Consider the following 576,716-nt stretch of genomic DNA (forward strand, 5'->3'; position numbering starts at 1 on the left):
ACCTGCTTTTTGTAACATAACAATGAGTAAGGTATTTTTACCTGCTCTTTTGTAATGTTAACAGACAAAGAGTAAGGTATTTTACCTGCTTCTTGTAAAGTGTCTCAAGATAACACTTGTTATGAGTTGACGCTATACAAAAAAAATTGATTGATTGAATTGATTGATAGTTTTGGTTAATAAAGTAATGGTGTAGGAAATAAATATTAATACCTAGTAAGTACCTGGATTTGGTTGCCTATAAAATAACACTTGCGGACTCATGGAACGGAGCCAAAAAGGGACATTTTGTTTTATTTTGTGCGCACACGAGACAATTAGGCTATGTTTATTATCTTGTTATTAACAAGTTTTTTTGTTTAATCAACTGTTTGATAATTATGTTGTACACACAAGCTATTAACTTACAGAAGACAATTTTATTGTGCATAGATGGGCTATATTTACTTTTTGGGACTTTAGGGGGGGCTAAAACAGGTAAATAAATAATAGGGCTTATCTTTTCACCCTATTTCAGGTCATTGTGCTATGCAAAGCTATATCTGTTAGCTGGAGCTTAAGTAGCCTATCAGCAGAAAGGCAATATTTGTTTTTTTTTATTTGTAAAACTTTAGGATCAAAATTTGACACATACTTCAAGACAGTCTGATAGTCTGTAGAAACACATTGTTTTTCATTGTATTTGTTTTTCCTAAGTAGACTAAATGTCGTGGTTCGTGGAACAATAAACAGAGTGAGACCTCTTCACTTTGTTCTCCCCTCTCTGGATTCAGCTACAGGTTGCTCACCTGTATGCTGTAGTAGCGCTCAGTCGCAGAGGGCGCGAGCTCCGTGCAGCAGGCAGCAGCAGCAAGTGGCGGCGGGCGCGCGCTGCCATTCCAGCACTCATTCCCACGGTGCAACGGAACGGAGCGCACTCAGCGACTACCTTAACCCTTCAAACTCCGCCCACCCCTCAACCAAAAACTAACATCCCTCACTCAAACACAGCTCAACGACAGCAGCGGCAGGGAAACACTGTGACGTTTGTGAAGTGCAGCTGTTGACGCCACGTCGACTTAAATAAACAGAAAACACTGTAACAGGTGTTTCGTTCTTTCTTTCTTTCTTTCTTGTTCCGCCGTGCACCATGCTGGATCCTTCCTCCAGCGAAGACACCGGCGGGGAGTCCGACCCAGAAGTTGTGCAGGAGCCTCCAAGGAAAGCGGCTGGCTCCTCGGCGGGGAAACGGGGCAACAACAACAACAGCAGCAGCAGCGGCGGCGGCAGCAGCAACCGGGCGGGGGGCCAGAAGCGGCAGCCGGCCGCACCTGGAGCTGCCCCCGGCAAAGGTGCCAAAGACAACAACGCTACTACAGGTGAAGAGGAGGAGAGGAAAGAGCGCGAGCGGATCCAAAAGGAGGAAGAAGAGAGGAAAATTAAACTGCAGATCTATGTGTTCGTCCTGCGGTGTATAGCCTACCCCTTCAACGCCAAGCAGCCCACAGACATGGCCCGACGGCAGCAGAAGGTGAGTCCGTGCCGCACACTAACCTCACACAGCATGCACCTGTTGTCGCGTATGGAAGAACCGCTTCGGCTTACTTCCATTGAAAATATTCCAATTTAAGGCAAGCTGTCATGTGTTGGAAAAATGTCCAAATAATCAACAAAACATATACAGTTTTTAGACAAATAAGGAGGTATTGTATAGTTCGGCGTACATTTGAAAAATTACTCACCGCTTTAATTTGATGAAACAGTAGATTTAATCTTCCATTCTCCTGTTGCTTCAACGTTGCGGTCGTACCTAAACACCCGCTGGCAGACAGCGACCACCATTGTAGCCAGACTGTAAATGTGAAATATTTCTTATCCAAGCTGCACACAGTGATCAAGATGACAGCCGAACTCAACAAACACTTCACTTCTATGATGCCGGGTTGTTTTGTTGCTTCTGCTTTTGCCTACTATTTAGTGAGCGAGAGTTGAACTTAAATTGCATGTAATCTGAAGGGATTTTTTTTGCCATTTTCTTGGCACTTTCGAAACTGCCTTTAAACAAACCACCCTCGAACACTAACAATGCAAACATAAGCTCAGGTAAAATGCAGCTATCCTCTCATTTAGAGAAAGTTGCTCCACTGAGGTTGACATAACTGTTGACGGAGATTCAGCTCTTACAGAAAATACAAGCTTTCATGTGGTGCTGAAGAAGAGGCTTGCATTTCTGTACACTCAGTTCGAAGCTGTTCGTTCCTCTTTTTTTTCAAATATTTCTTTTAGTCTTTGTTTTGGGCTGTGTTGGATTACAAGGGTGTTGTTAAAGCTTCGTCCTTGGCTGTGCAACATTCAAGGGCCATTCAGCTGATCTGGTGAATAGTTCTGCCCGAGTTTGTTAGATACAGATGAATGCATTTCTGCTAGCTCCTTGTAATAAAAAGAGCAGGGAAGCCAGCTCTGACTGAAGAACCCCCTGTGTTCTCTGTGCCGCTGCATGGGAGGCTTGTTAATAAGCGTCTCATGGTGCTTAATTTCAGACGAGGCACTTCCATTCAGCTCACGTGTGTATTAGCGATGCATTTCCTCTGACAGAAGGAAGACGTGGGAGTTTATTTGTGCACAAGTATAAGTTCAGAATTCATGTCGCTTTCATTAGACAGAAATTTGAGATCCAGCAGGATACATCAGCCCACCTCCCTGAATTTAGATTTTCTCTCCATCTGATGCTAGAAGTCCCGCTTCGTCTCCCTGCGCTGATTCATAAATAAGCCTGCCTGTGCATGCATTGAGACCACGGAGGAGAATGTGGCATTGATTTTTGTGTCACTAGTGTGTCACTAGGGAAGTGGAGTTCCCTGGCGGGCGTTGGCAGTAGGCTGCGCGTCTACGTGTGGTGGGTTGCCAGTTTGAATCCCCTGACTCTCTCCCCGCAGACTGCGCCGACTCACTGCAGGATGGAGAAATCAATAATTCAGAATAACGCTTCATTGGCAGGAGTGGATGTGTCTGCAGAGATATAGGTCATCAAGCTGATGACAAGGAGCAGACATCAGAACAGCCAGTACTTTAATGAAATGTCCTCACAGACTTCATTAAAGCCCGTTGGATTGGTAAAGGTGTTCATATTAACCTTATTAAGTGACTCACATTAGCTACGATAGAAACTACACCATAGCCTTCTGCACATGCTCTAAAAAGTTACATGGAAATAACAAACTTGTAAAGGGCAGCACGCTGGAAAAAGTCGATAATATCGGCCGATATTAGCATATCAAGTGACTATCTGTACCGGCTAATTTTTATCACAGATATGCTCCAATTTTCTGAGATTTATGCACCAGTCAAATAGCATTTCTTGTAAGTTTCACTGGAGTACACCAGCAGTTGTCTGTCACCAGCAGAGGGCGCTATATGGATTGCAACAAGCATTACCACCATCCAGAGTGTTTCCGCACATAAATGCTCAGTTACTTTTCAGTCGAGTGGCCATCTTGTCGTCCTGTCTATCTCTAAAGATCGAACATGGATCTTAGAAAGATATCGGCCTATATCAGATTTTTTTTCTCCCCAATATCGTTACAGATATCGGCCCCAAAAATCACATATCTGTAGGGCTGTAGAAAAAATAGAAACATGTAAACGATGGATAATAATGGAAGAGCCGTTCAGCCTTAGCTTCTGGTCGCTCCGGTTTTAGAAGAAGGTCCATTATATCCTGCCACAACACAATGTCAATGGTCCCAACGCTTACTCTTCTTCCTCCTTTTTCCTGTTTCTGTTTTCTCTCCTTGAGAAGGATATTTCCTCTTCATTTTTCTTTGTTGACTTTTATTCACAAACTTTGGTTTTCACTGCAGCAGTGCATGCAACTCCTAGCAGAGTGAGTGCTGTCAGATGGGGCCCCCTGAGGGAGGTTTCCTGCTGCCCTTTGCAGTTTCCTGCCCCTGCTATTGACAAGCAGCGCCTCTAAATAGTGGTGCCAACTTCTGTGTATTTCACTGACTTCGAACAAACTAACATCTAGCTTGATTTGTGTTGCAGTTGTGATTAAGTATCTCTCCAATAAAAACCAGTAGTTGCTCTGATGCCAAACTTTTTTATGAGGATAAAAATTGAAAATTTAAGCGAGAATTGAATGTTCTTTCTTCACATTAGGTAATAGTTTGTTAGCTAGAAATCAAATTTATGAACCTGAAACAAACAACACGAGGACTTCAGTTTCAAGGGGTGCTAGAAATGATTACCCCCATCTGTCAAACCCACACTCTCACTAAATTTAATATACCGGAGGGGGGAAGTGATAATTATAATACTGCACTGAAACTTTGCCGTTTGTTGGTTTCCTGCCGGTTGCCATGGCTCTGGAGGCGGAGTTAATGAGGCAAGCAGGTGCTTAGCGTTAGCCCACGCTCACACTCAGCCGTCAGCGGGCCCGCTGTGGTCCTCCATGATGCTCGCACACCTCAGGGCTTCACCTCCCGAAAAAACACAGAGTCATTTTCTGTTTTTCCTTTACATGTACATGAGAAAAAAAACATGTCTGCTCCCACACAAGTCACATGAACAGTCGTATACATTATTGTAATCCTTCTTTAATTAGAGAAGTTGAGAATCAGGCGCCCCTTTGTCTGATCTGCTGCTGAAGAACAAACCTCCAGGTCCCTATGGTTGCAACCCTGTAAGGTTATTCAAGCCGTTTTCACATCTACACTCCTGCAAACATCTAGATCATTTCAGATCTTGTCAGGAGGGCTGCTCTGGAGATTCTCCTGACCTGGCTGTTCACATGCTCCTCACAGAGGGAGACTATACCTGTCAGACAGGAGGGGGGGCGGGTGGTCTCCTGAGGTAAGAAGTGATGTAACTTGATTTGGCACACACACACACACACACACTGTCCCAATACCCATGCTCAGACTGTATCCATCTTGTACAAACAACAAGTTCTAGGAAACACACAATGCCAGATTGCCTCGACCTGGTCGATGGCCAAGAACATCTTGTGAAACAATACGTGTCTGTTATGTAAGTGTTCAATGATCGAAGGTAGTAAGAACTGCTCTAACAGAAAAAAAAAACAGATCCTCGATTCAAAAGCCACGCGTCTCTTCTTGATTGTTTAGGAGTTTTTGCTCTACAACATGTGTAGTCCAAAGGAATCACAATCTGAAATAAATAGCGGAGAAGAACCTGAGTGTCTACCGACCCACTAAATGTGAAATAAACCCATCCAGTCCTTTGTTTCCCCTGATATCTCCACCCATGGACTCCACCCCCAGCCTAGAACAAAACTTTTGCGCAGGTCGGCCATTTTTATTCTCGCTAGCGAAGGAGATATGTCTACTGGGAAAACTCAGGGGGGGGTCATTGCATTTAAAGAGACACACACACCAAAACGGAGCGTTCTGAGAGAGCTGGTTTATACAGGGTCACAAACCTCCTCTGGTGCTTGATTCATGTTATATTTTGACCAAAGCACAGAACAGATGTTTCATTTAGACCACAGAGGAATGTTTGAAAAGGTGGAAAAGGGGGAGAATGTGTCCTCTTTAAGACAAGACCGAATTTTGCCGACACTCTGCGTTGATGTGTTACTTTACCCTTCAGCTGGACCTTCATGTTATATTGTGTTTGCTGTTAAAATAATTAGCATGTTTATTTTTAGGTTTGACATCAGTCGTCTCAGGTGTGTTGGTTTAGACTGACCGTACACCTGAAGGCTGAGGGGGAAGTTTAGTTGAGTAACTGAAGCAGAGAAACCAGCCGTGCAACAGTGACTCTTTTCCTTGTTTACATAGTTTGTATGTTGGACCGAGCGAGCTCTGCAGTTTCCTGTTAGCTTGTTTGTCTGAAGACTCTCGTTCAGGGCTGCAGTAATCAACTATTTTAGTAGACATCCTACACCTGCTCCTCCTACTCACTGCCATTAAATTAAAACAGCACCTCAGGGAACACATTACACTTAACTCCCATCCACTCTCATCAACAACGATGCAGTTGAAACAGTTGACAGCTTCAAATACCTCGGACTCACACAATAAACTCACTTTCAACCAGCACACAACGGACATTCAAAAAAGGAGCCATCAAAGACTGTATGCCATCTGTAAACTCAAAGGACTCTATGTTGCCCCCCCCCCCCCCATCTCCTCCTGCTGTTGTATGAAAGTATTGTCCAAGCCATCCTGCTCTACTGTTCCACTCGCTTCTTTAACATGCTCACTGTCCGGGTCAAACTCACACGTGTCACAAACATAGCTGCCAAATGAATTGGTCTCCCCACACCCACACTGTCAGAGCTCAATCTCAAGGCCATCTCACGCATCGCGCTCACAATAGCACTGGACAACACACACCCACTCAACTGCCACTTCACCATTATGCCCTCGGGACGCAGGTACAGGTCCCTGTTGTGCAGGAGGGCTCGTTATGGCAAAAGCCTGGTGCCTGCAGCCATAGCAGCCCTCAACAAAAGGCCAAAATAAAAACACCCCAGTACCACTCTGTCTCTATATCTGTCTGCATGTTATCTTGTTGTGTCTGTCCATCTGTCATTACCTGTCGGTGTGCTGTCCATAACTGTACTGTGAAGTGGAAAATAATTTCTACACTTTTTAATGGCTTTGTTTTAAACTGTTTGTTTATTTTATAAAGTTAAACTCTATACCAGAACATATTTTAGATATTTGGGAATGCTGATCCTTTTTTTAAATGCTGAAAATGCCCCCCCCCCCCCCCCCCCCCCCTGCATTAGTTAGGGGCGTCCCCTGTCTCAAAAGTCTGGATTTGCCCCTGCTTGCTCCAGTAAATGGTGTTATAAAATATGACTCTTTTATTTGATGAATATTTAATCAAACAAGCGTTGGCTTTTGATGAAATCTTTCAGGATCAGATTGAACATGTTGTGAACGAGACGAGAGGAAGGAAGCAGCCCAGGATTCACCCGGGGCGGTCGAGATAAAATAAAAGATGTTTATCTCCCAAAGAGCAGAAAAAAACAAACTCAGGTTCTCTCTCAATACTGATCAATTATTTACATTTGATATGGAAGAAGCGGTTTCTCAGGCTCTCCCTCCGGAGTAACATATCCGACCCGGTCTGTGCAGGACTTAGACTAAGCCATGATTTGAACACAGAAGTCGATAGTAATCTTGTATTTTTTAAAAGATTTATTTTCCTTTAAAGTGAGTAAATCTGAATGAAGATCAAAGTTTTGTATTGATTCACAAAAGACAGAGGTGTTTCAAAGGAGCGATCAGTAAGATATGTACTGAATGAAATCATAAAATGACCTCCCTATATGTCACCAGACATTAAAGAAACATGCTGTCTTATTGTCTTTCTGTGATTTACAGCGACAAACTTTGGTTTTCACAGCAATAATGCATGCAACGCTTCGCAGCACTAGAGTGAGTGTTGTCAGATGGGACCAGTTAGGGAGGTTTCTTGTCGTTGCAAACTACTGGCCTGGGGCACCAAGCGGTTTCCGGCCTTGCCTGTTGACCTACAGCGCCTCTCTGTATCACGCTAGCTTCTGTTGGTCTAATGTTAAAGGTCCCATATTATGCTTTTTCTGGTTTTATATGCTCTTTAGTGTGTTTTCCATGTATCCTGTGCATGTTTAGGCACATCTATGTGCAAAAATTCAAAGTCCGCGGAAACATGGCTTCTCCTACGTCCTCCTGTTAGCTGTAGCATTAGCTGCATGTAACGCTCGGTTCTAGTCCCCCTCGGAAAAAATGTGCCTGTGTGACGTCATTGTCAGTGTGAGATCACTGATCTAAGCTCATTGGCTCGCTCATTGGCTCGCAAGCCCAGCAGCTCATGTTGCACGCCCGTTAACTTCTGTAGCACGCCCACGATATGCCGTAGCCTGCGGTAGCACAGTAGTGCTAAGGTGCTAATGTTTATGCTCCCCTCAGACGGAGCCAGTGGCTGCATTCCCAATATGGTAAAAGGGGCGGGACATTTCCGAGAACCGTGCTGAGCGACTGACCAATTATGGCAGAGCCGACAGGCCGACCAATCAGATCAGACTTGGCACACGTGGGGACTCTGAACGTGGGCACTTCAGAGCCTTAGAGAGAGAGTCAGAAGTGTGTTGGGTCTGAAAACAGACACTTTTTTTCGAACTAGCTATTGTGAACATACTTAAGTAGGTACAGAGATTAAATATACGAACCCCAAAAAGAGCATAATATGGGCTCTTTAAATGTTTAACTCATAAGAGCAAAGTTAACCAGAGTAAACGTTCTCTGTTTACACATCAGGTCTGTGGAAATGTACGATACTTCAATAACAGTCTTGGTTATTTTAATAATAAATAAAAATATCGGAAAAGTGACATTATTTAAAAACACTCACAAGAAGTTGACCAGTCTTAGGTGCCTTGGACTTCTTTTTCTGTTGCTGTGGTATTGAAAGCGGATTGACCACATTTTGAACAAAGGTCACACCTACACATTCAAACACTGATGGTAGAGGCTGCTGTGTAAAGTGACCATCGGCATTAACTATTCTTTTCACAACGACGAAGCAGCGGGAGCAACTTGGGGTTAAGTGTCTTGCCCAAGGACACATCATGCATGTTACTGCAGGAGCTGGGGATCAAACCCTCGACCTTCCAGTTGAGAGACGACCGACTCTACCAACTGAGCCACAGCCTCTGTCTTCAGATTCAGATTAAGATTCTTTATTGTCCCACAAGGGGAAATTTGTGTTGCAACACAAGCCGCTTCTTATGGAGTATCAGTCTCAATATTCACAATGCACACAGAAGGATTCACAAATGTATTTCAATGCACACACAAATATATTTCATTCTATATAAATGTAAAACAAATCCACAAATACAAAAATAAGATTCACAAATGTATTTCTGATTCACACACAAATATTTATAGTTTTGTATATGTAATAGAAATCCACAAATATATAAACTGTTCAGTCTGCATTTACAAACTGTTTGTCATTTGTGAACCTCACTGCATTTGTGTGTGGGATTTTTGAGACTCCTCTGCCGTGGTTAGATTCACAAATGCAGAGAGAGAGGGACCTGCCCAGAAAAGTCCGAAGTCAACTAAGCAGACTACTTTATGTTCTGATGCTTCTTACGGACTTTTTATTATTGCGTGTGCGTCCGTCAGACACAACCACACACACAGCCAGGCCTCCGCTGGTGAGAGTGTGCTCGCCTGTGTACGCGCAAGTGTCTGTGTGTGTGTGTGTGTGTGTATGTGTGTGCATCGGGGCGAAACTCCGCCGTGCACGACACAGAGAGCAGAGGAGAATTGTAAACGTGCGACCATGTAGAGACCGAAATGACATGCCGTGTGTAAAGAAGATAAATAACAGAAGGATATTAAGTTTAATAAAAGGACGAGGTACAGACCTGTTCTATAGGAAAGGTATCCTTATGACTTCTGTTGTGATCTGGCGCTATATAGAAAATAAAATGAACTTGACCATCAAAGGGGGCGGGGGTGCCGTTGGGGGTGGGGGGGAGCGGGCCGCCCCCCCCCCCCCTAATATAATGGTAGGGGAAACACTGGTCTCTGTGATTGTCGTACTATTCTCTGCTGCAGCCTCCAGGCTTTTCTGATTTAAAATGTAAAGAACAACCTGCGGCTCAAGTGGTCAGAGGTCAAAAGGCGGTGATAGAAGAAGTGTGTCCATATGTATTAATTTCTGTGTGTGTATAGATTAAATTATATTTGAGATCTCTTACACAAGCCGCTAAGGAAACTCCCACTTGTTGTATTCCTGTGTCTCAAACACTGGAAGCCTCCTGTCTGCCCACAGGGTTTCTGTTTTTGTCTTGTTTCCAAGAGCGTCTGACAAACCGAGCAGGGAAACCATAACTGCAGAAACCCCTCATGATGGAGACCCACGCATCATCCTTTGCTGCACACGTCTAATCCCCTGGCAGCTGTTTATTACACCAACACGATAAACAGCGTCTCCTCGAGACGAAGAAGAAGTCGCTCCGCTGATGTGGGGGCTTGTTTTTTTATCTTTTTTTCTTTTTTGTGTGTGATGGGCACAATTTTTGTCCGCATATTTGCTGGAGGCAACTTCCGCCCTCCTTTGTCATCTCTCCATCCCCCTCTGTCAGAATCCTTGAGACGGAGCTCCTCTCAGTTATGTAACCTCTCCTCCTCCTCCTCCTCATCTTCCTCTCAGAAAAGTGCTGGGCTGTCTCTGCAGGGAGCCCCCGTGAAGAGCATCAGACAGCGAGTGAGCCTGGCCTCAGGGCCAGAGACGGCCCTCAGTCAGCTCCGAGTCTCTGCAGTCAGCAGCGGATTACAGAACAGTGATTTCAACCCTCTGTCTGGTTGTAGCTTTTACCCAACTAGTGATGCTACAGGGATATGTGGAAAGCATGCAACAAGTTTGCTGGAGGTTTCATCACGAAGGAGCAAAGATAAACACAAGTCGTTTTCACACATGCACTCCTGACAATTTCTCGAAAATGTCAAGACATCTCGCCCTCTGACTTTTTTCAGACTTCCCCTTTCACCCATGCCACTCACAGCGGGAAGTTATTTCCTGTCAGACTGTAGTGGTGGTCCTTAGGATGCAGCTTAAGACTCAAAAGGTGCAGCAGAGTCTACAACATATCGGAGATGTCAGGTGAAGCAACAGAGTCTGATGCTATGATGAAAGGTCAGCCTTACTTTATATCAGTGTGGAAAAGAACATACAGTCAACCAGAAAAGAGTAAGACGCACCTTCACTGGCTGCACAAAGATCGAACCTGCTGTGCAGTGACTGTGTTGAAAACAGGCGTCACCCCCTCCTGCTAGCTTTGCCGAGCATATTACCTGCTCCATTAACACATCAGCTCACCTATCTCTAGGTGGGAATTTTACTCGGTGGGGGGTCTGGATTACGTCAGGGTAAAACTTTGGTTGTAGAGCAACTGTGCAGCTCAGCTTGTCAATATCGTAAACTTTAGGGGGGAAGACGATTTTCCCCAAATCGGGATGAGCTTCCTGCACAAGGGAAGGAGGTACGAGGTGAGGGTTGCGTATCTTCTCCCTCAGACTACATATAAACATTGTTGATTCCTTTTTTCCTCATCTTAACCCATTTCATAAAATTAACAAAAAACGATGAAATTCTGTTCCATATTTTCTGCAGATTTGTAGCAGAAAATTCACCCTCAAACTCATCCGTGCTGCTGCTTGTCTCCAGGCTTGTGTGTGGTTCTTATGAATAAAATGACACGAAGATCCGTCCATTAATTGTCTTCTGCTTATCTGGGCCCACCATGGCAGCAGGCACCCCTCTCTGCTGCCATGTTTTCCAGCTCCTCCTGGGGGATTCTGCGGCATTCCGAGGCCTGATAGGATATATAATCCCTACAGTGAGCTCTGGGTCTACCCCCGGGGTCTCCTCACGGTTGGACATGCCAAAAACCTCCAAAGGGAGGCGCCCAGGAGGCATCCTAATCAGATGCCCCAACATCCTCAGCTTGATATGCGGATACTGTGTCCGGATACTTTCCTCGATAAAACTATTTCCTTTTTCTTTTTTTTTTTAAATAACAAATACACCAATCTCTCACTGTAATCTTTGTGTGCCTTGTTTCTGTCTTGAGGATTTTCTCCGTCCGTTCTAATCGTGTTTTTAGCCTTTTTAACACACACACTGCTCTCTTTAAAAATGTACCCACTCTGTCCGCAAACAGCCAATTCTGTTCACCCAAACTTTAAACGGTGGCCTGACCGATATAGGATTTTTGGGGCCAATATCGATATTGATATTGGGGAGGCTGATACCTTTTTTATGTTGATATCTCTTCGATCTGTAGAGATAGATAGATTGATCCCTCAAAGTTATCAAACACTTGTGGAAAAGATTTATAACGAAGACAAGATGGTCACTCAACTGGAAAGTAACTGCTCATGTACGTGCCTCACCGCGCCACACTGTGGAGAGTGCTTGTTCATCCATATAGCGCCCTCTGCTGGTGACAGAGAGCTGCTAGTCGGTCAACACCACGGTTTTGCTCCGTCGGACCACGGATCCGATTTCAAACATGAGCACAGCGGAGCGCAGCCATGAGCAGCTGTACGCACATCTCAGGAGAACCAAGTTTCTTTGTCTCTCTGAGGATGATTTGTTGTTCGTTCGGTGTCTGTTTTAACGTAATGTTGGTAAAGTGATGAAAAATACGATCCCTAGTCCGTATGTTGTATTTTATTTTGAAAATGACCAGACACTCTGTGCGTTTCCTTGTCTGACTTCCTGTCCGAGTCGTCATATTCTGTCCAGCTTGAGGCGTGCCTGCAGCGTACTCCGTCGAAAATAGACTCGTAAACGTATTTGAAACGGAGCAGAGCGTTCTGGCACGATCCGGAGACGGACCGCGGTGCTCGCTGTGGAAACACAATCATTGGCGCGATGTGAGAGTATGTGGAAATTGGGGCTAATATATTGAAAGTCAAGTGAAGTGCTATTTTACTGGTGAATACATTTTGTAATAGCAGCACATATCTTATTAAAATTAGCCGATACCGATAGTCACTTGACGTGCTAATATCTGGTTAATCAGCCGGGCTCGACTTTGAACAGACTTTTTTCCCATCCAGCTGTGAGGTGCACGTGTAAAAGTAAAGTTCCTGAATGTCCTCAAATCTATCCAGAAAATGTCAGGAGCTCGTGTGAAACGAGCTGTTCTGTGTTGTGTTTCCAGCTCTTACACCTGTTTTGTTGAGTGAACATCTTTTGGTCGGATTACCTTTGGCCTCGTGAAATAGGCTTTTTGCTCGTGCGTCTCTCGTTGGACTTACCAATAGCTTTATTTTCCATGACCGGGAACACTTTCTCCAATTTGTACACCCACAGAGAAGATCCAGCACACTCTGCAGAAACGTGTGTTTCTGAATGAGCACACACAGTCAAAATGATCGTGACTGGAAAACCTCTCACACTCTGGCTCTTGGCGTTCGTCTCTCTATCTTCACCTACACAACCTCTGAGCTGAATAAAATGAATTAGAGCAGAACAGAGGGAGCATACAGAGCAGCAGACTGATGACACACAGCACTGTTTGTGGAGATGAGGGGGAGTTCAAGCAAAAAGAGCTCAATGTTTGGACTGTGACTCCAATTCAGAGCATATGTTCTCATGCTAGTTATTTACTGATCTCTGTGGATTCTGTGTGTCGAGGACGTTTCTCTGTGGTTGCTTTTAATTAGACAATGTCGGACATTCGGCCGTTTGTGGTCTTATAAAGAAAAGAAGCGTTTCAGATTTTGTGGCGCTCATTTGTGTTTCAGCTTTGACCTCTTAATCTTATTGTGTGCACATGATTGAACGATGATTTCACCTCTGTTGTCAGCTGTGGAAAGAAATCAGATTATAAGGATGATGAAAAGTCAAAAGTTAATCGAATGTTTACATTTCGGGCAACCCAACGTGAGTTTTAACCACATATAATGCTGCTCTCTCGATTCGATTCTATTTTGATTCTTGGGGTCACAACACGATTGAGAATCTATTTCTGATTCAAAACGATTCTGGATTCATGATTCAAAATCTATTTTTGAATGAGTACATACTTCAGGATCTACTCCAGTCATCTCTGAGACTGGCTGAATTTCTTGCTACTCCGTTTAGCATTCTGCTGAGTTAAAGAGCTAGCTTTAGCACTTAGCAGGGAGGGACTGATTAGCCAGTCGATTTTTTGGAAGTTATGAATCTATTACAAAACTCTGAAGATAAGAATCTTAAGGATTTTTTGACCCACCACTAGGCGCCAGGCGGTCCTTGTTACTCTGTAATTCATGAACACCAGCAGGTGTAAAGTATAGCGTTGATTACTTGTTTGTAGAGCTTGTAAGTGTTGGCAGTGTCTCTTTGCTTTCAGCCTCGTGGTAAATGTTTAGGTTATGTTGTTTACTCTGCTCTTAGAACATTTGGTAAATATTTACTTCACACAGCCTTTGTTTAAAGACTACACACGGGTCAGAGTGAAACTGAAGGAAACCTTGCCAGTTAGGATTCAGGAGCTGTTTACTGTGGAGTTAGATCAGTCTCACAATGCACACAGAAGGATTGACAAATGTATTTCAATGCACACACAAATATATTTCATTCTACATAAATGTAAAACAAATCCACAAATACAAAAATAAGATTCACAGATGTATTTCTGATTCACACACAAATATTTATAGTTTTGTATATGTAATAGAAAACCACAAATATATAAACTGTTCAGTCTGCATTTACAAACTGTTTGTCATTTGTGAACCTCACTGCATTTGTGTGTGGGATTTCTGAGACTCCCCTGCCGTGGTTAGATTCACAAATGCATTTTTTTCAGCAGGGAAATGTCTGTAGCCAATCAGATGTCTCCTTCCTATTCGGCCAATCACAGTAGCATAGATTCAAGGGTATGTTTTAATGTGATCACTTCAGCGTTGCATCTGCGCATACAGCGATTAGCCTAGCTATCAGACATTCTGATTAAGTCATCTTTAATCTGACCAGCACAAATAGTCTCTGTGATTGTTGTACTATTCATGGAAAGTTGTTTAGAATAAGGAGCTCTGGTGACTGGAGCGAAACTGTTGGACTCACAAAGTGGACTTTGACAATAAACCAAATGTTCAAGTCAACAAAGGTGATTCAAAAAAAAGTCGGCGACAGTGACAAACTGCATTGTTCTGTTTTAAAAACCACTCAGCTTTGTGAATCGGAGGAGAAGTGTGTGTGTGGGTGTTCATCTACAGAGTTCAATAATTCATCTCTCTGTACTGTTGTTCATGTTTTATATAACAGCAGGATGAATTCTGTTTGTTAGAGGCAGCTGTGAATAAGAAAGAAGTTCACTTGAACATATTGAACATAGAATCTAATTTATTTATAAATGTAATGCAGCCTAACAGACGTGCATAATGTACTACATTTTTGCATTATGACAAGTAATAGCCATTTTTTATCGATAATAAAGGAGCCATCAGTAAGATGTGTAGTGAGTGAAATGATAAAGTGATCTTACTATATGATCAGACATTAAGGAAACATGCTATGTTGAAGTGCTGTCTTCTCTAACAACAATGCAGCAGTCAGTATGTCCTCCTTCTAACTTTAGATTCTGGTCCTGAATGCTCTGGATTTGTTTGGACCAGAGGTAAAGGTAGGCGGTTTTAAGCCCGCCACCCCCCCTCCCCCCGGTTGTTTGCCAGATATGAGAGCAGTTATCAGGTCAAACCAACAGGTGTTGCAGTGATGGAAGCGGTCAAGAGAACTGGTTCAGATAGAAGTGATTGTACCCGACCTAAAAAGCCTCTGCATGTTTCTAATAAGCTCCACGAGCAGAAATGTGCTCAAACTAGGATCAATATGGAGATGCTTTTGAAAAATGGAGAGAGGTTAGAACGCAGAAAGGTTTACAGACCGATGCAGAGCTGGATAAACACTGAAGCTTCAGTGTCCACCACATGGTGACCTGTGTGAGCATCGACTCTAGAGAGGAGGGGGCGGGGGGAGACAGCTCTCTGTAATGTTTTGAATTTGGACTGCAGTACTCATTTGGACCACTAGGTTGTACATATTGCTCCTTTAACTTGTTTTTTGTGTGATCTCAGGACAACATTTTGGCTAAATTCTAAGTCATCTACAAAACGAAGCAGTTTTCTTTCTATAAAAGGATAAAAAAAAAAATTGTCAGGTCACTGTGATAGGCCACAATGCTGCCATTGACCACACTCATGAGGTAAATTAAGCCTAATTTTATGTTTGTTTTGTCTCGAGGAAAAAAACAGAAACGACTCGTTATCGCAGGAAAGTGGAGTTAATGAACTGTATTACAACACCAATAAATATGACCTCAAGGTTGAGCCCTCAGTGCAATGTCAGTTCCCTTCAGTTGTACAGGTGTAACCAATAAAAAGGCTGCTGAGTGCATTTCAGAACAGGTCAGAGGGGTTTAACTCCCCGCTGCCTCCAACACTCAGACAGCCGCCGTCATCCTCAGTCCTCCAGAGGCAGGTGATATTTCCGAGTCGTCTTAGATAAATAGGTATCGACAGGTTGAGCGACTTGCATCATGTCCCCGTGTGGCAGCCGGATCAGCCCGTGGTTTCGCTCGCTGCTTCTGGTGACTAATGAAGTCCCTGGAGGAGTCTCCAACACCGCTCAAGACGTCGCTCGTTTGTTGAGACGACGACCCCCTCTGTCCTCCTCCTTCAGACGCTCCTGAGACTTTTTTTTTTTTTGTCTCTCGCTGCCTCATCGTCTTGTGCAAATTTCAGTCTTCGAGAGAGAACGTGTTGGAATAACTCACAGTTTATTGTCATTTGCCAACATGTGTCAAGGTTGTCTTGATGCTTACCTGTTTTGTGTCCTTTTGTTAACGCTTCTTCTGAGACACATTTTTGTCTTCTGAAGCCGAGTAATTAGATGATGGAGGGTCACCTTATTGAACGCTCCTTCCTCGTGAGCTGCACTAAGCACACATAGCCTCAGACCCATCTCATGTCCTACATGGAGAGTATCAGCTCCTGCCCTCTGGGAGTCGTTTTAGGGCGCCAAACTGGAAGAGGAACAAGTACAAACACTCCATATCACTGCTGAACAAACAGTAGAGAGGAGGCAGGCCAAACTCTGCCCCACACATTTCCAATCATTACTGTACCTGACCTCGGCTGCACATGGACTGTCAGCACTTTAACTCGTTCATGGACAATCTCCTAACAGTATTTGTATATTTATGTCACGATTGAACTGTGATTTTAAATGTAACTTACGCTGTTTTAACGTTCTGTATTTTGAGTGTGATGTGATTTGATTGTGATGCGAGGATTTCTGAGCTTGTAATGCAAGGCACATTTCTTTGCAAACGGACAATAAAGTGTTATCTTATCTTAATCTTAATTAAGTTTAAAAATAGAAAAACAATCCCACGCTGCATCTCATGTCTGGGTTTTTAACGTTACACCTTAACTCTGTGTTTTGGCAGCAGGTTTTTAGATATCCAAAAGCTGCATCCCTCTGGAACAACCTTAAATAAACCCTCGCTCTTAACTTAACTTAGTGAAGGAGTTTGGTGGGTGTAATCCTTGAAATAAAAAAAAAACAGGTGCCAGGAGTTCGTCCTTCCTCTCTGGCAGCTGAACACAGTTTGGCAGCAGATTTCAGTCTGCTGTAGAGGCATGACGCTCTCAGTTTTTCATCAGAGGGAGGTTTCAAGGAGGAAATGTGTCATTCAGTCCATAACCAGCTCCAAGGTCTGATGTCTCTCTCCACCCATGACTGATACAGTTACTGATGCACTGTCAGTAATATCATTTATATCACAGACAAGAGAGAGTTACAGGCAAAAACAAAAACAGAGTCCTAGGCTTCAATCAAACTTTTATTCCACACAGAAAAAACACATTAAGTAGCTTGAAGGAGCCTTGGATTGATGACAAATAGACACCCGGTTCTTTGCTAATACAGCTCGATGTAACTTTGGCCGCGGTCATTATGTGAGGAGTGATACGGCTTTACAGCACTCGTTCACACAGCAGCTTTCAGGGAGTCTCTGTCACCATTGCATGTGAATCCATGGTTGGAAAATATAGCCATCAGGATGTGATCGAACTGGGAAATTTTACCATTTTTATAACTGGGGGGGATCAGGGCATTCTGCAAAACTGGTGTTAACAGTCAGAACTGGTCAAAATCAAAACATGATATCCAGTTGAATCCAGCGTGACAAACATGTGGGACCAAAAGCTTGAATATTTATTATTTTTGGTTAAATACATTTTTCCCTGGGGCGCTGGTTTATTCTAGTGATTAAGTCGCTCCCCATGTACAGAGGCTATAGTCCTCAATGCAGGGGCCGTGGGTTCAAATCAGGGATGCATGTCACCCCCCTCTAACTCTCTGCTCCCAACATTTCCTGTCTCTCTTCAGCTGTCCTATCCAAAAAAGGCAAAAATGGCCCAAAAAAAAAAGTGTCCCTTAACTTTGGAAAATGGAAGTATGCAGATATAAACTGACCGACTGACTCATTCTGTGTACTTCTTCTCTGTTAATACCATGATATACACCGGAGCAGCGGAGCGTGAGAGCCTGTCACATGTTTGATTCCTTTATTCATCTTTCTTTCTGTCTTTGCAGAAACCTTTCAATAATGTCGACTCAAGTGTGAAACGGCATCTCCAGCAGGGCTGCAGCTCTTCTTTTAATCGATTCATCACTTTAATGTTCAGTGTCAACAGTTCATTTCTCTGCGCCCCCGAATGAGCAGAATTTAACTCCAAAACAAAACAATCCCTTTTTCTTTCTTTCTTGAGTACTTTCTATTGTAGGTGTAATAATCATCGGAAATAAATTAGCATCGTAATCAGTCGTTTCAATGTGATCTGTGGCATAATGTCAGCGCCTTAGTTCTCCGTTTCTATTGTTCTTTTGTATTCCGGTGAACTATTAATTGAGTGCAGTCCTGTCAGGCTCAAAGAGTCTGCAGATCGCTGTCTGTGAAATTGAGAATGACGTCTTTTGTATAAGCAATCAGTTTGCCTTTCATAGCTGAACCCTTCAGACCACAGTCACCTCTGATTGAATTCCCCCCTCTGAGATATGCAATCAGCCATTTTTTTTTTTTTTTAAACCTTCTAATCTTCTCTCCACATGTCAATCATCACACTATCTCACATTTAGCCTCCATACTCACCCTGAGTTATACTCAACAACTTAAAGAAAACAGAAAATTAGTTTCACATCATGAAGAATTTTAGTAGCCGGGATCGCACTCTGACATGTTGGATTACAGAAAACGTTGGGAATATGAGTGGATTCGGTCCTAAACCATCTGTGTTAGCTTAATTTAAAGGAGCAGTGTGTAACTCTGACACCTAGTGTTTAAAATGGGTACTGCAGTCTAACTTCTAAACATTGAGCTGTCTCCCCCGCCCCCTCCTCTCTAAAGTCGATGCTCACACAGGTTGCCATGTGGTGGACACTGAAGCTTCAGTGTTTATCCAGCTCTGAGTCAGTCTGTAAACCTTTCTGTGTTCTAACCTCTCTCCATTTTTCAAAAACATCGCCAATACTGATCCTAGTTTGAGCACGTTTCTGCTCGTGGAGCTTATTAGAAACATGCAGAGGCTTTTTAGGTCGGGTACAATCACTTCTATCTGAACCAGTTCTCTCGCCTGCTTCCATCGCTGCAACACCTGTTGGTCTCATATTTGACTAACCTGTCTCAGTAAATGAAGCGGGTAATGCTGTGGAAAAATAAAACAGGAGTGTGATTCAGAAGATGCAAACTCCTCTCTCTCTGCAGACAGCAGGACACAGGGTGCGCGAGAGACCCACAACTCTCCATGCTGGCTCGCAAATATTTGTGTATATACTTGACGTCTGTGCGCTCTGTTCTCGTCAACAGGTAATAATGTGAATAAAAAGAGAGCTGCACTCGATCCTGATCAAGTTGTAGACTTGTGTTTCTGGCAAAAAAAGAATTAAACAAACAATTTGGTCCTGTCAGATTGTCAACAGGCCGTCAGTTTTAGGCTCATTATTGCAATGTTTTGTGTCTGGTTGGCGCTGGCATCGGGCATCACCGTCTTGTTGTTATAGAAACAATTAGTTTGAAGCTGTTTTTTTTTTGTTTTGTTTTTAAGATTTATTTTTGGGCTTTTTGGGCCTTTATTGGAGAGATAGGACAGTGGAGAGAGAGAGAGTGGGGATTGACATGCGGGAAAGGAGCCACAGGTCAGATTTGAACCTGGGCCGCCCGCGTTGAGTACTATAGCCTCCATACATGGGACGCGCGCACTAACCATTGCGCCACCAGTGCCCCAGTTTATAGCTGTTTTATTGGAAAATTGACAGCCCTAATGTCTAACCAGTCAGCTGCTTCCTTTTTGCTTTTGTTGACAATGTTGAAGTCATTTATCTTCACTTTATTTGTCAAACTCATCATCCAGACTGAAACTTGTTGCAGAGGGATAATGCTTGTGGTCGATGTTTTCTCTTCCACTGTTCATACTAATGTCTGTGGGTGCAGTAGAGATCTGAGAGCTGTTTTGTTGGTGTGTTCAAGGACGCCTTGACATTAGGCGTGTGAGAGTTATCTCCTGAGCACAAACCTTTCAAAGCAGAAACAAAACAGTCAAACACCTTTCATGTTTTCCTGCCACTGAGCGTTGTTACGAGGACAAACGTCAAACGCTCACTTTTAGAATCTTTTGTCAATATAGCTGATTGTTAGACACCAGCAAATTCTTCACTCACACTTTAAATAGAATAAAAAGTAATTGCAAACTCTGACAAATTAAAACAAATTTGAAAGACGAGAAGCTATGTCGACCCTTTAAATTAAAATATATCTATCAGGCATTCTTGACTTTTTATTTCAGGAGAGACTGAATAACATGCAGCAAAGGTCCAGGCTCTCAGTGGTGAAGACTCAGCCTTTACGGTTTATACTCTGACATACTCAGCTTCAGGTATTTCCCCTTATTGCTGCATTTCCCTCCCTCATTTATTTCTCTGAAGCTTTTGAAGACACATTCCTGATCTAAACATGTCAGTCTCCGGTCCGGGTCTCTGCAGAAAATAAGCCCGTGTTTTAACTGTCTTTGATCCTTCCATCCAGCAAATCTTAACGATCACCCGCGGAAACAGGGATGGTTTTATATGCTGTCCATGCAGACCCTTCCATTTAACTGAGTCCATACTAATGAGGGAACAGGAGCACTGTCCCTGAATGTGATGAGCATCAGAGAGGCATCTAACGCCATCTTCTTAGAGGAAAATGTTTGTATGTTGTGTGTTTATTTACCTCACTGCTCACTTAATCTTTCTAATGTCCACATTCTTACAAGTCCTTGGTCTTTTAGCGGAAAAAGAAAAGACGAGGCGGAGGTGACAAATAAGGAGAAACCGCACTAATGGGTGAAAGCATGGATACTACAGCGGCATGCTCAAGGGGCTTTCCTGAACCTGTGTCGAGAGCTGGAGATAAATGACACCTCCCAGCAGCCAATCAGAGAGATTCCTCTCACCAGCCACCGATGCCGATTCAACATGTCGAATCGGCCAAAAAAGGCAGACGGGGGCCGACAGGTAGCGATGGAGCCGGACACACTGCAAAAACTAGGGCGACGACCGCTCACCAACGGTCCAACTAGGACTAACATGTGTCAGGGCCAGTTTAGACGTTGCTAGCTATTACAACGATTGGCTGACACTGGCCACATCTGCTCAATGTGTGTGTCAAAAATGTTCATCTTTAGAAAACGTAATTAGAACCTAAAAAAGGTTAAGTTTACAACATGATGCACCTTGAAAGTGCTGCAGCTGTGCGACATGTTGTTTTTGATGTAGAACAAACCGTTGTGGGTAAGTGGGTGTTTTTTATTCGCGAAGTTTTGCCATATTTTCAAGGTCTTTGATCAGTTTGGTCCAGCTAGGAAATATTTAAACATATAAATTGGGCTGTGCATTGTTTAGTTTGGTGAGAGTTGGTATGTAGAGCATACAGATGAAGAGGACTGAGCTCCTCTCTGGTATGTTGAAGAAAAATGTCTCCAAGGTTTGTCATGGCTGATTTTCCCTCACAGCGCCTCTGCTCTCAGCTGATAAAGATTCACACAAACACACAAACAGTCGCACACATGACATTTCTTTACATGGAAAATAAAACTCCATGAAGCAGCTGCCCACATTGACCTCGTTTACTTCAAACGCTCACAAACTTCAGATATTTGCACTCTCTTTGTTGTCCTGGTAGTGTTTGTTGTTTGTGGAGCAGAGCAGCAGTCAACATTTCTTCTCTGGGAATAATTGACTTCCTCGTTAGGATTCAGAGCACCTGTCTGGTCAGGATTCTTCAGAGGTTCAGGAGTGAGAGGATTTGTAGGAACAGCAGGGGAGGTAGAGCTCACCTCAAACCAGGCTATTTTATGAACCCTCACTTTTTCTTCTTACAGCCGATTGGGAGCTTTAAAAGAGCGTAGGTACACGGACTCAGGTTCAAAAAACATTTATAAAAATGTCATGAATGCCTGCCTCGAATACTTTGAGACGGCTCCACTCTCCGCGCTCCTCAAACGACACACCTCCAACCTCCCTCCAGTAGGGGGTTTAGCACAGGCCGTGGACAAAATTGTCAAAATTGTCCTGTGCTCAAGCTGTTGGCTGTGGCCTGCATTGTTTTGTTAGCGGGCTAATGTTAGCACTCTTTAGTTAGCTCATAGCGTCACACGAGATGACCACCTCTACCCACTGAGCTACAGCAGCCTAGTATCTGTATTTTCCTCCAATACAGTCTAAAATACATGATTGGTATTGATGAGTAAGGAACGCATGGACTATGTGGAAATTGGCAGATTCTATGCGTGTTGTCGCGCATGCTTCCGAGTGTGTCTGCCCACCATCTGGCTTTCAGACCCTCTGCCTGGTTTCGACTTGTCTTCTGCCTTTCCATTTCGGATACTTTGCTAATACGGACTGCTTCACTTCCTCTCTCAGCCGCTACCCGGGCTCTGTATAGAATCTAACCTCTAGTACGGTCTCTCTTGATACTGGCACTGAGGAACTCAACGTTTCTTGAGACTCAAAATAAACGTGTATGTCATCCTGGTTTCTTTTCTGAAGTAAGCCACAGTAAGGCCTCTGTGTAACTTGCGTTTTACAGTTAAACTGATACTCACCAGAAACTGATGAACAGGCGCTCCTATGTGGAGTTAAAGAGCCATTAAATGGCAGCGTTTCCTTTGCAGACGTATCTGGAGGAGTGAATTTCACTTAAATGAAGATATACTTTATTAATCCTGCAATCCTCGATTTGACACTCTGATATTGAGACATGCTTCACACACACAGGCTGACATACACACACACATGCACAAACAGGATCTTATGGACATGTACTGAGGCTGCACACAGCGAGCGCTCCTCTTGATCTGAACACACAGATGCTTCTGAAGTTCCTGCTTGGATTGTTATCAATGCAGAACACGAAAAGTAAAGTCTTTGCTTGGCAATGTTTAATGCTAACTTCTAGCTACATTGGAAATACCAAGAAATTAGCATCTTTTCCCAGAGGCATTACAAGCGACAACATCGGCAGACAATATCCAACGACTGCCATTTGTTTCCGAGATTAGGGTTCAGGGAATGGCTGTAAAGAAGTAAGGAACATGTTTAACTAAGCTTTAAAAGTGAACTGACACAAGAACAGTTTTCTTTAAATCATGAAACCTGTTGTTGATGGTGTGTGTGTGTGTGTGTGTGTGTGTGTGTGTGTGTGTGTGTGTGTGTGTGTGTGTGTGTGTGTGTGTGTGTGTGTGTGTGTGTGTGTGTGTGTGTGTGTGTGTGTGTGTGTGTGTGTGTGTGTGTGTGTGTGTGTGTGTGTGTGTGTGTGTGTGTGTGTGTGTGTGTGTGTGTGTGTGTGTGTGTGTGTGTGTGTGTGTGTGTGTGTACATTCAGGGTGGTCTGATTCTCTAAAAGTCTTCTTACGTCCCAGACATGTTGTGATCCGATGACACTCTAACACTTCTTTTACGCTGTAGTGTCGACTGAACAGCCGCTCCTTGGGGAAATCTTTCCTTATCGTTCGTCTTAATGAATCCCTCTCTGATCACCTCTTCTCTTTCTCTTTTCTGCATTGAGATATCTAAACCGCTTTTTATTTCCTTTAGTATTTTCTATTTTTTTCAATCAATGTCAGAGAGCTTTTGCGTCTGACTTAAAAAAGAAGCCACATACTTTGAACTGTCATTTCCAGACTGCAGTAAAAGAACATTTTGTGGTTCTCTTTAAGTCGAAATGATGCGGAGATAAAAAATCACAAGATGACACTCAAACTGTCCAGCAGAAACCTCTGTGATTGTGATGACTCTCCTCATATGAGCTCACCTCAGTCCAGGTGTAGTTAGAGCTGGAGGTGGAGACCAACCTCAGAATCATCAACTAAAAAAACCAAAAATGAACTTTTGTCTGGCTCTGAACGAGACAAAGAGCATTTTTTTAATGGTTGATACATTAACTTCATAAAATAGAACATTACTTGATTATTATAATATGCAACATTAGACGGGGAAAGCTGAGTTTTTCGTCATAGTGCGACGTTGTCACTTTTGTTGACATGTGATTAGTGCGATGGAAGACATAACCAAACTAGCGCTGGTGCTAACGTTGCTAACTGGATTTTTTACACGCTCACACATACATACACAGTTACTCTTCCACTATGTTGACGAGCAGAGACGACTGATTGGACAACTTAAGGTTTCCAAATCGCATTGGGAATAAGGAAAAAAAAAGGATCAGACAATGAACAAATGCACCAAAATGTTCCCTCAATAAACCTTTTTTGAGTCCAGATTGTTGCACCTTCTCCTTAACTTTGTTCGTTCAAGTATTTTATTGTTTTATTTTATTATCCACAATCAACCTCATCATTGATCTCATATCAGCTACATTTGATCTAAGTACTTTTTTTTTTTTGACCTTTCAGTTGGATAATAAAACTTTCCTTTCAGATTCTAACAGAGTTTTTATACTTGGAGCCTTTTTCTTTTCTATAAGTGGAAAATGAAATGCTTCCATTAATGCAGAACATAAAGCGCACATTTGTGCAGCTTGTCTATCACTCTCACTCTCGTCTGTCAGACTCCTGAAGTGTTCACATTGATTTTCTACGGCTATGAACATTTTTTATAACTCGATTCTCTTTGAGCTCCTCAACCTGACCTTCTGTGACAGCTGTAATTTTTGACTGTTTGACATCAACTCACTTTCACTTTTTCAAGGAGTTCATAATACAGTTTAGAAGAGAGGCACCTTCAACACACCGCCAGACACTCATGAAGGTTAGACTGGACCAGATAATCAGGCTGTTAACTGAATACAAAGCCAGAGTCTTTGGACGTCATTGATAAACATTGTGTACACACAAAACAGGGCATGATACTGGCAATAACGATCGCTGCGTCCACTAGCGTTTGTAAATCTGCACAATCTCTCAACCGTGTGGCAGTCATCTTTGGATTTGATTTGATTTCACACAACTTTATTGACAGACATGGTAGGAAATTTGTCTCGCATCACAGCGGCTCCATTTGAAACATAAAAAATAAAGACAAGATGCAAACTTGACACGACATTCAAACACCAAACAAACAGTCAGAGGCCTTAAACGGGCTTTGATCTGTCATTCAGCTCCACATTCAAATTGAGTATTGACTGGTGAACAAAGGAGTGTTTCAGTCTGACCTTGTTAAAACGTGGGACCTTGTATCTCCGGTTGGATGGTCATAGTTCATATTCTGTGTTTAGAGCGTGGTCGGGATCAGAGGCGAAGCTGTTAGCCAGCCTTATGTTTTGATCGTAGGCTGATTCATAAGCCGTTTTCACATATGCACTCCGGATAATATCTAGATATTTACAGGAGGACTTCTCCGGAGATTCTCCCGGACTAGCCGTTCACATATGCTCCTCACAGCGGGGGACTTTCCCTGTCAGAGGGGAGGGGGGTGCGGGGGGATTTCCCGACGTAAGATGTTACGTAAATAAACAACGCGGAAGTAGCGGCCGAAGCAACAGAGTCCGCTACACGACGTTATAATGAGAATATTTGCCTTTATATCAATGCTATGTGTAATCCAATGGAATGACAACATCCACAAAAGAGCGGAGAACAACATACTGATGAACAGAAAACATAATGCAGCCGTTTAATTATGTGCACGGAGATCGTAGTGGTCGCGTGCAGACACTTTAGCCGGTCACTATATAAACGTCACTGGGATCTCATTGGCTCGAATTGAAAATCTCAGGCGTATATGCGGCCGCGTTCAGACATCAGCTCACTTGGATATTCTGCCGATAAAATACTAGGGGTCTGGCTGGTCTTGGTGACATTCAAATAATCAGTGAGCATGTTCTTCTTCTTCTCTCTAGTCCTTCACTAAAACATCTTTTATACACAAGGGGAGGAGCCGGCCGTCCCGTCCATGTAAACACGGCTCTGACAACAACACTGACTCGAGCTTCTCACTCATTGTAGACAGTCATGACTCAGAGAGACATTTATACAGGATAGACTTGAATTCTGCCCCTCCGCCACTGTATACAGATCAACATTTCCCCGACTTCTTTCTGCATGAAAACCGATCAAATCAAAGTAGCAACAAATGTCTGAAGCTGCAGAGTGACTCTATGAAACCCTCTCCGCTGAGTGTTGTAGTGTGTTTCTGTAGGATGGTTCTAAATGTCACAACGTCTCGTGAGGCTCTGAGAGGTGTCACTGGGACATTTTCGCTGCTGATGAAGTGCTTTGAATGGGATTGTGATACCAGTGCTGTGGCTCTCTGGATGCTCTAATCTAATAAAAGACTCCAACTTCCCCTTTTGCAGTGATGATCAATTGATTCAAATGGCCTCGGTGGACAAGCCGAGGCAGCGCTCCGCTTCTATTTTTATCTTTCCACTGGTGAAGTCACAGCCGTCATCTCCCCTCTCCCCGGTCCAGTCTTTTCAATCTCATCCTCCCCTCTCTGCGGTTCACATTCCTCCTCATCACCTCCTCTAATATCTCACTCGTATTCTCCTCCTCTGTCGTCCCTGCTCTCCGCCTCCTGCTCCTCCTCACCTCCCTCTCCCCTCTCTCTGCCCAGGTCGCCTGCTGAGACCCAGTGGAGAGATTTTTCTGCCTCATTGACCCGATCCTCCAGCAGTCATTAGAAAGGAGAGGCTTCAGTCAGATTTCAACACTCGCTCTGTAGCTGCTGCTTTCTTCTTTTTCCTCAAACTTGTCCATTTCCATGTCAAACAGCTTGTTGGCACTCTCATGGCTGGCAGTGAGCTGGCAGCTGTTGACTCTGAACCGCCAGACCTTCATTACCAAAATGAAACAACCAGTGTAGTCTGGGTAACGGCATGATCCCCTGATCTCACCTGTGGCTTGATGAAACTCTAAATCTGCAGCTCCATTCACTGCAGTTCAATGTCGGGTGGAAACAAATGACACCCAGATAAAATCGATATTTCTATAAAATGGCATTGCAGTAATCCAGGGGTGGGTGGCAAACCGGTGAGGCATGAGGCATCACAGATTGCGACAGTGGCAGATAAGTAAAAGTAGCGTTAAACAGTTATTTGTGACGGACAACGGCTCAGATTGATTCCTCCAGTCTTCTCTGTGTTTTACTCTGAGCAGAGTCAGCGGTCTCACACGCTCACTGACCACACAGCCCCGCCTCCTCCTCGTGTCAGAGTGAGTGTCAGTGATAATATTTAAAGTGAGTTGTGGCTCAGCAATCAGGTAAACTTGTATTCTCCCCTCTCCAGGTTTCAAATAACAGCCACATAGATTGGGTGTGCTTGCTTGCAGTGCGTCTCGTTTACACAGACGATGTGCGACCCAACAGAAGTAAAACGAAAACCAAACTGCAAATCCCACAAAATCACTCACAAGTTACAATGCCATTAAAGACACAGTGACTTTAAAAAAACATATTTCTCTGATCTCGAGCACAGACACAAGTTGACTAATATATCTCAGGCTTGTTTGAGGAGAAGGGGTTCAAAACTGGAGTTATCTGCTTTTTGCTAAATAAACTCCTCAGACTGAAAATATGAACTGACACTAAACTGCAGTGAATATAAACATTGATCCTGCACTTTAACCTTTTTAGAGGCACTTTATAAGCTTCAGTTAATCACATATCCTGATACATTCTCATGAAACCGCTGTATCGTGATTACATTATAAGTATCGTTATCGGGGGCCATGTATAACATTGAATCTTATCATATCGCCATCCTCAGTGCGATTCCCACCCTCATATAAACTTTATTTTTTGTACAGTAGTTTCTGGTTAACGTCTAGACCTTATAGTTTTACTGAGGTTGTGATTGACTGAATATCCATCAGTCCTGATTTGTGACATTCGCTGTTGTTTACTCTGCTGTCATGCTTCCTCGATTCCCTCGTTTGAAGACAAACACTGACGTTTGGTGACTCAACTGAACCGTTAGTCCATCCTCTCTCACCGCCTGATATTCTTCAAGAGAAAGGACAGGGGATCCTGAGTGCTGAAACGCAGCGCTCATCATTAAACTGTCGTTCCATGAGGTGCCGGGATTCGACTTGAGCGAGCAACAATGTGAGGAAACAGCTGAAAGGGCAGCGATCGCAGCAGTGTTTCCTCCTTCCCCCTGATACTGAAGGACATATTCTTGGATCTGGACCAGAAAACACAAACCGTAAATCTGTGGAGGCTTTGTTTATTATGACACTGTAGATGTAATAACCGCGGACACTCCCGTCTGGTTGGCAAACATGCAACACTTACCAGAAGACATTGTTCATTCTGGTGGAGAAACGAAGAACGATCCAGACACATTTATCAGCTGCTTCTCAGGTAGTGGTCCAGGACATTCAGAGGATTTGGACACTGAACTTGAGCTCTGGACTAAGGATATTACATACCTGAATTTGAACTTACAGTCCCTCACTCGTCACTGTTTGTTGGATGGACTTAAGACTTAAACTTAAGACTTAAACTTAAGACTGAAACGCTGGCGTATCCATATCTACAAGTTTAGCTTCCTTCAGACCTTCTGACCTCCATCAGTCAGAAGAGTACAGGGACTCACAATCGACGATCCCATGACCTTTTCTTACACTCTGTTCCAAAAGTCAGAACTGAAGTGGGGAAAAAGGCACTGAAGGCCTCGTGTCCACTTAGCGTTTTTTCCAGGCAGAGAAGCGCTGGCTGTGCGCTCCTGAGCTCTAGCATGAAGTGTTTGTGCGCTGAGAAGAAAAGCGCTGCATGTCCGTCCTGTCACTATGACAACAGTCTTTGACAACGGCCGCTGTATGACCGAAACGGCTTTGTTACTTTTTACTGCATGTTTGATATTTCATATTGTTTATTTCCCAGTCAGACACGGAGCGAGGAGGATGTGGGTACAAGACACGATCCGTAGGCGGCAAAACTACGGGGTATATCAAACATTTGGAAAAGAGCGCCGGTGATCTTTCTGAAAAGATAAAAAGATTTCAACTTAAGCACTCGTAGCGGCTGCACCAAAAGGTTGGAGCACTCAGAAAAAAGACGCTGGGTGCTGCTCTTTTCTCCATGCTGCTGCAAAAGCTCTCTACTGATTGAAACAATTGAAAAAGAGACACCTTCTTGGTTTGCTGCTCCCTTCACTTGGAACGAATTACAAAAATAGCTGAGACTTAACGAGCTGCTCTCATTGGACGACTTTAAGATGTTCAAAATGACTTAGAGGCGGACACATCTGTCTGCAGATGTTTTCCCTGATGTGTTTGTGGGTGAGCTTGACAAACATTTTCTGTTTTTAAATGAGTTTTTTTGTGTGTTTTTGAATGCCTAATGTTGTATTGTTTTGTGTTTGTTTGTGTGTGAGCTCGTTGTGTGTTTGTAAATTGTGCTGATCCTGAGCAGGTGTCGCGTGTCAAGTTGTTACCTGTTGCGTAACGACACTTGACAGTCTGTCTGACTTCCTTTGGAGGTTGAGGACAGACGTTAGATCGCTGCTGACAGTTTGAAAGAAGAGCAGCAGCTGAAGATTGATTTCTTCTGCCCTCCTTTTGGTGAAATCTAATTCTGAGCCCTGGTGGTGATATGTGTCTGCAGAAAATGAGCCATTGGGCCATAAATCTTCAGAACAAAAGCAGAAATGATAAAAAGAAAGAAGGAAACTTTACCAGAAGGGGAAATCAGATGATGCCTCAGAGGAAGCAGCAGGGGGAATGGAGGGCCTAATTTTGCCATATTAGTATCGTTAAGAGACTGTGACACTATCGTCTTTTAAAAATGATTTCTGTGAGAGGAAGTTCTTCCATTTTTCTGCTAATTCCCCCAAAAAGGACTCCGATCTGTTACCTTTGAGATGCTTTTTCGGGGTGTTTTCACGTTTCAACTCGTTTGTTTTGTTCTCATTCAGATGTTGCATCTTCCTGTTGGGTCATTTTGTGTTCACACTGCGTTACTGTAGAGCGGGCCAAAGCACAAATCAGCACAGGGCTTTGTGTACGCAAATCACGTCACAGCCTCCTTTTCCCACCGCCATGCGTTGCTAGTCGCACTCTGCAGTTTTTTAAGGCAGTGTTTTAACTGGTCTGAGCAGGCCAGTATGCAATCATCTGGCCCCGAGTCTTCCAATCATTCATCTTCATGGGCCAGTTAAACCATCAAGCCCCCCTGTAACCTATGAACATGTATGGATATGGAGGTATCACCCCTGACTGGAAATCATTATAAAAAGTTATTTTCTCCTCCCCAGGAGGCTGGACTCCGACCGTCCTGGAGACGCTCTGACCCCTCTGACCTTTAACACCACAGTGATTGTTTGACAGGTTGTCAGGAAACATGCTGATCACATTTCTGATCCCCAGACGATGAACCCTGTACGCAGGGTATCCCATAATCAATCTTAATCTGCACATATTTTCTTCATTCCTCTTCTGTTCTTTTAAACCACATGCGCTCACAAACTCGCGCTCACACGCACACCACGCATACCTTTCCTCTCTCCTTCATCCTTCCTTACAGCGGCTTGGCTCACCTTGCCTCAATCTGTAGCTTTCCTTATTGTGTGTTTTTGACAATATTCAAACATTCGGCTGTGGCTCAGTCAGAAGAGTCGGTCGTCATCAGAAAGTCGGAAGTTTGATCCCCAGCTCCTGCAGCAACATGTCCTTTGTGTCCTTGGGCAAGACACTTAACCCCAAGTTTCTCCCGCTGCTTCGCTGGCTGAATGGATGAATGAATGAATGTGCATCGATGAGATTAGTTACTTCTGATGGTCACTTTACCCAGCAGCCTCTACCATCAGTGTGTGAATGTGTAGGTGTGGCCTGCGGTGTCAAGATTAAAAAGTCACATGCAAGCTCAAGTCCATTTACCTTTCACCAGCAGTACGATGGAGACACTCAAGTGCTTTCATCGCACATTTTGAAATGCTTCACACGCTATTCCGATCAGGGGATCTGAGCCTAGCCTGTTGATGATGATGATGCATATGACATCACAACGATCACTACAGCTGCAAAAAAACACACGCACAAGAAGTGTCAGTTTTAAAATGAGACGTACCAGCATCACAATCACTGAATAATGGGAGGGATGTAGGAGGTCTAAGATCAGCGACCTTCTCATTCTCTCGTTTTCTTTTTCTTTCTTCTCTTGCATGCCTCTCTCTCTTGCTCTCTCTCTCTCTCTCTCTGACATAGAGAGATTTTATGAATAAACCTTAAAAGAGGTCGGAAATTATATTTAGGCGGCCATAATTAGTCTATGTGTGGTAAACATGATCTTATCTCTAAACCTTTTACAGTCATTAAAGGTGTGGAGAAGTACTGATGTGAATTAGCTTCACATTGTTGTATTGTTCAGATTTTTTGTGTTTGCCTGTTGGTTTGTGCTCTGCTGATTGGTGTGCAGCAGGGACGCTGGCACGCCGCATGTGCTGGAAGGATCGTTGCCATAACGATTAAGGAAGTTGTCAAAGTGCTACAATTCTGCCAATTCGTCAGCTAACTGTGTGTGTGCATTTTGACAGATAATTACACAGATAGAGGCTGTAAATGTGCACATGACTTTCTCCTCCTCTTGTAGGGTCTCTTCTTGGTTTTGCGACAAAAATTGTGACGTTTTTTTCTGCCTTTATTCATCGGACAGTTGATAGAGTCAGAAATCAGGGAGAGAGGGAGAGCGAGTGGGGAATGACAGCCACGGGTCAGACTCAAACCTGGGCCGCCCCCTTGGAGGTCTGTAGCCTCTTTACATGGGGTGCTCGCACTAACCACTAGGCCAGTGGTTCTCAACTGGTGGGTCGTGACCTAAAAGTGGGTCGCAGAACCGTTTTCAGAGGGTCGTGAATGTGTGCCTGGAAAAGAAAACCGGTATCAAAGATTTCAAGCGTGTATTTTTTTGGTTTCGTTTCATTGCTCAGTCTCACGTGTTCAAATCTGATTGGTTGAGTAACATCATACATTTGGGTCGTGATTTGTCATGAAGCAGTTGGTGGTCGGTCCTGAGGCTACACCTGTCGAGATCCGCTGCAGTCGGCTACCGGCGCCCCCTTGAACATAGTTTTATCACTTTAAAACACAAAAGTGAAGAGATGCGACTGACACGCTCAGGTGACTCAGAGTCGTGTGTGACCACAATAACCACGAGAGACAAAGCAGGACAGTAATGAGTGGCGACCAGCGGCGGACTTTTGCGAACTTGAAGTGCCAAACGTTGTGCTGAAAAAAAGTGCTGAAATTTCCTGTTTCTGTTCTGGGAGATACAATGTATAAATGTGGTAGGTCCTGTGTGTATCAGCAGGACGAGTGATAGTGGAGCTTTTGTGTGTGTGTGTGTGTGTGTGTGTGTGTGTGTGTGTGTGTGTGTGTGTGTGTGTGTGTGTGTGTGTGTGTGTGTGTGTGTGTGTGTGTGTGTGTGTGTGTGTGTGTGTGTGTGTGTGTGTGTGTGTGTGTGTGTGTGTGTGTGTGTGTGTGTGTGTGTGTGTGTGTGTGTGTGTGTGTGTGTCTACAGTTGGTTAACACACGCACCGTCGGAGTGACTGTGAGGGACATAAATTTCTCCTCCTGTCACTTCTGCTGTGCACAAACTATTTCAGTGTGAAGCAAACGTCTCAGAGAGAAAGAAAACAATCAGTCAATTTGTGGAAACGCTCTGACTGCTCACTGCACTGTGTTTGTGTGTGTGTGTGTGTGTGTGTGTGTGTGTGTCTGTGTGTGTGTGTGTGTTGCCTGGAGGATGGAGAGCTGCTGGAGTGGAACCAGTACCTTGGTGACCAGTGTAAAAAAAAAAAAAAAAGTAGAAATAATAATGTGATTATTGAAGGGCTCTGTCTGAAACGTCTGTGATCAGGAATGTTTTTAAGAGAGCGCGGTCACACCTGTACAAACACCTGCTGGAGCTGCAGACAGTGATTAAGGTACTAGAGCTGAGGGATTTTTTTCTGACACTTCAGTTGGGTTTTATTCCTAGAATCGGACAGGAATGTTTCGCTCAATTTGAATTCTTCATTTCCTGATTTATTTGAGGATGTTTAAAATCTGGATCAATAGATAAAGATTCTGTCTCTTATTTCAGCACATTGCAAACCCGGAACCTCTATTTTTTGGCTGAAGAGAGATATAAGAAAGATATCGCCCGATATATTGGTATTTGATTTTTTTTTACTCCCAAATATGGACATCAGTATTGGCCCCACAAATCCTGTATCGGTCGGGGCCTAGACTTTAACTATCCGAATGATTCTAGTGTGTGTGTGCATTTTTGTTTGCTCGACATGGTGAGGCCTTATAACTCCATACCAAACTTCAAAAATCTTTTTTTGTATTCTTTTTAATGATGCTACCGTGTTCTTTTGGTTTCTGAGGTAATGAGAACAACATTAAAACAGGAAGTCAAAAAGGACAAAACCCATAAACATATTTTGGGCGGCTGTGGCTCAGTTGGTAGAGTCGGTCGTCTCTCAACAGGAAGGTCGAGGGTTTGATCCCCAGCTCCTGCAGCCACAAGTCACTACACAGCAGCCTCTACCATCAGTGTGTGAATGTGTGCTCATTGGATTTAAGAGTGTCTCAGCTGGTAAGCGATTAGTGATCAGAATTCAAATGATAAAGCTAATTTGAAAATTAAAATGCATTAACAGAAATTATTTTCTTTTCAGAATATGAGTGTATTATTTGACTCAAAAATAAAATGATGATTCATTTACCTAATTTGAATTTTAGTTTTCAACTTTAAAAATGCACATTCTTTGACTAAATTAAAATGAGGAAGAAAATGACATTTGCTTTATCATTTTCAAAAAATGCCCCGCTAAATCTGTATCATAATTCAAATGAAAAAGCTCATTTTAAAATGAAAATACAGTAACAGAACATGTTTTAATTTTCAGATTATAGGTGCATTATTTGACCTATATTTAAAATGAATATTCAGTCATCCAGTTTGCATTATACTTTTACTCTCTATGTATGCATATTATATGACATCATTCAAATGAAAACTAAAAGGTCTTTGGCTTTTCGTTTTCAAACTTGCCGTGCTAAAAAGTGATCATAATTCAAACCAACTCGAAAACAAATTGGCAAAGTGGATGACGCAGGAAAGTGACGTCGGACTCCAGCTCCCAGGCAGGCGAACGTAATATTTACAGTCTATGAGGCGAGCGGACAGAACGCGCAGTACGATGGGTGGCGGGCTAATTTTCAAATTAGCTTTATCATTTGAATTCTGATCACTAATCGCTTCCATAGTAACAAACTGTTTGTTAGAGAGCATCCAGGCAGAAGTGTCCAACCATGAAAATACAAGGTGATATAATTACCTCCATGTACCCAGGCGCAGAGAGGATAATGTGTCCTGCCTGGACCCTGTGTGTGTGTGTGTGTGTGTGTGTGTGTGTGTGTGTGTGTGTGTGTGTGTGTGTGTGTGTGTGTGTGTGTGTGTGTGTGTGTGTGTGTGTGTGTGTGTGTGTGTGTGTGTGTGTGTGTGTGTGTGTGTGTGTGTGTGTGTGTGTGTGTGTGTGTGTGTGTGTGTGTGTGTGTGTGTGTGTGTGTGTGTGTGTGTGTGTGTGTGTGTGTGTGTGTGTGTGTGTGTGTGTGTGTGTGTGTGTGTGTGTGTGTGTGTGTGTGTGTGTGTGTGTGTGTGTGTGTGTGTGTGTGTGTGTGTGTGTGTGTGTGTGTGTGTGTGTGTGTGTGTGTGTGTGTGTGTGTGTGTGTGTGTGTGTGTGTGTGTGTGTGTGTGTTCATGGTCACAGGGTGTGTTTACAAACCCATTTACCCTCCGACCAATAATCTCAGACGTGTGACAGATTCTTCTCGCTCTCGCCTGGTTTGTGTTTCCTCTCCAGAGCTTCTTCCTGACAGCTTAAAGTGCTGCTGGGAATGAAGAGAAATGTTGCTTTTTCTGTAGAGGCATGATACACACACACACACACACACACACACACACACACACACACACTCCCTTGGAGCATGCTCTGCGTTTATTGATCTGCCATCAGGAGGTTCCTGCAGTTCCCCAAATAAGCCGTTAAGTGTCCTCAATAACCACCAATCATGTCCTCTGTGAGGAGGCAGGGGCACAAATTAAAGCCTTCAAGCATAAACCAAAGCTAATGTGCGCCACATAAGATCGCACACACACATATGAACACACACAAAATGCTGATGAAACTACATCACCTCCCAGTTGATCTCTCCCAGGAAGAGTCTCTGAGTGACCTGGAAGCACCTTCTCCTCACTGAGACTTAATGTTCAGAGCAGGTTTATGTTACATCCACTCGCTGGTAGTTTAACTTTTCACTGTTGTTGTGAAATGTTTAATAACCTGCACCTGAGCTGCTTCTGCAAATACATGAATGCTACTGGACCAGAGGGCATACAAGTTTTTACAAATTGGATGAGCCGCACATTTACTGGTTGTTTGAAATGCAGTAAAAAATTTGAATTCAAATCATGTATCTTAGTCTGGACAATCTGGATGGTCTGATCAGAGGTTAATGCAGCTCTGCATCACAATGCAACAACAAACAACAGTGACATCTGTTACCTGTGACCTGCTCTCTCTCTCTCTCTCTCTCTCTCTCTATCTCTATCTCTCTCTCTCTATCTCTCTCTCTCTCTCTCTCTATCTCTCTCTCTCTCTCTGTCTCGCTCTCTCTGTCTCTCTCTCTATCTCTCTCTCTCTGTCTCTCTATATCTCTCTCTCTCTGTCTCGCTCTCTCTCTGTCTCTCTCTCTCTCTGTCTCGCTCTCTCTGTCTCGCTCTCTCTCTCTCTCTCTCTCTCTCTGTCTCTCTCTCTCGCTCTCTCTCTCTCTGTCTCGCTCTCTCTGTCTCTCTCTCTCTCTCTCTCTGTCTCGCTCTCTCGCTCTCTCTCTCTGTCTCGCGCTCTCTCTCTCTGTCTCGCTCTCTCTCTGTCGCTCTCTCTCTCTGTCTCTCTCTCTCTCTGTCTCGCTCTCTCTTTCTCTCTCTGTCTCGCTCTCTCTCTCTCTCTGTCTTTCTCTTTCAATCTCTCTCTCTCTGTCTCTCTCTCTCTCTGGTCTCCCTCTTTCTCTGCTGCACACCTGAGGAGGTTAATGAGAGTGGCAGAGTGTGCAGAGGCGCTTCCTGGCGCACACACACACACACACACACACACACACACACACACACACACACACACACACACACACACAATCGGCAGCAGACGGAGAGGAGCTTTCTGCTCTCCTTTACTTAGGAATCTTTTTGCTTTTCACCCCAGGCATGTCCAGATTGCTGGGTGTCTGCCGTTGATTGCGGCTGTGTTTTTGGTCTATTTGTTTTCTTTAGATTAGTTCTGTTTTCATTAGGAAGTTTTAGAGGCAGGTACCGAGAGCAACAACCCATTTCGAGGTTGGCTCAGTACCTTCTATCTTTTGTTTTTCTCAGTCGGGGTCTCCAGCCCCTTTGGTTTCATTTGTTTTATTATTTACCTCACCTGCATATGATGGAAGAGGGGAGCGTGCATTTAGCGTGCGCTGTATCTGCAGCGTTTGGCTTGAACACAGTGCTGTCAACAGAGTCTGTATGGAGAAGTTCACAGACTACAGTAGGCTGTGGGATGACGTTATAATCGTTAAGTAACCCATTGTTGATGCAACAAATAGCAGACGAGGTGAAAGTGATTGAAGAGAAGTCTCTAGATCACGTAAGCTCCCGATCATAAAGAGTCCGTTTGGCATCATCCTTACCGCAGCTCTGAACCTTGACATGTGATCAAGAGTAGTGTGCTGTGCAGGATTTTTTCTTCTCATTGTGATGTTAGGTTTTCAAAATGTTCGATGCGTTACACATCACATGTTTTAAAACGATGCAGTCTCTGTTATTTTAACAACCGATCAGAAAGTACTAACATCTGTTATAAGGTCAGATGGAGAGGAATGAAAAAACATGCGGTCAAACTCCTGCACACGGTCAGAAATACACATATATGTCGGCAAAGTTTTGGTTCAGAAAAGTTTCCAAATTTAGACAATATTGGACAACAAAGTGATCCGATATTGGATGCCTATAAAATTCTCTTATTTGATGAGATAAAAATCCAAACGCTGCTGCAATCAGCCGAGGAAGAGAATAAAAATGGTAAGTAGTCTCCTGCAGATGTGAGGCTCTCAGTGCTGCAGAGGAGTGAAAATCTCCCAGCAGCTAATCCTCTCCTCTCGCTGAGAGCAGCGCCGCCTGAACGTTTGGAGACGTTGACCCGCTGACCTCCGAGCGGCTCCATTCGGCCGGTTTGAGTCCAGCGTGCAGAGTGTTGTCCCCCAGTGGAAAGTGACTACTCCACCCTGGATGTTTCCCATCACTGACAAAGCTCTAGTGTGGACCCCCCCCCCACCCCCACCACCGCCCCTCCAGGTTGAAACAATTTCCTGAACAAAGCCGTGGCGATGGGGAGGCACAGGAAGAAATTCAACCGGAACCTGACAGGCGGCTTTTCACAGTCAGATCTCTTCTGCTTGTCGCCCCTCATTTCACAGGCAGGATGCATTTGTAGGAGGAAAGCCATTACTGCTGCATCACCTGGAACAAGATGGTGAGGGAAAAAAAAGAAACAGGCTTCAGAACAAGAAATGATTTAGGTACTTTTCTTTTCAGGGGAATAAAGCACATCATGTCCCCGCGTGTCTGCTCCTAAAAAGATGGATGAGACTGAATCAAAACTACAAATCCAGTTTAGAATTCAAAGATAACCACCTGAGATTCACTCTCTGACAAGTCTGACAACATGTTAGCAAGAACATCAAGTCCCTCGAAGAACGTCTCTCCTTTGTGTTTTAAACAAAGTTGCAGATTGTTATCAGGATGTTTGCTCCTTTTGATTTCTTGTTTACTTAACTTTTGACATTGTTGTGTAGTGAAACCTCCAATAAAATATTCCTTTTTATTTGAGGTAGGGCTGCAGCGTGGTGCATTGGTTAGCGCTGTTGCCTTAATGGTTTGAATCCCCGTCTGACAGGAGCCTCTCTGTGTGGAGTCTGCATGTTCTCCCGGTGAATGTGTGGGTTCTCTCCGTGTACTCCGGCTTCCTCCCACAGTCCAAAGACATGCTCGTTAGCTTAACTGCTGACTCTAGATTGCCCGTAGGAGTGAATGTGAGTGTGGCTGGTTGTCTGTCTCTATATGTCAGCCCTCATGGTGACCAGTCCAGGGTGTAACAGCTGGAATCGGATCTAGCCCCCTTTGACCCTGAATGGGAAAAGCGTTATAGATAATGGATGGATTGTTTTGATGTCATTTTGGAATTGTAGCATGTCTCAGTTTACGACTGCTACAGTAACAAACGTCCCACCAGTATAATGAAATATAAAGGTTTGTCATTCTGGATGTCTTCAGGGTTAAGTTAACATCCAAACTTGGTGCACATTTAGACTGGATAATGTCATGAACTGGCTCAGAGTAAGTGACAAAGAAGGGCTATATTACACATAAAACAAGGCGTAAAGGAAGTTAATTTATTACATAACAAAGGTCAAAAAAATCATAAATATGTAAGTCTGATGAATCAGTCCTGAATGCAGTGTATAGAGGAGTGGAGTGTTGTGAAGTGACAACAAAAGCAAACCAGCTGGTGGAGGCCTGAGAGGAAGGGAAGAGAGAGAGGTCAGATAGAGCGTTCACACTGACAGAAAGCTCCTGAAAAACTCCTGATATTTCCAGGAGGACGCTGTATGTGTGAACGCAAACAGCCATTTTTCACTCTGACTTCACCCAGAGTGTCTCCTGCCAGACTGGTAGTATTGTTTCTGCAGCAAGTCTGAGTGAGCTGATGTGAGAACGCAGCAGGATATCCTCTGGAGAATTCACATCGATCAACTCAGGTGTGAACACTATCCTGATGTCCTTCCCGACTCTTCCTATTGGCTGCTGAGCCGGGAAGTGAAACCAAAACAACCAAACACGGGCAGAGAAGGCAGGACATCACATTAACAAAAACTTTAAAAAGAAGATAACAAGTCTTCTTACAATATCATCTGCTGCTTGATATTTGGTATTGTAAAAGAAGATTGAACAACATACAGTAATGTAGTTAAAGAGAACATTGCTTTGCAGATTTTCAACTTTATCTCCATCTGTGTGTTGATATAATTGGTATAATGTAATAAAATGCCTGAAGGTTTCTGCTGAAGTCCTCTGTGGGGTGCAGCTCCGAGTGTTTCTCTTCCAGCAGCAACGCCGTCTTTTGAAGTTGTTGGTGGCCAGGAAGTTCTGCGGGCTGTTTCAGAGTCTCTTCCCCGGTTACTTATTGAAAACTGGTGAAGAAAAAAATGCATGCTGTGTGTTTTGTGGACTAGGATGCTTTGTGGAGGAGGATAGTTTTTGCTGTTTTTCATATTCTGCCATATTTCTCTAAGCCAGTAGCATCCAGCCAAAGAACGGTTCAGTCCGCTCATACACAATATATATAACAACATGTTCACCTCTGTGCACACACTGATAGATGAAATGCTTCAACTCAATAAATTTGCCATCCGCATTGACTTTACATCGCAACAAAAAGATGCAAACCTATGAAGGCTGTAAAATAGAGAACGTGATTAAAAAATAGAATTCCAGCTTCTTATTTAATGTCTTCTTCACTCTGATGTCCAGGCTTTTTTTGGTTTGATAGTCGTTCCTGAGTTTTGGAGCAATAGCTGAAAAAGCTCGCTCTCCTCTGGTCCTTGTAGTTTTTGGAGTTGTTAAAAGCAACTGTCTCCTCGGTCTCCTCTGGTCCTTGTAGTTTTTGGAGTTGTTAAAAGCAACTGGTCGGCAGATTTGAGACATCCTGTAGGGCTGCAAAAGTCTTGAGATATAGTCAGGTGCTGAGCCATATAGCAAGATCTATTTCCTTCATTGGATAGGACAGCTGAAGAGACACAGAAACTGTTTTTTGAGGAGAGAGTGGGGGGAGATGACATGCAGCAAACTGAATACTGAATCCAAATTTAGACAATATTGGACAACTGAATCTCATTTCATCTAGTTTTATTACATTTTGAACCTCCTGTGTTTCCTCATTTAGAATAAATGATAGCGTCTCCTCAGTACCTGTTCTTATCTAGTTATTTTTACCTTAGTTTTGGGATTGTGGGATAGGGGTGGGGGAGAGAGTCATGTTGTTGCTGTTTGATTTATGTTGATGTAAAGCACTTTGGGATACATTTGTTGTATGCAAAGTGCTATACAAATAAAGTTTGATTGATTGATTGATTGATTGATTGAAAGGGCCGAGGTGGGATTCAAACTCACTATTGAGGACTATTGCCTCTGTTTGAGGGCGTGCAACAAAACCATTCAGCTATCGGCACCCTAACTAAAGAGTAACATTGTAAAATAGATCCTGAAACGACCAGGGAAGCAGTGGAGAGGGGGCAGGGTGGGGAAGCTTTCATGTACCTGTTAAAAGACGAGCAGCAGCATTTTGGAGAGATGAATATAAAAATCTAAAAGTTGGGGTTTGCAGTGTTCCTGTTGTTGTACTTGTTCCAGATTTCCCTCCATCCGTTGCATTCAGCTGGATTTAGTTAGTCGTAATGAACTGTGATTCACATATTCACCCTCTTATGTGGTGGGTGAGTCATTGTGAACGGTTACAACCTGCTGCTTTTCATACATTTCCCCCTCTCCCACTCCTCCTCCTCCCTGTGGTTGAAGGCTGCTTTTAGACCCAGAAAAGGCGAGAGGAGCCCACACAAAAAGCTGCCAGCAGGAGATAAGTCCCAGCTCTGGAAATTGGCACTTTGACTCTCCTTTATTTTTTTCGCTGGCTGTGTTGCAACAAGCGGAAGAATAATGGTTTAATTTCCCCCCCTGACGCCGCCGTCCTTTTGACGCCTCATACATATGCAGCTTCTGGCGACTTACGAAAACTTAAAATTATAATACAATACAATATGTCCGCTGTGGTTCACTGGGCAGAAATCACCAGGACCGCTGACATTTATGGGAATGATTTCTCTTTTTCTCGTCTGAATGCTCGGCTCAGCTGAGAAAGTGTTGGTATTGTTCGAAAATATGCATTTCAAACTGGGTACTTGAACATACTGACTGATAGATGGACAAAAGTGCTTCTAAAATAAATGTCTGATCATTTCATTTTCATATGATTGATTTCAGATGACGTAAAATAATAAAAAAAAAAAACACAAGAAATTTCTAAATATGGAGGCGTATCGAAGGTCTTGTTTCAGCAAACAGTCCAAAAATAAGGTAATCTTCACATCGGAAAAGTACCGTAAAATCCAGAATATAAATCGCACCGGTATATAAGACGCACCCTGTTTTGAAGGTCTCTTAGAGAGAAAAAACGTTTAAACTGTTTTCCTGCGTGACGATTTATATTTATATTGTGTTCTGCGATGTCTACAACGTGCAGTTTCTGTGCAGCTGTGTCGCTCTTTTAGTTCCGTCTGTTTTCACTTTCAGGAGTTTGCGCTCCTACTAGCTACAGTACGGTAGTTGAGCTCTCAGCCTGCAAGGAAAGTTGTGAGGCACAGACTCCTCGCGCTGCCCGACTCCGCTCGTCACTCTTTAACTTTAATATAGGACTCTTTCAATCAAAAGAGCACTCCACAATATTTATTTACGGAACAATATACCACTGTTTCTGTAAATGCATGATTATGACCTCGTGAGAAAGAAAAGATGTGGAAAAAGTTGCGCAGCCAGCCTGGTCTGTGTCGCCATCTTTCCCAGCACAGCGTGCGCTCGGCTTTCAATACACAATGAATGGGGATGTGTTTTTAACATAGACTGTAAGGTTTTTAATCGCATCAGGTTGCAGTGATAGTGGCTGCTGCCCCGCTGTAATGAAGGCGCTTGTTTCAGTATTTTGTACTGGTATATTGGTCACACCGGTGTATAAGACGCAGCCAACTTTTAAGACGAAAAAATAGGTATTAAAAGTGCGTCTTATACACCGGATTTTACGGTAGTTAAAAAAATGGTTTAAAGGCATTAGTAATTTATAGAGTGCATTCCAGTGCAGGTAAGCTCAGTGTGCTTTACAGTAGGGGTAAAACACAACAACAGGGGCGTCTGTAGGCTAGTGGTTAGTGTGCATGCCCCATGTACTGAGACTGTAGGCCTCCAAGCAGGCGGCCCAGGTTTGAATACGACCATTATGATGTGTCCCCAGTCTGTCTACAAGCCCCCCAATGATGAGAAAAGTCCATCCTCTCCGTCTTTTACCTGCTCCACTTTTCAAAAAATTGTGTGCTCAAACAGGCCGTTTGGAGATTTTCCCTTCATGACATCACAAAGGGTAGTAACCCCTCCCCCAGGTGGGTGACACTCCCACAGCTAGGTGTTTGTTCTGCCCTCTGAGTCTGCCTTCTCACCGTAAACAATAGGACATGGAGCGAGAAAGCCAGAGTACACCCAAGCACATTCCAGAGAGGGGGCGTGGTCAGACACAGCTCATTTACATTTAAAGGTACAGACACAGAAACAGCCTGTTCTGAGCAGGGCTGAAATAGAGAGGTTTATAGACATAATCAAATACAGGATCAGAGTGGATTTAGAACAAGAAACTCAACAGACATGTTTTGAGGAGCTCTTAACGTGTTGAAAATGCGTAAAATATGTGACCTTTAAGAGGAGGTGACTGTCTGACATATCAGGGGTCACTCATAGGGGCTGCGCGATTCTATTTGGCTAGAAATAATTGAATAGAAAAGAACACATAGATTTCAACATGCAGTGATTCATACAATCATACCATAGTAGAGTTGTATTTTTGTTTTCCCCTTTTCCTTCCAAGTCTCTACAATCCCATGTGTTCAGGACCCCCACTTTGAAGAACACTGATCTGACCGACTTGAAATATTGAAATTCTATCACTTTTATAAAACATACTCAAATTGCAGCGAATGTCAGCTGCATACACGGCACATTAAACTAAATACGGCATGTTTTATGAGCAGGTCTATGAACACAAACATTTCCAGTTTAGAAGTGTCCCTCCTACCTTCTCAGCATGACTCTATAATCGTCTCTCTTTGTTTTCGCCTTGAAATAGTGAAGTCAGACTCATTGGAGCCGTTTCTTTTTGAGCTCTTGTGTTCATGGATGTCACTGATTTTGTTCATCCCAGGCGTCGAGCTGCTCCCATCCACCCACATGTAAGGAACATTCTTGAATACCATGTTTAGATTCTGCTGAACATTTTGTTATTTCTGTAAATCTTTTTCTGTCTGTTTGTAGTTTATTTGTTGTGCTGTCATGTTGATGATAAACACATTGACTGTTGTAACTCCTCACTGGAGCACTATCAAACCCCTGCAGATGATCCAAAACGCAACAGCGTGACTGGTCTTCATCCTCCCTAAAACAGCGCCTGTCACTCAGCTGTTCATCTGCCTCCACTGGCTCCCAGTTACTGCTCGCATCAAATTTAAGACTCTGCTGCTCGCTTACAAAACAGCCACAGAAACGGCTCCTCCTTACCTAAACTCTCTCATCCAGGTCTACTCTCCCTCCTGCCCACTACGCTCTGCCAATGAAAGGCGTCTGATCCAACCTTCACAACAGGGTCCTAAGAGGCTAACTAGACTCTTCTCCTCTGTCGCCCCCTGGTGGTAGAACGAACTACCAAACTCTATTCGATCTGCAGTCCCTTTGCACCTTTAAGAAAAAGCTAAAGACCCAGCTCTTTATGAACACCTACGACCTTAATGATGATGTTGATATTAAAGATGGTTTTGATGCTGATTAGAACTCTCATGGATGACCCTGATGAAGCCCATGAGCCGAAACGTGTCGGTCTAAATTCTTAATAAAGTTGATCTTCTTACTACAAGTGTTGCTGGAGCATTTTGACCTCTTCTGATTAGAACTCTCAAGAACAGCTGTTGATGTTGTGCACTGCCTCTGATCACTTCCTGTCAGCACCTCCGGTCACTTCCTGTCAGCACCTGTGTGTCCCATCAGACTTAAAGCTGTTAGTTTGCTCTTCCTGACATTGTCTCCTCCTCTCCAGATCCTTGCTTGTGTTGTACACTTACTCTCTGATGTTTGTCGGCTTTGGATAAAAGTATTTGACAAATGAATTGTAGAATCGTAAACAAAGTCAGAAGTATCTTTTTGTACTTCCCAGCGATGGGTCGTCTCTCAACCAAACGGCTCCGACAGTCTACAAGCCAAAGTGTCCTTTGGCCAGACACCCAAGAACATCATGTTGCTCTCGAAGGCAGAGCCGCAGTGTGTGAATGTGAGATTATTACCGTTGAACAGTTGTGCCGCCTCTGCTCTCCGAGTATGAAAGTGTGTTTGAAAGTGACATGTCTCATGACTTTGCAAAGGTTTAGTATGAAATAAAAAAAGGTGATTCGTAAAGTTTTCTTAAGCATCACCGTCAGTCTCCAAACATGTCTGATCTTCTTTACACTCGCACAGATTATCTTCTTCTTCTGTTGTTTTTGGGGACTTCCTCATGAAAGATATTTGTTGGCTAATGTGGCTCCTCTCGTCTCTGTATTGATGACGGTGTCACACTTTAACAATGAGTCTAATCTTGTGCTTTTGTTCTGTTTTTCATCCATCTCGCCCTCCTATCATCTTCTGCTCTTCCTCCCCTTCTGTCTCTAATTTATTACCCCCTCCTCTGCCTTCATCCTCATTTCTCTCACTCCCTCTACTTCGCTTCATTGTCCTCCTCCATCATCTCTCTCTCTCTCTCTCTCTCTCTCTCTCTCTCTCTCTCTCTCTCTCTCTCTCTCTCTCTCGCTCTCTCTCTCGCTCTCAGGTGAACAAGCAGCAGCTTCAGGCGGTGAAAGATCGTTTTCTGGCCTTCCTCAGCGGGGAAACTCAGATTGTGGCGGATGAAGCTTTCTGCAACGCTGTGAGGAGCTACTATGAGGCAAGACAGTTTAATGTCTTCTTTATTCCTTTCTCAGAAAGCAGAAACATCTTTTCTTTCAACCTGTCTGACTTTACCAGTCTAAGAAACAACAAACGACCTGCAGAGTCCCTTTGCACCTTTAAGAAAAAGCTAAAGACCCAGCTCTTTATGAACACCTACCACCTCAATGATGGTGATGATGATGATTGATATCGGCTGCGCTGAGTATTGATATGAGAGTGCAGATTATGTTGTTGTTGGGGAAGGGGGCTGGAGTTCATGTTGGATTGAACTTGTCTTTATAGTGTACCTTTTTAACGACACGGGGAATGGAATGAGAATCACCTTCATTTAATGTAATTTCAAGGGAGTTGGAAACATTTGGTTTCAATGGAAGCCAGTCTGCCACATTTTGTTCAAAGGGGACTCAACTGTGTATTTTTATCACAGTGTAGAAAGGTGTAAATACAATACATAATACATAATAATTCATTAGAAATCCACACTACCCATCTAGTAGGGCTGCTCACAATTATTTGGATAGATATTGAGCACCAATTCATTACAAGTGTTCTCATCTTGAGATGCTTTACAAAGGAGCAGGTAAAACACCTTTCCCTTTGTGAAGAAAGATGGGAGAGGGGAAGATGGGATGTTCCTGTTGTCAGCACTTCCTTGCCGCTGAGGTGGAGGTCGGAGCCGGACGTGCATGAATGATGACGGTGGTGGTTGTGGGGACGACACAGTCCGATGGTGGTGGCTGGGCTTCAGGGACGTCAGGTGGTAGTAGTGCCAGATCACCTCGCTGAAGGATGGGGGATCTCCGTCTACTTGAGAGCCCGGCCTCTGCTGCCCGGACAAGACCTCCTGGGCTTTTAACACACTGACGCCAGCGACAAACAGAAGGGGGACAAGAAAATAATAATTTCTTGCAGCCCTTCGTAAAAGACAGATCTCTGAAAAGGCACAATCCATCCATCCATTTTCTTCCACTTATCCGAGGTCACCCTTATTCTCTCGGTCACTACCCATAGCTCATGACCAAAGGTGAGGGTATGCACCAAGAAAAGCCAAACATTTCACAACTGTGCACTGAGCTCTGGGATCAAGATACCTGAATAGTCTTTTTGGCTCATCTGTGATAAACTCCAACAAGACGTTAAAGACAATTGGATCCGTTGAGGGTTCAACTGGAAGTGACCTCTCCAGTTATCATAAACCATGCTTCATAGTTCAGGCCTCTCTTTCCTCCAGAAACCCCTCTCAACAGATGCACCGAGACAACACAAGAGCTCTTACTATGACACCCTTTGTCCCCTCCAGTGATTTGAAACCAACCTGAGATCACTTCTGGTGTTTCCTGCCTCCGACCTCTTCCGCACCTCTTAAGACAGAGTGGTTTTTGAGCTCTTATGGCACAAAGTAATTAAGTTTAGCGCCAGTGTCAGACTGAAAAAGATTGAAAAATCGATCCACCAATTGTTTTGTTTTTTTCTCTTCTCTGAGGCGTTTTCTTTCCTTTTGGAGCACAGTGCTGCCAATGCGTCGTTCTGTAAGTCCCAATCTGGACTAAAATGTTCTCTTTGATATTTTCTCGAAATACTTTCCCTCCTTTTCCTCGCCGTGTTTCCTAAAATAAGCTCTGTATTTGGATGGAAACCTGTCCTCTGACTCCTCCAGAAACACTGTGACGAACCCTCCCACGTCCACTCAAGCTTCCCTCTCTCCCGTGTTAGAGGAGGACAGCTGCGAGCAGAGATTGCAGTAAATTTCCTCACTCTCTTTATTCCATTTTTACACTCCCAACCCTCTTTTATGTGTTGCTCCTTTTGCCTTCGCCTTTCTCGCTATCTGCCCCTCATCGTTCCCCCTCTCTACGGGAGCTCCCATCATCCGGGGCGAGATGGAGATCTTATCAGCCGCTCGCAGCTTCGTCTCCTTAATCGCCGGCAATTGTGAGACGAGAGGGTGTCACTGAAACTGGCAGCGTTTTTGTCACTGCTGAGGAGCTGACGGGTTGAATGATCAAAGTGAGATGATTGGTCCATCCTCATGAGAGCTGACATTAACACTTCATGTTTCAAATGACTTCTTCAGATGGTGTCAGAGCATAACTACACACACACACACACACACACACACACACACACACACACACACACACACACACACACACACACACACAGGGTAATAACAACGACTGGGATTTGTGCTTTTCTTTTCATTCATGGGTGAAAATGGCAGATGTTCCACATGAGGAAAGCGGTTGTCAGAGCAGAAACACAAGCTGATCTATTTTCTGCATCTCATCGTGCTGCAACCCTGAATCATTCCTGGGAGACGACGTGTTGACTGGCGAGGAGAATACTGAGTGTGAGTGCGCTTAAAACAAATACTGCGGGAAAAATAACAAGTACCCCGGTGTAAATAATCATGGTGTTCTTACGAGGAAGCTGGGAGAATATTCTGGGATTCATTCATTCATACAAAGAGTATGTTCAGTAGTGTTTCCGAGGGCATAATTACCCCCATACAGAATAAAGTGTGCATGTGCAGATCAAAAATGGTGACATGCATCATCCCTAATAGAATCTGAGATCCAACCAGCTGCCGTTGAACGACAGTGTACAGTGTTTCCCCTACCATTATATTATATTTTCAAGTGTTTGTGTCGGCTTGTCCCCCCCCCCCCCCCCCCCCCAACGCTGTAAACCTAGGGGAAACTATTAATTGATGCATATAAACAGAGATCTGCATGCTAACAATCCATACTTGGGGTATCGTCTCTCAATGGCAACTCCTCTCTTGGTTTTTTGAGGAAGTCCTTTAATGTTAACCGCTGGCTGAAGAGGAAGACCCTGAACATTTTGACATTGCACCCAGAAGAGAATATCACTGTAGAGGATAGCCGACTGGTTCTGAGATTTGGGCTTGATCAGAAAGACCTCATTTTTTTAAAGCTTTTTTAAGGCTTATTTTATAGGACAGTGGATAGAGTAAGGAATCAGGAGAGAGAGTGGGGAATGACATGCCGGAAAGGAGCCACAGGTCGGACTTGAAACCAGGCCTACTTGGAGGACTGTAGTCTCCATACATGAGCGTGACCATAGATTGTAAATATTAATGAATGAAGTCTGAGTGACGACACCCATCTGTTCCTGCAGGGGGCTCTGGAGCCTCATCTGCAGCAGCCACCATGTTGGAAATCCTGTCTCAGTCTAACTTTCAGTCAACCTAATGACAGGCTGAAAGCTGGAGCTGAGGCGGGTTTTAAGCCTCTTGACGAACTGTTAAACAGCGTCCACCTGTCAATCATGTCAACTACACGCCTAACTATGGATAACACTTATCATTCATAAACTCAAAACAGATATGTCACCCCCCCCTCCCCCGGACAGTGTGTGCCCTTGAGTATAAAAACTAATCAGACCTGTTTTTTTTTTTTTTCCAGGCTGTAAACATGTTAATTTCTGCTGTATACAACGACTTCTTTGAATGTGACTTCTGGGGATCTTTGAGCCAGCCTCAAGCGGACCCTCAAACAAATGGAGGATTTTTCACTTCCACTTTGGCTTCATTTTTTAACACTGGAGGTTGTCGCTTGGGCGTGATCCACCCGCTAGGCCATCAGCGCTCCCTCCAGACTAACTTTCTCATTTAGGTGCAGGGAGTTAATAGAGTTTACATTTGGCATTTTATTGAGGTTAAAACACTCTGAGCAGAGGTCTTCTTCCGGTGATAATTTTAATTATCTCAGACTCGGACAACTTTGTTTATCCCAAAGGGCAATTCTGTTTTTACCCAGACCTACATTCATTCACAAACAAACAGACAGGGAGGCAAACAGAGATGCTCACTAGAATAAAACCTCTGGTCAAAACATTGTGATGAAATACAAACTTTCTGATGCTGAAGTATGCAGACAAATCTTCTTCTCTGCTGTTTTTATATTGCTCTGCTCCTCTGTGATGTGCGTATAACTATCCCTTTCTCTATTTTCAACATTGACATTTATTGAGGACATATATATATATATATATAACATTTGATTCTGTTACAACATAACACACAGTTCATGAGATTAAACTCCTCTCTCCTCCCCTCCTAAACCTGTCCCTTTAAAACAACATGGCACAAACTCACCACAGCCTCACACAGCTGGAGGAGGTGTGTCAGCGTTCCTCATGATATGATAGACGATGTACGGCCCACAATAATGATAGATCATGATACAGCTATTCAGCGATAATGATACACCATGATAACTGACTAATGGAAGAACAACAGACAAAATGCCTATAAAAATGTTTTTTTTCATACTGTACAAAGTACCCTGTTAAAGATACAATATGTAGATTCCGCCACCAGGGGGCTTTCAATCAATACTACAAAAACAAAAGATGATGTCAAGGCTAGTGGGGAATCATGGGAGTTCTCTCTGCTACTCCGCCTTCTGCTTCATTTTTTAACACCAGATGTTGCTGCTTGGGCGTGACCCACAATTACGTTTTAGACAATTTAGTTTTACATTTTTGGTGCAATATTTAGTTTAGGAAGCTTGTTTTGGCTCTGTACATTCTCTTTGTTTTATCCCATCTTCCAATCTATCGTTTGCGATTGTTGTGGTTATGCTTTTGGGATAACTTTAAGAAACCCCTGCGTCCCACTCCCCCAACACTCCTGACAGATATATCGACCGATATCTTTCTTAGATCTATGTTCAATCTGTAGCAATAGATACACATTTATTACGTTTATCCCTCAAAGTTATCAAACACTTGTGGAAAAGATTTCTAATGAAGACAAGATGGTCGCCCAACTGGAAAGTAAGTGAGCATGCGTAATTGCTCAACACTCTGGAGAGTGATGATGCTTGTTGTAATCCATATAGGGCCCTCTGCTGGTGACAGCCAGTGACAGAACTGCTATTGCAACACAATGAAGCTCTGCTGATCGACTGGTGGATAAGTTGGTATATATAAAAAGCAATAATTGTCTCTATTTTTGTACCAACGAACGTCACACGGTTTCATAAAGGGAAGGAGAGGGATTCACCATCAGTGTCAGACTCGGGAGAGGAGAGGGGGAGAGAGTGGAGTAGATGATGGAGGTGAATCATCAGCAGAGGAGGAATCTCTGAAGTGGAAACCCGATAGGAAGTGGGACATCTGGGGAGTTAAAGGGATTTCACAGCTTTCACACTGATTTTCCTCGTCACGTGAAAACGTCATTGTTGTGAAATGTTCTTTGTTTCTTTTTTCAGAGATACAGCTAAGCTTCTCTGCTGCATCAGCAGCTCATCACAAAGCTGGATGTGCTTCTTATTCTGGGAGAGGAAACACAAGAGTTTGAGTGTTTACACATTTTTTAACACGCTGCCACAGCTGAGGCCTTGTGACTAACACACTGCAAACAAACTGTAAGTGTTGACAGGATAACCATCCAAACACAGAAAGATATGTAGAATCATTCTTTATCATGAAGACTGGAGGGGTTTAGGTCATTAGAAGGCTTACTTGTTAGATGTCATTGATTGTATGACCTGCAGCCCTCTTTCCAGGTATGTACAAGCTCTCTGCAGAATAATGCTGGTTGCTGATTGATCATTAGGACTTCCTGTATGCTCGGCCATGTCTTTGTCACGCTGCTGTACGATCCAGTGAACCCACTGCTGCTCTCTCTCCACCTCATTGAACAGTTAGTCTGCAGAGCCACTGTCACAATGGAAAGGGTTGACTGCATGGTATTCAAACAGACCTCAACACTCAGTTCAAAGGAGAATAGAAGAAAGCTGCTGATCGAGAAGTAAAGGACCAGTTTGCCAGATTCTAGGTGCAAAAATACAATTTAATATAAGTATTTCTTAAAGCTTTAAACATTTTAAAATGTTTTGAAGCCACCTTAGGTTCTCCCAAGATAAGTACCCTATAACCCTTGGCTGTTCTTAAAGGTCCAATCAGTAAATAATAAAGTATATCAAAAAACAAATCTGTAGTGAGTGAAATGATAAAGTGACCTTCCTATATGATCAGACATTAAGGAAACATGCTATGTTGAAGTGCTGGCTTCTCTGACAACAATGCAGCAGCCAGTATGTCCTCCTTCTAACTTTAGATTCTGGTCCTGAATGCTCTGGATTTGTTTGAACCAGAGAAGGTAGGCGGTTTTAAAACACCCCCACAAGGCCGTTTTGGACACCCCTCGGTTTGCCAGATATGAGAGCAGTTATCAGGTCAAACCAACAGGTGTTGCAGTGATGGAAGCGGGCAAGAGAACTGGTTCAGATAGAAGTGATTGTACCCGACCTAAAAAGCCTCTGCATGTTTCTAATAAGCTCCACGAGCAGAAACGTGCTCAAACTAGGATCAATATTGGAGATGCTTTTGAAAAATGGAGAGAGGTTAGAACACAGAAAGGTTTACAGACCGATGCAGAGCTGGATAAACACTGAAGCTTCAGTGTCCACCACATGGCAACCTGTGTGAGCATCGACTCTAGAGAGGAGGGGGCGGGGGGAGCTCTCTCCGATGTCATGAATTTGGACTGCAGTACCCATTTTAAACACTAGGTGTCAGAGTTACATATTTCTCCTTTAAAATAGTTGTCTTCTCTAATTGGACTTGACTAATAAGACTAAACTTTCTTAGTAGCAATGTAGTGTCGATGAGCTCGTCAAATTGTATTTATTCAGCACCAAATCATTCAGGTGGAGGGTCAGGACCCAAAAGTGGGTTGGGAAGCCGTTTTCAGTTGGTCATAAATGCGTACCCGTTACATCCCCGTTGCTTATGTTAACTACGTTAGGAATGCTGAAGGATGACAGTATCGTAGTCCATCTGTCCAGCACTTGAGTCCACAGAGTTGACTTCTTGACACCAACAGACCAGACTGACGGCGGCTGCTGTGGCTGCTAAAGCTCACCAGGGGGCTATGAACTCATACGATGTTATTACTGGCCGTTCTGCAGTCCTTTTGGCTGATCCTGTCAACTCTGTCTCATCCTGAAGCACATGTCCCCCCTCTCTGTCATTCAGACTCGTTAATTAATGCCCAGGAGCTGTTGTGTTGGATACAATCGCTGCTCTACTGCTATTTGACTCATTAGCATCTTGTCCATAATTCAGCTCTTTGGCATCACAGCATGAGGAGGCACAAGAAGAGTGTGTTGAAGTTTGACTTCTGAACATCTTTCATTTGGCGTCAGCTGAGTACGATCAGCGTGTTTCACACAGAGCTCGTAACTTTCTTTCCAGTGGGAGGGAGATTGTTTCATGAGGAGCCCAATTCTCCAATATAACAATGTGCAATAGGGCTGTCATTGTTTATCCAAGTTCGAACATTCATTCTAACCTGGGGGAGAAAGTTCACTGTTATTTGAACTGTAATGAGCCGTTCAAATACAAAATATTCAGTCTATCTGCGCATCATGGCGCGTGAAGTAGTTTACAGTTTGATCCAGCAGAGGGCGCTCTCAGCGTAACTTGACCATTTCATGCACTCTTGACCTCAGTAAATGAAGACAGTAATGTTGGGGCAAAAACAACGGGGGTGAGATTCAGGAGAGGCAAACGTAAATGAGGAATACTCGTCTCTCTGCAGACAGCAGCACACCGCTTTGATGGTAGCTACAAACCTGCAAATATTTGTGAACCCCGAGCGTCTAAAACAGTTGTGCTCAAAAAAGTGACAGCACTAATGTGCAAAGGATAGCGATCACACGATTACGATGACAGAAAATTACATCTTTTTCAAATACTGAAAGGATTCACTGACGCGTATGTAACGATACTTTGAGTAAGTGAGTTTGCCCTTGTTCAAAACTGGTTTACAACCAACAAACAAATAACAACAAATAAATCATGTTGTATGTTGCTTGGTACTAGACAAGGCCTTGGAGAAACTCCAGATCTGAGTCTGTAAAGTCAGTAAAGTAGCTGTCATGTTCTCTGTGTTGTTCTCCGATGTGCGTCTGCGGACTCGCCTGTGGACTCGGCCGCGCGTCTATTTTATTTTTGAATTTATTTATTGCTGTGTCTGATTAAAATGGCTTAAAATAAGTTGTAAAGTCAGTAAAGTAGCTGTCATGTTCTGTGTTTTTCTCTGATGTGCAGACGCGGATTCGACTGCGCGTCTCTTCTCTCTCTCTCTCTCTCTCTCTCTCTCTCTCTCTCTCTCTCTCTCTCTCTCTCTCTCTCTCTCTCTTTCTCGTCCGCCTGTTTGTAAACTGAGCACGCTTCATAATAACATAAAGCGTACATGTGTTGTATTAAGACGTTATGTACAAGAGGTAATCGTGCTTAGGCACGGATAGTCCTGTGTAGTGTGACCGCGGGCCGCGCCGGCCAGCGGGGGAATGGCGCTGCGGGGGGGAAATCGTGCTTGTGTACAGCACGGTACGGGTGGCCAGTGGCCCCTGCGCCCTTATTCGTCGTCAGTAGGTAAAGAAGAGGAGGGTACAGACGGATGTCATCTTTTGTTATTATTTTGATTTAGAGCCCCCTGGTGGTGGAATTGTACATTAACCTACTGCTCCTTTAAAGGACTATCTGAAGGTAGCTAGGAGCTGATTCATGTTCTTCCAGACGTCAGCTCCTGAAGGCTGCTCTGTTAGAAATGAACTCTTGTTCCACAGCAACAGTCTTATGATGAAATGAGGATTTTTTTCCCCGCTGTTCTCTGCAGACGGTTTTGTTATCGACCTGCTTTGACCACTTCAGGATGTTTTTAGGAGTTCATCTCTTTACAACAGACAGGTGTGTGTGTGTGTGTGTGTGTGTGTGTGTGTGTGTGTGTGTGTGTGTGTGTGTGTGTGTGGCTTAGGGGAGAAACGGAAAAGTAAATCCTCATCCATCAGTCGTCCCTCTGAGAGGTGAAGTGGTTTTAATTGTCTCCGTCTTGCACTTTGCCGTGTGGAGTAATGTGACAGATCATAGATACAGAGCAGGTGATTTAAAGTAATAGTGCTCACTGGGAGAAAAGTTTCACAGTCGTTGTTGTAAATGACAATTTATCATTGCCATGGTGACAGAATCAAGCTTCAATCAACATCAACAACAGGGGTTTCTTGCTGCTCTCTTTTTCTGTTCTTTATGAATTGACGAGGGGATTTTTAAACCTGGTCGACCTTTGTTCCCTTTTTAAGCAACTTGATTGTGACGATCACATTTGGATGAAATGTAAATGCTATCTTTCCTTTTGTGTGTAGACAAATTTCTCATCATGTCCACCCCTCCTCCTCCAGATTGGGATATGGGTTTAGATATTTATTTGGTCTAAGTGAAACAATCGTCCTTAATGTGAAGTGCCGGAGATGTCTGTTGCACATGTTGCCCTGGAGCCTGTTACTTTAAAGTGCTGGTGTGATTGCATGTAGCCTTATTGCATTGAGTTTGCGTCTTTAAAGGTCCCATATTATGCTTTTTCTGGTTTTATGTCAGTGTGAGATCACTGATCTCAGCTCATTGGCTCGTTGTGGCAAGCCCTGCAGCTCATGTTGCACGCCTGTTAACTTCTGTAGCACGCCCACGATATGCCGTAGCCTGCGGTAGCACAGTAGTGCTAAGGTGCTAATGTTTATGCTCCCCTCGGACGGAGCCAGTGGCTGCATTCCCAATATGGTAAAAGAGGCGGGACATTTCCGAGAACCGTGCTGAGCGACTGACCAATAACGACAGAGCGGATCGGCAGACCAATCAGAGCAGACTTGGCCCACGTGGGGTCTAACAGTGGGGGCTCAGCAGAGCGTAGCTGACAGACTCAGAGCGGAGAGGGAGCAAGGAGGAGCAGTACATGAAAACAGACACTTTTTTCAGACTTTAGCTATTGTGAACGTACAAAAGTAGGTACATAGATTAAATATACGAACCCCAAAAAGGGCATAATATGGGCTCTTTAAAGTGTTTATTCTTGTGGTTAACACCTGAGAAAAAGAATCACACGTGTTGTGGGTCCCACCTTCAGTGATACAGAAATTCACTAACAGTTTATATTCATGAAGGACGTATTTTGGTGCTGGAGCTGCAGGTGTGCGGCCTGTAATTGAGCGCTTTAAAGCAGCTGGAGTCCGGAGCTGCAGTTGTGTGACATTTCTGGAGCTCAGCAGGAAGCTGCTGCTCAGACTGTAAGTGCCCTCAGCTCAGAGATCTGACTTTATTTAACCGAGGATTTCACAGATTCTCTCAGCCCCTTCTCACGTCTCATCTGTTGCTGAGTTTGAGTATTAAACTTCTCTCAGTTCAGACCTACATCGACTCCTCGCGCTTACATTTATCAGTCGTTTAATCTGTGTGGAAAATGAGATGTTGGAGGGCAGCAGGGGAAATCAAGATCATTGGCTTAAAACATCATCAAGTCTGATGGGTATTATCTGGGTTTCATATTTTCTAACTCGTAAATGTTGGACTCAGCCTGAGACTTGAACCTCTTAAGAGTTCAAATGATTAAATATAACATCGTTGCGGTTATCCTTTCAGTTTAAAGAACTGTTGATTGGTGCTATTGAAACACTTTCTTCTATCATCTGGTCATTGATAAATACTATCCTACAAACTAGAGCAAGACCGATTAATCGGCCAGCTGAAGATATCTGCCGATATTAGCATATCCACTGATAAATATTGGTATCTGCTAATTCTGTCAGAAATATGTGCCCATATTACTCGATTTATCCACATGTCAAATAGAATTTAATTTGAGTTTCATTGTATTGCACTAGCAGTTCTCTTTCACCAGCAGAGGGCGTTATATGGATTACAACAAGCGTCATCACTCTCCAGTTCGTCAAGTGGTGACGCACGTACGTGCTCAGTTACTTTCCAGTTGAGTGACCATCTTTGTCTTCATTATGTAACTTTTACACAAGTGTTTGATGACTTCATTTGAGGGATCAACACAATGTGTATATCTATATCTATCTCTACTGGTCAAAGATAGATCTAAGAAAGATATCAGGCGATATATCGGTATTGTATCAGTCGGCCCTTCTATAAAGGTACTACAGTACAGACAGAAGAGACAAACACAACAACAACAATAGTCAATGTGCCACCTTAAGAAAAGAAGCAGAAGGAGTCATGTCTACTGGGAAAACTGAGGGGGGACTCATTGCATTTAAAGAGACACACACACCAAAACAGAGCGTTCTGAGAGAGCTGGTTTATACAGGGTCACAAACCTCCTCTGGTGCTTGATTCATGTTATATTTTGACCAAAGCACAGCACAGATGTTTCATTTCGACCACAGGGGACTCTTTGAAAAGGTGGAGAAGGGGGATATTATGTCCTCTTTAAGTGATGACAAACAAGACGATATTTTTATCGGTGAACTCTGGGAACTCTGTGAACTGTAAAGCTTCTTTTTGGAGTCAGCAGGATTTCTAGTTATGATCCCGTTTGCCTGTGCTCAGACTAAACAGTGTATTTAATCATCATGTGAACACCACACAAGCACAGCTCAGTGTTTGTTTGTTTGTTGTATGTTTGAAATCAGCTTCCACACTATCCCACCTGTCATGTACAGAGAGGCAGCAAACACACCAGGAGCTCCGTCACTCTGTTTGTGACATGTTTGAAGCATGTATTCCTCAGTTTTCCTCAGCGTGCGAGTGGGAGGCCTGATCCGTCTGCCTCTGTTTGCTTTGATACAAGTTTCACATGGAAGCTCGCTAATGCAGCATGAAAGTAGATTTACACTCAGCTGAGGAGGAGTGTGCAAATGTTTGAAGTGAACATGCAGGCTTTTTTTCTCTATACATGTTCATCTGAGCTTTATTTCTTTATTTTATGGCTTTGGTGTTGTCCCATCAAAGCGTTTTACTGAAGGACGTCCCTGATGCAGCGGTGATGCATCAAATCTGCCATCAATTTATGAATCACATTTCCTCTGATAGTCTGAACCCTAATGTTTTGATTGTTGTTTAGATGTTAGGAAGTTAAAGGAGCAATATGTAACTCTGACACCTAGTGTTTAAAATGGGTACTGCAGTCTAAATTCAAAACATTGCAGAGAGCTGTCTCCCCCCGCCCCCTCTTCTCCAGAGTTGATGCTCACACAGGTTGCCATGTGGTGGACACTGAAGCTTCAGTGTTTAGCCAGCTCTGCATCGGTCTGTAAACCTTTCTGTGTTCTAACCTCTCTCCATTTTTCAAAAGCATCTCCAATATTGATCCTAGTTTGAGCACGTTTCTGCTCATGGAGCTTATTAGAAACTGGCAGAGGCTTTTTTGGTCGGGTATATAGGTCTTTATATTAGGCCTGGGCAATATGACTAAAAATGTTATCACAATAGAAATATATATATATACTGGCCGGCGGCTTGCTGAGCGTCCACTTACACTCGTTTGGGATGTTTGGTCATTTCTTTCCTTCATTGCGTTTTAACGGGTGATATTGTTTCAAAGGTTTGTGGTGTTGAGCGTGTTAGCCTCACATGTCTTTGGCACAGTTTACAGAGCACGTTATTATAATTTTTTTGGACTTTTTTAAATATCCAAAATATCTCCAAACTCCAAAGTTGAGCGGCCTTTCATGTTGATTTTTTCTCCTGGTAGGCTCACCGTTTTCCTAGGTGTCGCTATCACTCAGCTCCTCATTCAGCTGAGTTTCCATTCCACTCCAAACGTCTGTAAGCCCGCCCACCCATATCCCTGCGATATGATTGGCTGTTCGTCGTCTTTTTCTTCTTTTCTTTAATGTCGGGTGGCAACTAGCGTTGAAGGTGCATTAGCACCCTCCCTTTCCCCAGTTCTTGGGCAGTGTAATTACAGGTTTGATTTATTGAACTTTTATTGAACATTTGTCATATCTATATTGAGAAAAATGATATCACGTAAATTATTGTTATCGTTTTATCGCCCAGACCTACGTTACATCAATCTTTTGGATTGTCTTTGCAGATTGTAATTTAATCTTGCGTGTTGTTGCGTTGAATGTGTTGTTTAGTTTTAAGGTCTCCAATGCGCACAGCGACCTCTAAGGTGCTGCTGTTAGGTCAGAAAGAGTTAAATATCTTCTCATCTCTTTCTAAAGTAGACTTGAAACACTCTGTGCTCAGATTGCGTTGCAACAGAAATGGAGACAGTTTGAATGTGTCAAACAGAACTTCTATGATTCACACATGTCAAACATCAAATCTGACATATAGCACATGTCAACGGTTCTATTGTCAAACGAAAAGAACACATGGAGCTGACGACAGCTCTGACACATGACCATGAAAAGGTTTGAACCCGTTTGTCACAGTAGAAACACAAACATGTTGAACCTACATCTCCTGGTTCCCTTCTAAATGATCTCCAGCTGCTGTTCCTTCCTCAGCCTCCTCCCTGTTTTTATGATGATCCCTGATCAGCGGGAGGGGATGATGACTCAGCAGCGTCTCTAAACAGCCCGTTAGTCCGTCGCATGAAAGACCGCTGACATTTCCTGCTGTCCTCTAACCACAGATCCTCATTATATCCCAGAAAACACATGACTGGAACATCCCCAGGTGTCAAACCAAACCATCCTCATTAAAGGAACGTGCCAAAGTTCAGTCAGGTTCAACATATAAAAAAGACATGTGACAGGTTTAACTTTTGATGGAGGCTAGGCTGGCTACCTTTCTTTTCAGCTGCTTTAATAAAAACTCATAAACTTTACATTATTGAAGGATTTGTTTTTCTTCTCCATAGAAACACATGAAAAACAGTGTTTCTTTGGCTCTCTTCTCTTTCATGCTGCCGTCTTTTTATCCTCAGTGTGATTTTCACCACAGGTAAACAATCACAGCTGCTGAGACTCTTAGTATTATTCTATTACTACTTTCAGTCCCCATGGAGAATAATCAATACCTTTTCTTTCTTTATTATTATTTAAATGCATAAAGAGACGGATACTTTTTAATGTATTTTCTATTTCTTCATCTTTTCAGGCTTTTTTCTCCTTTGTATGAGGGTTTCTGAGTCATAACTAAAAGTTAAAGTGGAGGTTTGATGGAGAAAGTGCTCTCAATATCTTGATTCAGACAAACTTAAGTTTTATAGTCATTTTTTTTAAATTGAAAAACACTTTAAGCGTGCAAAGTCTGTTTTCCCTGTCCCTGCGATAGAGAAAGCAGTCTTAAAGGTCACATATTCTCCTCCTCTTCAACCAGTTTAAATAAGTTTCAGAGTTCCCCAAAACATGTGTGTGAAGTTTCTTGTTCTAAATCCTCTCTGATCCTGTATTTGATCATGCCTATAAACCCCTCTATTTCAGCCCTGCTCAGAACAGGCTGCTTCTGTGTCTGTACCTTTAAATGTAAATGAGCTGTGTCTGACCACACCCCCTCTCTGGAAGGACTTGGGTGTCTCTCTCTTTCTCGCTCCATATCCTATTGTTTATGGTGAGAAGGCAGACTCAGAGGGCAGAACAAACACCTAGCTGTGGGAGTGTCACCCACCTGGGGGAGGGGTTACTGCCCTTTGTGTTGTCATGAAGGGAAAATCTCCAAACAGCCTGTTTGAGCACACATTTTCTGAAAAGTGGAGCAGGCAAAAGACAGAGAGGATGGACTTTTCTCATCATTGGGGGGTTTGTAGAGAGACTAGAGACACATATTAGAGTTAGAAAAACATGGTGAAGTGGATTTTGCACAACATGTGACCTTTAAAGTATTGCAACTTTCGTATTATAGAAAAACTTTGGTATTAACTACATATTTTTTGTTAAATAATCCATGAAAAAAACAAAAAATAAATATACATTTTTAAACAAATAAGCCTGAAGGATATGAGAAACATGTGACGTGCCATAATATTGTTAAAATGGGATTTTTAGGACTATGTTTTAGAGACAGGACAGTGGATAGTGGCAGAAATCGGGGAGAAAGAGAGAGAATGGGAAATGACATTGGAAAGGAGCCACAGGTCGGATTCAAACCAGGGCCACCCACCTGGAGGATCACAGCCTCCGTACATGGGGCGCATGCACTAACCACTACGCTGTTGGGTAGGGGAACACTGACTACCCAACAATTTATACACATCCAATCATATAGCTCATCTGAAAAACAGACACAAAAAATCAAGAAAAAAAGAAAACACCAGTATTGTGCATCTCGAGCTGTAATATATGAACACACAGACGGGAAATGGCAACTTGAGGTAAAGCAGACCTAAAGGTGTAGTAATTGTAGATGAGACAATAGGGGTTGACGTTAGGTCACATTAGTTTCTGCTGGATAAAAATATTGATGCCGTATCAGAAGAATCACAGAGTTTGGTGTGTGTGTGTTGGTGTGTGCAGGTAAGCCTTGAAACTTTGTGCTATCACTCCAACTTTGGGTCACGGTCGACTGCTTATCGGTTTTGACCTTTTCTGGCAGATTTGGTACTTGCATCTTCATATTTTTTGCCAGTTTGAAAATATAAATATAAATTTATTTTTTAGCTCGAGGGGTGTTTGCGGTGTGATCCAAACACCATCTAAGACAGAGTTCAGAAGTTCAAGAAGGAGCTTTTAGATATATTTGCATTAAAACCAGCCGATTGATAAACACTTGTAGTATATGTAGAATATTTTGTTGTCTATTGTGTTTTTTTCTGTTTAGTTAGATGGTACCAGCTTCTATACCAAACACACTGAATCACTGTTTTCATGCCTAAAATCACAACCAACACTTGTCTTAAACAGCCGGTCAGTCATGGTGTCTCCACAACAAGATTGAGGTCCCTCTGTTGTCTCATCGTTTCTGGAGATTTCTGTGAAAGCTTTCTGTCAGACAAACATATGTTCCTCCTTCTGCAGATGAAGACGCACATCTAAAAACCCTGGTGTCACTTTGTCCCCAGAGTCTTTCTTCAGCTTTGTGTTTGTTTTTTCATCCAGCAGAAACTCCAATGGTTTAAAAAAACAAAAAACACAATTGGAATCTGGATCAGACTGAAGCTGCAAATCATTCTTGGCATTTCATTTACCTCTGCTCACAGTTTTTTATTGCCTCTTCTGTTGACTCATTTGTTGCTTTCATGTTTAATAGAAGAGGGAGAGCGTGTGTGTGCGTGTGCGCTGAAGCCTGAAATATTTCACTCTGGTTCTTTATTGTTCCTCTGAAATGTCTGTGAATACGTTACATAGACTTTCAGCCACTGCATACTTTTCTCTTGACTTATTGTGGATCTGCAGGAAGTTTTCCTGCCAACATTGGTCTGGGAAATATGGCAGAAAATATTCATCCCGGTTTCATTTTACTGTATTGATGGACAGATTGGAGGTAAGACCAACGTAAAGTGTCTTCTTCATGGCGTCCTCACACTGCAGAAACAGCTTTGATGCTCCTTGGCGTTGATTCTACTTCTCTCTGAACTCCTCTAGAGCGACGTCACTCTCATAGGGGTTTCAGTTGGCCTCCACATGATGACTGTTGAGGCCACCGTGTCTGAAACAGCACATCATTTTCATCCAGACTATCAGTGACTCATCCTTTCTTCTTCCACTACTACGATGAAATATTTCATGAAACAAATTGATTTGCAGGAACATTGCCAAACTACACCATCCAGAAATGTCCTACATAACAAAAGAAGACAATCAAACACATTTTGTAGATGTTTGACCATTTGTTTCCAGCTGGTGTTTAAACCGTGTTTGGTATTCTAAGTTCATGCCAACCCCAAGAACACAACAACCAGCCATTTTAACAGACCGATATCAGAGGTACACACACATGCACAAGCAGGACCTGTGGACAAGCATTAGTGGAAAGATGTCAAAGTGGTGCTGCTACACACTGTTCAGGGAGCGCACCACAGCGGTTGGGGGTTTGGTGCCTTGGCAGCTCGGCAGTATTCGGGAAGGACCCTGGCACCTCTCCAGCTACCATACCAACATCCATATTTTGTCTGCGCCTGCACTTGAACCGGGGACCCTTCGGTTCCAAACACAAGTCCCTACAGACTGAGCTACTGCCGCCCCGACACACCTTGTTAATTAATTGAATTAACAAGCATAAGGAGGAACACCAAGCCATCACAATTTAGCAAAAGGAATGTAGTCCTATAACCACAGCTATTTCCCAGCAAAATCAAAAGCCAACATAAAGTGTCCAGCTTGTAGAAAGTTCCCAGTCCCTAAAGCAAACAGAATGCATGAAGGGTTAACAAGCAACACATCCAACAACTTTTTGTTTTCCCATGAGGTAATTTCAGTCAGTCAAACAAAGAGTTAGCCCTCTCCACGACCAAAAATTGTTTAGCAAAGATGATGAAACATTGACCTCTGGAACCTTGGTCAGCTGACATCCTTTGTGCAGCACGCCAAAGATATCTTTGTGGTGTTGATCCAGAGATTTGTGATGTCAATGGTGGATCAGGGACTGCCTGATCAGGGACTTTGTTCATAAGGTGGGGACAATCTCCCAAGACTCTACACACCCTGATGGACAGCCTTCTCCCGTCATCTTGCTTCCTCATAGCTGTACCTCAATTCAGTGACTGCATCCTTCTTAGGGCGCATTTGAAGGTTTTCTGCAACACTGAAGACTGTCTTATTTCTCAGGATTGGGCCAACAAATGCATTCTTCCTGTCCTTGGCCACAGAATCCATCCGGTACGTCCTTTGTGGCCCAAAATATACCAAGATTCACTGCAGATTGGTAGTCCAATTTTGAATGGAAGTGATTAGTTTGAACTCAGTTGAAAAGCTAGAAAAATTAATGTTAAAATACAAAAAGAGCCTTAAACCTTTCATTATCTTTGGTGAAGTTTTGTGACGCTGAAGCTGTCAAGGTTGCTAGGTGATAGAAGCAGCGCTTACTAATAAAAAGGGAAGGGCAGGGACAAGTCCTTGAAGGTTTTAATTTTGGACTGTGGTGCTTTATGGCTAATATGGTCGAACAAACATCAGCCATCCAAAGGTTGATGAGAAATTTCTCAAAACTACAAACTTGAACGCCATAGTGATGCTACATCTGTTGGTGCTCTGTCTCCTCGAGTTGTTTCCCTTCATCTCCATGCTCCCTGATCTTCCTGCCTATTTAATTTTTCTCATTTTGTACCTTTGTTGATTCCTTTTGCACATTTTTTTCCTGCTTCACTGAATTGGAATGGGTTTGAAGTTGGGCTTGAAGGTTGTCTCCTCCAGAGCATCGGGTCAAAGCAGTATCTCTCCTCAGTGCTCTGATTTCTTCACCTGTCCAATCAGGCGTAAAGAAAAACAATCCTTCAGACCTGATCTGAGTCTCCCAGGTTCTCCTGACGAGTCTGAGCTGTCAACTGGATACGAGGAGAACAGCTGTTTGTTACGACTCCGACGCTCCTCCTCTGTGATCTTTGTCGTTCCTCTCACTGACTGATGACTTTCATAACTCCATTTCTTCTTCACGGTTCATCTGTGACATTTGCAATTTGAGAGGAGAAATGCTACTATGCTATTCTTCAGCTTCGCCCGAGGCAGCCGAGAAGCCCACGCTTGTTCCTTTAATCTGCACATCATCAGGTTTTTATTGTACAGGAAGTAATTGGATTTCAGAATAAACTCTGTCAGATCAGCTGGTAGATGATCTCTTACAGGCTGTACAAAGCGACACATGGCCTCAGTAAAAGCACCCCTGTGGGAGGTTGGAGCCGAGGTTACTCGCTGGTCAATCAGACCAAATTGAGCCTCCACACTTGAACAAACATGACTCCTACAAATAGCATAAAAAAAGACACTACTTGCCTCCTTTGACCACAAATTTGCTGCCTGGTGCAAAAACGAAGTTGATGCAAAGACTAAACCTGAATTTCCCATCGTTTGGTATTTGTGCCACCGAATTTCTTTTCAACAGGGGTCACACATTATTCTTCCTTTGTGTTCTGGTATGCCTTTAGATTCTCCTTAAGACTCACACAGCGCTCACCACAGCCCAGGACCCCTTTCACCCACTCGATCCACTCTTTTCTGCCTTTTTCTGGTAGCAGAAAGAACTCCCATGATTCCCCGCTAGCCTTGTCGTCATCTTTTGTTATTGTAGTATTGATTGAGAGCCACCTGGCGGCGGAATCTACATATTGTATCTTTAAGGGCTCAGACAGCCTAGCGGTTATGACACATGCCTCATGTATGGAGGCTGTAGTCCACATCGCAGCGACCGTAGGTTTGAATCCCACCTTTGCTGCATGTCATCCCTGACTCTCCTCCTCCAAACACTTCCTGTCTCTTCAGCTGTCCAATCTAAACAAACCAGAAACGGCAAAAGAATATTTAAAGAAAGGAAAAACAATCTCTACGCTCGTTGCAGATGTGTCCTCTCGACTGCTGACATTTTCTTTTCTTTTTCTAACTGAACAATAAAAATAATCTTATTATCCCACCGTCTAATTTAAACTTTTATGCTGATACATGAAATGTTCGGGCTGTGAGTTGAAGCCGGTGATGAAGGCGTTTTAATATCGAGCTGAAGCATGTTTTATGCATAAAGCAAAGAGCATATAAGAGCAGTGATGATCCACAGCTGATAGTGCTGGAGCACTTAAAGGGAAGTGTGAGTAAAGCTGTGACAGAACAGCTTACTGAAAATGACCCGGGAGATTAAATGCGTACATCAACTCAGCAATCTGACGCTTCAAATACACCTGTGAGCGAGCATGTGATGATCGGAAACAGAAGAATGTGCTGATCTGTTGAAATGGGAGGAAGCGTGTGTGTTAAGTCTCGACACAACTGCAGAGATGTGTTTCTGTTTTAGAAACGTCATGATTTGCAAATATCTTTATTTAAAAATTCAGCTTTTTCATCTATTTATTACGATAACCTTCTCCTCATAACTGTTAAAGTATTGACCGCACGAATCAGCTAAATAATACAGAAAGACCTCGACCTCCTGGTTATTATTAAAAAAAAATGAGTCGCTCTTCTTCTTTTTCTCCAGGCAGCTGTAGCGACACTCTTGAGGGCTGCAAACACTCGTACTCTGTGTCTTTAATCTCCTGACTCCCAGCCCGGCGCTCTGCTGGTGTGTAAATAATTTAGTGAAATTTTAAAGCCCCAATTAATTCCAGCAGCAGGGAGGGAGGAAGTCTCCCGCTGATCGATTCATTAGTAATAATGGCTGACATTTGTGTCGCCTGGTGAAATGGAGGAGAGCCTATAGAATCCAGAGAGCAGCGGAGGGAGGGCTGCTGAGCGACAGACGAACAGATTCAGACCTCAAGTCATCCAGTGAAGACAGAGTTCAGTACAACCTGGTGGTTCAGTGAGAGACATCAGAGGGCTATCTTCATGATTATATCGTTTTAGCTATAGCTTGTGGGAGGCTTCACAATTGGTCATACGACTAGAATAGAGCTCAACAGTGTCTGACCACTTTCTCAGCAGCTCTGGTTCTGATTGTAAATTTCCCCGTTCAGATCCTCAATTGACATTTCACAAAATCTTAACATCAAGAGATTGAAGCCTTGAACCAAGACAACCAGCAACCCAAACTCTAATATTTGATTGTGTGTGCTTTTAAAAACTGGAAAATAAAGTCCCGGCGCCAGGGAGTTGACTCGTGGCTCTGCTCTCACTGTGTGGGCGTGTGCAGTCGCACGACCAAAATATCCAGCATGCCAGAAATGAATTGGACTGGTCGGGAGGGAGGGGCTGATCAGGATGTGAGTGGCTGTTGTGCCCCTAACGACGGCCTGATTTCAAATGAGTCGTATGATTAAAAAGATTGTGTATAAATCGTCCTGAAATCACTCAGTGTACGCTTGGCTTTAGGGTTAAAATGAAAAGAATCTAAAAATATGCAATTTACTCATGTTAGTCACTTTAAATAAAGTCAAACATGTCCAGCAGTTTTTTAAATGTATTTATAACCTTTAATTAAAACTGAAAGTGTTAATTTTATGTGTTATGGGTTTTGTTAGCTGTGCAGAGCTTCAGTTTGTGTTTAGCAGCTCAGATCTCTTGTCTTTGAGACACAAAGTGTGAGGATAAACTCAGACCACACTGGTGCAGAATGTGATGCTTCCAACCTAACACATTCACAACCAATGGGATCATTTGTCTTTATATCGAAACATCAGAGCATCTTTCATGTGTGGCCCATTTCAGCCCAGATAGAAACAAAAGTGAAGCCGACAAAGTGAAAGCAGCAATCAGACTGGCATGGAAAAATAATCGGTGCTGGTTAATGAGGCTCTGGCTCGTCCATTAGTCTGTCTGCATGCCAGTCACTGACATTAAATCATCATCATTGAACCGTCTGCTGATGGAGGAGACGGTCTGATGTGTCAAAAGAAGAAACAATCACATCATGACGGGCTCAAAAGGAAGCGGGTAATTTTCAGTTTGGTCGCTCGGTGTTGTAGTTTCTCTCTTTAAAACACAATATAGATAATTGCTGTTTTTGTGTGATCTGACCCTCAGCTGCATTCAGCTCTCTCAGTTGGTAGAAAACAGAGTCTGATTAAATAAGTGGATGAAATGCAGAAGGGAGAAAATCAGAGGAGTTGAATACATTGCTGTAGGAAAACAACATTAAGTTTATTGTGAATATTGAATAGATCTCAACGAGGCACTCTTCAGTTCTTTCAACGCATAACATCCGGACATTTTCTAGATCTTGTCACCAGATTCTAGGCTTAATATATTCAGTGATTAGCTTTGTGCACATACACCTCATAGCATGAGATTGTCCATGACGGAAGCACTCTAACACCTCCACATGTTGTGTTTAGTCGAGGCGAGGGGGCTGGGTTTGCAGGGTGGGGTCTTTGTAAGCATGCAGGTGTGTGTGTGTAAATATCGCGTATAAGGACCTTTTCACTTTGAAAAAGTCATTATCAGGTGTGAAGTGCAGGTGTGAAAGGAGCTTCTGATTCAACAGATTCCACCTATTTACTCTGGGAGATAATGTTGGGTGAAGTTTTCATCTTTGTACATGTAGGAACACTAATATGCTGTTACCAATATATCGGTTAAAGACCCACATTGACCTTTCACATTGGCCCTAAGATTTGTAAGGGCTAGCCTCTAAAAAAGAAACCCAAATTTGCATCTTTTGTTTGATTTAAAGGTGACATATTCTCCTCCTCTTCAACTAGTTTAAATAAGTCTCAGAGCCCCTCAAAACATGTGTGTGAAGTTTCTTGTTCTAAATCCACTCTGATCCTGTATTTGATCATGTCTATAAACCCCTCTATTTCAGCCCTGCTCAGAACAGGCTGTTTCTGTGTCTGTACCTTTAAATTTAAATGAGCTGTGTCTGACCACGCCCCCTCTCTGGAAGGGCTTGGGTGGCTCTGGCTTTCTCGCTCCATGTCCTATTGTTTTCAGTGAGAAGGCAGACTCAGAGGGCAGAACAAACACCTAGCTGTGGGAGTGTCACCCACCTGGGGGAGGGGTTACTGCCCTTTGTGATGTCATGAAGGGAAAATCTCCAAACGGCCTGTTTGAGCACACATTTTCTGAAAAGTGGAGCAGGTAAAAGACGGAGAGGATGGACTATTCTCATCATTGGGAGGTTTGTAGACAGACTAGGGACACATATTAGTGTTAGAGGAACATGGTGAAGTGGATTTTGCAGAATATGTGACCTTTAAAGTATTGCAACTTTCGTATTATAGAAAAACTTTGGTATTAACTACATATTTTTTGTTAAATAATCCATGAAAAAAACAAAAAATAAATATACAGAAAAACATGGTGAAGTGGATTTTGCAGAATATGTGACCTTTTAGGATAACACAAAGACTCAATTTGCCCTCTCCAGTCGTACAAGAAATCCTCCAGAACAAAGAAAGTCTGATCTGCTTGTGTTTAAGACATTTATGTGATCTGTTCGATCCTTTTAGTGTCTCTCAGTAGAAGACCTAAGAGCAGAAAATAGAGTACCACTTTGAGCTCACAGATCTTCTCATCCCACCTAAATAAACCTGAAACCAGCCTCATTGCGGCTTTAATCCCTCTAGAAACTGCTACCTCTTCATTGCAAGCGTAGTATTTTTAAACAGCCTGCTTTATAGTTTTTGGCCTTCCCGCTCGCACTCCTTCAGCAGGAGCTTTTTTAATGTCTTTTGATTCTTTACAGTTGTGCACAGTTTGTGTTGAGTGATGCAGAGAGGCAGATTAGCTGCTGTTAGCGGGCTCCTCTGGTGGCAGCTGCATCTGTCACCTCCCTCTTCATCCACTTAACGTTTGCCCGTTTCCATTTATCAAAGTAAAGACGACTCTCTCTGCAGCGTCTCTCAGCACTTCCCCCCCGCTGATTTCAAATGTCTCTGCTGATTTCTTTATTACCAAAACAACCGTTTTCTCTGGCGTTTCTCCTCATTGAGGCTCTAAAGCCTTCACTTATTTCTTTCCATGTCGTTAGTCTTGCAGCTCTGCAGTAGTTTCTCTCCATCTGCTGTTGGTTCACGCTCTGCAGGTCTATCGCTCTCAGGAGGCGGCGTTACAAACCCTCATAGCAGACTGATGCTGGTCACGTGTTAGAGTACAGTCAGAACATGTGTTGTATTACGTCTGTCTCAAACCTGCAGCTTACTAAAAAACCAATCACTTTCACAGGTATCTTTATGTTATTTCAATTAAATCACGAAATTATAACTCTAAATCCCTCAAAGGTGTGCACGAGTGAGTGTCAGGTTGTCTGTCTCTATATGTCAGTGTTCAAGGTGCACCCTGCCTTTCACCCAATGACAGCTGGGCTCAGCTCCAGCCCTCTTTCAACCCTTTAGAAACTAAATGTAAAAGCTAATGCATGGATTGAATGATTAAAACATAATTGCATTTATTTTAATTTGAACATTTGGGGTTGCTCATTGGTGTTACACAATAATTATTAAGTTCTTTAAGAGCTTTTACTGGTGCTCCACACGGTCCCACTTTCAAACACCAATCACCAACAATTTCTCCTGTTTGCTCACCAGCTTTGACGAGGTATTGCTGGAATACATTAGAGCATGACCGATTAATCGTTCAGCTGATAATATCGGCCGATATTAGCACATGCAGTGACTATCGGTATAAGCTAATTTCATTGCAGATATTGGCCGATATTTCTAGATTTATTCACCAGTCAAATACAATGTAATTTGAGTTTCATTGTATTACACAGTAGAGCTGGGTGTTGTCCACAACAATTCAATTCTGCTTCAATTCTTTGGGTCACGATTCGATTCGATCTTGATCAATATGCTTCTATATCGATTTAATAATACATACAGATGGCAGGAATACCCAGAAAACTCATCAACGTACCTTCTGATATTTGTCAAATAATTATGTTTTTGTATTGATTTAGAACAAACTGACTCAAAAAAGTATTTTATTGTTGCATTAAATTAAACATTAAATTACAGTATGATCTAAAGTGCACATTTGTGCCTGAGCTGAATTCACAGAACCCGCAGTGCCCCCTAGTGGAGAGGGGTTTCATTACAACTAAAACAAAGAGGGTATATGGATTACAGCAAGCATCATCACACTTCAGAGTGTCGAGGTGAGGCACGTACATGCTCAGTTTCTTTCCAGTTGAGTGACCATCTTGTCCTCACTATAAATATTTTCCACAAGTGTTTGATAACTGCATTTGAGGGATCAACACAATTATGTTTTTTAAATCGGGCAATATATTGATATCAGATTTGTTCTCTCCCAGTTGATATCGGTATCGCCCCAAATATCTCACATCAGTCGGGCCCGAGCATTCATTCATGCAGTTGGCATATATGAACATCTACATTAGGGCGGCTGTGGCTCAGTTGGAAGAGTCGGTTGCTCTCAACCGGGAGGTTGGGCTTCGATCCCCAGCTCCTGCAGCTACATGCAACATGATGTATCCTTGGGAAAGACACTTAACCCCTTCATAGACGGCGTATGAATAGGTGGATTATTTACTTCTGATGGTCACTTTACCCAGCAGCCTCTACCATCAGTGTGTGAATGTGTAGGTGTGACCTGCGGTGTAAAAGCTCTTAGAGTAGTCAGAAGACTAGAAAAGATCAAGTCCATTTATCTTCCACATTACCTGAAGAGAATATGACTTGTGGACTTCCCTAATTGGCTCTGAAAATAGGTTAGATATTTTCAACACTCTCATCTTATGAGATCGACCTCGACACATTCAAATTGCATCTTTCATATCATGTCCTACATTATTGAAGAGAATCTGTGTATATGAAAAAATGTATGAAACCGATGGACTTATTACAGCGGCCTTAGAGGTCAATGCCAGATGATAATTTCCTCCGTCTCTCTCTGCATGTTCGTCCTTGAGCTGCTGCTAATTTCATCTCTCTGTTAAACTCAGACGTGTTCTGTTAAAGTGATGCACAAATAGTTTGACCTGTTGCATTGCAATCCTGTAAGAATTGCCAGGATCGTGATGCTTTTTCAAACATGAGAGATATTCGTCAATATTTCAGGTGTGAGATGGAAAAGGAGCTCAAGAGAATCTGTGCATGTGTCATCCAGTTCACAACAAGACATGTCAAAGATTTGTTTTTAGGTTATTTAGAAAAGATGTGTACTGAAATACTGCAGAAATCCTGCATCAGTTGAGATTAAATTCAAAGTGTTTTTCCACCTGAAGAAGTAAAACATGCTCTTTCACTATCACCAATGCACATTTTTAAAGGTTACCTGAGTCTGTTTTAGTGTCTTTCACTTCTGATGTAAATAAACTTTAAATCTTGGAGTCACAAATATTTTCTGCCAAATACAGAAGAATTCTGAGTGATGAATAAATGAAATAAAGATGTGAATTTGTGCACATCATCAGAGGAAAATGAGCTGAATATGTCAAATGTTTCCCAGACTTAAAATGTTTGAGTCCAGTTTGATGTTTGTGCCTGTTTGTGTCTCCACACTGTCCTCAGTGGCCGCTCTCCGCATACTCTGCCTCCATTAGATGAATCATTTGCTCGCCCATGTTCTGCCGTTCACCGTCTCAGAGCGACTTGCAGGAAGAGGTGAAGCAGCAGCCGGCTGAAAGAATGTTTAATGTCACGCTGAGACGCCGCTGCTTCCCTCTGAGCCACTTACTCCTCTTTCAGACCGGGAGCGCATCGCTTTGGAGGAAGAACTGCTGCTAAAGAGCCACAAATGTGAATGAGAGTTTGGCATCAGAGCGGCTGAGTGACTGTGTGGGAGGTCAGCGCGGCCCTCTGTGCACTCTGGATGTTTTGGAGATTTCAAATGCCTGAAAAATGGCTTTTAGTCATTCAGCAGCTTCTGCAGAATTTAAAAAGTTCAAGTCATTTTCTAAAGTGCTTAAGGCCTCAAATTAAAGTAACATGAAGCATTTTTTAATAATGTCATTGTGTCTTATTCCGCTGTGATCCAGACGGGAGGTGGAACTTGACAACCCGTCTGATCTTGACATTCTTCTCTTTGTTTGTCTCTTTTTGTTTTGGAGCTCTGCGTCATCCAGTCCCTGTTTAGGAACATATTCTTCAAACATATGAAGGGGAGGGTCTCACTGTCTGGTTTCTATTTGCACATTCTAAAAATAACTTTCAGCGTGTGAATAATTCAAAAGGGAATTGTGAGCACATTATGTCTGTGAGCGATCGTTTGGTTCCAAAAACATCTCCTGAAGATACTTTTTCAAGCCGAACATGACGGCTCTGAATCAGAAACCAGAGGGAGATTTAAAGAATGTGCATAGAAGAAAAGCATCTGACTCTAAAATATGTGGGGCTTTGTGACCATAGGCTGTAAATATTAATGGATGAAGCCTGAGTGACGTCAGCCATCTGTTCCTGCAGGGGGCTCTGGAGGCTCATCAGCAGCAGCCGCCATGTTGGAAATCCTGTCTGAGTCTAACTTTCAGTCAATCTAACGACAGACTGAGGACATAAATAGCTTCATGCATGATAAATCTAATATATAAACTAAAACCGTGTTGTTGGGCTGTTGTTTTTTCCTCTGCAGGGCTTCCTGAAGAGCGAGCGAGTTTCCCGGATGGTTCAGAGTGGCGGCTGCTCGGCCAACGACTTTCGCGAGGTCTTCAAGAAGAACATCGAGCGACGCGTCCGCAGCCTCCCGGAGATCGACGGCCTGAGCAAAGAGACAGTTCTCAGCTCCTGGATCGCCAAGTACGACTCCATCTACAGGGGGGATGAGGATATGAGGAGGCAGCCTCACCGGGCTCACCTGAGCGCCGTGTCGGAGCTCATCCTCAGCAAGGAGCAGCTGTACGAGATGTTCCAGCAGATCCTCGGCATCCGGAAGTTTGAGCACCAGCTACTGTACAACGCCTGCCAGGTGAGACTCACACAGACACACGTCTTTATCCATTACTGAACACACACTTCAAATACTTTCGCTACTCTGAAATAGAGCTCCGGACACAAGGAAGTAAACAACAAAGACATATCTCTACATTTATGGTAGATCAGGAGACAGGAGTCCAGCTGATGGAGACAGAGCTTCTCTCCACACACATACTGTTTGTATTAAAACCATAAAGTCAGAACTACAGCCCCTCTGCTGCCTGTTTCCTCTGCAGAGTGGAAGACATACATCAAGTTGAAACCACACACACACACACACACACACACACACACACACACACACACAGTGCTGCTTTATTTATCACCGTGGATGCTTTGTCTGGGCTCTGCTGTTTCATCACTTGGTTTAAATAAAATAAACTGTGTGCAGCAGCAGCCAAGTCGTACCAGAGAACCAAGAATTGAATCCAGAATTGATTTAAGATTCCTCCTGCAAAAATTCAGAAAACAAAATTTTTGCCCAAATGAAAATGAAGCCATTGTGGAAGTGCAAAATCCTGTAGTTCATCAAGTGTCCATTAGAGGCTGGCTCCAGGAACACAGGAAGTCACATACACACCCATTCAAAAAATAAATTTTTACAGCATAAATAAACATGTTTACAGCCTGGTTAAAAAAAAACTAAATAGGTCTGAATAATTATTGTCCTCATGGTCACACAAATGGCTCCGTTTTGATTTTATGAATGATACCTGTTATCCATAGTTAGGTGTGTAGCTGACATGATTGACAGGTGGGCGTGATGTAACGGTTCATCAAGAGGCTTAAAACCCGCCTCAGCCTCCAGCTCTCAGCCTGTCGTTAGGTTGACTTAAAGTTAGGTTGAGACAGGCTGCTGCTGATGGTGACTCTGGAGCCCCCTGCAGGAACAGACAGGTGAAGTCACTCAGACTTCATCCATTAATATTAGCCGTCTGTGTTTTACGCACACAATAAACTTGACTCCACGTTTAAGTTTGTGTCAGTGCTACAAAAAGGTCCAAAATAATAATCCGTCTGTAAACGTCCATTATTTTCACCATTTACTCAAAAAAGTCAGAAAACATATTTAAATCTGTAGGAGCGGTAATGTTATGAGTGTATGGATGAGTGTGACAGTGTGTGTGTCAAAATGAGTTCAAAACAAAAGAAGCTTCAGGTAAAGGGGGGTTGGTGTTTTCGCAGACAGAGACTTAGCTCTGAGTCTGAAGCTTCCTTAGCTGCATGGGATCCCATGAGCCAGACGACCCCTTTCTCCACTCTGAGTCTGCAGGTCACACAGAAACACAGGATCAGTAACAACTAGACTACACCAATCAGGACAACCTCAGGGCTGCCACAAATGCATCGACTGAAGAGGAGCTGTACCTCTGGGAATTTTTGTGATTAATCAGATTCTCTAAAAACAATGGACTCAGATTCATAGATGGTAATGTTTATATAGAAACAGGTTGTTTAAATGTGTCTTTATAAACTTGCAGCCTCTTAGCTTGAGGACTGCTGTTGACCTTTGACCCCTCCCTGCAGTCTTAAAGGTTAGTCATCCCACTCAGTTCATGTGTCGATCTGGTCTTCAGGCCTGACGGGTTCAGGTCGTGTTTTTTTCCCCTTCAGAGTCGATCTCCTCACCTGCAGGGAACCTGAGACATCTCCAGTCTGCACAAACGCAAAGGTCACATTTAAAGTTCACAGAATTATCAACAGTCATCCATTAGAGACGAGCCTGCAGGATAAAAAGACAGATTCTGAACAAGGTTTTTCTAAAGCCTGTTGTCTCTGCCTTTAAATATTCTGTCTTTCTCGTCTTTGTTTGTATTAGTGTGTTGATTCTACATGTCATTCTTAAGACCGTTATTGTCTGGACTGAGGTATCAGTAGTTGATGAGTACCCCTCTAATATAGAAAAAGTACAGAGTCCGCACACCAGAAGCTGCTCCAATTGAATCAAATTTTTTTAATGGTATATCACATGTAACGTTTCGGCAGCAGTCACAGGATATAACTGTCGCTCCCCCTCCTATTGGCTCGAGGTGAATTCTCCGGAGAATATTCTGCTGCATTCTCACATCAGCTCACTCAGACTTATTGTGGGAAGATTACTAGGGGTCTGTCAGGAGAATCTCCGGGTGGAGTCTGTGGGAAATATCCGTTATTCAGGAGTTTTCTGCAAGTGTGAAAGACCTATAGGAGTTTTTTTTCTCTTCAGAACAAAACAAATGAAAGCCCTGTTCAATGTTTGTTAGATACTTTTATCTGTTTATTTGCATGAACAGATTTTAAAGACCTTTTCCAGAAGTCTTAACAGTTTTTGAATAAAACTCTACAGAGGGAAACAGCACGTCAGTAATCCTCAGTGATGATGATGTCTCTGCTGTAACGAGCTCTGAACATAAATAGCTCCAGTTATAGATTACTTCACAGCCCATTGAGACATCATCCTCGCCTGGGTAACAACCAGAGTGTGTCTGTTGCCAGGACAGATTCTATTATTGTCCTGCTTCATTAGAGGCCTGAGGATGAGGAGAAGAAGAAGAAAGGCAGGAGGGGTAGAGGAAAAGAAAAGAAAAGAGGACTTACTCCATTTTTGAACAGCCACCTGTGATTCCAGGGTTTCATTTATCTCTGACATGATTCACTGTCTGCAAAGACTGGTTCACCGCGGAGTGGATTTTGTCATATCGCTCAGTTTCTAATCCTATTTTGATGTTTTGGCACTTTCCGGGCCGGACCAGGTCTTATAGAACGTGCACAGGTTGGTCCAGGTCTTAGAGAACGTGCACAGGTTGGTCCAGGTCTTAGAGAACGTGCACGGGGGGTTGGTCCAGGTCTTAGAGAACGTGCACAGGGGGTTGGTCCAGGTCTTAGAGAACGTGCACAGGGTTGGTCCAGGTCTTAGAGAACGTGCACGGGGGGTTGGTCCAGGTCTTAGAGAACGTGCACAGGGGGTTGGTCCAGGTCTGAGAGAACGTGCACGGGTTAGTCCAGGTCTGAGAGAATGTGCACGGGTTGGTCCAGGTCTGAGAGAACGTTCATGGGGTTGGTCCAGGTCGGAGAGAACGTGCACGGGTTGGTCCAGGTCTGAGAGAACGTGCACGGGTTGGTCCAGGTCTGAGAGAATGTGCACGGGTTGGTCCAGGTCTGAGAGAACGTTCACGGGGTTGGTCCAGGTCTGAGAGAACGTGCACAGTCTCGGGTCGGGTCAGGATGGATTTTTTGGACCAGAGCCATGCTATATTCCCGACAGACATTCACCTGCTGGTCTCGCCTAATTGAGATTGATTTAGGCTCACAGTTGACCCAGTCTGTGTTCGGTCACCGCTCTGAGGGGCTCTTGAAACCCCACCCAGGGGTGCTGAGGTAGTAAAATCCACCCACAGTCATTACAGTTCAACACTAAACCAATTTGTTTTTTAAATTTGTGTTAGGTCAGTCGATAAAAGTGAACGATTGTTGGAGGTAATCAGCTGGTGCTCTGAAGTCGCTGACCACAGAGTCTTACAGACGCAGAGTCACCTGCTGGTCTCGCCTGATCCAAGTGGATTCTGTTTAACCAGACCTCATACAACCCCTCTTCAACAATACAGAGCTAGCCCTTTAAATGAGAGGATTTGTAATCAGCTGTGCAAAAAGAAATCATGACTGACGTCTGATGTTTTTCACATTCATGGATGTGTGAGTCCTACTGGAGGTAGAAATGTTTGCATCGTGTCTTGAATAAGTTATGACTCACGTATGGATGCTGGTGCAGCAAATGGACCTTCAGGGTTTAATGTGAACTCTCCTCCTCTAGCTGTTTGTCTGTTAATGTGTTTTCTAAGGAGCTCTAGCAGCACTTTAAATAATGTATCACATTTTTCTTTCCATGCATATTAGTGTCTTTATTTCTCCGAGAGTCCGGTGATCTTAATCTGCACGTTGCCCCCCCCCCCCCCCTTTAAACACCCTCTCTTTAAAGCTGAGTGTGAATGCACAACATCATTTAAACGCAGTGTGACATGGACCACAGGGCACATGTTTAATTAAAGAACCAAAACTCTGCAGAGGCGTGATGTTGGTATGAATGCAGTTTTTCTTTTTTAAGTTTGCACAATTTCACATGAATCTGCTCAGGAATAAACTTTAAGAAACATCTTGATAAGTTGTTTTAGGTTTTAGTAATCGCCCGCTGGACTTGCAAACACTCAAGGGTGCACCAATATTCATCCAATCAAATCTTTTCAGGTGTACGTTCTGGCTTGTTTGGATCTTTTATTCATGGATGTTATCACCAGAAGCAGCGATGTACAGCGGGCTGTGGAGCGGGTCTATTGACTCCTGCTGTGTTTTCTGTCTGTGTGTCGTCTCTCAGTAGCTTTAAGAGGCCGGCAGATGAAGCTTTAATAAATTACCAGCAGCTCTCTGCCCACAGCCGCGACACAAACGTCTGTCTAAAAATCTGCCTGGAACTCCTCCTGTGGTGTTTGGTTTCTCTCGGTCTCTCTGCTCTTTAATTTAAATCTCCATATCTCTTGATGGCTGTAATGGTGTCTTTATTCTGTCTCTCTGGTCGGATATAAAGTCTGAGATCGACTGTATAGCAGGGCGCTCAGTGTTGGTGTCAGACAGCAGTTTTACATGACAGGTTTTTCACTTTTTCAAACCAAACCAAATGTTGTTCAGCATTTTCAGCGCTCAGCGTCCAGAGCACTCGTCGTCAGCTGTTTTGTGTTGCTGCGCTCTCAGTTGAAAACACTTCAACTTTTGGAACTCTGCCGCGCTCATCAATGTCACATGTCTCTCACCACCAATCACAATCAAGATGGGGCGTGACTTACAGCATCAGCTTAGTCAACAACAATGGTGGAGGAGATGCTAGTCTGATTTGTCTTTTCATGTTTTCTCGCTGATCTTTCCTTGAATTAAATGGTAAATGGACTTGAGCTTGTATATTTCTTTTCTAGTCTTCTGACTACTCAAACTGCAGGTCACACCTACACATCAACACACTGATGGTACATTACAGAGGGAAGAATAACTTTTGCAACCTATAGCAACAATGAGTGCTGGTGAGGGGCGGGGGGGTCTGGAAAGTATAAGAGGCTGAAAACAATGGCTGAAGTGAAATCTAGGACGTTTAGCTTTTTGTGTGATGACAGTCTAGCTTTTTAGTCATCCCCATGAACACATTTTTTCTCATGAATGCAGACAAATATTGAGATATCTACACCGTGTCTAAGCTCCAGTCTTGTGTCACAAGACGGGTATTTTTTTGTCATTAGTTGATTTTGGTACCAAACAGTTCTGGGACTTTTTAAAGAGGAACTATCCACTCGGGAGTTCCCTGATAACTACACACCATGATACCTACTCTGAAGCAGGAGCTAAAAAGGTTCCTCTTAAGGGGTTCATAGTTCCTGCTGTGCAGGATCATTAAAAAGGGGGAGGGTTCAAACAGTTCCTAGAACTATGAAAAAGTTCCTGCGGTTCTGAAAACACATATTGAAGCCGAATTTGCAAATGGTTCCTGTATTTTGTGGAGTCCCCTGAGGTGCGCCATTAAGCGTTGATCGATTCCAACCCATTCAAACCAAAAACAAACCCAGCTGTTACAAAGCCTTATGATTGATATTTGGCTCAAATCGAAAAAAAATTCTGACTCTGATGTTGCAGATTGGTCGCCCCAGGAATCCCTTCATATTAAGTCTCTTCAGCCGAGCACACTGCCGCAGTCTACCCCCCCCCCCCCCCCCCCCCCCCGTGACGATCAGTCAGAAACACAACTATCTTTAACATGACACTCTGTCCTCCACGTCTTTTTAAGTCATTGTCTAACACTTCTCCTGTGTGCACATCTTTTTACTCTGACAAGTCAACGCTTTGTCGCAGAGACTGTAACAGCGTCCTGTGGAGAATGGTTGTCATAGAAATGCTCAGAGACAGAATTAGAAAGGCTGCCAACAAAGATCACATCACAGCAGTCATGGTAACAAAGCCTGTGTGTGTGTGTGTGTGTGTGTGTGTTACGTCTGTGTGTGTGTGTGTGTGTGTGTGTGGTGTGTGGTGTGTGTGTGTGTGTGTGTGTGTGTGTGTGAAACGTCTGTGTGTGTGTGTGGAACGTGTGTGTGTGTGTGTGTGTGTGTGTGTGTGTGTTACGTCTCTGTGTGTGTGTGATTTGCATTTCTGTGTGTGTGATACTTCTCGTGTGTGTGTGTGTGTTTGATACATCTGTGTGTGTGTGTGTGTGCGTGATACGCGTTTCTGTGTGTGTGTGTGTGTGTGTGTGTGTGTGTGTGATACGCGTCTGTGTGTGTGTGTGTGTGTGATACGTCTGTGTGTGTGTGATACGTTTGTGTGTGTGTGTTTGTGAGAGTGATACGCGTCTGTGTGTGTGTGTGTGTGTGTGTGTGTGTGTGATACGCGTCTCTCTGTGTGTGTGTTTTAGCTCGTTAATTTTAGCACATGCAGCCAAAGAGGGTGTGTCTGTATTGTTTTTAATACTCACATTAATTTCTGATTATTTAACAGCTGGATCTGTTTACATACTTTTTCTCCAATCTTGTTTCCTTTTTTTTCACTGAACTTGTTGATGCACTGATTGACTTCCACTGACAATGCAAACATTACATGTAGTGTATATTTTCAGCAATGCTATAATGGTCCTTCACCTCCCTGCCCTCACGTCCTGGTTCACAGTCAGGTTTCTGTGAGGTAATAAAACCAGCAGACGAGGGGTCGATAATTCTGATCAAGTTCAAGTAACTATAAGCATCTCAAAGTCTGGGACAGTGCCTGTGGAGTGGCAGACCGGTGTGGTGGTTCCCATTTTCAAATTATCGGGGTATCACACTTCTCAGCCTTCCGGGGGAAAGCTTACTCTAGGGTGCTGGAAAGGAGGCTCCGGCCGATTGTCGAACCTCGGATACAGGAGGAACAATGTGGATTCCGTCCCGGCCGTGGGACAGTGGACCAGCTCTTTACCCTCGCAGGGCTTCTTGGGGAAGCATGGGAATTTGCTCATCCAGTCTACATGTGTTTTGTGGATTTGGAGAAGGCTTTTGACCGTGGGAGTGAGTCCTTGCCCCAAGTGGAGGAGTTCAAGTATCTCGGGGTCTTGTTCACGAGTGAGGGTAGGATGGAGCGTGAGATTGACAGACGGATTGGCTCGGCGTCAGCAGTAATGCAGGCGTTGTGCCGGACCGTTGTGGCGAAGAGGGAGCTGATCCTGAAGGCAAAGCTCCCGATTTACCGGTCGATCTACGTTCCAACCCTCACCTATGGTCATGAGCTGTGGGTAGTGACCGAAAGAATGAGATCGCGGATACAAGCGGCCGAAATTAGCGACCTCCGGAGGGTGGCTGGGCTCAGCCTTAGAGATAGGGTGAGGAGCTCGGACATTCGGGGGGAGCTCCGAGTAGAGCCGCTGCTCCTCCGCATCGAAAGGAGCCAGTTGAGGTGGTTTGGGCATCTGTTAAGGATGCCTGGAATGCGCTGGAAGAATTATATATCCCGTCTAGCCTGGGACTGCCTCGGAATCCCCCAGGAGGAGCTGGAAAACGTTGCTGGGGAGAGGGAAGTCTGGGTTGACTTACTGCGCCTGCTACCACCACGACCCGACCTCGGATAAGTGGAAGAAAATGGATGGATTGATGGATCTCAAAGTCGATTTTTTTGGTTGCTGTCTGTTTTAGATCAAGGTTTGGGAAGTCTTTTGGTCGTGCACACAGCGTCCCTGAGTGGGCAGGGCCGTCTCCTCCCCCCAAAGTGTTGGCAGGGCTCACAGTTGGACAGGTAGGGGTTCACTGGAACAAAAACCAAAAAGATTGAAACATGATCGAGCCTATGAGCAAAACGTCAACAAGCTGAAGGAAGCGTCATCCAATCAGTGTGAACACAGAGCTCAGAACAACAGACCCAGAGGGAGTCTGACTTCACTCTCTGTACTCCACATTATATTTACATGTGGTGTATTATATTAAGAGTCAGAATGTTGTATGTTATACCTTTAAACTTACTGGAACATGTCAACATTATACGCTGTACAGCTCTTTCAGTCTTTCTGTTATTAGCATGCATGACATTTCCCTTTTGAACTGGCTCTTGCTTCTCCTACTTAGTCATCTAGTTTGTAAACCTCTTTGTGCAACAATTAACTGACTGTGAGCTCCGTTATCTCAGAACACTTAATTAGATTTGAATCTAATTAACAGGAGACGCAACCAGGAATGCAAAGTACCAGCGTCCAGCATTACACCAACTGATTGATGCCCGACGCACACATGAGCACAGACAAACTGTTGCTGATGAATAACACATTCATCATCATCAGTATGAAGAAGAAGCAAGGTGCATTCATTCAGAGAGAACGATTCAGGAGAGGTTCTATCGACCCGTTTGTAGACTTTATGTACCTAAAAGTAAAATACAGAAAAAATGTGTGAGGCTGAGGAGAAGAGAATTTGCATATGACTGACTTAAGACCCGTGGTTCTCACCTTGTCTTGCCTCAGGACCCACCACCAAATTGGACCCAAATTTCTGATATTTTTAGACCAATCAGATTTATTTACAGTCGGCACAAAACATGTGACAGAAGCAGGAAACTGAATAAAACTAACATTTTTAAAAAGTGCTTCACAGACTTTTTTTACACAGGTTTTTTTCCAGGCACACATTAGCGACCCTCTGAATATGGCTCCGCGACCCACCTCTGGGTCCTGACCCACCAGTTGAGAACCACCACTTGAGACCATAAAACCCTTAGAAAACTGTTGACTTAGGTAATAAATAAAGTGAGAAGTAGCTTGTTTTCTCATCTTGTTTCAGTCAAACTTCAATAACAAGCGGGGAAGTCGCCCCCTGCTGGAAAGATTTCAGAATTACAGCATTACTCCATCCGCTTTTCTCAGAGGCTCCGCCCACTTCTTATACACTTTATGGTATGAGTCAGTTGAAGAACAGGACGAGGAGAGTTCTCCAGCTGAGGGCGTGGATGTAGTAGTCAGCCTTCAACAGAAGGTCAAAATGTGCGAGTCAGAGATTAAATCGGTCCAGGACAGGAACTCTCAAGGGTCTCAAGCTGACTTGTGTTCAGCTGTAGTTTTCATCTCCTGCTCTGCGTTTCTCTCCTCAGCCTGCAGCTCTGATAACTCCTGAGCGTGACTAAAGCAAGTTTGTACTCTGTAAAAGAGACACTGACTGCAGGTTGTTAACTGATTCTCTGGGACTCATTTTGGAACAGAGTCAAATTAAACAGCTTATCTCTCCTCTCTCTCTTATCGCCTCTGAAGGTTTTAGCTCGTCTCGTTGGCTCCAGGCTGAGTTTCCATCACAGCCGTTTTATCTCTGATTGTAATGTAGACGCCTCTGCTCATCACAGAGTGGGGAAACGAGACGAGGCTTTTCTGCAAACTAAGCAAACCCGATCACTTTTTTACCCTGCTTTCATCTCCTCTTTGAGACTCGCTGACATCAAGTTTAACAGACGGCTTGTCGGCTGATCTCTGCTCAGTGTGAAGCCGGTGAACAGGAGTTTCATATAAAGAATCTTACATGTAATACATATTTCCCTCCACCTGTCAAGTTAGGAGTCAATGCAAAGCTCAGAAAATCAAAAGACTAGGACACATCGGCAGTCTTTGTTTTGAAAGGGCTTTTACTTTTCTTTAAAGTAGAGTAAATTTTATAAAAAATCCACTTCTACAGTGTTTTTGAACATATATTTGGGTAACCTGAGTGTCTACTGACCCACAAAATACAATAAACACATCCAGTCCTTTGTTTGTGGTCTGCATAAGTCTTCCAACACAGAGAAAAATGCTCTGTTTCAAATGTGCTCTCCTTGTGATGTCACAGTGGGATTCTGGTTAAAAAAAAATCCCCTCCCCTCCCCTGGTATCTCCACCCATGGACTCCACCCCCAGACTAGAGCTAAACTTTTGCACATGTCTGCCATTTTTATTCTCACTAGTGATGGAGAGATGTCTACCAGGAAAACTCAGGGGGGGGGGCTCATTGCATTTAAAGAGACACACACACCAAAATGGAGCGTTCTGAGAGAGCTGGTTTATACAGGGTCACAAACCCACAAATCCTCTATAAGATGACATCAAATCGAGCCTGCAGAGTTACATCCTTGTTACCTTTGTCCCTTTAAAGATAGGGAGTTGAATCATGTCAGCCTCTAGATATTGATTGTTTGATTTTATTTACAGATTATTGGACATAATTGGACACAAAAACCTAAAGGTCAAATATTATCCTGCTTTTTCCAATAAGTCTCAGAGCTCCCCAAACATGTGTGTGAAGTTTCTTGTTCTAAATCCACTCTGATCCTGTATTTGATCATGCCTATAAAGCCCTTTATTTCAGCCCTGCTCAGAACAGGCTGTTTCTGTGTCTGTAGCTTTAAATGTAAATGAAATTCTATAGAGTGAGAGTTTTTTGGAGCAACATAGTGGACATCAGAGGAACTGCAGCTTTCACTTGGATCATTTCTGTTCTGTAAATTGATGGAGAGGATTTCCTGAGGTCGTCTTAGACACACGTCTGAACTTTCTTCTTAAACCCCCTCGGGGTAAAAGCTCTCTGATTGGCTGACTGATGATACTCTTCCTCTTTATCTCTTCACAGCTGGATAACGTGGACGAGCAGGCGGCTCAGATCAGGAGAGAGCTGGACGGAAGGTTACAGCTGGCTGAGAAGATTTCCAGAGTGAGAAACACATTTTTCTATCAATAATGCAAACAGAACTTTTTAGAAAATCAGATATTGTTCTTCCTTCTGGTGGAATGACAGCATCACTGAGGCCTTAGTATTGGCTTGTAATATGTTTATACAAATGTTTATCTGGACTCGTCGGGTGAATGTGACTTAAGAGGTATAGTAAGAGATTTTTGACTAGAAACGAGACAAAAAGAGTTGGTGAAACATGACTTTTTGCAGTGTAAAAACGGCTGTTTTTTCTAACAAACACGAGTGCATGAATGTGTTAAAGTTGCTCACCTAAATGTGATGTTGACCTCTGTGTCGATGGCTGCTCGTCCTTCCTGCAGGAGAGGAGATACCCAAAGTTCGTCTCTGCAGACATGGAGCCTCTCTACGTGGAGGAGCTGCGGTCGTCCGTCAACCTACTCATGGCCAACCTGGAGAGTCTGCCCGTGTCTAAAGGAGGTCCGGACTTCAAACAGAAACTCAAACGCTCCTCGCTGAACAACTCCTTCTTAGACATGGGAGACGAGGGAGACATCCTGTCCAAGTCTGACGTCGTGCTGTCCTTCACACTCGAGGTTTGTTGTCAAATAGTTTGAAGTCAGGATCATTTTCTTAAACTGTTGAATGTTTAATTTGATTTTAACAAACCTTCTTTTAGCTAATAAGCACTCTTTAATATTCTGAATTCGACACATTTAATCATTAAGGTCCTCTGAAGACACCTCTGTGTTTTTTTTTATTTTAGATTGTGATCGTGGAGGTCCAGGGTCTGAAGTCTGTGGCTCCCAACAGGATCGTTTACTGCACCATGGAGGTGGAGGGAGGAGAGAAGCTGCAGACGGACCAGGCCGAAGCCTCCAGACCACAGTGAGTTCTGCGTCTGAGAAAAACTGATTTTTCTCTTTAAAGATTTTTTATTTTTGGGCTTTTTGTGCCTTTAATGAATAGATAGGACAGTGGATAGAGTCAGAAATCAGGGAGAGAGAGTGGGGAATGACATGCGGGAAAGAAGCCACAGGTGGGAGGCGAACCCGGATTTTTCTCTTTAAATACACACAGAGAAACTTTATCTCTGCAGCAGCTGAAAGAAAAAGTATACCTGTCGAGTCAGACTGCACAGAGTGAAGGTCAACCATCCAAACACATTTATAAGTGTCAGGGGAAATGTATAGAAAGAGGCAGCTTTGTCGAGCCTTTAAACATCTCATAGAGTGGTCTAACGTTGATGTAAAAAGTCGCAAAGACTACAGTCGACGGCTAACCACCACGTACGTTCTGCACATGTGTTAGAGGAAATAACTCCCCATACCAGCAGGGGGCAGTAGTCTGTTGTTATGATAAGAGAAGACCATTTTCACACCGCTGTCGCTCACCACTCGTATTATCGGTAGCCTGCTAATGGAGAATAATGTCTGATGAAAAGTTGAAAATGGTGCTGGCGTTGTCAGCCCTTGGTCTTTTAGTGGAAAAAGAAAAGAAGAGGCAAGGGGGACAAATAAGGAGAAACCACACTAATGGGGAAAGCATGGATACTACAGCGGCATGCTCAAGGGGCTTTCCTGAACCTGAGAGCTGGAGAGAAATGACCTCCCAACAGCCAATCAGAGAGATTCATCTCACCGACGCCGATTCAACATGTCGAATCTGCGGGGCGCTGGTGGTGCAGTGGTTAGTGCGTGTGTCCCATGTATGGAGGCTGTAGTCCTCCAAGCGGGCGGCCCAGGTTTAAATCCAACCTGTGGCTCCATTCCCGCATGTTATTCCCTACTCTCTCTGTCTCCCTGATTTCCAACTCTATCCACTATCCTATCTCTCCATTAAAGGCACAAAATCCCCCCCCCCCCCAAAAAAAAAAAAAAACTAACAAAAAACATGTCGAATCTGCCAAAGAAAGGCCAACGGGTTGCGACACACCTCATAAACTAGGGGGCGACGACTGCAGTTGGACCGTCGACCGACGATCTCCTTGGTGTGTCAGGGCTTTAACAACCGCCTGACTCCCAGCCAATACCATCACACTGTGTCGTCCCCACAATCACCGACATCCTCATTCATGCACGTCCTGCTCCGACCTCCACCTCAGCAGCAAAGAAGTGTGGACAACAGGAACGCCAGGAATACAAAGAAGCATATTATCCCATATGCTCTTTTGTAAAGCATCTCCAGATAACACTTGATTAGAACACACTTATTGTTGTTATTTTGATGTTGTTGGTTGCTATTTAAGTTTCTGTTGAGACAAATCCAACACAGCATTTAGAACATGTTGCCAGTCTGCTCAGCCTCCTCTCCTGACTCCTCATTGGATTATCGTCTGAGTTTTCGGAGGTGAAATGGTCCTTAACACACTTACCTGAAGCTGAATTACCGCAGACTCACAGCTTTGAAATTCAAACGGCTCTCCGTGGATCGAAGGCAGAAAACTCCACTTTTATACATAACTGGAGAAGTGACCCTCAGCTTCCTCAAACAGCGATACGACCTGCCTGGAGCCATGCTGCTTATTCTTCAGCCAAGGCTGATGCAGAGAGAAGATGAGGGTGTTATGTAACGAGCGATGGGAGTCAATCTGCCTTCAGCGCGCACACACACACACACACACACACACACACACACTGAGTTTAGAGAATCTTTATATTACCTTACCTCAAACTCTACAGGGAGGAGATTTATGAGCGGGTACAGAGACCGAAATTCAACATTATCAGAGGAGAAACGATGAGTCGCTCCACGACCAACAGGACAAAGGAACTTTTACTATAGATCTCAACATGTTTTAAAGAAGATAAAAGTGGATCCAGGCTAAAAGACTGGAGGAATGTGAAAACTGTGGGATCCAGACACGTCATCATTTGTCCAGGAAACAAAAAACAGGACAAAAAATGTTTGTCAACAAACATCTCTCCAGGATAAAGACGAGACAATAAAGTCTTCGGTATTTCAATGAGACTGGACTTAAACGTTAGCGGTGGGACGTTTGGACATTGAAACTATTTTCCTCCACAGTTCGTTTAATGCGTCAGTCCATTTACCTCAGAAGTCCAATACCACAGCTGGGAATGACGTCTCACCCGAGTTGACCAAGTTCCAGTTACGAGTATGTAAGAAGTCAGAAAAGCAACATGGAAGCCTCCAGGAGTACCCTTGTTGTGTTAGCTAATACGATGTGAAAACAGCACAGAATGTGAGAGTTTGCGAACAACATGTCCACAGATAGAACTTACATGATACTGTCGGTTTGATTGATTTAATTACCCGCAAGAACAAGACATAGCTGCCCACTTTTGGGTCCCGACCCACCAGTTGCTGCTCTAGGCTATTTGCCGCCCCAGTAATAGCTCTCTTAACACAGTATGAAAGTTCTCTGCTATAAGGAAATATCCTGCATTCCTAGATTTTTTGCAAGTGTGAAAAAAAATCTGAGGCCATAATAGTTGGTTTGTAACAGTCATTAAATGAGATTTAATGTATTGAAGCCTTTGAGGGACTTGTTACTTTCTGCTGCAGCAACATAGACGACGTGCATTAGATGTTTGATGTACTTATAATTTAGAGTTTTGCACCATGCCGGCTACTCTCAGGAACTCATTGCTGTACATTCTGTAGCAGTTTTTTGGTCGTTGGATGCCCGTTGAACAGAGGGGGTCGGTACAGTAACGAGGCTGCCCTTTCACATGATCCGGCTGCTTGGGCAGGTCTTTTTTCTTTTCTTTTCTTTCTGTCAGCCGTGAACTCCACCAAACAGCCAATTAGACGAGCTCGGCGTCACCTGAACCCCTCTGTGGTCACGACGGATCCTCTGCTGTGAGCCGACTTCACTGCAGCTCGTGTAACCTTCATCATGATTACCCCGCACCCTTCATCTCTAATAACGATGGCGCACACTTAATGACATTGTAGTTAACTTTAATTACACAGACAACATGATTAGCTGTGATTACACCGTCGACCAATCGCTCCGATGAGACCTGCACTCGTAGTGTAACAGCTTTTTGATCCCTGAGGACCTTTGTATTAAGAACATATTTATTTATTTGAGGATGTCGAGCACTGTTTCTTCATGTTTATTACAAATCTAGTACTCTCCTTTTAATCATGTTCCAATCAGCTCAGCGTGTTGTACATGTAGGTACATGCAGAGGAGGAAAATAACTTCCGTCTTCCATTTACGTCAGCTTTAAAGTCTCCTGCTGCAGGGCTCCTCCATACTGACTGTAAATATTAAAGTATGAAGCCTGAGTGTCGTCACCCGTCTGTTGCTGCAGGGGGCGCTGGAGTCCCATCCATGGTGGTCTCCATGCTGGAAATGCTGTCTGAGTCTAACTTTCAGTCAACCTAACGACAGACTGAGAGCTGGAGCTGAGGCGGGTTTTAAGCCTTTTGACAAACCGTTACACCGCGGTTTGATTCTTCAATGAATCAATCAATCGATTTATAGTAACAAATTACAAAATGACACAAAACCAGCAGGCCTGATTCTCAATCCAAGCTCTAGAAACAAAATTAGCCAACAGATTAATCCATGCTCTCAAACATTTCAGGATTGTCTTAGAAGTGGGTGTAGTCACCATGACATCACTCTTTAGTTTGTCAGCTTCAAAGTTTGCACTTTAGCAGTCACCATTTTGGTTTTCAGTAGACAGAAGTGACCATATATGGATAAATGGGTTGTAGCTGTAGAGGAGCGAAGAGTTAGCAAAAACTTAGCAACAGGCTAACACAGGGGAGCTGGGGTTCCTAAACTTTGCCACTCCAAGAACCCTCCCTAAAACCATAGCCTCAGACAAGGACCCCCACCTTACAAAATGACTTAAATTCATTTCCTGGTTGTCTTTTTTCTATTTAGAACAATTTCAGTTTTAAGAGCGGCAGGCAGTGTTTCTGATTGGCTACAGTCGTGTGTGTTAATTTGCATTGGAAAAAAATGAACACACAGATTTCGATATGCTGTCATGAATAACATCTGAAAATACATTTTAAAATAATGTCACAAATAATGTTGATTTTTAATTTTGTTCCATTTTACCCTTTCTTCCAATTGTCCACAACCTCAAAAAAAGTGTTTCTGTACTTCCTTGCATGAACAGAAAACTCATCAGATTGTCTTGTATGTGTCTGTGCAGCTCTAAAGAGGATCTTTGTGTCTTCAGGTGGGGGACTCAGGGGGACTTCACCACGACTCACCCTCTGCCCTCGGTCAAAGTGAAGCTGTTCACAGAAAGTACGGGAGTCCTGGCTCTGGAGGACAAGGAGCTCGGCCGGGTGAGTCTTAAACTGCACTTTATCTCCCAACAAAGAAGAAACACAATGGAAAAAAACAGCAACTCAGAACATGTTCTTTTATGTAAGACCTCAGTCAGGTCGCTGCCTGTATTATAAGATAAGATGTACTTTAATTGTCCACAGAGGGACAAATGCATTTAACTAAAGTGAAAGCACACAGCTCTGTGCAACAAAACAAGGACAACACAAGACAGGACAACCATAAAAACACATTAAGTGACGCTTTAAAACATAATAAATATGAATAAGAAGACCAAAGGCTGAATCTAAAAACTTAAAGGTCACATATTATGCAAAATACTCTTCACCATGTTTTTCTAACACTAACATGTGTCTCTATTCTGTCTACAAACCCCCCAATGATGAGAAAAGTCCATCCTCTCCGTCTTTTACCTGCTCCACTTTTCAGAAAATATGTGCTCAAACAGGCCGTTTGGAGATTTTCCCTTCATGACATCACAAAGGGCAGTAACCCCTCCCCCAGGTGGGTGACACTCCCACAGCTAGGTGTTTGTTCTGCCCTCTGAGTCTGCCTTCTCACTGTAAACAATAGGGCATGGAGCGAGAAAGACAGAGACACCCAAGCCTAAGGAAGAAGGACTAATTACTGAAAATACGTCTGATTTTAAGCTGCTACCTGTTTACTTCTTATTGATTCCTGACACCACTCAAGCTTTCTGCAGTGACTCAACCCTCCTACTGTCACCTCAGGTACCTACAGACTCTGTGAGTTTGTGTTGGATTTGAAGGGAGATGATACATTTCTTGGGATTATTTTTTAGCTCTGACTAAATCCAACGTTCTGACATCATTTTCCAGATCCTTTTACACCCTGACTTTTTACTAGTCCAATAAAAAAAGCCGGGTGAACTCACTGAAGTGACCTGAAGGAGTAAAGGAGCAAAACATCTTCAAAGCGATCAAAGCGAGTCCTGTTGCCTTTGACGTAACAGATGTGTTTATGAATCCATGAGCTGGATCACTGAGAGTCTTTAAAGACTAATTACAGGAGGAGCAAAACAATCTTCAAAGAGGATCAGAACTGCTGAGGAGGGGCTCATCATGACATCAAAAATCATCTGTAACTTCCCCTGGAGAAAAGAAACCAGCACTGAAGGGGTTATCTCTTAATTATTGACTGATTCTGATTGGACAGTGCAGGACAGAGAGCTGCAGGATCAGCTTGAGATGTAAGCATGAGTCCTGGGTGTCATGATTGATGACCAGCTAACTTTTAAGGTTCAAGTAGCCTCGATTGCCCGGTCATGTCGATTTGCCCTGTACAACATCAGGAAGATCGGACCTTACCTGTCAGAACATGCTACACAGCTCCTGGTACAGGCTCTTGTGATATCACGCATCAACTATTGCAACTCTCTACTGGCAGGTCTTCCTATATGCACTATCAAACCCCTGCAGATGATACAAAATGCAGCAGCACGACTGGTCTTCAACCTTCCTAAAAGAGCACATGTCACTCCGCTGTTCATCTCCTTACACTGGCTCCCAGTTACTGCTCGCATCAGATTTAAAACTCTGCTGCTCGCTTACAAAACAGCGACAAAAACGGCTCCTCCTTACGCTAATGTGCCTTTTATCGCTAGATGCCACCCGATACTAAAGAGAAGAAGAAAATGACAACGAACAGCCAATCATGTCGCAGGGATATGGGTAAGCGTGCTTACAGACGCTCAGAGCGGAATGAAAATACAGCCGAAATTAGCGATCGCGGCACTGAAGGAAACGCTGATCCTTCCGACTCAAAGCAGGAGAAAACACCGCCAACAAGACGACAAGAAAGGTCGCTCAACTTCCGGAGTTTAGAGACATTTTGGCTATTTACAGTCTGACAAAAACGGAGTAAAGGGATCTGTAAGCTGTGCCGAAGGGAATTGAAGCTAAAACAGCTAATACTCACTTTTCCCCCATTTGAAACGATATGACCCATTAAAAACCACCGAAGGAAATAAATATCCAAACGTCCAAAACAAATGTTAGTGTGGACCGTATTGTAAATAATATAAACAGTCTATGGTGTGGACCCCAGCGGGCCAGTGAGTGTGACTCCCCAGCAGCAAACTGTCATATCAGCGTTTTCCAGCTCCGTTCACTGAGCTTATGATGCTGAAATGTTTCTGTTTATTTATAGTTGGTCATGTTCTTACAGTAAAGAATAATTAAACCATAATTAACCATCTGGTTTCTTCAACTTTCACTCAGGAACAAAAATCAGCTTTTAAATTTGAAAGAAATAATTATTGACAATTATCGTGATAATTATCGATATCGACTGATGTGAATTTTTTTATCGTGATAACATTTTTTTGTCATATCGCCCAGGCCTACTGCTAAGTGAATTGTAGAGTCACTTAAGACACAAACAGAATCCTGACTGAGTGAGAGACGGACGCTTCAGACGGTCTGTGTTGTGTTTAGGAAGCAGACTGATGAAGGACACTGATTCTCGCAGAGCTCGGAGTGTTTCAATAACTGTTATCAGGAGGAAATATCTCAGTTTGGTGGAATAAAAAGGTGTCTGATATCCACTTTTCCATCTTTAATAACCCTCATAAGAGCGTCTGGAGAGAGAGACTGAGCAGAGAGACATCCTAGGCAAGTCAAGACCACACTAACCGAGACCAAGACATACCCAAGACCATAGAGCTCTGACACCAAGTCAAGACCAAGACAGAGCGAGACAGAACCAAGACCAAGACAGGGCGAGACCGAGACAAGACCAAGACACTTAGGGATCGAGTTTGAGTCAAGACCAAGACATTTAGGGATCGAGTTTGAGTCAAGACCAAGACATTTAGGGATCCAGACTGAGACAAGACCAAGACATACCTGAGACAAGAGTGCTCCAAGACTGAGACAAGACAAAACATTTTAGAGATCGAGATCGAGACCGAGTCAAGACCAAGACATTTAGGGATGCAGGCCGAGTCAAGAGCAAAACCATAAACATCACTGAAGAATCATCATCTTGGGTTTAGGGGGCTTGTCACTCACTTGGACTGTAACAACCTTGACCTTTTAGGCCGTAACCGGGGTTAGAACGTGCCGTAACGGGTTAGAACGACACGTTCTAACCCGTCCCTGCCTCCATCTGTTTTTCCCCTCCTCAGGTGATCCTGAACCCGACCACCAACAGTCCGAAGCAGACCGAGTTTCACCGCATGGTCGTCCCAAAGAACAGCCAGGACTCTGAGCTGAAGATCAAACTGGCCGTCCGCATGGACAAACCGCCCAACATGAAGCACAGCGGGTGAGTCACAGACTCTCATCCCCCCACCCCCACCCCCCCCCCCCCCTCCAGCTCCTTTTTCCCACCCCTCTGCTTGTCTTCTCATTGTAACTACCTTTATACCTTTATTACTTCCATTACATGAAAAACCAAAGAACTGACACATGGCGGTGTCTGAGTGGTGGAGTCGGTCATCTCTCAGTTTGAAGGATTTCCATCAACCTGTACAAGAGCTCACTTTAAAAATAATAAAACAAACTAAAAGAAGAACACTTTGAAAAAAAAGGAAACACAGTTTAATATGTTGTTTCTGTTTTTTTTAATGAAGAGATTGTCTGGCTTATTTTCAGGCTGACAGCGTCCCCTGCTGGTGAAAAGTGGAAACAGAAAGAGTGTGAGCTCAATCTGAGGAGCACAGCTTGTTAGTTTAAGTCCTGTCCTGAACATAAATACTTCATCAGTAACTGTGTCACAGTTCAGATATGTTTAATATGCTTGATCAAAATCTTTTTGCTCTTTTATAAACTGATGTTTGATTCTGGAGCATCTGCACAGATTCTCCTTTAGCTCCTGGTTCTGTCATGTGACTCTTTTCTGTGCATTGTTCTGATTTCCCTTCATCTCTTCTCTCTTATCAGACGTACATAAAGTCACAGTTTGTGTTCTTCTGTCTCACCCTTCTTTGGGCTCGCTGCCTGTTTCTGCTCGTCAGTCGTGATGCTAACATTTGCTAGCTCTAACATACTTCCTGTTCTGTCTGTGGACCAGCAAGACATTCAGCTCGTCCTGTTTTATTTAAAGGGCGAGAGTTTGAAAGCAATGTGGGTTCTACAAGAGGAAGCTTGGCCCAACGTTTTCAATATGCAGCGTCTGCTAAATCAAAGTGAAGAACTTCAGGAACAATACAAACCGCCTGAGCTTACACCACATTTTAAATAAGATGAACAACGGCCAACAACTGCTGACTAACTCACAGAGCATCACTTTACAGACCTGCAGCCCGTACTATATAGTTTAAACGATGCACACTGTTTTAAGCTCTAATTTCTGATTTGAAAACTCTTCCTGTGCTGTTCTGCAGTTTGAAATAACAATAACTAAAGTTTATTTGTGTAGAAATGATTAAAGCAAAGATCAGCAGAGTGGAGATGATCTTTGTTTTTAAAGCAGCGGTGGCACTTTCTGATTTGTCTTTTATTCGTTACTCCTCCCCTTTTGGAGGTTTTGGGGCAAGCCCAACTGGGAGGAGACCCCGGGGTATATAGACCCAGAGTTCACTTGAGGTATTATTTATCCCGTCTGGCATGGGGACCCCTCAGAATCCCCCCAGAAGGAGCCCCAAAGAGGGAAATCTGGGTTGAATTACTTCACCTGATGCCACCCTGACTCAACCTTGGATAAGTGGAATGAAATGGATGGATGGATTGTAGTGACTTTTGTTTCCTCCAATTTATTTTTTTGTAATTCTTTAAAAAAACAACAGTAGATATCTTATGTGTTGCTCCTTTAAGGCATAAAGGTTAAGGCAGCATTTTTGTTGTGCAGTTCTCAAATTCTGCCAACAGATGGCAGCAAAACATAATTTACAAACCCACGACCTGTGATGATGAAAAGTGTGTTGTGTGTGAACCAGCCTTTATGTCAATTACTGAATGGGAACATTCACATTTAAATATCCTGTTTACTGTTTCTCAGATTGTAGCACAAACTCCAGATAAACTGTTAATAACGAATAACAAAATGAAGTACATGACCATAATGTGCTTAAAATCATTTCTACTTCATCTTTTTATAATCCCCTAAATCATATTTTTGTTATATGTTATATATATATGTTATATATTTTTGTGTCTGAGGTCACTAACTTGACTATTCTTGATGTCTGTACTCTGAAGAATTCAACATTAGGTTCCCTGTTGGATCTAATGCAGCTTTTCGTTCTCTTTTGTTGAAGTAAAACTTCCTCACGTCCTTTAAACCAAAACTTAACAGTCTGCGTCAGTCCAAATACTTCACTAAAACTTCTACATTGTACTTTCTTAATAATACTTTTTAAGTTATTCAAATGCACATGTAGGCTTGTAGCACCATGAGAAAGACTAGTAACGGGTCTCCTCCCTCGCTTTTAGTCCGTTAAAAGAAAGAACGTCTCCCAAACTCCTTTACATCATCTAAATAGACGGACTATAGGAAGGCTAAATTTTGGGTGCAGTTTCCAAAAGAAACCACAAGGGGTCAGTGTTTGCTTCTTAGTGAGTCGAGCAGGTCTCCTGGCTCTTCTTCATGTGTTTAAACTTGCCCTCTGTCATTTCTGATTTATTAAAGACACAATCTGTGACAGACCTGCTGATGGTTGGCATCTTATGTTTTTATTTAGGTAGTTTGATTTAGTTTTTTTACTGGGAAGCTTTAATCTAAAAAACTGACATCTCTTGGATCAGAAGAGACCATTATGTGAGACTCTGTTTGGACCAGAAGAGACCGTTATGTGAGACTCTGTTTGGACCAGAGGTGACCATGATGTGAGACTCTGTTTGGACCAGAGGAGACCATTATGTGAGACTCTGTTTGGACCAGAAGAGACCATGATGTGAGACTCTGTTTGGACCAGAGGAGACCATTATGTGAGACTCTGTTTGGACCAGAAGAGACCATAATGTGAGACTCTGTTTAGACCAGAAGAGACCATGATGTGAGACTCTGTTTGGACCAGAAGAGACCATGATGTGAGACTCTGTTTGGACCAGAGGGGACCATGATGTGAGACTCTGTTTGGACCAGAAGAGACCATGATGTGAGACTCTGTTTGGACCAGAGGACACTGAGTGTCTCCTGTTCAGATGCTCGCAGTGTGATGCGCAGTGTGAGAAGCAGCGGTTGTGAGATTCAAATGCTCGCTTTCTGTCTGGCTCGTCTCGAAGGTTGAACACCCAATCAGAACTGTGATGGCAGTGGAATAAAACACCCTGCAGTCGACCATTTTCATGATTATACTTCCGACTTCCAAATTTACATTTTGAAAAACATTTCTACATTTCATAAAACAAATTTACAAAACCAAAACCATTTTACCAAGGACAGTACACATTGCCATTTTATTAAACACATTTACAAGATGTGAAACACTTTCGAGCGCTGAGACAAATTTACAAACGGCAGAATCTTGACAGAAAGGGAAAGTACCAAAAGCAGGAATTGACCCAGACGTGATTGAGTGAGGGGTCATTTTGTCTGTTTAGGTGAAAGGCGTTCACACATGCTGCTCCTCGAGGGAATATCAGGAGTGTTTCAGGAGATTTCTGCAAGAATTTGTGAAAGCAATATAAGTAACTTTTAATTAAAATAGATTTTAAACAAGCTGCATTTTAGGAGAATATTTTAGAACTCTTCTTCTTATTTTTGTCTTGTTACTGCTGCTTAACTTGGATTTCCCCTTCTGTGGAGATCTTATCCCATTATTATTCAAATCATCCTGTTTTTTATTGGAGTCGATCTACAAAGACTGAAGATTAAAAACAAAAGTATATTTATTTTATTTTCTGCAGATTAGATTCTTTCCTTTACGGGTATGTTCAACGTTAATACTTTTATTTTCAGCAGAGACTGAACTGCCTGAATTAAATATTGTGTCACTCAATTTAATGCAACAAAAACTCTTCATCTGGAATATTTTAATAATGCAGGATTATTTCTTATAAAACATTTTATCTTATCATAACTGTGCTCTATTCAGTCACTGACATCTATGGATGTAATGAAACTCTACTTCCTCCTGCATTTGTTACCAAAAGTAAAAAACATGACCTCCCTCTCTCCCTCAAAGAGTGAAAATCCATCTAAATGACCAGTTAAAGATGTTTTGTTTTTTTGCAGCGAGGACTGTTAAATGCCTGCAGTGAACTCTTTGGCGTCTTCAGTCCATCAGCGCGGCGTCGTGCGGCTGAATGAAACTCTTAAAACCCTGCAGGAAGGACGCTCCACGACCAAATAATTTTTCACAAGTGGCCGGCGAGCGGTGCCACATATTAACCCTGCCGTGGCCCAGATTCTCCAGTCCTAGACGCGCCACAGCCTTGACTGGAGGCCTTTTCTTTGAGGGCGGGCAGCAGGGCTGAAGAAAGAGGTCTCGCCATCGATTGATTTTCCTCACTTGCACTTGCCTGTGTCCCACGCCTTCAGGAGGCCCGGGAGCAGCCATCGATCGAGAGGCCGCGCCGGTCATTCTTCCATTTTTCCTCCAGTCGTCCTCAATGAGCTGCTGTCTGTGTCACGGGCTCTCTGAGTGCAGGACTCATTACTTTCTCCTTTTAGCTTCTTCTTTAGAGGAGGGGGAGGGGGTTAATGTGGTAATAGAGTTCACAGCTGGGGGAGTAATAATGCTGTAATGTGGTATTGTGATAGAAAATCAGATGAATTGAGGAGCTTTTAAAGACTCTCGTATGTGGCAGACGACTCAACTGCTACATGAACACGTCCAGTGAGACAGAAAATAAAACATTTAGCATCTCTATCCAAACATATCCTGCTGTAACATTAAAAATCTACAATGTCTGGAAAGTGTCAGGTGATTTAAAAACCATAAATCATTCCCTCAAATTATTCTAATCATACATTTATTTCTAAAGCACCTTAAAGAAGACATATTCTCCCCCTTCTCCACCTTTTCAAACAGTCCGCTGTGGTCTAAATGAAACATCTGTGCTGTGCTTTGGTCAAAATATAACATGAATCAAGCACCAGAGGAGGTTTGTGACCCTGTATAAACCAGCTCTCTCAGAACGCTCCGTTTTGGTGTGTGTGTCTCTTTAAATGCAATGAGCCCCCCCTGAGTTTTCCCGGTAAACAACAATCCTTCGCTAGCGAGAATAAAAGTGGTGGACATGCAAAGTTTTGCTCTTGGGTGGAGTCCATGAGTGGAGATATAAGGGGAGGGGAGGGTTGTTTTTTTTATCAGAATCCCACTGTGACATCACAAGGCGACCAAATACGAAACGGAGCATTTCTCTCTGTGTTGTAAGACTTATGCAGACCACAAACAAAGGACTGGATGGGTTTATTTCACATTTTGTGGGTCAGTAGACACTCAGGTTACCCAAATATATGTTCAAAAACACTGCTAGACAGTGCAAGTTCCCCTTTAAAGGAAGAATGTGCGACATGTTCCACATAAATATATCAGAGATCAAGTCTATCCTGTGTAAATGTGTCTCTGAGTCATGACTGTCTACCATGAGGGAGAAGCTCGAGTCCCGCTGGCTGTGTTGTTGTCAGAGTCGTGTTTACATGGACGGGACGGCCGGCTCCTCCCCTTGTGTGTAAAAGCTGTTTTAGTCAAGGACTAGAGAGAAGAAGAAGAACATACTTGTTTAGGTGTCAGCGCTGAGCACATCATTCGTGACTAAAACGTTACTTATAATTCATTGATGTTATATCTAAAGGTCACATATTCTCTTCAACCAGTTTAAATAAGTTTTAGAGCTCCCCAAAACATGTGTGTGAAGTTTCTTGTTCTAAATCCTGATCCTGTATTTGATCATGTCTATAAACCCCTCTATTTCAGCCGTGCTCAGAACAGGCTGTTTCTGTGTCTGTACCTTTAAATGTAAATTAGCTGTGTCTGACCACGCCCCCTCTCTGGAAGGGCTTGGGTGTCTCGGGCTTTCTTGCTCCATGTCCTATTGTTTACAGTGAGAAGGCAGACTCAGAGGGCAGAACAAACACCTAGCTGTGGGAGTGTCACCCACCTGGGGGAGGGGTTACTGCCCTTTGTGATGTCATGAAGGGTAAATCTCCAAACGGCCTGTTTGAGCACACATTTTCTGAAAAGTGGAGCAGGCTAAAGACGGAGAGGATGGACTTTTCTCATCATTGGGGGGTTTTTAGACAGACTAGGGACACATATTAGTGTTAGAAAAACATGGTTAAGGGTATAACACTTCACCTTTAAAACATACAACTCATAAATTAAAAATAGAACAATCTCTGGATTTTTTCCTTTAAGTTAACATCTTGATGATCTCTGTCTTTCAGGCACCTGTACGCTCTGGGACAGAGAGTCTGGAAACGCTGGAAAAGACGATATTTTGTTCTTGTTCAGGTAAGTGATCAATTAGAAATGTGTCTTCAGATCAGCTCAGGGGGGAAACTGCAGGAGGATCTGACTGGAGCGTGATCGTCAGTGAAAATTATGAAATGGCACATTAAACACAAGATGTTTTATATAAACTGTACCTTTATAGAAATGCATTAGATCGTGAACATGTCCTCACATTGAGCGTTTCCTTGTTTTTTTTAGCATTTTCTAGAAAAACCTTTCAAAATCCATCAAAATCAAAATGTTTTAGTTTGTTTCCTAAGAACACAGTGTGTGTGTGTGTGTGTGTGTGTGTGTGTGTGTGTGTGTGTGTGTGTGTGTGTGTGTGTGTGTGTGTGTGTGTGTGTGTGTGTGTGTGTGTGTGTGTGTGTGTGTGTGTGTGTCTGTGTGTCTGTGTGTCTGTGTCTCCTGCAGGTGAGTCAGTACACATTTGCCATGTGCAGCTACAGAGAGAAGAAGGCCGAGCCGGTGGAGCTGATGCAGCTGGAGGGCTACACAGTGGACTACTGCGACCCTCAGCCAGGTAACACACACACACACACACACACACACACACACACACACACACACACACACACACACACACACACACACACACACACACACACACACACACACCTGTTTGACACGCTGTAACAACATGCAGAGAAGACATATATTTTAGAGGCAGTGATTAGAAAAACTCAAACTAATATTCTGTGATTATTTTAGCAGTTTTTTTTAAATATGCAAAGAGCATCAAGTGGATTTCTGCACCTTATCCTAAAGTCTTGGTGATATTTTTGAAGTTGAGAGATGATACAATGATACCATGTTGGGGCAGTCCTCTGTTCCACCCTTTTCTGTATCTCTCCATTGAGAACAATTTAAACTCTGTATTTATCGGAGAGTTTTTCACTTGACTGTCTGCGTGACTGCTGTTGGCTCAAACAGTTCAGAAAAAAACCTCTGAGATGAATTTCAGGGTCAAGATGTCGACTGTAATGTTATCTATCACAACAAATACGGTCACAGCTGCTTCATCCCTTTTCAGACCAGAGTCCTCTGCAGACTAGACACCTAGACACTTGAAGTCTGCGAGGCTCAAGTCACCACAGACGGAAAAAAAAAAAAAAAAAACGTACAAATGGTTTGGACACAAAAAACAAACTATGGCACTTCATCTGTAAGTCAGAATCAACAAGTACATCATCTTTATCAGTCAAACTTTTTGCAAAACACAATTTTTGTGTTGGGGAATACAAAAACAGAAATGAACAAAGGCTCAAAAAAATTAAAATGGACAGAAAAAGATATATTTAACAGCCCTAAAATAATGAAAATGCTCAGCCATAGTAATGAGTGTGTTGCCCAGGTTAAGAACATAATTCAGCCAGGTAATATCACTCCACAACATGGATCTAAAATTTGGAGGAAGTTTGTGTGAACTTTGACTCTATTTATCTAAAATAAAGAGGCAGTAGTATTAGTCTCCAGGAACTTTGTAACCGGAGGGTCGCTGGTTCAAGTCCTGATGCAGACCAAAATATTGGATACTTCCTGAGTACTGCAGAGGTGGCATTGAGCAAGGCACCGAACCCCTACAGCTCTGGTGCACTCCCTGTGTAGCAGCCCCCCCTCCACTCTGACATCTCTATCTATGTGCACGGGTGTATTTCAGGTTTCTCTCATCTAACACATCATCTGCTCACAGCAACAAAAGAGGAGAAGTTGGGGCGCTGGTGGCGCAGTGGTTGGTGCGCGCGCCCCATGTGTGGATGCTGTCGTCCCAAGCGGGCGGCCCAGGTCCGCCTCCCGCCTGTGGCCCCCTTCCCGCATGTCATTCCCCACTCTCTCTCTCCCTTATTTCCGACTCTATCCACTGTCCTCTCTATCCATTAAAGGCACAAAAAGCCCAAAAATAAATCTTTAAATAAAAAAGAGGAGAAGTTGTTACACCTTCATGAAAGTCTGTCCTGGAGTTGTGTTAGTGCTGTTCTCTTTATTAAATAAAATATGAATCTCTCATTTTCCTCTGCCCCCCCCCCCCTCCTCCTCAGGTCTGCAGGGTGGTCGGGTGTTTTTCAACGCGGTGAAGGAAGGCGACCTGGTGATGCTTGCCTGTGACGACGAGCAGGACCGGATGCTGTGGGTCCAGGCCATGTACCGAGCCACGGGACAGTCCTACAAACCGGTCCCACCGCTGCAGAACAAAACTACAAACTGTAGAGGAGGACTACAGAAACCAGCATCCCCCATCAGTACGTTCTGATTCTCACACACTTTTTATTTTGTTATTGAAACGGCATTAAAAACATCACATTAGACAGTTAGACAGCGTCCACAGCCTCAGGGGAGCGAGGTGAAGCGGTTGTTGTCGGTAGTTTTGGGATTGCCCCAAAGTGTGTGACAACATTACAGAAGGATCTGCACAGAGACTCCTGAAGAGTAAGATGCTTTTTAAAGTCGGTAACAGCTGTTTTATGGATCTCTTTAAATCCACTGGAATCTTTTCATCAAAACAGTCATGTTACCCTGCAGACTGCAGGAATCACAAGTTTGCAGTCTGCCTCAATCTGTACGTTTGTTTGTGTTTTTCTGTTTCACACAGGATAGTTTGTTTTTTTTTGTAACCAAACTATCCCTACAAATCCACAAAATCAGTAAAAACCACAACCGAGTGTAATGCCTCCCTGTCTCTATGATAAAGGCACAAATAGCCCCAAAATACTTCTTTAACCTTTTTGCAATGATGTCAGACACTTCAGCCACTTTTACACCAAAGTGATCGTCTGAATAACTGTTTTCCGTTTTAAGATAACTTCTGCGTTCAGACGGCATCAACTGTGTAACAAGAGCACTTCAAATGACTCACTCTATACTCCGACTCTACCGTGTAGACATTGATTAACATCCGGCCTGAGTTTGATCCTGGTTCACACTTAGGTCCAAGAAGTCAATTTGTTGTTTGTCATTTCAAAAACAGACCTCTTAGATTCATCTGTGACATCCATTAAACCTTTTATTTTTCCACTCCTCTCGTTCTCCATTTTCAAAACGTTCTTGTTTCATTGACCTTTTTCCCGCCTTCTTTCCAACCGTATTAATGACTGAACTGTCCTTTTACATTGTAGATTACAAAGTGAATAAAATACCACCAACAGTGTGAGTTCATTTATTAACGTGACACTTTTCCAAGCACGCTTTTGGATAAGAACCCTCATTGCGTCATGACCCCGATCGTAGTTGCCTGCGCCGTTAGCCGGACAAAATAAGTTTGACAAAGTTATGGATTAACAGAAAATGTACAAAAAGTATGAGTGAGGAAGAAGATCGGCCTGCACACTCGCTCAAATGCCACAAAAGATTTAATTGATCACAACGTTTTTGACCACAGGTCTTCTTCAGGTGATCATTTTTGAACGTCTGGTCGAAACATTGTGTGCGTATAACTACCTTTTTCTTCTGAGAAGGACGAGCGGAAACAATTGAATTTTTAGAAAAACTTAGATTCTGCGATCAAAACATCGGCTCCTCCCTCGCCACAGAGCGTCTCCCATTAAGCCCAGCGTCTGTTTGAAACACACAAACACAGACAGATCTCATGCTGCATGGAGGAGTTTTCATTATTTGTTAGCAGAGTGCTGATTGGTTGCAGGTCCACACACACACACTCACACACACACACACACACACACACACACACACACACACACACACACACACACACACACACACACTCTGGGTTTGGACAGATAGAGCAGGTGAACAGGGTGCAGCTTTCTCTGCTGTGAGAGACAAAAATCCCGCTGGGAAGAAATGAAGGAAGGAGATGAAGGGACAAAGACTCAGAGAGAGTCTCTCTTCTTTAACACATTCAGACTTCTTCTTACACAGTTTGTTGTTTAGAGAATATGACTGCTGCTTTCAAATCTTTAATCACAGTGTCATATAATGAGCAAACGTACAGATATCTAACTCCAGGCATGCAGTAAAAGATGCTTCCTTCCTTCCTTCCTTCCTTCCCTGCATCTCGGTCCTCTCCTCCCTCCTCCCATATGTCTCCGTCTTTAGAGCTTCCCTTTTCTCCACAGCTGATCTTTTTCATCCCTTTCCCTCATCTCTGTCTTTATGCATTTCTTCTTCTTCTTCTTCTTCTCTCATCTATTCTTTGGTCATTTCCTTTATCATCCCTTCATCCCCTCTTTCTTTACTTCTCCTTCTCACTCTTTTCATCCATCAGTCTTTCCTCTCTTTTCTCTGTTTCGTCTTCCGTTCATGTTTGTGTATTTCCTGTTTCTCCATTCTGTCCTTTTTTTTTCTTCTGCTCTCTTTTTGCCTGACATTTTCTCTGTTTTTAAATTGTATTATCACCTCCCCCCTTTCTTTCTCTCCCTTCCTTTTTTGTATCAACCTGTCCTACTTCAACACTTCCACCTGAGCATACATTTATGTTTCTCTTTTACCTCTTTTACAATTGTATTTAAACTACTGCAGAAAACACAATTCTTACCTTGCATTAGTGATGTAGTCAAGACAACATCAACCGAAACCAGAATGCTCTGAGACCGAGACAAGACCAAGACTGAATTACTACTACTGAGTACTACAACACTACCTTCCAATATTTACCTTTCAGACTCTGCATTAAACATATACTTAATTTTTTTCTCTATTATTTCTGTATTATAAATGATCTGCTGCACATGTTTCCTACATCCACATCGCCCCTCTTACTTGGATGTGAGTTGTTTGTAGCTTTTCTAATGTCATACTTTTGTGTATAATGACAATGAAAGCTTTCTCTTCTTTTGTGAATATTTATTCTTTTACATATTTCTATAATCAGATAATTCTATTAATATAAAATTAACATGATGTCTCATTTTCTCATCCTCCATCGTTCTCTCCTCCTCTTCTTCTTCTCCTCTTTCCTTTGCTCTGCTGATCCGTCATTATTCTTCTCTTTCATTCTACACTCTGCTTCTCTTTAGTTTCTTGTCCTTTCATGTTTCCTCTCCCTGTCACTCATTCACTTTTTACACTCCTCCTCTTTTCTCAATTGATTTGTCCCTCTCTCCTTTCTGTCTTTCTTGCCCTCTTTTTTATTCATCTTTTTTCAAAACGTTTTATTTTTCCATTTTGACTTTGACATATGAATCCTCTTCATCACGTCCTTCCTCCTCTCTTCTCCCCTGTGCATGTATCCATCTTTACTCTTGTCTTTCCCCTCACCTCTCCTGCAGCTCTTCTTCTTTTCTTTGCTCGCTTTCTCATCCTTCTCCTTTCCCTGCATTTTTTCTCTAAATGTTATCGTACTTCCTTTATTTTTTTAATTCTTTCCTTCTCTCTCCTCCTGCCTTCCTTTCATTCTTTCCTCTTTATTTGCATGCTGCTTCTGCTCGGCGTCACCAATTTATTAGAAAGAAAATCCCAACGTGATTCCTCTGAACCTTCGTCGAGTGTGTGCGGGATTTTTGTTCTTTTCAGTGTGACGGTTTGACGTCCTGCGCAGCTTCTTCATGAGACAGCTGGATGTGTGAACTCCTCCTTTAAAACATATGTCTTCGTTTGAAAGATGCTTTCTTTAAAATCTGGATGTCCTTAATTTTTTCCTTACATCTCTATTTTTCGTTCCTCCCTCACTTGTTCAATACTTTCTTACATTATTCTGAATTTTCGGTCTTTGAGATCTTTATTTCCCCCGGTCTTCATCTCTTTCTTCGTCCTTTGTTTCAGTCGTCTTTTCTTTATTCCCAAAGCGTTAGTATTTCCTGATGTTTCCCCTCCAAATGTTTTTTATTGTGTTTTGGAAACATGCACGTCCTGGTCTTTCTTTTCCTCCTCTTCCTCTCGTTCCCCGACAAATCATTCTGTTCATTATCTGTGCGCGCGTTGAGGACGGGCCTCCTCCTGGCCCGAGCTTTGTGACATGAAGAGCGTCACACTGAGAGCTGATTACGGCTGTATTTGTGTAATTTGGAGCGGCGGCAGCCCAGCTCTCGCTGCCGCTCGTTAGCGTTTAATGGAACAGAGTGATCGTTAATGGCGAGAGGTGCTGACACGCTGTTTGCAGGAGGAAATAGAAGGTGTCCCTGAAATAGCTCTTAACTGGGCGCTAAGTGCTACTCCGTGTGTGTGTGTGTGTGTGTGCGTGTGTGTGTGTGCGTGTGTGTGTGTCTGTGTCTGTGTTTGTGTGTTTTTATTTCTGCAGAGGTTAAATAACGCTGGTGACTGCGTTTGTACTAACTGACGACCACTCGCATTCAAAGACGTGTTATGTAGCATCAATCAAACCATTTTCTTGACGCGGTGTCCAGCACAAACAAGCCTTTCTTCTTATCTGCTCGGAGGTTAATAACGTGCAGTGAACAGGTGAGACAATGAGAGCCGAGACGCCGCGTCCCTCCTCTGAGCAACTCCAGGTTCACAACTGTTTTCAACTGCGTGTCTTTGGAGGCATCAACAGAACACAAAGAACGAGCACGCGGCCCAATCAGATGTTATCGACCGGTGTGCGAGGAGCAAATAATGAAGCTGAGCACAAGTGAAAGTCATGTTCTGGCCTCACACACACACACACACACACACACACAGAAAAAAACAAAAAACCCTGAACTCTTCTGAACCTGGAGGCACAACAGCTGATCTGAGCCTGCTTCAATCGACTCTGAGGACGGCGCGCGCGTGACGACTATAAAAAGCCATCATCAATGGAGCTCTGATACTACAAATCACCATGGCAACGTGCGCTGGAAGAAGAAAAAGAGGTCGTCCTACTTCACCCCGTTGGAGTTAGAAGTTGGAAAACGTGCTCGCGGCGACTACGAGCACATTTTCAGAATAAAGAAGCTGCAGCGGGAGGAATGAGTGTTTCTGCGGGAGACAACGGGGTAATGAGGTGACGTGTGTCGGTATGAAGGCAGCAGTTTTTTTTAATGAAACATTCAAATACGGTTTAATATTACAGGTGAAAACACGGTGACATGTCTTTGAATATAGCTCTAACCTCTGAAGCAGTTGGAAATGAAAGGTTAAAGTACACTTCACACAGGTGAAGCTAATTTGACCTCTGACCCCTCTCGATTGTTTTTATTCTATCTCACACTTTAAACAAAGTCTTTCAGTAGATATTCATATGTGTGGTAGCTTTAAGCCTGATCACAAACTGTTCTTAAATCACACTCACGTCTTCTTGCCTTGACGCTTGCAAAATAGTGACCAGAGGTGCTGACAGGAAGTGACCAGAGGCAGAGCACAACATCGTCAGCTGTTCTTGAGTGTCGTCATTTTCCAACAAAACCATCGTCATTGTCATGCTTTTTATGAGAGCTGGGTCTTTAGCTTTTTCTTAAAGGTGCAAAGGGACTCTGCAGATCAAATGGAGTTTGGTAGTTTGTTCCACCACCAGGGGGCGACAGAGGAGAAGAGTCTAGTTAGAGACTTAGGACCCTGTTGTGAAGGTAGGATCAGACGCCTTTCATTGGCAAAGCGGGTCAGGAGGAGGACAGGAGGGAGTGTAGACCTGGATGATAGAGTTTAGGTAAGTCTTTTTTAGAGATTTATTTTTGGGCTTTTTGTGCCTTTAATGGAGAGATAGGACAGTGGATAGAGTTGGAAATCAGGGAGAGAGAGAGAGAGGGGTGTGCTGCCTTTATTTTGAAGTCAGTAATTTAAATTAAGTTAAAAATGTTAAAATAAGTGGTCATAATAAATTAGATTTAAAAGATTAAAAACATTTCATTTTTACGTTAGTTCATGGTTTATACTGCCATTCATTGGTTAGTTCATTAAGTCACATGCTGCAGTCAGAAGGACAGAGAGAGACAGAGGATGCATGTTGCTGCTGAATGGTTTTCTGCTACGCTTCTGCCTTGGAGACCATTTGTCTGTAAGTTTTATTTTCAGTTCATTATAAAACTGTCGAGAAATTAACACAAATTCAAGTCAGAAACTTTTAGTTGTTTTTGTCTTTCATGTGCTCTTAGCTAATGCTAAATGTAGTAGCTAACTGTTTTCCTCATGGTTACGATAGCATGTAGCTTTGTGTTGACTTAGCAGTGTTTTTATGCGTTTCTGTGCTTGCTTGAATTTACATAGCAATGCTTTGACTTTGTATATGCATACTTGTTATCTGTACTGAAATATTGTTATTCTCTGTGTAATATTGCAGTTTTACAAAAACAAAACGAAAGGAACTCAAGTCAAATCAAGAAAAGACAAAAATGTGTTTTTATTGGAGGACTTTTGTTTGAGTGTGGCTGTCAAATCCTGTACATTGGAACGTGCAGAAAGGGCAGTACATGGGGTATGAAATGCAGGAAAGAAGCCACAGGCTGGATTTGAACCTGGTCTGCCCGCTTGGAAGGCTATAGCCTCCATACATGGGGCGCGCACCAACCACTGCGCCACCATTGCCCCAGGAGGAGCCTTTTTTTTGACGAGCAGTAACTGCTCCTTAAGACATTCACATTGGTGATTCCACATCAGCGTAATATTGGTGTCCATGTCTGTGAATTCACATAAACTTACGGCGTTGCGGAAGCAAGAGAGAGCACAGCACAGTGTGAGCTCCACATACACACACAATCGGCCATGTACACGCACAGCGCTGCGCCACCGCGCTGGCTCCGGCAATCCTGCCTCGCCCCTGTAACACCTATGTTACTACATAACGTAGGGCAAAACGTCACAGGGGTGTAAATATCGCAGTTTGAAACGTCATTCTGAATATGGCTGGAAAAACCCGGCCTTCTTCCTGACGTAGTTTCTGAAGTAATTTGACTTCCTTGAGAGCGGTGTTCAGCCACTGGACTCGCTTAACATTCTCAGCTCTGAGGAGAAGAACCGACAGAAAAGGAAATGTTTGTTTTTTGCTGAAGAAACTCCACAGACATCACTTCCTATCACCTTCAGTTTACATAAACAAAAGTCAAATGGACCAGCGTTGAAAAGAAAAGTCCAAACAAGTGGAATTAAATCAGAGTTAGACGAGAGGATTGTCTCTGAACTTTGACCTGAGATCTACTTTTTATCACACTGACTGAGGCGTCTATCCTCAGTCTGAGTAGACGTACGTGTCCGGGGTCGAGACTCGCCCCTGAAGTTGTTGTTTTTTCGGGATGTTTACACCTGTCAGTTGTGTTTTTTGAGGAAGCAGGTGGTCAGTTTGACAACGAGGACGATCCTAAGGAGAGATGTCCAAACTGTCCATTTGTCTTAACCTCACTTTGTGTCTCCAGCGTCCTCAAACGCAGCTCAACAGCTGGGGATGCATCCGTGTGCCTCATCAAACTTTTCTCTGAACTACGAATCCTCGCTCAGCCACACGGACACTCATGAGCTTGTCCGTCTTTATTTTCATCTCTGCTCGCCCCTGACATCATCTTTGTCGCCGCCGCCGCCACGCTCCGACAGGCAGATCAAGTCACATCTCTCAGTCCGGTGCACCTGAAACTGAAACGCTCTCCTTCCTCCACCTCTTCGTCTGCATCAATAACCTGCCATCAGCAGCCGCCGCCACCTCTCAGAGCAGCATGTCACATGGATGTGACTGATGCCGTGATGATACCGATGGAGCTCAGACAAGATGGATATGGAGAGATTGAGCGCAGAACGCTACCCCCACCTGCCCCACCTTGTCACACAAACCCCTCAACGCTCGCTCCAACATCCTCAACCATCAAAAAATATGATCCAAAGATCAAGAAAAGATACAAAATGATGAAGCAAAACAACCGATAACGTCTTTCTACTCTCCATCTTCCATGGCAAAACCTGCTGCCTACATTACCCAGAATGCACTTGGACAGTCAAATTTGTTTTTGCTATGCTAACACAGCCTGGAAAAGCATGCTTATGTATAATATCAAATATAAAACATGCAGTAAAAAGTAACGGAGCAGAGTCGGTCAAACAGTGGATGTTATCAACAGACCGTTGTCATAGAAACAGGAAGGACGTGCAGCGCTTCATGAAAACACTCCTACGTGCAAAGCCAGCGCTTTTCTGCCTGGAAAAGAACGCTAGGTGGACTTATTTAGGATATGGCTGTGTGCATCTTTGCAGATATGAAACTCAAGGTCATATTACTTAAAATGTAATGAAATCAAACCAGAAGTCATTTTTTTCTTTTTCCTATTTAGTACATTTCCATTTGATAATGTTCTTCGCCTGTGATGTTTTAAATTTGTTGGGGGGGGGGGGGTTCATGGTTCCCAGACCTGATTCAAGTGACTGATGAGAAACGGTTCGAAAAAACACAAAGTGCAGAAACCTGCAGACAGTGTGCACCATCTGTGCCAGGAGCAGCGACATCCGTCCATATTTTCTGTCACGCAGACTCATTCACACACAGCCCCCCTTTCACACCCCACCCCCCCCCCCCCGCAGATAATAGCTGAAAGTTGGACTCGACACGGATCAACATCACTCCTCTGCTGTCCCCCAATCAATACTGCCCCCCCCCCCACCCCCCCCTCTTATTATCAGCACTAATCTATATCTCTTTGTCTCGTTTTCTTAAGAGTCGCTTCCTTCAATCCCTCTCTTTTCTCCAAATTACATTAAGGACAATCCCGTGTTTGGAAGGTAACGAATGTAAAATGACCTACATCGGAATTAGACGCTGAGAAAGCAGGCCAGGACCGGAGCCAAAGGGCAGCAAGCGTCAGAAGAAAAGGAGTCAGGAAGAAAAGGAGAGGAGCGTCGATTGGAAGTTGATTGTGGAGATTTCACTTTTGCTGTCTTTTTTTTTTTCTTTTGCACAAAAGCGTCAAAGAAAGAAGAAAGGAGGAGGGAGAGGGAGGGGGGGAGGGGGGGGGGCGAAACACAAATATCAGAGAGTCCTTGCGGGCTTCTCTGCATCCAAACAAAAACAAAAATGGCAGCGTTAATAAAAAAGCGATCACTAATGCTCGTCTCTGACACGATGCCGCAGGCGTCGAAGGCGTAGAAACTGCGCCGGCATTCTTCAGCGAGCCTTGGTCTTTTGTGGGGCCATGTGTCACACTCAGAAACTTCCCATCCCGAAATGTACTCCCCTGATAAAGGCAGAATAGAGAGTGTTAGGCTTTTCATTTGGCGGGGCCATTAACAGGAAGCGCCTGAAAGGACTGGAAATGAACCCAGGTTTGCTCAGGCAGGGACGCCCTGCGCCTCTTCTGCTTCTTTTATTTTTTCCTTTCTTTATGTCGATTCTTCCGCCGCTGACCCGAAATCATCGGCCGCTTCAGGCGCTGCACGGCCAGGCTGCAAGAAGAGCGCCGTTATTGTTTAAAACGACTAAAAACACACAGACGAGCCGCACTGTTGCACCAAGGGTCACACTTCATCGTCACCAGAGTCCATGTGGTTTACACTTTTGTACAGGAACCTTTTACACACGTTGTTTACCAACTACTTCCTCCTTTTCTGATGTTTCTCTGCTTTCATTTAGTCCCTCTTAACATCCCAAACCATTCAAGTGAGATCCTTTTTGTTTTTTGTTTTTTACCAGAAATCACTCTTATGATACGATGCGATACACTTTATTGTCTCCTTCGGATAAATAATTCTCTTCTCTCTCTAATTAGGAAAAACAAACAAGAATCCCTGTGTCAACATAGAAGCACGTACTGATGAAAACCACAAATAATGCACATTGCACATTTATCCATATTGCACAAATTCTGCTTAAAACAACACAATAGGAGAAGAAGAAAAGAACAGCCATGACGCTTTTGCACACCCCAGACAGCCTCAAGAAACATTCTTCAAAATGTCCACCAAACATGACTTAAAAAGAACCCACTGCTGCCTCTAGCTGCTGGTGTGATTTATTGAGCTTCTTTAGTGTTTAATAAAAAATTCACTTTGATTCAGTGCGACACAGAAACAATATAAAGAACAAATAGATGAAGTCACCTGCAAGGTAAAGTCACCTTTTTTTGTTTCAAGGGCCTGGTGGTTTTGAAGAAAGAAATTGATCAACTTTTTCTTGATTTGTACCCATGATTAAGACCTCAATATATGCAGAAAATGCAGGCGCTGATGGCCTAGCTGTGAGTCTGTGCCCCGTGTACAGAGGCTAAAGACCTCCAAGGGGGGCAACACGGGTTCAGTTCCGACATTTGGTTCCTCTCCCCCGTGTCCTAACATATCCACCATCCTATCCAAACAAAGGCAAAAGACCAAAAATGTGTCTAAAACAGTTTAAATGTGATATGCAAAAATGGAAACCACTTTTAGAAAATTTTGGAAGTTTCACTTTAGGGAGTTTGTTCACAGGTTGAAAAAAAAAACTCACTTCAAATGCTTTTGTTTGTACTGATTTTTAACGATAAAGTTTAAATTGCTTGAAGAATATAGATGATGCAATCGGTGTAAAACAGTAGCAGCAGTCTGCGACACATGTCAGGACATCCGGTTAAAAGTTTTAAAAGGCATTTTGACGGATTACAGAACGGATTAAATCTGTCGTCTGTCATGATGCACACAGCTTTGTAGATCGGGGGTTAACATCATGAAAGAACAAAACTTTACTCTGGATGCAGTTTAACAGAGTAAGAACGTCTCTTTCTCTCTTCAAACTTGAATCCTAATCTCCTGCTTCAGTTCTTCGATGTCGTGTCGTCCCTTCTTTCTTTCCCTGGCTGCTTTTCTTGTTGCTGTGAGTCACTTCTGTGAGTGTTTTCCTCACATGTCGTCCATGTTGGCGAGTGTTGTGTGTCAGCTGAGTGTTCTGACAGCTTCACAGAGGAGCCGTAGCCAACCGAGGTGGGAACTATTAACCACAGCGCTGAGAACTGACACTGCCAATGTCGTCTTTTCTGAGTGTGTGTGTGTGTCTGTGTGTGTGTGCGTGTGTTTACACTTCAGTTCACTGCCGAGCTCAAACAGAGGCGTGATGATTGTGAATCATTTATGTGTCGCCTCTTTAGCTGATGGGATCATGAACAGAAATCTGTGAAGTCATTCAGCGAACAAACTCTCTTTTACATTGCGGCACTTTTAAAAAAAACTTTTTCTTCTTCTTTCTTTTGTGCGTCCTTTCATTCTGCCAACACTGACGGAAAAATCACTGCCAAACACCTAAAATGCCTCTAAAGGAACCGTCTTCTGTCCTGTCGAGAGTCTGTCCTCTTGCTTACTGCTTTATGTGCTTGTTGATGCAATTTTAAGAGCTTCTTCAGGATGAAGCTGCCAGCTTTAGAGGGTCAAATATGTTAGCAATGTCATGTGACGAATTTGTGCAAATTAGACCGAGTGCATGAGTTTTCCTGCAAATGTAGGTATTTAAAGTCAAGAAATGACTGACTATTTGGGTGCTGAGGATTTTTTTTTAATGCCTGGGTATCGAAACAGGAATGGATATTGTTAGATTTTTACTAGACTCATATCGGCTTTTACAATTTGGTTATTGTGACAACTCTATTTTTTAAAGGCAGAGTTTGTAAATTCCACCACCAGGGGGCTCTTAAACAAAACATTAACAAAAAGATGACGTCGAGACTGGCGGGGAATCATGGGAGTGATTCTCTCTGCTGCTATCCCCCCCCATTTAAAAAGTTGCTAACACTTTAAATTAAGGTCACAATATTCACCATAACCTAGCTGCTTATTATCATGCTAATCAGTAGCATACTGGCTGCTTATTAATGTTTTTCTTGTGTATGTTGCAGGTAAAGTATTTTCATATCACACAGTCAGCCTCTCTCTAAACTTTAACATGATGTAATAAATTCAAACTGTCACTGAATCGTTCCTCCTGAACCTGAAGGTATCGTGTGTTTCTGTGTCTCGTGTCCAGGTCTGGACCCGTCTCAGCGTCAGGGCGTGGAGGAGCTAATCTCTGCGGGTCCATCTCGCTTCGACCACGCCGCTCTATTCACCATTTTACAGAAAAGCACCCTGCAGCACCGCATGAACGACTCCTTTTCCTGCCTGGTACGTTCACAACCACACACCATTTCCCCCTCTCTCTTATTTAGGGACTTCATGTGCAACAACTGCAGCTCTGTGACTGCTCTTCAACTTTGTCATGGTGCAGTGTGTGCTCTCCTTTCTGTCTCTCTTTGCTCTTTGCTGCTGTTACTCTGTAAAGTTCTCCGTCATGGGGTTTAAATAAAGTTTTATCTTATCTTATGTTATCGTAGAACAAAATATCTGAGAACAGCAACAGTTCAGTGGTGAAGCATTTTTTTATTGTTTGTTAAACATTAAGTCAAATAGAGTGTGGATCTTTGTGTGTTGAGTTTTAAACACAGACACAAATAAAAGAGGTTCACGATAATATATATTAAAAAGCATGTTCAAGTGTGATTTGAATTCAATTTTTAAATTTTGCATACTTTTTTAATCCCTAAGTGGAAATTCTGGTTCACTCTCTGTTATTGAGAAACATGCTTCTTACACACATAGACCTGAAATACACACACAAACAGGATCTGTGGACATGCATGAAGAGAGCGATGTCAGAGTGAGGGGCCGCTATACAGAGAGCGCGACAGAGCTGACCTCGGCAGAGCTCGGCATCTCTCCAGCCAACAGAGCAACTTCCATACTTTGGTCCACACCGGGACTTTAACTCTGGTTCCCAACTCTAGTCCCTACAGACTGAGCTACTGCCGCCCAAACAATGTTATCAAGCCTGAGTGCAACAATCAAAAAACTAGAATTCAGAGAGAGGGAAAAAAGGATGTAAGGAAGGTAAAATAATAATTAGGTACGTCCTCAGACAGCCAGAGAAGGTCAGTGTTTATCTCTACATGCTGAAACATTTTGCTCTTGACTTTACATTGTCATTTCTGGTTGGAGACATCATTGCTTTTTGGATTTTGGACTCTCAGATGGAAAAAAAGAAGACATATCAGTTTGTTCTATTTAAACTATTTTTGTAAAAGTGGTCAAGCTACAACACAATTTGTACGAATGATTCAGTGCAGGAAGCTAAATACTTTAAAAACTCATCTTACAGTTTAAATACTCCAGGGGAGAGGACTTAATTCTCTCTCTCTGTCTCTCTCTCTCTCTCTCTCCCTCTCTCGCTCTTTCTGTCTCAGTGTGAAGCCCGAGGGCTCTCTCACACTGATTGAGGGGATAAACGCTCTAATCAATACTTTCCAAATAGGAACATGACCCTTATAGAAAACTGCTGGGCTGACTCAATGGACGGGGGGGGGGGGGGGGGGGGGAGGGTGAGGCCTGAATAAGTGTGTGTAATGGGGGGGGGGGGGGGGGGGGGGGTGTGTTGTGTACGACTGAGCGAGGACCATGAACCCCACATGGAGTAGATATTATTCACATAGACTGTCGTGTTTTTGTGTTACTATCTGAAGCTCTCTTAGCTGCTTTTGTTAATTATTTTCATATTAAAGCTTTGTTATTTCTAGATCTCTCTGGAGTGGTTAAGGCTAAATTATCAGCCTTGATTTTGGCGCTCGAGGAGAATGAAGAGAGTAAAAGAGGAAAACAGATGAAACAACAGCAGCATATGTCTACCAGTGTCATACACCGTTATTGATATTTAATTCTGTCAGCTAACTTTTTGATTTCTTGTCAAACAGTTCACTACAACAGTGGTTCTCAACTCGTCTAGCGTCAGGACCGACCACCGACTCCTCCATGAGAGAAAGCGAGCCAAATTTTGGATATTTTTCAACCAGATTTGAACCAGTTGAGAACCACTGCACTAGAATACTTTGAAATAACTTAAATAACACAATTCGAAAGTCAAAGTTATACTTATCTTATTAAAGAGACCTACAGTGACAGAGATAGAAGGTTTTTTTTTTTTTAAATATTGGTCTAATTCCATGACTTCCATTCTACTGAGTTAAAGAGCTAGCCTTAGCACTTAGCAGTGAGTGACTGATTAGCCAAAAAATAATAACTGAGTTTTGGAAGTTATGAATCTATTTAAAATCTCAGAAGATAATAATCTCGATTTTTCCATAAATAGATTTTTCCCCAACCTCTATCAGCTTGTTATATCGTTAGAGAAGTATGTTTGTCGTCTGAATAATAGTAAAGAAATGGTGGTCCTGTACTCTGAGCTGGAGATAGCATGTTGGGGTAAAAAAAAAAAAAAAAAAGGAGGCCCAAGAATGTAGCCTTGGGGAACTCCACAGGTCTGTTTTGTACACACATAGTTTTCAAGCAACTCCGAACTTTCTCTTTCCTTAAAATAGGGTTACAAACCAATTTAAGACTGTGGCATAAGGTCCAGCCCGGTCTCACCCAGTTCGTATTTTTACATGTTTTGGTCAGCCATGTTGAAGAGGATGACTGAAACTTTGAAATGTCCGCGTTAGAGTGGATGTCATTTGAGACCTTTTGTGAACAATTTTGGTGATTTGGTGTTGTTGAAATCCTGACTGGAAACATCAAAACAAATGTGAAGGCTCAAAAAGGATATACTGTAAAATGTTGATGTTTTTAATAGTCAAGTGACATACATGCTCCTTTTAGCCCATTTGATACAAATTTTAGAAATACTCAGCTTTTTGTTTTCCAATTCTGAATTTTCCCATGGTCCAGGTTTCTATAATCATCCGTCAGTTTCTTCAGTATGACTGTTTTTGTGTGATGGAAGTTAATGGTTTTTGGTAGATGGATCAGTATGTCCAACATGGTGGATATACTGGTCCACCAAATGGAAGCATAGATACTCATTCTGTGAACCCAACCACAAATATCAAAGTCTAATGTAATTCTTCCAGTCTCCCCTGATGTTTCCATTCAAACTTTCAAAAGAAATCCACATTTTCTTAGTTAAGACTATGCCTGTCATGGTGGGAAAGGCCAATTCCACAGAGTGTGGATAATTATCAGACACTCAAACTCACCAAAACATAAATTAAGACGGATTTTGAGCAGTCAGGTCACTAATGTGTTGCCTTGTGTTCTCGTCTCTTAAAAGCAGCAGATCGAGGAGATGTTCACTCTGAGTGACATCTGTGCTTCTTTCATTTCTCTACCTGCCTCACCAGGACTCCTTCCAGCTCTGCAATTAGACCGATCCATTCACACCGCCCCTCCAGCTCTCTCTCCTCAGCCTTTTGTGAAAAACTCAAGGGCTTTGTGTTCCAGCCTGAGCCCCTTTTCACCAAACACTCTGAGAAAAGGCCAGTGCCTCGGCGTGGGGGACATCTGTTGAGAAGTGGTTTGGATTCATGTCATAGCCGGGGTCATATTTTATTCACAAAGAGTTGAACCCAACAACAACAACAGTAATTAGGCAGAGATTTGGTTTGTAGCTGAGGCCCAGAGTCCTGCTAACAGGACCAGTGTGGTTCTCACTGACGATTAAAGGGTTAAAACCTCCAGTAAAGCTGCTGCTGGAGCATTGAGGTCCAGCTCAAATGGTTTTCTAATGAGTCCAAGTAGGTGGTAACACTGGAAGAAACCTGAATAAACTTAATCCCAAACCATAACAAAGTTAATTCTTTAATTCCTGTAGTAGAACTCAAGTGTAATTACAACTTCAAACAAGAAGACAGGAACAAAGAAGGAAAGAAAGCAGTATTCATATCTCATGAAGTGAATAGAAACATTTCCACCAAACTGGATTACGCTTGTACTTCTGCTTAAAGTCTACCCCCTTTACGCCTTAGGTACACTTGGACCCTTTACCAAAGCCTTGATTTAACCTCCCCGGAAATTCAACTCTGCATTTTTGCAATTTGGATCTTAACGACTGTGATTGTTTGCATCGTAGCCTTGCAAAGAAACTATACGGTGGACTCTCCCTTGCCGCTAATTTGTAAATAGCTGCTATAGATTGTTGGCTTCAATACAAGGTTCAACAGTTTTGTTCGCATAGTGTGTGGAGAGCAACGATTTGACGAAAGGGGTACAACACATACTAACAGATGAATTCACCAACAACAAGAGTCCTGACTCTAAAAACTGGAAATCTCCAAAAATGTCTCTTCAGAGTTAACAAACGTGGCAAACGGTTTCTGTAGTGTTTTGTCCTCCCCGCCACACGTCCGATGTGTCCTTGGGCAAGACACTTAACCCCGAGTTGCTCCCGCTGCTTCGCCGCCGGCGTATGAATGGGATTAGTTACTTCTGATGGACTCTTTACTCAGCAGCCTCTACCATCAGTATGTGAATGTGTTGGTGTGACCTGCGGTGTAAAAGCACTTTGAGTAGTCAGAAGACTAGAAAAGAAAAATACAAGCTCAAGTCCACATCCATTTACCATGTTCTTATGAGCACACCTCACAGGAAAATGGACAACATACTCTTTATAGTGGAGCGGCTAAGTGCTTATTTTCGTCAGAATCTTTCAGTTGATGATACAAGCGTGAAAATTGGCATGAGCAGTCTCCATGGGTCACTTGACAAGAAAATTGTCCGAGACATTTGAAATTTCAAGATGGCGGCCATTTTTCAAGTTAAGCAATATAATTGTTGAGTTAGTGACACAAGCATGCAAATTGGTATGAGCAGTCATTAAGGGTTGCTTGACAAGAAAACACTCCCAGCCACTTGAAATTTATATTTTCAATATGGCCACCCCCTGGATCCTCAAAAGATCAATTTTCTCATAGAAATGTATTGGGTTTTTTCATTAAGGATGATTTGGTGTCATTTTATTTTATATGTTTTAGATTATGCTAAAGAACAACTTTTAACGCATCGAAGTACAGTTGTTTTGATTTGTTGATCATAGATTTGCAAGACTCAGCGAATGTCCCTCTGCAGTGGAGGATAGTGACCTGCAAGCTTTGGAGAGATTTGTTGTGCTAATGTATGACAAGTCCAGCGATGTCACAACTGTGAACGAGGCCAGGCTTGATCTCTTTGCCAGAAAGCAAAGACAATATGACTTGATCCCACCAACTCAAGCAGCACTCAAAGAGCATGCCAAACGTGCTTCTTATGAGGCTGGATACGTGTGGGGACAGGCATTGAAGCGACATCCACAAATGCCGAGCCCATCCGACTGGGGATGGGTGGAACAGGACGAGGAGTGGAAAGTCTTCTGGACTCCACTTCCATCTATTGCGGAGAGCTGTTGGGAGTTGACCAAATGTGGGTGCACCAAGGCATGTACTGGAAAGTGTAAGTGCTTCAGATATGGACTCAGTTGCACATGCCTATGTAGTTGTCCCTGCTAGAACCTATTTGCATATTTATTTTGCCAGAGTTATTCCCCGTTGTCCTCTGTGTGTTCAGGTGTAGGCCTATGGCTCGGCTTCCCCTCGCCACATCGGCGCATCATGTTTTACTTTGACACCAGCCTATTACTGTGAAATTTTCAGTTGTTACTTTGTAACATTGCTTCCACTGCCTATATCTAACAGTGAAGCACATTTTCAGTTTAGTTTCTTAGTATTGTTTGAGATACTTTCTGTTTGTCATGGTTCCGTGGCTGTCAGCCAGAGCTGCTGTTGCCTCTGGATCTGTACTTTTTGTCATTCAGTATTAGCCATTGCTCAATTATTATTTTGGAGCACTGTCCGTTCAGCATCACAACTGTGCTAATTTATTAATCTTATTTTTTGTTTCCCCACCCCTTAGTATTTATTTGACAAATTGAATGGCTGTTAGTTTAAAAAAAAAAAAAAAACCTCCCTTGTGACTGTTACCTTGTCGTGGTAAGGGAGCTTGTGTACCTCAGTGAACCCTGAGAGCTATGCTGGTGGGAGGCAACTCCTGACAGGTTTTACCAAACTGGACAGGTCATGGGTGAGGAGTCAGACAAAACACAGTCAAACAACCTCTCTTGACAGAGCCTTTTCATGCTTGTATCACCAACTAAATGATTTCTTAAGCCAAACTGCTCCACTAAGGTGGTGGCCATCTTGAAAAATGGCCGCCATCTTGAAATTTCAAGTAGCTGTGACAATTTTCTTGTCAAGTGACCCATAGAGACTGCTCATGCCAATTTTCACGCTTTTATCACAAATTGAAAGATTGTAGCACTTATCTGCTCCACTATTAGAAACATCAACAACAAAAAAATGAATTAAAAGGTTTTGTCTGAAGGGAGGAATAAGGCCCAAAATCTTTGGTTACTCCCCTTAAATCACGTCCTTTATAACCTGTTCAGTTTCAGCGGCCTGTGTCCAAAATCCATGAAGAAGCCTGAACACAGTGTCATTAAAGCCACACCACCAACTGTTAGTGCACAGGGTAGTCTTTGCTTAGATTCAGTGCAAATGTGTAAATGATGCTAGTTTAAAGCTCCAGCCATGAGTTTATAACAGGTCATGAAACTGAGTGAAGATAATACTGAAGCCTCTGTATGACCTTGGAAAGCGAACAAAACCGTAAGTGAGAAGATTAGTTATTCCTTTATTGTTATTTGTAATGTCTGAAACTGCTGCCAGGGGGGGTAGGTGTCAACCGGAATTGACAGCACGCTGCAGAAACCGCCTTTGTTATCCGTTTGACAGCAAAGATTCCCCAAGGATGGTTATACTCGACTATTAAAAGACTCTTTGTCGTTGTTTTTGAGTTTGTATCATCATTGTTGAGGTCAAATCAAAAAAATATTCTCAAAGTCTTCACGTCAGAGGCTCCAAAAGTCAGCCGGACATCTTCCCAAACTATGATATCTCCCACTGAAATATAAAACAGATGTCTTTAGAGAGGGCCGGGCAAAGCTTGAATGTAAGCCGGTGAGTTTTATCGATCACTGGCAGCTTGTCGTCCGGGGACCCCTCACCCTGCTTAAACTGCTGATTGGTGAAGCAGAAGGAGAAGGGTCATAAGATCATGGAGAATGAGCGTTGAACTGCAAAATATCCGAAGACCGACATATACCTCTCCACCAATGTTTAATCCCAACAACTGACGTAAATCTGCCCCACTTACTGTCCTGTCTACTTTCCATTCCTTCCATCTCAACCTTTAAAACATCTTAAGACATCTTCATCTTCAGTCTCCACCTTCACTTTTGTCTTTGTGCTGTCTGAGCGTGCTGCCGTCAATTACCACCCTGCAGAGCCTTCATGGCCTGTTCAGTAATTACCCAGCTCTATGCATCCACACGGCTCCGCTCCTTCTCTAAATATAAAGCGTGAGCTACATTTGTGCTAATTAGCGCATTCTGCAGAAGAAGAGAGAGGATTCTGCTGGAGAGACAAACGCTGACCTCGAGCACAAATGTGATGACATTTAGCAATATTTGGGTTTTTCATCCGTTTTTGATAAATGCTTTGATTCCCTAAAATCATAAACATCAAACTATTTAGCATCGAGCAGTCAGATGAGTTCAGTCAGGTGATATGAAAATAGTTTTGCAATACTTTAACAAAGCTCTAATAGCTGAGACCAATATGTTGTGCTTTTAAATAAGGATACCTTTAATCTCTAGAGAAGAGTAAATCTGTGTTGTTCAGGACATGATCATCAAAATCTCTGATACTTTGATACTTTTTCATACCATGTGTTGAAAAGAAAACTATCTGTTATTTTAATGATTGCTGGTATCAGAAAGTACTTAAGCTTTAAAATAACTCAGATCTTAAAGGCACAGTTTATAAATTCCACCACCAGGGGGCTCTTAATGAAAACAAGAATAAAAGATGACGTCAGACCGGCAGGGAATCATGGGAGTTTTCTCTGCTACTCTGCATTGCTGCCTTCACATATTCAAACAGCTCTGTTGATGGGCATGGTATTAGTTAAAAAATGGATTCTCAAAGACAGAGGGGACTTTACTGCTTGTGCTGCCTTTCGAGATGGAAATAAATGTTGACATTTTAAACGTTTTTTTACTTGGTGGTGATGATATTCACAGTGGTCTCTCCCTGAGAATATCAGTTAAATTTTCTTTCTGGAGTTAATTTACAAATATTTTGTCTTTCCCATCTTTGCAGTCCATATGTTTTGTTTGAAAATAATTAAAGGTATCGACGCCAATCCCAAATAAAGGCAGTGTCATTTCATAGACTGAAGAAAATAAAAGCCTGGGCTGTTCCTCAACCTGAAGGTTTGAATCCCAAAATTGTTCCTTTAATTGCAGAAGAATTTGATGATATTTTTATATTTTAGTTTAATAAAAACGATGCATCTGTTCTCTTAAAAATAGAACGGGCAGTTCTGTGTGTGTCATGTAACAATGTCACATCTCATCGACAGTTGGAGGTCGCCACAATTTTTGGACCAAAGATTTATTTCAGGAGCCAAAAAAGCATTTTTGCTCCCTGAGGCCACAACCTGAACCACCCCTTCGTTTTCCTCCGTCAGCTTCCCGTCGGGCCTCGAGTGGGGAGCAACGAGCTGATGTGGTCTCAGATTCAGAGCCACACGCTGCTTTCACTTTTTGAGGGGGGGGGGGTCATGTCTTTCCTCGTAGAAAGGCGACGGACGCTGGCGCTCAGAAACGGGAGACGAGCAGCAGCGGCTGCCGGAGCAAACGAGGCAGTCGGCTTGTTAGCAGCTAATTGAGCGGTCATCGCCAAGACTGGAGTTCGCCATCTGTTTGTCACAGAGGAACATCTTGTCGCTTCACGCCCGTCGACAGCCCCCCCCTCTCCCTCTCTCTCTCTCTCTGTGGTGTGATATTAATAGCTCGAGCTCACAGACGGACTGAATTGAAGGAAGAAACTCGACAAACAAACTAAAGACTGGAGGGAAGGGGCGAGAGGGAAGGAAGGGGGGGAGACACTAAAAGGCCTACGGACGAGGAATCTGCCAGGTCCAGTTAACCCCGACAGAAAGCAGCATGTTTACCAGAGTCTAAATAAAATACTGTTCGAGTCCTGAAACGGTCTTTGATGCAGAAGATATTCAAAAACCATGACGGATAAACGTCCCTGTCTTTCCCTCAATCGTAAAAATAGACAATTATCTTCACAGTTTCTGTTTATTAGCAGAAGTAACTTGATGAGTGTTAACCTCCAACATGTAGCACGTCACACTAACATGAACACCACAGTCCCCATCATGTCACAGACTTTAAAATAATGTTCATCTTAGTTTTTTATCCCCTGAAGAAATCCTGTTTAAAATGTTTAGATGTAATGAACTTTTTTTCTGGCGTTTAGTCAGAGTGTGGTCATATTTTCTCCCTGCACCTACAGGACGTGTTTATAATGATTTGATTGTCTGCTGATTGACGAGCGTGACAAAACAAATTTGAAAATGTTTGAATGTTATGTACACCCAAAAAAACGCTAGAAAAACACGTTGCATAGCAGCAGAGAGAAGCGCCAGGCAAGCGTGCTGTACCAGAGGAAGACAATGCTTTTGCTGGTGAAACTTTTCTAGCGATGCTTCTCTGTGTGATGGGGCCCTGAGAGTTATTCATAGAAAGGGGCGTGGCTGATCTGACTGACGGGTTGGTGTGCAGAGGTTTGTCAGGAGGCTAAAGGCCCGCCTCAGCTCCAGCTCTTAGCCTGTTACTTGGTTGACTGAAAGTTAGATTGAGACAGCATTTCCAATATGGAGACCACCACTGATTGGCTTCAAAAGTCGGCTTCAGATACCAATGGGTGACATCACTGAGACTACGTCCATGTTTGTCTATTTCATCATAAACAGTTTTGCAGAAATGTCAACATTCTTATATCGCAGAAATATGTAAAAAAAAATTGTAATAATTTAAAGCCCAGCTATTATAAAAATGGCTGCAATCTTTTAATTGCTATATATTTTATCACGGTGGTGCAGTGGTTAGCGGTGTTGCCTCACAAAGAGGAGGTTCCTGGTTCGATTCCCCGTCTGACAGGAGCCTCTCTGTGTGGAGTTTGCATGTTCTCTCCGTGCATGTGTGGGTTCTCTCCGTGTACTCCAGCTTCCTCCCACAGTCCAAAGACATGCTCGTTAGGTTAACTGCTGACTCTAAATTGTCCGTAGGTGTGAATGTGAGTGTGGCTGGTTGTCTGTCTCTATATGTCAGCTCTGTGATTGACTGGTGAACAGTCCAGGGTGTAACCCCGCCTTTCCCCCAATGACAGCTGGTATCGGCTCCTTTCCCCCGCGACCCCAAACGGGAAAAGCAATATAGATTTAACTCGTGAAATTATGTGTTTAAAATCTAAAGTTCCTCGACAAACAGTCAACTTTTATTGCAAATAATCTGGTAGAAAAACAAAATGACACAATTCATTTAGCTCTCCTCTCCAGAGTGTGCGTGTGTGTGTGTGTGTGTGCGTGTGTGTGCGTGTGTGTGCGTGCGTGCGTGCGTGTGTGTGTGTGCGTGTGTGTGCGTGCGTGTGTGTGAGTGTGTGCGTGTGTGTGTGTGTGTGTGTGTGTGTGTGTGCGCGTGTGCGTGTGTGTGTGTGTGTTTGTGTGTGTTTGTGTGTGTGTGTGTGTGTGTGTGCGCGTGTGCGTGTGTGTGTGCGTGCGTGTGCTCGTCTGTGTGCGTGTGTGTGTGTGTCACAGCTCGACGGAGGTGCTAATTTGTTAATGTTCCTTCCGTAAGGAATCTTAATTAGCGATGTAAGTTTCATGCCTAATTTAGTGATTACTCGCAGGATGAATGAGCTAATGAGCATCTCAGGATGTTTCCACCGCTCCACTCCTTCCTTTTTCTCTTTGTCTAGTTGGGTTTTCTTTGCTCAAACTGTAGCCAAGTATTAATAGTTGACGGTTTAACCTTCACACTGGCTGATGAGTGAGGTCTGTTCAGGCCCTCCTGAGATCGGAAGAAACCATGAGGGACATCTGCAGCAGTAAGGGGAGTTTGTCATCAATCAGCTGAGTTCAGAGTATCACTCTTTATCAAACCGCCTCTTTATAGTTCTCACGCCCCCTCTGAAATCTGAAAAGCCTGAATCAAAATGTCTCCTGATCTTGTGTTGTAGTCAAGACCACGATAACCGACACCAAGACATACTCGGGACCAGAGTGCTCCGAGACCGAGACATTTAGAGATCGAGACAGTTGGTCAAAACCATCAAAGACCATAAACATCACTGAAAAATCCTCCTCTGTGAGGCGCTTGTGGCGCAGTGGTTAGTGCGTGCACCCCATGTATGGAGGCTGTAGTCCTTGAAGCGGGCGGCCCGGGTTTGAATCCAGCCTATGGCTCCCTTCCCGCATGTCATTCCCCACCCTCTCTCTCCCTGATTTCCGACCCTATCCACTGTCCTATCCCTCAAATAAAGCCCAAAAATAAATCTTCAAAAAATCCTCCTCTGTGTGCAGTGGGCGTGTCATCAATAGAAGGAGAAACACAGTAATTCTAAAGCCAAATTAAAAGTTAGCAAGGGTCTAATGAAATCCGATCTGACCAGCTAGTCGTTTGAAATATTTGCTCCATGATAAATTTGAATCTGATGTCAGTCTTGTTTTGTGAAACCTTAAGTCTCTGAGTTCTGTATTCCTGTGTGTTGTTTCTCCTCAGGGTTGGTTCAGCCCCGGTCAGGTGTTCGTCCTGGACGAGTACTGCGCCCGTTACGGCGTCCGAGGCTGCCACCGTCACCTGAGCTACCTGAAGGACCTGATGGATTACTCGGAGAACAACGCGCTGGTAGACCCCACGCTGCTGCACTACAGCTACGCCTTCTGCGCCTCCCACGTCCACGGAAACAGGTACACCGACCGACACTTGTCTGGTTATAAGCTCGCAGGGGAGCTGGTGATAACGACCAATGTGGAGCTCAGGTGTTGAAGCACAGCTTGGCTGTGGGCCAATGATAAGAAGTGTTACTTTATCTGTGCAGAGAAGACACTGAAGCCATTTCTACAAATGCACTCCTGAAAATATCTAGATCATTTCAGGACTGCTCCGGAGATTCTCCTGACCTGGATGTTCACACATGCTCCTCACAGAGGGAGACTATCCCTGTTAGATCGTAGCGGTCTCATGCAGACACTCTATGCACCGTGCAGCAGTCACAGGATCGAAACATCACTCCCCCTCCTATTGGCTCAAGGTAAATTCTCCGGAGAACATCCTGCAGCGTTCTCACATCAGCTCACTCTGACTTGCTGCAGAAAAAATACTAAGAGGCTGGAGGAGAAACTCGGTTTGCGTTCACACATGCAGCTCCTCCGGGAAATATATTTTCAGGAGTTTTCTGAAAGTGTGAAAGCTCTATGAGAGATCTTCTTGTTTAAAGAAGGAAAGGTTTAAAAGAAAATATGGTCAACAAAAAGCTTTTATTTCTACATTTTCTTGAAGGAAATCAAGAACTTATTTTTAACGAGGACTTGTTAAAACACTAACTTCGTCTTTGCTCACCTTTAGTCCCTCGCTGACGGCCAATAAACGGGCTACATGTGAGCAGCAGCCGTCGTCTTTTAGCCACTTGTTGTCATCAGCGTCGCTCCAGCAGCAATTCAGTCGTCCTCTTCACTCCCAGCAGCCCCTGCTTGACTCCCTGCCTGTTAATTACTGATATCTGTGCTGTCTCTCTTTGTCAGCCCATTTAGTCAATTAGAAAGCGTAATGATTAGCTTCTCCAGCAAATCGCCAGTTATAAATTCAGGGAGGGGGTGGGGGGTTACTGGAATTGGCTTTTTGTCAGTTGAAGCTCTAATTTGAATAATTGATGCCCATTCAGGGCTGCCGGAGCTGCTCCCTGAGTGGGAGTGGATGGGGAAAAAAGAGGGTTTTTTGGGGAGGGTTTTTTGGATGCCTGGCAGCCTCAGAGGTGGAGAAAAAAAAAAAACGTAATTACAGAACTCAAGTTTTCCCGTGGAGGGCCGCTCGGAGATGGGAGACGACGTCAGGAGGCAGAGAGGACATAAAGCGACAGAGTGCTCAACAGGAGAGTACTTGACTAATACTTCAAGGCGTTATCAACTCAGACTGTGCTTTTCTCTAGAAAACACTCGAGGCAGACTTCAAGAAAACCATTCAGAGCTTCAGTTAAGATGTAAATATTTGCAGTTTAATGTTATTCAATAAATAAGGAGGGTGTTAGAACTTCTTTAAGGCAGCTTTCTTCTTCTCAGAGCTTTGATTTTTATCACAGCTTCTTTTTGACCCTGAGATTTTTCTCATTTACTTTTTGTCTTTGATGGTCACTGTTTTATGCTACAACTTCAACTTTATATTCCTGTTGAGTTTATTTCCATGCATTTCCATGACAGAGGAGATCATAGCTTTCTCGTTGATACATCGATCCCCCTCCTATTGGCTCGAAGGTCATTTCTCCAGAGAATATCTTTTCCGACTTGCAGCCGGGAGAAAAATGGAAGGAGAAACTGTGCGTTCACACATGCAGCTTCTCCGGCAAATCGTTTTTTCAGGAGAGTGTGGAAGCCCTATAAGAAACATTTCAGAGAGAGATGTGTGCATTGTCTCAAAAGTGATTTAAAGGTATTTTATGCAGATTTAAACAGCTGTCTCTCTTGTGGCTGCATCTTTATTATTCCTCCTGAGTGTAACTGTGTGATTCAAACGTCTGAAAGCGTGCGGTTAGATCATCTCAAGTGACCTTAGAATTACGCTGAACTTTAAACACAGATGGGGCGCTGGTGGCCCAGTGGTTAGTGCGCGCGCCCCATGTAAGAAGGCTGTAGTCCTCCAAGCAGGCGCCCCAGGTTTGAATCCCACCTGTGGCTCTTGTCATTCCCCACTCTCTCGCTCTCTCTATCCCTGGTTTCCAACTCCATCCACTGTCCTATCTCTCAATTAAAGGCACAAAAAGCCCAAAAATAAATCTTAAAAAAAAAAAAAAAAAAAAAAACTTTGTGTCTGAGTGAATCTGGACGTGATGCGTGTGAATGTGATCATCGAGGCCTGCTGAGGTTTTTTAGAGATTCACGATGTGATGGAGCAACTCCACCTGAGCAGGTGTGACAGTCTTGTGCTGGTCTGTGTGGTCCGATCAGACGGGTGCGTTTGAACTGAGATCGGGGTTAAAGGAGCATTACCAGAGCCTGGGGGGGAGGGGTCTGCTCGCCCCCCCCCCCTCACCTGTCACGTCGGATCTCCACCTTGCCGAGTCGTCTGCACCAACCTGACACTGAATGTGACAAGAGCTTTTACCTCCCCCCCGCCCTGCACACAGGAGGAGGAAGCTGACACACATGATCACCTGCCACTCAGCTTCATCTCCTCTCCACACCTCTTAAGGTGAAGTGGCGTCCACCCCCGGTACCCTGCCACGCCGCTCTATGAGCTCCACTCGTGACGACTCCTGTCAACCGACATCAGAACCAAACAGGCGGAGGGTCTGCTGGATCCCGCAGGCGGATACGGTACTTATCGTTTACACTTGAGCCACATCGAGTGTAAACACACAAACCTGAGTCCCCCCTGCCCCCCCTCCCCCTCCCTCCTCCTCCTCCCTCCTTGCCCCCCTTGGCCCCTCAGCGGCGCTGACAGCAGCCTCGCCTCCAACGCGCTCGCTTCATTTAGCAGCAACAATGTGTCTGAACCCCGACAAGCTGTCGCATCGCTCTCCGATCCCCCGTGTGAGCCCAAGCATGAACGCACATCTGACTGCGTTTAATGGCACAGAGGGAAGAGCTACCAAACCAAACATTACACCGGGTTGTGTTTACGTCTGGCTGCCGGCCAACTTATTCCTCGTCCGATTGGTTTCCTGCCGTCTCTGGGTTCAGAAGAAGGGGAGGGTGTGAGTGACATTCAGGGGAAGATTTGAAGCTTGGCATATCGTCTGAAATTTCTCACTTCGTGACGATCAGAGAAAATGATTTCAACTTCCAGCACAAAAAAAATCTGATTTAAGAGACTACCTTCACCCCGTGAAAAATAAATGTTCTCTGCTTTTGTGCTAATTTCTTCGTCCTGGAATGACCTTCATAAAGCAACGGAGTACAAACTCAAAAAGTCAGAGCTACCCCTTTTCACTGAGATTAACTTGTCTAGTCAGTCTTTGCAAAAAAAATATTTAAAGGCCAGGGAATGTCATTAGAGAGTCAACTATGAACAGAGTTGGTGAATAAAAAATCAGCTTTTTTCTCCGACACTTCACAGCCCTGAATGTCAAACACATCAAGGTCCTGTGGGAAACTTTGCCTTTGTCCTCCTTTCGAAGGACCTAATATCACAGTTTGAAATCCAAGGTGACAGGAATTTACTCTGAGGTGTGTTGAGTAAACTTTTTTAGTTTAAAAAAATCAATTCAAAGATCAGGTTTAAAGAAGAGATAAAGTTTCTTAGTTCAGGGGTTCCCAAACCTTTCAACTCACGAGACCGGGGACCCCACTGTCCCCTGGCAAGACCAAGACCAAGGCAGGGTGAGACCGAGTCAAGACCAAGACCAAGGCAGGGTGAGACCCAGTCAAGACCAAGACCAAGGCAGGGAGAGACCGAGTCAAGACCAAGACCAAGGCAGGGTAAGACCCAGTCAAGACCAAGACCAAGGCAGGGTAAGACCCAGTCAAGACCAACACCAAGACCAAGATTAAGGCAGGGAGAGACCGAGTCAAGACCAAGACCAAGGCAGGGTGAGACCCAGTCAAGACCAAGACCAAGACCAAGATTAAGGCAGGGAGAGACCGAGTCAAGACCAAGACCAAGGCGGGGTGAAACCGAGACCAAGACCAAGGCAGGGTGAAACTGAGTCAAGGCCAAGGCGGTAAGAGACTGAGTCAAGACCAAGGCGGGGTGAGACCGAGACCAAGACCAAGACCAAGGCAGTAAGAGACTGAGTCAAGGCCAAGACCAAGGCGGGGTGAGACCAAGACCAAGTAAAGACGCTTTCTATTCCAAGATGAGACCGAGGCCTTAAAAAAGTGTCAGGTCTTGAGACCAAGACTGATTTCGAGCACTCAAACACACACACACACACACACACACACACACACACACACACACACACACACACACACACACACACACACACACACACACTAATAGGCCTATCTAAACCCGCTTGCGACCCTCCGTGGGGGTCCTGACCTCCGCTTTGGGAACCCCCTTCTTAGTAGACCTGCAGATAACAGAGGATAAGTTTGTCCAAACATTAAATACTATACTTTTTCTGACAGCTGGTGTGTTTTAACGATGCAATCTCAGTTATTTTATTCATCAAAAGTGTCAAAAAAGTAAAGTTCTAATGAGAAAGCAAAAGTGGAACACCTTTGAACCGGTTTTTGTTATTGTTAGACTGTGAGGGCTTGGAGCCTGAGGCCATCCTCCCCTCCATCTCCTCATCCCTACATCTCTGCCCCCACCAGGGGCCTCACTCTGACCACAGTCAGACCCTCATTCTGGGGCCCAGAGCTCAGGGAATTGACATATTCGGAGGAAAACAGGGTTTAGAAGTTGTGCTAACAAGTGCTGCTGAGTGGAACTAGCGAGGCGCCGATGTTCTCACACAATCATCGAGCGCTTTCTGTTGTCGTCCTTCACCTCACCACACCCCCCATTCTCCACCCTCCAGGAGTGAGTGGGGGATGACATGCGGGGAAGGAGACAGGAGTTGGGTTTGAACCCAGCCTGCTTGCTTGGAGCCTCCGTATGTGCACTAACCACTGCCCCACAGGCACCCCTTATTTTTCATTAATTAATTAATTTTATATTTTATGTGGCTGTCTTCTTGATGTCTGTATCTCTATATTTGATAATATCCTATTTGAGATCATGAACACAATATTTCACATCTTTTCTTTATTTCTAAACGACTTACATTCCTCTTAATATATATATTTCATACCTTTACTTTAATATTATCTCTATGTGTATTTGATCTTTAGGAGCTTGAGCCGCACTTTGTGGTATTTCATATTTCATGTGGTTTTTACATTAAGCTCACTTCATGCTGCGTCCTTCAGAAACATTTTGATCCTCATGATTTTATTTGAATTCTTCTTATTTGTGATTACATTATACACATTATAATATCCTCTGATGCTTCTGTGCAATCACATGTTCAGCTTCACGTCCACTCTGTGCATGCTAACATCTGCAGCTCTGTTTTCGGCTGCTCCACTATTTTTAGTTTTGACTAACTGTGTGCTCTTTATTTGTCCATCCTCGCTCTTAACACTGTAAACTTCTCTGATGTGGGACAAACAAAGGTTCATCTTTTCTTACTGCACATAAAAGTGGAGCGCTGCATCGATGAATATCTGTGCGGAGGTCATTTAGTTTAGTTTGAATTGAAGACTTTTTGATATTTTGTGTATTTATTGTGATTTTTAAAGGTGCACTGTGAAGTTTTAGAGAAATGTGAAAGTTGGAGAAGTGTACAGATTCTGTGGTATATGTTAATACCTCTAAACACAAACTGTCCTCAGAGGACAATTTAGTCCCTGTAACTGTTTGAAGATAAAATCCTGCATGAGAAGTTACGATGGGGGACCCGTAGCAGTGAAAGCGTAACTCTCCTGGTAGCTTTTTAGCTCCAAACAGCGTTCAGGGAGTAAGGTTTGTGTATTTAGTTCAGAAAATATAGCATAAAATTGTTTCACTTCTCCAACCTTCAAATTTCACTCCCTATCTATAGTGCACCTTTAAGGATTGTAAATACACCAGGACTGTGATTTCTTTATTTCTTATTTATTTGCTCCCATTGAGATTAAGAAACTATTTCTTCAAAGGAGACCTGCATGGCCCGAGGCAGGCAGCAGCACAAACACAGAGTTACAGACGGAGACACAAAGAGAGACAAAGTACAATTTACAAAAACACTGACGTGCATTTAAAATAATAATAATAATAATAATTATTATAATAATAGCTTGGGTTTATATAACGCCTTTCAAGAAACCCAAGGACGCTTTACAGTAGTAAAAAGGGGAGCAGTAATAGGAGACAAGAAAAAAGAAATAAAACACAAAGAAAAGAAGGAAAGAAGAAGATGGAGGAAGAAGTGGGTGCTTTATTTTTTCTTAAAATAGAAAAACCATCAATGAGTCAAATGTGGAGTTTTAGTAGTCGAGTTAAAAACATCGACATCTTGAAGAATCTGCTTCCAGGTCTTTCCTTGTAGATTTAAAAACATTTAAAGGACACCAGCTCCTCTCCTTCTTCTTCTTCTTCTTCTTCTTCTCCTCTGTGAGTTTTCAAGTCACCCTGCAACAGATTCAAGGCTGAAGGTGCAGAACACCCAAAAAGCCCGCTTCACACTTTCTCCCCGAGCGTTTGAGGAGGTGCAGACAAAGTGGAGATCTGTTTGTGTTTCAGTTGTAAATAACTGTGAGCATGTGTTGGAATGATTTATAAACTAATAGAAGAAAAGTCACACAGGGGTAGGGGTCTTTAGGTTTGACTTCTTCCTGCTCCTTTTTTTGGACACTTTTACTTTTGTTTTTATTATCTTGTTTTAAATTTTGGTTTGAATTTTATTCTGTTTGAATCATTCAGAGACTCTCATCAGTTTTCCCGTATTCAAAGTGGTCAAACCTCGGTGATTACAGAAGATGATTATTTCCATTAAAATTAAAATTCACTGGAGGCTAATCAGCTGCAGCTCGTCTCCCTCTCTCTCTCTCTCTCTCTCTCTCTCTCTCTGCTGTCTTTTTTTTCTCGTCAGGTTTATTTTATTTTTTGTTGTATATCTCGACTTTGTGGAGAGTCAGGAACACGCCGTGAGGAGGAGCTCGGCGGAGTTGTTGGTACTCGAGGCGCCGCGGTCAGGGGCTGAACCAGCGAAGGCTTTTTTATAAGAACAACTCATTAACAGACAACCTCCTCGCTCCTTCCCTCGAGCGACCGCGAGTGCCGTTTGGAGAGGGTGCTTTTCTCTTTCAGCCGCGCACAGAAAGCCCAGAAAAGTCAAGGCTGGTCGCTCTGGGTGCTGATTGCATTTTTTCCCCTTTTTTGCCAAAGTGCCTATTCAGACGACGGCAAGGAGGGAATGAAAGCTTTGCAGACATTAATGAAGCGCTCGACTAACAGTTTTCTCTTTTGTCCACTCTCCTCCTGCCGGCCGCGTGAGCTGTGGAGGAGGAGAACGAGGAGTCTGAGCAGCTCTCCGTTTGATTGGTTGACTCTGGGGTCAGCGTGGAGTGTTTGGCTGCTTTATCAGTTTAGTTTGGTGAAAAACAAGCAGAGCGAGCAAAGAGGAGCTGCTAAAGCTTCACACCATGTTCCTCTAGGTGAAGAAACAAACCAAGATCCCCTCCACAGTTTCACCTCCACACGTCTGTGCTCACATGTCAAAAGCATTCAAAGATTTCAAGTTTTAAATTCTAATTCTTAAATAGAGGAAAACTTCCATGATGTATTCAGTTTGTGCAGAATTTTTTTAAATTCATCTTTAAGGTGTGATATGTAGAATTAGACCAAAGCCCTGTTCACACGTGCAAAACTCCAGGAAATTTTGTCTTCTCCCAGAAACAGGAAATAGGAAAAACAGGAAATCTTCAGTGCCAACAGCTGAGCGGGGGGTAATGATGTTCGGTCCGATCTCCGTTAACAAACTTAAGATGCTTCAAACTCTTTTCAGCCTAGAGCAAAACTTTTGCGCAGGTCCGCCATTTTTATTCTCGCTAGTGAAGGAGTGATGTCTACTGGGAAAACTCAGGGGGGGCTCATTGCATTTAAAGAGACACACACACCAAAACGGAGCGTTCTGAGAGAGCTGGTTTATACAGGGTCACAAACCTCCTCTGGTGCTTGATTCATGTTATATTTTGACCAAAGCACAGCACAGATGTTTCATTTAGACCACAGGGGACTGTTTGAAAAGGTGGAAAAGGGGGATTATATGTCCTCTTTAAAAAAAAGTTTCCATGAAGCAATCATCAGTGAGTATGTGAGTATCAGAGTGAATATGTTGGAGTTAGTTCAAGGTCTGAAGCATCTTCTTCATGCATTAAATGCCTCATTGAAATTAGTTCATGATTACCTGGTTGTGTATACATTTTGTAGTTTTAAATATGACCCGAGAATGAGAACTGCTTGAACTCTGAACAACAGCTCCTTCCCTGTGTGTTTTCTGTTTTCCGGTCAGACCCGATGGGATGGGGACGGTGACGATGGAGGAGAAAGATCACTTTGAGGCCATCAGGAGCCGCCTCATGGCTCTGCTGGAGAACCAGATCACATATTTCAGGTAGGAAGCATCTCCTCGTCGGAAACACAGAACTTAACAACCTGTACTGATAACCAAAACAAGACGTCCAGGAGCTTGATTACCACCACAGAAAACATACCATGCATGTATAAAGTTTGGGTTTTATATCTGCAGTTTTAGAGATCTGAACCTCTCTGGTAGAAGCTTTGATGCTATGCCATTTCTACGGTGGCTAGGAAGTGCAAAACAAAATTAAAGGTTAAGTTTGAAACACTTTTACAAAGCTTGAGACAAATTAACATTTTTAAAAACATTTTTACATTTTATAAAACAAAATGAACAAAACCCAAAACACTTTTACGAGTGCTGAGACCAGGTAGTGGTAGTGACCTGGACGTGATTATCTGGTCCTTCCGTCTCATCAGTGTACTTTAAAAGTTCGAGAGACCGTCCACTCGAAAAGCAAAACTGATCTGGCTCAAATGAGTTCCACAAAACGGGCAAAACATCTTTCTGTCACCACAAACTCCATATGACTTCATGTCACTGTTCACCAAGTCTTTCCACCAAAACAAACAAAATGACCCCTCACTCAATCATGTCCAGGTCACTTGCTGCTTTGGTACATTCCCTCTCCGTCAAGATTCTGTCGTTTGTAAATTTGTCTCAGCCCTCGTAAAAGTTTTTCACATCTTGTAAATTTGTTTTGTCCTCAGTAAAAGTGTTTTGGTTTTGTAATTTTGTTTTATAAAATGTAAAATGTTTTTCAAACTGTAACTTAGTTTCACACTTTGTAATTTTGTTTTGAACTTCCCAGCCACCGTACATTTCAGATCTTTTCCTTTTTCGGACATGTCTTTAGGTCCTCTGTCTCGTCAAAAAGATTTTTTCCCTAAAGAACAAAAAGGAAAATGTTACATTTCTTTCTTTCGGGAGAAGACTTCTGATTGGAACATATTAGGATTAACCGCCATCACACATCAGCGTTTTTTTTTTTTTTTTTACGCTGGTATGTGAAGCGATTTCTTTAACGCTAGGCCGATTTAAATAAAGAACACCCAAACCTGTGGAAAGCAGTGGTATGCTCCTTTATTTTTAGCCCCGTAGCAGCACACAACAGGTGCAGTACTTGCGCCTGATGGGGGCTGATGAGACCTCCCTGCATCTGCGTGCTGCTATTCAGCGCCACCGTCGTCGCCGCCGCCGCCGTGTGAACACATTGTGAGCGCGGTGTGAAAGCGACAGCCCAAAGACCTTGAGCAACACTTGTCTGAATGGACCTGTGCCATTAACTGTCCCCCAGCCCGCCTCTTTAAACCCTTCACGCCTGAGAGGGGCCCTCCATCTGGCCCCAGAGAGGAGGGGAGAGGCCGAGCGATGGGTTGGGGGGGGGGGGGGGGATCAGCGGGAGTCATTACAAACTCACCTCAACAAGAGGCTAATGCTGGTAAACAATGGAGGGACAATGCTGGGATTATGCTAATGCTTCACAGGACAAGGGGAGGATTTCCACAGTTTAGTTGAGATTAAAGCAGAGTTTAAACACTAAACATTCATTAAAGGTCGTAAACTCCAGCTACAGCTGCTCTCAAGTCTTTCTCTGAGGAAGAAGTGTAAGCTAAAGACGACTTAATCGCTGTTTGCTTTTACCCACAAACCCCTCGAGTCCCTTCAGCATTTAAGATGCACTGTAGTGAGACTTTATTGTTTATTTTGGTGACATGAAGATCCCCACTCGTGGCTGTTAGGACCCCAAAATATACAGCGCATATCCAGAGGTAAGTGGATACTAGAGCAGTGTGATAACATCTTATTGATAAGTCTACTTTCAGACCAAAGCCATGCTCACACATGTGGAAAAACTCCTGGAAATGTCACCCAATTTTTAGGTTGAGGAGCACATGACCAAAACCAGCCAAATGTTTCTACTCCGACTTTATCCAGGTTTTTCCTGTCAGACTCCAGAGACGTTTCTGCAAGAGGTCTTTGAACGCAGCAGGAAATATTAAGTGCCAACGCGTGGCTGGGGGGAATGATGTTTGGTGCAATCTCCGTTAACATACCTAAGCTGCTTCAAACTCTTTTCTGCTCACCAGTTTGTTCTTTTTTACTCTACTCTATTTTTTATATAATATGAATACGTCCAATAGCATTGATATTAATGCATCTGCCATCTTGGTGGGTCTTTTTGGCGTCACAGCATGACCCCCGAGCAGAGACGTGCAGAGGGTTAAAGAGGAGCAGGGGCCCAAATTCACACAAAGGCCATTTAAAAAAAATAATAATAGAATCATAAATATACGCCCAGAATGACACGTTTTTTAATGCTATATCTTAGAGCGGTGCGATCTCCTAAGCTGCTTCAAACTCTTTTCTCAGTCTAATTGTTTTGATTTTATTCAACCCTTTATTAAAGCCCCAATATGTAACTTTTCAGTTTTGGCGCCAACAGCAAGTCTCTGACTGCAACTGCACTGTCGGAAAACGGTTACGCTTCCCATCTGAAACAACGTGCATTTGTTGACAAGCAGAGGGTGAGGAAGCCGGCACAGATGCCGTGAGAAGATAAAGAACCATGTCGACTCAAAAGGTACAGTAATATTATCAGATTTTGATAAAACCTGGATGTCTGCAGTCCGATGTTTAGAATGTATTCAACTGTTACCATGATATCTATAGGCCGTAGCTAAATAGCTATATGTATACATGCTAGTTATCGGTTTGTAAGCTTATAAACTTTTTAGAGACAACGTAAGATGGATATATTTATCTATTTGTTTGCAAACCGGAGACATAACTTGTGTTGACTTTCTGCTCCCGGTAAAGCTGCTAAACGTGAGACAACGATGACACCGGAAATGATGCAGCCTCACGTTATCTCTCTATCTGTTATACATAATCTGCAAGGATGTTCATTCTGTCATCTAATGCTTTCCCATTAGACGTGAGAAGGATCATAATACAGACTTGTTTGGGCAATATTGTAACTAGTCTACGACCATGTATATGTAAAAACTGTATGAGGTTTTTGTTTTTCAACATCGGTTTTCCTTTTATTCCAGGATTCAACTTCAACTCGCCATCAATGATGAGCAGGAGCCCGGAGTGGAGCAGCATCACAGGCCTGCAGCATATAGACAGTGTGTGTTATGATAGCATGGCTGCTTGGGAGAGGGGAACAGAGTTATGAATCAAAGCTGATGCGTCTGGAAAATCGGAGATGCTTTCCCAAGTACAGTATCCTGGCTACAGGGTGTGTTGCCTTGTGTAAAAATGTGTCTTACAGACTTGTACATACATACCTGTTGTGGCTTTGTTCAATATTTTTGTGCCATTTCATGTTGAGTTTGTATGTTGAGTTCCTTGAAGTCTTTTGTTTTGACCAGTTTACATAATAAAACAGATATCATTTCCTTCTACTCTATTGTTGTTATTTCATTTAGTATCTGTAATTGTCCTGTACTGGTAATGGTTATAACAATTAGTAATTGTGCATTGCCCACTGATTTTTAGTTCTTCTTATTTATATTTACATAATAACAAAAACATTATCAAGGTTTCAAGATTCAAGCGATCACCATTGGGCAGAACAACAACAACAACAAAGGTAATAATAAAATAGGATAATATAATAAGAAAGAAAAGCTAAAGAGATCAAGATAAAATAGTTATTTATTAGACAAACATTGACTTTCTACACAAATACAATCTAAAGCACATTTAGGCACTTATTTACACATTCAGCTGCTTGGGGAGGGGGGTGGGGGTGTCTACACTATCCTGGAGCTTTGTTATGATGGACCTGAGCTCTGATGATGCACAGTTGTAGATACAGGCAGGCAGAAAGTTTAGGAGCAGCTTCTCCCTGTGAAATGTGAGGAAAGTTCAGCTGTGGGTGGTGCCTGCTGATCATCAGCACCAGACTCTGTATTGTAGGAAGGCCCGTTCATCTTTGAATTCTCTTTTGCATCAATGGCCGTAGTCTCGTCTCTTACAAGGCGTACACACTCCAGCTCTTTGATTTTTATTGCAGCAACTTCAGGACCTTGGACAATAATGTTATTTTGTATTAGAGTGGTTTCATATTTTCAAAACTGTTTAGGTTACAGCAACAATACATTTGAATGTTAGACAACTGTAATACTAAATATTTACATCTTTTGTCGATCACGGTTTCGAGCAGAAAGTCGGGGGTTCTGGTGGTTATAATCAGTAGCTGCAAGCAAGGTTGGTGTTCTGTATACAGGTGAGACCAAACTGCTTCTCTGCCTACATAAGGGTGTGCTTTTGGAAGTTATCCAAATCTGAAGTTGTCCTGTTGGGTAGAAAAGGCAGACAGAAAAAAACCTGCTCTTTTAGTGACATACTTCTCACTTCCACTTCATACTGCACCAAACAACATAAAGGTGAGCAGAGTCCTCAGCTTGAAAATCACCTGGAGACATAGAAAGAGTCAAAATATAAATGCAGTGTGCCATTTCAAATACATTTTGTAATGGTTCTAAATAGCAATGATGCATCATGCAGCCATTGTCGATTTGAAAAAAAAGTGGAAATGTGTTTATATGGAAATAATTACAAATACAAGCATTTGATTGACTGGAAGGTGATCTGCGAAATATATATTTGTGTGTTTGAGATGTAAGTCAAATTTACCTGGATTACAAGACATCAGCCTCTTCCTCTTCCTCATTCAGTAGCTGAACACCTTGGAGAGCAAACACATCATTCCCGAATCAAAAGACAAGTAGAATATTACATCTTACCATTCAATGACAGTATTTTTTTTAGATAACGTTACTCCATGAAAACATACCTGTCGCGGTCTGACTGTAGACTCTGGCAGGGTTGTAGGTTGCATTTGTTGCTGGAGATGATACTGATCGCCTTTTTAGAAAGCTGGAATAAAGTTCGAAGTCATTATGCTGGTTGATATGACTGTGCAGAGTATGTATAGTAACGTTAGTTTCAACACGAGAAACTTTGCATACGCGCTGCTCAGATAATTAGCAGCTATCGTAACCTGAACCCAGGACAATATCCTGTCTATATTATCATGCTACGGGCTAAACTTATGCAGACATGAGCTGACTTGGCTTTCAGCCACCCGCTAATGTGTCGACAACTTTTCTCGCCGTGCATCAGTCAAAGTCTGCCCAAATAACTCTGACATATAAGGTTAGCATGCATTGCTAACTCATCATCAGGGGACAGTAACGTTATTCTGACATTCTGGTCGTTATATGATATAGACTGAATGGGTTTGTGTTGAAACAACTGATAACTATGATGCAAAGAAATAAGACAACGTTTATGATGAGCATAGTACTCACCAGTTCAACAGCAAGATTTATTTTTGGGCATTTTGTGCCTTCTTTGGAGCGATAGGACAGTGGATAGAGTTGTAAATCGGGGAGAGAGAGAGTGGGGAATGACATGTGGGAAAGAAGCCACAGGCTGGATTCGAACCTGAGCCGCCCGCTTGGAGGACTATAGCCTCCATACATGGGGCGCACGGTCTAACCACTGGGCCACCAGCGCCCCATCTCCAGCTTACTTAAGTTTATGTGAATCAGGAGCAATGTTAAAAAAAAACAGAAAAGAGAGAGGCTTTGTACCAGATTTAGCTAAATGGCTAATTTCCATCTGTTGTACCTGGGCAGGAGATGGCAAGTGTAAAGTACAGTTCAACCAGTCATGCACACACACACACACACACACACACACACACACACACACACACACACACACACACACACACACACACACACACACACACACACACACACTCACACACACACTTCATAACAGAGAAGAAACACACAGAACAATATACAGATATTAAAACATTATGTACAGGCTTCCCTGAGTTGTCAAAAACTTGTGAAGATGACACATTATTGCTGACAAGACTGCTTCCTTAAAAATCAATTGTTTGACTTTGGGAGAAAGTGTTGACGTTTGTGCAAAGTTTAAGACTGATTATTCCGTTGGGGCGGCCCAGGTTTTAATCCGACCTGTGGCTTCTTTCCCGCATGTCATTCCCCTCTGTCTCTCTCCCTGATTTCAGACTCTATCCACTGTCCTATCTCTCCATTAAAGGCCCAAAAGCCCAAAAATAAATCTTAAATAAAAAGAAAAAGCAGAAGTTTCACAAACAAAGTTTCACATAGCTCTTCAGCATTACTGATTATCTTATACACTAAATGGAATACAAAATGAAATTGTCAAAGCAGATGTGCTTGTTCTTAAGTCATTAAACATGCTCTTAAAAACAGCCAATCAGAGCAGCTCGTTAAGTTTGCATCATGACTGGAAGAAGGAAAGTTAGAGAACAGATACAAAGAAACGTTTAGACATCAGATAATCTTTTATTATCTTATAGGGAGAAATTAAGTGTAGCAGCAGGAAAAAGACAAGAAGAAGAAGAAGTAGAGTGGAAAGAAAAAAATACAAATAAACAGGACATGCAGACATGTTGTGCAGAGAGCGGTGAGTTACAGTTAAAGTGACATAATTTTACAATCCTCTTCCGACTTCTCTGCTCTTAAACGTTTGACCGAGTGAAAAAGTGAAAACTGTTCTTGGAACAAAGTCATGCTGTCATTGTTTTTTAATGACCTCCTCTTTATCAGCGTGACGGGGGACTGAACATCTGCCCGCAGGTTTCAGTCCATTAAAAGGCTGACCTGTGCTTTTGTTTTCTTAGTCTTGTTCACTTGTCAATTAGTGATTTGAAACCTTGTGCCCCCCCTCCCACCCCCCCTCGCCCGCTCTCAGATGGAGCTGGAGGTGAGAAAAGCTTCTTCATCGGTGTAATTAGATGAAAGGAAGCTGCCATCTGTCGACACTTTCTGACTGACGTCCTTCCACTGCTGGCTCAATCTTCCTATCCCCCCCCCCACCCCCTTTTTCTAATTTATTCACACAGTTGTCCTTGAGATTGTTTCTAAATGTGATGACCGCCCACGTTTTGCATCTGCAGGTACTGCTTTCCCTTTGGACGACCAGATGGGGCCCTGAAGGCGACGCTGTCTCTGCAGGAACGGGTACAGGAGCACGCTTAAATACTTCTTTTTAAACATGTTTGTCAAGACGTCATGTCGGCTTTCCACACTGCTCCTTAAATCTGTAAATGCACAAAGCAGGACAGTTACACGTCTGAATTTATTGATTTAGGAATAGTACTTAAATGATAGTGAGAGTTATGAGCAAAGGCTACTGCATTACATTTCAGTAAGGGGAAGGATGACGTCTCTGTTTAATAAACAGCCCAGTCCACAATTCATTTAGCAAACACTTTTATCCAAAGTATGTATCCTCTCGATTGGTGGTCAGACCGACTACTGCAGCCCTGGTTTGAATTAGTGGACTTTCTCTGCAGGTTAAAGAAAGGTTTATTCCTGACATATCCTCAGTGGCTTCATATCTACCTTTTCTTAATAATGGCCTCTTTCAGAGTGTTGACTTATTGAACTCCTAAGGTCCAGAAAAATTATGAAGTTTTCAGTCTTGTGTGCACACATTTGATCTCATGAGACGAGATAAAAAGAAGAAGAAGAATGTGAGGTCCTCTGGGGTCTCCTGTTAGGTTTAAAGAGAATAAATCAAAACCTTTTATTTGTGGTTGGTGACCTCACATGTCTCCACCCTGACCCCGTTAATGAGTCACAATAACTGAGAACACACCTTTGTGGGTACACGTGGCCTTTCATCTGGAATAAAACAGGACTTCCTTTACACTCAAATGTTCTCGTGTGCAGGTCAAGTGACTGCTGGTCAAAGCTGTCAGATTAAATACGTGGTGGAGTGTAAAGTTCTCGTTGAAATGTAGCACAAAAGAAAAAAGCAGGTACCTAATGGAGAAAATCTCTGAGTTCCAATGTCATTCGAATCAAATCACCATTCAAACCAATATCTGCCATTTTAACCAAATATATCGGGTTTGAATTTCTCCCCAATATAAATATCGGTATCGGCTCAAAAATTCCAATATCAATCAGGCCCTACTTTTAACAGATCATAACATTTATATCTACCTTCACAGATGACACCAACATCTTCATTGTGTCCACAGTTGTGGGATCCAAACCCTCTCCAAGCTTTGAATCGCTGCCTGTGGATTATTTATTCATACTATTTACAAGATGAATTAAGCTTCACGGAAAGCACAAAATAATAAACATAACATCTATGTCGAAACCAAAACAACCTTACCTCCAATAATTTATCTTTATTTATTTAACCTTTATTTAACCAGGAAAAAGTCTCATTGAGATTAAAAATCTATTTTACAAGAGCGTCCTGGCCAAGACAGGCAGCAGCACAATTACAGGGTTTCAGACATAAAACACTTAACAACAATGAACATAAATACAGGAATCACAAAAAGAACCAGTTCATCAGAATCTATCATAAGTCATGAGCAACAAAGCGATCAAAAAGGGCAATACGAGTTAGCTAAAACATCTACAGTCAGATATTTCTGCCTCCAGATCATTAAGACGACCTTTAAAAACATTCAAGGAAACCAGCCCCCGAAGATTTAAAGTATCTTGCAACCGATTACAAGAAGAGGGAGCACCATACTTAAACGCCCTTTTTCCTAATTCGGTACGGGCTTTAGGGATGGTTAGAAGGTGTAAATCCTGCGAGCGAAGATAGTAACTTCCATTACTTTTTTGAAGTATGTAGCTCTGTAGGTAGGATGGAAGCAGACCGAGAATACCCTTATAAATAAAAATATGCCAGTGATTTAGTCTACGTGCAGACAAGGCAGTCCAACCAACCCGAGCATACAAGGAGCAGTGGGGAGTAAGGGCTTTTAGATTGGTGATAAACCTCAGTGCCCCATGGTAGACAGTATCCAACGCATGTAGGCTTTGCGAGGATGCGTGCATGTAAAGCGCATCGCCATAGTCTAGCACTGACATAAAAGTGGCAGCAACAAGTGTTTTTTGGCCTTAAATGAAAAGCAAGACTTATTTCTAAAATAAAATCATAATTTTAACTTGAGTTTTTTTACCAATTGTTGAATGTGAGGCTTAAAAGAGAGAGAATCATCAATCACAAATCCCAGATATCTGTATTGAGATACAGACTCAATTTCAAAGCCCTGAGAGGTGGTGATAGCAGGAAGGTTCAGTGGCTTTGATTTGGAGTTTGAGAACATCATGAGTTTCAAGTTTTATGTCACACAAGGTACGTTGTACAGTATTAAAAGCAAGTTGTAGCTGACGAAGGGCCTGATTTAGTGTAGGTGCAGAGCAGTATATCACAGTGTCATCAGCATAAAAGTGGAAATTTGCATTAACAACATTTTGATCAAGACTATTGATATATAAAATGAAGAGTAGTGGTCCCAGGACTGATCCCTGGGGCACGCCTTTGGATACTACAAGGGAGCTAGAAGTGATGCCTTCTGCCTGCACGCACTGAGATCTTCCAGAAAGGTAGCTGTCAAACCAGCAGACCGCTTTGTCTGATAGTCCTACGCTACTAAGTCTTTGCTTTAGTATTGCATGATCCACAGTATCAAAAGCCTTTGATAAATCAATAAAAAGCGCTGCACAGTGGTGTTTGTTGTCTAAAAATTCTATAAAATCATTGAATGAAGAAAATGCAGACATCATCTAGCCTAACTCTCTAACACAGGAGAATTTCAATTTCTACAAGAAGCACAATTTCTCTCTCTGGAAAGTGAACGCGTCCCTCTGTGGAGGTGAGGAGGAAGGTGAGCAGCGTTCAGCTTACGCAGCTCCCTCAGGTTTGTTTGTTTGTTTGTTTATTTGGATCCCCATTAGCTTCAGCACAGCGAGAAGCTATTCTTCCTGGGGTCCGCAGTTTATATTGTGACAATACATCTTACAGATTCATATCATATATCATTCTTTTCACACTTTCACACAAACATTCCACAACATATATACCTACATAATAACTAAAAAATAATAAAGACAATTGACATAAATTAACAAAAACCCAAAAGAAACAGACAAACACAAAGGCTCCATTGTATCCTCCAATACGGCGCATGCACGCAGCACCAGCTTTCGTCCAATCACTGGCCGGCTTGCACCGTCAGCTTTTCCCTAGTCGAGGGCGGGTACCTGCAGCGCAGCACAAAGACAGACAAATTCAAACAAGTAAGGAGCAAGAAAGCCCCACAAAGGCAGATCCAATAACACACTTTATGCACGTATGACCGACAGTCATAACAGTCTCTCAGAATAAAGACAAACTATCATGCAAAGTGCCCCAATTACTGCAGAGGTTGTAGTTTCTGAAAACCTAAACTCTACTTATGCTAAATAGTAAATGTTCACACACCTACACATTGATGGTAGAGGCTGCTGTGTAAAGACACCATCAGAAGTAACTGATCTCATTCATACACATTCATACACCACTGATGAAGCAGTGGGAGCAATTCAGGGTTAAGTGTCTTCCCCAAGGACCCATTGGACATGTAGCTGCAGGAGCTGGGGGTTGAACCCTCGACCTTCCGGTTAGGAGACGACCCACTCTACCAACTGAGCCAGAGCCGTGATTTTCAGGGATTGTAATGTCATACCAGCTCACATGGACGATATTGTCATGATGATTTTTTCAGACATCTGCATAAAGGTGCAGCTAATTATCTATCACAGATCAAATGTTTTACCTTGAAATGGCTGTTTTGACTTTTGTTTCAGGTGTTGATGAAGGACATCACCACGCCGGTTCCTCCTGAGGAGATGAAGAAACTGGTGCAGAGGTGTCTGGAAAAAGCAGCAAAGATCAACTACAGCCAGCTGATGGAGTACGCTCAGATCAAAGGTAGGAGGTTTGAATTTAAAGGATTCACTCAGTGTTGCAGTAATCATGTCCGATTCTTCTGTTCTACTCGTGCAGTCTCGATGTGCTCTTATGTACATAAACCTGTGACTTCATAAACACATATTACAAACAAGAGTGTACTGTTTGTGATCCCTCTAAACAATGTGATACCTGCTGTAATGTGTAGACACAACACTCACGCTGACACTCACTGTAACAGGCCATCACTCTGCATTAAAGAGCGGCACACAAAGGAGAGACAGGGGTCAGGGATGAGTGTGACCGCAGTGTCCTCGGTTTGAGTGCAGTGCAGGGGCTTTTTTTCATGTCATTTTTAATGTCAGTGTCTCTGTGACAAAAGAAAGTCATCAGATCCTCGGTGTTCATGTGGATCAGATCAGAACTCGTGCACACACCTGCTGTCTGTCCCACAGACACATTTGAAGACTTGTGGTCAGCGTGCGTTTGAGGCCATGGCACCAAGCCTTTGGAGTTCCCGGCCCCATCTCATTACGTTCTTCTGACTAATAAACTTTACTTACTTACTTACATTAAATCCATTATTTTGTAAGCCTGGTCCTTAATTATTCTCACGTACTCTGGGGTCATAATGAGTAAAAAGCTACATGAATGCTTCAGCTTTCTAAACCAGCAGTGTAAAACACCAGCGTCCAACAGAAAGACGATCCACCTGATGGAGGCAGCAGTAGACCCTCAACGCTAAAGTTCTGCAGGGTAAAGCTGGGACAAACCTCAGGGACGACTCGTTCAAATATATGGCGCCACAGGAATGAGTCCTAAAACCCGGAAGTAAGTTAGCATTTGAGCGCCATGGGGTCAATCTAAATATTAGGTTAATAAACAACTTATTAAGCTATGCTGATTAGTTTTATCGGAGATCTTCTGAAGCATAACAGTAGTGACGTCACAATCATCCGACCGTGGTGTAGTTCGCTATAGCATGGCGTTAGCTTTTTACTTCTGTCGGCCGCATTAACGCTTTAAACATCATAAAAATGGCGTTCATTTGTGAAGATTATCCTGCTGAACAAAACGCCTACGCACCAGCAACGTGTGTTTTCTGCAGTGATCCAAAATCCAATTAAAAAATCCCGAATTCTCGTTAGACACCATGGCGATGCTACTTCCGGGTTGGCCTACAAAAATACGTCATATGGTTTGTTCTCTATAGAGCAGGTATTATAGAAATGAGGTCTGCTTGTGCTGCTGCTTTCTTTTCATCTTAGCACAGAGTCTGATGTGTCCTTGGGCAAGACACATGACCCAAAGTTGCTCCCGCTGCTTTGTTGGCAGTGTATGAATATGTATGAATGGGATTAGTTACTTCTGATGGATTCTTTACACAGCAGCCTCTACCATCAGTGTGTGATTGTGTAGGTGTGACCTGCAGTGTAAAAGCGCTTTGAGTAGTCAGAAGAGTAGAAGAGAACTCAAGTCCATTTACCATCACTGAACCTGTCAGTGACAAAAACAAGAAGTTCTTGTTGACATACTTTAAAAGGACTCACTCTCCCTTTAAGAATGTCTTTGCTGCTTTTATAGCCCTTCCTGAGCTGCGGGCTGAAGACGTCTACTGAGTCATGACCCAAACATTGTGTGCCTTTTACCAATTTAGATCTCATAATATGTAAACCTTTAAAGCCTTGAAATCCTTCCTACACAATAGAGTTTGAATGTGTCATTGTCCCAACTCGTTCAGACCTCGCTTACATTAAACTGTTTTATCAGACGCTACTTTACAGGAGAACAACCTACATCCACACACCTTTTACAGATACCTTTTTAGACCCTCGGCCTCATCCTCCATTCTTTCTCTGAAGAGAAAAACCTTCACTCCCTGTGCTGAGACATCCACAGCTTCTTTACAGACGTTAGAGTGGGCACAAAGAGTCAGCAGAGGATTATGGGAAGCAAGGTCATGACTAACAGATTTGTGCATTGACTTTCTCGTGTTGTGATTTCTCTCCTGCAATGTTTCTTGCCCGTGTTTGCACCGTCAGTGGATACTCAGGCAGCTGCGGAGAAAAGACTGGAGGACATGTTGAGGTTGGGAGAGCTCTCCATCGAAGTCCTGCAGCAGAACGAGGAGCATCACTCCGAGGTATTAGCGCATACAATAAGACACGCAATGCCGGGCTTACTACAGTTTTATAATACCAAAAATAACAATAACACTATTTATTATAATTAAACAAATTACATATTTATTTGAATCGGATCTGAGAAAAGAGTGGATCGGTGCGATGTGAGTTACTCTGCAGGTAAACAAACTGAACCACCAGGGGGCGATAAATGTGTCATCAGTTCACATTTTTACCTTCAAATGTCGGATTCTCTCTCATCAAACTGTCATTCGTTGATGATTTATGAGATTGTCTGATCTAATTCATAATTTTCAGAGTAAACTTGGTCAAACTTTTGAGCGTCAGCAGCTCGCTGTTGCTTTAAAATCAGTTATGACGAGAGCAGTTTATCTCTCAGATTTTTTTTTCTTCCTGTCATCGTTACGCCTGCAGTCACTTGATCACTTCATTAACATTCTTGATCCCTTCTCAGCAGCCCTGTCAATTTTCCTCCCCTGCCTTTGTCGGCAGCGCTCTCGCTCAAGTGGCGAATAACACGGCTGTATCAACATCTGCGGCGGGGGAAACGATGAAAACAACGCCCACGGCCCATATGCACGCCGCAGCTTCTACGCCACGGTGTAAAACTGATCAATCATAGGTGTTAGGATGCGTCTGTGTGCTCCAAAGTGGCAGCGTGGCGCTCGGGCATCTGTTTCTGAGTTATTTATAAAACGCCGTGTTCTGCTCGTACCATGGCGACGCCTCAATCTCTGATCCCGAGCCTCCGTTGAGATTTTCTCTGCAAATGAACGGCTTCTTTGTCGGAGCGAAGTCTCAATCTGTCACAGCTTAAATTTAGAGATCATGCTTAATTATTTACTAATTTACAGTCGGCACCCAATCAACGCTCTCACTCTAACGTCCTCCCGTTGTTGTCATATCGTCAGAGTTTCACGACAGAGAAGTCAAAGTGAAGATGGATGCAGCTTTTTGTTTTTATCTTCCTCCACTCGTGTTTACACTGTGCTTTCAATACTGTCGTCTTTCAAAAGCTGACAGCAGCAGAGAAACAGAATTATTTCCTTTTTGGCTCCGACAAATGAAGACAATAGAAAGAGGGAAACGTCTTTTATTCCAGAAGTTAAACTTTACATGTGTCTTACTTACGGAGCATATCAGCCCTGTTGTAGCCTCTCATAGGCAAAAACCTATAGGGGGTCCCTCCAGCCAGTGTTCATCCCCATCATGTCTGCCAGTGTCCCGACGATTACTCCTCTTCCTCTTTTTGATCCTTTTTAATGTATTCTGTGTGTGCATGTGTATGTTAGTTTTCTTTGCTGCATTGCTCTTTTGTTTCATGAACAACACTTTGGTCAGCTGTTGCTGTTTTTAAATGTGCTTGATTGATATGCGAGGCCTCAAGTCTGCACAAAATGCAACAAAGAGGGACACTGCTGCATCTATTAATGTCTCATTTCACTTTAACAAACTCTCAGACAGCTCAGCTGACGAGTCCAAAGTAATATCCACCTTATGACATCACACATTGACCTTTGTTACCGTTCCTTTGACATCAGTTTGGGATCCCTAACCACTTCCTGTTTCTGTGCTTTACTTTGTGTCCTAACCTTCCATCTACCAGAAGGGCCCTACTTTATTTCAAAATAAAAGCACGGTTGAGTTCTAACAGCAAGTATAGTACTCTCAACTTAATACAGAACAAACATTTCAAAATAAAAGCCTCACTATTTTTATTATTAAATGCAAAATAAAGGAATTTCAAACATGATTAAAAAAAAATGTAACTTCACTAAATTTGCCCGGACCTGGAATTTAGTCCCACAAACCTGTAAAAAATAATTCATTGATGCAATGGTTTCAAAGTCTAGTTCCCGACCTGGAGCCTGGCAGCCCCTGCAGCCCCCCGTCTTTAGCACTTCAACATCACAACTATTCTTTCTTTGACTGTCCTTTGTCTTTCTCTTTCTGTATCGCACCGTGGGAAGGGAAGAGAGGTAAGTTTGTCGAGCTGCTCGTGTTTGTGTTTGTGTCGTATCATAGCGTGAAGTGTCTGTTCTCTGTGTGTGTAATGTGAATAAGAGCTGAAAGGTCTGAATGAAAACTAGAGATGAATAACATTATGTATGTTTACAACAGTAAATAACTTCTCTGCTCATATTGAAAAACTATGTAATATGTTGTTATTCATCTTTAGCTTGTTTCATGAGCCTGCAGCAGGACATAAGAAGAAACACGGCGTACACAAGACACATAAACATTATGAATAAGTCAGACAGAAAGCTTGTGAACATCTCATCTTTTCATTAACCTTCTTTTCAGCAGACAATTGGAACAATTGACCGCTCAAATTTTCACAATTTTAAACACTTTAAATTAGCTTTCATCTTCATTATCTCTATCAGACCTCTGTTTCAAGTCGCTATATTCACACCTCTGTGACGTTTCACCTTCAATCTGAATGTAAAAGAGGCATTACAGAGGTGGGACTGTTTTAACGCAGCCAGCAGTGAAGCACAGAGCTGTGTGTGTGCATGTCTGACTGTGTGTGTGTATGTGGCGCTCCGGCTGTTCCGCGGTTCTGCAGCGGTGAAACTCAATGATGTGAATTCAAGGAGCCCGGAACACCAATGTTACAACCGACGTAGCATCAATATTAATGTACAAAGACTTGATGACAGGGCAGAGCTTTATATAACGCTTTTGCGAAACAAGCAGTCTGGAAAGGGTTAGTGACTGTCTATGAGAAGTAAGGAGGATTTAACATTCATGTTTTAGTTTAGATAAAAACTGCATGACGAGCTCAACAGAACAACTAGGCCCCAAAATAACGTTTTTTAAATATTTTGTCAGATTGTCATACCTAACACTGCTGCAGCCTTCTCGTACCGACACCTTTCATAACTCCTCCTTCTTTCAAACATAAAACCACACAGCAGTGACACAACACTAGACCACATGCTGTTATTGCTTTTTCATTTCTCTTCTTTGCCTTCTCTCTGTCCAATCCGCTTTTACTCCTTCTACTTTATGTTTCTCTTTCCAACCCATCTCCCCATCGCTTTATGCTCAATATTCTTGCCTTCCTTCATATTTTTCAAACCTTTTATCTCCTTTATTTTTTCCTGTTTGATGATTATTTTCTCTACAGTCTTTCCTTCTTCACTTTTTAAAATGTTTACCTCTTTGCAGTCCACCTGAAGTTTCCCATTTTTCTTCCCTAATTGTTGAATTTGCCTTTCTTCTCCTTCTTTCCTCCTTTTTTTTCTTGTTGAACTTTAATTGGTTTCCGTCTGGCTTTACTCTTCACCCCTCTTCTGTTGTTTCCTCCCTGCTTTCCTCCTTTTTCCTAACTTTCTTCTGCTATTCCTCGTTCTACCCTTCTTTCCTTTTAATTTTCTTCCCCTACTCATTTTTCTTATCCCAGCTTTCTTCCCGTCCTCCATCCTTCTGTCTCTAGTTTTCAACTCTCCTCTACGCCTCATTTACTGTTTTGTTCTTTATAATTGACTGTTGTTTCCTGTTCTCGCCCTGTCTTCTTTGCATTCTCCTTCTCATCTTCATTCTTCCTCTCGTCCTTTATATTTTATTGTCTTCATTATACTCATTTCCTACAAACTTTTCTTACATTTCTTGTCCTTTCTTGTCCACACATCTCTTTTCCTTTAGTCGCTCTTGTTATCTCTGACTCCTTTCTGTCTTTGTCTCTCTTGACGGCCTGATATCAGCGTTTATTTTTCAATCATGTGTGATTGAATTGAACGCCTTGACAAGAAAGAAGAAGAAAGAGTTGTAAGAGCAGAGGGATCTTCAGACAGTTTGTTGTCAGTAACGGGAAACAGAAAAGGCGCGTTTGAAAGGACGAGTGAGAGTGGCTGCCGTGTCATCTCTTGCTCTCTCTCTGTCCTGGTCTCACATCTCTTCCTCCTCTTCCACACAGATAATAACTTCAGTGCATCAGCGTGTGGGTAAAAGGCTGGTTGCACTTTTCTCTCAGGTGTCCTTGAGCAGCGGTCACCTGAGCAGGTCGTCCTCTGTCTGCAGGAGAGGCTCACAGCCGACATGCTGCTGCACCTCTGAGCCTTTTTCTTTTGACCATGTCTTTCAGATTAAAAGCATCCAATGTTCACAGCTACTAAAGATATGTCACACCTGCCTCCACTTATTTAGATTTCTGCAGCTTTCAACAGGCGTACCTGTCACTCAGTAATCTAAGGGTATCAATCGAATAATCCGTTTTTTTTGGACTCCAGTACATGTCGAGCTGCAGTTGTGCTCGTTGGCTACAGTGATAAATGAATAAAGTAAAGAATCTGATGAGCAGAGCTGACATCAACCCGTGTAGTTGTCCGTCCATTTAGAAACCAGAAGTGTCTTTGGAGCAGCCACGGCCAATCAGGCGTTGACTAGTCTTTGTTTACTTCAGGGATTTTAACTGCAAGAAATTCCAACCAATCAGAGGGCACTTTCCTCACACTTCACGCATTTTGGTCTTTACACAGCACAGTGAGTTTGTCATAGAATAGAACAGAATTACTTTATTGATCCCAAACTGGGAAATTGTGGCGTTACAGCAGCAGGTTATCCAAACACACAATATTAGCAAATAAACACAATATAATATTAAATACAAAGTAAATAAGCACAAAAAATATAAAAAATAAGAATGAGAATATATACAACCAGGATTTAACTTAGCATTACTAGTCTTAAATATGAAAAGATTAAATACAACATACTTTGCTGGAGGTAGATGTAAATGTGCAAAAACAGAGTTGTAAATGGACAGTATTGACATAGGGAGCTGTCCAGAGCTGTGCAATCAGTCATTTTGGCCAGGATAGCTGCTGATGAGTGTTAAAACCAAATATCAGGCCTCTGGACCTCCAGAGACTTGTGACAAATATTCCTAATAAACAACAGATGTAGTTTGTCATGAACTGAAGAACACTTTCAAAATGTCTCTAAACTGATACAATACCTATCCGGGTGTCATGTTTGGTAACCTTTCAGCAACGATAAAACAGGTTAAGGAAAAAAGAGTAAGGACTCTCTGTTAGGTTGTGACTTATATCTCTGATCTCTCGCTGTCTCTCAGGCTTTCTCGTGGTGGCCGGATCTGATGGCTGAACACGCCGAGACCTTCCTGTCTCTTTACAGAGCGGACATGGACGCCGCTCTCCAGATACAGCCTGTGGACTCTTGGGACAGCTTCCCACTCTTCCAGCTCCACAACAACTACCTACGGACAGATCGTGAGTCTCATCTTTCCTGCTTGATGAACACATTTCCTAGACCTCTGTTTGGGCTGCACAGTAAGCACTGTTGCCTCACAGCAAGGACGTTCCTGGTTCGACTCTAAATTGCCCGTAGGTGTGAATGTGAGTGTGGCTGGTTGTCTGTCTCTATATATCAACCCTGTGATGGACTGATAAACAGTCCAGGGTGTAACCCCGCCTGTCGCCCAATGACGGCTGGGATCTGCCCTAGCATCCCCGCTTGCAAAAGGATTATAGAAGAAGAAGCCATATCATCCCAGCTCCTGCTGTCCGCACATATACAGTCCCTTGTCTGTTTTTGACACACTTTCTTGTAAGCAACTTTGGCTCAGTGGTAGAGTCGGTCGTCTCTCTACTGGAAGGTCTGGGGTTCGATTCCCAGCTCCTGCAGTCCTTGGGAAAGACACTTAACCCCCAAGTTGCTCCCACTGCTTCCTCGACGAAATATAAATGTGTATGAATGGGATTAGTTACTTCTGATGAACTCTTTACTCAGCGGCCTCTACCATCAGTGTGTGAATGTGGAGGTGTGACCTGCGGTGTAAAATCGCTTTGAGCAGTCAGAAGACTAGAAAAGAAATATACAAGCTCAAGTCCATTTACCAAGTACAGAAACCTGATCAGAAACAAAGTTTGTTGAAAGCAGGAACTCAATTTGTGAACAGTAAGTGATCTGAAGAAACAGTAGAGTCCTATACAGCTAACTTTTATTTTATTGCTTCTTAAACGGCTTCTTTCTTAGCAGTAAGTGACTCACTTTGCACATGTTCATACCTTAAATAATGCTAATTAACACTGATGACTCAACCGTGAAAACAAGCTTGTTAAAAGACGAGGTTAACAGCACCTCCTACGCTCCATCAGAGTGGTAATTAACAGAGAGAGAGAGGAGGCTGGAGGGTGAACTGACCTGTCTACCTGTGAGCAGGTACCTGCAGAGGATGTTAGCACCACGTCATCACTTCAGCTTCTTCACTCTGCTCTGATTATTTCTCTCTCTGTAGACGAGAAACTGAAGTCTACAGGAGTTTGTTTTTCTTCTCTGCTGCTCAGGTGATAATTGATGATGAACTGTGGGGAACTGTGAGGTTTAAAGACCTTTTTTTCAAAAGTTTAACAAACTTAATTTTTGGCCAACACACGAATAGCAATGAGACGAGTTTAAAGGCTGAATATGTAACATTCTGAATATAACTATTGCAAAAATCAAATATACCCTATTCTGAATTATGTTAGAGTAATGACACCCTAAAAAAAGAGAGTGAAGTCAAACTCCTTCTGGGTTTGTTGTTCTCAGCTCTGTTTACTGACGATGTATCCCGAGTATAATCTACATGAGGTTTTTATCACGGCAGCACATACAGCAACCGTACGGCAGCTTTGAGTGGCAGCTCACGCTTCCTTATGTCGCCCTCTCTGGTGTAACATCTGGTGTTTCCATGGCAACGATAAACATATTGTGTCTGTCATGACGGCCACCACGACAAGGCACGTCCGGTTAAAACTATAAAAATAAAGGGGCCCAGATACGCTCTTGCACAGAGCAACACATTTAAATTGATTTATTTCATAGGGACAATGCAATTTAACATAGTTTCAATACATACATGAAACTGATGTGCTGCATAAAGAGTATATAGCTATTGCTAATTTCCAACTCGTGTCCCTAGTTGGGCCCTGATAGACAATGGATGGGCTCGACAGCGACATGCAGCACCAGCGCGTCCGATCTGAAAGGCCTTGAACCTGAATGAATTAAGGATTATTGGTGGACAATCTCCCCTTCTACAAAGAAAGAAAGAAACAAAGAGAAACGTTTTTTCTTATCCTAACGTTTAATGCTGGGGGGGTATATTCCTTCACATATTTTAAATAAATGATATAAATACACCACCTGTCTTCCTGTTGGAAACACTACAGGATGTAAACTGTAATCTAAGCGTTGTGATGCTGGTTGTAATGGTGTTTATGTGTCAAGGTTCAATCGTTATGAGAATAAAATATGAAAACATAAAGGAGGACACTTTTGATGAAATGATAGCAAACAACATTCATGGCTGTTTTTCAGATAGTTCTCGTACTGCCTCTCGCTGTTCATATACTTTTTTTTTTAAGTCTCCTCTCATTGTCTCCTCTCTCCTTCAGCTCTTGTGTTTCTGTCTGGCAGCCAGCAGAGAATTTGGCGAGAAGCGAGGCGTTATTTAACATGTCTGGTGCCAAAGAACCTCGAATACAGTAACAGACAGGCAGGCAGAGAGACAGACAGCCCAAGGGCACCGATGGGAAACAAAAAACTCAGCGTTTCATTATGTGCAGAATCCACAAATCGCCTTTTTTGTCAGAAATCTTTTATATTTTTCCTCTAATTACCGTCGTCTGTTAATGCCGTAATTATTCCAAATGTCACAACATCGGTCAACTTAAACTGGAGCATGATGAGGCAGGAGACGGAGCTGAACACAAATTACAAATTTACAAACTGCCTCCTATGAGCATTCATACAATATGAATGACTTTCCTTATTGTTCGCAACATGTTTATTAAGTTTAATCAGCCAACTCTTGACAGTGAACACCGCTCGGCTGATCTCAGGTGACACGACTCGAGCACTTCCTCCAACGAGTGTATTATCGCTCTGATGTTCTGTAGATTATTTAAATGCTCACTTGATTGTCAGCATGTGAAGCGGAGTGGTTGCGATGGAGGCTGGTTTTGGTCTCCGGAGGGGGAGAAAAGGCTAGTGTTAATCATGCTGGAGATGAGCGAGAGGAATTAAAACTAATGAAGCCCTGAGAGAGGGCCCTGCTCGCTTCTCTCTCTCTCTCTCTCTCTCTGTCTGTCTTTGTCTCTACTCACTGAGGACTGTTGTTTTCCCTCAGGACTTCTCTTTCTGTTTTACAGTCTCTTAAATCCACCAGGGGGGTTTTGGTTTGGTATACAGTGTCATGACCACCTGTGCACTCCCATTAATCCAAAAAGATCAGCCCCATTCACAGATCTATTGACCATTGTGAATGCAATTTTTACTGAAAGAGATAAGTTAAGTGTTGACATTATTGGAGAAAAGTTTATTAATGATAGAAATCTTGATGAAGCTTCCCTTCTTTCAGCTCACCTGTGCAATGGACCCTTCCACAAACACCTACAGGACCTGTACGTGCCCCTAGTGGTCCGCTACATCGACCTGATGGAGTCGTCCATCGCTCAGTCCATCCACAGAGGCTTCGAGCAGGAGACCTGGCAGTCTGTAAAGTAAGACTCAGCCTATCTGTATCTACACCTTCATGAGTGAGAAGCATTCGACTGGCGTTAGCTTCGCACTCTGTGTGCTCTGCATGGCTGCTTGTCTCCAAACACTATTTATAGGTTCTAAAAAGTTGTTAAAATAAAGCGGAGACAATAACTTATTTTGTTGGTGTGAACTTCAACAATGTCTCTTTGAACTCAGCAGTGATTTAGCGGTGTGCAGTTTAGAAGACCAACCCATTGTTAGATGATGGTTTTACACCTGTCCCCCCAGGATTAATAAAGTATTTACGATTCTGACGATCTACAATTCTTCTCTTCATTCAGTGGAATTATTTCCCCAAGGATAGCAAGAGAAGAGTTTTGAGTCTAACTCTGGGTCTTTTCTTCTGCCAAAGGTATTGCTGTAAAATATTATTCGACATGAAATGGTGATGTTTTTTTTTTAAAGATTTATTTTGGGCTTTTGTGCCTTTAATGGAGAGACAGGACAGTGGACAGAGTCAGAAACCAGGGAGAGAGAGAGTGGGGAACGACATGCGGGAAAGAGGCCACGGACGGGATGCGAACCCGGGCCGCCCGCCTGAGACGACAGCCTCAATACATGAGGCGCGCGCCCTAACCATTGCGAAATGGTGAAGTTTTTAATGCAAGTTCAGTTGAATCCACATTTAACAATCAAAGTGCTTAGATTACACTCCTTCAAAATGGGCACCTACTTTAAATCTTATATGACTCCATTCTCAGAGCACAGTGTCACACAGTCGAACAGGTAATTTTCCTGTCCAGTTTACACTTTGTATTGATAGAAAATGAACATGCGCCATTCCATCTATCATGGGCATGTGGGTCTTAAAAAATGGTGCCTTTTTTCTGTGCCGCGGGACCTAATTGTGGCTTAATATTTTGTGCCATGTAACTTAAACGTTTTAGGCAGACCCCAAATTCAACTTCATCTTGAACTAAAAGCTTTAAACTGTAGATCAGTTAAATAGAAACAAAATTATTTATTCAGTATCTTCATTATCTGCTGTTACACGTGAAATTACTTGCTCCTTAAAACAGTATCTTTATGTCATACCACTCCATCCCCTCCATCTCTGTATTGGATTGAAACAAACACAGTCCACACATTTAGGTCATTTTTTCATCTCTTTTTTTTCGAAAAGTTTAGTTTAAGTTATTTGTCAAGACAGTTTATCATCACTTCAGCTTAAGATGGTCTTCAATCATCTTCAGGTTCAACTTCTCTTTCACAGAAAGCTGCAGTGAGAAAAAAGAGAGAGAATTCAGTTTGGTCTTAAATCACAGTCTCCATTTCAATGTTTAGTCTGACAGGTTTAAAGGGGGACGCACTATTCTTGGGGTTGTAGTAGAAGTCAGGATCCCATGTGAAACCAAGACATCTTGCTTGCTTCTTGAAGCGTTCCAGCTGCGTGGCCTTGACAGTCGTCTCTTTGGCTGGAAACAAAAATTAGTAAGTAAGTAAAGTAAAATGAAGAAATTTTTCAGATTTAAAGAAGTTATTTTCTCTCTGCCTTGTTCCTCTTACCCATCAGGTAAACAGCCCGATATTGTTTGACTTCATGAATGGTTGTGGGGTTGGTGATGTTCATGATGTGAAGTGCATTGTTGGTGTTTATGCTGTCGACGGTGTAGACCAGACAGTCCTCACAAGTTGGCAAAGAACGGTACGTGCATGAGAAGTTGGACTCTGACGACATAAAGTAAAAGAAAATCAAGACAACAGCAGATTTATATGAAGCAGACACTGTTTAGCTCGGTACGAGTCTCAAATACAGATGGATAATTTGACCAGAACTGATGAAGTTCAGACTACTAGACAAACTCTTTCATTCATAACTTCTATCATTCACTGACTAAAAGAACAAACATTTACAAGCTCCAGTGTTATGTAAAAACAGGCGACTTACTTGAGACTACTGCAGTGTTGGTCACAATAGCGACAGGGGAAGATGCGTACTTGCAAAATCCAGGACTGGGAAACACAAGAAAAGGAAAGGCAACTTTATGTATGTCATTGGGAGTTGAAGACCATGTAAGAAAAACCCTGTCCAGGACTGGAATATTCAAGAGAAATCTTCTTGGTAGAAGAACAACAACAACAATCTTTGCTAGGCCTAGCCTAGCAAAGATTGTTGTTGTTTGTTGTTTGTTGCCATTGATTAGATTGTATTTATTTGTGTCATCTATAAAGCGGTTGATGGCGTTTTCTTTCCTCTGCTTGCTTATTTCAATCATGATGCTTGATATTTGTACATGTAATGTTGCATTGTTAGATACTCACTGTCTGATCCCGATACTCTCAACAAAATCTCTGGGGCTCGACGGGTTTGGAGAGAATTTAACCCACATGCTCTTGGCTGACCTCTTCAAGGCTTTAAAAGGTTCACTATCAATGAAACCCATGATGTAGTTCCACCTTCCATCGTAACTCTGTAGACAAAAATAAAGTCAGAAGCAGACACATCCTTCCACCAAATAATAGAAAATTTGCGATAGTGGTATTGAACAAGTCTCTGGCCATTAAGAGGCCTCAATAATCATATCAAGATCTATAAAAAAGAAACCTTTCCCATCCTTAAGGCCAATGCTAACCAAGAGACCCAGGTGGGAATTGAAAGAAAACTTACCGGTGTAAAAGTCGAAAAAGGTTCGACCAAGGGTTGGCATTCTTCAGGAGTCAGAGCCGAGCAGCTCTGAAACAACCCCACCGCCAGAAGAAGACTGCTGAACCACAGATACATGATGCTGCAGATGGTTAGCTTCAGAGTAGAACTGGAAGGAAACACCAAGAGGGTAGTTTTCTCAGTGAAGCTGAATGATGAGCATCAGAGAGCCACTCAGCTTTTATAGAAGCTGCTCATGGCACGGTTCCAAGTGTTTGGGCTTTTTCAATCTATTTGTCAATCTTCTTATTTACACTCAAGGGTTATAAAAGGAGATAACAGGATGTGAGTTTTAGGATTCCTGGGAACGCTGGCATCAGCATTTTAAAAATTGTTGACTTGTCCTAAGCTGCCCACGATCCTCAAATGCACAGAGGGTACAGTTCATCGCAGGACGGTTGGCTGTCTACCAAAAACAAGCTGACTCATTGCATGAACTCCTATTTGAATGGTACAAAATCCAACACTCCATCCATTACTGGACCGCAAATTCTGTAGTCAGGTCAGAATTCACAACAAATGCAAGTTAGTGAGGACATTACTTCTTTAAAAATGGTTTTGCTTGAGGAACATGGAGGTTAATTTCTTAAGGTTTCTCCCAATAGACTTAAGCGAGATCTCCAAATGGCTTTCCAAGAGAAACACTGCCAGTCCTGGATTCCCCTTTTAACCCAGTTCAGTTTTTAGTACATTTTTCTTAATTGAGCTCATGACAAGTCTAATGGTCAAGACTTACAAATTATGATAGCTACATGTTGTATGTAGCTACATGTATAGCAAAGTGGCTAACCAGTTCAGCAAGATAAAATTTGGTAGTTGTTTGGCTGATATTGCCAACAAATATTAGTTACCCTCTGTCCTGCTGTTAGAAGTTCCCTTTGAATGCTGCTTTTGTTTTCTTTAAGAACAGGTTTTTACAAATAACAATGAAAACCAGTAGGATAGAACTGGAGCGACACAACAGAAGCTTAAAAGTCTTTTGGCTTTGGTTTGTTAAAACTATTTATAGAGTTGTATACACTTTTTTATGTTCAGTGGTTTACATCTTTGCCCAGAGTTCAGTAAATTATATTTCACTTCAACCTGGTTTCATTTGGAGTTAAATTGAGATTCCAGGTGCTGAGCTTCTAGGATTTCTAGGAACACTGTTAGCTTTGTGTAACATTTACAGATTTGTTGACTTGTCCTCGATTGCCAATGATCCAAATGCACAGTAAAGAGTTCATCATCTGACTGCCAACCTTCTGGCACAAACACAGTCACCTTACATCCACCTTGACCCAAATGTATTTTAATTTAAAGTATGCTAAATGATTTGTTTTCAGTGCAGCCATGGTTGGTCAAATAACTATCACTGGATCACATTGATACTAAAGAAAACTCCTGAAACATAATTTTTCTCTGACTGCTTTGTACATGTATTTGTGATGGCCTTTTTGTTCAGATAAGCGTAATGATTCTTATTGGTAATGTTACAGTTTCTTTTTTGACCTAAGTTTATTATTTTGTCATAATAATCACGTACACTCTTGAACAGTCCTTGACAACAAAGCTCCTCTATTTTTTTTCACTTTATGAACATCAGCCTTTAAGTCCATTGTTCCACTGTAGGAGGTTGCTTTTGCATCCAGCAGAAAGCTATTATTTTACTTCCAATCATCAATAACATTTTCAAGATATACAGTTTTTCACCACAGAGGGAACCTCTCAGCATGCATCCCAGCATATAATATAGCGGACTCAGAGGTAAATCCATGTTTAAGATTACTGTAATCTTACTTCTAATATCGTCCAAAATGTTTGCAGTCTTGGGCAGTCCCAGAAAACGTGTGTATGGTCACCTATCATCCCACATCCTCTCCAACACAAAGGTGATGAGCCTCCAGCAAACCCAGACACAACTTGAGGGGTATTGAATATCGAACATTAAGCTTCCAATCTAACTACCTCCGTGAAGGGTTGTTTGTTGTTTTGTGACTGTTTACGGTGATTTATTTTCAGTCATTATCCTCTATTACCATATTAGCTTCCATCTCACTTTTTTCTTGAATGTAACAGGTATCTCCTGGTTCATCTAAGATCAAGTTTAAGAAAACACTTTACTGTGCGTTTGAACAGAAATTTGTCTTGCATTACAAGCTCAGAAATCCCAATCACATCCAACTCAAAAGACAGAAAGTAAAAACAGCATGAGTTACATTTAAAATCACAGTTCAATAGTGACATAAATATATAAATAACGTTAGGAGATTGTCCATGAAAAAGTTGTGCTCACAGTCCATGTGCAGCTGAGGTCAGGTACAGTAATAATTGGTAATGTGTGGGGTGGAGTTTTCCCTGCCTCTGTTCTACTGTTTGTAAAGCAGTGATATGGAGTTAGGAATGAAAGAGTGTTTGTACTTGTTCCTCTTACAGTTTGGCACCATTGAACGCCTCCCAGAAGGCAGGGGCTGATACTCTCCATGTAGGACATGAGATGAGTCAATCTTCCCAGCCAGTCTGAGGGTGTGCTTAGTGCAGCCTATGAGGAAAGAGCGCTCAATACAGTGACCCACCATCTTTGAGCAGATACCCAGGAGTCTTAGTATCCTAGACTTTAGCTGGATTGAGAGGCCACAGAACCAGACTGGGCCTCCGTATTGCTGGACACTCTGGATGGTGGAGCAGAAGAATAGGTGCAAGATATTCTTTCCGGGTCCAAATGATCTGAGTCTCTCAGAAATTAAATCCTCTGTTGGACATTATTACAGAGGTAATCCACATTGTGTGTCCAGAAAAGAGCACTGTCTACGTACACTCCCTGGTATTTAATTGAAGAGTACTATTTAATATGTCTATTGTGAATGATGACTGGATGAGGTGCATACTGCGTGTTACCAAAGATAACCTACTCTTTTTTGATAGGATTTAATATGAGGGCATTCTGGTCACGCTACACGACCGCTCTGTCCACACCGTCCTGATAGAGTTCTGGCTACTCCTCCTCTGTCATCAGGGCTTCTAGTGCAGTATCATCTGATAATTTGATGAGATGGTGATGGCAAACTGGTTACGCAGTCATTGGTGTAGATGGTGACTAACAATGGTAAGCTGACACATCCTTGTGGAGCGCCGCTGCTCATTCTGCCAAATGTATTGCCACAAAAGTTTATTGAGCATGTGATGGTGCTGTTTTTGATGCAGGTTCAATTGAATCCACATTTAACAATTAAAGTGCTTAGATTAGGCTTCTTCAAAATGGGCACCTACTTTGAATCTTATATGACTCCATTCTCAAAACACAGTGTCCCACAATCTAGCAGGTCATTTCCTGTCTAGTGTACACTTTGTAAGAATGGAAAATGTACATCTTCGATTCTATCTATCATGGAAATGCTGGTCTTAAGAATTGTGCATTTTTTCTGTGCCTTAGGTCTTGATTTTGGCTTTTACTTTGAGCCATGTAACTATCAAAATGAGGTTTGACAGGCCCCAAATGCAACTGCAGCTTGGACTTAAAACTTGACACTATAGATGAGTTAAATAGAAAAATAACTTTTTTTTTTAAGAATATGAACCAGCTAGTAGTTATTATCTGTGTTTCTGCTTCAGTATAACTACCATCCTGCTGCTGTTACTACACCTGAATGCACATTATCCTCCATCCCCTCCCTCGCTGTATTGGATTAAAACAAACACAGTCCACACATTTAGGTCATTTTTTCATGGCTTTATTATCACAATTTTAGATTAAGTTATTTGTCAAGAAAGCTTTTCATTTCTTCAGCTTAAGATGGTTTTCAATCATGGCAATGTTCGTGTACATCTTCATTTTCAACGCCTCTTTCACAGAAAGCTGCAGAGAGAAAAAAGAGGGGGAAAAATCAGTTTTGTCTTAAATCACAGTCTCCATTTCAATGTTTAGTCTGACAGGTTTAAAGGGGGACGCACTATTCTTGGGGTTGTAGTAGAAGTCTGGTTTCCATGTGAAACCAAGACATCTTGCTTGCTTCGTGAAAACGCTCCAGCTCTGAGGCCTTGACAGTAGTCTCTTTGGCTGGAAACAGAAATTAAATAATGAAGAAATGTTTCAGATATAAGAAGTTATTTTCTCTCTGACTTGTTCCTCTTACCCATCAGGTAAACAGCCCGGGGAACATACATACTTGCAAAATCCAGGACTGGGAAAAACAACAAAAGGAAAGGCAACTTTCTCTATGTCATTGGGAGGTCAAAGTCCATGTAAGAAAAACCCTGTCCAGGACTGGAATTTTCCACACGCTTGGAGAGGAATATCCACTGTAGTACTAACAGGCCTAGCCTAGCAAAGATGTGAATCAAAGGATGCATCTCGCCCAACAACAAAAACTGTGAGTCTTTGTTGTTGGGCGAGTCCATAGCAGAGTGGGTAACTTAAAAGTCTCGAAGACGAAGCAGAGTAGGATTTTCTGGCACAACTTCACCAACCACAAAGGTGCATGAAGCGTGAAAGGTTTTAAGAGGTCAAAAAGCTTACTCCGGCGAAAATAGACTCCCTGCGTATTTGAAACGGAGCATAGACGTAGTGCCGTTGGTGGCACTCACCGGAGACGAACCGCAGCGCGCAATGTGTGAACACAATGATTGACTAGAGTGGCAGCTAAGTACTTCGTAGTGCACAGCTCTGAAGGACCACGGCTGACACGGAGTATGTGTGAATTGGCAGTTACTCTGCTATTGAGAGACATGCTTCTCACACAGGACTGAATCACAAACAGGACATGCATTAGTGGAGAGATGTCAGAGTGGTGATGCTCCTGTCCAGTGTAAACATTGTATAAATAGAAAACAGTGTTTCCCCTACCATTATATTATGGGGGGGTGACCCCCCCCCCCCCCCCCCCCCCCCCTTTGAAGGTTGCGTTTATTTAATTTTATTTAGTTTCCTATATAGCGCCAGATCACAACAATCATTAAAGGATACCTTTCCTATAGAACAGGTCTGTACCTTGTCCTGTTATTATACAAACTAAATAGCCTCATGTTATTTTTCTTACTTGCACGACGGCACGTCATTTCTGTCTCTACATGGTCGCGAGTTTACAATTCTCATCTGCTCCCTGTATTGCGCACAGCGGAGTTCCACCCCGATGCGCACACACACAGACACGTGCACGCACACACAGGTGAGCACATTCCCAGCAGTGGACAGAGAGTGTGCATCGGAAAATATGTCACGTCAACCACCTCAAAAGCAGACAGAAATATATGCACTATTTTTAAACGCTCCCAGGGTGGTGAAGATGGCAACACTTGCGCTCCTGTGGGTTGCGCCAGCGTTTCTGACTTCCCATATCAAGAGGCTCTGGAAAAGTTCTTCCAGAAACCCAAAAAGATACACTGCAATTACAAAAGCTGCCCACTTTGTGGATGATTGTCATCAAAATAAATGGTCCGATGTTTAGTTCAGTGTACAGCTCAAACAATTGTTCAGTTGTTAGCCTATATTGACTGCTGTCATTCAAAGAAACACATCAACACCATGATTCCTTTAAGTGTTTGTGTCGATGTTTGTCTGCCCCCCGTCCCCCAAAAGCTTTAAACCTAGGGGAAACACTAGAAAATGTGTGTGCACCATTTTATGAATCTTGGACATGATTGTCTGAAAACGAGGTCCATTTGTCTATTGCATTGGGTCCTAATTCTGGCTTGTATTTCGGGCCATGTAACTCGAAATGGGGTAAGAGAGGTCCCAAATGCAACTTCACCTTGGACTTAAAGCTTTACGCCATAGATCAGTTAAATAGAAGCATCATGCTTTTTTAGAATATGACTCAGCGAGTAGATATTGTCTGTTTCTGCTTCAGTATATCTTATCATCCTGTTGGGTTACCTCTTCAACCCTCCCACTCTGTTGGCATTGAAACAATCACATTCCACGCAGTCTTTTTTGGTGTCTTTATTTCCACAAGTTCAGTTTAAATTAATTGTTGAGACAGTTTGGCAGGACTTAAGCTTAAGATCGCCTTCAATCATCGTCATCTTCTTTTACATTGTCAGGTTCAATGCCTTTTTCACAGAAAGCTGCAGAGAGAAAAAAGAGGGGGGAAAAATTCAGTTTTGTATTAAATCACATTCTCCGTTTCATTTTTTAGTCTGACAAGTTTAAAGGGGGACGCACTATTCTTGGGGTTGTAGTAGAAGTCTGGTTCCCATGTGAAACCAAGACATTTTGCTTGCTTCGTAAAGCGCTCCAGCTCCGAGGCCTTGACAGTCGTCTCTTTGGCTGAAAAGAAAAGTTAAATAAAATGAAGAAATTTTTCAGATTTAAAGAAGTTATTTTCTCTCTGACTTGTTCGTCTTACCCATCAGGTAAACAGCCCGATATTGTTTGACCTCATGAATGGTTGTGGGGTTGGTGATGTTCATGATGTGAAGTGCATTGTTGGTGTTTATGCTGTCGACGGTGTAGACCAGACAGTCCTCACAGGTTGGCAGAGAACGGTACGTGCATGAGAAGTTGGACTCTGATGACATAAAGTAAAAGAAAATTAAAACAACAGCATTTTTATCTGAAACAGACACTGTTCAGCTCGGTACGAGCCCCAAATACAGATGGATAAATTGACCTCAACTCCATAAGTTTAGATGACTAGAAAAAAGTCTTTCATTCATAACTTCTATCATTCACTGACTAAAAAACAAACATTTACAAGCTCCAGTGTTATTTAAAAAGAGGCAACTTACTTGAGACTACTGCAGTGTTGGTCACAATAGCGACAGGGGAAGATGCGTACTTGCAATATCCAGGACTGGGAAAACAATAAAAGGAAAGGCGACTTTATTTATGTCATTGGGAGGTTGAAGACCATTTAAGAAAAACCCTGTCCAGGACTGGAGTTTTCAACATGCTTGGAGAGGAATCTCCTTGATAGTAATAACAGGCCTAGCCTAGCAAAAATTTGCATCAAAAGATGCATCTCAGCTGTTGTTTGTTGCCATTTATTAGAGAGTATTTTTGTCAGATGGATAATAGAGAGTGTCATCTGCATAGCGATTGATCTGGGTGGATGATTAGGAACAAGGTGAACCTGAAGCAGCTTATAAACAAAGATGGTGACCATCTTTAGCTGGTTTTAATGTGTTTGAGGGAGATTTCTTTCCTCAATTTTCTTATTTCAATCTTTATGTTTGATGTTTTTGCAGCTAATGTTGCACTGTTATATACTCACTGTCTGACCCCGATACTCTCAACAAAATCTCTGGGGCTCGACGGGTTTGGAGAGAATTTAATCCACATGCTCTTGGCTGACCTCTTCAAAGCTTTAAATGGTTCACTATCAATGAAACCCATGATGTAGTTCCACCTTCCATCGTAACTCTGTAGACAAACATACAGTCAGTGAAGTAGACCCTTCCTTCAATTAAATAATAGAAAAGTATCAGTAGTGTTATGGATTATGATTCAGACAGTTAAGAAGCCTCAATAATTATATAAATATTAATAAAAATGTGTTCTGTACCCTCATTTATAAAAAGCTGATTTTAAAACACTGGAAGAACAAAGAGGCCCCTACTCTTCATACTTGGAAAGAATTGATGAGATATTATTTGACTGTAGAAAAGGCTTTATCTGAAGATTACAACAAGGTTAAACAATTCAATGTCGTACCCAGGTGAAAATCAGAAGAAAACTTACCGGTGTAAAAGTAGAAAAAGGTTCGACCAAGGGTTGGCATTCTTCAGGTGTCAGAGCTGAGATGCTTTGAAACAACCCCACCACCAGAAGAAGACTGCTGAACCACAGATGCATGATGCTTCAGATGGTTTGTTGCACAGTAGAACTGGAATAAAACACCAAGAGGGTAGTTTTCTCAGTGAAGCTGAATGATGAGCCTCCGAGGGCCACTCGGCTTTTATAAAAGCCGCTCATGGCAGAGTTCCAAGTGTTTGGGCTTTTCCTGATCTATATGTCAATCTATTTATTTATATTGAAGGGTTATAAAAGGAGACAACAGGGTTTGTTGAGTTGTAGGAATTCTGGGAACACTGGTTTGCATCAGCACTTTCTAAATTGTTGACTTATCCTGAGCTGCACACGACCCATAAAAGCACGGAGGGTACAGTTCATCGCAGAACGATTTGCTTTCTAGCAAAAACAAGCTGACTCATTGCATGAACTTATTCTTGGTTGGTACAATTTCCAACACGCCATCCATTACTGGACCACAAATTCTGTGTTTAGATCAGAATTCACAACAAATGCAATTTAGTGAGAACATTACTTGTTTAAAAACTGTGTTGCTTGAGGGACATGGAGGTGGTAACTCCCTTTGGACCTAAGCGAGTCTTGACATTCACTCGGCTGAAACAGCCAACTGTTTTTCCAATGAAAGTGTCTCTTTGCAACAAGAATCTTCTTTATATGTAAAACTGTTTCTCAGGATTTCCTATTTTGTTCCCATCTATGTCCTTTAGGGGGTCCATAGAACCTGACTATTATGCTGGCATAATTTCTTTAACACATTTGCAGTTGAGCTGATCCATCGCACATTCAGTGACCCTACTACTTTTCTGTTGGCTAGCAGACCTTAGATAGCAAGCTAACAAGTACCAAGTTATTAAGTTTGGCTCTTAGTCAAGGTAAGCCATGTAAATGGCCTGAATCTGGATTAAATTTTTGATTAATGTCCTCCATCTTTCCTGCAGTCAACTCTAATCTAGATTGCTTAACTAAATGAACTGTTACCTTAGATTATGTCAATTCTTTGATGTCATTGGCTGCCAAGGTTAAACAAATGTGCAGTGTACAGTTCATGTCAACAGTGATCCCAGATATCCTTGAAACACAGCCAGTCCTGGATTCCCCTTTTATCCCAGGTCATCATTCAGTACATTGTACTCAATAGCCAAGGCATACAATTTATGATATATACATGTTATATGTAGCTACATGTATGGCAAAATGGTTAACCAGATCAGCCAGCTAACATTTGGTAGCTGTTTGGCCGAGATGGCCAACAAATTAGTTATCCTCTGTCCTGCTGTTACAAGCTCCCTTTTAATACTTCTTTTGTTTTCTTGGAAGAACAGGTTTTCACAAAACACACACAAAAAACCCATTTAGGGGGGCGCTGGTGGCCCAGTGGTTAGTGCGCGCGCCCCATGTATGGAGGCTGTCGTCTCAAGCGGGCGGCTCACTTCCCACCTGTGGCTCCTTTCCCGCATGTCATTCCCCACTCTCTCTCTCCCTGATTTCCAACTCTATCCACTGTCCTATCTATCCATTAAAGGCACAAAAAGCCCAAAAATAAATCTTTAAAAAAAAAACATTTAGGATAGAACTGGAGCAACACAACAGAAGCTTACAAGTCTTTGTCTTTTAAGAATTTTTATTGACTTTTTTGTCCAATGGTTTTACAGTGTTTGCCCAGAGTTCAGGAAAGGCTAATTCACTTCAACCTGGTTTCATTTTGGGTTAAAACATCCTCAGACTTGGCCAGAAAAACCTTAATACTTTCACGATGCATTACTATTAAGACTGTGAGTCTTTGTTGTTGGGCGAGTCCATAGCAGAGTGGGTAACTTAAAAGTCTCGAAGACGAAGCAGAGTAGGATTCTCTGGCACAACTTCACCAACCACAAGGGTGCATGAAGAGTGAAAGGTTTTAAGAGGTCAAAAAGCTTACTCCGGCGAAAATAGACTCGCTGCGTATTTGAAACGGAGCATAGACGTAGTGCCGTTGGTGGCACTCACCGGAGACGAACCGCAGCGCGCAATGTGTGAACACAATGATTGACTAGAGTGGCAGCTAAGTACTTCGTAGTGCACAGCTCTGAAGGACCACGGCTGACACGGAGTATGTGTGAATTGGCAGTTACTCTGCTATTGAGAGACATGCTTCTCACACAGGACTGAATCACAAACAGGACATGCATTAGTGGAGAGATGTCAGAGTGGTGATGCTCCTGTCCAGTGTACACATTGTATAAATAGAAAACAGTGTTTCCCCTACCATTATATTATGGGGGCGACCAAACCCCCCCCCCTTGAAGGTCGCGTTTATTTAATTTTATTTAGTTTCCTATATAGCGCCAGATCACAACAATCATTAAAGGATACCTTTCCTATAGAACAGGTCTGTACCTTGTCCTGTTATTATACAAACTAAATAGCCTCATGTTATTTTTCTTACTTGCACGACAGCACGTCATTTCTGTCTCTACATGGTCGCGAGTTTACAATTCTCATCTGCTCCCTGTATTGCGCCAGCGGAGTTCCACCCCGATGCGCACACACACAGACACGTGCACGCACACACAGGTGAGCACATTCCCAGCAGTGGACAGAGAGCGTGCATCGGAAAATATGTCACGTCAACCACCTCAAAAGCAGACAGAAATATATGCACTATTTTTAAACGCTCCCAGGGTGGTGAAGATGGCAACACTTGCGCTCCTGTGAGTTGCGCCAGCGTTTCTGACTTCCCATATCAAGAGGCTCTGGAAAAGTTCTTCCAGAAACCCAAAAAGATACACTGCAATTACAAAAGGTGCCCACTTTGTGGATGATTGTCATAAAAATAAATGGTCCGATGTTTAGTTCAGTGTACAGCTCAAACAATTGTTCAGTTGTTAGCCTATATTGACTGCTGTCATTCAAAGAAACACATCAACACCATGATTCCTTTAAGTGTTTGTGTCGATGTTTGTCTGCCCCCCGTCCCCCAAAAGCTTTAAACCTAGGGGAAACACTAGAAAATGTGTGTGCACCATTTTATGAATCTTGGACATGATTGTCTGAAAACGAGGTCCATTTGTCTATTGCATTGGGTCCTAATTCTGGCTTATATTTTTGGCCATGTAACTATTGAAATGGGGTAAGAGAGGTCCCAAATGCAACTTCACCTTGGACTTAAAGCTTTACGCCATAGATCAGTTAAATAGAAGCTTTTTTAGAATATGACTCAGCTAGTAGATATTGTCTGTTTCTGCTTCAGTATATCTTATCATCCTGTTGGGTTACCTCTTCAACCCTCCCACTCTGTTGGCATTGAAACAATCACATTCCACGCAGTCTTTTTTGGTGTCTTTATTTCCACAAGTTCAGTTTATATTAATTGTTGAGACAGTTTGGCAGCACTTAAGCTTAAGATCGCCTTCAATCATCGTCATCTTCTTTTACATTGTCAGGTTCAACGCCTTTTTCACAGAAAGCTGCAGAGAGAAAAAAGAGAGAAATAATTCAGTGTTGTATTAAATCACATTCTCCGTTTCATTTTTTAGTCTGACAAGTTTAAAGGGGGACGCACTATTCTTGGGGTTGTAGTAGAAGTCTGGTTCCCATGTGAAACCAAGACATCTTGCTTGCTTCGTAAAGCGCTCCAGCTCCGAGGCCTTGACAGTCGTCTCTTTGGCTGGAAAGAAAAGTTAAATAAAATGAAGAAATTTTTCAGGTTTAAAGAAGTTATTTTCTCTCTGACTTGTTCCTCTTACCCATCAGGTAAACAGCCCGATATTGTTTGACCTCATGAATGGTTGTGGGGTTGGTGATGTTCATGATGTGAAGTGCATTGTTGGTGTTTATGCTGTCGACGGTGTAGACCAGACAGTCCTCACAAGTTGGCAGAGAACGGTACGTGCATGAGAAGTTGGACTCTGACGACATAAAGTAAAAGAAAATTAAAACAACAGCATTTTTATCTGAAACAGACACTGTTCAGCTCGGTACGAGTCCCAAATACAGATGGATAAATTGACCTCAACTCCATGAGTTTAGATGACTAGACAAAACTCTTTCATTCATAACTTCTATCATTCACTGACTAAAAGAACAAACATTTACAAGCTCCAGTGTTATTTAAAAAGAGGCGACTTACTTGAGACTACTGCAGTGTTGGTCACAATAGCGACAGGGGAAGATGCGTACTTGCAATATCCAGGACTGGGAAAACAATAAAAGGAAAGGCGTCTTTATTTATGTCATTGGGAGGTTGAAGACCATTTAAGAAAAACCCTGTCCAGGACTGGAGTTTTCAACATGCTTGGAGAGGAATCTCCTTGGTAGTAATAACAGGCCTAGCCTAGCAAAGATGTGCATCAAAGGATGCATCTCAGCTGTTGTTTGTTGCCATTTATTAGAGAGTATTTTTGTCAGATGGATAATAGAGAGTGTCATCTGCATAGCGATTGATCTGGGTGGATGATTAGGAACAAGGTGAACCTGAAGCAGCTTATAAACAAAGATGGTGACCATCTTTAGCTGGTTTTAATGTGTTTGAGGGAGATTTCTTCCCTCAATTTTCTTATTTCAATCTTTATGTTTGATGTTTTTGCAGCTGATGTTGCACTGTTATATACTCACTGCCTGATCCCGATACTCTCAACAAAATCTCTGGGGCTCGACGGGTTTGGAGAGAATTTAATCCACATGCTCTTGGCTGACCTCTTCAAGGCTTTAAAAGGTTCACTATCAATGAAACCCATGATGTAGTTCCACCTTCCATCGTAACTCTGTAGACAAACATAAAGTCAGTGAAGTAGACCCATCCTTCCAGGAAATACTAGAAACGTAGCGATAGTAGTAATGATCAAGACTGTTGAGAAGCCTCAATAATCATATCAAAACCCATAACCCACATCCTCATTGCCGATGCTAACCTAGAGACCCAGATGGGAATCAGAAGAAGGCTTACCGGTGTAAAAGTAGAAAAAGGTTCGACCAAGGGTTGGCATTCTTCAGGAGTCAGAGTCGAGCAGCTCTGAAACAACCCCACCGCCAGAAGAAGACTGCTGAACCACAGATACATGATGCTGCAGATGGTTAGCTTCTAAGTAGAACTGGAAGGAAATACCAAGAAGGTAGTTTTCTCAGTGAAGCTGAATGATGAGCATCAGAGAACCACTCTGCTTTTATAGAAGCTGCTCATGGCACGGTTCCAAGTGTTTGGGCTTTTTCAATCTATTTGTCAATCTTCTTATTTACACTCAAGGGTTATAAAAGGAGATAACATGATGTGAGTTTTAGGACTCCTGGGAACACTGGCATCAGCATTTTCAAAATTGTTGACTTGTCCTGAGCTGCCCAGGATCCACAAATGCACAGTGTACAAATCATTGCAGGGAGGTTGGCTTTTTAGCTAAAACAAACTGGCTCATTGCATGAACTCTGCACTTAATGGTACAATATCCAACACGCAATCCATTACTCGACCGCAAATTCTGTATTCAGGTCAGAATTCACAACAAATCTGAGACCTATTTTTTTCTGAAACTGACTTCATTATGCTGGCATAATTTCTTTAACACATTTGCAGTTGAGCTGATGCATCTCAAGTTTGGTGACCCTACTACTTTTTTGTTGGCTAGCAGACATTAGATAGCAAGCTAACAATCAAGTCATTGAGTTTGGCTCTTTGTCATGGTAAGCCATGGAAAAGGCCTGAATATGGATAACAATTGTGATTGTAGTCCTTCATCTTTCCAGCAGTCAACTCTACGCTCGATTACATAACGAAACGAAACGAAACCTTAAATGATGTCAGTTCTGTGATGTCATAGGCTGCCAAGGTTAAACAAATGCACAGAGTTAAAGTCAACAGTGTTCCGAGATGTCCTAGAAAAACAGCCTGTCCTGAATTCCCTATTTAATCCAGGTCGGTTTTCAGTACATTGTACTCAAGCAAGCTCATGACCAAGGCTTACTTTTTATGATAGCAACGTGTTGTGTGTAGCTACATGTATAGCAAAGTGGCTAACCAGTTCAGCTAGCTAAGATTTGGTAGCTGTTTGGCCGAGATGGCCAACAAATTGATTATCCTCTGTCCTGCTGTTACAAGCTTCATTTTATTGCTTCTTTTGTTTTCTTTAAAGAATAGGTTGTTACAAACAAAACAATAGAAAAAACCAGTAGGATAGAACTGGAGCAACGCAACAGAAGCTTACAAGTCTTTTGGCTTTTGGTCATTGATAGACTTTTATAGACCTAAACATGTTACCCAAAGTTCAGTAAAGGATATTTAACATCAACCTGGTTTCATTTGGGGTTAAAATGAGATTCCGGTTGCTGTTCTTCTAGGAATTCTAGGAACGCAGTTTTGTTTGTTTAACATCAACAGATTTGTTGACTTGTCCTCGACTGCCAATGATGCAAATGGACAAGGTATAGAGTTCATCATAGGACTGCCAACTTTCTGTCAAAAAACACAGACTTGATGCCTTACCTCCACATGGACCTAAATGTCTCATATCTGAAAAGAGTGATTGCCTAAACAAATCCAGTTTAAAATTTTCAATTATACTGATTTTGCGGCAACTTGAAATGTGTTTTTCTCTGTTACATAGTTCTGAATAATTGAATATGTTCACATCATATTTCTCAGAAATTCCTGGAGACATTGGTCATACTCCATTTAAAATAAGCTAAATTAGCTTTTTTCAGTGTACTCGTGGAGGGTCAAACAACTGTCACTGGATCATATTGATACTAAAGAAAACTTGATTGTAAAAAAACTCCTGAAACATAATTTTTCTCTGACTGCTTTGTGAATGTATTCATGATGGCCATCAGACCACTTATGTGGCTTTCTTTTTAACAGATTTCATGTTAATTAATTAATCAATTAAGGTTGGGAAGTATCTGAATGGATCTTTTTAAGACAACCCAAAGACTTGCTGTATTTGTGCAGAGGATTTCAAATGATCTCCTTCCAGTGACTTGTTAATAGCAAGGAGACACAAGTCTGCCCACCTAACGAAGCCCCCATCACTCAGAGATGGTTGAAGTCTGAATTTCCTGTTATTGGCATAGCCCTTGAAATAGAGTTAGGTCCTCCCCCCAACTCTTTCTTATTAATCCACATGTTTAGTGTGTCATTTATCCAGCTGTTTTTAATCTTCATTTTCTTCGAATGTTTTGAACTCAGGAATATTATTGGTCGGCGCGGGGTCATTGTCATTGGATTTTGTTCAGTTTGTACCCATCTTGTATCCAGATTTTAATCAATTCACCAGTGTCTGTAATTGGGCTGCCCGGCAATACTTATTCAGAATTGGCAGGCCAAGTTCACCATGTTGTTAGGTTGAGAGAAGTGTTGTGTGTCCAACTCTTGGTCTTTTCTTCTGCCAAATGTATTGCAGTAAAGGTTTATTCAGCAAATGTAAATGGTAGAGTTTTTGGTGCAAGTTCAATTAAATCCACACTTAACACTCAAAATGCTGATTAAAGGCTCCTGCAAAATGTGGGTTTTAGGGCACCTGCTATGAGTCTTACATGACTGCAATCTCAGCGCACAGTGTCCCACAATGCAGCAGGTTATTCCTGTCCAGTGTACACTTTGTATTAATAGAAATGGAACATGCACCATTCTATCTATCATGGGCATGCTGGTCTTATGAAATGATGCATGTTTTAATATGCCTTGGGTCCTCATTTTTGCTTGTATTATGTGCCATTTAACTTTCAAAATGAGGTTAGACAGGTCCCAGATGCAGCTGCCCCTTGGACTTCCAACTTGACACTATAGTATAGTTAAATAGAAACATTAGTTTTTTTAAAGAATATTAATCAGCTAGTAGCTATATCAATTTTGCTGCGATAATATAACTAATGTCCTGCTGCTGTTACTACATCTGAATATACCTGCTCTTAAAGTATCTTTACATCATATCTCTTCAAACAGTCCCTCTCTGTATTGGATTGAAACAAACACAGTCGATACATTTAGGTCATTTTTTCGTGTCTTTATTTCCAAAAGTTCAGTTTAAATTATTTGAAAAGCAAGTTTGTCAACACTTCAGCTGAAGATTGCCATTAATCATCGTCATGTTCGTGTGCATTGTCATGTCCTCGTACATTGTCATGTTCGTGTACATCTTCATGTTCAACGCCTTTTTCACAGAAAGCTGCAGAGAGAAAAAAGAGAGAAATAATTCAGTGTTGTATTAAATCACATTCTCCGTTTCATTTTTTAGTCTGACAAGTTTAAAGGGGGACGCACTATTCTTGGGGTTGTAGTAGAAGTCTGGTTCCCATGTGAAACCAAGACATCTTGCTTGCTTCGTAAAGCGCTCCAGCTCCGAGGCCTTGACAGTCGTCTCTTTGGCTGGAAAGAAAAGTTAAATAAAATGAAGAAATTTTTCAGGTTTAAAGAAGTTATTTTCTCTCTGACTTGTTCGTCTTACCCATCAGGTAAACAGCCCGATATTCTTTGACCTCATGAATGGTTGTGGGGTTGGCGATGTTCATGATGTGAAGTGCATTGTTGGTGTTTATGCTGTCGACGGTGTAGACCAGACAGTCCTCACAGGTTGGCAGAGAACGGTACGTGCATGTGAAGTTGGACTCTGACGACATAAAGTAAAAGAAAATCAAAACAACAGCACTTTTAACTGAAACAGACACTGTTCAGCTCGGTACGAGTCCCAAATACAGATGGATAAATTGACCTCAACTCCATGAGTTTAGATGAGTAGACAAAACTCTTTCATTCATAACTTCTATCATTCACTGACTAAAAGAACAAACATTTACAAGATCCAGTGTTATTTAAAAACAGGCGACTTACTTGAGACTACTGCAGTGTTGGTCACAATAGCGACAGGGGAAGATGCGTACTTGCAATATCCAGGACTGGGAAAACAATAAAAGGAAAGGCGACTTTATGTATGTCATTGGGAGGTTGAAGACCATTTAAGAAAAACCCTGTCCAGGACTGGAGTTTTCAACATGCTTGGAGAGGAATCTCCTTGGTAGTAATAACAGGCCTAGCCTAGCAAAGATGTGCATCAAAAGATGCATCTCAGCTGTTGTTTGTTGCCTTTTATTAGAGAGTATTTATGTCAGAGGGATATTAGAGAGTGTCATCTGCATAGCGATTGATCTGGGTGGATGATTAGGAACAAGGTGAACCTGAAGCAGCTTATAAACAAAGATGGTGACCATCTTTAGCTGGTTTTAATGTGTTTGAGGGAGATTTCTTCCCTCAATTTTCTTATTTCAATCTTTATGTTTGATGTTTTTGCAGCTGATGTTGCACTGTTATATACTCACTGCCTGATCCCGATACTCTCAACAAAATCTCTGGGGCTCGACGGGTTTGGAGAGAATTTAATCCACATGCTCTTGGCTGACCTCTTCAAGGCTTTAAAAGGTTCACTATCAATGAAACCCATGATGTAGTTCCACCTTCCATCGTAACTCTGTAGACAAACATAAAGTCAGTGAAGTAGACCCATCCTTCCAGGAAATACTAGAAACGTAGCGATAGTAGTAATGATCAAGACTGTTGAGAAGCCTCAATAATCATATCAAAACCCATAACCCACATCCTCATTGCCGATGCTAACCTAGAGACCCAGATGGGAATCAGAAGAAGGCTTACCGGTGTAAAAGTAGAAAAAGGTTCGACCAAGGGTTGGCATTCTTCAGGAGTCAGAGTCGAGCAGCTCTGAAACAACCCCACCGCCAGAAGAAGACTGCTGAACCACAGATACATGATGCTGCAGATGGTTAGCTTCTAAGTAGAACTGGAAGGAAATACCAAGAAGGTAGTTTTCTCAGTGAAGCTGAATGATGAGCATCAGAGAACCACTCTGCTTTTATAGAAGCTGCTCATGGCACGGTTCCAAGTGTTTGGGCTTTTTCAATCTATTTGTCAATCTTCTTATTTACACTCAAGGGTTATAAAAGGAGATAACATGATGTGAGTTTTAGGACTCCTGGGAACACTGGCATCAGCATTTTCAAAATTGTTGACTTGTCCTGAGCTGCCCAGGATCCACAAATGCACAGTGTACAAATCATTGCAGGGAGGTTGGCTTTTTAGCTAAAACAAACTGGCTCATTGCATGAACTCTGCACTTAATGGTACAATATCCAACACGCAATCCATTACTCGACCGCAAATTCTGTATTCAGGTCAGAATTCACAACAAATCTGAGACCTATTTTTTTCTGAAACTGACTTCATTATGCTGGCATAATTTCTTTAACACATTTGCAGTTGAGCTGATGCATCTCAAGTTTGGTGACCCTACTACTTTTTTGTTGGCTAGCAGACATTAGATAGCAAGCTAACAATCAAGTCATTGAGTTTGGCTCTTTGTCATGGTAAGCCATGGAAAAGGCCTGAATATGGATAACAATTGTGATTGTAGTCCTTCATCTTTCCAGCAGTCAACTCTACGCTCGATTACATAACGAAACGAAACGAAACCTTAAATGATGTCAGTTCTGTGATGTCATAGGCTGCCAAGGTTAAACAAATGCACAGAGTTAAAGTCAACAGTGTTCCGAGATGTCCTAGAAAAACAGCCTGTCCTGAATTCCCTATTTAATCCAGGTCGGTTTTCAGTACATTGTACTCAAGCAAGCTCATGACCAAGGCTTACTTTTTATGATAGCAACGTGTTGTGTGTAGCTACATGTATAGCAAAGTGGCTAACCAGTTCAGCTAGCTAAGATTTGGTAGCTGTTTGGCCGAGATGGCCAACAAATTGATTATCCTCTGTCCTGCTGTTACAAGCTTCATTTTATTGCTTCTTTTGTTTTCTTTAAAGAATAGGTTGTTACAAACAAAACAATAGAAAAAACCAGTAGGATAGAACTGGAGCAACGCAACAGAAGCTTACAAGTCTTTTGGCTTTTGGTCATTGATAGACTTTTATAGACCTAAACATGTTACCCAAAGTTCAGTAAAGGATATTTAACATCAACCTGGTTTCATTTGGGGTTAAAATGAGATTCCGGTTGCTGTTCTTCTAGGAATTCTAGGAACGCAGTTTTGTTTGTTTAACATCAACAGATTTGTTGACTTGTCCTCGACTGCCAATGATGCAAATGGACAAGGTATAGAGTTCATCATAGGACTGCCAACTTTCTGTCAAAAAACACAGACTTGATGCCTTACCTCCACATGGACCTAAATGTCTCATATCTGAAAAGAGTGATTGCCTAAACAAATCCAGTTTAAAATTTTCAATTATACTGATTTTGCGGCAACTTGAAATGTGTTTTTCTCTGTTACATAGTTCTGAATAATTGAATATGTTCACATCATATTTCTCAGAAATTCCTGGAGACATTGGTCATACTCCATTTAAAATAAGCTAAATTAGCTTTTTTCAGTGTACTCGTGGAGGGTCAAACAACTGTCACTGGATCATATTGATACTAAAGAAAACTTGATTGTAAAAAAACTCCTGAAACATAATTTTTCTCTGACTGCTTTGTGAATGTATTCATGATGGCCATCAGACCACTTATGTGGCTTTCTTTTTAACAGATTTCATGTTAATTAATTAATCAATTAAGGTTGGGAAGTATCTGAATGGATCTTTTTAAGACAACCCAAAGACTTGCTGTATTTGTGCAGAGGATTTCAAATGATCTCCTTCCAGTGACTTGTTAATAGCAAGGAGACACAAGTCTGCCCACCTAACGAAGCCCCCATCACTCAGAGATGGTTGAAGTCTGAATTTCCTGTTATTGGCATAGCCCTTGAAATAGAGTTAGGTCCTCCCCCCAACTCTTTCTTATTAATCCACATGTTTAGTGTGTCATTTATCCAGCTGTTTTTAATCTTCATTTTCTTCGAATGTTTTGAACTCAGGAATATTATTGGTCGGCGCGGGGTCATTGTCATTGGATTTTGTTCAGTTTGTACCCATCTTGTATCCAGATTTTAATCAATTCACCAGTGTCTGTAATTGGGCTGCCCGTCAATACTTATTCAGAATTGGCAGGCCAAGTTCACCATGTTGTTAGGTTGAGAGAAGTGTTGTGTGTCCAACTCTTGGTCTTTTCTTCTGCCAAATGTATTGCAGTAAAGGTTTATTCAGCAAATGTAAATGGTAGAGTTTTTGGTGCAAGTTCAATTAAATCCACACTTAACACTCAAAATGCTGATTAAAGGCTCCTGCAAAATGTGGGTTTTAGGGCACCTGCTATGAGTCTTACATGACTGCAATCTCAGCGCACAGTGTCCCACAATGCAGCAGGTTATTCCTGTCCAGTGTACACTTTGTATTAATAGAAATGGAACATGCACCATTCTATCTATCATGGGCATGCTGGTCTTATGAAATGATGCATGTTTTAATATGCCTTGGGTCCTCATTTTTGCTTGTATTATGTGCCATTTAACTTTCAAAATGAGGTTAGACAGGTCCCAGATGCAGCTGCCCCTTGGACTTCCAACTTGACACTATAGTATAGTTAAATAGAAACATTAGTTTTTTTAAAGAATATTAATCAGCTAGTAGCTATATCAATTTTGCTGCGATAATATAACTAATGTCCTGCTGCTGTTACTACATCTGAATATACCTGCTCTTAAAGTATCTTTACATCATATCTCTTCAAACAGTCCCTCTCTGTATTGGATTGAAACAAACACAGTCGATACATTTAGGTCATTTTTTCGTGTCTTTATTTCCAAAAGTTCAGTTTAAATTATTTGAAAAGCAAGTTTGTCAACACATCAGCTGAAGATTGCCATTAATCATCGTCATGTTCGTGTGCATTGTCATGTCCTCGTACATTGTCATGTTCGTGTACATCTTCATGTTCAACGCCTTTTTCACAGAAAGCTGCAGAGAGAAAAAAGAGAGAAATAATTCAGTGTTGTATTAAATCACATTCTCCGTTTCATTTTTTAGTCTGACAAGTTTAAAGGGGGACGCACTATTCTTGGGGTTGTAGTAGAAGTCTGGTTCCCATGTGAAACCAAGACATCTTGCTTGCTTCGTAAAGCGCTCCAGCTCCGAGGCCTTGACAGTCGTCTCTTTGGCTGGAAAGAAAAGTTAAATAAAATGAAGAAATTTTTCAGGTTTAAAGAAGTTATTTTCTCTCTGACTTGTTCGTCTTACCCATCAGGTAAACAGCCCGATATTCTTTGACCTCATGAATGGTTGTGGGGTTGGCGATGTTCATGATGTGAAGTGCATTGTTGGTGTTTATGCTGTCGACGGTGTAGACCAGACAGTCCTCACAGGTTGGCAGAGAACGGTACGTGCATGTGAAGTTGGACTCTGACGACATAAAGTAAAAGAAAATCAAAACAACAGCACTTTTAACTGAAACAGACACTGTTCAGCTCGGTACGAGTCCCAAATACAGATGGATAAATTGACCTCAACTCCATGAGTTTAGATGAGTAGACAAAACTCTTTCATTCATAACTTCTATCATTCACTGACTAAAAGAACAAACATTTACAAGATCCAGTGTTATTTAAAAACAGGCGACTTACTTGAGACTACTGCAGTGTTGGTCACAATAGCGACAGGGGAAGATGCGTACTTGCAATATCCAGGACTGGGAAAACAATAAAAGGAAAGGCGACTTTATGTATGTCATTGGGAGGTTGAAGACCATTTAAGAAAAACCCTGTCCAGGACTGGAGTTTTCAACATGCTTGGAGAGGAATCTCCTTGGTAGTAATAACAGGCCTAGCCTAGCAAAGATGTGCATCAAAAGATGCATCTCAGCTGTTGTTTGTTGCCTTTTATTAGAGAGTATTTATGTCAGAGGGATATTAGAGAGTGTCATCTGCATAGCGATTGATCTGGGTGGATGATTAGGAACAAGGTGAACCTGAAGCAGCTTATAAACAAAGATGGTGACCATCTTTAGCTGGTTTTAATGTATTTGAGGGAGATTTCTTTCCTCGCTTATTTCAATCTTTATGTTTGATGTTTTTGCAGCTGATGTTGCACTGTTATATACTCACTGCCTGATCCCGATACTCTCAACAAAATCTCTGGGGCTCGACGGGTTTGGAGAGAATTTAATCCACATGCTCTTGGCTGACCTCTTCAAGGCTTTAAAAGGTTCACTATCAATGAAACCCATGATGTAGTTCCACCTTCCATCGTAACTCTGTAGACAAACATAAAGTCAGTGAAGTAGACCCATCCTTCCAGTAAATACTAGAAATGTAGCGATAGTAGTAATGATCAAGACTGTTGAGAAGCCTCAATAATCATATCAAAACCCATAACCCACATCCTCATTGCCGATGCTAACCTAGAGACCCAGATGGGAATCAGAGGAAGGCTTACCGGTGTAAAAGAGGAAAAAGGTTCGACCAAGGGTTGGCATTCTTCAGGAGTCAGAGCCGAGCAGCTCTGAAACAACCCCACCGCCAGAAGAAGACTGCTGAACCACAGATACATGATGCTGCAGATGGTTAGCTTCTGAGTAGAACTGGAAGGAAATACCAAGAGGGTAGTTTTCTCAGTGAAGCTGAATGATGAGCATCAGAGAACCACTCGGCTTTTATAGAAGCTGCTCATGGCACGGTTCCAAGTGTTTGGGCTTTTTCAATCTATTTGTCAATCTTCTTATTTACTTTCAAGGGTTATAAAAGGAGATACCAGGATGTGAGTTTTAGGATTCCTGGGAACACTGGCATCAGCATTTTCAAAATTGTTGACTTGTCCTGAGCTGCCCAGGATCCACAAATGCAGTGTACAAATCATTACAGGGAGGTTGGCTTTTTAGCTAAAACAAACTGGCTCATTGCATGAACTCTGCACTTAATGGTACAATATCATTACAGTACATTGTACTCAAGCAAGCTCATGACCAAGGCTTACTTTTTATGATAGCAACATGTTGTATGTAGCTACATGTATAGCAAAGTGGCTAACCAGTTCAGCTAGCTAACAGTTGGTAGGTGTTTGGCCGAGATGGCCAACAAATTGATTATCCTCTGTCCTGCTGTTACAAGCTTCATTTTATTGCTTCTTTTGTTTTCTTTAAAGAACAGGTTTTTACAAAAAAAATAATAGAAAAAACCAGTAGGATAGAACTGGAGCAACACAACAGAAGCTTACAAGTCTTTTGGCTTTTGGTCATTGATAGACTTTTATAGACCTAAACATATTGCCCAAAGTTCAGTAAAGGATATTTAACATAACCTGGTTTCATTTGGGGTTAAAATGAGATTCCAGGTGCTGTTCCTCTAGGAATTCTAGGAACGCAGTTTTATTTGTTTAACATTAACAGATTTGTTGACTTGTCCTCGACTGCCAATGATGCAAATGCACAAGGTATAGAGTTCATCATAGGACTGCCAACTTTCTGTCAAAAAATCACAGACTTGATGCCTTACCTCCGCATGGACCTAAATGTCTCATATCTGAAAAGAGTGATTGCTTAAACAAATCCATTTTAAATTTTTCAATTATACTGATTTTGCGGCAACTTGAAATGTGTTTTTCTTTGTTGTATAGTTCTGAGTATTTGAATATTTTCACATCATATTTCTCAGAAATTCCTGAAGACATTGGTCATACTCCATTTAAAATAAGCTAAATTAGCTTTTTTCAGTGTACTCATGGAGGCTCAAACAACTGTCACTGGATCATATTGGTACCAAAGAAAACTTGGTTGTAAAAAACTCCTGAAACATATTTTTTCTCTGACTGCTTTGTGAATGTATTCATGATGGCCATCAGACTGCTTATGTGGCTTTCTTTTCACTCATTATCCTCTATTACCACATTAGCTTCCAACTTCCATTTTTTCTCAAGTCAAAGGTATCTCCAGGTTCATCTAATTGTAAAATGGTTCATGAAAATGTTATGTGTTTTCCTTTTAACAGATTTCAGGTTAATTAATTAATTAATTAAGGTTAGGAAGTATCTGAATGGATCTTTTGAAGACAACCCAAAGACTTGCTGTATTTGTGCAGAAGATTTCAAATGATCTCCTTCCAGTGACTTGTTAATAGCAAGGAGACACAAGTCTGCCCACCTAACGAAGCCCCCATCACTCAGAGATGGTTAAAGTCTGAATTTCCTGTTATTGGCATAGCCCTTGAAATAGAGTTAGTTTCCTCCCCCCAACTCTTATTAATCCACACGTTTAGCGTGTCATTTATCCAGCTGTTTTTAATCTTCATTTTCTTCGGATGTTTTGAACTCAGGAATATTATTGGTTGGAGCGGGGTCATTGTCATTGGATTTTGTTCAGTTTGTACCCATCTTGTATCCCGATTTTAATCAATTCACCAGTGTCTGTAATTGGGCTGCCCGTCAATACTTATTCAGAATTGGCAGGCCAAGTTCACCATGTTGTTAGGTTGAGAGAAGTGTTGTGTGTCCAACTCTTGGTCTTTTCTTCTGCCAAATGTATTGCAGTAAAAGTTTATTCAGCAAATGTAAATGGTACAGTTTTTGGTGCAAGTTCAATTAAATCCACACTTAACACTCAAAATGCTGATTAAAGGCTCCTGCAAAATGTGGGTTTTAGGGCACCTGCTATGAGTCTTACATGACTACAATCTCAGCGCACAGTGTCCCACAATGCAGCAGGTTATTCCTGTCCAGTGTACACTTTGTATTAATAGAAATGGAACATGCGCCATTCTATCTATCATGGGCATGCTGGTCTTATGAAATGATGCATGTTTTAATATGCCTTGGGTCCTCATTTTTGCTTGTATTATGTGCCATTCAACTCTCAAAATGAGGTTAGACAGGTCCCAGATGCAGCTGCCCCTTGGACTTCCAACTTGACACTATAGTATAGTTAAATAGAAACATTAGTTTTTTTTAAAGAATATTAATCAGCTAGTAGCTATATCAATTTTGCTGCGATAATATAACTGATGTCCTGCTGCTGTTACTACATCTGAATGTACCTGCTCTTAAAGTATCTTTACATCATATCTCTTCAAACAGTCCCTCTCTGTATTGGATTGAAACAAACACAGTCGATACATTTAGGTCATTTTTTCGTGTCTTTATTTCCAAAAGTTCAGTTTAAATTATTTGAAAAGCAAGTTTGTCAACACTTCAGCTGAAGATTGCCATTAATCATCGTCATGTTCGTGTGCATTGTCATGTCCTCGTACATTGTCATGTTCGTGTACATCTTCATGTTCAACGCCTTTTTCACAGAAAGCTGCAGTAAGAAAAAAAGAGAGAAATAATTCAGTGTTGTATTAAATCACATTCTCTGTTTCATTTCTTTGTCTGACAAGTTTAAAGGGGGACGCACTATTCTTGGGGTTGTAGTAGAAGTCTGGTTCCCATGTGAAACCAAGACATTTTGCTTGCTTCGTAAAGCGCTCCAGCTCCGAGGCCTTGACAGTCGTCTCTTTGGCTGAAAAGATAAGTTAAATAAAATGAAGAAATTTTTCAGATTTAAAGAAGTTATTTTCTCTCTGACTTGTTCGTCTTACCCATCAGGTAAACAGCCCGATATTGTTTGACCTCATGAATGGTTGTGGGGTTGGTGATGTTCATGATGTGAAGTGCATTGTTGGTGTTTATGCTGTCGACGGTGTAGACCAGACAGTCCTCACAGGTTGGCAGAGAACGGTACGTGCATGAGAAGTTGGACTCTGACGACATAAAGTAAAAGAAAATTAAAACAACAGCACTTTTATCTGAAACAGACACTGTTCAGCTCGGTACGAGTCCCAAATACAGATGGATAAATTGACCTCAACTCCATGAGTTTAGATGACTAGAAAAAAGTCTTTCATTCATAACTTCTATCATTCACTGACTAAAAAACAAACATTTACAAGCTCCAGTGTTATTTAAAAAGAGGCGACTTACTTGAGACTACTGCAGTGTTGGTCACAATAGCGACAGGGGAAGATGCGTACTTGCAATATCCAGGACTGGGAAAACAATAAAAGGAAAGGCGACTTTATTTATGTCATTGGGAGGTTGAAGACCATTTAAGAAAAACCCTGTCCAGGACTGGAGTTTTCAACATGCTTGGAGAGGAATCTCCTTGATAGTAATAACAGGCCTAGCCTAGAAAAAATGTGCATCAAAAGATGCATCTCAGCTGTTGTTTGTTGCCATTTATTAGAGAGTATTTTTGTCAGATGGATAATAGAGAGTGTCATCTGCATAGCGATTGATCTGGGTGGATGATTAGGAACAAGGTGAACCTGAAGCAGCTTATAAACAAAGATGGTGACCATCTTTAGCTGGTTTTAATGTGTTTGAGGGAGATTTCTTTCCTCAATTTTCTTATTTCAATCTTTATGTTTGATGTTTTTGCAGCTGATGTTGCACTGTTATATACTCACTGCCTGATCCCGATACTCTCAACAAAATCTCTGGGGCTCGACGGGTTTGGAGAGAATTTAATCCACATGCTCTTGGCTGACCTCTTCAAAGCTTTAAATGGTTCACTATCAATGAAACCCATGATGTAGTTCCACCTTCCATCGTAACTCTGTAGACAAACATACAGTCAGTGATTTAGAGACATCCTTCCACCAACTTATAGAAAAGTATCAGTGGTGGTATTGATCAAGACTCAGATCGTTTAGAAGCCTCAATAATCATATCAATATCTATAAAAACTAAATCATCCCCATAGTTAATGCCAATGCCAAACTAGAGACCCAGGTGAAAATCAGAAGAAAACTTACCGGTGTAAAAGTCGAAAAAGGTTCGACCAAGGGTTGGCATTCTTCAGGAGTCAGAGCTGAGCAGCTCTGAAACAACCCCACCGCCAGAAGAAGGCTACTGAACCAAAGAGACATGATGCTGCAGATGGTTAGCTTCAGAGTTAAACTGGAAGGAAACACCAAGAGGGTAGTTTTCTGAGTGAAGCTATATGATGAGCATCAGAGAGACACTCAGCTTATATATAAACTGCTCATGGCACAGTTCCAAGTTTTTGGGCTTTTTCAATCTATTGTCAACCTACCTATTTACATTCAAGGGTTATAAAAGGAGATAACAGGATGTGAAGAGTTTTAGGATTCCTTGGAACACTGGCATCAGCATTTTCAAAATTGTTGACTTGTCCTAATTTGCCCAGGATCCACAAATGCACAGAGTGTACATTTCATCATAGGGAGGTTGGCTTTTTAGCAAGAACAAACTGACTCATTGCATGAATTCCTATCTTAATGGTACAATATCCAACACGCCATACATTACTGGACCGCAAATTCTGTATTCAGGTCAGAATTCACAACAAATCTGAGAGCTTTTTTTTGTTTCTGAGATAACAAACAAATAAGTTACCCTTAGTAATGTTGTCACAAGCATCCAGAGTCCCTAAATGGACATGGAGGGACATTTTCTTTAGGTTACTCCGAATAAACTTTGTCGATACCTCATAATAGCTTTCCAAGATTTTTCAAGATTTTGGGAGAACTTTGGGAACAAATTTGTTGTGAGATCCTGAGAAACTTACGAACAGGTCTTTGCACAAACTAGTCATGGCCAGCTATAAATACAGACCAATGTAAGTTGAAGAAATCTCATAATGATGAGAATCCAGCTGTCTGACTCACTATAGTCGTTAGTATGAGAGGTGTAGATTTAGTAAAAGCAATACTCTGTAGATGAGTTATTTCCAGAGAATACCAAATTCATAAATATCTCCAACTTAACCTAAATCCATTTTGAGTACACTTTAAACTGAAAGTTTCTCCTTGCACAAAGTATCCTCTTTAAATGTATCTCACTTATTTGAAAACTGTGCAGACTGTAAATCACTGATTAAATATCTTAATATCTGAGGACCATCTCCCACGAGTGTGTACACTCTTCATTTGATGAAGTTTTATTGAGCATGTAGCCTAAAGTGGGACTTCTTTAAAGAAAAGCTATTTCTTAAGATTAACCTATTTTTTCCCATCCATGTCCCTCGGGGGTCCATAGATGCTGACTTTATTAGGCTGGCATAATTTATTTAACACATTTGCACTTGAGCTTATGCATCTAAAGTTTGGTGACCCTACTACTTTTCTGTTGGCTAGCAGCCCTTAGATAGCAAGCTAACAAGTGCCAACTCATTGAGTTTGGCTCTTAGTCAATGTAAACCATGGAAAGGGCCTAAATCTAGTTAGCAAGGGTGAATGTAGTCCTTCATCTTTCCTGTAGCCAGTCCCCCTTCTTTATAACATAACTACACAAAATGTTACCTTAAATTATTTAACTTCTTTGATGTTATTGGCTGCAAAGGTTAAACAAATGCGCAGATTACACTGTTCAAGTCAATAAATCTGTTGATGTTACACAAAGTCAACAGTGGTCCCAGATCTCCTTGAAACATAGCCAGTCCTGGATTCCCCTTTTAACCCAGAACAGTTTTCAGTACCTTTTTTCTCAATGAAGTTCAAAACAATTTCAATGATCAAAGCTAACAATTTATTACAGCTACATGCTGTATGTAGCTACACGTATAGCAAATAGGCTAACCAGTTCATCAAGCTAACATTTGGTAACTGTTTGGCCAAGATGGCCATCAAATACAGTAAGTTACCCTCTGTCCTGCTGTTACAAGCTCCCTTTTAATGTTTATTTTGTTTTCTTTAAATAACAGGTTTTTAAAAACAATAATAAAAAACAGTAGGATAGAATTTGGGCAACACAACAGAATCTTACAGTATTTTTTAGTAAAGGACATTTCACTTCAACCTGGTTTCATTTGGGGTTAAATTGAGATTCCAGGTGCTGAGCTTCTAGGATTTCTAGGAACGGGGTTAGCTTTGTGCAACATTTACAGATTTTTTGACTTGTCCACTACTGCCAGCAATGCAGATGCACAGAGTATAGAGTTCATCATCGGACTGCCAACTTTCTTCCAAAAAAAAAAAACACAGTCACCTTACATTCACCTTGACACAAGTGTATTTCCATTTAAAGTATGCTAAATTATCTGTTTTCAGTTCACCCATGGATGGTCAAACAACTCTCACTGGATCACATTGATCATTTGAATCTCCTGAAACAGTTTTCTCTATTGTTGTTTTGACTTTTTGTTCAGATAAGAGTAATTCTCATTGGTAATGTTACAGTTTATTTTTTTACCTAAGTTTATTATTCTTTTTTCATAATAGTACATTCACACCTCTCAGACAGTAACTGCTGGCTACTCTGTGTGTTGGCTACTCTCTCAACTGGACAAATGACTAAATTGTTGGCTCAAGCAACAAGGAGCGCAAACAATGTTATTAAACTACCAACTCATCAACAAAACACAACACAATCGAGACCACAGCTTGATGTCCCATTTGTTAGAAATTAGTAAGTAAATCTTCCAAGCTAAATTACTTCTTTACAATAATTACTTCAGGATTCAAATTCTGGATTATTGCACATGAACAATGCTGTAAAGATGGTTTATTGAGGGCCTCAGATGGGGCACCAATTATGTTGGGGTTTTGCAGAGCTCACAGGTAGGCAATAATTATGTTGGGGTTCGATAAAGTCAATTTGGCTATTAAATCAACAACAATAATTAATTGTGAATATTAATTAAATGTTGTTAGATTGTAAGAAACTCATGAAACATAATTTTTCAGAGTTTTTTTTAAATTTATTTGTGATGGCCATAAGACATCATGAAACTTTAACCAAATGTAATTGTTGTTCTGTCTTTTTGTTCATATGAGGGTAATGATTTTCATTGGAAATGTTTTACTTTCTTTTTTCAACTGAGTTAATTATTTTTTCATAATAATAGATTGATCGTGGGGTGCTGGTGGCACAGTGGTTAGTGTGTGCGCCCCATGTATGGAGGCCTTGGTCCTCCAAGCGGGCCTCCTTTCCTGCATGTCATTCCCTACTCTCTCTCCCTGATTTCCGACTCTCCGCTGTCCGGTCTCTCCATTAAATGCATAAAAAGCCCAAAAATAAATCTTAAAAAAAATACATTTATCGCAAACACTCTTGAACAGTCCTTGACAAAAAAAGCTCCTTCATAGTTATTCACTTTATGAACATCAATCCTCAAGTCCATTGTTCCTCTGTAGGAGGTTGATTTTTCATCGAGCTGATAGTAAACATTTTCATTACAATCATCAATAACATTTTCAAGATATACCGTGTAACTCAGTATCAAGTCCACCACGTTATTTAGGTAAGGGAAGTGTTGTGATTCCAACTTTTCTTCTGCCAAATATATTGCAGTAAAAGTTAATTCTGCAAATGTAAATGGTACAGTGTTTTGACACAAGTTCAATTACATTTACATGTAACGATCCAAGTGCTTAGCTAAGACTCCTACAAAATGTGGCTTTAAGTGCACCTGCTATGAGTCTTATTTTACTCCAATCTCAGAGCACAGGGTTCCACAGTGCAGCAGGTAATTTTGCTGTCCAGTGTACACTTTATTTTAATAAAAATAAAATCTATGTGCCTCATTCTATCTATCATGGGCATGCTTGTCTAATATTTTTTGCATTTTGTAATGTGCCTTGGGTCCCAATTTTGGCTTATAATGTGTGCCATATAAATAGTCCCAAGTGCAACTGCACCTTGGACTTAAAACTTGATGATATAGATCAGTTAAATAGAAACATAATTTTTTTTAAAGAATATTAATCAGCTAGTAGCTATTATCTGTGCTTCTGCTTCAGTATAACTAATGTCCTTTTGCTGATATTACACCTGAATGCACCTGCTCCTTTAAACAGTGCATTTACATCATACCTCTTCAACCCCTCACACTCTGTGTTGGATTGAAACAAACACAGTCCACACATTTAGGTTATGTTTTCGTGTCTTTATTATCACAATTTTAGTTTCAGTTGTTTGTCAAGAAAGTTTTTCATCACATCAGCTTAAGATGGTTTTCAATCATGGTAATGTTCATGTACATCTTCATTTTCAACGCCTTTTTCACAGAAAGCTGCAGAGAGAGAAAAGAGAGAAAAAATCAGTTTTGTCTGAAATCATAGTCTCCATTTCAATGTTTAGTCTGATAGGTTTAAAGGGGGGCGCACTATTCTTGGGGTTGTAGTAGAAGTCTGGATCCCATGTGAAACCCAGACATCTTGCTTGCTTCTTGAAGCGCTCCAGCTCCGAAGCCTTGACAGTCGTCTCTTTGGCTGTAAACAAAAATTAAATAAAATGAAGAAATGTTTCAGATGTAAAAGGAGTTATTTTCTCTCCGACTTGTTCCTCTTACCCATCAGGTAAACAGCCCGATATTGTTTGACCTCATGAATGGTTGTGGGGTTGGTGATGTTCATGATGTGAAGTGCATTGTTGGTGTTTATGCTGTCGACGGTGTAGACCAGACAGTCCTCACAAGTTGGCAGAGAACGGTACGTGCATGAGAAGTTGGACTCTGACGACATAAAGTAAAAGAAAATTAAAACAACAGCACTATTATCTGAAACAGACACTGTTCAGCTCGGCACGAGTCTCAAATAAAGATTGATGAATTGACCTCAACTCCATAAGTTTAGACGACTAGACAAAACTCTTTCATTCATGACTTCTATCATACACTGATGAAAAGAACAAACATTTACAAGCTCCAGTGTTATGTAAAAACAGGCAACTTACTTGAGACTACTGCAGTGTTGGTCACAATAGCGACAGGGGAAGATGCGTACTTGCAATATCCAGGACTGGGAAAACGAGAAAAGGAAAGGCAACTTCATGTATGTAATTGGGAGGTTGAAGACCATGTAAGAAAAACCCTGTCCCGGACTGGAATATTAAACATGCTTGGAGCAGAATGGTAGTACTAACAGGCCTAGCCTAGCAAAGATGTGCAATAAAGAGTGCATCTAGACTGTTGTTTGTTGTGGTTGATTGGAGAGTATTTATTGTTTCAGAGGGATGATTTAGGGTCATCTGCATAACGGTTGATCTGAATGGAATGAGCTTGGAATGATAAGGAATAACCTGACCCTAAAGCTGCATGTAGATAGAAATGGTGACCATCTTCAGGCTGTTGCTATGTGTTTGAGGGAGATTTTTTTCCTCGGTTTGCTTATTTCAATCTTCATGTTTGATGTATTTGCAGCTAATGTTGCACTGTTATATACTCACTGTCTGACCCCGATACTCTCAACAAAATCTCTGGGGCTCGACGGGTTTGGAGAGAATTTAATCCACATGCTCTTGGCTGACCTCTTCAAAGCTTTAAATGGTTCACTATCAATGAAACCCATGATGTAGTTCCACCTTCCATCGTAACTCTGTAGACAAACATACAGTCAGTGAAGTAGACCCTTCCTTCAATTAAATAATAGAAAAGTATCAGTAGTGTTATGGATTATGATTCAGACAGTTAAGAAGCCTCAATAATTATATAAATATTAATAAAAATGTGTTCTGTGCCCTCATTTATAAAAAGCTGATTTTAAAACACTGGAAGAACAAAGAGGCCCCTACTCTTCATACTTGGAAAGAATTGATGAGATATTATTTGACTGTAGAAAAGGCTTTACCTGAAGATTACAACAAGGTTAAACAATTCAATGTCGTACCCAGGTGAAAATCAGAAGAAAACTTACCGGTGTAAAAGTAGAAAAAGGTTCGACCAAGGGTTGGCATTCTTCAGGTGTCAGAGCTGAGATGCTTTGAAACAACCCCACCACCAGAAGAAGACTGCTGAACCACAGATGCATGATGCTTCAGATGGTTTGTTGCACAGTAGAACTGGAATAAAACACCAAGAGGGTAGTTTTCTCAGTGAAGCTGAATGATGAGCCTCCGAGGGCCACTCGGCTTTTATAAAAGTGTTTGGGCTTTTCCTGATCTATATGTCAATCTATTTATTTATATTGAAGGGTTATAAAAGGAGACAACAGGGTTTGTTGAGTTGTAGGAATTCTGGGAACACTGGTTTGCATCAGCACTTTCTAAATTGTTGACTTATCCTGAGCTGCACACGACCCATAAAAGCACGGAGGGTACAGTTCATCGCAGAACGATTTGCTTTCTAGCAAAAACAAGCTGACTCATTGCATGAACTTATTCTTGGTTGGTACAATTTCCAACACGCCATCCATTACTGGACCACAAATTCTGTGTTTAGATCAGAATTCACAACAAATGCAATTTAGTGAGAACATTACGTGTTTAAAAACTGTGTTGCTTGAGGGACATGGAGGTGGTAACTCCCTTTGGACCTAAGCGAGTCTTGACATTCACTCGGCTGAAACAGCCAACTGTTTTTCCAATGAAAGTGTCTCTTTGCAACAAGAATCTTCTTTATATGTAAAACTGTTTCTCAGGATTTCCTATTTTGTTCCCATCTATGTCCTTTAGGGGGTCCATAGAACCTGACTATTATGCTGGCATAATTTCTTTAACACATTTGCAGTTGAGCTGATCCATTGCACATTCAGTGACCCTACTACTTTTCTGTTGGCTAGCAGACCTTAGATAGCAAGCTAACAAGTACCAAGTTATTAAGTTTGGCTCTTAGTCAAGGTAAGCCATGTAAATGGCCTGAATCTGGATTAAATTTTTGATTAATGTCCTCCATCTTTCCTGCAGTCAACTCTAATCTAGATTGCTTAACTAAATGAACTGTTACCTTAGATTATGTCAATTCTTTGATGTCATTGGCTGCCAAGGTTAAACAAATGTGCAGTGTACAGTTCATGTCAACAGTGATCCCAGATATCCTTGAAACACAGCCAGTCCTGGATTCCCCTTTTATCCCAGGTCATCATTCAGTACATTGTACTCAATAGCCAAGGCATACAATTTATGATATATACATGTTATATGTAGCTACATGTATGGCAAAATGGTTAACCAGATCAGCCAGCTAACATTTGGTAGCGGTTTGGCCGAGATGGCCAACAAATTAGTTATCCTCTGTCCTGCTGTTACAAGCTCCCTTTTAATACTTCTTTTGTTTTCTTGGAAGAACAGGTTTTCACAAAACACACACAAAAAACCCATTTAGGGGGGCGCTGGTGGCCCAGTGGTTAGTGCGCGCGCCCCATGTATGGAGGCTGTCGTCTCAAGCGGGCGGCTCACTTCCCACCTGTGGCTCCTTTCCCGCATGTCATTCCCCACTCTCTCTCTCCCTGATTTCCAACTCTATCCACTGTCCTATCTATCCATTAAAGGCACAAAAAGCCCAAAAATAAATCTTTAAAAAAAAAACATTTAGGATAGAACTGGAGCAACACAACAGAAGCTTACAAGTCTTTGTCTTTTAAGAATTTTTATTGACTTTTTTGTCCAATGGTTTTACAGTGTTTGCCCAGAGTTCAGGAAAGGCTAATTCACTTCAACCTGGTTTCATTTTGGGTTAAAACATCCTCAGACTTGGCCAGAAAAACCTTAATACTTTCACGATGCATTACTATTAAGACTGTGAGTCTTTGTTGTTGGGCGAGTCCATAGCAGAGTGGGTAACTTAAAAGTCTCGAAGACGAAGCAGAGTAGGATTCTCTGGCACAACTTCACCAACCACAAGGGTGCATGAAGAGTGAAAGGTTTTAAGAGGTCAAAAAGCTTACTCCGGCGAAAATAGACTCGCTGCGTATTTGAAACGGAGCATAGACGTAGTGCCGTTGGTGGCACTCACCGGAGACGAACCGCAGCGCGCAATGTGTGAACACAATGATTGACTAGAGTGGCAGCTAAGTACTTCGTAGTGCACAGCTCTGAAGGACCACGGCTGACACGGAGTATGTGTGAATTGGCAGTTACTCTGCTATTGAGAGACATGCTTCTCACACAGGACTGAATCACAAACAGGACATGCATTAGTGGAGAGATGTCAGAGTGGTGATGCTCCTGTCCAGTGTACACATTGTATAAATAGAAAACAGTGTTTCCCCTACCATTATATTATGGGGGCGACCAAACCCCCCCCCCTTGAAGGTCGCGTTTATTTAATTTTATTTAGTTTCCTATATAGCGCCAGATCACAACAATCATTAAAGGATACCTTTCCTATAGAACAGGTCTGTACCTTGTCCTGTTATTATACAAACTAAATAGCCTCATGTTATTTTTCTTACTTGCACGACAGCACGTCATTTCTGTCTCTACATGGTCGCGAGTTTACAATTCTCATCTGCTCCCTGTATTGCGCCAGCGGAGTTCCACCCCGATGCGCACACACACAGACACGTGCACGCACACACAGGTGAGCACATTCCCAGCAGTGGACAGAGAGCGTGCATCGGAAAATATGTCACGTCAACCACCTCAAAAGCAGACAGAAATATATGCACTATTTTTAAACGCTCCCAGGGTGGTGAAGATGGCAACACTTGCGCTCCTGTGAGTTGCGCCAGCGTTTCTGACTTCCCATATCAAGAGGCTCTGGAAAAGTTCTTCCAGAAACCCAAAAAGATACACTGCAATTACAAAAGGTGCCCACTTTGTGGATGATTGTCATAAAAATAAATGGTCCGATGTTTAGTTCAGTGTACAGCTCAAACAATTGTTCAGTTGTTAGCCTATATTGACTGCTGTCATTCAAAGAAACACATCAACACCATGATTCCTTTAAGTGTTTGTGTCGATGTTTGTCTGCCCCCCGTCCCCCAAAAGCTTTAAACCTAGGGGAAACACTAGAAAATGTGTGTGCACCATTTTATGAATCTTGGACATGATTGTCTGAAAACGAGGTCCATTTGTCTATTGCATTGGGTCCTAATTCTGGCTTATATTTTTGGCCATGTAACTATTGAAATGGGGTAAGAGAGGTCCCAAATGCAACTTCACCTTGGACTTAAAGCTTTACGCCATAGATCAGTTAAATAGAAGCTTTTTTAGAATATGACTCAGCTAGTAGATATTGTCTGTTTCTGCTTCAGTATATCTTATCATCCTGTTGGGTTACCTCTTCAACCCTCCCACTCTGTTGGCATTGAAACAATCACATTCCACGCAGTCTTTTTTGGTGTCTTTATTTCCACAAGTTCAGTTTATATTAATTGTTGAGACAGTTTGGCAGCACTTAAGCTTAAGATCGCCTTCAATCATCGTCATCTTCTTTTACATTGTCAGGTTCAACGCCTTTTTCACAGAAAGCTGCAGAGAGAAAAAAGAGAGAAATAATTCAGTGTTGTATTAAATCACATTCTCCGTTTCATTTTTTAGTCTGACAAGTTTAAAGGGGGACGCACTATTCTTGGGGTTGTAGTAGAAGTCTGGTTCCCATGTGAAACCAAGACATCTTGCTTGCTTCGTAAAGCGCTCCAGCTCCGAGGCCTTGACAGTCGTCTCTTTGGCTGGAAAGAAAAGTTAAATAAAATGAAGAAATTTTTCAGGTTTAAAGAAGTTATTTTCTCTCTGACTTGTTCCTCTTACCCATCAGGTAAACAGCCCGATATTGTTTGACCTCATGAATGGTTGTGGGGTTGGTGATGTTCATGATGTGAAGTGCATTGTTGGTGTTTATGCTGTCGACGGTGTAGACCAGACAGTCCTCACAAGTTGGCAGAGAACGGTACGTGCATGAGAAGTTGGACTCTGACGACATAAAGTAAAAGAAAATTAAAACAACAGCATTTTTATCTGAAACAGACACTGTTCAGCTCGGTACGAGTCCCAAATACAGATGGATAAATTGACCTCAACTCCATGAGTTTAGATGACTAGACAAAACTCTTTCATTCATAACTTCTATCATTCACTGACTAAAAGAACAAACATTTACAAGCTCCAGTGTTATTTAAAAAGAGGCGACTTACTTGAGACTACTGCAGTGTTGGTCACAATAGCGACAGGGGAAGATGCGTACTTGCAATATCCAGGACTGGGAAAACAATAAAAGGAAAGGCGTCTTTATTTATGTCATTGGGAGGTTGAAGACCATTTAAGAAAAACCCTGTCCAGGACTGGAGTTTTCAACATGCTTGGAGAGGAATCTCCTTGGTAGTAATAACAGGCCTAGCCTAGCAAAGATGTGCATCAAAGGATGCATCTCAGCTGTTGTTTGTTGCCATTTATTAGAGAGTATTTTTGTCAGATGGATAATAGAGAGTGTCATCTGCATAGCGATTGATCTGGGTGGATGATTAGGAACAAGGTGAACCTGAAGCAGCTTATAAACAAAGATGGTGACCATCTTTAGCTGGTTTTAATGTGTTTGAGGGAGATTTCTTCCCTCAATTTTCTTATTTCAATCTTTATGTTTGATGTTTTTGCAGCTGATGTTGCACTGTTATATACTCACTGCCTGATCCCGATACTCTCAACAAAATCTCTGGGGCTCGACGGGTTTGGAGAGAATTTAATCCACATGCTCTTGGCTGACCTCTTCAAGGCTTTAAAAGGTTCACTATCAATGAAACCCATGATGTAGTTCCACCTTCCATCGTAACTCTGTAGACAAACATAAAGTCAGTGAAGTAGACCCATCCTTCCAGGAAATACTAGAAACGTAGCGATAGTAGTAATGATCAAGACTGTTGAGAAGCCTCAATAATCATATCAAAACCCATAACCCACATCCTCATTGCCGATGCTAACCTAGAGACCCAGATGGGAATCAGAAGAAGGCTTACCGGTGTAAAAGTAGAAAAAGGTTCGACCAAGGGTTGGCATTCTTCAGGAGTCAGAGTCGAGCAGCTCTGAAACAACCCCACCGCCAGAAGAAGACTGCTGAACCACAGATACATGATGCTGCAGATGGTTAGCTTCTAAGTAGAACTGGAAGGAAATACCAAGAAGGTAGTTTTCTCAGTGAAGCTGAATGATGAGCATCAGAGAACCACTCTGCTTTTATAGAAGCTGCTCATGGCACGGTTCCAAGTGTTTGGGCTTTTTCAATCTATTTGTCAATCTTCTTATTTACACTCAAGGGTTATAAAAGGAGATAACATGATGTGAGTTTTAGGACTCCTGGGAACACTGGCATCAGCATTTTCAAAATTGTTGACTTGTCCTGAGCTGCCCAGGATCCACAAATGCACAGTGTACAAATCATTGCAGGGAGGTTGGCTTTTTAGCTAAAACAAACTGGCTCATTGCATGAACTCTGCACTTAATGGTACAATATCCAACACGCAATCCATTACTCGACCGCAAATTCTGTATTCAGGTCAGAATTCACAACAAATCTGAGACCTATTTTTTTCTGAAACTGACTTCATTATGCTGGCATAATTTCTTTAACACATTTGCAGTTGAGCTGATGCATCTCAAGTTTGGTGACCCTACTACTTTTTTGTTGGCTAGCAGACATTAGATAGCAAGCTAACAATCAAGTCATTGAGTTTGGCTCTTTGTCATGGTAAGCCATGGAAAAGGCCTGAATATGGATAACAATTGTGATTGTAGTCCTTCATCTTTCCAGCAGTCAACTCTACGCTCGATTACATAACGAAACGAAACGAAACCTTAAATGATGTCAGTTCTGTGATGTCATAGGCTGCCAAGGTTAAACAAATGCACAGAGTTAAAGTCAACAGTGTTCCGAGATGTCCTAGAAAAACAGCCTGTCCTGAATTCCCTATTTAATCCAGGTCGGTTTTCAGTACATTGTACTCAAGCAAGCTCATGACCAAGGCTTACTTTTTATGATAGCAACGTGTTGTGTGTAGCTACATGTATAGCAAAGTGGCTAACCAGTTCAGCTAGCTAAGATTTGGTAGCTGTTTGGCCGAGATGGCCAACAAATTGATTATCCTCTGTCCTGCTGTTACAAGCTTCATTTTATTGCTTCTTTTGTTTTCTTTAAAGAATAGGTTGTTACAAACAAAACAATAGAAAAAACCAGTAGGATAGAACTGGAGCAACGCAACAGAAGCTTACAAGTCTTTTGGCTTTTGGTCATTGATAGACTTTTATAGACCTAAACATGTTACCCAAAGTTCAGTAAAGGATATTTAACATCAACCTGGTTTCATTTGGGGTTAAAATGAGATTCCGGTTGCTGTTCTTCTAGGAATTCTAGGAACGCAGTTTTGTTTGTTTAACATCAACAGATTTGTTGACTTGTCCTCGACTGCCAATGATGCAAATGGACAAGGTATAGAGTTCATCATAGGACTGCCAACTTTCTGTCAAAAAACACAGACTTGATGCCTTACCTCCACATGGACCTAAATGTCTCATATCTGAAAAGAGTGATTGCCTAAACAAATCCAGTTTAAAATTTTCAATTATACTGATTTTGCGGCAACTTGAAATGTGTTTTTCTCTGTTACATAGTTCTGAATAATTGAATATGTTCACATCATATTTCTCAGAAATTCCTGGAGACATTGGTCATACTCCATTTAAAATAAGCTAAATTAGCTTTTTTCAGTGTACTCGTGGAGGGTCAAACAACTGTCACTGGATCATATTGATACTAAAGAAAACTTGATTGTAAAAAAACTCCTGAAACATAATTTTTCTCTGACTGCTTTGTGAATGTATTCATGATGGCCATCAGACCACTTATGTGGCTTTCTTTTTAACAGATTTCATGTTAATTAATTAATCAATTAAGGTTGGGAAGTATCTGAATGGATCTTTTTAAGACAACCCAAAGACTTGCTGTATTTGTGCAGAGGATTTCAAATGATCTCCTTCCAGTGACTTGTTAATAGCAAGGAGACACAAGTCTGCCCACCTAACGAAGCCCCCATCACTCAGAGATGGTTGAAGTCTGAATTTCCTGTTATTGGCATAGCCCTTGAAATAGAGTTAGGTCCTCCCCCCAACTCTTTCTTATTAATCCACATGTTTAGTGTGTCATTTATCCAGCTGTTTTTAATCTTCATTTTCTTCGAATGTTTTGAACTCAGGAATATTATTGGTCGGCGCGGGGTCATTGTCATTGGATTTTGTTCAGTTTGTACCCATCTTGTATCCAGATTTTAATCAATTCACCAGTGTCTGTAATTGGGCTGCCCGTCAATACTTATTCAGAATTGGCAGGCCAAGTTCACCATGTTGTTAGGTTGAGAGAAGTGTTGTGTGTCCAACTCTTGGTCTTTTCTTCTGCCAAATGTATTGCAGTAAAGGTTTATTCAGCAAATGTAAATGGTAGAGTTTTTGGTGCAAGTTCAATTAAATCCACACTTAACACTCAAAATGCTGATTAAAGGCTCCTGCAAAATGTGGGTTTTAGGGCACCTGCTATGAGTCTTACATGACTGCAATCTCAGCGCACAGTGTCCCACAATGCAGCAGGTTATTCCTGTCCAGTGTACACTTTGTATTAATAGAAATGGAACATGCACCATTCTATCTATCATGGGCATGCTGGTCTTATGAAATGATGCATGTTTTAATATGCCTTGGGTCCTCATTTTTGCTTGTATTATGTGCCATTTAACTTTCAAAATGAGGTTAGACAGGTCCCAGATGCAGCTGCCCCTTGGACTTCCAACTTGACACTATAGTATAGTTAAATAGAAACATTAGTTTTTTTAAAGAATATTAATCAGCTAGTAGCTATATCAATTTTGCTGCGATAATATAACTAATGTCCTGCTGCTGTTACTACATCTGAATATACCTGCTCTTAAAGTATCTTTACATCATATCTCTTCAAACAGTCCCTCTCTGTATTGGATTGAAACAAACACAGTCGATACATTTAGGTCATTTTTTCGTGTCTTTATTTCCAAAAGTTCAGTTTAAATTATTTGAAAAGCAAGTTTGTCAACACTTCAGCTGAAGATTGCCATTAATCATCGTCATGTTCGTGTGCATTGTCATGTCCTCGTACATTGTCATGTTCGTGTACATCTTCATGTTCAACGCCTTTTTCACAGAAAGCTGCAGAGAGAAAAAAGAGAGAAATAATTCAGTGTTGTATTAAATCACATTCTCCGTTTCATTTTTTAGTCTGACAAGTTTAAAGGGGGACGCACTATTCTTGGGGTTGTAGTAGAAGTCTGGTTCCCATGTGAAACCAAGACATCTTGCTTGCTTCGTAAAGCGCTCCAGCTCCGAGGCCTTGACAGTCGTCTCTTTGGCTGGAAAGAAAAGTTAAATAAAATGAAGAAATTTTTCAGGTTTAAAGAAGTTATTTTCTCTCTGACTTGTTCGTCTTACCCATCAGGTAAACAGCCCGATATTCTTTGACCTCATGAATGGTTGTGGGGTTGGCGATGTTCATGATGTGAAGTGCATTGTTGGTGTTTATGCTGTCGACGGTGTAGACCAGACAGTCCTCACAGGTTGGCAGAGAACGGTACGTGCATGTGAAGTTGGACTCTGACGACATAAAGTAAAAGAAAATCAAAACAACAGCACTTTTAACTGAAACAGACACTGTTCAGCTCGGTACGAGTCCCAAATACAGATGGATAAATTGACCTCAACTCCATGAGTTTAGATGAGTAGACAAAACTCTTTCATTCATAACTTCTATCATTCACTGACTAAAAGAACAAACATTTACAAGATCCAGTGTTATTTAAAAACAGGCGACTTACTTGAGACTACTGCAGTGTTGGTCACAATAGCGACAGGGGAAGATGCGTACTTGCAATATCCAGGACTGGGAAAACAATAAAAGGAAAGGCGACTTTATGTATGTCATTGGGAGGTTGAAGACCATTTAAGAAAAACCCTGTCCAGGACTGGAGTTTTCAACATGCTTGGAGAGGAATCTCCTTGGTAGTAATAACAGGCCTAGCCTAGCAAAGATGTGCATCAAAAGATGCATCTCAGCTGTTGTTTGTTGCCTTTTATTAGAGAGTATTTATGTCAGAGGGATATTAGAGAGTGTCATCTGCATAGCGATTGATCTGGGTGGATGATTAGGAACAAGGTGAACCTGAAGCAGCTTATAAACAAAGATGGTGACCATCTTTAGCTGGTTTTAATGTATTTGAGGGAGATTTCTTTCCTCGCTTATTTCAATCTTTATGTTTGATGTTTTTGCAGCTGATGTTGCACTGTTATATACTCACTGCCTGATCCCGATACTCTCAACAAAATCTCTGGGGCTCGACGGGTTTGGAGAGAATTTAATCCACATGCTCTTGGCTGACCTCTTCAAGGCTTTAAAAGGTTCACTATCAATGAAACCCATGATGTAGTTCCACCTTCCATCGTAACTCTGTAGACAAACATAAAGTCAGTGAAGTAGACCCATCCTTCCAGTAAATACTAGAAATGTAGCGATAGTAGTAATGATCAAGACTGTTGAGAAGCCTCAATAATCATATCAAAACCCATAACCCACATCCTCATTGCCGATGCTAACCTAGAGACCCAGATGGGAATCAGAGGAAGGCTTACCGGTGTAAAAGAGGAAAAAGGTTCGACCAAGGGTTGGCATTCTTCAGGAGTCAGAGCCGAGCAGCTCTGAAACAACCCCACCGCCAGAAGAAGACTGCTGAACCACAGATACATGATGCTGCAGATGGTTAGCTTCTGAGTAGAACTGGAAGGAAATACCAAGAGGGTAGTTTTCTCAGTGAAGCTGAATGATGAGCATCAGAGAACCACTCGGCTTTTATAGAAGCTGCTCATGGCACGGTTCCAAGTGTTTGGGCTTTTTCAATCTATTTGTCAATCTTCTTATTTACTTTCAAGGGTTATAAAAGGAGATACCAGGATGTGAGTTTTAGGATTCCTGGGAACACTGGCATCAGCATTTTCAAAATTGTTGACTTGTCCTGAGCTGCCCAGGATCCACAAATGCAGTGTACAAATCATTACAGGGAGGTTGGCTTTTTAGCTAAAACAAACTGGCTCATTGCATGAACTCTGCACTTAATGGTACAATATCATTACAGTACATTGTACTCAAGCAAGCTCATGACCAAGGCTTACTTTTTATGATAGCAACATGTTGTATGTAGCTACATGTATAGCAAAGTGGCTAACCAGTTCAGCTAGCTAACAGTTGGTAGGTGTTTGGCCGAGATGGCCAACAAATTGATTATCCTCTGTCCTGCTGTTACAAGCTTCATTTTATTGCTTCTTTTGTTTTCTTTAAAGAACAGGTTTTTACAAAAAAAATAATAGAAAAAACCAGTAGGATAGAACTGGAGCAACACAACAGAAGCTTACAAGTCTTTTGGCTTTTGGTCATTGATAGACTTTTATAGACCTAAACATATTGCCCAAAGTTCAGTAAAGGATATTTAACATAACCTGGTTTCATTTGGGGTTAAAATGAGATTCCAGGTGCTGTTCCTCTAGGAATTCTAGGAACGCAGTTTTATTTGTTTAACATTAACAGATTTGTTGACTTGTCCTCGACTGCCAATGATGCAAATGCACAAGGTATAGAGTTCATCATAGGACTGCCAACTTTCTGTCAAAAAATCACAGACTTGATGCCTTACCTCCGCATGGACCTAAATGTCTCATATCTGAAAAGAGTGATTGCTTAAACAAATCCATTTTAAATTTTTCAATTATACTGATTTTGCGGCAACTTGAAATGTGTTTTTCTTTGTTGTATAGTTCTGAGTATTTGAATATTTTCACATCATATTTCTCAGAAATTCCTGAAGACATTGGTCATACTCCATTTAAAATAAGCTAAATTAACTTTTTTCAGTGTACTCATGGAGGCTCAAACAACTGTCACTGGATCATATTGGTACCAAAGAAAACTTGGTTGTAAAAAACTCCTGAAACATATTTTTTCTCTGACTGCTTTGTGAATGTATTCATGATGGCCATCAGACTGCTTATGTGGCTTTCTTTTCACTCATTATCCTCTATTACCACATTAGCTTCCAACTTCCATTTTTTCTCAAGTCAAAGGTATCTCCAGGTTCATCTAATTGTAAAATGGTTCATGAAAATGTTATGTGTTTTCCTTTTAACAGATTTCAGGTTAATTAATTAATTAATTAAGGTTAGGAAGTATCTGAATGGATCTTTTGAAGACAACCCAAAGACTTGCTGTATTTGTGCAGAAGATTTCAAATGATCTCCTTCCAGTGACTTGTTAATAGCAAGGAGACACAAGTCTGCCCACCTAACGAAGCCCCCATCACTCAGAGATGGTTAAAGTCTGAATTTCCTGTTATTGGCATAGCCCTTGAAATAGAGTTAGTTTCCTCCCCCCAACTCTTATTAATCCACACGTTTAGCGTGTCATTTATCCAGCTGTTTTTAATCTTCATTTTCTTCGGATGTTTTGAACTCAGGAATATTATTGGTTGGAGCGGGGTCATTGTCATTGGATTTTGTTCAGTTTGTACCCATCTTGTATCCCGATTTTAATCAATTCACCAGTGTCTGTAATTGGGCTGCCCGTCAATACTTATTCAGAATTGGCAGGCCAAGTTCACCATGTTGTTAGGTTGAGAGAAGTGTTGTGTGTCCAACTCTTGGTCTTTTCTTCTGCCAAATGTATTGCAGTAAAAGTTTATTCAGCAAATGTAAATGGTACAGTTTTTGGTGCAAGTTCAATTAAATCCACACTTAACACTCAAAATGCTGATTAAAGGCTCCTGCAAAATGTGGGTTTTAGGGCACCTGCTATGAGTCTTACATGACTACAATCTCAGCGCACAGTGTCCCACAATGCAGCAGGTTATTCCTGTCCAGTGTACACTTTGTATTAATAGAAATGGAACATGCGCCATTCTATCTATCATGGGCATGCTGGTCTTATGAAATGATGCATGTTTTAATATGCCTTGGGTCCTCATTTTTGCTTGTATTATGTGCCATTCAACTCTCAAAATGAGGTTAGACAGGTCCCAGATGCAGCTGCCCCTTGGACTTCCAACTTGACACTATAGTATAGTTAAATAGAAACATTAGTTTTTTTTAAAGAATATTAATCAGCTAGTAGCTATATCAATTTTGCTGCGATAATATAACTGATGTCCTGCTGCTGTTACTACATCTGAATGTACCTGCTCTTAAAGTATCTTTACATCATATCTCTTCAAACAGTCCCTCTCTGTATTGGATTGAAACAAACACAGTCGATACATTTAGGTCATTTTTTCGTGTCTTTATTTCCAAAAGTTCAGTTTAAATTATTTGAAAAGCAAGTTTGTCAACACTTCAGCTGAAGATTGCCATTAATCATCGTCATGTTCGTGTGCATTGTCATGTCCTCGTACATTGTCATGTTCGTGTACATCTTCATGTTCAACGCCTTTTTCACAGAAAGCTGCAGTAAGAAAAAAAGAGAGAAATAATTCAGTGTTGTATTAAATCACATTCTCTGTTTCATTTCTTTGTCTGACAAGTTTAAAGGGGGACGCACTATTCTTGGGGTTGTAGTAGAAGTCTGGTTCCCATGTGAAACCAAGACATTTTGCTTGCTTCGTAAAGCGCTCCAGCTCCGAGGCCTTGACAGTCGTCTCTTTGGCTGAAAAGATAAGTTAAATAAAATGAAGAAATTTTTCAGATTTAAAGAAGTTATTTTCTCTCTGACTTGTTCGTCTTACCCATCAGGTAAACAGCCCGATATTGTTTGACCTCATGAATGGTTGTGGGGTTGGTGATGTTCATGATGTGAAGTGCATTGTTGGTGTTTATGCTGTCGACGGTGTAGACCAGACAGTCCTCACAGGTTGGCAGAGAACGGTACGTGCATGAGAAGTTGGACTCTGACGACATAAAGTAAAAGAAAATTAAAACAACAGCACTTTTATCTGAAACAGACACTGTTCAGCTCGGTACGAGTCCCAAATACAGATGGATAAATTGACCTCAACTCCATGAGTTTAGATGACTAGAAAAAAGTCTTTCATTCATAACTTCTATCATTCACTGACTAAAAAACAAACATTTACAAGCTCCAGTGTTATTTAAAAAGAGGCGACTTACTTGAGACTACTGCAGTGTTGGTCACAATAGCGACAGGGGAAGATGCGTACTTGCAATATCCAGGACTGGGAAAACAATAAAAGGAAAGGCGACTTTATTTATGTCATTGGGAGGTTGAAGACCATTTAAGAAAAACCCTGTCCAGGACTGGAGTTTTCAACATGCTTGGAGAGGAATCTCCTTGATAGTAATAACAGGCCTAGCCTAGAAAAAATGTGCATCAAAAGATGCATCTCAGCTGTTGTTTGTTGCCATTTATTAGAGAGTATTTTTGTCAGATGGATAATAGAGAGTGTCATCTGCATAGCGATTGATCTGGGTGGATGATTAGGAACAAGGTGAACCTGAAGCAGCTTATAAACAAAGATGGTGACCATCTTTAGCTGGTTTTAATGTGTTTGAGGGAGATTTCTTTCCTCAATTTTCTTATTTCAATCTTTATGTTTGATGTTTTTGCAGCTGATGTTGCACTGTTATATACTCACTGCCTGATCCCGATACTCTCAACAAAATCTCTGGGGCTCGACGGGTTTGGAGAGAATTTAATCCACATGCTCTTGGCTGACCTCTTCAAAGCTTTAAATGGTTCACTATCAATGAAACCCATGATGTAGTTCCACCTTCCATCGTAACTCTGTAGACAAACATACAGTCAGTGATTTAGAGACATCCTTCCACCAACTTATAGAAAAGTATCAGTGGTGGTATTGATCAAGACTCAGATCGTTTAGAAGCCTCAATAATCATATCAATATCTATAAAAACTAAATCATCCCCATAGTTAATGCCAATGCCAAACTAGAGACCCAGGTGAAAATCAGAAGAAAACTTACCGGTGTAAAAGTCGAAAAAGGTTCGACCAAGGGTTGGCATTCTTCAGGAGTCAGAGCTGAGCAGCTCTGAAACAACCCCACCGCCAGAAGAAGGCTACTGAACCAAAGAGACATGATGCTGCAGATGGTTAGCTTCAGAGTTAAACTGGAAGGAAACACCAAGAGGGTAGTTTTCTGAGTGAAGCTATATGATGAGCATCAGAGAGACACTCAGCTTATATATAAACTGCTCATGGCACAGTTCCAAGTTTTTGGGCTTTTTCAATCTATTGTCAACCTACCTATTTACATTCAAGGGTTATAAAAGGAGATAACAGGATGTGAAGAGTTTTAGGATTCCTTGGAACACTGGCATCAGCATTTTCAAAATTGTTGACTTGTCCTAATTTGCCCAGGATCCAGAGTGTACATTTCATCATAGGGAGGTTGGCTTTTTAGCAAGAACAAACTGACTCATTGCATGAATTCCTATCTTAATGGTACAATATCCAACACGCCATACATTACTGGACCGCAAATTCTGTATTCAGGTCAGAATTCACAACAAATCTGAGAGCTTTTTTTTGTTTCTGAGATAACAAACAAATAAGTTACCCTTAGTAATGTTGTCACAAGCATCCAGAGTCCCTAAATGGACATGGAGGGACATTTTCTTTAGGTTACTCCGAATAAACTTTGTCGATACCTCATAATAGCTTTCCAAGATTTTTCAAGATTTTGGGAGAACTTGCAAATTTGTTGTGAGATCCTGAGAAACTTATGAACAGGTCTTTGCACAAACTAGTCATGGACAGCTATAAATACAGACCAATGTAAGTTGAAGAAATCTCATAATGATGAGAATCCAGCTGTCTGACTCACTATAGTCGTTAGTATGAGAGGTGTAGATTTAGTAAAAGCAATACTCTGTAGATGAGTTATTTCCAGAGAATACCAAATTCATAAATATCTCCAACTTAACCTAAATCCATTTTGAGTACACCTTAAACTGAAAGTTTCTCCTTGCACAAAGTATCCTTTTTAAATGTATCTCACTTATTTGAAAACTGTGCAGACTGTAAATCACTGATTAAATATCTTAATATCTGAGGACCATCTCCCACGAGTGTGTACACTCTTCATTTGATGAAGTTTTATTGAGCATGTAGCCTAAAGTGGGACTTCTTTAAAGAAAAGCTATTTCTTAAGATTAACCTATTTTTTCCCATCCATGTCCCTCGGGGGTCCATAGATGCTGACTTTATTAGGCTGGCATAATTTATTTAACAGATTTGCACTTGAGCTTATGCATCTAAAGTTTGGTGACCCTACTACTTTTCTGTTGGCTAGCAGCCCTTAGATAGCAAGCTAACAAGTGCCAACTCATTGAGTTTGGCTCTTAGTCAATGTAAACCATGGAAAGGGCCTAAATCTAGATAGCAAGGGTGAATGTAGTCCTTCATCTTTCCTGTAGCCAGTCCCCCTTCTTTATAACATAACTACACAAAATGTTACCTTAAATTATTTAACTTCTTTGATGTTATTGGCTGCAAAGGTTAAACAAATGCGCAGATTACACTGTTCAAGTCAATAAATCTGTTGATGTTACACAAAGTCAACAGTGGTCCCAGATCTCCTTGAAACATAGCCAGTCCTGGATTCCCCTTTTAACCCAGAACAGTTTTCAGTACCTTTTTTCTCAATGAAGTTCAAAACAATTTCAATGATCAAAGCTAACAATTTATTACAGCTACATGCTGTATGTAGCTACACGTATAGCAAATAGGCTAACCAGTTCATCAAGCTAACATTTGGTAACTGTTTGGCCAAGATGGCCATCAAATACAGTAAGTTACCCTCTGTCCTGCTGTTACAAGCTCCCTTTTAATGTTTATTTTGTTTTCTTTAAATAACAGGTTTTTAAAAACAATAATAAAAAAACAGTAGGATAGAATTTGGGCAACACAACAGAATCTTACAGTATTTTTTAGTAAAGGACATTTCACTTCAACCTGGTTTCATTTGGGGTTAAATTGAGATTCCAGGTGCTGAGCTTCTAGGATTTCTAGGAACGGGGTTAGCTTTGTGCAACATTTACAGATTTTTTGACTTGTCCACTACTGCCAGCAATGCAGATGCACAGAGTATAGAGTTCATCATCGGACTGCCAACTTTCTTCCAAAAAAAAAAACAACACAGTCACCTTAACATTCACCTTGACACAAGTGTATTTCCATTTAAAGTATGCTAAATTATCTGTTTTCAATTCACCCATGGATGGTCAAACAACTCTCACTGGATCACATTGATCATTTGAATCTCCTGAAACAGTTTTCTCTATTGTTGTTTTGACTTTTTGTTCAGATAAGAGTAATTCTCATTGGTAATGTTACAGTTTATTTTTTTACCTAAGTTTATTATTCTTTTTTCATAATAGTACATTCACACCTCTCAGACAGTAACTGCTGGCTACTCTGTGTGTTGGCTACTCTCTCAACTGGACAAATGACTAAATTGTTGGCTCAAGCAACAAGGAGCGCAAACAATGTTATTAAACTACCAACTCATCAACAAAACACAACACAATCGAGACCACAGCTTGATGTCCCATTTGTTAGAAATTAGTAAGTAAATCTTCCAAGCTAAACTACTTCTTTACAATAATTACTTCAGGATTCAAATTCTGGATTATTGCACATGAACAATGCGGTAAAGATGGTTTATTGAGGGCCTCAGATGGGGCACCAATTATGTTGGGGTTTTGCAGAGCTCACAGGTAGGCAATAATTATGTTGGGGTTTGATAAAGTCAATTTGGCTATTAAATTAACAACAATAATTAATTGTGAATATTAATTAAATGTTGTTAGATTGTAAGAAACTCATGAAACATAATTTTTCAGAGTTTTTTTTAAATTTATTTGTGATGGCCATAAGACATCATGAAACTTTAACCAAATGTAATTGTTGTTCTGTCTTTTTGTTCATATGAGGGTAATGATTTACTTTCTTTTTTCAACTGAGTTAATTATTTTTTCATAATAATAGATTGATCGCGGGGTGCTGGTGGCACAGTGGTTAGTGTGTGCGCCCCATGTATGGAGGCCTTGGTCCTCCAAGCAGGGCTCCTTTCCTGCATGTCATTCCCTACTCTCTCTCCCTGATTTCCGACTCTCCTCTGTCCGGTCTCTCCATTAAACGCATAAAAAGCCCAAAAATAAATCTTTAAAAAAATACATTTATCGCAAACACTCTTGAACAGTCCTTGACAAAAAAGCTCCTTCATAGTTATTCACTTTATGAACATCAATCCTCAAGTCCATTGTTCCTCTGTAGGAGGTTGATTTTTCATCAAGCTGATAGTAAACATTTTCATTACAATCATCAATAACATTTTCAAGATATACCGTGTAACTCAGTATCAAGTCCACCACGTTATTTAGGTAAGAGAAGTGTTGTGATTCCAACTTTTCTTCTGCCAAATATATTGCAGTAAGAGTTAATTCTGCAAATGTAAATGGTACAGTGTTTTGACACAAGTTCAATTACATTTACATGTAACGATCCAAGTGCTTAGCTAAGACTCCTACAAAATGTGGCTTTAAGTGCACCTGCTATGAGTCTTATTTTACTCCAATCTCAGAGCACAGGGTTCCACAGTGCAGCAGGTAATTTTGCTGTCAAGTGTACACTGTATTTTAATAAAAATAAAATCTATGTGCCTCATTCTATCTATCATGGGCATGCTTGTCTAAAATTTTTTGCATTTTGTAATGTGCCTTGGGTCCCAATTTTGGCTTATAATGTGTGCCATATAAATAGTCCCAAGTGCAACTGCACCTTGGACTTAAAACTTGATGATATAGATCAGTTAAATAGAAACATAATTTTTTTTTAAGAATATTAATCAGCTAGTAGCTATTATCTGTGCTTCTGCTTCAGTATAACTAATGTCCTTTTGCTGATATTACACCTGAATGCACCTGCTCCTTTAAACAGTGCATTTACATCATACCTCTTCAACCCCTCACACTCTGTGTTGGATTGAAACAAACACAGTCCACACATTTAGGTTATGTTTTCGTGTCTTTATTATCACAATTTTAGTTTCAGTTGTTTGTCAAGAAAGTTTTTCATCACATCAGCTTAAGATGGTTTTCAATCATGGTAATGTTCATGTACATCTTCATTTTCAATGCCTTTTTCACAGAAAGCTGCAGAGAGAGAAAAGAGAGAAAAAAATCAGTTTTGTCTGAAATCACAGTCTCCATTTCAATGTTTAGTCTGATAGGTTTAAAGGGGGGCGCACTATTCTTGGGGTTGTAGTAGAAGTCTGGATCCCATGTGAAACCCAGACATCTTGCTTGCTTCTTGAAGCGCTCCAGCTCCGAAGCCTTGACAGTCGTCTCTTTGGCTGTAAACAAAAATTAAATAAAATGAAGAAATGTTTCAGATGTAAAAGGAGTTATTTTCTCTCAGACTTGTTCCTCTTACCCATCAGGTAAACAGCCCGATATTGTTTGACCTCATGAATGGTTGTGGGGTTGGTGATGTTCATGATGTGAAGTGCATTGTTGGTGTTTATGCTGTCGACGGTGTAGACCAGACAGTTCTCACAAGTTGGCAGAGAACGGTACGTGCATGAGAAGTTGGACTCTGACGACATAAAGTAAAAGAAAATTAAAACAACAGCACTATTATCTGAAACAGACACTGTTCAGCTCGGCACGAGTCTCAAATAAAGATGGATGAATTGACCTCAACTCCATAAGTTTAGACGACTAGACAAAACTCTTTCATTCATGACTTCTATCATACACTGACGAAAAGAACAAACATCTACAAGCTCCAGTGTTATGTAAAAACAGGCAACTTACTTGAGACTACTGCAGTGTTGGTCACAATAGCGACAGGGGAAGATGCGTACTTGCAATATCCAGGACTGGGAAAACGAGAAAAGGAAAGGCAACTTTATGTATGTCATTGGGAGGTTGAAGACCATGGAAGGAAAACCCTGTCCCGGACTGGAATATTAAACATGCTTGGAGCAGAATGGTAGTACTAACAGGCCTAGCCTAGCAAAGATGTGCAATAAAGAGTGCATCTAGACTGTTGTTTGTTGTGGTTGATTGGAGAGTATTTATTGTTTCAGAGGGATGATTTAGGGTCATCTGCATAACGGTTGATCTGAATGGAATGAGCTTGGAATGATAAGGAATAACCTGACCCTAAAGCTGCATGTAGATAGAAATGGTGACCATCTTCAGGCTGTTGCTATGTGTTTGAGGGAGATTTTTTTCCTCGGTTTGCTTATTTCAATCTTCATGTTTGATGTATTTGCAGCTAATGTTGCACTGTTATATACTCACTGTCTGACCCCGATACTCTCAACAAAATCTCTGGGGCTCGACGGGTTTGGAGAGAATTTAATCCACATGCTCTTGGCTGACCTCTTCAAAGCTTTAAATGGTTCACTATCAATGAAACCCATGATGTAGTTCCACCTTCCATCGTAACTCTGTAGACAAACATACAGTCAGTGAAGTAGACCCTTCCTTCAATTAAATAATAGAAAAGTATCAGTAGTGTTATGGATTATGATTCAGACAGTTAAGAAGCCTCAATAATTATATAAATATTAATAAAAATGTGTTCTGTGCCCTCATTTATAAAAAGCTGATTTTAAAACACTGGAAGAACAAAGAGGCCCCTACTCTTCATACTTGGAAAGAATTGATGAGATATTATTTGACTGTAGAAAAGGCTTTATCTGAAGATTACAACAAGGTTAAACAATTCAATGTCGTACCCAGGTGAAAATCAGAAGAAAACTTACCGGTGTAAAAGTAGAAAAAGGTTCGACCAAGGGTTGGCATTCTTCAGGTGTCAGAGCTGAGATGCTCTGAAACAACCCCACCACCAGAAGAAGACTGCTGAACCACAGATGCATGATGCTTCAGATGGTTTGTTGCACAGTAGAACTGGAATAAAACACCAAGAGGGTAGTTTTCTCAGTGAAGCTGAATGATGAGCCTCCGAGGGCCACTCGGCTTTTATAAAAGCTGCTCATGGCAGAGTTCCAAGTGTTTGGGCTTTTCCTGATCTATATGTCAATCTATTTATTTACATTGAAGGGTTATAAAAGGAGATAACAGGGTTTGTTGAGTTGTAGGAATTCTGGGAACACTGGTTTGCATCAGCACTTTCTAAATTGTTGACTTATCCTGAGCTGCACATGACCCATAAAAGCACGGAGGGTACAGTTCATCGCAGAACGATTTGCTTTCTAGCAAAAACAAGCTGACTCATTGCATGAACTTATTCTTGGTTGGTACAATTTCCAACACGCCATCCATTACTGGACCACAAATTCTGTGTTTAGATCAGAATTCACAACAAATGCAATTTAGTGAGAACATTACTTGTTTAAAAACTGTGTTGCTTGAGGGACATGGAGGTGGTAACTCCCTTTGGACCTAAGCGAGTCTTGACATTCACTCGGCTGAAACAGCTAACTGTTTTTCCAATGAAAGTGTCTCTTTGCAACAAGAATCTTCTTTATATGTAAAACTGTTTCTCAGGATTTCCTATTTTGTTCCCATCTATGTCCTTTAGGGGGTCCATAGAACCTGACTATTATGCTGGCATAATTTCTTTAACACATTTGCAGTTGAGCTGATCCATCGCACATTCAGTGACCCTACTACTTTTCTGTTGGCTAGCGGACCTTAGATAGCAAGCTAACAAGTACCAAGTTATTAAGTTTGGCTCTTAGTCAAGGTAAGCCATGTAAATGGCCTGAATCTGGATTAAATTTTTGATTGATGTCCTCCATCTTTCCTGCAGTCAACTCTAATCTAGATTGCTTAACTAAATGAACTGTTACCTTAGATTATGTCAATTCTTTGATGTCATTGGCTGCCAAGGTTAAACAAATGTGCAGTGTACAGTTCATGTCAACAGTGATCCCAGATATCCTTGAAACACAGCCAGTCCTGGATTCCCCTTTTATCCCAGGTCATCATTCAGTACATTGTACTCAATAGCCAAGGCATACAATTTATGATATATACATTTTATATGTAGCTACATGTATGGCAAAATGGTTAACCAGATCAGCCAGCTAACATTTGGTAGCTGTTTGACCGAGATGGCCAACAAATTAGTTATCCTCTGTCCTGCTGTTACAAGCTCCCTTTTAATACTTCTTTTGTTTTCTTGGAAGAACAGGTTTTCACAAAACACACACAAAAAACCCATTTAGGGGGGCGCTGGTGGCCCAGTGGTTAGTGCGCGCGCCCCATGTATGGAGGCTGTCGTCTCAAGCGGGCGGCTCACTTCCCACCTGTGGCTCCTTTCCCGCATGTCATTCCCCACTCTCTCTCTCCCTGATTTCCAACTCTATCCACTGTCCTATCTATCCATTAAAGGCACAAAAAGCCCAAAAATAAATCTTTAAAAAAAAAAACATTTAGGATAGAACTGGAGCAACACAACAGAAGCTTACAAGTCTTTGTCTTTTAAGAATTTTTATTGACTTTTTTGTCCAATGGTTTTACAGTGTTTGCCCAGAGTTCAGGAAAGGCTAATTCACTTCAACCTGGTTTCATTTTGGGTTAAAACATCCTCAGACTTGGCCAGAAAAACCTTAATACTTTCACGATGCATTATGCTGTCGACGGTGTAGACCAGACAGTTCTCACAAGTTGGCAGAGAACGGTACGTGCATGAGAAGTTGGACTCTGACGACATAAAGTAAAAGAAAATTAAAACAACAGCACTATTATCTGAAACAGACACTGTTCAGCTCGGCACGAGTCTCAAATAAAGATGGATGAATTGACCTCAACTCCATGAGTTTAGATGACTAGACAAAACTCTTTCATTCATAACTTCTATCATTCACTGACTAAAAGAACAAACATTTACAAGCTCCAGTGTTATTTAAAAAGAGGCGACTTACTTGAGACTACTGCAGTGTTGGTCACAATAGCGACAGGGGAAGATGCGTACTTGCAATATCCAGGACTGGGAAAACGAGAAAAGGAAAGGGAACTTTATGTATGTCATTGGGAGGTTGAAGACCATTTAAGAAAAACCCTGTCCAGGACTGGAGTTTTCAACATGCTTGGAGAGGAATCTCCTTGGTAGTAATAACAGGCCTAGCCTAGCAAAGATGTGCATCAAAGGATGCATCTCAGCTGTTGTTTGTTGCCATTTATTAGAGAGTATTTTTGTCAGAGGGATATTAGAGAGTGTCATCTGCATAGCGGTTGATCTGTGTGGATGATTAGGAACAAGGTGAACCTGAAGCAGCTTATAAACAAAGATGGTGACCATCTTTAGCTGGTTTTAATGTGTTTGAGGGAGATTTCTTTCCTCAATTTTCTTACAGATACATGATGCTGCAGATGGTTAGCTTCTGAGTAGAACTGGAAGGAAATACCAAGAAGGTAGTTTTCTCAGTGAAGCTGAATGATGAGCATCAGAGAACCACTCTGCTTTTATAGAAGCTGCTCATGGCACAGTTCCAAGTGTTTGGGCTTTTTCAATCTATTTGTCAATCTTCTTATTTACACTCAAGGGTTATAAAAGGAGATAACATGATGTGAGTTTTAGGACTCCTGGGAACACTGGCATCAGCATTTTCAAAATTGTTGACTTGTCCTGAGCTGCCCAGGATCCACAAATGCACAGTGTACAAATCATTGCAGGGAGGTTGGCTTTTTAGCTAAAACAAACTGGCTCATTGCATGAACTCTGCACTTAATGGTACAATATCCAACACGCAATCCATTACTCGACCGCAAATTCTGTATTCAGGTCAGAATTCACAACAAATCTGAGACCTATTTTTTTCTGAAACTGACTTCATTATGCTGGCATAATTTCTTTAACACATTTGCAGTTGAGCTGATGCATCTCAAGTTTGGTGACCCTACTACTTTTTTGTTGGCTAGCAGACATTAGATAGCAAGCTAACAATCAAGTCATTGAGTTTGGCTCTTTGTCATGGTAAGCCATGGAAAAGGCCTGAATATGGATAACAATTGTGATTGTAGTCCTTCATCTTTCCAGCAGTCAACTCTACGCTCGATTACATAACGAAACGAAACGAAACCTTAAATGATGTCAGTTCTGTGATGTCATAGGCTGCCAAGGTTAAACAAATGCACAGAGTTAAAGCCAACAGTGTTCCGAGATGTCCTAGAAAAACAGCCTGTCCTGAATTCCCTATTTAATCCAGGTCGGTTTTCAGTACATTGTACTCAAGCAAGCTCATGACCAAGGCTTACTTTTTATGATAGCAACGTGTTGTGTGTAGCTACATGTATAGCAAAGTGGCTAACCAGTTCAGCTAGCTAAGATTTGGTAGCTGTTTGGCCGAGATGGCCAACAAATTGATTATCCTCTGTCCTGCTGTTACAAGCTTCATTTTATTGCTTCTTTTGTTTTCTTTAAAGAATAGGTTGTTACAAACAAAACAATAGAAAAAACCAGTAGGATAGAACTGGAGCAACACAACAGAAGCTTACAAGTCTTTTGGCTTTTGGTCATTGATAGACTTTTATAGACCTAAACATGTTACCCAAAGTTCAGTAAAGGATATTTAACATCAACCTGGTTTCATTTGGGGTTAAAATGAGATTCCAGTTGCTGTTCTTCTAGGAATTCTAGGAACGCAGTTTTGTTTGTTTAACATCAACAGATTTGTTGACTTGTCCTCGACTGCCAATGATGCAAATGGACAAGGTATAGAGTTCATCATAGGACTGCCAATTTTCTGTCAAAAAACACAGACTTGATGCCTTACCTCCACATGGACCTAAATGTCTCATATCTGAAAAGAGTGATTGCCTAAACAAATCCAGTTTAAAATTTTCAATTATACTGATTTTGCGGCAACTTGAAATGTGTTTTTCTTTGTTACATAGTTCTGAATAATTGAATATGTTCACATCATATTTCTCAGAAATTCCTGGAGACATTGGTCATACTCCATTTAAAATAAGCTAAATTAGCTTTTTTCAGTGTACTCATGGAGGGTCAAACAACTGTCACTGGATCATATTGATACTAAAGAAAACTTGATTGTAAAAAACTCCTGAAACATAATTTTTCTCTGACTGCTTTGTGAATGTATTCATGATGGCCATCAGACCACTTATGTGGCTTTCTTTTTAACAGATTTCATGTTAATTAATTAATCAATTAAGGTTGGGAAGTATCTGAATGGATCTTTTTAAGACAACCCAAAGACTTGCTGTATTTGTGCAGAGGATTTCAAATGATCTCCTTCCAGTGACTTGTTAATAGCAAGGAGACACAAGTCTGCCCACCTAATGAAGCCCCCATCACTCAGAGATGGTTAAAGTCTGAATTTCCTGTTATTGGCATAGCCCTTGAAATAGAGTTAGGTCCTCCCCCCCACTCTTTCTTATTAATCCACATGTTTAGTGTGTCATTTATCCAGCTGTTTTTAATCTTCATTTTCTTCGAATGTTTTGAACTCAGGAATATTATTGGTCGGCGCGGGGTCATTGTCATTGGATTTTGTTCAGTTTGTACCCATCTTGTATCCAGATTTTAATCAATTCACCAGTGTCTGTAATTGGGCTTAATACTTATTCAGAATTGGCAGGCCAAGTTCACCATGTTGTTAGGTTGAGAGAAGTGTTGTGTGTCCAACTCTTGGTCTTTTCTTCTGCCAAATGTATTGCAGTAAAGGTTTATTCAGCAAATGTCAATGGTAGAGTTTTTGGTGCAAGTTCAATTAAATCCACACTTGACACTCAAAATGCTGATTAAAGGCTCCTGCAAAATGTGGGTTTTAGGGCACCTGCTATGAGTCTTACATGACTGCAATCTCAGCGCACAGTGTCCCACAATGCAGCAGGTTATTCCTGTCCAGTGTACACTTTGTATTAATAGAAATGGAACATGCACCATTCTATCTATCATGGGCATGCTGGTCTTATGAAATGATGCATGTTTTAATATGCCTTGGGTCCTCATTTTTGCTTGTATTATGTGCCATTTAACTTTCAAAATGAGGTTAGACAGGTCCCAGATGCAGCTGCCCCTTGGACTTCCAACTTGACACTATAGTATAGTTAAATAGAAACATTAGTTTTTTTAAAGAATATTAATCAGCTAGTAGCTATATCAATTTTGCTGCGATAATATAACTAATGTCCTGCTGCTGTTACTACATCTGAATGTACCTGCTCTTAAAGTATCTTTACATCATATCTCTTCAAACAGTCCCTCTCTGTATTGGATTGAAACAAACACAGTCGATACATTTAGGTCATTTTTTCGTGTCTTTATTTCCAAAAGTTCAGTTTAAATTATTTGAAAAGCAAGTTTGTCAACACTTCAGCTGAAGATTGCCATTAATCATCGTCATGTTCGTGTGCATTGTCATGTCCTCGTACATTGTCATGTTCGTGTACATCTTCATGTTCAACGCCTTTTTCACAGAAAGCTGCAGAGAGAAAAAAGAGAGAAATAATTCAGTGTTGTATTAAATCACATTCTCCGTTTCATTTTTTAGTCTGACAAGTTTAAAGGGGGACGCACTATTCTTGGGGTTGTAGTAGAAGTCTGGTTCCCATGTGAAACCAAGACATCTTGCTTGCTTCGTGAAGCGCTCCAGCTCCGAGGCCTTGACAGTCGTCTCTTTGGCTGGAAAGAAAAGTTAAATAAAATGAAGAAATTGTTCAGGTTTAAAGAAGTTATTTTCTCTCTGACTTGTTCCTCTTACCCATCAGGTAAACAGCCCGATATTCTTTGACCTCATGAATGGTTGTGGGGTTGGCGATGTTCATGATGTGAAGTGCATTGTTGGTGTTTATGCTGTCGACGGTGTAGACCAGACAGTCCTCACAGGTTGGTAGAGAACGGTACGTGCATGTGAAGTTGGACTCTGACGACATAAAGTAAAAGAAAATTAAAACAACAGCACTTTTAACTGAAACAGACACTGTTCAGCTCGGTACGAGCCCCAAATACAGATGGATAAATTGACCTCAACTCCATGAGTTTAGATGAGTAGACAAAACTCTTTCATTCATAACTTCTATCATTCACTGACTAAAAAACAAACATTTACAAGCTCCAGTGTTATTTAAAAAGAGGCGACTTACTTGAGACTACTGCAGTGTTGGTCACAATAGCGACAGGGGAAGATGCGTACTTGCAATATCCAGGACTGGGAAAACAATAAAAGGAAAGGCGACTTTATTTATGTCATTGGGAGGTTGAAGACCATTTAAGAAAAACCCTGTCCAGGACTGGAGTTTTCAACATGCTTGGAGAGGAATCTCCTTGATAGTAATAACAGGCCTAGCCTAGCAAAATGTGCATCAAAAGATGCATCTCAGCTGTTGTTTGTTGCCATTTATTAGAGAGTATTTTTGTCAGATGGATAGAGAGTGTCATCTGCATAGCGATTGATCTGGGTGGATGATTAGGAACAAGGTGAACCTGAAGCAGCTTATAAACAAAGATGGTGACCATCTTTAGCTGGTTTTAATGTGTTTGAGGGAGATTTCTTTCCTCAATTTTCTTATTTCAATCTTTATGTTTGATGTTTTTGCAGCTGATGTTGCACTGTTATATACTCACTGCCTGATCCCGATACTCTCAACAAAATCTCTGGGGCTCGACGGGTTTGGAGAGAATTTAATCCACATGCTCTTGGCTGACCTCTTCAAAGCTTTAAATGGTTCACTATCAATGAAACCCATGATGTAGTTCCACCTTCCATCGTAACTCTGTAGACAAACATACAGTCAGTGATTTAGAGACATCCTTCCACCAACTTATAGAAAAGTATCAGTGGTGGTATTGATCAAGACTCAGATCGTTTAGAAGCCTCAATAATCATATCAATATCTATAAAAACTAAATCATCCTCATAGTTAATGCCAATGCCAAACTAGAGACCCAGGTGAAAATCAGAAGAAAACTTACCGGTGTAAAAGTCGAAAAAGGTTCGACCAAGGGTTGGCATTCTTCAGGAGTCAGAGCTGAGCAGCTCTGAAACAACCCCACCGCCAGAAGAAGGCTACTGAACCAAAGAGACATGATGCTGCAGATGGTTAGCTTCAGAGTTGAACTGGAAGGAAACACCAAGAGGGTAGTTTTCTCAGTGAAGCTATATGATGAGCATCAGAGAGACACTCAGCTTATATATAAGCTGCTCATGGCACAGTTCCAAGTTTTTGGGCTTTTTCAATCTATTGTCAACCTACCTATTTACATTCAAGGGTTATAAAAGGAGATAACAGGATGTGAAGAGTTTTAGGATTCCTTGGAACACTGGCATCAGCATTTTCAAAATTGTTGACTTGTCCTAATTTGCCCAGGATCCACAAATGCACAGAGTGTACATTTCATCATAGGGAGGTTGGCTTTTTAGCAAGAACAAACTGACTCATTGCATGAATTCCTATCTTAATGGTACAATATCCAACACGCCATACATTACTGGACCGCAAATTCTGTATTCAGGTCAGAATTCACAACAAATCTGAGAGCTTTTTTTTGTTTCTGAGATAACAAACAAATAAGTTACCCTTAGTAATGTTGTCACAAGCATCCAGAGTCCCTAAATGGACATGGAGGGACATTTTCTTTAGGTTACTCCGAATAAACTTTGTCGATACCTCATAATAGCTTTCCAAGATTTTTCAAGATTTTGGGAGAACTTTGGGAACAAATTTGTTGTGAGATCCTGAGAAACTTACGAACAGGTCTTTGCACAAACTAGTCATGGCCAGCTATAAATACAGACCAATGTAAGTTGAAGAAATCTCATAATGATGAGAATCCAGCTGTCTGACTCACTATAGTCGTTAGTATGAGAGGTGTAGATTTAGTAAAAGCAATACTCTGTAGATGAGTTATTTCCAGAGAATACCAAATTCATAAATATCTCCAACTTAACCTAAATCCATTTTGAGTACACTTTAAACTGAAAGTTTCTCCTTGCACAAAGTATCCTCTTTAAATGTATCTCACTTATTTGAAAACTGTGCAGACTGTAAATCACTGATTAAATATCTTAATATCTGAGGACCATCTCCCACGAGTGTGTACACTCTTCATTTGATGAAGTTTTATTGAGCATGTAGCCTAAAGTGGGACTTCTTTAAAGAAAAGCTATTTCTTAAGATTAACCTATTTTTTCCCATCCATGTCCCTCGGGGGTCCATAGATGCTGACTTTATTAGGCTGGCATAATTTATTTAACACATTTGCACTTGAGCTTATGCATCTAAAGTTTGGTGACCCTACTACTTTTCTGTTGGCTAGCAGCCCTTAGATAGCAAGCTAACAAGTGCCAACTCATTGAGTTTGGCTCTTAGTCAATGTAAACCATGGAAAGGGCCTAAATCTAGTTAGCAAGGGTGAATGTAGTCCTTCATCTTTCCTGTAGCCAGTCCCCCTTCTTTATAACATAACTACACAAAATGTTACCTTAAATTATTTAACTTCTTTGATGTTATTGGCTGCAAAGGTTAAACAAATGCGCAGATTACACTGTTCAAGTCAATAAATCTGTTGATGTTACACAAAGTCAACAGTGGTCCCAGATCTCCTTGAAACATAGCCAGTCCTGGATTCCCCTTTTAACCCAGAACAGTTTTCAGTACCTTTTTTCTCAATGAAGTTCAAAACAATTTCAATGATCAAAGCTAACAATTTATTACAGCTACATGCTGTATGTAGCTACACGTATAGCAAATAGGCTAACCAGTTCATCAAGCTAACATTTGGTAACTGTTTGGCCAAGATGGCCATCAAATACAGTAAGTTACCCTCTGTCCTGCTGTTACAAGCTCCCTTTTAATGTTTATTTTGTTTTCTTTAAATAACAGGTTTTTAAAAACAATAATAAAAAACAGTAGGATAGAATTTGGGCAACACAACAGAATCTTACAGTATTTTTTAGTAAAGGACATTTCACTTCAACCTGGTTTCATTTGGGGTTAAATTGAGATTCCAGGTGCTGAGCTTCTAGGATTTCTAGGAACGGGGTTAGCTTTGTGCAACATTTACAGATTTTTTGACTTGTCCACTACTGCCAGCAATGCAGATGCACAGAGTATAGAGTTCATCATCGGACTGCCAACTTTCTTCCAAAAAAAAAAAACACAGTCACCTTACATTCACCTTGACACAAGTGTATTTCCATTTAAAGTATGCTAAATTATCTGTTTTCAGTTCACCCATGGATGGTCAAACAACTCTCACTGGATCACATTGATCATTTGAATCTCCTGAAACAGTTTTCTCTATTGTTGTTTTGACTTTTTGTTCAGATAAGAGTAATTCTCATTGGTAATGTTACAGTTTATTTTTTTACCTAAGTTTATTATTCTTTTTTCATAATAGTACATTCACACCTCTCAGACAGTAACTGCTGGCTACTCTGTGTGTTGGCTACTCTCTCAACTGGACAAATGACTAAATTGTTGGCTCAAGCAACAAGGAGCGCAAACAATGTTATTAAACTACCAACTCATCAACAAAACACAACACAATCGAGACCACAGCTTGATGTCCCATTTGTTAGAAATTAGTAAGTAAATCTTCCAAGCTAAATTACTTCTTTACAATAATTACTTCAGGATTCAAATTCTGGATTATTGCACATGAACAATGCTGTAAAGATGGTTTATTGAGGGCCTCAGATGGGGCACCAATTATGTTGGGGTTTTGCAGAGCTCACAGGTAGGCAATAATTATGTTGGGGTTCGATAAAGTCAATTTGGCTATTAAATCAACAACAATAATTAATTGTGAATATTAATTAAATGTTGTTAGATTGTAAGAAACTCATGAAACATAATTTTTCAGAGTTTTTTTTAAATTTATTTGTGATGGCCATAAGACATCATGAAACTTTAACCAAATGTAATTGTTGTTCTGTCTTTTTGTTCATATGAGGGTAATGATTTTCATTGGAAATGTTTTACTTTCTTTTTTCAACTGAGTTAATTATTTTTTCATAATAATAGATTGATCGTGGGGTGCTGGTGGCACAGTGGTTAGTGTGTGCGCCCCATGTATGGAGGCCTTGGTCCTCCAAGCGGGCCTCCTTTCCTGCATGTCATTCCCTACTCTCTCTCCCTGATTTCCGACTCTCCGCTGTCCGGTCTCTCCATTAAATGCATAAAAAGCCCAAAAATAAATCTTAAAAAAAATACATTTATCGCAAACACTCTTGAACAGTCCTTGACAAAAAAAGCTCCTTCATAGTTATTCACTTTATGAACATCAATCCTCAAGTCCATTGTTCCTCTGTAGGAGGTTGATTTTTCATCGAGCTGATAGTAAACATTTTCATTACAATCATCAATAACATTTTCAAGATATACCGTGTAACTCAGTATCAAGTCCACCACGTTATTTAGGTAAGGGAAGTGTTGTGATTCCAACTTTTCTTCTGCCAAATATATTGCAGTAAAAGTTAATTCTGCAAATGTAAATGGTACAGTGTTTTGACACAAGTTCAATTACATTTACATGTAACGATCCAAGTGCTTAGCTAAGACTCCTACAAAATGTGGCTTTAAGTGCACCTGCTATGAGTCTTATTTTACTCCAATCTCAGAGCACAGGGTTCCACAGTGCAGCAGGTAATTTTGCTGTCCAGTGTACACTTTATTTTAATAAAAATAAAATCTATGTGCCTCATTCTATCTATCATGGGCATGCTTGTCTAATATTTTTTGCATTTTGTAATGTGCCTTGGGTCCCAATTTTGGCTTATAATGTGTGCCATATAAATAGTCCCAAGTGCAACTGCACCTTGGACTTAAAACTTGATGATATAGATCAGTTAAATAGAAACATAATTTTTTTTAAAGAATATTAATCAGCTAGTAGCTATTATCTGTGCTTCTGCTTCAGTATAACTAATGTCCTTTTGCTGATATTACACCTGAATGCACCTGCTCCTTTAAACAGTGCATTTACATCATACCTCTTCAACCCCTCACACTCTGTGTTGGATTGAAACAAACACAGTCCACACATTTAGGTTATGTTTTCGTGTCTTTATTATCACAATTTTAGTTTCAGTTGTTTGTCAAGAAAGTTTTTCATCACATCAGCTTAAGATGGTTTTCAATCATGGTAATGTTCATGTACATCTTCATTTTCAACGCCTTTTTCACAGAAAGCTGCAGAGAGAGAAAAGAGAGAAAAAATCAGTTTTGTCTGAAATCATAGTCTCCATTTCAATGTTTAGTCTGATAGGTTTAAAGGGGGGCGCACTATTCTTGGGGTTGTAGTAGAAGTCTGGATCCCATGTGAAACCCAGACATCTTGCTTGCTTCTTGAAGCGCTCCAGCTCCGAAGCCTTGACAGTCGTCTCTTTGGCTGTAAACAAAAATTAAATAAAATGAAGAAATGTTTCAGATGTAAAAGGAGTTATTTTCTCTCCGACTTGTTCCTCTTACCCATCAGGTAAACAGCCCGATATTGTTTGACCTCATGAATGGTTGTGGGGTTGGTGATGTTCATGATGTGAAGTGCATTGTTGGTGTTTATGCTGTCGACGGTGTAGACCAGACAGTCCTCACAAGTTGGCAGAGAACGGTACGTGCATGAGAAGTTGGACTCTGACGACATAAAGTAAAAGAAAATTAAAACAACAGCACTATTATCTGAAACAGACACTGTTCAGCTCGGCACGAGTCTCAAATAAAGATTGATGAATTGACCTCAACTCCATAAGTTTAGACGACTAGACAAAACTCTTTCATTCATGACTTCTATCATACACTGATGAAAAGAACAAACATTTACAAGCTCCAGTGTTATGTAAAAACAGGCAACTTACTTGAGACTACTGCAGTGTTGGTCACAATAGCGACAGGGGAAGATGCGTACTTGCAATATCCAGGACTGGGAAAACGAGAAAAGGAAAGGCAACTTCATGTATGTAATTGGGAGGTTGAAGACCATGTAAGAAAAACCCTGTCCCGGACTGGAATATTAAACATGCTTGGAGCAGAATGGTAGTACTAACAGGCCTAGCCTAGCAAAGATGTGCAATAAAGAGTGCATCTAGACTGTTGTTTGTTGTGGTTGATTGGAGAGTATTTATTGTTTCAGAGGGATGATTTAGGGTCATCTGCATAACGGTTGATCTGAATGGAATGAGCTTGGAATGATAAGGAATAACCTGACCCTAAAGCTGCATGTAGATAGAAATGGTGACCATCTTCAGGCTGTTGCTATGTGTTTGAGGGAGATTTTTTTCCTCGGTTTGCTTATTTCAATCTTCATGTTTGATGTATTTGCAGCTAATGTTGCACTGTTATATACTCACTGTCTGACCCCGATACTCTCAACAAAATCTCTGGGGCTCGACGGGTTTGGAGAGAATTTAATCCACATGCTCTTGGCTGACCTCTTCAAAGCTTTAAATGGTTCACTATCAATGAAACCCATGATGTAGTTCCACCTTCCATCGTAACTCTGTAGACAAACATACAGTCAGTGAAGTAGACCCTTCCTTCAATTAAATAATAGAAAAGTATCAGTAGTGTTATGGATTATGATTCAGACAGTTAAGAAGCCTCAATAATTATATAAATATTAATAAAAATGTGTTCTGTGCCCTCATTTATAAAAAGCTGATTTTAAAACACTGGAAGAACAAAGAGGCCCCTACTCTTCATACTTGGAAAGAATTGATGAGATATTATTTGACTGTAGAAAAGGCTTTATCTGAAGATTACAACAAGGTTAAACAATTCAATGTCGTACCCAGGTGAAAATCAGAAGAAAACTTACCGGTGTAAAAGTAGAAAAAGGTTCGACCAAGGGTTGGCATTCTTCAGGTGTCAGAGCTGAGATGCTTTGAAACAACCCCACCACCAGAAGAAGACTGCTGAACCACAGATGCATGATGCTTCAGATGGTTTGTTGCACAGTAGAACTGGAATAAAACACCAAGAGGGTAGTTTTCTCAGTGAAGCTGAATGATGAGCCTCCGAGGGCCACTCGGCTTTTATAAAAGCCGCTCATGGCAGAGTTCCAAGTGTTTGGGCTTTTCCTGATCTATATGTCAATCTATTTATTTATATTGAAGGGTTATAAAAGGAGACAACAGGGTTTGTTGAGTTGTAGGAATTCTGGGAACACTGGTTTGCATCAGCACTTTCTAAATTGTTGACTTATCCTGAGCTGCACACGACCCATAAAAGCACGGAGGGTACAGTTCATTGCAGAACGATTTGCTTTCTAGCAAAAACAAGCTGACTCATTGCATGAACTTATTCTTGGTTGGTACAATTTCCAACACGCCATCCATTACTGGACCACAAATTCTGTGTTTAGATCAGAATTCACAACAAATGCAATTTAGTGAGAACATTACGTGTTTAAAAACTGTGTTGCTTGAGGGACATGGAGGTGGTAACTGCCTTTGGACCTAAGCGAGTCTTGACATTCACTCGGCTGAAACAGCCAACTGTTTTTCCAATGAAAGTGTCTCTTTGCAACAAGAATCTTCTTTATATGTAAAACTGTTTCTCAGGATTTCCTATTTTGTTCCCATCTATGTCCTTTAGGGGGTCCATAGAACCTGACTATTATGCTGGCATAATTTCTTTAACACATTTGCAGTTGAGCTGATCCATTGCACATTCAGTGACCCTACTACTTTTCTGTTGGCTAGCAGACCTTAGATAGCAAGCTAACAAGTACCAAGTTATTAAGTTTGGCTCTTAGTCAAGGTAAGCCATGTAAATGGCCTGAATCTGGATTAAATTTTTGATTAATGTCCTCCATCTTTCCTGCAGTCAACTCTAATCTAGATTGCTTAACTAAATGAACTGTTACCTTAGATTATGTCAATTCTTTGATGTCATTGGCTGCCAAGGTTAAACAAATGTGCAGTGTACAGTTCATGTCAACAGTGATCCCAGATATCCTTGAAACACAGCCAGTCCTGGATTCCCCTTTTATCCCAGGTCATCATTCAGTACATTGTACTCAATAGCCAAGGCATACAATTTATGATATATACATGTTATATGTAGCTACATGTATGGCAAAATGGTTAACCAGATCAGCCAGCTAACATTTGGTAGCGGTTTGGCCGAGATGGCCAACAAATTAGTTATCCTCTGTCCTGCTGTTACAAGCTCCCTTTTAATACTTCTTTTGTTTTCTTGGAAGAACAGGTTTTCACAAAACACACACAAAAAACCCATTTAGGGGGGCGCTGGTGGCCCAGTGGTTAGTGCGCGCGCCCCATGTATGGAGGCTGTCGTCTCAAGCGGGCGGCTCACTTCCCACCTGTGGCTCCTTTCCCGCATGTCATTCCCCACTCTCTCTCTCCCTGATTTCCAACTCTATCCACTGTCCTATCTATCCATTAAAGGCACAAAAAGCCCAAAAATAAATCTTTAAAAAAAAAACATTTAGGATAGAACTGGAGCAACACAACAGAAGCTTACAAGTCTTTGTCTTTTAAGAATTTTTATTGACTTTTTTGTCCAATGGTTTTACAGTGTTTGCCCAGAGTTCAGGAAAGGCTAATTCACTTCAACCTGGTTTCATTTTGGGTTAAAACATCCTCAGACTTGGCCAGAAAAACCTTAATACTTTCACGATGCATTATTATTAAGACTGTGAGTCTTTGTTGTTGGGCGAGTCCATAGCAGAGTGGGTAACTTAAAAGTCTCGAAGACGAAGCAGAGTAGGATTTTCTGGCACAACTTCACCAACCACAAGGGTGAATGAAGAGTGAAAGGTTTTAAGAGGTCAAAAAGCTTACTCCGGCGAAAATAGACTCGCTGCGTATTTGAAACAGAGCATAGACGTAGTGCCGTTGGTGGCACTCACCGGAGACGAACCGCAGCGCGCGATGTGTGAACACAATGATTGACTAGAGTGGCAGCTAAGTACTTCGTAGTGCACAGCTCTGAAGGACCACGGCTGACACGGAGTATGTGTGAATTGGCAGTTACTCTGCTATTAAGAGACATGCTTCTCACACAGGACTGAATCACAAACAGGACATGCATTAGTGGAGAGATGTCAGAGTGGTGATGCTCCTGTCCAGTGTACACATTGTATAAATAGAAAACAGTGTTTCCCCTACCATTATATTATGGGGGCGACCAAACCCCCCCCCCTTGAAGGTCGCGTTTATTTAATTTTATTTAGTTTCCTATATAGCGCCAGATCACAACAATCATTAAAGGATACCTTTCCTATAGAACAGGTCTGTACCTTGTCCTGTTATTATACAAACTAAATAGCCTCATGTTATTTTTCTTACTTGCACGACAGCACGTCATTTCTGTCTCTACATGGTCGCGAGTTTACAATTCTCATCTGCTCCCTGTATTGCGCCAGCGGAGTTCCACCCCGATGCGCACACACACAGACACGTGCACGCACACACAGGTGAGCACATTCCCAGCAGTGGACAGAGAGCGTGCATCGGAAAATATGTCACGTCAACCACCTCAAAAGCAGACAGAAATATATGCACTATTTTTAAACGCTCCCAGGGTGGTGAAGATGGCAACACTTGCGCTCCTGTGAGTTGCGCCAGCGTTTCTGACTTCCCATATCAAGAGGCTCTGGAAAAGTTCTTCCAGAAACCCAAAAAGATACACTGCAATTACAAAAGCTGCCCACTTTGTGGATGATTGTCATAAAAATAAATGGTCCGATGTTTAGTTCAGTGTACAGCTCAAACAATTGTTCAGTTGTTAGCCTATATTGACTGCTGTCATTCAAAGAAACACATCAACACCATGATTCCTTTAAGTGTTTGTGTCGATGTTTGTCTGCCCCCCGTCCCCCAAAAGCTTTAAACCTAGGGGAAACACTAGAAAATGTGTGTGCACCATTTTATGAATCTTGGACATGATTGTCTGAAAACGAGGTCCATTTGTCTATTGCATTGGGTCCTAATTCTGGCTTATATTTTTGGCCATGTAACTATTGAAATGGGGTAAGAGAGGTCCCAAATGCAACTTCACCTTGGACTTAAAGCTTTACGCCATAGATCAGTTAAATAGAAGCTTTTTTAGAATATGACTCAGCTAGTAGATATTGTCTGTTTCTGCTTCAGTATATCTTATCATCCTGTTGGGTTACCTCTTCAACCCTCCCACTCTGTTGGCATTGAAACAATCACATTCCACGCAGTCTTTTTTGGTGTCTTTATTTCCACAAGTTCAGTTTATATTAATTGTTGAGACAGTTTGGCAGCACTTAAGCTTAAGATCGCCTTCAATCATCGTCATCTTCTTTTACATTGTCAGGTTCAACGCCTTTTTCACAGAAAGCTGCAGAGAGAAAAAAGAGAGAAATAATTCAGTGTTGTATTAAATCACATTCTCCGTTTCATTTTTTAGTCTGACAAGTTTAAAGGGGGACGCACTATTCTTGGGGTTGTAGTAGAAGTCTGGTTCCCATGTGAAACCAAGACATCTTGCTTGCTTCGTAAAGCGCTCCAGCTCCGAGGCCTTGACAGTCGTCTCTTTGGCTGGAAAGAAAAGTTAAATAAAATGAAGAAATTTTTCAGGTTTAAAGAAGTTATTTTCTCTCTGACTTGTTCCTCTTACCCATCAGGTAAACAGCCCGATATTGTTTGACCTCATGAATGGTTGTGGGGTTGGTGATGTTCATGATGTGAAGTGCATTGTTGGTGTTTATGCTGTCGACGGTGTAGACCAGACAGTCCTCACAAGTTGGCAGAGAACGGTACGTGCATGAGAAGTTGGACTCTGACGACATAAAGTAAAAGAAAATTAAAACAACAGAATTTTTATCTGAAACAGACACTGTTCAGCTCGGTACGAGTCCCAAATACAGATGGATGAATTGACCTCAACTCCATGAGTTTAGATGACTAGACAAAACTCTTTCATTCATAACTTCTATCATTCACTGACTAAAAGAACAAACATTTACAAGCTCCAGTGTTATTTAAAAAGAGGCGACTTACTTGAGACTACTGCAGTGTTGGTCACAATAGCGACAGGGGAAGATGCGTACTTGCAATATCCAGGACTGGGAAAACAATAAAAGGAAAGGCGTCTTTATGTATGTCATTGGGAGGTTGAAGACCATTTAAGAAAAACCCTGTCCAGGACTGGAGTTTTCAACATGCTTGGAGAGGAATCTCCTTGGTAGTAATAACAGGCCTAGCCTAGCAAAGATGTGCATCAAAGGATGCATCTCAGCTGTTGTTTGTTGCCATTTATTAGAGAGTATTTTTGTCAGAGGGATATTAGAGAGTGTCATCTGCATAGCGGTTGATCTGGGTGGATGATTAGGAACAAGGTGAACCTGAAGCAGCTTATAAACAAAGATGGTGACCATCTTTAGCTGGTTTTAATGTGTTTGAGGGAGATTTCTTCCCTCAATTTTCTTATTTCAATCTTTATGTTTGATGTTTTTGCAGCTGATGTTGCACTGTTATATACTCACTGCCTGATCCCGATACTCTCAACAAAATCTCTGGGGCTCGACGGGTTTGGAGAGAATTTAATCCACATGCTCTTGGCTGACCTCTTCAAGGCTTTAAAAGGTTCACTATCAATGAAACCCATGATGTAGTTCCACCTTCCATCGTAACTCTGTAGACAAACATAAAGTCAGTGAAGTAGACCCATCCTTCCAGGAAATACTAGAAACGTAGCGATAGTAGTAATGATCAAGACTGTTGAGAAGCCTCAATAATCATATCAAAACCCATAACCCACATCCTCATTGCCGATGCTAACCTAGAGACCCAGATGGGAATCAGAAGAAGGCTTACCGGTGTAAAAGTAGAAAAAGGTTCGACCAAGGGTTGGCATTCTTCAGGAGTCAGAGTTGAGCAGCTCTGAAACAACCCCACCGCCAGAAGAAGACTGCTGAACCACAGATACATGATGCTGCAGATGGTTAGCTTCTGAGTAGAACTGGAAGGAAATACCAAGAAGGTAGTTTTTTCAGTGAAGCTGAATGATGAGCATCAGAGAACCACTCTGCTTTTATAGAAGCTGCTCATGGCACAGTTCCAAGTGTTTGGGCTTTTTCAATCTATTTGTCAATCTTCTTATTTACACTCAAGGGTTATAAAAGGAGATAACATGATGTGAGTTTTAGGACTCCTGGGAACACTGGCATCAGCATTTTCAAAATTGTTGACTTGTCCTGAGCTGCCCAGGATCCACAAATGCACAGTGTACAAATCATTGCAGGGAGGTTGGCTTTTTAGCTAAAACAAACTGGCTCATTGCATGAACTCTGCACTTAATGGTACAATATCCAACACGCAATCCATTACTCGACCGCAAATTCTGTATTCTGGTCAGAATTCACAACAAATCTGAGACCTATTTTTTTCTGAAACTGACTTCATTATGCTGGCATAATTTCTTTAACACATTTGCAGTTGAGCTGATGCATCTCAAGTTTGGTGACCCTACTACTTTTTTGTTGGCTAGCAGACATTAGATAGCAAGCTAACAATCAAGTCATTGAGTTTGGCTCTTTGTCATGGTAAGCCATGGAAAAGGCCTGAATATGGATAACAATTGTGATTGTAGTCCTTCATCTTTCCAGCAGTCAACTCTACGCTCGATTACATAACGAAACGAAACGAAACCTTAAATGATGTCAGTTCTGTGATGTCATAGGCTGCCAAGGTTAAACAAATGCACAGAGTTAAAGTCAACAGTGTTCCGAGATGTCCTAGAAAAACAGCCTGTCCTGAATTCCCTATTTAATCCAGGTCGGTTTTCAGTACATTGTACTCAAGCAAGCTCATGACCAAGGCTTACTTTTTATGATAGCAACGTGTTGTGTGTAGCTACATGTATAGCAAAGTGGCTAACCAGTTCAGCTAGCTAAGATTTGGTAGCTGTTTGGCCGAGATGGCCAACAAATTGATTATCCTCTGTCCTGCTGTTACAAGCTTCATTTTATTGCTTCTTTTGTTTTCTTTAAAGAATAGGTTGTTACAAACAAAACAATAGAAAAAACCAGTAGGATAGAACTGGAGCAACGCAACAGAAGCTTACAAGTCTTTTGGCTTTTGGTCATTGATAGACTTTTATAGACCTAAACATGTTACCCAAAGTTCAGTAAAGGATATTTAACATCAACCTGGTTTCATTTGGGGTTAAAATGAGATTCCGGTTGCTGTTCTTCTAGGAATTCTAGGAACGCAGTTTTGTTTGTTTAACATCAACAGATTTGTTGACTTGTCCTCGACTTCCAATGATGCAAATGGACAAGGTATAGAGTTCATCATAGGACTGCCAACTTTCTGTCAAAAAACACAGACTTGATGCCTTACCTCCACATGGACCTAAATGTCTCATATCTGAAAAGAGTGATTGCCTAAACAAATCCAGTTTAAAATTTTCAATTATACTGATTTTGCGGCAACTTGAAATGTGTTTTTCTCTGTTACATAGTTCTGAATAATTGAATATGTTCACATCATATTTCTCAGAAATTCCTGGAGACATTGGTCATACTCCATTTAAAATAAGCTAAATTAGCTTTTTTCAGTGTACTCATGGAGGGTCAAACAACTGTCACTGGATCATATTGATACTAAAGAAAACTTGATTGTAAAAAAACTCCTGAAACATAATTTTTCTCTGACTGCTTTGTGAATGTATTCATGATGGCCATCAGACCACTTATGTGGCTTTCTTTTTAACAGATTTCATGTTAATTAATTAATCAATTAAGGTTGGGAAGTATCTGAATGGATCTTTTTAAGACAACCCAAAGACTTGCTGTATTTGTGCAGAGGATTTCAAATGATCTCCTTCCAGTGACTTGTTAATAGCAAGGAGACACAAGTCTGCCCACCTAACGAAGCCCCCATCACTCAGAGATGGTTGAAGTCTGAATTTCCTGTTATTGGCATAGCCCTTGAAATAGAGTTAGGTCCTCCCCCCAACTCTTTCTTATTAATCCACATGTTTAGTGTGTCATTTATCCAGCTGTTTTTAATCTTCATTTTCTTCGAATGTTTTGAACTCAGGAATATTATTGGTCGGCGCGGGGTCATTGTCATTGGATTTTGTTCAGTTTGTACCCATCTTGTATCCAGATTTTAATCAATTCACCAGTGTCTGTAATTGGGCTGCCCGGCAATACTTATTCAGAATTGGCAGGCCAAGTTCACCATGTTGTTAGGTTGAGAGAAGTGTTGTGTGTCCAACTCTTGGTCTTTTCTTCTGCCAAATGTATTGCAGTAAAGGTTTATTCAGCAAATGTAAATGGTAGAGTTTTTGGTGCAAGTTCAATTAAATCCACACTTAACACTCAAAATGCTGATTAAAGGCTCCTGCAAAATGTGGGTTTTAGGGCACCTGCTATGAGTCTTACATGACTGCAATCTCAGCGCACAGTGTCCCACAATGCAGCAGGTTATTCCTGTCCAGTGTACACTTTGTATTAATAGAAATGGAACATGCACCATTCTATCTATCATGGGCATGCTGGTCTTATGAAATGATGCATGTTTTAATATGCCTTGGGTCCTCATTTTTGCTTGTATTATGTGCCATTTAACTTTCAAAATGAGGTTAGACAGGTCCCAGATGCAGCTGCCCCTTGGACTTCCAACTTGACACTATAGTATAGTTAAATAGAAACATTATTTTTTTTTAAAGAATATTAATCAGCTACTAGCTATATCAATTTTGCTGCGATAATATAACTAATGTCCTGCTGCTGTTACTACATCTGAATGTACCTGCTCTTAAAGTATCTTTACATGATATCTCTTCAAACACTCCCTCTCTGTATTGGATTGAAACAAACACAGTCGATACATTTAGGTCATTTTTTCGTGTCTTTATTTCCAAAAGTTCAGTTTAAATTATTTGAAAAGCAAGTTTGTCAACACTTCAGTTGAAGATTGCCATTAATCATCGTCATGTTCGTGTGCATTGTCATGTCCTCGTACATTGTCATGTTCGTGTACATCTTCATGTTCAACGCCTTTTCAACAGAAAGCTGCAGAGAGAAAAAAAGAGAGAAATAATTCAGTGTTGTATTAAATCACATTCTCTGTTTCATTTTTTTGTCTGACAAGTTTAAAGGGGGACGCACTATTCTTGGGGTTGTAGTAGAAGTCTGGTTCCCATGTGAAACCAAGACATTTTGCTTGCTTCGTAAAGCGCTCCAGCTCCGAGGCCTTGACAGTCGTCTCTTTGGCTGAAAAGAAAAGTTAAATAAAATGAAGAAATTTTTCAGATTTAAAGAAGTTATTTTCTCTCTGACTTGTTCGTCTTACCCATCAGGTAAACAGCCCGATATTGTTTGACCTCATGAATGGTTGTGGGGTTGGTGATGTTCATGATGTGAAGTGCATTGTTGGTGTTTATGCTGTCGACGGTGTAGACCAGACAGTCCTCACAGGTTGGCAGAGAACGGTACGTGCATGAGAAGTTGGACTCTGACGACATAAAGTAAAAGAAAATTAAAACAACAGCACTTTTATCTGAAACAGACACTGTTCAGCTCGGTACGAGTCCCAAATACAGATGGATAAATTGACCTCAACTCCATGAGTTTAGATGACTAGAAAAAAGTCTTTCATTCATAACTTCTATCATTCACTGACTAAAAAACAAACATTTACAAGCTCCAGTGTTATTTAAAAAGAGGCGACTTACTTGAGACTACTGCAGTGTTGGTCACAATAGCGACAGGGGAAGATGCGTACTTGCAATATCCAGGACTGGGAAAACAATAAAAGGAAAGGCGACTTTATTTATGTCATTGGGAGGTTGAAGACCATTTAAGAAAAACCCTGTCCAGGACTGGAGTTTTCAACATGCTTGGAGAGGAATCTCCTTGATAGTAATAACAGGCCTAGCCTAGCAAAAATGTGCATCAAAAGATGCATCTCAGCTGTTGTTTGTTGCCATTTATTAGAGAGTATTTTTGTCAGATGGATAATAGAGAGTGTCATCTGCATAGCGATTGATCTGGGTGGATGATTAGGAACAAGGTGAACCTGAAGCAGCTTATAAACAAAGATGGTGACCATCTTTAGCTGGTTTTAATGTATTTGAGGGAGATTTCTTTCCTCAATTTTCTTATTTCAATCTTTATGTTTGATGTTTTTGCAGCTGATGTTGCACTGTTATATACTCACTGCCTGATCCCGATACTCTCAACAAAATCTCTCGGGCTCGACGGGTTTGGAGAGAATTTAATCCACATGCTCTTGGCTGACCTCTTCAAAGCTTTAAATGGTTCACTATCAATGAAACCCATGATGTAGTTCCACCTTCCATCGTAACTCTGTAGACAAACATACAGTCAGTGATTTAGAGACATCCTTCCACCAACTTATAGAAAAGTATCAGTGGTGGTATTGATCAAGACTCAGATCGTTTAGAAGCCTCAATAATCATATCAATATCTATAAAAACTAAATCATCCCCATAGTTAATGCCAATGCCAAACTAGAGACCCAGGTGAAAATCAGAAGAAAACTTACCGGTGTAAAAGTCGAAAAAGGTTCGACCAAGGGTTGGCATTCTTCAGGAGTCAGAGCTGAGCAGCTCTGAAACAACCCCACCGCCAGAAGAAGGCTACTGAACCAAAGAGACATGATGCTGCAGATGGTTAGCTTCAGAGTTGAACTGGAAGGAAACACCAAGAGGGTAGTTTTCTGAGTGAAGCTATATGATGAGCATCAGAGAGACACTCAGCTTATATATAAACTGCTCATGGCACAGTTCCAAGTTTTTGGGCTTTTTCAATCTATTGTCAACCTACCTATTTACATTCAAGGGTTATAAAAGGAGATAACAGGATGTGAAGAGTTTTAGGATTCCTTGGAACACTGGCATCAGCATTTTCAAAATTGTTGACTTGTCCTAATTTGCCCAGGATCCAGAGTGTACATTTCATCATAGGGAGGTTGGCTTTTTAGCAAGAACAAACTGACTCATTGCATGAATTCCTATCTTAATGGTACAATATCCAACACGCCATACATTACTGGACCGCAAATTCTGTATTCAGGTCAGAATTCACAACAAATCTGAGAGCTTTTTTTTGTTTCTGAGATAACAAACAAATAAGTTACCCTTAGTAATGTTGTCACAAGCATCCAGAGTCCCTAAATGGACATGGAGGGACATTTTCTTTAGGTTACTCCGAATAAACTTTGTCGATACCTCATAATAGCTTTCCAAGATTTTTCAAGATTTTGGGAGAACTTGCAAATTTGTTGTGAGATCCTGAGAAACTTATGAACAGGTCTTTGCACAAACTAGTCATGGACAGCTATAAATACAGACCAATGTAAGTTGAAGAAATCTCATAATGATGAGAATCCAGCTGTCTGACTCACTATAGTCGTTAGTATGAGAGGTGTAGATTTAGTAAAAGCAATACTCTGTAGATGAGTTATTTCCAGAGAATACCAAATTCATAAATATCTCCAACTTAACCTAAATCCATTTTGAGTACACTTTAAACTGAAAGTTTCTCCTTGCACAAAGTATCCTTTTTAAATGTATCTCACTTATTTGAAAACTGTGCAGACTGTAAATCACTGATTAAATATCTTAATATCTGAGGACCATCTCCCACGAGTGTGTACACTCTTCATTTGATGAAGTTTTATTGAGCATGTAGCCTAAAGTGGGACTTCTTTAAAGAAAAGCTGTTTCTTAAGATTAACCTATTTTTTCCCATCCATGTCCCTCGGGGGTCCATAGATGCTGACTTTATTAGGCTGGCATAATTTATTTAACACATTTGCACTTGAGCTTATGCATCTAAAGTTTGGTGACCCTACTACTTTTCTGTTGGCTAGCAGCCCTTAGATAGCAAGCTAACAAGTGCCAACTCATTGAGTTTGGCTCTTAGTCAATGTAAACCATGGAAAGGGCCTAAATCTAGATAGCAAGGGTGAATGTAGTCCTTCATCTTTCCTGTAGCCAGTCCCCCTTCTTTATAACATAACTACACAAAATGTTACCTTAAATTATTTAACTTCTTTGATGTTATTGGCTGCAAAGGTTAAACAAATGCGCAGATTACACTGTTCAAGTCAATAAATCTGTTGATGTTACACAAAGTCAACAGTGGTCCCAGATCTCCTTGAAACATAGCCAGTCCTGGATTCCCCTTTTAACCCAGAACAGTTTTCAGTACCTTTTTTCTCAATGAAGTTCAAAACAATTTCAATGATCAAAGCTAACAATTTATTACAGCTACATGCTGTATGTAGCTACACGTATAGCAAATAGGCTAACCAGTTCATCAAGCTAACATTTGGTAACTGTTTGGCCAAGATGGCCATCAAATACAGTAAGTTACCCTCTGTCCTGCTGTTACAAGCTCCCTTTTAATGTTTATTTTGTTTTCTTTAAATAACAGGTTTTTAAAAACAATAATAAAAAAACAGTAGGATAGAATTTGGGCAACACAACAGAATCTTACAGTATTTTTTAGTAAAGGACATTTCACTTCAACCTGGTTTCATTTGGGGTTAAATTGAGATTCCAGGTGCTGAGCTTCTAGGATTTCTAGGAACGGGGTTAGCTTTGTGCAACATTTACAGATTTTTTGACTTGTCCACTACTGCCAGCAATGCAGATGCACAGAGTATAGAGTTCATCATCGGACTGCCAACTTTCTTCCAAAAAAAAAAACAACACAGTCACCTTAACATTCACCTTGACACAAGTGTATTTCCATTTAAAGTATGCTAAATTATCTGTTTTCAATTCACCCATGGATGGTCAAACAACTCTCACTGGATCACATTGATCATTTGAATCTCCTGAAACAGTTTTCTCTATTGTTGTTTTGACTTTTTGTTCAGATAAGAGTAATTCTCATTGGTAATGTTACAGTTTATTTTTTTACCTAAGTTTATTATTCTTTTTTCATAATAGTACATTCACACCTCTCAGACAGTAACTGCTGGCTACTCTGTGTGTTGGCTACTCTCTCAACTGGACAAATGACTAAATTGTTGGCTCAAGCAACAAGGAGCGCAAACAATGTTATTAAACTACCAACTCATCAACAAAACACAACACAATCGAGACCACAGCTTGATGTCCCATTTGTTAGAAATTAGTAAGTAAATCTTCCAAGCTAAACTACTTCTTTACAATAATTACTTCAGGATTCAAATTCTGGATTATTGCACATGAACAATGCGGTAAAGATGGTTTATTGAGGGCCTCAGATGGGGCACCAATTATGTTGGGGTTTTGCAGAGCTCACAGGTAGGCAATAATTATGTTGGGGTTTGATAAAGTCAATTTGGCTATTAAATTAACAACAATAATTAATTGTGAATATTAATTAAATGTTGTTAGATTGTAAGAAACTCATGAAACATAATTTTTCAGAGTTTTTTTTAAATTTATTTGTGATGGCCATAAGACATCATGAAACTTTAACCAAATGTAATTGTTGTTCTGTCTTTTTGTTCATATGAGGGTAATGATTTACTTTCTTTTTTCAACTGAGTTAATTATTTTTTCATGATAATAGATTGATCGCGGGGTGCTGGTGGCACAGTGCTTAGTGTGTGCGCCCCATGTATGGAGGCCTTGGTCCTCCAAGCGGGGTTCTAATCCCACCTGTGGCTCCTTTCCCGCATGTCATTCCCTACTCTCTCTCCCTGATTTCCGACTCTCTGCTGTCCGGTCTCTCCATTAAACGCATAAAAAGCCCAAAAATAAATCTTAAAAAAAATACATTTATCGCAAACACTCTTGAACAGTCCTTGACAAAAAAGCTCCTTCATAGTTATTCACTTTATGAACATCAATCCTCAAGTCCATTGTTCCTCTGTAGGAGGTTGATTTTTCATCGAGCTGATAGTAAACATTTTCATTACAATCATCAATAACATTTTCAAGATATACCGTGTAACTCAGTATCAAGTCCACCACGTTATTTAGGTAAGAGAAGTGTTGTGATTCCAACTTTTCTTCTGCCAAATATATTGCAGTAAGAGTTAATTCTGCAAATGTAAATGGTACAGTGTTTTGACACAAGTTCAATTACATTTACATGTAACGATCCAAGTGCTTAGCTAAGACTCCTACAAAATGTGGCTTTAAGTGCACCTGCTATGAGTCTTATTTTACTCCAATCTCAGAGCACAGGGTTCCACAGTGCAGCAGGTAATTTTGCTGTCAAGTGTACACTGTATTTTAATAAAAATAAAATCTATGTGCCTCATTCTATCTATCATGGGCATGCTTGTCTAAAATTTTTTGCATTTTGTAATGTGCCTTGGGTCCCAATTTTGGCTTATAATGTGTGCCATATGAATAGTCCCAAGTGCAACTGCACCTTGGACTTAAAACTTGATGATATAGATCAGTTAAATAGAAACATAATTTTTTTTTAAGAATATTAATCAGCTAGTAGCTATTATCTGTGCTTCTGCTTCAGTATAACTAATGTCCTTTTGCTGATATTACACCTGAATGCACCTGCTCCTTTAAACAGTGCATTTACATCATACCTCTTCAACCCCTCACACTCTGTGTTGGATTGAAACAAACACAGTCCACACATTTAGGTTATGTTTTCGTGTCTTTATTATCACAATTTTAGTTTCAGTTGTTTGTCAAGAAAGTTTTTCATCACATCAGCTTAAGATGGTTTTCAATCATGGTAATGTTCATGTACATCTTCATTTTCAACGCCTTTTTCACAGAAAGCTGCAGAGAGAGAAAAGAGAGAAAAAAATCAGTTTTGTCTGAAATCACAGTCTCCATTTCAATGTTTAGTCTGATAGGTTTAAAGGGGGGCGCACTATTCTTGGGGTTGTAGTAGAAGTCTGGATCCCATGTGAAACCCAGACATCTTGCTTGCTTCTTGAAGCGCTCCAGCTCCGAAGCCTTGACAGTCGTCTCTTTGGCTGTAAACAAAAATTAAATAAAATGAAGAAATGTTTCAGATGTAAAAGGAGTTATTTTCTCTCAGACTTGTTCCTCTTACCCATCAGGTAAACAGCCCGATATTGTTTGACCTCATGAATGGTTGTGGGGTTGGTGATGTTCATGATGTGAAGTGCATTGTTGGTGTTTATGCTGTCGACGGTGTAGACCAGACAGTTCTCACAAGTTGGCAGAGAACGGTACGTGCATGAGAAGTTGGACTCTGACGACATAAAGTAAAAGAAAATTAAAACAACAGCACTATTATCTGAAACAGACACTGTTCAGCTCGGCACGAGTCTCAAATAAAGATGGATGAATTGACCTCAACTCCATAAGTTTAGACGACTAGACAAAACTCTTTCATTCATGACTTCTATCATACACTGACGAAAAGAACAAACATCTACAAGCTCCAGTGTTATGTAAAAACAGGCAACTTACTTGAGACTACTGCAGTGTTGGTCACAATAGCGACAGGGGAAGATGCGTACTTGCAATATCCAGGACTGGGAAAACGAGAAAAGGAAAGGCAACTTTATGTATGTCATTGGGAGGTTGAAGACCATGGAAGGAAAACCCTGTCCCGGACTGGAATATTAAACATGCTTGGAGCAGAATGGTAGTACTAACAGGCCTAGCCTAGCAAAGATGTGCAATAAAGAGTGCATCTAGACTGTTGTTTGTTGTGGTTGATTGGAGAGTATTTATTGTTTCAGAGGGATGATTTAGGGTCATCTGCATAACGGTTGATCTGAATGGAATGAGCTTGGAATGATAAGGAATAACCTGACCCTAAAGCTGCATGTAGATAGAAATGGTGACCATCTTCAGGCTGTTGCTATGTGTTTGAGGGAGATTTTTTTCCTCGGTTTGCTTATTTCAATCTTCATGTTTGATGTATTTGCAGCTAATGTTGCACTGTTATATACTCACTGTCTGACCCCGATACTCTCAACAAAATCTCTGGGGCTCGACGGGTTTGGAGAGAATTTAATCCACATGCTCTTGGCTGACCTCTTCAAAGCTTTAAATGGTTCACTATCAATGAAACCCATGATGTAGTTCCACCTTCCATCGTAACTCTGTAGACAAACATACAGTCAGTGAAGTAGACCCTTCCTTCAATTAAATAATAGAAAAGTATCAGTAGTGTTATGGATTATGATTCAGACAGTTAAGAAGCCTCAATAATTATATAAATATTAATAAAAATGTGTTCTGTGCCCTCATTTATAAAAAGCTGATTTTAAAACACTGGAAGAACAAAGAGGCCCCTACTCTTCATACTTGGAAAGAATTGATGAGATATTATTTGACTGTAGAAAAGGCTTTATCTGAAGATTACAACAAGGTTAAACAATTCAATGTCGTACCCAGGTGAAAATCAGAAGAAAACTTACCGGTGTAAAAGTAGAAAAAGGTTCGACCAAGGGTTGGCATTCTTCAGGTGTCAGAGCTGAGATGCTCTGAAACAACCCCACCACCAGAAGAAGACTGCTGAACCACAGATGCATGATGCTTCAGATGGTTTGTTGCACAGTAGAACTGGAATAAAACACCAAGAGGGTAGTTTTCTCAGTGAAGCTGAATGATGAGCCTCCGAGGGCCACTCGGCTTTTATAAAAGCTGCTCATGGCAGAGTTCCAAGTGTTTGGGCTTTTCCTGATCTATATGTCAATCTATTTATTTACATTGAAGGGTTATAAAAGGAGATAACAGGGTTTGTTGAGTTGTAGGAATTCTGGGAACACTGGTTTGCATCAGCACTTTCTAAATTGTTGACTTATCCTGAGCTGCACATGACCCATAAAAGCACGGAGGGTACAGTTCATCGCAGAACGATTTGCTTTCTAGCAAAAACAAGCTGACTCATTGCATGAACTTATTCTTGGTTGGTACAATTTCCAACACGCCATCCATTACTGGACCACAAATTCTGTGTTTAGATCAGAATTCACAACAAATGCAATTTAGTGAGAACATTACTTGTTTAAAAACTGTGTTGCTTGAGGGACATGGAGGTGGTAACTCCCTTTGGACCTAAGCGAGTCTTGACATTCACTCGGCTGAAACAGCTAACTGTTTTTCCAATGAAAGTGTCTCTTTGCAACAAGAATCTTCTTTATATGTAAAACTGTTTCTCAGGATTTCCTATTTTGTTCCCATCTATGTCCTTTAGGGGGTCCATAGAACCTGACTATTATGCTGGCATAATTTCTTTAACACATTTGCAGTTGAGCTGATCCATCGCACATTCAGTGACCCTACTACTTTTCTGTTGGCTAGCGGACCTTAGATAGCAAGCTAACAAGTACCAAGTTATTAAGTTTGGCTCTTAGTCAAGGTAAGCCATGTAAATGGCCTGAATCTGGATTAAATTTTTGATTGATGTCCTCCATCTTTCCTGCAGTCAACTCTAATCTAGATTGCTTAACTAAATGAACTGTTACCTTAGATTATGTCAATTCTTTGATGTCATTGGCTGCCAAGGTTAAACAAATGTGCAGTGTACAGTTCATGTCAACAGTGATCCCAGATATCCTTGAAACACAGCCAGTCCTGGATTCCCCTTTTATCCCAGGTCATCATTCAGTACATTGTACTCAATAGCCAAGGCATACAATTTATGATATATACATTTTATATGTAGCTACATGTATGGCAAAATGGTTAACCAGATCAGCCAGCTAACATTTGGTAGCTGTTTGACCGAGATGGCCAACAAATTAGTTATCCTCTATCCTGCTGTTACAAGCTCCCTTTTAATACTTCTTTTGTTTTCTTGGAAGAACAGGTTTTCACAAAACACACACAAAAAACCCATTTAGGGGGGCGCTGGTGGCCCAGTGGTTAGTGCGCGCGCCCCATGTATGGAGGCTGTCGTCTCAAGCGGGCGGCTCACTTCCCACCTGTGGCTCCTTTCCCGCATGTCATTCCCCACTCTCTCTCTCCCTGATTTCCAACTCTATCCACTGTCCTATCTATCCATTAAAGGCACAAAAAGCCCAAAAATAAATCTTTAAAAAAAAAACATTTAGGATAGAACTGGAGCAACACAACAGAAGCTTACAAGTCTTTGTCTTTTAAGAATTTTTATTGACTTTTTTGTCCAATGGTTTTACAGTGTTTGCCCAGAGTTCAGGAAAGGCTAATTCACTTCAACCTGGTTTCATTTTGGGTTAAAACATCCTCAGACTTGGCCAGAAAAACCTTAATACTTTCACGATGCATTATGCTGTCGACGGTGTAGACCAGACAGTTCTCACAAGTTGGCAGAGAACGGTACGTGCATGAGAAGTTGGACTCTGACGACATAAAGTAAAAGAAAATTAAAACAACAGCACTATTATCTGAAACAGACACTGTTCAGCTCGGCACGAGTCTCAAATAAAGATGGATGAATTGACCTCAACTCCATGAGTTTAGATGACTAGACAAAACTCTTTCATTCATAACTTCTATCATTCACTGACTAAAAGAACAAACATTTACAAGCTCCAGTGTTATTTAAAAAGAGGCGACTTACTTGAGACTACTGCAGTGTTGGTCACAATAGCGACAGGGGAAGATGCGTACTTGCAATATCCAGGACTGGGAAAACGAGAAAAGGAAAGGGAACTTTATGTATGTCATTGGGAGGTTGAAGACCATTTAAGAAAAACCCTGTCCAGGACTGGAGTTTTCAACATGCTTGGAGAGGAATCTCCTTGGTAGTAATAACAGGCCTAGCCTAGCAAAGATGTGCATCAAAGGATGCATCTCAGCTGTTGTTTGTTGCCATTTATTAGAGAGTATTTTTGTCAGAGGAATATTAGAGAGTGTCATCTGCATAGCGGTTGATCTGTGTGGATGATTAGGAACAAGGTGAACCTGAAGCAGCTTATAAACAAAGATGGTGACCATCTTTAGCTGGTTTTAATGTGTTTGAGGGAGATTTCTTTCCTCAATTTTCTTACAGATACATGATGCTGCAGATGGTTAGCTTCTGAGTAGAACTGGAAGGAAATACCAAGAAGGTAGTTTTCTCAGTGAAGCTGAATGATGAGCATCAGAGAACCACTCTGCTTTTATAGAAGCTGCTCATGGCACAGTTCCAAGTGTTTGGGCTTTTTCAATCTATTTGTCAATCTTCTTATTTACACTCAAGGGTTATAAAAGGAGATAACATGATGTGAGTTTTAGGACTCCTGGGAACACTGGCATCAGCATTTTCAAAATTGTTGACTTGTCCTGAGCTGCCCAGGATCCACAAATGCACAGTGTACAAATCATTGCAGGGAGGTTGGCTTTTTAGCTAAAACAAACTGGCTCATTGCATGAACTCTGCACTTAATGGTACAATATCCAACACGCAATCCATTACTCGACCGCAAATTCTGTATTCAGGTCAGAATTCACAACAAATCTGAGACCTATTTTTTTCTGAAACTGACTTCATTATGCTGGCATAATTTCTTTAACACATTTGCAGTTGAGCTGATGCATCTCAAGTTTGGTGACCCTACTACTTTTTTGTTGGCTAGCAGACATTAGATAGCAAGCTAACAATCAAGTCATTGAGTTTGGCTCTTTGTCATGGTAAGCCATGGAAAAGGCCTGAATATGGATAACAATTGTGATTGTAGTCCTTCATCTTTCCAGCAGTCAACTCTACGCTCGATTACATAACGAAACGAAACGAAACCTTAAATGATGTCAGTTCTGTGATGTCATAGGCTGCCAAGGTTAAACAAATGCACAGAGTTAAAGTCAACAGTGTTCCGAGATGTCCTAGAAAAACAGCCTGTCCTGAATTCCCTATTTAATCCAGGTCGGTTTTCAGTACATTGTACTCAAGCAAGCTCATGACCAAGGCTTACTTTTTATGATAGCAACGTGTTGTGTGTAGCTACATGTATAGCAAAGTGGCTAACCAGTTCAGCTAGCTAAGATTTGGTAGCTGTTTGGCCGAGATGGCCAACAAATTGATTATCCTCTGTCCTGCTGTTACAAGCTTCATTTTATTGCTTCTTTTGTTTTCTTTAAAGAATAGGTTGTTACAAACAAAACAATAGAAAAAACCAGTAGGATAGAACTGGAGCAACACAACAGAAGCTTACAAGTCTTTTGGCTTTTGGTCATTGATAGACTTTTATAGACCTAAACATGTTACCCAAAGTTCAGTAAAGGATATTTAACATCAACCTGGTTTCATTTGGGGTTAAAATGAGATTCCAGTTGCTGTTCTTCTAGGAATTCTAGGAACGCAGTTTTGTTTGTTTAACATCAACAGATTTGTTGACTTGTCCTCGACTGCCAATGATGCAAATGGACAAGGTATAGAGTTCATCATAGGACTGCCAATTTTCTGTCAAAAAACACAGACTTGATGCCTTACCTCCACATGGACCTAAATGTCTCATATCTGAAAAGAGTGATTGCCTAAACAAATCCAGTTTAAAATTTTCAATTATACTGATTTTGCGGCAACTTGAAATGTGTTTTTCTTTGTTACATAGTTCTGAATAATTGAATATGTTCACATCATATTTCTCAGAAATTCCTGGAGACATTGGTCATACTCCATTTAAAATAAGCTAAATTAGCTTTTTTCAGTGTACTCATGGAGGGTCAAACAACTGTCACTGGATCATATTGATACTAAAGAAAACTTGATTGTAAAAAACTCCTGAAACATAATTTTTCTCTGACTGCTTTGTGAATGTATTCATGATGGCCATCAGACCACTTATGTGGCTTTCTTTTTAACAGATTTCATGTTAATTAATTAATCAATTAAGGTTGGGAAGTATCTGAATGGATCTTTTTAAGACAACCCAAAGACTTGCTGTATTTGTGCAGAGGATTTCAAATGATCTCCTTCCAGTGACTTGTTAATAGCAAGGAGACACAAGTCTGCCCACCTAATGAAGCCCCCATCACTCAGAGATGGTTAAAGTCTGAATTTCCTGTTATTGGCATAGCCCTTGAAATAGAGTTAGGTCCTCCCCCCCACTCTTTCTTATTAATCCACATGTTTAGTGTGTCATTTATCCAGCTGTTTTTAATCTTCATTTTCTTCGAATGTTTTGAACTCAGGAATATTATTGGTCGGCGCGGGGTCATTGTCATTGGATTTTGTTCAGTTTGTACCCATCTTGTATCCAGATTTTAATCAATTCACCAGTGTCTGTAATTGGGCTTAATACTTATTCAGAATTGGCAGGCCAAGTTCACCATGTTGTTAGGTTGAGAGAAGTGTTGTGTGTCCAACTCTTGGTCTTTTCTTCTGCCAAATGTATTGCAGTAAAGGTTTATTCAGCAAATGTCAATGGTAGAGTTTTTGGTGCAAGTTCAATTAAATCCACACTTAACACTCAAAATGCTGATTAAAGGCTCCTGCAAAATGTGGGTTTTAGGGCACCTGCTATGAGTCTTACATGACTGCAATCTCAGCGCACAGTGTCCCACAATGCAGCAGGTTATTCCTGTCCAGTGTACACTTTGTATTAATAGAAATGGAACATGCACCATTCTATCTATCATGGGCATGCTGGTCTTATGAAATGATGCATGTTTTAATATGCCTTGGGTCCTCATTTTTGCTTGTATTATGTGCCATTTAACTTTCAAAATGAGGTTAGACAGGTCCCAGATGCAGCTGCCCCTTGGACTTCCAACTTGACACTATAGTATAGTTAAATAGAAACATTAGTTTTTTTAAAGAATATTAATCAGCTAGTAGCTATATCAATTTTGCTGCGATAATATAACTAATGTCCTGCTGCTGTTACTACATCTGAATGTACCTGCTCTTAAAGTATCTTTACATCATATCTCTTCAAACAGTCCCTCTCTGTATTGGATTGAAACAAACACAGTCGATACATTTAGGTCATTTTTTCGTGTCTTTATTTCCAAAAGTTCAGTTTAAATTATTTGAAAAGCAAGTTTGTCAACACTTCAGCTGAAGATTGCCATTAATCATCGTCATGTTCGTGTGCATTGTCATGTCCTCGTACATTGTCATGTTCGTGTACATCTTCATGTTCAACGCCTTTTTCACAGAAAGCTGCAGAGAGAAAAAAGAGAGAAATAATTCAGTGTTGTATTAAATCACATTCTCCGTTTAATTTTTTAGTCTGACAAGTTTAAAGGGGGACGCACTATTCTTGGGGTTGTAGTAGAAGTCTGGTTCCCATGTGAAACCAAGACATCTTGCTTGCTTCGTAAAGCGCTCCAGCTCCGAGGCCTTGACAGTCGTCTCTTTGGCTGGAAAGAAAAGTTAAATAAAATGAAGAAATTGTTCAGGTTTAAAGAAGTTATTTTCTCTCTGACTTGTTCCTCTTACCCATCAGGTAAACAGCCCGATATTCTTTGACCTCATGAATGGTTGTGGGGTTGGCGATGTTCATGATGTGAAGTGCATTGTTGGTGTTTATGCTGTCGACGGTGTAGACCAGACAGTCCTCACAGGTTGGTAGAGAACGGTACGTGCATGTGAAGTTGGACTCTGACGACATAAAGTAAAAGAAAATTAAAACAACAGCACTTTTAACTGAAACAGACACTGTTCAGCTCGGTACGAGCCCCAAATACAGATGGATAAATTGACCTCAACTCCATGAGTTTAGATGAGTAGACAAAACTCTTTCATTCATAACTTCTATCATTCACTGACTAAAAAACAAACATTTACAAGCTCCAGTGTTATTTAAAAAGAGGCGACTTACTTGAGACTACTGCAGTGTTGGTCACAATAGCGACAGGGGAAGATGCGTACTTGCAATATCCAGGACTGGGAAAACAATAAAAGGAAAGGCGACTTTATTTATGTCATTGGGAGGTTGAAGACCATTTAAGAAAAACCCTGTCCAGGACTGGAGTTTTCAACATGCTTGGAGAGGAATCTCCTTGATAGTAATAACAGGCCTAGCCTAGCAAAATGTGCATCAAAAGATGCATCTCAGCTGTTGTTTGTTGCCATTTATTAGAGAGTATTTTTGTCAGATGGATATAGAGTGTCATCTGCATAGCGATTGATCTGGGTGGATGATTAGGAACAAGGTGAACCTGAAGCAGCTTATAAACAAAGATGGTGACCATCTTTAGCTGGTTTTAATGTGTTTGAGGGAGATTTCTTTCCTCAATTTTCTTATTTCAATCTTTATGTTTGATGTTTTTGCAGCTGATGTTGCACTGTTATATACTCACTGCCTGATCCCGATACTCTCAACAAAATCTCTGGGGCTCGACGGGTTTGGAGAGAATTTAATCCACATGCTCTTGGCTGACCTCTTCAAAGCTTTAAATGGTTCACTATCAATGAAACCCATGATGTAGTTCCACCTTCCATCGTAACTCTGTAGACAAACATACAGTCAGTGATTTAGAGACATCCTTCCACCAACTTATAGAAAAGTATCAGTGGTGGTATTGATCAAGACTCAGATCGTTTAGAAGCCTCAATAATCATATCAATATCTATAAAAACTAAATCATCCTCATAGTTAATGCCAATGCCAAACTAGAGACCCAGGTGAAAATCAGAAGAAAACTTACCGGTGTAAAAGTCGAAAAAGGTTCGACCAAGGGTTGGCATTCTTCAGGAGTCAGAGCTGAGCAGCTCTGAAACAACCCCACCGCCAGAAGAAGGCTACTGAACCAAAGAGACATGATGCTGCAGATGGTTAGCTTCAGAGTTGACCTGGAAGGAAACACCAAGAGGGTAGTTTTCTCAGTGAAGCTATATGATGAGCATCAGAGAGACACTCAGCTTATATATAAGCTGCTCATGGCACAGTTCCAAGTTTTTGGGCTTTTTCAATCTATTGTCAACCTACCTATTTACATTCAAGGGTTATAAAAGGAGATAACAGGATGTGAAGAGTTTTAGGATTCCTTGGAACACTGGCATCAGCATTTTCAAAATTGTTGACTTGTCCTAATTTGCCCAGGATCCAGAGTGTACATTTCATCATAGGGAGGTTGGCTTTTTAGCAAGAACAAACTGACTCATTGCATGAATTCCTATCTTAATGGTACAATATCCAACACGCCATACATTACTGGACCGCAAATTCTGTATTCAGGTCAGAATTCACAACAAATCTGAGAGCTTTTTTTTGTTTCTGAGATAACAAACAAATAAGTTACCCTTAGTAATGTTGTCACAAGCATCCAGAGTCCCTAAATGGACATGGAGGGACATTTTCTTTAGGTTACTCCGAATAAACTTTGTCGATACCTCATAATAGCTTTCCAAGATTTTTCAAGATTTTGGGAGAACTTTGGGAACAAATTTGTTGTGAGATCCTGAGAAACTTATGAACAGGTCTTTGCACAAACTAGTCATGGACAGCTATAAATACAGACCAATGTAAGTTGAAGAAATCTCATAATGATGAGAATCCAGCTGTCTGACTCACTATAGTCGTTAGTATGAGAGGTGTAGATTTAGTAAAAGCAATACTCTGTAGATGAGTTATTTCCAGAGAATACCAAATTCATAAATATCTCCAACTTAACCTAAATCCATTTTGAGTACACTTTAAACTGAAAGTTTCTCCTTGCACAAAGTATCCTTTTTAAATGTATCTCACTTATTTGAAAACTGTGCAGACTGTAAATCACTGATTAAATATCTTAATATCTGAGGACCATCTCCCACGAGTGTGTACACTCTTCATTTGATGAAGTTTTATTGAGCATGTAGCCTAAAGTGGGACTTCTTTAAAGAAAAGCTGTTTCTTAAGATTAACCTATTTTTTCCCATCCATGTCCCTCGGGGGTCCATAGATGCTGACTTTATTAGGCTGGCATAATTTATTTAACACATTTGCACTTGAGCTTATGCATCTAAAGTTTGGTGACCCTACTACTTTTCTGTTGGCTAGCAGCCCTTAGATAGCAAGCTAACAAGTGCCAACTCATTGAGTTTGGCTCTTAGTCAATGTAAACCATGGAAAGGGCCTAAATCTAGTTAGCAAGGGTGAATGTAGTCCTTCATCTTTCCTGTAGCCAGTCCCCCTTCTTTATAACATAACTACACAAAATGTTACCTTAAATTATTTAACTTCTTTGATGTTATTGGCTGCAAAGGTTAAACAAATGCGCAGATTACACTGTTCAAGTCAATAAATCTGTTGATGTTACACAAAGTCAACAGTGGTCCCAGATCTCCTTGAAACATAGCCAGTCCTGGATTCCCCTTTTAACCCAGAACAGTTTTCAGTACCTTTTTTCTCAATGAAGTTCAAAACAATTTCAATGATCAAAGCTAACAATTTATTACAGCTACATGCTGTATGTAGCTACACGTATAGCAAATAGGCTAACCAGTTCATCAAGCTAACATTTGGTAACTGTTTGGCCAAGATGGCCATCAAATACAGTAAGTTACCCTCTGTCCTGCTGTTACAAGCTCCCTTTTAATGTTTATTTTGTTTTCTTTAAATAACAGGTTTTTAAAAACAATAATAAAAAACAGTAGGATAGAATTTGGGCAACACAACAGAATCTTACAGTATTTTTTAGTAAAGGACATTTCACTTCAACCTGGTTTCATTTGGGGTTAAATTGAGATTCCAGGTGCTGAGCTTCTAGGATTTCTAGGAACGGGGTTAGCTTTGTGCAACATTTACAGATTTTTTGACTTGTCCACTACTGCCAGCAATGCAGATGCACAGAGTATAGAGTTCATCATCGGACTGCCAACTTTCTTCCAAAAAAAAAAAACACAGTCACCTTACATTCACCTTGACACAAGTGTATTTCCATTTAAAGTATGCTAAATTATCTGTTTTCAGTTCACCCATGGATGGTCAAACAACTCTCACTGGATCACATTGATCATTTGAATCTCCTGAAACAGTTTTCTCTATTGTTGTTTTGACTTTTTGTTCAGATAAGAGTAATTCTCATTGGTAATGTTACAGTTTATTTTTTTACCTAAGTTTATTATTCTTTTTTCATAATAGTACATTCACACCTCTCAGACAGTAACTGCTGGCTACTCTGTGTGTTGGCTACTCTCTCAACTGGACAAATGACTAAATTGTTGGCTCAAGCAACAAGGAGCGCAAACAATGTTATTAAACTACCAACTCATCAACAAAACACAACACAATCGAGACCACAGCTTGATGTCCCATTTGTTAGAAATTAGTAAGTAAATCTTCCAAGCTAAATTACTTCTTTACAATAATTACTTCAGGATTCAAATTCTGGATTATTGCACATGAACAATGCTGTAAAGATGGTTTATTGAGGGCCTCAGATGGGGCACCAATTATGTTGGGGTTTTGCAGAGCTCACAGGTAGGCAATAATTATGTTGGGGTTCGATAAAGTCAATTTGGCTATTAAATCAACAACAATAATTAATTGTGAATATTAATTAAATGTTGTTAGATTGTAAGAAACTCATGAAACATAATTTTTCAGAGTTTTTTTTAAATTTATTTGTGATGGCCATAAGACATCATGAAACTTTAACCAAATGTAATTGTTGTTCTGTCTTTTTGTTCATATGAGGGTAATGATTTTCATTGGAAATGTTTTACTTTCTTTTTTCAACTGAGTTAATTATTTTTTCATAATAATAGATTGATCGTGGGGTGCTGGTGGCACAGTGGTTAGTGTGTGCGCCCCATGTATGGAGGCCTTGGTCCTCCAAGCGGGCCTCCTTTCCTGCATGTCATTCCCTACTCTCTCTCCCTGATTTCCGACTCTCCGCTGTCCGGTCTCTCCATTAAATGCATAAAAAGCCCAAAAATAAATCTTAAAAAAAATACATTTATCGCAAACACTCTTGAACAGTCCTTGACAAAAAAAGCTCCTTCATAGTTATTCACTTTATGAACATCAATCCTCAAGTCCATTGTTCCTCTGTAGGAGGTTGATTTTTCATCGAGCTGATAGTAAACATTTTCATTACAATCATCAATAACATTTTCAAGATATACCGTGTAACTCAGTATCAAGTCCACCACGTTATTTAGGTAAGGGAAGTGTTGTGATTCCAACTTTTCTTCTGCCAAATATATTGCAGTAAAAGTTAATTCTGCAAATGTAAATGGTACAGTGTTTTGACACAAGTTCAATTACATTTACATGTAACGATCCAAGTGCTTAGCTAAGACTCCTACAAAATGTGGCTTTAAGTGCACCTGCTATGAGTCTTATTTTACTCCAATCTCAGAGCACAGGGTTCCACAGTGCAGCAGGTAATTTTGCTGTCCAGTGTACACTTTATTTTAATAAAAATAAAATCTATGTGCCTCATTCTATCTATCATGGGCATGCTTGTCTAATATTTTTTGCATTTTGTAATGTGCCTTGGGTCCCAATTTTGGCTTATAATGTGTGCCATATAAATAGTCCCAAGTGCAACTGCACCTTGGACTTAAAACTTGATGATATAGATCAGTTAAATAGAAACATAATTTTTTTTAAAGAATATTAATCAGCTAGTAGCTATTATCTGTGCTTCTGCTTCAGTATAACTAATGTCCTTTTGCTGATATTACACCTGAATGCACCTGCTCCTTTAAACAGTGCATTTACATCATACCTCTTCAACCCCTCACACTCTGTGTTGGATTGAAACAAACACAGTCCACACATTTAGGTTATGTTTTCGTGTCTTTATTATCACAATTTTAGTTTCAGTTGTTTGTCAAGAAAGTTTTTCATCACATCAGCTTAAGATGGTTTTCAATCATGGTAATGTTCATGTACATCTTCATTTTCAACGCCTTTTTCACAGAAAGCTGCAGAGAGAGAAAAGAGAGAAAAAATCAGTTTTGTCTGAAATCATAGTCTCCATTTCAATGTTTAGTCTGATAGGTTTAAAGGGGGGCGCACTATTCTTGGGGTTGTAGTAGAAGTCTGGATCCCATGTGAAACCCAGACATCTTGCTTGCTTCTTGAAGCGCTCCAGCTCCGAAGCCTTGACAGTCGTCTCTTTGGCTGTAAACAAAAATTAAATAAAATGAAGAAATGTTTCAGATGTAAAAGGAGTTATTTTCTCTCCGACTTGTTCCTCTTACCCATCAGGTAAACAGCCCGATATTGTTTGACCTCATGAATGGTTGTGGGGTTGGTGATGTTCATGATGTGAAGTGCATTGTTGGTGTTTATGCTGTCGACGGTGTAGACCAGACAGTCCTCACAAGTTGGCAGAGAACGGTACGTGCATGAGAAGTTGGACTCTGACGACATAAAGTAAAAGAAAATTAAAACAACAGCACTATTATCTGAAACAGACACTGTTCAGCTCGGCACGAGTCTCAAATAAAGATTGATGAATTGACCTCAACTCCATAAGTTTAGACGACTAGACAAAACTCTTTCATTCATGACTTCTATCATACACTGATGAAAAGAACAAACATTTACAAGCTCCAGTGTTATGTAAAAACAGGCAACTTACTTGAGACTACTGCAGTGTTGGTCACAATAGCGACAGGGGAAGATGCGTACTTGCAATATCCAGGACTGGGAAAACGAGAAAAGGAAAGGCAACTTCATGTATGTAATTGGGAGGTTGAAGACCATGTAAGAAAAACCCTGTCCCGGACTGGAATATTAAACATGCTTGGAGCAGAATGGTAGTACTAACAGGCCTAGCCTAGCAAAGATGTGCAATAAAGAGTGCATCTAGACTGTTGTTTGTTGTGGTTGATTGGAGAGTATTTATTGTTTCAGAGGGATGATTTAGGGTCATCTGCATAACGGTTGATCTGAATGGAATGAGCTTGGAATGATAAGGAATAACCTGACCCTAAAGCTGCATGTAGATAGAAATGGTGACCATCTTCAGGCTGTTGCTATGTGTTTGAGGGAGATTTTTTTCCTCGGTTTGCTTATTTCAATCTTCATGTTTGATGTATTTGCAGCTAATGTTGCACTGTTATATACTCACTGTCTGACCCCGATACTCTCAACAAAATCTCTGGGGCTCGACGGGTTTGGAGAGAATTTAATCCACATGCTCTTGGCTGACCTCTTCAAAGCTTTAAATGGTTCACTATCAATGAAACCCATGATGTAGTTCCACCTTCCATCGTAACTCTGTAGACAAACATACAGTCAGTGAAGTAGACCCTTCCTTCAATTAAATAATAGAAAAGTATCAGTAGTGTTATGGATTATGATTCAGACAGTTAAGAAGCCTCAATAATTATATAAATATTAATAAAAATGTGTTCTGTGCCCTCATTTATAAAAAGCTGATTTTAAAACACTGGAAGAACAAAGAGGCCCCTACTCTTCATACTTGGAAAGAATTGATGAGATATTATTTGACTGTAGAAAAGGCTTTACCTGAAGATTACAACAAGGTTAAACAATTCAATGTCGTACCCAGGTGAAAATCAGAAGAAAACTTACCGGTGTAAAAGTAGAAAAAGGTTCGACCAAGGGTTGGCATTCTTCAGGTGTCAGAGCTGAGATGCTTTGAAACAACCCCACCACCAGAAGAAGACTGCTGAACCACAGATGCATGATGCTTCAGATGGTTTGTTGCACAGTAGAACTGGAATAAAACACCAAGAGGGTAGTTTTCTCAGTGAAGCTGAATGATGAGCCTCCGAGGGCCACTCGGCTTTTATAAAAGCCGCTCATGGCAGAGTTCCAAGTGTTTGGGCTTTTCCTGATCTATATGTCAATCTATTTATTTATATTGAAGGGTTATAAAAGGAGACAACAGGGTTTGTTGAGTTGTAGGAATTCTGGGAACACTGGTTTGCATCAGCACTTTCTAAATTGTTGACTTATCCTGAGCTGCACACGACCCATAAAAGCACGGAGGGTACAGTTCATCGCAGAACGATTTGCTTTCTAGCAAAAACAAGCTGACTCATTGCATGAACTTATTCTTGGTTGGTACAATTTCCAACACGCCATCCATTACTGGACCACAAATTCTGTGTTTAGATCAGAATTCACAACAAATGCAATTTAGTGAGAACATTACGTGTTTAAAAACTGTGTTGCTTGAGGGACATGGAGGTGGTAACTCCCTTTGGACCTAAGCGAGTCTTGACATTCACTCGGCTGAAACAGCCAACTGTTTTTCCAATGAAAGTGTCTCTTTGCAACAAGAATCTTCTTTATATGTAAAACTGTTTCTCAGGATTTCCTATTTTGTTCCCATCTATGTCCTTTAGGGGGTCCATAGAACCTGACTATTATGCTGGCATAATTTCTTTAACACATTTGCAGTTGAGCTGATCCATTGCACATTCAGTGACCCTACTACTTTTCTGTTGGCTAGCAGACCTTAGATAGCAAGCTAACAAGTACCAAGTTATTAAGTTTGGCTCTTAGTCAAGGTAAGCCATGTAAATGGCCTGAATCTGGATTAAATTTTTGATTAATGTCCTCCATCTTTCCTGCAGTCAACTCTAATCTAGATTGCTTAACTAAATGAACTGTTACCTTAGATTATGTCAATTCTTTGATGTCATTGGCTGCCAAGGTTAAACAAATGTGCAGTGTACAGTTCATGTCAACAGTGATCCCAGATATCCTTGAAACACAGCCAGTCCTGGATTCCCCTTTTATCCCAGGTCATCATTCAGTACATTGTACTCAATAGCCAAGGCATACAATTTATGATATATACATGTTATATGTAGCTACATGTATGGCAAAATGGTTAACCAGATCAGCCAGCTAACATTTGGTAGCGGTTTGGCCGAGATGGCCAACAAATTAGTTATCCTCTGTCCTGCTGTTACAAGCTCCCTTTTAATACTTCTTTTGTTTTCTTGGAAGAACAGGTTTTCACAAAACACACACAAAAAACCCATTTAGGGGGGCGCTGGTGGCCCAGTGGTTAGTGCGCGCGCCCCATGTATGGAGGCTGTCGTCTCAAGCGGGCGGCTCACTTCCCACCTGTGGCTCCTTTCCCGCATGTCATTCCCCACTCTCTCTCTCCCTGATTTCCAACTCTATCCACTGTCCTATCTATCCATTAAAGGCACAAAAAGCCCAAAAATAAATCTTTAAAAAAAAAACATTTAGGATAGAACTGGAGCAACACAACAGAAGCTTACAAGTCTTTGTCTTTTAAGAATTTTTATTGACTTTTTTGTCCAATGGTTTTACAGTGTTTGCCCAGAGTTCAGGAAAGGCTAATTCACTTCAACCTGGTTTCATTTTGGGTTAAAACATCCTCAGACTTGGCCAGAAAAACCTTAATACTTTCACGATGCATTATTATTAAGACTGTGAGTCTTTGTTGTTGGGCGAGTCCATAGCAGAGTGGGTAACTTAAAAGTCTCGAAGACGAAGCAGAGTAGGATTTTCTGGCACAACTTCACCAACCACAAGGGTGAATGAAGAGTGAAAGGTTTTAAGAGGTCAAAAAGCTTACTCCGGCGAAAATAGACTCGCTGCGTATTTGAAACAGAGCATAGACGTAGTGCCGTTGGTGGCACTCACCGGAGACGAACCGCAGCGCGCAATGTGTGAACACAATGATTGACTAGAGTGGCAGCTAAGTACTTCGTAGTGCACAGCTCTGAAGGACCACGGCTGACACGGAGTATGTGTGAATTGGCAGTTACTCTGCTATTGAGAGACATGCTTCTCACACAGGACTGAATCACAAACAGGACATGCATTAGTGGAGAGATGTCAGAGTGGTGATGCTCCTGTCCAGTGTACACATTGTATAAATAGAAAACAGTGTTTCCCCTACCATTATATTATGGGGGCGACCAAACCCCCCCCCCCTTGAAGGTCGCGTTTATTTAATTTTATTTAGTTTCCTATATAGCGCCAGATCACAACAATCATTAAAGGATACCTTTCCTATAGAACAGGTCTGTACCTTGTCCTGTTATTATACAAACTAAATAGCCTCATGTTATTTTTCTTACTTGCACGACAGCACGTCATTTCTGTCTCTACATGGTCGCGAGTTTACAATTCTCATCTGCTCCCTGTATTGCGCCAGCGGAGTTCCACCCCGATGCGCACACACACAGACACGTGCACGCACACACAGGTGAGCACATTCCCAGCAGTGGACAGAGAGCGTGCATCGGAAAATATGTCACGTCAACCACCTCAAAAGCAGACAGAAATATATGCACTATTTTTAAACGCTCCCAGGGTGGTGAAGATGGCAACACTTGCGCTCCTGTGAGTTGCGCCAGCGTTTCTGACTTCCCATATCAAGAGGCTCTGGAAAAGTTCTTCCAGAAACCCAAAAAGATACACTGCAATTACAAAAGCTGCCCACTTTGTGGATGATTGTCATAAAAATAAATGGTCCGATGTTTAGTTCAGTGTACAGCTCAAACAATTGTTCAGTTGTTAGCCTATATTGACTGCTGTCATTCAAAGAAACACATCAACACCATGATTCCTTTAAGTGTTTGTGTCGATGTTTGTCTGCCCCCCGTCCCCCAAAAGCTTTAAACCTAGGGGAAACACTAGAAAATGTGTGTGCACCATTTTATGAATCTTGGACATGATTGTCTGAAAACGAGGTCCATTTGTCTATTGCATTGGGTCCTAATTCTGGCTTATATTTTTGGCCATGTAACTATTGAAATGGGGTAAGAGAGGTCCCAAATGCAACTTCACCTTGGACTTAAAGCTTTACGCCATAGATCAGTTAAATAGAAGCTTTTTTAGAATATGACTCAGCTAGTAGATATTGTCTGTTTCTGCTTCAGTATATCTTATCATCCTGTTGGGTTACCTCTTCAACCCTCCCACTCTGTTGGCATTGAAACAATCACATTCCACGCAGTCTTTTTTGGTGTCTTTATTTCCACAAGTTCAGTTTATATTAATTGTTGAGACAGTTTGGCAGCACTTAAGCTTAAGATCGCCTTCAATCATCGTCATCTTCTTTTACATTGTCAGGTTCAACGCCTTTTTCACAGAAAGCTGCAGAGAGAAAAAAGAGAGAAATAATTCAGTGTTGTATTAAATCACATTCTCCGTTTCATTTTTTAGTCTGACAAGTTTAAAGGGGGACGCACTATTCTTGGGGTTGTAGTAGAAGTCTGGTTCCCATGTGAAACCAAGACATCTTGCTTGCTTCGTAAAGCGCTCCAGCTCCGAGGCCTTGACAGTCGTCTCTTTGGCTGGAAAGAAAAGTTAAATAAAATGAAGAAATTTTTCAGGTTTAAAGAAGTTATTTTCTCTCTGACTTGTTCCTCTTACCCATCAGGTAAACAGCCCGATATTGTTTGACCTCATGAATGGTTGTGGGGTTGGTGATGTTCATGATGTGAAGTGCATTGTTGGTGTTTATGCTGTCGACGGTGTAGACCAGACAGTCCTCACAAGTTGGCAGAGAACGGTACGTGCATGAGAAGTTGGACTCTGACGACATAAAGTAAAAGAAAATTAAAACAACAGAATTTTTATCTGAAACAGACACTGTTCAGCTCGGTACGAGTCCCAAATACAGATGGATAAATTGACCTCAACTCCATGAGTTTAGATGACTAGACAAAACTCTTTCATTCATAACTTCTATCATTCACTGACTAAAAGAACAAACATTTACAAGCTCCAGTGTTATTTAAAAAGAGGTGACTTACTTGAGACTACTGCAGTGTTGGTCACAATAGCGACAGGGGAAGATGCGTACTTGCAATATCCAGGACTGGGAAAACAATAAAAGGAAAGGCGTCTTTATGTATGTCATTGGGAGGTTGAAGACCATTTAAGAAAAACCCTGTCCAGGACTGGAGTTTTCAACATGCTTGGAGAGGAATCTCCTTGGTAGTAATAACAGGCCTAGCCTAGCAAAGATGTGCATCAAAGGATGCATCTCAGCTGTTGTTTGTTGCCATTTATTAGAGAGTATTTTTGTCAGAGGGATATTAGAGAGTGTCATCTGCATAGCGGTTGATCTGGGTGGATGATTAGGAACAAGGTGAACCTGAAGCAGCTTATAAACAAAGATGGTGACCATCTTTAGCTGGTTTTAATGTGTTTGAGGGAGATTTCTTCCCTCAATTTTCTTATTTCAATCTTTATGTTTGATGTTTTTGCAGCTGATGTTGCACTGTTATATACTCACTGCCTGATCCCGATACTCTCAACAAAATCTCTGGGGCTCGACGGGTTTGGAGAGAATTTAATCCACATGCTCTTGGCTGACCTCTTCAAGGCTTTAAAAGGTTCACTATCAATGAAACCCATGATGTAGTTCCACCTTCCATCGTAACTCTGTAGACAAACATAAAGTCAGTGAAGTAGACCCATCCTTCCAGGAAATACTAGAAACGTAGCGATAGTAGTAATGATCAAGACTGTTGAGAAGCCTCAATAATCATATCAAAACCCATAACCCACATCCTCATTGCCGATGCTAACCTAGAGACCCAGATGGGAATCAGAAGAAGGCTTACCGGTGTAAAAGTAGAAAAAGGTTCGACCAAGGGTTGGCATTCTTCAGGAGTCAGAGTTGAGCAGCTCTGAAACAACCCCACCGCCAGAAGAAGACTGCTGAACCACAGATACATGATGCTGCAGATGGTTAGCTTCTGAGTAGAACTGGAAGGAAATACCAAGAAGGTAGTTTTTTCAGTGAAGCTGAATGATGAGCATCAGAGAACCACTCTGCTTTTATAGAAGCTGCTCATGGCACAGTTCCAAGTGTTTGGGCTTTTTCAATCTATTTGTCAATCTTCTTATTTACACTCAAGGGTTATAAAAGGAGATAACATGATGTGAGTTTTAGGACTCCTGGGAACACTGGCATCAGCATTTTCAAAATTGTTGACTTGTCCTGAGCTGCCCAGGATCCACAAATGCACAGTGTACAAATCATTGCAGGGAGGTTGGCTTTTTAGCTAAAACAAACTGGCTCATTGCATGAACTCTGCACTTAATGGTACAATATCCAACACGCAATCCATTACTCGACCGCAAATTCTGTATTCAGGTCAGAATTCACAACAAATCTGAGACCTATTTTTTTCTGAAACTGACTTCATTATGCTGGCATAATTTCTTTAACACATTTGCAGTTGAGCTGATGCATCTCAAGTTTGGTGACCCTACTACTTTTTTGTTGGCTAGCAGACATTAGATAGCAAGCTAACAATCAAGTCATTGAGTTTGGCTCTTTGTCATGGTAAGCCATGGAAAAGGCCTGAATATGGATAACAATTGTGATTGTAGTCCTTCATCTTTCCAGCAGTCAACTCTACGCTCGATTACATAACGAAACGAAACGAAACCTTAAATGATGTCAGTTCTGTGATGTCATAGGCTGCCAAGGTTAAACAAATGCACAGAGTTAAAGTCAACAGTGTTCCGAGATGTCCTAGAAAAACAGCCTGTCCTGAATTCCCTATTTAATCCAGGTCGGTTTTCAGTACATTGTACTCAAGCAAGCTCATGACCAAGGCTTACTTTTTATGATAGCAACGTGTTGTGTGTAGCTACATGTATAGCAAAGTGGCTAACCAGTTCAGCTAGCTAAGATTTGGTAGCTGTTTGGCCGAGATGGCCAACAAATTGATTATCCTCTGTCCTGCTGTTACAAGCTTCATTTTATTGCTTCTTTTGTTTTCTTTAAAGAATAGGTTGTTACAAACAAAACAATAGAAAAAACCAGTAGGATAGAACTGGAGCAACGCAACAGAAGCTTACAAGTCTTTTGGCTTTTGGTCATTGATAGACTTTTATAGACCTAAACATGTTACCCAAAGTTCAGTAAAGGATATTTAACATCAACCTGGTTTCATTTGGGGTTAAAATGAGATTCCGGTTGCTGTTCTTCTAGGAATTCTAGGAACGCAGTTTTGTTTGTTTAACATCAACAGATTTGTTGACTTGTCCTCGACTGCCAATGATGCAAATGGACAAGGTATAGAGTTCATCATAGGACTGCCAACTTTCTGTCAAAAAACACAGACTTGATGCCTTACCTCCACATGGACCTAAATGTCTCATATCTGAAAAGAGTGATTGCCTAAACAAATCCAGTTTAAAATTTTCAATTATACTGATTTTGCGGCAACTTGAAATGTGTTTTTCTCTGTTACATAGTTCTGAATAATTGAATATGTTCACATCATATTTCTCAGAAATTCCTGGAGACATTGGTCATACTCCATTTAAAATAAGCTAAATTAGCTTTTTTCAGTGTACTCATGGAGGGTCAAACAACTGTCACTGGATCATATTGATACTAAAGAAAACTTGATTGTAAAAAAACTCCTGAAACATAATTTTTCTCTGACTGCTTTGTGAATGTATTCATGATGGCCATCAGACCACTTATGTGGCTTTCTTTTTAACAGATTTCATGTTAATTAATTAATCAATTAAGGTTGGGAAGTATCTGAATGGATCTTTTTAAGACAACCCAAAGACTTGCTGTATTTGTGCAGAGGATTTCAAATTATCTCCTTCCAGTGACTTGTTAATAGCAAGGAGACACAAGTCTGCCCACCTAACGAAGCCCCCATCACTCAGAGATGGTTGAAGTCTGAATTTCCTGTTATTGGCATAGCCCTTGAAATAGAGTTAGGTCCTCCCCCCAACTCTTTCTTATTAATCCACATGTTTAGTGTGTCATTTATCCAGCTGTTTTTAATCTTCATTTTCTTCGAATGTTTTGAACTCAGGAATATTATTGGTCGGCGCGGGGTCATTGTCATTGGATTTTGTTCAGTTTGTACCCATCTTGTATCCAGATTTTAATCAATTCACCAGTGTCTGTAATTGGGCTGCCCGGCAATACTTATTCAGAATTGGCAGGCCAAGTTCACCATGTTGTTAGGTTGAGAGAAGTGTTGTGTGTCCAACTCTTGGTCTTTTCTTCTGCCAAATGTATTGCAGTAAAGGTTTATTCAGCAAATGTAAATGGTAGAGTTTTTGGTGCAAGTTCAATTAAATCCACACTTAACACTCAAAATGCTGATTAAAGGCTCCTGCAAAATGTGGGTTTTAGGGCACCTGCTATGAGTCTTACATGACTGCAATCTCAGCGCACAGTGTCCCACAATGCAGCAGGTTATTCCTGTCCAGTGTACACTTTGTATTAATAGAAATGGAACATGCACCATTCTATCTATCATGGGCATGCTGGTCTTATGAAATGATGCATGTTTTAATATGCCTTGGGTCCTCATTTTTGCTTGTATTATGTGCCATTTAACTTTCAAAATGAGGTTAGACAGGTCCCAGATGCAGCTGCCCCTTGGACTTCCAACTTGACACTATAGTATAGTTAAATAGAAACATTAGTTTTTTTAAAGAATATTAATCAGCTAGTAGCTATATCAATTTTGCTGCGATAATATAACTAATGTCCTCCTGCTGTTACTACATCTGAATATACCTGCTCTTAAAGTATCTTTACATCATATCTCTTCAAACAGTCCCTCTCTGTATTGGATTGAAACAAACACAGTCGATACATTTAGGTCATTTTTTCGTGTCTTTATTTCCAAAAGTTCAGTTTAAATTATTTGAAAAGCAAGTTTGTTAACACTTCAGCTGAAGATTGCCATTAATCATCGTCATGTTCGTGTGCATTGTCATGTCCTCGTACATTGTCATGTTCGTGTACATCTTCATGTTCAACGCCTTTTTCACAGAAAGCTGCAGAGAGAAAAAAGCGAGAAATAATTCAGTGTTGTATTAAATCACATTCTCCGTTTCATTTTTTAGTCTGACAAGTTTAAAGGGGGACGCACTATTCTTGGGGTTGTAGTAGAAGTCTGGTTCCCATGTGAAACCAAGACATCTTGCTTGCTTCGTAAAGCGCTCCAGCTCCGAGGCCTTGACAGTCGTCTCTTTGGCTGGAAAGAAAAGTTAAATAAAATGAAGAAATTTTTCAAGTTTAAAGAAGTTATTTTCTCTCTGACTTGTTCGTCTTACCCATCAGGTAAACAGCCCGATATTCTTTGACCTCATGAATGGTTGTGGGGTTGGTGATGTTCATGATGTGAAGTGCATTGTTGGTGTTTATGCTGTCGACGGTGTAGACCAGACAGTCCTCACAGGTTGGCAGAGAACGGTACGTGCATGTGAAGTTGGACTCTGACGACATAAAGTAAAAGAAAATTAAAACAACAGCACTTTTAACTGAAACAGACACTGTTCAGCTCGGTACGAGCCCCAAATACAGATGGATAAATTGACCTCAACTCCATGAGTTTAGATGAGTAGACAAAACTCTTTCATTCATAACTTCTATCATTCACTGACTAAAAGAACAAACATTTACAAGATCCAGTGTTATTTAAAAACAGGCGACTTACTTGAGACTACTGCAGTGTTGGTCACAATAGCGACAGGGGAAGATGCGTACTTGCAATATCCAGGACTGGGAAAACAATAAAAGGAAAGGCGACTTTATGTATGTCATTGGGAGGTTGAAGACCATTTAAGAAAAACCCTGTCCAGGACTGGAGTTTTCAACATGCTTGGAGAGGAATCTCCTTGGTAGTAATAACAGGCCTAGCCTAGCAAAGATGTGCATCAAAGGATGCATCTCAGCTGTTGTTTGTTGCCTTTTATTAGAGAGTATTTATGTCAGAGGGATATTAGAGAGTGTCATCTGCATAGCGATTGATCTGGGTGGATGATTAGGAACAAGGTGAACCTGAAGCAGCTTATAAACAAAGATGGTGACCATCTTTAGCTGGTTTTAATGTGTTTGAGGGAGATTTCTTTCCTCGCTTATTTCAATCTTTATGTTTGATGTTTTTGCAGCTGATGTTGCACTGTTATATACTCACTGCCTGATCCCAATACTCTCAACAAAATCTCTGGGGCTCGACGGGTTTGGAGAGAATTTAATCCACATGCTCTTGGCTGACCTCTTCAAGGCTTTAAAAGGTTCACTATCAATGAAACCCATGATGTAGTTCCACCTTCCATCGTAACTCTGTAGACAAACATAAAGTCAGTGAAGTAGACCCATCCTTCCAGTAAATACTAGAAATGTAGCGATAGTAGTAATGATCAAGACTGTTGAGAAGCCTCAATAATCATATCAAAACCCATAACCCACATCCTCATTGCCGATGCTAACCTAGAGACCCAGATGGGAATCAGAGGAAGGCTTACCGGTGTAAAAGAGGAAAAAGGTTCGACCAAGGGTTGGCATTCTTCAGGAGTCAGAGCCGAGCAGCTCTGAAACAACCCCACCGCCAGAAGAAGACTGCTGAACCACAGATACATGATGCTGCAGATGGTTAGCTTCTGAGTAGAACTGGAAGGAAACACCAAGAGGGTAGTTTTCTCAGTGAAGCTGAATGATGAGCATCAGAGAACCACTCGGCTTTTATAGAAGCTGCTCATGGCACGGTTCCAAGTGTTTGGGCTTTTTCAATCTATTTGTCAATCTTCTTATTTACTTTCAAGGGTTATAAAAGGAGATACCAGGATGTGAGTTTTAGGATTCCTGGGAACACTGGCATCAGCATTTTCAAAATTGTTGACTTGTCCTGAGCTGCCCAGGATCCACAAATGCAGTGTACAAATCATTACAGGGAGGTTGGCTTTTTAGCTAAAACAAACTGGCTCATTGCATGAACTCTGCACTTAATGGTACAATATCATTACAGTACATTGTACTCAAGCAAGCTCATGACCAATGCTTACTTTTTATGATAGCAACATGTTGTATGTAGCTACATGTATAGCAAAGTGGCTAACCAGTTCAGCTAGCTAACAGTTGGTAGGTGTTTGGCCGAGATGGCCAACAAATTGATTATCCTCTGTCCTGCTGTTACAAGCTTCATTTTATTGCTTCTTTTGTTTTCTTTAAAGAACAGGTTTTTACAAAAAAAATAATAGAAAAAACCAGTAGGATAGAACTGGAGCAACACAACAGAAGCTTACAAGTCTTTTGGCTTTTGGTCATTGATAGACTTTTATAGACCTAAACATATTGCCCAAAGTTCAGTAAAGGATATTTAACATAACCTGGTTTCATTTGGGTTTAAAATGAGATTCCAGGTGCTGTTCCTCTAGGAATTCTAGGAACGCAGTTTTATTTGTTTAACATTAACAGATTTGTTGACTTGTCCTCGACTGCCAATGATGCAAATGCACAAGGTATAGAGTTCATCATAGGACTGCCAACTTTCTGTCAAAAAATCACAGACTTGATGCCTTACCTCCGCATGGACCTAAATGTCTCATATCTGAAAAGAGTGATTGCTTAAACAAATCCATTTTAAATTTTTCAATTATACTGATTTTGCGGCAACTTGAAATGTGTTTTTCTTTGTTGTATAGTTCTGAGTATTTGAATATTTTCACATCATATTTCTCAGAAATTCCTGAAGACATTGGTCATACTCCATTTAAAATAAGCTAAATTAGCTTTTTTCAGTGTACTCATGGAGGGTCAAACAACTGTCACTGGATCATATTGGTACCAAAGAAAACTTGGTTGTAAAAAACTCCTGAAACATAATTTTCCTCTGACTGCTTTGTGAATGTATTCATGATGGCCATCAGACTGCTTATGTGGCTTTCTTTTCACTCATTATCCTCTATTACCACATTAGCTTCCAACTTCCATTTTTTCTCAAGTCAAAGGTATCTCCAGGTTCATCTAATTGTAAAATGGTTCATGAAAATGTTATGTGTATTCCTTTTAACAGATTTCAGGTTAATTAATTAATTAATTAAGGTTAGGAAGTATCTGAATGGATCTTTTGAAGACAACCCAAAGACTTGCTGTATTTTTGCAGAGGATTTCAAATGATCTCCTTCCAGTGACTTGTTAATAGCAAGGAGACACAAGTCTGCCCACCTAACGAAGCCCCCATCACTCAGAGATGGTTAAAGTCTGAATTTCCTGTTATTGGCATAGCCCTTGAAATAGAGTTAGTTTCCTCCCCCCAACTCTTATTAATCCACACGTTTAGTGTGTCATTTATCCAGCTGTTTTTAATCTTCATTTTCTTCGGATGTTTTGAACTCAGGAATATTATTGGTTGGAGCGGGGTCATTGTCATTGGATTTTGTTCAGTTTGTACCCATCTTGTATCCAGATTTTAATCAATTCACCAGTGTCTGTAATTGGGCTGCCCGTCAATACTTATTCAGAATTGGCAGGCCAAGTTCACCATGTTGTCAGGTTGAGAGAAGTGTTGTGTGTCCAACTCTTGGTCTTTTCTTCTGCCAAATGTATTGCAGTAAAAGTTTATTCAGCAAATGTAAATGGTACAGTTTTTGGTGCAAGTTCAATTAAATCCACACTTAACACTCAAAATGCTGATTAAAGGCTCCTGCAAAATGTGGGTTTTAGGGCACCTGCTATGAGTCTTACATGACTACAATCTCAGCGCACAGTGTCCCACAATGCAGCAGGTTATTCCTGTCCAGTGTACACTTTGTATTAATAGAAATGGAACATGCGCCATTCTATCTATCATGGGCATGCTGGTCTTATGAAATGATGCATGTTTTAATATGCCTTGGGTCCTCATTTTTGCTTGTATTATGTGCCATTCAACTCTCAAAATGAGGTTAGACAGGTCCCAGATGCAACTGCCCCTTGGACTTCCAACTTGACACTATAGTATAGTTAAATAGAAACATTATTTTTTTTTAAAGAATATTAATCAGCTACTAGCTATATCAATTTTGCTGCGATAATATAACTAATGTCCTGCTGCTGTTACTACATCTGAATGTACCTGCTCTTAAAGTATCTTTACATGATATCTCTTCAAACACTCCCTCTCTGTATTGGATTGAAACAAACACAGTCGATACATTTAGGTCATTTTTTCGTGTCTTTATTTCCAAAAGTTCAGTTTAAATTATTTGAAAAGCAAGTTTGTCAACACTTCAGTTGAAGATTGCCATTAATCATCGTCATGTTCGTGTGCATTGTCATGTCCTCGTACATTGTCATGTTCGTGTACATCTTCATGTTCAACGCCTTTTCAACAGAAAGCTGCAGAGAGAAAAAAAGAGAGAAATAATTCAGTGTTGTATTAAATCACATTCTCTGTTTCATTTTTTTGTCTGACAAGTTTAAAGGGGGACGCACTATTCTTGGGGTTGTAGTAGAAGTCTGGTTCCCATGTGAAACCAAGACATTTTGCTTGCTTCGTAAAGCGCTCCAGCTCCGAGGCCTTGACAGTCGTCTCTTTGGCTGAAAAGAAAAGTTAAATAAAATGAAGAAATTTTTCAGATTTAAAGAAGTTATTTTCTCTCTGACTTGTTCGTCTTACCCATCAGGTAAACAGCCCGATATTGTTTGACCTCATGAATGGTTGTGGGGTTGGTGATGTTCATGATGTGAAGTGCATTGTTGGTGTTTATGCTGTCGACGGTGTAGACCAGACAGTCCTCACAAGTTGGCAGAGAACGGTACGTGCATGAGAAGTTGGACTCTGACGACATAAAGTAAAAGAAAATTAAAACAACAGCACTTTTATCTGAAACAGACACTGTTCAGCTCGGTACGAGTCCCAAATACAGATGGATAAATTGACCTCAACTCCATGAGTTTAGATGACTAGAAAAAAGTCTTTCATTCATAACTTCTATCATTCACTGACTAAAAAAACAAACATTTACAAGCTCCAGTGTTATTTAAAAAGAGGCGACTTACTTGAGACTACTGCAGTGTTGGTCACAATAGCGACAGGGGAAGATGCGTACTTGCAATATCCAGGACTGGGTAAACAATAAAAGGAAAGGCGACTTTATTTATGTCATTGGGAGGTTGAAGACCATTTAAGAAAAACCCTGTCCAGGACTGGAGTTTTCAACATGCTTGGAGAGGAATCTCCTTGGTAGTAATAACAGGCCTAGCCTAGAAAAGATGTGCATCAAAGGATGCATCTCAGCTGTTGTTTGTTGCCATTTATTAGAGAGTATTTTTGTCAGATGGATAATAGAGAGTGTCATCTGCATAGCGGTTGATTTGGGTGGATGATTAGGAACAAGGTGAACCTGAAGCAGCTTATAAACAAAGATGGTGACCATCTTTAGCTGGTTTTAATGTGTTTGAGGGAGATTTCTTTCCTCAATTTTCTTATTTCAATCTTTATGTTTGATGTTTTTGCAGCTGATGTTGCACTGTTATATACTCACTGCCTGATCCCGATACTCTCAACAAAATCTCTGGGGCTCGACGGGTTTGGAGAGAATTTAATCCACATGCTCTTGGCTGACCTCTTCAAAGCTTTAAATGGTTCACTATTAATGAAACCCATGATGTAGTTCCACCTTCCATCGTAACTCTGTAGACAAACATACAGTCAGTGAATTAGAGACATCCTTCCACCAACTTATAGAAAAGTATCAGTAGTGGTATTGATCAAGACTCAGATCGTTTAGAAGCCTCAATAATCATATCAATTTCTATAAAAACTAAACCATCCCCATAGTTAATGCCAATGCCAAACTAGAGACCCAGGTGAAAATCAGAAGAAAACTTACCGGTGTAAAAGTCGAAAAAGGTTCGACCAAGGGTTGGCATTCTTCAGGAGTAAGAGCTGAGCAGCTCTGAAACAACCCCACCGCCAGAAGAAGGCTCCTGAACCACAGATACATGATGCTGCAGATGGTTAGCTTCTGAGTAGAACTGGAAGGAAACACCAAGAGGGTAGTTTTCTCAGTGAAGCTGAATGATGAGCATCAGAGAGCCACTCAGCTTTTATAGAAACTGCTCATGGCACAGTTCCAAGTTTTTGGGCTTTTTCAATCTATATGTCAATCTACTTATTTACATTCAAGGGTAATAAAAGGAGATAACAGGGTGTGAAGAGTTTTAGTATTCCTGGGAACACTGGCTTCAGCATTTTTCAAAATTGTTGACTTGTCCTAAGCTGCCCAGGATCCACAAATGCACAGTGTACAGTTCATCACAGGGAGGTTGGCTTTCTAGCAAAAAACAAGCTGACTCATTGCATCACCTCTCCCATCAATGGTACAAAATCCACAAGCCTTTTTATTATTTGTCCTCAAATTCTGTATTCAGGTCAGAATTCACAACAAATGCAAGTTAGTGAGAACATTACTTCTTTTTTTTTAAATATTGTGTTGTTTGAGGGCCATGGAGGTTCATTTCTTAAGGTTACTCCCAATAGACTTTAGAGAGACCTCACAACAGCTTTCCAAGAGATCTTGCAAAAGTGTCGTGAGAACTCCACGAACACTGGACGTTGAAACCCCCTCCCGTTTGCCACCAAGAACTCTGGAATAATAACTAATTATCAATCCGTTTAATGCACACTGCACATATTGCACAAGTTTACTTTCTCTTAAAATTGTATTTTATTTATTTTATTTACCATTTTGCACAATTTAGAATTTATTACTGTAAATATTATTTATTTTATCTTTTTACCTCATTTGGTTGTATTGCACCGCGGGTCGGAGACAAACGCAATTTCGATTCCACTGTATGTCTGGCATATTTTGAAATTGACAATAAAGTTGACTTTGACTTTGACTTTGAGATCCCGATAGTCTTTTGGAGGGGTCTCTGAACACACTAGTCCCCGCCATCTGTGCATAGAAGCCAATGTTAGTTGAAGACAGCTCATACTGATGAGAATCCAGCTGTCTGACTCACTGTGGTTGTTGAAAGCTGTAGATTTAGTAAAAGCAATGCTCTGCAGATGAGTTATTTCTCAGGAAGACCAAATATGTAAATATCTCTCCAACTTAACTGAAATCAGTTATGATTACACTTAGCAATGAAAGTGTGTCCTTGCACCAAGTTTCCTCTTTAAATGTCTCTTATTTTTGTGAAAACTGTGCAGACTGCCAAGTAGTTATTTAATTGCTTTATAATTGAAGGGCATCTCCCATAAGTGTGTATATTCTTCACTTCATAAAGTTCCTTTGTGTCTGTAGCCTAAAGTACGAGTTCACTTGAAGGAAAAACTGGTTCTCAGGATAAATATATTTCTTTCCATCCGTGGCCCTTGGGCGTATGTAAACCTGACTTTATTATGCTGGCATCATCAGAATCAGAATCGTGTTTTATTGCCAAGTACATTTACACATACAAGGAATTTGACTTGGTGTATTGGTGCTAAACAATTAACAAGGAAATAACGCAGAACTAGCAACAACTTAAATAATACAGTATAAGAAGCTATTACAATATCTAAAATCATTTGTAAATTTCTTGTAAACCTTTTGTAAACTTTTGACGACAAAATCATTTGTAACACATTTACAGTTGAGCTAAGGTGTTTGATGATCCTTCTCCGTTTCCGTTGGCTATCAGACCTTAGACTGCAAGCTAAGAAGTTCCTGTAGTCAGCTCTACTCTAGATTACATAACTAAATGAAAGGTTACCTTAAATCATGTCAGTTCTGTGAGGTCGTTGGCTGCCAAGGTTAAACAAACGTACAGATTTCACAATTAAATTCAACAGTGTTCCCTAGATGTCCTAGAAACACATCTGCCCTGGATTTCCTTTTTAACCCAGGTCAGTTTTCAGTACATTACAAGCTCCCTTTTAATGCTTCTTTTGTTTACTTTAAAGAACAGGTTTATAAAGAACCAGTGGGATAGAACTGGAGCAACATATCAGAAGCGTACAAGTCTTTTGGCTTATTTGGACTATTTATATTTATTTATATATGTATTTGTTTGTTAGGGACAGTGCATATTAATGAACAGCTGTAACAATTACAGCTGTAAAAATGCCAGATTATAGCAGAAGTGCTAGTTTCCATCTGTTGTCCCTAGGCAGGTAAGAGAAAGACAAATTACAAATAAAATACAAATACAAATACAAAGGCACAAGTGACACAAGACAGTAATAGAGGTTAAAGGTTAAAAGTGGTCACAGACTTGGTTTTCTTTTATGCACTGTTTGAGGTGTGTTTTGAAGGTTGCATATGTTTGTGAGTCTCTTATTGTGAGTGGGAGAATATTCCAATATTTAGTTCCTTTGACTGACAGAACAGTTTGTCCGAATGTAGTGCGTCTGTATGGGACCTCACAGTCTCCTCAGGCTGTGGCCCTGGTGCCGATCCCACTGACAGACTTCAGCTTTATAAAGTCCTTCAAAGGAGGAGGAGCAAGTCCGTGCAAAATTTTATATATAAAACATGCATTTTTAAAATGAACAAAATTATGGAAATTTAGTAAATTATGTTTATCTAAAACAGTGCAATGGTGAAACGAAAATGGCTTTTTGTCAAAGATTTTTATGGCCTTTTTAAAAAGAGATTGTATTGGTTTAAGTGTTGTGCCAGCAGAAAGTGACCATGTGGTTATACAGTATTCAATATGTGAAAAAATCATCAAGTGTAAAAACATTCGAGCAGCATTTATATTCATAAAGGATCTTACCTGTCTAAAATTGTTTATATTAAAATGTATCATCTTTGTTAATTGTTTGATGTGTTTTTTAAATGTTAATGTTGGGTCCAATGTTAGGCCTAAATATTTAAACTCATTAGCTAGACTAAGCTCTACACCTTCCAGGTAAACTTCGGACTGCTGAAGGCTGGTTGGCTGTTTAGTGAACATCATGCAGACCGTTTTCTTTGCGTTTAATTGAAGACATGAATCTTTGACCCAGCTTTGCACTTGGGTCATGGCTGTTGTTAAAATTTGTGAGACTTCATGAGTATTTCTGCCCTGTGTAAAAACAACGGCATCGTCAGCATACATTTGAATGTTTACATTTTTACACACATAAATATTAAATAAAATAGGTCCCAAAATACTGCCTTGTGGGACCCCTGTTGGACAGTCAAGGTAAGAGGATTTGGTGCCAGAGATGGACACGCATTGTTTTCTAATTGATAAGTATGATTCAAACCAGAGTAGTGCTTCCTGTGAAAAATTGTAACAAGTTAATTTTGAGATAAGAACACTATGGTTGACGGTATCAAAAGCCTTCTTGAGGTCCAGGAATACAGCACCTACACAGGCATTCCTATCAAGAAGGCTTTTGATTTTTTCAACAAAGATGCAGTTTGCAGACTCTGTAGAATGGTGGTTACGAAACCCAAACTGCATCGGATGCAGGGGTGTGTGGCCATTATTTAAGTGTATATTCAGTTGTTTTGCGACCCACTTCTCTGCTATTTTGGAGATTACGGGTAGAATACTGATAGGTCGGTAATTTGCCATTTCTGTTTTATCACCAGATTTAAAAATTGGGGTGATAACAGCAAGCTTCCACGCTGAGGGCACTACACTTTGTTTGAAGGATAAATTAAGCAAATGTGTAATTGGTACAATTAATGATTCTTTATACAATTTTTAAAAATGTGTGTCGAGTCCAGACACATCTTTGGATTTTGACCGTTTGAGGGAGTTAATAATATTCATCACCTCTACTTCAGATATTTCCGCTATCTTAAAAGCTGCATGATTGGGATTAGGAAGGTTATGTATACAGTTAGGGGGGGGTAAACTGTTGTGTTATCTCGTTAACCGAATTCATAAAGTATTTGTTCATTTCAGTGGCTATAGTTGAGGGATTTTGCACAGGTACGTTGTTAAGTTTTATTTCAAAATTATCAGTGCCATTTTTAGGTTGCCTACCAATTAATTTATTAATATTTTGCCATATAACTTTGTTATTTCCTTTTGCATCTTCAATAATGGTCATGAAGAAATTTGCCTTTGCCCGCCGCATTGTGCTTATTACTTTATTTCTAATTGAGGTAAATCTCTGTCTGTCTGTGGTCAGACCTGATTTTAATGCTTTTTTAAGCAACATATCTCTGTCTTTCATTAGTTTTCTGCATTCTTCATCTATCCAGGGCAGTGGATTCCTTTTATTTTTTCTTTGTTTTCCCTTTCTCAGAAATGGAGACATTATTTCATTTAGTTTTAAACCAAATATATCACAACCATTTTCTATATTTTCACTCATGAGAGTTTCACTCCAGTCACTCTCTTTGAGAGCTGTGTCCAGACTTGGAATTTGGTTTTGTGGAATGAACTCATGACAACTTCTAGTTGTGTATGAGTTGGGAAATCTTGTTTTTGAGAGTTTTCGTGAGAACAAAATTATATTATGATCTGAGATTCCTTAGTTAGTAGATTGTAGGTTTTTTTTTATTTTTTCAGGATGATTTGTAAATAATAAGTCTATTCTGGTTGAGGAATGAGCAGTTATTCTGGTGGGTTTATCTATTATTTGTTTAAGATTAAATTGGTCAGTAATTTGCTTGAGATTTTTTCTATCCTTCTTATCATCCCAGTTAATATTCAAGTCACCCATGATAATCAACTCTTTGTCTAAGTTACAGTAGTCCAGAAGAAGTTTCAGTTGATCATAAAAATCTATCTTTGCAGATGGCTTCCGGTAAATACAAATTACAGTAAATTACATTTCAGATGAAAGAGAAATAGTCACACCAATACATTCAAGTCCAACTTCACTAGGCCATTCAATTTGCTCACATTTTAAGGTGTTTTTAATGTATAAGAGAACCCCCCCGCCCCTGCCCTCACCCCTGTTTCTTCTAAAGGTGTTGTATCCAGGTATATTTATTACAGCTTCTGGAGAGGAGCGAGTGAGCCATGTTTCTGTCAGTCCTAAAAAGTCAACATTAGAATTGCCTAATATATGTTGTAGTTGTTCCTGTTTTTGAGTCATGCTCCTGATGTTTAAGTGTCCCCCAAATAAGCCACCGGGCTTGCACTTTGGATCCCAGACTGTTGAGTGTTTGAAATAATTTTGTAGCGCGATGCTTTTTCATTACTGGGTTCCTCAGTTTGATATCCTTGCGCTGCAATTTGCCAATTGCTTTACATTTTTTACTTTCAGTAAAATATATTTCACTTCAACCTGGTTTCATTTTGGGTTAAAACATCCTCAGATAAACACTATCAAATATCAATCAGTTATAACTCTGCTATTCAAGAACTTATCCGTACTGAATTTCATGAGCTTGACAAAAGTCCTGACAGAGCCTGTCTTTTCGTCACAGTGCATGGTCAGGGTCTGTGGTCAAAGTTTGATGTTTCTTGTAAGACTGTTAAAAAACAGAAAATTGACGATGCATTATTCTAAAGACTGGGCTATTTTTGCAATCTTATAAGTTTATTGCGAGCCACACTGGATGACACGGACCTCACAATGTTGGGTAAGACATGCATACACTGTTTGATCAGTTACCTAGTGAATCGTAGGCTGCAAGTCAAGTCAACACGCCACACATCACCATCAGTGTATGTGCGTCAACTTGATGAAGCTGAGGTTGCCATGGCGATCAGCATAAAGGGAGCTCTTGCCACAGTGATGTTCATGTGCGTGGAAAATAAATTAAACCAGTAAAATTTGGACACTGGTGTGGCGAGAGAAAAGAGGCCAACTTTGGATGCCAGCGTTGCAAAGAGAGCGTGAGGAGAAGTCACCTGTCAGCATACTCTTCGACAGCAATGCTGTGTGTGGTCACACCGATTCATGCGTGATTTCTTGCTACATTTTTGATGATTGATCGTTGAAGCCTTCACTTTGTGAGATGATCGTGCCAAAGTTCTGACTCTGTTAGATATTTATCGCAGACTATCTTTGGTCACAAGACTCTGAGATCAGTCATTTTTAATCCTCTCTCACAGAGCGACTTAGGACCACCGTTTTGGAGCCACGACCACAGATGAAGGGAAGGAAGTGTACAACAAACATTAACCAAATTACATGAAATTTACATTGTGTGGTCTGAACTTGGTGATAACTGAACATGTTCTTCTGCCAACAACATGTACCTCTTTATGTGTACTGTCCAATACATGAAGATTTCAGGTGTGGGTCAACATGGACACACTCTGCCGCTGTAAAACACCCCAACGTAAACAAACATGCAAGGGCCCTTTCATTGCGACCTGCAGCTTTGATGAAAATATTAAACTTTTTCTTTTAAAGGTCACATATTATCCTGCTTTTCATCAATTATTAATCAGTTTAAAAGGTCCGCAAAACTTGTGTATGAAATTTCCTGCTCAGAATCACCACTCCGATCCTGTATTTAATTGTGCCTATAAACCCCTCTATTTCAGCCCTGCTCAGAACAGGCTGTTTCTGTGTGTGTACCTTTAAATGTAAATGAGCTGTGTCTGACCACGCCCTCTCTCTGGAAGGGCTTGGGTGAGTCTGGCTTTCTCTATCCATGTCCTATTGTTTACGGTGAGAAGGCAGACTCAGAGGGCAGAACAAACACCTAGCTGTGGGAGTGTCACCCACCTGGGGGAGGGGTGACTGCCCTTTGTGATGTCATGAAGGGAAAATCTCCAAACGGCCTGTTTGAGCACACATTTTCTGAAAAGTGGAGCAGGCAGAAGACGGATAGGATGGACTTTTCTCATCATTGGAGGGTTTGTAGACAGACTATAGGGACACATATTAATGTTTGAGAAACATGGTGAAGTGGATTTTGCAGAATGTGGGACCTTTAACAATTGTCCATGCCTGCAAAGGTATGTTTTTGAAAGGATATTTATTAAACAGGCTTCTTGACGTGCGCTCAAACAGTTTTAGTCACATTGTATTGGCTTTATTAACCTTCTGTTTACTATCAGCGGCCATTATTTGTTAGGTGTGACTCTGGCTGCTTCGCTTATGTCAGAGAAATAATAAAAGACTACGAACAAACCAAGCGCTGAACAGGACCGCAGCGTGACAAAAGGAGGCAGAGATGAATGAACAACACACACAGCAAGGCCACACTGCAGGCAGGAACAATGCACTGACAGCAGCACTCTTAAACAATACATACCTGAACTGAAAGAAGATGGAATGAATGGAAAGAAGCAGTGACTTCTCTTTTATTGGTGTGTGCCATTGATCAATTTCAATTTCAATTTTCATTGAGCAAGTGACTTCTATTATACTTTACAACTCTCCTGTGTGAAGAATTCACACTCTTACTCTTCTTCCTCTTTCTTCTCTCTCTCTCTTATTCTTTCAACATTTTCCCCTCCCACCTTCGATTGCTCTGAACCGGCAGGTCAATAACTAACAATCTCGCCAGCGTTCCTCTTCCTAAAGTCCCCAGCCTCCCTCTCACGCTGCCACCGATGCCCAGCTTCTCAGCGCCGGCTTGGATGGGACCACTGTGTGAAAACACGTATGTATAAAGTCCAGCAGGGGGTCAACCCGGCTGAAGGTCTTCATTCAGTCCCGAGAATTTGTAGCTAAGCGCCTTTTCATCTGAGTTAAGTAAGGTATAGATTAATGAAACAAACGATTAACTAGAAGATTTAATCATAGAAGCTGATTGGTTCATTCCAAATGACATTTCTCTTCGATATCTTTGATTGACGCATGCTAGTAATAATATCTGCACACCATGTTGCCAAGTGCTAGCAGCGGACAACTTGGACACACGTGATTCCTCACTCACAACTTTTAGTGCTTTGCTCCCAGAGTCACTTTAACTAAGATTATTGTCTTAGCATGAAAAATAGCGATAAGGATTACTTAACCTTTGAATGCAGGTTGTGTTATGTAAATGCTTAATGCTTCTAACTTGTTGCTAGATGTAGAAAGGTTTGGCATGCTTCTATATTTTTACTGGCTGTCCTTATTTAAGTATTAGAAATAATGTCCTCGTCTATAACTCACTTAACCTGAGCGAGTTTGGAGGGCTTACCTGAGGAGAAGGTACAGTTGGCTTTGTTTGGCAGTGAGGGCTGATGGATGCTAAATCCTAAAGGGCCTCTTTAATTCCTCTGATCACTCAAAACACCTACGCCAAGCCACAAAAACTGATGGAAGAGGCTACAACGCCACGGGTTCGGTGACCTGCTCTACTTCCTGTGGCACAGCTGCAGGATTGTAAAAAAACAAATGATTTGTTTCGTAAATTCTGTCATTTGTTCTGGCTGATATTCTGGGGATCGGGTAGCGATGAAGACCTTTAGCCCGGACTCTGCATGTCTATCCTGAACCGCTCCACAGTCCTTCAGCTCTCATTCGGTTTGCATGTTTGTCAGAGCTCATGTCACTATAAGGATAAAAACTTTCCACACAGAGCTCCGTGTATGCTTTTGGGCTTTTTTCTTTACTGTTTTTAAATATTGTGTTGTAAACATCATTCAGCCCCGCTCTCAGAGTGAATCGAAGCGCATGCAGCTTTTTCTTCACCTGCATAAAAATCCAGACGTTTTTTTGTTTTGGATTGTGTTTGTGACAGTGTACATGTAGCTCTCCTGTCAGAGCATCGCTGCCTGCATGCAGTCGTTCCTGAGGTTTTGTGACGTGCAGTGTGTGGAGTCTTTTGTGCTGTGCAATGTGCATGTCCCAATCTTAAGAATTCCAGTCGAACAATAACACAATAGCTTAATTTCTCCTATTGCAGCCTGCAAGGGATAAATCTACCCGACGTCTTGTAAGTTGAGAAATGTTCTGTCTTAAGTTGAGTGAAAGCTTTTTCCTGACCCCTCTTTCAAATGTCCTCTGTGTCAAAACATGACAAAACACAGAAAACCAACATGTCTGTCCTTCACTTTTCAATATGCAACATTTTATACCCCCGGTCCCCCATTATTTAGCATCCGTCATTCTTCACAAGTGTTACCACCCGGCTCATGGCAGGTAACAAAGGAGGGAGGCCACACAGAATTACTCGTTCAAATAATAATTTAATCAACAAAAGGGTCACATATATACATACATATATGAAGGTCATCCAGTTTGACAAAAATCCATAGACAAAAATGTGCAGATGCTTGCAGCATGCACCAGCTGAGAGAGTGAGCACACCTCTTGGGCAGGCCTAAATAACCTTCTGTAGGCCTACTCAGCTGAGCAGGCACCAGCTGACGACTCTCCCAGCTCCACTCACATCCCAACTCCAATCACCTGGTTAGAACACAAGGCTGTGAGACAGGAAACACAAAGACAGACAGACAGAGTGGGAGCAGAAAGGGAGGGGTCGTCACACAAGTAAGAAAGAAAAGTTAACTTGTATGTAAAAAGGAAGCAGCAGATTATGAATGCAAACACAATCTGTGAATCTAAAGCTCTAACAATAAAGACCAGAGGACCTTCAAATGGATCACATCCAAGGAAAACTAGCTTTCAGAAAACTCTGATGACTACATCTGGTGTGAGCGTTTTCATTATCGTAACAGCTACTAGTGTGTGTTAGTTCGTTCAATAAATCACACATCAGATCCAAACGAACCATGTGACACAACAATTGAAGCAGACTAACCGACACTGCTGCTGTGCATTAATCATCACTGGCATCAGCCAGAAATGAATTGGACAATATTCGCACATTAAATATCTGCAGAAATTAAAATTAAGTGGAGCAAAAATCTCAATCAGTCTGAAACTCCTGCTTCTTAAGAGTGAGGATTTACTGCTTTTCACCGTTTATGTATCACTCTCAAACACGACTGACAGTGTCCGACCTAATGCCTCTTTGTTCAGCTTGTGTTGTCTGCACGAGGCATTCGTTAGGACCCAAAACATCTGACAACCACAGATGCAATCAGCTGAAAGTCGCCAGTTTACATGGTTACTTTTTAAACCGTAACACCAGCGAGGATTTTGTCATTTTTGCAATATAAAAAAGTTGCGCCCTGTGTGCTGTGTAAGGGTCACAAGTGCCCGAAACTCGCAGTTTATCTTAATATCTCTGTTTTGCTTGGGTTGTCAGGTGATGTTAACATGCGTCATTTAGAAGAGATGGAAAAATTAAATAAACCCGTTCTGCAGTTCTACTATGTTTTCAATGGTGGAAGCTATTTTCCTAAACTCTTTTTGCCCTCCCGCCCTCAGCGCTGGTCACATGACTGAAAGCTATAAATACAAGACATCTGAAAACACTTTGTTCTTTTGGGAACTTAAAGAGATTTCTCACTATTCTTTTGACATTTTATAGTCTGAGTTTAAATATTGAACAAAGAAAACGAGCCGTCATAGGATTTGACGTGAATTCACCCTAAACGTTTGTCTAGATTCTCATGTGACTGCCAGGTTAGTTTGGTAGAAAGCTTGTCTTCATCAGGACCTTCAGTGTAGGTGGCCCTGTGTCGGGGTCACGAATGCTGGACCAGGACGCTGGTGGAGGGAGTGAGTATTAAAAAGGCTCCTCATTCGACCCCCACCGCACAGAGCACGCCGTTCCTCTTACTCTCTTCACTTGGCCCTCCTCGCTGCAATGAAAGAGAAAGACACAGAGAGAGAGAGAAAAAAAAAGCTGGCACTTCATTAGTGAGCACAGACGGGCGAGTGGGATCGTCCCGTTCCCCGGGGAGCGGGGCAGAGCGCGCTCACTGAAGAGCACTGCTAATTAGACATGAGGGGGATAGCCACCGAGCGTTTAATTGCACTGCAGACTCAGCCCAAAGCGTTTATTCCTGTGCGCCACTTGTTAAGGTAACAGTCTTTTAAAGGCGAAGTGAGAAAAGTGAGGGAGTGAGTGGTGCTTGTTTTAACCCCCCATCACCCCCCACCTTCCTCCTCCTCCTCCATCCTCATGTGGCTGTCATTCTAGCCGGGCGCTGTACACTTGGATGTCGGTGGCGGCAAGCGTTGCCATGTGTTGCTGTGTAACCTGTTCGCAGGGGAGAAGGCGGGGAGACGTCCATCTGTCTCTGTTTCAGCCCGATGCTGTGTTCACTGTCTCAAACCACACAACTCTGCAACAAAACTAACAGAACCTGTGGAAAGAAAACCACAACGCAACCTGAACACACTCATCTCCTACGAGTCCTGATATATACACAAGAGCGTGTGGATCTCTGATGTCCTCTCTGGTTTTTACTGAAGACCAGTATATAAGGATCACAACATTATATCTTTATGTTTTATCACAATAAGAACAAATCTAAAACTCTCTCCTTCCTTTAGTCATCTTTTTCAAATCAGCCCATTAGCTCGGAGCATTGCTTTCTGCCTTTCTTCTTTGGAAGTCGCTTCACTGCAGAGTGATAATCCATGACACTCCACACACTGTGCATTAAAGACCCCTTAAGTATCCCAGATACAATAATCATGCATCAAACTGTAGCTCAAAAATATATTCACCTTGTAGTTTCTTGAAGTAGCTAAACATAATCAGATTTTAAACTGGGAATGGAGGCGCTGGTAGCCGAGTGGTTAGTTTAAGCACCCCATGTACAGAGGCTGCGGTCCTCAAAGTGGGTGGCCCAGGTTCAAATCTGACCTGTGGCTCCTCCTCAGGTCATTCCCCTCCTCTCTCTCTCTCTCTCTCTCTCTCTCTGATTTCTGTCTCTATCCACTGTCCTGTCTCTAAATAAAGGCATACAAAGCCCCAAAAATAAACCTAAAAAAAATAAACTGGGGATGTAAACTGACTTTTTTTGGGGTCTTGGTGACAAATCAAAACAAAGTGCAACAAGTATTTAAGTGAGGCAGAAACTCTGCTTTTCTTTAATCAGTTGAACAGACATCAGTCATACTTCAGTAAAAGTTGGTAAATGAAACAAGGACACTCAACTTCACCTGGAAAAAGGAGAGGATATCGCTGATGGATAATCTTGATAAAAACCCACCATGAAACTCACAATCCTGCACATTGACACTCTCAGTTACCATTAATGTGAGTTTAGTGGGACAAGTGACGATTGCAGGACATCTGTCAGCCATCTTGGAAACTACATCCGGTCCCTTCCCTAGTGTGCCTTGTTTTTTTTTTCATATTTGTGATATTGACTTATTTACCCTATGATTCATCCCTGCAGCAATGGCTCGGCCACCTCGGAGGATTTGTTCTGGAAGCTGGACGCTCTACAGATGTTCGTGCTGGACCTCCACTGGCCAGAACCTGAGTTCGCCAAACATCTGGAGCAGAGACTCAAACTGATGGCGAGCGACATGATGGAGGCCTGCGTCAAGAGGTCAGAACGAGAGGATCTCAGTCTATAGTCTTTATTATATAGGATGGCTTCATAGTGACAGCAGGGAGAGAGAGAGTGAGGGATGACATGTCCCATACAACGTCAGGATCAGGATTTGAACCTGCAACCAGTGCAAAGAGGGCACCTGCTCGACCATTTGAGCTAAAGCCCTCTTTCTTTGGGTTGTGAAGTTTAAGCGATCGCAGTCGTTCAATAATAAAAATCCTCTTTGTGTTTTGTCCCACAGAACAAAAACGTCATTTGATTCCAAAATGCAGAAAGCAAATAAGTCGACAGACTTCCGGGTGCCGCTGTCGGTCTGCACCATGTTCAACGTGCTGATGGACGCAAAGAAGCAGTGCTCCAAACTCTGCGTGCTGGACACCGGACAAGAGGTGAGTTAACGGTGCCGGAAATCAGCGATGTGGCGTCACAGGCTTTATGTCAAAGCAGGTTTATCGGTTACTGTTTCATGCGGATTTAAAGATAATGGTTTTACCCATAGTGGAAGAGGATCACTGCTGTCTGACTGATCTGTCGGTGCAGAGAATAACCATCCAAAATCGTGATGATGCATATGATGGCGAATAACTTCACACAAGGCTTAATTTATTCAGTGGGGAAGTTTAACCTCCAGTCCAAGTCGACAGTGACACACAGCTTACAGGAGCTTCTAAGTTCCTTCAAAAACCAGACACTGTCATGACAGTCTACAGGTTTCTGCTACCGTTCCTGAGCTCTGCTTCACTTTAAATCTATCTACGTCTACACTTTCTATTTTTCACCGTGGATTGTCTCTGCAGTGCACGCTACCTGGTCACAACTGTCACGAGACTTCAACCCACAACATGTACTGCATGTCATACTCCAACACTCTACATTCCCTGATAGCATGCTTTATTTCTCCATACATTAAAGGGAAAATGGCTGCTAAATAATTTTTTTAAAAGTATTGCAACTTCTTTTTAGCCGTCTTTGAAAGTTTAACGCCGCAGGGTATGATCTAGGCGCCCCCATGTGTCAGAGTAATAATGCAAAGAAGACGAACCGGTACTGCTACTGTGCATATAACAGCGATGATAATAAGTCCTAAATAGGTTAGAAATATCTGTATGTGCACTATCTGCAAATATCCAATATCTGTCACGCTTATGGAACACATATTATCCCCCTTTTCCACCTTTTCAAACAGTCCGCTGTGGTCTAAATGAAACATCTGTGCTGTGCTTTGGTCAAAATATAACATGAATCAAGCACCAGAGGAGGTTTGTGACCCTGTATAAACCAGCTCTCTCAGAAAGCTCTGTTTTAGTGTGTGTGTCTCTTTAAATGCAATGAGCCCCACCTGAGTTTTCCCGGTAGACATCACTCCTTCGCTTACGAGAATAAAAATGGCGGACCTGCTCAAAAGTTTTGTTCTAGGCTGGGGGTGGAGTCCATGGGTGAAGATACCAGGGGAGGGGATTTTTTTTTTACCAGAATCCCACTGTGATGTCACAAGGAGCGCAAATCTGAAACGGAGCATATGTAAGTACTCAACAAAATATAAAATAGGTTTGGTAAATTTGTTATTAATTTAGATATTTTGCTGTATAAAAAAAACCTTTAACACAGCCATTGCAAACTTTAGCAAACCCTCATCAGACAATTCTCATGAATGTTCACAAAATCTGAGGTCTTCAGATAGTTGAAGATAGATTTGCTTTAAGAAGAAGCCTTTAATTGGAGGGATGGATATTGACCCTTGCCTTGTAATGTAATCCAAACGAAGAGAAACTGAGGCTGGAAGAAATTAAATCATCTCCACATTATTTCACGGGTGTAAAAAAAGGAATCAAAATAAATCAGTTAACATGGACGTTAGTATTTTTTTTTCCAGTTACCATCTCACCTTTACAGCCTCGTGGAGTGAAAGCGTGTCAGCTTCCAAAGCCCTCAGTGGTCTTTTATTTTCAGCCTCACACTGAACAGGTGGAGTCAAACTGTCAGATCAGCCACTAAAACGCGGCCATTTCCCTCCAAACATGAAGCAGTGGTGGAGTTCAGGTGTATTTGTGTTCACTTGAAGCGGCCAAGGGCTCGACACGAGCTGTTAAATGGATGACCGTGAAGCCCGTGTGAGGCGGCAGCCTTGGCTTTGCTGAGAGTGAAACCCTTGGCCGTCTTCAGTCTTGACAGAGAGCTAAGATCGCTGTTCTCTTAACCTTCAGCTTCCTCTCTTCTCCAGCTTCCACCGAAAACACAGTTTGTCCATTTATTCCTGCTCTCACACACACTTACACACACACACACGCTGAATGCATGCTTGCAGAGAGGCACTCAGTGTACCAGCTTCATACACATACAGGCTGCTTTCATGTTACACTGGTACATTTGATTTAACATCACTGAGATGTAAAACAAGCACAAATACAGACAGACTATAGACTGTAAATAATAATGGAAGGCTCCTGAGTGACGTCATCTATTGGTTTCTGAAGGGTGATTTTGGAAGCCCGTCCATGGCGGTCGCCATATTGGCAAAGAGCTGAGGCGGGCCTCAACAGCTACAACATGGTACAGGAAAGACACCTTTTGTTGTTATCTCATCTTCCCCCCAATGGATCGAGGAGGTGATGTCACGGAGCGCTGCACCCAAGTTGAAAATATTTTCACTTCCGCTCAGCTACAAGAAAGCCAAGCAGGACCCTTCGCTGTTGCAAGGAGCAACACATAGACAATGAATGGGCTTGACAGCGACACGCAGCACCCATCGCGTCCTCTCTGAAAGGAGGAATTCAGTGGATAAATAGTAGAAAGATAAAGTTGTATTCCTTCACTCTTATGAAGGTTTTGAAGAATCATGTATAAATGTTTTTGAATGTAACTGATGTTTTATTAGACTGGCTGACTTGTTTTCCCTCTCCTTCTTGTCTCATGTCCTCCCTCGATCATGTCCATGTGTCCTGCACGACATTGTTTGATTCCCAGTTTGACAAACAATGGGTAAGTCCCTCCATCGCCTCATCGTCTTTTCTTTTCCCCTCACACAGTTTTCCACACACGCTCCAATCCCAAAGGAAGAACACATTCCCTTTGTTTGACATCTGACTCCATGCCATGCCACATAAATAACTGAGCCTTTTAAGAGGCTTGCAGTGAGTTTGGGAGTAAGAGAATGACCTCTCCTTGGGAATCTATTCATGTCGAATGTAAGCCCTTTTTTTTCGATGGCAGGGGGGTCCATTGTAGTCCTTCAGAGCTCCATTCTTGATTCTGTCCACCAGGGGAGCTTTTGATTGGGTGAACACACTTGATCCAACCAATCAGGTGTAGGTAAAGCTGAAAAAATGGCTGTGCCTTTCAAGCAACTATAGGGAGCACTACTTCTGTAAAGCATCATCTCATCAGCATATGGTTCAACCTTACCATCATTGAGGGGGGTTCTTAGGAGACATTCTCAGATTCTCAAACTTACAAAAAGTAAGTCTCAAAAGATTATGTCACACATAAGTCTTTAGATCCCTGTTTGTTTTGAACTGTTTCTCTTAAGTCCCTCCTTGTTGATTTTTTGTTTTTTCTTTTCTACCCAAAAGCTTCATGTATTGCTGCCTGATCCGTGCTAAACACAAACTTTTCATCAAATCTCTTCACAATTCAGATATATGCTCTTAATACCAGATCAGATAAGTTCACAGTGATGGTGATTAGAGAAGGTCCTCAACATGTAGGAAACAGTAACGTGATTGTAGGAGCCATAAATGTAAGGTGATTGTGTATTTGGTTTCATGGTTTATGTACTGATATGTTTATTGTTTACAGTCTTCTTGTTACTGGTGGTGGGTGTGTTCACTGGAAATTATGTGGTGATGGCAATGATTATTTGGGCCGAGATCGCAATAATATGATGAGTGTCAGCAGCTGCAGAGATTTAGAAATTGAGGACGCTCCACCGTCTTTTAAAAAGGTGTAGAAACATTTTGGCTTCCCCAAGATAGAAAATGAAAGAGGTGAGAAGATAACAGACAGGACAAAAACTGTGTGCAAATATTGCAAGAAGACGGAGAACTACACAAATAGCACAACCAACATGATGCAGCATTTAATCCACACCACGATGAGAAGCTCCAATCACCTCCCCTTGTTGAGAGAAAAACAAACATTAAAAGGCCAAACCACACTGACGAGTGGGTTTGCCGCCCCTAAAGGAATCTTTATCAGTCATCATTTGTCTACAGTCTCATTTTGTAAAATAAATCGTGAGAGAATCGTATCTGGAGTTGAGTGAATCGTTACATCCCTAGTTGTTTTACCTCGCATAACCAACGTTTAGCTGTTGTACCTTCACGTTGATCTCTTAGGCCCCGTGTCCACCTAGCATATTCCTGACAGAAATTTGCTGGCTGTGCGCTCTGGAGTGTTTGTGCGCACATCCATCCTGTCTCTATGACAACAGTCTGTTGACAACAACCGCTGTATGACCGACACTGCTCCGTTACTTTTTACTGTATTTTTTTATATGCACGGAGCGAGGAGGATGTGGGTACAAGACACGATCAGTAGGAGACAAAACTAAAGGGAGTATCATACATCTGGAAAAGAGCGATGGTGATGTAAACAATGTCTTTCTGAAAAGTGGAAAGATTTTAATCTTGAACGCTCCAAGTGTCCGCACAAAACAGTTGGAGTATTTGGAAAAATTCCGCTGTGCATTTTTTCTCCAAGTGGCCGCTTTCTGCTGTGAACGCTCTCTACTCATTGATAAAATGAGATTTACGAGATTGATTCGCTCGTGTTTCTTTGTGACATAAACTCTTTGTTTGGATCCTCAACTATATTTCTGTGACACCACTAACACTAACAACTCATTAGAAGCATCATATCCAGTTCACTGAAACGTTAACAAACCGCTAATGCCTTAAACCTGAACTGATCTTTAAGCGTCATATATTGAAGAAAAGTTTTGAGTGTTAAAGCATTGACACAGCCACACTGCTGAGCCATGTCAACACATTGAGAAAGCCTCAATCTGAAAAGAATACAAAGTTTATCTCCACTGTGGTGTTTAAATTCACCAGAGTTTTGAAGAAAGCCTGAGCAGACTCTCTTGACTTTCCGTGTATGTGGTTCAGCTGAAGCACTGTCGTGTTCACTTGGCAGTAGGAGCTGTGAATGAGGCCTCCTTACCTCTGACCCCTGACCAGCAGCATAAAGGGTCTTAAGAAATGCCAGTCTGAACCTTCCGTGTGGTCACTTTTCTGCCAACTAGTCTTCAAGTGCGTCCATCGGCAGCAAAAGACTCAGCGATGTCTGAAGGCTCAGCCGCAGATTCCTCTGCCTTAAACTTCTCCTTTGAATCAACCAGAAACTCCTCTACCTGCCCGTTAATCTGAAATCACCAAAGAGGCTCATCAGTCTGCTGTCGCTTTGTTCCACAGGTCATGTAAATTGTGTCGGGCGGGCGGGGTGAGGGGTCCTCTTAAAAAAATGCGACCCAGTTCAGAGTGGAATACGTCTCACATTGCTGAAGTAGCAGCGGCAACAGCAGCTCAACCAGCGGATAAATGTTTTTAAAAGCAATTATTGTCCTTTTTAGTTTCTGCCGTGCACATGGCAAAGACCAAACAATTCCTTCTCCTTTTGCTGCTTTTTATGGCCGCCTTTTGTCGGACGTAAAATGGGCCAAAGCAGCAATGTTAATTGAGGTAAGAAGAGGGAAAAGAGAAAAGCTCTCAAGATTTGCCAAAAAGACTCCTGCGTGCTGAAAGAGAACTGCCATTTTGCGGACTTGTGGAGGGGAGGAAAAAAAAAACACATAATTAGGGCTGGCGGCGGTGACCTCCCTGGACCTAGAATTTGTCAGCGATCCGTGCGCTTTGTTGATTGAAATTTTTAATTTGGGTGTTCTTTAGACGGCCAGTGAAAGGGCATTGTCGCCAAGAGATGAACTCCCCTGCTGCTGCTGCCATTCAGTGCTCAGCCCCGGCCTTTTTTCCCCCCCTGTCTCCCCTCAATGGAAAAGGTGCCATGAATATGCTTTTGGGGGGGGGGGGGCCCAAACGAGACATGAAATGGCGGATTAATTGAATCTTGTGTGAGCTTTTGGTCCTCGCAGCTGGACCGGTGCTTTAGAGGAATACAAGGCTGCTCTAATTGTCGGGGGAGCCGCACAAAAAGTATCCTTCAGATTCCATCGCTTTTCCAGCGCGGACGGGAATGTCAGTCAGCCGCATAATGGTCCTTTTAGCTGCTTAACTCAGCGGCGATACACGGATGGGAAGGTTTTTCACGCCTCGCCGTGTCAGGAGGGTGTGTGTGTGTGTGTGTGTGTGTGTGCACAGACTTGATGTTCACACCAAGTGTTGTCGGCTTCTCTTTCGGTCTTTTGCAGCACAGACAAAGCTGCTGTTCTGTATCGTGGTGAAGTCATTTTTTGGGGGTCTTTGTGTTGCTTCAGTTTTCTGAAATAATCAAATAATTTACAGCTTTTTTGTCACTTCTCCTTCTCTCTCTCATGCCCACCCCTTCCTCTATTTGCAGCAACAGTACCACTCCAAAATCGATGTTCTGATTGACGACGCATTGAAAGAAATGATTTCGTCGCTCGTCACGAGGGTAAATCTTTTTTTATCATCCTAAAAAAAACCAAAAAAAAAAAAACCCTTTTGTTGGCCTTTTATTTTATTCATCTCCTCCCAGATGTTTTCATTTTCCTTTATTCACATCAGTATGGATTGTTTTATCTGCAATTTAATGTGTCCCTTTATGGCCGGGAGGTAAAGCTGCAGCTGCAAGATCTGATGATTTAAACTCTTTAGATTTATTATTTATTTATTTATGATTTATTTTACGAGTTTAGGAGATTTCTATATTTATTCTATATTTTATAGATTTCCATTGAGAGTTTAAACATTCACACATTTATATTTCAGCCTTTTCTTCATCTTTTTTTTCCATTTAAATGTATATTCATAATAAAGGTGGTTCGTCTGAACAGATAATGTTTATTAATTAACTTCTTTATTATTAGGAGTGTTCCTTTAATTGCATTATATTTGGTTTTATTCAAACATCTTTTCATGTATTACAATAGTTATATTTTAAAAACTCTGCTCGAGCTCGTGACTGTGATGGGATCATTCATTTAATTCACCGTAAAGATGCACATCATGAATAAAATAAAAAAAGATGCAGCAAGCTATTCAGCCTCCACGTCGTCCTCTTTAGTATTTTAAAGAAATGTCTGCTGGAGAAAAAAAGCACAGATTTGTTTGAGAGATTTCCTGAAACCTTTTTTTTTTTTAAGTCTTGTTAAAATTATTGAAGGTGAAATAAAGGCGTCGTCTTCTCTCTCTCCTTTGGGATCAGTTTTCTGCCGTTTTGGACAGTGTCCTCTCCAAGCTCTCCCGATACGATGAAGGCACATTCTTCTCTTCCATCCTCTCTTTCACGGTGAGTACAAACCTTCTTTTTCTTTTTGTGTCCCTGAGACAGAGAGCGTCAAGCTGCTTCTTTCACCGCTCACTGAGGCGACCAGATCTCCCCAGCTGAGCTTCAGTGTCATTCTTCTTCTTCTCTTCTTCTTCTCCTGAAAGGTGAAAGCAGCTGCCAAATATGTGGAGGTCCCTGTGAGTCTGTCGATCTGCCTGTTTCTGTCACTCAGCCTGTCTGTCACAGTCTGTTTCCATATTTGTGTCTCCATCGGCGTGCACGCTCTTGAGGCGTCGGATGGAGAATAAAGTAGCCTGGAAATGCAAAGCAGCCGCTCTTTGCATTCAGTCATGTGCTTGTTTTTGTTTTTGAAAGTTTGTCATCATGGCTTCTAAGCATGTGTGAAAGATAAAGAGGTTTTTTTTTTTAATTCCTTCTGCAGCTCCAGAGCCAAAGATCACACAACAAGCGTAATTAATTGCACTCTTGTCCTTGGAGATGTGTTTTGCTGAAGTGTTGGTTTGTGGGCGGCGGCATTATGGTGTCGAGCGGTTAATGAACGGCCGCGTGGTGGCAAAGATCAGAGGCTGCAACGAGCCAGCGAGCGGGAGGGAGGAGGAGACGAGCACGACGAGGAAGTTTAAAGTGTCGAGGTGATGAGGCGTTAACGTTTGGCGGCGTTCAAGGTGTGAAGGAGAGAGAGGTTTCATCTGCAGAATCTCATCTCACAAAGACGAGTGACCCTACGTTTTCCAAAGTGATTAACAGCTCCCAATACCGAAGTATAATCCCTCTGAGGCTCGGAGGTTTTTACACGTTTTTTTAAATTTCCAAACGCTTTCATATGAATTCTGGCAGTTTTTTCAGGCGTCCCCCTCCCCTCCCCTCCTCTCCTCCGGGATTAAAGATTTTTCAAATCAGTCTTTCCAAATGTCTCAGGCTTCAATCCAGAGATGGAAAACAGAACGGAGGAGATCTTTCTCCAAAATCAAAATCACAAAAAAATAACAATTCTCCCGTCACCAAAATACATTTCATGTTTTTGACCGCTAAAATGTTTTCTAATTTAATATTCAGTCAAATTTATAAACTTACCGGCCTGTTTCCCTTTTCTCTCTTTTATAGGTCTGTTATTTCAAACTTACAGAAATTATCTCAATTGTCTCAGTCTCTCACGATCATCCTGTTGACCTGTATTAAAATAAAATACTGTAAATATATATGTATATGTATTTATTCCCCATTGCCAGAATCTTCCAGTTCACTTACAGGGTCTTCATTTCTTACGGAGAATTATCACACTCATTTCCGTACACTAAAAATGAATCAATAGAACAGCTAGTTAGCTTAGCATAAAGGCAGTAACTGAGGGAAACAGCAAACCTTGATCGATCCAAATCTTAGAAAAGCTGCAGACTAATATGTCACATTGGAGTTGATTAATTAGTATGAAAAGAAAAGATGGCGCTAACAGAAAAATCTGCCTTTTGAGATTTGTTGGTTGTTGTGCTGTTACTTTGCATGGACCAGTCATTTCCTTGAGTGTTCACTTGAGTCTCCAGCTTCACACCCTGATGGTAGAGTCCATCAGCAGTAACTAATCCCATTCATACGCCGCCGCCGAAGCAGCAGGAGCAATTAGGGGTTAAGTGTCTTTCTTAATGACACAGTTTTGAAATGCTTCACTATACATGTTAATCCAGGGGCCAGGAGACGGGCTGTGATGGCTGGGAAAAACTCTCGGTCAATGTGCGTCCATCAGAAGAGGTTGTTTTAGCACTCCAGCCAGCTCAGATTGTAATTTATAGCTCCGAGGCTCTCTAAGCAGACGTCCTTTAAATGTAAAGTTATATGCATGTATGATTTAGAAATGTAAGGGTACAGTTCATGAGTCCTCCGTAGTGTTGTAGTCAAGACCACACTAACCGAGACCAAGACATACCTGAGATCAGAGTGCTCCGAGACCAAGATATTTAGGGATGGAGACCGAGACAAGACCAAGACCATGAATATCACGTTTACTTTCACAATCACATAATCACATGAAAGACTAGCCTGTCAATGGTGGTCTTGAGCGGTCTTGATTTAAAATCTGGAGTCCGCCTAGTCTGAGCATGTGACAAGACCGAGTTAAAATGCTTTAGATTCAGAGACGAGACCTTCAAATAGTGGTCTCGAGACCCAGACTGTTTTCGAGTACTACAACACTTTTCCTCGGTTCATATTCCTAAATTAAGATGAAGTACTTTTTGTCACACAAGTTCTTGTTTTTCCCGTTGATAAAAACACACCGTGAACACATCATACACCGAGTTATTGAACAGTTGAGATAAAGAGCAGCAGAACAATCTCACCGGACCCTCCTTAATCCTCTGCCCCGCCACGGCCCCTCCCACCTATCCCATCATGCTCTCTGGTTACTGGCCCAGACTTCCTCCCTCAGCTGCTTCCTCCCCTGAAATTATAATGTAACCGCTACCTCTGCCTTTTGGTCCTTTGTGCGTTGGGAACCTGACACGGGTAAGCCTCTTTTGCAGGTGGGACATAGTGCGGGGGGGGGGGGGTGCTTACCGTTCCCGCTTATCCCCTCAAGTGTTCATATTCGAGAGACTGGAAAATATTTAATCATGTATCTGTCACCTGTTACTTTGTACTTTCAAGTTTAAAGAATGTATTTTTCAGGTTGAACGCTGTCTCTTGTAGATGAGTATTTCAAGCCTCTCAGTCGGTGTTTCCTTCTTTTGAAGCTCCAACAGATATTTAAAAAAAGTTGTTTTTATCACCTTCAATGTGCAACGTGTACATGACTGCTATTGCGAAAGGGTTGGAGTCGTTTGGTGTGTGTTTCTCACACTGACTCACACGTGTTGAGCAGGTCTGACGTTTTCCCGCTGAACAGCCAAGATACCAGTGAGTGACAGTCGCACATGCTCCGATCCAGCATATGCACACAGGCAGAGCACGAACACAAACATTGGAAGAGCGATCATCAGCACTGGCTCTCCACCATCTTTAACACACACACGGCGCTCCTGCAGGACCGGTCCTGACGTTTCTGAGGCCTGCATGGGAAAAAACATGGCATGCAGAGATTGAATGCAGGGTGGCAGGTTTGTGCAAAAGGAGGCAGTCTTTTCAGAAGTGTTTCCATGTGTCACCCTGGATGGCATGCACAAGTAAATAATTAGATTTTCAGTAAGAAGTGGGCTGAAATGAGGCTTTAAAGAGTTAACAAATGTTATCAGTGGATCCTCAGAGAATGAACAATAATTTTAAATCACAGAGGGACTTTGCTGTGACGAGCAGACGCACATATTTGCACACACACTACATGCACCTGGTCCACATGAAATTAATCCAGGGCAGGAAACAAGGCCGGTCGAGGGGTGTAATTACCTGGCATTTAAACGCCCTCCTGCCTCACTCATTGTCAGCAGGACTCACCTTCCCATGCCAAACCATCCCCACCCCCCCCCCCCCCCCCCCCTCCTCCTCCCTGTCTGTATCCGAACAGGAGTACGGCTTAATTTTACACTCTCAATTTATTTATTTTTTGTTGTCAAATTATCCCGGCGCACAGGGGATTACGGGTGTTTGGCTACAAGTGCAGAAACAGTGTAGGAGACAAAACAGGCAGAGAGGGCTGAGCGTGACAAGAGAGCTGAGCTGCTTCTGTGAGAGTGTGTGTGTTTTTTTTGTTTTTTTTCCTGTCGTGTTAAAGTCTTAATCTCGTCGGCTGGAACTGTGCCGGTGTCTCCGATCTGTCATGCTGCTTTGTCACCTCGTCACACAGACAGAAATGAGAGGTAGATGATTGAGACTGAGCCTTTAGGGGATGAAAAAGGGGGGAATTTGATGTCTCAAGTGATAGCCAGGGCAGTAGTTTGTTGCCTGTGACACACACACACACACACACACACACACACACACACACACACACACACACACACACACACTTATCTCTCTCTCTCTGACCCTACATGAACTCGTACTGAAATATTTGAAAAGGTCGCTCCTTCCCAGTTTTTGTTTTCACTTTCAATCCTCACTTAATTTGTCTTCAATACAAAGCATGCAATTATCTTTGGATTGAATTCGCAGCTTTCTCATTGTCCACACGTCTGGTTTCAAGCGCTCCACCTTTGGATTTAAACACACACTTTCGGGGGGGGGAACGCTAAGAGCCAAAGTTTTCATCCCAACTTCATCCTGACGTTTTCCCACCTGCACAAAAGTAACATTTCTGCATGAAGTCGTGGTGAGTGGATGTGTGAGAGGAGGTCATATTCAGGAAAATTCACTGTGAGCAATCGACGGGGCAAACGATAACTAGTCAACATGACATCATTCATATCATACACACAGTATACCAAAAAGTATATTTACAAACACAGAGCATATTCACAATAAATTGCATATGTATGTGCATATGTTTAATTTCATGCAGCATTGACTTAAAGAGCCATACTGTCATCAAGGAGTCTGACTCTGTTGCTTTGTCTGCCATCTTGGATGTGTTTACACTGTATTCCATCGCTTCCTGTTTTTGTCGTATATCGCCTCCTGAGAGAAAGAAGGTTTCAGAGGCAGTCTGTCCTGAATGTTTGTTTAAAAAGTGCTTCTAAGACGGGACTTGAGCGGGACTCAGTGAAGGTGGATGAGGGTTGGGGTGATGTGCTGCTAGGGCTTAGTGCGGGTTAGAACCCTGCACATACTGGAGCATATCCAGGGCTTTGCTAGGTACCCCGGACAGAACTGGATTAGAATAAACCAGATGAGATTCTGCAACAAGGTCTGTGACACGTAAACAGAGTTTTGAAATGTATCTGCATTAATGTGGACGTGACCTGGAAGTGTCTGCTGGAGCAGATCAGAGGGATCATGACGAGCACCGAAACTCACCCGGTGAGACACACATGGTCATTTCTCGTCAACACTTCTGACCGTCATTCCACAGCGATCAGACTCTCACTTCTTCTCTGCTCACTCCAGAGGATTATGCTGGTTTCTGACAGGCCTGTCGATCCCCGTCCTTGACCCCTCCTCTCTTCGGCTGAACACACCAGATCCCCCTGCAGGCATGTGACCCCACTTTAACCCCTGGTATCTGTCCGGCAGTCCGTCTGAATTACAGCTGACTGATCTCAGTCTGTCACTCGCTGTTCAAGTCCTCTGAAACAGCTGCTGGGACGATTTTTGATTGGAAAATATATTTGACTTTCAGCCAGCAAAGACTTTCCTCCTTTCTTCAGCTTATTGTTACTTTGAGCAAGGAAAAGGAAAGGAAAGCAGGAAATCTTTACTTTGAAGAAGTTGCAACATAAGAGAGATGTTTTTTACTAAAACTTGAAAATGTATTTTTCATCAAAATTCCTGCAAACACTTTTTCTATGAGTCTAATAATTGTTGAATAAAGTTATTATTTGAGCTCTTCTTCTCTTGGTGTCAGTGTAGGTCAAGATTTTCAAGGATGGAGGGGTACAAGGACTGTCGCAGACATTTACTAATCACAGATTTTAAATTAAAAAAACACAAAAGACACAAACTTTTTAAAGCAGAATCTGCTTAGAGAACGGTTTATTTTGTTTGCACGTATTTACAAAAGACAAGACTTAAAACAACCTTAACAAACTTTAATTTTTCAGGGTTCAGAACAGGAGGGTCTGTGATCCATCAGTCCGTTCTGCTTCGTCACAGCCGCCTCTTTGTGTTTCAAATCACCAACCCGAGTTGGGCTCTTTGACTTAAAGCGATGTAGCCTCCTCCAACATTAGCATGTGACAGTTTGTGTTTCTGGTTTGTTGTTTTTCACAAAGAAAAGGTTACAATCCCAAATCCCTCTCTAACCTTCCTTTTGCCTTTAAGTGAAGCCAAAAGGTTTCCGGGTTTTCTGGAGGCTCTATTTCCTCATGTTCGCACGGGGGACCTGCCACGCCACGCTCAGCAGCGCTGCAGCAGCACAACAAACCCCCTGAGGGCCGACGCATGCCGGGCTCAGAGAAAACGGGTGTGAAAGATGTCAAAGCAATTACAATAAGCATTACAGCTGTAATCTCCCCTGACAACAGGGAGTGTGAATGAACAGAGATTTTACACACCTCTGCTGCCTCTGGCCTCTCCACGCCGAGCAAACCGCCGCTTCCACAACAGTCGCAGTTTCCTCCAGTGTAACAGCTCACACAGCTTCTTGTTCCCCCCAACACAAGAGGGGAGATTATTATTTTAACTCTTTTCACCCCCGAAGCAGCAGGTGATGCTGAACATTTGTCCCCTGTGTTGTTGGAGTGTGAACCTGTTCTTCTTCATGAAAACACACCTGGAACACGACAGAGTCTTGAGGGGTCGATCATTTAATAAGGAATTAAAAAGCACATGACAATCAGGGCATTCATTTAAAGGAACAATTTGTAACTCTTTCAAGACTGAAGCTTCAGTGTTTAGCCAGCTCTGCATCAGTCTTGAAACCTTTCTGCGTTCAAACCTCTCTCCATTTTTCTAACGTTTCTGCTCGTGGAGCTTATTAGAAACATGCAGAGGCTTTTTAGGTCGGGTATAATCACTTCTATCTGAACCAGTTCTCTTGCCCGCTTCCATCGCTGCAACACCTGTTGGTTTGACCTGATAACTGGTCTCATATCTGGCAAACCGAGGGGCGTCCAAAACGGCCGTGTGGGGGTGCCTTTAAACCGCCTACTGAAGTTTCAGCAATTCTAGGAAGAGGGGGGCGGGGGGAGGCTGCTCTCTCCAATGTTAATCCTAAAGCAACTAGCAGTCCATCTCATCCAGATATGGTTATTTATGGCTCAAAAAGACAAATTTGTGACGGACAAAATGCCAAATTCACACACAAAGCACACAAACCAATCAGTGACTACCTTCACTTCTTGAAACTGAGTCCTTGGTTTTACATCAGACAGACAAACAGAAGACTGTGAAGTTACCGAAATTAATTAAACAAAGACCTGATTGATTGATTGTTGCATGATGACATTATTCCACTGCAACCCGTGCTCCTTTTTTTTTTTTTTTTTTTTTCCCATTTTCAACACCAGGCTCCTCAAAGTGCTCGCTGTGAATGTGAGACGTCATCGTCCATGTTAGCCCTCTTTCTCTCTGAGTCCTCTTCAGGCCTGTCTGTGTCCTCTCTCTCCTGCAGAAACCAGGGATGGATCTGGCCGACACCTACATCACCTTCGTACGACAGAACCAGGACATCCTCCGAGACCGTGTCCAGGATGAGCTCTGCATCGAGAAGGTTTTTGATGTAAGTGACCATTCTTCTGTGAAAAAAACAAACTGTAAATATTAATGGAGGGAGCCTGAGTGATGTCAGCCATCTGTTACGGCAGGGTTTTTTTGTACCAGGCTGTAAACATGTTTATTTCTGCTGTAAAAACTGCTTTTTTGGCTGTGGTGTGTATGTGACTTCCGGGGGCCCTTGCAGCCAGCCTCTAGTGGACACTCAACGTACTGCAGGATTTTGCACTTTTGTGTTGGCTTAATTTTTTCAATACCGGAGGTTGCCACTTTGAAAAAAACCCATTACAACTTTTATCCATCTTTAAACGTAGTAGTGTTTGACATAACTCTAACTTTCACCAAGTTTCACAGAAACCGAGCGCGTTGTATTTCAGTGATGCTGCCTGTAAACATACAAACTTCAACAAAAACATGATGTCCTTGCCGATGGTAATAACAACCACATGGGGATTTAGAAACTACAATACTCAAAAAACTCTGAAATACAATCCATACAAGATCTATACAAAAGAAGAATGCAGACATTTTTGAGTTGGTGAAAAAAAATAGCGAATAACGCAAACAAATTGCTCTCTTTTCTTCTTGACTTATCAACAACACAGAAACAAGATGAAACATTACACCGCAGCCGTGACCCCGCTCTGAATTATTGTGTTTTTGTGAAGGGAAATCAAAGTGGAGATGGAAGCAGTCATGGCTGTGACGTTCGATCAGCCGGCTGTCTGCTCTCCTGCAGCGGATCACATCTCGACGACTTCACACAAAAAAAACCTCTACAACTTTTTATTCTCTTTCGGATGCGTTCAGGGCCTCCTCAGACAAAATCACGCTGAGAAGGAAGATTACCTCGGACTAAACACTGCAGGAAACGATTCTACTTCTTATCAAACAGGAAACATGTCCAGCACTTGAATTCAGAATGAAGCTGATGTTAAAATAAACAAGACAACAAGAAGATTTCAGAGTGAAAGAATGATAGCTTTAAGAAGTGTGTGTTCAACCAAGTAAAACAGAGTAATGACACACACTTCCCTTTTTTCGTCTCATTTGGCACCAATCTAAACCTAATGACTATAAAAATAGTTTATTTATAAAAGTAGATCCAGTGCCTTACACCAGAAAGCCTTAAGAAAGCCAGTGTTGACGTTCATAGGTGCCCAACAAAGCAGCCTCACTGACCTCTACAATAAACATCTTTACCAGAAGGCTAAAACCCAGAGGCGCTGCGTGTCAACAGTCAAAGTTGAAGTTGAAATGATCTTTCAGTCTGTGGAGATTTAGGTGCCCCCTGTGGACAAAGTATGTAACATGTAGTCCAGAACAAAAAATGTATTACCAAATCGAGATGATTCATATCTTCATATATCATACATCATATATGAAAATCTGGTCCCTGGATGAATGAGAGAGCTTTCTCACAGACAGTCTCCAGTCTCCAGTCTGCTTGTTGTTCATCACAGATTAGTTTTTTTGTCTCAGTTCAGTCATGTGCTTTGTGCAAGTCAAGATGTCTGTTGCACTTATAGTTGAATTTTCTTTTTGTCCATACTTGAATCTGTCAGACTCAGCCCAACTGAAGAAATCCAACTTTACGCTTTTAGGTTTATTTACAAACTTGAAATGTGCAGATTTAGATAGTGACATAATAAAAATGGTAATGAGACAGTGATGTTTTATTATATCTGTTCTCTTCACTGTGAAAGCTTTTAGGAGAGGACACACCGCTCGTAAGAATCCTTTCAAATGCAGCTCACAGTCAGGTGTTTGTACTGTTGCTGTGAGCTTTGCTTCTCCATTTTCAGAGCAGCAGCGGGTCGCTTTGAGGCTGAAAACACCGACTGCTTCTGTTGACCCGTTAATCACTTAGGAAACGCTGAGAGCTGCCGGCTCGCTCAGCGGGAGCTGCAAACACCTCCCCACACCTCCACCTATACATCCATCTATCCATCCCACGCCGTCTCCACGGTTATCTTCACACTCCGCCTCCCCCTCCAGGATTCAGATTTAAAGGAATATTTTCGCCTCAGCTCGCCGCCGCAAGTCAATGCAGCGGACATGGCGGCTCAGACCTTCGCACACATTAGCAGAACGAAGCCGAGCGATGGATTTCTGCCACCTGCCGCCTCCACAGAGGGTTCAGCGTGTTGTGGCTGAGGTAGAGCCGTGTGTGTGTGTGTGTGTGTGTGTGTGTGTTTAACAGAGTGTGTGTGTGCGTGGGGGGGTTGAGGACAATGAGTCTAATGGAGCTCAGAAGCGCCCAGTCATGCGCCGAGGAGGAGGTGGCGGGAGGCCTCAAAGTGTGTCCGCTTAGCCTTTCAACATGTATCACACACACAAACATTCAGTGTGTGTGTCACTAAAAGTAAATCTTGCAATCGTTTCATTTTTTGAGACACTTTTTCTTTAAGTGGAAGTCGTTTGAGAAGAATCCGAGAAAGAAGGAGGCTGTGAAATCGACGCATCAGCACACGGCCGCTAACACGTTGTGGATTTTTTTCCCCTGCGTGTGCATGCTCACGTGTCCGTCTATCTATTTGTCTACGAGTGCTCACCAGGGGACGTCTTTGTTTGGATGACGAGTGTAATAAACGCCCTCACACACACAAACACACACATATACAGCTTCATCCACCTCACACGAGGAGCCACTTCATCCCCATGAAGCAGCTTACCAGGCTGACAACAAAAAGGGGGGAATGTGGATCTGTTAAAATCAAGATCGGGGAGATGGTTAGCCTAGCTGTTATGCTGTGCACCCCATGTTCAGAGAGGCTGTTGTCGTCTGCGCAGCGCCCGTGGGTTCGAATCCAGCCTTGGTCCTCTACTGCATGTCATCCCCCACTCTCTTCTCCCAACGTGTCCTGTCGGTCTTCAGCTCTCCGATCCACAAAACATGCCTTTGGTCTTGTTGCAGTCCTGTGTATTTCAGATTGCGACTCACAAAGTACACCTTCAAGTCTGATGTCGAGCATGTTAGCTCTTAACTTAATAAATCCTTCAAACGGGAGGTTCTTGGTGTGCACATCCTGCTTTGCTTTCCTTACCTATTTCTTTCCATCGCTGCAACACCTGTTGGTTTGACCTGATAACTGCTCTCATATCTGGCAAACCGAGGGGCGTCCAAAACGGCCGTGTGGGGGGTGTCTTAAAACCGCCTACCTTCTCTGGTCCAAACAAATCCAGAGCATTCAGGACCAGAATCTAAAGTTAGAAGGAGGACATACTGGCTGCTGCATTGTTGTCAGAGAAGCCAGCACTTCAACATAGCATGTTTCCTTAATGTCTGATCATATAGGAAGGTCACTTTATCATTTCAGTCACTACAGATCTTTCTCATTGGACCTTTAACATTTTTTCTCTTAGGCATTTAGACCCTAAGTTATTGACTGAATAAGAGCCCAGCTTTAAGGAGTATGTTCATCCTTTTAGGTGTAGAGCTGTGCATTATTTTGTAGAAATAAAACTTTTATTAGTTAAGCATCTTGAGAACAATCTTTTGCACACTCCCTTCATTAAAAAACTGGCCTGAAGGACAAATGTTGCTGTTGTTCATAATCCTTCATGTTTAGTTGGTGTTCCTGTACGTGTGCATGTGTGAAATAGTATTTAAGGAGAAACTGCTTATGGAGAATAAGGGACAAAATTTCTACATTTTAGCTCTTCAAATTACTTGGACTTTGATCAGAATCATGTTTTTTCTTGCAAAACCAAAATATGTCAGCTGAGTAAACCGTGACAGCATCAGTGAAACACCCCCTCCATTCATCATGTAGATATTATTTCTGACACGGCTAATTCAGACACTCACCCCCAACATATTCTCTCCATCTGTTTTCACTCTCGTCTTCTAATCAGCTCAATTAAGGAGTGTCTTTGTACTCAAGACGGTTAATGCCGCTCGCGAGGCGCCTGTCAGGCAGCTGATTAGCCGCTCGGAGGAAAAACCTGAAACAAATGTTTCACTGATCTGCCGAGGAGATGGATGAGAGGTGGAAGAAAATAAAGGAAATCATGAGAAATAATCACACGAGCAGCAAATATTATTCAGTGATGTCATCATCCTCGAGCATCTGTTAACTCGGAGCATTACGCAAGGAAAGAAAAAAGATGATTAGCATATTTAAATCCAAGCATAAAAATGTCGCTGTAGAGAGTCAGAGGGTGCAAACTTTATAAGAAACAGGTTTGAACTTCTGTTCATCTCTTTTTATACTGATAGTGAACAAAGAGTTCCGTTTTCAGCAGCCTCCGTCTTGGTTGTTACTTTTGTCACTCATCATAACCATCATTTATTGGATGCACAACACAAGCAGTAAATCCATCCATATCAATTCCTGTTTGGAAACCATGGCAACAACATTGGAGGCCCTAGGCACCCAAAATTGGGAAAAGTATGGTTTTTGTTTCCGAAAAATTACTACTACTAAATACTCTGGCAACATTATATTTGTCCAATTCAGACATTGCTCTCTCTCTCTCTCTCTCTCTCTCTCTCTCTCTCTCTCTCTCTCTCTCTCTCTCCCTCTCCCTCTCCCTCTCTCTCCCCCTCTCTCTCTCTCTCTCTTTTGCTGCTGGTAGCTTTTGGTTGAAACATGACTGAAGATTGACGACTTTTTGATATTATCTATCCTTAAAAAGAACAGATTCTTTAGTTTTAAAACACAAGTATTGAAAAGTCTAGTGAAGGTTTGGTTGCACTGTTTGGACTGTTAGATTGCAAAGAAACATATAACGAGGTGTCGTCAGCAAACAGTCGTACTTAATACCATGTTTACTGAGGACATGAGGGGAAACTTAAGGGGTCTAAAACTGAACCTTGAGGAATGCCTGGGGTAAAACGACCTCCATGGCAGTACACAGCCATTTCTTGCATTGCATTTATTGTCTCACAAAGTGAGAAATTTGTCTTGGGCTCTTCACCCGTGCTGGAGCCTGAAAAAAGACAACAATTGACATCATTCACATGATGATGAACATTATTTTGTAAAAGTTAAGTATATGAATAACACCACATTCTTAAAATACCAGTGCCTTTTTAAACCTGTTCAGTCTACAGCGGGGAACCCTGAACCTCTTACCAGAGGGCAGCAGCTCGTACTCTGTATTTAGAACATGAAGAGTCACTGACGATCTTATTGGCTTGCTTTAGAGTAGTAGTAAAAACAGTCTGCAAGGATGTATGGGGTTTACCTCCTATAATTTCCCATGCAGTCTGAATCAATCGGATCAGTTTGGTTTTTAACTGCACAGACAGGTGATACCAAACCTGATATGGCTTTCTAAGACTGCCTGATAAAAAATAAACACACATTTCTATCCAGGAGGAAAAGCATGAACCTCAGTGTGGTTTTTATATTCTTTAAATTCTTGCATCATCTCCATCTGCTTACCTAAAGTTAATTCATGTATTCGCCCATGCACTTTCTCTTCTTTCTTCAAGTCTTTGATACTGCCCCAGAATCGGCTACAACCATTACATATAATATAAAAAACAGGAACTTTATAAAGAAAAACATCAACTGGCTAACCTACAAGTGGATTATTTAGGTTAGATTCTGTTCTCTTTATAGAAAACTTTTATAAAAGACACTGGTTTGTGGAGCTTTGTTGACTTTCCAGATCATAAGGAGAGAGCACAGAGAATAAAAAAAGGGCCTGTTTATTTATCTGAATAATCAAATAAAGCCCTGGTATGAATCTTGACTTCTTGTTTGTAAATCAGCATGCATTGTCTTCCATTTAGACGTGGCTGAAAAACTGCCTCATTACTCCAGCATAATTACAAGTTCAATCCCACAATAGATGAAATCAAATATTTGCGTGACCCTCGAATGATCACGGATGTGTTTTAGCTTTTGTCAAGTGCATGAAATAACCTTTGGACTGTTTTTCTCTCGTAAATTGGTGGGTAATTACAGTTCTTGTCAGTGTGAAATCAAGTCTGCTGACGGCTCTTGAAGCGGATCTGAATATTACGGGTCATTACTGTGTCAGAGCAATTTCCCCAAGCATTCTTGTTTGACTGGTAACTGAATAAAGCCACCCGATGTGTGCATTTCACATTCTGCTTGTAAGTGAGGAATCGGTCTGCAGGTGTGAAAAGGTGCGTTTGATTTCCCTGCAGCTGTGGCCTGGTGGACGAAGGTGTGAAGGAAGAGCGTTTAATGAATCTTTCAAAGACGGAAACCGGATTTTATTTTTTTCTTCCTCTGAGGTCGGAGCAGAGCCGTGAACTCTTCCCTTTTTCACATGCAGCATTCAGGAGTTCTGCAGTAAATTGGTGCCTTTTGAATAAGAAAATGTTTTACCCTCTTTGAGTCTGCCGTGCATCCTCTGCCCCCATGTTTGGTGTCAGCAGCGTTTCAGAATCTGTCAGCATGCAAGCGGCGATCATCTGAACTCCTCTGGCGGTTATCAGCACAGAAATGATGACTGTGAAACGTCCTTGCTCAGAGAGCGGAAGAGCAACACTGTTAACATTATGTTTTTAGTTATGTTCTTTTTAAGGATAGTACAGGAGGGGAAACCGCTGCGCTGACTTTGAATATGCTGCTCAGGGTTTTTTTTTTTTACTCAAATATTTTCTTATTCAGAAAAGGTTTACTGCAACCTAAAATGTCTTCAGCTTAATTTTTAATGCATTGTGGGGGAAAATCTCAAGTGTGTTTGGCTGCAGTTCCACAGTCCAGTGGATGCATTTAAGTGAAGACTAGGGAAAAAACTTAACGCTGCAATCATGAAGTTAAAAATGTTTTTAAAATGTCAGTAAATTGTTATCAACGCTAAGACGTCTAATTAGCATTAGAAGGTTTTTTTGAACTATTTGTTTATTTGTTTGGATTTGCTTGTTACCATGGCACTTACTGCAGCCTCTAACACAGCAAATGAGGTACACATTCACAAACCACCAACCAGAGAGAAGAAGATGGGGAAATGCAAGTTAGAGGAAATTTGGCGTTGAGATGAAGAGCACAGGGAATGATCAGCAGGGGGCAGAAAGGCGACGAGATTAGTAATCTAGAATTAGATTAAGCTTTTAAACGTGGGATAATGGAGGTAGTTCTACGCAAAATTCAGTGCAAAATCAGCTGACTGAGGAAGAAGATCGGCCCGCACACTCGCTCAAATGCCACAAGACATTTTAATTCATCACAATGTGTCGACCAAACGTCTTCTTCAGGTGATGACGTTTGAACGATGGGAATCAAAGCCAAATGAAACCAGGAAAAAAGTAGATAAAAAATGTCATTAATTGTTGTTGTTCAGGTTTTTATAAGGCTTACATTTGATCTTTAAAAGAGTGCAGCAAGGTGGCACTTATACAGAGGCTCAAGTCCTCGACAGCGGACGGCCCAGGTTCGAACCCGACGATGTGGCTCCTTTCCCGCTTGTTGTTCCCCACTCTCTCTCTCTCTCCAGCTCCTGACCCAATCCACAGTCCTCTCTCTAAAATAAAGGCATTAAAAAAAAAAGTGTTCAGAGACCCGCCCAGAGTGCAATAAACCACTTTTTTTGTAGTTTCTTGTTTTTATGAATTTTAGTTTGGTTTAAATATTACTCGGATATGCTCAGTGTGTCGGGAGGGTCTTTTTGCCTTTTGAGCCTTGAAAGCCTTTTGAAACTGAAAATGAGGCAAGTGTCTAAGAAAAACCTTCAGCTGTGGAAAACAGGCGAGTTGCACGATTGGCGTCCACCCAAGAGAATTTGGCACAAAAATGTGCTTCACTTCAGAGTCAAAAGAAAAACCTTGACTCTGAAGTCTTCATTGCATATTCAAACTGTGACAATATGGTGTTAAAGGAGCGTCCAAGAGGAAGCAGGAGGTCAGTCTGTAAACTCTTCTGTATGTTTTTCACAGTTTGGGTAATCGTTTGACTTTTTCTGTTTTTCAGCAATGGTACACGTGCTCCACGAAGGCGGTGTGCATTTGGCTGACGGACAGACTGGACCTGCAGCTTCACATGTACCAGCTGAAAACACTCATCAAGATTGTAAAGGTGAGCAAACCATATCAAAAAGCAGTTAGAAAACATCGGCCGAAATGATTAGGTGTAGAGATTCACTGCTGTTTGAAAAGAGCTGCAGAGAAGACTACGAGTCTCGGACCCAATAAACTGATCTTTTTTTTTTTAATTAAAAAAAAGCTCCTCAAATCGAAGCTTATTCATGTTGAAAACAGTCAGACCTGAAGTTGAAGGAAAAGAAGAAAAAGCTAAAGGCAATTAAGCCGCGCTGAAGTGTCCTTGAAGGCAGCATCAGCCGTATGAGGAGGTGGTGAGACAGAAAAAAAAACTGCTCAACTGTGCGCTGCTCGCCGCTTTTGTCTTTTCACAGTTTGCTAATGTACAGAGAGACGTGCCAGTTTAACTTGAAAGCAGCAAGACAATGAGTGATAATGGCTTGTGACTGAAGGTAAAAAAAAAAAAAAAACCCTCGCATGCCTCAGTCTGCCTTCCCAGTCCGACACATAAAAGACTCGTCCTTGAGTCTCAGTCTTCAGGCTTTTGTCCAAACGGCAGCCGTCGTCTCCTCCTCCTCCTCTCCCCGCTCCTCGCTGCATTCCTAAGACACTCTCTGTTTTTCCCTCCCTTCTCCATTTACCTACCTCCAACCCCCCCACCCCCCCATCATCCCATTCAACAGAAGACCTTCCGTGACTTCAGGCTGCAGGGCGTCCTGGACGGCACGCTGAACAACAAGAGCTACGAGACCGTCTACAACCGCTTGACGGTGGAGGAAGCCACGGCGGCGGTCAAAGCGGGCGACGGCCTGCAGGGAATCAGCATGAGAGACAGCGATGAGGACGACGATTGAACACACACATCTTACCTTCCTGTACCGGGTTACTACCTGAGTATCATCTTAGAGAACGGCTCGGACCTTTAGTACAGTCAGAGACGATTCCTCCCGCTGAGTTGTTTCTTTCTCAAGATAAAACAGAAACTACAAACCGTCTACAGACAATAAATCAACGTTTACAGATCGCTGCTGTGTAAAATAGCCATTTCCAACGTGGAAAGCTAAGCTAATGGTCGCTAGTGAGGCGTGTTGTGGATATATTTCCTCGACTGAAATCCTCGTTTCACTCGATCAAAGTGTTCGCTGAAGTCAGATGTTTCAGTCTGAGGATCGATGACCCACTGCTCAGTATACAAACGTGCTGCACGGCGTTTAGCGGGGACAGGAAATGCAAATGTTCTACAGGTCTGCAGATAATAATACCTTTATTTACATGACACATTTTAAAGTGCTTTGACAGACAAATCACAGAAGCAGTTCTATGTTACAGGTTAGCAAGCAGATTTGGTTTTAATAGATTTTTTTTATTTAATATACACGTCGAAAAGACTTCAACACGAAGTAAACTATAATATCATACAAATTAAACTAAAGTACCGTGCTTATGTCCTTAATTAAAAAAAGATAGTTATTTTTGATTGGCTGGTTTCATGGTCAAAGTAGCCATGCATGAAGCAGCTAACAACAGCTAGCAGTCCGAGCGCCACTCTTCAATTTGAAGAACATGAAAAATATGTGTCTTCTTATTTGTGATGATTTAGGTGCTAGTTAGCTTGTTATTGTTGTAAACCCTCCATCCTGATTTACTCGTCTAGTGCGGTTCATGAGCTCTCGGGTCATAGAGTGAGCACATTGATCGTGAGCTGTGGTCGTGCGTTGAACGATTCAGTCGTACAGTGTGACCTGGCGCTCCACCAGGACATGTTATGCAATCGTCCAGTGTACACCGGGCTTTACTCTGCAAAGTACGACGGTGTCTTCAACGGTCTGACACGCGTAGTAGTAGTAACTGTCATTTATCCTGACTAAAGGTCCCGATCAGGTAAGGGTGAACACTCAGGTAGTAACCTCCCCTCCCCATCCCACGCTCATTACCCGGACACTGCTGTACATATGTGTTGAGGTGAACACACGCACACACACTAGTGAGAATGTACTTCAAACGGGACGTCGAGGCGAGGCGAGGCTTCTGAAGGACTCTCTGTACGGTGCTGAGACGAACCTCGGTCTCCCTCTCTCACCTGCAGGACAGGAAGCCCCGCCCACGCCCCCTCCTCCACGAGCAGCCATACTTTAATTGATGTCACTTTGTACAGTAGAGCTCAGCGATGGTCGTTAGTGCAGCTCTTTCCTGTTTTGTTGTGGCGTGTTGTTCGAAACCCCAAACATTTCTCTGGCAGCTTCAAACCCCCCCCGGTCCAGGCCAAATTGATGCATCTCGTTTTTCTGCAGCGAAATGATCTCAAGAGGTTTATCTGAAAGGAAGCTTGGAATTGTAAGGTTGTAGCAGCTCCCCGCCCAGAAACGTCCCGAGTCAACCAGAAATAAGCAGAACAGTAAAGTCCAGTCAGAGGACAGGGTCTCTGCAGACACAGTCACCACCACACATGTATGGAGGCCCAGAAGGGACGGTGGAGCAGCTTCACTTTAGGAGAAGTCTGTATTTTATTTTGAAGGTGAAAGCTGCTGACTCCGTCTTTAAAAAAGGAAATGAATCTTTTACCAGTTCGTCTTTGTCCTTTCTTATTAAGTTCGTCTTACCCTGGAGTGTTTTTAATTCCAAACCTGTTTGAGTTTCTTGCCCTCCATGTTTCATTTATCAATCAGACTTTCAATTAGTTTTAAAGGTATCAAAAGAAGTGATCGTTAAATGTATTGGCTGCATATAAAGATGGACGACATGTGTACCTATCATGCAAAAGTGTGATGTTTTGGCTTCACTTTGAGGGAGCTGTCATGTCCTCCATCTTTTCAAAACAGTCCATAATAAATTAATTAATTATAACGAAACCTGGAAGTCCTTAACAGCTAAATCAGTGGTTCTCAATTTGTCTAGCCCACCAACACCAGCTCCTCCCTGAAAAACAGGGACCCAAATTTGTGATATTTTTCAACCAATCAGATTTATTAAATGCTAAATTGTGCAGTTCTTTGCAGCTTCCGTGAAATATTTTGTAGCTCAGGCGATGCAAAGCATCTGAAGGAAGCTGAAGAAACTGAACAAAACAAAAACATGTTTAAAAGAAGCGCTTGACAAATTGTTTGACACCAAGTTTTTTTCTGGGCACATCCTCCCGACCCACTGAAAATAGCTCCTTGACCCACCTTTGGGGTCCTCACCCACCAGTTGAGAATTACTAAGCTAAATTATTTAAGTTTTTGGTCTCATATCTGCAGAGGAACTCTTACAACTCCAAGCTAACATCATAAAAATATTGCTGCACTGCTGTAGTTTACCCACCTGAATCTTAAACGCTCAAAATGTTTGAACTGCTAACGATTGGCTTAGCCTCAAAATGAAATGTTTCTTTTCTGGACGGCCAATTTAAAACATAAGAGCAACCAAAAGGATTCGTCAAAACTGGACACAGGACTACAGAAATCAAAGTTCCACCACTTGAACCTCTTTCAAAGTTTACAAAAACTGCCAGTTTGGAGAATAATTGTGCCGAAACATGACTACAAACTACAAAAAAGTCGTTTTCGGTCTGCTGCCGTCTCCGTTCATTGTGATATTTAATGTTGTGAAGAATAAATCTGAGCTGTGGAGTGATACGGTCGTACTGCCTGATGTGCATCATATCCAACATCGATCAAAGTCTTAAAAACGTGCCAACCTGACTGGAAAAGTCCGGACTTGTTTGTTTTTGTTAAACACTGACTGTTCTCAGAGAGCGTGGATCAGTTTTTGAATCCTTGATTAAATCTGATCAGCTGTGAGCGGAGGAAGGTAGCGTCTCATTGCTGCTGTCCGTTCTTTCAGTCGCCACCGTCCGTTTGTGTCGTCGTTGAGAAAAAAAAACTCTGTAACTTCAGTGTAAGCCTCGACCGACCGTGTGCAACAACCTGCTGTTTGTTTGAAGCGTCCAATCCAGTTTATGTCAGTGCAGTTCAAAGGCCAAAAATGAAAAAGGACAACCCCCCCACCCCCACGTATATGAAGAAGTATATTTATATTGTCTTATCGTGCACCTGTTTTGTTCAGGTGTCTTATCTCAGTGTCATTAATAAATGTGTTTTTAAAGCATCTGTGTTCTCAGCGAGTCATTATTTCATCATTTGAAATATTCTTCATTTTTTTACATTCATTCAACCACAATCCACTAGTTTTTAATTATTGTCATAAATTTAAAAGAGCAGTATGTAACTCTGCCTTAAAACAGCCTACCTTCTCTGGTCCAAACAAATCCAGAGCATTCAGGACCAGAATCTAAAGTTAGGAGGAGGACATACTGGCTGCTGCATTGTTGTCAGAGAAGCCAGCACTTCAACATAGCATGTTTCCTTAATGTCTGATCATATAGTAAGGTCACTTTATCATTTCACTCACTACACATCTCACTGATTGGTCCTTTAATACAACAATACAAGTGTTTTTATTTTCTTTCTCTTTGCAGGCACTGTACTCTCTCAGTCAGGCTTGTATTTGTAGAAGTGTAGGTTTTGGGGAATGGTTTATAGATGGTTGCAATCTCTTACATCAACACTAGGGGTCACAAAATCCCACACACTGTTCCTTTAAGTTTTCTAGTAGTACGTCAATTTTTTAAACAACTACTCCACCACATTTTAGAAGATAATATATACGTAATTTATTTCACTACTATGAGATCGACTTTAAAGGGATTATAAACTGAAATAATACATTTATTGTTATAAATCAAAGACCCTCACAGACACTTAAAATCTGTTTCACTTTATTTTTCTCTTACCAGAGCTGCTTACCTTGAATCGAAAAAAGTCATGAAAAACTACACATATAAGACATTTCAGGACCTTGAAGACTCATGAATTAAACATTTCTAAATGGACCATATGAACTCTAAAAGCCTTTTTGTTGGCTAATAGTTGAAATGCAGAACTATGACATTATTGTTTTCACTTCAGAAAAACATCCGAGTCCTTCGTCCACCACCATTGTACAAAGAAATAACCTAAAGACAGAAGTGAGGGGGGCGGCAGTAGCCTGGTGTTCGGTGTGTGCACTCGATGTGTGGATGCTGGAGTCCTCCAAGTGGGCAGCCCAGGTTTGAATCCAACCTGTGGCTCCTTTCCTGCAAGTTTCTTTTTTTTTAAAAGACCAACCTTGCATTTAAAGGACTTATTTACAGGAACAATGAAGAGAAAATGGGAATCCAAAGAGCTGAGATGGAAAGTTCCAAAGGTGAGTACGTTTCATTCAAGTGTACTTCGACTTAAAGGAGCAGTATATAACTCTGACACCTAGTGTTTAAAATGGGTACTGCTGTCCAAATTCAAAACATTGTATAGCTGTCTCCCCCCGCCCCCTCCTCTCTAGAGTTGATGCTAACGCAGGTTGCCATGTGGTGGACACCGAAGCTTCAGTGTTTAGCCAGCTCTGCATCGGTCTGTAAACTTTTCTGCGTTCTCACCTCTCTCCATTTTTGGTTTAGTTCTTCACTTTTAAATGATCGTTTCCCCACTCTGCCTTTACTCTAAAGGTTGGTTTTTTTAAAGTGTTTCTGTCTCTTGGAGAGTGTCTGCTGGCTGCCGTCCATCAGCTGCAGCTTCTTTTCCTTCCTCATTCAAATGAGCATCAAGCCTTTTTCCTACAAACGACAAAAGAAGCCTGAGTCCTGCAAGACACTATTAGAACTGCTAGTATTTTTCTCTTTTAGTGTGATAATAATAATACAGCCTTAATCACACCTTCATGTTGTGACCATTCTGCAACCTTAAACCAAATTACAGCAAAGACAAAAAACAAGAAGAAGAAATTAGATTTAATTCATTAAGGGTTTCTACTCGGGCCACATCCTACGACTGAATAAGAGGAGTGATCCAAATCTGCTGCAGTCTCTTTTAGCTTCAAGTAAGAAATCAATCACTAGAAAAGTGAATAAAAAAGGTCTAACAACATATCTCTAATTCACAAATAAATGTGTGTTACAAAGTTTTCCAAATCTTCATGACCAACACGGCCTTGAGCAGAAGGACTTTTTCAGATACCTTCAGTTGCGATATTATTTCAACCAGACTTGAAATGTAAAGGTTTATCAACAGGAAAAAGATGAGTTTTATAAAATCTTGAATTCTGCCTTCAGTTTAATGCCAAGTAATCTATTTCTAATTTTTTTTAAAAGGCCTCCTTAATGCAAAAAGTGACAACACCTTATATATTAAAGAGAAGTGGGGAAAAGGAAGCAGGAGTGAGGCTCTCAGCAGAGGCAAGGGATGATATTTGCAGCTCACTCCAGGGATTGAATTATTTTTATTTCAAAGGGGACATATTATGACAAATCCACTTCTACAGTGTTTTTGAACATATATTTGGGTAACCTGAGTGTCTACTGACCCACAAAATGTGAAATAAACCCATCCAGTCCTTTGTTTGTGGTCTGCATAAGTCTTACAACACAGAGAAAAATGCTCCTTTTCAAATGTGCTCTCCTTGTGATGTCACAGTGGGATTCTGGTAAAAAGAAAATCCCCTCCCCTGCCCTGGTATCTCCACCCATGGACTCCACCCCCAGCCTAGAACAAAACTTTTGAGCAGGTCCGCCATTTTTATTCTTGCTAGCGAAGGAGTGATGTCTACGGGGAAAACTCAGGTGGGGCTCATTGCATTTAAAGAGACACACACACCAAAACGGAGCGTTCTGAGAGAGCTGGTTTATACAGGGTCACAAACCTCCTCTGGTGCTTGATTCGTGTTATATTTTGACCAAAGCACAGCACAGATGTTTCATTTAGACCACATGAGACTGTTTGAAAAGGTGGAGAAGAATATGTCCTCTTTAAGACAACAAATGTGGGGTGACAAGTAGGATTTGTTGGAGATGGTGTGGCTCAACTGAGGCAGATGATTTTCAGATATTTTGGAACTGTTCTAAACTGAGCTTTTATTGGAATGATATTCATTAAACATGAGTTAAGGTATTTATGACTCATATTCCTCTGAACTTTGAGGGTCTCTACTTGGGCCTCATCTGAATCTGAAGAGGAGTGAGCCAAAGCTGCTGCAAAGAAGAAATCAATCACAAGAAAAGTGGCTGAATCCAGCGGCTCTGCCTTCAGGAGACTGGTGTGGAATAATTGATGAAATGAAACGAATAAAAAACCAAAAAGGGAAGATAAATGAGAGCATTAAGAAGAGATGAAAACAATAAAATTAGAATTCAAGATAAGAGAAATGTGAAAGTAAAAAAGTGAAAAATAAATAAATAATAATAAAATAAGAGGAGGGAATAAGCTAAAATGAAGCAAACAATAAAAACATTCAAAGATAATTAAAAGAGATGCTAAGAGAAATAAAACCAATATCATAATAAATACACAGTAAATAAACCCTAACAAATATAAAATATATATATATATATATATATATACATCCAGAATTGATCGTAGCATGATTCATACAGTCTTGAATATAAATAGATCCAGACGTGAAATTCAAAGCATCCAGTCGTAGTTTACAAAGACAAACACGATATGAAACATTTGTTACAAATAAACAAACACCCGCCTCCCAACCCAAGTCCTTACAGACCAAAGTCTTGTAACTAAAACTCTGAATCGGTTTTTATTGCCAGGTTCATTTTACACATGTGAGGAATTTGCCTCGGTGGTGTCTTGGTGCAAAATCAATTAGCAAAGGATTAAAATAAAAAAATATTAAGAAGTGCCACACCTCTACGTCTCCTGCGCTGTGAAGCATAGGTGTATATGTGCAGTGACGTCACACAGAGCTCTACAGTGTGTGTCATCTCCCGAGTTTTTAGGCCTCTGCCTTGACAGAGATTCAACATTCAGTAACATTAAACCTCATAGTTTATATAAAACACTACATTTATATTTATATAAACATAAGGGCAAAATAACAAACATTTACCACACTATCAGAATATTAAAAACAAAATACGAATGATGACAGAAATTATTACCGAAGTGAAAAATGTCCTTTTAAAGAAAATACACCAAAGGGTGGGAAAAATATTCTTTATGAATCAGCTGCAACATTTAATATTCATGTTTTACTTAAATAATTAGATTTATTTATTTTTTTTAGGTGAAGGGTTTTTTTCTGCACGTTTTTCTCGTACGAGCTCGCGGCCTTCGGTCTATTATGAACAATACGGTAGCTTCAGATTTCACGTTTTACTTTGCAGTTAAAATAATTCGTTTGATCTTTTTTTTCATTAATTAGTGTTGTTATTTTTTGAGATTTGAGGATGTCGAGATTTGGACTTGAATTGATCCATAACACTACTTAATACTCAAATACAGAGGTTTATAGTTGAAAATAGTGGTTTTAGGGTTTAGTTACTCTTTAAATGCTCTTGTTTTATCCATTAACCCTCGTGCATCATTATGGACATTGATGTCCATCATTTTGGCTGTTAGTACATATGGCACAATTTTTTATAAGAAAGTCTCTCTCCTGACAAATTTGTTTTACTACCCTCTTAAGTCATTAAGGACAAAACTGTCCACTTCCAAAAAACTGCTGTAAAAATAGAACAGATTCATGTTTTCTTTCTGCATAAATCTCTTAAACATCTTCAGCCCTGATCAAAACTACCAAACATTCAATAATTTTGAGGAATTTAACCCTTTAAATGCCAGTTTGATTACATAATGCTAATGTTTTTTTATGAAAATATCCTCAAGTGGTCATTTTTGTCCTTAATGAGTTAACAGGGTAGTTAAATTAATCTGATGCCATGGGGGTTAAGAAAAAAATATATTTTTATTGTTTCGCCGTCAGAGGAAATAAAAATAATCATCTTTATCAGTTGCAGGTTTAAAAAAAAACACGTTTATAATGTTCACAAAAAAATAAAACGCATTTTTCCCGTAAAGAAATGTTTGTACGTAAATTTGAGAAATGCATTTAGAAAAAAGAGAGTTTAGGATTCAGTCTAAACACACACACAAAAGTCTTATTTATGTCTCTGTTTGTTTTGTGCAGCGCGCCCGTTGCTCTTCAGGCCTTCTCTGCTTTTATCTCCATCTTTTGTTCAAACCTCTGAAGAAGAAATTCAGCATCAAACCCACTCAGCCTGAGCTTCATGTCTGATAGGATGAATGATTCCCTACACCTTTAGTCTCACTGATTCATTCTGCAGAATTTGCGCTTCTGTCCACCGAGCTATTAAAGTCTGATTCCTGTGATATCGCCCCCCAAAAAGGGACACGAGCTTGTTAAAACGAGAGCGCGCGGGTTATTTCTCATTTCTCAGGTGTCTTCTTCTGCGGAGATTGTTCTGAGTCTGTGTAGGAAAGTTTTTTTTTGGCATCGAAAAATGTGCTGCGTTCAAGAAAAGAAAAGAAAAGAAAAGAAAAGAAAAGCAAAAAAAGGCGCTGGAGTGAAAGTGTGAGATTCAAAGAGCCAGAGCCCACCCAGGCTGAGATCGGTGACTGGAAATCCATTTCTTGTTCAATATCTCGATCCGTTTTCTGTCTCAAGTTCAGCCTCATGACAGCTCCGTCTTCTGTGAGGCGTGCGTAAAAAGGGCTGGCTCTCAGGAGCGTCCAAATCTGATGTGAAACTCTGACAGCTCCTGACCCCGCGGCTATTTGCGCGTCTTCCTCCTGCGATTAGAAAAAAAAAACATGATGTCACGAGAAACCACAAGGAGACCTGGGATTTACCAAACACCTTCCAGTTGACCAGGAGTCCTGCCCAGTGAGGGACGACCTCCTCCTCCTCCTCCTCTCCTCCTCCTCCAGCGGCGACAAGTGCAGAGAATCGACAGAGGAAGATTGAACAAATTATCTACTTTTCCGCTCTCCTTCCTGGACGGTAACGATCGGCAGGTCTCGGCTCTCCGCACGCCGTTATCGAGCGAGTCACGGCCGCCCTGATTGTCGTCAATAAGCGGGGGAACGGGGCCGGAGATTCGGTGGGGGGGTTCCCCGGCAGATGATGCCCTTTCCTGCGGGCCGGTGAGGAGCAGCTCCGACCCCCGGCTTCCCTCCAGCAGCTCCTCGTTGTTGTTGATGCGGAGCTGATGGACGGTCCTCTCCGCCGCCCAGCGGGGATCCTCAGCTCCCCCCCGGCTTCCGGGAGCCAGCCCGCGGGCTCCGACATGCTCACCTCCGGCGGCAGCAGCAGCAGCAGCAAGCCTCTCGCTTTCTCCATCGACCGGATTATGGCCAGGACGCCCGAGCCCAAGTCGATACCGCTCCCCAGCTGGTTCCAGTCCGCTCCCGTGGGGAAACCCGACGTGTGCCCGTCCTCGCTGCACTGTATGATCCCGCTTTTGCCGCTCGGGTACGAGTCGGGCCACCGGCTCAGCATCACCGGGCTGGATCCGGGCCACCTGGACTCGTCCTCTCTCGGCGCGCCCGCGGACTTTCTGGGTTTCGGGCTGAACTATAAGAACCAGCAGGAGGACTCGGGGAACCAGAGCGGCCAGTATAAACTGTTCAGACCCCGCGTGGTCAACCAGTCCTCGTTTCCCGCTACCATGGGCACCGTGTGTTACCTGAACTGCAGCGGTGACGGCGGCGCGTGCCCTCCGCCCGGCGGCCTGGTGAACCTGCACCCCATGGCCTCGTACCTGCTGAGCGCGCGACACAAAGCCTTCATGGCGGAGAAGAACAAACCGGGCGTGCAGCAGGCCGGGGAGCGGTTTCCGGTGTCTCAAAGTCAGATCCAGCACTTCATGAAGGAGCGGGACCAGATCCTCACAGACAAGATCTTCAAGAGCTCCGCGGCTGCTGCAGCCCGGCTCGGCGGCTCGTGCCCGGGCAACAAACCCAAAGTGTTCACCTGCGAGGTCTGCGGAAAGGTGAGAGGAGCAGCTTTCATGTTTTAAGACCTCTGGAAGTCCTGCAGATCTACAGAGATCCAGAATCTTTGGAGAGATTTTTAATTAATTAAAACAGCTAAAAATCTGATTTATTCTGACCGTTTTTAGTCACAATGTTTTCATTTTAAAAACACAGACAGAGAAAAAGAAAGGAAAGCAGACTTATACGTTTTGATCAGAATCTGCTGTAGGCTCATTAAACTCGCGAATAATCAAATTAAAACCATTAAAATGACTTTTATCTCCCGCGTGAGTTGAGGGGATTCATCTGAAAGCTTCAGTAAGTGCAGCGACATCAATTATTTTAATTATTCATTTATTATTTGCAAATAAATTACAATTCAAATATCGAGGCGACATGAAGACATAATGACGCTATATATCAAAACATATTTCATGAATTAAAGCCACACAGCTTCATCCTTAAATGTAGAATTAATTCAGAATAAATAGAAATCAAAAGTAGGCTACAAATGAAAAGAAAAAGAGTCTTATGAGTGTTAAGATTGATTTTATAATGATGATAAAAACACAGATTTATTGAGGGAATCAGATCAGAGTTCGCAGTGAAAAAAAGAGATTTATTTTTAGAAATTAATATTCAAGAGTGTATAGTTTTGTACGATTTAGTTCATAATTATTATTTATATCTACACTCTCATTTTTATATTGCTATTCTTTTTTATGTATATACTTTTAACTTGTTCTTAGAGCTGACTCAGGGAGAAATAGGCTACCTGTGCAAACGGCAATTAATATCTAATCTAATCTAATGTGTCTAGATTAAAATGAAATTAAAAAATGTAGGGTCAACATTTAAAGTCCTCTTGTTCACTGAAATATTTTAGTTTTCAGATTTTAAGCAACACCCCACCACAGAAAGTCATCTCGGTAAAAATAAATAAATTAAAAGATAAAGCAAGCTTCACTTAAAATAAATATTCTGACAAAAAATACATCAAAATTCCTCATTTATAACTCATTAATACAAACTGGAACTAAAACAACAAGCATGTCGTGTTTCGTCTCGTGACTGTTGTCCATGCAGGTTTACTTTGAAATTAAACGTCAATTAAAACCTCATTAAAGACCTTTAAATGCTCCCTGTCCACGTGACCTTTAATTAGACTCAATCAGAGAATCAAAGAGACCACGATGTCATTTTTATTTCCCTCTTTATTTTATTCTTGCTGGCTTTAATGGAAACAACCCCCCGATTATCCCATTAACCCATATAATCCTGATAATTACGGGCTTTTAATTTGAAATTGACATTTTGTCATTGTTTTGTATGACAAATTCTCTAATTTGATTCCTGAATCTGTCCATTTATTTACTTTTATTTAAGAGAAAACTCGAGAATGATTTCCTATTTTAAGATATCTTATTAATGTTTTGTTTTTAAACACATTTTACATATTCAATAGGCCTATGTATTTAAAGGATTATTGTCATCTCTCTCTCTCTCTCAGGTGTTTAACGCGCACTACAACCTGACCCGCCACATGCCCGTGCACACGGGCGCGCGACCGTTTGTGTGTAAAGTTTGCGGGAAAGGATTCCGACAGGCGAGCACACTGTGCAGACACAAGATCATCCACACTCAGGTAACACACAAACAAACACACACACACACACACAGACAGACACTTCTATTCTATTATTTTTCTTGCATATTGTGATTCACTAAAATTAGAACAAATACTATTAAACCTAAATTGAAATGTCTTGAACGATTTCAAACCCATATTCAAATGAAAATGTTACCATCTGAATCAGAAATATTTTATTAATCCCGGGGGAAATGTTGTCCCGGGGGAAATGTTGTCGTAACAGTTGCTCTCAAATATTTTATGACGTATATAAATATAGAATAAAATAGAAATATAAGCAGAACTAATTACCAACAAATATGAATATATAATAATAATTAAAGTTGTGATTCCTCAAGATGTAAACAGGTAAACAGTAAGCACAAAAAAAAACATGATTAACTTTGATATCTAATTTCTCACGTGCGTTTTTAAAGAACTGTCAATCAAATCAATGACATGACAGTAGAGCGTTTCAATCACGTTTTTTTTCATTAGTTGTGGGCGGGGCTTTAAAAACATCAAACTGTTTTTTGAATCAAAGCTCAAAGATCAAATGATTCTTACTTACTGCTCATTATAAAAAAAAGGTCCATTTATCAGGAAGGTCAAAATAATCATTTCAACTTTATAATCATTGTTGAGCTGTCCTCACTGTCGAGTTGATTAATATGAATATTAATTTAGAAGGCCTACGGTTTGTTGCGCTCTGATTGGTTGAGAGTTTGTGTGTGTGTGTGTGTGTGTGGTGCTCCTCGCGCGCTGCTCAGCCTGTTTGTTGTGCTCGAGCTCCTCCTGCTGTGGCGTCACCGAGACGCTCATTTAACACCTTTTTATTCCTGCAGAAGAATTAAACACCTGTTTTTTTAATTCGGCAGAAAATCTAAAATCATTTTCATTATTTTCTGATTATGTTTTAATATAAATATTATAATGATCATTAATAAGTAAGTTAGTAAGTTCAGACATTAAAGATGGAGGCTGCAGATCGTCTCCTTGCATCACTTTGGACTCTTAGCTAGTTAATATTATTTCTGTCATTTGTGTATTTCATTTTATTTTTTGCACCGTGATAACATTTTTTTTTTTTTTTTTAATCTTTCAGGAAAAACCGCACAAGTGTAACCAGTGCGGGAAAGCCTTCAACCGCAGCTCCACGCTCAACACGCACACGCGCATCCACGCGGGATACAAACCGTTCGTGTGCGAGTTCTGCGGGAAAGGATTTCATCAGAAAGGTGAGGGGAAAAAAGACCAGAAACACGTCGTTATTTTTGTTTTATAGCCAATGTTTTGTTTTAAGCAAAGGGAGGAAGACCTGATCGAGTTTCTGTGCTTTTATTTTGAAGGCATCATCGCTGTGACATTAGCATAATACTCTCCAATCAGCCCAAAACACTTCTGAATGGCATCTGTTATTATACATTTATATCGTTTAATTATAATGATTCTGAATAACATGTTTTACCGTGAAATCAATGCTTTTCACTTCATGATCATTTTTTTTTGACACTCTATTCACATTATTTTAACGATGCAGTTTTAAATTCCGCTCCATTCTTTGCTTTAATTTGAAAATCCACATGAGGGGGAAAGACAACATAATGTAACCACCTGTCCATGTTCAGAGATCTTCACATCACCAGGTCATTAATCACCATTTGAACGTTTCCATAGCAACAGGAGACAATTAACCTAACTGAGATCTAAATATGCAGAATTATCGGACGCTGTTCTAGCACGAGTTGGAAAAAAAAAAAGAAAGAAAAAAATAAGTCATAAGAAGTTGATGAAGCAGAGAGAGACTTCACTGACAAAGAAAGAAAGAAAGAAAGACAGTTTGCCTTTGTGCACTGAATTTGTTCATCCCATTTTTGAAATATCTAAATTTATAATTTGTAAATTTTAATCTGTTTTTAAAAACAGATTTTAGTATATTTCATGTTTTGTTTGTTGTCCAGTGTTTTTATTTAATATCTTGGCTGTGATTGCAGCTGCTGTGACAGAGCCATTTCCTGCATTAACAGATTAATTTAAATATCAATCATAAATTGATAAAACATCAGAGCCACAGTGATGCTAAGTGCTGCTGTTCAGTATAGTCTCATTTCCTGGGAGATAAAAACTGTGGGCGTTTGGTTCTTGCACCGATGCATTGCAACTGTTTTTTGAAGGACGGTCGGGGATCAGACCGCGTGTCGGGATGGGTAGAGTCCTGCAGGATGTGTGATGCTTTCCTCTTGCAGCGGGTGGTGACGGTGTAAATGTCCTGTACCTGTGTCGGCGGTGATCCAATGACTTTAAGAAGCAGAGAGAGAGACAAAGAAGGAGACACAGAGCCTCCTGTTTTGTGTGTGAAATTAACCTTTAACCTTTACTGACACTTTTCCGGTACATAAGGGGCGTTTTTCTGCTTGTTGCCTGCAACGCTGATGAGGGCTGATTGTTTTGCTGCTCTTACCCAGATAAAGACAATTTAAAGGACATTCAGTGTGCTGATGTTTGCTCCCTGTTAGAACGCTTTCAATGACCGCTCTGTAGAAGTTGATACGTGTTCTTGTGGACATAGTCCTCCTGGAACGCCTCCTCTCTGATGTTCACGCTCCAGGAGAGGGATGCCCAAAAATTTGAAGGAGTATCTTTCTATCAATCAGAAGGATCAAATCACTGCAGCTCACACGTTCACAGTCATTATAACACAAAGAGACATTTGTTCCTATGTTTCCAAAAACAAGATAAATAAGATGTAATGCACAACGAGTGAGTCATTTCAAGTGGAGTGCTCTAAAAATCTCTGTTTTGACATTTTCTCCCCCTATCCCTTTCCAAGCCCGGCGCAGTCTAGTCCTGTGAGGGCTGTTTCGTCATGAGCCGGGGATCCGGCCGAAGAGTTCTGCCTTTTAATAAGGCAGTTTTTTCTTACCACTGTAACTTTTGCTGCTTTGTGCTGCAAAGCGCTCATGATGGATAGGCCGGATCTTTGTAATATAGCAATAAGTAAGGTCTTTTACCTGCTCTTTTGTAAAGTGTCTCGAGATAACACTTGTTATGATTTGACGCTATACAAATAAAAATTTAAATTCAATTGATTTATTTTTCATGCACATTGGAAATTTGCATGCCATCATTTTAGCACATGCAGACAGTTTGCCGCACCGTGCTGCACATCATCATCATCAGCGCCGAGGTCATTCCTGACAATGTGCCGCATGATGTTTTGCACACTAAGGGCTTGATTACTTTAATGTTAAGTTGTATTTGAAGAGTTACAACCTCTGACAAGACTTTGCTTCAGAGGAAAAGCAGCCAAAAGTCGTGCCGTAATGTACAAGTGTCTCATTAATGATTCTGCTTTCAAACTGTGCGTTGTGTCTTCTGACTCCTCGTGACTCTGTCGTCCTGCAGGGAACTACAAGAACCACAAGCTGACGCACAGCGGGGAGAAACAGTTCAAGTGCTCCATCTGCAGCAAGGCGTTCCACCAGGTGTACAACCTCACCTTCCACATGCACACGCACAACGACAAGAAGCCCTTCACCTGCCCCACCTGCGGGAAGGGCTTCTGCAGGAACTTTGACCTGAAGAAACACATCAGGAAGCTGCACGACCTGGCCGCCAGCCCGCCGTCGCCCCCGCAGGCCTGAACACGGACTCTGCTGCTCGAAATTCATCCGCAAAAACACCAAAAAAAAATGACATCAGGTCCTCCTGAGAGCCCCGACAGGCCTGGAACTTAAACCCTTATTATCCTGGTTTCCACATTCCTGAAGGGGTTCGGACAGGAGTTTTTTTTTTATAATCTCAGAACGTGTGCCCCCAAAACGTGCGTGATTTGCTCCTGTAAACCCCCTGAATTCAACTCCTTCTTTCTTGTGGACATCAGATCCTCCAAATCCTTGCTGCTGGTTTTTGATGTCTTTTTAAACTAAATATTTTAATATGTTTTGTTTTCAGCCCATACAAATGCATCCAGACGCCAAGATATACACAGACTTCTTAGTCAAACAATTCAAGCTCCAAAAAACCTTGACTCCTTTCCCATCATGCATAAGGATCGTCTTTTTTCCCTCATCTTTAAAACCGTTAAAACCTTGATTTGTAGTGTGTAAGCCCGAGTTCAGACAAACAAGGAGACATTTTTGGTCATCAATCAAATGCGACTCAATTGTTCTTCACCTGCCCTTCCTGGGCCGTGAACACACTTTTAAAAAATTATAGTTTCCAATTTTCAAACCTTGATGCAGAATTTTTAACTCTAGTCTGGGTTTTTATTCTGGTAGAAACTTACACGTGCAGTGTTTGCTCACACAAACATGGTGAGATTTTGCGGTTGTTAATCAAGTTTCAACAAAAAAAAGAAGTGTTTCTAGACCTGCACCCTCTGACTCATGAAAAACACTGAGAACAAACGATATTTCATAGAGTAGCCATGAACTTTGACCCCTTTGTGCTGCAGGTATTAAGCCGGGAATTGGTTAAGTTGAACTGAAGTATTCTTACTGAGGTTATTATTGTGCGCTCTGGTCAATGTTTAATGTGAGCAGCTGTCCGATTGGGCCCTCAGAGTCTGTCGATTTTAACAAACAAACATGTGAGTCGTTTAAATATCCCCCAAACATCGTCTGAAATGTGACCCACAATGAAACCCTGTCCTCGACTCCTCTCAGGCCTTTTTCACACCGAATCTCGACCCTTATCCTTGAACTTGACAGTGTGAAGACCCCCAGGACGACCCCCTTGTCGCCTCCCCTTCCTGAAGTGACCCCTCAGACCCCTGAAGTGGTCTCTCCAGACCCCTGAAGCTGGCCTCAAACTGACCTGAGGAAACTTCTGAACTCGGGCTGTGATGTTTCTGTCGCTCTGAACTCGCGCTGGACTTCACAGAGGACAGGAATGAACAGAACTTGAACTGTCCTCTGATCATTGGCCTGTTATGTTTAAAAAAATCACGGCTAATTATTATATCTCTAGTCCTGATTAGTTTTCATTATTTTTCAGTTACATCTCAGGATGTGAGACTGATGAAGACCAGAGATGTCGCGGAGGTGAAACAACACATTACTGACACAGGGATTACTCTGACATTTTGAGATTCACCACGCGTGATCATTTCAAATTCACAGAAACACGCCATAAACGACATTGGCTGACATGCTTTTACACATAAACACACACTGCCGCCGTCTGCAACTTTTTGGCCAAGACAAGAGGACGATTAGTTCTTTGCCGTCTGCTTGGTGTGTCAGGGCCTTAAGGGAGGTTTCCTACTATCATTGCAAAATTTGCCGATTTTTAACCACTGCTGTGGTTTAAAGTTGGTCAGCCCTTGGGGAGCCCCCTTACTGGCGTTGTGCCCCCAGCAGTTTCCTGCCTTGCATTATGTAAATCTCCTGGATACCCAATCACAGCACAGTGGGGCCAATGAGGGCCTCGATGGTGCAAACGCACAGGTCGTCAAAGTGTTCAAAAAGGTGTTGACTTTGGTTTGTTATCATCAATACTTAGATGACAGTTTAGGACTGGTTGTCTCTGTTACACCTGTGGTTTTACCTTTTAGAGATGTGTCCCTCATTTCTATCATTTAAAGTAACATTAACATCTCATTAATCATGACCATCATCGAGTACTTTTAACAAACTCAATTACAAGGTGTTTCTCAAAGGCAGCCAAATAAAACAGGCAGGTCATAAAATCGTACATGTACGCAAACATTGAGAAATAACACATTCATTTTAAGGACTATAACAATTAAATTCAAGTCAAATACAGAATTAAAGTTTGTTTTAAGACCGTATTTCGAGGAGATCGGTGTTAGCTGAGATTTTGAAACGCGCTGAAAAAAAGTCCAATGAGTAAAAAAGCAAAAAATCTGGACAAACCTCCAGATACTTTAGATTTCATAAAACCATTACATTTCCCAGATCCACCTCCTGCTTCAATTTTGACCCACTGGACTTTCCGTGGCTGTGGTCACATACCCTGCATTGCACATCTCATACTTTCTTCTCTCCTCATTACAAACTGCTGCTGCTCTTACAATGCTCACATTTTGAATTCAGCCTGCATCAGACGACCTCGTCATAACATCGCACCCTGAACTTTAACACTTAGGATTCCAGTGCTGACATTTGAATATCACTGTCATGTTAGCTGCCTTTGAGGGACAAAAGACTTTGATGCCGTCTCAGTCAAATGTACGTGTCCAAACTGTGCACAGGATCACGGCTCAGTGAAGAAAAGATTTTTTGGGGGCATACCGCATTTGACAATCAGACTTACCCAATGTTTTGTAAAATGACATCCCTGTGTCGTCGGGTTAAGAGTCTTATTACTGACAGAAGTGATGCTCAAAGCGTCCAAAACCATTCCTTCTATTCTCAATTCCAAGTAGAAATGCTGTTTTTGTTGTTAGCGTGATCAAGTATTAGGGGACGTTTTTGTCACCTGCTATTTTGAAACCTCTTTCTCTGTCTTCTTAAAGCCTTACATTTGAAATATAGGTTTTCCGTGTTGTTTTCCGTGTTTAGTGGAAACTGTAGTCTAAGGCAGTGGTTCTCAACTGGTGGGTCAGGACCCAAAGTAGGTCGTGGAGCTGTTTTCAGTGGGTCAAAAAACCTGGTCTCAAACAGTCTGTCAATCACTTTTTCAAACGTGTTAGTTTTGTTTAATTATTTGCTTCGGTCAGATGTTTTGAACGGTCTGAGGTTGCAGGACGGAAGCTGCAAACTCCAAAAACTGCACAATCTTTAATTAAATCAATCTGATTCGATGAAACATAATTGAGATTTGGGTCGCGATTGTTTTAGGGAGTAGTTGGTGGTGGGTCCTGAGGCTAGACGAGTTGAGGACCACTGGTCTAAGGAACACTTACTGGCTTTTAAGGTGGAGAGTTGGATGAGTGGATTGACTGCTGATGTGAAAACCCTCAAATTAAGGCAAACAGTTACAACTCTATGAAATCAAATCTGCAGGAGTTAAAAACATACAACGGTTGTCCAGAAGCTGTCGATAATCTTTCGATACCGTGTGTGTTTTGAAACGATATAATCTCTGTAATTCTACGGATGCATAGGAGATAAATGACCTTAAAAAAAACTGCATGCAAACTCATGAGCACTGTCTAAACTGCAATGTTGCCAATGTCAATGACTTTACCAAATGTCGGTTGCGCAGGACTTGTATTTTTGTTGTCATGGTAACAAAACAGGTCATAAAATGGTTTGATATCGTCACAAACTTTAAACTTACCCAGGAATCAAACACGTGTCCCAACAGCGAGCTGTAGCTTCACCTCCACATCTCTGGTCACTCGGTCTGTTCTTATTGTTTATGTCAGTCTCAGGATTATTGTAAAAAGAGTGTTTTATTATATTTATTTTAAATTGTACCACTGTTATATTAAAAAAAAGAAAAAGTTCTTGTCACAATGAAGTTTAGTATTTTTTTCTTCTTGGCGCCTCCTGCTGCAGACATTTAAAAAATAATAAATAAAATCAACTGAGTATGATTACTTTTTTTGTTTTGAAGGTGTTCAGCTATTTATAACACACTGATTCAAATACAAAGAATGTCAAATCAAAACAACATCAAACTGGAGGACTGATACAGAAGTTACCGCCACCGTTTTTATCGTCGCTTTTTCTACTAGTCCCGCTTCCTCTACATCATCAAAGAGCGACGGCTGCGCAGGAGGGAGGCCGTTCCTCATCTCTGGAAGCTGATTGGTGGAGAGACTTCATTACTGCGCAGAGAGAAGGCTAGCCCGGACAGAAGGGAGCGCTCGGTTCAATTCATGTGCCGGTCTCACAGGCGGTGACAAACTCTTAGCCCCGCCCGCTGTTTGAGTTTATCAACTTGTCCACGTCCTGTCTCTTATGTTTGATAAAACTCGGAAGTGAGTGTTTACTTTATAAAGATTAAGACAGTATAAGCGTTGTTATGGTATTAACGCCGGTCACACGGGGGGAGTTGCCCATGACAACAAGGTTACCAACGTAGGAGAAATCTCAAGGAGAAATGCTGCATTTAAGTGCTGCTCGTGTGTTCCAAGTTTCTGAGTTGAGAAGTCGTTCTTCCGACTTCATTTTAACATATTTCGTCCCCCATGTGATGACGATTCTGACGTCAAGTCGGGAAGTCGGGCACCTAATTATTTTCCGAGTTTCCGAGTCGTTCTTGCGACTTGAGCAGTTGTTCATGAGCATTTTATAACTCGGAAACTTGTGTTTCCGATGTGTCCGACTTCACATGAGTGCACCATAAATTCCGTCCATTAGTGTGGGGGGAAACCGGACACGGAAAGTTTGCCTTCAGAATAATGACTCACTCAGTAACGTTTTCATAGGTGGATAATAAGACACTGTACATTTCCTTTTATTACATTTATTTGTCTAATTAACGACCAGCATATATGTAGGTAGAAGAGTTTGAGTCAAGGGGCTTCACGGCAGAAATAATACTACACACTTTTTAATTTGAACAGGTTCGTAAGCACAGATAGAGAATTATATTAAAGAGGACATATTATTCCCCTTTTCTACCTTTTGAAATAGTCCCCTGTGGTCTAAATGAAACATCTGTGCGGTGCTTTGATCAAAATATAACATGAATGTAACATGGGGGCGGCAGTAGCTCAGTTTGTAGGGACTTGGGTTGGGAACCGGAGGGTTCAAGTCCCGGTGCGGACCAAATATGGAAGTTGGTCTGGTAGCTGGAGAGGTGCCAGATCACCTCCTGAGCACTGCCGAGGTGCCCTTGAGCAAGGCACCAAACCCCCTCCCCCCACCAGCTCAGGAGCGCCCGCTGTGGGCAGCTCCGTCACCCTGACATCTCTCCATTAGAGCATGTCCATAGGATCCTGTTTGTGCATGTGTATATTTCAGCCTGTGTTGCATGATTAACAGAGTGTAAAAACAGAATTTCCCCTTGCAGGGATCAATAAAGTAATCTTAATCTTAATGAATCAAGCACCAGAGGAGGTTTGTGACCCTGTATAAACCAGCTCTCTCTGAACGCTCTGTTTTGGTGTGTGTGTCTCTTTAAATGCAATTTCACATTTTTTGGGTCAGTAGACACTCAGGTTACCCAAATATATGTTCAACAACACTGTAAACGTGGATTTTTCAGAATATGTCCCCTTTAAAAATAATAAAACAAAAAACAGTTTTAACTTATTAAATGCTATGAAGCGAACAAGACTTTTTCTGTCACCTTTTTTGGACTTCAGGGGCTCCGTAGAATTCAATTATTCAATGATTAACAAAAACCACAGACTGTAAATATTCCCTCATGTAAGGTCAAGCAACAGAAAACTGAGAGGAAATCGTCGAAAGTGAGTTTTATTCTGAAATTCATCCCGGAAACGCATTACTCTGCCTCGTGGGTGTGTTTTACTGACGGTCCTCCTCCTGTGTGTGAAGTTGCAGCTCTTCTCACCTCTGTGTGACTCGTCGCCACATTTCTTCGTCAGGAGCTGAACCTGAGTCAAAAAGGTGAGCATGAACCAACCACGCGCAGCATGAAGCTCGATCACTGTATTGATTAATCGTTAAAGTGTGTGAAACTATTCGACTGACTGCAGAGTTGAAGACAGACCCAGGAACAGACCCATGAGGTTACAGAGGTTTAATCCACGAATGACAACACCAAACCCCGTTCACATTTTTACTGATTTTAAATCTGCGTTTACCGGATTCAACACTGACATTTAAAGATGTTGTTATTTACTGTGAGGTATTATTCTAAACATGTTCCTACTGCTGTTATAAATAATCATTGCTGCACATCTATAAGCAGAATGTGTTTTATCTGATCGTCTATGTTTACAGTCACAGCTCAATATTTTGATGGGATTTCTCTGTGAAGTCTGGCAAACACAGCAACTTCAAGTTTACTGTATCTGTACCACCTGTTGCTCCCAGACTAGTGTCGTCCGAACTTCAGATCCGGGACCCTTTCAAAGTGTGTGACATTAATCTGAAGGACCCTCAAGGAACAGTTTGACCATTTTGAAGGGCACACCTGCACTTTTCCTGCTGATAAATATATGGATGAGAAGATTGATACCCCTCATGTCTGTAGGTTTAATATGAGGCTACATCCAGCCTGTTGGTGTAGCTTAGCATAATGGCTGGAAACAGAGGGAAACTGCTAGCCTGGATCTGTCTAAAGCAGTGGTGTAGTGCAGGTATTTTTTAGTCTCCAGAGGGTCAACGCACTTCCAAATCCCCTCTCATTCACATCATTGATTGACTGACCATATTCAATAGTATGCTGCATTATTTTTTTGACCTAGGATGGTGAAGGGATGACCCTCCCTAGTCCCTACTCTGTCTCTGATTGGCTGATACAGACTGACTAAATATGCAAGAGTAGAGGCCTTCAAAGCTTTATCCAAAGGCAACTGGACTAGTTGAAGATCTTGAATACCAGAGGTCTTGAGGGGGGGGGGGCCTACCAACGTTCAGCAAGGGCAACGTGAATGAGTGCTGTCAGATATGGCCCCCTTAGGGAGGTTTCCTACTGTCATTGCAAAATGTGCACATTTTAGGCCGCTGCTTTGGGGGCCCCCTACTGGTCTGGGGCTCCAAGCGGTTGCCTGCCTTCCCTGTTGACAAGCAGCGCCTCTGCGTGTTCCTCTTCTCATGTAAACATTAAGTCCTGATGAACAGAAATCCGTCACTAAACTTTCGTTGACATTAACATACGTCCAGTGCTCTGTCCCAGAGCTGCACCCTGAATGGTTGTGTGTCTGCGTTGTTCAGTCATTCTCATGTCTAAAAGTTGATTTTTGAGTTCTCAGGCACTGAATAAAAGTGCTTCCTGTCATGTTACCACCTGTTTGTCAGCAGCTCTCTCCCAGCAGCACACCTGACCAAAGTCTGACCTCCAGTCGAACTTTGTCATCAGCGACAAAGTACAAATTTACCTTCTTATTTACATGAATCTATCAGAGACATTAGAAATTTTTTTTTTTGATTTTAAGTAGCAGTTTGTGTCCCTGACTGAATGCCCGATCCCCCATGTTTGCTAAAACGTGGCGTTTTCAAGCAGTGTGTGGCTCCGTGTCTTTGTCCTGAGCAGGGGGGGTGCAGCCATGTTCAGACTCCTCATTCGCCAAGGCAAGAGGGCGCCGAGCTGCCTCAATGGCCAGCGGCGATATGAGCACCACAAGGCCGTCATTGCCATCCGCAGAGAGGACGTCAACCCCTGGGAGAGGAGGGCGCCGCTCGCCCCGCGCCACGTCAAAGAGCTGACCAACGCCGGCGTCAAAGTCCTGGTGCAACCGTCCAACCGCAGAGCCATCCACGAGAAGGTGCGGCGCTCGACCATGACACTGAAGAGAAACATTTAAAACGTGTTGAGGCTTTCATTCTACCGGCCGTCTGATTCAGCCTGTGTTTGTTTTCAGTACTACATGAGGGCGGGCGCCGTCATTCAGGAGGATATTTCCGAGGCGTCTCTGATCATCGGGGTCAAGCGCCCGCCGGAGGAGAAGGTCATTCCCAGGAAGACGTACGCGTTCTTCTCCCACACCATCAAAGCTCAGGAGGCCAACATGGGGCTGCTGGAGGACCTGCTGAAGAAGGTGAGAGACTTTAAGATCCCCAAAACCGGACACTGGGACCAGTTCTGTCCCCATACCGGAATCTTAAACCAGTAAAAATCTAAATGCCCATACCTGTTTCCATACCACAGAAGCAAAAATACAATCCTAGGCATCAGATATTTCTTGATTTTAGTGACCTAAACTTTTAGGCAAACGCCTGCAAACGGTCTGAATTGAACTAATTTGCAACGTTTCAAAATCACAAGTCGATGTACCGATATTGAAGCGTTGCCAGAGTTGGATGATTCTCTTTGTTTTTGTCTTTCCTTCCAATAACGTTCCCAAAATCTCTCCCTCAGGAGGTTCGTCTGATCGACTACGAGAAGATGGTCGATGCTAACGGCTATCGGATCGTAGCGTTCGGTCAGTGGGCCGGAGTTGCAGGTATGTCAACCTCCTCCAGAACAAACAAACCAAAAATTTGCCTCAGACAGTCGGTCGTTTCTGGGACTTGTGTCAACATGACAACAAACCGCAGCAACAAACTTTAGCGTCGACGTTGCTGACATGTGCAAACACAGCGCAGGCGTGCTCAACTCCAAAACTCAGCCTGAGGCTTTCATCAGAGAACAATGTGGCCGTGACGTGACCCACTTAAACCCGGGAATGACTCAGTGGCTTCATATTGATGTCCCAATCTGAGCGAGGAAGCATGGCACAACAGCAGCTCCTCATACACACACACACACACACACACACACACACACACACACACACACACACACACACACACACACACACACACACACACACAGCGCTGTGCTCACCTGCTGGCTCAGCTGATCCTGTCTCGCCTCTGTTACGGTACAGAGGGAGGATCACTTTGACCCCCCCCCCCACCCATTACGCCTCCGAGACATTCAGATTGAAGGACAGATGTCACAGGGGTGTAAATATCTCACCTTGAAACGCAGTCTGAATAGGGATTTGATCAAGATTTCTTTTTGTTTTTGTAGGAATGATCAACATCTTACACGGACTGGGGCTGCGCTTCCTGGCTCTGGGACACCACACTCCCTTCATGGTAAGAGACTCGTCTTTGTAAGATCGATCCCAAAGAGAAAACATCTTTGTGACCTTAATAATCCATCACGCAGACAGATTCGGATCCTGCTGTTTCTAAACTGAGTCGCTCATTTTCAATATTTTGGGGTCTAAAGTTGAATATTTGCTACAGTAGATTGTTTCAGTCAGCAGCTGCAAATAAATGAAATCGTTTGGCGCCTCATCAAAGTGAATCCACTAGACGTTAATGTGTTTTTGCCCCTGACAGGCTCAGGTTGTTATTCTCAGAGTCTGACAACATTACTGAAAGCATCCCGACAGAGATGAACGCTTGCCTGTTTTTCAATTTTCGGCCTCGACTTTTGGCTCTGGTTGAGAGTCGGCTTTTATTCCTTTCATCTCTTCCTCTACGTCTAAACACCTTTATCATGTTTGAAGTTCAGCGCCTCGGTAAAGTATGAGCAGTGTTAGCAGTAACCGCTAAGTTTGATAAGAAGACGGGAGTTAGAGGTCAGCTGGAGCATCGTTCACTAAATGTGTGACATGGTTACAAAATATTTGTTTACCACAAAATATCACAAACAGGAGGCGAGCCGCTCGTGTCTTCTTTATGGTCATTTGTAAAAAAAAAGAGTCTGGTGGCAGTTAAAACAGCACCGGCTTAAAAAAAAAACATCTTAGACCCTGTGTCCTCCAAGTGTTTTTTCCAGGCAGAAAAGCACTAAGACACTAAGTGCTGCACATCCGTCCTGTTGCTATGACAACAGTCTGTTGACAACGGCCGCTGTATGACCGACACCGCCCTGTTTGTTTTTACTGCATGTTTGATATTTCATATTGTTTATTTCCCGATCAGACACGGAGCGAGGACGATGTGGGTACAAGACATGATATGTTAGCGGGAAAACTACGGGGAGTATCAAACATTTGGAAAAGAGCGCCGGGGACGTCAACAGTGCCTTTCTGAAAAGTTGAAAGATTTTCAACTTGAGCGCTCGGAGCAGCCGCACAAAAAAGGCGGAGTGCTCGGGGAAAAAAAGACGCTGCGCTTTTTCTCCAGGCGGCCGCTCTCTGCTGAGAACGCTCTCTACTGTCACTTTGTAACGTTGTCAGACACTTAGAATAACGACCTGATTCTGTCTGTGATCTAAACGAGAACGTTTACAGCCCGCTGCTCTGTGGCTGCTGCATGAAACAATGAACAACCTTGTTGTATTAATCTACGTCATCACTTCCTGTCTCTCTTTGCTGTTATCAGCACATCGGCATGGCTCACAACTACAGGAACGTCAGCCAGGCCATCCATGCAGTGAGGGATTGTGGGTACGAGATCTCCATGGGGCTCATGCCTAAATCTATCGGGCCCGTGACGTTTTGTTTCACTGGCACCGGAAACGTCTCCAAGGTACCGCAACTGTTAAAATACATTTCAGAAATCAAGAGCACACCGAGGGATTCTGGGAGTTGTAGTTCTTAATGCCCGTCTCTTCTTCCTGCAGGGAGCCCAAGACATCATCAACGAGCTTCCTGTCGAGTACGTTGAGCCTCACGAGCTCAAAGACGTCTCTGAGACTGGAGGTCTGGAATCCCCCGAGCTTGTCTGTGTGCTTCATGTCATGTCTGTGCGTCATGTTCAGTGCTGTGATGTTTACTCAAAGAAGAGATGCAGAGCTTCAGTCACATCACAAAAGAGCAGCGCCCCTTTAAATTATTAACTTACTTTAATTTTCTTAGTGCTTTCTAAAGATCTCCACTTGTTTTCCTCGTACCCCAGACATGCAAAAGCACCAAACAAACAGAGAAATAGTCCAAACTTAGCTCATTACTGTGAGATACGGTATTTCATGATCTGTGAGCGCACTAAATGTTTAATTGTCGCCCGAAAAATTAAAACAATGTGCGCAGATCGCCCAGTGTTAAGGTAGCTTGTCATGTTTTTTATATTCTCTTACCTTTGTTATCTTACCTTTCATGCTGTGTTTTTGAAGATCTTTTGCATTATGGGTAATGTGCAATATGTTTTCTGTTGATTTTTATTCATTGATTTGAGTGAAAGCAGCTTAATGTTTGACAGAAAAACGACTGAATGAACCTTTATCACAGGAAAACCAGCGCTCTTATCTCAAGCTAGCAAAATAAAAAAAATAAAAAATCTGGTGTATAGGACGCACTTTTAATACCTGTTTTTTTCATCTAAAGAGTCAGCTGCGCCCTGAATACCGTTGTGACCATTATACTAGTGTTAATATATAAAAAAAACTCACATATAAAAGCAAACTCAATTTGGATTTTTAGTCTTCAGGTCAACATGCTAATGTTAGCTTTTAGCTCTAAGCTGCTCTCGGGTGCTGCATTACTGCGCCTTTAATCTGATGTAAATGTTCTCTCAGTTAAAAGAGGCTTTTACTGATGTATCATTAAGAGCATGTTGTTGTTTTCTTGATAGACATGACCAAAGTGTACGCCACCGTCCTGAGCCGACACCACCACCTGATGAGGAAGAGCGACAGCATTTACGACCCCCTGGAGTACGAGAACCACCCGGAGCTGTACACTTCACACTTCAGGACCAGCGTGAGTCTGCTCGCTTTTACTCCTACTCCACCGCCAACACCACCAAACCCTTCACTAGCCCCCCCCCCCCTCAATAACTGCACCTCCCACCTGCTCCTGTCCATCACTCAGAGGCCTCGTCCTCTATTTCTATCCACACACTTGCTGGTTGGAGAGGCGGTTTCAAAACTTGTGCAACAAACTGATCGCTTTAAAACTTTGTGGTGACTTGAAGGCTGCAAAGGAAAAGTCAAAAGATTGTGAAAATAACAAAGAAATAATCTAACCCTGACATTTAAAAAGCAGAAACCTGACAGTTTTTGACTTTTACCCATGAAAAACATGACAGAATAATTGATCAAATGGTGTGATTTCTATCAGCTGATTTTGAACGAGTTATAGAACGTCTCTTGGCTGCTGGTGTTGATTTTGGAAGCCCAGAAGTGATGACTGAGCAGCTTAACTTTTGTTTAAGTCTGTATTTTATTTTGAAGGATAAAGCTTCTGACTGTCCCTTTAAGGACATGAACAATGCTTCCTGGCTGTAACTGTAAAAAGCGCTCTCAATGGATTAAAACTGATAACATGTTGCATCATACTGTCCACAGGTGGCGCCGTACACAACCTGTCTGATCAACGGGATTTACTGGGACCCCCACACGCCCCGACTCCTAAGGCGAACGGACGCCCAGAGGCTGATGAGACCGCCAAAAGTTCCGCCTGCCGCCACCGAGGGGTCGCCTGTGCTGCCTCACAAGTACGAACATCATCAGATTGAATCCTACCAAACAGAGAGATCTGTTTTTTCTGGTTTTCTGGTTTATAAGACGCACTTTTAATATACCTATTTTTGATTAAAAAAAAAGGAAACCCTGGAGCTTCCAGAGTACCAGTTTAAAAAGCATCATTATGGCGAGTGCAGCTGCCACAGTCAGTTCATTTAGAGACTGAAGGTACCACCAGTATGTGGGGAACGCTGTTAATATAATTATTTTTCAATGCATTAAGATTTATTTTAAACAGAACTAAAGGGCTTCGACCAACGCAGGAAACATGCTCATTGTTATATTTTCTTTGAAGTATTGTTGGTTAATAGATGTTATGATAACTTCTTTCCTTTAACAACCTTTCAGTCAAACTCAAAGGGTTAATCCTGACTCCCTTGGTGACTTAACTGAGTGTGTAGCGGTGCAGTGTGTTCCCCGCTGAACGCCCACAGAGGTCACGCGTTTATCTCGTCAGGTTATCGGCCATGTTTGCGTTCAGTCTGTCGCTCGGCCCTCTCTCACACCTACTCGCCTCTCTTCTCACAGACTGTTGGCCATCTGTGACATCTCCGCTGACACCGGGGGCTCCATCGAGTTCATGATCGAGTGCACCACCATCGACAAGCCTTTCTGTATGTACGACGCCGACCAGCACATAGATCACGACAGGTACTCGGCAAACACTCTCACCCTGCACCACCATCATGTTCCTTCATCTGTTGATTAAAAGTGTTGATGGAGGTCATTTACCTCCTAGAATAACAGAAACAAGATGTGTATGTGCAAATATAAAGGTCACCTCATTTGTTTCCAAATATCGAGGACGGTCACAGACAAAATGCTTCAAAGCTGCAGTCAGACCGGAGGACGAGCAGCTGTTCCAGCTTATCTCTTTTATTTGTCCAATCATTAAAACTGAGCGTAGGTCACGGGGTCAGTTTTTGATAACAGCTGATCTCATGCAACCACCTCATCAGCTGATGGCCAGCTGATTTGCTTCAAAGCATCCTATTGGCTAATCACACTCATGCTGCTTTATTTAAGCAGCTCTAGTCTACCTACTCTTTGCTGCTGCTCCTTTTATGCTGTTCTTACTTAATCAATGTGATGATGTTGTCATTGACGCCTGCTACTGTTTGGGCTTTTTGCTTTCCTTGTTTAGACAGGAAGGGCAGGAATGTGTGCACTTCCTGCCTAATAAGACATAACATTGAGGGGCAGCGAGATCCCAGAGCAGAGCTGTACTGCCAAATGTTAATAATTACAAATAAAGTATTTCTCTTGACAAAATGGTTTTGTGTTTGTGTGTCTGTAGCGTGGAGGGAAACGGGATCCTCATGTGCTCCATCGATAACCTTCCTGCTCAGCTGCCCATTGAAGCCACAGAGTACTTTGGAGACCGGCTCTTCCCCTACATCTGGGAGATGGTAAGAGGTCTGGGTCTGAGGTGAGGTGAGGACAGCAGGGGGCGTTACTGCTGGGTTTAGAGCTGCTGCTCTCTGCTGGTGTCAGACGTGCTGGTTGGGTTTGCTTTGGGAGAGCGCTGTTTAGCTGGTTTAACACAGTGAACTGCACAGACGGGACTTGTTTCTGCATGTCTGTCAATTTTTAATAAGTGTTTGTGGCATTCTCAGCTGCCTTCAGACGCCACCAGATCGCTGGATGAGGAGGACTTCAGCCCGCAAGTCAGAGACGTAAGTCAAAGAACCCTCAGAGCACAGGAGGCTGCAGGGGAAGGTTTCTGTTCTTTGTAGATCTGAAACGTTTGACTTTATATATTATTGATATGTCTGCAGGTAATGAATCCCTTTTAAAACACGTGCTGCATCTTCTTCTTGTCTTTTTATCCTAAAAGGCCGTCATCACTTCGAACGGAGTCCTCACCCCGAAGTTTGAATACATCGAGAAACTCCGAGAAAGAATGTAAGTCTTACTTCAGACTCAAACTTTGAGCTCGTTAGTGTGTCTTTTATTTTGGTGTGTTGTCTTTCTTAGGGCTGTCAGCGTTAATAAGTCAATTATTTCTAATCGCGTTATTTTGTCCCTTTCGGCGCACCATAGTTATGTGACGAGTCCAGAGTCATATCCACCTTATGACATCAAACATTGACCTTTGTTACCGTTCCTATCAGCTGTTTGACGTCAGTTTGGGATCCAAAACCACTTCCTGTTTCTGTGCTTAACTTCATGTTCTAACCCTCAGTTAGTTACCTCTTTTATTTCAAAATAAAAGCAGATTTTAATCTCAAGAGGAAGTAACGTACTGGGCCACACACTAGATGACACACAATTTGCCCCTCCCCCCACTGACGGCACACAATCAGGGTCTTGATCCACGGTTTGTCCTGTCCGACTTTTGTCCAAAGACTCATATTCCATGTTGGACTGCCTCCAACAGATAACCTGAAGCAGCCAATGAGAGCGAGCCGACTTGGATGACAACTCACCCTCAGCTTGCGTTGCAAATTAAAAAAACTCAGCACAAAACATCTTCTCAGCCGGGATCCCATCCGTACTGTTTTTCTGTTTCTGTTTTTTTCGCTGCGAAACAGAAAAACAGCAGGACAGCCAGCTGATGATGTCGATCGTACTCCATATTTGTTTTTTCTTCTGAAGTCACGTTTGATCTTGCGAGATCTCGTGTCTGTGCTATCTTACTACAAACAGCAGGTGTATGGTCAAGCGGTCCGGCCAGGTCGTCTAGTGTGAGCGCTCGGAGGATTATAATATTAATAATCTGTCAGAACTGTGGTCATGTCTGTTGTCTCCGACGTTGTTAAAATCTGTTACGATTTGTGTGTAGCCAACTTAAGACTGCACAAAAATACAAAATAAAAGCTCCCAATTTTCTTTTTATAAATGCAAAATAACGGAATTTCAAACGTGATTAACTCTGGAATATCAACGTTTAATAACTGTACTCGTTGGACAGCCCTAATTTAAATTCATCATGTGTAGCTTAGCTTGTAGCTTGATAAAAACGATTGGTAAAAATGTATTTTGAAAACTTGTTCCACTCGAGTTAATGCACCCAATCTGTGGATGAAATGTCTAAAAGATTGCGAGAGAGGTAACGTTTGTGTTCTGTTTGAGTTCTAATGTAGCTAACCTGTGCTAACCTAGCATCTGTATAACTTATAATAATAGCATCTTAGCTAAAAGCTGTAAATATTTGTGCTCTAGTCTCCTGCTCTCCTTGCTAACTCGTCCTTTTTCAGCTTCACAGCTTGTGGTGTTTTAGTCTCAGTGCTGTAACCTAACCATTACCTGTGGTTGTTCCTGCACAGTGCTGCCTTCTGCTGTCTGCTCTGCCAACCTGCCTCTGCATTAACACCTTGCATGGTTAGCGTGCTAATAAGCCACAGCTGCTAGCCAACGTCAGACGCTGGACCCTCGGGTGTCGAGGGGTAGAGACACCTTTTTTTCTCTCTCTTTTCACCAAACCCGCCGTCACCTCCTCTACGTCATATCACTCTGTCATATCTCACCTTTCTGTGTGTGTATCATCGACCTTTATCAGAGTCACAGGAGCCGATCGTTACCAGCGTTATATCTCTTTAGCCGGGCTTAAAACAAAGACTGGAAGTGGTAGGAACCTGCTAGCCTCCCTTCATATAAAAAGAAAAGTAAAGCCACGTCCCATATTTTCACTTTCCAAATTAGTTGTGCTGTGTTTCAATAAATCAGTTGTTTCTTGCAGCTATTGGCCAGACGGCGCTTTCTACTGACAGAAACATAAATACTGTGGATCCAAAAAGTAGCCACTTTCCCCAACTATCGATTTTGGTTACCTAGCAACTTGCGCCAATGATTTGTCCGGTGCTCGCTCCCCTCTTGCTCTGCGCCCGGACCCTGCAGCAAGCGCAGAGCACACTGCATCCTATCTGAAAGCCTCTTATTGTTCCAATTAAGTAAAGCCTCACAACATAGGGCTTTCACACTTGCTGAAAAACTGAAAAACTCCTGATATTTCCCAGAGCACACTGAAGTCGGAAAGAACGACTTCACAATTCGGAAACTGGGACCATCCGAGGAGCAACTGAATGCAGCGTATATGTCAGCCCTGTGATTGACTGGGTCAAGGGTGTAACCCCGCCTCTCACCCAATGACAGCTTGGATCGGCCGCACTGCAACCCCGTACGGGATAAGACCCCAACGTTTTCGATATACATTAAATTTGACTCATTAGCGTTTTTCGCAAACAGTCACATTTTTCTCTCGGACATCCCTCTAAGTTTCTCCTCCAGCCTCTTAGTATTTTTTCTGCAGCAAGTAGTCCAAGTGAGCTGATGTGAGAACACAGCAGGATATTCTCCGGATAATTCACCTCAAGCCAATAGAAGGGGGAGTGACGTTTCTATACTGTGTCTGCACGCCACCTCTACGACCTCCGTCGAGTAATTCAATGGCTGCATTATGTTTTCTGTTCTCCAGTATGTTCTTCTCCGCTCATCTCAATGAATATTTACTCTATGGCTAAGACAGGCAATGATTATCTCCTGTGACTTTGAAAACAAACAATCCATCTGCATGTTCATCTGTAAAATCCTCCTCAGCGTGTCGTTCCTTTTTAACCTTTTTGAATCAGCTTTGATTTCATTTCTCCGTCTGATATTCTATCTGACACATTTCCTCCTTTAAAAGCCTCACAGCTTCTCTCCGGCTTCGGTCGACGCTGCTCTTCAAAGATTTGAACGAGCTCTCTGACTTCATGATGTTTGTTTTTCTTTAGCTGATTGATATTCAGCCTCCGTGCACCATGACTCTGTGAACAGCTGATTTCAGCCTCGTCGTCCGCCCCTCTCACAGAGACCTGGCTCATATTTAGGCCATCTTTAAGACCTGATGAGTTTTCTCCCTAAGTATCATTTTTCCAGACAAGCCATGCCTCCAAATCTTAATCCTTCTGATTGAGTTTGGCTCCTTTAAGATATGTAAACTCGGGGAGAAATCCTCCTGAGGGAACGTCTCTCTTTTTTTTTTTTTTTTAATTAAGGAGACGAGGCCCCGGCGCCCGCTCCGACCTCCAGTCGCTCTCGTGCATGTGCGCGGTGTCGCATCCAATTAGGGCAAAGCTAACGAGTCCATGGCTCTGGCTCGTGGGGGATTTGAGGCCCGCGGGTGCTTGGTGGTTGGTCGTATTGATGCCACAGGTCACCGGGGGCGAGGCCTCTATTATGGTGTTATTGTTGTTATGATAATCCAGCATCTCTAACTGACTCCAGTTTGTTCTGAGAAGGCCTCTCGGATTAATTAAGAGGCGTGAGAGTGTGAGGCCGCGTGGTACAGTGGACTCACACGGGTTACAGGGTTACGTTCAGCCTCTTTGAAAGTGATAAATCCATCTTTTCAGCGATTTGATTGATGGAATATTTCATGTAAGTAAAGTTCACACACGTATTCTTTATGAAGGTCGGCTCGTTATGTAGAGAATTTAATATCAAGGTACTGAGGGTATCAGCGGTTGAATATTTGAATAAATGAAAGCCATCATCTCAGTGATAAGAAGGTTAATGGTATTTTAAAATAATTAAGAGATGGACCGATTCCGAGTGTTTTTATAACTTCTTCTTAACTCTGTGTGTCTGTTTTTCAGACAAGCTTTGTGATTGGATGAATTTAAACTCTTGTCAGCATGTCGCTGATCATTCTCAGTGACGATGTCAGACTCTCTCTCACCGCCGACTTTCTCTTTCACTTTTCACCGTGAAAATCAGTCCGAGTTTGTCCAACGGGAGACTTCTTCTCCTGCCCGATGAAAACCCTCTCCTCTGAATCAGTTTGTTTGTTCACAAGAACGACAAACTTCAAACTGATGCAACACAGAAACACATCTGCTGTGACACGTTATTTACACATGAGCCCACGTTTGCCAACAGGGACGATACATGCATGAAAATATAAATTCCACCTGTGATTATCTGGTAAGTAATTAAAAAAGGGGGAAATGATCATGTTAGTGTTTTATATTTATTATTTTGTTCTCCTCCCCATACTCCTCCTTCCTCCCTCGTCTCCTCATGGTTCAGTTCAGATCCTCAATCACATCAAAAGTGTCTGATCAGAGATTTCTTTGCCTACTCTGACTTATTACACATTTCACTGTCACAACATAGATGTTATACTCTGATCTGAGAAACACAGAGAAAAGCTGTTTATTGATTTATGAAACATAAACAAAGATATATGTGTGTGCAGTTTAATCAAAACAGTAAAAGATTCCTGCAGTGGGCGGGGGGAGACAGCTCTCTCTTAAACATTGTAGAAAGCTGTCTCTTCTACTGAGCTACTGATTCATCTCTACTCAGGCAGAAAGACTGGTTCCCATCCAATGATCAGATTAAAATGAGTTTTTTAGATTAAATCTTCTCAAAAATCATTAATGTCTTTCTGGTTTCTTAATTATTTTGCCAAATTTGAGGGTTTAAATCTCTGTCTGTTGGGTGGAAATGCAGTTGGATAGACTGCCCTTCATTTGTAATGTCATTTGTGTGTGTTTTATAATGGGGCTTTAAGTCGGTGTGTCTGACGTCCTTCAGGGAGAAAGCTCAGATCCTGAAGAAGGCAGGGATGAAACGCGTTCTGCTGCTGGGTTCAGGATATGTCTCAGGACCTGTGGTCGAGTATTTGACTCGAGACGAGAAGACCCAGGTCACTGTGGGTGAGTAAGCTCTACAAAATCATTCAGATGATATTTAAAACATGAAATGGGATTATTCACACTAGCTCAGGCTGTAACGGACACGATTGCGTCACAGGGGTGTAAACATGTGCTGTGTCTGTCTCTGGTCGTGTTTAGCGACTGTTCTACTGAAGCAGGCCGAAGAGCTGGCTGCAAAATATCCCAACACCATCCCCGTCACACTGGACGCCAGCAGCCAGGAGGGACACCTCGACTCTCTGGTCAAAGATCATGACTTGGTCATCAGGTAGTGTATGCTGTAAAACATGCTGAGAGATGGACGGGGAGAATCAACTTCCCCCCCATGTCGAGGTTTCCTTTATTTGTTTTCAGGGAAGGGTTGTTAAATCTATGACTTTTTAAATTTAACCCTGTAGTCACAGATTTGAAAAGTATTTAGATTTTTAGGCTTTTTAGTTGACTTTATTAGTACGCAATCATTTTCAGGCTTTTTAATCAGTTGGCCACACCCCCAAAAGTAGGCGGGGCCACAAGCCAATTATCAGCTATATTTGGCATCAGATTGGCCTCCAGTTTATCACCCAAATGGGGACTGTTAGGATGCTTTCTGCTTTGCATTCGCACATTGTCTTCCCCTGATGTCCATCTTTAATTGAGCCTCGTCCTAAAGAACTGTGTCACCATACTTCCCCAAGTACTGACAATGGTCTTGATCAGAGCAGCAGACCAGACTAGCATGAGTCAGCAGTTTTTATATTTGTCTCCACAGAGTTGAGGAAACATCTGCCTGTAAGGACGAGTACGAGTAAAATGATCAGGATGCTAATGATAGCCAGTCGAGGCATTTTCCTGTATGTGTTAGCAACAAGCTAACCAACTAAGCTATACATCCTCGTGCATCTGTGAGAAGTTGTGCCCACACTGGAGAACAGTGCAGCAGCTTCTTCTGTTTTCTTCATCGTAGTCCACAGAAATGTTATTTCTTACAATAGCTAAAGTCTGAAACCTTCCTACCTACCTTGTAAGGTCGTTACTTTCATTGGTTGACCAAAAAAAGTAGCTGTGTCGACATCTTGGACCGCCTTGCTCACCTCTACATCATACGACTGAGCTGAATCTACATCACCATTTACAATATGCAAAGTGCATTCACCTCTCCTAACCTGACCTCCTCCCTCTGCTCCCCAGCCTGCTGCCGTACTCATTTCACCCTCTCATCGCCAAACACTGCATCAACAGGAAGGTAAACATGGTGACAGCCAGCTACCTGAGTCCTGCCATGAAGGAGCTGCAGAGCAGGTGAGTCCACAACACGCAGAGATTAAACAAACAGGATATTTTCAGATGTTTCATCCCCAGTTATGAGCTAATTATTATTCAGGATCCAATATACAGGAGTGAATGTGTGCTCAGAGCGTGGACTTTAACCGAAGTAGGAAAACATCTCTCCAGCTGTTCGACTATTAAAGAGACAAAGTGTTGTGAATGGAGGTAGAAGTTGAAGATGGTATTAAGTGATTCAATTTGACTTTTTGTGGAAAAAAATTATAATTAGAAGATACTTAAAGGAGCAATATGTAACTCTGACTCCTAGTGTTTAAAATAGGTACTGCAGTCCAAATTTAAAACATTGTAGAGAGCTGTGTCCCCCCCTGGACACTGAAGCTTCAGTGTTTATCCAGCTCTGCATCGGTCTGTAAACCTTTCTGTGTTCTAACCTCTCTCCATTTTTCAAAAGCATCTCCAATATTGCTCCTAGTTTGAGCACGTTTCTGCTCGTGGAGCTTATTAGAAACATGCAGAGGCTTTTTAGGTCGGGTACAATCACTTCTATCTGAACCAGTTCTCTTGCCCGCTTCCATCGCTGCAACACCTGTTGGTTTGACCTGATAACTGCTCTCATATCTGGCAAACCGAGGGGCGTCCAAAACGGCAGTGTGGGGGTGCCTTAAAAATGCCTACCTTCTCTGGTCCAAACAAATCCAGAGCATTCAGGACCAGAATCTAAAGTTAGAAGGAGGACATACTGGCTACTCCTTTGTGCAAATGTGAGGGGAGCAGGGTTGGAGGTGTGTCGCTGGAAGATAGGGGAAGCTTCAGTATTGAGGAGGTGTGGCCAAAAAGGCTGTTTGTTTTGGTGCTCAAGGGCGATATCTACTGGATGAAAAAGTTGTACATTCTTCCTTTAAAATCAAGAATTATGTTGAACTTTCAGTATTAATGACTCAAAATCTGACCTTTATTCTTCACATGTTGTTGTTCCATTCAAACCCAAATTAAACTAAAGTCTTCCTCATCCCTTTATTTCTTATGTTTGAGCTTCTGTAGCAAACAGCCTTGAGTCAACAGGCACATCACAGATAATTATCCTCAGAAGTAAAATAAATCTAAAAGAATAAAATCCTGTAAAACAAGTTCAGTTGGTTTAAAATCTGTGTGGGGTTCATTGAAGTCAAACTAAATGTGTGTGTGTGTGTGTGTGTGTGTGTGTGTGTGTGTGTGTGTGTGTGTGTGTGTGTGTGTGTGTGTGTGTGTGTGTGTGTGTGTGTGTGTGTGTGTGTGTGTGTGTGTGTGTGTGTGTGTGTGTGTGTGTGTGTGTGTGTGTGTGTGTGTGTGTGTGTGTGTGTGTGTGTGTGTGTGTGTGTGTGTGTGTGTGTGTGTGTGTGTGTGTGTGTGTGTGTGTGTGTGTGTGTGTCTGTGTGTCTGTGTGTCTGTGTGTCTGTCTGTCTCAGTGCCGAGGAGGCTGGCATCACCATCGTGAACGAGATGGGATTGGACCCGGGGATCGACCACATGCTGGCCATGGAGTGTATCGACCAGGGCAAAGCAGACGGCTGCACGGTGAGTCAGCACTCACTCTCTCTCTGTGTGGGTGTGTGTGTGTGGGTGTGATAATGATGTTTGAAGACATACAGGCGGCACAGGTTTGAAGGTTTGAGGTCAGATTCAGGCGACACAGGAGCAGATGATTTTTTATTTTTACATTTCTCACACTTGATGATTTTTCTGTATCTGACTTTTCATTAGAAACTTGTTTTTTAACCAAGTTGAACAAAACAGGAGAAGTATTTCTTCCTGCAGCTTAGTAACAAGCACCTTCTGAGGTGTGTCAGAGTAATGTCACAGGCAGCGTTTCAATCATAGAAGCTCTAAAAATTACAAATAAATGACTTTAATTATCTTTAAGCGCTGGCTGTGTGCTCTGAAAAAGACGCTTTTTGAAAATTGACAAAAGACGCAGGCGCTCAGAAAAAAAAACGCGAGGTGGACATGGGGCCTAAGTCTTATTTATGATCAACCTTTGAGTTGCATATCCACTGAGTTGATTGACAGGAAGTGATTTGACCTTGTGAACCCTCAGGTGGAGTCGTATAGCTCGTTCTGCGGCGGTCTTCCTGCTCCTGAATGTTCCGACAATCCTCTTCGCTACAAGTTCAGCTGGAGTCCGTACGGCGTCCTCCTCAACACCATCAGCCCCGCCGTCTTCCTCCGAGACAACGAGGTACGGAGGCCCTAAAGGTTCAATACATGTTTTTTTTTCATGCAATTTCAATTTGTTCCTGTCCTGAGAGAATCTGTTTTTGTGTGTGTGTGTCTGTGTCTGTGTCTGTGTCTGTGTGTTCAGGTGGTGAGTATCCCGGCCGGCGGCTCTCTGATGGACTCCACCTTGTCGATGGATTTCCTTCCTGGATTCAACCTTGAGGGATTTCCAAACCGCGACAGCACCAAGTACGTTGAGTCGTACGGCATCGAGACGGCACACACACTGATCAGAGGAACGCTGCGCTTCAAGGTACAACACACACACACACAGAAACGAAGAAAAGTCTGCACACTAAATGTCCTTTAAAATTTGTCTTATCCGGGTAAAGCTGCAGCGCACAGATCAACAACAGCCGCACTTTAGCCTCTGCACATGGGATACATGTCATAACCACCACCACCACTATCCTGCACCCCATTAGTATGTTTAATAGTTTAGAATGTGCCACCTTGTATAAATGTGTAAGTTTGTGTTTTAAGTTGCATATATTTGCACACGAAAGTCAAAGACCTTTTTCTGTATTTGCATGTAAAACATGAAGCATGCAACTTATGTAAAGGAAATGTGGTGCTGCTAAATCCTGATTCCTTTCTGTATCTGTGTAGATAATGACTTCTGTGACTCACTGTAGCTCTCATTGTGCACCACAGGGCTTCTCAAAGGCCATGAGTGGGTTCGTCAAACTGGGTCTGATCAACAGCGAGCCCTGTCTGATCCAGCACCTCACACCTTGGGTAAGAACCTCCGTTGAGAGTGCATTCAGTGTAAAAAAACAAAACAAAAAAAAACTCATCCAAACTGATGCACACACGGTTGAAAGGCTGCCTTTTGATAGCTGCTTTTTCTCCTTTCCGCTCTTGCACCCAGTTTTTTATGAAATGAGCTGTTTTGCGGCTCTTCCACTTGACGCTTCTGACAGTGAAGTGAAGAGTCTTTTACTGTCAATAGCTGCTTGTCAACATCAAGGCTGCGGTGACCTAAGGCACTCTGTCACTGATGAGTTTACAGTGCATAATCTTTGTCCTCATCTTCTCGGGATGAAAGAAACACGCAGAGCTGCTGGTTCAAAGCGTGTTTATCACGAATCAAAGCACGATAAGCTTTTTTTTTTCTCCACTTCTCTACTTTTGAGTATGAAAACACTCAAATAAATCTTTTTTATTTAGAAAAACAGCCCGGAGAGAAATTCAGAGAATATTACCAAACGTGACTTAACTCCTCGAATGAAAAGAGGAGTAGGCGATTGTGAAGGAGTTGAAGAAATAAGACCTTGTGCAAGTGCAAAACAGAAGCTTAAGGGTACATACTAGGAGCTAAACAGAAGCTTAAGGGTACATACTAGGAGCTAAACAGAAGCTTAAGGGTACATACTAGGAGCTAAACAGAAGCTTAAGGGTACATACTAGGAACTAATCAGAAGCTTAAGGGTACATACTAGGAGCTAAACAGAAGCTTAAGGGTACATACTAGGAGCTAAACAGAAGCTTAAGGGTACATACTAGGAGCTAAACAGAAGCTGAAGGGTACATACTTGGAGCTTAACCGAAGCTTAAGGGTACATACTAGGAACTAAATAGAAGCTTACAGGTACATACTAGGAACTAATCAGAAGCTTAAGGGTACATACTAGGAGCTAAACAGAAGCTTAAGGGTACATACTAGGAGCTAAACAGAAGCTTAAGGGTACATACTAGGAGCTAAACAGAAGCTTAAGGGTACATACTAGGAGCTAAATAGAAGCTTAAGGGGACATACTAGGAGCTAAATAGAAGCTTAAGGGTACATACTAGGAGCTAAATAGAAGCTGAAGGGGACATACTAGGAGCTAAACAGAAGCTGAAGGGTACATACTAGGAGCTAAATAGAAGCTTAAGGGTACATACTAGGAGCTAAATAGAAGCTTAAGGGTACATACTAGGAGCTAAACAGAAGCTTACGGGTACATACTAGGAGCTAAACAGAAGCTCAAGGGTACATACTAGGAGCTAAACAGAAGCTGAAGGGGACATACTAGGCTAGGATTTCTCAGTAGCTAAAGAGGTGCTAGCATACAGTCCAAATGCTAAACAGAAATATAAGGGCGTGTAGGAGCTAAAGAAGTTTTAGGGGACAATCTGGGAGACGGCATGTGAGAGCGTTTTGTACTGTGAGTGTTTCAGAAGTACGGAGGAACTAAAATAAGAAACTGATTTGTTTTCTCTACAGAAAGATCTCCTGTCTAAGCAGATGGGATTATCCTCCTCCATTTCCCAGGATGCATTTGAAGAAGCTGTTTACGAGCGCATCGGAAAGGACGAGTTTGCGATGGAAAACCTGCGATGGTGAGAGAGGAAAACACTGGAAAGTCATGAAGTACCTGTAAAGTCTGGTCACTTTTAATACCTGTTGTTTCATCTAAAAAGTCGGCTGCGTCCTTTACACCAGTGCGACGGATTTACCGGAATAAAATTCTGTGATGGTGAGAGTGCAGCCGCCACCGTGACACACTGCACGCCACCTGAAAATCAACTCCATTCATTGATGCTTGCAAGCTTTGGAGATACAAAGTGGCGCAGACCAGGCTGCCAGGGTTATGTTTTAAAACATATTTTCTCCCTCATTAGCTGAAAATCCTTAATTTAAAGGTGTTTAAACATGTGGAATTTTTACTCTGAAATATCTAAATTGATTAAAAAAATGGCGGATGCCGTGACAGACACGACATGTTTATCGTCTCCATGGAAACTCTAGAAGTTGCTGTACTGTTGCTGTATGTGCTGCTGTGATAAAAACGTCATGTAAGTTATACTCGGATACATTGGCTCGTCTGTAAACATATTCTCTTCCTCAGGTCGGTTTAACTCGGTCATCTTGACTATGGTCAACTCGGAGTATGTTTTCATCTGAGGTGGGAGTAGCACTCCCATGATTTCCCGCCAGCCTCGACGTCATCTTTTGTTATTGTTTTGATTGAGAGCCCCCGGTGGCAGAACTTAAATACTGCGCCTTTAAAGAAAACAGTGGCATATTGTTTGGTCAGTAAAGCTCTTTACATGCTGCACTGATTGAAAGACTCCTAAATTAAAGTCAACGAGTGACCAGTGGAGGTGGGCTGCACGACTCGTGGGGTCGCTTTTCTCTGAGAGACCCCTGAAAACAAACTGAGACTTAACTTCCAGATTTCACATTACCTAGAAAATGTGGACATAAAAGTCGAGTGCGTTACAAAAGCAGAGAGCAGGAAGTCTAGAAGTGAAGTAGAGGAAAAGAGGTATAAAGTTTTTTGGGTGGGTTGTAATGGTCTACAAGGACGAGGATGCTCCTCTTCTGCACACTTTTTCACTTTCCCTTTCCTAATGAGGACGCCTGAAGTGGTGTAGCGTGCACACTCTTCAAATGAAATCAACTTTTCCAAGTGTCTCTTCAGACCAAGGCTCCGCGCTGCCATTGTTCTCCCGCCGCTAGAGCCGAGGACAAGGAGGTTTCACGCTGGCATTGAAACGTAAATTCCTGCCGCGGTAAAAGTGAACCGTTGGAAACATTCCATTTGTGTCGTTAAAGAGAGTAAAAAGCCAACTTGCTCACAGCTCAAACTGAATGACTTGTTGTTCATTTAATCAATTCCCCAGCAAAGCAGAGACAAAAAAACAACTGCTCATCTGTTTAGAGGAAGCCAAGGATGCGGGGGCTGCCACTGCCGCAGCGCCGCCAGGGTGTTAAAGCAGAATCGCTTTCTTTCAAAGCTTTGAAAAAGGCTTTGTGAAGGTTAATCTATTCTAAGGATTTCTTTTTTTTGTCTGTGTGTGTGTGTGTGTTCAGGTTTGGGATGCTGAGTGATGAGTTTGTGCCTCGTGCTGACAACATCCTGGCTGCTCTTGCAAAACATCTGGAAGCCAAACTCTCCTTCAGTGAGCCAAAAAGCCTGATTAATAACCGAGAGCTAAAAGTCAAACTGGTGCATCAGTTAAGAACGATTTTTCTCCCGTGTGCAGATAAAGGAGAGCGTGACATGGTCATTCTGAGGAACGACGTCGGGCTCCGCCACCCGACCGGCGAGCTGGAGACCAAACACATCAGCCTGGTGGTGTACGGAGACCCCAAAGGCTTCTCTGCCATGGCCAAGACTGTAGGATACCCAGCAGCCATTGCTGCTCGCATGGTCCTTGAAGGTCAGTGAGATTCTGTCTAAAAGTCTTTGGAGAGAAAAATCTGAATTTTCTCTCCTAACATTCGATATGAACTATAAAGAAGTTGCTGTAAACGGTTTGAGAACTATTTGACTGATCTGTGGATCGAGACCAGTAGAACGTTTTTCATCACTTTTGGGTTCAGGTGTTTTTTAGTTGCCTGCCTTGCCTGTTGATACTTAATCGCAATTAATCACATTTTTAATGTCGTGTTTGAAATGCTATTATTTCGCATTTAAAAAATAAAAATTGCTAGGATTTTATTGTGAATTTTTGTACTGTCTTAAAGGTCACATATTCTCCTCTTCTTCAACCAGTTTAAATAAGTCTCAGAGCTCCTCAAAACATGTGTGTGAAGTTTCTTGTTGTAAATCCACTCTGATCCTGTATTTGATCATGTCTATAAACCCCTCTATTTCAGCCCTGCTCAGAACAGGCTGTTTCTTTGTCTGTACCTTTAAATGTAAATGAGCTGTGTCTGACCACGCCCCCTCTCTAGAAGGGCTTGGGTGTCTCTGGGCTTTCTCGCTCCATGTCCTATTGTTTACAGTGAGAAGGCAGACTCAGAGGGCAGAACAAACACCTAGCTGTGGGAGTGTCACCCACCTGGGGGAGGGGTTACTGCCCTTTGTGATGTCATGAAGGGAAAATCTCCAAACGGCCTGTTTGAGCAAACATTTTCTGAAAAGTGGAGCAGGCAAAAGATGGAGAGGATGGACTTTTCTCATCATTGGGGGGTTTGTAGACGGACTAGGGACACATTAGAGTTAGAGGAACATGGTGAAGTGGATTTTGCACAATATGTGACCTTTAAGACTGAGAGTACTTTACTTGCCGTGTGCTTTTATTGTGAAATAAAGTATATAGCTTCTGGTAGATGGAAGGTTAGGACTTTAACTTAAGCATAGAAACAGGAAGTGGTTAGGGATCTAGTTTAACCTTGGTGTGTGTGTCTTTCTCTCTGCAGGAGAAATCACTACAAAGGGACTTGTGTTACCGATGACTAAGGAGGTCTACGGCCCGGCGCTGGCCCGACTGAAGGAGGAAGGACTTCACTTTATGTCCAAGAGCAGCCTGCAGGAGTAGAGGGGAGCCTCGCGTGGGAGCAGATAATCACTTACAATCTCTCACACGCAAAAAGAAGCTATACTCCAATCCTATCGTCTGGCTTTTCTAGTTGATCTGAACTGGATCTTCTGACACACTGAGACTCACCTGTCTGAATGTTGTCCCTGTTTGAAATTTAACCTGCGCCCCCCCCCCCCCCCCCCCCACCCCCCTCCGGGTTCTGATCGAATGTAGAGTAGTTAATTTTTTAAGTAAATATGAGAAATATGTCAAAGCGTAACTGCAGGAAAAAGCCAAACAGGTCAAAAGGATGAATCCCTCAAAGTTATTTTAAGTCTATTTAAAGGAAGCGTGATGACAGGCGGCTGTGCAAAGATTATTCAGTAACTCCCTGTTTTTAAGTCTGAGGTCAAAAAGGTCAAAAAATGTGCAGCTGAAAGTTAAACTTTGAGTTTGGAAACCAAAATGTTTCCTCACGAGTGTAAACTGTATCAGAGAGAAGTTCATCTGTGAAAATGTCGACCCTCTTATTTACTCTCTTTGTAGTTTAAGGTCACTTAGAGTAGCATCCTCACCAAACCTGTATCTTAAACCTGACCACTGTGCGTGTGCGTGTGCGTGTGCGTGTGCGTGTGCGTGTGTTCTGTTATAAAGTCACAATGCCACCTACGGGTGTGACATGTGTACTACAGTTGTTTTTTGCAGATACATGTTCACGGCAGCTGTTATCAAAATGTTGTCGTCTGAACGCTGAACCTTTTAGAAAACGATAATGAAGAAAACGATCCCGTTTTCAGGAGATCGTTCTTGTGTAAGCGTCAGCCTCTGCAGCCTGTCGTTCCCCGCCACAATAAAGGCATAACAGACGACACATTTTTACATTAGCTAGCAGCTTCCTCTGCAGAACTGAAAAGTGGTCAAAGTCCATCATAAACTTTTTAGATGTATCGTATGTTTGTTTTTCTTTCTTGCCCTCAGAAGAATTAAACATGAATATTTGTTTTTGAGACGCTAAGGTTAGCTTGTCCTGTCAGGGTTGGACTCACAGTTTAAAAGCGTTACCAACTACTTCCTGTAGCTGTGATATAAGTGAAATCTCTTATGAGCTTCATGGGACATTTCTCTCATTGAGGGCAAGATTAGAACAAGACGATTCAAGTGAACTATTAACTAGGGATGCACGGACACATCGGTTCAACATCTGCTGATATCGGCCCTGTTGACAGACATCGGTAAATAATGTGGCATGTAGTGATGTCAGTAACAGATGTTTATTGCCGACATCTAGAACACTGAACTCCTGATTCAGAGACGAGGTTTGTTATTGGGCAGATGAAGTCACCTGTTGGACAAACGCTGAGTGGTTTTCATCGTCACACATGAGAGGAAATGTTGACCTTACACCAAAACAAGTCGGTATCTGCATCGGATTTCCCCAAACGGTGCATCTCTGCTATAACCATTTAAAAAATCTCCACTTTGCACACATTAGCATTATTTAACCTGCTGATTTTAATGTCAAAGCATTACAATCTAATTTGCTATTACATTTAATACAACAGTATATCCTTCAACACCATGATGCACCTTCCAAATTTCCATCATCATTGAAAAAAAAAAGTGCATTTGACCTCAAATCTTTAAAGGAAGAATGTGCAACATGTTACACATGAATATATCATAAATCCAGTCTATCCTGTGTAAATGTGTCTCTGAGTCATGACTGTCTACAATGAGTGAGACACTCGAGTCCCGCTGGCTGTGTTGTTGTCAGCGCCGTGTTTACATGGACGGGACGGCCGGCTCCTCCCCTTGAGTATAAAAGCTGTTTTAGTCAAGGACTAGAGAGAAGAAGAACATACTCACTGATTATTTGAATGTCTCGTAAATGTTTTTAGGTCATGGTTATTCTGTGTCTGTTTACATGCAATGTGAAGCTATGAGCTAACTAAAGAGCGCTAACATTAGCATGCTAACACAACAATGCAGGACACAGGTGGTTGCAGCTCGAGCCAAGGACATTTTTGTCCACCGCTTGTGCTAAACTCCTTTGTGTCAGTGGAGAGGGGTTGAAGGTGTGTCTCTGGAGGAGAGCGGAGGCTTCAGTATGGAGGAGGTGTGGCCAAACAGCAGCTTGTTTTGGTTTCATGCTGGTGCTCAAGGGCTCATCTACTGGATCAAAAAGTCACACTTTCTTCCTTTAATGATACGTGGGGTATTATCTGACGGTATAACAAAGAATATTTCAAATGTCTCTTCTTTTTAAGTATTTAGTGAAGAGTATTTATTGTCCGTCACCTGAGGGATATTTATTTTACTTTGGGGGGGGTGGAACCTTGTAAACGATGGTTTGTTGTATGCTTTAAAGGGGTGAAAATAAAGAAGACACAGAAAGAGTGTCTGAGAGTTATTTTACATGTACCTGAGATATATTTTTAAATATGATGTATAACGGTTATGTCTGTTAGGAGTGGGTCTGCAGAAAGTTTGAGTCAGAGGCAGATTGGTAACTCGTATCAAAGGTTTGACAGGTTCATATGAAGCTGTTAGCTCTGTCTTTAAAGGGAACAATGATCAACATTAACACAATGTGAGTCAAATAAAGGATGAATATAAACTCAGTGTTGTTTTGATTTAATATGAACACAGATTGTGTTTGTTTGAGTTCATGTGTCTGCTGTTCATGTGAGCAAAGCACACAGATTTTGTGAAAGCTTTATAATTTGTGCTTTTATAGAATGTACCAATGATGACATCATGAATAAAGACGCCTCTCGTGTTCTTTACCTTTTTAAACATGGCCGACAGAAAAGTGTAGTTGATTTTCAAGTGTTGCATTTTTTATGTACATTCAACTAGATTCTTCTCCTCTGTAGGAGGTTTTAAGGCACCCCCACACAGCCGTTTTGGACGCCCCTCTGTTTGCCAGATATGAGACCAGTTATCCGGTCAAACCAACAGGTGTTGCAGCGATGGAAGCGGGCAAGAGAAGTGGTTCAGATAGAAGTGATTGTACCCGACCTAAAAAGCCTCTGCATATTTCTAATAAGCTCCACGAGCAGAAACGTGCTCAAACTAGGATCAATATTGGAGATGCTTTTGAAAAATGGAGAGAGGTTAGAACACAGAAAGGTTTACAGACCGATGCAGAGCTGGATAAACACTGAAGCTTCAGTGTCCACCACATGGCAACCTGTGTGAGTATCAACTCTAGAGAGGAGGGGGTGGGGGGAGACAGCTTTCCATGTTTTAGAGAAAGATGTCTCCCCTGGTGAAACACTTGCCCCTGTGTCAGTGATTTAAAGTGATCCTGTTCTGGGATAGTTGTCTTCTGAGATACGATTCCTCTGAAATCTCAAATGATAGAGCACTAAAACTTTCTCCCTTACTCGTGAGTAAGTGAGTAGTGAATTCATATAAAGTGAATGTAGCTCAGCTTCTCTAAAACAAATAAAAAAGACAATCAGTCTGTGCGTCCAATCAATTTGGAGGCATTCATGCAAACTAGGCCACCAAGCAGGGGATAATTGGGCATGTAATTATGAAAAGTCACAAATGCAAATGAAGGTGAGGATACAGGGGGGCCGGTCAAGACGACGTCTGGACACTTGACCTATTTTCTGTCCTGAAAAGGCGCGTTTCTTGCAGAGTCTTAGCCCGGATTAACACATGGGAAATCAATTGGAATAACCAGTTCAGTGCAGGGATTAAAGCATGACTCCATAGAGGAGGGAAAAAATAATCCACAGGTCGGACACAACCTCATCAGACCCCGTCTTCATTTTCTCTGTTTCTGTGTTTGTTTCTCTAACACCTCTCTCCCATCAGGCTCACAGGACTGTTTGCTCCATCTTTTGTCTGGCCCCTGTGACCTCTGAGCTTTGGCCTCCTTCCTCCTGTTGCTCGTGGCTGTGTGAGCCACGGTGATCGAGGAGCCGAGGCTCATTCTGTCGCTGTAAGGCACTCTGGGTAATCACAGAATGCTCATGTAACCTGCTTTCTCAGGCGACCGTTGATTGCCTCTTCATGGTCTTGGTGAGAGTCGGATCTTACTTTTCATGTCAGTAATCACTCATTTTTAGAAGATAGAAAAACAGTCCTGTAACTGGAAATATGTCAATCAGGTCAGCTATGGATAACAAGCATAATTTTCAAAATCAAAACTGAGCAGTTTAAAAAAAATCTATGGTGGCTGGGAAGTGCAAAACAAATTTACAATATGTGAAAAACTTTAAGGAGCAAATGTACAAGTGGCAGAACACTTTCACCAGTCCCCAAACAAATTTACAAACGACAGAATCTTTACGGAAAGGGAATTTACCAAATGCAGGAAGTGACCCGTTTAACAGAGACTGGGTAACAGACTCTAAAAGAAACAGCTTTCTGCACATGTTGTTTTCATTATGTATTTATTTTTTATTAATTTTTGCGTTCGCTCAGTTATTAAAAGGTAGTAGGCTGCTGGAGAGGAAACATCTTTCTGTCTCCAGAAACTCCAAGTCTTTCCGCCAAAACAAACAAAATGACCCCTCACTCAATCACTTCTGGGTCACTTCCTGCATTTGGTACATTACCGTAATTCACCCCCTGTACAGTGGGTGTCAGTGAAGACAATAACTAATCAGACCTATTTGATTTTTTTCTACCAGGCTGTAAACATGTTTATTTATGCTGTAAAAATGGATTTTTGCCTGTTGTGTGTATGTGACTTCCGGTTCATTTTTCATTTTTCAACACTGGAGGTTGCTTCTTGGTTAGGTCAGGCTGTAAAACTTGAAAGTAGATCTCGCTGTTGCTTCATCAAACAGCGTAAAGAAATCAATCAGACCCCACTGTGTTTTATGGTCTTCCACTTATTTATTCCCCTAGCTAAGAATCCGGCAGTGTTTCATGTCCAGCTACAAAAACAAACATGTCAGTACCCCATGCATCACATTTAGTCTGTTACAAAAAAATCCAGAATATAAAAGCATTAATGTTCTCCTACTACACGATTAGAAGTAAAGCATATCATCTGAATGCACTAAGAATGGTCAAATATAAAAAATCTAAACGTATAAATAGAAATTTGGTCCATCAAGTTGATTACTATAATATTATTTACATTAGATTATTATTATTTTGTATTATTCCAGGCCCTTTTTAAAATGTCCCTTCAACAGCACACTGCTGCTACTGTTGCGATGGTATTTACAGAAAGGATTTCAGTGCAGGAGTTCTATAAAAGACAAGCTAACAAAATATCTCTCGTTGTAAAAAGAGGCAGTTTTTCCCTTTTTTGTTTCCCCGTTTAGCTCGGTGCCAATAAATACAAAAGGTCGAGGAAAAAGTGTTAGTCGAGTGAAGCGTCTGCGGGCGGTACAGAGTTAAAAACATCAGACTGTTAGTCTACAGCTTGTATCAAAGTTAAAAAGTACAGGATGAAAAATACAAAAAGGCACACGTTACAAAAACCGCAGGGAGTCCAGATCGAGAGAAGAGGAAGAAGACGGAGAAGCTAGTTCAGTAAACGCCAGCCTCAAACTGCGACATGGCATCCTGAGCGAGGACGATCATTGTTTAGGAGTGGCAGCGCGAGAGAAGTTCTGTTGGTGGCTGAAGAGGAGAGACTAAAGGCTGTTGCTCATGTGTAAAAGTGAAACGAGAGTTCTTTGTGAGGCGGTTACACCAGGGATTCAAGGCTCTCTGCAGCGCTGCTGGCCGTCCCCACCACGATGGTACCGTTGTTGTCGGATGACTGGAGGGTTTTCTCGTCTTCCTGCGTCCCAATGAGACTCAGCATGGCTTTGTACAGGAACTGGTACTGCTCCTGTAAAAAAAGACGGGTAATCAGTTGTCATATTTAGCAGTGTTTGAGTACACAGGTTTTATTCTGATGATGTGAATTTAAAGGTCTGTGATTTCTGAATCATTTCACTGGAAGAGATCTGAGAGGAACAAAGACGTGTGACTGTATTCTTTGGAGAAAATAAAGCAAGAAAACTCTCTTTGTCATTGATTCCTGTGCGTGTAGACAAGTATTTACATCCTAAATTTTGCCTTCAATTACCACAACGTTCAAGTTTATCATCGAGGAATTCATAAACAGTCAGACTTCTGATCACACTGTCTAACATCTGACAGTAAAACTTCTTCGACGTCCAGTTTTTCCAAGCTTATTGCTGTATCTTAGCGACTTCCTGTCATGCTCCTAATTCCGACTGTGCCATTAATTAAGACTTCATACCAAGACTTTTGTTATGTAATTAGACTTTTTGCAACTAAAGGTCAAGGAACTCAAAGGTCCCTGTGGCCCATTGTTGTCCGCTTTTCCACCGCGGCCTGAAGTCCCAGGAAGTTTATTCAAATCAGGCCGAACTATGGCGACGCATTAAAAGTAAATGCACTACACCACCAGTCCAGTAGGTGGCGGTAAGAAGAAGGCAAAGGCAAAATATAAAGGTCAGTTGCGCTCAACATTGCGCAATCTACCATGCATTTACTGAATCCCTATGCTGTTGTTGAGCCCTTCTAAAGATCCTGTATAGTTGTTATATACGCTGTACTTATGTGCCCATGCATCCATTATCTCTATGGCTGTTCCCGCATCCAGATCGGCTGGAGCTGATTCCAGCTGTCATTGGGCGAGAGGCGGGGTTACACCCTGGACTAATCACCAGTCAGTCACAGGGCTTTCCCAAACTGATGTTAGACATAATTAAGCTTTAAGCATAAATGCTACGTCATACCAGCTGTGTAATAGAGAACACATAATCATCAGCGTACAGAGAAACCAAAGCCCTACTATGTCGCTGAAGATTCCCGGCCTCATGAGATTGGTGAGCTTTGCAACTTGGAAGACGTCGACCAAACCCTCCACTTTAAGCTGGCGCGTCAGAGTCGACAAAGCACAAAATGTTCCCGCCGTAACGCCGCCCACGCTGGAAAAACAAAAATAAAATTACTTCCTGAATCCCACAGGTAAATGTCCTCACACAAGAGAAATATCAGGCCAGAGAAATCTTAAAAAAATATATTTGCATGATAAAATCAGAGAACGTCGTACTCATCGTGGACCACTGTCGGTCCGTCCTTGGTGGCGCTCTCCTCTTTCACCAGGTTGAGAAGCTCAAAGGTGTTGCTGATGGGGCTGTCTGGGTTTGGCCAGTGGGGGGTGCGGTAGTGTTTCACTTCCAGAACGAAGTCGTCCTGTCGAATAAACAAGAAAGAGAGTAGATGTCAGTGACGACAAAAACTCCAAGGGAAGCCTCTTATAGCTTCTACATTTAGAGATTTTGGGGCAGCTGTGGTTCAGTGATAGAATTGTTTGTCTCTCAACCGGAAGGTCGGGGGCTCGATCCCCAGCTCCTGCAGCTACAAATCATCATCTGTGTGAAACATGTTCAGGTGACACCAACCTGTGTAGCCTCCAGGACGTATTCCTGGACCGCCACATTGTCCTCGTTGGCCAGACAGATGTTAGTCTCACTTCTGTGAGTGACAGTGAACATCTCATAGCTGATTGGCTGACCTTTACGAGGCCAAACGGCACATTGCCCCCCCTCATTCTCCTCCTCCTCCTCCTCCGTCTAAAAAGTAATTAGGTAAAACTTTATTAATATATCACTTTTAAAACACAGTTTAATAAAGGTACATTTGAGTAATCCCAAAGCTAACCCCATGACTGTTATGACATACATACAAGTTTACATCATGTTATTTTACTCACCCCGCCCGGCAGCGACACGATGACCTGGGCGTTGTGGTCCCAAATCATCCTCCAGAAGTCCTTAACGGTGCCTGGCAAAGGGTTCTGGGTAATGATGAACTCACTGCTCTGCCTGTAACCCTGCAGAAACAGAACCCTTAGCTTAATGTCCATGAGAGCCCTGTTTGTTTTTTCACTTGCTGACTGGGATGATTTAAAAATAGAGAATAAAGAGGATGATTCATTTCACACCTCTTAACCACGGGTTCCCAACCCCCTTCTTGTATCTATTCAAACTGGGCTTAACATCCTGAATCTATCCCCAAGTTTGAATTGATGTCAAACCTGAACAGAATCTCATTTGTACTCACTGTGATGTACGATGCGTTTATGTAGTCTGATGTTTCTCCTGCTGTTGTAGACAATCTGACTCTCGACCTCTCGACTTCAGAAACAAAAAACAGATGAAATGAAGAGTTTATAACCCAGAACATGAGTCAGAGTCATTTAAGGAGTGCCTTCTCTTCTCTCCCTGTTATGTTAGCAAACTGCAGTTTAAGATGCACATCCATATTCAATAGTTAGCATCAAGTTAGCATCAGGCTAACCGACCATCATGTTGGACTCACCAGGTATCACGGAGCAGTTTCTGTTCCTGCTGCGGTTGCATTCATGCAGAGCTGCAGAGAAGTCGCTCGGCTTCAATCCAGGGTGACATACCAGCTGTGGAAAACATCAAACATCTGTAAGTTTTGTTGAGCTGCAAGAGTTTGAACACTAGTCAGAAGAACTGAGACTACAGGAAGTAGTGTGATGCCGGAGGAGGTCGGTGAGGGGGGGGGAAGATTTCTAATTGGATGAGGTGAGGGACAGAGAGGCAGTGGAGATTTTGAAGAACAGGGGTGATGTGGTCCAGAATGAGAAGGCGTGCAGAGCAGAGTTCTGGATATGTTAAAAGTTTGCTTTGGACTTTGGATGATGTGCCGTAAGGGATGATCTGCATTAATCCAACTAGGTTTTTGGTATCTCAAATACTACTCTTTATTTCTCAGAAGATTGTCCATGTTTATTCTTCATTTGAAAGAAAACAAATTCTGATGTTGAAGTCAGAATAGTCTTGTAGTAGGCTACTCAAAATCAGTCTTGGTCTCGAGACCACTTGTTGAAGGTCTCAGACTCATCTCGGAATGGAAAGCATTTTCACTCGGTCCAGTCCCGGTTTCAGACTGGGCCAACTCCGGATTTTAAATCAAGACCTGTCAAGACCACCATCATTACTGTGATTAGAAGGAAAACAACTCTCTAAAAGAACCAATCACTTCAATTCATTCATAGTTTGATCATTATCACCCGGTTACGGCTGCAACCTTCCAGGTGTTACGGTCTAAGTGAGTGAAAAGCCCACTGCACACAAGATGATGATTTTTCTGTGATATTTATGGTCTTGGTCTTGACTCGGTCTTGGAGCACTCTGGTCTCGGGTATGTCTTGGTCTCGGTAAGTGTGGTCTTGACTACAACATTACAAGTACTTTTAAATCCTTATATATCTTCTTACAAAACAAACAGTCAAGCCCAGTTTCCACTGAAATGCCCTTGACTTTTTTTGCATTAGCTTTTCATTTCTGGTCTCATTTCAAATGTTGTTTTGGCAACAATTCAGCAGCTTGAGGGTCAGAAAAAGGGATTTGAAAATAAAACAATACAAAAAAGAAAGAGAAAAAAACACCTAAATCTAATGAATCTTAAACAGAAATCCATGAAAGACTCAGCACAGCGCTGCCTGATTGAGCTGCTCACCTTGAACTGTTTCTCCAGACACGTCCTCCCTGCAGGCCCCGGGATCAGCAGCTCGTCCACGTACCTGTGCAGGTGAGCCCCTGTCACCTCTGTGTCCCCGGACAAGATGGCTTCCACCAGAGCATCGTGGATAAAAACGTACTGTTCCTGCAAAGAGGAGACGGACGGCTGTGGTTGGTTACACTGAAGAACGATTCTTGTTTCCATGGTGAAGCCATGTTTATGAGAACTGAGTGAGTGTGTGGACAGAGTCTGACCTCTGTCTGAACCAGGTAGTTCCTCTGTGTGCGGATGTGTTTGAGGAAGCCCGTGATGTTAACGTTCCCTTCGTCTTTGATCTGCTTCAGCATGCTGTCCAGGACGATGTATGTGCCCGTCCGGCCCACACCAGCGCTACCCGGGAACAAAAGAGGAGAAGAAGAAAAACGAGGAATTAATGTTAGGGTGTGGAGAAAAAAACGAGTCAATGTTTTCCTCTCATTTATGAGCTGTTACCTGCAGTGAACCACCACTGCCCCCGTCTCGTCTTTCCTGGCTTTGGACGACTTGCGGACGAAGCTGAGCAGCGGCAGAGCGAACTCTGGGACGCCCATGTCGGGCCACTGGGTGTAATGGAAATGCATCACCGTCCTCTCGTTGCTCCGCCCCTTCTGGGAGCCCTGCAGGTGGACAAGACAGGAGTGATCAAAGAAAACTTCCAGCAGCGACTCACTGCCTCTGGAATCGGTCGGGAGAGCCACATGTGTTCATTTGTGACTAATGAATAGATGACACATACACATATGTCCCATATGTCCCATATGTCTGACCTTTCTGGTGTGTGTGTTCCTGATGGTGAAGGTCCTCTGGGTGTAGTAGGCGAGCGTTTGGCTGCTCTTCACCGTCACCAGGAAGCCGCCGTACTCCTCCTGCACCTCGGCCGGCCAGTACTGATCACACTTCCTCTGAGGACGCATCCATCACATCAAAATTATGAAAATCCACATGAGACATAATTCAAAGCCTGAAGAAAAAAAGGTTGAGGAAAATAAACCATCTGTAACTCTCTCAACAAGCTAAATCATTTACCATGTAACGCTCTGTGTACTAAAACGATTTTTTTCTCAAAAATAACTAAAAGATTTGGAAGAAATTGACATTTTTTAAGATATAGTAAAGAACATGATTGGAAAAATCAGTGAAAAATATCCAAATATCGGTCTGTAAACCTTTCTGTGTTCTAACCTCTCCATTTTTCAAAAGCATCTCCAATATTGATCCTAGTTTGAGCACGTTTCTGCTCGTGGAGCTTATTAGAAACATGCAGAGGCTTTTTAGGTCGGGTACAATCACTTCTATCTGAACCAGTTCTCTTGCCCGCTTCCATCACTGCAACACCTGTTGGTTTGACCTGATAACTGCTCTCATATCTGACAAACCGAGGGGCGTCCAAAACGGCCGTGTGGGGGTGCCTTAAAACCGCCTACCTTCTCTGGTCCAAACAAATCCAGAGCATTCAGGACCAGAATCTAAAGTTAGAAGGAGGACATACTGGCTGCTGCATTATTGTCAGAGAAGCCAGCACTTCAACATAGCATGTTTCCTTAATGTCTCATCATATAGTAAGCTCACTTTATTATGTAATTCACTAGATATCTAACACATTGCTCATTTAACCCTTTAACGATGATCAGCATGTATATAAATGTAAGTTCAGAAGAGATCCGGTCACTCACTCTTCCTTTCTCCACCAAGTTTGTGATCATGACGATGACGCACACGTTCTGCTCCCAAACCATCCTCCAGAAGTCCGCTGTGCTCGACCTCAGAGGACCCTGAGCAGCGATGTACGCCCGCGGCTTCTTAAAACCCTGACGGATAACACAGAAGACATTTTAAAACAACCACTGGACCCGTTTTTTTAATGTGTTCAAAAAATGCACAAAAACATATTTGTTTAGAGAAAATGTCCAGATATGAAAGAGATTTCCAAAGAGACCACTTCAAGCTCCATGCTGCAGAAAGATGAAAAGACATGAAAAACTTTGGTACTTTAGTCCTCCAAGCGGGCAGGCCAGGTTCAAGTCCGACCTGTCACTCCTTTCTCGCATGTCATTCCCTGCTCTCTCTCTCTCATCTTCATCATCAAATAAAAATGAAAAAAGCCCCAAAATAGGAGCGCCGATGGCCTAGCGGTTTTGTCGCGCGCCCCATGTACAGAGGCTAGAGTTCTCGTTGCAGCGGATGAGGGTTCGAATCCGACCTCGGCCCTTTGCTGCATGCCTTCCCCCCCACTCTCTCCTCCCAACATTTCCTGTCTCTCTCGACAGCTAATCCAATCAAATAAAGGCAAAAAATAACTAAAAAAGAAACAAAAAAAGAAACAAAAAAAACCAAAAGTGTACTTCAGTCAAAGTTACTGTTTGGACAACTTTAATTTGTAATAATTCATGGAGTGACTCATCACGTCATTGGCCAGAAAAAAAACATGAAGGCTTCAAACCAGCAGATTAAAACGCCAAATCAGATTAATCAATTCATCAATCTTTATCAATCTTTTTCTCTAGTCCGTACTCTTTGGTATATGATTCACCGTCTGAGGTGTATAAGTGCCAAGGTAAATCGACCCTGAACTACATTATCTATGTGTGTTAGTCCGACTTTAAAGAGGACATATTGTCCCCCTTTTCCAGCTTTTCAAACATTCCCCTGTGGTCTAAATGAAACATCTGTGCTGTGCTTTGGTCAAAATATAACATAAATCAAGCACCAGAGGAGGTTTGTGACCCTGTATAAACCAGCTCTCTCAGAACGCTCCGTTTTGGTGTATGTGTCTCTTTAAATGCAATGAGCCCCCCCTGAGTTTCCCGATAGACATCACTCCTCTGTAGAGAGAATAAAAAGGTCAGACCTGTGTAAAAGTTTTGTTCTAGGCTGGGGGCGGAGTCCATGGGTGGAGATACCAGGGGAGGGGAGGGGAGGGGATTTTTATTTTTACCAGAATCCCACTGTGACATCACAGGGAGAGCACATTTGAAACGGAGCATTTTCCTCTGTGTTATAAGACTTATGCAGACCACAAACAAAGGACTGGATGGGTTTATTTCACATTTTGTGGGTCAGTAGACACTCAGGTTACCCAAATATATGTTCACAAACACTGTAGACGTGGATTTTTCAGAATATGTCCCCTTTAAGAAATTAAACTTGGAGTGAACAATTTTACTAGTATTTAAAAAGTCCTGTTTTAGTCGTACTGACATTTAAAATCGAGACTGATTCAACATGCAAACTATGCTGGTTCTGGCGCTCCTATTCAGCTCCACCATCTCGTCCAAACACCTTCACCACTGGAGCCAAAACACTAAGATGGCAACAGTCAAAATCACCAACTTCAGCTACGTAAAAGTGGACAAAAATACTTTTGGTTATCAGACAATGCTCAAGTCAAAAGACTTTCTTTGCTTTTGCTACATTTTTTCATGAAGGACGATTCACATTCGACTACTTTTCAGAGCTCAAGGACTCACACAACAGATTTTGGAGCGAAGCACTGATTGTAAATATAACTTTTGTCAGTCAGAAAAGAGAGACCTCTGCAGGGTCCCCTTCAGAGCAGCGCAGGAAATGAAGTGTCATGTGCTCTCAGCAGAAGGCAGCATTCAGTCGCTCCAATAGTTTGATAACCTTCACATGACTGACAGTGGGAAGCCGTCAAAGTGTGAGCGCCACAGAGATCCTCAATGTGTTTTTGACTAACTTCATAACCCGTGTGGGCTCTGCGGAGAGGCCCTGACAGTCACTGTGTCGCCTCTGCTTTTCACACACAATGAAAACACTGGAATGAATGGAGCTGTGATAAGCATAATAGAGAGCCACGCAGGTCCTCGCTAACAACGGCCTTTTCTAATGAAAAGGTTCAAAAATTATTCAAGGAGGAGCGTGAAGTGTGTCAGAGAATAGAAATTAAAAAGTTTGCGCTCTGTGTTTGAAAGATTGGACTCACAGGAACGAAAACGAAGGCCTCACTTTTGCCAAGAGCTGCAAAAATGATCATGTCAAACGAGGTTCAGGTTAGATCGAGTACGAGTTCCTTACGTCCACATAGTTTGCGTTGATGTAGTCCCTGGTCTTCCCGTCTTTGTCGGCCTGCAGTGAGAGTCGCACCCGGCTGTGGTCATCTGACACAAACACAGAACAACACCTGATAAGATGAATGCAGACAAAACTGACGCTTAAAGGACAACAGGGTTCCCCCCGTACACAGCCAACCTCTCTCAGGTAGGAAAAATTCCATGAAAAATAAATCAAAACTCGGACTATAACTTTACTGTATTTTATTGTAAACGAAGAGCGTGTTTGGCCCGTAGCTGCCTTGGGGATTATGAAACATAGAAACAGAGTTGTCTTGCACTGAGTCGTACTCACAGGCCAGGATGTTGCTGTATCTGTTTTTGGTTTTGTTGTCGGGATGGTTGGAGCTGTCGGTCGTCATGCCCATGTCCACGGTGCACGCCTGAACCTCCTGAACACACACACACACACACACACACAACATTACCAGAGGTGCTGCTTGTCAACAAGCAAGGCAGGCAACTGCTTGGGGCCCCCAAGGGCTGACCAATTTTAAACCACAGCAGTCGCCCAAAATGCATACATTTTGAAATAATAGTAGGAAACCCCCCAAATGGGGCTCTTTCTGACAGCACTCACTCTCGTTGCCCTGCTTAGCATCTAGCATGTATTACTCCTGTGAAAACCTAGTTTGTCAATTAAAATCACTCAAGGAAAATGAAGATGAATTCTTTGTCTGGGAGTAAAAAAAAATAAAGAGGAAGAGGGTAAAACACTACTGGATATAATAGTGATTGGAGGGGCCCCCAATTAATATTTGCCTAGGGCCCAAACCGACTCTAGAATTGCCTCTGAACGTTACAATACACATTACACACAGAATAAAGCTTAAAACCCTCACTGACAAAAGGTGGGAACTAATTACATCAAAACAATTCAGAGGGTTTAATAATGTGTGAGTGATAAGTTCTTCTGAATCATAGACTGTAAATATTAGTGTTTGAAGCCTGGGTGATGTCAGCCATCTGTTCCTGCATTGGGCTCTGGAGGCTCATCGGCAGCAGCCGCCATGTTGGAAATGCTGTCTCAGTCTAACTTTCAGTCGACCTAGCATGTTTTACCTCAGGTGTATATAAGAGTGTCCAACATGCGCATTAATAATTAAATGAAAAGAAGTCTTTTTTATTCATGAGTCTCAAACGTAGATGTTAACCAGGAAGTGAACGCTGACGGAGGGTTTGAACGGGCTGACTGTTCAACATATATGTCAAAAATAAACCATGCTTTACACATTCACATCTTTCAACAATAAATAAAACACTCTGCATCACAACACAGAACAAAAAAAAAAAGAACACACGGAGCTACGAGTGCAGCGGCGTTCATGGTGAGGAGAGCGTCTTACCTCGTAACTCTCCTTCAGGATCTAATGACGAGGGGGAGGAAGCAGCAGGCAGCAGTCAAGACGTTTCCGTGAAAGAAACAGCCAACCAAAGGGTGCAAAAATACAAATTACAAGACAACACAGACAACAAGAAACTCTGAGGGGATTCATCCCACAGAGCAGCTCATGCTTATGCCAACACGGAGGGGGAACGAAAGAAATCTGCAGGTTTGTTTGACTTGAATGTCAGATTTATCCTAGATTTAACTTTTTTATTATTATATTTTTGGTACCAGGCGTGTCACACCGGTGGATGTCACTTTCCCTGAAACACGATTTCATCACACCCTCGTTTTACTGAGTGAGTCGTTGATGAAATACTAAATTTAAAACTAAAAATTCAATTGATTGAATGCCATTGAGCCAATCACAGCTGTTGAACCAACACACCAGGCCAGCATTTGGATACCAGTATTATAAAGGTGTTATATTAATGTGTAATTACCAAAAGACTGTAAATATTAATGTTTGAAGCCTGAGTGACATCAGCCATCTGTTCCTGCAGGGGGCGCTGGAGGCTCATCGGCAGCAGCCGTCATGTTGGAAATGCTGTCTCAGTCTAACTTTCAGTCAACCTAACGACAGGCTGAGAGCTGGAGCTGAGGCGGGTTTTAAGCCTCTTGTTTAACGGTTACATAACGGCCACCTGTCAATCATGTCAGATACGCGCCTAACTATGGATAACACGTATCGATCATAAAATCAAAACGGAGACGTTTTTTTTTTTAATTCAGCTCCCGTATAGGTGTGTGCCATGCTGACAATAACTAATCAGACCTATTTAGTTTTTTGCCCCAGGATGTAAACATGTTAATTTATGTTGTAAAAACGGCTTTTTTGGATGTGGTGTGTATGTGACTTCTGGTGTTTCTGCAGTCAGCCTCTAGTGGACACTCGATGAACTGCAGGATTTTGCACTTCCTCATTGGCTTCATCTTTCAAGACCAGAGGTTGTCGCTTTTCATACCTGACACGCTGCTCACATCATAAATGAATGCTGGCTTTGATTTAAGTAAATGTTATAAATCAGAATGAAAGGCTGTTAAATGATCCGAGGATTTGAAAAGTCGCAGCACTTTGTCAAAGTACCCGTGTCACATCATCACAGCTCGCCATGCAGCATGCAGTCAACAACAGGATAACACAAGTGCACATAAAACAAACACACAGCAGTCAGGTTTTAAAACAGCAGTGAAATATCTGATTCATTTTAGTGCTTATAAATAAATCGATCTTTGTACCTCAAACTCCCGCTGAAAGCCGCCGGTGTCGTGAAGCTCGGCTACGTGTTTGACAAAGTCCTTCGCTGGGAACGCGGTTTCTTCATCTGGGGAAAAAATGGAAACAGATGTTTTATTTCTGTTGATGTTTGAATGTATCTGTGACTGAGTCGTAACAAACATTAAAGAATATATAAGTAGAAGATAAAGTACGGACAGCTTTATGTATGTTCTGTCTGGGTGCTAATGAGCTATAAGTCAGTCCGTGTGTGTGTGTGTGTGTGTGTGTGTGTGTGTGTGTGTGTGTGTGTGTGTGTGTGTGTGTGTGTGTGTGTTACCGTCGTTTAATGCCGCGTTGGACAGAGCCTGAATGACTCTGGGCGAAGAGCTGTCCTCGATGTAGAAGTGAGCCGTCTGAAAACACGCCCTGCAGACACAAAGACATTTAAGAAAAAGTCAAAAACAAAAGAATAAAATCTGATGTTAAAAAATATTTTTAAAAGACTACACATCACATACTACAGGATTTTATTAACATCATCGTGCCCAGAGAAGGCGGTAGAGCCGGCGGTTAAATTTGTTTTTTGAATGCTAAAAAAACATGTTTGGGTGAAGACAGGGGAGACGCAGACAACATGGATTGTCTGTTCTTCAACGAGAGCTGGGATAAGATTGTAACTGTCAGATGCATCTCAGGTGTCCAGTGCACCTGTACGGGTTGTGTCTTCTGCAGGTCGCCACTACTACTGTCCTCTCTCGAACGGTATTGTAGTCACATGAAATTCTGCAAGACCCTTTCATAACATAATCGTAGAGATTTTAAAGGAAGAATGTGAGACTTTTTGATCCAGTAGATGTCGCCCTTGAGCTCCAGCATGAAACCAAAACAAACTGCAATTTGGCCACACCTCCTCCATACTGAGGCCTCCGGATGAGTTAAAAGAAAAGTGGCAGACAAAATTGTTCTTGTGTCAAGCTGCAATCACCTGTGTCCTGCATTGTTGTGTTAGCATGCTAATGTTAGTGCTCTTTAGTTAGCTCGTAGCTTCACATTGCAAGATCTAAAGCGTGATCTAAAAACTCTTACTAACATCCAAATAATCAGTGAGTATGTTCTTCTTCTCTCTAGTCCTTCACTAAAACAGCTTTTATACTCAAGGGGAGGAGCCGGCCGTCCCGTCCATGTAAACACGGCTCTGACAACAACACAGCCAGCGGGACTCGAGCTTCTCACTCATTGTAGACAGTCATGACTCAGAGACACATTTACACAGGATAGACTGGATTTATGATATATTTATGTGTAACATGTTGCACATTCTTCTTTTAATTTAGTTAAAGGGTTTTTCTTAAGTTTATGTTAGTTTCCAACAAGCTGATTTGTTTTGCGTTAACAGATTAAACTCCAAGAGAGGAATACAAATAAATAAATGTTTCATATGCAGATGACATAGTTAATAGAGTCAGTTTTTGTTAAACTCTAATATAATCTACATTGATGTCATATTTCAGCCTGGCAGAGACCGGAGGCTCAGCTGAAGAGCAGAAGATGCTTTTGTTTTCATGGCGCTCTGCATTGGCCCAGATTTTTTTTGGGGGGGAGAACACACGTTAATCTTCCCGGAAACACAAGAAAAAAAAGATGTTCTTTTAATCCTTGACAAGTTTTTAAACGGATGAGATGGCCTCTGATGAACTTGCGTTGTTTCGGCCAGAAATGGGCATCAGGGATTATCACGGCGGCAGAAAGGGTCGAGCTGTGAGATTAAAGACGTGTTTCTGAGGAATCACAGAGACAGAAACACAAACCGTCATTCTCTCTGAGAGTGTGACGAGTGTTTGTTTTTTTAATAAGATAATCTCGGTCTGTTCAGCATTAACTCCTTGTTGTTTAAATGTTTGAACAGATTCGGGTTTCTAGCGCTCGTCTCTGTTAATATACAGACTCTTTATTGTCTCTGAGAAACTCCTGTCTGCTGTTGGTTTGTAAATGTATGAATGGTGTTTGGAGAGTGTAAACCCAAACTGCCCTATGGGATACATAAAGTTTTCTCGAGCCGTTTCCAAATATGCACTTCATATATTCATATATCAGATCAAAATATCTAGATCATTTCATGAGGACTGCTCCAGTTATTCTCCTGACTCCTGATCTCAGTTGATTGATTTTAAAACTCTTGTGATCACTTTTAAAGCTCGTAGGGGTTCAGCTCCAAATTACATTGCAGACCTCCTGACCCACCTACGACCCCCCCATGCAACCTGAGATCCTCTGGTAGGTCGTTACTTACGATACCTCAGGCCGACCTTCAAACTAAAGGTGACCGGGCCCCGAGGCTGGGGAACGACCTGTATATATCCTACCAACTGTTGCCTATTGGCTTTTAATTCTATGTATTTATTTTAGTCAATTTCTTGAAAATGTTAAGATAATACAAACAAAATAAAAAGTATACGCAATAAAAAAGGAAAAAAACAAACAGAATCCTCAGGATTCATAGCAACAAATAAATAACTCAAATAATAAAGTTCATGTTCAAAAGGGATAGGAAGAAGTTAAAAACTTTTCTGGTCCTACCCCCTCTTGTTTTTATGCTTTATTCACAGAAAAATAAAAATGTAATTTTTTATCCATCAGTTTTGTGAAAAAAGCCGCCTGAAAAGGGCTACCTGTCTGTGCAGAGATCGAGGATAAAGTGTTATCCTTTCATCACTTCTGATTTTCTCTTCTCTTCTACCTCTGTGTTGTGTGTTCAGTGCTTTACAAATAAAGTTGATTGGTTGATTGAGATGCCTTTAAAAACGTCTTAGCTTCCTGCTAATTTGCTGTTCATCTCTCAGCTTGTTGTAAACTTGTAAAGTCACCACAATCCGCTCAAACGTCTTGACCTCAAATGCACAGCAGCGGTTTCCAAATGAGCACTATGTTGTCAAGGGGGGGGGGGGGGGTGAGGAAGGACACAACAGCGGCAGGATTAGTGTAGTTTGGCCTCCTGCCGCTCGCCCTACAAGACGCTGACACGATTCCTTCTGTCCGACATAATCAGGCGGATGTCCTTTTCTATCCCCCGGCCCTCTCTGGACGCTCGCAGCCAAGGTACATCATCCTCCAAGGAGCATTAATCCCCCTCCTCCTCAGATTATTACCGGTTTAGCACTGCTCAATCTTGGAGATACAACAACAAGCAGGGCGCAAAACAAGAACAATATGTCGAGTCTGTGGCGCTGCAAGATGAGAAATGTGAAAAATAGGACTGAAAGGGTTTACAGCGTGTCCTTCATGAGTTCTCAAGTTGGTTATTTCAACGTCTGAGTGGGAGGCAGAGTTTTTCTCCCCCACACTTCAATCCTCAGCCAAAGATGTTTGAAGTAGAAAACAAACTTTTGTTTTGCTCTAACTCTTAAGAGAAGAAAAAGAAGAAGAGAGGAACAACATCACTCAAGGTCGACCGGGAGACATCAAAAATGATGCTGACAAAAGCGAGCGGCAGTGGGTGGTGGCTCTGAGAGGTTGTGAGAGAGATTATTCACACCAGACAAAAATCAATGATAGAACCTGGATGTTGCAGGACTTTCCAAACTTTAGGGAAGACTTTTTACTCGTAGTCGTAGTTGTACTTTAGGCTGCATGGTGGTCCAGTGGTTAGCGTGGTTGCCTCACAGTGAAAAGGTTCCTGGTTCGAATCCACATCGGTCAGGGCCTTTATGTGTAGAGTTTGCATGTTCAGATTCTGAGTGGGTTCTCTCCGGGTACTCTGACTTCCTCCCACAGTCCAAAGACATGCGAGCCCTAACTCTAGCTCTAGGGGCGCAAGATAGCCTAGTGATTATTTTGTGTCTCCTATGTACAGAGGCTATAGTCCTCGACTCATAGTCCTCAAATACGACCTCGGCTCTTTGCTGCATGTCAACCCGCATTCTCTCCTCCCCACATTTCCTGTCTCTCTTCAGCTGTCCTTTCTTATGAAGACACACAGGCCCCATAAAAATATCTTTCAATAAAAAGTGTTTTCTCCCTAATGAAAAACATTATTATTTGGAGTTAAATAATAATTACATAGAAATATGAGATACAAAGAAATTATTTTAGGGATTGATCCGACCGAAAAGGTGACGCCTGCTCTCCTTTTGACAATCACAAGCCTTTAACTCCACACCAAGGATAAAAAGGTTTCAAACGACTCGTTCAAAAAGAGAGAAATCCTTTACTTCAAAAATGACATGTTTATACGGGATCAAAAATAGAAGTCCGAGGCACAAAATATCAGATCACCTTTCTTTTTTAATTACCAAAAACTGCAGGCAAAGTTCTGCATTGGAAACACACTCACCTGTCCTATGAAACACAGGTCGTCTTTTTTTTTATTTCTGTACTTTTTGTCAACCTCAGTTACAACTCTTTGAGAAAGAAAAAAACTGTTTGAATGTTGACTGACGGACATCAGAGAGGAGTGGACTTCTTCTTCCCTCATAATCGGTCTTGGTCTCAAGACCACTTTTTGAAGGTCTCGGTCTCGTCTTGGAATGGAAAGCATATTTACTTGGTCTCGATTCCTAAATGTGTTGGTCTCGTCTCGGTCTTTGAGCACTCTGGTCTCGGGTATGTCTCGGTCTCTGTTACTGTGGTATTGACTAAAACACTCTGAGGCCAAACTAGTATATAAATAAATGTATCTTTAAATGAACGTTCAGGACTGACCTCCAGTAGATGAGGATGCCGATGAGGACGACGAGGCCGAGGACGGTGAGGGTTGAGATGACGGCCAGAGGAACCACAGCCTTCCTCTCTCGCTCCCTGATCGACCCGACTCTGGACTCGTGGCTGCTGTTGCTGGCGTCTGGAGAGGTAAAAAAAAAAAAAAGGGACATAAATGAAGAAAGGGAAGAAGCTGCTGCGTCCTGGAGGTTTTTCATGTCACCGTGTTTGAAAAAGTGGCTGCAGAAATGTTCAACCTCAACCTCAGCCATGCAGAACAAGAGATACACTAAAGTAACATTACACTGATGCACCCTGCAGTATGATGTTTAAAGCATTTTCACAAATGTTCCCCGAAGGCTGGATACAAGAAGCCTCTGGTTTTGAAACCAAAGCCAGCGTGGAAAACATGCTTTTATGTTTTTAATGTCCTACAGTCGTGGAAATGTTGATCCACATTTTACAACTCTTACTCGCTCGTCTTGGCTGCAGTTGCTCCAACATTCGGCTGCTGAACGATAAACTAAAACACAACATATACTGGTCAGTGTTAGACCAGCGTTGTTTTGGTTTCGTCGGTTGTAACAGAATTTATTATAAAGTTAATTTAATCACCTAGAAAAACCCTTTCAGGACCTTCTGGATTTGTTAAAATCAGGATAAGTCTGCAGGGAAACCAAGAATTTCACAAGACGGCTCTTACATCGACTCTCTTCTCCCAGCACTGGAGAGTAGCCCTCCCCTGGTAGCCCTGCAGCATTCTGCCCCCCTCAGGAAGGCTTCTAGAGAGCTGGCCAATCAGAAGAAAGTGGGCATGTGGGGAGGGGGGCCTTAAAGAGACAGCAGCTGCAATGAACTGTTTCAGGCCGAGGACAGTGTCAAACAAGCTACTTCTTAAAAATGTATAATGTCGGACTTGGTCTCTTTTTTCCTCACAGTTTCCATTGAAGTCCTCCTAAAAGCATAAAAATATTTGTCTGATAATGAAAACACGGGATGTAACTCATTTCTGCCTCCAGAGCAGCGTGGCCTCTTTTTTGCAGAACTGAAAAACTCCCGATATTTCCACGTCTCTAAAAGCTACTCCGGCCCGTCACTCAAACATGATGCACCAGCATTCACATTCACACACACACACCGCCTACAACTCAAACTCAGCGCACTCAAAGGCTCCGCAGAAACCACGAGAGAGAAACACTCAAAACAAATAAAAGCATCCAGCAGCTTAATTGTGACTTTGAATAAGTGGGAAAAGAAAAAGTGATGGCTGAACCTGACCTCGCTTAGCTGAATCCTCCCTTTATGGCGCCATAACCAGTGAGGAAAACACTGGTATGGATTCACCTTGACTGGGAGCCGGTTTGTCACAACTTACCTCTTCTGCAAAAAACGGAGTCATGAAAGGCCGAGGTGACTAGTTCACTAAAGGCCTGTTGTTGTGAAGGCCTGTCTGAATGAAACCCATTCACACAATCATCCATCCTGCACACACAAACACACACACAGGCACACACAGGCGATGATAATGGGCAGTGAAGAAGAAGAAGAAGAAGAAGAGGAAGAAGAAAAGACCCCGACAGAAATGGAAAAGGTTACTCGTGTTTTGGTGCAAAGACTGAAAAGACAGAAAAGAAAAGAAAAAGTGAGTCAAGGGAAATCTGATGAGATTTAAGGACTCAGAACTCCTCAAAGTTCCCGTTGAAAGGAGCAGAAATTAAAAGATGGAGTTGTCTTACTATACATCTGGCTGTCACCATGTCAGGGGCACGGATGAGGAGACGCACACACACACAGAGAGAGAGAGAACCTCTGATTTGGATAAAGAATCGCCTTTAAAAGACTTGAGAGTTGCTGCAGAGAGATGTTTTGCAGCTTCAGTGAAAGACTTTCAGGCTTTGTCCCATTGCACACAGAAACCGTTTTACAAACTTTTATACTTTGCTATTAAATTTGCTCTGAACACCAAGACTTGCTGAAAGCAAAGTATTCAGAGCTGAAGTGAAGCGAAATGTAACCTCCTGTTACCTTTACCACAAAGCAGGCCAGCAAACTTTGGATAGAATGTAAAAAAACATTGTCCAGATATACCACGCGCCATGCCATGTCGCTGCAGAGTGGGTCAGGTTAAATGTGTGGTGTGGTCTGAAAACAGCAAGAAACATCGACCTGTTGAGAGTCTTGAAATGAGATGTACCAACTCATTCAGATTTAAACATCAATTCAGGACACTCGACGAGTCAAATTAGCTCCCTGAATCGGCAGATTTAATTATGAACATCCTACATGTGACTCTCGCTAGAGAACAAAACTTGGTCTGTCACCACCTTTGCATCGAATCTGAACAAACCTCAAGACCAAACACGTTAAAAACCAAAAATAAAAACCAGACGAGTAAAATATTCTCGGCCTCTAATGCGCGTGAAACTCAGACATGTTTTGGAAAACACCTTGAAAGCAGCTTTTGTCACCCTGATGGAGTATCTGTCTGCAGCAAGTTTCCAGTCTCTGGAAGATGAATTCACGTCGACTGACTCAAAATTAAAAATGGTTAAGAAAGAATGAATGAGGACTACAGACTAACGTGAGGATTAATGCTACCTACAACTAAATCTACATATTATTCTAATTCTCCTCGTTGATTCCCAAAACAGAAAAGATGCAAGTTAGAAAATGGGTTGTGCTCTTTAGATGATTTGTTGTTAATGTGGTTTAAAATGCAAAAAAAAATATCCAGTATGTTCCTTTCAAACCGTCCCAGCAGGACCAGTTCTATCTCTAATCCTGTTTTGGAAAGTTGTTTATTTTAATACGGATTTTTCTGAAAGCTTAAACAGATTTTTTTTTTCGGCTGAAGGTTTCATCAGTTGTGTCATTTAGTGGAGATTTACAATTCTTCCTTAGACTTTACACGGTGCAGCTTTAAAGACCTCTGCTGCCCTCTGGTGGCCATGACAGGTAACAACAGGTAAGACAGATATCTACACTGAGGATTTCACAGGAAGTAGTTAAAGACAACCAAGAGTTTTATGATGCTCTCTTGGAGAAATTGATTGCTGAGTCGAAATGATTTAATTGATGCAAAGGTAAATAATAAAAGCAGTTTTGTTATATTTGGGACCTAGGTAGAATAAAACGTTTAGTTTAGCAGCATTTTGCATTAGAAGCAAGCGGTTCAAACACCTTGTTCGCAGAGTAAAAGCTTATTTATTATTTCCAACCTTTGCAGTTTCGTCCTAAAGACAGCTATGTGGTTTATGTCAGGAAGGTTGAATGTAAGCTTTTCTGATATTTATTCTGGTGAGAGTTTAGGGAAGGGAGGCGACAGTAACCAGGTGGTTGGTGCAAGCCACATACACGGAGGAAGCGGTCCTCCAAGTGGGCGGGTTCGACTCCGACCTATGGGTCCTTTCCTGCATGTCATTCCCCACTCTTCTTGAACATTTTGATATCTAGTCACAGGATTTTTGGGGGCCTCTGACGCCCGGCCTCCATTTTGCATCACGTTTCCTGAATCAAAATAAAGACGATAAAAATGACTGCTGCTATAATTTGCAGTGATAATCAGTGTTTGAGGACCGAACAGGTTTGGGGACCTTTTAGAGAGGAACTTTCCACTCAGGAGTTCCCTGAGAACTACACTGTCTGCATTCTCATCGCCATGGTGACAACTGATATGACCCTTATAGTGACACAAGTCGGGCCAGCAGTTTCTAGAGCAACATCACTCAATAATGCCTAGACGCTCCATCGCTCCATTTGTCCGTCTGCATTTCTTCCATGTTCTCATTTACTGTTTTAGGCTAACGTTTACAGTTGGATATAAAAATGGCGGTTGGTGGTGCTGGATTTGTTCTTGTGTTCGACCAATCAACGTACACCGACGTCAAAGCCCCCCCCCCCCCCTGTGCTGGGAGAGTAACTTCTGAATCAGGAGCTAAAAAGGTTCCTCTAATCAGGGTTCTATTTAGATGACGTCGAGGCTGGCGGGGAATCATGGGAATTCTCTCTGCTACTCCCAGCCTCAACATAATCTTTTGTTATTGTTTTGATTGAGAGCCCCCTGGTTGTGGGATTTACATACTGTGTGTTTAAAAGAGAAGAAAGCGGAAAGAATATTAGTATTCTCGCCGAATGCATGCTGGGATGGTTTTCTCCCTTTATGACCTCATAAAATAAATAAAAAGTGCCTTTAAAGTATGGATGGACGTTTTGTATTAAAGCTAATGCGACTGAAATGAAGATGAAGATGGGGATTGCTCGTTCATCGAGGTTATCGGCTCCTTATCGGTGACGTTTGACCTGCATGCATGAACTCTCTCTCTTTGGCTTTCCCAGATAAAAATGGAAAAGATGAAATGTTGACAGATGGTGTGTTAGACATCCAGAACTCTTCCTGATCCCTCGGCATTTCAAGTTTTTTTTTCCCCCACACGGACGGCGTTTTTACCTGCGACTGGCTCCTCTTCCTCTGATTCTCTCTCCGTGCGCTCGGAGAGACTGAAGTCTGACGACGTCTCGTTGTCGTACAGGCTCTCGCCCTGTCCTGAGCCGCTCTCCTCCTCCCCGCCCAGCGACCAGGGCGGAGCAGAGGTTACCGCAGGGATGCTCGGCGAAGCTGTGCCTGCTACCTCCGAGGTGCTGGCACTACCGCTCTCGCTCTCAAAATAAAACGCTGAGGAGCGGTCATCCAAATCATCAGGGGACAGACCGGACTCGGAGGCGGTAGTCGAGGATGTGGTGCTTGTGACTTTGGTAGAATAAGGGGACACGCTCTCTCCAGACGCCGAGGTTTGAACCCTGTCCCACTCCTGATCTACGCCCTCCTGGGAGTCTGGGAACAGGGCCGATCCTGAGGCGCTGCTGCTAGCATCTAACGCCTGTCCTTCAGGGGTCGGGGTGAAGGGGGAGTCTGTGGGTGAGGAAGGGAGGGCAGCGATTCGAAGGTTCGGACTCCTGTCTGATGCCGAGAACAAGGGATCCCTGACACCAGACGCTGTGGCTGCAACAGAAACGGGGAGGTCACTATGGGAGTGTGAAGAGGAGGGTGAGGGCGAGATGGCGCTATGGGGAATGAGAGGCTGATCTAAGGACGGAGAGTCAGAACCCGCCACAGACAGAGAGTGAAGAAGGTCGTCTACACCAACACCAGAGGGCGCCAGAGGCGGGAAGGCCACGCTAGAGTAAAGCTCTAAGCTAGCAGAGTCCCAGGCGGAAGAGGGGAGGGGGGCATGAGAGGAGGCATGCAACCACGAGGAAGACGGCTCCAGAGAACAGGCGCACATGGCTTCCACGTCGCTAGCTAACGGAAACCCTTCACCACTGACCTCAGGGAGAAATGACTCTATCGTGCTCCCCATGGCGTACCTCGAGTCCTCAAACCCAGCAGAGACAGAGCGGGATAAACCTGGAGTTGTTCCCGGGGGGGTGAAGTCACTAGAGAGGAGAAATGACGGTTGTAGGGTAGGGGTGAGCGAGAGAGAGACCTCTGACAGTAGCAAATCCCAGGAGGATTCTGAGGGTTCGGCGAGGGTGACACCAGAAGGATCGGGCACCGTTTGTAGAGGAGGGGTGTCGCTAAACACTGAGGGATCACCTGAAGAGAGCGACGAAGACCCAGACAACAAATCACCATCGCTATTGTTATCGTCAAACCCGACACCGACGGGGGAGACGTGGCGAGTCTCCATACCAGACAGGGGGAGTGAGGGGGGGAGGAGGCGGGGCAAGGTGGAGGCAGTGAGGGTTGAAGGAGGAGAAGCCAGCTCTTTGCTAGGAAGCGTTGCATGCTGGGAGTCCGATGCAGAAGCAGACGACAGAGGCCAGGACGAGGAGGGAGGGTCATGCGGGCAGGTGGAGGAGGGGTCCGCGGTGTCACACAGGGGGGAGGAGGCAGAGGAGGAGGAGGAGAAGGGGAGGACAGTGGGGCTCTCACCGTTGGACATTGGCTGCGTGGTCTTCAAGAGAACACCACCCAACCTCACAGAAGTGGTTGAAGACGTAAAACGAGGCATGCTGGGAGTTGTTGTCCTACGTCGAGCAGGTCCACCCGAGGAGGAAGGCACGGGGGTCGAACCAGGTGAAACAGGAGTTCTTGAATCCGTGTTTACAAGGCCTCGATTGGTGTTTGGTTGGATGAAGGGCGGTGTTGTCGTTCTGCTAGTGTCGCTGATACGAGATCTTAGCGTTGTCGTGGTGGTGCTGTACGAAGAAATACTTTTACCACCTTTTGTCTTTGTGCTTGTCAACGTAACAGAAGTCGTACTGACTCCACCTTTGGGCTTTTTAGGACCACCATCGGTAGTTGTTGCACCAGGTGTAGTTGTAGAATAAAAGGGAGCAACGTCACTGAAGACGCTCCCTTTGTTTCTGTGTGAAACGGCGACCTCTGGTGGTGAAGTGGAGGTACTGCGCCCGGTTGTCTTTTCAGAGTTGGTTAAAACTTGACCGTACTGGGTGGATCGGGCAGAGGGAGGTGCGTCAGTGGTGGTTTTTCTCTGACCGGGCTCTGCTGTTGTTGTTTTGACACCAGGTGGAGGTAAAAAGGCCGGTCGAGGAGTCGTAGTCCTGGTTGGGTTTGTGGGAATCAAAACCAGATCGTAGTCGTCGGTTTGGACCGGTTCATTCCAGGACACATTGGGTTCGTAGTTGTCCTGTTGGAGAGAGAAAAGTTTACACACTCAGATTTAACAAATCAGTCGGCTTTGAGAAGTTGTTTTCTTAAAGATGAAGCAACACAAAAAGTTTAACACCAAGTTTTAGTTTTTTTTAATCAAGTCAAATTTATAAATCTTAATAAAAGGCCTAATCAGAGGATGATGCATAACATATAGTTAGACGGATAATAAATACAGCTTTATTTAAATGTGTTCCTAAAAGGCATCCTTACCTCGACGTTAAATTCATCTGAATCTGGATCTTGAAATTTGTCTGGAAAAAAAGGGCACAGATTTCTCCATTAGTCACACCAAACAAGAATAAACAAAAAATAAAGCTCCTACAAAATGTCAAACTAGTTCATGTTGATGTACATTTCTTAAGTGATAAAAAGGGTAAAAACAGGTTGAAGAGAAGACCAGGGGGGAGTAAAAACTGTCTGGGACGCTGTTTCTTAATGTTCATGAGAAACTTAAAGATAATTCATCCGTTAAGTTGTGTTACATAAAACTTCATCAAACAACTGAAATCTGAAGCTGAATAATAAAAACGAGGCACTCTGGATGTAAATGTGTGAAATGAGAAAGAGATGAAATGGAATGAGGGAGAGGTTGAACACACACAACACCTCAAGCTTAAAGAATTTTTAAAAGTGAACACAGAGTCTAAATCATGCAACACATCAGACACGTTTGGATCTTCATGCATCTTTTCTCCCCAGAAGACAAAGAGAGCGCACACACACAAACTTGATCAATCAGCATTTGCAAGTAAACAATTTTCTTTTTTATGTTTCCCTTTAAAAAAATACCAAGCCTACTAACAAAATCTTTCAAAAACTCTGGATCTTTCCTGTCGGATAATCTTAAATTTGTATGTATTTAAAGGAAGAATGTGCAACTGTTTTATCCAGTAGGTGTCGCCCTTGAGCACCAGCATGAAACCAAAACAAACTGCTGTTTGGCCACACCTCCTCCATACTGAAGCCTCTGCTCTCCTCCAGAGACACACCTCCAACCCCTCTCTACTAGTGTTCAGACGAAGGAGTTTAGCGCACAAAATTGTCCTAGACTTGAGCTGCTGCCTGTGTCCTGCATTGTTGTGTTAGCATGCTAACGTGAGCGCTCTTTAGTTAGCTCGTAGCTTCACGGAAAGACCGTTACTAAAAAAAGCTTACATGACATCCAAATAATCAGTGAGTATGTTCTTCTTCTTCTCTCTAGTCCTTGACTAAAACAACTTTTATACACAAGGGGAGAAGCCGGCCCTCCCGTCCATGTAAACACGGCTCTGACAACAACACAGCCAGCGGGACTCGAGCTTCTCCCTCATTGTAGACAGTCATGACTCAGAGAGACATTTACACTGGATAGACTTGATTTATGATATATTTATGTGGAACATGTCGCACATTCTTCCTTTAAACTCCACCTGAGTGTCATCTACGAGGGATTATAACAAACTCCTTAAAACAAAGAAGAGTAATTTGCAAATGCCAGGTCACATGTGTCGACGGAGCTCAGACGGACGGCACACAGCAGGCAGGTGAAGGAATGGGGGTGGGGGGTCAGGAGGGGGTGTGGCTCTTACCTGTCTGCGGTAAATCACACATCATGGAGCACCAGATCAAACTGGTTTGTGAAGCATGAGGTGAGGTTTTTACAAGTTTAATGAACTGGGAATGAGGTGGATGACTCAGGGTTTGGTGCACAACAACGCAAGAAGCTTGTAAGACTTTTATATTTTCCATTAAAAATTAATGTAAATTACGGAGACAACAATTTAGCGTACAAGTTATTAGTTGATCAACAGAAACTTAAAATGTGTTACAAACTATTTAAGTCAAATATCAAACATTTCACAGCTTTCAAACGATTAAATGTTTTTCTGTATTTCAGACTATTTGATTCAATATAAGTTGGAAATATTCAAATTAAGCTCAGCTACTTTTCTTTTTAAACCTGGGCCCTTTTTAAAAATAAGTCAGCATCTATATGGGTACAAAACTCCACAAATAGATTGCATCAGTTGATGCGATCAAGGGGCTTTTATGTCTGCCATGTAATCCCTTTGGGGCAATCATAGTAAACCGAATACATCCACTAAAAAAAAGAAATTACTTGTTACTGACAGGCTGAGATTTTCTCTACGGGAGCAAAACATGTCATACCTGTAAGTCGATTACACCAAAATATCTGAAAATAGGACCCAGATTAAAAAGGTTTGGAAGCTAACTAAGCGCTAAGCTAACAAAGTGATCTTTATCATCACAAAGAAAAAAAAGAAGTACTTTTTTATCCGACATTATGCGATCTTATATTTGTTAATTTAACACAGGACTATTGTGGAATAAAAGGAACAGTTGCACAATTTTTCACAATGTTAGTTTAGCATACATGATGCTACAAACAAAACAAATTAAACTGTGAAGTAGACCGCCAACATGTTGCAGAATTTGACCCGTTCATGCAAGCGGACACTGAAATAGGATGCAGGGGATTTTCAGTTCTTTTGCAACAGGACACATTTGTTTATTAAATATGATGTTCAAGTGAAGATACAAGGTTACTATGGTTACCACTGAAGGCCAGTGTTACATGAAAAAAAATGCTGGTGCACACATGCAGACATTTCTCTTACTTTGAGAGGCGGAAGGAAACAAGACGGCACGTAATGAAAACTTGTGTTTGGACTTGAGAAAGAGTACACAGAGAAACGCATGAAGCAGTGAAAAAGAAAAAAACCACAGAAGAAGAAGAAGAAGATGACGACGAGTCAAACAACACATCCTCACAAAACACAAAACTATAAAACCAGAGTGAAGAGAAGGGAGGGTGGAGAGTGTGTTAAAGAGGATCAAATATATATCATTGATACAACATCAATAATATGTTTCTCTCTTATGGTTGAGGGGAGGATGGAAATGTTTCTAAAACTTAAATTAATAAATAAAACCCTTTCAGAAATCTTTCCTGTAAAATAAGACGGTGAACCTTGTAGTCAAACCTTCTGTCAATGATGGTTGATTTCAGCTAGACTAGCAGTTTCCTTCTGATTCCAGTGTTTGTGCTAAACTAGGCCTTACTGTATTTCAAAATAAAAGCACACAGCAAGTAAAGTACTCTCAGCTAAAGACAAGAACCCAACAATTTTTATTTTTAAATGTGAAATAATGGAAATTCAAATGTGATTAATAATGTGATTAATCACGATAAATCAGTTAAATTTCAGAAATGTTAATCATTTGACAGCGCAGATAAGGACTAAATGTGCCTCCATTAAAAAAGCACCTTTCATATAGTACACCTCGATGGCATGATTACATTATTTAGCATAGTTCATTTAAAATGATTACATTGTGTGTCAGTATGTGCTTTAAAAAGATTGAGTAGGTTCAGAGTTTGAGTCAAACATTCTACTTCACTCTGTCTCTTCGATATCTTCATGTAGATCATTTTCATTTTATGTCACATGTTTCTCTTTTCATTTTTAATTCCTGTCAGTAAAAGGATTCCATAAATATTTTCTTCCTCTTTCGAATCAAATCTAAAATCATATAAACTGTAAAATATCATAAATTATGAAACAGGATTAAACAGTTCATCTCGCTCAGTCTTGGGCACGGTCGCTCTTACCGGGGTCGGGCATGAGGACCGTCAGCAGGTCGCTCACACGTCCGTACAGCCCGTTGTTGCAGACCGCCACCACCTGGACCACGTAGCTGCTGTTAGCTATGAGGTCATCGAGTATCGCCCCCTGGTGGAGGGAGAGAGAAGGACGTCAGCCTTGAGATCACAACATAAACTCTATAACAATAAGAACATCTCTTGCATTCTTTTTTTAGGCCAGCAGGGGGCAGCTCCAAGCTGTCTAATAGAAGTCTATTATCAAATGTTCCTACTTCTCAGTGGATTTATTCCCTCAGTAAACATTTTCTCACCACATCCTGGTCTCCGTCGGTCAGGTATATGGAGGGGTCGCTGTTTTCTGCGTCGGCGAGTCCGTAGCTCACAGAGTATTTCTCGATGCTGGCGTCGTACACCGCCCGGGGCCGCTCCCACGTCACCAGCAGGCTGCTGACGTTGTGAGGCACTGCCTGGATGTTCTCCGGCTCTGAACTACACACTGACAGAAAGACACACACCAGAATGAAGTAAGAAAAACAAGCAGGAAAACGTTTTTCTTCAGTCTCTGTATCCGACCCAATCTTGGAAATGAAAAAACGCTAGGTGGACACCGGGCCTAATGTGAATATTCTGCCTTTTTCTGTGTTCAATTTTACCACAAAGGTCAGTTCATACAATGATGATTTTGTAAGGTTACTTTATCAATTCAGTCACTACACATTTTACAGATTAGTCCTTTAATACAGATCCAAATATAGAATACTTGAAAATGTCAGTCAAGCATGAAGCGATTTGAACATTTTGACACATGGATCCACAAATTACACTCAGAAGTCAACGTGTTTTTCTTTGTGTGTTTTTTAAGAAGTGACATCATCAGATCCAGAAGATGATTCTGGGTCAGAGTTGAGATTAGGGGGAGCAGAGATTACACAGATGACAGACACTGTGTGGATTAAAAAAACGATTAAAAAGAGGCTGAGTATCAATGACAATAGGCAGGAGGAGGCTCCATCCACACAAACACTGACACACTTCCTCCTCTTAAACCTCCGCTCACACCGACTTTGACCTCCGATCACACGTTGAGGAGTCAAACTGAAAATGTCATACTCTGTGAAAAGAGGCTGTCAAACTGCTAATGAATGTGTTTATGTGCTTGTATATTTAAAAATAGGAAATGCTCGCACACCATTCAGGAATCAAAACAAAGACTTGGAATGTTTCTAAAAGCAAAGGCGACCTTCTGTAATGTTCAGGTGTGACCACTAGAGGGCAGAGTGAGCCAGGAGAACAGATGAGGAGCTACACAGAGACAGAGAAAATCTCAAGAATCAAAAACAAACCTCAAATTAAAAACCCAAAAAACTCCCAGAAAACTACAGGTGTTCTGAAACTCTCTGTTCTTTAATTCAAAAGTTGGAGACTCACCTGTTTACAGCTGTCTTTCATTAAACTATTACATTTAAAGATATTAAATTATAACTCAAGCTGCTTTTATTCTTTCCTCTCTTTGATATTTAAAGGTCACATATCCTCCTCTTCTTCAACTAGTTTAAATAAGTCTCAGAGCTCCTCAAAACATGTGTGTGAAGTTTCTTGTTCTAAATCCACTCTGATCCTGTATTTGATCATGCCTATAAACCCCTCTATTTCAGCCCTGCTCAGAACAGGCTGTTTCTGTGTCTGTAGCTTTAAATGTAAATGAGCTGTGTCTGACCACGCCCCCTCTCTGGAAAGGCTTGGAGAGGAGAGGATGGACTTTTCTCATCATTGTATACGGACTAGAGACACATTAGTGTTAAAGGAACATGGTGAAGTGAATTTAGGTTTGTTTTAATGATTTTTAAAAGTCCTGTTCTAACATGTTTTTCTGCCCTTTGTCGTGAGGCTTTTGATGTCTTGTGTGAAGCACTTTGAATCTCCTTGTTGCTGAAATGTGCTCTAGAAATAAAGCTGCCTTGATGTCCCCTCCATTAAGGGGTCTTAATGTTGCCAAAGGAATGACGTCATGATGCAGATTTGTTGAAAGCAAAAGGAGAAGAAATCAACTTTTTAAATATTTGTTCAAAAGAGGTCGGATCGATCATGTCTGATGCATTCAAGGAAGTCGGGAAATCTAAACGCTAATTTAGTTTCCTGACTCAGCTTCAGGCAGATGAAATGTTCTATGCACTTCGTTTATAGTGATGAATAAGTCCTCAGAGTGACCCTGATGGGAGCCCGGACGTCACTATGGCGGCTTGTTGTTTCTCCTGCATGCTGATACGTGATTGGTCAATACTTTGCATGCTACTTATCAAAACCATAACACCTCTCATACTAAAATCCAGACCCCTGGCAACAGAAGATGGAAAAAAAGTGTTAATTATGTAACTCCACAATAGACTCGACCTTCGACCTTACTTCCTGTTCCTGTAAAACAGAACAGCTGGGAGTTCTTATTAAATGATCCGCTGGTCTGTAACACCAAAAACCAGCCCTCCCAAAAACCACAGATCAATGCCGCCTCATTAATTATCGAATACAACCAGCGTAAAAATCGATTGTTAACCAAGCTGACCTCCTCTTGTTGTCAATGAGATTTTTATTTAGGTCACTGGAGCTCGATTATTATCCATCTGGTGTGTTTTTTTTTACCCGTCACTGGTGATCCAATTGTGTCTGATCTATTTGTAACATATTTAATTTAATTAGCATTAACCTGGAATTTTTAATGGAGGTCATTGTGAGGGTAAAAAGCAGCCAGGGGAGATTCTGTATGGATGAGGAACATTAACGTGTGTTTTCCTGATGTAGAAACATTTTTAATGTAGGACTTAAAGGTCCAATTAGTAAGATTTCTACTGATCTAAATGATAAAGTGACCTTACTATATGATGAGACATTAATGAAACATGCTATGTTGAAGTGCTGTCTTCTCTGACAACAATGCAGCAGCCAGTATGTCCTCCTTCTAACTTTAGATTCTGGTCCTGAATGCTCTGGATTTGTTTGGACCAGAGAAGGTAGGCGGTTTTAAGGCACCCCCACACGGCCGTTTTGGACGCCCCTGGATTTGCCAGATATGAGAGCAGTTATCAGGTCAAACCAACAGGTGTTGCAGCGATGGAAGCGGACAAGAGAAGTGGTTCAGATAGAAGTGATTGTACCCGACCTAAAAAGCCTCTGCATGTTTCTAATAAGCTCCACGAGCAGAAACGTGCTCAAACTAGGATCAATATTGGAGATGCTTTTTGAAAAATGGAGAGAGGTTAGAACACAGAAAGGTTTACAGACCGATGCAGAGCTGGATAAACACTGAAGCTTCAGTGTCCACCACATGGCAACCTGTGTGCACATCGACTCTAGAGAGGAGGGGGCGGGGGGAGACAGTTCTCTACAATGTTTAGAATTTAGACTGCAGTACCCATTTTAAACACTAGGTGTCAGAGTTACATATTGCTCCTTTAAGATTAACCCTCAAACAGGTTAGGTGCAGGATTCAGACGTTGTACCTGGTGTGAGGACTTCCTCTGTGCCTGTGTACGAGGAGAACACCTGACCCATGAACTGCGGCTGCTGCTCCCTGTAGTTGTTCTGCAGGTAGTCCATCAGCATCGCGTATCCGGCCTGCTGCATCGTCATCACCTCGCAGAACATCTCGAGCTGCAACAACACAACCAGCGTCTGAACCGTTAGATACTGCAGAACAACAGCAGCCTTAGCTTAGCCTCAGAGAGAGCTGAGTCACATCAAGTAGAAACAAAGACAACAGGAAACAGAGTTAAAGTCTGATGTGAATAAACTGATAACATACAGCAAGCTTCAATGGTGCAGGAGAAAGAGGGAAAGTTTGAAAGAAATCTTGAGCATTGTTGTAAAAGCCGCTGTTTTCTACCCGTCTTGATTCAGGCCGGGTAAAAAACAACTGTTTAAAATATAAACAATTTCCAAAAGTCCAAAGTGGCATCATTAAATGGATCAAACTACCCGAAGCACAGAAATTTGTCCCCATAGACTGTAAATATGAATGTCTGAAGCCTGATTGCATCACCCGTCTGCTGGAGTCCCATCGATGGCGGTCTCCATGCTGGAAATGCTGTCTCAGTCTAACTTTCAGTCAACCTAACAACAGGGGGTCAGGAGGTTAAAAACAGGGTTTTAAACCTCCTGACAAACCGTTACACTGCACCTATCTGTCAATCAGGTCAGCTACACGCCTTATTGTGAATAACTCTTGTCCTTCATCCAATCAAAACGGATGAGTCATCAAAACATTCACCCCCTGTACAGTGTGTGTCGATCGAGACATGAGCTAATTAGACCTGTTTGTTTTTTTGAACCAGGCTGTAAACATGTTAATCTCTGCTGTAAAAACAGGCTTTTTAGAATGGGTGTGTATGTGACTTCCTGTGCTTCAGCAGCGATCCTCTAGTGACACTCGAGGAACTGCAGGATTTTGCACTTCCACATAGTAATCACTTTTCAACACCGGAGATTGCCGCTTGATTTACCCAATGTAAAACAATGAGAGGAAAACTTTTGACACTGTAGAAACTATAAATAGAATATTTATTTATTTATTTATTTATGTTAAAAAATGTGAGTAAACATATTATTTTCAGAACTTAAATACTTTGTTTCTTAACTCCTGAAACTACAAACTTTGGTTTTACTCAGCTATCTTAATAATGTTTGGAAAAATGTTCCCATTCAACTTTTCAGACACATGGATTTAAAAAACACACACACTAAAATAACACTCAGAGTGTGATCTCTAAGAAGTGAATGGTTGTGCAGGAGCCGTGAATCATGCAGGAATGGTCCTCTGACCTGCAGGCTTCCTGCGTACCTGCCCAGGTGAGTCACTGCCCTGTGGTTACACAACTCTCACACACTGAAGTCAACACTGCAGCAGAGATACGCTAAGGGCCCATTAAAGCCTTCTGCGGTTGTTAACGTCCTGACTTTAAAGCATTAAGTTCTGGCAGCTCGACCGGAGCTGGAATGTGGGACCAGCTGAGACACGTCACAGAGGTTTGGAGAAACCTGGAAAACCTGCAGCAGCGCGGGTACGAGATGGATACTTTAATATGTAAAAAATCATAAAGTTATTGCTGAAGCTTCAGTCATAAGTGTTGTGTACACACATTAAATAGATATCAGTGATGTCTGAAGAAAAATCACAAAAAAAAAAAAAAAAAAAAAAAAAGGCAGGCAGCAGTAGACAAACAACTTTGATGTTGTTTGAGGTAAAATCAGTGTCAAAAATCAGTTTGTGAATGGAGTCTGGTGGGTGTGAAGAGAGGAGAATATTGGCTGTCTCTGGTGTCAAAGAAGCGTTTCACTCTGCAGCATAAAGGTCTATCTCTGAAGGGATCCTCTCTGTTCTGGTTTTAGACACTAAAAGTAACAATCTGAGCCCAAAATGTGGTGTATCCGGTTAAAGAGCCTCACAAGTATAGAAATACAAATATGAGAGTGTCAGTGAAGCAGACTTTAGAAAGCTGTGTGTTTAGAGAAAACGACGTCTGGCCTCAGCAGGCGTCACACTCAAACCTTTCTGTGGAAAAGCTATTGTGCGTGTCAGTGCAATTTTGTATCTGTATGCGTGTGTTTGTGTGTGTTTGTGTGTGTGTGTGTGTGTGTGTGTGTGTGTGTGTGTGTGTGTGTGTGTGTTTGTTTGAGAGTCAGTGAGTGCCCTTGGGCGGGTTGTGATTGACAGCCATACAGACACAGTCATTACATCCAACTAATATCGACTCACAAAAGATCTTTACGGTATTTAGGCTGACACACACACACACATACACACACACACACACACACACACACACACACACACACACACACACACACTCAGTTGACAGCCTGCCTCACCCATCACTTGCGTGCCTCCTGAGCTCTGGTATGATAATTCCTCCATTCAGCTCTTTGAACACATTTCTAAAAGGTTGTTTACGGACATTTTCTGTTATTGTGTCGCTTGTCTTTTCATCTTAAACAGAAGCCTTGGCACTGACGTCTCCTTCTTAAAGGACCACACCAGGTTTATAGACTTGTTGTATAGCGCTGCGATCTTTTTACATAACTGCTGATCGTCGTTCGACTTATTTCTCTGATGGTTGATTATTAACGTTCCTAAATCAATCAGATAGTCAGGCAGCTTAGGATCTCCAGGTGACTAATGAATGGTCAGATCATAAAGGTGAGGTTGTGCTGAAAAAAATGATACCAGGCACTTATATGGTAAACATTTTTGATGTAGTATACATAAGTAAAATGACAATTATAGCAAAACGGCCAAAATAGCCTCAGACTTCAAAGGGTTAATTCATGTCCAACCGCATAGGAACCAAGGAAAATGATGTAATACATACAAAATTAACATATGTATTTGATCTTGGCACAAATAATCATCTGGTGGTATTCTAATGCATTCCTTGACCCAGAATGTATGTATGTAATGTATATATTGACCCCAAGATTGACTTTCTAAGTGGCTTGGAAGACATATTGGCACTTGGAGATTTCACATGGTCGCCATCTTGGAACCGCCATCTTGATGAAGTGGCTCCCCCCCAAAATTTAAAGTTATGGTGATGGAGAAAATGTGGAAAAATTTTTGTCTGGCGTGTCCCCATAATTTTGCTAGGCTGCCTGACTAAGAGCTTTATGATCTTTGATGCAAGTTTAAGAAGGAGAATAATAATCTGTGGGTTCATCACTCGGGTATCCCGCTCCTCACCTGTTCGTCAGAGATGGTCACTGTGTTCTTGAAGACGATCCACTCCACGGTCTCGCTGCAGGGCGGCGTGGTCAGAGAGCCATTGTAGATGAAATATTTCTCTGTGGAGTTTGGCAGCAGGCCTCTTGGCGTGAAGGGTAAAACTTCTGCAATCTTTCCTGGATGGCAGAACGAGACTGCATCATTAGACACCACAGAAGAAGAAACAAGCAGAGAAGGCAGAATAAAGAAACTGACGTACCGTGTCGGCTCACGCTGTTGATACCGTCTATGATGGCGGCATAGTTCATGTTGTCTTCAGAGCTTGTCTGTGAATGAAAAAAAAAGTAAAGCAATGATGATTAAACAGCTGAATAGTTTTAAAAACATATCAGAATGAACACGACGGCCAAAATAACCATCAACTTTTAAAACTGCATCGTAGAGGGAATTTTGTTTGGTGCACTTTGGCGCCCCCCAAAGGCCTCTGCGTGCAACTGCACTGTTGTAAAACACAGAAGGTGCAGCTAATGCCTCCGCCTCTTCGACAATGTGCTTTTGTTCACCAAGGGGGGACGGGTAAGACGTTGTCAGAAGATAAAGAACCATGTCGACTGAAAAAGTTCAGTAGTATTATTGGACTTTGGATAATTCTGACTCTGCTAGTGTTGTAGTTTTAAAGGTTGAATCATAACAGAAACACACAATTTGGACAGCAACAGGCACAAACCAATAAGTATCTAACCTCTGAATTTAGCCAGGTCATAAGGTCATGTTCTGATACACGTACACACATACCCACCCACCCTTTCCTGGTAATAGACCAATTGTCCGGCCAAGAAACCTCTAGGACATAGTCTTTATATAGCACACATGTTCTAATTGCTCAGTGTGATGATTGCCCATAACGGGATGATTGGGATGCTATGAAAGAACTGCTCCAAGAGAAATAAACAGATCCTCGATTCACAAGCCATACGTCTCTGTCTGATTGTTCAAGAGCATTTACTCTTCTACATTATGGCGCTGCGAGCACACTAGGAAGAATGACCGGACACCTGAGGCATCCAGGGCTGGAGTGACACTACACAGTGGCCACAACAAAAGGTAGCTTTATCTTACCAAAATGTATATGTGCAGTCTGATTCTATGCCTTGGATGAAGTAATAGGTGTCTAAAAATTCTCCAAAGAGAACCTACATTGTATGGTAAAATTTTTTAACAGAACAATTGGCTGTGAATGTGAGGTCCACTCAAACAGTGAATCTCTCTCATCGCTGGGACAGCTTGACCCCAGAGTCAGAAGGGAGGAGAGGACGCTGTGTGTTACAGTAAATTAACTTAGGAAAAAATGAATCAGAAAAAAGCAAATTATAAGTGTAATTCATCTTCAGCCCGTTGTTTGCAAACTGTTAGCATGAGGAGTATGTGTATTCAACTGTTGCCATGACGACGATAGGCTGTGTCCAAATAGCAACATTGGAGAGGCTCATTTATTACATGCTAGTTGAGATATGTTTGTAAGGTTCCAAACTAATAAATCTGACTTGTAGATCTACAAGGAAAGAGACAGGTTTTCGGAGTAACACTGTGACTGTGAGCCAGCGAGCGTTGGATGTTAAATATTTAATTCTTTGCTCTGTTAATTTCAGTTTCCCTGTTACAGTGTGACATCTAGAGCTTTTGTATTGAAGGTGGACAAACTGAAGTCTGGTGCTTTGTATTGACGAGCTGTTGACTCAACACTCAAGAGGCTCGTCTATTAAAAGCTCGAGGGGAGTTTTTCTCCGGTGTTGACACCAGTCAAAGCTCAACATTTCAATCATGGATGTTCATATTATTTATGCACCATTATCTCGTCTCTGTACAACAAGCTAACGATCTCTGTTGAGTAAGAAAATGGAGTGTCAGTGCCTTGTAGAGCCCCCTACTTCAGCAGTTGCTGTAAAATGGAGTTATTTATTTATTTAGCATTAGATGATTATCTGCCTTCCAGTATAGCTGCTAAACATGAGACAACGATGACACCAATAACGATACAGCCTAATTTTACTGGTCTTGTTTCACAGAAGTCTAAAATCTCTCCATGTACCCATTAACACTTGGTTATGGTAATCACTGTCCTCAAGGAGCTACAGTGATAATAATGATTTCAGTGTGTTTTTAGGAAGAGAACTCTGTCATGTCATGAAGTCATGTGGATTCCTGGATATTGGCTCTAACGGTGCATAGCAGACAGGCTGTGAGTAAACTTCCATGGAATAGAGGCAGACTTTGATGTCAGGTTCAGACTGCAAAGTGGGCGTTCAGCACCTAAACCAGTCTGACAGGAAATCAACACAAAAAATCCACCAGTGCTCTGTGGGACACCTTTAGCATACAGACATAAACTGACTGGCCAAGATTGAGGGTCACAATTCCTGTATGAATTAGCAAAGCATAAGGGGTATAATGGTACAACTTTTTCTAGAATACATATATTCATTTTCTACAAAAAGCCAAAATAGAAGAATGGGAATGGCATGATTAAGACCCTAAGACCTGATTCAACTTTCCCCTTAGCCTTCAAAGCCCCCAGAATCCCCTCAACACGATTTTTGGATGGTTAAAAACCTCAAAATAATAGCTTGGTAACAGATGGCAGACCACATAAAACTTGTTGTTGGTTGGAAGTTTTCCCACCTTGCTCTCCGCCCCGAAAAACACACACAGAGCCTGCAGCTTTACATCAGACGTTATCTGAGAGTTTTGTTCCAACATGGCCCCTGTCGGTTCGAACACGCCAAACAGGCCTCGGGCAAAACGACTGCACGAAGCAAAGCACAAAGTATGCATGGTGCTCTGAAACGACCCTGGTACTGAACATGAAAATACAGACATGAGTTCAGCAATGATCCGAAGCCAAAATATAAATCGAACTGTTCAAAAACAGTGCACTCACTGAGGTTTTACTCCCATGTGCTGCTGCAACACTTTGATTATTTTTCTAAGTCTGACTGTTTTTGACTCATTTTACTAGAAGGTATTGATACAGTCATTTTGTATTTCAAACCTACCAAATGTAAGACTTTGACCTCCCTGTTGTGTACAATAATGCAGCTTTTCAGACAACATCTGATAATATCTGACCTTTAACATGAACACATAATGAATATCCAATATCCAAATCCATAGCTAGTGCTTATGTATGTAAACGGGAGCGTATCAGTGCTCTAATGGTTCCACTTTCCCAAGGGTCAATATACTTTTAATATGTCCCACTAAGGAGAACTTTAAAAATATGTTAAGTTCTAAGCATTTTTATTACCAAGAATCAAATGTTCAATCAATAATTCGCTGGTCAACTCGACCTTACTCTCTCTGTCTTAACTAACTGTTAAGTTTAGCTATTTAAAAGAGGCTAATAATTATAAGCACTTTCTGGTTCAACTGTGCTAACATCTGAGTAAAAAAGATAAATCAAATTAGCAGGAAATCACTCTAGTTCAGGTTATAAATGCCACCGCCACTTTACACTACTCTACTTCCTCTGCTTGTTCCCTCTGCAGTTGTTTGTATTCATTTACATTTTAATGCCCTGGTTTCTGTTACTGAGAGACAAACGATGGACAAGCCTGTAAACTGATCACAATGTTACCTCTGATAGTTAGCCTAGCATATCATGCTCACCTCAAACAGCACGGCAAGTGCGGTGATCCTGCCTCCAGCCTGGATGGTTTCATCTAAAGAGTCAAAGCGATGTGCCTCATAACAGTAGATCTGCATCTGTGGGAGAAAACACAAATGTTGTAGAAAAGTCCCAGTCACAACAGTTAATATTACTTGCATTGTTATGTATGGGCCTCTAATCGCTCAGTGTGAAGGAACTTGGGTTGTGAACTGAAAGGTCGCCCAAATGCAGACTGGAGAGGTGCCAGGCCCCTTCCTGAGCACTGCCGAGCTGGTACCAATTCCCCCCCCTCGTGGGATCAATAAAGGAATAAAGGGTATATCTTCTACAACACCTGATAAGTCTAACAAAGCTTAATGTTTTTATTTACATCTGTGTATCTTTAAATGTGTGGGGCAATCCTGACGTTATAATTTTTCACATATTGTAAAATTGTCTTACCTCTAGCGGGTATTTGACTCCATCCAGACTGTGTTCGGAGCCCTCTGAAGAGGCGTTGCAGCGCCCCCAGTGGAAGGTAATGCGTCCGACCTTGAATTCTGACCTCAGACCCCCTCCACTGACATAGAACTCACCATCCACATTAACCGCCACTGAAAACAGAAAACAGAGACATGAGAAATTAAATGCATGTCACTGAAGGTCCCTCATTTTGATGGGTAAATTAAAACATCATCTGCAAATGACCTGATCAGCGACATCTCCTGTTTTGGACTCTTTGAAGACTCGACATACTTACACATCCTTACAACTTGTTGGAATAATGGATTATAAATGTAAAGAAGATCAAAAGATGACAGCCTTTGCATTTCATACTACTCCACTCACACCTTTATTGGACCGTCAAACAATAAATCAATCAACAAGGGGATCATCTTCACATCAGTCTTTGTTTGAAATGACAAAAGGTTCCCTGGAGGATCGAAACTGTCTTTGATGGTCTGATGATGGGGGAGCATTAGATGGAGCTTTCATCTTCTCTGCTATAATGTCCATCTCAGGCAACCATCTTAAAACAGAATGTGACTATTGTTTTGTACGGATAAAGATATTTTCTAACAAACATGTGGACACGTTTTAATCTTGGTTGAATCTATCGACTTAAACTCTTGAGGGATTTTGGTTGGTTTTGGTTGTTTTTTTTTATTTTCTTTTTTCATGTGTTCATGTTTGGCCTCATTCATGTCCTTTTTGGGGTTTTTTGTTGTCTTTGTGTGGCTTATGTTCTATTGTTTTTCTTTAATCCCTGTCTAAAAAGTAATTTCCCCCTCAAGGAAGGCAAATATTGACTCATCTTGCTGCTTTATTCATTCCTGTTGAAAAGTTTGTTTGCTTGTACCAAGGCATGAATCGATCCATACGCTCCATCCATCACCTCTTTTTCTAAAACCTCCCATTTGTGTGTGAGTACACTCCTGACAGGCCTGGAGCTTTCAAAGAGTGTGTGCGGATGGCAGCCTTGAACCTACACTGGGCCCATTGGTGGGCTGATAGAAACAGGTTTAAGTGCTGTTGGCCTGAATCGTGCTCAGATTGTCCACCAAACATCTCCATTAATAAAAGCCTTTGGTGCAGCTGGCGACCGAACAACAACCACAACAGAGTGCTTCTTATTTCGCTGAGAGTCCCGTTGCTAAGAAGCCCAGGACTCTTCTGTTTGGGGCTTTTCTCGTAAGGCGAGGCGGGATCCCTCTCGTCTACAATTTCACTTAACAATTACCTTGAATGCACACTGTAGGCTATTGTGTTTCACTCCACTTAGAGAGAGGAAATATATAAAAGGCCCTCGATTCTGTCAAATGAGGAACTGGTAACTGTATCCTTTAAAATAGGACACCAGTGTATGAGAAAAGGACTTATCTATCTGGGAAGAGCTGACATGAGAAAAGCAGCCAGGTGGCACTTTAGGGTGGAGGCCATCGAGGGACAAAAGGTGGGAAGAAACAAGGTCAAAAATGGTGGTAGATTCGTGGAAGCATTATTTACAATGACCCCTAACTCAAACAAACGTTGCTGTCCTCATGGTTCCCCCAACACAACTGGAGGTTGGATTATAAAAATTGAACAGATTGCACTAAATGCCTTTAAAAAATCTAACAATTTATTTTTGGGGGCTTAAATTGCAGTAATAAGTATTTTGTTTAACACTTACAAGCAATAAATCAGATATAGGTAACATTTATATGGTGTCAGTTTTATAATCTCTCCAGTTGTTGATTTCATCTTTCCAGTTTCCATAAAAATGTTAAATAAAATTAAATAAAATTAAATCCTCTATAGTAAAGGAAACGAAACCAATGGACGATGAATAAAATCAGAGCATTATTAAAGAGCTTCAGCCAAGAAACCTTTTTTTTACTGTTTAAAACAAGACATAAGAAAGTTGTTTTGTCTCCTTAACTGCATTCACAGATTTTTTTTTAAGGGGCACCTAGGAGGGATGAATCTGAAAACAAAAGACGGATGAATCTAAGTATTTGCCCTCTTTAATTCACCCTCTATTAGCTCCATTTTTGGTCTCCACCAACTACTTTAGCTGCCAAATGCTACGCAATATTGAAGCAACAGTTGTGATTTTTGATGAAAATGTTAATGTATAAAAATTACTGATTATGCCTTATTTAAGAATATCAACAAATCCCAAAACAACTACAACAGCCCTGTTCATCCACATTTTATCCTCACCAGTCTTGCCGTCATTGTTGATGGTCGCCCCGTCGCTTGTCAGGCTCTCCCAGCCGTCAAACTTCAGTTTCTGGTACTGCAGCTTCACCTGAGCCAGGTTCTCCTCGATGTTGATGGGAGACTGCTTGGCGTTGCTGCAGGATGAAAACTTCTTGGCCCAGTTGTCTTGATTTAATGTTCCTGGAGGGCACAACAAAAACAAGAATGTTCACGTTTTGGCTGATACTTTACCACCAGTTAGCTTAGTTAGCTTCCAAAAAAACAACTTATGGAGTCCAAACACCAAACCTGGAAGACAAATTCTAAAATAGATGCTGTTAAAAGAGTTTTACCAAATGTCGTTACTCTTTTCCTCTTAAAAACGTTTTCAGTTGTGCAGTTTGGAGTCTGACATGTTTTCTATAAGCACCTTCATTTTGCAGAAAGATTATTACAGAAACTAATTGGAGACTTGCAGACAAATTGGTGTTAAACATTGAGTATGGACTGTGGTCATATATGCAAAATCTAAACTAAGGTACGGGTAGGGCCTGTGTCTACAGACAGCGTTTCTTTGTGCAGGCAGCGTCCGTTTTCAACGGAAAAAAAAAATGCCCCGCTAAAACACCCTTCAGTGTCAGCTGATTTTTGTCACTGTGCTCTCAGTTGAAAACAGTTCACAGTTAGAACAGCGTCATGCTCGTCAATGTCACTTCTTCCAATAACGACCTATCAAAATATAGAAGGGACGGGACTTCTGGTATCAGCTTTGTCAACAACGGTGGCGGAGGAGACGCTAATCTGACTCGTCTCTTCGAGGGAACGGCTTCCAGGCGTAGCGCTGCTGCTGATGTCATATACAATATATATGACTCCTTCATATCGTTCTCATGTTTTTCTTGATGATATTTCCTCAAATTAAAGCAATTATCAAACACAGAGTTATCTAAAACACACCTCACAGTCATTACAGAGGGAGAAGTTAACTTTCGTAAACTGACAATGAGCGCTGGTGAGAACCGTTCTGACAGGAAGTTGTGGTGGTGCAAAAAGCATTGTCTGTGGACACATACCTTTCAAAAGTGAACTCTCCTCTGCAACCTTTGACCTTGTTTTTAGGTCTCAAAATTCTCACAACCCTAACCATCTCAGAGCCGTCAAATTGTCAAGTTAAATACGGTGTCATCATGGGTTTTATTTTTTTCTCAAGAGAACACCAGAAACCCCAAATGATTAACACAATCAAGTGACGACTGTCGGCTACTCTGTCAGCTGTTCAGGTGAGTAATTGGCGAGTCAATTTAATGTGGAAACTACCAGCGCTGTTGTTCTCTGTATCACCACTCATGAAATGTCTCTTGTCCAATCAAATTACTTTTTTGGCATTAAATTAGTACAGCATACTGTAATTATATAAATGTAGCTTTTCACAGTGCAGATGTTTACAGCGCTGTCCTTCCATTAGTTCAATAAAAGGACGAAGTGCAGACGTCTCTCCTGAATGAATTATGCACTGACCACATACAGGTGTGCTTCTCTAAAAGCTAGCAAACGGGCTAATAAGCTAATAGCCTCCAGCTGCTCTCACTTTAACAGTCATATCTGCTCTCATATTTCACTCTTACAGCTCTCAGGAGGTCAAAGTCCACATTTTTGAATGTTCAGGGAAACTTTTCTCAAACAGCCTGCAGCGCTCTGCGAACAACAAAGAGTTCAGCGTCAGGTTTACTTAAACACAAAAAGCATGCCAACATGATGGATCGCATGCATACAGTACGGAAAGTGTTACAGCAGGGAATACAAATCACCCCTCATGTTGCAGTCCGTTTATACAGTCATTCATTTCTTGACAGATTTGATCCAGCAGCTCATAGTCGTGTCAGAGTGATGTACGGCCTCCAGCTTTTTGAGTTTCTTGGATTGCCAAAATAATCCAAGCAGCATGTGAGGTTTGTGCAGCAACCCTCATGTGTCCCGCTGCTGTGACTAAAGCATGTTAGACAACTACATGTAGGTGTGTTAACATCTGCTAACGGTTAGCGTCTTCACTCAGGGGACGACTGCTTCTCTGAGACTGACAGATAAGAGTGATTAAAGAGACAAAACACAGACTCAAAGCGGGACTGTTGGGTCTTAAACAGCAGCTGGACCTCTACAGTAGAAATAAAAAGATTGAAATGATGGACCTGGGTAAACAAATTAAATTGGGACCATACCATCTCTGAAGAATTCTAAATTTGGGCCACTAAATCATTTTGCTGGTAATATAATTGCGGCCTTTTTTTAATCTATGGTGCAATTTCACATATGATCTAATACCATGCGATATGATTGGACTTGATGGGATAGAGTTGGATGAATTGGATACCATAGCACAGTGGGTTTCCAACTTTTTTTGGACCTGTTGTCAACAGCTTCAAAGCTTGTTTTTTTCTGCTCCAGGTTTGGAAAGCTTAATTAAGAGTCATTATCTAAGTCAATGAATCTTTGAACAGATCAAGCTTTGACTTTGTTCAAGACCAGTAATCATCTTTTAATCTCCTTGTTACCGTTTGTAATCCCAGTACTTAAATTATTAAAATTATTCTGCTCTGGTTCTAACATTTAGAGATTTCTTAGTTTCCAACTGACCTAAATTTGTTTATCAAACCTGAATAAAATCATAATTCACAAGTTAATAAAAGCACCACCAGCAACTTGTTTCCCCCAAAGTTCACAGTTATTTATATAAAAGTGTTTAAGATCTTTTAAGAATCTTTTTTAAAAGATTTCTTCTCTTATGAAAAAACAAGCAGCCAGATGTTCAGTGTAACGACCCGTCTCAGCGACCTCCCAGATGTGTACAGCTATGTCTCTCTTTCAGGCTAATTAGGTGTCGTAGTGTTGTTTCTGCCAGCTGGTGTTGTTGTTTGTTAGCAGGTATGTCAGCCGCCACCTGACTCTCTGTCTCCACTCTGATTGGCTGTTGAGGCTTCCTTCTTCAGAGCACAAAAAGGACCAACCAGGTCACACAGACTTCTGGGTCAGGACCGATATTAGCATGTCAATGAAGCTCACACACACACACACACACACACACACACACACACACACACACACACACACACACACACACACACACACACACACACACACACACACACACACACACACACACACACAGGCTGTAAACAAACCCCGACAGTACACCAGTGGCTGCTTACTCTCAAGTTTCCTTTTTTTAAAGGTGATAGCCCGGCTCACATGGCAGGAGTTTTAAAATCCTTCCCAATTTTGAATTCGGGCAGCATCACACACTTCAGGAGAATCCTAACAGCATGATCTCAAACACGCTCACACCACAAGATATGAACATCATGACACATCACATGCTACAGGACTTAAGATCTTTATACCGCTCACACCAAAAGATCATCTGCGCAGCATCCTTGAGTCGGAGCGATCTTGCGATTGTCAGGAAGGAAGAACCAGACCTCAAATCGTCCTGACTATCCTGCAGGCTGAGCCAGACTTTAGAGGAGCGATATGTAACTCTTCCTGTTTGATACCACGGGTCCAAAAAGAGAATTTCAAATATTGGTTTAGTTTATTCCCATGTCCTGAATTAGTCTGACAATTTGACAGTAACCTTTCCTCTAAAACTTTTTTGAGCCGTGCATGGTCAAGCTCAGCCCGCTGACACCATATAATACCAGCAGGCCCCTGACCAGGGTCTGCTGGTTGTTCCTGGCACGCAGCCGAAAACAAAAGTAGACTGCGCTTTTGAGGTTGTGGCACCTAAACTTTGGAGCTGTCTTTGTCTGTGGACACTTTTAAAAAGCAGCTAAAGACTCGTCTGTTCAGACTTTGTTTGATCTGTCTGTTTTTTTTATTTGACGTAACTGTCTGATTTTGTAATGTCTTTGAATAAACACACAGCCATCATGTCACTGAAATGTCACAGACCTGATGTTATTCCAGTCACGTCAACACACAGCTGAACTTTATCCACAGTATTCTTTATCCATTTTAAAAGAGGGCCTGCCTACTTACAGGTCCGGGTTGAGTGAAAATGCGGGTACATGTTTAATACTGGTACTGACCTGCGTACGACCAGTCGATGTCTTCTGAGATCTTGCGTTGATTCCTGTATGCGTATCCATCGGCTGCAACACAGAGAAGAGAAGAGAAGAAATGTTTAGAAGAAGATATGCTTCATTAACCCGAGAGGGGAAATTACATTTCACACTGTCATTGAGACATGCTACACACACACATGCACAAACACGACCTCTGGACCTGCACTTATAGAGAGACGTCAGAGTGAGGGAGCTACACACAGCGAGCATTCGACAGTTCACCTCTCCAGATACCAGACCAATGTCCAGACTTGGTCCGCACCGGGACTTGAACCGTTGACCCTCTGGTTCCCAACCCAAGTCCCAACAGACTGATTTACCGCCGCTGAATTATTTGAGTGAAATAGGTCACATGATTTGTTATATAGTCATCATTCAAACATTTCAACTGGTGCAACAACATCACATTCTTCTAAACCAGTGGTTCTCTACTGGTCTAGCCTCAGGACCACCCATTAACTCCTTAACGAGAAATCGTGATGCAACATTTCTGATATTATTCAAACAGTCAGATTTATTCAATAAAGAATCGAACAGATCGGAACTCATGTGACAGAACAGAACAAACATCTTCACAACTTTTGGACACAATTTATTTCATGACCCACTGAAAACCGCTCCACGATCTGCTTTTGGGTCCCGACCCCCCTGTTGGGAACCTGTTCTATACATATTAATGTGTCCCTGTGTTGTTAGAAAGAGTTTCCAACTTTATTATTTTAAAGGTGTTTGTGCTTTTATTTTGAAAGGACCGTGGATAGAGCAGGAAATCAGGAGAGAGAGTGGAAAGGAGCCGCAGGTCGGACTTGAACCTAGGCTGCACGCTTGGAGGACTGTAGCCTCCGTATACAGTATGGGGCGCGATCTAACCGCTAGGCCATCAGCGCCCCCAAATGTACATTTTTTTTGTTCCTTGTCCTGGGAAAGCATCTGGCCTGAATATACATATCATTTCACTTCCTTTTCGCAAACCCTAACTGCCGACTTGCACATACTCAGTGCGTGCCGCGGTCCGTCAGAGCCGCACACCTACACCGTTGTTTGCTGACACTCTAGTCCAAGCCATGTTTCCACAGCGAGCGCCGTAAGTATGAAATAATAAATCTGTCTGTAATAAAGGTATAATTTAACTGGTACCTTTAAATAAAGGCTTCATCTGAGCTCCAGAGATCACTGCTTTGTGTGCTGGAAGCTAGTAAAACCTTTTACACAGTAAATTAAGCGACTGAAACGTCCCTGTTAAATTCCTGCGCTGACAGATTCATCGGCTGGTTGGACTTTAATGTGTTTAACAGTTTGGCTCTCGGTGCGTTTGATTTAGATTTTTTTAACGTCTCGCTGACACAGAGTCACCGCTGAAGATTTTCATTGAACAGCTGCCAAAAAAAAAAAACACAAACACAAACACAGACTTCGGATATGCAGCCACTGTAGAATATAAAAAAGGCTACAGGCGGTTTGAAAGAATCCAGCACGGAGCTGCAGAGCATCAGTGACTCACTTCACTACTATTAAGAGTGACCTCGCCTGTCGGGTTGACTTCTTCTTCTTCTTCTGTGGTTTATGTTCTTTTTGTGCTTCTCTAATCTCAGCTGCTTCAAACTGATCCAGTGAAAACGCTCCGGTGAGTAGATGGTTCAGAGGTGAATGAAGACAGGCCGTTACACCTTTGGGCCGGGCCGTGCTGCTGCACTTTAAAGCTCCTGAGAGGATTTATTTTGTTACATGCTACAACCAACAGTATCTTTACGAGCTACAAAAAAAACCCAGAACATCAGGAATGAGATTGACTGTTTCGTCTTCACATTTGTACTCTAGATTTCTAGAGAATTTCAGGGAGGACTGCTCCTGAAATTCTCCTGATCTGGTTGTTCACACATGCACCTCACAACAGCTGATTAACCCGGTTGGATGGGAGGGGAGGCAGGGGGGTCTCCCGAGGCGAGACATGACGTTAAACGAATGATGCAGAAGTGGAGGACAAAGCAACAGAGTCCTCTGTACCAGTGGTTCTCAACTGGTGGGTTGGGACCCAAAAGAGGGTCGCAGAGCTGTTTTCAGATGGTCGCGGAATCTGTGCCTGGATAAAAAAAAAAACCTTTCAAAAAGGCTATGCAGCGCTTTTTAAACCTGTTAGTTTTTTATGTCATTCCGTCTGAGGTCCAAACTATCCAATTTTCCCTTAACTCAGTCTGATTGGTTGAAAAGTATCCACAATTTGGGTCGCAGTTTTGACAAGGGAATTGGTAGTGGGTCCTTAAGCTAGACCAGTTGAGAACCACTGCTCTGTATGACGCTAAAATGAGAATATCTGCCTTTATATCAGTGCTATGTGTAGTTACAGTACATAGAGTCTCAATGTGAACTAAAGAGTGGAGAAGAACATACTGGAGGACAGGAAACATGCAGCAGCAGGTTCATTAGAGCACAGAGATCGTAGAGGTGGCGTGCAGACAGTCTATGGTCGTGCAGCGATCACAGGGAATAAACGTCACCACCCCCTCCCACTCACTCCAGGTGAATTCTCCTGATTATATCCTGCTGCGTTCTCACATCAGCTCACTCTGACTTTCTGCAGAAACTATGCTTCCCACCAGCCCTCTTCTAAGAGGGCTGGTGGGAGAAACTCCAGATAAAGTTTGTTTGTGTTCACACATGCAGCTCAGCGGGTGTTTTTGTGCGAGTGTGAAGCACTAAATGTAAATCTTTGTGTGAATCATGCAGAATTCTGTTTTTTGTTTCCGTCACTTCAGTCCATTGTCATCCTCTACTCTGTATTTCTCATTCTCTCTGGTCTGTGTTTTTAAAGGCTAATAAGGGATAAATGGGAAATGGATTTTTAAATATATGTAGTCAATTTTATGAGAGGGTAAAATGGAAAAATGTGAGAAATGGAAAAACACACAAAGTTCCCCAGCGGGACTAAAACTAAGTAGGGCTGGGAATCATTGTGTGTCTGACGATACAATTTGATTTATATTCTTGGGGTCCCGATTCGATTCAGAATCTATTTTCGATTCAAAACGATTCTGGATTCATGATTCAAAGTCTATCTTTGAATTAGTACATTCAGGATCTACTCCAGTCATCTGTGAGACTGTCTGAATTTCTTGCTGCTCCATTTAGCACACTGAGTTAAAGAGCTAGCATTAGCACTTAGCATGGGGGGACTGATTAGCCAAATCTGGAAGTTGTGAATCGATTTAAAAATCTCAGAAGATAAGAATCTCTTTTACATAAAACAAATTTTTTTCCCACCTCTGTTTGTAAGGGTGATTATTATTATTCCAATAGATCTTATGAATGACCACTACAGCCTTCAACTCCTCAAATGTCAGGGTCTCTGAGCAGAAACATACGGCAGTCTCTCTTGTAGTAAAATGTGAGCGCTCGTTTTGCACTCAAGCTAATTCCATCAATTCATTCCAGACATTTTTTCAGCCTGCTTGTAAACACACACCTCACCTCGTCACTTTATTTCCTCTTTGTGTCATGTGACCTCTGCTCTCTGTCTCCCAGTCGCTCTGTTATTGTAATGAGGTGTCGCTCTGTAACGGCCCCTCGGGGGCGTCGACTTTACTTCATTAAGGTGACAGATGCCTGCGCAGACGCTCGGGTTAATGATGTCACCTCCTGACATCACTGCGCGCAGGAAATCTTTACATAGATGACTGAGAGTCAGAAGGGAACAGACGAGGAGGAGGAGGACGGCGAGCGAGGCTAGGGGTGAAAATGAACCCCTCGTAGCTTAAAGATTTCAGTAAAAACGCTCCAAGTATGAACTTTTCTGTGTTTCTGTGTTCACGCTGGTCGCTACTCTCGTCCGTCTGAGAGTCAGCCGCCACTCTCCGTTCGCAAAAAGCACTTCAACATAGAACGTTTCCTCAATGTCTGATCATATAGTAAGGTCACTTTTTCATTTATTCACCTCATATCTTACTGACTGCTCCTTTAACTCAAACCAAAATGAATTCAGAAACTCCAAACCAAGAACAAACCCTCTGCGTGCTCCGAGCCTCCTCGCTGTATTAAATCCATGACCTGTCCTGTTTTTGTTCAGTTTCCTATTAAGCCGCTGTAAATTAGGAGATGAGCTCTCCCGCTGCGTGGCGTTTATTCCCTCTGAGAGCTGGATGATAGCCGTCTAATCCAGGATTACACGTTTCTCAATCTGCAGAGTGAAGACGCCGCCTGCAGGGCTCCCTTTCCTCAGACCGACTCCTCGGAGTGGAGACCTCCATACAGGAAGTGAAGTTCTCATTAGTGCGGGAGTTTTCAGTAATCTGACCGCTTCAGACCCTGGAGTAGTGGCTTTAGATTAAGTGTTTATGAGTAAAGAGGAGATCACTTTGAAAGTTTGGATCAGATTGGATTAGAACTTCCTGCAGGGTGGGTTTAATGTACAGAATCACTGCAGTCCTGCGGAGGAGCCAGATGGAAGGACTTAGTGAGTAGGTAAGGGCGTTTTCATATTAGGAACGATTGTTTGGTACCATACCCAAGAACGTTTGGTCTGCGTTCACATCAATATCAAAGTGTGATACCCTAGTACACATGCAGGGGGCAGTATGCACATAGTCGGTTTGGAAATCCACCAAAAAAACAGAAATAAGAAGAACCAACTATGGCAACCACTCGCGGACTATGTCAATCCTGCTAACTGGATGTTTTTGTGATTTCTGAGACGTAGACAAAGACCCTCTTCCTACTTCCACATCTACCGTGCAGCTTAGAGGATGAAACGGGCCCATGCTGCACAGATACGATGGTTATTGAAGCGTCAGGAGCCGTTTAGAATGAAGTCATATCGCGGTCCACTTCCTTTTTTTTTTTTTATTTAAGATTTATTTTTGGGCTTTTTCATGCCTTTGTTGGAGAGAAAGGACAGTGGACAGATTTAGAATTGGGGCGAGAGAGAGGGGGGAATCACATGCAGGAAAGGAGCCACAGGTCGGACTCGGACCCGGGTCACCCGCTTGGAGGACTACAGCCTCTAGACATGGGATACACAATCTAACCACTGAGCCACCGGCGCCCCCACTTCCTTGTTTAAGCTCGGTTGCATTCACATCTCCAGCAGACCGTACTCTAGTACACATGAAACGTGCCCGAGACCACCTCTTCAAGCAGACTCTAGCACAGTACCCAAGTACGGTTCGTTTGTGTTCACACTGATCAAATGAACCGGACTTTGGGAGCGTAGTGTACTCTGATCCGGACCCTAAAACTTGATCTATATGGCACTTTTAAAACACTCAGTTACAAAGTGTGTCACAATTAAAATACATCTAACGATTCAAAACGGAGAGAAGACTTCCTTAAGTCAATCACAATGTGCAACAGGTAAAAGTTAAGATCAGGAAATCAAAAACACAAACAAAGAATGATAAAGGCTTTGGGAGTCACAGGAAGGCTCGTCTGTACAGGTGAGGTTTTTAGATGGTTTGGACGGTTCGTCTAGAGATTTAAAACCCTCCTCAGCTCCAGCTCTCAGCCGGTCGTTAGGTTGACTGAAAGTTAGACTGAGACAGCATTTCCAGCATGGAGGCTGCTGCTGATGAGCATCCAGCGCCCCCTGCAGGAACAGATGGATCACTCAGGCTTCAAACATTCATATTTACAGTCTATGGTTTTTATGGACTTTATGGACCCATAAAAACCTAAAACACCTCATTGAGGATTATCTATCACGTTTTCTTGATGGTGGGATGCTCTAAATGTGCCTGTGAGACTCAGCTCAGGGAAAATATTCTGCAGGTAGAGCCTTTTCCTTTGAGGACATGAAGCTTCTCTTGTTCTTCTGCTCTGCTGGAAAATACCCATAGTCATCCATTTTATTTTAGTTGAGGTGTAAGAAGTTTAATCCCTGAATCTAAAAGAGAAAGCAGAGATGACTCTGACTTTGTGTTTCTGAGGAACAGAAGACTGATAGAACGCCGAGGTGGAACTAAACCTCCTGATGAGGCACAAACTCGCTCCCTGCCGCTTTCCCATGAATCATTGCATGACAATACATAGAGTGAATGAGATTTACTGCAACGCACTGCAGCTGACTCACAGCCGCAGCTCGCTTCCTTCAAAGAGCAGCGATAAAGAAACAATCAGAGCGGCGTTTTTCTTGTCCTAAAGTTTCTTCCCTCTGGTGGTGGATGTTCTTCACTCGGCTGCTTTCACTTAATCTCTGACCTCCAACACTCACACCGTGGCGGGGGGTCATGACGTCTAGTTTGGTGGGTCGGAGGTGAAAAGTTCAAGTAACAAGAGGCAGCTTTGACTTCCCCCACAGTGAGCGGGGGATGTTTCTGACTCATTATCGTCTCCTGTCTGCCGGTGTTGGGACGAATGGCTCAACGACTACTGGAAGACACGTAATGACACTGAAATGATCTTCAAAGGATGCTCAGGTGAAGATCCTCTGAACTTTTTCTCTGTCACAGAATCAGGAGAAAGTTTCCTCTTTGCAGAGGTATAGAGGGAAAAGTGGAATGCTTTTAAGAAGGAAGAAAGGCTCTTGTCCATTTCTCAAAGTAGATAATATTGTATCTGTAAGAGGAGAAGTTCTGGGGTTGGTGGTAGCCTAGTGGTTAATGTGCAAGCCTCATGTACGGAGCCTGTAGTCCTCAATGCGAGCTGCCGGGATCACATCAGACCTGTGGCTCATTTCCTGCATGTCATTCCCCACTCTCTCTCTCTTCCTGATTTCTGACGCTATCCACTGTCCTGTCTCTAAATAAAGACATAAAAAATAAACCTTTGAAAGGAAAAAAAAAGATGTTTAAGAAGTTACTTAAAGGAAGAATGTGAGACTTTTTCATCCAGTAGATGTCGCCCTTGAGCACCAGCATGAAACCAAAACAAACTGCTGTTTGGCCACACCTCCTCCATACTGAAGCCTCCGCTCTCCTCCAGAGACACACCTCCAACCCCCCTCCCGTTTGCACGAAGGAGATTAGCGCTCTTCAGTTAGCTCGTAGCTTCGCATTGCACATAAATGTACACAGAATGAGCGTGATCTAAAAACTCTTACTAACATTCAAATAATCAGTGAGTATGTTCTTCTTCTCTCTAGTCCTTGACTAAAACATTCTTCCTTTAACGCTTATATGCAAAAATGAAAGTTCATATTTCTACATCAACAACATCGACAGCTGTTCATCCTAAATATCGTCATCATTGATATCATTAACTCTGTAGGTGTTCATGAAAGAGCTGGGTCTTTGCCCTTCTCCAATTGCTTCTTTTGTAAACCCCAGAAGTTGAAGCTGGACTAAAACTCAAAAGACACAAACTGATGGACATAAAAACTGTCATACAGGAGTCAGGTACGACCTTGTCCCTCTTTCACCCTCTGTGACCTCGTAGCGGTCCGGTTGGTCAGAGCAGACAGTAAGCTGTGAGCTCCGACTCTGTTAGGGGTGGGGGGGGGATGGAAACCAGACGGTGTAAACAACAGCTCTGACATGAAACACCTGTCTGCTACCTGAAGCGCACATCAACAAGGCTCTATTACAGCCTGAGTGTGACGCACTGTTTGCATGAATGGGTGAGTCGTAATCTCGGCTTCACAAATGTTGTAATACCTGAATAAGCATGTGTGTGTGTTTTCTTGAATGTGTTCATGAATGTGTCTTTGGCAATCAGATGTTCATGGGTTACAATTACAGACATTGAAAAGCACTCATTACTTTAAGTGAAATAGGATATATCTACACAAGATTAAGGTGTACTAACATGATCCATTTGTCTGGCAAGAGCTCCCTGTCTCTGTGTCTCTGAAATACCAACTTTATTCTTCCCCGCTTGAGTCAAACAACAAGAATATAGTGGAGGGTTAAGGTCTATGAGCAGGAGGAAAAACTTTGTCCACCACAAAGAATATTCATTATAATCTCATGAAGCGCCGAGCTAAACAACAACAAGCTTCTACTAAACCAGGTGTCAGAGAGCCCGGTGCTGCAGACACTGCAGATCCAGACTCAGCTTATGTTAGCTCTGCTGACCAATGAGGAACCACTCCATCCAAAGACTCAAGGCTTGATTTAAAGAGGACATATTATCCCCCTTCTCCACCTTTTCAAACAGTCCCCTGTGGTCTAAATGAAACATCTGTGCTGTGCTTTGGACAAAAATATAACATGAATCAAGCACCAGAGGAGGTTTGTGACCCTGTATAAACCAGCTCTCTCAGAACGCTCCGTTTTAGTGTGTGTGTCTCTTTAAATGCAATGAGCCCCCCCACCTGAGTTTTCTCTGTAGACATCACTCCTTCTCTAGTTAGAATAAAAATGGCGGACCTGCTCAAAAGTTTTGTTCTAGGCTGGGGGTGGAGTCCATGGTTGGAGATACCAGGGGAGGGAGGGAATTTGTTTTTACCAGAATCCCACTGTGACATCACAAGGAGAGTACATTTGAAACTGAGCATTTTTCTCTGTGTTGTAAGACTCGTGCAAACCACAAACAAAGGACTGGATGGGTTTATTTCACATTTTGGGGGTCGGTAGACACTCAGGTTACCCAAATATATGTTCAAAAACACTGTACAAGTGGATTTTTCAGAATATGTCCCCTTCAAAACGCTGACTGCTCCACGATGTATCAGCCAGGACTTAATACGATTCCATACAATACAATTTATCGTCCCCTCTGGGAAATTTGTCTTCGACTCAAAGTACTGGAAAACATTCAGCCGCTTCCTCGAGAATCAATAAAGAAAAACACATAATTTACAGAAAGACACTGAGCAATACAAAACAACACAACACATATAGCACAGAAACACAGCATGAGAGATAAGATAGCAGAGGTAGGAAAATATAAAAACATATAGGGACACCATGGCACTATTGCACAACCCACACAGCCGTTGTTGACGTGCCTCATATCAGCTGTTGAGAGATTTACGTCCTGCTCCTTCTCTGCCCGTCATCCACTTTTTGTGTCAACGATATGAAGTAATGCCAAAATGTTCCATTGAATTAACTGTAAGACGAGCAGACCTGCAACTTCAAAGTGTTTCAAATGTTTTTTAACATCATCAGAAATACATTTATCAAAACTTTAATGAAACTACGTCTATTTCAGAAGACAGGTGTGTAGAGTTTAGACTGTGTGCAGGGGTTTGCCTTCACACATTTCTCTTTGGCACACTGAATCCTTGTTGTAATCTTTTGTTGTTAATCAGCCACAACATGTCCAGTATTCAGAGATAATACTGATATGATGCTGCAGATTTCAATGTTCTGAATATAAACTATTTAAAGGTCACATTTCAAATAAGTCTCAGAGCTCCTCAAAACATATGTGTGAAGTTTCTTGTTCTAAATCCACTCTGATCCTGTATTTGATCATGTCTATAAACCCCTCTATTTCAGCCCTGCTCAGAACAGGCTGTTTCTGTGTCTGTACCTTTAAATATGTAAATGAGCTGTGTCTGACCACGCCCCCTCTCTGGAAGGGCTTGGGTGGCTCGGTCTTTCTCGCTCCATGTCCTATTGTTTACGGTGAGAAGGCAGACTCAGAGGGCAGAACAAACACCTAGCTGTGGGAGTGTCACCCACCTGTGGGAGGGGTTACTGCCCTTTGTGATGTCATGAAGGGAAAATCTCCAAACGGCCTGTTTGAGCACACATTTTCTGAAAAGTGGAGCAGGTGAAAGACGGAGAGGATGGACTTTACTCATCATTGAGGGGTTTGAAGACGGACTAGAGACACAGATTAGAGTTAGAGAAACATGGGGATGAGGATTTTGCAGAATATGTGACCTTTAAAATTCTGGTAACGTGACAACCCTAGTCAAGTTGAATATAAACTCCAGCAGATATGTAGGCAGAAACTGGTTAAAACACCAGAGAAAAAAATAAAATCTTAATACCATTTAAGGATCTGATATTGTTTCCATTGTGTTGTCATCTGCTCTGCTTGTTTTTGCTTTGATTGAAGGAGTCAACGCGGCGTCAGATCTCAGTGACTCAATCCGACACTTTAAACATCTGCTGCATCACTTTCAATCCATCACGTCCTCACCCCGTGTGTCTGATCCTCTCGGTGCTGCAGGACAAACACGAGTCCCCCCCGACACTCACTCACATCAAACGCTGCAGGTTTTACTTACAGACCACACCGGCCGTCATGACAAAAGACGACACATGAGTCAGGCAGGAAACCTTTTGTGTCACGACTACAAAGAAAACACCTGCTGAGTCTGTCACAGAGTACCTGTGTGAGGCTAGAACGTTAGACCTGCAAACAAGGAGGGGTTCATAACCAACATGAAATTAGAACACCGTCCAGTAATACATAATCCAGGTATTTATTTATTTATATTTAGTAAGCTTGGGTCAAAATTGTCTAATTTGTGAAAATCCAGAGTGCATGTCCGGCTGTCCTCGTGAGGGCCTGAGTCCACCTGGTGGTTTTATCTGAGTGACAGCTTCTTTTCAAAACTGTTCCAGATGAGGCGAGAGCGAATCCCCGGAAAAAGCACAGCGACAAACGTCCTGTTTCCGAGCGCCTAGCCTTTTTTTTTGTGTTGCTGCTCCCATCGCTTCACTTGTCAGAAGGGCGCTGTTAACGTCACCGGTGCTCTTTTCAAAGTATAAAATATGTGTTTGAATTTTGGTCTCCTATAGATCGTGTTGTGTACCCTCATCCTCCTTGTTTGGAGTTTGATTGGAGCTGTGCTAGCGGGCCATAATTATTATTAAGCTAATCATCCAGACTAAGTAGGAGGGCAACGTTCTCCGTTTGAGGCTCACGGAGAAGGGAAAAACAGATCTCGAATACAGAGATATAATAATAATAAATATAATAACTTAAAAAAGCAACCAAGCAGTGTGGGTCAGTAGTGTTGTAGTCAAGACCACGCTAACAAGACCAAGACACACCCGAGACCAGAGTGCTCCAAGACCAAGACCAAGACCAAGACCAAGACCAAGAAAAAGACCAAGACCAAGACCAAGACCAAGACCAAGAAAAAGACCAAGACCAAGACCAAGACCAAGACCAAGACCAAGACCAAGAAAAAGACCAAGACCAAGACCAAAACCAAGACCAAGATCAAGACCAAGACCAAGACCAAGAAAAAGACCAAGACCAAGATCTAGTGTTTAGGGGGCATGTCACTCTCTTAGACCGTAACAACGGGAAGGTTGTGGCCGTAACCGGGGGGATGAAAATCATACTCCAAATGAATTGAATTTTTATTTGTTCTTTTAGAAAGAGAAGTCTTCCTTCTAATCACGGTGATGACCTAAAAATACCCGGTCTTGATTTTAAATACGGAGTCCGCCCAGAACGAGACCGAGAGAAGACCGAGGCCTTCAAACAGTGGTCCGAGTTTGAGTACTACAACACTATTGGTCATACTGCGGCAATTGTCAAAAAAATGTCAAGATGCACATACAGCGCTTTCATATGTCAGGTGGACACAGGCACTTAGAGAGCAAACCCAGGAGCTGCAGGCGGGCACGGAGGAGAAAAAAAGCAGCTTTGAGACAGATGAAGAGAAGGAAGTGAAGATGGGAGGGTGATGGAGCACAGAGAGTGAAGGGGTTGGGGGGTTACAAGCTTAAGTTCTACTGGAAAAGAGTGAATGAGTAGAATAGATTCTATGGAGAACTCTTGCTCAGCGTCTGTACAGGGAGAAAGAGACCACAACTGTGTCAGTGTGTTTATTCAGCGGAGAGTGGCCGGCTCGGCGCTCCGGTCTGTGGGAGCCCTGCCGCCTCCAGCCGGACGCTGAATAAGAGGATTAGCCGAGCCCTGGGAGAGCCGGGACGTCCACTGGCTGTGGGGGTGAGAACTGGTGCCCGTGCCAGAATGTGCCCTGCCCCCCACCCAACACATCCACCCGGATCCCTGCCCCTCTTCCTGATGCCAGGGGGGCGAGTACAGAGTGGGGGGGAGGCGTTTGAGTAGTAACGACTCAGACTGGAGAGGGTATGGCAGGTTAATCTGAGGACAGTCTGAGCTTTTATTTCTGCACGGATCATACTAATGGCATCATGCTCCTGTGGTTTAGGGTCTCATAGCTCTAAATCTGAAAATGTGTCAGTCGACTTCCTTCCATCCAAACAGCGGTTTCAAGTTTCACTTTTTAAAATGTGATATTATGTATCGAGGCTGGAGTCTTTCCCCGAGCCCACCTTATCGGCTGTGTCTTTAAGCCCAGAGGATCCAGCTTTAGATCAAACTATAAGATTGACAAGATGAAGAGTTCTGAGTTACAACCATTCTTGGAGTTTCAGCCTTTCATTCGACACTGTGGCCGGCAGAATAAAACCCCCCTGAAAGCCTCTGAGGCCAGAGGATGGGAGGACGAGCCCGAACAGCTGGCTTGTTTTACACTTCAGTGGTTTGACCGCGGGCCAGCAGACCGACCGGGAGAAAGCCTTTACTGTCATAACATGTCCATGAGAGCTACTGTACAAATCCAGCTACATGATTCTGTCTTATATCAAGGTCAGTTTTTTCAATGAACTTCCACTTCTGCTCCTCTCATGGAGGTTCACTAAAAAAGAAGTCTAAATCTTTCCGTCCTGGGGGGTGAAGCAGCTTGTTGTGACTGAAGTCATCAGACTTTGCTTAGAGTCAACACGTCATCGTTTTTGGGGTTATAGCTCATTTCCTGAGCTATTTGTTTCTGCCTGTTATTAACTATGATATAAATGAAGAGAAAGTCCCAATTATTGGATAGCAGGGTCGAAGGACTCTCCATTTTCACATCTGCACTCCTGAAAATATCGAGATAATTTCTGCTCTGGAGATTCTCCTGACCTGCTTCCAATTCTAATCACAATGTTAACAAGAGAGCGGAGAAGAACAAACTGGAGAACAGAAAATGCGGGGCGCGTGAGTGAACGAGTGAGTCGTCATCTCTCAGCCAGAGGGTCGAAGGTTTGATCCTCAGCTCCTGCAGCAATATGTCAAAGATTTTGCACTTCCTTTGGATTGGCTTCTTTTACTGAACGTCAACCTCCGATCTTGAAAAATTAAGCCAATGCCGTGCCATGTCGTGCACGATACGTGTTAACCATAGTTAGCCGTGTAGCTGACCTGATTGACAGGCGGGTGCGGTGTAACGGCTTAAAACTCTCCAGCTCTCAGCCTGTCGTTAGGTTGACTGAAAGTTAGGCTGAGACAGCATTTCCAGCATGGAGACCGCCATCGATGGGACTCCTTCAGGAACAGACGGGTGAAGTCACTCAATCCTCGTCCATTAATATTTACAGTCTATGTTTTTTTTTACGCTGTTATGTTTCAATGAGGGCTGCAGTTAGCGCTGATCTGTTGCCTCATAGCGAGAAGGTTTAAATCAAACTGATCAAATAAATCTGCTTTTTAAAAAGGAAATATAGTAAAAATGTGTTTTTATCTCCATTCTGAGAGGATGTTAAAGGTGTCTCTTCTCGTTGCTGGTTTTGGATGTGTATTGGTAGTGAAACAGAGTTTGACCTTTGTGAGGCTCAGACAGCACAGTGATTCATCAAAGTGCTCCTGCTACATTTATACACAGCAGAACCTCTACAAAAACGGAGAAATCCACTAAAAGGACCACCAACAGAGCAATCATAGTGCCCCGTCACAGCGCTTCAGGCGTCAGACGAAGAGAAGTCAGTGCTACCTTTACAACTAAAAAAAAATCCCTCCTGACTGCTGCTGCGAGCGTTTATTCAGGGGGGAGAAGTGGATGTGAAAAACCAAACTCATCAGCTGAAAAGAGGCCTCGGGGTTGATGTTTTCCTCATCGATCAGCCGCTCTCATCTTTCCTTTTAACTATAAATGGCAAAGAACAAAAGCAGTGGATTATCTACAGGCAGAGCCCTAAAAGGAGGAGGAAAGATGAAAGGAGCACGGCCGCTGGCAGGACCAGCTCACGTGTGCACGCCAGGAATGAGATGAAGGCAGATAGAACACACTGCTGAAGATTTACTGAAATGAAAATATGACCGAGTCCTGCTAGAATATCTTCTAGAAGTCATTTAAGGTCGTACTTAGTATCACAACCTTTAATCTCTTTAAAGAATTAGAAAAGGGACGTGTTACAACAAAAGGCAGCGTTGACTTAAGTTACGTTCACTTATGTTAGGTACCTTCATGAGTAATTTAAAGGACCAATCAGTGAGATGTGTAGTGAGTGAAATGATAAAGTGACCTTACTATATGATCAGACATTAAGGAAACATGCTATGTTGAAGTGCTGGCTTCTCTGACAACAATGCAGCAGCCAGTATGTCCTCCTTCTAACTTTAGATTCTGGTCCTGAATGCTCTGGATTTATTTGGACCAGAGAAGGAAGGCGCTTTTAAGACACCCCTACATGGCCGTTTTGGACGCCCCTCGGTTTGCCAGATATGAGAGCAGTTATCAGGTCAAACCAACAGGTGTTGCAGAGATGGAAGCGGGCAAGAGAACTGGTTCAGATAGAAGTGATTGTACCCGACCTAAAAAGCCTCTGCATGTTTCTAATAAGATCCACGAGCAGAAACGTGCTCAAACTAGGATCAATGTTGGAGATGTTTTTGAAAAATGGAGAGAGGTTAGAACACAGAAAGGTTTACAGACCGATGCAGAGCTGGATAAACACTGAAGCTTCAGTGTCCACCACATGGCAACCTGCGTGAGCATCGACTCTAGAGAGGAGGGGGCGGGGGGAGGCCGCTCTCTTTTGGCGGTTTATAAGGAATAGCATAAAGACTTTAACTTAAACCTGCAACACCAAACACACTCAACCAAGTAAAGAAACAAACTGCAGAGGTTTTGTCTTGAAAATGTGCAAGAAGTGCCCGCAAATGACACAGGTTAGACAACTTCTCCTGTCAGTCAACACACACAATTATCTCTGTTATCTCGTGTGTGTGTGTGTGTGTGTGTGTGTGTGTGTGTGTGTGTGTGTGTGTGTGTGTGTGTGTGTGTGTGTGTGTGTGTGTGTGTGTGGTCATAGTTGTAACTTTTGACTGCAGCGTATAGTCTTTGGTTTGCATCGTCTAACACCAGCCTCTCTGCACCCTGCACAGTGATAAGACTGAACAGCTCACTCACCGATGTGTGTGTGTGTGTGTGTGTGTGTGTGTGTGTGTGTGTGTGTGTGTGTGTGTGTGTGTGTGTGTGTGTGTGTGTGTGTGTGTGTGTGTGTGTGCACCCATGTGTGACCTGTATCTGTAGTCAGAAACAAATGATCTGTCCCGGGGGACAGCAGATGAATAATGGATCTGACCGTCTACAGTTTCCATCAGCGGCCTCTCTGGGCTGCAGCCAAGCGCTCTGCAGACACCGAGCTGGTTTCAGAGTCTGGATTCTGTTTTGTTCTGTGCGCTGCCAGCTGAACAACCAGCAGGTTATGTATCCTGCTTCAATCAATAAGTGCAGCAACAAGCGTCATACCGGCCCTGTTGGCGGCAGTTTCAGTCGACACCAAGTGGCAACCCATTCAGCATTGTGCAGAAGAGCAAAAACCTGCAGTTCCTCCAGTGTCCACTTGAGGCTGGCTCCAAATGTGAGTAAAGTCCCATATGGTCCCAGATTAAAATGCCCACCTTTACAGCAGAATAAAACAACTTTCCTGCCGTAAAATAAACAATTTTAATCTCTACAGCTCGTTACTCTATTCTTGACAACTGCACAGGTGATGATTTTTTAAGAAACTCACCTTGTTTTTTTTTATCATATAAAGACTTCAAATTATGGGATGTGGTTGCTTTAACAACAAACCGTCTGCTTGACATCAACAGAGCCAATCCAGTCATGGAATTTAACATCTCAGCCATTTTAATTCAAACATCATGGCTTCCTGTTGCATCGTTTATGGTAACGACTGGTCATCAGAAAGTGTTCAAGCTCTTTGTGGAGTGAGTAAAACTCAAGTGTTATAGACCAATTTATTGTTGTTGTTTTTTCAAGAAAAACAAGTCAAACATTTGCTGGTTCAAGCATCTTAAATCTGAGGATTTGAGGTGCTGGTAGCCTAGCGGTTATTGTGTGTGCCACATGCCCAGGCCTGGGTTCAAATCCGACCTGTGGCTTCTTTCCTGCATGTCATTCCCCACTAACTCTCTCTCCCTGATTTCCAACTCTATCCACTGTCCTGCCTCTAAATAAAGGCCCTGGATGCCCAAAAATAAACCTTTAAAAAACAGGAGGATTTTCTGCATTTCAAATTGATACAAAAGTAATGCAGCTCAATCATCACTTCTGGGCCTCCATACATGTGAGGTGGTGACTGTGTCTGCAGAGACCCTTTCCTGTGTTTCACTCTGGGCATTTCTGGGAGTCTGGTGTGTTTCCTCCAGCCAATGACGGCGCAGCAGGTGAGTTTGGGAGTACAATTCAATGACTGGGCCCCATTCAGGCTGGTGAATTAGGCGGACGAAGCGTCAGAGTATTTAGAATTATAGTGAGGCGAAAAGGAGAAGTGGTTAAAGCTCATTTCAAAACATGGGTGAACTTTGTGTTTTCTTTTGGAAACTTGAGGGGTGGCTTTGGATGAAGAGCGACGCAGAGTTAGCCTGCTTTCTGTTGGACAGACGGGTGCCACACACGAGCGGTTAGCTTGTGCTAGCTTGCTAAATTATCATCTTTTTCATTACAACACATGTAATATTCTCAGGTAGCTTGCAGTGTAGGTGCGAGCAGTAAACATACACATTACATCCTGCAGTGGGCGTTCGCTTCTGGTGGTCGACGAGCCCGGGAGGAGGGGCCTAATTTGAATGTTTACAAACTGTGAAGAACCTTTCTACTGGCTCCACCTTTACAGATGAACAAAGAGCATCACTTTGCATTCATGGATGTTTGGGTAAACTTTCTCACATGTTAAAACTATTATTTATGAAAATAATCTGATAATGATTACTGATAACTCCTAAATCCTGTCGGGAGTAAAAGTCCTACTCAATGTCTGTGGTAGCTTTTAGGCATCGTATGAGACATATATTAAAGCCCAGAGTTCATCAAAACAACTTTGAATGGCTGCAGATGTCGTCTCATTTTCTTCCCTCTCTGTTGTATTTTCGACCAGCTCTGGGCTCTGATGCAGGCCGTCCCATCAACACTTATTCAGCTTCTAAAAGTCTGCTGGACACCTGCCCACTGTTCAGCGAGTGCCAGCCTCTGCTGCAGCTGCATCAATCTAAAAAAAAAAAAAAAATAGAAACCTTCAGACCCCCTCTCTTTGTTGGCGTGCCCGGCCGTCACCTCCACAGCCAGCGGCCTCAAACACTCAGAGAGCGGCCGGGATGTTTACACAAAGAGCTCCCACTCCGAGCGACTTGTTTACAGGAAGAGGAAGATTTAAAGGGAAACTGAGAAAGGTACGGCTCCAACACAGCCATCTCAACATCTTCTTGTTTAGTTTACAACCTCTGCTGCTGTCAGCTGAGCTGCTGCAGATGTCATAAACAATGGTTTATTTAGTCTCTGAGCCGCAGCAAATCAAAGATGAAAACATTTTGAAGCATCGACTGTATGCAGCATGGAGCTCGTGTTGGCATCAATCAGAGAATAAAAGCAGCGGTGTGTATGTTTCTCATAGATCACAAACTTTCCTCCTCTGGAACTTTCTCTATGAGACGCACAAAAAGGCTTCCAGGTGGACCCTAACCCACGTAAAACCACAAATCAAAGTATATGAGTTTAACCCTCCCAGTTTCCACATACTGGCTGGTCCGTCTGCATCGCACACTACCCCGCCGTTCACAGCCACTCTAGTCAACGCTCCTGTTTCCACATGAGCGCCGCGGTCTGTCTCCGGAGCGTACCAGCAGTGCCACTACGCTCTGCTCAGTATCAAAACAATGTTATCTATTTTTGACTGCAGGCAGGCATCAAGGTAGACAGGAAGTGAGACAAGAAAACGCACAGAGCCTCCGGTCAATTTCGAAATAAAACACAACATACAGACTCACGATCTTATTTTCCATCACTTTACCAACATTACGTCAAAACAGGCAACAAATTAACAACAAATCATCCTCAGAAAGACAAAGCAACATGTTGTGTGCACATTATTCTTGCTGATCTTGTTGTTCTACTGTATAGACTGTAAATGTCTCTGAAACCAAACACTGACATACTACCTTTAAAGGTCACATATTCTTCAAAATGCACTTCCCAATGTTGTTCTAACACTAACACGTGTCTCTAGTCTGTCTACAAACCCCCCAATGATGAGAAAAGTCCATCCTCTCCGTCTTTAGCCTGCTCCACTTTTCAGAAAATGTGTGCTCAAACAGGCTGTTTGGAGATTTTCCCTTCATGACATCACAAAGGGCAGTAACCCCTCCCCCAGGTGGGTGACACTCCCACAGCTAGGTGTTTGTTCTGCCCTCTGAGTCTGCCTTCTCACCGTAAACAATAGGACATGGAGCGAGAAAGCCAGAGACACCCAAGCCCTTCCAGAGAGGGGGCGTGGTCAGACACAGCTCATTTACATTTAAAGGTACAGACACAGAAACAGCCTGTTCTGAGCAGGGCTGAAATAGAGGGGTTTATAGAAATGAACAGCCAATCATGTTGCAGGGATATGGGTAGGCGGGCTTACAGACCTCAGGAGCGGAAAGGAAACAGCCAAAATTAGCGATAGCTACTCTGAAGAAAACGCAGAACCTACCGGCTCAAAGTAGGAGAAAATAACCTCCACAAGACGACAAGAAAGGCCGCTAAACTTCCGGAGTTTAGAGACATTTTGGCTCTTTACAGTCTGACAAAAAAAAGTTCTCTGTTAACTGCCAAAGTGCAGCTAAAACAGCGACACCACGAACCTGTTCCCTCACTGGAAACAATATGACCCGTTAGAACACACAGAAGGAAATAAATGTCCAAATGTCATAAACGAGTGTTAGTGTGGACCGTATTGTAAATAATATGCATGGTGTGGACCCCAGCCACAAGAAGTGTGACTCCGCAGCAGCAGACTGTCATATCAGTGTTTTCTAGCTCCTTACTCTGAGCTTATGATGCTGAAATGTTTCTATCTATTTAATTATAATTCGTCACATTCTGACAATAAAGTATAATTATACCATAATTAACCATCTGGTTTCTTCAACTTTCACTCAGCTTTTAAATTTGAAAGAAATAATGATTGACAATTATCGTGATAATTATCGATATTCGACTGATATTACATTTTTTATTGTGATACCATTTTTTTGTCATATCGCACAGGCCTAATTCAGTGTGCCAAAGAGAAAGAATGTGTTCCAGAGAAGGCATGGAAATTATTTTGGAGAATTATCATTATGACCCACCACCCTCCTCGTCTAGGAGCAAAGCAGCGACAAGAGCTCTATGTTTGCTCCAATCCATGTTTTCTCACTTATTTCATTTTCATTTGGTCGCCCTTATGCACGCACTGCCCTGCTCCACAAGCCTGGCCCACGCTCAAAGATTTAAAAAAATCTTAACAGGTGTTGAAAATGTGTGAGTTTGTCTGTGTGTAGCAGACGGGTTTCCAAAACTTATCGAACAAACGGTGACGAGACATTTTGTCTGAGGCCCCGAGGAAAACTTCTCCAACAGAAAAACGACTTAATTAAACACTGGAGCTGAAAGGACGACGGAGAGAGCCAACACTGTATCCCACAGCCGAGACAATGAGGGAGGAAGTGTGTGTGTGTGTGTGTGTGTGTGTGTGTGTGTGTGTGTACATTCTCCTTACTTATATTTTAAGCTTTATATTAACATATTCACTCTTCAGCTCAGGTCAAAGCTGTGACGTATCTTCTTAAAAATATCTGTTATAACGTGTATAGTTCACATTAATTATAGTGAAGTTGAAAGCTAATGATGCATTCAAGTCATGTAGGATTTGTGAGCTGCCAACTGGGGAAAACAGTCAGTAAACCCTGAACAAACAGACTCTGGCAGCGTGAGCTCACATTTGTAGGTAAAGCCTCTTTCAGCATCGATATAAATAACTTGCAAAGAATGTTTGTGGTTTATATGATTTCATTAAAAAGGAAATCAAAGCTCTGAATTTAATGAAAAACATTTCAAAGTTGACCTATTCAGCTGACCCCCATTTTGAATCTCACATATAGTGTTACATAGTGTCTGATGCCCAAACTAAATGTGGTGATATCGGAGTAATCTCCGGATGAGTCTGCAGAGGGGGCTATATGGTTTGCTCTGCAAATTACGAGATACTTCCCCGATATGAAACCAAGAATTTTACAAGACGGCTTCAAGCCTCTAGAGCCGTTTTCACATCACCCCTTAAAATATGTAGATCATTTCAGGAGGACTGCTCTGGAGATTCTCCTGATCTGGTTGTTCACACATGCTCCTCACAGAGGGAGGCTATCCCTATCAGATAGGAGGGGGGTCTCCTGAAGTAAGATGTGAGTCCGCTATAGGACGCTATAATGAGAATATTTGTCTTTCTATCAATGCTACATGTTGTTGAACAGAATCTCAATCTGAACTAAAGAGTGGAGAAGAACATACTGGAGAACAGGAAACATAATGCAGCAGGTTCATTAGAGCACAGAGATGGTAGAGGTGGCGTGCAGACAGTCTATGGTCGTGCAGCGATCACAGGGAATAAACGTCACCACCCCCTCCCACTCGCTCCAGGTGAATTCTACCTGATTATATCCTGCTGCGTTCTCACATCAGCTCACTCTGACTTTCTGCAGAAGAAATACTCTGGAGTCTGGCCGGAGAAATTCTCGAAAAATGTGGCTGCTTGCGTTCACACATACAGCTCCTCAAATATCAGGAGCTTTTCAGGAGTTTTCTGTAGGTGTGAAATCCCTTTAAATAACCCCGTGAAAACGTCTTACATGGGCTCTGTTCTCTGGCAGCCCTGCAGCGTTCTTCAGTGACATATGGCTCCTCCTGTGCAGACCTACTAGTTTACATTTTTGATGAGCTTGCTGTCTTACATTAAAGGATTTTCATTGGCTAAGGTGTGAACTGAAGTGATTTGGAAGAAATCCTGAACCTTCACTGTTGATGACAACAGGTTTAATAAAGCTTTTTCTTACTGTTAGTGTAACACGCAGCAGCTGTCTGATCGCTTTAAAGTGACTCCTGAAGAGCAAACATTCTCCGTCTGTCCACTCAACCCTTCACCTGTCCTCTCAGCAGGAAGTCCCGCCTCCACATGATGTCAGCGCTACATCATGTGCAGGTCGCCCTGCAGGAGCCGCCGGTCTGCTGCCAAACACTAATTGCTTTTTCACCTGCATGACTCCGGCGTGCAGCTTCAGCGTTAACGCCGTCAGCAGCATCAGCAGCTCATTAGCAGGCAGACGGTTAGTGACGCCGCCTTAGGGATGCAGAACTATTTTGAGGAATGACCTAATTGAAACGAGCAGCAGGGGGGGGGCGGGACGCAGAGGAAATTATGGATTTAACTCTTTGTCCTTCTCTAACCTTGACACACTTCTGCTGGATTTTCCTCGTTAGGAAGGTGAACTAATGACGGCAGATGTTTCAGCCTCATCATTATCTGATCCAAGAGGACTTTTTAAATCAAAGTGTTTCCTCTTTATGGGAATGTTGTGTTTAAGAGTTTGTTGTTGGAGGCATAAAACACAAAATCTCTTCAGCCAATCAAACATTAAGGCTTCAAAACGAGATATAAATAACCCAAGCTTGACTACGGAAGCTCTAAAAGGACGTCCAGACAATTTATTCCACTCTGTTCTCTCCTGTGATAATGAGTAATCTTCTCTGGTTGTTTTCTCAAGATCTGCACTTTTAAACGCAGTTATCTTGAGGAGCCAACGCTGTTTTCCCCGTGATAACAAGTTAGTTTCTCGATATCCCAAAAATATGATAAAACCAGCGTTGTAATGCTGAGATAACGATATAAATAAGTCTTAAATTTACTGACTATCACATCCAACCAGAGTAAAATAAAATGTATGGCCGCATGTCCCCTTAGGGCTTCCGTACCCGACAGCCTCTTGCGTTTGAAGACACAGGTTTTGAGATTTTGTGACTGGATTCCTGTTGACATTATTTCCCATCATGCTCTTGGTGGAATTATTTATCTGATGGGGCTAGGGGCGGCTGTGGCTCAGTTGGCAGAGTCCGTTGTCTCTCAACCGGAAGGTCGAGGGTTCAATCCCCAAGATTGAAGACACTTAACCCCAAGTTGCTCCCGCTGGTGCTTTAGCAGGGAATGAATGTGTATGAATGGATGAGTTAATGCTGATGGAGTTTTTGTTGTGTTTTGTGTTTTTTAGGCTTTAATGCTAGTTGTGTTAGCAATATAAGCTAATTGGTCCAGCAAGACATTTGAGTTCTTTCACATGAATTTGAGCTTTTTTAATCGTGTTATTTCTTAATCTTTGATTTTACTAAAATTACCTGCATACTTTATTTAGCTGCCTTGGTAAAAACACCATCATAACTTTGAAAGGTTCTCCTGCAGTTACCATCATAACGAGCTAGCCAATGCTAAGCTATGACATGTCCTCACAGAAGCAAGCTTCAAACTATCAAGTTTACAAATATTTGTCAAACAAAAACTCCAATTTCTAAATGTAAGCGTGCAATATTAAATCTGTCTGAAAGTATTTCCTCTTACGTCTGCCTTCTTGAAATCACTTTCTGATGTTTTTGACTCATTATTTTCCACATTGAACTCGTCTGAGCTTCATCAGGAGAAATAGCACACTGTGTGGTGTGCACTGAAGTGAACGGTTACTGTACTTTGTCCCTAAAAATATCTACTCCACATGAGCTCCTGGCGGTCCAGATGCTGCAGTTTGTTGGGAGCTGTTAGCGCCGACCTCCTGCTGTTCACCTCTATCACCAGCCCAGCTTCCCCCGAATCCCCATCCCTACCCCCACCTCCTCACTGCCCACCCTCTGCCACAGCTCCAGTCAGAGGAAGAGATGGAAAACATCCGCCTGCTGCGTGCACAGAGGGACCCTCAGTGAGAGCACAGGGTCGTCGGACAGCTCGCTTACACCCCCCCCCCCCCCCCCCCCCCCAAAGCCTTTATAAAAGAAACCATAAACCAACCTTTGAGTGATTTATATGTATATTGTACCCGAGTGTATTAGTTATTTTACCCAACTCGCTGCTACCCTGAAGCCTACACGCTGCTGATGTGAGCAAAGTGATGACACCAGCAGCAGCAGTTCAGAGCTAAGGATGTCAAAACCATGTGTTTAAAAATGACACAATGTCCGGGGCGGCTGGAGCTCAGTCTGTAGGGACTGTTTAGGGAAGTCTGGAAAGTGGTCAGTCAGCTGGAGAGGTGCCTGTTCAGTGGATGTGTGGCATAATGAAGTGTGGGTTACATGATGGCTGGGATGAGAGAGGGAGACAGAGTCACACTGGGGTTCGGCTTTAATGCCCTGAGAGCACCAGGCCCAGGTGCTCTGAATCTGACTGGCTGATTCCTCTGAGATCAAGAGAGACAGAACGTATGAGTAGAAGCATGACGGTTAAATGTAAAGCAAAGACCGTCACACCATAAATACACAAAAGTTCATTAAGAGTGCATCCTCTGGGGAGTACAACTCTGACTTTAAACAGGATAACTTTTCTCTAAAATTGCCCGCTGATCTGAACACGAGTGGAACATTTATAACACAGACCCGTAGGTCTACCAGCACATCTGTTGTTTCTCTGCTTTGGTTTCATCCCAGATCAATTTTCAGCTGCATTCGGAGACATCCTGCAAACTTTCATATCTGCTTCCAATTACGTCGAACTGCTGTAATCGACGGATGCTTCACAGACTAACAGGATTAACCTCTCACAGCTCTCACACGTCTCTCCCTGCAGACGGGTCTCATGGGTGAAGTTCAGCCGAGTGCTTCCTTTCGGTACAACAGCTCAGGTATGTAAACACAACCTGTAGCTCCTCTCTGTGAGGGCTGGACACACACACACACACACACACAGAACTGGTCCGACCAGTAGGAGGACACTTTTATTCTCAGGCCTGCAGAGTCATTGCTCTGGGCTGTATGAGTCTGAAACTGCAGGCCAACAAAACCACTGACCTTTGCTCAGTTTCCAAGTGTTTATCTCTAGGAGTCTTTGTAAGACCATCATCCGTCGGTACCCTGCTCCAGTGGGTCCGTTTCTGGAGCGTGAGCGCAGCCATGAGCAGCAACACACTTTTTCACAAGATCACAGAACGACAAGATCACACGATTGTTGTTCATTCGTTTCCTGTTTTGACGTCATGTTGATAAAGTGATGAAAAATACGACCGAGAGTCTGTATATTGTGTTTTTTTTTTTTAATTGACGTGAGGCTCTGTTCATTTCCTTGTCTGACTTCCTGTCTGAGTCGATATATTCTGTCCAGCTTGACCCGTGCTTGCAGCGGGTCCCGTCGAAAAATAGACTTGCATCGTATTTAAAACAGAGCAGAGCGGAGTGGTGCTCCAGAGACCGACAGCGGCGCCTGATGTGGAACCGGAGGATGCCACTTTGTTTGGACATACCACGATATGCATCCATACATCTATCTATACGTCATTTGAATGCTTGTCCTGTCTTGGAGCCGATCCCAGCTGTCATTGGACGAGAGGCGGGTTACACCCTGGACTGGTCGCCAGTCAATCAGAGACAGATAAAGTTTTATACTCACACCTACAGGCTACTTCACCAGAGTCACCAGTTAACCTAACGAGCATGTCTTTGGACTGTGGGAGGAAGCCGGAGTACCCACACATGCACGGGGAGAACATGCAGACTCCACACAGAGAGGCTCCTGTCCGACCACCATGCAGCCCACACAAGAGCATACAAATCTTAATTGTTGGAGAGCGAGCCAAGTCAGGCAGACAACTCGAGCTGCGCTGATTCCACACTTGACAATTTGTCATTATCCTCAATTATCTGCCAAACACATACTCCTGATTCGGGGTCTATTTAAGATGTGATATTACCAGCCTCGTCCTCTGCCCCAGTACTGCTCTCTTGCTTTCAGCCCAAACACCTCCCTAGCATCCACCTGTTGGGGGTGGGGGGATGGGGGGATTGGGGGGATTGGGGGCAGTGAGGCGCTCTTCAAACTCCTTCATGTAAAATAAATCTGCGAGGAGTGACGAGGTCAGAACCCATAGACATCAAGCACAAACTAAGTTCTGCTGCTGCCGCACAAACACGATCAGTCTGACTTAAAATGTAAAAGCTGATCATCCAGTCTCAACATTTCTGAGCGTCTATCTGCTCTTTTTTGTGTCATCTCCGTCTTTACAGACCGAGGTCATGACATCACGCTGCTCTGCGGCTCGACCCCCTGCTACTGTTAGCTTGTAATGTTTCTGATCGAGGAATTTAAGCTCATTCTCCTGCTGCACTCAATGCAGGCCGATCTGGATAAGAGGATCAGCCTAATGCCTGAAATGTAAATGTAAATGTTGCTGTAAATACTTCAAAAGCCTTGTTGAGGCCCATCGAATCCTTTTGTGCACGACAACATCTGCCTAAAGCGTCTGCACATTCACCTGCTTAGATCCCCTCCACTGAGTGCTGAATGGAGGAGAAAAGGAGCGAATCAATCGGCTCTTTTTTTTCTTCTGGAGAGGACTTTGACCGACCCGCGTCCTCCAGGCCTTTTATCGCTGGCCTTTTTCTGCGTCCCTTTTTTTTTGGGGGGGGGGGGGGTGGGTGGGCAACAGAGGCTTGAGAGATGAGGGCCATCGAACATCCAGGATCGAAGGGAGACCACACACTCACCGGGGAGAAAACACGGAGGACAAATCAAATGGCTCTCCACCAGCTACTCTACGGGGGCTCCACTTGTTCCCCTCTGCAATGGGCTCCCCAATTCAGAGGCGCTGTGGGCCACCCGGATCTGCCCCGTCATCCATTACAGCCTCCAGAGTGGAGGAGAAAGAGGAGGGGGAGAAGGAGGGGGGGGGGGGGGGGGGGGATGGCAGAGCACCAGGCGGACACCAGCAGAGACAAGATGGTTGGCTTACCCCAAAAAAAAACCCAACCTTGACACCCCTCATCCCTCACTTGCCCAGAAACAAGAGAGGAGACAAATGAGGAGGGGGTGGAGGATTAAAAAACGTTAAAGGGAAGGGAGGGAGGGAGGGAAGAAAGGGGTGAGGAGGGGGAGGACAGACAGTAGCAGGATGAAGGCATTAGGCTTTAAAGAGGGGGAGAAATGAGGGACAAGAGGGTGACAGAAGATGTTCAGCAGGAGATGTGAGTGAGGAGAGATGAAGAGGTGAGAGAGGAAAAATATTCAGCATGATGGAAGAGTGAGAAAAAACGCTCAGTTTTTAACAAACTTCGACCATTTACTTCCATCATTTTGATCTCAACCTTTACCATTTATTTTAACAGACATACCCGGCTCAGTCTGATGGATGACCTCATCCACAACACACCTCAGGTATCTCAACATTGCAGCTACATTATTAAAAATTAGGGCTGGGCATGTTAACATGTTATTAACTCATTAATTAATTATCGCTGACAATTATTTTATCTCGCATTAACGCAGTTTTTATTACTTTCTTATTGTAAAAGTCTGTTGCTCACTGGCTTTTATTTTGTTAAATTCCATCGTGAGCGAGCCTAGTATGTTGCTTACTGCTGCGCATGTCTGCTGCGGTGCTTACAGGAAAGAGGAAACAGTGTTGCCAACTTGGCGACTTTCTCGCTAAATCTGGCGACTTTCCAAACCCCCTTGGCGACTTTTTTTGTCAACAGCTACTAGCGACAAATCTAGCGACTTTTTCTGGTGTTATTGGAGACTTTTTTGGTGTAAGAAACTGACGTGAAAGCACGTATTGCTCTGCAGTTACTGTCCTCAACGAGCAGCGGGTGCTGCCGTGAGCCCCTCCCCCTTCCAAAAGCTCTCACAGGCTGTCAGTCTAGCCTCGCGCAGCAGACCCAGCTGCAGTCAGAGAGCAGAGAGGAGACCCACACCACTCTGCGTCCAGACTGCAACGAATGCAATAAGCTTTAGTTTTGTATTTATTTGCTTTGACTACATTGTTTAAGTTGAGAAGTACATTTACAATAAGAGTGCGCTATACACTACTTTTTAATTCATTATTGGATTTTGCGTATAACAATGCGATTAATCGTGATTAATCACACGAACTCATGCGATTAACGCGATTAAAACTATAGTATAGTATAGTTGTCCAGCCCTATTAAAAATATTTTGTTTCACCACCAAGCGGTAACCTCCAGAGAAAAATTAAGCTAATGCAGAAATGCAAAATCCTGCAATACCTCGAGTGTCCACTAGAGGCTGGCTGCAGAAGCACCGGAAGTCACATACACACCCATTCTAAAAAAGGCGTTTTAACAGCATTAATAAACATGTTTACAGCACAGAACAAAAATAATATTGGTCTGATAAGTTATTGTCATCATGGGCACACACTGTATGAGGGAAGATTTTTACATACACACAATCATGTACGTTAAGAAGACAGGAGTGCACAGGAAGCGTACCGCCTACAGGACGTCGGATCTCTTAACGAGTAACAGGTCTTCAGTTTGCCAAAATAACACGGCATGATATAGAGTCATAAAAAAAAACACAAAAAACCTCAAGCCTAGTCCTCAAGAAGAGACATAAACACCTTCTAAAATGTTTGTTTGTTCAACGGGAGTCTGATCGATCATTTCTGATGCATTCGAGGAAGTCAAGAAATCTAAACTCTGATTGGATTTTGCACCACAGCGTCAAACAGACTGTTCTCTAAAGTATAAATGTGTTATCTATGGATGTAGAAATGAATTATTAACAGCACTTTTATGCAGATATCTTCTTATAGAGATCAATAAATCGTTGTCAGAAGACTGCAGATGAGTACCCGGGATGTCACTGCTGCATCTGTTGCTCTGCTTGTTTGTCCAACATACACCAAAGCCTGCTGATACCTGAAAGGGGTCAACACCACTTGGACTACAAACGCACTACAAATGGAAAACCAGAACACTTAACGTACCAAAATCCAAACTGAATCTGACACAAAACTACTTGTTAGGTCGACGCTCCCTCCCGCCCACTACGCTCGGCCAATGAAAGGCGTCTGATCCAACCTTTACAACAGGGTCCTAACACGCCAACTAGACTCTTCTCCTCTGTCGCCCCCTCGGTGGTGGAACCAACTACCAAACTCCATTAGATCTGCAGTCCCTTTGCACCTTTAAGAAAAAGATAAAGACCCAGCGTTTTATGAACACCTACGACCTTAATGATGATGTTGATTTTAAAGATGGTTTTGATGCTGATTAGAACTCTCAAGAACAGATGTTGTGTTTTGCCTCTGGTCACTTCCTGTCAGCCCCTCTGGTCACTTCTTGTCAGCACCTGTGTGTCTGATCAGTCTTAAAGCTGTTTGTTTGCTCTTCCTGATGTTGTTATCTCCTCTCTAGATCTTCGCGTGTGTTGCTCTTATTCTCTGATTTTTGTCGCTTTGGATAAAAGCGTTTGCTAAATGAATAGTAGAAATGTAGATCTGTGAGGGCGGGTGTTTTTTTACAGTGTATGTGGGGAGGTTGGGGCTGAGAACAGTGAGGGGAGACACAAAATAAGATATGTGTGTGTGTTAGGGGGGGTCTTAACGAAGCTGGGGCTGTTAACGAAGACTAATGAAAGCAGGAGTGCTGCTTAACCTGCACTCCATCGCTCTGAGGCCTCCAACCCCGAGGTGTCGGAGGGAATGAAGAATGTGTGTGTCTGTGTGTGTGTGTGTGTGTGTGTGTCTGTGTGTGTGTGTGTGTGTGTGTGTGTGTGTGTGTGTGTGTGTGTGTCTCTACAACCCCCTCTCATCCTTACACACTGCGCTCCCACACTCCTGCTCCAGCTTCACAGTGTGACGGCGTCCTCTTCTCCTCACCGCCGCCGCCACTGGGACAAATCTCAGTGCCATCATGCGTCACGCTTAAATGCTCCCCCCCCCCCGAAACAACCCCTCACCCCTCTGCTTTCTCTCTGTTTCCCTGCACCACCCACCCCCCTCCAAACCCCCTCCTCAATCTGCCCCCTCCACACCTCCCGTCTTTCTGTAGTTGCCCTCTTTCCTACTGTTACAAAACAAATCTCCCCTCTGACAGCATAATTCTCCGGGGCCGGGCCAGAGGAGGCAGAAAGACGAACGGAGCGGCGGGCCTCCTCAGCTGACCTCCGCCCAGGACCCAGGCTGGTTGTTTCCCCACCTAACCCTCGTTTTCATTCAGACGCAGAAAGAAAAAAAAAAAAAAAGGGCGACTCTGGAGGATTCAAACCGGTGGCCCCTGTGTATGCCTGAGTGAATGCCGTTGAGCCTAATACCCACTAATCTGGTCATCAAATACCCCCGCTGCCACGACTGGAAATCTGTTTGTTATTTTACAACAGGGGCAGCGAGGGACGTCCGCCCAGCCCAAGGTGCTTTCAGTAAAGATGGAGGGATGAAACGAGGAGAGAAAAGGGACGGCGGGGGAAAGAGGACAAGAAACAGAAGATGGCATTTTTAACCTGACGATGAACTGTGGTGTTAGAGACAGAAACAAGAGGAACAGCACAGAGCAGGAAACATGAGATTTGAAAATGATGAATAAAACTTAAAATATGTGATTTAATGTAAAGTCGGGGTGTTGAAATCAATCGTGTCTACGATGCAGTGACAGAATACAATCGTTCATTACAAACTGACGCTGCTTATAGATTTTCCAGCCGGACTGAAATATTTGATTTATTTTGGTTTACATTGTAAGCACCCCTGTACTGATGAAGTGATTCATCTTCATCAGCCTATCCATTCGGGTCGTATCTTATTTTAGAGAAAAAAAGACAATGATCTTCAAATAGATGATCACCTGAAGAAGACCTATGCTAGAAACATGATTGTGATGGAAATAAAAACTTTTTTGAGGCATTTGAGCAAGTGTGCATCACTTGTTCCTCAGACAGCTTCTTTTGCACTGCCATGCACCCCGCGCTAAACTGCTATAGCCTGACTGATTCATCTTCCAGCTGATTACGTTTGGGCTGCACAGTGGTGCATTGGTTCACAGCGAGGCGGTTCCTGGTTTGAATCCCCGTCTGACAGGAGCCTCTCTGTGTGGAGTTTGCATGTTCTCTCTGTGCATGTGTGGGTTCTCTCCGGGTACTCCGGCTTCCTCCCACAATCCAAAGACATGCTTGTTAGGTTAACTGGTGACTCTAAATTGTCCGTAGGTGTGAATGTGAGTGTGGCTGGTTGTCTGTCTCTACATGTCAGCCCTGTGATTGGCTGGTGACCAGTCCAGGGTGTAACCCCGCCTCTTGCCCAATGACAGCTTGAATTGACTCCAGCCCCCCGCGACCCCAAAAGGGAAAACAGCGGTATTGATAATGGATGGATAAGTAAGTAAGTATACAGTACATTTAAGCGTAATGCATAAGTCTGCTACTTTAAAGTCATATTGCACATGATATTAAAAGTTGTTCATTACTTTACTCTTTAATATCGGTCTATATCAGGAGCACGATCATGTCATTCAGAGGCTAAGACACGCTCTCTCTCTCAAACATTTCCTGTCACTCAATATCCGTCTTGTCAAGAAGAGGTCAAGAACATCACACAAGAAAATCACAGTCTCTGATTTATGATCTCTCTCCCGCTGTGTGCTGGTTTTTGACTTGACGTTTCACAAAAGTATGAAGGAATAATGGCCAGAACAGTGTTTTTTCCACAACGTTTGGAGAATAAAATGAAGTGGACTTTTGAGCCAGACTTTATAATTTACGTAATTTAGACTGTTGTGTCACAATCAGCCAATGAACCCCTGAGCTGGAGCTGGTAGGGATGCAACAATACAGTCAGCCCACGGTTCAAAACAAAGTGAACCTCGTTTTTTTTTTTAAATCATTATTAGGAGTTTTAGGCAAATTTTACAGCCATGGGTTAGTGGGAAAACAACACTTTTCAAATTACAAAACTATTTCTTTATTTACTTTTTAGCAAAAAAAAAAAAAAAAAAAACAGTTTCCATTTCTACACATTCTTGGTGTTTGGAGTATAAGTCAAACGAAGGCAGCGTTTAAGTAGTGCCATGTGGAAATGTACAAAGAAGATTGTTTCAGTATTTTTGTATATTTTTGGCAGACTTTAACGCAGAAAATGGTCATACAGCGTAGGGCTGGAAAATATATCGAGTTTTTAAGATATATCGATATATTTTCAAACAAGATAAAGGGTAAGACAATCTCGTTAATATTGATATAGTTTATGTTGCATTAAAATAACGTTACAGAGGTGCCAGTTCACCTTTTTCTCATCTCAATGATGATGACTGACTGTCTGTCCCTCTTAACCCTGCTCCTCCTCTCTCTCTCTTTTATTGTATTTAAGGAACGTTTTTATTTTATAATATTACTTTTTAAATTGACAAACAGGTAGTTTATTTTTCCATGTGTTTTCACTGTTAATAAAAGGCATAACGATATATATCGAGTATCGCCATTCAGCTAAACAATATCGAGACATGAGTTTTGGTCCATATCGTCCAGCCCTAATACAGCGTTGATATTTCATGCAGGTAACTTTGTTTCAAACGCTGCTTCTCTCACCTTGTCTGCTGGCTGGAGTGACAGCCTGCTAATTCTGTTAGCCAAACTCCATAAGTGTTTCCATTTGAGTGGGCGACACGTGTAAAACGATGTTTTCAGACAGTCGTTCTTGTTTACAGTTTTTCTTCTCCTTGTCAGTTTACTCAACGCTGAAACAGTAATGTGCACACACAACTGATTTGAATGTTTCCTCGTACCGCAGCCTCTCCTTACCGCTCGTCTTAGTGTTGTCAGCTTCCCAACTTTAGCGCATGATGATTGGATATTAAGTCGGTGGGGAGGGGTTTCCTTTTTCCCAGCGCATGGACTCACAAGTGTGAGGACCACTCGACAAGCCCCTCTTGGTTTATTTGGCTCCTCCAGCACATTTCTTTCAGAATGTATAGTTTGTTAATTAACTAATCATTATGTACTGTCTGTTTTTCCATTGATCTATTATGTTTATGTGGAGGCCGTACCAAATGGTTTAATATTAGATGGAGAATTGTTGCATTCCTAGTAGCTAGAAAGAGACTCTCAGTGAGCGTTTGACAAACTCAATGTTGTTCGATCATCTGAATCACAGCCCTCACACATTAAGTGGATGTCTTCTGACTTTGGAAGTCTAAAAAATGTGGATGCATGCTTGAAAGGAAACAGACTAAATGCTAGGTGTCAGCGGTGGTGGGCATCACATGTACAGCTGCCCCCTGCATGTGTTTGACTGACAGACTGTCTGACTGTGACCGCCATCTGTCCGCACGCTCTCTGTTAGACAACAAGAGGCTGGGAGACTCTGTGAGCCCGGGCGGAGCGCGGGGCACGCCTGGCACTGCCCATTCACAAAAATCTTTTGGGAGGACAGATGGTGCCGAGGTTTTCTCCTCACACGTCTTTTCTTCCACCATCCACCATTCCTGTGCTGCCTCCTCAGCGAGCTGGCATCTGCTCTGTGCCCTCAGGTTTCATCAAAGCGTCGTTGAAAACAACACAAATAAAAAGAGGCGAGGCCTGAGGGCGCCCAGGCGTGAGGGAGCCCGGCGGCTTTCTGCAGGTACAGAACCCGTCCAGCGCTCACTGGCCCGGCCACAAAAGGGTTTCACATCCCTTCAAGCTAAAACTGGCTCCGACCAGCTTCTCCCCTCTAATCTTTGTTTTCCGTCTCGTCCCCCCCTCCACTAATCTTTCTTTCCCGTCTCGCCCCCCCCCCCCCCCCCCCCCCCAAAAAAAAAAAAAGATTCAACCAAGCAGATCAGTGTCCTCTCTGGCACGTTGGGACTGCACTGAGTACAGCCGGGAGGAAAAACTAGAGGATAAGGAGGTGGAAAACTGGTCCAGCGTTCAGGCTTATGGTGACAAATCCTGATTCATCTCCAGCGGCTTCTTAAACCTCTTCAACCCTGCAGGACGCACCGGTGGAGTCCGGGGTCTTTTATTAAAAGACTTGTTGTGTAGCCAACACATTTAAAACTCTTACATTTCCAAAAAAAACTCTACAAAATTCAGACAACTTTTCTAAATGTAAGACGAAAGGTATCTTCAATTCCCTCTGGTTTCTATGTGAGACTGAAAACAAGCATCCTGGGCTTCAACGTTCCCCTGCAGCATCACTCGTGCAGGATATCTGTGCTGTAGTTGTCACTGAACAAAACCCAGTTAAGTCACTAAAACACATCACTGACGGAGCAGCTACATGTCTGCAACAGAACGTCAAGTCTAAACTCTGACCCCCAACACGGAGACAAAAAGCAAAAGTCTGAAATCAGACCCAAACATCACAAGTTTCCAAACTTCTTTGATTGGTAAGACTGATGTGATATGGACCGAGAGCACGAGAGAGGCCTCCAGATGGGCCTAACCAAAGATTGTTTCTGGTAGCGTCGTTCATAAAGGAGTTGATTATTTGTAATTGTTGTCATTCTTAAAACCCAAACTGAAGTAAAATGCCAAACAAACTTAAACTTCTGGCTGCACATATTGTAAATTTGCATCCCTGCTGTGTGTGTCTCTGCATGTTACTTTTAATAACCTGCATCCCTTCACTCGTGCAAACACACAGACAGGTTGGAACAGCCTCCACAGTCCAAACAGTCAGACAATTAAACCTCCAAAAAGCTTAAAAAAAAAGTCTCCAAAAACACAGAAACTGACTTTTTCACACACTTGAAAACGTCACAGATGATCTCCAGTTTAGTCCTACTACCATGTGGGTTTCTCTGTCCTACAAGAACATGGCAGTTTAATATATCCTTCAGGATGGGCAATGATCCATAAAGGCCATGTTTTTGGGTTTTGCAGCGATAGTATGTGTTTGTGAGAAGCTTTACAGGATTACTCTCTGCTGTTGTAGTTGCCAGATATGGAGCCTCTGACACCCTTAATAAGCCAGTCAGACTACCGTGTCCAAACTTCTCTTTTCATGCTTGACAGCTCCGCTTTGGAGCTGATACGTGACGCCCTGCGCCTCCCAAACGTTTTAATCTGCGATCCCACAGACGGAGAGAGGAGCAGGGACGCTGATCATCCACAGAGATTTCTCAGACACTCTGAGAAAACCTCCTTCTGACTGATTTCCAAAGACGCACAACGCTTTACGCACTACAAGTTCAATTCTGAAAGTAAAGCAAAGCACAGCATCACTTATCTATACAACAATACAAACACGCTGACTAAATAAATACTTATTTGGTTTGTTTTGGACAGAGTGCACGTCCCAGTTCACCTGGAGCTCCTGCGCATTCACATCCAAGCGTGCGCAGAAACCACACAGACTTTATAAAAGCCAAACACTTGAGAAGTTTGGAGCGTTTTCTGTGTCACTTGAGGACAAACTGGGCTGAAACATGTCTTACCTTGTTGGCAGAGGAGGATGAAGTGCGCAACCAGAAGCAGCCAGCAGCCTGTAGTCTCCATGTTGGGGGGGAAAGAGAACGATCTCAGATGCGGAAAATAAAACAAATCAAACAGAGAAGTTTGGGGAGCAGGTCCCGGTCGGCCCGCAGCCCTCACAGCTCCATGCTGCTCCGCTGCCTGCCTGCCTGCCGCTCGGTTGTCTCTTGTTGTGGTGAAAGCAAAATACAAGTCCGAGTCCCCGGTGCGTCACTCCGCTCCGTCCGCTCTCCTCCACACCGACTGACTGACTGAGGAGGATCCGCCAGAGTGACGCTGTGCGCCGCCCACAGCCCGCAGCCGCCCCGGCCTCACTTCCTCCACACACCAACAAACACAACAATAATCAGATAAACTCTCACTTTAATATTTTATAGTTTTTATTTCGCACTCAGTTTTATCAAGGTAATAAAAAATGAGGAAAACTTTATGAACGTCAGGACTTGTTTATTTCCACATTAAGAAAAATGAGAACTATAGAGGGGAGAGAAAGAGTGAAGAAAAACTCAGAAAGGAAAGGAAGAATATCAAACTGAAAGGAAAATATGGAGGAAGAAAAGAAGAGAGGGAAACAAAAAGGTAGAACAGAAACAGAGAGAAATGTGAAAACTTAAAACTGAAAATATGACTGGAGAATTGGGGGAAAACCAAAATAAAATGTACAAATAAATAGAATACAACAAACTGGCAACAAAAAGGTGTGATTCTTTAAACTGAACTGTGATCTGCACCTCTTCTCTTAAAGAGTCCCAGGGCCAAAAAAAATAACCTCTGGGCCCCGGTTGAGCCCCCCCTCCAGTGAGTCAGTATTGGTTCTGTGTCGATCGTATAATCTTGAATGATAATATAGAAAAGAATAGAATAGAAAGCCTTCATTCTCAACATATTATTATACAACGAAATTAGAAATGCTTCACCTTGAATTTCTAGCTCCATCCACCATGTAAGCTTAGAGCGGAAGATGCCTTTCAGAGAACGTCTTCAAGATCTTTAACCAAGTCCAGCTGCCTTTGGATCAAACTTCGAACTTCACCTTAAAGTGCACAGAGCATCCATCAGCAACATGCCTCATACAAGTAAGAGGGACAATGTGTCTGCAGCTCCCCGTGGGGCCACTGTCTGTGCCAGTTTAGCCATCTTTAGCTAATTGTTAAGGTATTCAAAGCGAGAATAAATACTCATGAAAGCAAATCTCTACATCAGGATGTTTATCTTAAAACCTCAGCAGAACTTTATAGTTGAATGTTTCTGTTCACTCTTGCTGCTGAAATATCATTACTTTCAGAGAGGAAGTAGTAAAAACTGTACAATACTTAAAAGCAGTGGGAGGCGCCAGTGGCCTAGTGGTTGGTGTGCACGCCCCATGTTAGGCTGTGGACCTCCAACAGGGCGGCCCGAGTTCAGGTCCGACCTGTGGCTCCTGTCCCACATGTTGTTCAGCACTCTCTCCCCCTGATTTCCGACTCTATCCACTGCCATGTCTCTAAAATAAAGGCATAAAAAGCCCCAAAATAAACATTTAAAACAGAACTGTCCTTCAGGAGGTGGTAGAGACCAAAAGCAGAGTTAAAAGAGAGTGAGTCTATCAAACACAAGCAATTGTTCCTCCATCATATCAACTCAAAATATGAAAATATGTGCATGTTGTTCCCATGAGCTGTTCCTGCTGCCCCCTAGTGGCCAAAAATATCTGTAATTTATTGGATCACAATAGTTAAAAGTATGTCTTGACAGATTCACTGTAATGTGAAGAATTATCCCAGGAGTCTTCATGAAGCTGTTTCAACCACAATTGTATTTAATTAATTCAGTATATTAAGCAAAAATAATTTCCCTTCAAGAACGCTGTGAACATCTGCTGCTTGATCATTTTTGTAACAACTTAAACAAGTCTATGGATTCAGTCAGTGGCCCTTTCTGAAGAGCTTCAGTTCAATATGGAGTGCAGATTTTTTCAGTAGACTGAACCCTCATGGTCATTTTTTGGGACCACCTCAGTAGACTGGACATTCAGCATGGATACTAACTTCCTGGTTTTATGCAGTATGGTTTGGATGCATCCTTTCAGGAAATGAGCTGTAGGAAGTAGGAACAAATATCGGCCTACTGAATAGTAGTTCCTAAGAGTATACAGACCGGAGAGAATGGACTGTCTACTGTCAGTTTATGGAGGCACTTTGCAATTACGAATAGACAATATTCCCACGGTGGCCATGTTGCTGTGACATCACACTCAGGGTGGGAAGCCCAAATGATGTTATCGTGTCTAACTATATTGTTCTCAATTGATGAGAAAGTACACAGACAATGGATACTGAAAATACGTGAACACACTGAAGTCGGAAGAACGACTTCCCAACTTCAAAAATTGCGATCATCCGAGTAGCACCTGAATGCAGCATATATACACAGACAGGAAAACCCAAAGAGCGGGATCTGAACGAGGGAGACAAGCGTTAGTACAAAATAAAACAGGAAATGTAAAGAAGGAAGAATCCTTTCTTAAAGTAACAAAAAATAAGTTACACTGCTCAACATCTTATTGAGTAGATTCCATCTTTTTTGGGGGAAATAATAGACGTGGGAATACAACCTGTCACACCTTAAATTGAAAGAGGTCATCTTCATCAGCTGCTCAGAGCTCCCTCGCAGTGCGGCTCAGCGGCAGCAGTTGGTGGCTCGCTGACTGCAGTCGGCGGGGGGTCTTTAACTCGACGTAAGGAGTAATTGAGTGAAACGTCTGCGAGGTGTGTCTTTTTTTTTGTTTTTAAAGTGTGTGTGGTTGAGTTCACCGGGCCACCGACCTCCTGACCCCTGAGAGACGCTTCCACCTCGCAGTGAAATAGAGCCCAAAACATCAGCAGTGACCCAGAAATCACAATTCACTCTGGGAATGTGGAACAAGTGCCTGTGTGTGTGTGTGTGTGTGTGTGTGTGTGTGTGTGTGTGTGTGTGTGTGTGTGTGTGTGTGTGTGTGTGTGTGTGTGTGTGTATCCTTCATACCAGTGAAAACGTGCTGGATGGGATCAGAAGATGCAACACTCCCTGCTCATTATCTGGAAAGTTGTCTCCATCTGAAATACAAAGAAACACAAAAAAATGTCTTTAAAAAAGTGGAAACAGCGTCAGCAGAGAAGATGAGACCAAACCAAGAGAAAACCTCCAGATGCAAACATTCAAATGAAACGACCGCAATTCCTCCACTGTCCACTAGAGGCTGGTACCGATAGTGAGTCGGTCCCCATAGAACCCCATGTTAAAGTGTCTGACTTTACAGCAGACATAAACATGTGTACAGCCTGGTTTTAGTATCTATGACTCATTTCTCTCTTCATGATGCCTGCACGAGGTAAGTATTTATACAAGTCAGCTGTTTACATTAAGCATTAAAGTGATGTATAATGAGGGGGCGTGGCCTCTTTGAGCTGCTAGCTGTCTGCTGAGGAGGAGTCACCTCAGCTCATTCAGTCACTGAACTTGAAAGCACAAGATTCCACCACCAGGGGGCTCTCACTCCAAACATTAACAGAATATGACGTCGAGGCTGGCGGGGAATCATGGGAGTGATTCTCTCTGCTACTCCCCCCCCAACACAGATGAAAACAAACTCTGAGTTGACCGTAGTAAAGACGACCGGGCAAAACCGACCTGAGGAAGAGAATATGTTTACAGACAAGCTAACGTATCCGAGTATAATTTACATGAAGTTTTTATCACAGCAGCACATACAGCGACAGTACGACAGCTTTCAGTAGCAGGCATGTTGACGTGTTGCTTCTGCGCTCAAACTATGACGCAGTATGTTATCAAAACAGAGGTACTCATGTTGCCAACTCGTTACTGGAACGCGATCGACTCAGGTGTTACATCATTCCCAGCTCCAACATCCGACTTCCAAGGTTAATGGAGCAAACCATTTGCACTCGATGGGGGTGGCCCTGGTTCAACTCCGACCTGTGGTTCCTCTCGCCATTGATCTAGCCCAGGGATGGGCAACTTTGTTCACAGCAAGGGCCACATTCATTTAATTCTCACTGCCAGAGGGCCAAATTGTAGCATACAAAAAACGATTAGAGCCAATAATGTCTCAAATTTAACTCAACATATAGCAATGATCAAATATTATTATAGACATATTTCTGGTTTTCATGATTTCATGGCAGATTTTGTCATGTTTTCTTCATGTTTCCAATTAATTGATATGTAAAAATTGACCTGAGGGTTGATGGGGGCCGCATGTGGCCCCCCGGCCGCCAGTTGCCCACCCCTGATCTAGCCCCTGTCATGTTTTTAAAATAAAGGCATAAAAGAGAGTTTTGTGCAAAATAACAAACAAATAAAGATGTTATTTCTGCTCATGGCCACTAGGGGGAGTCCTCAGAAATTGCCTTTACTGCATTACAACCCTATTTAAAAAAAATCTTCCTATTTGTGGCTGCAGCACGTTGATTTAAATGGTCATTGATGGAAAGACGTCAACCTGAGAAATCCTCCGATTATTGATTCTTATTATTCCTTACACTCTGTGATTTACAGATGATGCAACATCACCTTGTTCTGTCCTCACAGACTTTTAAATAAACTTTCCCTCAGCTCAGTTTCAACCACTGGCTCAGATTTTTTTTTTAACCTCACAATAAACGACCACACCACCCCCGTCTTTATCTGAGCGAATACATTTGCATAATTTACTCTGGATTATCTTTAATTTATGCAGAAACTGCTTTCCACTTGTTAGGGTGAATGTTTCCAAGGGGGCTAATAAAATTAGTTGTTCTCTCACAGAGCCTCCATTCAGGCTTTTCTTCTTTCAGGAGCTTTCAGAGAGTTTTCTCTGACTTACAAACCTACAAACTTTCTCTTAACATGAACCTGTAACCTGAGATGACCTCGACATGGTGAGACGCCATTTATTTGACAAAGAATTTTACATTTGATTCAATATAATGAAAGAAAACAGAGCAATGAAAAATATTATCAGGATGAAAAAAGCTGCTGTAAAGAGGCCGAAAACTGTTAGTTGGTTTTGAGGAAATGTGTGGATACTTTACTTCACACAAGAAAGATTCAGGAGACTCAGATGGCTTAAGAAGAAGTTGTTTATATATGACTCACGAGGAGAAATGACATCAACAGACCGTCCCACAAACTTGGTATTTATCGTCAAGATGGCGCTAAAGTCAGGGGCCTGTTACTCTACCTTCTTTACCTAAAAGCAGAAAATCCAGTCTATCCTGTGTAAATGTGTCTCTGAGTCATGACTGTCTACAATGAGTGAGAAGCTCGAGTCCCGCTGGCTGTGTTGTTGTCAGAGTCATGTTTACATGGACGGGACGGCCGGCTCCTCCCCTTGTGTATAAAAGCTGTTTTAGTCAAGAACTAGAGAGAAGAAGAAGAACATACTCACTGATTATTTGAATGTTAGTAAGAGTTTTCAGATCTCGGTCATTCTGTGTGATTTTATATTCAATGTGAAGCTACGCGCTAACTAAAGAGCGCTAACATTAGCATGCTAACACAACAATGCAGGACACAGGGGATTACAGCTCGAGCAAAGGACAATTTTTGACTCCTTCACGGGGAAGCGAGTGGAGGGGGGTTGGAGGTGTCGCTGGAGGAAAGTGGATTTGTTCATGTTCACATCTTCAGCTTTATTTAAAGCTTCTCTGTCTTCTCAGATACACGGACAGGCCCTCGGATGATGTTTCATGGGAAAGAAAGCTGCTTTCATTGAAACTGACAGACAACAACAACAAACCTCCTGAGGGAAAGTTCCCCAGGGTGTTTTTCTTTTTCAGGACATCAGATAAGTTTTTATTGTTTGTAACCGTGTTAAGCTTTGTGCTCCTCTTCAGCTCTGCCCTGGCTTCAAGTTAATGCAGGTCAACATATTAAACGAGTCAATGCTGCTTTTTCTGGAATGGACAATGTTTGGTTTCTATTCCTCATTTAGGTGAGCAGAGTTTACAGCTTCCTGCTCGAATATTTCTTTACAATGAGTCCTTGAAAAATATTGATCCTAACACATCAATGACTGTATTTACAAGGGGATATTTATACAAGTTGTATGATCAATATTTATCTCCTTTGATTTGTGTGAAATGATCCTTTAACAGCAGTGACAGAGTTGAATATGTTATCACACTGAGGTTAAGCCTCGCCCCCCCATCGATACACAGATTGAGGTAATGAGGTCATGTTACAGAACAGACCGGGTGTCATTAAACCCCCTCCCATCAGAGAGGTCAGAGGTCAGAAGCTGGAGCTGGTAGCAGTCAGGTTCAGAGCCCGGGGGAGATCCTCATTGAACCCTCATGCTGATTTTGTCACGTCACAAAGCGTTGGCTCGTGCAGAGAGGAAAAACATTTATTTTTAAAAACGAGTTTGGGTGAAGAAATGTCCAGGGAAACGCGGACAACATGGGTTGTGTAGTCTTCAGCAAGAGCTGGAGGTAAAATTATAACTGTCAGATGCATCTCAGGTGTCCAGCTCACCTGTACTGGTTGGGTTCCGTCGCTGGTCGCCCCCTACTGTCCACTTACTACCGCCCTCCCTCGTCTCTCGCCATTAAATGAATCATCTCAGACGGTTTACAGACCTTTGCATGGTAGAAAAACCCTCCATCATTGTATTAAAAGCTGATGAACATGGTTGTGGCATATTCAAAGTTCTTTAAATTCATGGATTTGTTGAAACAACTGGACTTCCTCGATCACTACTTTTCTTTTACCACATTGCTGTTTTCATTCTGGACGCCAAACGAGAAGTATGCAAAGATAAGATTCAAATCCTGCTCAACTTCATACTTCACCTCCAAACGAAACACACTCAGTATAAAGGCAGTAATTGGATGATTCATTAAGGGGGGAAACGTCTGTTGTGGTACATTAAGGAGTCCAAACAAACAGTCAACATGAATGTGACTCTCTGTAAACTCTACATGTTTACTTTCCGCCCAGGACTTGTTGATTTAGGTGATGGGAACCGGCCGCTCCGAGCTGCCTCTGACTTTGATGTTGGGCAGCCATTGTCGGGACAGCTCTGCATCTCAGCTGGCTGGTCGACTGGTTGGTTGGCAGCCATTGAACCTTTGCGAAGATTAACTGTTATTACCGTCGTCTTTGTGCGTCCAGGCAGCTCTCCGCATACCGGCAGGCGAAACATAAAACGCTGCTCTTCCAGCCTCTCCTGTGGAGGAGGCTTCAGGAAACAGCAGGTCTGTTCGCTTTTATCTTTAGGAGAGTATACGAGCACTAAGCGGACTCTCAACTGACAACAAGTTCCTCTTTAGGAGACAAGAGGTCCGATATGCTCAGTATTAGCCTCCACACACACACATACACACATACTGACAATGGAAAACGTTCTATTTTGGGACAGATGGGGTCACAGATCACCTTTATAAAGAGGCAGGAATGTGTTGAAGCACTTCTGAGTTCGCAACAGCTACACGATCTCTGCCTCTCTTAGTACAGTCTCCTGCAGCACTAATGAGCTCTGCATTCAGACGCTCCTTCATTCATGCAGCTCTGCTTTTATTCCAAACACACGGAGAGTCACACGCTGCCAACACACGTCACCCCTGACCTCGACTGCACCCCGAAACACGCCGTCATGAATGTTGTGCTGACTGTGTTTTGTGCTGCAGGAAGAGAAACTGCAGCAGCTTGTTTTGTTATTTTACAGAAAGCATAAATCGGCGCTGTCCCGCTGAACGCCAACCGTACAAAGAGTCGTGTGAATTGAAGCGTTCAAGTGGGATCTAGTCAACCGCAGGAAATTACTCGTTATCACTCGTTAAAACTGAGTTCAATAAAAAGGGCTTAGGGCTTCCGTAGTCGGAGAAAATGAGTCAACCTTTACCTTGATTTATTCCTTCAATAAACATTCTCCTAACCTACCAATCTCTAGTTCCAACTCTTCTTCAATACAGCATGATGTCGATGCCATGTCTTGCTTCATTCCCTGTCTGACAGGGATAGTCTCCAGCTGTGAGCAGCATATGTGAACAGCCAGGTTGGGAGAATATCCGAGCAGTCCTCCTGAGATGATCTAGATATTTTCAGAAGTGCAGATGTGAATAGAGTCAAAGAGACCATAATGGGTAAGGGCGTGGCCAACGAGGATTTGTATCCTCCCTGTTGTCCAAAATATTGTCGCTATGGTACCAAAAATAGAAAAAAGAAAAAGACAGCTACTGCAAAATGGAAAACTAGAACCTTCAAAGTCCACTTCCAACAGGTGAAACATGATTACTGATTTAATTCTTGCATCAAGCACGAATCAATCACATTACTTTGACTCCATGTGTCTGAGTTAAAGTCCATGAATATATCATAACAATGGCGATATATCTTCCTCCTCCACCGGTGTTTGAATACGAATTAAAATGTTGACTATTTGTCTCTCGGCCAGCAGGGGGAGACTCCGTGTTAGATGCTCCTTCTGTTCTCAGTGTGACAGATTTGGTTGTAAACGGGGAATGAATTGTGTTGGTGGGGAAAATCCAACTAGTCCAAGAGAGCTGTTTGCTGGCGACTCTGAGCACAACCGAGCCACCTGTCTGAGCCGGCAGAAATACACCTCAATGCCTCCAGAGAGCTGCCTTCTGTGTCCTGCCTGCAACCGAGGGAGAGGCAACTTACAGAAGCAACTTTACGAGCAACATGCAAGTTTTGCTGACCTCTCTGGATCGTCCTTTAGTATCTTCTTCCTAAGTTCCTAAGTAAGTTAAAAAAAAGGTTCTTTTAGCGGATTTAGTAATCCCTAACCCTAACTCCAACAGTACTATTCCAACAAGCATTAGCGTGTGTTGTTTTATCCACTGTAATCTCTTTGTGCCTCTGACCTGTTGAATCTTAAACCTCACAGCTCCCTTCTCCTCTCAAGAAAGAAAAAAAAAAGAACAAGACAAAAGCATGAATGCATAATTAATATAGTGAAGCTGCATTTTTAATTGTTGCGGGTCTTCAAAGTTGCCCGGCGTCATTGTCTCTGGGTTCAGGGCCGGCTGCTTCCGATGGCAGAGCTTCATTCAAGTCTTTTTAGGGCCCGAGCGCTGCAGAAGCACCGGCAGACAACGGCTCCAAGCTCGCCTCTTTTCTCAGGGTGTCTGCCCCGCACAATGGACTTCCTTAGCCTGCACACAAAAGAGGCTGGCGCATGAAAAAAAAACCATCCAAATTCAATGGCATTCCTCTTCACAATGCGCTCTGAGAATATGTGCTTGTCCCTCTCCTTCCCTCTCGCCTCTCTTTCAGCTCTGGGTGATGTATTGGGATGATGTTAGAGGACCAGGAAGTGATTTATATAACTTTGTCAAAATGAGGAAAAAAATCACCTAAAAGTGAGACTGGAGACAGCTCAAAAACAAAAACAGTCCCTTCAGGATTTTGCTGATTTGTTGCAGGTTTTCAATAAGGCGCGAGTCTTTTTTTCTCACGTCACACATCAACCTTGAGCGACTCAGTTAAGCTCAGATAAAGCCTTTTATTGGCTGAGGGAGCTGGGATGATGCCCAATAAAATGTGTGGAAAAAAAAAAATCAAACAAAAGTTAATTGTCATAAAAAACTAAATTTACACAACAGGTGCATGCAGACAAACAGACAAATGGTGCCTATATATATATATATATATATATATATATATATATATATATCCCATCCATTATCTACGGCAATTCAGAGTCACCAGTTAACCTAACGAGCATGTCTTTGGACTGTGGGAAGAAGTCGAAGTACCCGGAGAGAACCCACACATGAACGGGGAGAACATGCAGACTCTACACAGAGAGGCTCTCTATTACGAGGATTCAAACCAGGAACCTCCTTGCTGTGAGGCAACAGCCCTAACCACTGCACTGAATGCGCCGAACTAAACACTGGGGGGTTATTCCCAAATTACCATTACAGGTCCCCAGTAATACTTATCCAGTGCAAATGGGGCTTCAGATGTTTATGTTTTTCAGGTTCAGTGAACCTTACATCTCTGTAGTGCAACCAAACAATGACACGTCTTGACTTACAATTTGACCTAGTTTCAACGTAGGGTTTGTTTACACCAACAGGACAGATTCATCCAATCCAGTTTTATTTTGAAAAATCAGTACCAAAGTAAAATGGATTACCTGATCCTGGTCAGAAAATAAAAGTGGATTTCTAACTCTAGATCATTTTTAATGAGATTAAATATTTTGAACGACCAGATTGGGTGTGCAGGTAGATCACAGATGTACCCTGGTGAGAAGTGAAGCACCTTCTTACAATCAGAGCTAAGCCTGAAGATAGCACGCTAACCGCTAATCCTGCTCTGTAGTACAGGCTTGAGATTTGAGGACATTAGCTTCCCTAGCACATTTTCTGTGTTTGGAGTTGTACTGGGTGAGGAGGGGGGAGTTTGGGAGTGAGAGGTTGGAGGGATTTTGGGGAGGTGGTTATGACTGGGGTGTACCACCATTGTTGCACATTGAGGCCCATTGGCACGCCGGCCGGCAGCTTACCACCCCGAGGCTGCTGGGTGCCACAAAGGCCACAACGGAGCGAGAACCGAACCCGGTGAATGTCACCAACACCCGCAGCCTAATCCTCCTGCCTTGTACATCTGCGCCGGGTCAGATTCAAAAGCAAGATCCCCCCCCCCCATCTTTTCACCCCCCTCCTCCTCATCATGCACCACCTCCTTTCTTTCCCCTCCCTGTTGTACTGCAGCAGAAGAAAGGACATGCTTTTGTAGTGGCCCATAGTGTCACACAGACACAAGACCCGAGGCTGCCAGTCATCAAATAGAAGCGCTCTCTCTCTGGTCTTTTCACGGCGCTCACTTTGCTCATGTCGACTCGGAGAGAGAGGGGAAAACTCTTATTTTAGCACGTGAAAGGGCTCCAGACGGGGACACGAAGGCCGGCTCTTCACATGGGACACAATTGACTTTGAAAGCAAGCGTTTCTCTGAGAGTAGTCGGGACTGTTTGTCGGGATGTTGGCATCATGTTTTAATTGAATTTGACCGTCAGCAGGTCTCAAAGGAGCCCAAACAGAGTTAGGATGAAAACGCTCTGCTGGGATTCTGTAAGAGTAAAGGTCAAACGGCTTTAACACGCTGCTGAGGTCATTCTAGATATTTCAAACACACAAAAACATTTCAATCAGCAATCATTATTGATGCTGTGACATTAAGAAATGGCTTTATTGTCAACGAATCAACAAATAAATATTTGTAAAAATTAAGATTAACAGTGAAGAAAATAAATGAATAAAAGTCCCTCTGTAATATCTCTATTATCTCCCTCTCCTCATGTTCATGTTTTATACACACCTCCATCTGTCTTCTTCTGTAAGAATAAATTCAAAAACCAAGTTCTTCTAATATTAGAATTAGGAGATTAGCACAAGCGGCGGACAAAGTTGTCCTCTGCTCGAGCTGCAATTACCTGGGGACTACATTGTTGTGTTAGACCTTTGTGTTCAGACTGATCAAATGAACCGGACTTTGGGGTCTAGTGTACTCGGATCCAGGCCTGGGTCCCTAAAATGTTGTATAATTTTATTTTACCATAGAAATTCAACAAGTGCTTAAAAATTATTTAAAAAGTATTTATTTAAAAAAAAGTTATAACATCATTAGACTTTAGGAATAAGAACTGAACTGAGAGAGTTGTGTAATGTCATGTGATGTCAGATACTGCAGAGTATATAAGATTATCTGATGTGTTGTAACGCTTTTGTTCTGTTTCAATCTGCAGCTGAGAGAAACTGAAAACAGTTTGTAGAGAATACATGAGAGCCGAGGTCGCCCTCTAGTGGAGATTATAGAAACTGCAGTCTGGCAGAGAAACAGACAGCAGATTATAGTCCGTTCCTGAGGGTTTTGAAGATTTGGAGGAAAATCAAGATCTACTAGGGTCTGCAGTTACAAAGCTTTTCAGAATAAGACTTTGAAATATTATACCTGAGGTCTTCTAAAGAGGTATTTTATTCCTAAACTTGTAAAAATCGAAGAGAAGCCTACATGTGGCCCGGTGTTGAAAGTCTTTTGCTTTACTCTCTCTCCTGTAATATCATCAGTAAGCATCTTACACATAAAGAAAAGAGGGTAAACCGTCTGGAAAGCAACTAAAGAGTTAAACTACAGGCAAAACAGAGAGTTTAACGTTTGAGGAGAAGTTTTATACAGACGGTCAAAGAAGACTTCAGGAAGTCCTTGAATATCTTGCACTGACCTCTTTTGTTGAGGAAGAGGATTAGGGTCAGACATTAGAAATAATGACAGGAGGGTAAATATCCACATCGAAAAAAAAAAGTAAATGTATAGAGAAAAGAGGAGGGGCTACACTGAAAGAGGAGGAGCTAAACTGAAAGACGAGGAGCTACAACATATCTTTTTCTCTTAAATGAATGTGAAAGTTAGGGTGCGTTCGAATTGTCCCTCCTATCTCCTTTCACTATCCACTTTACCTTAACCCCGGAAGCATTTAATAGATAAGAGCTGTTTGAATTCTCTGAAAGTTAAGGAAAGGGTGGGTCAATGCTTCCTTTATAACCTCCTTTAGCATAGGATACACTGGACCATCCTTTACCAAAGGAGATGAGATACACTGCCTGTCCAAAAAAAAGTCGCCACCAGGATTTAACTAAGCAAATAGGTAAGAGCCTCCCATTGGATAATAACTGCATGGGCGATTATCTTTCAGCTGGCAACAAGTTATTTAACCCCAACTGATGCAACGAGTAGCTTCTCATTTCTTAAACTACTATGTTGAAAGACACATCCTGTGGTCGTGGAAAAGATGTTAAGTCTGTTTGAGAAGGGTCAAATCATTGGCATGCATCAAGCAGAGAAAACATCTAAGGAGATTGCAGAAACTACTAAAATTGGGTTAAGAACTGTCCAACGCATTATTAAAAACTGAAAGGAAGATTTACCCTGAGTGATCAGGGTAAGAAGAGAGGCAGATGAAGTGATGCACCCATCATGCCTAGTGCCTACTGTACAAGCCTGTAGGGGGCAGTGCTATGATCTGGGGTTGCTGCAGTTGGTCAGGTCTAGGTTCAGCAACATTATGTGCCCAAAGAATGAGGTCAGTTGACAACCTGAATATACTGAATGACCAGGTTATTCCATCAGTGGATTTTTTCTTCCCTGATGGCACGGGCTGTTCCAAGATGACAATGCCAGGATTCATCGTGCTCAAATTGTGAAAGAGTGGTTCAGGGATTGGCCACCACAGAGTCCAGACCTTAACCCCCATTGAGAATCTTTGGGATGTGCTGGAGAAGACTTTGCGCAGTGGTCCGACTCTCCCATCATAAATACAAGATCTTGGTGAAAAATTAATGCAACACTGGACGGAAATAAATCTTGTGACATTGCAGAAGCTTATCGAAACAATGCCACAGCGAATGCGTGCCGCAATCAAAGCTAAAGGCGGTCCAACGAAATATTAGAGTGTGTGGCCTTTTCTTTGGTAGCGACTTTTTTTTTTTGGGCCAGGCAGTGTATGACGCCCCACAATTCCTTGTGACCGCAACATTTAAAGCGACTCGCGCATCCGACCGTTCACGAACATTAACGATGACAGAAAAGGGAGATCATGTAAGTTACCATTTGCAATAATATGCCTTGAACAACTTTCAATCTTTAACCCATAGGCGAACTATGAAGGTTATGCTGATGTTGTAAAACGATCAAAGTGAGTTTAACTTTTATTGCAGCCTATGCTCAGTTTGCATTCGTTATTTATCCACTTTGAGCAAGCAATATCATACATAACGTTAAACTTTCCTTCAGTCACAGATGCTGAATCCCTTGCCTTGATTAAGGTTCTTGAGATATTATGCAAAGCCATATAATCAGATTATAATCACCATAAAAAACATCACCCTGTCTTTCAGGTGAAAAGGGATCAGAGACATTTTGAGCCAGATGATGTTTTATTCAACATATTTCATTCAATTCAGAATGTTTTGTGCATTTCTTCAGTTGTACATTCTTGTCTAATGTAACAATTAATTTCATATTTATTTTGATGTTGATTTCTCAGTGGACAGAAAGGTGATGGTTTCACTTTTGTTACTTGTAGCCTGGTAGTCTATATTTGTTTTATTTCAATCCCAACCTTGTGGTAATTAGGATTATTTCACCGGTAAGAAGGCAAAGGGGAAAGTTTTTTGGATGCGCTTTTTGTAGTCCATTTTCGGAACATTGTAGTTTCAACACGGCGGACCCACGTCATTAACCCGTCTCATTTAATGACGTCGGATTGTCAGAGCAACGAGACCGCCTTTCCTTAAGTCCTTTATGAATTCTCCTAACATCTTTCCTTAACCTCATGACGTTTTCCCCGGGGTTAAGGTAAAGTGGATAGTGAAAGGAGATAGGAGGGACAATTCGAACGCACCCCCAGTCTGAGTCACATCAGAGCTGCATCGCGACGAGTCTCTCTGTTTCTCTCTGAAGACAAATTCAACTGGAGGTTTTTCTCACAAACACTGGTGAGTACACTGAACTACAAACCAAAAACACTTAAGTGAAAAGGATGTTTTAACTCGACCACTAAACAAATAAAAGCCAAACAATAGTGACTGCACTCAGACGAGTCACAGCTAGGCTAATCTTAACATAACAACAAACGTTTTAACCTTTTTCCTGCTATGATCAACAAACCAGATTTCATTCCACAGTCTTAGTGGTTGAGTTGGTTCTGACATACATGTTTACAGCGCTCGCTATATTTAGTCATCTCGGAGAAAACACAGGATAAACTGGTTTTGCTTCAAGCTAACTAGCCTAGCTGAGTTGATCTTTGGAGTCTCTCAGTGATTTAAAGATCAGAAAGTCAACAGCACTTTGTTTTATCTTAAAGCAGTGTTTCCTCTCGTGTCTAATTGTCCCTGAACAGACTCAGAGGAAAATGACTTCTGTTAAAGGAAGAATGTGCTACATGTTCCACATAAATATATCTTAAATCAAGTCTCTCCTGTGTAAATGTGTCTCTGAGTCATGACTGTCTACAATGAGTGAGAAGCTCGAGTCCCGCTGGCTGTGTTGTTGTCAGAGTCGTGTTTACATGGACGGGACGGCCGGCTCCTCCCCTTGTGTATAAAAGCTGTTTTAGTCAAGAACTAGAGAGAAGAAGAAGAATGGTGTCGTTCTGTGTCATTTACATGCAATGTGAATGATACAAAGACTCACAGTATGGAGCAAAAGCAGACTCAGACGGAATGTTATAATTCAGTCCGGTAAGGCAATAATAAACAAATCCAGAGGGCTACGCAAGGTCAAAAAGGCAGCGATGGTTATACATAGTGATCATAAGAAGATAATTATAATGCTGGGACAAGGGTACACTGAGAACGCAACAAACTGGCAACATGAGGGAGAACACACAGGGATTAAATACACAGACAATCAGGGACCAACGAGACACAGGTGAGGGTAATCAGGGCGGAGCTGACACACAAGGCGGGGACAAGAGGGGCAGGATCTGAAAGACAGAGACAAGGGTGAATACCAAAACACTACAGAACCCAGGAAATAATATTAAAAGGTGGAGGTGTGTCTCTGGAGGAGAGAGGAGGCTTCATTATGGAGGAGGTGTGGCCAAACCGCAGTTTGTTTTGGTTTCTGGTGCTCAAGGGCGACATCTACTGGATCAAAAAGTCTCACATTCTTCCTTTAACTGACGTTAGTCCGGAGAGACTAAATTGTTTGTAAATAATGAAGAAGCATTATGAAAACTAAAGCCTACAAGCTTAACCTACAGCTAGTGTAAAATATCAACATTGATATCAAGTGGTGAAACGTTCAAATACAACATAAAGTGCTTTAATGGAACTCTGTTGTTAGGCCGATTAAATTATCTCCGCTCACAGTAAAAAAAAAAAAAAAAAAAAAGTGCTGAGTACAAAAAAAGTCATCTCATATTTCTGAGGGATGTAATCGATCACGGAGAACGCACTGCTGACACCAAACAGACGGTAAAACTCTCTGCTTCTTCTCATCCTCCAAGTTATCCCACCTTTCAAAACAGGAAAACATGACAACTGTATTTACAGAGGCTGCTGCTTCAGTTGGTCATACAGAGCCTGGATGGCTCATAGCAATCCCCCCCCCCTTCCCTTTTTAAAAATGGAAACCACCACCCTGGTCTGCCGTTTCACAGGCACTGTCCCAGACCTCTATGTGACATTAAAGAGACGCAGAAGAAGAAAATTAAAGAATTGTCTGGTTACACTTTTAAATTAAGTATGTACATCATAATAGCTGTGGTCGTACTACATAGTCAACATATCGTTCATGTTGTGAAATCCAAAAACCTATGATCTAAAATATATTCCTGATATACCAGGTAACCAAGCTTGTATTATTTAAATAAATCAAAATACTTTGACTGTCTTAATTTTTTGAATTTCCACTTACTCATCAGGTTATCGAAATGTCTGCTGCCAGCTGTCTGCTGACTGAAGATCAGTTCCTGTGCTCCATCTGTCTGGATGTGTTCACTGATCCTGTCAGCACACCATGTGGACACAACTTCTGTAAAACCTGCATCACTACATACTGGGATGGTAATGACTTCTGTCAGTGTCCCAACTGTAAAGCGGTTTTCAACACAAGACCAGAACTACGGGTCAATACGTTCATCTCTGAGATGGCTGCTCAGTACAAACAGTCAGCTCAACAGGAAGCCAGCAGCAGCAGGTCAGGGCAACACGTGTCCAAACCAGGAGAAGTTCCCTGTGACGTCTGCACTGGAACCAAACTGAAGGCCCAGAAGTCCTGCCTGGTGTGTCTGGTTTCTTACTGTGAGACTCACCTGAAGTCTCATCTGACAATGTCAGGTCTGAAGAGACATCAGCTGATCGCCCCCATGGAGAACCTGGAAGCAAGGATATGTAAGAAACATGACAAACTGCTGGAGCTGTTCTGTAAGAACGACCAGATGTGTGTCTGCATGCTGTGCACAGTCGCAGACCACAAGAAACATGATGTTGTTCCTCTGAAAGAAGAATATGAAAGAAAGAAGACCGAGCTGGGGAAGACAGAGGCTGAAATTCAGCAGATAATCCAGATCAGAAGAGTGAAGATTGAGGACATCCATCACTCAGTTGACATCAGCAATAGGAATGCAGACAGAGAGATCACTGAGGGTGTTAAATTCTTCAATACTTTGATGGAGACTGCTGAGAGAAAACTAAACATGCTCATCGACACGATCAAAGAGAAGCAGAGGAAGACGGAGAAACAGGCTGAAGGCTTCATCAAAGAGCTGGAACAGGAAATCTCTGAGCTGGAGAAGAGTAGCACTGAGGTGAAGCAGCTCTCACGATCTGAAGACCCCCTTCAACTCCTTAACAACGTTCAGCTCTTAAAAGCATATACACCCACCAAGGACTGGACTGAAGTCAGAGTCCATCCACCTTCATATGAGGGGACTGTGGTGAGAGCTGTGAGCCAGCTGGAGGAGACGATCAGTGAACAGATGAAGCGGCTGTTTGTGACTGAGCTGAGGAGGGTCCAGCAATATTCTGTAAATGTGAGAGTTGATCCTGATGTAGTTCATCCCAAACCCCTGGCAGACAACGTGGTAATGTCTGTAGATGTGTCTTATCAATGCAGGGTTTCATTTCAGGAAGATTTTACTTTGAAGTCTTTGTTAAAAAGGGCTCCTCGTGGACTCTAGGAGTGGTCAGAAAGTTGTCTAACTTGAAGGAAACCATCACACTGAGCCCCACAAACGGTCACTGGACCGTGTGTCTGAGTTCTCAGGGTGAGTACTTAGCTGCTGCTGGCCCTTCAGTCCGTCTCTCCCTGAAGTCTGAGCCTGAGAAGGTGGGGGTGTTTGTGAATTATGAGGAGGGTCTGGTCTCCTTTTATGACGTCGATGCTGCAGCTCTGATCTACTCCTTCACTGGCTGCTCCTTCTTTGTGGATCTCTACCCATTCTTCAGTCTGTGTCAGACCGATGGTGTCACAATCCACAGCTCTGATTGGGGGTGTGTTTTACAACGAGTAGAAATACTTAAAGGTAGAGTCAGAAGAAGAAGTAAAGACTTATACTAAACGCATGCTGCTCAGTCTTCACTTATGACATTAAGTCAGCCAATGACAGAAAGCAGTTGAGTTTGGGATTGAAGACATTTCAGCAAATGGACGCCATACAAACAAAGAACATATAAGTCTGAACTTTGGGCTTTGCTTTCACCCGCTTTTGGACCTTTAAAGGTCACACATTCTCCTCCTCTTCATCCAGTGTAAATAAGTCTCAGAGCTCCCCAAAACAAGTTTCTTGTTCTAAATCCACTCTGATCCTGTATTTGATCATGTCTATAAACCCCTCTATTTCAGCCCTGCTCAGAACAGGCTGTTTCTGTGTCTGTACCTTTAAATGTAAATGAGCTGTATCTGACCACGCCCCCTCTCTGGAAGGGCTTTGGTCGGCTCGGGCTTTCGCAGAATATGTGACCTTTAAAGAGCTGCTTGGGTTGAATATTGATGCAGCGTTAGCTTGTTTTCTGTTGGACAGACAGGTGCCAAACATCAGCGGTTATGTTGTGCTAGCTTGCTAAATGATCAACTTTTCCATGAAAACAAATGTAATTTTTCTCAGGTAGCTTGCATTGTAGGTACAATCAGTGAACGTACACGTTAAGTCCTGCAGTGGGCGTGTGCTTGTGACGCCGATGAGTCCAGGGGGAGGGGCCTGATTTGAATGTTGGGTTTACAAGTTGCAACGAACAACGCTGCTGACTCCTCATTTAACATTAAACACTGATGGAAATAGAATCAGTTATTTTAGTCACTGAATAAAAAAGACAATATCTCAGCCTGGATAGTTGTTGTTTACCCAGGTTACGGTCAGCTCCTTTGAGAATCTCCACTCATGCTCCTCTGATTAGCTCCTTTGTCAATCACACCGTGCACTGCTGTGTGCTTTTTTTGTGTGTGTTTTCTTTTGTGTTAGACGCAACTCAGAACTCAGACCTGTTCTATAATACCGTGTGCTGTGGAGGAGTTTGGGAGTTTTTTTTCTTGTGTTTTTTTTTTTTTTTTACATAACTCTCTGCAGATAACTAAATGCATAATAAAAACTTTGCAACGTGCAAAATATCAAAACGTCTCTGTGTTTACTTTCTTTTTTCCGAACATTGTTTGTAGTAATTTTCTTTTCATGTAGAAAACTGAAGCAATCATAAATAAAAATCAGATGAATTGCTGTTGAAGAAATCTTAAAAGTGGACACATAAATCCAAATTGATTTGTATCCCCTTTGAAATGGACAGCAGTGCTGCTGATGTCATCATGAAGATGTGATGGTTGTCTTGAGTTTGTCATATAATGTTGGAAGTGCTTGCGCACTATTACATGTTAGACGGTTATACCGTCAGCAGCGTACGTAAGGGTTCTCGCGAGAGTATAAGGATAGATGCACTTGTATGTGATGTTGGTTGGCTACCGTGGATGTGTAATAAATACAGCTCCGGCTAAAAGTGCATTAAGCCTCCAGTGCAATCCTTTACATGGTGTCAGAAGTGAACGTGATGAGCTATGGCTAAGTTTAATCCCCCAACTAACGGGGGTTTCGACAAACCGGGAGGGTGGCTGGACTGGAAACAGCGGTTTGTGAGATTCAGGACCGCCACGAAGCTCAATAAGGAAGATGGCGCCGTCCAGGTGAGCAGCCTGATATACGCCATGGGCAACGAGGCGGAAAACATCTACAGGTCGTTTGCTTTTGCTGAAGATGCTCACAGAGATAACTCGGATCGGGTTCCTGGAAAATTTGACGAGTATTTCATGCCACGGAGAAACGTGATACATGAACGCGCCAGCGCACGCAGAGACCGGGAGAGAAAGTAGAGACTTTTATCAGGGCTTTGTACAAACTATCGGAACATTGTGACTTCGGCACAAGCAGGGATGAGATTATCTGCGACCACATTGTTGTTGGGATAATGGATAAAGATGTCTCCCATAAACTTCAGCTGACGAAGGACTTGACGCTGGCGCTGACCATAGAGACGGTCAGGCAGTCTGAAGAGGTCGCTTCACAAGTTAGCATGCAAGCAGCTAGGATGTTAAACGAAGTCACTAACAAGCGCAACAAACACATCAAATACCACGGTAAGCCGAAAGGGGGAAATAATGGACAGTGTGGACAATGTGGGAAATTGAGGCACAATAAAGATTAAAATTGCCCTGCCAGAAAATCCACATGTAATGCATGCAATAGAGTTGGACATTGGAGAAGAGTGTGTAGGAGCAAGAAAGCGGTGAGTGAGGTGACAGAGCCAGAAGATAAACTGCAGTCATACTTCTTGGGTGCTGTGAGAAAAGCAGATGGCTCAGCTAAGCAGTGGACGGTTGAACTGCTGGTGGGCTCAACACCAGCCAACTTCAAAATTGACACAGGAGCCGATGTAAGTGTTATATGTGAACAGACCTACAACTCACTCGTTCCCAAAAGTCCTCTGGAGCCTGCAGATATTCCACTGGATAGCCCAGGTGGGGGGTAGAGTGCATAGGACAGATCCAGAGCACTGTAATACACAAAGGCAAGATTTACCCACTACAAGCATATGTTATACGTGGTCGCACAGTGAACAACCTCCTCAGCAGGCCACTCTCTGTGGAAATGAAACTAGTGAGGAGACGGCGAACAAGCGAAGGACATGTACAGGCATATGGGGAGCAGGGGACTGACTGTTGTGAAACTCATAAAGAGAGGATGGCCTGAACACATAAGCAAAGTTCCCATAAATGCTAGAGCTTATGTGCCAGTGAAATCAGAACTGTCAGAGTACAATGGACTCGTCTTAAGAGGAAACGGGATTGTTGTGCCAAGGTCAATGAGAGGGGAGATCCTTCTGAAAATCCATGAAGGACACCAGAGCCTGATCAAATGCAGAGAGAGAGCAAGTTCATCAGTATGGTGGCCTGGACTTTCTGCAGAGCTGAACAAGCTTGTGACATCATGCCACTTGTGCTGTAAGCTGAGAAGAACACAACACAAAGAACCTCTCATCTCTACACCGCTCCCAGAGCGACCCTGGAAAAGAGTTGCAATGGACCTTTGTGAGCACAAACACCAACACTACCTGGTGATCTCTGATTACTACTCCAGATTCATTGAAATACTGCACCTGCCATCAACCACGACCGGGCAAGTTATCCGAAAGCTGAAAACTGTCTTTGCAAGGTTTGGCATTCCAGATGAGGTGGTGAGCGATAATTGTCCGCAGTTTTCCAGTGCGTAATTCAAAGAGTTCGCTAAACAGCTTGACGTCAAACACTACACATCTAGCCCTCACCACCCACAAGGCAACGGTCAAGCCGAGAGAGCTGTTCAAGTTGCAAAGAAAATCCTCAAGCAGGATGATCCTGTGACGGCTTTAATGAGCTACAGGTCCACTCCCTGTTCCACCACAGGATTCAGCCCGGCAGAGTTACTGATGGGGAGGAGAATTAGAACAACACTCCCTACTTTGGAGAAAAATCTCACTCCAAAATGGCCCAGATTGACAGCTGTGAAAGAAAAGGACAGCAAGGGAAAGGCTAAACAGGCCTACTACTACAACCGCTGCCATGGAGCCTTATCCGCCCTGCAACCAGGAGATGTTGTACTCTCCAAATTGGACCATGAGAAGTCGTGGTCTTTGCCTGCAGTGGTCTCAAGTGAGAGCACTACCCCAAGCTCCTTTGTTATCAGGACGCACTATGGAGCAGAGCTGAGGCGGAAACCGTCGTCGCCTTCAGCCTGGGCCGGTTTCACAGCCCACCCCAGCAGCGCCCTGTGAAGCGTCAGGGACAGGTGTTCGCTCTGACAGGCCCGACACATCAGACACTGTTCCTGTTTGTCAGAGTGAGGCTACCCCTCCGACCTCTGTGCCTTGTCAGACTGTGACTAGATCTGGACATGTGTGCAAACCAATCAATAGGCTTGACCTATAGTCACACAACAGACTCATGGCCTTTGGGGGGTTGTTTAAAAAAAACAAAAACAGAAGGGGAAAGAAAGTTTGAAGAAAAGTGTATTGTCACTGATGTTGCTGATTTTTATTTGTTGAAAAATTATATTGGGAGATATTAACATTGACAGTGATTTGAGTTTGTGAGAAGGTAAGAGTACCAAAACATAATTTTCTGAGTTTTAAAGGGAACAGTATGTTTTGAACTGTTTTGAATTAAGAGATCTATAATAAGTGCTGTCAAGATGGCCACATTCTGTTACAGAGTTCTGTTGTTATTAAGATAATAACACAGAAAAAGGGGAGATTTCATATAATGCTGAAAGTGCTTGCACACTATTACATGTTATACAGTTACACCGTCAGCAGCGTACGTAAGGGTTCTCGCGAGAGTATACGGATAGATATACGGCTGGCTACCGTGGATGTGTAATAAATACAGCTCTGGCTAAAAGTGCATTAAGCCTCTAGTGCAATCATTTACAGAGTTTTGTTGCTGCATTCAGGTGCTGCTCGGGTGGTCCAAGTTTCCGAGTTGGGAAGTCGTTCTTCCGACTTCAGTGTGTTCTGGTGATTTCAGTTCGGAAAGAGTGAATGTTGTAACAACAGCAAAAAACAGTGTTGATATTACGAAGAAGCAGATCAGTGACATGTAACTGTTAAAAGTTATATTTGAGCCTTAAAGAGACTCAAAAAATGTAATAGTAAAATGAACAGAACATCATTTTTATCATCACATTTTTTTTTTTACATAAAGTATAATTCCCAAGGTCCCTAATGGTTTGTTTTGTTTTTCATCCTTCAAAATCACATACGTCATAAAGCAGCGACGTACAGGCGTGTTTTAGGCATAGGTTTTAGGTGACTGATACTGCGCATGCGCAATGACAGGAGTCCTTGGCTTGTCGGCCCGCTGTAGGTTACTGAAGCCGTGAGGGGACGCAGACAAAATGCAGAGCTGGACTCAGATATATCGCTCTCTGGCCACGGTGAGGATGACTTTCATTACATTATACTTTAGCATGTGTTGTCCAGACTGGTTTAAACTGGATTTAATCTCTGTTGTTTCCTGTAGAAACCAGTATGTTATGACCGGGCCCGGGCCTAGCTAGCAGCTAAAGCTAACAGTCCTGCGTGCTGCACCAGACTCCGCTGACAAATCTTCCAATTCAGGGGTTTTTGACGTTTTATATGAAAAACATGCCGCTTATTTCGCTTAAATTAAGTTTTAAAATGTTCAGAGGATTGTTCTGTACAATTCGGCTTTATTAAGAGATAAATTAGAGACCCAAATGTAAATCAAAATAACACTTTTCTCTCATGTTTCCAGTGAATTCCAGGATATCACATTATACGAAGAAGTAGCTAAATGTTAGCTTTTCCGTACACCAGTATTAGAAGTCTTAAGCGTTACATGTTTTTGTTTCTAGTAGAAGAGATGACATTTCCTCATGAGGTAGTTTAATGAAGCTACGTTTGACAGCTCTCTCCCTTCTTGTCATTTTAGCAGGCTAGTTAGCTTAGCACTGGTTACCTAACTCCTGATGCAGCTTATGACAGAGATGTTGTCACACAGCTTTTCTGGGTTGAAAGAACTTATTATTCCAAATTATTTCTCACTGCAGGGTTCCTGCGGGTCCTTGAAAGGTTTTAAATTATATTTTTTTATAATTTAAAGGTAATATATTATGCAAAATACCATGTTTCTCTAACTTTAATATGTGTCCCTAGTTTGTCTACAAACCCCCCCCAATGATGAGAAAAGTCCATCCTCTCTGTCTTTCACCTGCTCCACTTTTCAGAAAATGGGCTGTTTGGAAATTTTCCCTTCATGACATCACAAAGGGCAGTAACCCCTCCCCTAGGTGGGTGACACTCCCACAGCTAGGTGTTTGTAGACAGAGTAGGGACACATATACGTGGTAAAACAACATGGTGAAGAGTATTTAGCATAATGTGTGACCTTCAAGACGGCTGTTTGAGACATGGCATTGTCTTGTCAGCGTTGTGTGACTTTTTTTTTTTATATGAACTTGCTCGTTCATGAGATATTTCCCTGCATCTACAGCAGACGTGGCTTACAAGATTTGCAAAAAAAAAGGTTTTAAACTTTGAACAATGGGAATGAAAGCCATCTGTTTTTTGATTGCCATGTAAAATGAACTTTTTCCACTTTGTGTTTGTTTCCTCTCTCACAGCGGAGCCACCAGCTTCCCTGCAAACTGCACGGAGCTACGGCTGTGTCCGTCAGAACCTACGCAGACAAAGCAGCAAGTAAGATAAATCAAAATCTTATCCTTTGGCGTACTGGCAATCTCAGAACTCTTTGGCTATCATCGTCTTATCACTGTCTGATAGACGATATACACTTCTGGGAAGGGATGTTAATTTATCTGTAATTCTGATAAAGCCGCAGGTTAGCGTTGAACGACTTCCAGGTAAGATAAAGGCCGTCTTTTCTTGGTCCTGTGGGAGTAGCGCCCGTTCATCTGTTAAGTCTGAGTTCAGTAAAACAGTAAGGTACACAGAGGCTTCACTCCCCGAACCCTGATGTGATTAAGGGGATTGAGTTTGCCGATTCAACGGCATCAGGATGCAGATTTGTAAAAAGTAAACAAGTAAGCTTAGTCAGGTCTGTCCTCAAGAGGAGGAGATGAAAAACAATATCATAAACACAACATCAGCAGTTTGAACTTTACTGTTGATGCACGTAGCAGCCATGTTGGATATTAACTTTGACTGCTGAAGTTTCTGAGTCAGAATTCCAACTTCTTGAGGGCGTTCCTGATGACATATCAGACTGGCAACTCGGGATTTCTGACTTCCGAGATCAAATGGAGCGCACCCAATGAGGCTGTAGTCCTCCAAGCGGGCAGCCCAGGTTCAAATCCGACCTGTGGCTCCTTTTCCCGCATGTCATTCCCGACTTTTTCTCTCTTTCTCTCTCCTAGATTTCAGACTATCAACTGTCCTGTCTCTACAGTAAAGGCACAAAAGGCTTTATTTGTATTTCGTTATGCAGGCGGTTGTTGAGTTTTACTCTGAGAGCGAGAGAGGCGGAGCTGAGTGAAGAAGGACAGACAGTCAGAGGAGAAATATGAGAACTCCCGGCTCTATGGACGAAATGTTTTATGAGAATTATTTTAACGCTACATAAACTATAACGATGTCTTCAGATGAACAGGCTTTATTCCAGGGGGTGTAATGAACCAAGAGATGTGTGACGCTCTTTCCTGCCGTTTTCTGATGATAAACGCGGTTTTGAAACTTCGACTTCCACAAGTGATCCACTGATCCGAGTACACTTTTCCTCTGCCACATTCTTAAAAACTGAAACCTGAGAACCGTTCTGTATCTTTGTTTACCAAGGGTTAAAAAGTAACCGTAACAAAGTGAACTCGTGTATGATGTCGTTGCGTTTCCCTCCCCTTTGCAGTCGATGCAGACGTCACAGTGGTGGGCTCCGGTCCCGGTGGCTACGTCGCTGCTATCAAAGCCGCACAGCTCGGCTTCAAGGTAAGCTGTGTTCAAGGCCCCCGATCAGATCAGGAAATATGAAGATTTTTAACGAAGGTGGTACCATATCTCATTTTTGATGCGATGCAACATCCAGCGCTCACATGCTGCAAGGACATGAATTGGTTTATCACAATGTTGTAAGTTTAATGAATACGGTCAAATATAAATCATCTCTGAACTTACTGATGTTTCAAACGACCAAATACAGCCATAGATGTAACATCACTGAACATATCTGTGTCTCTTTTTACACCCTGCATTAATTTCCTTCATATCTTTTGAAGTTGCAGAGAGTTTTTCTGTGTCTATCTCAGGTCTACTTGTAGACTATGTCTCAGTTTGTGGTTCATATTTTCACAAATGAGTCAAACAAACAAGGAACATTTGAGCTTTTGTTGTTTTAATATAAATCTGAGCTGCATTTAATTTGGTCTTTTCAATTAATTGTAACCTTTCTCCCCTCCCTATGACAGACAGTTTGTGTGGAGAAAAATATCACGCTGGGCGGGACATGTCTGAACGTCGGCTGCATCCCCTCAAAGGTGAAAAACGGTTTAATTTCTGCTCAAAATGTTTGAGCGATGGAAGAGAACGAGGTCAGCGTTAAGACTTTCCCATGCTGTAAATGTTTGCAGTCTCTAAGGATCGAAAATAAAAACTTCATGATTTAGTTTAAGAAGAAACATTGACAAAACCAGAGTTGTTTTTCTTAACCTCAATGGAGCAATATGTAAATCTGACACCTAGTGTTTAAAATGGGTACTGCAGCCCAAATTTCAAAACATTCCCCGCCCCCTCCTCTCTAGAGTTGATGCTCACGCAGGTTGTCATGTGGTGGACACTGAAGCTTCAGTGTTTATCCAGCTCTGCATCGGTCTGTAAACCTTTCTGTGTTCTAACCTCTCTCCATTTTTCAAAAACATCTCCAATATTGATCCTAGTTTGAGCACGTTTCTGCTCGTGGAGCTTATTAGAAACACGCAGAGGCTTTTTAGGTCGGGTACAATCACTTCTATCTGAACCAGTTCTCTTGCCCGCTTCCATCGCTGCAACACCTGTTGGTTTGACCTGATAACTGGTCTCATATCTGGCAAACCGAGGGGCGTCCAAGACAGCAGTGTGGAGCTGACTTAAAACCACCTACATTCTCTGGTCCAAACAAATCCAGAGCATTCAGGACCAGAATCTAAAGTTAGAAGGAGGACATACTGGCTGCTGCATTGTTATCAGAGAAGCCAGCACTTCAACATAGCATGTTTCCTTAATGACTGATCATATAGTAAGCTCACTTTATCATTTTAAATGCTGACAAACAAGTACAAAGTAATGTTTACATTAAAGATCAGCAAGTCAAAACATAAAACTCTGTATAAGTTAAAATATACTCTAAATAAAACAATCAAAAATAGAGACAATATGGTCCAAAACTTTTCATTTATTTAATGTATTTTTGTGTCTGCAGGCTCTCCTGAACAACTCCTACTTGTACCACATGGCTCACGGCAAAGACTTTGAAAGCAGAGGCATCGAAAGTAAGTTTAATTCATTTTATCATATTCACTTTGTTAAAAAAAAAAGAAGATTAAATTAAAACAGATGTTGCTTAGGAGAATTCACAGAAGAGAATAAAACCGAATGGAAAAGGCAGCCACAGAGAACCACACAGTGGCGCCCTCTTGAGGATAAAACTGGTAACTGAAGCCTCTCTCTCTCTCTCTCTCTCTCTCTCTCTCTCTCTCTCTCTCTCTCTCTCTCTCTCTCTCTCTCTCTCTCTCCCTCTCTCTCTCTCTCTCAGTTTCAGGCATCTCGTTGAACCTGGAGAAGATGATGGCGCAGAAGAGCGGGGCGGTCAAAGCGCTGACCGGAGGAATCGCACATTTATTCAAACAGAACAAAGTTGGTCTTCTTTCTCCTCCATCTTCTTAAATTTAACATCTAATCACATGTCAGAGGTTACAGCGTGACGTCTCCCCCCTCAGGTGACCCACGTTAACGGTTTTGGGAGGGTGACGGGTAAGAACCAGGTGACGGCCACAACAGCAGATGGCAGCGAGCAGGTCATCAACACCAAGAACATCCTCATCGCCACCGGCTCCGAGGTCACGCCTTTCCCCGGCATCCAGGTACGCCGTTTGTTTTTTTTACTGTCCGAAGGAAACTGAAGTTTTCCCAAAAGTTTGAACATTTTCAAATCTCTGAAAATGTAACTTTTGTCTTTAAATTAGATCGACGAGGACAACGTGGTGTCGTCCACAGGAGCGCTGTCTCTGAAGAAAGTCCCCGAGGAGATGATCGTGATTGGAGCCGGAGTCATCGGAGTGGAGCTGGTCAGTGTCAATCTTAACCCAGAGCGGAGGTCATTTCATCCGTCCAATAAAAGAGTACCACCTTTCTGTTTAAGTTCACGGTTTGACCCCTCGATGTCACTGTGAATGGAGGCTGTCGGCTATTATCATGATGCATTGTCATATATTTTACACACATTTAGTTTGTGGATGACGACACTAACAGACTTTATCTTTAGCCTCCTCAGAGACGATAAGTCAGGAGAGGAAACACGAGCCCCTTTTCAAACTGCTTCCTTGAAGCTCAGCCGTCATCAAGTCTTTGTGTGCGTTCATATTTGTGCCATGATGGCGTCATGTCGCTCTCTTCCAGTCTGTGAATTCACATTGTGGTTCGACGTTGCAGGAGCTCCACATACACACGCAGTCAGACATGCACACGCACACAGCTGGCTCCGCTGAAACTGTCTCACCTCTGTTACTACCTCCGAAGATTGTGTAGAGGCGGGGTCACTTTGTCCCCCCATTACGCCTCAGCATCATTCAGATTGAAGTCCAAACGTTACTAGAAGTGGTGTCCAAACTTTTTTTTTCTGCGGACCAAAATTGTCGTGTTAGAATCGCTTGCGGACCACAGGCTTTGTTTTTTTTAAATATTTAAAATAATTTTGTGAAGTTTTTGTAATTTGACCTTTTCAAAAATCATGTAAATACACAATAACTAATTACAGTGAGAAACTATTGTGTTCTTATTTTTTTGAAAAAATAGTAAGGCTTTGTAGATCAGAATCAAAAGGCTTGCAAAGGAAACCCTAAAATAAAATGAAATCAAAGACTTTGATTTCTACTTTATTTGTTTTTTCTCAGATTACAGCCTGAAACGTGGTTAAATTTCTTTGGAAAAGCTTTCTGTATTTAGCTCAAGTTATTATATGGTTTAACAGTCCGTTTATTTGCAAAAACTGGTGCATAGGTTTATTTTCAAAGTTAACAAAAAATGTGGAAAATAGTAAAAGCTGTAGAAAAAAAGGAATAAAAACGTTCATTGTACTGAACATTTTCTATTTTAGGGATGTTTTTCAGCCCTTGCTAACATGAAAAAGAAAAATAACAAAATATGACATCTGAATGAGGCCTCGGGCCAAAATCTTCTGATTCTTAGATTACAGAAGTGAGCCACAAAAAAAATATCCTCAAGAGCCCGCAGGCCGCACTTTGCACACCCCTGGGCTAGTATAACGTTATGATGGTGAAGCTACTGATGTCACAGTATGTGGGGCTTCTCTGTGGTTTAACCAGACAGTGACTCAGCTGGTTTCAACACAGGGTTTAGTGCGGACTTAACTTACGACAGAAGTTATATTGAGCTGCTGCAACATGCTACTTAAAGATGAAGATTTCCTTCAGAGATTTATTTTCAGACTCAGACAAATGAGAGACCTCTGTAAGCGACGCGTGTACAGAAAGTTGGAGTTGAACTTAAAATAAATGAAAGAACTAACAAGCAGTTTGTCGTCCCGTCCTGCAGGGGTCAGTGTGGCAGCGTCTGGGCTCTAAAGTCACAGCCGTGGAGTTCCTTGGCCACGTGGGCGGCATGGGCATCGACATGGAGATGTCCAAGACCTTCCAGCGCATCCTGCAGAAACAAGGCGTCAAGTTCAAGCTCGGCACCAAAGTGATGGGCGCCACCAAGAGGCCCGACGGCAAGATCGATGTGGCGTGAGTGAAACCCTCCTGAATCCTCAACAACCTGTCTTGAGTGTCTGTGTGACTGTTAAACGTATAAATCTGCGCCCGTGTTTGTTTGTGTCTCAGAGTGGAGGCGGCGGCCGGAGGGAAGAACGAGACGCTGACGTGTGACGTGCTGCTGGTCTGTATTGGCAGACGGCCGTTCACACAGAACCTGGGTCTGGACTCTGTCGGTATCGAGGTGGACAACAGAGGTCGCATCCCCGTCAACAGCCGCTTCCAGACCAAAGTACCCAGGTACCTCCCGGCTCGGGGTCTAATATTTTAACAAGCGGAGAAGAAAGATCCGGATTTGGAAATCCACTTTTTGGATTTTTAAATGTTCCTTCCCCCTCTCCTCCTGCAGCATCTTCGCAATCGGAGACGTGGTCGCCGGGCCGATGTTGGCGCACAAGGCCGAGGACGAGGGCATCATCTGTGTGGAGGGCATGGCGGGCGGTGCCGTGCACATCGACTACAACTGTGTTCCCTCCGTCATCTACACACACCCCGAGGTGGCGTGGGTTGGCAAGACAGAGGAGCAGCTCAAAGAGGAGGTGAGTCATACGATAAAGAGGCGCCACCGGGATCCGTGTGTCCACCTTTAGCGTTCCCTGCGCTGCCAGTCCGTCCTGTCTCTATGACAACAGCGTGTCGTCAATGGCCGCTGTTTGACCGACACTGCTCCGTTTCTTTTTACTGCATGTTTTATATTTGAGATCCTTTAATTCCCGATCAGACACGGCGTGAGGAGGATGTGGAGACAAGACACGATCTGTAAATGGAATATCAAACATTTGGAAAAGAGCGCCGGTGACGTCAACAGCGGCTTTCTGAAAAGTTGAAAGATTTTCAACTTAAGAGCTCAGAGCGGCCGTGCAAAAAAGACAGAGCGCTTGGAAAAAAGACGCTGGGTGCAGCGCTCTTCCTCCAGGCGGTCGCTCTCTGCTCATTGAAAACAATTGAAAAAAGACGCTGCGCTTAGTAAAAAACGCCAGGTGGACACGGGGCCTTAGAGTGCGAGAAATCTAAAATAATTGTACAATAATCGGGCGTCTGAAAAAATTGTCAAAATGAGTGTGAAAAATTCTGTATCATCCTGTTTTAATGTCTTGTCAAAATTTCGGTCAGTGATTGACATCCCGTCTCTGCTCCTCTCCTCCTCAGGGCGTCCCGTACAAGGTCGGCAAGTTCCCCTTTGCGGCCAACAGCCGAGCCAAGACCAACGCCGACACTGACGGCATGGTGAAGATCCTCAGCCACAAGGAGACGGACAGGATGCTGGGAGCTCACATCGTCGGATCGGTAAGAACAGACAAGAAGTAGTCCTCCAGATAATTCCTCAGAGCAGTGATCTGCCTTGAGAGAGAAACAAAACACCTGCCCTGATTAACCAATCAGAATCAAGTAGCATGTCAGCAGAAAAAAAGCTAACTCCTTTTTTCACACTGTTTTGAAATTATTTAGAGAATTCAGGCATGCACATTAAAAGCTGCTGTTTGTGTGTTCGCCTGCAGGGGGCAGGAGAGATGATCAATGAAGCCGCTTTGGCCATGGAGTATGGCGCTTCCTGTGAGGACATCGCCAGAGTGTGCCACGCCCATCCCGTACGTCCCACACACACACACACGCACACACACACACACACACACACACACACACACACACACACGCCTCATCCACATATACAAACTTAACACTGATATGAGTCTATTTCCAAAAGGTGGCAGCAGCAGTCTTGTGGTGCAATAGTTGTTCTAGATCTACTTGAGTCTGAAATCCTGCTAGTGTGTCAGAGCAACCATTATTTTTTCATTTGCAACACTCTCATAACACACCAAACTGGAGCTCGACCGATTAATCAGCCAGCCGATAATATCATAACCAGTGACTATCAGTATCGGCTAAATCTATCAGAGCTGTGCGCCGATATTACAAGATTTATTCACTAGTCAAATATCATTTAACTTGAGTTTCATAGTTTTACACGAGCTGTTCTCTGTCACCACTAGAGGGCGCTGTATGGCTTACAACGAGCATCATCACTCTGCAGAGAGTCAGGCGGTGATGCACGTACATGCTCAGTAACTTTCCAGTCGAGCGGCCATCTTTTCTTCATTATAAATCTTTCCCTGATCGTACATCTAAGAAAGATATCGGCCGATATATCGGTTTTTGATTTTTTTCCCCCACCCCAATATTGATATCTTTATCGGCCCCCAAAATCCTGTATCAGTCGGGACCTACACCAAACATGCTTTCTGCGTCCAAAAAAAGCGTTATTACAGAAAATCGAACGGTAATTTAGCGACCACGCTGATGTAAACCCCAGCTGATTCTCCAGTTCTCCACTCACTCTTGATCCCTCACCTGTCTTCCTTCTCCTGCAGACTGTGTCGGAGGCCTTCAGAGAAGCAAACCTCGCCGCCTCCTTCGGCAAAGCCATCAACTTCTGATCCGTCGGCCGCTGTCGCACCTTCAGTGTACATAACGGAGGAAGAACAGGAAGCAGTGTGTGTGTCCAAACATTCATGCACCTTCACCGGGATCCTCTCTGTACATCCCGACTGTACCACATTTAGTTCTACTGTTATTTAAATGTTCTAAATAAAATGATTAAAGGGGGAACTTGGCGCTAAATAAACACTGACCTGGCTGCAGATCAGTCTTTTTGCTTTACAAACACATAGTTTAAAAGATCAGATTATGCTACACATGAAGCACAGAGAGATATAAATATTATGTTGGCTGCAGTTTCTCTTGTAAAGGAAGAAGAGGAGTTTTTTGTTTTCCTGTTGTTTTTTTTTTTTACAGTGTCAAAAGGATTTCACACGAGTATGATGTGTAGTCAGAACAGGAAACTGTGGAGGCTTAATGTCCCGCGCAGTTAGAAAGGTTAAATCGACACTTCACTCCGCTCTTTGGGGATCCATGTTGAGGAAAAAAATAACAGATTTTAAGATAAAATTGTTGCATTTCTTTGTTTCTTCCCCCTTTTGGATTACTGTGTTTTTATTAGCGTCTATTAAACAAGGAAAGTCTTGGAAATTTGCAGACAAAAAAAAGATAATTCAAATATCAAAGCTGGGTCCTTACTCTCAGACTGAATACTGATGCTAAAGTCAAGACACCTGAGCAAAGCGGAAAACTGCTTTTAAAAAAATTGGTTGCTGAAGCAGCAGTGTGAGCGACTGATGGTGTCAGAGTGATAATTTGAGAATTTTAAAGGTCATGTAAGGACACAAATAATTAAACTAAGAAGAAAATGTGGAAACAGAATGAGACATTTCTCTGCATGCTTCATAAAAAATCTCCCAGACTGGATCATAAACAGACCTTCAGAGGGTAGTGGGCGTGTCACCCACCTGGGGGAGGAGCCCTTTGTGATGTCATGAAGGGAAAATCTCCAAACGGCCTGTTTGAGCTCACACTTTCTGAAAAGTGGAGCAGGCAAAAGATGGAGAGGATGGACTTTTCTTATCATTGGGGGGTTTATAGACAGACTAGAGACACATATTAGAGTTAGAGGAACATGGGGAAGTGGATTTAGCAGGATATGTGATCTTTAAATTAATTTAATTTGGGGAATATTCAACGTCATTGGCTACCAGTTCCACAGCGGACCGGCTGGGTTGCTGTGCTGCAGGAGCTGCCGACACTGCTGGGAGGATTTTCACAGCCCCCCCCCCCCCTTTGCTTTTCTCAACAACCTTAACACCATTACTGAATCACTCCATGCAATGTTTTCTGCAGAAGAAATAAATAAAAAGAAAGCGACTGTGCTGAAATTCCTGATTTGCCTCTCTTCCAACAGAGAAAGCTTGTGCTTATTAAATTGTCCTGTTGTGGGAGTTGTGACTTTATACTTATTTAATTTTTATCTTTGAAAAGTTTACAGGTGAACCGTGGAGTTTTACACCTCGAACGCACATATACATGAGCTAAAAAAACAACTAAATGCTGTTTGTTTCACGCTAAGTGATCTAACAAGCGGAGAAATGTTAAAACTAGCTGACGATTGCCTCGGAGACCACAAGCTAGCTCGTGTTGATGTGGACAAGATCTTTTACAATAGTTCACATGGAAGGAAACCTAATCAACATGTGGGAAAAGTTTATGAATACCTGGTGGTCATACATATAACCACTCATCTACAATCAAACGCTGCAGGGCACCTTTAAGGTCGACACCTACTGTGACATCAGTAGCCACTTTGAGAGTGTGCAGCCGCAACCAAGCTCCGCCCTCATCCTGTCTTTCTTAGTGATGGGTAAAGCAGTTCTTTTCAGTGTACTGAATCAGTAGAATCAGTTCAGTAAAGTGATTTGTTCAAAAGATTTGTTCACCGAATCGTTCAGTACTTCTCCGCAGCTCTGTCTGTGAATCAGAATTTAATAAGCTGAAACACGGCCGAACGTTTAGTTCTGCTCGCGATCGTACTGAGAACAGCTGGTGGTGAATAATAAACCAATGAGCTGAGAATTTAGTTGGATAAAGTTACAGTTTGCAAACTGAAAGCTGCTAAAACAATCACATTTATTTTCCCCAACTGTTCTGTTCAGTACGTTCAGTACACGTTCAGTTCGTTCAGTGAACGAGAGCTCCGCTCTTCCTCTCAGTCAGTCAGTGATTCATGTCGGAGCTCCCGAATCGTTCACGAACTACACATCACTAGTCTTTCTACATTTATAATAGCCCTTTTCAGACTGTCGTTTCCACGCTGCGATATTTATGCCGATATTTTGTTTTGCTTTCTGTCTGAATACAACCGAGGCGGGATGGGGGTAGGAAGTGATGCCCCGTCTTTGGAGGTAGTAACAGAGGCGAGACGGTTTCAGCAGGGCCAGTGGGGGAGCTCAGCGTTGTGTGTGTATGTGGAGCTACCGCAATGCCGAAACACACTGAATGCACAGACTGGGACACCGATATTACGCCGCCACAGAATCAATATGAAAGTACAAAGACGTGATGGCGGCGGAGCTAAGAGTTAGCGATTGCACAGAGGGGTAATATTGGTGTCCCAGTCTGTAAATTAACAATGCTTGATGGCGTTGCTGAAGCGTGAGACAGCATGGCGTGAGACAGCATGGCGTGTAAACACAGCGGGAGCTCCTCATACACACACACAGCTCCTCGCTCCCCTGCTGGCTTTGACGATCCTGCCTCCTTTCTATAACTACCTCCAAAGGACGGCACAGAAATCAGATCACTTCTTCCATGCATCTCGCCTCCATGACATTCATACTGAAGGCGAGATGTCGGCAGTCTGAAGAGGCCACAGAAAAATGTTGACATCATGCCTGAAGTCCGTGCCCTCACAGAGGATCTTTGATCGGTGTCGATTTAACTTTTTAAAGAATGTGCGTTTAGTTTGAGAGAAAACTGCCCGGCAACAGTTCCCTGCTCTGATAGCTTCTCTGTGATTGGCTCTGGTGGCTCTTGCTCATCTCATCATTTAAACCTATAAATGCAGCATCAGTTAAATAAGAAAATTTTGTGTATTTTTTTATTTTCACGGCTTCCGATATAAACAGAGTTTGGGAGTAAATAAGACAAATATCTTAAATATCTGGTCAGAAGTCTGACATGTAGAGATAGATGAGAGTCCCTAACGAGCATGTTGCTGAGGGAGGAAACCGTGTGCACGAGGACATGCAAACTCATCACAGAGAGGCTACTCTCCAACGTGGATCTGAACCAGGAACCTTCTCGCTGTGAGGCAACAGCGCCAACCACTGCACCGCCGTGCAGCCCTGATGGTGTCTGACCATCAAGAGCTTTGTAAGTGAGAAAAAGGATTTTAAAGAGGACATATTATCCCCCTTCTCCACCTTTTCAAACATTCCCCTGTGGTCTAAATGAAACATCTGTGCTGTGCTTTGGTCAAAATATAACATGAATCAAGCACCAGAGGAGGTTTGTGACCCTGTATAAACCAGCGCTCTCAGAACGCTCCGTTTTGGTGTGTGTGTCTCTTTAAATGCAATGAGCCCCCCCTGAGTTTTCCCGGTAGACATCACTGCTCTGTAGCGAGAATTATAAATGGTGGACCTGCTCAAAAGTTTTGTTCTAGGCTGGGGATGGAGTCCATGGGTGGAGATACCAGGGGAGGGGAAGGGTTTTTTTTTTTTAACCAGAATCCCACTGTGACATCACAAGGAGAGCACATTTGAAATTGATCATTTTCCTCTGTGTTGTCAGACTTATGCAGACCACAAACAAAGGACTGGATGGGTTTAATTCACATTTTGTGGGTCAGTAGACACTCAGGTTACCCAAATATATGTTCAGAAACACTGTAGAAGTGGATTTTTCAGCATACGATTAAAGTTAAAAAACTCTATAATATAATTTAAAGGGGTTAAATTATATTATAGAGTTTTTTAACTTTAATCGTTAAAATAAGAAAAAGGAAAAAGTACCTGGAAACTGAATCCCAAGAAAAAAAAAAACATTATATACAATTTCTTGTGCAAACAAACACAAAAATGTTGCATTAAACTAGTTCAGCTACTTTTCACACTTAATCAAACCAAGCGATTATTCATGAAACCTTCTCCACTCCTGTTTAAATGAAGTTTAAAAAAAAAAAAACTTGCTTGCTTCTTGTTTCTGTGGCTTGTTCTCTTTGGTGACACATATTTGAATAACTGGTATTTTATCAGCAACGACGACTCCACCTCTGTTTGAACACCGAGTGTGTGTGTGTGTGTGTGCGTGTGTGTGTGTGTGTGTGTGTGTGTGTGTGTTAATGTGTGTGTTCAGCAGGTGTGGTGGCTTCTGCAGGTCGGAGTGGACTCACTTGAAGACTTTAAGATGGACGAGTGGACGGAGCCAACAGCCGACTGAACAAACTTAGAAGAAATGAGACTTAAATAAAAGAAAGGACTTGTGTTTACTCTCAGGTAACGCTGCTTTATTCCCTCTTTTGATTATTCAGGAACATTACTTGATTTAACAAGGTTATTAATTCAGCCTATAGTATGTCTTTGTGATGTTATTCTACTTTTGATTAATGCGTCTGATTCTGTTAAATGAGCCTTTGGTTGTTTTGGCATGTAGCCATGTCAGAGCTTGTTTTGTTTGGGGGTTAATACCAAAAAATACAGCTTCCACTTTCACTGTTTAAGAAAAGTGCTCAGGTAGTGATCTGGCACCTCTCCAGCTACCAGACTAATTTGCAGATTTTGGTCCACACCCTGACTTGAGCCAGCGACCCTCTGGTTCCCAACCAAGCGTCCTCTGCTGGTAAAAAAAGAACTGCTACTGTAAAACAATGAAACTCAAATTAAATGCTGTTTGACTGGTGAATAAATCTGTGATTAAAATGAGCCGATACCGATAGACACTTGATGTGCTAATATCGGCCGATATTATTGGCTGGCCGATTTATCAGTTGGGCTCTACTTTCTTTTCTTTTTTTTTTTTTTGGGGCATTTTGTGCCTTTAATGGAGAAATAGGACAGTGGATAGAGTTTGAATTCAGGGAGAGAGAGTGGGGAATGACATGCGGGAAAGGAGCCACTGGTGGGATTCGATCCTGGGCCGACCACCTGGAGGACCACAGCCTCCATACATGGGGCACGCACTAACCACTGCGCCACCAGTGCCCCATCAGTTGGGCTCTACTTTGAATTTTTTATATTCTTTCCAGTTGATTCTTTTGGTCTCAACTTAAGGTGCCTGGGTTATTATGACTTATTATGTTGCCTGAAGTCTGATGATGTCTGGGCTTTTTTCCTGGGTCTTTTATTGTCAGGGTTTTTTTGTTCTTCTTGGTTTTGTTTCTCTTGGGTTGCGTTGTTGTTGTGTTGTTTTGTTGTTATTTGAGCTCTTCTGCTTTGTTGTTTAAATGCTTCTGCACGTGTCTAAACACTTCGTAAACCTTTGTTTTTAAAAAGTGCGAAACAAATAAAGTTTTTATGATTTTCCTCTCTCTCTTTCTCATGTCTAGTTTTTAAACTTTTGCTCCTCCCTTTGCTCCTCCTCCTCCTGTTTGTCCTCCTTTCTCCTTTTGTCTTCTTTCTCTCACCCTTTCATATAAAAAGTTGCTCTAAGGATATTTTATCTTCAGCTAACTCACTATTTGAGCAATTCTTTTCACTCCTAGTGATGCATTGATCGGCTGGTCGACCCTTTCATTGATTTGACATCTACACAAAATGTTTTCTGATCAAACACACATACAGAGACCCATATACTCCAACAGATAATGTCTTTATAATATTTGACGCTTGAATAAGGAGGACAGCATGAGAGTCCTTTCATTGTGTTTGTTTCTGTAGTTTAACATGTGTGAGACGTGTAAACAGCTTCAGGCTGTTTATCCACTTCCTGTTAAGCAAACTTGTTTTTCAGACACATTTTCATGACGGCAACGTGATGATTACAAACACAACGACACAACCTCAAAGTTTGTGTTTTGAAATAGAAAACCGTCCCGTATCTCATGTGTTAAGTCTTGTTGATCGACCAAACAGAACAGAATAAATCTCCATCAAAGGTAAAAACATTCAGGCCATCAGTAACAGAGACAAACACAGCACCTACATTTAAACTCAGTTCATATCATGGTTTAGATCTCATCAGTCATTTTGTAAGATTAAAGGAACAATATGTAACTCTGACCCATAGTGTTTAAAATGGGTACTGCAGTCCAAATTCTAAACATTATAGAGAGCTGTCTCCCCCCGCCCCCTCCTCTCTAGAGTCGATGCTCACGCAGGTTGTCATGTGGAGGACACTGAAGCTTCAGTGTTTATCCAGCTCTGCATCGGTCTGTAAACCTTTCTGTGTTCTAACCTCTCTCCATTTTTCAAAAGCATCTCCAATATTGATCCTAGTTTGAGCACGTTTCTGCTCGTGGAGCTTATTAGAAACATGCAGAGGCTTTTTAGGTCGAGTACAATCACTTCTATCTGAACCAGTTCTCTTGACCGCTTCCATCACTGCAACACCTGTTGGTTTGACCTGATAACTGCTCTCATATCTGGCAAACAGAGGGTTTGGGGGTTTGAGCTCCAGCTCCTGCAGCTACATGTCCGATGTGTCCTTGCATCCTTGTGTCCTTGCTCCCATTGCTTCGTCAGAAGGGTTTGAATGTGTATGAATGGATGAGTTAATACTGATGGGCTCTTTACACCCCATCCTCTACCATCAGTGTGTGAATGTGTAGGTGTGACCTGCGGTGTAAAAGCACTTTGAGTAGTCAGAAGACGAGAAAAGAAATATACAAGCGTCAGTCCATTTACCATTTATGTTTAAATCTGGACCTGTAAGTTATTTCTCCTCATCGGGACACTAACTACAACAAGGCCTTTAGTAACGTCTACGTTTATGGAGGCTACACGATGAAATTTAAACTCTAGTTTTTTTCTACCCAAGAACAAGAAGTGAATGTTATGTAAGTGCTCTGCCCCGCTGCCTCTGATGGCCTGTTGTTGATGTGTTTTTCCTGCTCATTACTGTGAAAGAGAGATGTTGGGAGGAGACGTTTCCTCCTTTTGATCAAACGAGGGTGAGGGGTTGTTTTAAGGGAAAGTCCGGTTCGGTCTCTGCTGGACGTCACCTCCTTCCTCTTCACTTTTTCTCAAACACGAAGGACTCCCTCTTCTTTTCGGAGCACTTCAGCCGGTCGACGCGGGTAGAAGTCCATATCTCTGTAGCAGCCTTCAATCGTGAGTAAATACTTCACTAACAGCTTTTATTAAAGGGATACTTCACCCATTTGCATTAAGCTTTGTATCATTAGAAACCTGGTAGTATTTTTGAATGGTCGTGCATCCCGCCCTCATTTTCCCCTGAAATGGGAAATCTTTGTATATTTAAGTCTGAAAAGGAGCTACCAGTGACCCAAAAATCGTCATATCGCGTCACTGGAAGCTGTTGCGGTTAGCGGTGTGAAACTACAACGCTAGTTCCTCATATTTTCGACCACTGAAGTTACAGACCAATCACAGATCAGTGGGTGGGAACTCACTCCCAGAATCAAAACTTAACATCCGCCATATTGCTTGGAAGCTATGCTAACAGGCTCTATGGAGAAAGCTGATAATGGTGAAAAAATATAAATTTAGCAGCGAGACGGCTGCTGCCGACAGGCCGGTCTTGTGTCTTGGTTGCTGCCACCGCTGGCCACAGGGGCCGCCACAAGGGCCGCCGCTGGCCGCCGGGACCGCCACTGGCCGCAGCAGCCAAGACACAAAACCAGCCTGTCGGCAGCAACCGTCTCACGGCTATATTGCTCGACGCCAGCACAGCAGCTGAGACATAAGGCCTGCCTGTCGGCGGCAGTGAGGACGAGGAGCCGGGGCCGGCTCTAGCTGGGGCGGACTGGTCGTGTCGGTGCTCTCACTGTTTGCCTATGGACACAGACATAGAGTCTGTTTTCTGCCAGGAATTTCCAAGATACCAATTCCTTCTGGAAGAAATCTCGGAATCAGTTGAGGAAACGGCCTTATGTGTTGAAGTAAATCTGTCTGTAAACCTGACCTTAGTGGGAGTGGCCTGCGGTGCTGTGCATTCTGGGATTTGGTGTCTTTCATCCACATGAGCCAAAAAGACACTTTCTGCCTTTTCTCGGCCAAGAAGGCACCAACTTCAAAATGTATTTCACATTTCTACTACATATATGACCCAATATCAATACAGATTCATGTTTCAACGGGTGAAGTATCCCTTTAAGGACACACCGGGACTAGTACATTTAGTAGTTAAAATAATGTTTTATATTTTGTTGCAGCGTTGAGGATCTTCCTCCAGGTGTTGTTGTGTTGACTTGATTGGTTATCGCCAGCGGTGCATCCTTTAAAAACAGGTCTCACAAATATGACAGATGCTCCAGCACCAGCTTGTGCCTCTCATTTAATCACAGACAATACAGGGAACGATTGGTTCAATAAATGTTTTAGGTTCAGAGGGAGGCCTAGAAACAGTTGCCATTTCTATTGACTTCAGTTTTACAACATCTTACTGTAAACAAAGGTGGCCGCATTTGGGCCTTCTGGAGAGTCACATCTTTGTTATTGTTTTAAAAATCTCTCCACACATGGCAGAGTAAAGGAGAAACAGTTGAAATTAAAGGTTCAATCAGTTAGGTGTGTAGTGAGTGAAATGATAAAGTGACCTTAGACATTAAGTGCTGTCTTCTCTGACAACAATGCAGCAGTCAGTATGTCCTCCTTCTAACTTTAGATTCTGGTCCTGAATGCTCTGGATTTGTTTGGACCAGAGAAGGTAGGCGGTTTTAACACCCCTACACGGCCGTTTTGGACGCCCCTCGGTTTGCCAGATATGAGAGCAGTTATCAGGTCAAACCAACAGGTGTTGCAGCGATGGAAGCGGGCAAGAGAACTGGTTCAGATAGAAGTGATTGTACCCGACCTAAAAAGCCTCTGCATGTTTCTAATAAGCTCCACGAGCAGACACGTGCTCAAACTAGGATCAATATTGGAGATGCTTTTGAAAAATGGAGAGAGGTTAGAACACAGAAAGGTTTACAGACCGATGCAGAGCTGGATAAACACTGAAGCTTCAGTGTCCACCACATGACAACCTGCGTGAGCATTGACTCTAGAGAGGAGGGGGCGGGGGGAGACAGCTCTCTACAATGTTTTGAGTTGGGACTGCAGTACCCATTTTAAACACTAGGTGTCAGAGTTACATATTACTGCTGTTAGCTTCAGACAATTTTACATGAATGGGATCCACAGAAATCCGCTAACTCCTGTTTCATTAATCTGGTCCCCCTCTTGGTCAAACTTGTTTATCTTAAATCGGGCAGATTTTATACATTTTACAATACTCACAAGGCGGACATTTCTCGCTTGTTGCAGGTTTTGAGTCGTATAAATTTCGCGTATCTGACTAATCATTATCAGCTCACTACTTCTCATGTGATCAGCACCAGATAGGAAAATAAAACAAGGAGTACATTTGGCCATATCAACAACCCAGAGAGCGTTTGCTTTGTTTGGTCTGGAGAAATGAACGAAGAACTTACAGCCAGGCTGCTCCAGGTGAAAACAACATTTGTTTTCTGTTGTTGCAGAATTTCTCTTTGTGAGAATGTAAATTGATTCTTTGGAGCAATACGGTGAGTAAACTGGGATTGTTTCCAGAAACAGGTCCACTCTCAGGTTGTGTATCTGTCAGTGATTCTGTAGATAAATTAGTAGATGTGTAATTATGTAAGTGTGTATTTCTTCCTGCTCTGTTGACTTACACAGATACTCGAGGCAGAGTACCACGGAAACATTGTTGAAGTGTTGTGAGCAGAGTGTGAATCAGACTGTTTGTTCATGGTGGAGTTTCCACTCAGCCAGGTCAACATAGTTTAGTTGCTCTGATGTTTGATTGTATTCTTCAGTGTTGTCAGGAAACATCCAGAAAACCTGAGTTTTACCGTCCAGAGAGGGCGAGACAGTGAGCGGTTTTATGGCTGTGTATTTTTCTCGAGGTTTCTTTGCTGTTAGTTGCTATAGGCCTTTTTTTTATGTCTAAAGCTCGATCCAAAGGCAACTGGACTTGGTTGAAGATCTTGGAGTTGGAGTTGTATGTTTACATTTTTCCAAATGTTTCCAACAAGATTCCAACCCCAAGTCATTCCTAAATTAAAGGCAAGGAAAAGCATTTTGAAGCTGTGTTCTTAGTCTCAGTTATGGATCACAGCGATGTCGTTTATAGACATGCTGCAGTTTTCTGCGTTTAACTCTCTTTGTAGAAAAATCCTCTGGTAGAAGAATATCTCTCTTTTAAAAACTAAGTCTCTTCTCTCTCCTCCTTATTCCAGATCTCAGAGCTCCTTTCTTCAATCCTCCTCATCATGCCTAATATCCATCGATCCCCGAAGTCCTCTCATCCGTTACCTCGTGCTCTGCCTTCACTGACTCCTCCCATCACTGTCTTCTCCACCACCTACTCTCACACCAACACCACCGTCAACCCAGCAGCTGGTTTCATCAACGGCCTGTTGGACAGCATCCCCTGTAAGTCACCAACCAGCCACCAGTCGACTAACCCTTTGTCTTCCTCCTCCAACTGATCATTTTGTGACTTTAATGTTGCAGCTTGTAGCTCATTTTATCTAGCCTTTAAATAATTCTGAGATTACAGACTTTCCCACAGGATCAATAAAGTTTTGGAAGTAATGGAAGTTTTAAGCCTCCTGGCAAACCGTTACACCTCGCCCGCCTGTCAATCAGGTCAGCTACACGCCTTATTGTGAATAACTCTTATCCTTCATCAAATCAAAACAGATGAGTCATCAAAACATTCACCCCCCCGTACAGTGTGTGTTGATAGAGACATGAGCTAATCAGACCTGTTTGTTTTTTGAACCAGGCTGTAAACATGTTAATCTCTGCTGTAAAAACAGACTGTTTTGAATGGGTGTGTATGTGACTTCCTGTGCTTCTGCAACCAGCCTCTAGTGGACACTGGGTGTACTGCAGGATTTTGCACTTTAGCATCGGCTTCATTTTTCAATAGTTGACCGGTGTTCACTGTTCCACTCGACATGTCATTCAAGTTTAAACAGCAAACAGACACTAAGCTGATCGACATAACAGCCTTTTATTTATTTATATGTGTGCATTTAAAACTGGTCTCTTGTTATCATGATTCCCACTCCCCTCCTCTCCCATTAACTTTTGTTCCTGTCACGTCACAATCCTGTGATTAGTAGTTAAATCCACTCTCGTCCTGCAGGAATCCCACGGGAATCCTGTGACCCCTGAAAAAACGTTCTGCTTGTACTCTCAATTTGCTTCCCCTCTGTACCAGTTCTTCTGTTTCCCTATAGGTGCACAAGAGGAAGACGTGTCTATGTGATTGTCCTTTTAAAAAATGTTAATTTTTACCACAGTGCCTCGATGGGCGATATTCATCATCTTCGTGGTCGGCGTTCTGGTAATTCTGCTCTGCTGTGTGTGCATATGCATCAAGTGCTGCCGCAGATCGAAGAAGAAGCAGAAGAAGAAGAAGAAGGATGAGAAGATCAATCTGAATGGAAAAACCACCACGTCTCTGGTGAGTGACGGTGCCCTCTTGTGGTAAATCTGCAACTGCTTTTACATACCAAACTTAGCATTAAAACAAACTGAAGTTAGCATCGGATGTATATGTTCTTGTTTTTGCTGCCACTAAGTGGTCATGAAAAATTAGTAAATATGAGTTTTGCTGTATTTTCTCTGCTTGGAGTAACTTGTAGTGGATTTTTCTGAGCTGTGGGTGATTATCTTATGTCCTGATGAGTGTTTAGGTTCAGCCGGATGTGAATGATGTGGACTACGGTACGGCCGGACAGCTGAGAGGAAAGCTGCTCTACTCGCTGGACTACAAAGTCGCTCAGTCTGAGGTGATTTAACCGTTTACAACACTGAGCCTCTGTAGAGTTCTCTGCTTTTTCCTTAGAGAATCTGCTCCGAGGACATTTTATTTCTTAACACAGCTCCCTCTTAAGATAATAAAGACCTTTAAAAGCTTTTTCACATGCAGTAAAACTCTCAAACACTGGGAAACTGGGTCCACAAAGTGAGTCTTTTTTCTGTTGTTGTTTGTCTCTAGCTCATCGTGGGGATCAAACAAGCCAACAGCCTGAAGGCCATGGACCTGGGGGGAAGCTCAGACCCGTACGTTAAAGTCTACGTCTGCCCCGACAAAGCAAAAACCTGCGAGACCAAAGTGTTCAGGAACACGCTGAGCCCCGTCTTCAATGAACAATTCAACTTCCAGGTAGGACGGAGGGTTAGTGACGTTAATAAGAGGTGTTAGAAAGTGGATTGAGTTGTTTTTGGTGAATCAAACATTGTGTCTGAGATGAGTGATCTCCCCCACAGATATCCAAGTCTTCCCTCCTGAAGTCGACGGTGGTGATGCAGGTGTTTGACTTCAACAGATTCTCCAAACACAACATCATCGGCGAGCTCCGGGTGCAGCTCTGCAACGTCGACTGGAACCACGTCATCGAGGAGTGGGAGGACCTCGGAGAGCCCGCCAAGTTTGAGGTTGGCTTTGTCCTCGTTGCTTTTTTATTTTTAAAAGGTCCAATCAGTAAGATATGTAGTGAGTGAAATGATAAAGTGATCTTACTATATGATCAGACATTAAGGAAACATGCTATGTTGAAGTGCTGGCTTCTCTGACAACAATGCAGCAGCCAGTATGTCCTCCTTCTAACTTTAGATTCTGGTCCTGAATGCTCTGGATTTGTTTGGACCAGAGAAGGTAGGCGGTTTTAAGGCACCCCCACACGGCCGTTTTGGACGCCCCTCGGTTTGCCAGATATGAGAGCAGTTATCAGGTCAAACCAACAGGTGTTGCAGCGATGGAAGCGGGCAAGAGAACTGGTTCAGATAGAAGTGATTGTACCCGACCTAAAAAGCCTCTGCATGTTTCTAATAAGCTCCACGAGCAGAAACGTGTTCAAACTAGGATCAATATTGGAGATGCTTTTGAAAAATGGAGAGAGGTTAGAACACAGAAAGGTTTACAGGCCGATGCAGAGCTGGATAAACACTGAAGCTTCAGTGTCCACCACATGGCAACCTGTGTGAGCATCGACTCTAGAGAGGAGGGGGCGGGGGGAGACAGCTCTCTACAAAGTTTCGAATTTGGACTGCAGTACCCATTTTAAACACTTTTTTGAGTTTCATATTGCTCCTTTAACACTGGTTGCATTTTAAAGGAACAAAGCCTGCCTGCAGTGACTTACAAACTGTGTGCTTCAGGTGTAGCCACTAGACGTAATAAATCAGCGGCACCTCTTCTGCATTAACAACCCTTAACGTTCTGTCAATGTGGCCACAGCATTAACCAGTCGATGCTGCTGATAGTGGGAACACTCATTTTAAATCTGCCTCGCATAGATGAGCGTCTGCCTCAAGCGTCATGCCTGGGTAAGTGACGGCAGCAGCTTCTCCTGTATGTCAACATGTGCATGCAGGGACTCTGCATATGCAACAGTCAGTCCTGTGACCGCTGAACGTCAGACAAACTGGTGTTTTCTTTTGCATCAAATAACAGAGAAGTGTCAGCATGACATCCCTCAGGTCACAGGAAAGCCACTGCACATCCTTCAATATGACTAATGCACATGAGCAGATCATTTCAATGTTGAAGAGATAAATTGTTCAGTCCTACAGTCCACCATGTTTGTTTGGGCATCTTTGTCCTGCGGAGACACAAAAATATTCCTGCAACATATTAAACTATAGATATTTTCTTTGTTGTCAAATTCTCCGTTTTGTTTGTCCTGCAGGATGAAAACCTGGGCGAGATCTGCTTCTCTCTGCGTTACGTTCCCACCGCCGGCAAACTGACTGTGGTGATCCTGGAGGCCAAAAACCTGAAGAGCATGGACATCAGTGGGAGTTCAGGTCAGAGAGGGAACTCTTACGGAACTCACTTACATCCTAACATATTATACAAGGCAGGGGTGTGTCTACTTTTTTCTTGGCTGGGGTGGCTGACTTATGGAGGCGTGGCAGGAAGTTTGTGGGCACACGCATGCTAATTCATTTCTTATTTTTCCCCCTTTTTTCCCCATTAATGATATGTTCTCATAAGTAACAGAATTTGGCAACACATAAATCTTCTTAGCTTGATTCTTTAGGGACTCAAAAACAAAGTGTGAGAGCAAAATGTTCACTCTGACTTCACCCGGAGTTTCTCCTGCCAGTCTCTTAATATATAATATTTTCTGCAGAAAGTCCGAGTGAGCTGATGTGAGAACGCAGCAGGATATAATCAGGAGAATTCACCTTGAGCGAGTGATGTTTATATACTGTGACTGCTGCACGGTGCATAGAGTGTCTCTGTGCTCTACTGAACCTGCTGCATTATGTTTCCTGTCCTCCAGTATGTTCTTCTCCACTCTTTAGTTCAGATTGAGATTCTGTTCAACTACACGTAGCATTCATATTAAGACACATATTCTCATTATAGCGATGTATAGAGGACTCTGATGCTTCATCTGCTACTTCAGCGTCTTTTTTTTTTACAACACATCTTACCTCAGGAGACCCCCCGCCCCCCCTCCTGTCTGACAGGTATAGTCTCCCGCTCTGAGGAGCACATGGGAACAACCAGGTCAGGAGAATATGTGGAGCAGTCCTCCTGAAATGATCTAGATATTTTCAGGAGTGCATGTGTGAAAACGGCTTTAAAGAAAACTACAATTAGCCTGTTGAAAACATCCATAAAAGTTGATTTTAACTTAAGCCTTGTCGCCGATAAGACAAATAGCCAATCATAGATTTGCATTCTGGGGTGGCACCTGGGGTGACAAATCAGATTTCAAGGGGGGCACATGCAACCCTAGCCCCCCCCCGGACACCCCCCTGACCCGAGGTTTAATTCTTCTTCTATAAGGGTCAAAACTAAGATCATTCAAACCCCTCCTAGAAACATTCAAACTGCAGCTGTGCTTCAAAAACAACTTACGGGACACTGAAGGTTTGGGGAAGAATTATCTAAATGGCTCCTAAATACGAAAAAGCTACAACCAACATATCAAACTGGAGGCTAAAAACTGGAGTCCACCTTTCATGTGTTCAGAGATGGAGCAGAAATGGTGATGATGTGGATTTAAAAACATTTGAAATCATTTTCTAACACTCAGATATTTGATCATTTCTGGTGTTTTTTCTCGTCGTAATGAAAGTCTCTTTTGTCTCATCACACAAGCTGTGACTGATTAATGCCACATTTAATTCTTGGAAGAGCTCTCCCCAGGAGTTTACTGATTTTGAGGGAATGAATCCGACATGTCGTTGTTTGTAGATCCTTATGTGAAGGTGCAGCTGGCTCTGGATCGGAGGAAGTGGAAGAAAAGGAAGACGACAGTGAAGAGGAAGACGCTGAGCCCTTATTACAACGAGTCGTTCACCTTTGACGTGACGTTTGAACAAATCCAGGTGAGTGTTACGAGATTCGGCTGTGGATCAGTTGGTAGAGTTGGCCTTCGGGTTCGATCCCCAGCTCCTGCAGCCACTGGTCCGATTTGTCGTTGGGCAAGACACTTAACCCCAAGTTGCTCGTGCTGCAGGCTGTGCAGGAATGAGGACGTCGATGGTCCCAGCACGGTTCCATAAAACATATAACAAATATTTTCATCGCTTTTGGTCTGAAGCTTAGTTAGATTAAAGACTTTGCTCCTGTTTCCACAGAAGGTGCATCTGGTGATCTCATTGTGGGACCACGACGCCATGACCCGAAACGACACCATGGGGAAGATCTTCCTGGGCTGCGACGCCACGGGGAACCAGCTGAGGCACTGGGCCGACATGTTGTCCAACCCGCGGCGGCCGGTCGCTCAGTGGCACAACCTGCTGTCGGCAGAGCAGGTCAACTCCACCCTGACTCTGAAAAAGAAGATTCCCCTGTCCAGCAGACTTCCCTTTTGAAGACACACACACACACACACACACACACACACACACACACACACACACACACACACGCACACACTTGTATCCTTACAAACATGAAAACATCCACAACACATTATTGTAAGCATAGCTAAATAGTTTTTTTTAATGTAATTTCTCAGATCCTTGAATCTATCTGATTATTTTGTATTTTAAACGTCACACCATTAATCGTAAATGATGCGTCACATTTCATTTGTGACCTGGAGCTCGTCCTTCTTTTTGTCTGAATTGTATTATTTAGGTGTGTTCAGACCAAAAGCAAAAACAAATATTCATGTTGTGTTACTTAGGGTGAGTTACGCTTTGGGTGCCGAATTATTAAAGGAAGAATGAGCGTCTTTTTGATCCAGTAGATGTCGCCCTTGAGCACCAGCATGAGACCAAAACAAATTTCTGTTTGGCCACACCTCCTCCATACTGAAGCCTCCACTCTCCTCAAGAGACACACCTCCATCCCCCCTCCACTCGCCCTTGCACGAGAAGTTTAGCGCGGGCGGCGGACAAAATTGTCCTTTGCTCGAGCTGCAATCACCTGTGTCCTTCATTGTTGTGTTAGCATGCTAATGTTAGCGCTCTTTAGTTAGCTCGTACCTTCACATTGTATGTAAATTGACACAGAATAACCATGATCTAAAAACTCTTACTAACATTCAAATAATCAGTGAGTATGTTCTTCTTCTTCTCTCTAGTCCTTCACTAAAACAGCTTTTATACACAAGGGGAGGAGCCGGCCGTCCTGTCCATGTAAACACGACTCTGACAACAACACAGCCAGCGGGACTCGAGCTTCTCACTCATTGTAGACAGTCATTACCCTGGATTTCTGATATATTTGTGTAAAATGAAGCAAATTCTGCCTTTAAAATGATCTACACTTTGTATGTTTGTGTCACATCGCTTGCTCGGCCCGTCTAAAATATTTGCTCCCCGCTGCAAAACTGTCGTTGCATGACTGTCTATGTAATTTTGTCGCCTGAAAACTTTAATCTGCTTTTGATCTGAAAAACATGCACCTTCACTTCATCCTTTAAGTTTATAAAAAATGTTATGAATTCTGTCTGTAATATAAAAACACATTAAATCTATTTTATGTTATGTTAGCAAAGTAATGTATTTAAGAGCAGCTTTATTTCAGTGTTGATTATTGCTTTTTAAAATGTAACGTTTGGTGATCCCAACCACAGACTGTAAATATTACTGGACAAAGCCTGAGGTACTGGTGCATACTGGAGATTTTTCCTGAATCAATACTATATCCGGGTATTTTTGGCATACTGCGGATCTCGCATTCTGCATCCTGCATTTTGGCCAAATCAGTACAAACTAATAGTAGTCGCTCACAAAAACAGCAATGACACCACATCCAGCGAGACCCTCCGTCCACTGAAGATGGAAGCAAAGCTCTAACTTCCACACACGATCACTGAATGACTCTCTAACCCTTCATTGGTAACCTGCAGCAGGTGAGCTCATTACCTGCACAGAGGCTGAGGAGCTGCACCTGGAGAGCAAAGGAGAGGGAGGAGGGGGAAAGAAAACAAGGAAAAACACAGATATTAAAACCTAATGTTTTCCTGAGTTTTGAAAAAGTCGTCGAGATGACAAATTTACACAACTTAATATAACCCTGTTAGAGAAAGATTTCATCATAAATCAGATTTGTTAACAAATTAACAAACTGCATTACAGGTAAACATGAACCGTGCTTCGTCCTCAACATGTTCTACTTCAGTGGCACTCAGATTGTGAGCTCTGCGTTCACTCGTCTTTCCCCTCGACAGATGAAAGGTTTTTTTAAAAAGCGACTGCAGATCAATCAAGCTGACTTCAGCAGTAGGTGTGTGTCGACCCTGCTGCTTCAGGCCTCCGGAGATCAGACTTCATTAATCCGTCCCTGAGCGCCTCACTCAACCCAACGAAGCAGGAGGAAACAGATCTGAGGGCTGTCATTTAGACTCAGCGGGCATTTGATTTAAAAAAAAACACAAACAGGAACCCCTCCTAGAAAACATGATATGTGATCAAGTTTTTTTTCTCAGTTGTAGACGTGAATTTGTTGCTGTCGCAGAATCAGCTTCAACTCATTTTTCCCTCAGGACAAAGACAATGAGATTTAACAGGACGGCTTTCCTCTCTGTCCCTCGGTCGTTTGATGCTTCTGACTCCTCAGGCAGATGTTTGAGGAGGATTTTATAGGTCAGTGGCGGTCCAACAGATCCCACAGTGACGAGTCGACGAGCTGAAGGAGACTCTTGGAGATGCAAATATCCCTCCCACCCATGCAGCTCTGCAACACGTCCATCTCTAGTGTTTCTTAAGTCCTTACTGGTAAATTCCTGTTATCCCGTCTGAATCCAGCCGCCTGCTGGCATCAGGATAATCTGCATTTTTTGGATTAATGAATCCTACTCAAAAGTTTTGAACAACATCATCGACGGTATATTATGATGGACGGAGAAACAGCCACCTAGGAGTGAAGCCAAAAATATTTAGAGCCCCCCCCATGCAATATAGGTCAGAAACCCCGCCTCCTCCATGTGAACAGATGGGATTCGGGTCAAACATACGCACCATAAAAAAGTTTCTCACACCTAGATTATTTAGCTCTGATGTGGGGACGACACAGTCCGATGGTGGAGGCTGGGTGTCAGGGACGTCGGGTGGTAGTAGGTGGTAGGAATAAAGACGAGAGAGGGGGAGGGCGACCAAGACACTTTTGGGTTTTTGACAATGAAGGAAGAAGAAGTGCATCGAAATGGTCCTCCTTTGCACCTTATTAAATTTTCCTTAATTGATTCATGTGCCCCAGTACCTTCTTTGGATCCTGCCTGAGAGAAGGAATCCGCTCAGTTATATTTTAAGGCTTCTCTCTGAGAGCACCGACCTCCATTTGGGGAATGGCTGAAGCGCATGAGTCTCCTTCTACTGGACTACTTTTCATTTATCTCAGCCTGTGGACTAATTGGTGTGGTCTCCTCTGCCATTATTCAAAGTACTGACGCACTGTTTTGATGCCCTCGTCGTATTTCCACCTTTGAGTTCCCTTTCCTGAAATGATACCTGAAAATATTTGTGTTGTGAATGATAAGTCAAAGAAAATGATTTATTATGTCTCTATTTTCACCAAATCAAATCTCATTTTTTAAAATAAAATTGAGCTCAAATTAATCAAATCACCTAAAAATGTTTCACTTTGTTCCAATTTCCACACACGTTTATCCCTTAATTATCATCATCTCCACTTTCATGACATAACTTTAACCCCTCATAGTCAATTTAAAATAAAATGATGTGATAATAAAACATTGTGAAATCACTAAAGTTAAAGAACCACAGAATCTGTGAGTGTTGCCATCAGCTTAGATCACATCATGGCAGACGTGACCGTGTCGGTCGTCTCTCCTGTGTATTTCCCCGCCTGTTTTTTTTTTGACAAAGGCAGCCAGATACACTCGACACTTCATTATGGAGAGCAGTGACATCAGCAGGTTGGTGGGTTACCAGGAAACCTGGAGAGAGGCGCTGCCATCCAATTAAACAGAAGAAGAAAAACACGGGCTCAAGATCAGCGAGCGGATGATTGTTGTCAGACAGAGCTGCTGCTTCAGTCTGTAGACGCACGGATACACCAGCCAACGACAACCACCAGGTAATCACTTGCAGACTCACACAGGTAGGTGCATTAACAACTAAAGATTTGATGTGACATGGGTAGCTTCATTAGTAATTTAGCATGTTGAGTTATACTTTTAGCTCTATTAATATGATTGTGTTCCTTATTACTTGCTAAGAGTTGTTTTTTATTTTATTCTTCGATTTTCATCTAAATAATTTTTTGCTAATTTATTGTGAAAATAAATTAAAAAAGGAGGATTGAAACAGTTATTTATGTCATATTATCATATGATCAAGACTGAGTCGAAACCAAGACCAAGGCCAAGGCAAAGACCAAGGCCAAGACCAAGACATTTAGGTATCAAGACGGACTCAAGACCAAGACCATAAATGTAAGGGAAATCATCATCTTGTGTGCAGGGGGAAGGTTGTGGTCGTAACAAATTATGAATGACTTATGAAGTTATTTGTTCTTTTAGAAAGAGGCATTTTCTTTCTCATAACAATGACGTGGAAAAATAGTCGATCAGTTGTGGTCTTGACCGGTCTTGATTTAAAAGAGAGAGTCCTCTGAGAGAGTCTGGGGTTGAGACAAGACCGAGTAAACAAGCTTTAGAGTCCAAGACGAAACCGAGACCAAGACCGATTTCAAACTCAATACCATCAATAACATTTCAAGATATAGGCTAACGTTGTTGGAGACGTAATATTTTCAGTGTTCAGCATCAGCTGCTAGAGGCAAACAATTTTATTAACTCATGTTGATTTCATTGAGCTATCGCTGTGAGATTTAAGACACAGATAGTATGTGCGCCGAAGCTAAAAATACATAGCTTATACCTACCTAGCTTACATATATACCTAGCTTATTAGCTTGTGTGTGTCTTAAAACTGATTTATCTGTTGTTTTTTCCCCCCTAAAGAGAAAAAGCAGGTTATCGTGATAAAGACATCGGTGTGTTCAAGCAGCTTTGTTTACTAAGCTTTGCGTAAGATAACGTTTTCACAGCAAGGATTTTAGCCAAAAGCGGTAACCAAATTGTTTGGCTGTTTGTTAACACCACAACGCCGCTTTGGGTGCCTGAAAACGAATTCCAGAGTGCAAACTTTTGAAAACAGCACCGTCTCTGTCGCAGCGTAAACTGGAAATACGCTCTAACTCTGAAAATGGAGACTGAGCGCACATGTGCATTAAGGTTAATACCAATTAGCGAGTTGGTGGACTATAACAACAATGGTGGACTGTCAAGTTCTGCCTGTTTATTTTATGTATGTTAACACCTCACCAATTTGTGGAAGGACGAGTACATTTTAATTTTGTTGTAAAGTTGGTAATTTTTGCATATTGGTCTGTGGAAATTGACTCACGTTTGGAACAAGCCTCAAGTGGCCATAAAAAGAACTGCGGAATGTAGCTGTATTTCGCCCCGAGTTCTGCCATTCAGGTAATTTTCCTTCTCTAGATGTGTAAAGAAAACCGTGTTTGTTTCTCCTAAATCATACGTCCTAACCTTTCACCAATTCTCCTGGTTTGAAAAACAAACTTCAGTAACTCTTTGATGGGTAAAGCCATCGAGGTGCCATTGAGGTGTATTTTTCACACAACCTGGAAGTCTGAGTTCAGGGGGAACAAATCCTCGCAGAACGCATTGAGTTCATCACGACAGGGGGTCGCGGTTGTGATGATGATGCTGCTGCTGGGCTGGTGAAGCTGTTTGGTAGCCAGCCTGCCAGCCAGCTAGCCAGTCACTTGAACATCGTATTTATGGTCACATTTGGGGGGTTGTGACCCACGTTAGCCCGCTGACGAGCACTAAATGCCGCATTAGTTGATGTTTAAACGCGACGAGCTGCTGGACCCACAGAGAAGCAGCTATGCTAACCAGCTCGCTAACGTCCCAGTATTTTCACCTTTTCTGGCGTCATGTTTGGTCTGATATGCAGTGTGGGTGATTTAGTGTTCTCCGGCCTAACTTTGTCCTTCGAGGCAGAAATAAACGACGCCTGGAGCCTCCACAGAATGACTCACACACAGTGAGCCAGCTGAGTTAGCCTAAGCTAACTTAGCCGCTAGCTGCGGTGGTCGGTCCACGCCGCGCGCTGCTCTGATGTCTGTCCGATGGAGCTGAAGTGTTGCTCGGCTTGCCAAAGATGACGGGCCGCCTGAGCCGGTTTCTGTGCCTCTGTCTGCAGGAGGCGGACCATGGAGGCCGAGGAAGAGTGGAACAAAGACCCGAGTGCATACAGACAGCTGGATAAAAAGGTGCTCTGCAAGCACAATGGAAGAATCGGTAAGATTTGTGATTTTCATGTCTTCCCTCTGACTTTGAGTGTTTGCCTTGAACACACTTGCAGCTCTAATTTTACCACAAGGTGACCTCTCTTCTGCAGGTATAGTGAGAACTCTTCACAGCCTGTTGAAAACCCAAAACACACTGCAGATTCAGTCCATCAGCCGCTCAGAATGTGCTGGTAGGTGAGATCCATGAACGCAAACACGACATTTCCAGCTTCAGGTTAACATGGTCCTCAGTTTAAATCTTTTATTTGAAATATAATGGACAGTCCTGAGACTGCAGGGATAAAAGCGCTTTGTTGCAGCACTTCTCACATATTTATTTTACATTTAACCTCATTTAAACCAGGAGTGAAGTCAGTGAGATTTTAAAAACACATTTTCAAGAGTATCCTGGCCAAAACAGGAAGAAGCACAGGTGACAAAGATTCCTCATCACGTATTAGACTGGCAACTCAGAATTTCCGACTTCCGAGATCCACTATAATCCTGCTCTCAGGGGCGTTTGCTAATTATTCAACCAATTAAAAAGCTTTGTTAAAACTAACGATCCAATCAAATTCATCCCAAAGGGTCGGTGCCAACATATTTGTGCAATTGAGGAAGTGTGCAAGAGTTTGCCTGCAGTTTATGATAATTGAAAAAAATAAAGTTTTCAATATTTGGTGCCCAAGACTTCTATTTCTGTTGCCGTGGTATCGAAGCAGGTATTAATAGCATCCGATTTTTACTGGTGTCATATCGAATTTTAAAAGTATGGTAAGTTTTTTTTTTTTTTTTTTCTTTTAAATTTAGTTTCTTGTATTTGAAATGCCCACATTGTGTGCCTCAGGCTCCTGTCCAAATCTGATGATGAATAGAAGCGAGCATCACGATGCGAGGCCCGTCCCCGTGGCCCTCACCCCCCAACTCCCTCCCAGAGCTCACCGGCCCCTCTGCATGTCGATCTCCTCCGACAGCAGCGGACGCTTCAAGGCTCTGGAGACGCAGGAGTGGAAGAACAACCTCAAAGCTCAGGTACCTACACACACACACACACACACGCACACACACTGGCCTTCTCATCACAGTAAAATTAACCACCAATTTGACTGCCAGGGTTATTGAAATGTCAGTACCGGATTATCAGCTTGTAAATGATGTGAAACTCTCAGAAAGTTTAGTTCAGTGACATGTGATCTGTGTGTGTGTTGCAGATGGAGCAGGCCCACAGTGCAGGAGCAGCCAGCAGCACTGGTTCTCTGGAGCGAGCGTCTCTATTCTGCGCCTCAGCATCCACCACGGCCTACAGCTCTGGTCTGTCCAGCCCCGTGGAGATCCTCAACAAGAGCAAATCCTCCAGCCGCTTCTCTTTGTTCTCTCCGCCCTGGAACAGCAGCTCTGAGTCCGACTCCAACCCTCCCTCCCGCTCGGGCTCCAAGAAGCTGCGAAACTACAGCAGGAGAGCCGCCACGGGGCCGGCCGGCGCCAGAGGTCCCAGCACTCCAGAGCCCAAACCCAGTGGTCCTGAACACTTCCAGTACTCTGAGCCAGTCATCTCCAAGGTGACAGACTACATCTATGTGGGGAACTTGAACGCAGCGTACAACGGGCGCACACTGTGCCGCAACAACATAGACAGCATCATCGACATGAGCAGCGTGCCGGGAGATCCGGGCCCGAGCCTCAGCCTCATACCGTGCACCTGCTCTCGTGGCGCCCGCCACAGCTGGTCCCGCCTCAAGGTGGACATCGGAGACGTGCCTGATGCGCTGGGTGAGGGGCCGGCACTGAAGCAGCGCTGCTTCGAGGACATCAACGAGTGCATCGACGCGTCCACCGGGAAGAGGAAACGCGTCCTGGTCCACTGTCGAGACGGCTTCTCTCTTGCGCCGACGTGCATCATCCAGTATCTGATGGTGAAACAGAACATGAGGCTCATCGCCGCCTACGAGCTGCTGAGGGCCAAGTACCCGGTCAACATCAGGGAGTGCCACCAGAACGTCCTGGTGAGCCTGGAGAGGGCGCTGCGGCCCGGAGGTAACGTAGACCCCGAGTGCTTCAAACAGGCCATCTCCCGCAAAGTGGCCTGGACCTGACTCAGTTTCCCACCAGGCTCGGCTGCTGCTGCTCACCGCTCGCTTTACTCCACCCCCCTCCCGTTGTGTTAGATATTCTCCTAAAGACAACAAGGGCAGCTGAACTCTCCCCTGTGGACTCGTCACCTGGATATTCTCGACCTCACCTGAGTTCAGTGGTTGTGAAAGTTCTGAATTTGATGTTTTTTCCTCTTCAAACCTGTAAATGTGACCCGGCTGTGACGCCCTCCCTCCCTCGACAAATAGGAGACGCAATAGACTTCACTTTAATGTAGACAGCATCTTGGTATAACGGTGTAGTGGTGTCTGCTGTACAGTTGATATAATCCTGCTTCAGTTCTGTACCATGGCGCTGTGGTGGTGTTTCTTCATCAGGGGAATTTATTAACGGGAGATCTCAGGAGATTATTGATGTCAGTCCAATAACGGGTGGGAAATTTACTCAATAGATCAGTTTAGGACCGGTTCATACCTGGATCTAAAATGCATCTTTATGAGCTGTGAGCACATACTATTGGTTTAAATCTGTCACTGGGTCTGCGGTTGTACTGCAGGCTAACGTGTAAGGACAAAATGCTCACAGAAAATCGACTTATCTTCCACTTTTTTCCCTGCCTTTTAGAGCTTTTAACCGACTAAAAACTTTCCAACAGAGGCCACGTTACATCAGAAAAAACTTCCAATCCTGCCAATAAAATTTTACAGAAACCGCAATTAAGTAAATATGCAAGCACAGTCGACCTATAAATATGGAGACTGGGTATCACCCAGAAGGGGAAAACAAAGCAAACCCGATTGTAGCAGCTTGCTTAAAACTATCACCAAGCTCTGTGTCATCTTAAGTTTTTCTGCAAAGCTCCCAGGAAGAAGACCTACCAATCACAGACGATGCTCTTTGCATTACTTCACATCACGCTACATGGTAGAGGAGAGCGTCCGTCCTGCAGCTTCAGGGCACCTGTGGTGTAGATTTGAGAAAAAACCTCGGCCCTTAATGCAGCTATAAGAATAAATCCACTAAAGAGGATGTGAGAATCATTTGAAAAGTTTGTCTGGTGACGGCAAACCTTCATCTGAGTTTGAAGTGTGTGACTCAGTAGAGCATTTAGCTGCTAAAGAGTCACAGAAGCTGAACATTTTTAACCAGTTATGTGTGTTAAGAATGGCCTCCATGCATTATGCAACACTTGCAAATGTCAGATTATCTTAAACTGGGAAACATTTCTACACAGTACGATCAGCGGACAAAAACTCTTTCAATCTGTACCTAAAGAAAGTCATCCAACTCGCTCACCTCTGTCTTTTCCATTCTGCAGCAGAGCCTCATTTCAGATTTACATGGAGCGTCACCTTTTGAGTCATATCATGAAAATCTATATTGTGAGATCGAAGCATGAGCTGTCACTAAAGATGCATTTTAGAAATACTTCCAATGCAAGGCTTGAGCTGCAGCCTGCTCCGTAACGCATAGACACGCTCTGCAAACATCTGACTACCAGGAGAGGAACTATCGTCTTTTTGTTGGAAGCTTTGTTTTTTCTTCTCTAAAAATCTATTTTGCTGGTTGTTTGGATGTTGTGCTTGGTGGGTTGAGTAGAAAAAGAAAAAAACTTTGTTGGTCTCCAACACTGATGAAAACAAAAATCTGCTGCTCGTTACCTTGAAGACTGGAAGACGTAGATGTGATTTGTCTTACACCACCGACTGGCTTAGAACTTTTACATCTTTCTTCTACCACAGGAGGGAACTTTGCACAGAAATATGTTGAATCTGCATCTCTGCTTTGTGACCTTTTCAGGCTTTTTCCCCCCCTTGTGTTTTTTTTGTGAGGTCATACTTGATGGAGGATGAACAGCCCACCCTGTCCTCTGTGAGGAAGACTGTCGTCCCACTTTCAGCCACAGTTTGTTCCGTTTAAATCTCTGCGGTGGTGCTCGGACTGTGTGGCTTTGTGAACTTGAATTTTTTTTGATTGCAGTGAAGCCGGGTGAAGTGCATCTGTGGATTATCAGTATTGGTGTGTCAGTGCCACTGAGCTGCGATTCAGGGTTTACACTGCAAAGAGGTGATTTTGCACTACTCACAGGGTTGTCCAAAATGCAACATGTTTTTTTTTTTTTTCCCTCATTTAAATATTGTTTTTTATTCTTTCTGGGGGATTGTGGGCGATGACATTTCACATCGATTAGAGAGAACGATGCCACTGTCTACATTCCTAGAATACTACGTTAAGGTTTAAGATGCTTCAACACACCAGATTTCCTTGATAACTTGAGTGTTTTTTTTTTTTTGGTTTGGTTGTGAAGGGACGCTACAAAAACAAATACAAATCCTTATTTCAAAATCTCCTACTTTTCTTTCTTTTAAAGATTTATTTTTGGGCTTTTTATGCATTTTTATTACAGAGACAGGACAGAGGATAGCGTCGGATATCAGGGAGAGAGAGTGGGGGGGAATTACATGCGACAAACAAGCCACAGGTCGGATTCGAACGCACGCTGCCCACTCTGTACACAGGGTGCGCAAATTAACCACTAGGGCACCAGCGCCCAAATATTCCAAAATGTACTGTTAAAAACAGTCCATCCCAAAAAAATGTCTAAATTTAAATCAGTCGTCCATTATTGAACACTAACTTGAAGACACATTGGTTGAGTCTTATCATTGTTTTGGTTTGACATTTAATCACCAATTGACCAATTATCAGTCTCTGGTTACTTTACTTGTTCTCGTAGGTAAATGTGTTTGCAGGGAGAGTCCCATTTTACCCTTTGATTAATAAAGCACAGACAATACATCAAACATAAAAAAGTGAAAATGCATGGCAAAAGTGCATAAACTGCACAGATAATTGTAAAACTGATAAACAAAGCCTGGACCACTTGGATATTAGCAGACCAATTTCTAACAAGGCTTTTTACACATACTTTTTAAATCTCCTGAAAAACTCCTGATATTTCCAGGAGCAGCTGTAAGTGTGAACGCAAACAGTTGCTCCTCTCTAGTACGGTATTTTCTCTGCAGTTAGTCCGAGTGAGCTGATGTGAGAATACAGGCTAGTGTTCTAATGTGTCCCGTACTCAATTGTTTTAGCGTTAAAGGTTTGACCCCGGTTAATGATGGCTCATTAATGCAGCTCAAAGTTTGTTAGTTGGCTTATATTTACATAACAAGAAAAAGGATATTCAGCATTTTTGTTGTCAGGGAATGAGAGTAAAAAACATATTTAAAGGTCACATATTCTGTAAAATCCACTTCACCATGTTTCTCTAACACTAACATGTGTCTCTGTCTACAAACCCCCCCAATTATGAGAAAAGTCCATCCTCTCCGTCTTTTACCTGCTCCACTTTTCAGAAAATGTGTGCTCAAACAGGTCGTTTGGAGATTTTCCCTTCATGACATCACAAAGGGCAGTAACCCCTCCCCCAGGTGGGTGACACTCCCCCAGCTAGGTGTTTGTTCTGTCCTCTGAGTCTGCCTTCTCACTGTAAACAATAGGACATGGAGGGAGAAAGCCCGAGCCCTGCCAGAGAGGGGGCGTGGTCAGACACAGCTCATTTACATTTAAAGGTACAGACACAGAAACAGCCTGTTCTGAGCAGGGCTTATATATAGGGGTTTATAGGCATGATCAAATACAGGATCAGAGTGGATTTAGAACAAGAAACTTCACACACATGTTTTGAGGAGCTCTGAGACTTATTTACACTGAAGAGGAGGAGGAGAATATGTGACCTTTAATCAATCCTGATACATCCACGACATGTTGATGGTATTGAGACATCTAGAACAGTTCAGGCATCAGAAGAGATAAATACCGCACAGTCTCAAAGGCAAAATTGACACGTTTCTTATTTCAAAATGTTTGTTTTTGGCAGCCTAAGTGAGAATAATTTGTACATGTTTGGACAGTTGGAACAACCTCGACGTTAATCCCCAGGAGAACACGTTTAATCGTCATGTGAGCGGTTTGGTACGAGTGGAAGCTAAAAGTATGGTGCCTTCATTTGGAGTCGTCCTGTAACCGTATGGTGACATTTGCACACTTTGTATGACTTTACCTTCTCTCGATATATCGTGTAACATTTCGTTGATGTTTTATTTTCAGCAGAATATGAAGAACATTTGTGTAAAGTGCAACTTGCTGTAATATATTTGCTAGTTATTGTACAGTGCCCGTGTTTTACCAATGGCAGTGAAACTGCCCGGGAGGACATATTTCCCAACATTATGTTTTGATTCCCATGTAATACACTGAAGGAAGTAAAGCATCTGCATATTTTAGCCAACCCCTTTTGTTGTTTTGAGGTCAAAGTCGTCATATCAAACTGAATAATTTTCTTACTCGTTCTCTCAGGTTATTTCTCAGTGGCCCCGAATGTTCTCGATGCATATGATATTCAGAAATGTGAAGCGATGTTTCTCATGTCATGTTTCTAAAGTCAAATATAATGTGTACTGTTCAAATATTAAAGAAAAGGATGTACTGAAGAGCTGTGTGGTGTTTGACGCTGCATTGTATGATTTTAAAAAAAAGTAAACGCACAAGGCTGGAAATGAAGAAAAGTATTGACCAGAGCTGCTGGAAAATCTGGTACATGACGCGGTCTGATTTGAGGAGTTTCCCAGTAAGACAAAAGGTTTAAACTGTCTTCCTGCGGGACGATTTCTGTTGTATTCAGTAAAGTCTACAGCTCTCCTGCTAGCTACAGTACGGTAGTCAGGCTATGGTGAAATTTCTAAATTACCGACCTATAGCAAATAGTGCTGCCCGACTCCGCTGGTCACTTGTTAACTTTAATATAGGACTCTTTCAGTCAAAAGGGCGCTCCACAAGGTTAATGCTAACCATAGATTGTACAAATCTGGTGAATAATGCTGCGTTCCTGTTGATCTGGGAAGTTGGAAATATCAAGTTCCCAGTCGGAAGTGTCAACTGGAACACCTCCTGAAATCCTAATTACGACTTGGATACTCGGAGAACCTTCAGTAGCCCGAGTTCAGATCCAATATGGCTGCTACGTGCAATCGAAAGGGATGTTTAATCTGTAACTGTTGAGTTTATTAGCAGCTTAGTCCTCTTTTTGTGTAATTCAATAAATCAGACCGACAGTATCGTGCTTGTTCTCTCTGTGGAGGTGTTTTCATCGTCTGGTATTAGCTAACAAAACAAAGGTACTCCTGGAGGCGTCCATGTTGCTTTTCCGACTTACAACTGGAACGCAGATAACTCTGGTGTGACGTCATTCCCAGTTCTGAGATCCAATGGAACGTGGCATCTGACGCACTTTTAATACCTAGTAACTAGTTAGACCTAACAAGAATCCCCCATGAGCGAGCCCTTTGGAGACGGTAGCAAGAGGAAAAAAAAGGCAGAAACCTTGAGCAGAACCAGACTCTTGTTGAACAGCCATCTGCAGCGACAGGATGGGTCTAAGGTCGTATTGTAGTTGAGGCTGACGCTGACTGAGACCAAGACATACCAGAGACCAGAGTGCTCCATGACCAAGACAAGACCCCGACATTTAGGGATCGAGACCAAGACCAAGTCAAGGCGAGACTGAGTCAAAAAGTGGTCTTGAGACCAGGGCCAATCTTAGGTTCTTTATATCACCCCACACTTACATACACTTATATGCTACAACCTGAAGCATATATAAGATTTTATGATTTGATTCGGCTTTGATTCACCCTTGCTGATGACTCCAGCCATCAGAGAGTTCTGCTTTGGTTCTGTCATCACTTTTATTCGCCGTCCACTTCATTAGGTGACGTTCATTCTTTCTATTTTTGGTTTGGTCCACTCACCACATCTCTCAAGAAACAACTGATGGATTTCTTCTCTTGCAGGGCGGGGGGGGGACCATCTTTAATGATCTTATGTAACTAGAAACTGTTGTGGGAACTCTTATAACTGGAACATCCATCTTCTAGACCCTTGAATATTGGAGCTTGTATGATGGCCGTCCATCAGATTTCCCAGTTAAATGAATGACTATAGCACTAACAGTTGGTTGTCCTTTAGGGATCGGCTGTTCTTTCATGAATGGTTTGAGTTTTCTTGGTTTCACATGCTGCAGTTTGTCCGTCAACGGTAGTCTTAAAAGACCCCCCCTTCCAGTCGTCTGTTTGACTCGCCCCTCTCCAAGAGAAATACTTGAGCTTTGCTGCTTTTTCTGTCTCCGTTTCCAAGATGGAGAATCAAAATTACTGTCTAAAAGTACATGTTAAAAAAGCATCTGTAACGTTGTTGATATATAAAGAGTTAATTTGCAAACAATATTCCATTCTCTAACCAAATAACCCAACATTAGTTCAGTTGGTATTCTCAGGGATATACAAAAACTGTATGAAGTTGTTGTGTTTTTCCAAAAAGGGAGAAATTATAGCAACCAAAGTTGGTCAACTTTGAACTTAATTGACAACAAATGCAATGTTTTCTGTTTTCATTCACCACCGCTCAAGCATCTTTCAGCTCATACGTCAATATTAAAGCTTCAGAAATGCTTTTCAGCTGTTGGCTGTTTGCCTTCCAGACCAAATGTCTGTGAGAACAAGTCTTCTTTGTAAATGTCCAGTAGTTGTTTAATTTCTAACCAACACATCTCTATAAAGTTATTTTTTTCTCTGAACGTTTGGTCGTAGTCTAGCTCTTTCCTTTGTGTCTTTCTGCTCAGAAGCTTCTGCTTGATCTTAGTTGGAAAGGTTTTCTTTTCACCAACCAGCTGCTTAATATCATCCATTTAGCTTAGTCTTAAATGGCCCTACTGAAACTCCCCTCTGAATTTTTTGCAACCCATCCACCTGCTGCCCCCTTTAACTTTCATCACGTCTGCTCCCATGTCCCCCTCAAAGAAAATCTATCTCAAGACCACAGCTAAGTATTCATACACATTTTCTTTGCATCAAGTCCTATCTTTCTTATTTCCTCGTTTTTTTGCTTTCTTCATCTTTTGGGTTTCTTCTCCAGACTCACAATAACTTATTTTTATGGATCTGGAGGAATAATGCAATCAACAAAACAGTATAGAAGGAGGCGGTTATTTATACGAATGAGATAGGGAGGAGATTTCCAGGGTGAAGGGGTGAAGGGGGGGTCAGATATTCTGTTTCAGGCATCCCATTGGTGTGTAAGCAAATCAACTTCCATAAAGAGAAGGATGGGGTTTCCTCTTCCTTTCGGGAATGCAATATAAACCAACTTATAGTCGAAAAACAGAGCAGCTTCCCAAATCCGTCGCTCCTTCTGCTTCTTCTTCTTCTTCAACTAAAGGGTGAGAAGTTGTTTTCTTTTCTCGCCTGCTGGTTTGCAAATTAGAATTACAACCATTATCCTTTGTTGTCATGCAAGATTTTTGGTTGTTTCCTTCTAGCATGTCACTAATAGTTGATTGTATATTGGTGAAAGGAATTGGCTTGTTGGAGAGTTGTTGCAGGTTGAATGTGGTGATGATGATGACTCAGCAGCTTTTGGATCTTAAAATGGTTAAATTTAAGACTGAAGTGACCGCTGCTGCAGGCTTGTAGTGCCGAGTTATGAGGTGTTTTGGTGTAAATGGACTCCAGAGTCTGAAAGTGATAGTCCCAGTGTTTTCATTCTGTGTTGTCACATGTTTGAATATTTTTTAAAGTGTCCAAGTTCAATCTGTCCTGATTGTTGGTCTGAGTGAATTGTGTATTAAATCTGTATATACTTTTGTGTTTACCTGAATGGTCAAACAAATATGACTTTAACTCAAGACACCACTTTATTTTACAATTATAACAGTTTGTTATGAAGGAAGTATGAGAAGATTGCATTTTCATTTTAAATAACGATAATGTCTTTACGCTGATGATACTCTACTTTAACTTGATAACAAGTATCTTCATGTTTACTTGAAGGGTCAAACAAATACGACTTTAAACCAGGACACACATTATGATTTTAAAATCTGGGCCGGCTTTGACTCAGTGGTTTGGTGGTCTCTAAACTGGAAGGTCGGGGGTTTGATCCCCAACAGGATGTCACATGTTGTGTCATTGGGCAAGACACTGAACCCCAAATTGCTACAGTTGCTGCATCAGAGGTGTGTGAGTGTGTATGTGTGTAAATTGGGATTAGTTAACACTGGTGGACACTTTACATAGCAGCACCTGCAATCACTGTGTGTGAATTTGGTGTTTATTTGATTGAATGTCACACACGGTGTAAAAAGTGCTTTGGGTTGTCAGAAAACAAGTTAAACCAAAAGTGGCAAGTACAACACTGCGCATGACATGAAACAGTGCACCTTTAAGCATTTTTGGTGATTAAAAAAACAAATCAACTGTTTTCACAAACTACCGGTACATTAAATATGGCTATACGGATATCTTAGAAAAACATTCAAAGTCAATGTGGTACAATGAAGTTTAGTTCTACATGTAAGCTGTAGATGGCGAGATATCAGAAAACAGATTATTGAGCTACATAGTTGTGTGTTCTCCTCCTGCCCAAACTTTTAGATAATACACATTTTTTTGTTTAAGGAGTAACAAAACCTAAGGAGCATGACATTTTGTTTCATATTACAACAATAGTTCAAAGTGCTGATTTTAAAGAGGACATATTATCCCCATTTTCCACCTTTTCAAACAGTCCCCTGTGCTCTAAATGAAACATCTGTGCTGTGCTTTGGTCAAAATATAACATGAATCAAGCACCAGAGGAGGTTTGTGACCCTGTATAAATCAGCTCTCTCAGAATGCTCTGTTTTGGTGTGTATATCTCTTTAAATGCAATGAGCCCCCCCTGAGTTTTCCCGGTAGACATCACTCCATAAAAATGGCGAACCTGTGCAAAAGTTTTGCTCTAGGTTAGGGGTGGAATCCATGGGTGGAGATATCAGGGGAGGGGAGGGTTTTTTTTTTTTACCAGAATCCCACTGTGACATCACAAGGAGAGCCCATTTGAAACGGAGCATTTTTCTGTGTTGTAAGACTTACGCAGACCACAAACAAAGGACTGGATGGATTTATTTCACATTTTGTGGGTCAGTAGACACTCAGGTTACCCAAATATATGTTCAAAAACACTGTAGAAGATTAAGTACTACATCCCATATACAATGTCAGATTTGCTCAAAATTTCACATGAACAATGTCAGTACTGGCATGATCACATCTAACCTAATACAATTATGCCATTAACATAGCGCCCCCTACTGGAAAGAGGCAGTACTGCATTGCAGATACTTTTTCTGATCTGCTTCAAATTTCACAGGTATGATCAGGGTTGGCCTCTGAACACATTCACATAACAATAGTCAACTTCAACCATAGTGCGCCGTACTGCAAGGACTCAGTAATACATCCTATATACTTTGTCTGACCTGATTGAAATTTCACTTGTATGATCAGGGTTGGCCTCTGAACACATTGACATAACATTAGTCAACAATAGCGCCCCCTACTGCAAAGAGTAAGTACTACATGCTATATACAATGCTCAATTTCCTCCAAATGTCATAACTATCATGACAGTGCCAGCCTGAACTGCTCTACGTCAAAATTTTACGTGATCTTCATTGCGTTGCCTATTTCAACATGCCAGTACTACGACTTTTACACAAATCGAACTGCACGGCCTGCTGCTTAGCCACGTTCCACTGCTGCTGCACTCCCGCGGTCGCAACAGGGGTGCGAGGGCCCTTCATCACTGCTTGCGGTTTTAATTTCCAAATTGTATTTTCATCCCGACACCTATCAAAATAAAATGCCCTGACAAAATAAAAAAATTACTGCTTCTTGTGGCTGTCATGTGCCTGTCAATCCATACGTCTGGTATGATTTTTGTCAGATATTTTTAAAATGTATGTTGCTATTACTTTTAAAATATTTAAAGGAAATTCAACTTTTCTCTCAAATCCCAAATGTATAGTACTGTTTTACGTTTTCTTTGAGGCTCTTTGATTCTGGGATAACTTCGTGTTTGAAGTCGAAGTTCCTGTCAAATTTACAAAACTGAAAATTGACATTCAATAAAAGTAGAAGCAACATTTCAGTAAACGATTTATTGTGCAACTTCCAGTGTGCTGCGATGAGAGAGCTATTGTATTTTTTGTTGTCATGGAAGTATGAAAAGATTGTAGATGTATCATTTAAAAATTACAATAACTTCTTTACGCTGACGATACTCTGATTTATCTTAACATGTAGTTTTAATGAATTTAAGGTATTTGCACTTAAACATGGGTGATAAAGAAAAACGGTGTAATTTACTTAATAACATTATTTAAGATTTTTGAATATTACAAAGCAAATTTCTTCAACTTAAAGTAAGTGTATATAATAAGTATGACTGCTAAAAATATGTGTACATTTAAAAATTGAATCATGAATATACTTAGAGTCCATCAGAGTCCAAAGGAATTTTTCTGATTTTGTGAAGTTGCCTCCAAATTCTCAAGATGGCGCATGCTTTTCATATGATTAGATTTTGTGTATGCATCTTTTTAAAATCATGTTAATCAGGAAGTGTTTGCTCAGAGGCTGTTTTCTACCAAAAAAAAATTCAGGAAATGTTTTTTCATATTGGTAGCGAAAAACAAATCTATTACAGTCTATTTACAACTCTATTCCCTCATAGAGAAATAATTGTTGCGACATCTTTTAGACCATTTAGGGAAAGACTGGACAGCGTCTGTTTTGGATGCAGTGATTGTGCTTCTGGATTGTGTACTGCTCGCTCTCTATTTTCAGAGAGCTTAAGTTATGTTCAGTCATGTCAGCGATGTTTTGTACCACCAGAGAAGGTATCAAATGTTTCCTGATAATCTTCCAGAAGACAAGAGCTTTCATGACAGGGAGTCCATGGGTGTGGGGGGACAAATGGCCCTAAGATTCTTGTCCAAATTTAGATAAGCAGTTTTTCCTTCAGACAAACAGTTGATGCTCCTGGTCGGTGTAACGTTTCATCTAAGTGGATTTATGTTTTTCCTTGAGACAAACAGTTGATGCTCTGAGTTGGTGTTATGTTTCGTCTGAGTGGATTTATTATTCTGGGAAGTATGTAAAGATGCATTCTAATCATCAACCTGACCCTGTTTTAAATCAAGACCACGACTGATGAGCTATTTTTCCACATCTATACACTGTTATATATATATACACATTTCGATTTCTATCCCTAAGGTTACAACCAAAAACATCCATGCACTGCTTTCCAGCATTTATAGCTAATGCTAATTTTCGATGCCTGTCCCTGGTTCATGTTAATGGTTCTGTTGTGATGTTGGCTTAATGACGTACTGGAACATTTGATTGTTTTCAGTTAATGTGTCAGAATACTTTAATTTGGGATGGGTCATGTTAATGACCAGACAAAAAAATGAAAGGTCACCTATCCTCCTCCTCTTCAACCAGTTTGAATAAGTCTCAGAGCTCCTCAAAACATGTGTGTGAAGTTTCTTGTTCTATATCCTCTCTGATCCTGTATTTGATCATGCCTATAAACCCCTCTATTTCAGCCCTGCTCAGAACAGGCTGTTTCTGTGTCTGTACCTTTAAATGTAAATGAGCTTTGTCTGACCACACCCCCTCTCTGGAAGGGCTTGGGTGTCTCTGGCTTTTTCGCTCCATGCACTATTGTTTACGGTGAGAAGGCAGACTCAGAGGGCAGAACAAACACCTAGCTGTGGGAGTGTCACCCACCTGGGGGAGGGGTTACTGCCCTTTGTGATGTCATGAAGGGAAAATCTCCAAACGGCCTGTTTGAGCACACATTTTCTGAAAAGTGGAGCAGGCAGAAGACTTGGTATTCTTGGTTTTCCTGAGAAATTTAACTGATCTATAGCCAATGTTGTGTTGATGTGTTTTCACCTTTAAATACTTCAAAATGGAAAATTGTGTTTTTCTGCAGACTCTCAAGTCAAACGCCAAGATGTCTGAGTGAGTAATTTTTCTTTATTTCTTTAGTTGTGTTTATTCTACTTTGGATTAAAAACACTGAAACTCTAAAATGCAATTTTTACAACAACGTAATGTTGAAAAGAGGACTCCATGTTGTAGAAATGATGCGTTAACAACATGTATTCAAAAATCCTCCAGTTTGTTCTGTTATTGAGTCTCAAAATAAAATTTTATGCACTACGTTAAAATGATTTCAATGGATGTTCCCTTCTTCAAGTTATCTAAGAAAAGTGTTTCAGGACCTTTCTGATACAATTTCCCTTGTTTCACATTGTGGATAAGATACCAATAAAAGGTTTATTTTTTACATCTCAAATTCCTCTTTTTTTAAAACAGGAAAAAAATATCTTCGAGTCGTAAGCATCAACTGAAGGTAAAAGATTCTCCCTATTTTCTACACTGTTGATTCAACATGTGGTTTCTGACATGATGTCAGGTTTTGTTAGATGCTGATTTACTGTCATGGTTTTCGGATGTGAATAAATGAAGAGAGATATCATTTTTGCTGGTAAAAGTAAACAAAACATGTTCGATTCACGTCTACATGTGATTTTGTCCGACAGAGTTTGATGCTCTCCATCGCCAAAGGTTTACTGGAGGAGGAAGAGAGGGAGCTAGAGAGGGAGAGGACCAGGTACATGGCAGAGACCTGTCCTTCTGTGTCCATGCCCAGGAGCATGCAGGAGCTGCAGGTATGTACTCAAATAAATCATTGCGTATAATAATATGGAGTGCTTCTCTGTCTCCTTCAGTTGTATAAAACCCCCCGAGGTGGGCCCAAGTAAAGTAATAATGAGCTATCCCAGAACTTCCACCAGATACATGTGCATTGCGTGTCCGGGCAGCACAGCCGGACAGCTGGAGTGCTGAGACAAAGGCGTTCCCGTGGAAATCATTACACCATCAACCGTCAAAATATGTTTGACTTCTAGTCCCTCTCAATCTTTTCTGTGGTAAATTGATGCGCTGTGCTCCGGCATCGGGGAAACTTTATTAAACAACTGTCAATGCTCTGTCCAGATTGAACTCGTACAGTGTTAACACTCAAGTCGGGAGCTTTGGTCATGGATCGTAAACGATTTGGTTGTACAGTGTGAGCTGACATTCCCCCACAAATTTCGTACAATCTAACAGCGTATGCCGGTCTTTAGCCATTTTTATATTGAGATGCATGAAGTTCCAAAGTTTTGGGGAATAAAAACAGATTATTAAACGTGATATATTTACATGATTCTTTTCTGTGTTAATTCCTCCATAGGATATGCAGTTTTAGTGCCAATGATATAAGTCAAATAGAAACAAACTTTGCCTGTTTTCAATGCGTAATTCATCATAACTCTGTGTGGTTTTTCTTTTTTTATATTACCAACCAGTGTTAGTTTCAGTAACCAGATTGAGTCGACACTACATTCAGGTTGAGTTCATGGATAAGTTTAGTGTCTTCACTCTTCTTTGTATTTCTTTTTTAGGAGCTGTGCAAAGAGATCCACCACAAGATCGACGTGATCGATGATGAGCGGTACAACCTGGAGTTCAAAGTCACAAAAACCAACAAGGAGGTAGACAACATTATAAAAAAGTGATGCTGGTAAAAAATAAAGAACATCTGTGAGTAACATTAAATTATAAACATTGGCTTCGTATGGCTCATGGCCCTCGAAGGTCTTTCCCTCGACTCAAGACTGTGAGAGCAATCTTTGGCGGCCATGAATCGAGCCCAGGACCAACTCTTCAAGCGGACTTAGGCATGGCAAACAAGTACAGTACGAGTACAGTACTTTTGTGGTCACACTGATCAAATGAACCAGACTTTGGGGTCTAGCGTACTCGGATCCAGGGCCCAGGTCCCTAGTGTGAAACCACTCTTAGTTATTGAAGATTGACAGCAATTGAAATCGTAATAAAAGACTAAAAGAGGAAAGAAGATGGTGGGGCGCCGGATGGTCTAGTGATTATGTCGCGCGCCTCATGTGCAGAGGCTGTAGTCCAAATAAAAGCAACCGTGCGTTCGAATCCGACCTTGGCCATTTGCAGCATGTCATCTAATGAAAGCAAAAATGGTCAGAAATATATCTTGAATAAAAGATGGTCATAGATTTATAAAAATAATAGAGTTAGAAACTACAAAATATATAGGAAGAAATCAAATAAATTATTGTTCATTTTTTGCCGTTTTGTAAATTTCAATTTCCTGATGGATCAAAAATCCAGATTTCAGAAAGCAGTTTGAAGTAATTCAATAGTCTCTTTTTCATTTCAATCCCACTTTGCAGATAGACGACCTTAAGATCAAAGTTCAGGACCTGATGGGAAAGTTCAAGAAGCCCGTCCTGAGGAAAGTGCGAATGTCAGCCGACGCCATGCTGAAGGCTCTGCTGGGCTCCAAACACACGGTGAACATGGACCTTAGGGCCAACCTGAAGCAGGTCAAGAAGGAGGCCAAAGAAGAGGTGAGGAACCAGCTGCAAGGCTTTCTGTGTTTCATGAACCTGTTTGGAAGGGAAACCATTTTCTTCACATGGAGGGAAACAGTGAAACTAAAAGTCATGGGCTCTTTCTGTTTCAGGATAAGGAACTGCGTGACGTCGGTGACTGGCGTAAAAACATTGAAGACAAATCTGGCATGGACGGGAGGAAGAAGATGTTTGAGGCCGAGGCTTAAATCTGTGTCTTTTCTACTTAAACATATTGCAGTATTTTTAGCCCCTGCATTTGAAAGGAAACCATTCATACAGATCAAAACTCTTTTTTGAAACACTTTGTAGACTCTTTGAACTAATAAACAGCTGCTGAAGAAGCCGCGTCTGTCCTGCTTACTGAGATTTGCACATTGAACAGTACGTCACCCAAAACTTTATTTGATAAAAAGTTTTTGAAAATATTCCAAATTATTTACTTGCAAGTATTCACAAAGTACCTAAAAACGTACTTACTAAATATTTCATTTTAATTACTTTCTATTAAATAACTTTCTGATCCAGTAGATGTAGCCTTTGAGCACCATCAGTAAACCAAAACAAACTGCTGTTTGGCCACACCTCCTCCATACTGAAGCCTCCGTTCTCCTCCAGAGACACACCTCCAACCCCTCGCCCCTCACGTTCGTACAAAGGGTTTAGCGCAAGCGTCGTGGACTTGTCCTTTCTTGAGCTACTACTGCCTGTAGCCTGCATTGTTGTGTTCACGGACCAATCATGCATTACCACTGAAAATTGTGGATGAAGTTTAGAGCAGTGTAGCCAACAGTTCAAGCTAGTCTAGCAAAACACAACAAAAAAGAAATTGGTGGAATTTTTTGAGGAAAGATTGACTGTGTCTGAAATCGCATACTTTCATACTACATTACAACGTGTATGCGAGAAATACTTGGATGAATACTAAATTGGCCAGAATTGACTAAACAGGAGCACACTGGTCATACTAAACCACCCCACAATGCATTGCGGCTCTCAGACTAGCCAATTGCAGAGCTCGCCAGCGGCATACAAGTAAAAGTAACCGTACTGAAATACATTTTATATGTTGCCAAATGATATTAAAATGCCTAAGTAGATGTATTAGTAATGAACTGATGTATGTTGTTGTTAAATTGTATTTACGGACCAAAAATACCAAGCCCAAGCTAGCTTGATGCTAGTTTATCCTACACAGCTCGAACCGGAAGTAAATCTGACCCGTAGTTTAGTATGTTGCTAATAGCATGCTAACGGTTGGGTTAGTATGCGGTATGTATTTTAAGTATGTAATAGGCAGTATGTTAGTTTGTGGTTTCAGACACGTTGGGTTACCTTCCGGGCACAGGGACTGACGACTACAACAGAACAGCTGGGCGGAAATCGGACGGGAAATAAATGTCAGTCGGACGGCAGCGAAGTAGAAGTCTGTGTGGGACCACGCCCACAAGTTTATGCCTTTTTTTAGCGTCCATCCCAAAATAAAGGACTTATGGGAGTGTATGGGTAGTGACAGTTGTATCTTTTAAAACTTACATGTCTATTTTCACAAGAAAAGGAAACATAAATTAGCCTTAAATCAGCTGTTTCTAATTTTTTTACCAGTATTTGTGTTAGGGTGACGATAGCTAGCTAGCAAATAAAAAAAAACAGAGCTTATAATGACAGTTACATAACTTTAATGTTTTGTCTTACTGCCATTCTGAGAAACATTATTTTAGAATAAGTAATGAACAATGTTAGATAGGTTAGCAAAGAAGTTTCTAACTAACCGAACTTGGAATAGGCAATGTTTGGTGTCTCCTGATTGCGGAAATGGAAACTGCATTTTAGTAACTCATATTTGTAAACACAAATTACAAACACTTCTTTAAAATGTTCAATTACAACACTTGTGAATATTTAAAACGTGTAAACATTACTTACAATGACAGACCACTAAGTATTTTAATAATCTGAGTTGAGGTTGAATTCACACGTAGGTAGAAATGTATGGTTCGTTCTCTTTAGCTTGAGAGAATGTTAAAAAGCAGTGAACATGGTCCGGCACCGAGTTACAGACCGTCTCTAGTTTCCTGCTTGTTGCTGTTTTATGAAGTGTAAAGTCTCTAATGGTGTCAGACAGACGCACCGTTTAAACTCTCAGGAAGAGGTGTTTCCTTAAACTCGTCATTAATGGAGATGATGTTGTAATTTTACAGTGAGGTGAAGAGAAATATAATCCAGAATTATTTCACATAAAAACATTTAGCACATTAAAATAACCCTATTAGATATATTAATCTTCCTAATAGAGACTTTAAATGTCTCATATCTCTTCCGAGATCCATGTTAAGTAACTTATTCTTTGGTAGATTTTTTTTTAGATTTACTTTTTCAACTTTATATATCTAATTATTGTAACTCAGACTGATAAAGCTTAAACTTCAAACAACTGTTAAAACCCCTTGAAGATTTAATTTTTACATTTCCGGAGGAAGACGACCCAGAGTTCGATGGCGGGATTATGATCTCGTTTGGCCTGGCCTGTGGTTAGACATCCCACAAGGAGGAGCTGGAAAGCGCTGCTGGGCAGAGGAAAGTCTGGGTTGACTTACTTTTCCTGCTGCCACCGCAACCAGACCTTGGTTAAGTGGAAGAGAATGGATAGATGGATGGATGGATTTCCAGATCAAAGGACAAAAGACACACCTGAAGAAGTGTGAGCCTGTCATTTAAGGTAAGTTAAATGAACTGGTTTCAGTTTTAGTAGCTAAAGATCAGAATGAGAAAACGATTTATTGCCTAGTATTCATTTTTTTAAATGTGCCTTTGTGTTTTGGTAAAAGGAAGTCAAATATATATCTGTATTACTCAAAAATTAACTAGAGAGATGTGATAAATGTGTTGGGTTTAGGGTTAGAGAGGGAGCTATACGGTGATAAACGAGCTGAAGGAAAGACCGTCCCCTTAGTGTTAACACAGAGCTCAGAACAACAAACCCTGAGGTAGTTTGACTTCACTCCCTTTTAAGTAAGGGATCTGAATCATAGACTTTAAATATTAATGCACGAACACTAAGTGAAGTCACCCTTCTGTTCCTGCAGGGGGCTCTGGAGGCTCATCAGTAGCAGCCGCCATGTCGGAAATGCTGTCTCACGGCCAACTTCCACCAGATGCATGGTAAATAATTTATATTAATTTGTGTGCACACATCACACTTCAGGCCACCCCTGCATAAGTCAGTCTCCCTGTTGGGCCACCCCAGTCACATTAGTCTGGACACACCCCTGACAACAACAACACAACTTCAGCTTAGAGACCCCCTTTCTGTTCTTAAATCCATAAATAAATTGCTTAAAGGCTTCACATGTGACATTCTTAGTATATACCAGTTCTATTTATATTGGAGTAAAGACTCCTTCCTTCAGTAAAAGTACACAGCAGAATTACTCCTCTACAAGTAAAAGTCCTGCATTTAAACTTACTTAAAATTACAAAAGTATCAGCATCAACATGTAAGTAAGTACTCGCTGTGCAGAATGGCTGCACTAAGATTGTTTTATATATTCCAAATATGTTCATTTATCGCGATCAGCCACGGCCAAAGTCTTGAGAAACGGTAAAATCAATGTGAGCTGTTCATTTTTCCCCTAATATTTATCTTTTTCACTCAGGTTTTTGCAATAAAAAGACTACGCTTTGATGTTACGATGTTATTCCTTTCTGTCTCTTAACCCTGTCAGATTATAAAACAATTGCACATTAATTTTCTGTAAAATGACAAACCGATAGTTCATAGAAAAATAAAGACTTATAAAGCTTTAATTAGTGGCAGCATATCAATGAGGATTCATCTATTATTTCTATTTCAGGGCCACAAGAACTTAATTAGAAAATGCCTCTGGTTTAATCACTTTCCTGCATTCTGTCCGTCAGAAGCTCGATGCCGCCTGATACAACAGATAACAATCCTAAAGGGCGGGTTATTTATAATGAGGCGAGCCGAGGGGGCAGACGACACTGTACTGTATTTCATGACCTTGCCAGCTGATTGGTTTGACCACTAATCCACTTCCATAAAGAGAAAGTGGAGGATTTGGAGGGCTATCAGAGATTGCAATATATACCTTCTAAAGTCTTGTTCAGGCTGGGGCTCGATCTGTGTCTCGGTGACTTTCGACAAGCTGAAACCTCTGCTCCGGTAAAGTAAGACCCTCTACCTGAGTCTGTTAATGACAATGCTGTTTCAGAAGACGAGGTCTGACTGCATGGCATCTCTCTGACGTTTGCTTCTTTGCAGCTTTAAATGCTTCATTGTGTTACTAAAAAGGTTAGTTTAGGTTTCAATTGTCAGAATAAAATATTGATTATCCAGATTTATTTCTGGAGAGACGTTTTGCCGTGCATCTTGGAGGCTCTGTAAAGTGTGGCTGGTTTGCTCAGTTTATAAACGCAGTAAAGTTAGTTTGATGTTTTTTTTTTACACGTTTTAGAAATACTACACATTTTAGTTGATGTTTTTGTTGATTGAATGAATACGCTTGAAGTTTAAAGTTTTATCCTATTTCTTTTAAGGTTACGTTTTATTTTTTCTGCATTCCTAAGGTGAGACGAGTAGATTTTTCGGACACATACACGTGGCGAGCCGATGATGTACGATGTGGTGATGTGGCGTGCTGAAAGTCAACACCGCTACAAGGCTTTAACTTGAAAATCGATCCGTCCGTGTTTATCCTCCTGTCAGCGCTGAGGGGGTCAGAGGAAAACCTGGTCTAATCTGCAGCGGCTGCCAACGCCGGTCTCTGTCATCACGTTATGCCTCCATTTAATCCCCCGCACGTCAAATTTAGACTCCAGAAGAATTCAGATGTTCATGCGACAACAAACATGTACTTTGTTTTCTAGGATAAGGTGGTTCATACTACGAGATCTCTTTTCTCATGAAGGATTTTGAGTTTTTTGGACATCACATTTTTGCTTAATTAATTCTTAAGTATAAGTTGTGAGTTTAAGGTTATTCAGAAATATATAACCAAATGTATTCTCGTTGCAATAAAGGTTTTTAAATTAAAACATGCAATTTTTATACATTTAAAAATCAGTAGAAAGTTCCTTAATAATGAGATTTCATTTGACCGACTTTCTGAAATTCAGAGACCAAAAAAACTCAGAATCATCATCAAATGCACCTTTCTGTTTTTGCATTTAGATGCGTTTGTAACCTCTCGTCCGTATCATTGTCCTTAGTGTGAAGCAGATGAACCGTTCGTGAATCTGAGGTCAGCCCCGACAGTGAGTTATTTTTGCGGTATGCTCTCACGGCTTGTTTGTCCGAGGGATGTTCTGGGGTGTCGAGTTACCGCAAACCCTTCAACTCTCCCTCCCAGGACAATCCCCAACACCCACACACATCCCTATTTAAGACACAAATCAGGGCCAAATTTAACCCCGCAGATATTATACCATCTCCAGAGCAACATATTGTTTTGTCCTCAGAGTTTTGAGGGTCTTAAAATACACGGTGAGCCCTGGAGATACCCCCCCCCGCCCGGCTTATTATTAGTTTATGCATGACCGCTATTTGTTCCTGGAGCTGCATCGGTCGTTAAACGTCTTTTCTTTCAAGAAAAGCCCTCTGTCATTCTTCTCCCTCCATAATGAAGACATTAGGAACAGCTGTGGCTCCAGGAATAGAGACTTAATCCACTGCTCGTCACAACGCTCAAATATGACAAACAGCTCGGGCAGCGACTGTCTGGCCTCCGAGTACCTCTGAGTCCTCAATGTCCCCCCAGGCTGGGAATTAAAGGGGTCTGTTTACTCGGTCCAATGGGATCTTTTCCCGCGGAAGTAAAGATGGAAAGTCTCAAAGATAGTTTTCTCAGTTTGTACCATTTGAAGTTCTACTTGATTGTTTCCATAAATGCCATTTTATACTCATGCTAAGCAACACTTTAGATTTCTCTTCATTATTTTAATAGTCATAGTAACTGTTTGAGACATTACATTGGCACAAATTGAGTTTCATCTTCATTTGTGTGTTTTCATTAGTGAATAATCACCTGAAAGTAAGATTTCTCAAGTTTGCATTCACATCTGCAGTGAGGGAGTTGGTCCTCTAAGACAGAAATGTTTCTACAGAAGTTGAGAATGAAAAAACAAAAAGAGGCACTAGACTAGACAGGGCCTTTGATGTTTTGGTGTTTAAGTTTTATGCCCAACCTAGGATTTCCCAGACGTTTAAAAGGAGAGGGTTAAAAGATGGCGATGTCATTTGGTTGCAGCCTTACTGCTCAATCAAACTGCTCTTGTACTTAAGAACTTGAATGCAGGGTTGTTGCTTGTAATTTAGCATTTTTGTTGTTTCTTTTGGTACCTTTATGTGCATTGATAGTTGTTGTATTCGTACTGCAACTTTAAAAACTAATTTACCTTCCATATTGTAAACTTATCTATTGATACTAAATGTTGAAAATTGCCTGACTTGACAATCTTTAAGTGTATCAGACACGGTAGCATTTAGCATATTAGCCTAACTAGTGTTAGCTAAATCTTACAGGAACAAGCCTTAAAAGGCCTGCTAATAGCATAACACAGACTGCAACAATCTGAGTTTAGAGCTAATACATTTAGTTTGATTCAATGCTAACTTTTAGCATGTTGCATATAACATGTTACCTCACTTTACTTTAATAAACATTGCATTTTAGCAAGGCAAGCATACCCACATTTAGCATTTTGTTAGCATCAGCCTCAAAGTATGGACATGTTATGTGCTGCTAGTATCTTTCCTGACGTACTAAGAGATGGTTTTTAATATTTAGCATCTAGCTCTCTGTAATGCTTATTTTTGCATGTAACCGTATCTTCTGAATACTTGATATTATAAATTTCAATTACATGTATCCTGTTACAGGAAAATGCTACACCTAAAGCAAACAAATAGCATGTCGGTATGCTAATGTTAGCATGTTACCATTAGACTCCCAAGTTCAGCCTGGGCCAAAAGGAATCCAGTGCTCAGTTTGAGAGGCATCTTTTAATTAATTAAAAAGTTAAAAAAGTATAAATATGACCTGCAGGTGGCGCCTAAAGATCAGTTAAGAGGATTGAAAAGTTGACTTACCTCTGTGGGCTGTTAAACTTAATTTCATGTCAGAAGATGTTGAGATATTAAACTTAACTTCAGTGTTGGACCACTGACCCCGGAGCAGCTCTAAAAATAGGGTTCAGTCCTTTAAGACATTAACACGGCCTCGGTTACAAAGTTCGGCTGCATGAAGTTTCCTGGAATTAACATGAAGTCTTAAAATAGAATAAACATGAGCCTTTAATGAAATGTGAGACAGGTGAGTTTCTTCTGCAGGAGATTCAAACGTGAAGGAGTTTGATACGGAAACAGAAAAATGAGACTTAAAAGGAATAGGAAAAGTTTGCAGCAGAGGAAGGCTGGTGTTATCTATTAATGGTTTTTTTTACCCTCTACCAAAGTGTGGTACCGTAAATCTTCAAATAAACGCCCATCCCAATTTAAGGCCCTGTCCCGTTTACCAGCCTGGTGTTGCTGCTCGTCTCGACAATAAAGGCAGGTCCCAATGAGAGGCCACGATACCTCTAGTGTTGAAATAGTTTGCGGATCCAAGAGAAATAAAGTCGGTGGTGGTGATACCCCCCACCCACCCATGGAGTTTAGACCCTGGTGATGTTGGTGGTGATACCCCTCTGATGGAGTCCAGACACTGGTGATGGTGGTGATACCCCCCTGATGGAGTCCAGACACTGGTGATGGTAGTAATACCCCCCTGATGGAGTCCAGACCCTGGTGATGGTGATGATACCCCCCCATGGAGTCTAGACCCTGGTGATGGTGGTGATACCCCCCCATGGAGTCCAGACACTGGAGGTGGTGGTGATACCCCCCTGATGGAGTACAGACACTGGTGATGGTGGTGATACCCCCCTGATGGAGTCTAGACCCTGGAGGTGGTGGTGATACCCCCCTGATGGAGTACAGACACTGGTGATGGTGGTGATACCCCCCCATGGAGTCCAGACACTGGAGGTGGTGGTGATACCCCCCTGATGGAGTACAGACACTGGTGATGGTGGTGATACCCCCCTGATGGAGTCTAGACCCTGGTGATGGTGGTGATACCCCCCCATGGAGTCCAGACACTGGTGATGGTGGTGATACGCCCCTGATGGAGTTTTGGCCCCCTGGTGGTGGTGGTGGTGGTGGTGGTGGTGGTGGTGGTGGTGGTGATACCCCCCATGGAGTCCAGACACTGGTGATGGTGGTGATACGCCCCTGATGGAGTTTTGGCCCCCTGGTGATGGTGGTGATACCCCCCCATGGAGTCTAGACACTGGTGTTGGTGGTGCTGATGGAGTCTAGTCTAGTGTGATACTCGAGGTGGAGGTGACCGGGGCGCAGTGAACGCACTGAAATGACAGACTGACTGTGGAAGAGAGAGAACAGGTGATTGGTTGAGAGAGGTTGAGGCAGAATCTGGTTGGTTTATTACTTAAAGAGCAAACGCCCCAAATCAGCTGATCACCAGAGCAGGGCAGTGGAAGGAAAAAGAGTGAATGTGTGAGAAAATAAAAACAGTCCTCCTGGTTAAACTCACACTGAGCTCCATATGTACATGTGTGAGACAGAAGGTTTATGATCAGCTGGAGGATCGTATGTCTGTGCATCCACAGAATGTGAGCTCGGCCTCTCAGAGTCTCCTCATGATGATCCGGGTAAAGACTGAACAGATTTAAGCCTCAGTGAGTGACAGGAGGGACGGGAACAACTCTGCTGCTTGGGCTGGCTTTAGAGATAGAAATAAATGGGGAAATTATGAAAACAAAAAGGTTTTTTTTAATCTCTCATGCAAAATTGTAACTCTATATAACATGCTTTAAATAACTACAGACATTTTGGTATGTGTGATGTTTGCACAGCTCCATAGACCAGCACATCAAACTTTCTGGTGTTCATGTCATTTCCATCTTTGCTGGGCATGAGTTTATTGATAGTGATAGTGATTTCAAAGACTACAGTTAATAAAAGCCCGGGCTATTAATTGAAGATTTACTGTTTATGACTCTTGTGAAACTTGAGAGCTTGTTGTGAGACCATTAGAAAGTAGATTCGTCTGATATGAATTCATGGCTAGGGATTAATCTTGAGAAGTGCACAAAGTCGTAAGTGTAGTGCTGGTAACAATACAACAAGGAGGACTGTACCATAAATGCTCCATAAATAACATATTAATATTAAAATTAGTTCTAATGCTCTTATTTGTGTGTCTTTTTAAACAGGTAACATCAAGATCCTGCAGCCAAGATGGCAGACGAGTAAGTAAAGAGTTTAAAATCAATCCATGTGATTAATTTTTTTAAATCTGTTTCATAGCGAGGTCGGTCATACATAATACATAATACATTAAAGGAAGTGAAGTTTGGTGTGAATTTTGCAGATGATTAAGAGATCAAGGGATTGATCTTTAGTGCAGGTGGAGGAACCTTTAAACTTTAGCAAATATTTTATTACCGTGTGAAGTTTAAAGTAATAAAATATTTGCTGAAAGAACCACTCTGACACCTAGTGTTTAAAATGGGTACTGCAGTCCAAATTCTAAACATTGTAGAGAGCTGTCTCCCCCCGCCCCCTCCTCCCTAGAGTCGATGTTCACACAGGTTGCCATGTGGTGGACACTGAAGCTTCAGTGTTTAGCCAGCTCTGCATCGGTCTGTAAACCTTTCTGTGTTCTCACCTCTCTCCATTTTTCAAAAACATCTCCAATATTGATCCTAGTTTGAGCACGTTTCTGCTCGTGAAGCTTATTAGAAACATGCAGAGGCTTATTAGGTCGGGTACAATCACTTCTATCTGAACCAGTTCTCTTGCCCGCTTCCATCGCTGCAACACCTAATGGTTTGACCTGATAACTGGTCTCATGTCTGGCAAACAGAGGGGCGTCCAAAACGGCCGTGTGGGGCTGTGTTAAAACCGCCTACCTTCTCTGGTCCAAACAAATCCAGAGCATTCAGGACCAGAATCTAAAGTTAGGAGGAGGACATACTGGCTGCTGCATTGTTGTCTGATCATATAGTAAGTCGTATGATCATATAGTAATGATTGGACCTTTAAAAACCTTCTGTCACTTTATTAAGACACAAACCAGATTCAGATTGGATTGCATATTCTTAAAATACATTTTAAAGCTGCTACTATTTAGCATGTTCACAATAAAGAATACAACTGTTGTGCATATGATCTTCAGCACCATGATACCATGCTCATTTCAACCTGTTTATTTACTACCTTTAGGATTATAATTTTCTTAAATTAAAGATACAAGCCACATAAAACAAATCAAATCATCATAATGTACTTCAATTTCATCCAGTCTGAGTCATGTTTTGTGTTTTTTGTCTGCAGGAAAAGACTGTCTGCGAGGCGTAAGCATACACTGAAAGTATGGAATGGATTTCTTTAAGTCTACTTGTCTTGTCTACTTCGACCATTCAGCTGAAAATACTTAACGTTGCATGACAATATCCTCCACAGAGCTGTATGCTGGTGGTGGCAAACAATCTGTTGGAGGCTGAATCAAATGTGAAGGTTGGGGAGAGGGAGAAGTTCCTGGCTGAGAAGTGTCCTCCTCTGGAGCTGCCGTACTCCAAAGACGAGCTCGAGGTGAGACACCAACACGACGGGTCGGCTCAGGATTTACTGCTCTGGGTGTTATTACATGCTGGAGATGATTACTTTACTTCTGCCAGTAAATAGGCTTGGGACAGAGTTTATATATCACAATTGGACAATATTAGGCTTGCAGAGAACTGGTTGCCCCGCTACAATTGGGTAATTTTGGCTTTCTTTTGGAGTGAACCTTTGAAAATATTTAGCCTTGAGTCTTTGAAATTAAACTGGTCAAAGTTTGAATCATTCTCAGCAAAACACTCTCAGGTAAACTGTAAATTACTGTTTTACTGTTTTCTCTTCAGCAACTCTGCAAGACACTCCACGAACAGATTGACCTCAGTGAAGAGGAGAGATATGGCACAGAGTTCAAGCTGAACATGGTTCTGAATGAGGTGAGACTCTTTCCACGTCTGTTCAGTTGTTCTGTTTGAATCTCTTTTTACAGTCATGGTTGTAGGCTGGTTGGACTCCATTGGGCACTGGTCAGTGTAGAAGATGATAGATGAATGGTGCCAAAAAAACAAGATGGCGATGACTTTAATGCAGAACAAAATGCTTCAAAAGGGGCACTAACAAACCAATGGGTTTTTTATACTGTCCTTGGCTAGGAAGCCTTTTGCCCTAGAGCCGATTACTTGTTTCAACCAAGAGTACAAAAGCCAGGTATTCCCCCTACACTGAAGTCCTCATGCCAGACTTTTTTTGGTTAACCAGGGTTAAGAATTGAGATAAAGATTCTGATTTACAAGAATTTCCTGGCCAAGACAGACAGCAGCACAGAAGCAATTTCAAACACAGTTATAACAACATATACAGGCCACAGGAGCAGCGTACCTGAAACTACTTTTCCCCATTTCAAGACTCATTTTGGGGACAGATGCAAATCAGAATATGATTGTCCAATCCTTTAGTTGAATACTTTATTTATGTTTCATAAAAGTCTGTAATGTTTCCTTCTGTCCTAATTCCATCTGCAGGTCAGAGACCTCAACATAAAGATTGTGGATCTGAGGGGCAAGTTCAAGAGACCCAGACTGAAGAAAGTGCGTATGTCTGCTGACGCCATGCTGAAGGCTCTGCTGGGCTCCAAACACACAGTCAATATGGACCTGAGGGCCAACTTGAAGCAGGTCAAGAAGGAGGTCAAAGAGGAGGTGAGGACGCGGTTTCTTTGGACCTACACCAAAGCATCACACTCAACACAACCATCCATATTTAAACTGTAGTCTACATTCATAGGACAGTTCTCTGGTGTCTCCAATGTTGTCATTTTCGATCTCATTGCCGCACAAATCTACACTGCTCCTAGTGATTATATGCATATTGCATCTCGCACACATATAAATATATAACTTTAAAGGGGACATGTTATGAAAAATCCTATTGAACAGTGTTTTTGAACATAAATTTGGGTAACCTGAGTGTCTACAGATCCACAAAATGTGAAATAAACCCATCCAGTCCTTTGTTTGTAAGACAAAGTCTTACAACAGAGAAAAATGCTCTGTTTCAAATGTGCTCTCCTTGTGATGTCACAGTGGGATTCTGGTAAAAAAAAAATCCCCTCCCCTCCCCTGGTATCTCCACCCATGGACTCCACCCCCAGCCTAGAACAAAACTTTTGCACAGGTCTGACCTTTTTATTCTCACTACAGAGGAGTGATGTCTACCTGGAAAACTCAGGGGGGGCTCATTGCATTTAAAGAGACACACTCCAAAACGGAGCGTTCTGAGAGAGCTGGTTTATACAGGGTCACAAACCTCCTCTGGTGCTTGATTCATGTGATATTTTGATCAAAGCACAGCACAGATGTTTCATTTAGACCACAGGGGAATGTTTGAAAAGGTGGAAAAGGGGGAATTTTTTTTTGAGGACGTGCACAATTGACGCTCCAAACCACTGCAGGACACTCACAGCTGATGTCATGCGTACGCATAGTTAAAATAAAGTATCCTCAGGGCTTTCAGGTCACTAATGTTGTGTCATCATTGATTACTCTGAATTGAATGTTTTCTGTGTTCACAGGACAAGCAGCTGCGCGAGGCTGGAGACTGGCGTAAGAACATTGAAGACAAGTCTGATAGGAAGAAGATGTTTGATAGTTAAAGTTGAGCTGTCTTTAGTTGTTGGGCTTCTGAGTGATTTTCAGGACATGGTTCAGGTCTGACGTCTCTGTAACTGAGGAGTTTCATTCCAAAATATAGCAAATCCACTGTAAACCTGCCTGCTTTTCAGAGCTGATGAGACAAGAGTGCTGTGAAGGTGATACAGATAAATGTTCAACATACTATTAAATAAAGAAAGATGCATGTTTTTAGGCTAGTCTAATGGAACAGTAAGTCATAAATGGAAGTGGAAATAGCTGACATTTAACATTATTTTTTATTTGCTGTGCTTTTAAAACCAACCAAACATGGAGTAAAACTATCAAACATTGTTACAGAGACGAGGCGTCGTTTGGACCGTTTTTTTGGATTTCTTGCTCTGGAACGAAACTCTTCAGTTAAATTTAAGCTGCCTTCTGCTTTAGCCTTTATCAACATTGTAATGTGATGTTTTTGTTATATGTTATGTCAATTAGTACAAGAGTGATATTTCATACATTTGCTTCTTTTTGTTAGGCTGACTTGTACTTCTGCATCAACACATTCAGTGACGATTCTAGAGTCTGTTGGGGCCCTGGGCAAAAATGAATTGGGGGAGATCCCTCCAACATTATATCCACCAGACAGCTAATTCCTCTTCATTTTCCTTCAGTGACTTTCATGGACGAACTTTTTTTTCACAGGAGTAATACATGAGAATGCTAAGCAGGGCAATGAGAGTGAGTGCTGTCAGATGGGGCCCCGTTAGGGAGGTTCCCTACTGTCACTGCAAAATTTTCACATTTAGAGCTACTTCTGTGGTTTAAAGTTTGTGAGCCCTCCGGGGCCCCTAGGTGGCCTGGGGCACCAAGCAGTTAACTACTATGCCTGTTAGCAAGCAGCGCCTCTGAACACATTGAACATATTTTTCTCGTTACCTAAGGATAGCAACGCTGGTTTTCCCGTGATTATGAGTACATTTCAGTTGTTTTCTCAAAATCTACGGGAGTTAACTTGTAATCAGGAGAAAGAAAACCAGTGTTGTTATCCCAAGATTAGTCGAGATCTTGAGAAAAAAACTGAAAATAACTTATCACAGGAAAACATGGTTAAATAAAAAGTATGGATGAATGTTCCCTTTGGGCTTCCGCATAGAAAAAAAAAGCAGAAAATACACTTTATAGGATGTGTTCCATTTTCAGTTATGTCTAATAAATAAAACATATTTTACCATAACATGGTTGGTTAGGGTTTACCTAATCTTCAGAGACATTTTACAGCCCGTTTGTTTTCAGAAGGGTTTCGGGCACGGGTAGAATTCAGGTTTGGGTATAGTTCCATTTAATTTAATTAATTAGTCTCATAACCTTTGTTGCTTTTCCATTTATCTGCCTCCATGTGAAACATGTTAGATTGAAAAGGTCAAATGTAAAGGGGGAAAAAAACTGGTGCTGCTGTTTCGTTAGCTTGCCATGCTAACAAAACATCTATATTCTTTTTTTTTGTCCTTGCTTGTTAACGGTCTGTAATGGGTGAAATGACTCAAAATCAACCGTCTCATTGCCATCCACATCAACTCCTGTTTTGCAGAAGTGTAATTCAGCCTCCTGTCTGTACTAAACAACAGCATGTCATCTTTTCTAAACTGTTCAAAAAGACAAGTGATGTATTTTTCTCATCTTGTTGCTGTCTCATTAAACACAACAGCTTCATGTTCATCCTGTTCATTGTCTTTTTCAATTTGTTTACGGTTTTCTTTGTAGTGCACTCAAGATCGATGTTAAAATGCTGAACAATATGTAATAAATTAGCTACATTAAAGGGTTCATATGATTTGTTGGGGAGTTTTTTATGTACCTCAGGTTGCAAAATATGTGACAGCAGAGGAATGTAAAGTGACATTAGTATAATGTTACAAGTGAGAAAACAAGCACCTGTAAAATATTTAAACCTGCCTGACTTGTATCAGATACTTTTGACAGAAAAATGTTGTCCTGGAAATGTTATCCTCTCATCCCTCATGCCTCAGCAGCTGACAACAATACACTCATGCTAATGTAACGTGAAGTTATGCTAACGTCTAATCACGCTAATCCCCAACTAACGAGACATTTAAAGATGAGGATTTAAAACTTTTTCAGATGTAAAAAGTATTTGGTCACAGTTAAAAAAACACTAAATTGAATATTTGTTTTTTTTAAGACAGATGGAATAATGACTGTCTTTTACTTGATACGACAGTAGTTTGTGCTCAGCTTTCGAGAATAGCTATAGTTAACAGTATGCTAACATTTCCTGTTATTGTAACACAAAGGTTTATTTAAAAAGAGGGATTATTTATGAACAGTCCCTTTAAAAACTGGGAACATTTACTGGTTACTTAAAACACTTTTTATAACATCTTTTAACCTTCCTTGGAATACTAATTTTATCTAATCTTGTAAATGTATTTGGTAATTTACAGCACATAAGAGTTGCATTATTTTCTACATTAAGAGATTCATTTTTTAATTAACAGCTGAGTTGCAGAAATTTCTCCAGTTTTAAGAAATAAGGTGAGATATAAAGCTTATTAATTACATTGAATAGTCATGTTTCTAAAAGTATAACTGTCTAATTTTCTCTTTTTGCTCTTGCAGATTATCTAACATATGATGTGGTGAGGTTTGCAGCAGAGGTAGGTTTGTTAACTTCCTGTTTTTCTCAATTAAATCCTCTTTTACCTGATCCCTTTGCTTACATTTGATGAATATATAAATGAGGACTGCAATCTACTTCAGGCAGACAACTCGATGCAATGATACATGCACCATTATCCACAGTCACATGACAACACCTCTTTCCAATTGGCAGTGTAGTTAAGATGCAAGATCTCTGCTCTGTCATTGCCTGCTCTGACCTGCATTCTTGCCTAGCCCCACCACCACCCCAGAATCCCACTGAAGGCTCCGACTAAGATATTCCTTTTATTCCTTAAAGGAACAATATGTAACTCTGACACCTACTGTTTAAAATGGGTACTGTAGTCCAAATTCTAAACATTGTAGGGAGCAGTCTCTCCCCGCCCCCTCCTCTCTAGAGTCGATGCTCACAGAGGTTGCCATGTGATGGACACTGAAGCTTCAGTGTTTAGCCAGCTCTGCATCAGTCTGTAAACCTTTCTGCGTTCTAACCTCTCTTCATTTTTCAAAAGCATCTCCAATATTGATCCTAGTTTGAACACGTTTCTTGCTCGTGGAGCTTATTAGAAACATGCAGAGGCTTTTTAGGTCGGGTACAATCACTTCTATCTGAACCAGTTCTTTTGCCCGCTTCCATCGCTGCAACACCTGTTGGTTTGACCTGATAACTGGTCTCATGTCTGGCAAACCGAGGGGCGTCCAAAACGGCCGTGTGGGGGTTGCCTTAAAACCGCCTACCTTCTCTGGTCCAAACAAATCCAGAGCATTCAGGACCAGAATCTAAAGTTAGAAGGAGGACATACTGGCTGCTGCATTGTTGTCAGAGAAGCCAGCACTTCAACATAGCATGTTTCCTTAATGTCTGATCATATAGTAAGGTCACTTTATCATTTCAGTCACTACACATCTCACTGATTGGACCTTTACATTTCTGCATGTAAAAAGAACTGTGAGGGGTGATGCAGTCGGAGCCGAGAACACAAACTATGTTCAGCTGCTGCGATAAATATTTTAAACAATACAAACGTGAGTGTTCTGACTGAACTACCAACATTTTTCGAAGCTATAAATGGGATGCAGTTGTTTCCAGCTCCATAAAAAGAATACGACACTAATCACACAAACCATGTTTCAGAATAACATTAGAAATGTATTATATAATCATACATGGCTCCTGTTTTGCACCAGCCTGACCTGTTGGCACCTTAGAACCAGCAACAACAAAAAATGCTTTTGCTGTATTCCTGCTCAGCAAGCAGTCTTACATAATGAACAGTGATGCCAGAAGAATATAAAACAAGGCGGTCGGGCATTTGGCCTCAAGGCTTGTGTTTCGTGGCCCCACTTGGTCTCAACGATATCATGTTACAGCACCTAAGTCTTGTAAAACTCCTGATGTCAGCCTCTAAACTGGACTCACAGTTAAATATGAGATGATTCAGATTCATGGTCGCACCTTGAGGTTGAAATATGTCTATAATCTTCATCTCTACTTTGGATTAACACTTCACAGCCTCGACAATGTCTTGTGTTTGGCATGTTGTTGGTCACAGTTATTGCAGGTTATATTTGACCTCGGCTGATGGTTGTATCATATCCTCAACAGCTGCTTCCTCACTTAAGACACCAACCAGATTTAGAAATGAGCAACAGAGCTAAATGGTAAATGGACTTGAGTTTGGATATTTATTTTCTGGTCTTCTGACTACTCAAAGTGCTTTTACACTGCAGGTCACACCTACAAATTCGAGAGGAGTCTGGCTGCAGACCACCACTGTCAGCTCCGGAAATACACGCAAATAAAATCGGCTTGCACTTCCGGTTTAGTCTAGTCCTATGGTCTAGTAGTCCGATAATAGGAATGCACGTAAAATATTATCAAATAAAATTGGATTCATATTTTTCTCTAGTGTAACCGCTGCAAATTTCTTTAAGTATCTGTTAATCTATTCTTTATGACTTTCACGGTTTACATAACTATTTACAATATATTTATTAAGTGTTTCTAATGACATGCCCACCAAGTACGATTTTACTCATTGTCATTTATGCAGCATTCACAGTGTGCCATATACCCTCTGTTGTCAACAATTTATTTCAAGAACTTAAACATGTCTTCCATGTTGTGAAAGATGAACTTGAATGGCTGAAAGATTTCTTCCCTCTCATCTTCTTCAATGGTCTCTCGCGTTGCCTCAACCTTGGCAAACTGCTTTACAGCCTTTGCAATCACCTCTTTGCCCATCTGCAGGGCACCAGGCAAGTCCACTGTGGCTGCAAATTAATGTGGGTTTGCTGGAATCCATTCTGCACCTCTTTTGCAATGGTGTACAATCTTTTCCCAGGTCTGTGGGAAGTGTTGAATATAGCGACACACTGCTTGTTAGAATACCCCATAGAATGGGTATCCCTCTTCGGTAAGAAGTATAGACTGGAAAAAATACTTCCTCTGTTACCTTCACATCTTTTTGAAGAGCGCTGTTAGCCTGCACAGCCTTGAGTTGCTCCTCCTCCTAAAAAAAAAAACAGGCATTTTTCTCTTTATAAAAACTTCATCCTCTTTACATTCACTGTGCATTATGGGTTAACATGGAAAGAAATTTAGTTAAAATAGTTAGTTTTAAAGACTGAATGGAGGAACAAATGGTGCGTGGAATGGTCGATAAACTGAGACTGATTTGCTTGTTACTTTTTGAGTTACCCGTTTGGTTGAATTTGCTTGGTTGTGAAATCACTTTATGAACTTGTGTTTTTAAAGGTGCTTTATAAGTACGAATATTATTATTATGATTATTAGGGGCATATGAGTAAACTAAAAAACAAACAAATACAACCTAGTAAAAAACAACCTCAATAAATGTCATCCAGCTTCCACTTCCCAAGACGAAACTCTGGTGGCACCTCACCTCGCAGCCCTACAGTTGAGATTGAATCTGCATATCTTTATTTCTGAGTACAAATCAACCAAAAACAACCAAAAAAGTCAGTGACAAATAATAATTAAGTGCACACACACATGTTGTTATTAGGAATCCACACACCTATACAAATATTTTCTATCTCTATACATGCAGACTTACCTTCACACGGAATTGTATTTTTTGTGTGATGATGTCCAGGTGAATCTGAATCTTGTATACTTTTGACAGTTTATATTTAGGGAACAGTGGGCAGTGATATCGGATGTGCAGGGTTCAAATTACTAAACTGTTAAGCAACATCTCTTCACAAAACGTTTAATAAAGCCAAATACACAGTACTCCGACAGAAAATACGCTCGCTCTCCATTAAAATTAACATAGCTAACATAGCTAACGCTAGCCACCTTTCGCGTAACTACTTTTAAAATGATAAATACGTCACTCATGCCACATTCGGTTACTTGTTTGATTGAAGTCTACAATTATCTAAAGAATACAAAGTTGAACAGATGCAATTTCTGTTGCATAAATAAGTTTTTCGCTGTTTTGGATATTAAGGAATAGTCACCTACAGTAATCTTCAAGAGTCTAATGTCAACACGAAATATGTCACTTCCGGGCCTGACAGTGGCGGTCTGCAGAGGCAGGAGCTGACAGAGGTGGTCTGCAGCCAGACTCTCTTGACAAATTCACACACTGATGGTAGAGGCTGCTGTGTAAAGAGTCCATCAGAAGTAACTAAATTCATACACATTGATATGACACTGACAAAGCAGCGGGAGCAACTTGGGGTTAAGTGTCTTACCCAAGGACACATTGGACATGTAGCTGCAGGAGCTGGGGATCCAGCTGGAAGCCCAACCTGGGGCTCTACCGACTGAGCCACAGCCGCCCGATAAACTACAACTATTTTAAGCTTTATAATGTACATGGTGCTAACAAAGGATTAAGAACAAGTGGCAACCTCCAGTGTTGAAAATAAAGCCAGTGTGGAAGTGCAAAATCCTGCAGTTCCTCGAGTGTCCACTAGAGGCTGTCTGCAGAAGCTCAGGAAGTCACATACACACCCATTCATAAAAGCCTGTTTTTCCAGTATAAAATGAACATGTTTACAACCTGGTTCAAAACACCAAATAGGTCTGATTAGTTATTGTCCTGATTGACAGGTGGGCGCGATGTAACGGTTCGCCAAGAGGCCTTAAAACCCACCTCAGCTCCAGCTCTCATCCTGTCGTTAGGTTGACTGAAAGTTAGGCTGAGACAGCATTTCCAGCATGGAGACCGCCATCGAAGGGACTCCAGCTCCCCCTGCAGGAACAGATTGGTGATGTCACTCAGGCTTTGTCCATTAATATTTACAGTCTGTGATTAAGAACTACATTTATATTATAATACTCCAAAATATTCTTATACATGTAACAACGATGGTCTACTGGATGAGGAGGTTGGTGGAAAGCCCATAAGACTTTGGACATGTAATTCTTGTCAATCAAGGAAATCAGCTGCTCCCAAAGTCAAACCTTTTAACACCTCTATATAAAACAGGCTGCTGCAACAGGCGTTGGTGACAAAGCGATAAGTAAGTTATTGGGTTACACATTTAATTACAATCCGATGTGAGAAATACTCTTTCATGTGTTTTGAGTGACACTTACAAAGGCTGGAACACAGAGAGAATTTATGACCAATTTAAAGTTAACACACTCTTATATTAACGTCTTTAAAATCATTCTAGTTTACACCACAGTATTTTCTTTGAGTTGGAGTCTATAGTTTGTGTGTAGAAAGGTTGAGATGTCCTAAGTTTAGAAGTGGAGGTCAGTCAGTATTGTGTATCGTCTTGTTCCAGTTTTTGGGTCTGCATCCTATACACCAGTGCAACCAATATAACAGTATATAATTCTGAGAGGTGCTGCATTGTTACTGCAAATTCAGCCTCCGCAATCACGTGCTGAACAGGACCTGACACGATTGAGAAACTGTTACCGTACCGTTTTCAAGCAGTCTCGCTACGGTTTTAACCAAACCAAACAGGTTAGGCGTGAAAACACACTTTAAGATCTTGAATTTTGTTATTTTAGGTCACTGAAATTCTCTTGACTTTAACAAATATACAACTTTGTCTCAATTCTTGGGTCAAATTTACGACTAGTTTGGTGGTTAGTGTACGAAGTCTATAGTCCTCCAAGCGGGCAGCCTGGGTTCGAATAATTTTTCAGTTGAAGTTTTCCAGCTTTTGACGTCTAACCACCTAATTTTGTCTTTCACTGATTTTCGAAAAGAAAATAATGACTGCATTATGGCCTCCTCAAAAATATTTATCATGATAATGGATTATAATAATTTATGAATTAAAATGTGACATAGGAACTTTGTGTACTGCTTGGTAGCTTGTGAATATTCTCTCGTAGATCAGCTTTTTCATTTTCTATTGTTTAAGGAGATTATATTTTTGATTCTATAAGTTTGGGAACATTTGCTCAAACTAACAATTTAGGGTTAAACCAAATCATTTTAGATGTTTAAAGGTCACATATTCTGCTAAATCCACTTCCCCATGTTGCTCTAACACTAATATGTATTTCTAGTCTGTCTACAAACCCCCCAATGATGACAAAAGTCCATCCTCTCCGTCTTCTGCCTGCTCCACTTTTCAGAAAATGTGCGTTTGAACAGGCCATGTGGAGATTTTCCCTTCATGACATCACAAAGGGCAGTAACTCCTCCCCCAGGTGGGTGACACTCCCACAGCTAGGTGTTTGTTCTGCCCTGAGTCTGCCTTCTAACCGTAAACAATAGGACATGGAGCGAGAAAGCCCGAGACACCCAAGCCCTTCCAGAGAGGGGGCGTGGTCAAACACAGCTAATTTACATATTTAAAGGTACAGACACAGAAACAGCCTGTTCTGAGCAGGGCTGAACACACATGTTTTGAGGAGCTCTGAGACTTATTTACACTGGTTGAAGAGGAGGAGAATATTTCACCTTTAAATGACAGTTTTCAAGGTGATTTTGTTTTTAATTTTTAAAGATGCCATTTTGTTTAGTCTTTTTAATCCATGTAACACAATTGCGTGACAGGCCTTAGTGACAGGCAATAAATCTAAGAGTAGACCATCTCTATGGGTGGCGACATGGACACTCTGTCCACGCTGGAAAACAGGACCAGATGGCGGATGGATCTAAACAAACTCGTACTACACGAAGACTATGAATCAAACTCCATGTAAACATACACATTTAGTTATTAATGCCTTTGCATAGTGAGGAAAGGCCACACGCTTCTATCGCATTTCCAAACTCGGACCTGCCGTTCAGTTAATTCCTGAGGCTCGAGTTGTAGGCCGGACATCTTGGTAGAAAACACCCGCCCATCTCTCTGACAGAACCCTTAACCTGACCCCCAGCATCACCCTGCAGCGCCACATTCCCAGCATGACTCCATCTTCTCGGCTGTCCGCGCTTCACTCAGATCTGTCGCCGCCTGTTCCTCCTCAGTTTTCAGTCTCATAGTCCGAACTGCTAAATGCTTCAGCTTCCTCTGACACCTTTACCCGTCACGTGGTCCGAGGTGATCACTGGTGAACAGTTAACAGGGAGATTTATTACTTAAACACCTTTTAAATGATTTCAAATATCTCTGCTTCTCGGGTTTGTATTCAACATTTTCACGTTAAAACATTATGTAATTAGTTTATTCTCTAAACAAGTTAAAGAATTGCTTTCATAAAAAAACTGATTTGATTCAATTTTTAAAGATTTCCATCTTGATTCAGGATATCTTAGGGTGGGAAAAATAACGGCTTCATCGTATTGTGATGTGCAGAAATCCCTCTTTTCCAGTATGTCATCTTTTGTGTGCTGCAGAAAATTTGCTCTTCCCGAACTTAAAGAGCATATTGCAGGTTGAAGACACCAGTTAAGAAATTATAGGAAAATAATTTAAAAATAATATTTTAAAAGAAATTCAGAAATTAATAAATCACAGGGTCTCCTGGAGACATTTTAGTACGTTTGCGTTTACTTCCACATTAAAAACTGGCATTCGAACGTGACGCCACATGGGTGAGTCCCGCTGATTCTGCCTCTGTTTAACATTAATAAACATGGATCTGACTGTCACTCCTGCCAATGAATAGGAAGAAAATGCATATTTCTATGTATATGATGGTCTTCCGGCTTATAGTTATGAACCTGTTAGGCAAGATAGAGACCAGGAATAGGGCAGGATTAGGAGGAATAATGGCCAAATGAGAGAAGTTGAGTTGTGGTGTGAGGAGAAGCGGGCTGTGTCCTGGTGAGTGACCGGGGTTAGCTAGCGATATTTAATGCTGTGTTCACATCACAGCATATGTAAAGTTTGTAATCAGATACAATAACTTCAAAAATAAGTAGTAGTAAGTGCTGATCATTAATCGTTCACTTGTATGGGATTGCCTTGTAAAAACGGCAAATCTGTACTACATTTTACAGTGCCACAGCGTTGTGTGTGAGAGAGATAGAGACGTAGGCCGATCTACATTCTGTGTAAATGCAGCACCAGTGTCTTTAGGCTATATTTTATTCCTGATGCAGCCCAGTACTCATGTTGTTTTAATATCAAATGAATGTATTAAAGTCTATGGTGCCGTAGGCTGTTCCTCACATTAAGAGTAGAATACTTCACAGCGCAACTCCAATGAACTTAATCAACACACACAGGATGCACAACAGCGCACATACTCCACAGTGTAATGTCAATGTATTTGCTCATACAATTAAATTGTGTTTTAATTTGGTAGAGGGCTGAGAGACAAAAAGCTTTTGTTTCTGTTTGTTTACCACCACTCCTCCGTGCACGTTCTGTGATACACACAGAAACACATGCAGAAGCACACACACTCAAACGCACTCTTGCAACAGAGAGTTGGATTTATAATAAATCTATTTCTAAGTATTAATACATAGCCTACTGTCCAGTGTATATTATGTGCCACATTAGAGAATGTCTGCATGTCTCCGGCGTGTCTGGAGATTGTAATCATTAATGAGGAAACGCTTTTGTGCCTCATGCTGAAATAATCAACGTGTCTGTTTGATCGTTTCAGTGAAATATAACTAAAGTATCCTGAGTGTTCTGTATTCAGTGACACAAAGCAGAGAAGTTAAATGAGCCGGACAGAGTTCAGGCTATCTCAGAATAACAACTGAAATCTGCCGTGTAAATACCAACACACTAGCCTGCTAGCGCATCTGACTCTTAAATGGAATGAGAGCTGACACTCTGAGTTGTTAAATGCACACTCAAAACACACTATGTATCCTATAATAAAGCCACATAATCTCTCCGCCCTGCGCCCAGATGGTGCGCCGCGTAAATTCCAAAATATAGTCGGACATGCCCCAAATCGCCACTGGCACACACTGTACCAGGGTGATTTCATTTTAAACGGCTCCGTTTTAATTTCATAAACGATACGTGTTATCCATAGTTAGGCGCGTAGCTGACATGATTGACACGGTTTGTCAGGAGGCGTAAAACCCGCCTCAGCTCCAGCTCTCAGCCTGTCGTTAGGTTGACTGAAAGTTAGGCTGAGACAGGATTTCCAACATGGCGGCTGCTGCCGATGAGCCTCCAGCGCCCGCTGCAGGAACAGTTGGATGACATCACTCAGGCTTCAAACATTCATATTTACAGTCTCTGTTTTTTTTGCATCCAGCCCTGTGTGTGTATGTGTGTGTGGAGTGTCCTGACCTCAAACTGTCAGCTGCTGTTCAGTTGCTTCACAGAAATGGGTGTTGTTCTTTTGAATGTGTGGCTCCAGAATAGACTTATATATCAAACTGGTGAAACTTTCCTCGCTCTTGTCTTGTTCTCAGCAACTGAAAGACACCGGTTTTTCAAATTTATAGAAAGAACCACTAAATCTTCTTCACTGCTTGATCACTCTTGATGAATAGTCGACTAAACGCATTAGACAGTCAGTGTGCAAGGGATCTGTGCGTAATATTTTTTTTCTCTTAGGATTACGGATTCAAATAACACATCCAAAAAAAACAGACTTAGTGTGCAAAGGCCTTAAGAGCTCATCAAACTGCTCCTTCAAATAATATACATGATAAAACTAGAAAATAAAGCCCCATAACAAAGATAAAAACAGTGAACTTAACAAAGATAATAGCAGAATGTCTTTACAGGGCTCTGTGTTTGTTAAAGTCATCCAGAAAGATTTATCATCATCTTTATTTTAAAGGCCACACGACGACAGCTGTCTCCTTACTCTTAGTCAAAACTGGAGGAAACGAACGGGAGGTCAAGAAACTCTTCTTATTAGAGTTTTAGAGCGTTATAAAAAACGACTTTATGATTAAACTCTAATAATGATCTTTAAACACTGAGGAATCTGAAGTGATTAAGAAAGAATGCTATATGAGCGAGACACGGTGTAACGTTATCCTCATGGAAAATCTCCCTTGACATCCTGCCCACATACTTTATAGCACCGCGTTAATACGAGAGGGGCGTCTGCAGCCACAGAAAGGTCTGGAAGGATCCACAGCTCAAATGAGCAATCCAAGATGAAACGCTAACCACGCCGGCCGACGATTGCCTGATATTTATAGATGGCCGACATGCGAGCCCGATAGGCTCTTTATTTTGAGCAGTGGTGATAAGGGATGTTTTCACCGGTGATTTCTTGATTTTGAACTCATTATTTGACACGCTGGATGATCAAAAACAAAATCAGGTCCGCTGATTTTGACACAGGTCAAAATCAGACCCAAAAACATGTCATTTGGGAAAAGTCCACGATGGGTTTTTGTATGATGTGTGTTATCAAGTTATCAATAATGACCTTTTTGTAAAATTAAGAAAACAGTTTGGCTCGAGTAATCTGAAGTAAAAACCCACATTAGCTAGAACCTTCCTCTTTGCAACAGGTTGGGACGCTATGTCGGCATATGTGTCCACTATCTGCTGCGGAGGGGGAGACGAGCAGCTAAGAAAAAGAGGGGGTGTGTTCATGAAATCCTCAGGGCACGTCAGGATGTGGAAGAGTTTAGTCTCGTCCAGGAGCTGCAGCGCTAAAACAACTTGTTTACGAGCATGACGCACATCACTGCTCTGTTTTAAACACACCTGTACGCCCAAACTGTTGGAAATATCTTTCATATTATGATCTTTTCTTGCCAATGTCCCGATAGGTCTTAAACCAGAGCTAGAACTTCTTGTGATCTGAGCTACCCTCCTATTGGACGCGCAGAGGTGACGTCAGGGAGCGCTGCAGTCAAGTAGAAAATGTTTGACTGTCGCGCATTGCGCAAGAACGGCAAGCGGGACACTGCACTGCGCTCAACTCTGCGGTTAGGAGACAGGAGCAATGCAATACACAATGAATGGGGTTGACAGCGGCATGCAGCGCCCACTGCGTCCTATCTGAAATACCCTTAAAAGTTAAGGAAGTTTGTAGATGTTTTCCATTTATTGGGTATTTATAGATGTCAAAGAATTTTAGCATTTTGGATTATACATTTCTATGTTTTTGCTCTTCTGAAGCGTGCTCGCCATACTTTAGCCAGGTCGTGCAGCTTTTGGTTATTTCCTCTCTGGAAAACTATCCAGACTGAAAGCTGCAAGCGGGGGTGACAGTTGGGAGATTCTTGGAGTTCTTGCCAACTTCAAATGTAGCGTATTTATGAGGATACCTGCAGCTACTGAAATATATGATGCTAAATCTCTAAAGGAGCGACAGGAAAAGCCAAAGATGCAATGACATGCAGATTATTAGCAAAAGTGATGCAAGCTTATTCTGGTTTCTTATTGGTGGTTAATCATAAACAGCTGAATGTTTTTTGCGCCAAGTCTCCCAAGTTTTATTAAGATGATCATGTTTTCCTTTTTAAACTTATAACATGTTGTCTCTTCAGAAAACAAACAAGAAAAAACTCACTGATGTAGAAATATGGTGGAAATGATTCTTAAAATGGATGTTAAGCTGGAGCCGGGATCAACCTGGTGGGTTATTTGAAGTTTGTATCGTTTTTAAGGGCTCTTATCCAAACTTTTAATCAAAGTTTGACAAGGGGAACCAAAGTAGATTTGGATAAGGATCTAAATTGCTCTTTTCCTTTGCATGTCACATGAGGGAAATGACTACAAAGTATAATTTTATTTGGTTTAAAACGACCTTAGGGCTCCAAATATGATTCCTGGTGCCCGTTCAAGCATTTGAATTGGCGTTGCAGCAGAAAATGATCAGATCGCTTGTAAATATATTTCTGGAAAACGTTATTGGAAGCCTGAAATGTTCAGGATTTCCAGCACCTCCAGATATTAACACACAGAGAGTCAGAAAAGGAACACTGAACTGACTCGACTGTCCCACTGTTTTCATCAACCCCCTCCCCCCTTCTGGTTTTCATCTGGTGAAACGTTTGGACTGTGATGGTTTTATAGTCCTTTTCCACCTTTTTATAGCGCCTCGGTGGCACTGAGCGGACTCCTAAAAAGATATCAGGCTCCTCCTCAGCAGACCTGATTAACAGGAAGAAGCTGGCAGGGGATGATGATATTTCAGGCGCTTGCTGGGCGATTGGTCTGAGGATCCTGGATTCCATAAACAGGAGCTCCATATCCATATCTGAGCCCCCATGTATATAAACACCCCGGGGAGGACTTCTTCACACTGCTGCTGGCCCCTGTGTCCTCCTTCTCGGCTCTCCATTTCGTCGTAGGTGAGACTAGTTTCTCTTTCCTCCTCCCCCTCGTCCTCCCTGCATGCCGGCACAGAGCTGGTTCTAATGGACACAGAGCAGCTGAGTTGACTTTGTTAAGAGTCTTTTTTGGGGGGACCTGTTGGTACAGTGCTAACGTGATTAAAGTCCTGACCTCTGGGGTTTGATGATAAGTGGATGGAAATGTGATCCAGGGTGAAGGAGAAGGCTGAACGCTGCAGGATGAAGGTGGTGTGTGGATGGAGCTTGGGATGAGAGATGCTTTTGAAGTTTTCAAATTGACGTTTTATCCATTTTTATTGTAAGTAAATTGATTCCTGTAAACGTAAGTCTTTATCTTTATCCAGATATTAATCCCTGGTTTTAGTTGAGTTTCATCTCCTATGTAAGGGATTTTCTAGAAACTAATGCCAGTGTCCAAGCTAGGTTAATTTCATTGAAGCCAATCTGTTTTTGTCGATCAGCAGAAAAAATATTCTGTTTGAAAATTTCCATAGAAAGTTACTTCCTCATTTATTGTTAATCTTTGATTTTCAACGCTCTTGGTTGGTTTGCAGATTCAAAGAAATTGACTTTTTATGCTCAATCTGGATTTATTTGGAAGTTTAGTTTGGAAAATACCAATTATCTAATTTTATTGAAGTATCAAAAACCACTTGTTGGGATGTCTGTGTTGGTGCTCAGTCGTCTGGGTCATGGGTGAAGATCTTGAAAGATCTGTGTCAAGATCTGCTACCAAGTCCAGTTGCCTTTGGATGAAGCTTCAAATAGACTTATTGGGATTCAACAAAGGACTGATGATATACTCAAAAAAAATCAGAAATTTGACCACCACACCTGGAAGTGTGTTTTACAGTGCATTGTCTTTTAAATGCATTATATTTGAATCCAGTTTAATCCCATGACTTCTATTTGTCTGTGGTTTGGTTTTTGGAGCAAAATAAGCCCTTTGATTACTTGTTTTGACCGATATTGTTTTTTCAGTGCATTATCCTTTCAAGGCATTACAGCAAAAACCTTTTAAGTTTTGATATTCATCAACACATCTGGACGTTTTGTAACATCTAGTCAAAAAAAGAAACGTAAAAACACGTAAAAGGTGCTTACTTATTTTGACCAAGATTTGTTTTTACAATGCTTTGTCATTCACATTAAGAGGTTTTGAGATTTGTTCACCACACCTGGACCATATCGCAACATAAGGTTGTTGGTTTGGGGCGGGGTGGGGGCTCCAAAGACACCTTAAACTTTGAGTTTTGACTGGGCTCGTGTTTACAGTGGGTTGTCATTTATTAAAGTCGAATTTAAGTGTTGAAATCGATTAGAGCACTTGGGCATTTCCAGTTATTAAGTCTTGAAAACTGAGATAAATTTTGGGTTAGGGTTAAGTTTTTACACTGTAAAAATGTTTTGTTGTAGTTGTAATAATCAGCGTTGGAGTCCGCCTGTGTGGCAAGATTTTTTTGCTCGTCCGTGTTTGGTTACAAAATTCCGACTTAATGAGAGGGAAAACTAAAACCTTGATTATTTATAGTGTAAAATAACTTGAAATCTGAGTGCGGCACTGACTGATTTGTTTGGCTGTGTGTGTGTGTGTGTGTGTGTGTGTGTGTGTGTGTGTGTGTGTGTGTGTGTTTGTGTGTGTGTGTGTTTTGACAGCCGGGCGTGTTGGCGGGTAACGCGCTGCGGCAGCACAATCTCCTGGAGGGTCCCCCCCCCCCCCATGAAAGGAGTTGAAGTGTAAACTCCCAGAGGAGATTCAGTTTTGAACACCTGTAAAGGAGCTTATCGCAGGCGTCAGGCAACATTTGACCCCACTGAAACTCCAAACTTAGCTCTGTCACCACTCAGCTGCTCGTCGACTGTTTAATATCTCACATTTCATGCAGAGGATTTTGGATATTTAAGCTCACAGCAGATGATGGCATCGTTTATTCTCTCTCTCCTCACTCAACAGCTTTCTCTTCTGTTTTTTTTTTCTGCAAACAGGCTGTGAAGAAAAGAAACCGGCAACATGTCTGAGTAAGTGCTGATTCTGCTTTATCAAGTTTTACTTCTGGAAGTCATAAACAGGCATGAATAGCTATAACAAATTGGGTGTTTTAATTATTTGCCAGGAGGGTTGTCACAAAAACCAGAATTTTAAACTTTGATACGTAAAAATCAAACAGCATCTTCACCTGTTTTGATACCACTGCACAAAATTAGAAGTTTAAGGCACCCAATACTGAGTAATATTGTGTTTTCAGTTATCAAAAATTGCAGACAAACTCCTGCACACTGCCTAAATTAAAGGAATATGTTGGAAACGTTTTGGAAGATACAGTTGAAGGAAACTCTTGCGCTTCAGCCCCTCATCAGATAGAGGTCGGTGCTCTCAGAGACAGACCTAATACATCAAAATAATTCAAAGGACTACTTCACAAAGGCAGAAAGTCCTGGAGCACACAAGTCACTTGCGGCAAATTTATTAAGGTGCAAAGGACTGAAGTTTTGACGCAAAAAACGTTAACCCAGCAAACGTAATCATGGCGTCTACTCCAAATTGATCTATATGAAAGTTTTTAGGCTGCAGTTGAGCCAATGCTTATCAGAGTTAGCCACGCTTTAAAAGGTTTAATAGGTCGACCTTGTTTTATCATTGATTTACTCTAAATGGGACCAATAGTTGAACTTCACGCTGTACTGACGACGACTTGAAACTAGAGATTGAGACCATAAACTAAGTTTCAAACAAAGACACGGACTCATTATCTCATAGACTTCAAATCAATCCAGTGTAGTCGCCCCCTGCTGTCCACTGCAGAGAATGCAGGTTTAAGGCACTTTGACGTTCAGACTCTTAAAAATGTTTTTCTTTCTGATCTTTACAGCAAGAAGATGAATTCAAGCCGCAGGCATCATCTGAAGGTACGAGAGAGTGTTTTCAGTCTTTTTTCTGTCTTAGCTTAAAAAAGTGATGAATGTTGTTGATCATGCCAAACAATTAAAGCTGCTATTTGATTAATAAATGAATTATACCTGCATCATGTGAGAGGACTATTAGATCTGGAACACAGAAACTAATGATTGGAAAGTTGTTGCCAGATCAACATGAAACCTTACAACATTTCATTTTATCTTGTTTTTGTACTATCCAACTTTTTTTCTGTAATCCTATGAGTCACTGTGTCTCTCCATTTTATCCTTTATATTTTAGGATTTGATGCTCTGTAGGTCTCTCTTGTTTTTTTAACTGCCATTTTGGAGAAATCTATATATATACATATATATATATATATATATATAATATATTCTAATCCTTATTTTTCGTGATAATGAGTGAACTTTGGATGTTTTCTCAAAATCTCAATTTGTCTTTGTCATTATTTTGAATGTAACAATGCTGTTTGTTTTTCTGTTATAAGTCATTTTCTTGAGACCAAGTTTTTAAAGTTTAGTTTAAAGTAAACTGAAGTGTGAAAAAATCACAACGTTTGCATATCAATTTGCCTGGAAATCCTGATAAACAAAAGAAGTAAGACAGAAGCAGATCAGAGGGTGTTCCTTTTTTTATTGACTTCTGATTGGATCCGTCCTACAGAGTTTGATGCTGTCGATCGCGGCCAACTGGATTCAGCAGGAGAAAAAGGACATCATAGTCGCCAAAGAGGCCTACATGACTGAGCACTGTCCCAAACCCTCCCTGAGCGGAGATCAGGCTTCCCTCATGGTGAGACATTGAGAGGAAACCATTCATACCTCCTTCTTCAGTTTCCCATCGCTTGGTGGCGTGTGTAATAGAATAGAATAGAATTACTTTATTGATCCCAAACTGGGAAATTGTGGCGTTACAGCAGCAGGTTATCCAACACACAATATGAGTAAAAAAAAACACAATGTTAGCAATCTAAACACAATATAATATTAACTACAAAGTAAATAAGTACTAAAAGATATAAAAATCAAAAAATACAATATAACGACACGGACAAAGGGAGCTGCTGCAACTGGCGACCACCTCACACAGCGCCGGAAGCGGAAGCGGAGATGCATTTACACGTGACGTGAATTTACCTAAACTTCAGTTAATAACCTCAAAAGCAGGGTTGTTCATTTTCTCCAGATACACGTTTTAATATTTGGGTTGAAATTGTCTTTAGGTCCTGACAGACATTAATAACCTGTATTTCCTTTTATGCTGATGATGTTACGAGAAATGTGCTTAAAAAATGAGTCTTTTTTGAGACCCTGTTAAAGTGAGATTGGCTTTGGCATTGTTTGTAACTTAATTTATATATCGTCTGTGAGGGGTTCAGGGTCATCCAAGTCATTGTAATTCTCAGTTTAAGGTAAAAGCCACAAGATCTGGTTGAGGTTCATGAAGGTCTTTTGACTCTCACATACCTTACTAAAGTGAGTCTAATAGGCCTTTCACAGAAACTAATTTGTATATTTTGTAAGTTTTTTGTAATTGCTTTAAGTGTCATCGAGATAAATGGTGGTATCAGTTACATCACATCTGTCTGTGTCTTTAGGAAGCTTGCAAAAAGCTGCACGCCCTCCTCGACAAAGTGGATGAAGAGAGGTACGACATGGAGACCAAAGTGAGCAAAGCTGATAAAGAGGTAAAATTCCCCCTGCTGGTCAGCCATCCAGATTTCCAACACAAAAGTATTTTTCAATACAAAGTACAAAGGCTGCCACAAAGTTACATTTATTCAGACTTAACATAGAATCATTTTAATGTTATGTTACTTGCTAGAGTGGACATGTGGTGTGGTGGACACTGAAGCTTCAGTGTTTATCCAGCTCTGCATCGGCAAACCTTTCTGCGTTCTAACCTCTCTCCATTTTTTAAAAGTATCTCCAATATTGATCCTAGTTTGAGCACGTTTCTGCTCTCGGAGCTTATTGGAAACATGCAGAGGCTTTTTAGGTCGGGTACAATCACTTCTATCTGAACCAGTTCTCTTGCCCGCTTCCATCGCTGCAACACCTGTTGGTTTGACCTGATAACTGCTCTCATATCTGGCAAACCAAGGGGCGTCCAAAAAGGCAGTGTGGGGGTCGTCTTAAAACCGCCTACCGTCTCTGGTCCAAACAAATCCAGATCATTCAGGACCAGAATCTAAAGTTAGACGGAGGACATACTGGCTGCTGCATTGTTGTCAGAGAAGCCAGCACTTCAACATAGCATGTTTCCTTAATGTCTGATCATATAGTAAGCTCACTTTATCATTTCAGTGATTGGCTAATTACATGCCAACCAACCCTGATTGGTTTTGGATTCAGCCTGAATGTTTTTGTTAACTTAATATAATGAGAGAAGAAAAAAACGGTCATGCGTAACCAGGATCTTAAAATTGGGCAGGAACTGTACCCTTGCTGTACAGAAAAGCAGCTCTGTCTTTTGTTGTATGCATAGGCCAATATTTGCATTTTAAAGTCGAGACCCTGAATGTGAGGAAAATACGTATTCTTTTTAGGCCAGTATGGGACTTTTTGTAGACCAGTTTCACCCTTTAACATCTCGATCGCTCTTCAGATTGAAGACCTGAAGATCAAGGTGGTTGACCTGGCTGGTGTAAAGAAACCCGCCCTGAAGAAAGTGCGTATGTCTGCTGACGCCATGCTGAAGGCGCTGCTGGGCTCCAAACACACGGTCAACATGGACCTGAGGGCCAACCTGAAGCAGGTCAAGAAGGAGGTCAAAGAGGAGGTGAGTGTTAACAGAAGCAGAGTCACACGGTTACAGAGAGCGGAAACAGATCAAAATGCTTTTGACCGTGTTTGTTTTGTTTTGTTTTTCAGCCGGCTGAGGCGGTGGGTGACTGGCGTAAGAACATTGAGGACAAAGCTGACAGGAAGAAGATGTTCGAGACTTCTTAAGGAAAACCACTTCGCTCTTGTAGTCGCTTTGAGCTGTTTGCGCTTTTTATGGAATTTCTGGATTTTTTGCATTGAAAAACAGAACTTTTGTTTCATTAAATTTGTCAGTTTCAGCTCAACCTGTCATTGTAAATGTGTAAAGCAGTGATTTAGACGAGAAATCCCCCCCCGTAGATTCAAAGCTCTCTGAAGGCCCCGACACACCAAGGAGATCGACGGCCGTCGGGTGAGCGGCCGTTGTCCTACTTTTTTCGGTATGTCCAGCTCCATCGCTGCCCGCCGGCCATTTCTCGGCCAATTCAACATGTGGAGTCGGTGACAAAAAGACAAACAGAAGTGATGAAAGCTAATGAACAACTTCAACTTTTTATCAGACATTATTTTCGACTAGAAGTTCCTATATTACGAGTGGTGAGCGACAGCGGTGTGAAAATGGTCTTCTTGTATCATAACAGTTTATTTATCCGCGTTCTTCCATTGTCCTCGTTCTCGTCAGCTTTCCCCTTTTTGAATAATGATTACAGACTACCGCCGCCTGCTGGCATGGAGAGTTATTTCCTCTCACTCATGAGCAGAACGTACGTGGTGGTTGGCTATCAGCTGTCGTCTTTATGGTGTGTTCAAGTGCAACTTTTTGCCCAAGACAAAGCGTCCTGAGGCCTTTGTAGCCACTAGTTCCTTGCCGTCTGCTTGGTGTGTCAGGGCCTTTAATGATTTCAGACTTTGTTCTGTAGCGGTGCTTCCTTGTTTCTCTCTGTTCACTTTTGACAACTTCCTGCTCGTAGTCGTGTTTTTGTAATAAACCTTTTGTTTCCTACAATCACGAGGTATTCTGTCTTTCACTCAGTGACACGCAACACTGCAGACGGAGCACATGACACACCGGAATAATCTCTACAGTTTAACCTTTGTTTCTTCTGTTTGTTTTTGTTCAACGTTAAAGACAAACACCCGCAAACAGAACTCAAAATAAACACTTCAATAGAGGTTCATATTTCCTGTAGAAAACAGATGTTTCCTTCAGTATTTGTAGAGAAATTCGGCCTAAATTGAACCGACTTTCCCCGTCAACACGCCCCTGATCCTGAGTTCTGTTTGAAGGTGTTTTCCAGCTTTAACGAGGTCGTGTTGTGCTCTTTGTGCTGCTGTGCATGTCAGTGAGGGGACAGACATAATATCCACATTTTTAATCCACACTTCAGTGTTCAGGGAGCTGGGAAAAGTGAACGTCACAAAATATACGCAGTTTTTTCTTCTTTTGTTTAAACCAGAAAACAAACAAAAACTAACAAAATATTCTGAACTCAACACTCTAACTCAACTCACTTTAACTTTTACCGTACTTTTGACTAACTCAAACCAACACAAACTCCTTCTTTTTACTCGTGTTAAAGATCATTTTAAGAACTCAAACTCTGATGTTCTTACGTTAAAGCTTGAGTGTAGAATCAGTTAAAACAGATACATGGCACTTAAATAATCAGTGATACAATTTGGAATAAATATTTCAAATTTCAGTTCAAATCTCAGAAAACCTTCATCCTTTTTTACTGTAAATAGAAAATCATCTTACGGGCTCAGATGTACTAAAAGGTTTAATCCTACTAAGGATCACGTAACCAGCTCACCTTTTTCCCATTTTTTAAAAAAGTAAATCTGGATTGGATCACCCTGATCTAGGTCCAGACTTTTAAAGATCATCCAATCCATTTTACCAGAGCTTCAAAGGGGGCTTCACGCTACGTACTTTGTCTACAGGGGGGCGCCAAAATCCACACAAACTGAACGATCCTCACAGCTGCTTTAAAGTCAGATATTTAATGTTTGCTAATGAGGCTTTTTGGTAACCTTTTTTTGTTTTAAAACAATAATATTTACCTCTTCTACTTTGTCAGCGAAGCAAAACAGAATGATACAGCTAAATATATCTAAATCATGTCTTAAAGGTATAATATGTAGAATTGTTATTAGAATGTTTACATTAAAATATCTAAATTAATTAAAACTTGACTAAACCTGTTAAAAATATTTTATTTTTGAGTACTTACATTACCTCAAATATTTCCAACAGTTATCAAAACCAAAGAAATCCTTCATCTCATAGTTGTAACGGGACGTGTCTTGTCGCAGCGGCCGCCATGACAGACACGACATGTTTATCGTTGCCGTGGAAACAACGGATGTTATGTCAAAGATCGCCTCATATGGACGCGTGAGCTGCTCCTGAAAGCTGCTGTTCTGTTGCTGTTTGTGCTGCTGTGATAAAAACATCATGTAAATTATACTCAGATACATTAGCTCATCTGTAAACATATTCTCTTCCTCAGGTCGGTTTCACCCGGTCTTCTTGACTACGTTAATCTCGGAGTTAATTTTCATCAGGGGAGGGTGGTAGCAGACAGACCTCCCATGATTCCCCGGCAGCCTCAATGTCATCTTTTGTTATTATTTTGATTGAGAGCCCCCTGGTGGCGTAATTTACATTCTGTGCCTTTAAAATATCAACTACCTCGCATAAATGTCTTATAGTTTGACCATTAAAGGAGCACTATGGAGGTTTGGTAGAGAAATGTGAAAGTTGGAGAAGTGTACAGATTCTGTGGGATATGTTCATAACTCTACACACAAACTGTCCTCGGAGGAAAATGTGGTCGCTGTAACCGTAACTCTCCTGGTAGCCTTTTAGCTCCAAACAGCGTCCAGGGACCCATTTTTCCTTTGAATAAAGTTTGTGTATTCAGTTCATAATATATAGAATAGATCTACATGGTGCACCTTTAATATGCCATACCACATCACAAATCCAGTCTGGGATCAGCAAAATCCAGATTATTTTGTGGGGGGATTAAAGTAAAACATACTCAAGTGTCAAACAACCCAAACTGTCGGTTTTGTCCTGATAAATATCAACATTGGATTACTTGATCTTTTGTGATTATATAATCCTTTATTTCGAGATTTGATCGAATAGCTTTAATCCTGCCTCGTTGCATTTTGAACGATCGAGCCCATTATCCTCTTATCAGGCGTTTAATATAAGATCAGACTTTGTCTATCCCCAAAAGGGGAAAGTCGGGCGCTGCAGCAACACGACAAGTCGCACATAGGTAGACCAAAATAAAAACAGAAACAGAATAGAAAAGACAAATAAAAATGAATTAGGAGGTTTATCAAACTGAAACACAAAGGAGTGAACTATACAAGAGAATCAAGACATTTTTCAAGAGTTTATATTTTCAGTTTTTAACTCAATCACTGCTTTTCTGACCTGCATACAAACAATATTTGTGAAATATGTCACTTTAAATGTCCTTAATACATAAAAAGGAAGAAGTTAACTCTAAAGCGTGAATAATGTACAGTATTTGTCAACATTTAACTTCTTCTATAAACACATATTTTGTCATTATATCTTTGTTTTCCTACATCGTCAGTAATAATATATTTATACAGTAACAGAGGAGTTATAGTTATTTTAAAAGTTTAAAAAGGTGCTTTTAACTGCTTAAAACGACATTGTAACGTGTCATAAACATGTTTATGTTTGTGTGTGAGGTGAGGATGTAGAGATGTTGTTACCTAAACTGACCACACGGTGTCAGCAGAGGACTTCCTGTTGCACCCCTCAGTTTACTGCAGCTGTCACAAAAAAACACATTACTGTAATATTCCTGACAGGCCGAGCAAAAAATACTGAGATGTTTTAAATACCTTTTTGTTAGCTTTAGCTTTCACCTTGTTTTTTTGCCTTTTAATATATATTTTAAAGTCCTTCTTTAAAGATTTCTGCACCATTTTTGGACACAAAGCGTAAATACATTTGCCTCTTGAGTAATTTACATCCTCAATGAGTGTGTTTAGTACGGTGGCCCTGAAGGTCAACTGCAAAATAATTTCACTAAACACAAAAAACTTAAAGGAGCAATATTCACACATCCCATGTGCCATTATCCTAAATTACCCGGCAACACCTCCGTCCAATTAAGTTGCAAGATTTCTGGTCTCTCCCTCTACTCTGTCATTGTCAGCTCTGACCTGCACCAGTACTGTACTCTTCACCGCCCCACCACCACCCCAGCATCCACCTGCAGGCTCCGACTGGGGGGTTTAAGATATCCCTTTACTTCTTAAAGAAACAGTATGTAACTCTGACACCTAGTGTTTAAAATGGGTGCTGCAGTCCATATTCTAAACATTGTAGAGAGCTGTCTCTTCCCCCGCCCCCTCCTCTCTAGAGTCGATGTTCACTCAGGTTGCCATGTGGTGGACACTAAGGCTTCAGTGTTTAGCCAAAAGCATCTCCAATATTGATCCTAGTTTGAGCACGTTTCTGCTCGTGGAGCTTATTAGAAACATGCAGAGGCTTTTTAGGTCGGGTACAATCACTTCTATCTGAACCAGTTCTCTTGACCGCTTCCATCGCTGCAACACCTTTTGGTTTGACCTGATAACTGCTCTCATGTCTGGCAAACCGAGGGGCATCCAAAACGGCCGTGTTGGGGGTGCCTTAAAACCGCCTACCTTCTCTGAAGGAGGACATACTGGCTGCTGCATTGTTGTCACAAATAAAAGCAAATATATATAATAAGGAGAAAAACTAAAATATAACGTAAATACATCACAATGTTTGATAAGAATCAGACAAAAACAAAGTGATTATTGACTGAGCAGAATGGATGACATCAAACTAAGCTTCATCCAGAGATGGACACTGTTGGGTCAAACACAAGGTGAGAAACATCAGCTTGATTTTGTGATTGTAAATGTTCTTTGTTAGTGTTTTTAAATTTATTATTTATTAATTATAGATACCCACAGTTGGCTAAATGTTCACACCAAACAGGGTTTAGATGTAAAGCTGTATTAAGTCTTCTTTTCTAAATTTCTGTCTCTGTCTCTGTTGTGTTTTCAGTTTCGGTCTGAATTCGTCCTGAACGGCAACGCCCTTTTTTAAGCTCCTTTATGAAGGTATGTGTCTTTTCTTGTATTCCATTTTAAAGTCCCCATTAAACAGAACTTGGAGAGTATCTAAGTGTCGTGACATAATTCCAACTAAAACGTGACAAAAAAACAATCACGATATGGAATTGACGTACTGGAGCACGATGTAGTGGCGTACACTTGGTGTGTCTGCATAACTCTACAATACGATTTCTATGCTTGTTATATCACTAGATTACGTTTTTTGTTTTATTTAAGTTACTCAAAATTTATTTTTAGTCTTTAAAAAAGTTGGAATGAAGAAGTGCCCTAAGATTGAATTCTTTCTCCCGGATTTTATTTTCATTTTATTTCTGTCAACTATTTTTGTATCGTTGTTTTCTGTTGTTATATTTTTATTTTGTCATCTAAATATCCTGCTTGGACTAATCCGTCACTTTTAATGACAGAAGAGGCTTCCAATTCCGCCACATTCTCTTCTATTCGTATTTTTGTTAATGGCAACTCAAACTGGATTGGGAGAAGATAAATAGTGTTTTAGCGATTTTACTTAAAAATAAACACTAAACATACCGTGCTACCCAGCGATCAAATCAAAGGCTTGCGGTCTGCGTGATTTCAACACGTAGGTATAGTTTTTAGGAGTTGCACTTCTGGCTATGTACGCTAGGGCTTTTTATGCCTTTATTTTGGAGACAGGACAGTGGAATAAAGTAAGAAATGGGGAGAGAGAAAGTGGGGAATGACGTGCGGGAAGGGAGTTACAGGTCGGATTTGAGCCTGGGCCGCCCGCTTGGAGGACTACGGCCTCCGTGCCCTAGCCACTAGGCTACTGGTGCCCCCATGTATGTAGGCTTCTCCTTAGGTACAGTATCGGCAACATAGTCGTCAACATGTAGGCCTACTTTTTTTAAATAAAATTTTTCATACATGAACACGAGGAAATATTGTTAGCCAAAATGCTCATCGTAAAATATCCTAATTTTAGCTAAAAAAATAATAATAATAAAAAGAGTGAACTTTAAATCAGAGCAGACAAAAGCTGTCTAAAACATGGAGGAGCCAAAAAGAGAAGAAACGATTAACTCAGAACATGTTTTACTCCTAGACAAGGTATTTAAGGAGTGTAATATTTCTTAGGTTTGTTGTCCTTTAGTCTCATCTATATGTTTCTCCTCTCTTTTCCAGACTTCTCCATGTCCCTCTAGGGACTGCTGACCACCTCAGACCGACCACAGACTTCACAAATGGAGGATTTACGAGGTGAGCAGTTAAAGGATGAAGGTATTTCAGGAGCTCTTTGGCCTGGTTGGTCTCCGAGTTACTCATGGCCATAAAGAGGAACCTCTAAACCCGGTCCAAGCACATATATACCCCCACAGATTTCACTTGTTTTTTAGTCTTTGACTCCTTCACTGTGTCCCAGTCCTTGTGTCAGTCTCTGCCGCCCTCCTCATCGTCTCTTTGTAGGTGAGAAACTTTGATTTTACTTCTTCGATGTTGTGGCTGAAGTGGATTGATGCTCAGAGCCAAAACTTAAATTAAGGCTGCACAGTTTGAAATCAAATCATAAGCTGTTTATTTTTAACGATCAAATAAGTGCAGATCACATATTTAAAAAATTGCAGATCATATATTTAAATAAAGCTGATGTTTTCCAGTGACTCAGCTGAGCTAACACTGGTCGAATTATTCACAGAGTTTGGTGAAGTATTTCTTTTAATTTGAATATTAAATCGCTGCATCATCAATACTCACATGTTTCTACCTCACCTCTCCTGTTAAAGCTTCTAAAAACAGAGAAAAAGGATTATTTTGCACACTTGAGTCCAATAAACGTTTTCAACGTAGGATCAAACGTAAGATTTTGTTTATTTAGCAAGGATTTTCCAAAGTTAACAAAAAGTTTAAATATTTTTGCTTTAATGAATGAAGAACAAGGTAAGGATTTCCAAAACGTATTCTTTCCTCACAGAATTTACAAGATTGATTGATTTTATATTAAAACCAGTCTGGATCGTAAATTTGTTTACCTCCTTTAGACCTTGTGGATGTTTTTTGTTTTTTTTGCATTCGTATCAAAGTCTCATGTTTCTTCCTGCTCTTTGTTTTCCATCTCATTTAACTGCGGGTGTCTAAGGTTACTTTTAGGTACAAAATAGCCTCAGTGTCAGATTAAAGGCGCATTAAATGCTGCAAAACACCATCAGCATCTTGACTTTGTCGGTTTTCAGTCATCTAGGTCTTGGTCAATTTGTAAACTTGATCCAAAGGCAACTGGACTTGGTTGAAGTCTTTGCATCAAGTTTCAAACCGTCTGCATCTTTCAAACTGACATGTTAGGATCTAACAGTCAGGGAAGTTGAAGGTAAAAGTGTAGAAAACTTAAAATTAATTGGGGGACTTAAATTGTTGTACAACTTTTTAAAACCTCTTAAGTTGTATTTCTCTGAATGTTTTGTAAAAGAAACTTAAACCTGCAGACTTCAGAGTTTTCTTCAAACCGACCCTGAGATCAAAACAGTCAAATTATTAATGCAGCATGGTACAGAAAGCTGGAGTAATTAATACTTTTAATTCTTGTTTTTCCCTTACATCTCCTGTCAGATGAGATTAGTTTCAATCCTTAGTGCCGCTCTTAAGAAATCATCATAAATGCCACTGTTGACCTTTGAACCTGAGCCAGGATTAGCACTGACCTGGCTGCATCAGGTCCTGGGTCAACAACAGGTTCACTGAATCCTGGAGTTTCTATTTTTAAAATGGAGAAATTACCAAAAGAGTCCCTAAGGCCAGAGTGCCCCCGACCTCAGCTTGAGAAACACTGAAACTAAAACTTACAATATGTTTTTAACATCCATGATCTGAAGGTCATGACTTGTGCATGTGACCTGTCCGTTCACCACATGCAGGACCCCTAACATCTACGCCCATTTCCATTGCTGTTGACAGACACTGAAGCTACACTCCCTGACCCCAAGTCATTTTGTGCTGGAGATTTGACTCCCATTTGAAATGTTTCACAGTCAGATTAAATCGATTGATGTTAAATTGTAATGTTTTTATGTAATATATTGTTTTATTTTATCTATAACAACATGTCTGAAACATTATGAGGTGATACACTGGGCTGAGAAATGGTAAAAATCTAATTCACTTTACACGTGGAGTCTGGTATCTGGTTAGTTTTGGTGCTTTTGTACCTTCTGTATGTCCTCCGTGAGTGGTTTTCACAGTTAATTGTAGGTTTCTACCGCGCCCACACACATGATCTTACATTTTCTTAATGTGCCTTTATTTGTTGTCCTGTGTGTGAAGTAAATCAATAAAACAGAATATAACTGCCATAGAGGCTTAAAACTGTATAACGATTCAATGACTAGGCCAAATCTTTCAATTGTCTTTGTCATTTAACACTGGATTTTATTAATTTAAGAAACATTTAAAGCGTACTTCTGTTCAATAAGGCACCAAACACCGGTGTGTTTCAGATTTTTGTCAACTCAGAAGTCAACATTTTTGTTCATATTCCCCAAAGTTACTCCAAGAAACAGGATTTGTTTTGAACATTGCAGAATTAACCGTTTCAGATTTTTATTATTGCAGAGCCTGAAACTGAAAAGAAGCCAAGATGTCTGAGTAAGTATCGTTTAATTTCTTATTTACTACCAACACAAACCTGACGAGTCATGGGGAACAATTCAAAGTGCAAACACTTACATTTTCAAAAGTTGGGGCGCTGATGGCCAAGTGGTTATGGCAGGTTGGACTTGAGGCTAAGCTGGCGGCCTAGGGGGAAGTCCAACCTGCTGCTCCTTTCCTGCAGGCAGGGGCGTATCCAGATGGATGGCCATGGCAATGGAACTCTGATTGACCACCCCAAAATCCAAATTAATGATTGGCCATTTGCTTTGCCAGAATCGGGACTTGTGCTGAAATCATCCATTCTGTCTCTTTTTAACAGTCTGCTGTTCGTTTTCTTTACATGTTAATCATTTTGGTTTGTTAGTACTTTTAGTTGTTAATAAATGATTTGCTTACTTTGCTCTTTCCATAAAAAAAAATCCAAAGCAAATACTTCTGCACGCTGTCTAAACTAGCGATGGACTTACCTGCCAAGATAGACAGCGTGCACGAATTAGCATAAAATAGTGCTTAAAATTGTGAATTTGCACATCTTTGTTTTTGGGTACGTAAAGAATCAAGCTTTATATGTTGCCTAACTGTGTTACTAATAAGTACTTATCATGGGGATAGAAAAGGTAAAAAATGAAATTAATATGCGTGTGTTTGCCCAAACGTTAGGCCACCCCTGCATAAGTCAGTACTCCAGGTGGGACACCCTAGTTTAAAAAGTCTGGACACACCCCTGCTTGCTTGTCAGTGAACCTTTGACAAACAATATTTATGAATATTCAACATAATTAGGAGGTTATTCGTGTTCATCTACATGTGGTTATTTGGATTATTAATTAACATTTTCCTTCATTAAAGGGGAAAGAGGATGACATCGAGCCGCAGGCATCATCTCAAGGTAAGAAGAAATAAATGTATATGTTAAATACAAAACAATAAATATAATCACTTACATGTGAATGCAGAACACTATGGAAGCCCTAAGGGGACATACATCAATACGTTTTATTTTACTCTGATTTCCATGATGACTAGTAAACCATAGCTTGCTGTATTTATCTCTTGATATCAAAGCTGGTTTTCCTGTGATGATTAATTTCACAGGATTTCTCAAGATCTCAAGAAATCACCTCGTTATCACGGGAAAATACACTTTGTTATCACGAGATAAATGAGTAGAGATTCCAAGAAAACAACCTTAATGTACTCGTCATCACAGGACGACGCTGTTAAAGTAAAATGTAGGGATGTTTGATTGGCTTGTTCGATTGTTTATTGAAATGTTTGCTGAACTGCTTTTTAATGTGAAATGTGCAAAGATGCGAAAATGATCAATAATCGTAGAAAACCAAGATTCTTCAGAGTCTGTGATTCCTCCTTCCGCAGAGTTTGATGCTGCAGATCGCTGCTAGCTGGATTGAGCAGGAAACTAAGGACATCACCGCCGCCAAAGAAGCTTACATGGCGGAGACCTGCCCCACCCCCGACCTGAGCCAGGACCAGGCAGCTCTGATCGTAAATGAAACCAGTTAAACAAACAAAACCAACCTTTTCCAGGCCTGAAGAGGGGAAGAGCAATGGAGCTGATTTTGTTTTTGTTGTTTTATCTCTTTGTTTAGGAAATGTGCAAGAAGCTGCACCAGGCCATTGACAAGATCGATGACGACAGATACGACAGCGAGGCCAAAGTGGCAAAGACAGACAAAGAGGTAAAGATATTAAAATGTGTATCTGGGAAAAGTCTAGTAACAGGATAAGACAGCATATGATTAAATACATAACCACATGATTCTACAATTCTACAATTCACTTAGCAGACGCTTTTATCCAAAGCGACGTACATCAGAGAGTAAGTACAACACAAGCAAGGGTCTAGAAAAAAGGGAACAATGTCAGTAAGAGCAAACGATCAGCTTTGAGTCCGATTGGACACACAGGTGCTGACAGGCATTGCACAGAGGCAAAGCACAACATTGACGGCAGTTCTTGAGAGCTCTAACCAGTATAGAAACCATCTTATAAGTCATCGTTATCAAACAAAAACAATCGTCACAACCATCATCATCATCAATGATATCGAAACCATCATCATTAAGTTAGTAGGTATTCATGAAAGAGCTGGGTCTTTAGCTTTTTCTTAAAGGTGCAGAGGGACTCTGCAGATCGAATGGCGTTTGGAAGTTCATTCCACCACCGCGGGGCAACAGAGGAGAAGAGTCTAGTCAGAGACTTAGGACCCTGTTGTGAAGGTTGGATCAGACGCCTTTCATGGTAGAGCGTAGTGGGCGGGAGGGAGTGTAGACCTGGATGAGAGAGTTAAAGTAAGGACCGTTTTTGTCGCTGTTTTGTAAGCGAGCAGCAGAGTTTTAAATTTGATGCGAGCAGTAACTGGGAGCCAGTGTAAGGACATGAACAGCGGAGTGACATGTGCTCTTTTAGGAAGGTTGAAGACCAGTCGTGCTGCTGCATTTTGTATCATTTGCAGAGGTTTGATGCATGTAGGAAGACCTGCCAATAGAGAGTTGCAATAATCGATGCGTGATAACAAGAGCCTGTACCAGGAGCTGTGTAGCATGTTCTGACAGGTAAGGTCTGATCTTCCTGATGTTGTACAGGGCAAATCGACATGACCGGGCAATCGAGGCTACTTGAACCTTAAAAGTTAGCTGGTCATCAATCATGACACCCAGGTTCCGGGCAGACTTTGTGGGCATGAGTTTGGTTGTTCCAAGCTGGATATTAATCTGTGGTTGCATAGAGGGACTGGCTGGGATGACAAGGAGCTCAGTCTTTGAAAGATTGAGTTGAAGGTGCTGTTCATTCATCCATTTAAAGATATCAGTAAGGCATGATGAGATTCTTGCAGAGACTGTAACATCGTCTGGTGGGAATGACAGGAAGAGCTGGGTCTCGTCAGCATAGCAGTGGTATGAGAAGCCATGAGAGCGGATTATTGAACCAAGTGAGCTTGTGTATATGGAGAACCTGATAGACCTGGACTGATTACATTTTTATATTGCGATTAATCACATTTCTAATTGCATGTTTGAAATTTCATTAATTAGCATTTCAAAATAAAAGCTGTCAGGCGCCAGTAGCGTAGTGGTTAGTGTGCGCCCTATGTACAGAGACTGTAATCCTCCAAGCGAGCGTCCCGGGTTTGAATCTGACCTGTGGATCTTTTCCCACATGTCCTTCCCGCTCTCTTTCTCTCCTCCTGATTTCTTACTCTATCTACTGTCCCGTCTCTACAATAAAGGCATAAAAAGACCAAAAATAGACCTTTAAATAAATGAATTGTCAGGCTTTTATTTTGAAATGTTTGTACTGTCTTAAGCCGAGAGTACTTGCTGTTTGAATTCAACCGTGCTTTTATTTTGAAATAAAGTAAGGCCCTTCCTGTAGATGGAAGGTTAGGACATGAACTTTAGTACAGAAACAGGAAGTGGTTAGGGATCCCAAAGTGAGGTCAAACAGCTCAAAGGAACGGTAACAAAGGTCAATGTGTGATGTCATAAGGTGGATATTACTTTGGACTCGTCAGCTGAGCTGTCTGAGAGTTCGTTAAAGTGAAATGAGACATTTAAAAGATGCAGCAGTGTCCTTCTTTTACATCACTGTGACTACAGGGAGACACTGAGGACCACTATCTACGGAGAGCCTGAAGGGACAAAAAAGGAAGAGATTAATCAGGATTAAAAAGTGTTTGTCTGTTTTTTAGATCGAGGAGCTGAAGCTGAAGGTGAAGGAGCTGGGCGGAGTGAAGAAACCCGCCCTGAAGAAGGTGCGCATGTCCGCTGACGCCATGCTGCAGGCTCTGCTGGGAGGAAAACACAAGGTGACCATGGACCTGAGGGCCAACCTGAAGCAGGTCAAGAAGGAGGTCAAAGAGGAGGTGAGTCGACGATACATATTGAATTTTTTTAAGCCTTGCATCAGCCTTGCATAAGCCTTGCATCAGCTGCATCACTGTGTCGGATCCGTCTCGTCCTTCAGGCTGCCGAAGGCGCTGGCGACTGGCGTAAGAACATCGAGGACAAAGCTGACAGGAAGAAGATGTTCGAGACCTCCTAAAGACTTTCTCTCCCTCTGGGCTGCTGCCTCGCTTTCCTCTGTTACATCTGACATTTTTCATGGAAAAAAAACTCGTGCCATTAAATTATGTTTTTGGAATAAGGCAACGCTGTCGCTCCAAATTTGTCCAAGATGTGTTTGGAGGTTAAGAAGTCACTTTTAGTAGGTATCTGAGATTTCACCCTCACTGCTTTTAGGCTTATTTTGAGTCATTTTAGTCAGATACAGCCAGAACACTAGGGGATTTCTCGATAATGGACGTGGGGGTAGATTATATATCATGTCCATGTTGCGTTCCCTTGGCGATCGTGCATGATTTACTGTACAGTGTCGAAGCCGACCTCTCCCATCCGTGCCAGGGCCAAGGAAGTGTACCGAGCACTCACACAAGTCAAACGAAGTGGACTCTGGGGGTCAAACGTGCATGGACACGGTGCAGACACGTTGTCGTCCACTAAAAGTTCTTGTTTTTAACCACCGACAGGCTCAGATTTTAGACAACATTGCAGAAAAGATCCCTGCAGAGAAGGACCTTAAAACAATGACTTGGATGTTTGTTTTTTTAACCAGCATTTCCATTTATGTCTTCAAAGACACCAGGCTCCCTTGGTAAACAAACACAGCATTTTTACTTTGCAGCATCAGACCAGAGTCTTGTGCTGCAAAGTAGAAATACAGTTTTCTTTACTGGACTCTGGTGGCTTTAAAAGGAGGTTTTAGTTTTTAAAAAAATATCTTCCTCTTTAACAAAAGGGACTTTCTCTGCAGGGATCTTTGTTGTTTTGTTGTCAGAGATTTAGAACAACAACCTGAGACGATCAGTGTCAAATCTAAGAAATGTTAGTGGATGGACTTGGAGCCTATTTGTCCTGAAAATTACATCACAGCCATGACAGCCTGATTATCATCTGCTGGCTGAAACTGGAGCACTTTCAAATAAATCCTTTACCAATCAGACCAATCATTTACACCCCACAAACACATTTACAGTAATACGGCCCAGGCTTTAGGTCTGAGTGTTGTGCTCACATTGAACCACCAGATGTCAGCAGAGAGTTTTCCGCCGCCCTGCATCTCTCTGTAGTTTCTCAGTCATGAGATGTGGCTTCCATCCATCATGTCACACTTTTTACTTCTCCATCTCAAAGAAGCTGCAGCAGCAACATGACGTTCAACAGATGGTGAGTAACTGGTTTTATATTCTTATTTATTACTGCATGAAGTTTTTTGTAATGTTGTTCATGTTACAGCACCGGAACCTTTTATCAATTTAAAAAATACCAGATAGTGAATGTATTGCGTGGCTCAGTGGTAGAGTCAGTCAGTCATCTCTCAACTGGAAGTTGAGGGTTCGAGCCCCAGCTCCTGCAGCATCTTACATTAAAGTACATTTAGAAACGATACAGTACGATAAAATACTTTATATTATGGTATGTTTACGATCTGATTCAGAATGATATACGTTACATTAAAGTACGTTTAGATATGTTACGATATGACACAGTACGAAAAAACATTTATCTTTAAAGTACGATAAAATTTGTTAAATTAAAAATATGTTATATAAAAGATTGTTACGATATACAATATAGTACGCTAAAATATGTTACAGTATGTTACAATACTTTACGATACATTACAATAAAATACATTACATAAAAGTATGTTACGATAAAATACGTTACATTAAAGTACGTTACGATAAAACACGTTACATTAAAGTACGTTACAATATACGATATAGTACGCTTAAATAAGTTACAGTATGTTACAATACTTTACGATACATTACAATAAAATACATTACATTAAAGCGGTCATATTATGCTTTTTCTGGTTGTTTATGCTCTTTAGTGTGTTTTCCATGTGTCCTGTGCATGTTTAGGCACATCTATATGCAAAAATTCTAAGTCCGCGGAAACGTGGCTTCTACTACGTCCTCCTGTTAGCTGCAGCATTAGCTGCATGTAATGTTCTAGCCCCCCTTGAAAAAAAATTGCCAGTGTGACGTCTTGTCAGTGTGATATCACTAATCTAAGCCCATTGGCTCATTGTGGCAAGTAGTGATGTGTAGTTCGTGAACGATTCGTTCAAAACGAACGAATCATCTGGGTGAACGAACTGAACTGAATCACTTACTGAAAAGAGTCGTTCATTTCTCAACTTCAGTTGCGCTCTCCTCTCTCCCGTCTCGTGTCTCTCTCTCTAGACCGTAAGAGTCACTCAAAGCCCGCCCTCCTCTCCTCAGTCAGTACAGTGTGTGTGTGTGTGTGTGTGTGTGTGTGTGTGTGTGTGTGTGTGTGTGTGTGTGTGTGCTCTCGTTCAGTTCCGCTCTTCCTCTCGTTCACTGAACGAACTGAACAAGAGCTCCGACGTGAATCACTGAACGAACTGAACGAACTGAGAGGAAGGCGGATCTCTCGTTCAGTGAACGAACTGAACGTGTACTGAACGTACTGAACAGAACGGTCGGGGAAAATAAATGTGATTGTTTTAGCAGCTTTCAGTTTGCAAACTGTAACTTTATCCAACTAAATTCTCAGCTCATTGGTTTATTATTCACCACCGGCTGTTCTCAGTACGATCGCGAGCAGAACTAAACGTTTGGCCGTGTTTCAGCTTATTAAATTCTGATTCACAGACAGCGCTGCGGAGAAGTACTGAACGATTCGGTGAACGAATCTTTTGAACGAATCACTTTACTGAACTGATTCTACTGATTCAATACACTGAAAAGAACTGCTTTTCCCATCACTAGTGGCAAGCCCAGCAGCTCATGTTGCACGCCCATTAAACTTATATGACCTCTTTAAAGTACGTTACGATAAAATACGTTACATTAAAGTACATTACGATAAAATATGTCACGATAGAATATATGTTACGATAAAATAAGTTACAATAAAGTACGTTACGATAAAATATGTTACATCAAAGTACGTTATAATAAAACATGTTGCATTAACGTACGTTCAGATACGATACTATTCTGTACACTTTATGTATGGCAATGATTCTTTGACTCCAGCTCTTCACACGTAGCAGCTTCCACAGTTGTTGTAATAATAATAATTTAATTAATTAAGATTCTGATTATTTTGAGAAGTTGAAACGTGTTTCGGGACGTCTCGTCTGACTACTTTTATCGAGAGCTGTATTTAGAGACACACATTTAGAGCTTCACACACTGTTCTAATCCCTGAGGTGTGGGCATAAAGGAAACTTAATCTGTGAGCGTCAATCATGATCCCCCCCCCACCCCCGCCCTCCTGCATGTTGTGTAACAATCGCTCCATCCTTTCCCTGTGTGTGTGTGTGTGTGTGTGTGTGTGTGGGGGGGGGGGGGGGGGGGGGGAACCTGATAGCGTGTCCTGTCCAGTGAGGCGACTTCCTACGGCACAAATTTACGAGGTTCCTTGGAGACTTGCTGCGGTATTTCTGGAGCCCGCTGGCCCATTGGTCTGAAGTGTGCATGTTACCATAAAGAGGGCTGACTTTTCTGCTGAGCGAGCACTTCACACCCTATATACCCTGTTTAATCTTTACTGTTTAGGACTTGGTAGAGCCTCCCCCCCTTCTTCTTCTTCTTCTTCTCCCGTCTTCTTGGTCGTTGTTCCCGTCAGTAGGTGAGAGTCTCTCTGCTTGGAAACAAAACAGAAATCCCGCGTGAGGTCCGGTCTGCAGGTGGGACTCTGGTTTATCTTCTCCGCGCAGGTGCTTTTATGTGGTTTGTGGAGGTGCTGCTGCAGGTGTAACCTCCCCCGTAGGAGCGCAGAGAAGGAGCTTATGGGAATTTTTGAAGGACACATAAGGACCTTTACGTGAACCGTGAGACAACTGCAGGAAATTAAGCTTTAACCATCATCCTCCTTCATGTTGAGGTTTTATTTTGCTGCAGCACCGTTTGATCTGTCTTGGATTTTAAATGAAAAATCATAAATTGTCCGTCCTCCCTTGCTGTTCGGAGACATTTCAAGGTTAATTTTTAAAACCTGCATCAGCTCGGAGGTCAAATATTGAAGTCTAAATGTGTTAAAATAGCAAAGAGATCTGGCAGCATTTTGTTTGCAATTTCTGAATTCTGGGAAAATTATTCAGGAATGTAAAATCTAGTTAATGTCTGTGCAAAAATATTCAAGAAAATGTAATCTCTTTGACCTCAATGCTTCTTATAGAGTCGGTTAATGTCATTTTATTCATTATCCATTATTAGACACTTAACCATCTTTAAATATTTATTGTTTTTCATGCCTGTTGACATTTTCTTTTGTACCTTCATGGACTTAAAAATCAAACAATTAGGAGGTAACTATTATGAGTTAATTCAGGGAAAATTTAAGAATTTGTGGAGGGAAAATACCAAAAATGATTTCTATAGCACGATGCTAAAGCGCTTTTTTAAATGCACATCTTATTTTAAACTCTATAAAATAAGAATTCAGTAAATTGTTCAGTTTCAGTTGTTGTATTTTTGGTTGTAGTTTGATGCTTTGTTGTGATTGGAGATGTTCATATGGAAAAAAGATGATAAGACTGAGTTGAATAGATGAGTTGTGATTTAACTTTTGTGTTCACGCTAATTATTTAAAGCTGAATCTAAATCCGAGCAGCGCACACATTAAAAGAAGCATTTTGTCAAGCCTTTTTTTGGACCTGAGAGCGTCTGTGTTTACCTCATTTATAAAGTTGAATAGTTTCTAATTCTTTAAATTGCGTCGCTAAGCCGTTCCTGGACACGCCTCGTTGTGTGAGCCTGCCGTTTGCATGCCGGCAAGATGTTGGAATTAGTGTTAACGGCTCTCACGGCGTGCTTCGCGCCACATTTGGAGCCACTGCTGGTGGCATTTGGTGCTCAGATCTTTGGCTCGCTGGAAGAAGTCAAATTCCAGGCAGAATGTCTTCAGAGGGGCAACTGTTCCACGGCACCTGACCCCGCCTGTCCAAAATTAGCCTGTTTGTGGTCGCTGGCAGCCGGTTTTCCATGATAGTGACGCGTATCGTGTTTCCTGCGGGAGGTCAAAGGTGGCTGATTGATAACCGGGGAAGGAACGGGACCCGAAGAGTTCAGCTGTAGACCGTTAGAGAGCTTTCTGGGAGCTGTCTGCTCATGTTTAACTGATGACTGTTTTCTGTCTCTGAACAGGGTGTGAAACGCAAGAACCGCCAACATGTCTGAGTGAGTACATCATCTCCTCCTTCTTCTTCTTCTTCTTCTTCTTCTTCTTATTCTGTTTGTTTGTCTCCTTCTTCTTCTTCTACTTGTTTTTCTTTGTCTCCTTCTTCTTCTACATCTTCCTGTTTTATTTCATCTGTTTCTTCTTCCTCTCTTTCTTGTCTCCTTCTTCTCGATTGTCCTTTTCTTCAACTTCTTTTTCTTTCTTTTCTTTTCTCCGTCTAATTCTTCATAATTTCTTCTAGTCGGTGTCCAGACTTTTTTGACTGGGGTGGCCCACTGACTTATGCAGGGTTGGCATAACGTTTGTGGGCAAATTCATTTATTTCTTTTACTTTTTCTATCCCCGCTAGCTATATGTAAGTATACAATACAATTTGGCAACATATAGATCTTCTTAGCTCGACTCTTTAGAAGCTATAACACAAAAATGTACAAATTCAAAATTTTAAGAAAACTCTTGCAAAAATACATTTATTGGCAAATTAAGTCCATCCAAAGTGAGACAGCATGCACAAGTTTTTCCCTGGACATTTTTATGGAAAGAGCAAAGTATTTATTCACAACTGAAAGTACTTTCATTAGCCTGTTGAAAAAAGCCAGACTAGTTGATTTAACTTAAATCTCACGTCTGATTAAGTGAAAAGCGAATCATAGATATGGATTTTTGGGGTGGCCAATTAGATCTCAAGGGGGGCCCATGCCACCCCTAGTTAGAATAGAATAAAATAGAATTACTTTATTGATCCCAAACTGGGAAATTGTGGAAATAGTTAAATAGGTAAATAGTTACCTCTCTGATTACGCCCCTGCTTCCGGTCCTTTCTCTTTTTGTCCATCTTCATCATCATTTCTCCTCTTTCCTTTACTTCTGCTATTTCCTCTTCTACTTCTATTGCTTATTATTCTTATACTACTTTCACCTCAGTGAATAAGACATTTCTTCATCTAAGATTGATTGTAGTTCTCTCCTCCTTCTTCTCCCTTTTCTTGTTATTTTCCGCTATCCTCCTTTCATTCCTTTTTCTATGTTCTTCATACCTGACTCATCGTGCTTCTTCTTCTTCTACTTTGTTTCTCAAACGTTGTCTAGTTAAACTTCAAATGACAGTAGAAGTACCCCCCCAAAAGAATTTAAAACTTTGAAAAGTTAAACATTTAAGGACATTATGGGGCATTTTACGACATCTCTGAACTGTAACTGAGTATTTTCCCGTCATATAAGAGAGCATTACGTCTTCTTTTTAGTCCACATATTCAAACAAACAACTTGTTTCGGCCGTTGCTTCAGATAAGGCATTTTACATAACTCGTTCTAAGAATTCCTAATTCTTTAAGGACGTTTTATATTCAAACAGCCACTGTATAAATCCTAAAAACACAAGTCTTGGACTACTTGAGTTACATGTGTGTCTGACATGTGTCTAAACTGATCTGAATACATGTGGAGGCACCAGTTCAGCGTGAAGGTCAGCCTTCAGCCTCATGTGACAGCAGCTGTACGTGTCAGAGGAGGAAACATGATAAAGCAGGCTGCAACAAATGGTGTCAGTTTGCCCATCTCAAATCAAAGTACTTCAAAGTATTCATCTATTTATTAGCAGTTTCAGATTAGTCTTTTTTTCCTACTTGCATTACAACTCCCCCCACTGCATCAAATTCATTTGGTTTGTTTTTTTCTCGATACATGCAAGCAATGAAATAATCTCTCTTTATAGACTTGATACAGTTTTTACACTCTGTTTTTAATTATCTTAAAAAACTAAGACGATCACTCCCACTCCCATGTATGCAAAGTAAAAATGTACTTGCAGCCAGTAAGCTTAGCTTAGCTTCAGTTTGGAAACAGGGCTCAACAGGTCGCCTGGCTCGGTACAAAGGCCTGACAGCACCTTTAAAACTCTTTAGTAAACAAAAACCATCTTGACATGATATCATACTTTTTATTTTTCACCGTTATAGAATGCTAGATTCTTCCTGGCTTTTAGCAGTTGCCAGGCAACCAGCAGAGAGTTCAGGAAGTTAAGTCCTGGTCAAAAAGTATTCGACACTTGAGCCTGTGAATTGTGGCAAATTATTGTTTTTAAAAATATGTAACTGCTTAATAAGTGCAATTTATAGATCCTGGCAGGTTCAGGTTAACTGTTCCCCCATTTTTCAATGTTATATGCTAAGCTAGGCTAACCAAGGGCTAGCTGTGGATTTAATTAAATATAACATTGTTAGTTAGTGAGCTTTAGTAGCACTGGTTGACGGATATGTTAACTTGGTTTGAACAAAGCCAGGCTGCTATTTTACCCTTTCAGTCCTTATGCTGAGCTAGGCTAGCAAATATCTGTCTGTAGCTTTCACATTTTTAAGTCAATTTAGTTTAAATCAGACATGCAATTTTTCGGTTTGTTTCCAATTTTTATGCTAAGCTAGGCTAATGAGTTGTTAGCAAGCTGTTGGTTGAGCAGTTGTGGTCGAGATATTTGCTAGCGTTATTCTAAGCCAGGATGAGCTAGCTGCTGGCTGTTGATTACGTAACACATATGTTAATAAGTTAGGTTAAGAAGTATTGGTAGCATATGTGCCAGCATAGTACAAATACAAGCTATCTTCCCTTCTGTTTTCAGATTTTGTGCTAAGCTAGGCTAACCAGCCACTTGCTGTAGCTACAAGTAAATATAATGTGTATTTGTGGGCTTTAGGAATTTAGTTTGACAGATTTGTTGTATTTGTACAGTGCCAGGCTAGCTGTTCTGCTTTAATTCCAGTGTTTATGCTAAGCTAGATTAGATATAATGGATACAAGATATAACGGAGAGACTTGCTTCAACAAAATACAAAGTTGGAATGTGAGAAGTTGAGAAATGGGAGCTAGCAGAAAGAGTTCTTCTGTTTGGATAGTTAAAGGCTAGCTATTCCACCTTGTTTCACTTTGTTAAGCTAGGCTAGCTGGAGCTTCATATGTAGCTATGGAAATGAGAGTGGTGTCAATCTTGTAATTTCAATGGAAACTAAAGTACAGCATCCAAGCAACTGAATACCTATATCAGTCCTGATGACTTTTAATCTCTTCTCACAGCGGAAAGAAAATGACGTCTAGCCGCAGGCATCATCTGAAGGTAAGAATGAAACCTTTTCCTTGAGGTTTTGTTCGTATTAAGGATGAATAATTGTTAATAACTGCTCATATCTTTGCACGTCGCTGCAGAGTTTGATGCTGCAGATCGCTGCCAGCTGGATCGAGCAGGAGAAGAAGGACATTGTGGCTGCCAAGGAGACCTACATGGCGGAGACCTGCCCAAGTCCAGAAGTCAACGGAGACCAGGCGGCCCTCATGGTGAGACAACAAAGACGACTCTATGCTGAAGCTTCTGTCGACTCACATCTACTCCAACTCTTAATATTAGATTACATGATTTTAATATCAGATAAAAACTGACATATTAAATGTTGTTCAAGATTTTTTTTGTCAAAGTTTGGACACAGTTTAGACGATAATCGGACACTTCAATGACAGTAGCAAAGGATTTCTTGTATTTGAAGCTTTGCTCATATCTTTTGATAGCATTGAGAGTAGGTGATGACCGCTGAGCTGAGTTGACACAACATGTTTTGTGTATTTGTTTGTTTGTTTGCATGTGGACAGGAAATCTGCAAGAAGATCCACGCTGCCCTCGACAAGATTGACGATGAGAGGTACGACGTCGAGGCCAAAGTGCAGAAGGCCGACAAAGAGGTGAGTCACTGAGCGGCCTGAGGTGAAGTCCTCAGGTGAGTCAGGTCTGAAGGGTTCTCATGATAACAGAATTTTATGAGTTTGGATAACGATTGGATATCTCCTGTTTTAAACATGTACTAAATAATTTGGGTCTTTTTTTCTGATGACAAATGAGGTACTGTTGAAGCCAAAGCACCCGCATGAAGAAAAAAGAAATCAAACCAGGAGTTGTCTGTATGTGCTGCAGACTCCCTGACCTCAGACCTCCAATAAAAACATGAAACTTTGAATGTTTCTCTGCCTCCAGATCGAGGACCTGAAGATGAAGGTGGTGGAGCTGGCGGGAGTGAAGAAACCCGCCCTGAAGAAAGTGCGTATGTCCGCTGACGCCATGCTGCAGGCTCTGCTGGGAGGAAAACACAAAGTGACCATGGACCTGAGGGCCAACCTGAAGCAGGTCAAGAAGGAGGTCAAAGAGGAGGTGAGACATCGTACAGCTAATCACACCAAATGAAAGCACACAAATATTCTTAACTTGAGGTATTTATGCTTGTTATCGGCTCTCAGCTCAAAGCCAGTGTGTGTGTGTGTGTGGGGGGGGGGGCATTAGTGCACATGGCGTGGGCGACCTGCACATTGGTGAAGGCTCCATTCATGCTGAACCACATATTCAAGTTTTGGAGCGACATAAGCAGCCAAATAGACAACTTCTGTTTCAGGAAAGGCCTTGCTTATTTCATCAAGTCAATTCTTTGCTATGCTGTAATCAGATTATGAACCGTGCTACAAGCATCAAGTTCAAAATTATTGTGTAAGATCCAGAAACGATGAAAGTTTCAACAACACTGGGACTCGTTTTTATCTCAAACATTAATTTACTAAGATAAATACTGTGGTGTAGGTTGGGTTTTTGACATTTTGAGTCATGTATTGAGCAAAGATAGGAAGCTCTGTGTAGTAAGGACGACATAAAGATATTAATTTGGCGACGCCTAGTGGCCAAAGTTATTATAACAGGGGCAGAGCAAAGGAGAAAGTCAGTGGGTGTAGTATGAAGAGAAGATCAAAACACCACCTGAGAGCCTCAACACTGACGCTTCATGGACTTCAAATGACGTCTGGCGTCCTAACAAAGACTCTCAGTGTGTTTGTTTGGGTATTTAAATTACAGAGTTTATGTATTTCAGTGTAGTCTAAAAGTGCTTCATGCTGGAATATTTGACTGAAAAAACTCAAACAAAGTGGATAAAATAAGGAAGTCGTGATTTTTTCACACATTGAAAGTTAAACCCCTCCTCTTCGAATTATATCACGGTTTATTTTTGTAATGTTACCGACATCAACGGCCCAGTGAACATAACTTTTACACCAGTTATGTCGCTATCAGTAGAGCCGCTCCAGAACCTGCACAGAGTTAAGACGCCATAAGAAAAAGGAAGGGGAAAATTAGGGAGCTGACACAGGCATTTTGCCCCAACAAGAACTTGTTAAAGAGGACATATTATCCCCCTTCTCCACCTTTTCAAACAGTCCTCTGTGGTCGTAATGAAACATCTGTGCTGTGCTTTGGTCAGAATATAACATGAGTCAAGCACCAGAGGAGGTTTGTGACCCTGTATAAACCAGCTTTCTCAGAAAGCTCTGTTTTAGTGTGTGTGTCTCTTTAAATGCAATGAGCCCCCCCACCTGAGTTTTCCCAGTAGACATCACTCCTCTGTAGCAAGAATAAAAATGGAGGACCTGCTCGAAAGTTTTGTTCTAGGCTGCGGGTGGAGTCCATGGGTGGAGATACCAGGGCAGGGGAGGGGATTTTTTTTTTTTACCAGAATCCCACTGTGACATCACAAGGAGAGCACATTTGAAACGAAGCATTTTTCTCTGTGTTGTCAGACTTATTCAGACAACAAACAAAGGACTGGATGGATTTATTTCACATTTTGTGGCTCAGTAGACACTCAGGTTACCCAAATAAATGTTCAAAAACACTGTACAAGTGGATTTTTTACAATATGTCCCCTTTAACTAACATATTTCCGTCAGCTGGTAAAGGCTAATGTTAGCCTGGAGGCTAACACTAATTATTAAAATAATATTCTGGGAGGACTCGTTCACAGTGCCTTTCGGGGGCTAAGCCATTTCTGTAGGCTAATGTCTCTACAGAAGGTTTGAAGAGCCTGCAGGTTGATTTTATATATTTTTGTTTAATTAAAGAAAAGAGGAAAACACAGATCAACTTTGTACAAATGAGTAATTTTGATAGAAAAGACTTTAAAACACATTTTTGTCACCACATGACGCCAGGGTCCAATTGGAGCAGCTCTGGTGTGCAGACTTTTATCTTTGTATATTTCTGTCCAGTACCCAGTACTCAACGGTTAGGATGAGCGTGCTGTTTGATATTTGTGTGTTTAAACCGGTTTCTGTCCCTTGAGTTTGTAAAGAGTCTCTGTTGTTGTTTCCCTCTGCAGGTGGCAGACGCAGGCGACTGGCGTAAGAACATCGAGGATAAGGCCGACAGGAAGAAGATGTTTGAGACTTCCTAAACGCTTCCTGCAGCAGCGAGGACGACAGCGAGTGGGGGGGGGGTTGAGGAGACGACACGGTCTGAGGTCTGAGTGACTGAAAGGGTTTCTGAGTGCCAGCAGGACTCACAGGGACGACAGTTTAGACACTTTTCTTTTGTTGTGCCTTTTTTTTTTTTTTGGCTGGTTTGTGACACCGCCGTCGCCGTAGGAGACAGAACTGAAGCAAACGTAAGGTCATCATGTACGCAAATCAAACGTCTCTTAAAGATAAACGCCATCACTTCACCATGTACAGCTTTTCATGGACTCAGTAGAAATAAATGTTTTGGAATAACGAATTATTTGTTTGGTACATTTATATTTGAAAGTTCATCACAGAGTCAGATACGGAGAGAGAGGAGTACGGCAGCCCGAAAGGGACATGCAGCCATGCATTTGGTTTTACTCTCTTGTGGGGCTGCACGGTGGTCGTTAGCACTGTCCCCTCACAGCGAGGAGGTTCCTGGTTTGAATCCCTGTCTGGCAGGAGCCTCTCTGTGTGGAGTCTGCATGTTCTCCCCGTGCATGTGTGGGTTCTCTCCGGGTACTCCGGCTTCTTCCCACAGTCCAAAGACATGCTCGTTAGGTTAACTGGTGACTCTAAATTGTCCGTAGGTGTGAATGTGAGTGTGGCTGGTTGTCTGTCTCTGTGATTGATTGGTGACCAGAACAGGGTGTAACCCCGCCTCTCACCCAATGACAGTTGGGATCAGCTCCAGCTCCCTGCGACCCTGAACTGGACAGAGCGGTATAGATGATGGATGGATGTTTTCTTGTGATGATGTATCATGTCTGGTTCTTTACTCATGATCTCTAACTTATGTATCTCATTATCTCAGGTTTTTCCCTTTAACTCATAACTCGTTAATTTCTCGAGGAAACTACTGAAATCAGCTCATTCTGACAGGGAAAAGCAGCGCTGTTGTTTCAAGAAACCGACATAAATAAGTCAAGATTTGAAGAAGAAAAGAACCGTTATTGACTCTTCATCATGTGAGAACTGATGTCCTCTCAGGGCTTCTGTAGATCTCAGATAACTTCATAAATACTGAAAGAAATGATGGATATTTACGTCTTACAAAAACGTCTCAACTGTGATCAATTACATCAGCACGCTCTGCTCCGTTTCAAATACGCTACAGGCTGCAGGCACGCGTCAATCTCGAGAGAATATTACGACCCGGACAGGAAGTCAGATGAGTAAACGTACAGGTCAATTTCAAAATAAAACACCGGATCGTATTTTCCATCACTTTATCAACATTACATCAGAACAGGCACCGAGTGAACAACAAATCATCCTCAGAATGACAAAGCAATATGTTGTTAGCATGTTTTTCTCTTCATTCCCGCGTGATCTTGTAGTTCTCCTGTGATCTTGTAGTCCTCCTGTGATGTGTGTACAGCTGATCACGACTGCGCTTACGCTCCAGAAACAAACTTAGACTACATATAGAAAGAGGAGGGTCCACAGAGAGGGACTTTATGAAGCTGTCCATCACTCTCTTGTTTTTTTGTTTTATGGTTTTCACAGTATCTTGATGTTTGGTCGAATCAGAAGCTAAAAACACAGACTGTATAAAACATGGACGTAGTCTCAGGGTGCACTCACACCCACGGCCCAGTTGTCCTGTACCGTGCTGAAGCCTGATTGTCTCTCCCCCCCTCTCTTTATGCTCACTTAGAGGTAAACTACAAACGTGTGATTTATGTTCTTCTTCTGTCTTTCGGCTTTATTTTCCTCAAAGGAACAAAGTGAAGCCATCGAAGAAAACAAACTTACATTTAAATGGAGATTCTCTAACAAGATGGCTCTTATTTCTAACGTTATGATAGATGCAAACTTGTAAAAACTTAAATCTTAGCACGTGAGCTTCTCTCATTTCCTGTTAAAAATATCTCACCACACTAATTAAGAACCATGTTTCTACTTCTTTTCCTTCTTATCAGACTTCTCACTCAACATGTTAACGTCTCTCGTTCCTTCTGCAGATGTTTTTCTTGTTGTTTATGACAGGACATGTCGGCCTCATTTCTCATTTGAATATCTTAAATGTAAAATGTTCGTTTGGACTTGTCAAAGAAACACGACTCATAAAAGGTGTAATGAGATATTTCTGACTCAGAGTTAGACGAATACGGTTGTTAAGATTTGAGTTTTTCCAAGTTGCAGACATACAAAAAAAACCTCCTCATTCAGAAAAACTCGACTTCATCCAAACTTTTTTAAATGTGTTCAATGTCTCGTTATGACGGTGACTCATCAAAATGTTTCTATAGGATGAGTTTAAAGTTTTCCTTTTGGTTAAAGTTAATGAATTTACATCATTGAACAACTTTAAACAACATTTCACAAAGAGGAGAGCTGCTGCAAAGACGTAGTCAAAGATCTTTAAAGAACCCTGAAGGTTTCAGAGCGTCGAGTTTGGTGCTTTTATATTTGATGCACAAACACACACACACACACACACACACACACACACACACACACACACACACACACACACACACACACACACACACACACACACACACACACACACACACACACACACACACACACACACACACGTCTTCAGAGGAGTCGAGGCTGTCCTCAGGGAGGGCGGTTCGCAGAGCAGGGCTCGGGTGTATTTCAGGAGCTCGCAGGCCCATTGGTCTGCGGGGGAATCCATTTCCATAAAGAGGATCTGAGCGTTTTGCTGAGACATCGAAACCCGCCATATATACCGTATTTCATTTTTCACAGTCTGTGGCTTTGGCAGTGTCTCCTTTTCTTCCACAGAGTGTGTCTTGTCTTCTTCCTCCTCTCGATAGGTGAGATATCTGACTTCTTTTTTTTCTTATTCCATCTTTGAGCGCAGCCTCTCTGAGAGCAGCATCTTTGATTTAATCAGAGGATAAAAAAAACGCACAACCATCCAGACTCTTCTTAAAAAAAACAAAGGATCAGAGGTCGTTAGTTTATGCACCTCTGACCCATCCCGACACCCTGAACTTTCTGCATGTTTGTGTCTGACACTTGACCTTCGCCTGACAAGACCGAAAATTTACGAGAGCCGCTGCTTGGTGTTTTAGAGTCTTGAAGGCGCTCGCAGCCCAGCGCTGAGAAGTCTTAAAGTCTGTCAAACTGTCGAAGGAGGAAATACCAAACGTGTGATTATGTTTCCTGAAGAGTTTGTGATGCTCAGAGGGTTTAAAGTGAGGGGAATGATGTCGAGATAACATGTCTGAGACTCTTATTTAACCCTTAAATGTTTGAGAGGGAACATGTTTGAATTTTAAAGCTTTTAGTGTCTGTCTTTATGACTTCATCAGGACTCATTAGACGGCTTTATCATCACATTTTATGGTTAATCTGTCTATTTGTTTGCTCTCGTTCCTGCAGAACTTCTTTACATTTTCAGTGACCTCATATTTCCTTGTCTTGAATTAAAGTGTCTTAACCCGTAAAAGAGAAACGTATAAAACTGAGATTATAAGGCTTCTTAATTTTGATTTTGCATTTTTGATAAACGTTAAAAAAAGAAAAAAGTAATGATTTGATCGTTCCTCCCGATGTGGACGCATCTTTTCATCACAGCTGAAGTTATTCAGACGGATCCGGCATTAACTTTATTTGATGATCTCCCTCTGGAGGATTTTTGGAATTCCCTCGATCGGGTCGTAAACCATCCCGAACGCGACACCCGATCCCCGAGTGTCCCAGATTAGTTCAGTCGACGTCGCTTCTCTTCAGCTGTGGCCTCTGATCACGTTACGCCGCAAATATTTCCTTCCCCCGTTGATCTCCACCAGAACATGCTGATCTCAGAGAACCTCGCACCCACTGACATCCTGATCTGGACAAGTACGGTGTTCAGCAGAGGTCAAAAATACCCTGAAATGTTTCTCCTCTCCTGATGTGTGTCTCCTTTCAGGTTGTGAACCGCAAAAACCCCAAAGATGTCTGAGTAAGTCTGAGCCGCCTCATGAAGTCTACCAGGATCAGACCCCAGCAGACACATCGTCTTTAATTCACACAATCTATGCTTTTATTTCTATTCAATAGATGGAAAGAATGATTTCAGGGTCACATTATTTTAACTCTTCATGTAGAAAATCATCCTGAAGTCAAAGCAGAATCTTCTTTTATGCTGTCACAACTTTCTCTGTTTTTATATTTATCACATTTTATGAGAGAGTTTATAAGTAAATATGAAATTTATTTTAGATGATCTTTGATTCATTAATACATCTTGACCTTTAAAAACTTTCCTCCCAAACAGAAAAAAAATGACTTCCAGCCGCAGGCATCACCTCAAGGTAAACGCAGCACGCTTTAGAGAGACATTTATTAATTAATCTGAGGGTTTACATGGACATAAAAAGCTTTTTAAACATTGGTTTCATCCTAAAAGCTGCTCTTTATATAACCTAATGTGAACCAATCCTATGAAAAGAGCAACGTTTAAATGATAAGAGCACGTCCAGGAGGATAACTGGCTCCTAAAGAAGGTATTAATCACCGTACCAGCAGTGGTGTAGGGCTGCCTGAAGAAGTGGGATACTCTTTTTTCACTAACAATGATTATGATGGAAGAGGATGTTGTCAGTCGGCCGGTCTGGGAGGACAGACTGGCTGCAGGGCGGAGGGAGACTCAGGATGAGGGGCGTAAATCTGCCCGAGCTGATCACTACCCAGACCTAGAGTTCCTAGAGTTCCTAGAGTTAGACGAAGGAGATGAAGGGATGAGGAAGGAGGGTGAATGGATGAGAGGAAGGGAAGGAAGGGAGGGCGGGTCGTCTAAGAACTGAGACAAACAGGTTGGAGTGGGATGGCTCGGTGTAAGGAGGCTCGTCAGATGATTGTAGTCCTGCTCCTGAAACTAAGTTATTATATGTACTTCATTTGTTAAGAGTCCATCGAGCAGATGATAATCGTCCTCTGTTAACGAGGACGTGTAGGAAGCAGGGGCGTGTCCAGAGGGGTGGCATGGGCCCCCTTAGAAATCTGATTGGCCACCCCAAAAAAATCCTAAACTGTCATTGGCTATTTGCCCTGTCAGAGGCGGGACTTCTGTTAAAACCAACTATTATGTATTTTTTCATAGAAGGATGCTTGTTGTTTTCTTAACATATCAAATGAGCATTTTTATTTTGTTAACTTTCAACTTTAAACACTTTGAGAAAATGACTTAAGTTTTTCCAACATGACGTTTTCCCCCCGATGTGTTTGTCCCGCAGAGCCTGATCCTGCAGATTGCTCAGACCTGGCTCGTACAGGAGACCAAGGACCTGGTGGTGTCCAAGGAGAACTACATGGCCGAACACTGTCCCGGCGCAGACCTCGCTGGAGACCAGGCCGCCCTCATGGTGAGAGAGGAGTGAAAACGCTCTCAGTGAGGAAGTCCATTTTATGACACTCAACCACATAGTTCAATGCAAAAAACATGTTCCCTGTCTCTTGGGATTATTGAAAGGCACTCTAGGAAATGTAGGCTGTAACAGGTTCTTGTTAACTCCCTGCATGACAAACTGAAACTTGTCTGTGGTAACCATGGAGACAAAAAAAAGTAGTAAAAGTCCAGGAGGGTGTTCAGGTGTCTGCTCGGCGACAGGTTGATTTCAGTCACATGACCGGCGCCTGTAGTCCTGGAGGGAAATAAGAGTTTAAGAAAGTAGCGACCGCCATTGTATGCTTTGTGGAGCTCCAGCACAGGCTTCTTCAAAACGACACCCCGAGATATGACGATAAACTGCTCGTTTTTTGGGCACTTTTGACCCTAACAAGCTCATCCATAACAGTCGTCCCTGTTGCTCATCACATTTTCATTTAATCACACTTTAAAGATTAGAAATATGTTACGCTACCTGGACAGAATTCATGTTAAAAACTTAACTGCAGTCTTTGATTGATTTGATTTCAGGTTCGATGAATCAGTGTAGATGTGTGACTCATCAAACTGCATTCTTGGTTGTGTATTAAACAGCAGACTTTCTGTGTGTTTGTCTTCAGGAGACCTGCAAGAAGCTTTCAGCCCTCATTGACCAGATTGATGAGGAAAGGTACGACATCGAGGCCAAGGTGCAGAAGGCCGATAAAGAGGTAAACGCCCTCTTACAGAGCTGAACCTAGATGAGCTTTTAAAAAAAAAATCAGGACAGGAAACTTAAAATTTTCTCTTCTGGCAGATTGAAGACCTGAAGATCAAGGTGGTCGACCTGGCCGGTGTGAAGAAACCCGCCCTGAAGAAGGTGCGCATGTCCGCTGACACCATGCTGAAGGCTCTGCTGGGCTCCAAACACACAGTCAACATGGACCTGAGGGCCAACCTGAAGCAGGTCAAGAAGGAGGTCAAAGAGGAGGTGAGTCCCACACATTCTTACTCTATCTTTCAGCTCAGTTTCCGGTTTCCTGACGTGAAGTTAAATCGACTCGTCCGAGATGTGACTGAAAATGTGTCACACTCTCACATCGCAGATATTTAAGATGGATTGTCTTGATAACTGAATGATGAAATGTATTCCGTTTTATATTCAGCTTGACAAGATATTTCCTCTAGAATTCACTCAACTTTGCAGGATTTGTACATTTGCGTACAACTTACATGAGTTTTACAGTGTTCAGATTTAGTAGAAGATACACAGCAAAAAACTCGAATCTTTGCAAGTGTATTTTCTCAAGTTTTTCATAAATTACTCTTAAAATTAAAATAAGCCACATTCAACCTGACAAGTTCAGAGAAACTCAATCTGAAGATATAACCACCATGAGTAAGGCCTGAATTGCACGCTTAACAGCTTCCAGTGCAGAAAGCAAAATGTATCCGCTAAGGGTCTTGAAATGGGATCAATTAAGGGAGCTATTTTTACTCGTTACAAGCATTTCCAGCTTTATTTTTCACTTATAATAACTCTAGATTAGACGTTTACCTGGACTTGTCAGATGAATGTGGCTTATGTTAAAGGCGCAGTATGTAAATTCAACCACCAGGGGGCTCTCAATCAAAACAATAACAAAAAGATGACGTTGAGGCTAGCGGGCAATCATGGGAGTGCTACTCCCACCTCTGATGAAAACAAACTCTGAGTTGACTGTAGTCATGACAACCGTGTGAAACCGACCTGAGGAAGTGAATGTGTTTACAGACGAGCTAATGTATCAGAGTATAATTTACATGAAGTTTTTATCACAGCAGCACATACAGCAACAGTACGGCAGCTTTCAGGAGCAGCTCGCGCTTCCTTATGAGGCAGTCTTTGACGTAACATCTGGTGTTTCCATGGCAACGATAAACATGTCGTGTCTGTCATGGCGGCCGCTACGACAAGACACGACTCTAAAATGCACTCTCTCTCTCTCACGTTCATATGTCTAACTTTGTGTTTGTTTGTCTCGCCTGCAGCCTACAGAAGCGGTCGGGGACTGGCGTAAGAACATCGAGGATAAAGCTGACAGGAAGAAGATGTTCGAGACCTCCTAAACGCATCGCTGCCGTTTGCCTTTCTGTTTGTATGAACTCCACTACGTGTCTTACTATGTGTCAGTTTGAAGCGGGACGGTCTGAGGGGCGTGTCCGAGAGGAGCCGCTCTGTTTGAGGATTTCCTTTCTTCTTCTTTTTAGTGTTCTACGTTGTTTTGTTTTGGAGGGAGAGGGGGAGGAGTGTGGAGAGTTTCTGCAGGTTCACACACAGGACGCACAACAACAAGTCTTAAAACTCCACACAGGGAGGAAAACATTCACACCCAAACTGAATCATCATGTTGAACAGAAACAATAAAGTCTATGTGGAAGAAAACGAGTCCAGAGGTGTCTTCTGTGTCTTTATTTTTCTCATGAATGTCCATAAAGTTGCAGCCATACTGTCACACATTATTCATTGTTTACAAAGTGCTTTGATGGAGGAAGCAAAGGTAGGATGTCAAGACAGCAACAGAGAGAAGTCTGCAAAAATGATATAAATGCAAATCACAGGAACAAGAAAGATTCAACAATCAGGTCGTCCTACTGTACATGCATTATCAAACCCCTGTTGATGATGCAAAATGCAGCAGCACGACTTCAACCTCCCCAAAACAGCACATGCCACCCTGCTATTCATCTCCCTCCAGTGGCAATTCTATAGTCTGTTGGCGCCCTGGGCAAAAATTAATTTGGGGCCCCTCAAACCACCAATATGTCTGCCAGTGTCCCGACGATCTTCCCTTTTTTTAAAAACTCCCAGACAGATACTTCCTCTTCATTTTCCTTCCACGACTTTCATTGACAAACTTTGGTTTTCACAAGAAAAATACACGAGATATTCAGCTGTAGGGTTACGAGACAGAGTGCTGTGAAATGGGGCCCATTAAGGAGGTCTCCTACTGTCGTTGCAAAATTGCACATTCTGAGCTACTGCTGCGGTTTTAAGTTTGTCAGCCTTTTGGGATGACCCCTTAACTGGCCTGGGGCCCCAAGTGTATGCCTGCCTTCCTGGTTGACAAGCTGCGCCTCTGTCTCCCTCCACTGGCGCCCAGTTACTGCTCGCATCAAATTTAAAACTCTTTGCTTGCTTACAAAATTTCTCCTCCTTACAAAGGCGTCTGATCCAACCTTCACAACAGGGTCCTAAGTCTCTAACTAGACTCTTCTCCTCTGTCGCCCCCCGGTGGTGGAACCAACTTCCAAACTCCATTCGATCTGCAGAGTCCCTTTGCAACTTTAAGAAAAAGCTAAAGACCCAGCTCTTTCATGACTACCGACAACCTTCATGGTGATGATGATGATGATGATATTAAAGATTTTGATGCTGATTAGAACTCTCAAGAACAGCTGTCCATGTTGTGCTCTGCCTCTGGTCACTTCCCGTGCAAACAGCTATATGTCTGCCTCTGGTCACAGGAAGTGACTGGCAGACTGTTTGTTTGCACTTCCTGACGTTGTTCCCCCTTACTCTCTGATGTCCGTCCCTTTGGATAAAAGCTTCTGCTGAATGAATTGAAGAATTGTAAGCTGGTCTCAAAAGGAAGTTAACGCTATAAAGAAATACAACTTTAAAGATGACACATCACATCACAGGTTATAAAAACTAAAATGAAAATAGAAAGGGATGAATCAGAGATAGATGGTTTAATGACTATGTCAAAGAAACAAGAGGACAGAAGAGTAAAACACAAGTGAGTGCAAAGAAAAAAAACTCAGGTAAACAGCATTTTAGCCGACTCACTGTCATCGTCCTGATAAGTGATTAGTCGACTTGGGGATATAAAAATGTGAGGGTGATCGCCCTGGTCAGTCTGTGGCCCTTTTTCAAACCAACCCCTACACCCTCCCCCTCCGTGACGGAGTGCACTCCGTTAGAAGTCACACTTGCAGCTGAATGAAGTCTCCTTCATCAAGGTGTAGGGTAGAAATATAGCGGCAGGCTTTGGGACAAACTTCCCTCTCTCACACGGAAACAGGAACTGTGTGTTACCATGGTTACTCAGCGGTATCTTGCGGGAACGGCTTTTTTTTGTAGCTAATGCATTCTGTAAAAATATTTATGTAGCCTAGATTATTCTTCTTCTTTAGTTATATTAGTGAAGACTTATAACAAAACTATTAGATTGAGCCTACATTGTTTATTGTAATTTATAATTTAAGTTAATTTATTGTCACTTTATAGAACAGGGTGTCCTAAATTAATGCAAAGACAAGAATAATATCGTTGAACATCAGAGCAGCAACAAGTGTATTTTTTGTTGTTGAATTGAGATTTCACAAAGACATCAAAAGTAGAAAAATAAGAAATAAATATTAAGAGCGAAAAGTTGTCTGCAACATGATTTAATATTCTTTTGTTTTTGCAACAGTCCCTGTAAATATAAAACACTTAACAATAAATAAACATATATTTGATCCTCAATACACATTTGAAGTTGTTAACGTCTGATGATGATATTAAATGTCTATCTTAGTTGGAGCAGTGTTTGAACTCACAGGTTGCTTCATCCATGACGACCGGACACAATAGGCGTTGAACGTGATCCGAAAGTCGGCATCAGTGCACACTCGCTGGTGGAGGGTTTCATAACCCACTACCACTCTCGCTAATTGGTTTGGGACGGACTTAATATGGCGGACCTCTGCGGGGACGCACAAACGGAGGGGTAGTGGGTAGGGAGAGGGTGTAGTGGCTGGTTTGAAAAAGGGCCTGTGAGTTTGGGGAGGTAATCGCCTCAGCGCAGTGTCAGGTGTGTGAGTCACTGATAGGTCCTGATTTGTTCCAGGTGTGTTAAGCTTTTATATTCCCCTGAGTGGTAGCGCTCTGTGCTGACTCGTTGTCTCACCATCAGAGATAGTGAGAGCTTCTCTCTGGGTGTCTTGTGTCTGTTAGAAGTGTGTGATTTCTGCATAAGCACCACTTGACTTGTTTTCCATTTCCAGCAGCTTTAGTGTTATTTGTTGGTGATGTGAGTTTCTTCCTCACTCAGAGTTGCTCTCTGAGATGTTCCTAAATCCCTCCAAAGCTCATACTCCTTGCTTGGATTAAATTAAGTTAGGAGCTCTCTGAGTGGATTCTCATTGAAATATATTTTTCTCATGTCATGGAGACATTTTTACGAGTCTGCTTAACGTTTTTTATTCTGGACAGCTTATTGTTTGAGTGACAAAAAAAGTTCTTGTATCTGTCAGAGAGAGGGGAGTTTGTCCCAAAGCTAGCTGCTGAATTTATCCCCTCCACCTTCATTCATTCAGCTGTGTGCGTGACGTCAGGCCACGTTCACTCCATACCTGCATGAGTGGGATTGTGGAGGGAGCTGTTTGAAAAAGGCCCTTAGTTCAAGATGGCATTTCCAATATGGTGACCGCCATCGTTAAAGCTTCAAAACCGGCTTCAGAAACCAATTTGGCGACGTCAGTGAGGGCGCACTCACACTAGGCAATCTGTACCGTCCCTAAGCACGCTTCATCCTCATGCGCTCATGCTTCAGAAAGGTACGGGCAACTTTTCCTAGTGTGAGTGTGCCCTGAGACTACATCCATGTTTTAGCTTCTGATTTGCCCAAACATGGGTCATTTGAAAACCATTAAACAAACAGATAGTGAAGGACCGCTTCATAAAGTCTCTCTCTGTGGACCCTCCTGCAGTCTATGGTAGCCAGTGGAGCTGTTATTTGTTCAGAGAGGACGGTAGTGTTGGGTGATGATAAAATCTGTCAACATGGTGACGCAGAAGGACATAATTCATTTAGTAACGTCACTGTTGGGAGTGAGGGAAGTTGATCAACCCCCCCCCCCTCCAAATAGTTCCTGTATACTTCTTTAATGATTCGACTTTCTTACTGCTTTCAGAAATGCCCCCACACACACACACAAACAAACACACTGATGCCCTCACTCTCCTTGTATGGTGCTCTGACTCCGGCACAGCTGGCACCGGGGGTCTCTTAAGTTTCCTCCACAGCTAACTTTATCCACTAAGACCTCGGTGGGGGGAGGAATGTGAGAAGACGCCTCAGAGTTAATTTAAGATCCTGTGACTTCATCAAGACTGCCTTTAAAAAACGTTGCATTTACTCTGCGTCACCGGCGTGCCAGGCTAACACTACTGGTTGAGAAGTTTTGCAGAATTTCTAATGACAATCTTGATATTGTTCTTTAGCGGTTTAATTTAAAGCAGACTACTTTGAGGATGCCATGAAGGATCACAAAAGCCCTCAAAACCAGGACCAGTTAACCCTGGGCTGTGGCTCGCTGTAGACCCTTTCTTGTACGTGTGGATCCTTATTTGTAAAGTGCAAACAGAAGACTGGCTAATCCACATTTCTCAGAGACCAGAGACCAAGACATACCTGAGACCAGAGTGATCTGAGACCGAAACAAGACCAAGTCCATTAGTATCACAGAAAAATCATCATCTTGTATTTAGGGGGCGTGTCATTTCTAATTTGTAAAAATGTCTCCTTAAAGATTGAGTCTAGATCCTTGTAAAGATGAACATTATTCACACAGCTTCTTTAAGTAACCTCCTAAAAGGTGAGGAACAGTGAGGAGGAGAAATGTCCTTCAAACACTGAATGAAGAATATTCTTATTAAATCAAAGTCAGGCTGAACAGATAATTATTTGTGCAGACATTTTAATCCATCTCTGACTTTCATCAGTACAAAGTGAGACATGCATATTCAGTTTCTCTACATGTGGTTTCCTCCACAGGTGCATCCAATCACTAATTAAGGCCCGTCACCTGCTGATGTAATGATGTGTTCAGGTGCTCCTCTGATGGTCCAAGTTTCTGAGTTGGGAAGTCATTCTTGTAACAACAACTACTACTCTATGTTAAGTTTTATTTGAGCAAAAAGTTCAGCAATACCAGAATGAATAAAAAAGCATCTTAACATTAACAAAACATCTTTTGCCCCCTACGCGATAAGGAATATGTCGGCAAGTCGGGCACCTGATCCTTTCCCGAGTTTCCGAGTTGTTCTGACTTGAGCAGACGTTCGTGTGCTTTTTACAACTTTGAAACTCGTTTTTCCGATGTGTCTGACACCACATGAATGAACCATAACGATCAGCGTGTGAAGAGGCTGATGTACATGTGTAAGTTAGGGTCTCTCCGGGAGGATTCTCTGAATGTGAATGAAATACAGCAATGGTAATAATTATTAACACTAAAGAACCAGAGCCTTTTAATATCAGAGTGTATGACTTTACTTCCAGCTGGTTTTCGTTCCTGCTGCTGGATTAGGACCTAACTCTCAGCTGGTGCTTCAGGTGGAGCTAATTATTTTTAATTAGTGCTTTTACAGTGACCGCAGGGAGGAGCACGACTGAAAACGAAAAAAACGAACTGCCAAAGTGATTCTTTGCTTCTAAACTCTTAGGTAATAAAAACAGGTGCAGACTTCATGCAGAGTGAGTCCAGCTACACACAGGGAGCGACAGGCTGACTCAGAGGTCAGAGGTCAGGGCAGTCTCCTCCTTTGACCAACTCTGAAAACAGACCCAGGTTAAATTTATCAGCTGGAAGGTGATATTCTGTAGCAGTGGTCGCTTTGAGTCGAGTAAAAATGACCAAAAATTAAGATGCATACTGTAAATACACGCCCACAGCATATAAATAGATTGATGTGGGAGGTAAATAAACAACTATTTTCTGCACCAGCAGCATGAAGAACAATCCTGAGTCTGAGTTCAAAACTAAAAAATGTAGTTCCTGTAAAAGTGTCCCGATCTTTTGTGAGACCAACATTTAAATACATCATTTGATCATTTTACACAATTCTTTATTCTGCTTGAATAAAAACAAAAAGAAGCAGATTTTCACATCTGATTTTGGAGCTTCTCAGCGCAGAAAGTCGCTCTGACATGTCATGAAGATATTACAGAGAAACTCAGACACACGGCTCTCGAGGTGTAGAGTTGTGTGAGGCCTTTTCTGAATAGTCACTGTTCAGTAGGCAGTACGTACTTTTCAGTATGAAGTTTCAGTATACTGAACTTTCGTGGTCATTCAGTATGCATTTTTTGGGTCCACCTCAGTATACTGAACATTTCAGTATGGATACTAACTTCTGGGTTTTATGCAGTATGGATCGGATGCGTGCTTTCAGGAAATTAATTGTATTTTAACTCCCACAATGCTGTGCGAAATTAAACGTAAATCGTCACGTCACGTCTGCCTCCAAATCAAAACAAATGAGCGTGGATTAATTTAATCAATTTTTAATCTAGAGTTAAAGTCCTGACTGAAATCACTACTTTAAATTAACAACAGAAAATATAACAAATATCTGCATTATTATAAAACCTTTCCCCCTCTATTTAAATAATGAATTCACTATTTAAATGTGTCTTTATTGGTTTATTTTATTTTATATTCTGTATCTTACTGTCTTTCATTTGTACTTTCCTTTATGTACTGTATGTTATTTAGTTATTCAATCTGCCTTTTACTTGATTTACATTGTGATATTGTTTTTTGTTTACCTGACTGTATATGAGCATTACTCTTCTTGAATAAAGCTAAACAAAAAAACGGGTGAATGCGGCCGGTTCTGGTAACGTAAATGATGTCACTTCCATACTGAATGAAACAGAAGAAGTAGGAACAAATATCTGCCTACTGTGCGCCTACTGAATAGTAGGTACTAACAGTATGCAGCACGGATAGTAGGTACTGCCTACTGCCTACTGAAAGATTGAGTAGGTACTTGGCAATTCAGATACAGCCCAAGTGTTTCTTGCAGGAGGAGAAAAAGAAGCTGCTCAGAGTGAATCAGATCAGCTGTTTGACATCATCCTGCTGATGTAGGTTTATGTTTTTGGGTCAGTAGGGGGCGTGCTTGTGCTGTTTTGATCCCAGCATCAGCTGAGGTTGAGACTGAATATCTGCACATGCTGCACAGAGGCAGGTTAAGTGTTTTATAGAAAAGAAAGGAGTTAGTAGAATTAGAAAAATAGAGGATTGAGCATCTTAAAGAGGACATATTCTCCCCCTTCTCCACCTTTTCAAACAGTCCCCCTGTGGTCTAAATGAAACATCTGTGCTGTGCTTTGGTCAAAATATAACATGAATCAAGCACCAGAGGAGGTTTGTGACCCTGTATAAACCAGCTCTCTCAGAACGCTCCATTTTGGTGTGTGTGTCTCTTTAAATGCACTGAGCCCCCCCTGAGTTTTCCCGATAGACATCACTCCTCTGTAGAGAGAATAAAAATGGCGGACCTGTGTAAAAGTTTTGTTCTAGGCTGGGGGTGGAGTCCATGGGTGGAGATACCAGGGGAGGGAAGGGTATTTCTTTTACCAGAATCCCACTGTGACATCACAAAGAGAGCACATTTGAAACAGAGCATTTTGCTCTGTGTTGTAAGACTTATGCAGACCACAAACACAGGACTGGATGGGTTTATTTCACATTTTGTGGGTCAGTAGACACTCAGGTACCCAAATATACGTTCAAAAACACAGTAGAAGTGGATTTTTAAATAATATTTCCCCTTTAAGTGCAAGTCTGGGTCCTCACCTATCAACAGATAATGAGTGAGAACATTTCCATGCAAAGTGTGGGATTTTTTCAACTTCACCTTTCACACCGGAATGTGTGTAAATATGCACAGAAACTTCACATCACAGCACGCATAAATCAATCTAAACGTTTGATATTTTGTCTCGTCTCCTGGATAGTAAAGTTCCTTTTTTTTTTGTTATTCTCGTGTTTCATCTTTACTTTGATACTAACCCTCCCATCTGTGTCTCCCACGTCTGTGATTACCTGATGTGTCTCACCTGTGTCTAGTAGTCTTCACTGCCCTAGAGTATTTAGTCTCAGGGAGCTCCCAAATATCAAAGCACCTCCACAGTCTGACAGTAGACGGTCCCTTCTCTCCATGATGTATCCTGTTAGGACCTACTGTTAAATTGCTGATATCTGTTCCTACTTGGCCTGATTCATTCAGTGTTGAAGTGGCGTCATCAGCCCGCCTCATGTTATTGACTTTCCAACTCAGATGTGATCTGCACAATGGCTCAGTAAATAAAACAAAACTTCACATTGCATGTAAACAACTTTACATTTGAAAGGCGCGTTAATCGAACCGGCTGCATCCATCCTCGTTTGTTTTGATTTTGAGGCGCACATGAAGTGATGTTTTACGTTTAATTTCACACTGCATTGTGGGTGTTAAAATACAACTAATTTCCTGAAAGGATACATCCAAACCATACTGCACTAAACCAGGAAGTTAGTATCCATGCTGAAATGTTCAGTCTACTGAAAAGTCTGCACTCCATACTGAACTGTGGCTCATCAAAAATGGCCTCAGTGTCCCCCTCCTCCTGTGCCAGTTCGTCTTGTTCTCTTGTGACAGCTTTCCTGTGTATTTGTCCTGATTAGTATACCGACCTCTTAGCCTCACTATTTGGATACCTCTGCCTGTGTTTTTGGATTCCTGTTTTACCGACCTTCCTTCTGATTAGACAGACTTTGTATTTGCTCTAAGTGTATTTGGAGTCGTGCGTTTGGGTTTTTCTTTCTGACAATTTTGTCCAGTTTGAAACAAAAAAGTTGCCTAACTGGTGACAAAACCTTTAAAAGTCCACTGTGCCAGGCGTCCGAAATGTAGAGCCACGGCTAATTTTGACTTAAAAGATTTGACAAACCACGAGCTCCAGGGAGCATGTTTTAACGGAGAGCGGCGAGCACTGATCTGTTGGGAGAGCGTCTCTGTTTGATCATTGATCCCAGAGAGAGCAGTGTTGATGATGGCGAAGCTGAAAATGGGGTGTCCAAGGGTGAGAGTTGTGCGGTAGTCTGTAATTCATTCATTATACTGCTAATCACATTCGGGATCACAAGGGGCTGGAGTCGATCCCAGCTGTCATTGGTTGAGAGGCGGGGTTACACCCTGGACTGTTCACCAGCCAATCACAGAGACAGACAACCAGCCACACTCACATTCACACCTACGGACAATTTAGTCAGCAGTTAACCTAACGAGCATGTCTTTGGACTGTGGGAGGAAGCCGGAGTACACGGAGAGAACCCACACATGCACGGAGAGAACATGCAAACTCCACACAGAGAGGCTCCTGAAGGATGGGGATTCAAACCAGGAACCTCCTCGCTGTGAGGCTACAGCACTAACCACTAAAACCATGGTGCAGGCCCCTTTCTGTTATATTTCAATTTCAAATACTTCTCGCTATCAAACTTCTTCTTCTTGACCTACAGAATCTACAACATTTTCTAGGCACTGTTGACAAAAGAAGGCCCAGACTCTACCATTTGGTCTCTTCTACTTACAGTTTCCTAGCCTACAGAGCCCCTCTGTGCCGTTCTTCTCACTCAAAACTAAAGTTATATTTTAATGTCTCTTTGATTTCCTACATGGTGAGAACCGCTCAGCTCATTTTCCATTTCCTCACGCTGTTAAATCCATTTTCAATCTCTGTTCTCCTCCGTCCCGTCCCTTCTGCTCCCTGCAGACCTCCATGACTGTAACCCGAGCAGATCCTCATGACCGACCCAGACTGTAAACTCATTTCATGTCTTTGTGTTCAGCCAGGCGGAGGTCATCGTAAAAAGTTCAAGGAGTGTCATTACGTTTAGTGCCTGCTCAAAAGTCTCATTAACTCCCTCCCGTTTGCTCTGAATGTCATATGGTTTCACTTTCAGCGCTGTGCCGAGCTCACAGATGGAGAGGTGAGCGAGTCTTTGTTGAACTTCAGCCTCCCTGCATGCTTTGTGTTGTCATCTCTAAATGACAAGTGATTCATTTCCAGCAGGCTCTCTGCAGTCCATGCTCCTCCACACACTGCACTCTTGAACACAGAACAAATTCATTGTTAAGGCCCTGATATGGCAAGCCCTTAAGTATTAGCGGTAATAGCAATTGTAGATATCAATAATTGCTTTTTGACGTGTTAGAATTCCAAGCCGACATATCCATAATGTAATTTCCACTAGTAACAATTCTAATTAAAGATATCTAAAATTCATTTTTCACTAGTGGAAATGGTCATTGTAGATATCTGTAACTTAATTACAACTAGTCAACTTGTGCCATTGACTTCTATTCAAATTGAATTACAGATATCTGTAATTCAATTTTTACATGTTGTAATTCAAAGTCAACATATCCATAATGACATTTTGACATGTCGCAATTCTAATTCATGATATCTACAACTCAATTCTCACTAGTAAAAATGTTAATTCTTGATATCAACAATTCTATTCTTACTAGTGACAAAGTTCATTTATGATATCTACAATTGTTCTAACATTACAGATATCATAAATTAATTCTAGATATCTAAAATGCAATTCTAGATATCTAAAATGCAATTCTTACTAGTCGAAATTACATGATGGATATCTTGACCTGGAATTATTACATGCAAGAATGTAATTCCAGATATCTGGAATTGCATTTCAGATATCTGGAATTGAATTCCAGATATCTTTAATTACATTTTTACGTGTAACAATTATATTAGAGATATCTACAATTTTCTTTTTAACTAGTCAAAATTGAATTGTTGATATCAAAAATGGAATTTCCACATGTAAAAATGCCATTGTAGATATCTTCAATTATGTACAGACATATCCAAACTGAATATGGTAATTTGGACGACATATTCAAAATGAAGTCATTGTCCCGCCCACATATCCAAAATGAGTATGTTCATTTACAGCCTCTGACGCCTTCTCAGGATTGGTTCATTGGGCAACTCCACTACCGTTACGCTCATGTACGCAGTGCGTTGAATCTGATGTACACAGTTGGGAGACGATGATTGAAAATGGAGCGAGACGGAAACACTGAGACCGCAGTTTCTGCATTTGACAGAATTTTTAATGTGGCAAATCGAGCCAGACAGGAGCTGTTGCAGAGTAACAATGACATCCTTGTTCCTACCAGATGCTTGTTCTGACGTGCCCGACATCGAATGTCAGGTAAACTATAACGGCGTAGTAACGGTAACGCAGCTAGAGCTAGCCGTATTGTTAGCTAGAGTAATGCCACTAACGGCAAACAGGTAGTGCAACGTTATTAACGTTATATAGCTAAGACGCTAGCTGAAAATCTGCTTATATTTAGAATAAAATAGATAACTGGACTTTGTTTGGCTCTTGTTTCACGAATATTAACATAAACATTAATGTCAAATATGTAGACAGCATAATGAAAGCAAACAACATGGCCCGTATTCTGATTGCTAGTAATAATTTAAAGTAGTAAAGCCCTATTTTTTCGCAGGGGCAGTTGGAGGAGGGAAAACCCAGTTTGGAATGTGACTCTTTTTCTGTTCCCTGGTCCAAATTACACCCGGATCCCCACAGTAAAACAACGAGAGGAGTTTGCTCAGATTAGTTTTGGTAAGTTTAGGACATCTGAGGGGGTGAAACCATTGAAACAAGCCTTACCTAACCAAAATTAGATAATGAATATAAAGTAATTATATGTAATTTATAAATTATATTTACGAAACATGTTCACATTAGATTGACATTGTATAGACTTAAACAGCAAATAATGTGTGCTGAATGATACATCTTTTTGTATTTCTTAAATGTCTTTAATTTTAGGGGGACCAATGCGTGAGACTGGGAAAAACCAACGCTTTCAACTTAAACTGAACTGGAGCTTGGCAGAGTTTAATCAGTTTGTCCATCAGAGCTACCCCCAAATAAGCTTAAATCTGGTTGGGTTTGAGTTGGCCAGAGCTGATAAAGGCAAGAGGCTGACAAAGGTCCAAGTCCATTCTGTCAAAGAATTAAAGGAGGTTACTGGAAGGAGTAGACTATACATCCTCCCACTTGCTGAAGTGTTACAGGTATGCAGTTCCTCATACAGTAACTTTGGTCAGTGATAAAAAAAAATATTGAACTTGGATCGCATGAGTTGATAGTTTGTGAACTTTCACAATATATCACAGGAAACAACATTAGGTATGCCTCTCGCACCTCCTGAGCCTGCACCACTTTTTGAAACAAGCACAACTGAGGTAATGAAGAACACACCTCTTGTCTTCATTACCATTAGTTTTTGGTAAAAGTTTTGTATTTTTTCCGTAATGGGTTACTGTCATACACTTTTCTATTCTAATTATGTTGTATCTCTCGGTTATACTGATTGCTTTTCAGACATTGCAAGAATGGCGGGCTCTACGGCTTCAACAAGGCTCAGAATTTAATGAATCATTGTTGGCAGACAGACAAATAGTAGGCTACTTTCATGCTGGATTGTCATTGGAAAAAACATTTGTATTGTATTAATGGATTAGATGAAAACATATTTTCTCAACCAGGAAATGAGACGTTAGGGACTGGAGTCACAGGAACAGAGACGGTTAAAGGTAAATTCTATTAGTTATGTAATGAAATATGATTTCAATTACTCTTTCACAGTCTGTTGCTCTAAAAATACATTTTAAAATTCATACAAGTGTAATTATGTGTTATAGGCAATTGAGGCAAGACAAGACAGAATGGAAGCTTTTGAAGAGCCTACTGATGGTGTGCCGCTCAAATTCAAGTTTCCTAATAGATTGGAGAGGACGAGGAAGTTTGTCTTGTCTGAATCTATTCAGGTTATCACTTTACCTGTCTTAATGTTAACCTCTGAGAAGGAGTTCACCTCTGATGTTAAGTTTTGTTCTGGGTTGTGCATAGTATGATAATTCATAGATGTAAAGTCCTGTTTCTGTTCTCTGCTTTAGACATTGTTTGATTTTGCTGGGCAAGAGGAAATGGCCAGTGAGGTTTTTTGTCTGAGAGAAGCAGCATCAACCAAAGTACTCGAAAGCACACTGTCAGGATCCATTGAGCAGTACGACATCAAAGGGTTTTCGACCCTCTATGTTCAGTGGATGGTAACACCAGCTGGACAGGTGATTAGCAATGTCATTTCAAACATTTTCATTTGTACTAGTTTTTAAAAATTACAGTTTTAATGTATATTGTGTATCTGTATTTGTGTGTATTTTTGCCTCCAATTAAGATAATAGATGCATGTGACCCGAGCAATGCTTGCCCTGCCATAGACCAACCGAGCCCTTCACCTGCTCCTTCTTCTTCTCCTCCTCCTCCTCCTCATCAGTCTCCTGTACGATCACTGCCTCTTCAGCCAACTCTTAGAACAATAGTGGAGAATAGTGAATCCTCATCATCTCAGTATGTTATTTTACTTTCATTTGAATATTTATTCTCCAACTTCAAAGTTGTCTTTTGTCATCTAAGTTTTATATTTGTTTTTATGTTACAGAATTGATCTGCAAACTGTCTTGATGAAGCTCCTCAGCAAAGTGGATCTCACCTGTAATCACACAAGCAATCAAATAAACGTTTGCAGAGACAACATCTTGCAGGGTAGCCTTCAAGCGTTTAAACGATGCCGCTTTGACCCAGGAGCAAAGCTGGATGTGATATTTGTCGACAGTGAGGGGGAAGGAGAAGGGGCTGTGGATGACGGAGGGCCAACCAGGGAATACCTGCGGTTGCTAAAGAGGGCTATACAGCACTCAAAGATATTTGATGGGCCTGAGAATGATAGGCTCTTGATACTCATTGTAAGTAATTATGAAGTTTTTGGCATATTTAAAAAGAAGTGTAACATGTATAAAACAAATTATTTGAATCTTAACATAAATGTTTGTTTTTCTCAGATCTTGAGACTGGACTGTACACCCTGATTGGAAAGATGGTGGAGTTGGCCCATGCTTCTTTTCTAAGCGTCTCTTTCTCCAGCTTTGCGGTAAATCTCCACCTCCTGCTTCATTGGATGAAGTGGGAGACCAGTCTTTCAGAGAAAAGTTATTAAAGGTGTGTATTGCACAGTTTTTGAAGCCTGGTCATTACATTCTCACTGTAGATTTTCCCCCCCAAAATAGGACTACTCTCATTATTATTATTTTTAGATAAAAGAAGCTCAGACTGTCCATGAGGCAAATGATGCAATCACAGATGCAGAAGACAGTCTGAGCATGATGGGAACTCTGAGATACATCACATCTTTGGAGCAGAGGGATTCCCTGGTCCAGTCTGCAGCACATTATTTTGTTGATGGGCGGATGCACGTGGCATTGAGACAGTGAGCATTTTATCCATCAGGGCAAAACTGAGGGGTGTGAAAGGGTAAACTTGTTCATATAACATTGATTTGTAATGTTCTAATTTATGTGTTTTTTTTTTTCAGGTTTGAGGAAGGTTTCAAAACTCTGTGTTTCCTTGATGAGCTTAGGGCTCACCCTGGAATCTTTGAGGACCTGTTCACCAGTGCACCGAAACCACTGGAGGCAGAAGACTTATCTACTTTGTTTGAAGTTGATTTCTCAGTCCCTGGAAGTAACAGACGACCCCTGGAAAATCAGACCATCTGTTTCTGGAGAGACTGGTTAATCGATATTGAGGGTGCGATATTTCAATGGCATGTGTGTTTTTGGCTGGACCACTGAGCCAGCCCTAGGAATTGGAATCAGGTTAGGTTGATCTGTCAGTCATTTGTGTCTTGTTGTGCAATTATAGTTATGCTGATGTGGCCCAAGATGGCCTTGCATATGTCAAAACGACAACTTGAAAATAGCCTCACACATCCATTGGAAAGTTTCAGAAGAGTTTAGCAACAGTATTCTAGATCTGGACTTTATCATCAGTTTCATGTAGATGCAGTTGTACAATACTTGAAGCTTATTAGTGTGACAGGCATTTATATTTCTTTCCATGTGAGCTATAATTTCCTTTGCTCATGTCTTTGTAGAAGGAGAATGCAGCCCCTTGACGCTGGAAATGGTGCTGGAGTTTGCCTCTGGAGCTTCAGCAGTGCCTCCCCTGGGCTTCCCACAGCATCCTGTCATTGAATTTCTCCACAATGAAGACACTAAAATCTTTCCAGAGGCAAACACATGCGCCATAGTGCTCAGACTGGCCATTCACAAACAATATGAGAAATTCAAAAGCTGTATGACAGAAGGAATTCTGCAGGCTCCAGGTTTCGGCATTGCATAATGTAACCAGGGTCTTAGATAAACACTCTCTAAATTCTCAGCATTATTTCAAAACAACCTCCCAAAACCTGAGCATTTTCTGAAAAACTGCAGTATGTCAACATTTCCTAAATATTTTTTTCTCAGCCTCTGTAGCAAATAAAAATGTATTAAAACCAATTAAAAGCTTACTTGACTTTAACTGTAGAGCATTACCTTTGCCCTAAAATTAATAAAGGTTTTTTTCTTAATCTTTAAACTAGTGTTGTAGTCAAGACCACACTAACCGTGACAAAGACCTGCCCGAGACCAGAGAGCTCCGAGGCAAGACCAAGACAGAGTCCAGACAAGACAATAAAAATATCAATAAAATATCACAAAGAGGTTGAACAAAATACAAAAAAAATCCATTGTTTAATTGAAGTTTGTGTCTAAATAAATCTGACAGCAACAAACAAGGTCTCTGCAATTTGTTTTCAGTGCAGCATTCTGTGGACCAAAGGTTGAAGTCAGTTCAGGCTTTAAAGTACAAGTTCATTACATTCTAGGGCAAAGCCCTCCTCAGACTTCTGTAACGTTGCTGCAATTTGCTTCAAATTAAAACTGCTTTTTCAGTGCATTTGTGTAAAGTAATTATAACTGAATGCAAGAATAATTAGTAGTTATAGTATGGTTATTGTCATGATTCACATCATGGCAGCCCTCCCTTCCCCTTCTGTTGTGTTGTTTGTCATTCCCTGTCTGTTTAATCCTCATGTGTCTCTCCCCTGTCTGTGTGAGTGTGGTGGGCGGGGTTCATGTTCCCAGGCGGCGCCAGGTGCAGCTAGTTGGTCATCAGGATCTCGACTACAAAAACTTCCCTCTGCTTCACCTCGGCGCCAGATTGTTTCACCAGCTCGTTTATGACGTTTACTGATATTTCCATGTTAAAGTACAACTGGCACCTTTTTCTCCCCCTCAAATTTGGTTATCAATGACATGTTCCAATGTTATGCAATGGAGGCAGGACATTTTGCAGTTGTGCAATAAAATTTAAATTGTATTTTTCAAGAAAAAATATGCAGTGTCTTTGATTTCTGAGGTAAAATGACAGGGTGTAAAGTGGTGTAGTGGAAAAAGTAGTCTTATTATTGGTCATTAGACAAAATATTACATTACTTAACTATGATCATATCGAGGGTACTTTAAATAAAAGAATGAGCGGATTCCTCACCTGCCTTCAATATTTGTTGAAACAATATTATAATAGTAAAATATTGTCAGTGAACATTTACTATACAACGTCTAAATGCAGGAGTATTTTCAGTGTGGTAATACCACTTTTGCTTCTGTACAGGAGCAGAATACTTCTTCCATCATAAGGTATGGTATATGGTAATTTATACAACAGTTAGTTCTGACCAAGCAATATGATTGGATCAGAGGCATTACATGAGTGACGATATAGGACACAACATCACTGGGACTTTTCACAACATGTATCACTCCACCTCAGCCAGGAGCTTTGAATACTTTGAATTGACATTTACAGCTGACAGTTTTTATCTATTCATCATCTCAAACAACAGACTCTAATTTCAATGGTTTCATGATGAAATCCATTTCTTTTAACACACAAGTTAAGATTCGTACTACAAAGTAGCTGCTCTGTGGTAACCATGGAGACCAACAAAGTAACAGTGCAGGAGACTGTTTGGGTTGCTTAGAATGAGACTAGTTTTAGTTAAACTGTGGAACTAGTTGAGTTGGTGGAGTTAAAATAATCTGTTGTTGATTTTTACTTGTTACCACTACTTTCTGCTTGTATTACTGTTGTATAAAAGCAACATCACACTCGAGGTCGAGATGTAGTTCTGGATATCATCACTGCTACGATTCTGTCGTAGACACACGTGACGATATTAAGTACAACATCACTCCCTATACTGTGTGATATTACTTTAAATTGTCGTCCAATGTATCAGTTTGGTCTATGATATTATACACTATTATTTTCACTTTGGGGCAACACAAGCATATTTGCAATTACTGTGCAGCAAGTCTGGTATTTCTGTGTCATATCTGGAATATCTTCAACTGCCTGGATGACGAGTTGCTGTTGCTGTGAAGTGAGGTGGATTCTGGGTTCTTCCACAACAATAGCTGGGAAATGGTCATCATCATCAAGACTGGGGAAAGTGCCAATCCCATGGTGTGCCAAAAGGGCCTCCAAACTTTGTTCACTGTAACGGTCCTCACCCAAGACATTGTTGATGGCTGTGCTGTCCATCTCCATATTGGCCAGCATTCCTGCAATCCAGATTTGGACAGGTGTTCTGTTGGTTTCTGTGCGCAGACTGTGGTTATTCCAGGCATTTCTGAAGTTCTGAAATCTTTTCTGAATTTCTGGCAGAAAAACAATTTGCAGTGCCATTTTGTGGAGGTCATCCTCAGGATCAAGAAGCTCAGAATTCTCAAGAGAGTAAAATGTATCATAGAAAGATTGTAGAACATGCAGAAAAACATCTCTCCAAAGACGTTCTATTCTTTGGTTTTGGACAGACTCGCCTTTGATGTGACTCCTCCTCTCCACACCTTGAACAAGGT

General features: G+C 41.8%; 15 protein-coding genes and 2 long non-coding RNA genes across 38 annotated transcripts in view; 13 read left to right on the forward strand and 4 right to left on the reverse strand.

Annotated features, from left to right (window-relative positions):
- Window positions 1-813: 813 nt before the first annotated feature.
- Window positions 814-300,891, forward strand: cadps2 (Ca++-dependent secretion activator 2). Of its 6 annotated transcripts, XM_061037051.1 has the most exons (30): window positions 814-1,510; window positions 44,758-44,871; window positions 71,717-72,049; window positions 82,665-82,745; window positions 83,087-83,320; window positions 83,491-83,612; window positions 87,896-88,007; window positions 91,157-91,296; window positions 97,306-97,372; window positions 97,784-97,892; window positions 99,409-99,609; window positions 111,138-111,274; window positions 122,640-122,827; window positions 131,116-131,217; window positions 138,164-138,227; window positions 141,873-141,996; window positions 144,018-144,118; window positions 149,200-149,356; window positions 152,491-152,632; window positions 270,348-270,467; window positions 271,701-271,730; window positions 275,059-275,214; window positions 275,462-275,609; window positions 278,185-278,199; window positions 281,734-281,808; window positions 282,562-282,645; window positions 282,789-282,821; window positions 289,781-289,888; window positions 297,777-297,881; window positions 298,528-300,891. In XM_061037051.1, the coding sequence occupies exons 1-30, from the start codon at window positions 1,130-1,132 to the stop codon at window positions 298,696-298,698; spliced, it is 3,954 nt and encodes a 1,317-aa protein (XP_060893034.1). In that variant the 5' UTR covers window positions 814-1,129; the 3' UTR covers window positions 298,699-300,891. The 6 variants fall into 6 exon arrangements, with proteins under 6 accessions (XP_060893034.1, XP_060893036.1, XP_060893035.1 ...); XM_061037053.1 differs by lacking the exon at window positions 282,789-282,821; XM_061037052.1 differs by lacking the exon at window positions 278,185-278,199.
- Window positions 300,892-307,755: 6,864 nt separating this feature from the next.
- On the forward strand, window positions 307,756-314,124 carry fezf1 (FEZ family zinc finger 1). Its single transcript, XM_061036149.1, has 4 exons — window positions 307,756-308,660; window positions 310,154-310,288; window positions 311,379-311,511; window positions 313,679-314,124. The coding sequence occupies exons 1-4, from the start codon at window positions 307,878-307,880 to the stop codon at window positions 313,915-313,917; spliced, it is 1,290 nt and encodes a 429-aa protein (XP_060892132.1). The 5' UTR covers window positions 307,756-307,877; the 3' UTR covers window positions 313,918-314,124.
- A 5,518-nt stretch (window positions 314,125-319,642) lies between these two features.
- aass (aminoadipate-semialdehyde synthase) lies at window positions 319,643-344,245 on the forward strand. Its single transcript, XM_061037070.1, has 24 exons — window positions 319,643-319,764; window positions 321,356-321,587; window positions 321,684-321,860; window positions 322,181-322,265; window positions 322,838-322,905; window positions 324,145-324,291; window positions 324,386-324,464; window positions 325,333-325,460; window positions 326,048-326,196; window positions 326,753-326,875; window positions 327,522-327,633; window positions 327,841-327,900; window positions 328,062-328,129; window positions 332,747-332,868; window positions 333,007-333,136; window positions 334,039-334,149; window positions 335,583-335,691; window positions 336,212-336,352; window positions 336,476-336,643; window positions 337,045-337,128; window positions 338,600-338,715; window positions 340,193-340,281; window positions 340,366-340,542; window positions 341,528-344,245. Exons 2-24 carry the CDS (start codon window positions 321,369-321,371, stop codon window positions 341,644-341,646), a joined length of 2,781 nt encoding a protein of 926 aa, XP_060893053.1. The 5' UTR covers window positions 319,643-319,764; window positions 321,356-321,368; the 3' UTR covers window positions 341,647-344,245.
- A 2,216-nt stretch (window positions 344,246-346,461) lies between these two features.
- ptprz1a (protein tyrosine phosphatase receptor type Z1a) lies at window positions 346,462-424,579 on the reverse strand. Of its 5 annotated transcripts, none has more exons than XM_061037048.1 (31): window positions 424,293-424,579; window positions 389,933-389,995; window positions 385,872-386,051; window positions 383,628-383,779; window positions 383,186-383,281; window positions 379,779-379,845; window positions 379,538-379,695; window positions 376,305-376,455; window positions 373,122-373,306; window positions 372,817-372,937; window positions 369,414-369,454; window positions 368,460-369,177; window positions 366,975-367,520; window positions 362,531-362,669; window positions 358,170-358,258; window positions 357,853-357,938; window positions 356,573-356,593; window positions 355,522-355,618; window positions 355,192-355,274; window positions 352,830-352,964; window positions 351,924-352,058; window positions 351,610-351,773; window positions 351,372-351,507; window positions 351,115-351,261; window positions 349,945-350,038; window positions 349,687-349,760; window positions 349,337-349,456; window positions 349,026-349,196; window positions 348,674-348,816; window positions 348,413-348,548; window positions 346,462-347,437 (listed from the first exon to the last, which is right to left on the reverse strand). In XM_061037048.1, exons 1-31 carry the CDS (start codon window positions 424,351-424,353, stop codon window positions 347,291-347,293), a joined length of 4,656 nt encoding a protein of 1,551 aa, XP_060893031.1. In that variant the 5' UTR covers window positions 424,354-424,579; the 3' UTR covers window positions 346,462-347,290. The 5 variants fall into 5 exon arrangements, with proteins under 5 accessions (XP_060893031.1, XP_060893029.1, XP_060893032.1 ...); XM_061037046.1 differs by having other exon boundaries at window positions 366,975-367,526; XM_061037049.1 differs by lacking the exon at window positions 366,975-367,520.
- LOC132973576 (uncharacterized) lies at window positions 358,990-361,339 on the reverse strand. Its single transcript, XR_009673016.1, has 2 exons — window positions 360,119-361,339; window positions 358,990-360,061 (listed from the first exon to the last, which is right to left on the reverse strand). It is a non-coding gene; the product is annotated as an uncharacterized LOC132973576 (long non-coding RNA).
- On the reverse strand, window positions 372,028-372,774 carry LOC132973574 (uncharacterized). Its single transcript, XR_009673014.1, has 2 exons — window positions 372,653-372,774; window positions 372,028-372,621 (listed from the first exon to the last, which is right to left on the reverse strand). It is a non-coding gene; the product is annotated as an uncharacterized LOC132973574 (long non-coding RNA).
- A 14,003-nt stretch (window positions 424,580-438,582) lies between the features above and the next one.
- On the forward strand, window positions 438,583-442,542 carry LOC132972979 (E3 ubiquitin-protein ligase TRIM17-like). The gene is given in 3 exon segments (XM_061036150.1): window positions 438,583-438,820; window positions 440,755-441,895; window positions 441,898-442,542. Coding segments are annotated over 2 exon segments (1,626 nt in total). The 5' UTR covers window positions 438,583-438,820; window positions 440,755-440,763; the 3' UTR covers window positions 442,392-442,542.
- A 4,591-nt stretch (window positions 442,543-447,133) lies between these two features.
- Window positions 447,134-456,488, forward strand: dldh (dihydrolipoamide dehydrogenase). The gene is made up of 14 exons (XM_061037086.1): window positions 447,134-447,285; window positions 448,495-448,570; window positions 449,733-449,812; window positions 450,289-450,357; window positions 451,278-451,347; window positions 451,611-451,711; window positions 451,795-451,938; window positions 452,041-452,142; window positions 453,629-453,819; window positions 453,916-454,086; window positions 454,196-454,385; window positions 454,996-455,133; window positions 455,346-455,435; window positions 456,219-456,488. Exons 1-14 carry the CDS (start codon window positions 447,247-447,249, stop codon window positions 456,282-456,284), a joined length of 1,527 nt encoding a protein of 508 aa, XP_060893069.1. The 5' UTR covers window positions 447,134-447,246; the 3' UTR covers window positions 456,285-456,488.
- A 330-nt stretch (window positions 456,489-456,818) lies between these two features.
- The window catches only part of zgc:172145 (Ferritin light chain, oocyte isoform-like), a 331,670-nt gene continuing 211,772 nt past the window's right edge, over window positions 456,819-576,716 (reverse strand). For all 4 annotated transcript variants that reach the window (XR_009673011.1, XR_009673012.1, XM_061037104.1 and 1 more), the window contains one exon: window positions 456,819-457,193. The gene's annotated coding sequence lies outside the window, so the exon portion shown is untranslated. The remainder of the gene's footprint in view (window positions 457,194-576,716) is intronic.
- syt8 (synaptotagmin VIII) lies at window positions 460,602-473,368 on the forward strand. Of its 4 annotated transcripts, none has more exons than XM_061036152.1 (9): window positions 460,602-460,733; window positions 466,619-466,814; window positions 467,693-467,856; window positions 468,089-468,184; window positions 468,394-468,561; window positions 468,666-468,833; window positions 470,087-470,204; window positions 471,610-471,743; window positions 471,996-473,368. In XM_061036152.1, the coding sequence occupies exons 2-9, from the start codon at window positions 466,652-466,654 to the stop codon at window positions 472,230-472,232; spliced, it is 1,248 nt and encodes a 415-aa protein (XP_060892135.1). In that variant the 5' UTR covers window positions 460,602-460,733; window positions 466,619-466,651; the 3' UTR covers window positions 472,233-473,368. The 4 variants fall into 4 exon arrangements, with proteins under 4 accessions (XP_060892135.1, XP_060892134.1, XP_060892137.1 ...); XM_061036151.1 differs by having other exon boundaries at window positions 466,626-466,814; XM_061036154.1 differs by lacking the exon at window positions 460,602-460,733 and adding an exon at window positions 463,317-463,505 and having other exon boundaries at window positions 466,626-466,814.
- On the forward strand, window positions 477,537-482,592 carry LOC132972982 (uncharacterized). Of its 2 annotated transcripts, XM_061036156.1 has the most exons (4): window positions 477,538-478,165; window positions 478,266-478,346; window positions 479,003-479,187; window positions 479,367-482,592. In XM_061036156.1, exons 1-4 carry the CDS (start codon window positions 478,078-478,080, stop codon window positions 480,246-480,248), a joined length of 1,236 nt encoding a protein of 411 aa, XP_060892139.1. In that variant the 5' UTR covers window positions 477,538-478,077; the 3' UTR covers window positions 480,249-482,592. The 2 variants fall into 2 exon arrangements, with proteins under 2 accessions (XP_060892140.1, XP_060892139.1); XM_061036157.1 differs by lacking the exon at window positions 478,266-478,346 and having other exon boundaries at window positions 477,537-478,165.
- Window positions 487,433-494,979, forward strand: LOC132973563 (troponin I, fast skeletal muscle-like). Its single transcript, XM_061037106.1, has 7 exons — window positions 487,433-487,525; window positions 492,133-492,161; window positions 492,519-492,555; window positions 492,746-492,874; window positions 493,652-493,741; window positions 494,456-494,632; window positions 494,749-494,979. Exons 2-7 carry the CDS (start codon window positions 492,154-492,156, stop codon window positions 494,842-494,844), a joined length of 537 nt encoding a protein of 178 aa, XP_060893089.1. The 5' UTR covers window positions 487,433-487,525; window positions 492,133-492,153; the 3' UTR covers window positions 494,845-494,979.
- LOC132973566 (troponin I, fast skeletal muscle-like) lies at window positions 498,732-507,723 on the forward strand. Of its 2 annotated transcripts, none has more exons than XM_061037110.1 (7): window positions 498,732-498,818; window positions 503,930-503,965; window positions 505,053-505,089; window positions 505,182-505,310; window positions 505,622-505,711; window positions 506,297-506,473; window positions 507,346-507,723. In XM_061037110.1, exons 2-7 carry the CDS (start codon window positions 503,955-503,957, stop codon window positions 507,424-507,426), a joined length of 525 nt encoding a protein of 174 aa, XP_060893093.1. In that variant the 5' UTR covers window positions 498,732-498,818; window positions 503,930-503,954; the 3' UTR covers window positions 507,427-507,723. The 2 variants fall into 2 exon arrangements, with proteins under 2 accessions (XP_060893093.1, XP_060893094.1); XM_061037111.1 differs by having other exon boundaries at window positions 498,747-498,823.
- LOC132973570 (troponin I, fast skeletal muscle-like) lies at window positions 521,617-527,705 on the forward strand. Of its 3 annotated transcripts, none has more exons than XM_061037118.1 (7): window positions 521,617-521,721; window positions 523,711-523,743; window positions 524,595-524,631; window positions 525,305-525,433; window positions 526,239-526,328; window positions 527,249-527,422; window positions 527,515-527,705. In XM_061037118.1, the coding sequence occupies exons 2-7, from the start codon at window positions 523,736-523,738 to the stop codon at window positions 527,590-527,592; spliced, it is 516 nt and encodes a 171-aa protein (XP_060893101.1). In that variant the 5' UTR covers window positions 521,617-521,721; window positions 523,711-523,735; the 3' UTR covers window positions 527,593-527,705. The 3 variants fall into 3 exon arrangements, with proteins under 3 accessions (XP_060893101.1, XP_060893102.1, XP_060893103.1); XM_061037119.1 differs by having other exon boundaries at window positions 521,637-521,717; XM_061037120.1 differs by lacking the exon at window positions 521,617-521,721 and adding an exon at window positions 522,003-522,022.
- LOC132973567 (troponin I, fast skeletal muscle-like) lies at window positions 533,920-540,350 on the forward strand. Of its 3 annotated transcripts, none has more exons than XM_061037112.1 (7): window positions 533,920-534,003; window positions 536,140-536,172; window positions 537,028-537,067; window positions 537,556-537,684; window positions 537,789-537,878; window positions 539,891-540,064; window positions 540,166-540,350. In XM_061037112.1, exons 2-7 carry the CDS (start codon window positions 536,165-536,167, stop codon window positions 540,241-540,243), a joined length of 519 nt encoding a protein of 172 aa, XP_060893095.1. In that variant the 5' UTR covers window positions 533,920-534,003; window positions 536,140-536,164; the 3' UTR covers window positions 540,244-540,350. The 3 variants fall into 3 exon arrangements, with proteins under 3 accessions (XP_060893095.1, XP_060893096.1, XP_060893097.1); XM_061037113.1 differs by having other exon boundaries at window positions 533,930-533,999; XM_061037114.1 differs by having other exon boundaries at window positions 533,970-534,003; window positions 536,124-536,172.
- LOC132973569 (troponin I, fast skeletal muscle-like) lies at window positions 543,776-555,642 on the forward strand. Its single transcript, XM_061037117.1, has 8 exons — window positions 543,776-543,869; window positions 545,387-545,419; window positions 548,487-548,526; window positions 548,616-548,744; window positions 549,054-549,143; window positions 549,433-549,606; window positions 551,594-554,506; window positions 555,610-555,642. Exons 2-7 carry the CDS (start codon window positions 545,412-545,414, stop codon window positions 551,666-551,668), a joined length of 516 nt encoding a protein of 171 aa, XP_060893100.1. The 5' UTR covers window positions 543,776-543,869; window positions 545,387-545,411; the 3' UTR covers window positions 551,669-554,506; window positions 555,610-555,642.
- On the forward strand, window positions 554,420-559,475 carry LOC132973568 (troponin I, fast skeletal muscle-like). Its single transcript, XM_061037115.1, has 7 exons — window positions 554,420-554,506; window positions 555,610-555,642; window positions 555,958-555,994; window positions 556,916-557,044; window positions 557,688-557,777; window positions 557,864-558,037; window positions 559,078-559,475. The coding sequence occupies exons 2-7, from the start codon at window positions 555,635-555,637 to the stop codon at window positions 559,153-559,155; spliced, it is 516 nt and encodes a 171-aa protein (XP_060893098.1). The 5' UTR covers window positions 554,420-554,506; window positions 555,610-555,634; the 3' UTR covers window positions 559,156-559,475.

This window comes from Labrus mixtus, chromosome 4 (assembly GCF_963584025.1).
Source record: "Labrus mixtus chromosome 4, fLabMix1.1, whole genome shotgun sequence".
Lineage (NCBI taxonomy): Eukaryota > Metazoa > Chordata > Actinopteri > Labriformes > Labridae > Labrus > Labrus mixtus.

Coding starts and splice junctions, on each gene's coding strand:
- cadps2 (XM_061037051.1), top strand. CDS start 1,130: ATGCTGGATCCTTCCTCCAGCGAAGACACCGGCGGGGAGTCCGACCCA. Junction 99,610..111,137: donor GAAACCAGCATCCCCCATCA/GTACGTTCTGAT, acceptor TCTCGTGTCCAG/GTCTGGACCCGTCTCAGCGT. Junction 297,882..298,527: donor CACTCATCAAGATTGTAAAG/GTGAGCAAACCA, acceptor CCCATTCAACAG/AAGACCTTCCGTGACTTCAG.
- fezf1 (XM_061036149.1), top strand. CDS start 307,878: ATGGACGGTCCTCTCCGCCGCCCAGCGGGGATCCTCAGCTCCCCCCCG. Junction 308,661..310,153: donor CCTGCGAGGTCTGCGGAAAG/GTGAGAGGAGCA, acceptor TCTCTCTCTCAG/GTGTTTAACGCGCACTACAA. Junction 311,512..313,678: donor GAAAGGATTTCATCAGAAAG/GTGAGGGGAAAA, acceptor GTCGTCCTGCAG/GGAACTACAAGAACCACAAG.
- aass (XM_061037070.1), top strand. CDS start 321,369: ATGTTCAGACTCCTCATTCGCCAAGGCAAGAGGGCGCCGAGCTGCCTC. Junction 334,150..335,582: donor ATGAAGGAGCTGCAGAGCAG/GTGAGTCCACAA, acceptor TGTCTGTCTCAG/TGCCGAGGAGGCTGGCATCA. Junction 336,644..337,044: donor GAGGAACGCTGCGCTTCAAG/GTACAACACACA, acceptor TGTGCACCACAG/GGCTTCTCAAAGGCCATGAG.
- ptprz1a (XM_061037044.1), bottom strand. CDS start 424,353: ATGGAGACTACAGGCTGCTGGCTGCTTCTGGTTGCGCACTTCATCCTC. Junction 369,455..372,816: donor GGTCCTCATGCCCGACCCCG/GTAAGAGCGACC, acceptor CTTTTTTTCCAG/ACAAATTTCAAGATCCAGAT. Junction 357,939..358,169: donor CAACGCGGCATTAAACGACG/GTAACACACACA, acceptor TTTTTTCCCCAG/ATGAAGAAACCGCGTTCCCA.
- dldh (XM_061037086.1), top strand. CDS start 447,247: ATGCAGAGCTGGACTCAGATATATCGCTCTCTGGCCACG. Junction 450,358..451,277: donor TCGGCTGCATCCCCTCAAAG/GTGAAAAACGGT, acceptor TTGTGTCTGCAG/GCTCTCCTGAACAACTCCTA. Junction 454,087..454,195: donor TTCCAGACCAAAGTACCCAG/GTACCTCCCGGC, acceptor CTCCTCCTGCAG/CATCTTCGCAATCGGAGACG.
- syt8 (XM_061036152.1), top strand. CDS start 466,652: ATGCCTAATATCCATCGATCCCCGAAGTCCTCTCATCCGTTACCTCGT. Junction 468,562..468,665: donor ATGAACAATTCAACTTCCAG/GTAGGACGGAGG, acceptor TCTCCCCCACAG/ATATCCAAGTCTTCCCTCCT. Junction 470,205..471,609: donor GGACATCAGTGGGAGTTCAG/GTCAGAGAGGGA, acceptor CGTTGTTTGTAG/ATCCTTATGTGAAGGTGCAG.
- LOC132972982 (XM_061036156.1), top strand. CDS start 478,078: ATGGAGGCCGAGGAAGAGTGGAACAAAGACCCGAGTGCATACAGACAG. Junction 478,347..479,002: donor CAGCCGCTCAGAATGTGCTG/GTAGGTGAGATC, acceptor TGTGTGCCTCAG/GCTCCTGTCCAAATCTGATG. Junction 479,188..479,366: donor AGAACAACCTCAAAGCTCAG/GTACCTACACAC, acceptor TGTGTGTTGCAG/ATGGAGCAGGCCCACAGTGC.
- LOC132973563 (XM_061037106.1), top strand. Junction 492,556..492,745: donor GTCGTAAGCATCAACTGAAG/GTAAAAGATTCT, acceptor TTTGTCCGACAG/AGTTTGATGCTCTCCATCGC. Junction 494,633..494,748: donor AGAAGGAGGCCAAAGAAGAG/GTGAGGAACCAG, acceptor TTTCTGTTTCAG/GATAAGGAACTGCGTGACGT.
- LOC132973566 (XM_061037110.1), top strand. Junction 505,311..505,621: donor ACTCCAAAGACGAGCTCGAG/GTGAGACACCAA, acceptor TTTTCTCTTCAG/CAACTCTGCAAGACACTCCA. Junction 506,474..507,345: donor AGAAGGAGGTCAAAGAGGAG/GTGAGGACGCGG, acceptor CTGTGTTCACAG/GACAAGCAGCTGCGCGAGGC.
- LOC132973570 (XM_061037118.1), top strand. Junction 524,632..525,304: donor GCCGCAGGCATCATCTGAAG/GTACGAGAGAGT, acceptor TCCGTCCTACAG/AGTTTGATGCTGTCGATCGC. Junction 526,329..527,248: donor TGAGCAAAGCTGATAAAGAG/GTAAAATTCCCC, acceptor ATCGCTCTTCAG/ATTGAAGACCTGAAGATCAA.
- LOC132973567 (XM_061037112.1), top strand. Junction 537,068..537,555: donor GCCGCAGGCATCATCTCAAG/GTAAGAAGAAAT, acceptor CTCCTTCCGCAG/AGTTTGATGCTGCAGATCGC. Junction 537,685..537,788: donor AGGACCAGGCAGCTCTGATC/GTAAATGAAACC, acceptor CTCTTTGTTTAG/GAAATGTGCAAGAAGCTGCA.
- LOC132973569 (XM_061037117.1), top strand. Junction 548,745..549,053: donor GAGACCAGGCGGCCCTCATG/GTGAGACAACAA, acceptor GCATGTGGACAG/GAAATCTGCAAGAAGATCCA. Junction 549,607..551,593: donor AGAAGGAGGTCAAAGAGGAG/GTGAGACATCGT, acceptor TTCCCTCTGCAG/GTGGCAGACGCAGGCGACTG.
- LOC132973568 (XM_061037115.1), top strand. Junction 557,045..557,687: donor GAGACCAGGCCGCCCTCATG/GTGAGAGAGGAG, acceptor GTTTGTCTTCAG/GAGACCTGCAAGAAGCTTTC. Junction 557,778..557,863: donor TGCAGAAGGCCGATAAAGAG/GTAAACGCCCTC, acceptor CTCTTCTGGCAG/ATTGAAGACCTGAAGATCAA.